The sequence below is a fragment of the Macrotis lagotis genome, chromosome 1 (genome assembly GCF_037893015.1).
Source record: "Macrotis lagotis isolate mMagLag1 chromosome 1, bilby.v1.9.chrom.fasta, whole genome shotgun sequence".
NCBI lineage: Eukaryota > Metazoa > Chordata > Mammalia > Peramelemorphia > Peramelidae > Macrotis > Macrotis lagotis.
The window spans coordinates 330,492,779-330,971,103 of NC_133658.1; the positions used below are offsets into that span (position 1 = coordinate 330,492,779).

Sequence of the window (478,325 nt, forward strand, 5' to 3'; positions counted from 1 at the left end):
AACTGATACTTAAGACAGTGATCAACATTAATATTTATGCCTTAGAAATTGGCAAATGCTAGAAATTGAGACTTGATTTAATGTTTTGTTGATTGTTCTTAAAGTGATGGAGAAAATGTTAATAATGCAGATTATACTTTAAAAGTGTGTCATGTACATTTTTTTTTCTAAGAGCCAGTTGGTAAATATTTACCAGCACATTCTTAGAGTTAGGAGTTTGAATTTTAGTCTTAACACAGTTGTAGTATGTTCTTGCATAAATTATTTCCCCTCTCTGAGCTTGCTTCCTTATTTATTAAGTGAGAGAGTGAAACTTGAAGATTTCCTAAGCTCTTAACTGAATTTCGTCTGTGGTTCTGTGACCATAGTCCTTTCAAAATATATCAGAGACTTTTAAGGCCAACTACAATGCTGCAGAATTAAGTTTTTGAAAATTTGAGAAAATGTCAGGGAAGCAACATAGGAGAACAGACTCAGAGTCAAGAGACCTAGGTTCAAATTCTGAATCCCAATACAACTAGCTGTGTATTCTGATCCTCAATTTCCTTATCAATAAAATGGAAATATAAAGCCATATCATTTAACTCACAGGAGTGTGGTGAGGAACATTTGTTGCACAGTGGCATTTTATAAGCTTTCCAATGCTATAAATATTTTCACTGCCTATCTCGCAGGGTAGTTGTGAGGAAAGTGCTTTGTAAACCTTAAAAGTACTATATAGTTTGGAGTTAGTAATGAATTTATTCCTTTGTTCCCAAACAATTTTCTAGAATTTAAATTCTTTTCTGACATTACCAGCTAGTAAACAATAAATTTCCCTAAAGGTCCTCTGAGCTGAAATTCTAGTATTTAGTTCCTAGACTGAAAAAAATTTATCAAGGTGTCTTGTCCTCTAACCTATTTCAATAACAAGGAACTGGGACTAGCAGGGCTCCACCCTCCTCCAACTTGTCCTGTCTGGTTCTAAGTCTAAAGAAATTAGTTTCCACCACTTCCCCTTTACATCCCATTTTCAGGCATTGCTCACCAGATGTTTTTCCTGATAGACACAGGAGGTGTAGTCTGAACTCCCAACTCCAAAGTCCGGAAGCTGGGAGGTCTGAGTGTCAATTCCAACCCTGGGTGTGTTCCTTAACCTTAGTAAGAAGTGGAAATTGAGGACAAATAAAGGGACAAGTGCTTATCTACCTCTTGGGCAGGTTATAGATGTGTGTTTATAAAACGTTTCAGTTCAAAGCACTGTTATAATGTCTTTTTTAAATTCACAGTGACTTCAATACACCAATTCTACCAGCTATATCTCCCTATTTAATACTTCCCATTCAATGAAGCTTACTTGAACCATTATATTCCCTACTCCCTAAGTACCATGAGCAATTTGAGGAGAGAGAGAGAGATCACTAAATAATCTCTATAGTATTTTTTAATTTTGAATATCTTATTTTTCCAATTACATGTAAAAACAATTTTAACATTCTTTTTCTTTTTTTGATTTTGAGTTCCAAATTCTCTCCTTCCTTCCCCACTCCCTCATTGAAAAGGCAAGCAATCTAATATAGATTATACATGCTAAGCATGTTTCCACATGAATCATGTGAAAAACCAGGCACACCCACAAAAAATAAAGTAAAAATTAATATGCTTTGATCTGCATTCAAACTCCTATCAGTTCTTTCACTGGAGATGGATAGCATTTTTCATAACAAGTCCTTATGAATTGACTCGGATCATTGTATAGCTAAGCGATCATTGTATAATATTGCTGTTACTGTATACAATGTACTCCCAGTACTGCTCACTTCACTTTGCATCAGTTTGTGGAAGTCTCTCCAGGTCCATCCTGCTCATTATGTCTTTTAGCACAATAGTATTCCATAACAACTTGTTCAGTTATTCCCCAATTGACGAACATCCCCTAAATTTCCAATTCTTTGTCACTACAAGCAACTACTAAAAATATTTTTGTACATAGTAATCCTCCTCTCTGTGTGTGTCTTTCTGTTTCTCAATCTCTCTTTCACTATTAAAAATATTTTTTGTACATAGTAATCCTTTCTCTGTGTGCGTCTTTCTGTTTCTCAATCTCTCTCTCTCTCTCTCTGTCTCTCTGTGTGTGTGTGTGTGTGTGTTTCAGTTTCTATCTTTAAGTTACTGACTTAATAGTGATATTACTGGATCAAAGAGTCTGCAGAATTTTAAAGCTTTTGGGGCATAATTCCAAATTGTTCTCTAGAATGGTTGGGTCAGTTCACAACTCTGCCACCATTGTATTAGTGTCCCAGTTTTTTACATTTCCTCCAATAGTAGTTATTTTCCTCTCTGTCATATTAACCAATCTGATAGGTATGGAGTGGTATCTCAGAGTTGTTTTAATTTCTATTTATCCAAACAATAGTAATTTACAGCATTTTTCATCTGACTATAGAGAGCTTTGGTTTCTTTATCTGAAAACTGTCTGTTCATATCCCCTGACCATTTATCCCTTGAGAAATGATTTGAATTCTTATAAATTTACCCAGTTTTCTATATAATTGAGAAATGAGGCCTTAAAGAAACCTGGCTATAAAAGTTTTTTCACAGTTATTACTATTTCCTTCAATCCTATTTTTCCCATTTGTCCTTTTTCTTTTTCTTTTCACTTTGTCCTCAAGTATTTTGCTTCTATTGCCTCTCATAATCCTATCAGAGCAGCCTTTATCCCCCGCCCCTCTCTTATTCCTTTCTTCTACTTTCCTGTAGAGTAAGCTAGATTTCTGTCCCCAACTATGTGTATATGTTATACACGTTTGGAGTCATTCTGATGAGAGTAACTACTCCTAACGTCCCTCATCTTTCCTTCCACTATAAAAACTTTTTGCTGACTTTCAAGTGAGATAATTTACTCTTACTCTTCTTTTCTTTAATTTTTTTTTAGATATCATGACAATTCACACCCAAGCCCTCTTGTCTATATACTACTTCTAATTGCCTTTATAATAATAAAGTTCATTGGAGTTATAAGTTATCATCTTCTCATGTAGCAATGTAAACAGTTGAGCCTTATTGAATCCCTTATGATTTTTCTTTCCTGTTTAACTTTTTAAGCTTCTCTTGAGTCTTCTGTTTGAATGTCAGCTTTTCTAATCAACTCTGATCTTTTCATCAGGAATGTTTGAAAGTCCTCTATTTCACTGACTTATCTACTTTTCCCCCAGATAATATTCAGTTTGACTGTATAGGTGGTTATTGATTGTAATTCTAGCTCCTTTGCTCTTTGTAATATCATATTCCAATCTCTTTTGATTCTTTAATATAGCTTTAATATTGCTTTATCCTGACTGTGGTTCCATGTTATTGTTTTTTTTCCTTCTGGTGTTTGCAATATTTTCTCAGGGCTAATTTCTTTAATAATTTCTTGAATTATGATGTTTATGTTTTTTTTATCATGACTTTTAGGTAGCCAGTTGTTTTTCCAATGAGATAGTACACATATTTTTAAAAATATGTTTCATTCTTTCGATTTTGTTTTATTATATCTCAATGTCTCATGGTCCAGTTGCCCACTTCAAATTTTTAAGAAAGTATTCATCAGAAAGCTTTTATACCTTCTTTTTTCATTTTTTATTTCATTTTCATTCTTTAGTATTTTTAGTGCCTCCTTTGCTAAGCTATTGACTCTTTTTTTCATTATTTTCTTGCATTACTCTTGCATTACCCAGTTTTTCTTCTACCTCTTTTATTTGATTTTTAAATTCCTTTTTGAGATCTTCCAGGAGTTCTTTTTCAGCTTGAAATCAATTCATATTTTCATTGAGACTTTGGATGTGGCCGTTTTGACTTTGTTGTCTTCTTTTGTGTTTGTAGTTTGATTTTCCCTGTTACCACAGTAACTTTTTATGGTCAGGTTCTTTTTAAGGTTGATTGCTTATTTTTTTCAACCTATTTCTTGATTTTAACTTTATATTAAAGTTAGACTCTGCTCCTGGGTGAAAGAGCACTGTTCTAACATTCAGATTGTTTGCAGTTATTTTAAAAGCTAATTCTAGGAATCTGTAAGTTTTCAGTTTTTTCAAGGTATTATGATTGAAGGAGAGGTGTGTTTACTATGCTTTTATTCTGTCTTTGGTTTTTGAGTAACCACAAGCATTCTTTTCCATCCTAAATTCACAACCAGGCTCCCTACTCCCCTGTTGTTATAAGTTCTGGTGTGCTACAACCCTGGGACTGTGACCAAGACTGAAGCATAGATCCTATGAGCAATATAACAAAGTCCTGCACATAGTATCAGTAAAGGGACTCTAGTAATCTTTTATTGATCAATTGTCCAGCACCCTTACCATCTATGAGCTGAGAAGTCTGGAAGCTACAGTTGCTGCCAACTGATTCAGTCACACACACACACACACACACACACACACAGTCCTGCTTCTGGTTTTTCTATTTTCTGTTTATCTGGGAAAATTATATTTTTACAAATATTCATCCATTTCATTTACATTGTCAGATTTGTTGGTATATAATTGGACAAAATAATTCCTAATTATTAAAGTAATGAATTCACCCTTAGTTTTTAAATATTTTATTTCTTCCTCAATTTTATGTAGAGATAGTTTTTTGAAAGTTTTAAGTTCTAAATTGTATCTCTCCCTCTGTCCCCCCTTGATGAAATAATAAGTAATTTGATATAGGTTAAACATGTGTGGTCAGGTAAAAATATTTCCATATCAGTCACTTTGTTCAAGAAGACAGAAAGAGGAGCAGCTAGGTGGTAAAATGGATAGAGCACTGGTCCTGGAGTCAGGAGTACCTGAGTTCAAATACAGTCTCAGACACTTAATAATTACCTAGCTGTGTGGCCTTGGGCAAGTCATTTAACCCCATTGCCTTAAAAAAAACCTAAAAAAAGTTTTTTATTCATTTCCTTAATTTATTTCTTTTTTAAAATTATATTTATCTAGTTCTGAGAGAAAATCTGAGGTTCCCCCACTAGAATAGTTTTGCTAAACATTTTCCCCTGTAATTCATTTAACTTTTCCTTTAAGAATTTTGATGGATGCTGTACCATTTGATACATATATGTTAAGTATTGTTAATTACTTCATTGTCTAACATACCTTTAAGCAAGCTGTAGTTTCCCTTCTATTGTAAAAACTCTTTATGTGAAATAATTTAAACCATTCTGTCTTCCCCCCTTCTCCCAGTTTATCCCTCTTTCTCACCCTTTAATTTTGTTTTTTTAGTTTCATCTTAGCTAATTTATACCTGCACCCTCTATCTTTGAATATTCCACAATAGTGATAAAGTTCTTAGAAGTTACAAGTATCATCATCCCATATGGGAATATAAATAGTTTAATTTTATTTAATATTTTATGATTAGTCTTTTCTGTTTACCTTTTTTATTTCTCTTTTGAGTCTTGTATTTGAATATCAGATTTTCTAATCAACTCTGATCTTTTTATTAAGAATGCTTGAAAGTTCTTTATTTCATTAAATTTATATTTTTTCCCCAGAAGGAATACATACAGTTTTGCTGTTTGGGTGATTACTGATTATAAATCCTTGCTCCTTTGCCTTCTGCCATATCATATTCCAATTCTATCTGATCCTTTAATATAGAAACTACTAAATATTGTTTTATCATGATTGTGATACCACAAAGCTTTCTGGTGTTTGCAATATTTTCTCCACAACCTGGAAGCACTGGAATTTGACTATTATATTCCTGGGAGTTTTCATTTGGTGATCTCATTCTTGAAGTGATCAATGAATTCTTTTAATTCCTATTTTACCTTCTGGTTCTAGGATATCAAGCCTCTTTAATAATTTCTTGAACTATGATATCTATGCTCTTTTTTTGTTCATGGATTTTAGATAGTTCAATAAATCTTAAATTTTCCTCTCCTTGATCTTTTTTCCGGGTCTGTTGTTTTTCCAATGAGATAGTACACATTTTATTCTATTGTTACATCTTTTGATTTTGTTTTATTGCTTCTTAATGTCTCATGGAATCATTATTACTTTGTCTATTTCTAATTTTTAAAGAATTATTTTCTTCAGAGAGCTTTTGCTCCTTTTCCATTTGACCACTTCTAATTTTTAAGATGTATTTTAAATGAATTTTTGTATATCATTTTCCAGTTTTTTTGTGCTTTTTTAACCAAACTGTTGACTCTTTTTTCATAATTCTTTTATATCACTATCATTGCTTTTTTCAATTTTTCCTCTACCTTTCCTATTTGATTGTAAAAATCCTTTTTGAGCTCTTCTAAGAATTCTTTTTGAGGTCTGATACAAATTCACTTTTTTCTCTCTGTAGTTTTTGCATATAATTGTTTTGACATTATCCTCTTCTTAAGTTGGTGTTTTGATCTTTCCTATAACCATAGCAACCTACTATAATTAGGTTCTTGTTTTTTGCTCAGGTATCAAGCCTATTTCCTTCTCTTTAACTCTATGTTAAAGTTGAGCTTTACTTCAAGGGTGGTGTCCCAAGCTTCAGGCTGTTAATGCTGCTATTTTCAGAGCTAATTCTAATGATCTGTAAGTTTTCAGTTCTTCCAAGGTGGTATAATATGAGGTAAGGTTGACAACTATTCTTTTGGTCTGTGAGCAACTACAAATACTCTTCCATCCTTGGAACTATCACCAGGCTCCCTACTATCCTTTAACTGTGAGCTCTGGTGCTGCTTATTACCCTGGAATTTCAATCTGGTCTGTGACCTTTGTGGACCAATGCAGCAGAGTCCTGCACTCTGTGCAAGTTCTCTGCTGTCTCCTGACCAGTTTTCTAGATCCTGTCTCTAGGCTGAGAGCTCCCAAAAGCTACAAGTGCTGATTCAATCTCCTCCAAAACCTGCTCTCCACTCTCACTTTTCTAAGCTTCCTTGGACTGAAAAATTGTTTCACTTCATCCTTTTGTTTGTTCTGCTACTCCAGAATTCATTTTGAAGTGTTATTTTAAAGTTGTTTGAAAGGGGGATTTGGGTAAGTTCAAATGAGACTCTGCCTATACTCTGCCATCTTGGCTCTGCCTCTCTTCATAACATTCCTTTGCCTGAATTTTTACCATAATTATTTGTCTCTATTTTAGGTCCTGCCCCACCCTGACTTTTTCCTAGATGATTAGCTCCTTGAGAGACTTTGTTATTTTTCATCTTTATATCTCTAGGGCTTAGTATAATGTTCTAGAAATGCTTGGTGCTAGAAATGTTTGCTGAAGTTAATAAAAAGCCTATTAGAAGAAAGTAGGGGTGGCTAGGTGGTGTAGTGGATAAAGCACTGGCCTTGGAGTCAGGAGTACCTGGGTTCAAATCTAGTCTCAGACATTTAATAATTACCTAGCTGTGTGGCCTTGGGCAAGCCACTTAACCCTATTTGCCTTGCAAAAAACTTAAAAAAAAGAAATAAGAAAGTAAACTTCTCTGAGAATCAATTTCTTCATATTTCAAATGGAGAAACTGGTTTTCCTGCCTCAGTGAGCATCAGCTCCAATCCCTTTATCCACCTTAAAAGGAAGTAGTTTTGCCCAAGGTCCTTCAGTTAGTGGCAGAGCCAAAATGTGAACCCAGTTCCTCTGACTCAAAATATGGTATAATTTCCACTACATCACACTGGGGCCCAACTAAAACCTTTTTAAGAAGCTGTGGGATGACCTAACTTTTCCCCAAGTTGGAGAGTTGTTCTCTCTCCATAGTCTTGCTTTGAATGGATTTAACAAAGAAGTCTGCCTTTGATTTTTGTTCTGACATATTTCTTTTTTCTCTAAGTAAGGAAGAAAAGACACAATTTCTGAGTTAATTCTCAGCAAATGAATTCTTTTGTATCAACAGGTAAAAGATCTTAGGTTATGGGGAGCTAATGTGCAAGGAAATATTGGGCAAAAAGTATCCCTGGGGGTTTTGTAAACTAATGACTTGAAAATAATGATCTGTAAGTTAGATAGAATCAGTCTGTTAGAACCGAAAGGAGCTTTTGAATTTAGAATGCTAAAACTTGAGGAGGTTTTACCTCTATCATTTTATTAAAAAGGAAACCAGGGCTCAGAGAGAAAAAAAAATAACTTTTCCCAAAATCGCACCAGAGCTAGGACTGTGACCAAAACCAAACTCAAGAACTCTGACTCCTAGTTTAGTAACTTTTCCAGGACATCATGTTAATATTATCTGACATTTAGGTAGTATTTTCAAACCTTCAAAGCATTTCCAATCTTACCCCAATATTTGTTGACATCTATTTAAGCTTTGAAATCTTTTCTAAAATGTTTGATGTATAGTATATTATGTCTGTCCCCCTGAAATATATCAGTCACATGAATGGTATCATAATATTTATTCACTTTCTGACTCTTCTATTAACTAGCTTTATGACCTTTGGGAAATCACTTCTCTCTAGCCTCCAGTTTTTCTTTCTCAGAAAATGAGAAAGTTGGATTAGATCACCTGTGTAATGTCCTTTTTTACCTCTAACATTCTGTAATCTATTCTAAAAATTTTATGTTCTTAAATCCCTTAGAATTCTAATATTCTCTATTTTAAGATCTCTTGAACCTCTAACATCATCCAGGACACTGAGACAGAGCCAATGAGACTGGGAGCGTTCTGGTCTTCAAATTTGTCATCACTGTCATTGGAGCTATTCCTACCTATTGTTATTTGCTTTGGCTAGCAAGTTTTTACCACTAGTAACTGTTCTGCCTCTTACTTTTATTTTGTGTGTCTCTCTCTGCTTGAAGTAAATTTCCTGTAAACAATATATGGTCATATTCTGGTTTTTAATCTATTCTAGTATCTGCTTCCATTTTATGGGTAAATTCATCTCAGTCACCTTTACAGTTTTATGATTACTTGCTGTGAATTTCCCTCCATTCTATTTTCCCCTGTTTATCCTTTCCTCTCTCTTAATCCTTTTACCCTGTTCCTAAATTTAAAGTGTTTTGCTGATCATCCTTTCCCCCAATCCATTCTAATCTTAAGGGACCCTCAGAGGAAAATTAATAAAATGCAGAGCTGGCACAGCAATCCCAGTGAAACTCATGTAAGGAATAGCCTCCCAAGAGGTTTCTTCTCCTTTCAGTTAAAAGCAGTTACATAAGACCAGCTCCTGATGAAGAGTACAACAAAGGAGGAAGGTTGGTTGGTTGGTTGGTTGGTTCTTGTCCTTTGTTATTAAAGAAGACCAAAATGATATTACTATGTTTGAGACAGATTACATGTCTGACTGTGGCTTATCAGACCAATACGAGCTTAGAATGCTCTACTACAAGTTGGGCACAAATAGTCCATGTGAACACCTGGGGTGAGTACTCTAGACTTACAGATGTCATGTTTCCTTTGAGCTACTTCAATTCTGCCTCCCTCATAGAGCACCCTTACCGAAGAGCACACACTGTTGTGAGAGGTGCTGTGCCAGTGTCTTCCATGCTGTACAATCAATTCTAAAGTTCTTCAATGAGACCTTCAAGGTGTCTCAGTATTGCTTCTTCTAACCCCTGACCACTTACTTTGTGTGAGTTCTCCATAAAATAGTTTTTTTGGCAAACGCACATCTGACATCCTAATAATGTATCCAGCCCATTGTAGTTGCACTCTCTGCAGTAATGGTGGAATACTAAGCAGTTTAACTTGAGAAAGGACCTCAGTGTCAGGTATCTTCTCCTGCCAGGTGATCATCAGAATCTTCCTAAGACAGTTTAAATGGAAGTGATTCAGTTTCCTGACATGATGCTGGTAGACTGTCCAGGTTTCATGGGCATATAGCAATGAGGTCAACACAACAGCTCAGTAGACCTTCAGTTTGGTATCAGTCTAATACCTCTCCTCTCCCCCAACTTTCTTTCAGAGCCTCCCAAATACTAAGCTAGCTCTGGCAATGTGAGTTCAACCCCATTGTCAATGTATACCTCCTTGGAAAGGACACTGTCAAAGTAAGTGAACTTTTCCACAGTACTCAAAAGTTCTCCATTTACTGTAATCAATGATTTCACATCTGGATGGTCTGGTGCTGGCTGATGGAGCACCTGTGTTTTCTTGGTGTTAATTGTTAGACCAAAATTAGCACAAGCAGCAGAGAATCAATCCATATTTTGTTGCATCTCAGTCTCAGAGGCTCCACTGAGGTCACAATCATCCGCAAACAGAAGATCATGCGCCAACACTCCCTCCACTTTGTTCTTGGCTCATAGCCTTTTCAAATTGAAGAATTTGCCATCAGTGTGGTAACTGACCTTGAGGCTTTGTTCATCCTCAGTGAAGGCATTTGATACCAGGGCTGAAAACATCATACTCAAATGTATGGGAACAAGGACATATCCTTGTTTCATTCCATTGGTGACTGGGAAATCTGAAGAGAATCATCCACTGAAATTGACGTACAATACTGGGCAACCAAATTTTGATATAATTTTTCATATACCATTGCAATTGATGGTAGCAGAGGCCTTGGTCAGATTTACAAATGTTGTATACAGGCCTCTGTTTTGTTTCCAGCATTTTTCCTGGAGTTATTGGGCAGCAAACACCACATAGACTGGTTCCTATACCCTTTCTGAAGCCACACTGGCTCACAGGGAAGACACCATCTTCCAGGTGAAGGATCAGCCTATTGAGAAGGAGTCTGGTAAGAATCTTACCAGCAGTGTCTAAAAGAGAAATAACCCTGTGATTGTCACAGAACAATCTGTTGCCTTTACTTTTATAGAGATGGATGATGGAGGCATCCTTGAATTCTTAGGGGATAACCTCTTCATGTCATATAAACTTGAAAATTTCAATCAGTTTTTGGATAAGCAATGGACCCCCCCACCTTGTAGATCTCAGCTGGAATAGAATCAGCACCAGGTGCTTTGCCACTTGAAAGGAGTCCAATGGCATTCAAAGCCTCTTCTTCAGTTGGAACTTCAACTAGTGACTGACTTCAACTTGAGGTAAAAGGTCAATGATTTCTGCATTGATTGATGATGGTCTAAAACCCTATGAAGGTTTTTCATTTATCAGCTTCTTTATTTCTCCATCATTTTCATCAAATCAGTTTTGATATTTGTGAGTGATCTGGCCCAGAAGAGCAAATGCAGAACTATATACCAGATTTCTGAAAGCTGCCCACTCCTTTTCTGTTCCACTGTTGCCAGCTGTGTGTTGGCTCAGTTTTCCCTTCAAGTTAGCAATAAACTGTTTTGGCTCAGGGAGACTCTTTAATCTCTTGATATTAATTCTTTTGATATTCATTTTACCTTAGGGTCACTGCTTTAGTTGAATATAAATATTTAGCTTAGAGAGGATGAGTCTGTGATCAGTCCAGCACTCTACACCATACATTGCCTTTGTCACTCTCACATCCTTGTGTCTCTTCGCCTTGCAATCATATAGTCTAATAGATGCTAATGCTTGCCGCAAGGGTGCAATGGAAATTTTATTGCATTTAGGTAAACAGAAGACAGTGTTTGTAATAGAAGGTCATAAGATGTACAAGTCTTCAGTAGAAGGTGACTATGGCTGTTGCTGTTTCCATCTCCATTCGTCCCAAGGACTCTTTGTCATGTCTGGTAATGTGAACCTATTCTAGCATTAAAGTCACCTGAAATTATAAGCTTGTCCACTTTTTGGTGCATTGATGATAACAGTCTCCTGGTATTCATAAAATTTTTCTTTAACTTCATCAGTGTTTGTCATGGTGGGAGCATAGACATTGATGATGGTGGAAGTGGCAATTTCATTTTCATGAACCTGTTGTTCACTCCTTTTGGTAGGCATTAAAAAATGTTGATTAAATTAGTTTTGATTGCAAAACCTTCCCTAGCTTCACAATATTCCCTTTCACTGCAACCACTCCAGAAAAACATGTATCCAGCTCTGACTTCAGTAAGCTGGCCTTCATTTGCCAGCCTTGTTTCATTCAGGGCTTCTATTTGGATACCTTATCTGCTGAGTTCTCTTGCAACAAGAGCTGTTTTTCTTCAGATATACTGGATCTTGTGCTATCTATGAATGTATGCACATTCCGTGCACTGATGGTGAGTGGAATCTTCTTCGAAGAAGTTTTTGTAGATTTTTTTGTGTTTCAACCAAACTGTGGGATTCCCACTTGCCACAGTAATCAGGCCTGGGTTGGGTAAACAGACAATTTCTAACCCCTTCCTTGCATCAAACAGTGAGCAGTGCCATCCTTAAAAGGGCTTCTCAGTCACCCGGGGAGCTATCAAATCCCACTGTTACTTTCAGTGGAGAAACAACCCTATGGTCCTGGGCCACCTGTATGCAGGGTTGTGACTACAGCTCCCAGTGTATCTGTACCTGGTTTCATCACTTGCTTTGACTATGAATGATGTCTTTTATTGCGCGCATAAATTGGATTTAAGTGAGATAGTAGAGCTGTACACAATCAACTGCCCCACTCACTTCCAAAGTCATCATGATCCAGCATAGTAAAACAGAGTCAAGAAAACTGGTGATGGCTCTAGATGCAGTGGATGACCTTGGTGTCTTTGAAGTATAACCAAGCTCTAAGTGTTCCACAGCTCTTGCTTCAGCTGAGTTCTTCCTCATAAAGGAGGAAGAAAAGGGGAGTGAAAGAGGAGGAAAGTTTCCTCATTTGTAAAAATTGCAGGATTGTAGAAAATGAGCTTATAGCTCAGATACTTGATATTCAAGTGGGTGGTGAAAGGGATAACTAGGTAGCACAGTGAACAGAGCACTAGCCCTGGAGTCAGAAGAATCTGAGTTCAAATCTGACCACAGACATTTAAAAAAAATCTTACTTAACTGTGTGACCTTGGGCAAGTCACTTATCCCCATTGCCTTGTAAAAATCAACTGGTTGGTGATGGTGACAATGCTGCAGGAAAAATCTCATTATCATTTCTATATCTAGACTACAAAATTATAGTTTGGATCTTGAACCAAATATTAACCTTTGACTACCTAAGAGTAAACTACTCTTGTCCCCAGTCCTAGCTCCCATTATCTTATCTCCATCCTCTTAGACTTTACCTTTCATATTTCCTATTCCAGTTTCACTCACCCCTTCCCACTGAGCCCTCTGGAATTCCCATTCCATAACTAATTCCATAACTTCCTTTCATTTTGAACTTTTTTCTTTTATACCCCTTATTGTTGTTCAGTCATTTTTCATTTATTTCCAACTCTTTTTGATTCCATTTGACTTTTTCTTGGCAAAGATACTGGAATGGCTTGCCATTTGGTAAACAGGGTTAAGGGATATGCTCAGGGACACATAACTAGTACATGTCTGGGGCCAGATTTGAATTCAGGAAGATTTGTCTTTCTTCATCCACGGTACCACCTAGCTGCTCTGTGATACTTATAAGGATCTGGTTTCCCTCTGATGATACTTGTTCATGCTCTCTAACATTGACCACATCAGGCAGCCATCACACTGGCCCTGCAGGCAGAATAATACATCATCCTCATTGCCTCTACTAGACTCTACTAGATGATTGCCACCATCACTCAGAAAAGATTCCTCTTTTGAAATTTGCTCTATCAGAATTGATCACCCAAACTGTGGCAGCTATTGTTTACAAGCCCCTAAATAACCCCCCCCACTCCCCCTCCCTACAAGAAGTTCAGTACCTGTAGGTCTCATTGACTTTCATTCCTCTCTATTCCTAAGAGACTTACATATTAATATACCTAAAACAACCTAGCTTCCCAGTTCCTCAACCTCCTCAAATGCCATGATTCCACACACATACAAGAAATGGTTATAACCTATATTTTATCATTTTCATGAATGAAAAAAGCACTGGCTCTGAACTCAGAAGACCTATGTTCAAACCCAATCTTTTATCTTGTTACTTGTCTGACTTTGCATATACTACTTAACCTGTCTGGGTCTCAGTTCTCAATTTCCTCACCTGTAAAAAAATTTTAAACAATCACACTAGATATCCTCTGAGATCCTTTTAAGTCCTAGATCTGTGATCCTTTAGTAAAAACAAAAATCTGATTTGCCTCTATTGAATTCAGGATTTGAACTCTTATTTTCCTCACTCCAAGTACAGTTTCTGTCCATTATACTCCTAAATATAAAATCCCTCACTTCAACTTAAGTAACACTTTCTTCATGAAGTCCAACCCCTCCCCCCCAAAAAAACCCAAACCAAAAAAACTTCACTGGTTGTGAGAATCCTCCATCTCTTAACTAAACTGTATTTATTTTATTTTCACTCTGTTTATACTTACATATTCATGCTGTCTCTTTCAATTTTACATAAGCTCCTTGAGAGCATTAATGATTTCATTTTTATCTTTGAGTTCCCAGCACCTACCACATTGCTGGGCACAGAGTAAATGCTTAATAAATCCCTATTGTTCATTTGTTGGTTGGGCTTACATTACAAAGTTCCTTCCAGTTCTGACATTCTCTATTTTAGTTTTTCTCCAGTACTTTTTAGTTTACAATCTTTGTGGCTTCCAGATATATTTTATGTAGATTATCTTAACTGATCCTCATAACAACCCTGTGAGGGAAAGCAAATGTTTTTACTCTCTTTAATCTGAGATTCAAAGAGATAAAGCAGTTGTTAGTCACATAGATAGTCCAACCATTCTCTAAATCTCTCTATAATCTTATGAAAAAATGCTCCAAATCATTATTGATTAGAGAAATGCCAATTAAAACAATTTTGAGGTACCACCTCATACATATCAGATTGGCTAAGATGACATAAAAGAAAACAATCAATGTTTGGGAGGATGTGGGAAAATATTAATGCATTGTTGGTGGAGTTGAGAACTGATCCAGTCATTCTGGGGAACAAATCTGGAACTATGCCCCCCCAAAAGTAAAACTTTTCATACCCTTTGATCCAGTAATACCAATACTAGATCTATGTATCCCAAAGAAATCATAAAAAAAAGAGAAAACTCTCATATGTTCAAAAATATTTATAGCAACTTTTTTTGTAGTGGCAAAGAATTGGAAATTGAAGGGATGCCCATCAATTGGGGAATAACTGAACAAGTTATCTTATGACTATTTTGGAATGCTATCATTATGTAAGAAATCATGAATATTTGGACTTTAGAGAAACATGGAAAGACTTGCAAGAACTGATGCTGAGTGAAGTGAGCAGAACCAAGAGAATACTGTATATATTAAAAACAATATTGTGAGATAATGAATTATGAAGCGGGCAGCTCTTCTCAGCAGTTTAGAAATCAAGAACAATGTTGAAAGCCCGGCTATGAACAATGCCATCCACATCCAGTGAAAAAAATATGGAGTTTGATTGCAGAGCAAAGCATACTCTGTTCATTCTCTTAAAACTTCATTTATGGGGCGGCTAGGTAGTGTAGTGGATAAAGCACCGGCCCTGGAATCAGGAGTACCTGGGTTCAAATCTGATCTCAGACACTTAATAATTACCTAGCTGTGTGGCCTTGGGCAAGCCACTTAACCCCATTTACCTTGCAAAAACCTAAAACAAAAAAACCCTTCATTTATATTTTATTTTTTTCTCTCATGACTTTATTTTCCCCCTTAGTTTTAATTCCTCTTTTACAATATGGTTAATATGGAAAAATGTCAAATATGTTTGCACATGCACAACTTTTATCAGACTGTTTCCTGCCATGGGGAGGGTGGTAGAAAAATATGGAACTCAAAAAATTGCAAGTGGATGAATGTTGAAAATCTACCTTTTCATATAATTGGAAAAATAAAATAAAATTTCAATTTTGAAAAAAAAAAGTCACATCAATCATTATCTAAAATGAGAGAATATTGTAGTCTAGTGCAAAGAGCTTTGTGCTTAGAATTGGGAAAATTCTGTGTTCAGATCTTACCTCTGAAACTTTCTAGTCATATAACTAGGGCAAATTGCTTACCTCAGTGTTTTCATCTGCAAAATGGGCATAATAATACTTTTTCTACAGTAGGTGATGATCAAATGAAATGATGTATAAAATGGGTTTTGTGAATCACCAACTGTTACATACTTTTTTTTACACAGCTAGGCAATTATTAAGTGTCTGAGGCTGAATTTGAACTCAGGTCCTCCTGACTCCAGGTCCAGTGCTCTATTCACTGCATCACCTAGCTGCCCTAGCTGTTACGTTCTAATATCAACTCTACTTTATGTTCTATTGGTAAATGGAGTTAGAGCTGTGGAAGGGGAAAGTGGAATCATGGAAGAAAATTCTATTATTTTATAGATGATAAAACTGAGGTCTGAAGAGGTCAAGTGATTTTCACAAGGTCATATAGGAATTCTGAAGTACATTCCAGCTCTGATGTTATTGGTTTCTCTATGTCTCTATTCTTCCAGAAGATTATAGACTGAGTTGAGAACTGAATATGCAATCTTCTATTTAGAATGAATAAGAGGGTATTTTTCTATTCAAAGAAGACTTCTCTTTCTACCTTGATGGAGGAAACAGTGAAAGGGGAGGGAGAATGCTTTCACAGTTTTTCTTTTGATCTGGAAAAAAGCAAACAAATCTTACAGAAATCCCTGTGGTTTCCCTGTAGCATTCTTAGTAAACATACCATCTGAGAACTGTGGGGGGAAAAAAAGAAAAGGTCAGGTTAGGGAATGGTAAATAAGAAATATAATTACAGAATGGTATTCCTTTAATTTGAGAGCATAATGCAAATTAGCCAGTCATGCCCTTTCTGTAAGATTTGTTTTAATGAATTCTGCATCTCTAGTAGAAGGGGTTTAAAAGGAAAAGGAAACTGGTTAGTATCTGGAGAAAAGGTACAGAAATGTCTATTTTATTAAATGGTTTTAAATTCATAATATTTTAAAAAGTCATCTAACATTTAATATTATTGAGATGGAATTGTAATTTCAAAGAAATTTTTATATTCTTATAATAACTATGATATAATGTAAAAATCACTGGACTCTGAGTTAAAAGACCTGGTTTTTGAGTCTTCCTTTTGCCTCTTCATAGCTTAGATAATTTGAAGCAAATTATATCACCTAAGAAGGTAGGTCCCATGTGCCTCCATTCCTCATTTATAAAATGAGAGTTTTTGATTATATCGTCTCTAAGATTCTTTCTAATGCCAGCATTCTGTAAATGTAATTCTAATGACTACGTTATATAAGATTTTAAACAAAATTATTAAACATCCTTGGTAAAGTCTTTGAAATAGTCCTCTTATTTCCCAGCATGGAACACAGTAGAGTGAAGTGGAAATGGCATGGTCTAGGAAACCTGGGTTCTACTTCTGGTTCCATTATTAACTTACTCTGTGAACTTTGTTCCCTGTTTCAAAACCTCAATTTTCTCATCTATAAAATGAGGGAAATGGACAAAGATGATTTCTTAAGTTTTTTCTCCTCTAATATTCTATATTCTAAGTTTTAATATTCTGTGCTCAAGGCTCTTTTCAGGCTTCATCATCTTATGCTCTCATGCCCTTTTCAACTTTTATATTCTAAGTTCTAGAGTTTCTTTCAACACTAATATTCTATAATCTAAAAAATAGAGTACATTACTCTACAGCCAGGACTTTATCAGTCTTTTTCAGGGGAAGGGAAATAGGGAAGGCTTTAGTAAAGTGATTTGCTTAACCAAGATTACCCTGGGAATTGGTTTTAAATGGAAAGGGGATATAAGAGCCAAACTATAATTTTGTAGTCTAGATGTGGAAATGATTATGGGATTTTCTGTAGCACTATCACCATCACCACCCACCTTTGAACATTGAACATTTGAGCTGAAAGCAACCTTAGAAATCATCTACTGCAATCCGGCAATTTTACAGATGAGGAAACTGAGCCCCAAAGAGTTTAAATAAGACCACACATATATTTAACAGTTTTGATATGAGATCAGATAAAACAACATTGACTGTCTGGTAATAGCCCATGGGTGTGAACTCCAGTGTCATGATTCCCATACTGTATTCTTCTTTTACTCCCCTTTTCTTCCTCCATTCTTGCACTTTTCATCAGGATTCTGTTCTTATACAATGTTACTATTCTCATGACTTTTAACTGAAAGGAGAAGAAACCTCCAGGGAAGCTACTCCCTACCTGAGCTACCCTGGCATAGCTATGGTACAGCACTGCATCTTATTAGTGTCCCTCTGAGGGCCCCTAAGGATTAATGTGCACTATGCAGACATATCTGTTCACTATTATAGCATTGCTTTAGTCAATCCACAATGCTCACATGGAACTGTAATGTTTTCTTGGAAATTTTAGAACAAGCCAATGTCAAGTTTCAGTTAAAACCATAAAGCCATCTCTAAGGAATTTATCTTGACGGTTCCTTGGCAGATAGAGAGCAGACACTCAAAAATTCAACCCAGAGGTTCTTTGCTGGCAGCAAGAAAAGCATTATTTGGTAGACTCCGAGCTCTCGGCTTTGCCCAAGCTTGTAATCACGTGCATGAAATTAACAATTAGTGTCAGAAAATTGCAGGCCAACGTCATGGGCGCTCGCCACACCGGGGAATGGGGTAAGTAGAACCTGCTGTGCTACTTGAGAATTTGGCAAAGTGGGGGAAGTTAAGGATTTGGTGTGAGTCCTAATCCCCCAATTTAGAGAAGAGAGGTCACTGTGGGAGCAGAGGGATGCTATTTCCAATCTCCTTGTAAATGCATAGCAAAAACCTCTGCCATCTTAGACTGTCATGAACATTAGAGCATTGGATGTCAGAGCTGAGAGGAAGCTTGGAACATAGGATGTCCAGAGTTGGGAGGGTCCTTAGAATATAGAGTGCCAGGACTGGAAAAGATCCTCAACCTTAATATGTGAGATAGAACTCCAAGGGAACTTAGAATACATAAAGTGAGACAAATCATATTTATTAAGCAGGTACCATATTCTGGGCATGGTACTAGATGAGAATATAAAGAAAGGTAAAAAAACAGCCCTTCCCCTCTAGGAGCTTCTAATCTAATAGGCAAAATAGGATTTTGATCTAAAGGGGACTTTTGAATGTCAGAGCTGAGAAGGAGTTTAGAGCACAAAATGTCAGAACTGAGAGGAACTCACAGGTCCTTAAAGTCATACCACATCATGATTACATTTCTTATTATCATACCCTAATGGTTTGTGTTTGGTTATCAGTTTGGACCTGGTGAATTAGGAAAGAGGTATTGGGATGTAAAAAATGATAGGATGACCTGAACTTGGAGAAGTAGAGGATTTTGAGCAGGAAGTTTTGCATATACTTATTAGACCTGGTCCTTGAGCCAGTTGATTTTACTTAATTATATTTCTTTGTTTCAAGGAAAAGTTAATTGAATCAGGGTTGATAAAGCAGTGGCACTGTAGAAGAAAAGTATATCTGAAGATGACAGTGATGTAAAAAACAAAACTTAACAAAAAACACCTAAACACTAAACTTTTTTTTAAAAGAGTAGTAGAGATTCCAGAGGACTGAAGATGAAGCATGCCAGAATGAACAGAAAATGCAGAATAACATGTATGTTTTTGGACATGGCCAATGTGGGAATGTGTTTGTTCAAGTATGCATATTTATTATGAGAGTTTTCTTTTCTCTCATTGTTCAATTAGGGGTGGGGTAGGAGGGAGAGAAATTAAATGCTTGCTACTCAGAAAAAATAATAAAATTAAATTTAAAAAAAAAAAGGAAAAATGGTAGGAACATCTAGGATGGGAGTAAGTGTAGACATTAGAAAATATATTTATTCAGTCGCTGGAAGTTGATGTCCCATGATTTAAGTTTTCTCAGCCTACTTCATCATTTTATTAGTTGTTAGAACAGGGTCATTAACTAGCTGTGGGATGTCCAGCACCCAAGTCTTTCCCCTTCAACATGAACTGGCCCAGGGGACTTGTGGTTTCTGGACTGTGCCTGTTGATCAGGACCCCTAGAATACTCTGCTCTGGGGTTGCTAACTCAATCTTCCTTTCTTTCCCTCAGCATGAGCCAGAAGCTCAAGCCAAGATTTCAGGAGAAGTAAGAATAGTTAATGGGAGGGGTAGGCAGTGCCTGTTTGAATGGACTCATAGCATCTTTAATCTTGAAAGGACAAAGAGATGATGGAGAAAGAAAGCCAGTTTTGGAACCAGAAGACTGCGTCCCAAACTCCACCTATGCTACCTTCTGCTTGGGTGGCCCCTAGGCAAATCATTTTTCCCTTTCTTCTCATCAAACAATCAATCAATATGTCAGGCATTGGGGATACAGAGACAAAAAATAAAATCACTGCCTTTAGGGAACCTACATTCTATGATGGAAACAACAAATATGTATATGTAAAAATATATATGTTGGGGGTAGGTGCAGAAGATGTGGAACTTGACATGTGATAGGGAATACTTCATGAATAAATTCTTTCTACCAATCTATATTGGCAACTGCTCTGAAATTTATAGTTTTAAAGAGTTGTCTTACCCAAGGTCACATAGTCAGTATGTTTCTGAAGCCACACGTGAACAGAAACTTTTCTGAATCTGTCTTTATCTCTATATAATTCTCCCTGTATACACATACAAATATATTACACATAATGCACACACATAAATATACATAATTTATAATTTATGCACATACAGATAGACATATGATATGTATATCTCTCATATATATATACACACACACACACACACACACACATATATATGAGAGGAAGAGAAACAGAGAGCACGAGAGAGCGAGAGCAGAAAAAAGGAGAGAAGAAAGAAGATGGACAGAGAAGAAGAGAGGAGACAGAGAAACCAAGTGGCTCCTGCCTTCATTCTGTTGTCTTTTTAATCCCATCTGAATCTTTTCTTTTCCCCAAGATAGCTAAACAAACCAAAAAAGAGAAAAAACCTAACAACTCTCTGTTTTTTTCCTGGTCTCAGCTAATCTGAAATTCAGTAGTCCTAACAGTGTTCCTACAGAACAATGTCATCGTTTTGTATTTTTCCTCTGTTATCTGTTCTTACTAGTGAATTTGACTATCTTTTAAAAGACCTAGGTTAATTGGGGGCAGCTAGGTGGCACAGTGTGGAGAGGACCCAAGGCCTAAAATCAAGATCCATCTTCCAGAGTTTGAATTTGACATCGGAAACTTAATAGCTGTGTGACCCTGGGAAAGTCATTTAACCCTCAGTTCCTCATCTACAAAATGAGCTAAAGAAGGAAATGGCAAACCCCTCTAGTATCTCTGCCAAGAAGACCCCCCTTTTCTTAGTTGGAATTTTCTCATTGTATCTCCATAATTTCATTCTTGAGAGTTTTCTATTCTCTCTGAGATCCCTTCCTCTCCAGAATTTTAGTTCATTGACTTGTATCTGTGGACTTTTAAAAATCTACATGGGGACAAATCAGAATATTCCTGTCTTCCTCTATCAAAACTTTATTTTATTATAAAAAGTTGTGTTATGACTGATGCCAAACTTTTAAGGAATACAGCTGTTGCATAAAATGAAGCATACTAATAGTCTCATCATTTGCACATGTTATGATGCCATGATATGATCCTTGGTTTTGGAATGCATTATATGAGATAAATTTGAAATAACAGTGAAATTTTGAAATAACAGTGAAACATTGAAATAACAATGAAAGAAGACTGAAGTGTAAGTGAATTAATCATGTGAAAAGTGATGGGAGAGCTTTACCTGAAAAGTAATTTGGTGAGATTGTTTCATGATATGGTGGTAATAGGCATGGACTTAGCAGACATTGAATTGGTTATAGGATATAGACATCTCTGTAGAGAGAAAGTTCTCTTTCTATTGATCTTAAGTTTGTCCTTTCATGTCTACATGTTTCTCTTAGTTCTATCCTCTGGATCATAGAAAAGTTGAGTCCCTCTTCTAAATAAGATCCCTGTATTTGAAGATAGTCAACATCTTCTCTTCTTCCCACCCCACCCCTTTCCCCACCCATAGATGTCCTAGTTTCTAGACCATTTTGGCCACTCTTCTCTGGACATGCTCTAACTCTGTTTATCAGTAGTCTTCTATAAAGTGGCACTCAGAGATTAGCATTGTAATACACATGTGATCTGAGCAGAGTACAGCAAAGTTATTATCCCTTTCCTTTCTCTGGATGCCAGACTTCTATTAATGCAGTCTAAATTTGCTTTAGTGAGAAACAGCATGTTGTAGTTAACAAAAGATTGGACCTTGGAATTAAGAAGACCTGAGTTAAAATCCTGCTTCAGATACATATTAACCAAGTGACCCTGTTCAAGTCACTGAACCTGAACAGTGCCTCCAGGAAACTCTCAAAGGTTATAATAACCCAAGTACAAAGGCAGGGGGAGATTACTTTTTCAGAAAATCCCCATAAGGATGAAACCACTGATGCAGGCAAAAAAACCAAAACATTTCAATAGCTTTTGGGGGCTGCCAGTGAATTAGGAAAAGGGAATTAAAAAGTGATATATCTGCATATCTGTATTTCAATCTATCTTCAACTAAAAGAAAAGAGGACATCTGTAGGTGGGAAAAGGGGTGGGCATGAGAAGAAGAGGAAATGATAACTATCTTCAAATACAGGGATCTTATTTAGAACAGAGTATCAACTTTTCCATGTTGATCCAGAAGTTAGAACTAAGAGAAATATGTAGAAGAGAGTCCATAGGAGACTTGAAATCAGGATTTGAATCAGGTTTGAAACTTGGCTCTGATACTTAGTTGGGTTTTTTGTTGTTTTGTCTTGTTTTTTTTACTTTGGGCAAGTTACTTAATATCTTTGAGCCTCATTTTACTCAGCTAAAAAAAGAGAATTATAACACTGACCTACAAATATTTATGAGACTGTTGGGAGAAAGGTCTTTGGAAAAACTTAAAGCACTATGGGCAATATAAGTTTCTATATTTGAAGTGATAAGGAGTGGGACAATCATAGGATAGGATTCTTCAAGAATTTGGGTTTTGCAGAGGACTTAAATCCAAATAGAAAATCCTAAGTCATGAGCCTCTTACATTCCTCAACCTGTTGGTGAACAGAGGTTAATCTTCCAGCCTGTTTAAGGAGCACTCAACTGAGAGACTTGAGTTCTGATCAGATCTCAGTTATGAATTTTTGGTGTGATCTCAAGCAAGACCCTCCATGTAAGAGGACTTCAGTTTCTGCCTCCTTAAAATGAAAGATATGAACCAGGTGATCTCTAAAAATTCCATCTAGGTCGCATGACTTTGACAACATGAGAAACCTATTCCAGCTCATGGGACCTTGGACATTATAGATGCTTTCAGATCATTTTTTAATTGAAATGAAGTTGAATTCATTCCCTTACTTAGGTTATCCCCTCATTTATCCCCTCCCATCCATCTAATTCCTACTAAAAGAGAAAAGTTCATGGGAAGGATGGAGAGAGTACTAGTCTGGGAGTCTTAATTGCTGTCTATTTCTGGGCATGTCACTTTTCCTTTTCAGTCTTTTCCTTCATAAAATGAAGAGGTTGAATTTGGAAAAGGAATAAGCATTTGTATATGGTCTATTTAATGACAGATATCATGCTAAATTCTGGATATTGGGTTCAGATCGTTCTGGAAGAGATAATGAGAATGGTGTCTATTCCCAACATTCCCTCACTTTAATCTCAATTATGTACATGTCATGATATCACTTCTTTGATGTCCTGGTCTTCTTTAAGATAAAAGGAAAACTTATTTTCTTACTTACAAGTATTATCTCATTTGATCTTCACAATAACCTTGTGAGATAGGTGTTATTATTCTCATTTTATGTTGAAGAAACTAAGGCAAAAAGAGGTTAAGTGACTTTCCTAGGGTTATTAAATCATTTAGCAAATATCTGAGGCCAAATATGTACTCAGGTCTTCCTGAATCCAGTCCCAGACACCAGTTGCCTCTGAGCAGAAACTAAATGATACCAGAGAAATCTTTTAGTTTTGTGATTTTGACACATTCTTTAGGCTTAAATAGGCACAGGGAGTCCTCCTGAGTGGCAGTAATAAGGAGGGAATAGCCCTGAATCTGAAGTCAAAGGATTTAGGTTCAAATCTTGCTTCTGATTTACTTAGCCTGGCAATTTAATAAGGATCTTCATCTTGTAAAATAAAGGAGTTGTGCTAAATGCTTTCAGAGGTCCCTCTCAATTCTACATTTATGATTCTATGATATAATGGGAAGAGAAGCTTATTTGTTGACAGAGGACAGTCAAATAACAACTTTGTTATTTATTAGACACAGTGACCATTTGGCAAGTCACTTAACCTCTTTGGTCCTTTGTTTATTCATCTGCAAATTAAAGAGATGGATAAGGTTCTAAATCAGGAGTCGGGAATCATTTTTCTTCTTCCAAGAGTCATTTGGATATTTATAACATCATTCATGGGCTATATTTGGATAAACATTTAATTGATTTATCCCTAAAAAAGCTCCTAGATTTCTTGAATATTGAGTCCTATCTGTGGTTGTCTTGGCAACACCAGACCAATACAGCCCTCAGGTGGAAGGTTTCCTACCCCTGTTCTAAATCTGTCTTTCAAGAATGGACTAGGTCAGGGTCTGAGACATCCTAGGGAGGCTGGAGCAATCTCTTGATGAATCCTTTTCTATCCTGGAAGTGTAAGCCATGTAGGGATAGACGTACTTTGTCTTCTCAGTAGGAGACAAAATGTAAGAGTTCAGGCTAAAGTATCCTTCCAGGGAAGAATTCAGTCAAAAGGAACACAAACTCTATCCATAAACTGCCTCCAGCTACAAGCTACCTCTGAGCATGGCCTCTTCCTAGCTATGTACTAACTGAGTCAAATAGTATGGGTGAATGGTAATAGGCGAACAATGATACTAATTAAAAGGCTTGAGTTTTATTCATGGTAAAAGCAGCCATCCAACTCTGAAGATCTGAGACAGTTCCTTTGGCTTTTGTTTCTGTTGGAAATCTCAGATACCAACTCCCTCTAATTAGTGCTTGCTTGGGGCTTGAACATCTCTGCATCAAAGACTCATCTGTCTCAGATCCAGGATGAGGAGGTATCTTTACTTTAGTAGAACTAAAATAAAAACAAACATTTGAGGGCAAGTTGTAAAAACTTTGCATGCAGAACATACTACATTTTAGACGTTGAACAGGGATTAGAGTGGGTTAAAAGAAGAAAAATACAAGGTTTAGATAAGAATGTTAAAGTTGGAGGGGCTTTAGAGCATAGCATATTATAGACTTAGAGGTCCCTAGTCTAATCACATAATTTTGCAGATGGGAAGTGAAGTGAATTAACCAAAGGTACACAGTTAGTCAATGGAAAAGACAGGATTAGAAATTTTCAGTGGTTTTTCCACAGTTCCATATTCTCTTGAGACTTGATCTTATAGGATTTGTGAAAATTGAAGAGAGTGGGCCAGGGAAACAACTTGAGAAAGGGAATTAATTTAATTCAATTAAACAGTCATTTGTTATACAATCACTATTTGCTAAGCCCTATATTAGGAACAGTCATTGAATAATAGATGTGGATGGGACCTCAAACCATCACACATTAAAGTCAGAAGGGATTTTAAGAGATTAAATGTCAGAACTTTTTGTGCAATTGGAAAGAGTGTTGAATTTGAAGTCACACAATCTCCATTCATTAGTCTCTCACTTACAAATTGTCCACTTTGGGCAAGTAACCTGACCTCTTTAGTCTGAATTTCCTTCTCTATAAATGATCCTGCCAGTTCCAAATCTGAACTGGGAGTAATCATAGAACACAGAATATTAGAACTGAAAAGAACCTGCAAGATAGATGGCTTAATCCATTTTTCAGAGGAAATTGATACTCAGAGAAGTCAAATTATTTGTACTAGGTTATAACAATAGCGGAAGTGATGTAGAAGAACTAGAAGTTGAACCAAAGTTTGAACTTTTCCACTTTTCCTATACTATTCTCTCTCTCTCTCTCTCTCTCTCTCTCTCTCTCTCTCTCTCTCTCTCTCTCTCTCTCTCTCTCTCTCTCTCTCTCTCCCTTTCCCTATGATCTAAAGACTTTCCAACTCTAGCTTTCTTAGCTAAACTGCACCATTCTGTACCTCGCTCTGCCTTTATCTTTCTCTTTCAACAATAGCTTTTTTGGTGAAGAAAATAACTATATCAGAAAGAGAGAAGCAGGGAAGTATTTGGCTACTGAGGAAAATACTAAGACCTGGTCTCTTGGGGGTGAGAAAATTCAGGGCAAGGGGACAGCCTCTTCTGGTTTTCCTGATAGTGTTATTGTTTGAGACCAATTTATGGATGGCCAGGAAATAAGTGAAATTGCTATCTACAAAGGAAAGGAAACTCTTTGGAGTTTCCAGAGGGGCCCCATTCATTCCAGACCAGAGTTCCATAAGGATGGCAGGTGGGGCAACATAAACTGGGCTTTTTCTCACCTCCATCCTTCTGTTCATACTTCTCTATCTCAGAATGTTACTCACCCTTCTGTTTATTGCATCCTGTCTGCCCTTCAGGATCTTGTTCTAGTCTTACCATTGCTATGAAACCCTTCTTTTAACCCCAACTCCTCTAGTCTAGGTCCATAGGGATCTCTCTCCTTCCTTATCTCTTTCTGGGCTTCTAGTATAGAGCTTAATTTTATAAGTATAAGGATTTACTGGCATCATGGAAGTAGCACTGGATTTGAAATCTGAGGAACTGAATTTGAATACTGGTCCTACGTATCACTTTCCTTATCACTGGCCTATATCTCTTATTTGTGTTGTCTCCTTGTTAGAATGCATACCCCTTGGAAGTGGGACCTGTCTTGCTTTTCTATTTATATCCCCCCTTTTTTCTTTTTTTCTGGTGAGGCAATGCAGTTAAGTGACTTGCCCAAGGTCACACAGCTAGTAATAATGTTTATCCTTCATTTTTGAGGAAGACCATGCCATCAGGGAAGTGATTCCATGACAAACACATGAATTGCATTTGAGTGAGGGGATGTTGTGCTAAGTCACTGGCCTCATTTTCTCCTCCAGAGCCCATTTGGGTCCAGTGATGAGATTTGAATCAGGACAATTGGAGATAGCCCTGGATGTAAGACCCTCTTGACTGTGCCATTTAGCTGCCTCCATTACTATTAATCTTTATTTCATGTATGGTTGTTTTATATTCAAATATCAAGCCTTATTGATTCCATTTCTTTAAAATCTCTTATATCTATCTTTTCCTCCTTTTCCTCATTTGCACTTCCCTAATATGAGCCCTCAATTTATCTTTCCATCTTCTTCCCATTCCAATCTATCTTCATAGACAGCCAGACTCAGCCAGTCATTCAGGGAACATTTATTAAGCATCTAGAAGTAGTGAGATATCTCAGTGGGTAGAACATTGACCTTGAAGTCAGGAGGGCCTGAGTTCAAATTTGACCTGAGATATTTACTAGCCATGTGACCTTAGACAAGTCACTTAACCCTGATTTTCTTGCATCCAAGATCATCTCCGCCATTCATCCTGATTCATATCTGGCCACTGGGCCCAGATGGCTCTGGAGGAGAAAGTGAGGCCCATGACTAAGCACAGCATCCCCCTCATTCAAGTCCAATTCTTTTTTTTTTTTTTAGATTTTTCAAGGCAATGGGGTTAAGTGCCTTGCCCAAGGCCACACAGCTAAGTAATTATTAAGTGTCTGAAGCCGGATTTGAACTCAAGTACTCCTGACTCCAAAGCCAGTGCTCTATCTACTGGGCCACCTAGCCGCCCCTCAAATCCAATTTTTGTGCTTGTCATGGCATCACCTCTCTGATATCATGATCTGCTTTGAAAGCAAAAGACAAACATCATCATTAAGCATCTTGATATGTGCTGTCCTAAATTCTCGGAATACAAAGAAAAGTAAAAGACAGTCTTTGCCCTTAAAGAGCTCACAATCTATTGAAGGGAGACAATATGCAAGCAACTTTGTACAAGCAAACTACACAGAGGATGAATTGGAAATAATCAAAAAAGGGAAGGCACTAGAATTAGGAGGGACTGGGAAAGGTTTCCTGTAGAAATGAGATGAGACCTGAAGAAAACCAGGGAAGCTACTAGGAGGAAATGAAGACAGAGTATTCCAGGCATTGGAGCATAGTCAGTGAAAATGCCTAGAGTTGGGAAATATGTTTTGTTCAAGCAACAGTCAAGGGGCCATTGAACTTGGATCTCAGCAATCTGGTGGGAATGTAAGATATAAGAAAACTGGAAAGGTAGAGCTGGAGTCAAATTATGCCATAAAGCTCTTCAACTGGTTCCCTTGCTCATCAAGTAAAGTTTAGTCCTTTGCCTGACATTCAAGGCTTTCCACAATTTGGTGCCACCCTATGGTCCTAACCTTAGCTTGTTCATCTAAAGTATCTTTAAGGCAAAGAACTCCCTGTCCCACCAAGTACTCTGCCTCTTGAGCATGTGTCTTTGTTCACAGCATTTCCTTAAGCTTAGAATGTACTCTTTTGTTACTTTTGTTTTTTTTGAGTTCCTATCCATTGTTTAAATCTCAACTCAGACACTTCTACCTTTGGGGAATCTCAAATAGCTATGACTAGTTAAGGGTTGCTCTGCTTGGACCTCATGTAACCCTTTGTTTTTCATCTTTGTAATGAACTTAGTATCTATTAATTATTGTAAGTTGTTATTATCTGTGTTGGTCTCTTATCTCTTCACTAGAGTATAAGCTCTAAAGCTCAAAGAAAGTAGAGACCATTGAAGCAGGGGAGCTTTGGGCACAGAGAAATGCTATAATCTTCTTTGTGTTGGAAACAAATCTTATGGGGGGTTTTTTCTATACTATGGGGAGTGTTCTCCAATCTGTGCTGGCCCTTTGTGAACCCCATTTCCTAAGCCACTTTGGACTTTAGCAGTAAGCCTGACTTTGGTCATACCCTTTGGAGCAGGAGCAATTCTAATGGATGCTATTCATGTGTAATACTAATGAACACCAGGGGGCAACTAGGTGGCAGTGGATAGAGCGGAGTCAGGAGTACCTGAGTTCAAATCTGACCTCAGACACTTAATAATTGCCTAGCTGTGTGACCTTGGGCAAATCACTTAACCTTATTGCCTTAAATAAAATAAAATTTAAAAAATACTAATGAACACTGCTCAAGCACAGTGATTGCTGCCTCACATCAGATTTTAGCCATTCCTTAAGGCTTCCCCTTTGGGAAACCACACCTACCACACCTGCACTAGGCATTAAAACAGCTCCCCAAGCACCACCCTTGCTCCTCCCATCACAAAAATTACTTAAATCACTTTCTCATTGGGCTCCTTGTTATTTGGCTCCTGGTTAGGCTGCCCCCTTCCCTTTCTTCTTCCTTTCCTTAAGCTGGATCCACTTCTCTAGCTCCATGCTTCTGGACCCATGTAGTTCTAGCTCTATGTGATGGGATCCATGGCAAACCCTTGTTTGCCTTCCTTAATTATCTTTTCTGCTCTTCCCCCCCCCCCCCTTACTTAACTATCTCCTTAAAAATTCACCTTCTTTTCTAGCTTGGAATTGTCTCTTTAACTTGACTATCCTCTTTGCTCCTCTCCCTCAACTATCTTTTATCTCATTGAAGTACATAAACTTGATTCCCCTGTGACTACTCTCCCTCATTAGGAATCAGTGGTTTCCTGCCTTCACTTTAGGCTTCTTTCCCTCTGTATCAGTCTGTCCTTTACTTTCTCTTTCCCTTTAGATCACAAGAATACTGAAACTCACTATCTTGCTTTCCAAAGAACCCAATGTGAACTTTTGTAGTAACTAATAAACTTTTGTACAACCTGTAAATTAAAGTCTAAGCTTTTCTTACCTTTTTGATCAGAGAAATTGATGATTTTGTCACCCAAACTTGAACCACAGCTGTCCTCTCCAGCAACACCAAGTCTTATCTAAATTCAAGAACTGTTAAGAGCTTAGCACAGTGCTCACCTGATGCATTCTAAGTTTTATACACACACACACACACACACACACACACACGCTCATATATATATGTACATATACCATTGTTATTATTATTACTAAACTCTTATCTCCCCTAGTTCTTATTATATAACAAGAAATTTTTTGACTAAATGAATGAATGTATACTTGACAAAACTGTGAGTTCCTTTAGGGCAGACATGGTATAAAATTGATACTCAGTCAATACAAGTAGAATTTATTGATCAGTGAAACAATAGCTCACACCTATGGGTACAAAGTACTTTATCTCATTTCATTATCTTATGTAAGACAGAGTAAGGATATTATTCAAATTTTACTAATGATGAAATAGAACAAAGGAATGGAAGTTTATGGTGATGATGATGTTTGTCCTTTGTTCTCAAAGAAGACCATGACATTAGGGAGGTGATGTCAAGTCAAGCACATGAGTTGGATTTGAGTGAGGGGATGCTGTGCTAAGTCACCAACATCACTTTCTCCTCCAGAGTCATTTGGGTCCAATTACCAGATATGGATCAAGATGACTGGAGATGATCTTAGATGTGAGACAATCAGGGTTAAATGACTTGCCCAAGGTCATACAGCCAGTAAGTGTCAAACGTCTGAGGTCAGATTTGAATTCAGGTCCTCTTGACTCCAGGGCTGTTCTCTCCAATGTATCAACTAGCTTGCTATATCCCAGGACTTTTAGAATCATATATTCATTCCTTAAAGGTCAATTAGTCCAACCTTCCACTTTCTATATGGAATTCCTGACAGATGGCCACCCATTTTCTGAATCAATTAGATTCAATTTAACAAACTTTTATTGGACATCTATAATATGCAAAGAATTGTTGGTAAGAACAAAACTAAAAGTAATCCTTGCCTTCAAAGAATGTAACATGTTTTGTACTGGGAGTCATATCAAGGAAACAGATAAGTAAATGCCAGATAATTTAAGGAAGGAGGAGGTACTAATAAATAACTAGGAAGATCAGGATAAACTGATCAGAGAAGTTGGCACCTAAACTGAACCTTGAAAGAAAGCAAGGGATTCTATGAGACTGAGTTTAGGAGAAAGTGTGGTTGGGTATATGGGTCACCCTGTGCAATGCCAAATTTGAGGGTGGAAAGCAATGTAAAATTGAATTGGTTAGTTATAGGGTAAAGCCTGAGAAGGGGGTGGGTGGTTAGGGTTGGACCAATCAGTCAAACAATATTTATTAAGCAATTACTTGTCTGTCAATGTGCCCTAGGTGTTACAGAGAAAGTCAAAAACAAAATAATCAAGGAGCATCCTCTTTAATGGAAAGTCATTGTGTAAATAGATAGGAACTTCCAAGATATATTGACTAAGTAAATGAAGTTAATCTGAAAGTAAGTAATTAGAAGTTGGGGGGAGGGGAAGGGGGATTGGGAAAAGTCTCCTTAAGAATGTGGGACTTGAGCTCCATCTTGGAGGAAGCCAAAGAATCATAGAATGCTTGAAGATCAATCTTATATTAAAGAATAAGTTAAATAAGAGTAAAGCCAGGTCAAAGATGGTATGGACAAAATTATGACTAGAGAGGATTTTTAGAAATCTGAATCCTGGAAATAGAGGAATCATGACTAATGGTGAGACCAAGGATATGCCCAACCCTGTGCCACATACCTGTGGCAGAGGTGGAATCAATAGAGGTTCAGTTGAAGTTGATGATAAAATGAGAGCTAGAGTATCTAGGGAATTCTCAGGTCTCACTCATCTATAAAACAAAAACACATGTCACATGACCCCTCACATGTATCCTTTTGTATTTCTCTCTATTTAATAATCAAATTCCTGACAACAAAAACAAGAAAGCTGTCTATACTGATTGTCTCCAATTCCTTGTCTCTCACTTCTTAGCCCTTAGAAATTTGATTTTCCACTGTATCAAGTGTTTTCTCCAAAGTTATCAGTCATTTTTAAATTGTTAAATCCAATGTCCTTTACTAAATTCTCATTCTTTTTGTCTCTGCATATTTGACTTCTTTCTCCTCCTCCTGAATATCCCCTCCTCTTCGAGTTTTCATGAGACTGCTCTTTCCCATTTCTTCTACCTACTTGACCACCTACTTGTTTGATTATTATCCAAATTCTACATGTCCAAAACGAACTCATCTTTTCCCACAAACTCACCCCATGCCTAACTTTTGTTGAGGAATCACTATCCTTCCTGTCCTCTGCGGGGTCCTCCTTGATGCCAACTTCTCCTTCACTCCCTTCCTCCCCCCCCCCCACTGCTCGTAATCAATCAATTGCCTAGGCAAATCCTTTCTTTTTCCATATTACTCCTTGAATTCCTCCCCTTTCTCTACTCAAACATGGCCACTGCTTTAGAGCAGACCTCCCTCACCTCTCACCTGTTTCAATAACCTCCTAATTCATCTTACTATTTCCATTCTCCTCCCTCTCTAATCCATCCTATACACAGCTGATAGGGAAATTCCTAAAATATAACTCTGGCCAAGTCACTTCTTTGCTCAAGAAGCTCTAGTCAATTTCTTTTTTCCCCTAGAAACAACTACAAATACCTATTTGGCATTTAAAGACCTCAAACCTGTCTTCAGCTTAATCCTTACAGACACCTTACATATTAATTTTTCCTTTGATATAACTATAAATTGAACCTTTTGCTGCTACTCGAACATAATATTTCATCTCCTTTTTCTATACCTTTGTTCACACAGTCTCCTCATTCCTGAAATGCGCTGCCCTTTCTACCATCTCTTAGAATCCTCAGTTTCTTTTAAAGCTCAGTTCAGATGTTGTACCTGTATCGGTTCTTTCTTTTCTTCCCTCACCCCACAGCTGCTAGTACCTCCCTCCCAAAATTACCTTACATGTCCTTTGTACAAAGTTTTTTGTATATATTGTCCTTCTTCCTCTTTACTTCCTCTCTCCCTCCTTCCTTGCCCAGTAAGGTCCTTTAAAGCAGAGAACAGAGGAAGAAGGAAGGAAACATAATTTATCACAATGATCCAGACATCTCTGCTAAATGCAGAAGATAAAAATGCAAGCAAAAAAAAATTCAGCTTACAGTCTAATGGAAAAGACAACCTAGAAGCAGGAACTGGAAAGGAATGGTGAGGGGATAAGGACACCTGACTTGGGAGCAGGGTTTTGAAATCCAGAGGAAGTCGGAATAAGCCAAGGTAAAAAACAAAGACAAGTGGACTTTGCTCCCTCCAAAAAAATAGAGGTTCCAGGTGCAATTCCTCAATGGGAGAAGGGAGATAGGTCTTATGAGGGATAATCTATAGTCAGTGCATTATAGGGATGGTAGATGTTCCAAGGTGAGGAGGCCTGAGGTATTAAGAGAAGTTCCAAGATGAGTCAGAAATGGTAATGGGGAGGGGGCATGATGTTAAAGTTCAGAGAAGGTCAGGAATAAGATCAAGATGAGAATGGTTCATTTTTGATGCTGTTTTCCTGATCCCTAGGCAGTGCCTGTCACATGGTAGGTACTTAATGAATGCTTGTTGATTGATGGAAACCAACATCAACCACTAAGTGTGTATGGGAAGACCATGAACCAATTTCAAAATTCCTGTTGTTGTTGCTGTTGTTGTTGCTGCTGCTTGTCCTTTGCTCTCAAAGAAGACCATGATATCAGAGAGGTGATACCATGACATATATGTGAATTGGATTTGAGTGAGGTGTTGTACAAAGTCATCAATCTCACTTTCTCTTCCAGTGACCAGATATAGATCAGAACAACTGAAGATGGCCCTCTCTCAACTTTTAAAAAACCAAAGGGAGGACTGATATAAGAACCAGCAGGTGACAGGAGCAAGAACCTGAAGAGGGTGACATAAGGTAAAATGCTCTGTTGCTGAGTGAGAGAGGCAAAAGGATGGATGGTATGGAAAGAACAGTGAAGAACTAGGTATCTTTCTATTCCTCCTTTTGACCCAGAATATGAAGTGGCCAGGGATGTAGGGAGCAGTATCTTTCAGAAGGCAGCTAGCTAGGTGACACATTATCTCTAATTCCTTGTCTCTCACTTATTAGCTTTTAGAAATTTGGTTTCCTACTGTATCACTCAACTTGAAGTTGACCTAGAATTAGGAGGATATGAGTTCAAAAATCCAGCCTCAGATGCTATGTATGTGTTAGCTATTATTGTTATTATTATTATTAAAATGATCATTTTAATAGATTGTTAAATTAAATTATTTATTAAATAATTAAAATAATAATATTAAAACAGTGTGAAATGACAATTGAACAGAGAATTTCAAAAGGTCTAATGGAAGAGTAAGGTAGAACAGGATAGAGACTTGGAAAGGAAAGGTCTGAAATTGAGGATAAAAGAGTGGGAAATCTTGTTGTCTAGGAAGCTTGTGACTCTGAATCAAGGGGACTGGGAAAGGAAGAATTAGAACTGTCTTTCCTCTTTTTATTTGTATTCCATGCTTAACCCAGTGTCTTAGAACATAGTTGGTACTTAATAAATGTCTATTGAATTTAACTGAATTTTAGTTCTAGGTTGTAGAAGGAGTATCATTTGAAGAGGTCTCCTATTCTGGATCAGGGAGTTTTTCTTTTCTTTTCTTTTTAAATGAAAAGAATATTTATTAAGCATTTACTATGTGTCAGACACTGCTGTTTTTTTCCCCAAATTATATCTTATTTTTATTTTTCCAAGTACATGTTATTTTTCAACATTCATCTACATGCATATGAATGTTTATAAGTTACATAGTTTCCTTCTACCTTCCCTTCCAAAATCCCTCCCCTCAACAGTGAATAGTTTGGTGAACATTGTGTATATATATATACATACATATATATATTATATATATATATATACATATGTATTTGACATTTTTACAGATTAATCATTTTCTGTATGCGGAATTAGGACTAAGGGAAAAGAAAGAAAACCATGAAATAGGAAGGAAAATTATGAAAGAAAATTTTTAAAAAGTGGACAAAGTATTTATTCAGATTCTATAGTTTGTTTTTTATTTTGTTTAGCTTTGTTTTGTTTTTCTTTGTCTGGATGCAGAAAGCAGTGGCCATAACAGATCTCCCAGGGTTGTCCTAGTTCTCTGGACTAGGTTTCACAGGCTTATGGCAATGAGGTCAGCACAACAACTCTGTAGACTTTCAGTTTGGTAGTCAGTCTAATACCTCTTTTCTCCCATGCTTATTTTCAGAGTGTCCCAAATACTGAGCTAGCTCTGGCAATGTGAATGTCAACCTCATTGTCAATGTATACCTCCTTGGAAAGGACACTGCCAAGGGAAGTGAACTTGTCCACAGTACTCAAGGCTTCTCCATTTACTGTAATTGATGGTTCTCCATAAGGATAGTGTAATGTTTGCTGATGTGTTTTCTTGGTATTAATTTTAGATCAAAATTAGCACAGAGAATCAATCCATACTTGGTTGCATCTCAGCCTCAGAGGCTACATTCAGGTCACAATCATAAACAAACAGAAGATCATGCAACAACACTCCCTCTACTTTGGTCTTGACTTGTAGCCTTTTTCAAGTTGAAGAATTTGCCATCAGTGAGGTAGCTGACCTTGAGACTGTGTTCATCCTCAGTGAAGGCCTTTGATATCATGTCTGAAAAAGTCATGCTAAAATTTATGGGAGCAAAGATACATCTTTGTTTCACTCCACTGGTGACTAGGAAATATCGAGAGCATTGTCCACTATCCAGAACCTGGACAAGCACATGCTCATAAAATTGACATACAATACTGATGAACTTCTCTGGGCAACAAAATTTTGACATGATTTTTCATAAACCTTCATGACTGACAGCATCAAAGGCCTCGGTCAGATTTACAAATGTTGTATACAGACCTCTGTTTCCTTCCAGGCATTTTTCCTGGAGTTCTCTGGCAGCAAACATCATATAAACTGTTCCTCTACCCTTTCTGAAGCCACATTGATTCTCAGGGAGGTGACTATCTTCCAGGTGAAGGATAGGCCTATTGAGAAGGACTCTGGCAAGAATCTTACCAGCAATGTCTAAAAGAGAAATACCCCTGTTACTGTCACAGGACAATCCATTCTCTTTATCTTTATAGAGATAGATGATGGAGGCATCCTTGAATTCTTGGGAGATAATCTCTTCGTGCCATATAACCTGGAAAATTTCAGTCAGTTTTTGGATGAGCAATGGACCCCCTACCTTGTAGATCTCAGCTGGAATAGAAACAGCACCAGATGCTTTGCTACTTGAAAGGATACTGGAAATCTACCAGCGCCATTTCAGGAAACTGAATCGCTTCCATTTAAATTGTCCTAGGAAGATTCTGAAGAATCACCTGGCAGGAAAAGACACCAGACACTGCGGTCCTTTCTCGAGCTAAACTGCCTAGCATTCCAACATTATTACAGAGAGTGCAACTACAATGGACTGGACACATTGTTAGAATGCCAGATATATGTCTGCCAAAAAAAACCCCTATTTTATGGAGCACTCACACAGGGCAAGTGCTCATAAGGGGGTCAAAAGAAGCAACAGTGAGGGGGCAGCTAGGTGGTGCAGTGGATAGAGCACCGGCCCTGGAGTCAGGAGTGCCTGAGTTCAAATCCGGCTTCAGACACTTAAAAATTACCTAGTTGTGTGGCCTTGGGAGAGTCACTTAACACATTGCCTTGCAAAAATATTAAAAAAAAAAGAAGCAATACTGAGACACCCTGAAGGTCTCATTGAAGAACTTTAGAACTGATTGTACAGCATGGGAGACACTGGCACAGGACCACCCAGCATGGCATGCCCTCATCAGTGAGGGTCCTTCACTCTATGAGGAAGATAGAATTGAAGAGGCTCAAAGAAAACATGATATCTGTAAATTTAGAGTACTCACCCAAGGTGTTCACATTTGTACCCTAACTTGTAGAGAATTCTGAGCTCATATTGGTCTGATCAGCCACAGTCAGAAACACTGTAATTTGTCTCAAACATAGTGATGTCATTTTGGTCTTCTTTGATAACAAAGGGGAAGAACCACGTAGCTCTCTAGATTGCTGAAAGGAGTTACCTCCATCAAAGTTAACTCACAATGTTAACATGTACAATGTTCTCTTGGTTCTGCTCCCTTTGCTCAGTATCAATTCCTATAATTCTTTACATGCTTCTCTAGAGTCTGACCATTCATGATTTCTTATAGAACAATAACACTCCATAACATTCATATACCAATAATTTGTTCAGTCATTTCCCAATTGATGGGTATCCCCTCAGTTTCTAATTCTTTGCCACTACAAAAAGAGCTGCTATGAATATTTTGGAACATATGGAACTTTCCCCATTTTTTATGATTACTTTGGGATATGGGTCTAGTATTGGTATTTCTGGGTCAAAGGGATTAGTTTTATTGTTCTTCAAGCATAGTTTCACATTATTCTCCAGATTAGTTGCATTAATTCACAATTCCACCAAAAGTGCATTAAGTCCCAATCCTCCCACAACCTCTCCAAAATTGATCATTTTCCCTTTTTGTCATTTTAGTCTACCTGACAGGTGTGAGGTGGTACCTCATAACTGCTTTGAGTGGGGAATTTTTCTAAGGAGGACGTAGAAGGGTTATTTTTCTTTCAAAGGTCTAGGGAAGAGGGGAGATAGATCTGTCAATATGGCCAGTAAAACCTTAAGAATGGTTTTCCAGGAATTTGATTGAATTCATAGACAGCACTAATTTCCTGATCTCATCTCAAGATGTTTGGAATGATGTTCCATCACACAAAAGAAAGCCTAGTCTGGGTCAGTCCTGATATCTTCAGTGCTATTCTTGGTGAGATCCTGAAGGCAAGAGAGCTGGTGTTTGAAAGCTATTGCTTCTCTCATATAGTTCAATAAAGCAGGGTAGAAGGGATTCAGGCTTCCAAATTTACTTCTCTAATTCTCTAGGGTAATCATGTAATCAGTATACAAACTTTTATTAAGTGCCTGTGGTGTGCCAAGCACCATGTAGAATGAAAGAGATAAAAAGACCAAAACCAAACCAAACCTATCCTCAAACTGAAATAATTATTGCTCTATCAGGAGAGGCAATGTGTCCATTGAGAAGTATATGTACACTAAATGCAAAATAGTTAAATACATAATGGTTAAGGAGGGCACAAGCTGCTGAGGGAATCAGAAAAGATCACAGACCTTGTATTAGAAGGTTCTATTTGAGCCAGTCTTGAAGAGAAAAAGGGATTCTAAAGACAGGAATGGAAAAGAGTTGATTATGGCCAGGAGAAGGTTAAACTCATCATCAAAGACTAGGAGGAGAGAATGGAAAATTATGTCAAGAGATTTTAAGATAGATTGAATGGGAAAAGAGGGAGCTCACATTGAATGCCTTTAACGATTTTAGTAAAGGAAGAGGCAGGGTCTCATTAATTAATAGCTAGGATTTATATAGTACTTTAAAGTTTACAAAGCACTTTACAAACATTATTTTATCTAATAACCTGAATAATATATTATTATATCCACTTTATAGATGAGGAAACTCAGACAAAGAGGTTAAGTGACTTACTCAGATTAACAAAGCTAATAAATGTATTTGGACTCAAGATTTCCTAACTCCAGGTAGTGCTCTATTGATGATAGGTAGCTCTCAATCTATAATAACAACCCATTCCATTATTAGATAGCTTGAATCCTTAGTAATTTATTATTCCTTTAATTGAGCTGAAATCTGGCTCCCTATAACTTCCCTCCCCATCTCCTACTGATCCTAGTTCTGCCCTCTGACACCAAACAGGACAAGTCTTGCCCATCTTCCACATATCTAATGTTTGCAGTCAACCAACAAGAGACAACATGGGGGTAGTGGAAAGGAAGGCTAAATTTGGAATCAGAAGAATTGGGATATAATCTCCTGCCCTCTTACTGTGTGACTTTAGTGTAACTGTGGTAGACTGGTTAAAAGTCCAGTTGTTCTTACTCCTGCCAAACTTTCTCTGGGTAGAACTACTTCTCTTCTTGGGCAGGACTTTCTCTCCAGACCCTCCTTTGGTTCCTACTTTCTGAGGAGTGGTTTTCCTTTCAAACCAAACCCGTCCTGCTCTAACCCCATCATGTTTACCCACCTCAATGATTCTGCCCTCTTGACTATTTTGTCCTCCTTTCCATAAATCAGTTGGATGGGAGGGGCTAGCTTTTGAGTCTAAATAATCCTCAATTCCAATCCTAAAGTCAGGTGAAAGTAAGGTCAGGTGAGGTTGGATTGAGTACTGGGATTTCTATTCCATATCAGCAGGCAACAATCCCTAGCATCCTCGCTTCATGATCTCCTATGCTGGTACCTGGAGTGGATGTAGCCTAAACAGTGCCGATTTTCTCTTCTAAAAAACGAAGGGATTGGATTAGATGAATTTTGAGGTCCATTCTAGCTCTAAATCGATGATGCTTATTCCTTCTCCCCACTTTCCAAAGAAAGAAAGGAAGGAAGGAAGGAAGGAAGGAAGGAAGGAAGGAAGGAAGAAAAAGAAAGAAAGAGAAGAGAAGAAAGGAAAGAAGGAAGGAAAAGAAAGAAAGAACAAACAAAAAAGAAAAAAGAAAAGAAAAGAAGAAAAGAAAACCTATACATTCAACATTTTGTAACATAGCTCAGAGCAGCTCCCAGGAATAACATTTTCTTCCCTTGGATCTCACCTCTCAGTAACTGTCTTCACTGGTCTATACTACTTAACTGATTCTCAGACAGATTATACTAACCTTCGGCTAGGGCTGAGGGGAACAGGATCTGGATTAAAGTGAAACTTGATGTAACTGCTGTCCCTGAGGGAGGACTAAAGGGTATAACAATCATTTTTTTCAAATTCTGTTTTTAACAGAAAGTATGTTTTGACAAAGTGGAGACAACACATAATAGGGAGAGGAGATCAGATTAGTCCCCCATCTAACTTCCTCTTACTTTTCATTTTGTGATAATAATAACATGCCTTTATATAGCATTTTTAAGGCAAAACCTTTTGGCCACCACAATCATGGGAGATGGCTACTACAAGATTTATTATTTCCATTTTATAGGTGAGGAAACAGATTGGGGAATATCATATGATTTACCCAATCAGCTGGGCTTTGAACCCAAAGCTCTTGATTCCATGTCCTATTTATTGCTCTCCTACTGTATTATACTGCTTCTTAGAATTACAGAATCTAGAGAGTTTGAGGAGAACACAAAAGTTATTAAGTTACTGCTCCCTCCCCCTCCTTTTTTGAACAAGTTCTATAATGACAGCAAAACTACTTTGCTTCTTCCTTCCAGGGAGTTAGAAACCTTGGTTCAGAATCCTAATTTTGAGATTATGTGGTTGTGTGACTTTGGGCAAACTGCTTCACCTTTCTCATTCAACATTTCACTTCCACAAATACGCACACATATACACTATGCACACACACACACACACACACACACACACACACACATACTACATTCACCTTTTGTACAAGACATTGTTAGACAATAGGCTATAAAGAAAAACATGAAACAGTTTCTGCCTTCAAGGAGTCACTCTCCACTGATTTCACAAGCAAATGCAAAGCATATACAAAGTAGTACACAGTAATTTAAATAAAGAGAGAAAGTGCTAATAATTGGGGATCAGGGAAAGTCTCATCTAGGAGTTGGTACCTGAGCTGGGATTTGAAGAGTTCTAGGGATTCCACAAAGCAGAGGAGAAGAAAGATTGCATTCTAGGTAAATACTAAGATGAGAAATTTGTATTTTATTCTAGTAGCAGAAAAGAGTCTTTGGAGAGCTTTGAGTAAGAGGATGACATGTTAAGATATGTGTTTTAGGAATAGCAATTTGGTAAACTGTGTGAAAAATGAATTGAAGAGGGAGAAGACTAGAGGCTAGATCAGTTAGATGGTTATCGAAATTGTTCAGCAAAGAAATCATTACCTGAATTAGGATATAGACTATGTGAATGACAAGATGTGTGGGCTCAACGATTGCCAAAAAGTGAAGAGTAAAAGATGACATAAAAAGTTCTTGGACCTTCATGATGGGAAATAGGGTTGCATCGTTAGCAGACATAAAGAAATTTGGAAGAAGCATAGATTTTTTGGAGGTGGGGGCAAGATAATAAATTGTTTTGTATATGTTAAGTTTGAGATGTCTGTGGGGCATCCAGGTGAAGAGGTTTATAGTAGGAAGTTTTAATATGGAGTTCAGGAAAGAGATTAGGACTGAATATGTGGATTTCAGTCCCTTGCCTACAGACACTAACTGAATACTTGGGAATTGCTGAAATCACCAAGTGAGGGTGTAAAGACAGAAGAGGAGAGTACCTAGGACAGACCTTTACCAGATATCCACACTTGGTAGATGAAAGAGAGAATCAGCAAAGGAAATTGAAGAGTGCTCATATTGGTAGGAATCAAGAGAGATGAGTGTCACAGAAAGCAAGGGAGGACAGAGTGCCCAAGAGATTGACAGTGTTAGAAACTGCAGAGAAGTTAGATAATATGAAGCCTGATAAAAGATCATTAGATGTAGCAGGTAAGAGATTAGAAAATATTTTCCAAAGGATGGGAGCATCAAAAACTGGATTACAAAGGATTGAGAGAAAACAGATTCAATAAAGATAATCCTTTCTAGGGTTTTTGGTTGTGAATGGAAGAAGAAGAATGATAGATTTAAATCAAAGTTTTCTAAAGGAGGACATGGAAGTGTTTGTAGGTGTCAGGGAAGGAGTCAGAAGATAAGGAGAGACTAGAGATTTTTTAACAAAGAGAAAGGAATAGTTGCTTGGCAAACTACAGAGGAGGAAGGAGGGAAAAGACTCAAAAGTACAAATGGAGAGGTTAGTCTTGGGAAGGAGAATGCTGACTTTTTCATTAGATACTGGATCAAAGGAAAAGAGAATGGATAATAAATAAAAGGGAGTTTGAGGTGTGAAAGAAGAAGGAACTCAGCATAAATGGCATCTATTTTCTCATTTGAAAAATGGAAATACAAATGCTTATTCTGATTACTTTGCAGGTATAAGAATCTAGTGTACATGTATCCACCTGGTTGCTATCGCAATTTCATTTAGTACGTATTTATTAAGCCCCTGAGAGGCAGTGTGAAGCAGTGGGTAAAGAGCTGGTCTCAAAGTCAGGAAAATCTAGGTTCAAATCCTGAATTTGACATTGACTAATTGTGTTACCCCGAGCAAGTCACATATCTTATCAGTGTCCCAATCAATTCTCTGAGAATTGCAGAAAAGGTAGTGACCCATACTAGGAGAGAAGGTCCTTACAGAAGAACTGAAGAAATCAGAAATTGTCAGTAAAAAAACCCCTAATAAAACAAAACAAAACAAAAACCAGAAGCAACCTTCTATGCATAAAACACTGAGGAATATGAAGATAACACCCTGTCTCTATGCTCATAGAACTCATAATCTAGTGGGAGAGAGGATAAGACAAGTACACAATTAACTCTAATGCAAAATAATAAATTTGAAATATGAACAAAGGGCTAAAGAATTTTAAGCAGGGAGAAATTAATTCTCCTAGGTACAAGTGGATGAGGGAAGGGCATCATGAATAGAATGAATTGGAGGGGGAAAGACTGGCAGCAGAGAGACCAATTAAGTGGAAATTACTTTGGGCAAGAATTGATCTTTTTTTCCTTTTGAGGATGTCTCTCAGGATATAGAATCTTTTTCTATCTCCATTGCTTCTAATATTCTGGCTAATTCAGTTATTACATGACTAGGTAGATGGGAATGGGGGCAGAGTATTAGTACGCTATTGCTTTCTTAATTTATAATCTTGTTGATTTATTATTTCTGCGGATTTTTTTGAGGGAAGTAAGTCTAGTTTTTTTAACCTATTCCTTTAACATTTTGGATCAAATTTCAGAGAATTGATGAGGACCTTAACTAGTATAGGAACAGGGGATGTGCAGAAAAGTAGACCAGTTTGAGAGATAGTGTGGAGATAGATATTATAGGATATTATAGGAGTTGGTGACTGAATATGGATGGGGATAGGAAAGGAAGAGGCAAAGATAACTGAAGAATTGACAGAAATAGAAAATTCAGGATAGGTAGAAGATTGAGAGAAAAATTATAAATTCATCTCTAGACATGTGTCTCATCCTTGAGGTACTTGTGCTTGCCAAGTTTTTTGCGGCTGTCATGGAGAATGTCTAACATAGAGTCCAAATGGAAAAGAGATTCCTCAAAATGATGAGGTCTTCTAAATGACTCTATTTGTGGTTGACATTGTGCTGATTGAATAAAGCCCTGGAGCAATGCAGAGCCACCTAAATGGAATCCATAATCACTCAAAAGGATTAGCCCTAATTATCCACAAGGAAAAACTGAGTGGATGTAGAATGCCCTTTTGTCCAGACTACAACAAACATTTGGATGGATGACCCATAGAGCTGGCCCATTAGGACATATATTTTGAGCAGACAGTACAGATGGTCAATGGCTTTTGCCCAGAAATGAAAGGAAGAGAGGAGGCTGGACTCTGCCTTTGAAAAATTGTATGGTGCTTTTAATAATTCCCAAATTTATCCCTAAAACATTAACTCCATCTTTTTAACATTAATATTCTTCTGGTGAGGTTGTATGGCTACCAATCATATCACAGCTCAATCTCTGAAGAATCAAAATTATAGTTCTCCCAAGAGGTGATTGAGGGAGACACAAGGTGGACATAAATAGACTGAAGTATATTATCTTTGAATACTTATACTCATGGATTAGAGAAAAAAATATCATTTAAAAGATACATGACCTGGGGCGGCTAGGTGGTGTAGTGGATAAAGCATCGGCCCTGGAGTCAGGAGTACCTGGGTTCAAATCCAGTCTCGGACACTTAATAATTACCTAGCTGTGTGGCCTTGGGCAAGCCACTTAACCCCATTTGCCTCGCAAAAAAATAAAAAAATAAAAAAAAGATACATGACCTGAAGAGGAGTAGTTGGTCATGTGTCAGTGTCTGGCCTATGCACTCCATTGGTACCCCTGTAATGTCAGTCTTCCTTTTTGGATCTTCAGCCAGGTCAGACCAGCTATGTGTGTCCCTCAAGGCTCTGTCCTGTCATCTGGACTGCCTTCTCTTTTCCCTCTTCAGTGTTTCAGTTGGTTATCCTCTCAGGTCTTATGGATTCAATTATTATCCCTTTGCACATGATTCTTAAATCTATTTATCCAACTCTAAATTCTCTCCTGACTCCCAGCCACACATCTGAAACTTCCTGCTAGATATCTCTACCTGAATATTCTATAGATGTCTTAAATTCAATAGCCCAAAACCTGGACTCATCCCCCCCCCCCCCAAATCCTCCTCTCTTCCAAACTTTCCTGTAACTGTCATGGGTAGCACCATCTTCTCAGTCATTCAGACTTGATTATATATTAATTTTGTTTTTGCAAGGTAATGGGGTTAAGTGACTTGCCCAAGCTCACACAACTCAGTAATTATTAAGGGTCCTTCTGACTTCAGGGTTGGTGCTCCAACCACTGCGCCACTTAGCTGCCCCTCAGACTTGAAACATAGATGTCATCTTTGACTCTTCATTCTCTCTCAATCCTCATATCCTATCTGGTGGCAAGTTCTGATAATTCCACCTTCAAAACATCTCTTCTCTTTATTCCTTTCTTTTCTCTCATATATCTGCTGCTTTGGTGAAGGCTCTAATCGCTGAACTACTGGACTATCACAATAGCTTTCTGATTGGTATCCTGATCTCAAGGCTCTCCTTACTTTAGTTCATCCTCCATTCAGTTATCAAAGTGATCTTCCTAAATGGCAGATCTGATCATGCCATCCCTCATCTCTTTCCCCATTCTATAAACTCTGGTGACCCCTTAATACTTCCAGGATCAAATATGAAATCTTCATTTTGACTTTTAAAACCCTTTTCAATCTCTCCTCTTCCTGCTTTTCTAGTTTTCTTATACTTTACTTCTCTCTACCACTCTCCTCTCTAGAAACACTGGACTCCTTGCTGTCTTCTTGTCATTTCCTAACTTTGAGCCTTTCCGCTGACTGGTTGTAAGGCCCAGAATGTTCTCCTTCTTAGTCTCTGTCTTCTGGTTTCCTTCAATTCAGTTAGGTGTGGCAATGGATAAAGTAGAATCTAAACCCCTGGATCTGGGATCAAGAAGACTAGAAGTCAAATTTGACTTCTCACACTAACTTGCAGTGTGATTCTGAGCAAGTTATTTAAGCCCTGACTGCTTTGGTTTCCTCAGTTGGAAGATGGGATGCTTCCTAGGCTTTTTTTATGAGTTAAAATGACATAATATTTGTAATATGCTTAGTAAATCTTAAAGTATCATATAAATATTCGTTATTATTATTATTATGTCAGTTGAAATTCCACCTTCTTCAAGAAGTCTTTCTACTAGGGTCAAGGATTCAAACTCAGGGGTTTTGATTTCAAATCCACTGATCTTTTTGCTGCATCACATTATATTAAAATGACATAACATTCCTCCACTGAGGGTTCCAAGAAGTCAGCTTAAATTACCAACCACACTGATCTGCAGTTTAGTGAGGAGCCATTGGTGATGGGGATGAGGAACATCATATATACACAGAAAGCAAAGAAGAGAAAAAGAAAGCAAAGGAAAGAAGAGTTAAGAGAAAAGAAAAGAAAGAAAAAGAAATAATAGGCTATCATTCTATAATGTTTGGGGTCCTGTTGGCTTTCAGAGTAGAATCAAGAGAGAGGGAATGAAATATTAAAAAACTTTCAGTAAGAAACTAAGCTTGGGTTGAGCTAGGGGAAAAAAGGTTCCAATTTTCTTTTCAATTATTCTGAGTCTATAGAGATAAAACCAGCTAATTACAAATTCCCGCCTTCAAAGAGCTTACTGTATCATAGGATATATAGTAGGTGCACAGATAAATAACAAACAAGACAGAGTGTGATATATGCAAAGATAAGAATTGGACTAATAATAATTGATATTTATATAATGCTTTATATATTTTATCTTATTTGATGCTCACAACAACTATGTAAAGTACTCTGAGTTTTTTTACTGGTTCCAACATTTTCTAACCTCAATATTCCTCCAGCACTTCAAATACAACTTACTCTAAATTGAATTCTCATCTTCCTTCTAAAACCTGACCCATTCTCCTCATTTCTATGGATGACATTACCATCTTCCCAGTCCCTTAGGCTCAAAATCTAGAACTTCCTTGACTCTTCCTTCTTCCTTAGCTCCTATATCCAATCAGGTACTAAATCTTGTTGAATCTTCCTCTTCAAAATCTTGGATCTCCATTACTGTCATCCTCTCTCCACAACCATCCTAGCTAAGGTCCTCCTCACCTGTACTACTGTAAAAGCTTCCTGGTTGGTATCTTTACCTCCGCTTTCTCCCTTTTCCAACACATTTTTTTTTCACTCAACTGTGGAAATAAACTTACTAATATACAAGTCTGACCATGTTATTCTTCTGTTCAAAAACCTTCAGTGACTCCCTATTGCCTCCAAGATAAGATAGAACCCTATAACTTATATTTAAAGTCTATCATGCCCTAGATCCAATCAACCTTATTTCATATTCTCCCCCCCAGTCTTTTCAAGTTAATTCCATTCTATTCCTCTTCCTGTTTATATTCCATCCCAACTGAACTACTATTTGCCAGACTTAACATGTTATCTTCTACCCCTGAGCATTAACAAAGGCTCTTCCCTATATCTTGAAAGCTTCTTTTATCTCTACTTTTTATACTGTTCATCTTTCTTTAAAACTCAGCTTAGTTGCCCCCTACTTTATGAAACCTTCCCTAATCCTCCAGCTCAACATATTATCTCCTTTCTTAAATTTTCCTGAAATCTCAGGAGATAATGCATCCAAATGAATAGAATTCCTGACCTTGGAATCAGGAAACCTCTGGTCTGAATTCTGCTTCAACTATGTGATCATGGGTAAATCATTTAGCCTCACTGCCTCAGCTTCTACATCTGTTAAATGGGGTTAATAATACCTGCTAATTCCTTGCATAATTGTGGTGAGCAGAAAATGAGATTATAAATAACAGCAGTTATTAATCTGAATCTCTGCCCATGCCACACTCCACTATTATATTATACTTATCTCTGTGTGAGTGTCTATATATATACATACATACATATATATATCATATCTCTTAGATATGATACAGTAAGCTCTTTGAAGGCCAAGATATATACTTTTTTTTGCATACTCAGTGACTGTAACTCATGAGATGTTTTTCACATAGTAGGTTCTCAATTATGCCCAAATTAAAATTGAATTCTATGTTTCCTCTAGATATCAGTGATCCTTCTCTCTCCTCTTTATACCATCACACATAGGACAAATTTACAGATTGTATCACCCTGTTCTCTCCCATCCCCAATTAAAGCATCTTCAAGTGAGTGACTTTCCCCCCCCCCCATTTTCCTCGGTTGTCTCTAGCACTTAGCCCAGTAGTAGATATTTAATAACTGTTTGTTTTAGATTAGACCATCCTTTCTGATGCTAGCGATCTATCTTCTAATATTTTATGTTAAGATCCTTTCCAATTCTAACATATTAAGATTCCAGGTGATGGGTTTTAGATTGAACCAGATTGCTCTGTGGTCCTTTCTGATGCTAACATTCTATCTTCTAACATTCTGTTGCAAGAACCTTTCCTGTTCTAACATTTTAAGATTCTAGATGGTAGTGTCTAGAATTAAAGTAACCAGAGAGGAGACTGAGTGCAGGGACCTATTCTGAGAGAATAGTGGGATTATACCTAGTTACAGATCAGGGTCTAGAATTTGAGAAAGCAGCACCACCATCGCGTGGGGTCTGTGCTTCCCCCCTCCACTCTGTGGGGTCTACAGGCCAACTTAAGTCCCAGGGCTCATTAACCCCATGTGGGGCCGTCAGGCAGTGGAAGAAAGGGTGTGGGCTGGTGGGCAGGAGACTGTAGGCAAAACACATTTATGAACAAGAATGGATCCAAGCTATTATTTCTTCTTTCCTTTCCTCTCCCCCCCAACCCTCCCAAGCATTTTTTTTCCATGGACTTCTAACTGGGTTTTCTTGATCCCACTAAAGTGTTCTCCGTATTCTAAATAAACAGCCATGGAGCTCGGCCCAGGAGAGCAGAGAAGAATGCAGGGGGCTTTGAGCAACAAGCAGACACACATGTCAGCAATTTGGCCGCCTTGTGTATTTTGGCTTTTAGCAAAGCATTTTGGAATAAACGGATGGACGCAGGAAAACCTTATCCTGCTGGCAGCTGGGGTTCAGAGTAAATTGCTTTCAGCTGATATGCCCTGTACTCCAGCCGAGCTGGTCCCTGGTGGGCTCACCTTCCAGCTGTGGGGGGAAGTGGCCCCCTGGGAGAGAGGGTCCTGTAGAGATGGGGCCTGGGTTTCCCATCCCTTGAGTCCTTCTTTCAAGTCACCCATGAAAAAATATGTTTCCTGAAGATTCCTGCCCAGAATCCTTCCAGTGAGCTTCTACTTTGGAGGATCTCCAAGTACATCTTCCAAATGTGCTTGACCTGATCAGGTGAGAAGGGAGCCTGAAATTCTAGGTAGGAAAGAAAAAACTGAAGACCCAAGAGGAGATGATATTTAGGATTAAAGGATCATGATCATGTAGAGGATTAAAAAAAAAAAGCAGTTTTCTCTGATTTAGAAGTAGAGCAGTAGATTTAGAGCCAGAGAACATGGACTTGAATCCTGGCTCTGACCCTTACTTGCCAGGTAGAGACCTCTGTGCCTCAACATCATTCTATAAAATGGGAGTAGTAATATTTGACAGGGTTTCTGTGAGGAAACCTTCATATATAGGAACAGTTATATAGAGCAGTGGATGGAACACTGGACCTAGTCAGAAGACCTAAGTTCAAATTTTCTTTGGAAACTTATTAACTGTGTGACCTTGGGCAAGTCATATAACCTCTTTCACTCTCAGTTTCCTCACTGTAAAGTGAGGATAGTAATAGCATGTACCTTCCAAGATTATTGTGAGAATCAAATGAGATAATATATTATCACAAATATTAAAAACAACATAGAAATGTGAATGAGTTATCTCCAAGCATATTTTTCTAACCCACTTTCTTTACCCAATGAAATGGAAATCAGTAATTGAGGTTAGTTCTTCGTCTTTCTTATTTTTCTTCTTCCTCTTTCTATACCCTCTTCACCATTCTTCCTCTTCTTCTTTTTCCTCCTCCCCCTCTTTTCTTTATTTTTCTTTTTCTTTTCCTCTCTTTCCCCTGTTCCCTTTTCTCTTCACACTCCTTTCCCCCCTTTTGTTTTCTTTCTTCTCTTTCATTTCCTCTTTTCCTTCCTCCTCTCCTATTTCTTTTTCCATACCTCTCCTTTTTCCTACTTTCCCTCCTTTTCTTTCTCTCCTCCTCTCATTCTCCCTTTCCTGTTTTTTCTTCTCACACTTCTGCTCCTCTTTTCCCCTTCCTCTTCCATTCTCTATCCTTCAGTTGCTTCTCTCTTCACCTCTTTCTCCCTCCATGTGCTTCCTCCACCAATGACAGAAAAGGAGAGTCATACCCAAAGAAGGAAATAAAGTACTTCCAAGCAAAAATTTAGAGGCAAGAGAGATTAATTTTGGCCATCATTTCTTTTTTTTTTAAGATTTTATTCATTTTGAATTTTACAATTTTTCCCTTAACCTTACTTCCCTCCCCCCACCCCCCCCACAGAAGGCAACTTTGTCAGTCTTTACATTCAATTTGTCAGTGTTTACATTTGGCTATCATTTCTTTTTTTTTAATTTTTCAGTTTTTGCAAGGCAATGGGGTTAAGTGGCTTGTCCAAGGCCACACAGCTAGGTAATTATTAAGTGTCTGAGGGCGGATTTGAACTCAGGTACTTCTGACTCCAAGGCCGGTGCTTATCCACTGCGCCACCTAGCTGCCCTTGGCCATCATTTCTAAAGCACTTTTTTTTTTTTAACACATTGCTTCTTAGGGAAGATTTCTTGGAAAAACTGGTAAGTAACAGATAAAGTACTATATTTGAAGTCAGAACAACCTGAATATGAATATTGCTTCAGACACTTAATGGTTGTATGATCCTTACTAGCTGTTATCAGAGGTTGTCACTTAATCTCTCTATGCCTCAGTTTTCTCACCTGTAAAATGAAAGTGATAAGACTTGATGACCTTTAAATTTCTAGTTTTATGATTGTATGAACTGATGATCAGCTGCCATTAGAATTAAAACTTAAATGATGGATGGATAGACTTTTAAAAGTTGAGTAGATAGATATAATTTGAGGGGACATCTCATATGCAGAGAAAGGCTTAGGTAAAAAATAGGGAGGCTGGGCAACCCAGCCTATGTTCAGGAAATGATAAGCACTCTGGCTCTTGTAGCATCTCCCATTTGAGAAGACAACAAAGTATACTAGAAAAAGCACTGGACTTATCATAAACTCAGTATTCAAATCTCAGCTGTCTAATTCATAAGCTATATAGTTGAGGAAGCCATTTTATCTCTCTAAGCCTCAGTTTCTTCATGTATAAAATAGGACAGTAATATTTAAATGCTTTCCTCACAAGGTGACTGTAAAAATGAAGGGAGATAATGCATTATAAGCCTTAAAATATCACCCCTTATTATTGTTCATCTTTTAAGGTGATGCTGGTCCAAATATAGGTCAAACCTCCCAAATGAGATATTTTTGAGAGGAAAATGATTATGGGGCGGCTAGGTGGCACAGTGGATGGAGCTCTGGCCCTAGAGTCAGGAGTACCTGAGTTCAAATCCGGTCTCAGACACTTTCTAATTACCTAGCTGTGTGACCTTGGGCAAGTTACTTAACCCCATTGCCTTGCAAAAAAAAAACACCTAAAAAAAAGGAAAATGATTATAACATACCATGGGGAAAAAACCCCCAACAATAGTATGAACTCAGGTTTTATAAAAACTGTATAATCTGAAGTCATCCCTGGTGCAAAGATAACACTGAAAGACCTAGAGAAAGGTCCCCAGCATATCATGGATAGTTTAGGTAGATTTTAGGAGAGGACATAGACAAGAATCATTGAGATGTGAAGGTATGGGTGAGATGTAATCACCATTTCAAGGGAGTAACCACATGAGATGAGTTAAGTATTTATTGAAACGTTTTTACAGATGATGAAACTGTGGCCCAGAGAAGTTAAATTCAAGGTCACATAGATAGAAAGTAACAAAGCTTGGTTTTGAACCCCAATTTCCCAACTCCAAACTCAATTATCTTTTCAGTATACTACTGGTGGTTTACGTATTCTGATTTAGTTCTTGCATCCTTTTCTTGGAGCTGGACTACAGTGAATTAGTGATTCATTGGGAATGTGTGGATTGTATCCCTGCTCCCTGCCAAACAGCAGAAGCCTAAGAGATGGTGAAGTTACAGAAAAGGACCTGTGGCCTTTATGTAGGGTGCCTAATTGGGTGATTCCCACTGCTGACTCTGGAATTTTGTGGAGAATTAGGTCACCCTTTTCCTGTTGATAGTGGAGTTAGCAGGATTCTTTTAAGCCTGGTAGAGCTTCCCAAGTCAATGCCGGAGAGAGCTCTTTTTTTGGTCTACTTTTGACTGTCTATAACCAAAATGGTATTATATTAATGTAATTTCATTTCTGAGATGTGACATAGTGCAACGAGTGGGGACCGAAAGCCAAAAGATCTAGGTTTAAATCCTCATCTCCAAAATGAGAGCGTAAGACTCACTCATCCCTAATGGCCCCTTGCAGTCTGAGGATCTGTGTTCGAAATTCTAAAGTCTTTTTAGGTCCTCACCTTCTCTGACTCTTATTTATCACCTTTGATTCTTCTGTCCCTCTGGAAGAATCATATGATCATAGCAATAGACGCTGTCCCTCTGGAAGAGCGGGTGGCAAACAAGGGAGAATGGAAAGGGGAAGGAGCCGGGGGGAAGTTTGTGAAGTTCGGCTTGGAGAAGAAGAGAGGAGGGAAGGGAGATGGGAGCCCCCTCCTCTGGGCCTATTTCCCTCCCTCCCGCTCCTTGGGGGGAGGAGCTGAGGATTCCAATTAGCGAGCCGCTGGGAGCCAGCCCCGGGGAGATAATGACAGTAGGAAGCAGTCCGGAATTAGGGCTCTTGTTTAGCAAACTAAACAAAGAATTATGTACAAGGCGGGCTGAGAGTCGGCGGCGCTGTCCCTGCTGCTGATTACGGGAAGAGGAATATGTAAATGCGGCTCCGGCCGTTGCCATGGCAACCCCATGAATTGCTGCTCCTGTTACATCGGATTCTAAAAGGCAAAACATACCTGGGGTCAGCTTGTGCTGCCTTCCCACTCCACTCCAGCCACCCCGGGCTGCGGGGACAGCCTTCCCCCCGAGGTCCTGCGCGGGCCACGTGTCTGTGGACTTCGTGCCCACAAGACTGGTCTAGCACCTGTATATGTGACCATCACACAGGCTTGGCTGGGCATGCACGGCCAGGTGGGGGGGGGGCAAGCATGATGTGGATGGATACAGCGATCTGTGTATGTTGTGCGTAGGGGTGGGGTGCACAAACATGAGGGGGTACACATGAGTACATGAATCCTCCAGTGCTGAGCTGTGCCATGGAAAGCACACGATTCGGAGTCAGAAAAGCCAGTAGAACTTTGGGCTTCGCACCTTATTATCTACGTGACCTTGGACAATTTGTACCAGCTTCCTGGAGCCTGTTTTTTTTATTTGTAAAATCTGCAGCTGGACAAGATGGCTTCTGTGATCCCTTTCAATTCTAAATCTATGATCCCAAACCATCCGTCTTTCACTGTATACTTGCAAAAACCCCCTCTAATCTGTGAGTGTATACCAGGAGATGATCCCACAAGTTTGGACACACACACACACACACACACACACACACACACACATCATGTATATATATATATATATATATATATATATATATATATATATATATATATAGTGGACGCATATAGCTAACACATATAACATGTTGAAGTTTGCATATATTATCTCATCTTATCCTCACAATAACCCTGGGTGCCATCAGCCCCACTGTACAGTTGAAGAGGCTGCTACTGAGTGAGATTGGGATGCCTAAGGTCACACATTTAGTTAATGTCTGAAGAAGGATTTGGACTCAAGTAGCAATTCTATCTACTATGCCAACTAGCTGGATGGGAGAGGAGGTTATGGATTTCATTACACAATATGGATTTAATGCAGGTACTATAAGAATTTGGGATTGGAGGTGAGGTGCCTATGTGAGTATGTCATGTGGCTACACACATACCTGTCCAGGATATGGCTTATACCCAAGCATAAAATCACAGACTATAAATGGTTAACCTAGAAAGGACCTTAGTAGGCATCCAATCCAATCTCCTTATTTCATAGATGAGGTCATTGAAATCCAAGGAGGGGAAATGACTTTTCTAAGTAGGTGAAAGCATGTGTATTTAGGGGTTCATGTGTCTCAACTGTATATGTACACAAAATTTAGAGAAGGCAGTGCATCTCAAAATATAGACATATTTGCAGGTGTGTCTGTGTGCATATTTGCTACACATTTATACAATAACATGGGCATGCATTACAGAGATATTTATATGGTATGTTGTAATGGAAAGAATATTGAATTTGCAATCAGAATACCTTAGTTTATGTTGTTTCGCCACTGTGAACTCAATTTTATTATAGATTAGATGACCTCTAAAATCTCTTTTGACTCTAGGTCCTATGATCCTAAATCATTTCACTAATCTGAACCTCATTTTCCCATTCTACAATTCTAGGGTTAATAATATTTGCCTCATATGATTGTTGTGAATTTTTTTCAAATATCTTACAGCACTATAGAAATTTAAAAAATTTTTGTTATCATCATGATTAGACCTCCTCCAACATAGCATGGTGATTATTAGAGGAGACCCTAGGCAGGGGACAGATAAAGTGATTGCTAGGAGTCCTCAAAAGTCTCTGATTTTAACCTTCCTCTTACACTTCAGGCTTCCCCACAAATGATCTCTCCTCATTTCTCATCAGAATCCCTTTCACTATTCCTCATAACCCACTTTCCAGAGGATTTATTTTGTCCAAAAGTCAATCTCTTTCTAAACTGGATCCTAATCCAAAAATGTGAGTCTTTATGCCATCAAAAAGCTTTTCTGAATTCTGTACCATTTTCCAATTTTCAAGTAGGTAAGTAGACATTATCTAATAGGTAGGTAGGTAGACATTAGTCCAAAACTCCTCATTTAACTTAGGAGGGAACTGAGACCTAGAAAGGTCAAGATGAATTGCCCAAGATGACAAAGATAGTCAGTGGTGCAATCAGGCTACAAATCCAGTTCTTTTTTCTTTTTTCCTTTTTTTTTTTAGGGCTTTTTTTTTGCAAGGCAAACAGGGTTAAGTGGCTTGACCAAGGCCATACAGCTAGGTAATTATTAAGTGTCTGAGACCAGATTTGAACCCAGGTACTCCTGACTCCAGGGCCGGTGCTTTATCCACTACGCCACCTAGCCGCCCCCCCAGTTCTGTTTTCAAGTGAAGTACACTTTCTACTATGTTATAAAATTCTTATTATGATTTCACTTTTATCCCAAGTTCTCCAATGGAAAACCTTCATCTTCTGTCAGATTTCCCTGGAAGAAAGAAAGGGCCAATAGGTCAACCATACTCAGGTCTGGATGACCCTCCCACCTGCGAGTCTGGGACTGGGATGAAGTATAGAAAAATTCAGAGGAAAAAGACTGGAGGAAAGTTAGGGGAAGGTTTCTAAAGACCTGAAGTGCAATCAAATAGCTTGACCTGGAATTATTTGACATTTTTTTCAGTGGAGATGAAAGTATTTATGAATCTGACTGTTAGGGGGTGGACAGAGTAGTAGTTTAGTCTGGCTTCCATGGGAACAAATAATTTGGAGGGGAGAACAGGATGAAGAGTTACATTCATGGTTTCTGGGAGGAGGAGAAAAAGAATGTACATGTATGTGTACATATGCTTAAAAAATGATATGTGTATTAGAACTCAATTTTTTTTTAAAAAAGAAAACTTTAAGAATATTTTTACATGTAATTGGGATAAAACAAATTTTAAGAAATTTATTTGCATGTGGGGGTATGTACAAATGAATGGGTCAGAGGTCAGTACCTATTTGTATGTTTTCTGTGCACAATGTATGTAAATGTTTTACAGTGTACTGTGAATACATTGTTTACCAGTACAATTGTATGAGTGTTTAAATGTTGAAATTGTGCTGGAATTATTATGCATATATATAAATATGATATCATATATATATAAAATATGTCTCCATAAACTATATGTTGCCAGTATGTGTGAATATGTATTGTATCTGTATAAATATGACTTTGCGTCAGTGTGTGCTTATGCTTGCAACATATTTGTATGCTTAACTTTTGTGTGTCTTTAAACTACATGGGACTATGGGTGATCTGTAAAGAACTTTCTCTCTCTCTCTCTCTCTCTCTCTCTCTCTCTCTCTCTCTCTCTCTCTCCCTCCCTCCCTCCTTTCCTTCCTTCCTAAGTTGGTAACCTAGTTGAATTAAGAAAATTAGGACTGAAAAGATAAATCTGGGAGTCATCTGCACAGAAATCATACTTGAATCCATAGTAACTGAAGTATTTAAAATAGAGGTTACAGAGGAAAAAGATAAGAGGATGAAGAACAGAATTTTGAAATTAAAAGGACATGAGAGGGATTCCAATAAAACAATGGAGACTAAGAAGGAGGGTAGGGTTTGCATAGAGAGGAGGAAAACCCAGGAGAGCAATGTCATAGAAATAAGTGAAGAGAATTTGTCCAAACTAGGGGATATGAAAAATATGAAAAACTTCAAAGAGGTGAAGGAAAAGGACTGGGAAAAGGCCATTAGATTAAACAGTTAAGAAATTATTAATAACTCTGAGGACCAGAGATGAGGAAAGATTCACATGTTTTTCCAGATAGGTGATAAGACTCAAGTTAAGAATTGGACATAGAATTTTTGGATGTGAAAAAATCAAAACTTTGGATAGAGAAGAGTGATATGATATTAAGTTAGTTTATAAAGGAATGTGAAGTGACCAGGTGGTGAGGAAGTGAGAGAAACAAGTTTCCATGATTCTTTCTAGGAGACTGGCAATGAAAAGGAGAAAAAACTGACAATCGCTTGAGGAGATGGCAGGGTAGAATGAGGCTTTGTTTTTGTTTTTAAAGGATGGAGGGGATATTAGCATATTTGTAGGTTGTTGGGAAAGAGCCAGTATGGGAGAGATTGAAGATGAGAGGGAGGGAATAATTAGTGAAGCAATTTTTTACTTCCTGTGTGACCTTGGGCAAATCATTAAACCTCTCTGGGTCCCAGTTTCCTCATTTATAAAATGAAGAGGTTGCTTAAATGGCATCCGAGGTCCCTTCCAGCTCTGGGTCTACTAGCCTAAAAGATGAGAAGGGTTGGGATGAAGGGGGGGGGGGAGGGGAGGGAGGGAGAGACAAAGGGAGGGAGGAGGGAGGGAGAGAGAAGGAGAGAGTGAGAGAGAGTAGTTAGCTTTAATCATAGTAAGAGAGAATAGATGAGGGAAGATTTAGACTCTAAATTTTAAAAGAAGGGGCCTTGAAGTGGGGAAGAAGTTGGAGCTCCCAATATTTGGATTGTCTTTTCTCAGTAAAGTAGAAGGCAAGTACAAGATATCTGTTGAGAGAGATAGAGTGGGGTGGAAGACATTCTGGAACTGAAGAGAGAAGGTTGAGAAAAGTAAAAGGAAGAATAAGTCTTTTTCCCTGCAGCAGAGGATCCAATTGAGACTAGATAACATGAATTTTTTCATACCCAGTAGGTGTAGTAGTGTAATGCAGCTTTCTTTAGCAGCATGGAATCAAATGTCAAACCATCTTTAAAAGTTTAACACAGGGGAGGCTAGGTGGTGCAGTGGATAGAGCACCAGCCCTGGAGTCAGGAGTACCTGAGTTCAAATTCAGCCTCAGACACTTAATAATTACCTAGCTGTGTGGCCTTGGGCAAGCCACTTAACCCCATTGCCTAGCAAAAACCTAAAAAAAAAAAGTTTAACACAAATACCTCTTCCTCCATGAAACTATTCTATTCTTCTTAAGTGTCTCCCATAATGACTTTTTCCCATGAACCTCACATGTTATTTTTAAATAATTCTTTTATATATATATATATTAATCATGAAATATTACATCTTACAGTGTTTAAGTCTTATTTCCCTACTAGACTGTAATTTCCAAGGGAGTAGAACTGTTTTATCTGAACTATCTTTTCTCTACCCAGTGCTTGTTGAAGTGGTCTTTCCAACAGCAGGTACTTGAAAAATATTTCTATGTGAAATCTGGAAGAAACCTTAAAATATTTGAACTTAGAGCATTAGAGCCAGAAGGTAGGAAATAAGCATTTTTTAAGCACCCACCAAGTACCAAGCCCTTTAAAAATATCATTTCATTTGATCTTCATATTAATCCTGGGAGGTAGGTGCTATTATTTAGTACCATTTTATAATTGAGAAACTGAGATAGATAGAGATTAAGTGACCTGACCAGGGTCATGGAGTTAGTATCAGAAGCTGGATTTGAACTTGGGTGTTCCTGTTTTCAGACCTCATATTCTAACCACTTTGCCACCTAGCTGGTTCAGATGGGAACAAAGGGGGTGGCTAGGTGGTGCAGTGGATAGAGCATGGACCCTGCAGTCAGGAGTACCTGAGTTCAAATCCAGCCTCAGACACTTAATAATTACCTAGCTGTGTGGCCTTGGGCAAGCTGCTTAACCCCATTTGCCTTGCAAAAAAAATCTTTAAAAAAAGTATTAATTCAGATGGGAACAAAGGATATCAAATGTTAGAACCTTTGAGCATCTAAGAGCTGGAAGGGATTTTAGAATAGAGACTCACACTAAGTACACAGAAAGGAAGATCAGAAAAGAATACAAAACAAAGGTGATGTGGACACTATTATGTTTAAGTCAATAATATAAATTTTGGGATGGAGTTATGAGTGGGTAAATAACAGAAGTTCAAAACATATATACAAGTGTTTCAGTATCTTGGGGTATAAAATATTTTATTTGTTCACACTTACTTTCTTTTCTTAAGCTTCTGTATATATTTTATTATAGTACTTGTATTTGTCAATGGGAATTATGAAATTTATTTTAAAGAAAAGGAATATAAATGAGTAGAACTGGAAGGATCCCTCAAAGAATATTAGACTGTGCAGTGGAGTATGTTAGATCTTGGAGAGACCTTAAAGATCATTTAGTCTAATGTATTTTCAGTAAGAAAACAGAACCAAGCAAGGAAAGTGACTTGTCTAAGATCACACTCACTGAGTGAGTTGAGCCAGGACTAGACTCCATGTCTCCTGTCATGTAAGCCTGAGCTCTACTCTACCTCCCTTTCCATCTCTACCCCCACCCCATCTCCTTATGAAAATATCTCCTATGAGCATGAGTGATCATTTTGTAGTAAAACAAATATTTCATGATTAACCTGTAATTAGGCTGCCTCAGTCTCTGTATTATCCAAACAATAAGTTTTGCAACATTGCAAAAGAGGCCATTTATTCATTAACTACTGTGTGGGGCTGGAGGGCCCTTGGAGACAGGCAGGAGCCCAGAGAAGGGGGGTGCTGATGAATGGCAGATCTAGGGTGGAGGAAGAAACCCAGTTGGGGCTTCCCAGCCTCAGAGATGGATATTTAATGAAGGACTAGCTCTTATATATTCAGGCAAAAGGTAGGTGACTATCTGCCTGGTGAGATTTCAGTGATGATAGTGATGTAGCTATTATTATTAATAGTTCATGTTTGTGTTGTGGTTTTTTTTTAGGTTTTTTTTGCAAGGCAAATGGGGTTAAGTGGCTTGGCCAAGGACACACAGCTAGGTAATTATTAAGTGTCTGAGACCGGATTTGAACCCAGGTACTCCTGACTCCAAGGCCGGTGCTCTATCCACTATACCACCTAGCCTCCCCGTGTTGTGTTTTAAGGTTAACAAAGAGCCTTCTTCAGAACAACCTAGGTAGTGCTAGTGTTATTATCACTGTTTGATTGATTCAATTCAATTTCTTATCAATGAAGAATTCTTTTTGGACACCTACTAGGTTTAAGGACCCATGCTGGGCAAAATGAAAAAATTGGTCTCTGCCTTCAAGGGACTAACATTCTTCTGGAGATCAAATGATATTTTCTTATATTCACAAATAGTGGCTAATATTTATATTCATTGTTGTTCTTTACAGTTTGTAAAGCATTTTAAATACTCTGCCTCACTTTATGCTCACAACAACCTTATGAGGTAGGAAGTCCAAGACTTTCATTCTACATTCTATTACTTCTCAGGTAAATGAAGAAACACCAGGAAGTGACAAAGCTTGCAACTGAACCCAAGAATTATGATAAAAAAAATTCAGAGCTCCTTTTTGGACCATATTGGAAAGAAAAAAGTTCCCCCAGTTTTGGTGAACACATTCTCTGGCTGATTCTGGATTATACATGTTGTGCCTGTTGGAAGATTCTCCTCCACACTGTAACACTAGAAGTGACCACCATACTTGAGGTAGTTAAAGGGACTGGAAATATATAGCTCGGAGAAGAGAGAATGAACCATCTGTGAGCTGGTTGTTCTCTCCAAGTCAATGAAGGGTCCTTGGTCAGGAAGCAGTTAAGAGGACACTATCACAACTGGGAGGTGGGACTGGTTGACTTCTGCGGTCCCTTTAACATGGCGATGTTATGGTCTATGAAATATAGTCTATTTTTATTATTGTTGTGTGAGGACATACCAGTTTTCTGAAGGAATGGACTAAGTTTAAAGGAGGAGACATCTGAGATAGAGAAAAAGAATAATTTCTTGAACATTAGGAAAATGAGGGAGAATGAACCACCCTTGTGAACTTTGGCAGCAGGGCCGAGAATATGATAACCTTACAGTTTCCTCTAGTTTCTGCATCTCTATGTTTGACTTCCTTAGATGGTCTTAAAAAGAGACTTTAAAGACTTTTAAGAGGGGTGGCCAGGTGGTGTAATGGATAGAGCACTGACCCTGGAATCAGGAGGATCTGAATTCAAATCCAGTCTCAGATACTTACTTCAGAGTCACACAGACTCTGGTCAAGTCACTAAGCCCAATTACCTCTTTAAAAAAAAGACTTTAAGAACAGAGATTTCAGCTATCAGGGTTGAATAAGGAACTATTTTCTCTAGAAGCAAGGGAGAAATAGGGGCCAGCTCTAGGCAATATGGCATGTAAAAAGAGCCCTGGATTTAAAATTAGGAGCCCTGGTTAAATCTTGGATCTTCTCTTTACCACCTGTATTACTTTGGACAAGTCACTTCTCTCTGACCTTAGTGTCTTCATTTGTAAAATGAGTAGTCAGGACTAAATGACTTCTAAGAGTCTTTCTAACTTCAAGTCTTATTGTCCTTCAAGAGCCCTGTCTAATTTTATGTCCTCATCTCTGATAGGGACATTGACTTGGGGTATTGTCTGGAGTAAAAGGATTTGGTGTGGGTTTAATGTCCTATTCATTGAGGGAGAGGTCATACCCATGGGAAGCTGTGGATCTAAAGGCTATAATGCAGTGCCTCTCTTCTCCACATTGTATTTTACTACATTACTACGTTAAAAAACAAAACCAAACAAAAAAACCCCTTCTTGTTATCAGCACCTCTTCCTCAGGCCCCCTCCCTTCCTGGCAGAGGGCGCTGGGGGGTAATCAGTGGGCGGTTGGGCATCCGGGCAGGGAAGCAAGTTGTGAAGTGGGTGTCCGGGAGAAGATTGATAGCTGCTGGGGAGAGTGGAAAGGAGGGCCGGCTGGCCTGGGGACAGAAGGCCAGAGCTCCCGGAACATCCACATATTCTTTGTCTCTTCTCCCTGAGCCTCCAGGGATCCTACTGGGGAAGTTAATGGGACATGAGACACACGTTTAACGAGCCTCCGGCCTTTATCTCCTCATCACTAAGTCCTTCCTGACACATTTAACAGCCCAGTGGGTTTGTGTAGTGCAGGGGTGGGGATTCAGAGTTTGGCTGGGCAGATGCCAAGGTCAGGAGCCTTCTAGGCAAGGTGGGCAGGTCCTGTGTTTCCATCCTCAGCTCCCTAGGCCAACTCCAGGAGGTCTGACTTCATGGCTTAGTATCCCAGGAAAACTGAAAGACCTGATGGAACCTACCTTCCCTTAAAGAGCTGGAGACAGATTTTCATCTTTCCATCTTCTCGTTTATCTATCCCCCTTTGCTATATCATGAATAATAGAAAGTATGTAAGAGTTAGAGGAACTGGGTCCCAGTTCATGCTCAACTAGATCCTAGATGTATATTAAGTCCCTCTCTGAGTTTTTACTATCATTATTTTTAGTGTGGGATGGTAGCTCCTTGGACACACCCACACCCACACCACACATACACACACACACACACCACACATACACAGACCACATATACCACATAACACCATATACACATATACAACATACACACACCACACACATACACAACATACACACATACCACACACACATACACACTAAACACACATACCACAAACCACATATACACACCACACACACACACACACACACACACACACACACACACATACACACACCTTTTTCACATCAGTATCAGCAGCCGGTGTTCACAGCAGAAGAAGCACTGGTTCTGGAGTCACAGGACTTGGGTGTAAATTTTGCCTTTGAGGCTTATTACCCATATATATCCTTGGAAAAATTATTCTGTCCCAAGGCAAGGGAGAAATACAGGATACTTTGGGCAGTGTGCCTCCTTGGGCCCCAGTTTGTCCACTTGTAAAATGAACAGGTTAGATAAGTCAGCCTTTAAGGTTGCCTTCCAGATGGAGTTACAATCCTATGATCATGATATTGCTGTATGACTATGATTCCATAGGAAGCCACGATCTCTCAGTTTTTTATTCAATGAATAGATGATGAAGTCACTTATAGGGGCTCTAAGTAGGTTATAGCATACTCCCAGTGGAATTTTATCTGGGAAATACATGACTGGAAAAGAATAAGACCAAGAATAAAGGATAGCCCATAGATAGGCCAAGTGATACACTGGCCCCACAAAATGTTGACCAGGAGGAAGACCTTCAGGGAATGGAATGGATCTTTGATAGACTGTTGTTGGAAAAGTGTGGATAAGAATCACACAGAATGAGAAAGGGCAAGTTGTCATCTTCCTCAGGAGAAAGGATGCTCACATCTATAAGATCACAAAGCCATTGAAGTATTGAAATAGAATCTTGGATCCAGAGTCAGAGGATGTGAGTTTGAATTCTGCTGAAAGTGGTCAACTACCACTTTTGGGATACTGGGCAAGTTGTTAAAAACTCTCTGAGCTCTCTAACAAATGAGGATAATAGATTTTCCATCTTCTGGGTTGTCTATCCTCTTTTGTTACATCATGAATAATAGAAAGTTCCTAAGAGTCAAAGGAATTGACTGGATAGTGCAATGAATAGAGAATTGGAATTAGGAAGACTCATTTTATGAATTCAAATCTAAACACAAACTTTGACACTGAGCAAATCACTTAACCCTATTTACCTCAGTTTTTTCATCTGTAAAATGAGCTGGGGAAGGACATAGCAAATCATGATAGCATTCTTTGCCAAGAAAACCCTAAAATGGAATCATGAAGAATCAAACAGGACTGCAAATGACTGAACAACAAAAAAAATTTACACTTTTTGTTATTGTTGTGATTAAAGTACTTAACTTATAGGGCTGTATAAACATGAACTTATCATCATCATCATCATCATCATTATTATTATTATTATTATTCAGTATGGTGTGGTGGAAATAAGGCTAGATTTAAAGTCAGAAAAGAAGAGTTCAAAGCCAGGTTCTGCTGTTTGTGACCATAGTGAGATCCCTTTCAGGGCCTCAGTTTCCTTATCTCTAAAGTGAAGAGATTTGACTAGACTACCTTTAAAGGTCCCATCTCTTTCAGAATTTCATTTTCTTTATTATTGACCTTGCAGAACTATTGAGAGGAAAGCACTTTGTAGACTCCAAAATGCTCTTAAAGTAGCAGCTGTTAGTTTTGAGACTTACTTGGGTTTGGGGCAGAATGTGCCATTGAGAACCTTCCCTTGAGCCCCCAATCACATTTCTTTTTTTTTAGGGCTTTCAAGATTACATAGTACTTTCCTTATAGTCTTGTGTGGTGGGTTGGTAATTATTTTTATCTCAATTTTATTAATGAGAATACAGATCTTGAGGTATCATGATTTATTTAGAGTCATACAGTTTATGAAAAAGGTGGAGGAAAGGCTTGAAACCTGTGCTTGGGTTTTAAAATTCAATGCTGTTTTTTCCATTAAATTATGTTGCTGGGGCAGTTGGGTGGCCCAATGGATGAAGCATCCACTCTGGAGTCAAGGGAACCTGAGTTCAAATGTGACCTCAGACACTTAATGTTTACTTAGTTGTGTGACCTTGGGCAAGTCACAACTCCATTGCCTTGCAAGATAAAAAATTGTGTTGCTACCCCAAACACAATGTCAAAGTTTGGCAAGCTTGGGCTGGAGTTAGAATAAATGAGTATTTTCTGCGATCCTCCCTGGTGCTTATAATTTTGGGTGGGAAAGGCGGGGCTTTGCCCCAAAGTGCTGAATTTAGACAAAACACTTGTAATTCTTCTGTAGTCTTGAAACAATAGAGCTTAACACTTAGCAAGAAAAACTCCTGCTCTGCACCCCCTTACTTTTCCCAGACTTATTTTGTGCCAGTTTCGCATGGGGTATCATACCACTTACTCAGGACACGATTTGTGGTAATTGCCCCAAGGTGCAGATATTCCTAGACAGCTCTGACACTACTTCCCTGACTAAAGCACTCTTGTGGGCCTGGTTAGAGCTCTTCATTGCCCCCCTCAGCCTGTCCTGGAGCTCAGGTCTTGTCCTGGAGCTCAGGAGGGTTCCCCCAGGATGGCCCGGGAGGGCATTTCTGCTCAGGGGCCCCGCTCAAGCCGAGCCCTGTGCACTCACCCTGTGGGTGGCCCAGGCAGTCAAGCCGGAAATAATTAAGCTGAGGGCTGTTTCTGGCCAGCTGCAGGCTGTAGAGCTGTCTGGGGAGTGTCTTATTCAACCCGGCCAAGGCTGTAGTCCCTAAAGTGACTGCCCTTGTCTGGACTGGCCTCATTATCAGATCACTGGAGTGCCAAGGCCTCACACTCAGTGGCCCTATCCTCAGTTTCCTCACCTGTAAAATGAAGAGGTGGAAAAGACAATTTCTAAAATCCCTTTCAGGTACCTTAAAAATAGATACCTTGTCCCCCAGTAGCCCTGTATTAGAGGATGGAGCTGAACTTTCAATCACTGGGGATTTGTAGACTTGATGGGTGGCGGGGGGAGAAGAACCCAGGAGTATGGGAGCAGGAGACAATCTGGTGGGGAAGTTCCAGTGACTGGGAGAGTCTTACCTTCATCACTGAAAAAGGTGTCTTTTGTTTATGGAAATGAAACCATTTTCTAGGGATGCTCATTTGTGTTAGAGCTGGACTGTACTTTTAAAATAATTTAGTTCTACTTTCTTTGTTTTACTGGGTGGGTGGGGGAGAAATTGAGGCCCAAAGAAAGAAAAACCATAAACCAACAAGTGACAGAACTGGGATTTGAAAGTAGATTTTTGGACTACAAATCCAGAATTTTTCCACTACACCAGAGTTATCAAACTTGCTCTAGCAAATCTTCAACATAAATAATGTTAATTTTTGGTTTTCTAACATGTGGTCTTCTAGGAGAGATCCATTTCTATTTGTTTGACATCAATGCCATTATATCAGTCTCAGATAAGGCTATTAGGGATCTGGTTAAGGTGGAATCCCTCTCAGATTCCTTCTCTTATTGAAGCTTGCCCAGGTTCTGGCATGGGATTAGTACTCCTTAAAAATAGGTTGGCAGCTAAAAGGGTATTCAATCAATCAATATTTCTTAAATGCCTAGAATGTGCAATGTACAACACTAAGAGAAAAAATAGGGGGCCTATAATCCAAAGAAGGAGACAACATGCAAACAAATATAGACAAAGAAACTGTATACAGGATAAAAAGGAAATAATTATAAGAGAGGTTGGGAAAGGCTTCCTGTAAAAAGTAGGATTTTGGCTAGGGACTTAAAGCAAAGAGTGATAAGAACCAGATAAGAACCCTAAGACTGAAGTCAGGGGAAAACAGTCTAAATACTGCTTCCAACACTTTTTAGCTCTATAACTATGAGCAAGTTAACCTCCATAGCCTCAGTTTCTTCCTCTGTAAATTGATAATTGATATTAATACCTGTACTTCCTATCTCTTAAGGGATTTTGTGAGGTATTAATATATGAAACATTCAGCAAATTTTAAAGTGCTATTTAAAAAGATCAATGTTATTAGAGTCGTGGTCCAGTGGTCAGAAGACCTGTGCTCAAATCCTAGAGATGCCATTAACTTGCTGTGTGACCTTGGGCAAATCACTATACTTCTTTGGGGTATGTGGCATGTTCAGGGAGGACTAGCACTTCTGGTTTCAGGGTTTTTCATTCACCTTTGGTGGACACCTGTCTCCCAACTTTCATCTGTGATTACAAGAAGCTTTAGAATGCACAATGGCCATACCCCAGTAAAATCATCTTTGCGGATGGATTAAACAGGCTGAGGGTAACCAACAGATCTCAAATCCATTTTTAAGTTGGGAGGATATGTGGTGGAATGGGTGAATGAGAACAATTTATTGCAATGTCTGTGAAGGCATCTGAAGCAGGTGCTTCAAAGTGCTTAGAGTTTGGTCTAAGATGCCAAGGGCATCTACTATGTCTCAGGCCATTACCAGTCATCTTGACTTTTGTCCTGCCTGGACTTTGATGACTGGAAGAAAAAATGAGTTTGATGATTCTCTGTTCACTTAAATCCAATTCTTGTGCAAATCAAGACATCTTACTGTGATGTCATTATTCCCTTTTAAAAGAAAGGACAGGGGAGGCTAGGTGGCACAGTGGATAAAGCACCAGTCCTGGAGTCAGTAGTACCTGGGTTCAAATCTGGCCTCAGACACTTAATAAGTACCTAGCTGTGTGGCCTTGGGCAAGCCACTTAACCCCTTTCAAAAAACCTAAAAAAAAGAAAAGAAAGGACATGAAACATTCTTTTCTGATCTCTGGATCTTCCTAGTAAAATGTCAGGGTCATAGATTATCTCCAAGGCTCCTAGAATTTAAAGTGAAAGGGATCTTGGAAATCACTTAGTTTAATACCCTCAATTTACAGAGAAGTAAACTGAGACCCAAACAGATTGACTGATTTTGGGGCAAGTTATTTAAATACAGTCAGAGGCAGGATTCAAATACAGGATTTTTGATTCTAAATCTAGTGTCCTTTATGAATGTATTTGTATGTTGAAGGGTCTTTGTTTTAAGATCCCTTCCAGTTCTAACATTCTTTGTTCTATGGCATTTATGGTCTATGAGTCCAGGGCTTACTTGCCAGTTTCTATGTTGGAACAAGCTACATTCTAATATTTTGTATTAGTTTCATTTGTTTGGAGGTTCAACTCATGTTATTGTCCCATTCACTGATTGGGCCCACCTGGAAAGAAATAAAGAAAGTAATGAACAAGAAGGAGGTTCAAGGCCTACCAAGAGCATCCCCACCTTTTGGGAAGAGCAATTGGATGAGATCCAATGGGAAATAGGGTCTAGGCCCCAGGATTGCCACATAGGGCTAGGGATAGGGTTGGGGATCTTGCCCAATAGACTAGGTCTCTGAGGAAGATCAGACTCCTCTCCCTGGGGGGCTGGTGTCCTTTCTGTCCTTTCTCTTTTCCTTCCAGGCCCCCTGGATTGAGAAATCAGAGAGGGGCAGGTGCTGAATATGTCACAGGTGCACTCCAATCTTCTCCTCCCTACATGAGCATTGGTGTTTACACAGCTAGCCATTGCCTGCAGTGATTCACTGTCCAGCCTATCATCTTATGATCTTAAAGCTCAGAGAGATCTTAGAAATTGTCTAGTCCAATTCATTCATTTTATAGATGAGAAAAATATTGAAGAGAGAAGTTGTCACTACAAAATAAATAGCAAAGCTGAAATCAAACCCAAAGCATCTGATTCTGAGTATGTGTTGTATCATGCTAACTTTGAAATGCATAGATCTGATAGCAGTATCCTTCTGCTCAGAAGCTTTCAGAAGCTCTTGTTCAATCATTTCAGTCTATCAAACTATTGATGACCCTATTTGGGTTTCTTTGTTTTTTGTTGTTGTTTTTTTTTTTGGCAAAGACACTGGAGTGAGTTGTCATTTTTTTCTCCAGATCATTTTACAGATGAGAAAACTGAGGCAAACAAGGTTAATGGCACCACCTAGCTGCCTTAGGGACTAGGCAAATAAAAAATGAACTCCTTAACTTGGCATTCAAGTTTTTTTTTTAAATCTGGCTCCAACTTATCTTTAACTTAATTCCCTTACACACACACACACACACACACACACACACACACACACACACACACACACACACTTTATTTTCCATTGAAACAAGCTGTTCCTGCATATCGGTTCCTTAATTTCTTCATTTGTAAGGGGCTTTGGACCAGATGGACTCTAAGGATTTTTTCAGCATGTCATCTATGTCTTTCCCTTTCCTTTGCTTGTGACCTCTCCCATACCTGGAATGTTTTTTTTGTAGGCATCCCTGCTAGGTTACAATTCATCCCTTCCTTCAAGGCCCAATTAAATGACTCCTCCCCAAAGTCTTTCCTGATCACCCATTTCCAGTTGCCTTTTTCCAGAATCTCATATCACTGCTTAGCCTTCTTCTATGCACTTCTAGCCCTTTTTTCAAACATCAAGAGTTTATTTTATGTTTAGTCAAAACATATTCAAAATGGAAACTCAAAGAATACTTTCCTCCAGAAATAATTAACTAGCTTAACACATTACAGCAATAAAGATGATAACCCTTTGTCCTTCTATACCTAACTCAAGCCAAAATGGAAAAGGCAGTTTTGTTGAAATGGGATCAGAATGATTGAAAACTACCATTAGCAAATCAGCAATTAACAGTAATCATAGATGAATCTTTGTTTTTGCTGAAAAAAAAGGGTGACAAGAATGTTAAAATTCACAGTACAGTAGGGGAGAAATCACCATGTAAACTGCTCTTTGATATTTTTTTAAATGATTTTTTTCAAAGAAGCAATATTGAAGTAGAATGGCTCTTTGCTCTTCTAGGAGTCTACACTTCTATTTGCAATTACTCCTAAAAGAGTTTATATGATCCAGGTGATGATCAAGGAATAATCAAAGTAAGAAAGGGAAGGAGAACAAAACATAAAAAGGAATGGGTTGGGAGAGGACATGAGATATAGACCATCAAGTTTAAAAGAAATCATAGATAATAAAGTATTTATTTTAAAATAGTTTGAATAAAGGCTCCAGAACTCAGGAACAAAGTCATGTTTTCTGGTTAGGATTTTCAAGTATTACAATTAACTTTTGAAACTGTAAAACAGTTTCAAACAGAAAAAAATATCCTTACACCAGAAATGGAAACCACAAAATATATCCCCCCAAACATATAGAAATTATGCACTTGTAGTCTAATACATTTCATAATATTTCTATCAGTTCAACAAATGTTTATTAAACATATTATGCATTGTCCACAAGACACTCGTGTAAGTGTTTTGATCCTTGGCTTCAATGAGCTTGTTCTCATTGGTTAAGTGCCAGATAAGATAAGTATAATATGAGGGGAAAATATCAGGGAAGAATTGGAGAAAAATAGATGAAATGTTCTGATTAAATTTATATAGAGAAAATCCTTCCATTGAATGTGGGTATAGGTAACTTCAAGGTATAGGTGGTATCTGAACCAGAGCTTAAATGAAAGGAAGAGTTCTGATGGGAAAGGATACAAGGGGAAAGCATTTCAGGTATTATGTGTAATGCAATAAGCAAAGGTTCTAGGAAAAGGTGGGATGAAACCATGGAAATGGGAATAATACAGTTTGATTGTAACACAGACAGAACAGAGTGTCAGAAGATCTAGTCAGTTCTCTTCTCCCGCCTAACCTCCATCTGCAATCCTTAGGATTATAGGAACAGAGAATTTCAAAATGGAATGGATTTTAGTGTCAAATTCCCTCATTCTATGAATAGGGAAAATTAAGACTCAGTAGAATAGAAGGTCTTTGAGGGCAAGGACTATTTTTTGTTTTGTTTTTCCATTCCCAACATCTAGTAGCAGTACCTTGTACATTGTAAGCTATTAATAAATTAAGGACAGCTAGGTGGCTCAATGGATAAAGTGCTTGGCCTGGAGTTAGGAAGACTCAACTGACCTCAGACACTTTCTAGCTGTGTGACTATGTGTGAGTCACTAAACCTGCTTGTCTCAGTTCCTCATCTGCAAAAATGAGTTGGAGAATATCTTTATCAAGAAAACACCAAATGGAGTCACAAAGAAACTGAAATGAGTGAGCAAAAATAGCAACAATAAATTGCTGGTTGAATTGAATTGAATTAAGTGATTTGCCATATGAAGACCTGCCTGCCTTGTAACCTCATGCCACATAAGTCTGGGTTGAAGGAAAGGATGCTTATCTGGGAGAAGAGAAGAATGGTTGAGAGAAGGGAGGAGAAGTAGACCGGATATCTATCTTCAAATATTGTAAGGGCTGTCACTTACTAAGGGTGTGATTATCCTTATTTTTGACTCCAGAGTATAGAACTAGGAGCAATTAGTGTAAACTACATACAGGCAAATTTAGCCATGATATCAGATAGAACCTGCTAACCATTAGAACTACCTCAAAGTGGAACTTAGAGAAGAACTTGTTCCCTCACTGGAAATCTTCAAACAAAAGTTGGTTGACCATTTGTTGTGTACGCTATCAAGGGAATTCTTGTTCAATTATAGATGGGCCTGGGAGGCTTCTGACTTGAGGTCTCTTTCAACTCTCAGATTCTGTCATTTCCTCCAGGTAGGAAGGAGGAAAATCTGGAATTCAAATGCTCATCTTGACTCCAAATCCAACATTTTTTCCCTCTCTTATGTGACCCTGGGAAAATCATTGATTCCCCTGGCATTCAATTTCCTCTTTTGTAAAATGGATATATTCATACTTCATAGAAATTTTGTGAGGAAATTGGTTAATAAACCATGAAGTGTTATAGAATTGTGAGTTATTATTTTTTGAATTTTTTTACTATTTTATGTAACTGAGGAAAACCAGATACATGAAAAAAAGAAATTTTAACATTCATTTTTAAAACTTTGAATCTCAAATTCTTTCCCTTTCTCCCTCTCAACCCCTATTATTGAGAAAACAAGTAATTTGATACAGGTTATACATGTGTAGTCATGCAAAACATTTCCACAATAGTCATGTTGTGAAAGAAAACACAGATCCCCCCAAAACAAAAATCCTCAAAGAATATAGAAAGTTAAAAAAATGTTTACTTCAAACTGTATTCTCACATTATTGGTTTTTTCCCCTGGAAAGAATTTCACTTTTCATCAGCTCATTTAAGTCTTTCCAGGTTTTTCTGGTAGTATCCTTACTCATCAATTCTTTTTTTTTTCTCCTTTTTTGCAAGGCAAATGGGATTAAGTGGCTTGCCCAAGGCCACACAGCTAGGTAATTATTAAGTGTCTGAGATTGGATTTGAACCCAGGTACTCCTGACTCCAAGGCTGGTGCTTTATCCACTACACCACCTAGCCTCCCCTTACTCATCAATTCTTATAACACAATAGTATTCCTCCATAATCAGCCATTCCTCAATTTCCAATCAGTCATTCCCTCAATTTCTAATTTTTGTCACAAAGACACTATGAATATTTTTGTACAAATGGGTCCTTTTGCTTTTCTTTTAAAAATTTCTTTTTGGATATAGACGTCGTAGTAGTATTGCTGGATCAAAGGGTTTCATGGTTTCATGGACATTTTAGGCATTGTTTCAAGTACTCTCTGAAATAGTTGTATCAATTCACAACTCCACTAAGTGTATTATTGTCTCATTTTCCCCACATCCTCTTTCTTATTTTCCTTTTCTGTCCTTTTAGCCAATCTAATATTTATGAGATATTACTTCAAAATTGTTTAATTTATGTTTCTCTAATCACTAGTGGGTTAGAGCAATTTTTCGTATGGCTGCAAAGTTTTGATTATTTCATTTGACAACTATTCATATATTTATATTATTTATCAATTGGGAAATGACTTTATTTTTATAAATCTGACTCAGTCCTCAATATGCTTTAATAATGAAACCTTTATCAGAGAAATGTGCTTCAAAATTTTTTCTAGTTACTATTACTAACTGTATTTTTCCTCCACCCTATTTCCCCCCCAGTTATTCTATTTTCTCCCTCCTTTCTCCCTGTTCCTCCTCAAAAGTGTTTTGCTTCTAACTTCTCACCCAATCTGCTCTCCCTTCTATCAACTCCTCCTTTCTTATTCCCTTCCTCTCTTATTTTCCTATAGGATAAGATAGATTTCTATAACCAGTTTCTATACCCAATTCTTATTTAAAGTAAGGTTTATTTATTCCACCTCAACTTCCCCCTCTTGCCTTCCACCATAAAAGATTTTTGTTGCCTCTATATTCTGAGATAATTGACAATTCTATGTCTCTCTTTCCCTTTCTCCCCATATTCTTCTCTCACCCCTTAATTTTTTGTTTTAGATATCATACCTTCGTATTCAATTCACATCTGTACCCTCTTTTTAGATATACGCCTTCTAACCACCCAAATAATGAAAAAGTTTCTAAGAGTTACAGGTATCACCTTTCCATGTAGGAATATAAACAGTTTAACCTTAGTCTCTTAAGATTTTCTCTTCCTGTTTACCATGTCAAATTTTCTATTCAACTCTGATCTTTTCATCAAGAATGCTTAAAAGTACTTTATTTCATTGAATGTCCATTTCCACCCCAGAAGGATTATACTTACTTTTTCTGACTAGGTGATTCTTGGTTGTAATCCTAGTCTTTTGCTCTCAAGAATATCATATTCCTGGCTGTCTGATCCTTTAATGTGGAAGCTACTAAATCTTATATTAACATGATTATGGCTCCAAAAAAGTTGAATTGCTTTCATTATCTTCTCCTTGATCTGGGAGATCTGGAATTTGACTATAATATTCCTTAGCATTTTTATTTTGGTATTTTTTTCAGGAGGTGATTGGTGGATTCTTTCAATTTCTATTTTACCTCTGCTTTCAGAACGTCAAGGAAGTTTTCCTTGCTAATTTCTTAAAAGATGATATATAGACTCTTCTTTTGATCCTGGTTTTCACGGAGTACAAATAATTCTTATATTATTTCTTCATTTTTCAGGTCAGTTTTTTTTTTCTGATTTCACATTGTCTTCTTTTTTCATTTTTTCATTTTTTTTCTTTTGGTTTCTGATATCTCATAAAATAATTAGTCTATATTTTCTCAATTCTAATTTTTAAGGAATTATTTTCTTCAGTGAATTTCTGTGTGTTTCTTTCTATTTGGCTAATTCTACTGTTTTAAGGCATTCTTTGACTTTTTGGCTCTCTTTTATCATCTGGTTTTTAAGGTACTCTTTTCTTCAGTAATGTGTGTGTGTGTGTGTGTGTGTGTGTGTGTGTGTGTGTGTGTGTGTGTGTGTGTGTGTGTGTGTCTCCTTTACCAAGCTGTTGACTTATTTTTCATGTTATTCTTGCATCATTCTCAATTCTCTTGCTAGTTTTCCCTCTACCTCTCTTACTTGGTTTTCTAAATCTTTTTTTGAGCTTTCATGTCTAAGACCAATTCATATTTTATTTTGAGGTTATAGGTGTAGGAGCTTTTACTTTGGTTTTTTTTTCTGAGTTTCCTTGTTACCATAGAATTTTCAATGATCAGAATTTGTTTCTGTTGTTTCATATTTTTCCAGTTTATATCTTGACTCTTCTTTTTTCAGGTTTTTAAAAATCTTATTAATATTCTGTTTTCCAATTTTATACCATAGTAGTTTCTATCACTTTTTGTATGCTTTTGAATTTTATAATTCCCCCCCCCACAGAAGGCAGTCTGATGATCTTTATATTGTTTCCATGCTATACATTGATTGAAATTGAATGTGTTGAGAGAGAAATCATATCCTTGAGGATCAAATAAAATATTAGAGATAGCAAAATTATTTAGTTCATAAGATAGTTTTTTAAAAATTTTCTTTTTTTTTAAAATGAAGGCAATGGGGTTAAGTGATGCCCAAGGACACACAGCTAGGTAATTAATGAGTGTCTGAGGTCAAATTTGAACTCAGGTTCTCCTGATTCCAGGGTCCATGCTCTATCCAATGTACCACCTAGCTACCCCCTTAAGACACTTTAAAAAAATGAAGGTAATAGACTTTGGTCTCCATTTAAACTACACAGTTCTCTCTCTGGATACAGACGGTATTCTTTATTGCAGGTACTCCCAAAATTGTCCCTGATTACTGCATTGATGGAGTGAGCAAGCCTATTAAGGTTGATCATCACCCCCATGTTGCTGTCATGGTGTACAATGTTCCTCTGGTTCTGCTCATCTTGCTCAGCATCAATTCATGGAAGTCTTTCCAGGCTTCACTTAAATCTTTTTTTTTTTTTAATAGGACTCTGCTTCCAAGGTAAAGGATATAGTGTCCCAAATTTCAGGGGCTTTGGGTAGCTGTTTTCAGAGAACTTCTAGGGACCTGTAAGTTTTCAGTTCTTCCAAGGTAAGATCTAAGGTATAGATGTCCATCCTTCTGGATAACATTGCCCAAAAAAACTTGTCAAGGGCTACATATAGAATTAATATCTATTTATGACTACAATGTAACCCATATTACCAATGAGTATAATAAAAATAATGTAATAATAAAACTATAATAAAATGTGATAATGTATAATAAGAAATAATGAGTATAATAATAAAACATTTACTTTTTAAACAAAAAATAAGAACATGCCATTTTTAGTATGAACATTAAGCATGCTTTTTCAATACCAATGCATTTATATCTGATTTGATAAAGGTTGTAGTGATGCAAAGAATATTTTCAAGATGCTTGTCTGAAATTTTTTTTTACTATTTTTACTTTTTTGTATGCTTCATGGGGGGGGGTTGCTTCCAAATAAGTGCACCTCAAGAGGACATCATGAAGATGTTTATAAAATACCTCATATGCTCACTTGTTCCTTCATTTTTTGGTTATGCAATGCAGACCTCATGAATGGGCTTTGAAGGCTGCATGCACCCTGTGGTCTGTGGGATGGACATATCAGATCTAAGGAGAGGTGTTAACCACTCTCCTGGCCTGAGCTTTGGTCAACCACAAGCACTCTTTTCTGCCCTAGAACTGTGACTAAGGTCCCTGCTCCACTCTGGCTGCAAGCTCTGGTGTGCTTAGTGTTCCTCCTCCCCCTGAGATTGCCACACAAGATTGATCTGGATCTGAGCATGGACAAAGCAATAGAGTCCTGCCTCAGTGCTAGCAAAGAGACCCCAGAAATCTCCTCTGACCATTTGTTCTACCCCCTTACTATTTGAGAGCTCTGGAAGCAGCTACAATCACAGCTGAGTGACTCCTAAGACCTCCTCCTGGCTTCCTAGGGTCTGATCTGGAATGGCCTGTACTGGACTATGCTCCACCCTCACCCGGTGCAGCAGATCTTTCCTGTCCATCTTCCAAATTGTCTTTGGCTGGAAAATAATTTCACCTTGTCCTTTGTGGGTTCTTCTGCTCTAGGAATTGTTTTATGGCATTATTTAAAGGTGTTCTGAGGGATTTGGGGGGCAAGTCACCTTTTCTATGCTATCTTTTCTCTGCCTTCTACCAATCCAGTTGTGGACTATTATTATTATGAATAGATAATAAGTTCCTTGAGGGCAGAGGCTCTTATGTTATTTTTCATTACACTTAATGCTAAATACAGAGCTCTGAATATTTTTAAAAAACATTAATCAATGTCATTTGAATCTAATGAATATAGATACTGGATCATGTCCATACAGAGAGTATTTACATATGGATGACCATGAAAACCAATAGACATTCATATATACACACACACAGAGTCACACACTCAGCCACATCAACAAGCATATAGACAAAGACATAGAGATTTAATCTTTATCTTTAAATCTTGTCTCTTCCCCCTTTAATGCTGAGCATAAACCTATAATATAATAGGATATTTAATAAATGTTTCCTGGATAAATGAATGTATAGATATACACGTGTGTGCTCACACATGCAGAGAGAGCTATTTTAAGTCTCCTTTTAGCTAGTCTCTCCTTGCACATGATATAGTCACATACATTTAGACACAGACATATATACAAAAATATTCACAGGCAGACACAAGATACATACCCATTTTTGTAAGTGAGTAGATATGATACAGAGAGTACATCTATGACACAATGGGTTGGGTTGACAGGTTGAGTGCCCAGTGATGCATGTGGTGACCCCAAAACTGACAATAAAAGGAGATCCTCCTTTAGCTCTGCATAAGACAAAACCCTTTCCATCTAGTAGTCTGCTTTCCCCCATCTATGATTCTAATTTTCTAGCTTGGAAAATGATTTTTCTTCCCTTAATGACTGACTGAGGTCCTCCTAATACAGTATTGCTTTTTTCTCCTAGGGGAGTCCAAGGTTTAACCCCATCCCCCCAAAACTCCCCAGTGAAGAGGGCTCCATAATCTTCCCTCCAGGGAAACACCGCCTGTGATGGGCCTAAATCAGCCAAGGGCAAGGAAAGAACAATGAACCCTGGCCCCTGAGAAGGAGGGTCCAAAGACTCTTGGGGCCTTGGGATCCCAAACCACCCACTAGGGCCCAAAGTCCGCATAAGTTCCCCCACCAACTTTCCACCACCGCCCGCACAAAAGAAACTTTGTGGTAGATTTTTTTTTTTTGGTCAAAGATGTTCCCTCTCGGGAAAATGATTGGCAAGTTGAAGAGCCGAGAAACAAAATTGTTTATACACTAATGAATAGAGGCCTGATTGCAAGATCCTGTTTGGAAAATTATAGTGCTGCATTGAAGCGGTACAATTACAGGCCCAAAGTTGCATATTCATTTCATCTCCTTTGCATAGAGATGAACAGGCAAGCCCAACGCAGACTCTAAATTAAAACGAACACCAAATTTAGTCACAGGTTACAAACTGCACTGCATTGTTTGACGGATAGAGATCTTTACCACCTGCGTCCAGCCTGATTACCAGACATCCAAGGGGAAGAAAAGAAAAGTTGTTTTTTTCCCCCCTCTCCTGAACAGTCAGCATGACAAACATGTAAAAATGCTAACTGCTTCCCCCCTCCCTCTCCAGCCCCCCCACTGCCAGGCTTCTCTAGGCCCCTGATTCAACACTGGTACTGGGGCCCAGGCCCTGTGGATGAGGGGCAATGGGAGCTGGGACTGCCCAGGATCCTGGAATGGGCCAGCTTTTCCTCTTAGCTTTGAGGGTACTTTGGCATCTGGTATACCCAAATGAATTTGGATTTAGCATCCTAGAGGCTTAGAGCTGGAAGGACCCTTAGACCATAAATGTTCAAATTCAGTTCAACAGAGAGACTTTTGAATATGACACATTAGAATTTAAATCAACAAAGGGACCTTTGGAATGTTAGAGCTAGGAAGGATCTTAGAATATGGGACCTGAAGGGACCTTAGGACATAAAATATGGGAGCAGAAAAGGACTTTAGAAAATAGAAGATCAGTTGAGAAGGAAAGGAAGAATCATCCAGTCTACCCTAGCCCCAATCCCCTAGTTTACATAAGAGCAAACTGAAGCCAAGTGAGGGGAAAATGACTCACCTAGAATCAATAGAACAAATATTTTAAACACTTACTCTTGGAGAGAATGTGGTAAATTGGGACATTAATGCATTGTTGATGGAGTTGTGAACTGATTCAGTCATTCTGGAGAGCAATCTGGAACCACAACCAAAGAGTAACAAAACTGCATATCATTTGATCCAGCAATATCAATTCCAGATCTATATCCCAGAGAAATCATTAAAAGCAGGAAAAGTCTCACATGTTCAAAAATATTCATAACAGCTCTTTTTGCAATGGAAAAGAATTAGAAATTGAGGGGATGCCCATCAATTGGAGAATAGCTATATAAGCTATGGTATATGAATGTTATGGAGTATTATTGTTCTATAAGAAATTATGATCAGTGGACTTTAGAGAAGCATAGAAAGAATTACAAGAACTGATGCTGAGGGAAGGGAGCAGAACCAAGAGAATATTGTATACATTTAACATCAACACTGTGACATGATAAACTGTGATGAACAAAAGTTCCTCTCAGCAGTTCAGAAATCAAGAACATCCCTGTGAGACCTGCTATGGACAATGCCATCCACATCCAAAAGAAAAAAACCAGAGAGCAAAGAATATTTATGCTCACTTTTTAAAAATATCTTTTGTGTTTTTTTCTTCCTTTTTCATGGTTTTTTTTCTCCTTAGTTCTAATTCCTCTTTCACAACATAGCTAATAAATAAATATGTTAAACATGAATATGCAAATACAACTTTTACCAGACTGTTCACTACATGGGGAGGGAGAGAGAAGGGAGGATTGTAGAAAAAAATGTAAATCATAAATCTGCAAATAGATGAGTGTTGAAAAACTACCATAGCATGTAATTAGAAAAATAAAATAACATTTCAATTAAAAAAAAGGCATGACTCTGCTCCAGGCACTGTGCTAAGTCCTAAGTTTATAACGACCTAAATGAAACTGTTCTTGGACTACACCTTTTATTTTAATAGCATAGAACATTGGCATTACCCCTTACTCATTTCAAGATGGGGGCTACTAAACCATTCATAAAGATCACTGTGGGCTGCATCTTGACATAGAAAACCACAAATGAACATTATTTATGTTCTATTGTATTTTTATTTATTTTGTTAAATATGTCCCAATTACATATTACTTTGATTCTGTGGCACTTGGGAGTGTTGTGGGCTACATGTGGCCTGTGGACCATATGTTTGACACCTCTGGCAGAGACAACTTGTACATACATAGGGATATATATAAGACTTGTACAAAATAACCTTAGAGAGGAAGGCACCAGCAGCTGCAGGCACCAGGAAAAGTTCTGAAGGGAGTTGCACCTGAGTGGAGTCTTGAAAGAAACAAGGGGGTTCCAAGAGGTGAAGAGGTTCAGCCAGTACAAAGGTATCATGTGGGAAATGGAGCATCAAGTGTGAGAAGTGGCAAGGAGATCAGCATGGCTTGACTGTAGAATACATGGAAGGGAAGAACATGTATGAAGACTGGAGAGGTAGGAAGTGGTCAGGTTGTGAATAACTTTAAACACCAATTAGGTGACTTTATAATTGATCTTTGATAATGTAGACATTGTAGCTTATTGAGTTGGGAATGACATGATCAGACCTGAACTTTAGGAAAACCACTGTAATGATGGATGGCAAGTAGACTGGACCAATGGTGGGGCTAGGGCTTGAATGTAGGTCTTTTGGTTCCCTGTCTTGTACTCTTTCCCCACAATCATAGACTATTCTATAGACAATGGTGAGTCACTGAATAATGGGTTCATTATAGTTGCCTTATAGTTGACCTCTTTAAAATTACAAAAATCTTTTCACTTTCATAACCTTCACCTTCATATGACCTTCATAACAACCCCCCCCCAACAAAAAACAGGGCAACAATTGTTATTTCTATTTCACACATAAAGAAACTAAGGTTTAGAGGGTGTGAAAATGAGTGGCAAGCCTGGACCCCTGAAACCCACACTCTTGAGCTCTAGACCTATGTTTATTCTATGGCCTCTTTTCTCAGTTTCTTTGTTGCTTTTCTTCATCTAGAGGAATTTCATTCTTGTGTAGAGAAAGACGTCTTTTGTGGGCTAGAATAAGTGGTTTTAGTGGTATTGTGTTGTATTGATGCTTGAGGTGAGGGGTGGTGGAGTCATGAAATTTGGGAAGAAAATGACTTGAATAAGAGGCCTTGAAAGAAAACAAGAAGAGAGAATAGGGTCTTGGAGGAAGAAGAGAGGGAAAGTTGAGGTCTACCTGGGAAGGAGATTCTTTTGAGTGTAAACTTAAAGAATCCACTCATATGGCCACAAATACGACATACATGTACTTTTAAATATACTTAAATATAAGAAGCATATGAAAAGACACTACCCCTTATACATAAACAGATGCATACTGCATACATACCCTTCTTATGATGACATACTTTTATACAAATACTTAACACACATACACTTACACATCCACCCTTGCATGCATTGGCCCAAACATACAGAAATACACTGATGTATGTATTCACACACATATTCCCATTTCCTCTCCTCACATTTATATACATGTACATACATTACCCACACAATTCAATTGGCAAGCATATTTATTAAGCACCTACTAATTGTAAGGTAATATCTTAGGTGGTAGGGATAAAAAAACAAAAAGTCCCTTGCTCTTGAAAATTTTACATTGTTACATATTCTCATAAACCATCCCTTTTAGCTCTAAAAAATAAAATCATACAATTCTGCATATTCATGCCTCTTCCCCTTTCTGACTTTACCTTTGGGCCAGAGGAAAGGAAAAAGAAGCTGGGTTAAGGAAAACCCCTTGGTGGGGAGGCCTTTTATTCCCCATCCTTTCTCCTTCCTATCTTTTGGACTTTCTTCTGTAAAACCTTTGCACTGAATCAGAAAATCTGGTTTTTCTCCCAGTTCTCCCACTCATGCCTATATGACTTTGGGTGACTTTCCCTCTCTGAGCCTCAGTCTCCCAACTTGTAAAATTGAAGGAGGGTAGATTAGTTGATATTAACATTCTCCCACCCACCCCCACCTGATATTGTCTGTTCTATATTCTAACCTCTCTTTCAAACCTAATATTCTCTAATTCTATGAGGCTGTTTTAGAGCAGGGAACCTGGGATAAGAGAGACTGAATGGGTTTGAAGAAAAGTTCTGGGTTGGGGAGTTGCTTGACCCAGACTAGATGTGGGGAATCAGCTTCTTTGCTCCCTCCTTCCTAAAAGAGAGGAGACATCCCCAAACCCAAACCCGGCTAAGTTTCTTGGTTTCAGTAGAAGTGAATTGGATAACAGTGCCCCCTGGTGTTCACTCCTAGAGTTGCAGACAGCTTCCTTCCCAGAGTTTGCCTAGCCCCTTTGGATTTCCTGAAGACCGTCTCCTCAACTCCCAGGAACAAGTTGGGGTCCTCTTAGGACTTCCTCTCAAAGACTCTGAGTTTGGCCTCTCAACCTTTTGTGGAGAGTTATTGCCTCTGTGGTGATGGAGATAGATTGGACAAAGTATTGGAAGAGGAGGACCCTTGGAGCTATTCTAGTCGAATATCTCATTTATCAGAAGAGGAAAGGGAGGCTAAGAGAAAGAAAATGACTTGTACAACATCACACAGGCTATTTATTATATGACATAATGTGCTACAGTGGGAAGAATACTAGATTTTGATTCATACCAGGGTTTTAATTGCAACTCTGCTAATTTACTGGGTGACACTGGGCAAGCCTCTGAATTGTAGCCCAATGAAAAGGGTATAAACTCTTGAAGCCACAGGACCTAAGTTCAAATCTCACTTCCAAATCTTATTAGACCCATGTGTTTCAAGAAGTTACTTAAACCTCCTTGGGCTTTAGTGGCCAATATCTGTAAAATGAGGGGCATGGGCTAGTTTCCTAAGGCTCCTTCCAGTTCAGACCTTTTATGTTCCCAGGTTAGTTCCAATTCTGGTCAGCAAGGATTCTACAGTTTTAAATCACTGGAGGTATGAGGAAGGGTTTCACAGAGGCTATCCTAAACAAGTAGAGTCTTGGAAGACATAAGAGTTAGGCAGGTCATTAGAGCTACTGCTGCTGCTGCTGGTACAGGGGTCAGCAAACAGCAGCCTTAAGTTCCCATGGCTCTTTAAGCTATAATAAAGTAATGCTTCTTACTTTGTGAATGGAACCCATACTTTCCCACTCTAGCTCAGATCCCCTGTGAGTCTCCCCACTCCACAACTCTAACCCTACTCAAATTATCAAGGCTTAGTGCTCACCAACTTCTCCTTCCCCCTCCTATCCCATCCACTCAGACTAGGGCAGCAATGGAGACAGGACTAGAACCAAGACTGACTTTGTAATTCTGACATTCTCTAGCTGTGGGAAATCATATAAGTTTTGGAACTTAATAACACCAACCACACCCTTATGGAAAAAAAATGTTTTACCCTTCTCTTATCCTCCCTCCAGGTCAGGTTCCCCCTTCTACCTCCTATACACCTTTATTCACTATCCCTCTCCCTCCACCCTCACAGCCCCCACTCTAGTTCAGTCCCTCATCTCTTTTGCTCACTTCATTTATTAACAGTAACATAACTAGTCTACCTTTTTCCATAGTCTCTGCTCTCTCTGGTTCTTCCTTCTCAAGATATACCAAAATCTTCCTAAATCATGTTATTTCCCTGCCAATAAACCTCCAAAAAACTCTCCATTGCCTAGAAGATAAAATGCAAACTTCTCAGCTTCTAACTTAATGCTGTTCCTATTCTGGCTCTGGACCCACTTTATGGATACATTTCTCCCCTTTTATGCAATCAGTATCAGCTGGCTTCTCTACTTGTTTCTCAAACTCAGTATTCTATTCTCTGGGTCTTTGTGTTAGCTGTCCCAGATGCCTGGAATACCCTCCATCCCTAACTTTGTTTCATGGAATCTTGAGTTCCTACAAGGTTCACCTTAAGTATCACTTCCTTACAGAAATTCTAGATTTCTCTAATTATACTTTCCCTTCTCAAATTATTATTTTAGTAATTTATCTGTTTTTTATAAATCATCTTCCTCAGTTGAATGTAAGCCTCTTGAGGGCAAGGGCAGTTTAATGGCAGTTTAATTTTTGTCTTTGTTATCTCCAGGGCTTAACAGTGCCTTGCAAATAGGAAGTACTTAATAAATGCTTATTACCATTATCTTCCAAGGGATGGTTCATTATATAAATCTAGTAATGGAGAGACAAACTATAGGAGCCTGACCATACTTGAGTATTAACACAAGGATCTTCTAGAGAAAATTAAAATAGCTTATTTGATATATTAGAGGATATCTATATTTATATATCATCTCTTCCTACTAGACTACATTCTGTGAGGGTCAGAGCCTCATTTTACTTAAACCCTCCATCTTCCTTAGAGCTTGCCATAGCTCTCTGTACTCTGTAGTTGCTTAATAAATATTTGTTGAATGAAATGAAATTGTAAGGATGTACAACCCAGGAAAAGCATGCTGATACCAACTCTCTGGCACCAACTAATAGACAATTGAATTGAGGTTTCAACTTGGTACAGTCAAAGATACATTGGATTCAGTTAGAAGACTTAGATTTGAATCTCAGTTCCAACATCTGTTATAACTTTGGACAAGGTATTTCCTATCTTTGGGCCTTAGATCCTTCATTTGTAAAATGAGGGAATTAAAAGCTTAAAGCTTTTGATTCTAAATTTATGATCTTGGGAGGAAGGTTAGAGGGAATATGTAAAAGCTGGCATTTCTCTAAAGTATATTACTTTAATTATCTCACTTAAGCCTTGCAACAATCTGGTTAGAAAGCATGAATACTACCATTCTATTTTACAGATGAATGAACTAAGAGCCAGAGAGAATAGACTTGTCCAGCATTTCTAAAAATGCTAAGGAGATACCTAGGAACAATCATAATTCATAGAATCATTAGATCAAGAGCTAGAAGGGGACCTTAGAGATCAGAAAATACAAACCCTCATTTTACAAATGAAGAAATTATGACTAAGAGAGCTTAACTACAATGCTCAAAGTCTCACAATGAGTATCAGAAATGGGATTTGAACTCATATTTCTTGATTCTAAATTCAGTGACTTTTCTTCAGCACCATGCAGTTCTTTAAAAAGCTATATTGTCTTCTCCCTTCATGCCTTTCCCACTCCCACAGTTCTTCCCAACTTTGACCTTTTGGAAAGTCAAGGTCAACTAGTTTCCTAATCCTCCTCAACTGCAATTTATTCTGAGATATAGGATGTTGGAATGAAGGATAAAGACACCAATTTTCCCTTCCATTCTAGGAACCACTTTCCACAAAACTCTAGAGTATTATTGTGGCAATCCCTAAGGTGGCCACAAGGTGGTAGTATGAAACCAGACCATTGGATTTACTGGGTTGTTTGACCATCTAGTCCCAAAGCACACAAATAAATCACTAATCCTTATTGATTCTGGTTCGCAGCCTTCCACCCTCACCTCCAAACTTCAGAATCAGGATGCAACATATCCGGAACTGAAAGTCAGAAGATCTAGGTTCTAGCTCTAACTGTCATTGATTTGTTGCATTACTCTGAGCGAGGCACATTCCTTCTCTGGCCTCATTTCCATACCCGCAAATGGGTAAAACAACAGTCCTGTTCTGTTTCTCTCCCAGGGATGTTATTAGGAACAGATGAGTTGCTGTGTATAAGAGCACTTTGTGAGAATAAAGCGCCATATAATAATTCACTATTCTTGTGGCAGGGGTTCTTCACATTTTTTGCATCCTGGATACCTTTGGCAATCTGATGAAATTGATCCCTTCTAAGATTAAGATTTTTAAATGAATAAAATAAAATACACAAGATTACTAAGGAAACCAGTTAAGTTGTATATTTCACATCAATCCCTTACCTTTGTGAGAGGCAAAGGAATTAAAAAGTCAAAAATTCTCTTAATTCCCATAGATAAAAGAATCATGAACATACCTTTGCCCCCCCATCTCTTTGCTATTTCTAGATAAGTAGTTTGTAGGTATGAATGTGAATTTGCTGCTTTGTTAACTACTCTTACATCCTTCTCTACTAGATCCCTTAAAACCACTATGGAAACACAAATTTTCCTTTAACCTCAAAATTTTCTTCATATCCTTCCATCATCTTGCATCAACAGAAACCTAGTTCTCGCTTATACATCCTTTGCCACCCTTTCCATGGGAGGCTTGCTTCTTTTCCTAAGTTCCATTCACTGAACTATGAAAAAGAGGACATTCACTTATCCTCACTTCCAAACCCATTCCTCTGCCACCATGTTTGAGTAATCTTTCCTCCTGAACAGTTCATACAATCTAACTCTGCCACATTCATTTCCTATTCTTGCTGCCAACTTTTCTTTCAGGGGAATTATGGGATACTGACCTAGGATGGGGGAAAGATAGAATCTCTCACATTCTTAAGGTTAGTATGTAGGGCACTAGACACTCCCCAGAGTCTGTCTGCCTTCTTTGAATGCTAACCAATTTTACTTGAGGCTTTACCATCTCAGAGAATTGATGAGCTATAGGAACTCAGGAGGCACCCCACAACTTTGAGTGCCCAAGATGGAGGAGTTTTGTAGCCTAGGAGTTGGGATGGAAAGATCCCAGGATTAAGGGACAGTGGTAGATAATGGAAAGAGCTAGAGAATTAGAAGACCTAGTTGTGTAACCTTGAGCAACTCACAATCTTTTATCTGGCCTCAGTTTCCCCATCTTTAAAATACTAACAATGACATTGGCATTCCTTCTCTCACAGTGTTGAGGAAAGTACTTTAAAAACTGGAGATGGTTACAAGACCTGGGGACTCTGTATATAGATTGCATCCCTGGCTTGTAAGAAAAATGTGACATCAGTGTCATTTGTCTACAGTGTTGTCCCTCTTGTCTACACCATAGCCCAATTTCAGGTGTTCAGGGTCTTTTTGCTCTTTCTCCACTCTCCCTCACTCTCCAGATTCATTCCCATAGAAGACATCAGGGAGTGATAGAGTGATGTTTTTTAAAAGGGGTTTTCCAGTTCTATAGGGAACAGAGACTTATTGGACCTCAGGGAGTAAGGTTATGAAATAATGAGTTCACATTTCTACAGTATTTTGAGGTTTGCAAAATGTTTGACATGTGTTCTCATTTGATCTTGATGAAGGACCAGAACAAAATGAGAATTGGGATTGACACATCTAAGAGGATAGAATTTTATAATTCTATCCACCTTAGACATTTACTATGCAACATGAGGCAGTGCGGTGTAGTGAATATTGGACCTGGAGTATGGAAGTCCTGGGTTCAAACTCCTACCTTTGCTATTTTTAGCTGCATGATGTGTAAGTCATTTATCCTTTCTGGGTTTCAGTTTTCTCATCTATAAAATGAAGGGGTTAGATCTGATGACCTCTAAAGTTCCTTCCAACTTGTAGCCTATAACTTAGAAATCTTAGAAAACCAAGTTAGAAAATTAATATAGTCCCTGCCCTTCTATAATTATAAGAGGGGGAAGGGGAATGAAATGGAGTGCCATGGACACACATAAATATAACACAGAGAAAAATAAAATAAGAGTAGAGGCAGAGCTTCTTCAAATGCAAATTTAAGGGGGGAGGGAGGAGAGATAGATCTCTTTGATTTGGGGAGAGAAAGGGGGTGGGGATGTTTAAGGAAGGCTCCATGGAGCAAGATGAGTTGAGCTTTGAAGGATGGGAAGAATTTTACCTAGAGGAAAATGGAGGAAGGGGAAGACCATTCCAGGTCTGAGAAGAAAGTGAGAGTAAAGACTATAAGATCATAGGATTTAGAACTGGAATGGACTTCAGAGATATCCTAGTATGACATTCTCAGTAGAAGAAATCTTAGTAAAGAGTCTGGGGAAAGGGAAAGGAATATATTATTTCTAATATCTTACCTGGTTAAGGTTATAGTTAACCTATTAAACAAACATACTAACAGGTAAAACAATTGAGGAGTAAACAGGTCTCCAACAAAAAACAACTCACATTTCTAGAGCACTTTGGGGTTTACAAAGAGCTTTCTTCATAATAAGCCTGTGAGGTAGGTACTGCAAGGATTTTTCCCCCATTTTGCAGAGAAGGAAAGTGAATCACAGAGAGGTTGAAATGATTTGCCCAGGTTCACACAGCTAAGTTTCAGAGATGGAATTTCAATCTAGATCTGATTACAAAACCATGCTCTTGCCATTACACTTGATGCTTCAGAAGGAATAATCATAGGATGAAATGTTGGGAGGATCTTAGAGATAATATGGTCTAATCTCATCAACTCACAGATAAAGTTATCTAGGCCCAGAGAACTCTAGTGACTATCTTTCATCACACAGATAACTTAGGAGCAAAACCAGGATTTGAACCCAGGTCATCTGACTCTAAATCCAATACTTTTAACCTTATAGTAGACTATTTCTGCCCTGTGTACACTGTGGGTAGCTCCAGGTGAACCTGGAGGATTTTGCTTTGTAGGATCCAGAGTACAGGAAAGAAAAGGAAGGGAGGAGAGAAGCCAGGATGTGGGTTTATGCAGGAATGTGAGCCTCGATGGCTGGATCCTCCTCATCCTCATCAGAGAAGCTGATGTGCAGGATCGTGTCATTAGCCCCACATGGAAAGGTTGTGGGTGAAAGGTGCCACTGAGTGGCCCCAGCTTTGGCCTCCTCCAGGGTGTCATTGCTCACTGAGTCTGGGGTTCCAATGGAGGATGGCTGTCCTGGGTCAGGCTCCGAGTCCAGGCTGAGGGAAGTCTTGGTCAACCGCTTCTTGAGGGTGGGGGGTGGAGGATGAAGCTTAGGAATGGATGGTGACATGAGCAACCTGGAGGACAGTACAGGAGATTAGGAGGAGGAGGAGGACAGTGGAAAGAACACAGGACATAAAGTCAGGAATATTTTTGCATTCTTTAAACTTCTAACTTTCTGAACCTGATTCAGTTAAAAATAGGGTTAACCACATCAGAGTGGTGAGGAAAAGGCTTCATAAATCACTTTGGAGAAGGTCTGTCTGGAGACAGAGGGATGATCTAAAGCTTTTCTGGTTGTTTTGCCCTTCCTGGGGGCTGGCATAGAGCTGGGATATAGGGGGTTAGCTTCCAGAATTCACAAGAGGGCTTCTTCCTCATTGCTACTAATTCATTTTGCCTTGAACCTAGCAGAACCAGGAGACACTTTCTTCAGGACTCTGATTCCATTTCTGAGCACCATGGAAGGGCCCTGGGTTCAGTGACATCATGGGAAAGTACATGGGAAATTGTAAAAGGGCACTAGCTCTGGAGGACTGAATCCTAGCTCTGAAGACTTAATATCTCTATATTAGGCAAGTCACTCTTCCTTTTCAGACCTCAGCAAGAGGTATTGGGGATAGACCTCTAAGGTCCTTTTCAGTTCTAAATTCTATGATCCTATTAATTTTAATAATAATCCTGTACATTATTTCATGTTCTGAAGGACCTTGAAAAGTGTTTTTCATATCTTATTTCATTAGATTCTCAAAGTAAATCTGTGAAAAGGATAGTCTAGATTTGAGTGCCTCCATTTTAACAGAAGAAAAAAAATAAGGCTTAGAGAGACTATGTGCCCCAAATCATATACTGAATGGTTTGCATTAGCAATAGAACCAGGACAAGAGATTAGGTCTCTTGATTCTTACTTTATCACTTTGCATTATAGCATATTGCCCTCAGCACCTACAGAAGGTACAACATCCTCTACTAGGTATTTATGTCTCTTTGAAACTATGGAGAGAGGGCAAAGAGGTGGGATCACTAACCTATCCTTGTTGGTTGTGATACTGGAGGGACTTCCTTCCTGTTCAATCTCTTCAGAATCTTCCTCTCTCTGACTGAGCCCAGGCAGATGCCTACTTCTCAAGGTAAGGCTAACCTTTCCCACAGTGTCCTGACTCCTTTGGGTCCTGGGACCCAGAGTGGAGGCCCGGTCCAGGCTAAGGCTAAAACTCTGCAGAGACTGACCACCTGTTTGGGTAAAAGAAAAGAAAGAGAGAGCCATAAACTCTTTGACAAAAGTCTATTGCTAAATATTCCCAGGCAGGTTCTCAGAGATTAGTAGCAACCAATTTCTGTTCCTCCTACCCAAGTTCCAAAACTCTTTGTTCTAAGGTCCCTTCTAATTCTAACATCTTCCTTTCTTCTTTTTTCACTAATTCATCTATAATGACCGGTCAGGGACTTTTTGTTCTAAGGTTCATTCTAGTTCTAACATTCTCTGTTCTTTGTACAGGATAGGTTATGGTCTTTCAATGCCTTCCCTAACTTCCCCTCCTGTAGATCATTGCTGTGGAACAGGATGAGCCCAGTGAGATACTATGAGAATGTGTTTTTTTTTAGGTCCTTTCTAGTGCTAACATCCTCTAATCTATAAACAGAACAAAAGAAAAATCTCAGTTCAACCAGTTCAAAATCTTTATATAATTTAGTATCATGTAGAAAACTAATGGTAATTTTCAACACACACACACACACACACACACACACACACACACACACACACACACAGTACTAGAAGCCCATGGTCCCTTTAGCTGTTCTATGCTATGCTTCTGCAATCCTGGAATTCTTCATCATTAGGCCAACATCATCTCCTTTCCATTTTTTTCCTGGGTTTCACAAGACTCTCAACTGCCCCCAATCCCAAACCAACAGACCAGACCATCCCCCTTCTCTGTCTTGAGCTACCTCCCCTTACCACCAGCTCCTTGTCCTGCCCCAAGTCTTCCTTACCATTAGGGCGGCTCCAAGCTCTTTCCTCTAGCTCCCTCAGTTGCCGACCCAGCAGTGCCATGTGCTGGAGTAGGTCCCGATTGGTCAGCAGCAACTGGCGGATCCTGGCTTGGGCCTCCACTCTGGCAGCTGTCTCTGCTGCCAGCTGGTCTGTTAGAAGCTGTACCTGGAGAATGCCCATCATCTCCCCATTTGTGACCATTCTTAATCTCTAGCTCTACCACCTAATTTTCATTATGAAGGAATCACAGAATTAGGATTCTCAAATTTGAAGGAACCACAAATTTGCCTTGAGCACCGGATTCCCACTCCAGTATTACCAGTATCTGTTCATTCAGCTTCCACTTAAGACTTACAGTGAGTGACATGGAGCTCATTACTTCTTGGGCTATCAATTCCATTTCTGAGAAGCTCTTATTATTAGGAAGGTAGACTTCACATCAACCCAAAATCTCTCTGTAATTTGAACTCATTGCTCCTAGTTCTTCCCCCTCAAACAGATTGGCACAGTAGATAAAGAATTGGTCCTGGAGTCAGGAAGACATGAATTCAAATCTGAACTCATACATTTACTAGCTGTCTGAGTCTGATTTAATCTCTTAATTCCTGTTAGCCACAAATTAGATATCTGTAAAGTGTTACGCACAGAACCTTAACACATAAGAGTCATATAAATGCTTATTCCCTCTTTTCCCTGAAGTCAAGCAGAATGAGTTCAATTTCTCTTCAAGAGGACAGCCTTTCAGAGTTTTGAAATGTTTAGAGGACCATGGCATTAGGAAAGTGATGCCATGGCAAGCACATGAATTGGATTTGAGTGAGGGGGTACTGTGCTAAGTCACCAGCCTCAATTTTTCCTCCAGCATCATCTGGGTCCAGTGGCCAGATATGAATCAAGATGACTGGAAATGGTTCTGGATGTGGGGCAATCAGGGTTAAATGACTTGTCCAAGGTCACACAACTAATTGTCAAGTATCTGAGGCTGGATTTGAACTTCTATTCTTCTGACTCCAAGGCCAGTGCTCTTTCTGTTGAGCCACTTCCCTTACCCATTCAGTTCTTTTCTAGGTTAAATTTCCCCATGAAGTTTCTACAACAGACATTTTTCTACTCCCCAAATTGATAGGTTAGCCTCTTTTCCTAGAACACTATTACAATGGAATCTTCAAGAGGGTAGAAACCATGTTTAATAAAAATGCTGTGTCTTTCCCTCACCTAGCACAGTACTTTATACACAGTAGATACATGACAAATATTTGTTGAATGAGAAAAGGAATGCTAGTAAGTCTCTTTTGAAAAACCACTCTATTTGCATAACAAAAGGGAACAGATTGAGAAAAGAATATTTGAAGTAAATATGTCAGATAAAGGTTTGACTTCCAGAATTGATAAATGCTTGTTGAATGACATATCTCTAAACAATGAATGCATCTCTCTAAAAGTAATCCCCAGTGGAGCAATGGTTGAGAAGAAAAGCAAAACTTCTGAAGGATGAGATATAAAATATTAATAAAAAATGAAAAGATTCTTAATCAACAAATGAACCAACACTGATTACCTGCCATGGACTATGTTAAAGGCAGGAAGTACAAAGAAAAATTTTAAAATTATCCTTGCTCTCAAGGAATTCTTATTCAAATAGGGGGTAAATAACATAAAAGATAAGCAGAGTGGAGGGATAGTTAGCTCAAAAGAAGGCAGTGGCAGCTGGGAGAACCTGGAAAGGCCTCCAGGAAAGTCTTAAAGGAAGCTAGGGAGTCTATGGATCAGAGGTAAAGAAGGAAAGCACTTCAAGTCTAGATAGCAGCTAGTTCAAAGGCATAGGAGTATGGAATATGTTGGTATGGCTCCCTGCAGTATGCATAGATTAGAGCAGAATGTAAAAATATAGATGAGGTAGATGAGAGTTATTGATCAGGGTTTGATGTGGTAAGACATATGCTTTATGCATCTAAATGAACTATGGATTAGAGAGACCTGAGGTTGAATGCCAACTAGGAGGCTATTGTAATTGTCCAGGATAGAGGTGATGATGCCTGATCCAAGGTGCTGGTTCTGTGAGTGAAAAGAAGGGAACATATGTGAAAGATGTAGAGAGGAATGTTTATCAGGTTTGGCAACAAATTGGATATGTGGGGAGAAAGATAGGAATCAGGGTTGATGCTGAAGTTGTGAACCTGGGTGATAGAAAGGGATGATGATTCCTTCAATAGTAGAAATGTTCAGAAGAGGGATGGATTTAGAGTGAAAAATAATGAGTTCTCTTTTGGATATTCTAAACTTAAGATGCCTTCAATAAATCTAGTTTGGGGGCGGCTAGGTGGCACAGTGGATAAAGCACCGGCCTGGAGTCAGGAGTACCTGGGTTCAAATCTGGTCTCAGACACTTAATAATTACTGAGCTGTGTGGCCTTGGGCAAGCTACTTAACCCCATTTGCCTTGCAAAAACCTAAAAAGAAAAGAAATCTAGTTTGAATTGTCCAATAAGTAATTGATACTCAAGATAGTATCTCAAGAGAGAGAGAGAGAGAGAGACTAAGGCTAGATACAAAAATCTAGGAATCATCTGCAAAGAATTTCTAATTGAATTCATGAATGAGATTACCAGGTTAAAGACTATAAAGATAAGGGAAAAAAGCAACCAGGACAGAACTTTAGTGGGCACCCCAAGTTAATAGTTGTGCCATTGATAAAAACCCAGCAAAGGAGACTGAGAAGTAACTGGAGACATAGGAGGAAAACCAAGGGTGAACAATGCCAGAAAGGAGTTAATATCCAGGAAGAGAAGGTAGTCAGCAGGATCAAATGCTGCAGAGGTCAAAAAAAAAAAAGATGATAATTGAGAAAAGGCCATTAGACTTCACAATTAAGAGATCACTGGTAACTTCAAATTTCACTTGAATTTAAGGAAAACAAACAGTAGAGCATTTGGGAAACAGTGAGAGAAGAATGTAGCCATATCTATACCAATTTCCAAGATTATGAACTCTGCAAATGACACATTTATACCACCAGTTCTTCTATGAGAATGAAGCTGCTGACTTTGAATAGCTCTTCCTCATTTAAATCCAATTCATTTGCAAATCAAGATATCATCTTCCTGCTGATGCTACTAGTTATCTTCAAAAATGAAAGGCAAGGGGTAGCTAGGTGGCACAATGGATAGAGCACTGGTCCTGGAGTCAGGACTACCTGAGTTCAAATCTGGCCTCAAACACTTAATAATTACCTAGCTGTGTGGCCTTGGAAAAGCCACTTAACTCCATTTGCGTTGCAAAAAACCCCTAAAAAATGAAGGGCAAAAATAATCTGTGAGTAGTAGTAGCTTTCCCAACTGACTTAACCACTCAATTGGATAACCTAACCTACCTTCCTTCCTTCCTTCCTTCCTTCCTTCCTTCCTTCCTTCCTTCCTTCCTTCCTTCCTTTCTATCTTATGCTGTTGCATAGTGGTTAGAGCACTGACCTTAGGGTCAAGAGGACAGGAGTGTGAATCCAGCCTCAGACACTTGACTCTTACTAGCTGTGTGACCTTGGGCAAGTCATTTAATCCTGATTGGCTCACATCCAGGGCCATATCCAGTTGTTTTGAGGTCACTAGACCCAGAAGGCTCTAGAGGAGAAATTGAGACTAATAAGTGAGCACAGCACCCCCCTCACTCAAATCTAAGAGTTAAGAATAGTATAAGAATGAATGGACCACCCAATTGGGAGTGGAGGGGAGTGTGGCCAGAGCAGGATTGATGGCCTGGGATGGTACAGAGGAATAGAAAGATTGGAGATCAGCCTGGGGATGAAGAGGTTTAGGAAGAATGAGGCATAAAAGGGATAGAAAGATAAAATAATATGCTCAGACAAAAAAAATTTCAGAATTCTTCAATATGAAAGCAGAATACTTTCAAAGGCATGATCATCCCTGTAAAATATTGAGGTAGAATGGAAGACTAAGTCATGAGAATTGAGCAACTTGGAGAACTGGGGATTTAGAATATTTGAAGGAATATCTGATAGAAGAAAATGGATTGAAGGGCAAGACTGTGAGCCAAGTATTGAATTATTGGGAAAAGAGGGAGAATTCCATAGAGCCTGAGGCCTAATTGTTACCAAGATCTGGTAAAGATGGTAGTATAGTGAGAAGGCATTCTAAAGTCCATCTAATGTAATCACCACATTTTACAAATGAGGAAACTGAGGTTCTGAGAGGATAAGTGACTTGTCCAAAGTCATAACTGGTAAGTATCAGAGGTAGGATTTGAACCTAGGTCTTCTTGACTCCAAGTCCAGCAGTCTATCCAGTATGCCATGCTACTCTTCCAAACCAGTCATAATCAGAAAAATACAAATCAAAAAAGCCTTAGGATATCACTTTATACCTACCAAATTAGCAAAAACAAATATTCAGTGTTATCAGAGCTCCTGGAAAATTGGTACTCCTTTACATTGTTGTTTGGACTATCTATAGATATATGCATGGCTTTTGGAATATAATTAGGTAGGTAATATACAAAAAAGTCAAAAAACTTATGACTGAACTGGTGATATCATTGCTAAGATTTTTTTTCCTTACATGTATACAAAAAAGAGAAAACAGGAACTATCTGCCTTTTTTTTAAATAGCAAGAAGCTAGAAGTCGCCTATATTCAATAATTGAAGAATTATTAAAATATAGTATATTGCTACAATAAGATATCACAGCACTATAAAATGATAAATATCAAGGCTATCAAGACAAAAATAACTTCCAAGAGTTGAATATTTGCTAGCATTTTACATGCATTATCTCACCACAACTCTGTTAGGCAAAAATGCTATTATTTTGACTTAAAAGTAAGGAAACAAAGGCTTAGGGAGTTAGGTAAGCTGAGGGTTCTGAAGCTAGTAAATGTGAATTGACTCTGCAGAACTAGATTGGTAGACTAGAACTATATATATATATATATATATATATATATATATATATATATATATATATATATATATACATATATATATACATACACATACTATGACTTATTTTTTTAAATAAAGAAAAAACTAAAAAAATTCAACTTCAGATAGATATGAAAAAGATATGAAAAGCAGCTTGGCATAATGGATAGAAAACTGACTTTGAACTCAAGAAGCCCTACCTCTGATATACATACCAGTTGCATGACCCTGGGAAAATCACTTAACTTTTTAGGGTTAGCTAAAATAGAAATGGGGGCCTCAAAAATATACATAAGTATCCCTGAGGGCTGCATATTGACTTGAAGAACCACATAGAAACACTATCTATATTCTAGCTTATTTTTGCTAACTTTGTTACATAGTTCCCAATTATATTTTAATCTGGTTTCTGCTACATTGGGAGTGTTGGGGGCTGCTTGGGGTTGCCACCTCTGCTCTAGGTAACTCTTTAGGACTATAAATTATAAAATAAGTGCCAACCTGTCTTGGTAAAGTGCTACCACAGAGGCAGTTCCCTTCACCAATGAAATCGTAGGTCTGGTCTAAATAAAATGGTTTTATGTAAAGCTGTATTTTAAATTTTTTATGTTTATCATGAATACATATGCATTTGCTTTCATTGATGGCTGAGTTTATAATAATTTTTTTTTTACAAAACATTCTATTTCAAGTGACTTTTTTTTTCAAATAAGGAATGGTGATATTCAGTGCTTGAAAGTATCTCATTTGAGCCTCACATCAGGCCTGTGAAATCATACAAAGCAATATACCCCCAAAGATGATATAGGTAATACATTTACTATTACTCCCTTTTTTCTGAGCCCCCAGAGAGTTAATAGTGACTCATCCAAGATCATAACCTAATAAATGAGAGAGTCAGGAGTTGAATACAGTTCTCCTTGTCTCCACATTCAGTGCCTCTTCCAACATACCAATTCTGCTTCTACAGGAAAGGAAGGGATGAGTCTATGATGAGACCAGAAGAATCTAAGGAAATTTATGACTCCAGGAGTCCAGACATAGAATGATGTCAGAGGATTAAGGTGAGGACCATAGAGAGAGCAATTGTCCATGATTCCTCAGTCACTCTGAAAGTCAACCAGGAAAGCCCAGCCCCTGGGAAGCTCTTAGGAAAGGATAAAGGAGGGATGAATATTACCTGGGCAGTGGCTACCTGGGCCTGCTGCCATTGTTGGAGAACCTGGTGATGGAGAAGCCGAGCACAATGAGGAGTCAAAAGGGGTGTTACTGGCATGACTGATGACTTGGGGGAGGACTCCAGGCCTCTTGAAGGTGACCATGGCTGAGCACAAGCAGGATGGGTAGAACCAGCTCCAACGTCCTGGACACAGCAGCATATCTTGGGCAATATTGGGATGGACAAAGGAAGAGAAGGCACAATGAGTAGTGTGTGAGCCTGGCTCAGTGACACCTCAAGAAGGACAGGATTTGGTAGAAAGCAAGAGAAATAGTGATGCAAAGTGGTGAACATACCTAGTCCCATACCCACTGGTATCTTTACAAGTGGATGTGCTTCAGATGGGGCCTGAAATCTTATTCTTCACACTTTCCTGCTATGATGCATCTAATAGCCCTGGACTCTCAGCGACTGCTAGTTCTAGTGGGGATAGCATGAAATGGGAGCTGGTGGTGTAACACTGAGTGACATACATATAATCAACTTTTATTAACCACTGGGTTTATGAAGGGGAACACTGGTCTGGAAGACTAAAAATAATAGACAAACCTAAATAAACCCCAAAACCCAAATCTTCTTTTATTTGACCTTGGGCTAGAGAATAATAACTTCTTAGAGTTAAAAGAGGTCTTAGATACCATCTTTCCAAATTCTGTTTGAAACAGAAATCCCAACTATAGTATCCCTCCTAGGTGATCAATCTACATGAATACTTTCAGTGATAGACAAATCATTAGTTATATACTGTTGGATAGATTTGGTAGGAAGTTATTCTTCATATTGAAACTGTTTCATTGAAAATTCCTTCCATTGGTCCTAATTCTGTTCTCTGGGGTTAAGCAAGATAGATCTAAATCCTCTGTCTTAAATGTTCATCCAAAAGGCTTCTTTTCTGTGGCCTAAACATACTTAATTCCTTCAAAGGATCCTTGAGTTGCAAGAGTCATGGGTCCCTGACCTCTAGCAGGTATTCCTGTCAGACTGAGGGTCTCTCTGAGGGCCCTTCTTCTCACTCAGTGTAGTAGTTCCCCTTCCCCCCCGCATTCCTTGTCTGCCTCTTGTCTCATCCCAGCCCACATGGGAAGCTTCCTTTTCTCATGTTAGATCTTTTACCTCTCTGGGTCTTTCCTTTTCCAGCTTTACATGGCTGGTCTGCTCCCTCAAAACAGCTCTATCAGAGTCCCCATCGGCCCCATCCTCCTCTCTTAATTTCCTTCCCACTAGACGATATGCTGTAGGAAAATAGAATAGAAGAGGTTTGCATGAGCAAGAACTGATCTGGGTATGCCCAGGAATTATTATAGTACTGATGCTGTGCAGAGGCTGAGCAATGGCTCCATTCTTCCAAGACCAATTCTGAGTCATCCTCTGAGTTACCAATCCATGTCTTGGTGGTTGGTTGATGGAGTAGGTCAGAGGAAATGGAGTGAATATAGTTCATCTAACTAATCCCCTCAAGCTTGAGTTACACATATATGAATTCTTTCTGGCACTCTAGCTCTAGTCATAGGACCCTCTAGGGAATGAAGTCTCAGATAATAAACAATAAAAATAATGTTTCATTTCCATGTCACTCTAAAGTTTTTAAAACTTTCCTCACATCAGTCTTGTGAGGTAATTAATAAAATTATTCCCATTTTAAGGAGGATGATATTCAGGCAGAGTAGTAAGTGACTCACTCAGGATGAAGCAGCTGGCAAGGGTCAGAACCAGAAGTCCCTCTCATATCATCTGAGTCCAAGACTAACACTCTTTGCATCCTAGCATATTACCTGGGACCCTCCCCTGTTAGCTACCCTGGGGATATCCTCAGCAAAGCAAAGTATAGTTTAGGTGAAAGAGGTTGAGAGAAAAGAGAAAAAAGAGTACCTGCTTGAGGCCTCTTCTCTGTGGGTTGGCAGTTGGCTGCATCAGCACTGGGTAGAGGGTGTTGCAGACTCAGCTTGTGGCAAACCTCAAAGGCCTGGCCCACTGTCCTCACTGCTCGAATGGCCTGGCTCTGCCCACAGATAGATGGACAAAAGGATATGTTGATCCCCACCATATAGGCCTCAGCCCAGCCCTGAATCTCACTATGACCTGAACTCTCATAGTGGTTATACAAGTTAGCCTGGTGCCCATGGACTCTGGAAAAAAATCATACTTTGGATGTGTGGGGGGAAGTACAAACAATACCAACAGATTCTGGATATTTTATTTCTTAGTTCAGAGGCTCCTTGTAGCATTGGCCCTAGTTCAGATTAGAGGTTCAGGGAAGGGAACAAAGAATATGGGTTGGCAATGGATGTGGCAATCCTTTACCTTTTTCTTAGACTTAAATACATTGCATCGGAAAGAGTTATTGGTCCCATCCCTGGCAATGTAGCTGAATATCTTCAGATCCTGAGAGTCATGGGACACATAGAAGATTCTAGGAAGAAATGATTCATGTCAATATATTTAACAGAGAAACTAATAGTCTCTAAGCACTCTGTTACCACTGGGTGCCCAAGATAGATGGGTATTCTTTTCCCAGGACCTATATTTCTCTTCAACTTTATTATACTCAGGAATATGGGTCCCCTGTATGAGACTAGGTTTGGTAGCCTTCTTGCCCTATGACAACTGACCATTTGGTAGTGCTATTTTGTCCTGTGTAAAAAAAATCCTTCTGACAAAAAGACAGTACCTCAGTTATTCATTACCACTGATCATCCTACTATGGGGTCAGGTGGATGACCATAGGATTGTGGAAACAAATACCCATTCTGAAAAACAATGGCACAGAGAGCCCATGTAAATTGGGATCTAGGTCCCTGCCCAGCACCCAGTCTTTCTTTACTGATATCACTGGACAATGGGGCTTGAATTCCAGTATTGATTAGGGACTGGATTTAAGGAACTCCTAAAACCTAGAAACTGCTGCTCTATGTGGACTAATTCCTCTGTCATTTTATTGATCTATCTGGCAAAATCGCCATAATCTTAGCCACCTACAGCCATCAAATGCTCAGACACCAAAGCTTCTCACCTTCTCACTGCCAAAACTGTATAGGCATTTGTTCCAAATAAGAACTGCTATACTGATGACCTGGTCACTGACTTTTATAGTCCCAGTCTCCCTGCTGCTTCTAATTCCCTGCTCCTGTTGTTTAGAAAACAGTTTGTGTTGCCTTCCATCATCTCAGGATGGAACTGAGGGAACCCAGCTGACTGTCTAGCAAACTTCCCTTATTTATATCAGTGACTCAGAGCAGTTGAAAATCCCCTTCTGCTATCATTCTCACTTAGCCCTGCTCTATCCCTCCTCAGGTCCTATTCTAGTTAACAAATTCCCCTTTATCCTAGAACTTTTTCTTACCCATATTCTCTATATTATTGTACTGATGGAAACCTGACTCCTTCCAGAAGATACTGCATCCCTGTCTAGCTTCTCTGATACTGTATCCTTCTTTTAAGCCCCTTGACATCCTGGGCTTATAGGAGAAGTAGGCATACACTCTGCTTCTTTCTTCTACTTCCAGACCCTCTCTCTGTCTTCATCACTAAGCATTCTCTTCCTCCCCTTACATGACTCCCTTCTCCCAATTGGCACCTGAGGTTATTGGATATTTCCCTTCACTAGCAGGCAAAATAAGCAAAAGGTTCAGGGCTGCCTTGGTCTTTCTTAATAACAGCAACATCTGGGGTGGGGGTGGTGATGTTCCCGCCCAGATCCTGAGGGCCTTTACTGGTCAGTTTTAGTAGGATAAGAGAAGCAAAAAGGGTGATAATCCCTACCTGTAGACAGGGTCATGCATCACCAATGTCCTGCTTTCTTCCCAGGCCCACTCTTTTCTCTGTGGAGAAGTGAACACAAAAAACACAATTACCCCCCCCCCCAATAAGCAAAAACACAAAAAACAAAACGAAATGAAATAAGCCAAGGCCTTATCATAGTGATGATTAAGTGAGGGCTTTAGAAAGATAGAAAGAGAAAATGGGTCCCTCTCCTTAGTTTATAACCTATTGGTGGTAACAGTGTTCATGTAAATATATAGAATGATAAGCATATTGAGCAGTATGATATAGTAGAAAGACCATTGGATTTAGAGAGTGGATCAACCCAGTGAGTTGGGTGAAGCATTGGTTGAGATGATCTCTAAGGGCTCTTCCAGTTTTAAATACTATGATCATTTAAGGACTGACTGAAGAGCTAGACTGCATGGGACAGAGAGTACTGTTATGGAAATTCGGAGGAAAGAAGCTAAAGAAGTTTCCTGAAGATGGTGGAAGCACCTGAGCTGAGCCTAGAGGGATGACAAGGATTCAGAGAGGATGGAGGACTTTATTGGTTTATAGGATTTAGAATAAGGGACTCTGAGGATTGTCTAATTCAATTCCTTCATTTTACAGAGAGGAAAACTGAGACCCATAGAGAGAAAAAGAGACATTTTCATGGTTATACAAATTGTAGATAATATAACCAGGATTCAAATCTAGGTCCTTTTATTAAAAATACAGAATTCCTTCTGCTAAACTACAGTGGCATTTGTACAGGGGGAAAAATGTGATCAGGGCTATATACTGTGAGTAGATGACTGGCAGTATGTGCAGGAAAAACCCAGAGGAGGGAGACCAGAGGCTGATGTAGCAAGCCAAGCAGAAGGTGATCGAGTGACCTGGAATGGATGTCTGAGATAGGGAGAAGGTCAGATGAAGTGGGGAGACAGAGAATGTAAGTCAGCAACATTACATTACATGACCTGAGAATGTAAGTCAGCAACAGAATGTAAGTCAACAACAAGGTCTTTGTAGCATCATGCTAAGGACCAGACATGTAAGGTTTGGAGCAGGAAAGGAAATAAGAGATTGTTTCTCTAATCTATCTAAGTTGCAGAAACTATGTCTTATCTAAAATCATAAATGAAAGAAACTCTATAATGAAATTTTATGGAAGAGTCAAGATTCAAACTCAGGTCCTCTCACTCTAAATTCAATGTCCTTTCACATCCCTCTTTTTCCTTCAGTTTCACTTCAAAGTTTTTTTCCTTTGATGTCAAAGCTTTTTCCTGAGTGGAGTCTAATACATTTGGGAGGCTGTCATTAAGACCACCTTAGTACTAGAGGGTAGGAAGTGGTGTGGTCATGGTCTTTCTGTTTGTCTGTCTGTCTCTCTCTCTCCCTCTCTCTCTGGTATGTTCTACTGCTGGAAGAGGGTCTCTTCCTTGGAAAAAAGGGAGGGTAAGAGAAACTTACCTTTTGCATCTTCCTGAGAATCACTTTCACACCATCAACAGACACCACGATGCTGACTTTCTTTTTCTTAATGTTTTTTGCTTTGAATTCACACTGGGAGGGAGAGAGATGTTCATCACTTGGAAGCAACTGACACAAGCTAAGTATGCTGAGCTTTGACAGAATCCTCAATCAACACTATGGCTGCTGGCTAGTTTTGTCAAAGGAAAATACTCCAGATTCTAGACAGAATCTCAGTTCATTTTGTCAGGGAAGGATCTTAGAATTTATATTGGAAGAGCACGGAGTAAGTTTAGAATAGATAGAGCTAAGAATGACCTTAGAATAGGGACTGTTAGAGCTAGAAATGATCTTAGAACATTGCTAAAGCTAGGAATAGTCTGGGACATAGAATGTTAGCATTATGAATGAGCTTAGATCATAGACTGTTAGAGCTAGGAATGAATTTAGAACACAGACTATTAGAGTTAGACATTACCTTAGAACATTATAAAAGCTAGGAATGAGCTTAGGACATAGATTGTTAGACCTAGGAAGGAGTCTTGAACATAGATTATTAGAGTTAGTAATGAGCTCAGAACATAGAATGATAGAGTTAGGAATGATCTTAGAATGTATAATGTTCCAGTTATAAATGAGTTTAGGATACACTTAAACTAAGAATGAGCTTAGGACACAGATTGTTAGAGCTAGGTATGAGCCCTGAACATAGATTGTTAGAGTTTGGAATGAGTTTAGAACACAGATTATTAGAGCGAACAAAGAGCTTAGAAAAGAGATTGTTAGAGCTAGTAATGAATTTAAGACCTAATTGTTGGAGTTAGGAATGTTAGAGTTAGGAATGAGCTTAGAATGCAGAATATTATTGCATAGGACAAAGAGTATAACTGGAACTTGGAAAATTATCTAGTCTAACCCTCTTATTTTATAGAAAAGAAAACTCAGCTGCCTGTTTCTTGTTACACATTAAAAAAAAAAGCAAGTAAGAATTACAGCTGAAACATGGAATGTATTCAAGATGCTAACTAGGCCAAATGCATCAAAACTGAAACCCTGCCAGAGTCTCTTTTCCTATGCGAGTAGGGGGAGGGTGGTTGTGGAAAACTGTCAGACAGGCAAAGAGGGAAAACTGTTGGACAGGCAATATCATCTATTCCTCCAGTGTTCTGACCATCCCTCAGGCCTACCCCCTCCTCACTAGGATTCAGTGGCACAAGTCTAATACACCTAGACAGTGCTCCATGGCAGGGGACCACCTTGGAATAATCTGTCTACTTGTCTCATGGATGGCCACCACCTGGTATCTTGTAGGGGATGGGGGGGACATAGGAATCTTTCTTATTGGAAGGTAAGACTGGAGACTGTCTTTTTAGTTATTTGCTTTCTTCGTGCTAACTCAGTGCCTTTTTTTAATTCATTCATTCCACAGGACCTCATGGACTCTGTACCCAAATTATGCGAATATATATATATGTGTGAATTGACGACCAAGTTTTTATGGAGGTGTAAAAGTGAGAGAATTTGAGTATCATCTGCATATGTGTTCATGTATTTCTCAGTGAAAGTGAGTGTGCCTACCTATATCTGAGTGTGTGAGTGATAGTATTTATGCATGTGCATATACCAATGAAAGTGAATGTGAAAGTATATTTGTGGTGGAGTACATATATGTATGTATGTGAATATGTCCATTCATAATCATAGTAATAATAACAACTATAAATTTTAAAAAACTGAAGTTTGCAAAGGATATCATAAATGTCTCATTTTTTGTTTTCTTTTCTCTTTTTCTTATTTTTTCTAATTATATGCAAAGATAGTTTACAACATTCATTCTTTTGTAAGCTTTTGAATTCCACATTTTTCTACCCCTCCTCATTTTCCTCCCTCCTCACAATGGCAGTGACATATCTGGTAAAAGTTGTACATGTACAATCGTGTCTAACGTATAAATATCTCATTTTCTCTTACAAGTCTGACAAGTATAGTAGATGCAATTATTTGTATTCTTATGAATAATAAGAATAACTAATGTTTAAATAGTGATTATTATGTGCCAGGCACTGGACAAAATGCTTTACAATAATTTCTTTTTACTTTTGGTTCTTACCACAACCCTGGGAGGAAGGTACTATTGTTATCTCCATTTTACAGATGAGAAAAACTGAGGCAAACAGAAGTAAGATGACTTGCCCAGATCAATAAATGTCTGAGGCTAAATTTGAACTCAGTTCTTGATCTTGAACTCAGACTGTGCTCTATCTACTGAACAATTAAGCTGTCCCTAACACTGAATAAATACTTATTGATTAATTGGCATGAAAATGTAAGATAGATTGCCTTTTTTCCCCTTCCACAGCCCTCTGAGTAAAGAGTCCCCATTACTCAGACGTAGAAGTTCCCACATCCTGGAAGCTGAAGAAAGGGATAGAGAAGACAGAACCATTAGTAGGAATGAATTCAGGAGGATAAGGAGATAGCCTGTTCCACTTATCCCTTCTTCCCCACTCCACTACTACCCCTTTTCATCCATACTTTGAACCACAGCCTCCCTTGTTCAGACCATGGTTTTAAAAAAGCCTGGAACTCATTCTCCTACCTCTAAGACCCTTCTGTCTACTAAGGAGAAGGAGAAGGAGAGAGCCTGCTATTGACAACTACTTTATTTTTAAAGAATTAAAAAAATCAGCAGGGTATAATGAATGGAGAAAATACTCATGATCTCAGAGCTAATGTCTGAAAACAGATGAGCAAGATTATTTAAAAATCCAAAGTGAGTAATGAATGTCATGTCCTGGAAAAAGCAAGGGGAGGGGGGGAGGTTAAAATCCAGTTCTTTCTGTGTCATAGACCAAGGGCAAATTGCTTCTCAGAGTTAAAGAATACTGGAGTCTTGAGTAGGAAGAAATCTAATTGATAAATCATTTACTTCAACCTCCTCATTCTAGAGATGAATCAAAGCTGTCTCAGGGAGGGCTTTCTAAACATTAAGTCTAGTGCTTTTCCCCATCACACCAGCGTTTCCCCTCTAGATTTCAGTTCCTTAATCTATAAAATGGGCACAATAATAAATTCTATCTCATTTGGCTAGCATTATAGAAATAGGAACTATTATAATCATTATTCAATAAGAAGGATAGTAATTACTAACTTATTAGGTCAATGTTTCTCATCTAAGATGCAAGGCACTTGAAATCCAATTCTGTCTATATGATACAATATTAGGACCAACAAGGTCCATTGATTTCATAAGATCCTTGATAACTCAAAGCTATGAATGTGAACCTAGCAGAGGACAGGTTTGGGGAGTTTTCACTAAACTAACTTAAACATAGGTTGCAAATAGTCTGCTTCTCTGACATCATTTTGTTCAGTCATGTCTAACTGCCTACCTGAACTTCCTAGAACACAACACTGATTGCTTAACTCTCTGACTTTTCATTGGTTGTTCTCTCTCTATAAGTCCGACTCTCAGCTTCCTTGTATCCTTTAAGAAACAATTTGAATCCCACCTTCTTCAAAAGGTATTCTCCAATACTTTGTATCACTAGTGCCTTTCTCCTGGGATACCTCCCACCTACTCTGAAATTATATCAATTAGTTATTTACATGTTGACTCTTCCATAAGTTAAGGATCTGTTTTCTAGAGAACAGATTTTTTTTTGTTTTTGTCTCTCTTAGTAACTTTAATTTTTGGTGCAATGTCTGGCACAATGTCGATTCTTGACTGACTGATCAGTGGGATCACCATCCAAAGATGCTGACCACTAGGGGATGAATTCTTTTGGCTACAGCAACTCAGACTATCTGCCATGATGTAGAGCATCTGTGTTATGCATCTGGGAAGAGAATACCCGCCATGGATATATAACTATTATATGAAAACTCAAGCATAATGTTATTATATAAAACACTGAATTATAATTATGATTCTCTTCAAAACCATAATAATAATGATTTCCTCTCCCCCCTTTCTTTGTGTCCCCTAGTGTTTTGTGCTATGACTTAAAATAAGTGCTTAACAAATACTAGTCGACTGACTAACAGAAAGATGTTCTACCATGGATTTGGGTCAGTCCCAAGGAAAGTTGGTTCCTAGGATTCCCTAACCCTAAGACTCACCCGGATCCTCCTCATGGTGGCCACAATCTCCATGCGACTGTTGGGTCTGGGCACATCCAAGCTCCCAATATACTAAAATAAGGAGACAAGAAGAAAACTGGTAATTAAAAAAGGGAAGAGGGAAAAGAGAGGATAGACACAGAGAGGCCACAGCTCTAATGCTTTTAACTTATCTTCAGTTCCCCCTCCAAAAGAAGAAAAACATTGCTGGCACTCTCAGCAAGTAGTTGGGATGGAAGAAGCTCTTTAGTATGACTTTTCATTGGAAAGATCTCCAAGTTCTCTTAAGGTACTCAAGCCAATTACAGCTGAAAAATTAGATTGATATTGGACTTTCAATGAGTCAACTGCTGGCAAAAGCCTAATGCAATCATCATTTGAATATATTGAGGTATTAAGTTCAGAGCAAGGGAAGTGATAATTCTGCTTTGCTCTGTCTTAGTCAGGAAGTATCTGGAGTTTTGTGTTCACTTCTGGATGCTACATAATGGGAAGGGCAATACAGAAATATATATATATACAGAAAACATACAGAAATACAGAATAAATACAGAAGAAGAAGACTAGGATGAAGAGGTATCTTTACAATCAGAGAATCTCAAAGTTGGAAGGGACCTTAAGGGCTGTTTAGCCTGATTTTTTTAATCCAGAAAAGAAATCGCTTCTACAAATATCTTTAATGACCCATGAAGAATGGGAATGGAGGTGAAGTAAGTAGAATAGGATTTCTTAACCCTTTGTGTCATGGACCCCTTATTAGAATAATATTTTTTAAATAAGTGAAGGAAATACTGAATTTCAGTTAGATGAAAATAAATATGTAATTGTTTCCCCTTCTAAGATCACGGATCCCATGAAATCTATGCACAGACCCCTTGGAAGTCTATGTAACCTAGGTTAAGAACCTTTATTTCCAACATCCTTATTTCACAGATGAAATTCTCCAACTTCAAATTCATTTATTCAACCAATTTCTACTAAATAATATGATAAAATAGTGCTAGGCACAATACCAAGTGGTGGGAATACAAAGACAAAAAAGAAATGGTGTCTGCTCTTAAGAAGCTTACATTCAGGGCAGCTAGGTGGCGTAGTGGATAAAGCACTGGCCCTGGAGTCAAGAGTACCTGGGTTCAAATCTGGTCTCAGACACTTTTTAATTACCTAGTTGTGTGGCCTTGGGCAAGCCACTTAACCCTGTTTGCCTTGCAAAAAAAGAAGCTTACATTCTTGGAAATCAAGTAAATATCCTTCAATTGAGGGATGATTTAACAAACTGTGGTATATGTATGTCATGTAACACTATTGTTCTACTAGAAACCAGGAGGGATGGAAATAACAGGGAAGCCTAGAGGGATTTGCATGAACTGATGCTGAGTGAGATGAGCAGAACCAGAAAAACATTGTACACCCTAACAGCTACATGGGGGTGATGATCAACCTTGATGGACTTGCTCATTCCATCAGTGCAACAACCAGGGACAATTCTGGGCCATCTGCAATGGAGAATACCATTGGTATCCAGAGAAAGAATTGTGGAGTTTGAACAAAGACCAAGGACTATTACCTTTAATTTAGAAAAAAACTGATATCTTATTGTCTGATCTTCCTATCTCTTATACTTTATGTTTCTTCCTTAAGGATATGATTTCTCTCTCATCACATTCAGTTTGGATCAATGTATATACCATGGAAACAATGTAAAGACTGGCAAACTGCCTTCTGTGGGGGGGGGGGGAAGGAAGCAAGATTAGGAGAAAATTGTGAAACTCAAAATAAAAAAACACATAATTAAAAAAAGAATCTTACATTCTATTTGAGGGGGAAATATCATATATAAAGATACATGAATAGTAGATAGAAACTGATTTTGAAGGTCAGGGAAATGCTAGCATCTGAATAGCAGAGCAGACCTCATGGGGGAAGTAGCACTAGAGCTGAGATTTGAAAGAAGCAGAGATTTCAAGTAGGAAAGCTAAGGAGATACCAGGCACAGAGAAGAATCTCCTCAAACATACAGATATGGAGATGGACATGGTGTTTGAGGAGCAGAAAGTGGGTCAGTCTACAGGAAGTCTGGAAAGGAAGATTGGAATCAGATTGTGAAAGACCTTAAAGCCAAACAAGAAAATTTGCATTATATTTGAAAGGCCATGATAGGAAGAATTATTTGATTTATTCAGGGAATGGTGCTAGTTAAGAGCAATTGAGTCGATTTTACAGATAGTTTGATCCCAATCTAAGAGCTTGCTCATTGAGCGCTGTCCAACAACAGAATGGATTATTGGTGAAATAGAATAGAGAATTTAGTTGGAGAGAACCTTAGAGATGCTCAAATTCACCAACTTCCCCCTCCCCTTTAATATAGATGACAAGACTGAGGTCCAGGGAACAGAATTACTTGTTCAAGTATCTAGGCAGAAGCTGGCATGCCTGTCAGGGATATCAGAGAGTTGGGAAGACAACTGAATTGTGATGGAGATTGGTTTCTGGAACCACAAGGATCAATCAGAGGATTTAATGATGTTGAATTTAGAGAATAGAAGAATTGGAGGTGGGAAGATAGGGACATAATTAATGTCTTCCAGTGTGTAAAGGGTTGCCCTACAAAAGAGGGATTAGGGTTTGTTCTGCTTGGACCCTGCCCCATGTCAAGAATATATATACCTTTTGCTTCAGTCTCTTGGAATCATTATGGTCTCTTTAAACCTCAAGTACTATATCCTATATGAGGCCTTTTCTTGAACCTCCCCTCCAACCTTCCCAAATCTTAAGTGAGTATATGTTATTTTCCCTAATAGAATATAAGTTGCTTGAGGTCAAGGACTATTTCATTTTTTTCTTTGTATCTCCAGTGGCTAGCATAGTACTTACTAATTAATTGCTGATAATTTGGGCTTGACCTTCTACATGGAAAGTGGTTTTGTAGAGGACAGTGGTTTTGTAGAGGGAAGTACTTGCAAGGAAATTAAAATCAGAAAGATTTAATATATAGCAAAATATTCATAGTAGCAGTTTTTGTGGTAATAAAAGAACTAGACATGAAGTAGATGACTATAATTGGGAAACAACTGAATAAACTGTGGTCTGTATATGTAATGGAATGAAATGTAGAGTAAAAAAAGGAATGTGAAGAAATCAGAGAAACATGGAAAGATTTGTCTAACCTGACTCATGATAAAATATATGAAAGCAAAGGAAAAATATTTAAACACAATGTCAACAGTGTAAGTGAAAAGATCAGGAAACAAAGTCAAACTATGAGTAACTGAAAAACCAATGATCATAGAGAATAAAAATGAACACACTTCCCTCCAAGTGGAGATAGGAAAGACTATGAAAGTAGAAGATCTTGTCAAACATGGACAATATGTTGATAATTTTTGTTTAATTACATTTGTTTAGTGTAGGGTAGAGATAAATTCTTATGAGAATGGAGGCATGTCTAGAAATGGTTAGGACATAAAAACAAAATTTTTTTTAAAGTTTTTTTTTTGCAAGGCAATGGGGTTAAGTGGCTTGCCCAAGGCCACACAGCTATGTAATTATTAAGTGTCTGAGGCCAGATTTGAACCCTGACTCTAGGGCCAGTGCTCTATCCACTGCGCCACCTAGCCACCCAACAAAATGTATTAATAAAACTTTAAGTAAAAAAATTAATTTAAAAAACCAGAGAAATGAGTGCACTGGGTTAGGAGAATTCTATTGCCAATAATGTGGTATGACTTTGAATATATCCTTTTCTTTTGTATGAACTTCAGGTTCTTTCTTTGTGAAATGAAAGAGTAGGTCAAATGTCCTTTCATATTTTCACATTTTCTGGAACTAAAAGCAAAAAAATGGAGTTATTTGGTAGATGCTGAGTTTAAGTAGGAATGTGGCAAGAGACCAGGTTGGAAAGCCAGTTGGAAAGAGAGGCTACAGAAAGACTTGAATGCTGTGTGATCTTGGGCAAGTCATTTAACTCTGATTGCCTCACATTCAGGGCCATCTCTAGTCTTCTTGATTTATAGCTGGCCACTGAACCCAGATGGCTCCAGAGGAGAATGTGAGGCTGACTTAGCATAGTACCCCTTAACTCAGATCCAATTCACATGCATGTCATAGCATCATCTCTCTGATGTCATGGTCTTCTTGAGAATGAAGGACAAATAATGAGCCTCCCTATAATATAATCACCCCTTAACTAGGGGTAGCACAGCTAGATGGCACAGTGGATAGAGAACTGGCTTTGAAGACAGGATGCTGTGTGACCTTGGGCAAGTCATTTAATCCTGACTGCTTCATATCTAGGGCCATCTCCAGTCATCCTGATTTATATCTGGCCAATGGATCCAGTTGGCTCTGGAGAAGAAAGTGAAGCTGGTGACTTAGCCTAGCAACTCTCACTCAAAATTCCAATTCATGTACTTGTCCTGGCATCACCTTCCTGATGTCATGACCTTCTTCAAGAATACAGAATAAACATCAATCATCTATGACAACAAATTGCCTTTCCAGCTAGGCCTAGGGATCATAATGTACCAAAAAATGAATTAATATTCTTGTAGTATACCTGATTTGTTAGCTCTGAAATGAACACCAGATCTCAGAATATTAGAGTTGGATAAAGAATGAAACAATTTAGTTTGACGATTCACTTTTAAAAAATGAAAGGCAAAACTGAGGCCAAGGAAGTGATAAGATCATAGAATCTAGAAGGGACTCATCTACTAAAGCTCCTTTGCCTAAGATCATATAGGGAGTTATTAGTAACTGACCAGTTCTTGAAGTCAAAGTCAAGTTACCCAAGGTAGACTCCTTCCCAAATTATATACATTAAGTTGAAAAAATCATCACTTTTTTTCTTAATCAAAAGTCATTTTTGGGAAGCAACCCAGTTTAATCTAAACCAAAGGTAATATGTATGAACTTTTGGAGTTTTCTTCTTAGCTGTCTTGCTTACTTGTGGCTGCTCAGTTATTTGGGAAAAACTACACCTGCTAAGTCTGACCTACTTAAAATGAGTCAGACATATGGCAAATATCTGATATTTGAATCAAGCACTCAGATCTGAGCACTTGACCATTGGTTCTGTCCAAACAAGAAAAGGTCAGGTTGGTGGTTAGAAGAAACAGCAGATAGGCCTCCTGAACAGTTCCCCAAACCCCAAAAAAGAAGGGACATCATTGAAGGGAAATTCTTATGTTTCCAATGCCACTTCCTTCTTACTAGCAAATCCAGCCCACTTCTCCCCATAAAGTCTACCCACCATTCAGGCTCTATCTCTTCTCTAAAGATTCTTAATTTCCTGACTGACATCTATTAGATACTGGAAGGGTCCTTGGAACATAGAATGTTAGAAAACAGACTGCAGATAGATAAACAGAATCTTCAAGCTCATTCAGTCCAAATCCTTCACTTTACAGAGGAAACAACTGACTCAGAGGGGTTACACAGCAGGTTAATGGCAGTACCCAGTCAAATTATATGTATTCAAATTCCTAGTGCAGTGAGATTTATGAAGCACTTGCATAACAGCGACTTTGAAATAAGCAATATAACTATAGTTATTCCCATTTTGTAGATGAAGTGAGATTTAGAGAGGTTAAATGATTTACTCAGGATCACAGAGTTGACTTGAGAGTCTGGGTCCTCTAATTCCCAAACTGTTGCTTTTCCCCCATTACACCATATACTTCTCTAGATGATTATTCCAGTTTATAGTGATCTGATTGCAGATTAGAGCAGACTGAATGACCTTTAAGTTGCCTTCCAACTCTAAATCACATAACAGTCTTGACTTTTGTTTCCTTTTTTCCTGGATCTCAATTTCCTCATCTGTAAAATAAGGATGCTGAACCTCTAGAGTCTCACTGACCTCTAACATTCTAGTTTATATAATGGCACTTGCCCCTTCTTTTTCTCTTTTATTAGTCACAAACACTTCCACTGGGGAGAAGTAATTCAATATGCCAAAGATCTGTGATTTTACTGGTATGGAATTCTCTCCACCAAGAAATTCAACCTTTCTCTAACTTAGTGGATAAGTCTTAAAAGGGTTTTCTGATGTTCAGAAGAGTTGGACTAGTTGGTTACATAGCTAGTAAACATCAACGACAGATTTTGAACCAAAATCTTCCTGATTCCAAAATGCAGTTGTATCAAGTTAACTCTAAAAGATTAAAGAAACAAAAGCTCTGGCCAGTTTTGCTGAGAGAAGGCTCCAACAGTCATTTGAAATAATCTGTTTTCATTTATCCATAGTTGATCTTACCTCCTGGAACTTCGGTCAGCCCATCGAGAATCCTATCTTCCCCCAAATCCCAAGCGCGCCCTCCCTGGGAATGCCCAAAGACACGACATTCATTTGGGATTATCTGCAGTATGGCAGTGGCCGTGCCAACTGGCCTTAATTGACATCAGATTCCAGGAGAGGGGACAGGAAAGACGAGCTGGGCTGGTGACAAACAGGTGGACTAGAGACCCTGGTCAGGGTCTAGAGCAAAAGAAGGCATGTTGCCATGAGAAAAGGAGAGGGAATAGAAAGATCGAGAAGGAGAGAGAAGTCTACCATGTTAGAGCTTCAAGGGGTCAGTCCTGGAAGGGGTTTGGGGAATGATCTTAAGGGTTCAGTCTAGGAAATGGAAAATGAGAAAGAATGTAAAAGGGAACTCGTTCACGGTGGTAGTTGGGGAGCAGGAGGGCAGAAAACAAAGGTGCTGATGGTGAGAAGCCGGGGCAGAGGCAGCGAGGGGGGCTGTGGAGGCTGGCGGCTGTCTGGCCTTGCCATTGCAGGCACGCCCGCCGCCTCACCTTGGCCTGGAACTGGATCCCGTGCTGGAAGGCTTCCTCGCTGTGCAGCGGCAGCCGGGCATCGCCGCCCTCGTCCACCAGGTTGTATCTGTTCTTCACGGGCATGGCCGGATGCCCACCCGCCGGGGGGAGGCGGCGGCCGGCCCGGGGCCCTCGCGCCGCCCCGCTCTGTCTCCCGCGCCCTCGCACGTCGCCAGGCTCCTCTGCCCGCCGGCGGCCCGGGGCATCGCCGGCCGCGGACCGCGCACCGCGGGGCCGGCGCCCGCGCCCGGGCTCAGTCTGCCGTCCCGGGGGGGCCTGGAGCTGGGCCCGGCAGCCGGGGCGAGGCCGGTCCGCTCCCGCCTCCCGCCTGCCCAGCCCGCTGGGTTTGAATGAGATCCTCAGTCCCTCACGCGCCGGGCCCTCCCCGCGCAGCCGCTGCCCCATTGGCCCAAAGTTGCCTCACGTGGCACCCGGGGGCCGAGGCTGCCCCTCCCTCCCCCGCTCCCGGGCGCGCGGAGCACCTGCTAGCCTCCGGCCCAGCGGCGCCCCCGGCCCAGCGCGCCCACCGCGGGGGCTTCTGCCTGCAGACGGGCCTGTGCGGGCCCGGGCTGCGCCCCTGGCTTAGCGCTGAGAGCCAGGAGAAGAGCCTCGGACCAGGCGGGTCCAAGACAAAGACCGTGAGCAAACGGGGAGGGGGCTTTCTGCTCCTTCCCTAACAATGAAGCATCCTCGTGGGATGCGCCGCCTCATCAGGCAGGGAGCGCCCTCCGTCCTAGCCTTCTAGCACAGTCCAGGTGGCCACCCAGTGAAAGCGCTCCCGAATGAGGCAGGTGACAGGAGATGGGATTCGGAAGAAATTCTGCCGTGTGACAATGACCCTTCCAACTGTATCATTCTCTATTCTAAGGTTCCTTACCACTCCAACGTCCGGTGTTCTAAATTTCCTTTTTAACTCAGAGATTCTGTGTTCTTTTTTTTTTTAAAGAAAGATTTTGAGTTTTACAATCCGCCCCATTTTTGCTTCCCTCCCCCCGCCCCCACAGAAGGCATTCTATTAGTCTTTTCTTTTTTTAAAGCTTTTATTTATTTTGAGTTTTACAATTCCCCCCATTCTTGCTTCCCTCCCCCCACCCCCCACAGAAGGCATTCTTTTAGTTAGTCTTTTCTTTTGTAAAGAGAAATTTTATTTAGAGTTTTTCAACTTTCCCCATTTTTGCTTCCCTCCCCACCCCCACAGAAGGCATTCTATTAGTCTTTTCTTTTTTAAAGATTTTCTTTATTTTGAGTTTTACAATTCCCCCCATTCTTGCTTCCCTCCCCCCACCCCCACAGAAGGCATTCTGTTAGTCTTTACATTGGTTCCATGTTATACTCTGATCTCAGTTGAATGTGATGACAAAGAAATCATATCCTTAAGGAAGAAAAATAAAATATTTGATAGTAAAATTACATAAAACATAACGCTTTCCCCCCCTAATTTGATGGTAATAGTCTTTGGTCTTTGTTCAAAGTCCATAATTCTTTCTCTGGATACAGATGGTATTCTCCACTGCAGACAGCTCAAAATTGTCCCTGACTGTTGCACTGATGGAATGAGCAAGTCCATCAAGGTTGATCATCACCCCTGTTTTGCTGTTAGGATGTTTTTCTGGTTCTGCTCATCTCACTCAGCATCATTTCATGCAAATCCCTCCAGGTTTCCCTGAATTCCCATCCCTCCTGGTTTCTAATAGAATAATATTGTTCCATGACATACATATGTATATGTCATGGAACAATATTATTCTATATTGTGTGTATATATATATATATATATATATATATATATCATAGTTTGTTAAGCCATTCTCCAATTGAAGGACATTCACTTAGTTTCTAATTTTTTGCCACCACAAACAGGGCTGCTATAAATATTTTTTGTAAAAGTGATGTTTTTACCCTTTCTTATCAAGAGATTCTGTGTTCTAAGGTCTAACATTTTAGAATTCTATGAATATTTATTTTCTAGGCAGTCAGCAAATAATAATCAGTGCTCTTTTTAAGCTTAATGGTGTTCAGCCTATTTTTCCACGTTTATTATCCCCATACTCTGTTCCAACCAAACTAGCTTTCAATCAGTGAGAATGTACTGGGCACTATGCTTGGTATTGGAAATACAGATTCAAAGAATGAAATAACTATTATCAAGTTTATATTCCAGTCCAGTCCTCAAAGCCATGATTCAAGAAAGTCACCTTTTGAAAAGGTGACCCTCTGCCACTTATTGGAGAGACAGCTCAATTGAAGCATCACTCTCCAACACCTCTAGCTACTGACCAGCTAGCAATAGGAAGCTGTTTCATTCAGCCACTTCTTCCTCAGCAACCAGAATGGTGAAAATCTGGAAAAGAAAGTTCTCAACAGTAAAGTCTTTGGCACTGTCAAATAACAGTTAACTATGAGAAACAAATATGAATTTATCAGTGAAAATGATAGTTAAGATGCATTGCCATCTGCTTCACTACTACATCCTAATGACTTTGGAACTTTTCCAACAGACTTACTGCTGAAATCTGCTATATGTATTGTCTCCCCATTAGAATGTAAGCTTTTTGAAAACAGGGACAGTATCTACTTTTTAATTGCTATCACCAGGGCTTAATATTTATAGCTAATAAATGATTTTGCATTCATTCATTTTTAAAGGGAAATACACATGTAAGTCGGCAAATATCTCTTACTAAATGATATTTTGTCCTTCATTCTCAAAGAAGACCATGACATCAGGGAAGTGATGGCATAAAAACGATATGAATTTTTTTTTTTTGCAAGGCAATAGGGTTAAGTGGCTTGCCCAAGTCCACACAGCTAGGTAAGTATTAAGTATCTGAGGCCAGATATGAACTCAGGTATTCCTGACTCCAGGACTGGTGCTCTATCCACTGCGCTACCTAGCCGCTCCATGAATTAGTTTTGAATGAAGAGAATACTGTGCTAAGTCACCAGTCTCACTTTCTCCTCCAGAGACATCTGGGTCCAATAAACAGATATGATCAGGATGACTAGATGCAAAACAATCAGGGTTAAATGATTTACCCAAGGTCACAACAACTAGTAAGTATCAAGAATCTAAGTTTGGATTCAAACTCTAGGCCTCCTGACTCCAAGGCCAGTCAGTGCTCTATCCATTGTGTCATCTTTCTAAAGGTCATTCAAGCATATGATCCCTGCCTTGTCTAGAAAGGGACACCTAAAATTTGTACAGATCCCAGTCAAATTTCCTTATGCATTGAAAGAATTTGGATTCTACCAGGCTGTATAATTTAGCTTCTCAGTTGAAGGGTGAAGCAAGTGGCTTCCAGTCAATCCCATGTCTCGAACTGTGGTGAGGAGAACCCCATGTGGTCAAGGAAGACTTGACTTTTCCTCTGAGAAGGGAGGCTTGATTGCCTTCCCCTCCCTGCCATTTTCTTTTCTTTGTTGTTTTGGATTGAGGAAGGCATTTTGGCAGATAAAACAAGAGATGACTTAGAACTTGGTGGGGGGGTTGTTTTTTACTTTTTGCAAGGCAATTGGGATTAAGTGATTTGCCCAGGATCACACACTAGGGAACTATTAAGTGTCTGAGGCCAGATTTGAACTCAGGTACTCCTGACTCCAGGGCCGGTGCTCTATCCACTGTGCCACCTAGCCACCCCTAGAACTTTGTTAAATGATATTGATAAGTTAGATTAAGTCGCCATGTATTTAAGGGAGGTGTTAAATATCAGATTTGATTATGAGAATTTGATTTTGAGAATCATAAATACAAGGCCCTGAAGAAGACATTCAAAATGGGGAGGGAAAGGGAATACATGTTAGATAGGGCATACTATGTGCAGACATTCTGGTAAACACAATAGATAAGAGTTCTGGGCCTGGAGTCAGAAGTGCTGAGTTAATAACCGCACCTAAGGACCTGCAGGATTGTTGTGAGGATCAAATGAGATGAAAAGAATAGTACAAAACCTTTCCAAGTCACTGAAGAACTGATTGTAGACTTTGCCAAATTCCCTCTGGTAGATTTGTTGAGGATAGAAAATATTAAAATTGGGCAGAGCATGCAATGGTGGGTATCAGCCTAGCAACAACTATCTTACTCTGTTTAAAGTAAGTGACAAGTTTCAAAGACAACTTAAATATTCACTAAATATGAACAAGACCTGGACACCTCTGTTGAATCAATCAATCAATCATAGTCTTTAAACAAAATATGAAAAATCCTTAATCAAATCTAGCAAACTTGAGAAGCCACTGGATGAACTATATAATAATATTATACAGAAAGTCTGCACTGATTGGTTAAGTGATTTTGGTTATGTCCTGTGAGGTTTGCAGTGAACTAGTTCCAATCAGACAATTGCAATATCTTCTAGAATAAAAGAGAGTGCCAAGCCTTTGAGAAGAAATTTCTTGGTAGGAGAAGAGAGCCTCAGATTTGGCCTGTTTCAGTCTTCCCCAGTGTCCCACTTCCCAGTCAGAGGAGAAAACTGTAAATTTTTTCACCAGCATCCTAACAGCATTCTTGGAATAGCAGTGGCTGGTGGCAGTGTCTACATCTGAAGTTGAAGGTAGATTGAATTAGATGGTGAAAGGCTGATTCAAGGCTGCACAAGTGAACTCAGCAGGACAGATTTCTTATATTTAAAGGAAACAGTTAAAGACCTCCAGCAAAAGGAATTTGGGGGTAGGAGCTTTGCTACATGTGCTCTTTAAATTTTAGCTTATTTTACTCTGGACACTATGTACTTGTGAGAAAATATATCAAAGACTTTAAAGGGAATATCTTGCACTAACAATTTTTCCTATAGAGCTTTAGTAAAAACTCCTTACTAAAGACTAATTAAGTCTGGCTAACTAATTGATATCAATTGATAATTATGAAGGAAACATACTGGTGGGGGCTCATGAACTACAGCAATAAACAACCTTTCTGAGCTACACTTAGAACACTAGAGGAATCAAGCTTTGAAGACTCAGCCTTAAGGAAAATTACTCGGGCAGCATTGTGAAGGATGAACAGGAATATGGTTCTTCATGAAATTCCTTCTCCTTTCTCAGTATTTTTGGAGCACATTCCTAGAGAACATTTCTTAGTCACCGAATCCTCTTAGAATCTCTGATTTCCTTCAAAGCTCAACTCAACAGTCATTTCCTCATATAAAGCATCTCCTCAGAGTCCTATCCAGAAAATTACTTTGTATTTATCTTGAATTATTTTTGTGTTTACTCTTATGCATACATATTTCTCACAATATGTATCCTTGAATCAACGGACAATTTAATTTATCTTTTTGCATCCCCAGGACCTTGTAGAATATGGCACAAAACAGGTGCTTATGAAATTCTTGTTATAGATTCCTCCCCTTCACACATGTTATGGTCCTTACTGTTCCCCACACAACACATAACATTCCATTTCCCATTTCCTTCCTTTTTTTCACTGACTATATCATGCCTAGAATGCATGCTCTCTTCACCTCTGCCTCTTAAAAAAAAAGAATAGCTCATTTCCTTCAAGACTCAACTCAAGAATACCTTCTATAGGAAGCCTTTTATGATATACTTAGTTGCTAATATTTTGCCTCTGTAAAATACTCTTGTATTTCTATTTAATACTTCTATAGGAAAGTGTTGTTCTGCTTATCCCACCTACTAAATTTTAAGCTCAAAGATAATGCTTCACTTTTTATTTGAATTTCCATTGACTAACACAATATTTGGAACATGGAGGGTATTTAATAAACGCTTGTTGATTGAAACATAATTTAATTTCAACAGTAGTGATTGCTGTCTATCCAGGATAGCCTGAATTATAGTTGGGTTGTTGGGCAATTACCAAAAAATTATTTCTGCTCAGTCAGGACACAATCTAGAAGAATAAACAATTTTTGTTTTATCTCCTCCCCTTCTTCAGAACCATATTTTTCTATTTATTTCTGGGGGGGGGGGGTTTAGGATTTTTTTTGGCAAGGCAAATGGAGTTAAGTGGCTTGCCCAAGGCCACACAGCTAGGTAATTATTAAGTGTCTGAGGCTGGATTTGAACTCAGATACTCCTGACTCCAGTGCCAGTGCTCTATCCACTGTGCTACCTAGCCACCCCTGTCCTTTAATTTCTAAAGCAAATTGAATTATGAAGATTTGGATCCTTATTTATGACACTGAAAACATTAAATTTTTATTCCTTTCATCAGAAGTGTCAGACATGTGGCCCATAGGCTACCTGTGACCTATAACACTTTTGAATGTAGCTTGAAATTGAAGTTTTATCCAATTTTAATGCGTTGATATATTAACAAAAAAAGAAATATATAAACATGGTTTTCTAAGGCATGGGGATACTTATTTTTGGTTAATGACTTTTGTTTGTATTTGAGTTTGACACTATTACCTTTTAGTACCAGGAAATTAAAATTCTTTGAGTCTATGAATGCACACATCAGGTCTGAAAACTCAGGACCATTTAAGTAATGACTCCAGATTCCATTCCCACTGAGTTTAAGTACCCATTTATCCCAGAGCTTTTTATGTTGTCAGTCAATCAACCATATCAGCCCAGATGCTTAAAAGCAGTCATTTAATGTTCTTAATTTCTGTCTGCAAAATGCCAAACTTATTTCCTCTTTTACAAATGACATGTTTATTTCTGTGGCTCTTAATTTTTTTTATCAAGAAAAGTGAAATACAAACTCTATCCCCAAACTTTATACCATAAAATTTACTTATTATCATTCTTATTCCTTCTCTAAAGTCTTCTTTTTGTGCCTAACTTGAACATGGAGGTGACCCTAGATCACAGAAGGCTTTGCCAAAAGGTATCAACCCTCACATAATAAGGAGCCATGTGTCTGTTGATCCAAGATTAGCTGGGGCTCATCATTATGTTGACCCCAGAGTGATCAATTTTTATGACCTCAGCAACTTTTGAAGATCATTTTTTAAGGTAAAGTGGGGTTTTTAATGTATGTTGATAGAGGAAAAATTAACAAGGAAAGTATAAGTCCTTGAAATGTTACCATTATCATCACCATTATTTCAGATAGCCCTCATAGATATATGGATATCTACTATATTACCATTTACCTTATATGCTACCAGGCTGTTCCTATCTAGGTTTTATCACTGAAGTTCTCTGAGAAATGATCCCTTAGAAGATCAGTATATTTCTTCTGAATACCACAGAAATGTGTAGTGACTATTCATTTAGAAGATAGCAATGACACAGCAGGGAGGTATTTTAGTTAGGACATCTTATTCTAAAAGGAGTAGTTGATGAATATCCATTCCCTAATGCCAAATTGGAACAAAATGGTGTGTGGGCAGTGATGTGGGAGAGCAACTAGGAAACAAAGTGGTATAGGAGCAAGAAGCACTGGACTGGGAATTTGATCTCTATTTCTTGTTCAGTAATTAATTTGCCTTGTGAACCTAGGTAAAGGATGCTATCCCTGGTCCTTGTTTTTCTCGTCTGTAAAGTAAAAAGGGTAGCTAGGTGGTACAGTGGATAGAGCACTGGCCTTGGAGTCAGAAGGATGGGAGTTTGAATCCAGCCTCAGACATTTGCCACCAAGTCATTTAACCCTGATTACTTCCCATCCAGGGTCATTTCCATTCATCCTGATTCATATCTGACCACTGGACCCAGATGGCTCTGGAGGATAAAGTGAGGCTGGTGACTTAGCATAATTCCACTCACTCAAATCCAGTTCAAGGGTTTGCCATGGCATCTCCTCCCTGATGTCATGATCTTCTTTGAGAATAAGGATAAATGGGGCAGCTAGGTGGCGCAGTGGATAAAACACTGGCCCTGGAGTCAGGAGTACCTGGGTTCAAATCTAGTCTCAGACACTTAATAATTACCTAGCTGTGTGGCCTTGGGCAAGCCACTTAACATCATTTGCCTTGCAAAAACCTAAAAAAAATGAGAATAAGGACAAACATTTTTATTAATAAAATAAGAGTACAGGGCTGGATGAGTTTTAAAGTCCCTTCTAGATATAACATTTTGTATTCTAAATCGCCTCCAGATCAGACCTTATATGATTCACAGTCAAATCATTGTCAATTGGCAAAAAGACTATTTTCTCAATTTGGTTAAACTTCAATCTGCTCATAACAGTAAAGCCTCAGTTTTGAAATAAATCTAAGGATACCACAGTGGTTAGCCACTCAAATGTTGGTAATATGAAAGATTTAGTGGTTTGTGTATTAGATTTAAAATATTCAATATCTCTAGAATAATAGGTTTAAAACTTCAGGGTTGACTCAGCCCTTTATGCCCAAGGTAATGAAAGTGCAGATTGTGCAGTTTTTTAACAGGGGTCACCATCAAGTCACTCATCCCAGGTCCCTAGTCTCCCAATCTAGTGTTCTTTTTTTTTTCTAACTCTTGGCAAGGACAAGTTATTTATTTCTCTTTTCTCGTTCTCCTATGTTTTTTTTCTTCTTTTCATCTTTCCTTATTCTCTTTTTTTCTGTCCCTTTCTTCTCTCTCCCTCCTTCCCTCTCTCCTATCCCAAATTTTAATCATCTGCTTTAAATCTTCATCTACCACACCATAAATGGTTTTCTTATAGTATCTTGGGAAGCCCTTGAATAAGCTGGAAGCAGTTCATTTGTGTCATATATCTCCAACACAAGTAATTCATGAAGAGCTACTCCTACCAACTGAAAGACAGGAAGTAATTTCCAGACATCACTGACCCAACTCTTCTGTCCCATTTTGCTACTAGGAGCAATACTTTAAATTGCTTTGCAGATCGTGGCAAAGTAGATAGAGAGTAGATAGAGTCTTGGAATCAAAAAGATGTGAATTTGAATTTTGCCTCAGACATTTATTAGCCATGTGAGTTTGGGGAACCCATTTAATCTCTCTCAGTCTCATTTTTCTCATGAGTAAAAGTGGGTTCAAACAAATGGGAGTACTAGATCATCTTACTTGTCTCCAGAGGAATCTCCATGAGGGCCAAGAAGCAACAATTAGAACTGAATAAGAAACAATTGATTGGTTTAAAATTGGGAAAGGAGTATAAATTTATTTATTCAACTTATATGCAAATTATATAATGTGAAATGTCAGGCTTGATTAATCAAAATCCAGAATTAAGTTTGCCAAGAGAAATATCATCAATCTTAAATACCACTCTGATGTAAAAAGTGAATAATTAGCAAACCTCTTAATGAGGCTTTATCCTTTTAATAAAAGGAGTGTGAAAAAACTGGTTTTGAAGCTTAACATTAAAAACAAAACAAAACAAAATCATGGCAATTGGTTACACCACTTCCTAGCAAATAGAGGGGAAAGAAGTGGAAACAGTATCAGATTTTATATCCTTGGACCCAAAGATCACTGCAGCAACAGAACTAAAATTGTTCTTTAGAAGGAAAGCTATGGTAAATCTAGACAGCATACTAAAAAGCAGAGAAATTACCTTGCTTGCAAGGTCCATATAGTTAAAGCTATGTTTTTTTCCCAGTAGTAATGTATAGCTCTGAAAATTGGACTATCAGGAAAGCTAAGCACGTTAGAATTGATGCTTTCAAATTTTGGTTCTAGAGGAGACTTTTGAGAGTCCCTTGGAGCACAGAGATCAAATCAGTTAATACTTAAAGAAATTAATTCATACTATTCATTGGAAGGACATGGACTAAAACTGAAACTTAAATATTTTGGCCAAATAGTGAGAAGAAAGGACTTATTGGAAAAGGCTTGATGTTGGAAAAGATTGGAGACAAAAGGAAAAGGGGATGACAGAAGATGAGATAGACCAATAGTGTTAGCGAAGCAATGAACATGAACTTGGACAGTCTCTGAGAGACAGTGAAGGATAGAGGGACCTGGCATGTTATAGTCTATGGGATCATGAAGACTCAGATATGACCGAATGACTGAAAAACAACAATTATAGGGCTACTGTGAGAATCAAATGACATTAATGTAGGCTAAAGGGTTTTGTGAACCATAAAGCATCATATAGATGTTAGCTATTGGATTCCTTGTTTATTAGATTAGTGAATATAAAATATGTACAATCTATGCAGGGCTGGTTGCACTTTCTCTCATGCTCTAGTCCTCTGGTCTTGAGAGGGGAGTCAGAACTCTTTTTGCTGCCTATTACCACTTCCAGACTCTCCTTTTTCTACTTCTCCTTCCACACTCAATCCTCTCCTTCCCCAAATTCTTTTCTTTGCTTAACTCCAATGATCTAAAACTCCCTTCTACCTCAGCATACATCTTTGGGCATGCCATCACCTACAGGTGTTCCACTTCTATAAGCAATTATAAGAAATTCCATCAAAATCTCCTAACATTTGAAAGATGTCAGAGGGGCAGCTAGGTGGCACAGTGGATAAAGCACCAGCCCTGGAGTCAGGAGTTCAAATCCGACCTCAGATACTTAATAATTACCTAGCTGTGTGGCCTTAGGCAAGCCACTTAACCCCATTTGCCTTGCAAAAAACCTAAAAAAAAGATGTCAGAGTAAATGCAGGGACTTATCCAAGTTCTAATAAATTCTCCTCCAAAAAAATTCAAAATGATGTCTGAAAATGAATTCTGGAGTGGCAGAAGCAACAAAAGGATGGTGTAACCAATTTTTTAGCCCAGGACAACTTAGAAGGTCAGAAGGAAAGATCTGTCTTACTGGGGGTGAGAGTAGAGCTCAGTATACCTTGCCAGGTTAGGCCATACCCCAGTAAACCATCAACAGGCCTTGGGTACAATTGAATAAGCAACCGTAGATTCCAAAACTCTCAACCCACAGACAGATGGATCACAATATAATCATTTCTAAGACTTGAACAGTTTCTCACATAAGTCCATGAATATAGGACAATACAGGTATAACAGTTGTTACTTTGGGGGTTATGTGCTGAGGCACATAGCCAAAGTTCTATGATAGGAACAGGTTATACAATCTTTTATTTGCTTCACTTAACATACAAAGGCACAGTATAGCACAAGAATGTAGTTATTGTCAAGAACTGGTTAATCATCTCAAACTGTATTGTGATTTTCTGACTCCCAAGCCAAAGTCTAAACACTAAGTTATTTGTATATTATTATTGATCAATATGAAAATCATAATCTTTCACAAGCTCAAAAAGTTTAAAAATCAAATAAGAGCAATAGAGGAAAAATTGAGAAAAAAAATGTGATGCAAGAAAATAATGAAAAAAAGAGTTAGCAGCTTGGTAAAGGAGGCACAAAAAATACTGAAGAAGGTAGTTGAAATTTAAAACAATAGACCAAATGACAAAAGAGGCACAAAAATCCACTGAAGAGAACACCTTAAAAATATATTTGCTCAAATGGAAAAGAGGGCAAAAGAGCTCGTTAGAGAAAATAATTCCTTAAAAATTAGAACTGGGCAAGTGGAAGTTAATGACTCCATGAGACATCAAAAACAATAAAACAAAATCAAAAGAATGAGATAATAGAAGAAAATGTAAATGATCTCATTGAAAAAAACAACTGACCTGGAAAAATAGATACAGGAGATAATTTAAGAATTATTGGACTCCTATACGGGGGTGGAGCCAAGATGGCGACAAGAAGGGATCTAGTCTTAGGAGCTCTCTAATAAAATTCATCAGCTAAGGACTCTAACTAAACTTTCGAGAGACAAAACCCTCAAAGGGTCCCAGTAAGGCAGTTTTCCTACTCAAGGTAACGTGGAAAAGAGCAGAAAGGCTCTGCTCTCCGGGATCGGAGGGGAGGGGTGGCCCGCCAGAGCAAAAGAACTTCAGCCTCCCAGAGGTAGCCCCAGGGCGCGGGGAAACTCAGCTCACAGCAGCGGGGGAGTCTCCTGAGCTGCACCCCGAGGAGCACCAGCACAAAGTGGGAGAACAGTGGGGGACCTCTGCCAGAGTGAGCATGTGGAGCCCAGCCCTCAGGGCACACAGCAAGCAGCATGGTCTTTCCCCAGCCCTGATCCAGGAAACAGAAGCAGGTGGAGCTGGTAAGCAGGAGCCCCCAGGGCATGAGCCCATTGAGCTGAGGGAGGGGAGTGAAGAGAGAGAGACTGCCCAGAGCTCTGTCCTCTGCCCCTGGAACAGGACTCGGGGCTCTGACCACATTCAGATCCTGATCGCAGTCTAGGCCCCCCCATAGAACAGCAGTCCCCCCCCACCTCAGCCCCTTGGCACAGGTGGGTGCTTATGGTCATTCACAGACCAGGAGGGAGGACAGAGCCTCACACACTGAGACCCTTGTGGGAGTGTCCCAAAAGCTCAAGAAACACCCCAAACCAGGCCCAGGCTGGGAAAATGAGCAAGCAGAGAAACAAAAAGAAGACTATTGAGAAATATTTTGCAAATGAGCCCAAGAAGGACCAAAATACTCAGTCTGAAGATGAGGAAGCACAAGCTCCTGCATCTAAAGACTCCAAGAAAAACAGAAATTGGGCTCAGGCTATGGCATAGCTCAAAAAAGACTTTGAAAATCAAATGAGGGAGTTGGAAGAAAAACTGGGAAAAGAAAGAAGAGAGATGCAGGAAAAACATGAAAATGAAGTCAGCAGCTTAGTCAAGGAAATCCCCCCAAATGCTGAAGAAAATAGCATGCTAAAAACCAGCTTAGGTCGAATGGATAAAACAGTTCAAAAAGTTATTGAGGAGAAGAATGCTTTAAAAAGTAAAATTGGCCAGATGGAAAAAGAGATAAGAAAACTCTCTGAGGAGAACAAATCCTTCAGACAAAGAATAGAATTCAGGGAGATTGATGAATTTAACAGAAATCAGGAATCAATACTTCAAAACAAAAAAAATGAAAAATTAGAAGAAAATGTGAAATATCTCATTGAAAAAAACAACTGATATGGGAAACAGACTTAGGAAAGATAATTTAAAAATTATTGGAATACCTGAAAGTCATGATCAGGAAAAGAGCCTTGACATCATTTTCAAAGAATTACTACAGGAAAATTGCCCTGATATTCTAGAAGCAGAGGGCAAAATAGAAATGGAGAGAATCCACTGATCCCCCAAAGAGATCCCAAAAAACCAACCCCTAGGAATATTATAGCCAAGTTCCAGAACTCCCAAGTCAAAGAGAAAATATTACAAGCAGCCAGAAGGACACAGTTCAAATATTGTGGAGCTGCAGTCAGGATCACACAGGACTTAGCAGCAGCTACATTGGAAGCTCGTAGGGCTTGGAATACAATATACCGGAAGGCAAGAGAGCTTAGAATGCAGCCAAGAATGAACTACCCAGCAAGGCTGAATGTCCTCTTCCAGGGAAAAAGATGGACTTTCAATGAACCAGGGGAATTTCAAATGTTCCTTTTGGAATGGCCAGAGCTGAACAGAAGGTTTGATCTTCAGATACAGGACTCAGGTGAAGCATAGAGATTGGAGGAGAGGGGGGAAATATGAGGGACTTAATGAGGATGAACTGCAGGCATTCCTGCATAGAAAAATGACACTGATAATACTCATATGAACCTTCTCAGTTAATAGAGCAGGTAGAGAGAGCTTTTATAGTTTGAAGCACAGGAGAAAGCTGAATTTGAAGATAAAATATGGTGTAAAAATGGAGTCAATAGAAAAAAAAAGGGAAATGGAATGGGAGACAGAAAAAGGAGAGGGGGAATAGTCCAAGATATTTCACATAAGATTTTTTTTATTACAATGAGCTATTGCAATGATATGGAAGGGGGGAGGCAAGGGGGAATGAGGGAAATTTTGCTCTCATCAGAGATGGCTAGGAGAGGAAACAGCAAATATACTCAATGGGGTATAGACATCTGGAGTAAGAAGGAGGGGGGAGCAGGGGGAAAGGGTGGGGATGTGAATAAAGGAGGAGATGATGGACCATGGGGGGAAAGTGGCCAGATATAACACATTTTATTTCTTACTTCTTGCAAGGGGCTGGAAATGGAAGGCCTGCCCAGGACCACAGGGCCAGCTGGATTCTGGGCCTAAGGGGTGGTATGGGGGCTCAGGGCTTCTTGGCCCCAGGACCAGGGATCTGTCTGCTGTGCCACTCAGCGACCCTACAGCAGAGTCATAGTGAAAGGAGAGAGAAAATAAAGTACATGGTAGTGGAGAAATAAGAAAGGAGGGAATTGCGATCAGTAATGGCAATGGTGGAAAAATATGGAAATAACTTTTGTGATGGACTTATCATAAAGAATGTGATCCACCCATGACAGAGGTGTTGGTGTTGGAACAAAGACTCAAGCACATTTTTTGTTATTATTATTTGGGGGAGGGTTCAGGGCAAGTGGGGCTGGATGGCCTGCCTGGGGCCACATAGCGGGGTGATCTTTGGGTGTCTGGGGCCAGATTTGGACCCAGGTGCTCCTGGCTCAAGGGCCAATGCTCTGTCTGCCACGCAGCCACCCCTACTATTATTACTATTTTATTTTATTTTGGGTCTTTTTTTTCTTTCTTTTTTTTTGTTTTTTGCAGGGCAGTGGGGATCAGGTGGCTTGCATGTCACACGGCTGGGTGATTGTTGGGTTTACGAGGCTGGATATGGACTCGGGTGCTCGTGGCTCCAGGGCTGGTGCTTCGTCCATTGCACCACCTGGCCATACCTACAATTATTACTATTATTATTTTTTTATTTTAATTTTTTTATCTCCCCTTTACTTTTTTCGCCCAAACAAGTCTATCTATATTCATGGGGGAGGAGGGGTATTTCGTTTACTTGTAAAGAAGAATATTTTATTAATGTAAAAAGACATTTGTACAAAATGAGAATAAAAAATAAATTAAAAAAAGAATTATTGAACCACTGAAATCCATGATCATAAAAATAGAGCCCCGAAATTATATTTCAATAAATTGTCAAAGAAAACTGCCATAATATCCTAGAACCAGAAGACAAAATAAAAATTGAAAGATTCTACCAATCACTTCTTATTTTTTAAAATAAATTTATTTATTTATTCTTGAATTTTACAGTTTTTTAAATCTTGCTTCCCATCCCACCGTCCACAATCTAAATTGAATGTGTTGATAGAGAAATCATATCCTTAAGAAAAAAATAAAATATAAGAGATAGCAAGATTACATAGTAAGCTAATGGCTCTTTTTTATTTAAAAGTAATAGTCTTTGATCTTTGTTCAAACTTCACAATTCTTTCTCTGGATGCAGATGGTATTCTCCATCGCAGATACCCCCAAATTGTCTCTGATTGTTGCACTTATGAAATGAGCATGTTCATTAAAGTTGATCATCTACCCCATGTTGCTGTTATGGTGTACAATGTTCTTCTGGTTCTGCTCATTTTGCTCAGCATCAGTTTATGCAAATCCCTCCAGGCTTCTCTGAATTCCCCATCCCTCCTGGTTTCTAATAGAACAATAGCATTCCATAAGGTACATATGCCAGAATTTGTTCAGCCATTCCCCAGTTGGCAGACATTCACTCAATTTCCAATTCTTTGCTACGACAAATAGAGCTGCTATGAATATTTTTGTACAAGTGATGTTTTTATCCTTTTTCATGATCTTTTCAAGATATAGACCCAGTAGTGGTATTTGCTGGATCAGAGTATGCACATTTTTATTGCTCTTTGGGCTTAATTCCAAATTGCTCCCCAGAAAGGTTGGATGAGTTCACAGCTCCACCAATAATGCATTAATGTCCTAGATTTCCCACATCCCTTCCAACATTGCTCATTGCCCTTTCTGGCCACATTGACAAGTCTGAGAGGTATGAGTTGGTACCTCAGAGATGCTTTAATTTGCATTTCTCTAATAAGTAATGATTTAGAGCAATTTTTCATATACTATGGATAGCTTTGATTTCCTCATCTTTAAATTGCTTCCACATATCCTTTGAGCATTTGTAAATCGGGGAATGGCCTTTTTTTAAAAATAAATTTGACTCATTTTGCTATATATTTTAGAAATGAGTCCTTTGTCAGAAATGCTAGTTGTAAAAATTGTTTCCCAACTTACTACATTTCTTTTGATCTTACCAATCACTTCTTAAAGAGATTCCAAAATGAAGACTTCCAGCAATATTATGGCCAACTTACAGGGCTTCCAGGGCAAGGAGAAAATATTGCAACAGCCAGAAAGAAACAATTAAATTATTGTGGAGCCACAGTGAGGATAACACAAGATTTAGCAACTTCTATATTAAAAGATTGGAGGGATTGGAGTATGATACTGCAGAGGGCAAAGGAGCTAGGATTACAACCAAGAATCCCCTACTTATCAAAACTGAGTATAATTCATCAGGAGAAAATGGATATTACATGAAATAGAAGACTCCCAAGTGTACCTCATGAAAAGATCAAAACTGAATAGAAAATCTGACCTAAAAATATAAGATTCAAGAGAAGCATAACTAGATAAACAGAAAAGGAAAAACCATAGGGAATACAATAATGTTAAATTGCTTACATTCTTACATGGGAAGTTGATACTTATAACTCCCAAGAGCTTTATCATTATTAGGGCAATTAAGAATAGTATACATAGATAGAGGGCATGGATGTGACTTGACTGTGATGGTATGATATCCAAAAAATTAAGGGATGAGAAAGAAGATTGTACTGGGAGAAGAGGAAAGGGAGAGATTGAATGGGATAAATTATCTCACATAAAAGATGTATGAAAGAATTATTACAGTGGAGGGGAAAATGGGGGAGTGGGATGGTAAGCAGTGTTTGAACCTTTCTCCCATCAGAATTAGCTCAAAGAGGGAATAACATATTCACTCAGTTGGATATAGAAATATAGCTTACTCTATAGATAAGTAAAAAGGGATGCTTGATAAGAGAAGGGGCAAGGACTGCTAGAAGGGAAGCCAGGTTGGGGAGGCAGGGGTCAGAAGTAAAACGCTGAGGAGAAACAAAATGAAAGGTGAGAGAGAAGTATAAAGAAGAAAACAAAAAGTGTTAAATATTATTTTTTGTGTACTTGAAGGGAAATAAAATATTAAAAATAAAAATAAAATAACATAGGAAAGAGGGGTGACTATGATGAGAAGATATCTTAAAAAATAAAAGTAAAGACTGAGAAAGAGGGATTCACTGGGAGAGGAGGAGAGAGGAGAAGTAGAATAGGGTAAATTATCTCACATAAAAACACTTTTACAATGTAAGGGAAATGGGAGTGGTAGTGACAGAGTGCTTGAACCTTACTTTCAATAGAATTGACTCAAAGAGGGAATAACAAACATACTCAACTGGGTATAGAAATCTATCCTAACCTATGTAGATATAGGAGGGGAAGAGAATAAGAGGAGGAGGAGAGGCTGATAGAAAGGAAGGCAGATTGGGGGAAGGTAATCAGAAGAAAAACACTTTTGAGGAGGGACAGGACATAAGGAGGAGAGAGAAGGATAAATGGGAAAATTAGGATGGAGTAAATACAATTGTGGAAAAATTTTTATAGCAAGTTTCTCTGATCAAGGCCACATTTCTCATATAAAGAGAACAAGCCAAATTAATAAGAATACAAATTATTCTCCACTTCATAAATGGTCAAAAGTTATGGACAGGCAGTTTTCAGAAGAAGAAATCAGTTATTTATAGTCATTTGAAAAAATGCTCTAAATCACTGATTAGAGAAATGCATATTAAAGCAACCCTGAGATACTACCTCACACCTATTAGATTAATTACTATGACAGAAAAGGAAAATGATAAATATTGGAGGAATTATGGGAAAATTGAGACACTAAAGCATAGTTAGAGGAATTGTGAATTGATTCAACAAGTCTGGAGAGCAATTTGGAATTATGTCCAAAGTGCTTTAAAACTGTAAGTACCCTTTGACCCAACAATATCACTAATAGGTCTGTATTCCAAAGAGATTCAAGAAAAAGGAAAAAGGACCTAAATGTGCAAAAATATTTATAGCATCTCTTTTTGTGATGGCAAAGAATTGGAAACTGAGGGGATGCCCATCAACTGAACAAGTTATGTTATATGTGATGGAATATTATTGTGCTGCAAGAAATGACAAGCTGGATGCTTTCAGGAAAACCTGAGTAGACTTACATGAACTGATGCAAAATGAAATGACCAGAACTAGGAGAACATTCTACACAGTAACAACAATATTGTATGCTCATCTGTGAATGACTTAACTCTTCTCAGAAATAGAATGATCCAAGAAAATTCCAAAGCACGCATGATGTAAAATGGTATCCACATACAGAGAAAGAATCAATGAAGTGTGAATGAAGTCTGAAGCAAACTTTTTTAAACTTTATTTTTCTTGAAGATTTTAATTTTGGTCTTTTTTCTTTTTCAACACTACAAATAGGAAAATATATTTTATCTGGCTCCACATGAATAACCTAAATCAAATTGTTTGCTTTTATGTGAAAGGGAGCGAGGGAGAGAATTTGGAACTCAAAATTTCAAAAAAATGAGTTAAAATAGTTTTTACATGTAATTAGAAAAATAAATTAAAAAATCTCATAACATTCCATCTCTATTTATGTCTTATCATTCCTAAACTTATCTTCTGACCCCAATGAGCTTGCCAAATCCTTCTCCTTCAGCAATACTTTCCCAAGAACCTTTAGTCAGTTCTATAGTTAAACCATATTTTAATCTTTGTGATCCTTTACTCTTGAATTATCCTTTTTTTTAGGTTTTTGCAAGGCAAATGGGTTAAGTGGCTTGCCCAAGGCCACATAGCTAGGTAATTATTAAGTGTCTGAGGCCAGCTTTGAACTCAGGTACTCCTGACTCCAGGGCTGGTGCTCTAGCCACTTCATTATCATCCTCCATTGCTACTTATAAGGAACTAGAGAAAATAGCAAAAGTGACTTGAGTCCACTACAAATTTATATTACTTAATCTTAAATAGCTCTCCTAGCAGTAAGATAGTCCTTTTATTTCTCCTCTATAATGATTTGTAATTCCTTTCCTCACCCTTTTATTATTCCTCCCTAATTGATTTACTATTCCTTTCCTCAGTTTTTCTCTCTCCAAGCTTCCTATAACTCCTCTTCTCCATGCGGTTGAGGACCTCACTTGATACTTTCCCAAGCAAGCAATATCTATTTGCCATGATCTCCTTCCTTTTCCCTTCTCTGAAATTTTTAACTCTTGATATCACTCCTCATTCAAACTTCCTTTTCTTTAGTCTCTAATGAAATGGTCTTTCTCATCCTTTCCCATCTTCTCCAACAGTTTACTCTCTCCCCTTCCCCATCATCCTGTTTCTCTTTTTTAATCTTCAAGCTCTTCCTTTCTCCTGTTTTTTCTTTGCTGTTTATACACAAATGTGTTTCCCAACCTAAAACACACACACACACACACACACACACACACACACACCCTATCATTAGACCCTATAATTTTTTCTAGGTATTGTTCTCTAACTCTCCTCTTTTTCTCAGTCAAATTCCTGGAAAAAATTGTGTGCATTCCTTGACTCCACATCCTTCCCTTTTATTCATTTCTCAGTGCTTTGGAATCTGGCTTCTAACTTCATCACTTAATTGTAACTCCTTGCCAAAACATTACCATTGATCTCTGACTTGCCAAATCTTTTGGTCCCTTCTCACTCTTCATCCTTTCTGAAACATTTGAAATGTCTGGCAAACCTGTATTCTCCCTCTTCTCTTGGATGTGACAGTTCTCTCCCTGAGTTCTTCTACTACTAATCTCAATTTACTGCATCCTCATTTATGCTTAGTAACTGTGGACATACTCTGAGACTGCCCTAAGACCCCTTCTTTTCTATCTCTACACTAATATTTGGTGACTTAAATTCCTATGGATTTACTTAATCATTACCTCTACATCAATGACTTACATTGTGATCTGGCCTAAATATCATTCCTTGGCTATAGTCCCACATTACCAATTGTCTTTTGGACATCTATTATTGAATGTCCTAAAGGTACCATGAACTCAACAATCCAAAAGAGAACTCATTATATTTTCTCCTAAACCAGCCTCTTTCACAAATTTCCTTTCTTCTAATGGGGATAATGCTATCTTTCTAATCATCCAGACTCATCACTTGCACCATACATCTAATTAGTTGATGAATCTTGTTTCTACTTTCACAATTCAGTCAATCTTTTTTTGAATGTTGTTTCATTTTTTCAATTACTTGGAGAGATAGTTTTTAACATTCATCTTTTTGTGAGATTTTGATCTACACATTTTCCTACCTCTCCCCCCCCCCATGACAGCTAGTAATCTATTATAGGTTATACATGTGCAATCATGGTCAACATACTTCCCTTTTAGTCATTTTGTGAAAGAAGAATCAGAACTAAAGGAAAAAACCCACCAGTCAATTTTAATGCTTAATAAATAAAAAAAATAACTATATGCTTCACATTGTATTTTTTTTGGACATTGTATTTTCTATGGATGACTGGAAATGGAGAAAAAGTCTCGAGCCAAATGAATGAAGAATTTTATTCATGGAACAGAAAGGCCAGTATCACTGGATTGAAGATTAAGTGTTGGAGTCAGGAGAGGTTATGAATGCCTTTGGATGCCAAACAAAAGATTTGCATTTTACCCTGGAAGTGACAGGAAACCATTGGAGTTTATTAGAGTATTAGGATGGGACTGAAGGGCTGATATGTACTTTAGGATAGCATTTCACTGGCTGAATGGAGGATGGAGTGGAGTGAAGAGAGACTTGCGGTAGGTAGATCTACCAGAAGATTATAGCAATAGTCCACACATAAGGTGATGGCCTCATGAAAGCAGAAAAATATTACACAGGTAAAATTGACAGGCCGTGGCAAGATCAGATAGGATAAGATGGGGGCAAGGAAAAGGTAGAGGGAGGTGAGAGACAGTAGGGAGCCTAGGATGACCCCTAGATTTAGAGCCTAGGAGACTGGGAGATGGTGTTGCCCTCAACGGTATAGGGAAGTTTGAAAGTGGATAGGGTTTAGGGAGAAAGATAATGACACTAGCTTTGAACGTGTAGAGTTTAAGATGTCTACTAGGAGGTGTGAAATTGGAAATCAGCAGAGAGGTTAGGACTGGATAGAGAGATTTGAGAATTATCCATGTATAGATGATAATTAAATGTATTGTACCTGATGAGATTATCAAGTGAAACAATATAGAGGGAAGAGGGAAGAGAGAAGAGTGCGCAGGACAGAACCTTGGTTGGTGGGAGTGACCTGGATGAGGATCCAGCACAGGAGACTGAGAAGGAACAATCAATAGGTAAGAAGAGAACCAGGAAGTATCCTGAAAACCTAGAGAGAAGAGAATATCAAGAAGAGGGTGATGAGCAGTGTCAAAGACTGTAACAAGGTCAAGAAGAATGAGGACTGAAAAAAGGTCATTGTATTTGACAAATAGGAGATCAATGGTAACTTTGGAGACAGTAGATTTGGTGGGATGATAAGGTCAGAAGCTAAATTGTACAGGGTTAGGAAGAGGGTCAGAGGAGACAAAAAGGAAGCATTTTTTTAAGATGGCCTTCTCAAGGAGTTTAACCATAATGAGAAGAGATATGAAACAATAGTGAGTATGGAAGGAAAATGAAGGTTGTTTGAGGAAAGAAGAGACATGGTTAAATTTACTGATAAGGAAGGAAACAACATGCTGAAGAATTGAATATAATAGAGAGGGGTGAAGAGGAAAGATGGAGTTTTCTATTGAAGGAGATGAGATGGAATGGGAGGATCACTTGTGCAAGTAGAGAGGTTTGCTTTATAAGGAGTAGTATGTGGGGGGAGACAGTAGCAGAAGGCTATGATGTACTGAAGATGAAAAGGAAGAAGAAAGAAGAGGAAGCTCATAGTGAATAGCTTCTTTTTTTCTGTAAAATACGAGGTAAGGCTCTCAATTGAGAGTCAGGGGAAGTCATGGGAGGTTTGAGGAAGGATGAAAAGGTTTAGAAGAATTACTGTGGAGAGTGAAATAGTGAGTTGATAAAGGAAGTGTAGAAGGATTGTAAAGTAGTAATGAGGACTCAGTTGTGATTGTGGAACAGAAATTTTTAGTGGACTCAGTCAGAATAGTTGCATGATTTTATCCTTTATTCCAGAGCATGTCTAGGAGAGAAGGCAGAAAATGGTGGAAATGATCTGTCTGAAATTTGGCAGGGCATGATAGGTAATATGTATTAGTGACTTTTGAAACCATCATTTCCTACCCATCCTCCCTCTCACCATTCTAATTTTAGGCCCTTATCCCAAGGACTGTTTCAGTAACCTCCTAACTCATTACACTGCATTAAGTGTCTCCCATTATTTCAGTCCATCTTGTGTTTTGTTTTGTTTTGTTTTTAAATCTCCAGAATCTGCCATGGTACCTTGAAAGTTGTAGGTGTTTAATATTTGCTGAATTGAATCCAAATACAGCCTTGAATACTAAGCCTAAAAGGGACTGCACACTATAAAATTTTAGAGCTAAAAAGTACCTCAGAACATAGATTTGCATAACAGACTATTCCAGTTGGAAGGATCCTGAGATAGCATTTTCTTAATAACTGCATGACTTTTGGTCCAATCATATAGAATTTTTGAGTTTGTTTTCTCATCTGAAAAATGAGGGGGATTGGACTAGATAATCTCAAAGGACTTTTATGGCTTACATTCTAACATTTAACATTCAAAAGTTCCTTCTAACTTTTGTGTAAGTCCTATTTTATAACTGCATCTCTATGTTGTAGGGAACCTTCAAAACTATAACATTCTAGTATTCTGTGATTGTGTGTGTGAAAAAACCTCAATGTCTTGAAAACAAATACAAAAATCAAGCCTCCCCAAATTGTTCCTGACACTTCTAGGCATTTTTCATAGCATAGTTGGTTCTTGGTCAGTTGTGAGGAAAAAAATGTAATTGCCAATTTGTGTATATTTCCATCATCTCATCTCCCTTTATTAAAATTTTAAAAATCAGAGTATGAAGGATTTTTTTGTTTAGACATTTAGGTCAACCACATGTCTGCTGCTACCCAACATAAACAATGAATAGAGGGTTTGTGTAAAAAAAAACTTAAACACAGACAGGAAACTTGAGCTTTTTAATTATAGTGAGATATTTTCTGCAGGCCATGTTTAGCAGAGATGATTTCTTCTGGTTGGTCCAGTTGCTTAAATTTTTTTTCAATGTTTCCCCCATTGACTAAGAAAAAGGGAAGAAAAGATTTTAAAGGGAGATAACAACCAGGTTTTCTTTAATTTTGGTTATTAATTTGTGTCATTAAATTGTTTAAATTACTTATGAAAGAGCAACTCTGAAAAAAAAAAGAGAACTCCAAAGTATTTAACCCACAGATCCAAGGTGAATAGGCAGATGACCCTGGGCAGAAAGTCATTTGAGGGTAAGAATGTCATTGTTTATCTCCTAAATCTAAAGCAGGAAAAGAGACCACAGAATTCAAATGAAGGCTTCCATGAACAGTTTTCTCAGTTCCAAAATGAAGGATGTGGACCAAGTTATCCCAAATCTCCATCAACCTCCAAAATTCTCTGTTTTATTGGCACCTCTCACTCGAATTTTTGTGTTCTGTTTCTTCAACATTCTTTTTTTCTAAGGTTATTTCCAGTTTATCATTTTGTATTCTAACAGTTTATATTCTATTTATTACCATTTTAATATTTCTATGTTCTAAGACTCCTTCCAACTCTGATATTCTATGATTCTATGATTTGTCATAAGAATTTTTGTGAAAGTCAAACACAGTCAAACACAGTGCTTTTTGGCAAGAAATGGAAATAGGAGTAGAATAGTAGTGTTGGAGTATAATAATAATAACAGTAGCAGTAATAATACTAGTAGAAGTAGTAGTAATAATAATACTAATAGTAGTAATGAAAGTAGTAGTATAGTAGTAGTATATTAGTAATATAAGTATTAATAATAGTAGTATAGGTAGGGGGTGGCTAGGTGGCACAGTGGATAGAGCTCTGGCCCTGGAGTCAGGAGGGCATGGGTTCAAATCTGGTCTCAGACACTGAATAATTACCTAGCTGTGTGACCTTGGGCAAGTCACTTAACCTCAATGCCTTGCAAAAACCAAAAATAAAATAGTAGTATAGATAGTAATAATAATAGTATTACTACTAGTAGTAAGAGTAGTAGTGGTAGTGGTCATGTAGGAATAATAATAATAATAATAATAATAATAATAATAATAATAATAATAATAGTTGTAGTAACAGTAGTAATAGTGTAATAGTAGTAGAAATAGTAATAGAAGTGGTAGTAGTGTGATAGTATTACTAGTTCTAGTAAAAATAGTGGTACTAGCAGTAGCGATATAATAGTACTACTAGTAATAATAAAAATTATAATAGTAGTAGCAGAAGTAGTAGTAATAATAGTTGAAGTAGTAGTAGTGAAGTTGTACTGGTAGTAGTAATAGTACTAGTACTAGTAGTAGAAAAAGTAATGATGGTGGTACTAGTTGTGATACTAGTAGTAACAGTAGTAGTAGTAGTAATAATTGTAATCATTGTAATAGTAGTAATTATAGTAATAGTGGTAGCAATGGCTGTAATAGGTTATTATTATCATCATCATCATAATTATTATTATTTATTATTATATCAGTGAGCCTAAAATGTGCCAGGGACTATGCTAAGAGCTTTACAAATATCTCATATGATCTTTATAACCATCTTGTGATGCTATTATCACCATTTTTCAGATGAAGAAATTGAGGCAAATAAGGGTTAAGAGGTCACACAGCTAGTCTCGATACAGACTCAGATCTTCATGACTCTAGGCTTATAGTTCTATACACTGTGCCACCCAATTGTCCTTGTAAAAGCTAGGCTCCTAGGATGTTAAAACAGAATATCATAATAACTTTTAAAGAATGTTTTAATGTTTGCAAATTTAATCACATAAATTATCTTACTTGAGCTTCACGGTGACCTTATGAGCTAAATACTGTAGCTATCATCTCTATAACATAGGTCATGAGAGACCTTAAAACACAAAGTATTAGATCTGGAAGTGACCTTAGAATGTTAAAGTGAATCAATATGAATTAAAATACTTCTTCCTTTTCCCTACTCCCACTGCTTCCCTAATAATTCTGCCCTACCCAGAATTTATGATCTTATTAGTAATAAGTAATTGGTAATAACCTCTCTCTCTCTCTCTCTCTCTCTCTCTCTCTCTCTCTCTCTCTCTCACACACACACACACACACACACACACACACACACACACACACACATACACACACAGTACATACTCCCTATATTCTCTGTTGCCAAGTCCTATCATTTCTACCCCTCCTCCCTTTTCAGTCATAGTAATATCCTTTGGATGTGTACCCTTCTCTCCTTAGACACTGCCATTGTCACTGTGCAGACTGTCATCACCCCATACCAGGGCTATTGCAAAAGCTGGTTGGTGTTCCTTCTTCAAGTCTCTTCCCACTTTAATCCACCCTAGACATAGCTGTCAAGTTGATTTTCCTAAAGCCTGAATCTGACCACATCCCATATCTTCCCCCATCATCAATCAATAAATTCCAGTCTCCCTATTACCTCCACAATCAAATATAAAATCTAATGTTTGGCATTCAAACCCTGCCTTTCCAGTCCTCTTACTCCTTATTCTTCTGCCATACTCTACAGAGTAGTGTCTTTACTGACACTAGCCTCCTTGCTGTTCTTCTCACAAGATACTCTATCGCTTGATTCTGGACATTTTTACTTGCTATCCTCTACAACTGGATAGTTCTTCCTCTTCATTTCTGTCCTGTGGCAGAATTCAAGGCCCAGCTAAAATTTCACTTTCTACAAGAAACTTTTCTCTATACCACTTAATTCTATTGCATTTCTATTAATCATCTCCAACTTATTCTGCATAGATCTCATTTGTACATAATTGTTTGCATGTTGTCTCCCCTATTAGACTATGAACTCTTGGAGAGCAAGGACTGTCTTTTGCCTTTCTGTGTAACTTAGCATAGGAACTTAATAAACATTTCCTGACAGTCTCCCAGTGAAAAACTTCATTTTCCAATGCAATAATTACCTTTTCTACCACTTAAAGGTAGTGCCTGGAACATTGAGAGGTTAAGGGATTTTCCCAGTGTCATTATCAAAATGTGGAAAATGTAGGACCTGAAGTGAAGTCTGCCAGGCTCTAAAGTTGGCTTTGTCTGCTATGTCATTCTGCCTTGTATATACTAAGTACAGTCATTGCTTTTCCTTAATTGAATTAGATCAGGTCTGGAATATGAGACTTCATTAGTCAAGTGGGAAGCCCTAGGAAAAAAAAAAGCAGCTAACATAAAAGTGGAACCTATGGGATCAGAGGCAGAAGTTCCTCCTTTAAGCCACCCTTTAAATCAAACATCTGGTCTATTTTTTTTCCAAATTGGACCGCTTGAGAAAAATGAGAATTTCTTTCTTTTTTTCTATTTTTAAGATAAGTTTAAAAGAGAAATCTCAATAGTATTTCTTTTGCCAGCAAATTATGATTATGGTAGCATTCTGTATCTAACCTGAACAAAGAATTTTCCTTGATTGCATACAAATTGCTTTAAAAATATTTTCGTACTGCAACAGTTTTCCAAGTGAAGTCTATATAGAAGTTTTTGATTGCTCTTGATTTCTAAGAGACCCATTTCAAAATTCCATATGCTAAATCTGCCACTAGATCTAACCTAGAATACCTGAGAAATCTATATATTCTGCTGCACATTCTGTCATTCATTTTTACTTTTCTGTCTTGCTTCTCAAACTAATTATATTTTTACTTTCTATCTCATAGGTATAATATCATGCATTCCTTTTTCTTTAGAATCATAGAATATAGGGGCATAGAACACCAAATGCTAGGCAAGATGGAAGTTTTAGAACACAGACTATTAGAATATAATATAAGAACTCTGTAGGAACTTAGATCAGAAAATGTTCCAATGAAGAACATAGTAACATTTAAAGAATGCAAAGGTTTGCAATGTGCAAATTATCTTATAAAATTATTAAATCATCTTATTTGAAATTCATAATAATTTTGTGAGCTAGGTACTAACATAGAATGTTAGGTGTTGAAAGGATCTTAGAACACAGAATGTTAAGGTTGGAGTCTGTTAAACCCTTGCTGGTTCTTGCTTCAAGTTTAAGGATAGAACTTAAAAAAAGTCTTTTTTTTTAAAGAATGGCTCTTTAGGAGGGGGAGGGATACAGAGTGAAAACTCGATGATGTAAAAACAGAAGATATCAATAAAAATCTATTTAAAATAGTTGTCATACTTATTCTCCCATTTCACTCCTGACTCCCAATCACAAACTAAATCATAGATCTACTAAAGCTAAATCATAAAACTACTCTTCTCTTTTCTCTTTATTGGACTATCTTAAATTATGCTCCTCCCTTTTTACAAAAAGCCCCAAATATTATTTTTAAGTTCCAGTTGTACAATGATCCTTTTCATTCCCCTTCTCTTACCTTCTCCTTCCTTTCCCCATACCCCCTAAAGTCTCACTTCTATTTCCTTTATTAATGATTCATTCTAATAGGTTGAAGTATGAAGAGACACTTTAAGTTCCTTAACTTATGGAGATGAGGGTCTATACCTGCAACACAGATTATGGATTCAGATGTAGAATAATACAAACATGGAAAAATCAGTGCAAGTCACCATACAATTTCCTTTTTTCTCTACACTATTTGAGTTTTATTTATTCCTTTTTTTAACCATATGTAAATGCCACCTTATGCCTAAGTTCTTAATTACAACTTTGCAATTATCACCTCTTAATATCTTGACAACCTATTTCAGCTTCTTTCCTTGGTCTTGACAACTCACAACCACATCCGGCTCTTACTCACACTAGAATAATTTCCTAAAACCATCCTCCCAAAACCAATATACTCCATTCACCAATCCACTCTATCAATTTGCCTTACCCTATAATTGTTACATTAACCTTTTATTACTTCCCTTGCCTTGGCAATTACTTTTTCTATTTCCTTCTTGAGTATTTTATCCTCAAGTTCTACTACAGAATTCTTAAACTTTTTATGTCCTCCTTTCCTATCTTGTACTGTACCTCTTTAAACCCAGATATAGAATCTAGATCACTTTCTGGATATAGAGATTATTTTTTTTTCTTCAAATTTATCTCATCTTCCTCTAAATTCTGCCCCATTTATTCTCCCCAAATTAAACCTCAATATATTTCACTAGCTCAAATTCCTCTAAGTCACATAAAGGATTTCTTTCTCATTTGGTTCAAGTCCTTTTTTCTCCTGTTTCTTCTCCCACAAAAGTTAAAGGAATTTGAATTATTTCTTCAAGTGAATTTATAAATAAGGATATTAAATATGAAAATTGACCAAAGAGCAGAAACATACATGCATTTTTGGACAACAGTGAAAAACTAAGGAATAAAATATGTGTTTTCATGTGGCTAGGGCTAGGAAAGCCTATGGATCCAGACATATTGGGGTATCTCTGCTATTTTTTTCCTTAAAAAGAAAACCAAACATATCCATGACTAAACAATGTTGAGGTCAAGAGAATGTTGAGAGGATTAAAAAAAACTGAAATTATATTTTTTAAAACTAAAACCTATAATAGAAAAAGTCAGGAGAAATAAGAGAATGAAGTGATTATTCTGAGGAGAGGGAGGGGATCTCATTTCATATTAGTAAATCAGTATTTTGATTTGTGAAAAATTACATTAGAATTTCTCTTAGAATATTTTGTAGATAGGGATAAGAAAGAATGAGATGGGCAGGCAAGTACACATAAAAGGGAAGGCAACATAGATTCTGTCAATTTCTTTCCCTGCTTTTGGAGTGGTGAGAGAGTGAAGAGAGGATATTTGGAGCAAATTTCAGAAGAAGGAGTGGAAATTGGGGCAGAAAGGGACTGATTGGGCAGTATTGAGAAGGGACCTTATAGAGAAAGTTGGAGTGGGGCGAGTAAGATAAGGATCTTAATACAGCTCTCTAGGGGGTGTGTGTATGGACCCTTTGGGAAGTCAAGTTTTGCACAGTGGGTGCATCATCTCAGTAATAATTCTCATTAGTGGGAAGGAAGTAGTTGGGGGGTCAGACGATGTATGGCTTTGAGAATGTTGAATGGTGGAGCATAGGCCAAAGGGAGAGAAACATAACATCTAAAGCAATAAGTGACGAGGAAAAAGACAAGGTTATAAAATACTTCCCCATTGTACTCCATTATCTCCACAGAGAATTAACATTCTAGAAAGGGAAAGGAGTAAGAAGAGAGGTTGAATGAAAATACTTCTTAGAAATGAACACTACAAACTACTATTTGCTGAAAAAGAACAATGCATGAGGTGGGGTCCCCCCCAAATAAAAGTATTATATTTTATTTGTTCTGAGAAAGACAAGGTAAGATAGGAAGAAGAGGAGAGAGAGAGAAAGAGGAAGATCGGAAAGGAAGAGAGAATAACAGTAAAGGCAAACTCAATGAGATTATGATTTAAATAGGGTAATAGAAAGGATAAATAGTGGGTAAGAAGAAAATGAGCTCAGATTAGTAAGTAAAACAAGCTGAATAAACAAAATTTTGCCTTGAGAGAAGAAAACATGTATGAATATATGCACATTGATAAAAGAAAACACAAATGTAACAATTATAATTGTAAATATGACTGGATCAAAATCCAGAGAGAAAATAAAGAGAAAGGAAATAAACATTCATGCGGTGTTTCCTTATGCACCAAGCACTTTCCTAAATATTTTACAAATTTTATCTCATTTTATCCTCACAGTAACTCTGAGAGGTAGGTACTATTACTATCTTCATTTTACAGTTGAGGAAACTGAAGCTGACAGAGGCTAAGTGACTTGCTCAGAGTCACATAGCTGGTGAGTGTCCAAGACTAGATTAAAAGAAAAGATAAAATATCAAAACTCAGCAACTTGCTACATGTGAGAAATACAATTAAAACAAAGAGAGACATATTTTACAAGGAATGCCATTCAAAATAACTACAAAATTTATGATATATCCCGGAGTCAATTTATCAAGGCACATTTAAGACATATAAATGTAATCATGAAATGCATTAAACAAAAAAGAACAACTTAAATAATTAATGACATTCAGTGTTTATAGACTGATATTTGAAAATAATAAAAATGAACATATTACCTAAATTAATTTAAAAATTTAATACTATGCAACTAAAATTACCAAGAAGATGCTTTATAAAACTATACAAAACAATAACTAAAATTATTTGGAAGAAGAAAAGAACCCTTTGAAAAGAAATTTCACAAGAAATGATTAAAATAAAAAGAAGGGAAGGGGGGAAATAACACCTCCAGGCTTCAAATTATATTATAAAGCATTAAACACTGAAACTATATGCTACTGATTAAAAATAAACCTTGTCATATACTTTTTTCATCTGGTAAGTAACTTAACCTCCTTTAGTTCCAGAATTCATTAAGACTATTAGTTGTAGAGGAAGTGCTGACCTGCCAAGATAAAATAATTTTTCTCATCTTCAAATTCCTTAAAAATCACAGATCAAGGGGGAAAAAAAGGAAGAATCAGAAATAATCCAATTAATAGCCCAATGTTTATTAATCCTGAGAATATGGGGAAAGCTCATTATTTGATCTAAATTGCTGAGAAATCTAGAAAGGAGTTTTTCAGAAATTAGTTTACTTTGAGATCTAACATTAGACACTGAAATAAATTATGGAAATTGGAATATAAAAATTCATGTAATAACATTTATTTTTTAGAAAAGAATGAAACCATGTATGTTTCATAAATATGGCTAGCATGAAGAATCAGAGTAGGATAGGGGAATTAGTCCTTAACCAAATATAGTATACAAGCAGAGGTATTCTAGAACCAACTCATACCAATTCTCAAGAGCTAAGTGTTAAAATTTTCAGAAATCACAAACTCAGAAAATCAGAGCTTGATTTACTTTTTGGTTGATTTTCTTTTTTAAAATGTTTTTATTTATTTAAGGCAATGGGATTAAGTGACTTGCCCAAGGTCACACAGCTAGGCAATTAAGTGTTTGATTTCAGATTTGAACTCAGATCTTCTTGACCCCAGTGCTGGTGCTCTATCCACTGCACCACCTAGGCGCCCCTGATTTTCTAGGTTAAGAAAGTGATGGAGAAAATATTAATAATGCAACTTAAACTTAAGTGTCCTATATATACATTTATGCCCCCTAGAAAGCAAGTTGCTAAGCAACTATCAGCATACCAATGGATACAGGTAATCACAAAAGATAAATAACTTCTGTTGTACAAAACTGAATGAATGAATTAAAAACATTTATTTATAGCTTATTATGTATAAAACAACTAGGATATGAATGGAAGCTGTTGGTTGGGGGAAAAATCTTTGCTTGAATGGCCCTGATATTCAAGAACAACAAATACCTAATAACGAGTCATTCTCCAATGTATTTGTGTATGTAACTAAAGAAAATGAAGTTTTTAAAAGCATTGCAAATGGCTCACAATCTATAAAAATTAGAAAATTTAAATCAAAGGAATTCTAAGGATCTCTGTATATGCAAAAAAGCTGGCTATTGATAAATAATAGAAATGATAGTGGTGGTGGAAAGAAAAGCACATTATGATACACTATTTATAGAACTGTGAATTGATCTAAATTTCTGATAAGCAATTTAGAATTATACTAAAACAAAGTAATTGAAATGTCCATAATCTTTGACCTAGAGATTCTATTGCTAGGCATGTATCCTGGAGAATTCAAAGACAGACAGAAAGCACTCATATTATACCAAAATATACACATAGCAATCCATTTTGTAGTAGTAAAGAACTGGAAACAACCCAAATACCTGAATTTAACAGAAGATAGGCCAAGATTGAAGAGTATCAAAATCAGTCCTCTCCCCCCACTCCCAACTCCAAACAAATCTAGGAAAGACATTAGATCAACTCCTGATGGGGGAATCCAAGAAAAATTCACAGTGAGTCATTTTTTTAGCCTTGATCTGCAAAGTGAGATTTCTGAGGACAATTAGGACAAAAGCTGGTCAGGAGCAGCAGAGCACCCCTGTGCGAGGGAAAGGCTGTGCACCAAAGCAATAGGTGGTCTTACTCCCATATAGAGGCACCATAGAGCTGCGAACTGGCAAATTTGTGGTCCATTACACAGTTCTGAGTCATAAATCCAGGCTGGATTATAGAAAGGGGAATGGTGCCCAGGGGTGGCATTCTGGAATAGGGAGGAGCAGCAGGGATGGTTCTAGCTTCTAGGTTAGTCTGAAGTCTTCAGAGGAATAAACAGGGAAGGAATCTCAGACCAAAGTTGAGTCCTTAGTTCTGAACCTCACAACTGGCAGAGTTTTTCAGCTGTTGATCCAAATACCAGTGTACCATTGCTTAGACTCAAACCTATATCAGGAGCATGCAGAACTCAGACCATAAAGAGTCTTTAGGCTGGCAAGGAAACTAAAGATCCAAACTCCAAAAGAAGACAATGGCTCTCAAATAACTACAAGAAAGACTCAAAGAAAAATATAACATAGGCACAAATTTAACTAAAATTCCTGGAAGAACAAAGCAAGACTTAATTTTCTAAAGTTCTTCTTAAAAAGTTGAATTTATTTTTATAAATGAAATGAGAGGACTAGAGGAAAAATATTTAAAAGAAATTAAAATTATGAAGAAAGAATTTGAAAGGGAATGAACAACTTGGCATAAGAGGTATACAATCTTGACCAAGCAACAGACCCTCTGAAAGTTAGCATGGATCAAATGGAAGCGTGTAACTCCATGAGACAAGAAATATTAAAACAAAGTTTAAAAAAAGACTGAAAAAAAGAAAGTATAATGTATTTTTGGCAGAAACAACTAACCTGGAAAACTGAAGGAAAAAAAAATTAAGTATCATTGGATTATATGAAAACTATGACCAAAAACAGAGGTAAGACATCATATTTCAAGAAATTATAAAAGAAAACTAGATCTCTTAGAACCAGAAGGCAACATGGAAAAACAAACAAACAAAAACTCCTAAAACAAACAAAGAAGAACATGCTAGTCATTTCCTGAAAGAAATTTGAAAATGAAAACTCCAAGGAATGTTAATAGCTGAAATCAGAACTTTTTAGTTAAAAAAAAATCCTGCAAGCAATTAAAAAGAAAAAATTCAAATGCCAAGGAGCCACAGTTCATATCACACATGATTCGCAGCCACCACTATAAAGAAGCAGACAGCTAGGAATATCATATTCCAGAAGGCAAAGGATATAAATTTAGAGCCAGGAATAACTCACCCAGCAAAATTGAATATAATCCCAGAGGAATACAAATGGAGAACTTCCAAATATTCTATATTAAAAGACCAGAAGTGTATAGAAACTTTAAAATTCAAACATAGGAGTTGAGAGAAACATATAAAGGTAAACACAAATGAACAATGATAAAGGATTAAACAAGGATAAAGTGCTTACCTTCTTATTGGGGATATGATATATGTGCCCCTTTAAATGGGAGCAAAATGGAGTAAACGTTGCCAAAGCACCTAACATGTCCAACACTGTGTTAAACACTTTAAAGATATTAACTCATTTAATCTTTGTAACAACCCTTGAAGGCAGGTATTTTAATGAACCCCACTTTATAACAGAGAGAGAGAGAGAGAGAGAGAGAGAGAGAGAGAGAGAGAGAGAGAGAGAGAGAGAGACTGATGTATACATAGGTTATATGACTTGCCAGGGTCATACAGATAATCTGAGGTTTAATTTGAATTTAGGTCTTATTGACTCTAGGACCTGGGCTTTATCCTGTGCCACCAACTTTCCAGATCTCTATTATCATCAAGGGTTACAAATGGATTCTAATTAGACAAGACCTGAAGTAGTTCTGTTATGTCTTGATAGTTTTAAGAGGAATATACTGGGGACTGGGGTGGGGGGAGAGGGAAAGAAAAGTTAGGGAAAATTATATCAAATAAGCAGGGTGAACAAATAGATATCTATACAAACAAGAAAGGGTGTGGGGAGAGAGTCTGACACTTGAAACTCTTTCTCATCTGAATTGGTCAAAGGTAATCTCTTATGCTCACAATCAATTCTAAAGTTCTTAAGAGAGACTGTTGGGGTATTGCTTCTTCTGATCCCCTTGTGAGCTCTTGCCCTGTGTGAGTTCTACATAAAATAATCTTTTGGGCATGAGTACTTTGGCATCCTAACAATGTGGCCAGCCCATTGTAGTTGCACACTCTATAGTAACATTTTAATGCTTGGAAGTTTAGCTTGAGAAAAGACTCAGTGTTTGGTATCTTCTGCCAGATGATCTTCAGAATCTTTCTAAGACAATTTAAATGGAAGCAATTCAGTTTCCTAGCATGGAGCCAGGTTTCACAGGCATACAGCAATTAGATCAGTATAATGCTCTATTGACCTTTTAGTTTGATAGTCAGTCTTCTCTCCCACACTTTCTTTTTGGAGCCTCACAAATACTGAGCTAGCTCTGGCAATGTGTGTGTTATCCTAATTATGTTACCTCCCTGCACAGGACACTGCCAAGGTAAGTGAACTAATCCAGAGTATTCAGAACTTCTCCATTTGCTGTAATTGATGGTTCCACATATGGATGTTGTGGCACTGGCTGATGGAACACCTGTGTTTTCCTGGTATTCATTGTTAAGCCAAAATTAGCACAAGCAACTTTGTTGCATGTCATCTTCAGAGGCTGCATTGAATGCACAATCATCTGCAAGCAGAAAATCATACAGCTCCTCTCCCTCCATGTTTGTCTTGACTTGTAACCATTTCAAGTTGGAGAATTTACTAACAGTGTGGTAACTGACCTTGATCCCATGATCATCCTCAGTTGAAGGCATTTGATAACATGACTGAAAACATCATGCTAAAAAGCAAGGGAGTAAGGATAAATCCATGTTTCACTCCATTGGTCATTGGGAAATCATGAGAGCATTGTCCACTCTCCAGAACCCAGGCAAGCATGTCATCAAGAAATTGATGTACAATGCTTATGAATTTCTCAAAGTAACCAAATTTTGACATTTTCCATAAACCCTCATGACTGACCCTTGGTCAGATCTACAACATTGTATATAGACCTCTGGTTTGCTCCTGGCATTTTTCCTGGACTTGTCAAGCAGCAACCACTATATCAACTGTTCCTTGACCCTTTCTGAAGCCACACTGGTTATCAGGGAGACGACCATCTCCCAGGTGAAGAATCAACTTACTGAGGACTGTGGCAAGAATCTTATCAGCAATAACTAATAGAGAATACCCTTGTGATTTTCACAGGACAATCTATTCCTTTTACCTTTATAGAGATGGACAAGAGAGGCTTCTTAAATTCTTGGGGGATAACCTCTTCATGACATATAATCTGAAAACTTCAGTCAGCTTTTGGATGAGCAATGGACCCTTCCCACCTTGTAAAACTCAGCTGTAATAGAATCAGCACCAGGTGCTTTGCCACATGAAAGGAGCCTTATGGCATTCAAAATCTCTTCTTCAGGTGGAACTTCAGTTGGAACTTCAGTTGGAGACAGATTGACTTCAAGGGCCAATGGTTTCTTCATTGACTGATGATGGTCTGTTAAAGAACACTTATGGAAGTGTTCAGCCTACCTCTCTGGGATCATGTCCCTGCAATTAATCAATGTGGCTCCATCAACACTGAGTAGTTGAGATGCACTGTCTTTAACCCATAAATAGCCTTCAGGGCATCGTGAAAACACTTTGGATTCTATTATCTGCATAAAACTAAATTTCATCTTCTTTCTTATTGAGTCAATAGTCCTGCATCTCGGGGGTGGCTAGGTGGCATAGTGGATAAAGCACCAGCCTTGGAGTCAGGAATACCTGGGTTCAAATCCGGTCTCAGACACTTAATAATTACCTATTTGTGTGGCCTTGAGCAAGCCACTTAACCCCGTTTGCCTTGCAAAAAAAACACTAAAAAAAAAAAGAAATGGATGAACCATTCTGATAAACCCTGGGGAGTTCTTATTTTTCATGTAACAGCTTCTGTATTTCCCCATCATTTTCATCAAAACACTCTTGATGAGGCAGCTAGGTGGTACAGTGGATAGAGAGCACTGGCTGTGGAGTCAGGAGTACCTGAGTTTAAATCAGGCCTCAGACACTTAATAATTAGCTAGCTGTGTGACCTTGGGCAAGCCGCTTAACCCCATTATCTTGCAAAAATTAAAAAATAAAAACCAAAAAAGCCTCTCTTGATGTTTGCTAGATGAGCAAATGCAATACTATATACCAATTCTTTGAAAGTTACCTGCTCTTTTTTCTGATCCATTATTCCCAACCCGACCCCCCAAGTTAGCAACAAACTATTCCAGCTCAGAGAGGCTTTCTAATCTCTTGAGATAAATTCTTATGGTAGTCATTTTGTCTTGGGGCTGCCACTTAGGTTCAGTGTGAATACTTTAGCTTGGAAAAGATGATTCTGTGATCAGTCCAGCAGTCTGCCTTTGTCACTCACATCCTGTCTGTCTTTTCTCCTTACAATCACATAATCTATTAGATGTCAATGTTTGTTGCAAAGGTGCATCCAGGAAGTTTTATTGTGTTTAGGTAAATGGAAGACAGTGTTTATGATGAGAAGGTCATGAGATAAGTAAGTCTTCAGTAGTAGGTAACCATTGCTATTGCTGTTTCCAACTCCATTCCTCCCAAGGACTCCCTGCCATGTCTGGTAGTCTGAGCCTACTCTATCATCTAAGTCATCCAGAATAATAAGCTTGTCCTCTTTTGGTCATTGATTATAAGGGTCTCCAGATCTTTATAAAATTTTTCTTTGACTTCATCAGGGTTTTTCATAATTGGAACTTAGGCACTGATGATGGTTGTATAATTTTCCTGAAAGTAGCAATCTCATTGTCATAAGCCTGTCATTCATTCCTTTTGGTAGAGGCATTCAAGCTTGTTGACTATATTTGTTTTGATTGCAAAACCTACCCCAGTTTCATGTCACTCTCTTTCACTTTGACCTCTCCAGAAAAAACATGATTCCAACTCCAATTCTAGTAAATTGACCTTCATTTGCCACCCTTGTTTCACTCTGGGCTGCTATTTGGAAATGAGTTCTCTTGCAACAAAAGTTGTTTGTCTTTCAGGTCTATTGGATCTTGTGTTGTCTATGAGTGAGCACACATTCCATGCTCTGATGATGAATGGAATTTTCTATGAAAAAGTTTTTGTACATTTTTTTTTTTATTTCTGCCACAGGATGGGATCTCTGCCTGCTATAAGTAATCTGGCTAGGGTACCTTTTCTAGTTGCTTCCTCACACCAGGAGGTGATCAGTGCAAACCTTTAAAGGACTGCTCAGACAACCAGGGGGGCTGCTGAATCCCACTGCTGCTTTCAGTGGGGAAATGATCCTATGGCCTGAGCTGCCTATGTGCAGGGTTGTGAATACAACTCAGTGTATCTGTACCTGTTACCTTGTCACTTGTCCATCACCATAGGACTTTGAGATAGGAATGATAAAGTGTTGTGGGTGATGTGCAATGTCTTTTGATTCAAGCATAAATTGGGTTTTAAGTGAGGCAGAGTTGAATGAAGTCAGAGGCCTCATCTCTCTTCCAAAGTCAGAATGATCCAGTGACAAGACAGAGTTAAGACAACTGATGATGGCTCTAGATATGGTGGATAATTTTGGTGTCTTCAATGGCTAACCAAGCGAAGTGCTCCATAGTACCTGCTTCAGCTGTCTTCTTGACTATTGGAATAAAGTATTCTCATCTACCCTCTCCCAACTCATTGATGAGTTGGAGATTCCCTCAGTTACCCTCCACCTAACTTAGCTTCTTGCTGAAACAGTTTACTGAGCTATGGTTGCTGTGCATGCTACAGCTTCTTGGAGCCACAGGTGAGAGTTAGGTGACTCTGGTGGACATCAAAACTGGAAGCAATCTTGAAAAGGGCTCAGGAGTCCTCACCCCAGAGGTACTAGTCTTTCTTGAACACATCCTATACCTTAATAGTTGATTAGCATAATGATTAACCATGACACCAGTAGAATAATGATTAGCCATGACACTAGTGGAATAATAAACATGCTTCCTACCTCCTGATACAGAAGTGAAGGATTCATAGGATTGGAATGGTATATTGGATTGAAAACTTGGAAGAGGTTTTTATATGGACATTAATTTTAAAGAACTGAAGAGAACCTATTTTATGTTATGATTTTATGGCACATCATCATTCTGAGAAACCAATATTAGTGAATGATTAGAGAGGAAACAGTTTTCTTTCATTTTCAAATAATGGGTGGGTAGAGGTAAGAAGGAGAGAAGGTGGATTTTTCCTAAATGAAAAATATAGTTTTATAAAAGAATGTTATTGTAAGAAATAAATGTGAATTATTCAGTTACATGAGTAGACATATGAACTGATACAGAATGAATAAAGCAAAGCAAGAAAAGAATACATATAATAATTACAACAATAAAAACAAAAAACCCAATACAACTAAGAACAAAGAAACCCCTGAACATTGTTTAATTATAATGACCAAGATTTCCCTGAGGAAGAGATGAAGAAACATCAAGTCAATAAGTGAACAAGCATTTATTATGTACCTACTTATGTGTCAACCACTGTGCTAAGCATTAAAGATATAAAAGAAGTGGGGAAAACAGTTCCTATACTCAATGCCCTTACAATCTTATGGGAAAGTCAATATGTAAGCCACTTGAATAAAGCAAGATAGATTTTCACGATGAATTAGAGTCAGTCTTAGAGAGAAGATTAAGGGGAATTGGGAAAGGTTTCTTGTTGAAAGTGATATTTTAAGCTGAATTTCGAAGTAAGCCAGGGAAGCAAGGAGGTAGAGATGAGAAAGAAGAAAATTCCAGGCATAGAGAAAAGTCAATGAAATGAAACTGAGAAATTCATTGTCATGCTCAAGGCAAACCAAGGTCAATGCCACTGGATCATAAAGAATATGGAGGATTTATGGTGTAAGGTTGACTTTGAAGGTTGGAAAGGGACCAGGTCATAAAAAAAGTTTTAAAAGTCAGCAGAGAATTTTACATTTGATCCTGGAGAAAATAGGAAACCACTAGAGTTTATTAAATTAGGAAAACCATTTTGACAGGTAAGTGGAATAATATGGGCTTGAGTAGGAAAGAAATTGAGATGTTGAGATTCATTAGCAGAACATTACAATATTCCAGTAATAAGGTGATGAGGGACTGCACTAGGGTGATGACCATTTTAATTGAGAGAGTAGGTCATCTATATATTTCCTTCCCCTATTTTCAGAGATTGAGGTCACTGGGTACTATTTAATATCAGACTAGGTTGATGTGTTGGTTAGTTTTGATGAACTTTTTCCCCCTTTGTTACCACAGATGGCTCCCTGTGTAGGGGATGTAGAATAAATCTAGAAATAAATATGATGTAAAACTAAAGATAAAAATAAAAATTTAAATAAAAAATAGGAACATACTAAGACAATATACCAAAACCTTTGAAATAGTTAGCACATTAGGTTCATAATGACAGAACTGCAATCTCTCCTTTGTTCAATCATCCCATAAGACAATTCTCAAAGGGAAATTTGTAGTTTTGAAAAACTAATATTAACAAAACAGAAAAAGGATCAATGGACTGTGTATTCCCTTTAAAAGAGCAGAAAATAGATTACCAAACAGAATAAATACAAAAATGCTTTGTAGAGGAAAAATTCAGAAACATCAATTTTTTTTGCAAGGCATACGGTTTTAAGTGGCTTGCCCAAGGCACACAGCTAGGTAATTATTAAGTGTCTGAGACCGGATTTGAACCCAGGTACTCCTGATTCCAGGGCTGGTGCTTTATCCACTATGCCACCTAGCTTGCCCCCAACATCAAAATTTTTAAAGTCCATTGAATTGATTTTAAAAAGGCCAATTTTAAAAAAAAGAATAACAAAGGTAGAACATGTATTTTTTTCCTTCTTACTTGATATCCCCAGAACTCAACATTTTGCTTGTTTGTTGACTGACTAAATAAACTATTAGGTAATATGATCAAGAAAAAAGAAAACTATGCTATCAAAGTGAAAATGAATTATAGTGAATTCAAATTAGTGAAGAAATGAAAAAGCATTATTAGATTACTATCTACTTAATATCTATCTACAGCCTCACTGAGCGCTTCTCTCTAGGAGAGCTCCACCTAGTGGTCGAATAAGATATTGCATTCCCTTGCTCACTTGCCAGTCGTGGCACACTACCCTTCTACACACTTAAACAGCCACACGTCATGCCACAAATAACACCAGTGTCACATTCATATGACATTACTATACATGGTCCCCTTTTTACTCTTCTTTCACCCCTCTTCTTCCAGCAACTATGCAGTCCTATGGTTTTTATTTTTCCATTTTTTTCTTGAGTTTCTATTAGATTTTTAAAAATCCTTTTTAGCTCTTTAAAACTCTATCTTCATCACTTTCAGGGGTTCTAGTTGAAGTTTTACTCAAGCTGTATTTTTATTTTAGGATTTTTCTTGTAGTTGTTTTGGAGTCATTCTCTTCTTCTGTGTTTACATCTGGAGCATCCCTGTCACTAGCTTCTTTTTGTGGTATTTTTTTTTCTTAGATGAACATTCTGGGTTAAGCTTGTATCTCCCTCTTGGGTCCTTCTGCTCCTTTTTTGGGATATTGAATGTGAAATTATTGCAGGCCCACAAAGCCAGCTCAATCTGGGGACCTTCAAGTTTTCAGGGTTCTGAAAGTGATCTGATCTAATGCAAAATCTTATTATTGCTGTTTGTCTGAGCTCTGCATGTTCCTTTCCTGGATTTGAATCCAGGCAACGGACCAGGATGGAGTTCTGGACTCAGCCACTTTTGGTCCACCAGTCTCTGAAAATTCAGAGACATAATTGCAGATTCTCTTTAGGTAAGTCAGACTATAAACATTTATTAATTGTATACTATGTGCCAGGGTCAGATAGCTAGTAAGTGTATGCTAATTGTTAGGAACACAAAAGGACAAAAGACTTTTTTTCAATGAATTAAACATTCTATCAGGAGACAACATGCAAAGAACTATGTACAAACAAGATATATACAGGTTAAATTGGAGATAATCAATAAAGGGAAGTTTGGTACCAGCCTTAGTGGGAGATCAAGAAAGGCCAGAGATTTCAGTCCTTGTTATTTCCCTTCAGATTTCTGAGTGGCTGAGTGATAGAATTGAAGCCCCATTCAGTCACAGCCACATAACTGTCTCCTGTTGAATTTTCTCCTTGTTCCAAAGTAAGGCTGTGCTCAGTGCACATCCAAGAGCCTCCCAACTCTTTCTCATCCTAGAATGCCATCTATAGACACATGTCCCTTACTCAATCTGCTCTGAATCTGTGATGGAACAGAGCTGCAATGCTGTTCCTGAAGGTTTTACAAAGGTTAGGATCACTCTTTAAGAATTTTGGGAAGATGGCAACAAGAACAGATCATGTCTTAGGTGCTCTCTCATAAATCTTATAAGCTAAGGACTCTAACTAAATTTTTGAGAGACAGAACCCACAGAGGGACCCAATGAGGCAGTTCTCCCAATCAAGGTAACCTGGAAAAGAGCAGAAAGGCTCTGCTCTCCAGGGTTGGAGGGATGGCCCTCCAGAATGGTGGCCCGCCAGAGCAAAAGAACTTCAGCCTCCCGGAGGCAGCTCCAGGGCGCTGGCAGTCACGGCTCACAGCAGCAGGGGAGTTTCCTGAGTTACACTCTGGGGAGCACCAGGCAAAAACTGGGGGAACAGCGGGGGACCTCTGCCAGAGCAAGCAGGTGAAGCCCAGCCCTCAGGGCACAGAGAGAGCAGAGTGGCTAGCACAGCCCAGGCCGAGTTCCAGGAAACAGAAGCAGGTGGAGTGGGTAAGCTCTGCCCCTGGAACAGGACTCTGGGGTTCTTTCCACATTCAGATCCTGATAGCAGTCTAGCCCCCCCCCCCCAAGAGAACAGCAGGGGCCCCCTCCACTTCAGCCCTGTGGCAGAGGGAGGCACATATGGTCATTACAGACCAGAAGGGAGGACAGAGCCTCACACACTGAGGCCCTTGTGGGAGTGTCCCAAAAGCTCAGGAAGCACCCCCAAACCAGGCTCAGGATGGGAAAATTAGCAAGCAGAGAAACAAGAGGAACACCATTGAGAAATATTTTGCATATGAGCCCAAGAAGGATCAAAATACTTAATCTGAAGATGAGGAAGCACAAGCTCCTGCATCTAAAAACTCCAAGAAAAACAGAAATTGGTCTCAAGCTATGACAGAGCTCAAAAAAGACTTTGAAAATCAAATGAAGGAGTTAGAAGAAAAACTGGGAAAAGAAACGAGAGAGATTCAGGAAAAAACATGAAAATGAAGTCAGCAGCCTAGTCAAGGAAATGAAAAAAAATGCTGAAGAAAATAGCATGCTAAAAACCAGCTTAGGTCAAATGGATAAAACAGTTCAAAAAGTTATTGAGGAGAAGAATGCTTTAAAAAGCAAAATTGGCCAGATGGAAAAAGAGATAAGAAAATTCTCTGAGGAGAACAAATCCTTCAGACAAAGAATAGAACTCAGGGAGACTGATGAATTTGCGAGAAACCAGGACTCAATACTTCAAAACCAACAAAATGAAAAATTAGAAGAAAATGTGAAACTTCTCATTGAAAAAACAACTGATATGGAAAATAGACTTAGGAAAGATAATTTAAAAATTATTGGAATGCCTGAAAATCATGATCAGGAAAAGAGCCTTGACATCATTTTCAAAGAATTTCTACAGGAAAATTGCCCTGATATTCTAGAAGCAGAGGGAAAAATAGAAATGGAGAGAATCCACCCATCCCCCCAAGAAAGAGATCCCCAAAAACCAACCCCTAGGAATATTATAGCCAAGTTCCAGAACTCCCAAGTCAAAGAGAAAATATTACAAGCAGCCAGAAGGACATAGTTCAGAGATCATGAAGCTGCAGTCAGGATCACACAGGACTTAGCAACAACTACATTGGAAGCTCGTAGGGCTTGGAATATAATATACCAGAAGGCAAAAGAGCTTAGAATGCAGCCAAGAATCAACTACCCAGCAAAACTGAATGTCCTCTTCTAGGGAAAAAGATGGACTTTCAATGAACCAGGGGAATTTCAAATGTTCCTGTTGGAATGGCCAGAGCTGAACAGAAGATTTGATCTTCAGATATAGGACTCAGGTGAAGCATGGAGATTGGAGGAGAAGGGGAAAATAGGAGGGACTTAATGATGATGAACTGTATGTATTCCTGCATAGAAAAATGACACTGATAATACTCATATGAACCTTCTCAGTTAATAGAGCAGGTAGAGGGAGCTTTTATAGTTGAAGCACAGGAGAAAGCTGAATTTGAAGATAAAATATGGTGTAAAAATGGAGCCAATAGAAAAAAGGAAATGTAACAGAAGAAAGAAAAAGGAGAGGGAGAATAGGCCAAGATATTTCATATAATAAGATTTTCCTTTATTACCATGAGCTATTGCAATGATATGGAAGGGGGGAAGGAAAGGGGGAACGAGGGAATCTTTGCTCTCATGAGAGATGGCTAGGAGTGGAAACAGCATATATACTAAATGGGGTGTAGGCATCTGGAGTAAGAAGGAGGGGGGGGGACAGGGGGAAGGGGAGGATGTGAGTGATGGAGAAGAGGATGGACCATGGGGGGAGGGTGGTCAGATATAACACATTTTCTTTTTTACTTCATGCAAGGGGATGTGATTGGATGGCCTGCCCAGGACCATAGGGACAGCTGGATGCTGGGCCTAAGGGATGGTATGGGGACTGGGGGTCTCTTGACCCCAGAGCTGGGGATCTGTCTGCTGTGCCACTCAGTTACCCTACAGCAGAGTCAGAGTGAAAGGAGAGAGAAAATATAGTACATGGTAGTGGAGAAATACGCAAGGAGGGAGTTGCGATCAGCAATGGCAATGGTGGAAAAATACAGAAGTAACTTTTGTGATGGACTTATCATAAAGAATGTGATCCACCCATGACAGAGTTGTTGGCATTGGAACAGACTCAAGCATATTTTTTTGTTATTATTTTTGGGGGGGGGCTGCAGGGAAAATGGGGCTGGGTGGCCTGCCTGGGGCCACATAGCAGGGTGATCTTTGGATGTCTGAGGCCAGATTTGGACCCGGGTGCTTCTGGCTCAAGGGCCAATGCTCTATCTGCCACCCAGCCACCCCTACTATTATTACTATTTTATTTTATTTTGGGTCTTTTTTTCCCTTCTTTTTGGTTTTTGCAGGGCAGTGGGAAATCAGGTCACTTGCATGTCACATGGCTGGGTAATTGTTGGGTCTGTGGGGCTGGATGTGGGCTCACGTGCTCATGGCTCCAGGGTTGGTGCTTTGTCCATTGTACCACCTGGCCATACCTACAATTATTACTATTTTTTTTATTTTAATTTTTTTCTCTCCCCTTTACTTTATTGCTCAAGAGAGTCTATATTTAAGGGGGGAGGGGTTATTTCATTTACTCTTAAGGATATTTTATTAATGTATAAAAGCATTATTTGTACAAAATGAGAATAAATATTAAATAAAAAAAGAGTTTTGGACTTCTATGTTAAGGGTGTGTCCTTTCTCACTTCCTGCTGGCTAGACTCAATCCCCAATCTCTGCAGACCTTTGTCTTCCTAAGCAAATCTTATTATAAATATGACTCCTTATATTTAACTAATTTCCCCCACCAGGACCTAGTGCAGCAGTTTTTCTAAATCTTTGTGTAGGATTTGGATTGGGGAACTCAACTGTACTTGATACTCTGTCATCTTCTCTCTGCCTCTCTTGAAAGCACTTTCCCATTTACTGCTTTCTTGATTCTTAAAAGAACAAAATAGCAAGTTCAAGTGTTGTTGTCCCTACTTTAGAAAAAAATTAAGATTCAGAAAAATAAAGTGGCTTGTCAAGCTTGGGATTGAATCAGATTTCCAGAGTTCTTTAGTTATGTTTGACTATTTATTATTTTACTCCTCTGTGTTTTTTTCATCACCAACTTTACAAGAACCCATGTAAAGACATGGGAACTAATGGTAGCTGCTAACAATAGAAAGCACAAAAGAGTGAAAGTTTTTAATGGATTCCAGCAAAAATCATTATGATTCTTAAAAAAGAAAATGTTGTACCCATAGCTATAAATTAATCTAGTTCAAATTTAAACTTGTTTATGTAAGAAAATTAAATAGAAAAACCTATAGTCTGCTGCCATGGGGATGGGGGAGGGAAAGGAGGGTGGTAGAAAAATGTGGAACTCATAAATTTGCAAATTAATGAATGCTGAAAAAATATCTTTGCACATAATTGGGAAAATAGAAAACCTAAACTTTGCATGAAGTAGTGGAAATAGCATTTGACTGAGAATCAGGAGACCTGAACTTGGTTCCTAATTCAGTCACAATCACTCTGGATCAAAATCTCTTTATCTAATATGAGGACTAGGTTCAGAGGTGTCAGATTTCTAACTTTTCAATCAACTGGTAAGAACTATATTATTATATAATTGACAAATGTTTAATAAATAAAAATACTTTACAGCAGAAATAATGTTGATTTGTGGTTTTCTAACTTAACATAAGGCCCCCAGGGATGCTTCTATTTGAGTTTGATACTATTAGATGATCTTTAAGAGTTCCTTCCAAAGTATGAATAGAAAATATGAACATAGATTTAAAGGGGAAGAGACTTAAGAGGTCATTTAATTCTCTTATTCATTTTTGTAGATGAGGAAACTAAGACCCAAAGAGTTTAAATGACTTGTCCAAGGTCACAGAGGTGACATAGTCAGGCATTTAACTCAGGTCCTCCGATTCTCAATCCAGCTCTCTTTCTACTCCACAATGTAAAGATGAAATTCAGCATGTGAAATTGTGCTGAGTTTGGAATCAGAGGACCCGTTTAAATTTCAGCATACTAAGTCATGTGACTAACTATTATCACCCCTGATTCTCAGGCTCTTCACTTCTCCTCACTTCTTCACCTCTAAGATTACTTCCATCTTTGATCATTATTTTCCTAAGTATCTACTAGGCACTACCCTAGGTATTATATTATATATTAATACTAGGTATTATTATAAAGTAATGAAAGGGAAAAGTAAAAGTAAAATGATAGCTAACACTTACAGAACACCTAGTATTTGCTAATCACTTTACAACTATTACTCATTTGATCCTCACAACAGTCCTGGGAGGTAGGTGTTGTTATTTTGCAGTTGAGGAAAGGAAGGCAGACTGTGATCCAGTCACTTGCCAGGTATGAGACCGGATTTGAGCTCAAGTATTTCTGACTCCAGGTTGTGCGCTCTGCCCTCTGAGACCTGATCTTATTTTCTTAGGTTTTTGTAAGGCAATGGGGTTAAGTGGCTTGCCCAAGGCCACACAGCTAGGCAATTATTAAGCATCTGAGGTCACATTTGAACTCAGGTCCTCCTGACTCCAGGGCCGGTGCTCTATCCACTGCGCCACCTAGCCGCCCCGACCTGATCTTGTTAAAGTGAACTTGGAGCCCAAAGATAGGCCTCGGAGTCAGGAGGAGGGGAGTTCGAATCGTGACCTTGGGCAAGTCACTTCACCCTGCTTGCCTGGCATCCGGGGCCATCTCCAGCCGTCCTGATCCGCATCTGGCCACTGGCCCCAGATGGCTCTGGAGGAGAAAGTGAGGCTGTGACTCCGCACATCCCCCCCCCCCCCCCCCCCCCAAGCATGTCCTGGTCTTCTTCGAGAATGAACACCATCGTTTCCTAATTCTCCTCGCACCGTGCACCTGCCTCTCTCCGTTACCTTGGGACGCGGGGGCAAGCTGGGAATGCAATGGAAGCATCCCGGAGCGTAAAAGAGAAGCAGCGAGGGGAGCAAGACGGGGAAAGAGAGGGGGCAGAAAGGCTACCCAGGGGGGCAAGCAGCGGCGGCGGGGAGGGCAGGGGGGAATGGGGACGGCTTTGAGCCCCCCGGGCCGGCGGGCGCGGGCTCCGAGCCTCTGTGACAGGCCGGCCACGTGACCGGGCGCTTCCTATGAGGTCTCCGGGGCTGGGCTCCCGATTGTCCCTTCTCGCGCCCCGTCCCAAGGCGGCCCCGGTTGTCAACCAGAGGCGATCATGGCAACCGGCCGGGCCGGAGCGCAGGCGGCCGGAGCTGCTGGGCCGGCGGCGGCTGCGGGCGGGCGCGGGGCTCCGCGGGGAGGGCGGGGGCCGGGACACTGAGCGCCATGGAGCTGCCGGCCGGGGACGGGGAGCCCCTCCGGCAGGCGGACCCCGAGCCCGGGGCCGAGCAGAGCGGGCGGCGGCCCGAGCCCGGGGCCGAGCCCGAGCGCCAGCCCGAGTCCAAGCGCGAGCCCGAGCCCGACTCCAAAAGGCCCGCCAAGGCCGAGGTCCAGGTCCCGGTCCCCTCCGCGGGCCCCGGGGGAGCCTCCCGGCCGGCCGCGCCGGGCGACGTCAGCGCCCAGGAACGCCGCCCCCGCCCTGCCGCCCGGACCCGGACCAAGCCCAAGGGCAAGAAGGCGGCCGGACTGCGCGGCCCCGACGAGTCCCGCGGCCGCGGGCTCCTCACCGTCACCGTGGACAGCTCCAAGGCCAGGACCTCGCTGGAAGCCCTCAAGATCAGCCTCAGGCAGCTCAAGTGGAGGGAGGTGAGCCCCGCGGCCCGGACCGGGCGAGCTGCTCCCGAGGACCCGGCCCCGCCCACACAGCCCCGGGGCTCCCCAACTCGGGACCCACCTCCCGACCTTGGCAGGGTCGCAGGCAGCCGAGTCGCGCCACCTCCCTGGGCTCTTTTAAGGAAAGCGGGCTGAGGGGAGGGAGGGCTGGAGGAAGTCCTTCCTGGAGCTGTAGTCCTCCAAACACCGGTTTTCTTGGGGCTCTTTCAATTCCGACTCCAAACTTTCTAAGGATGATTTTCAACCGCGATACCAGGAAAGGGAGGTTAAGTGACTGACTGGGCTAATGACCTCATTTTACAGATGAGCAAACCGAGACCCAAAGATATCTTAAGTGACTTACAGAGCAAGGGAGTGTGAGCTCAGTCCTAAAATCAGTTCCTTCCTTTATAGCATGATGCATTATTTTCTCACTCTGGTGTTTTATGAACTATGGACTCACTCATTCTCTGATTTCCAGTTGAAAAATGATTTGCTTTAGTTATAAACCCTTATTGTGTGCCTACTTTGAGGAAGACATTGTGTCATGTATAGTGGTGATGGGAGAAGGGCCAGTGATCTTGGAAATTTAGATCCTGCTCCCAAGGAGCTTACAATTTAATGGATGATAGTCTGAAAAGCCTCTTCCAGCTTTCATATTCTCAGGTTCTAACTCTTCGCTGGATGTGGGTAGTAGAAGGGGTATCAGTGTTCCAGGTAGGCATTCAGTTTTATCTTGGTGCTAGAACGTCGTAGTGTTTGTTCATTTCAGGTGAAGTAGTTTTTGGGTGGTATAGTGGAAAGAGCATTAAACTTAGAGATTTTTGTTTAAATTTCAACTCCTTTCCTTTCTATTTCTGATTTTGTACAAGTCAGCCTCTTTTCTCTGCGTCTTAAATACCTCCTCTTTAAAATGAAGTGAATTTTAAAGTCCTTTTCAGTTTATAAGTATTATGATCCCAGGCACAGGAGGTGAATGGTTATCAAGCTGTACAACTAAGACTGAAGGTTAAGAAACACCATCTAAATCATAAATAAAGATTGTGCTTCTTTAATGGAGTTTTATGTTCCTTAAAGATGCTGCCTGGGGCCAACAAAACAAGTAATTTTATGTAGAGTAAGATATTTTCAGACCTGGCCTATGTGGTACTGCTACCAGGTCTCAAAGTATGATTGTAATTTGTTTTGCCATGTAAAATTGTTACAAGGGTTTTTTTTTTTCTTATTTCAATGGGGAAAGGGTGAGAAGGAAGAGTAGGACATAAGAAAATAAGGTCATTGAAGACTTTAAAAAAATGAACAAATGAGAGCAGAAGGAATTCCAAAAAACGATGGCAATGATTTAAAAGTTATATTTTAAAGCTGTTACATTTAAAAATAAAAGAAAATAACATGATAGTGATTTAGTGTTTTATGTACAGTCCTTTTTCTTTTGTAATACATATATGGAAGCACTCGTTTTATTTAATATTACCTAAGTTTAAAATAATAAAAACAAGTAATTTTAATTAGCTACCAGTCAAGTTCAATGCCAGATTTATTTAGTAGAGCAACCATAGTTCTAGGTATATATGATTGAACTTGGGGAACTCTGCCAAAGGTTCATCTTGTGTAGATATGTGTAGATTCATCTTTCTTTTCCCACTCTTCTTTTCACAAAGAAGGTTGAGTCAACTCACAGATAATTCCATTTTATATAATATCCAATTAACTATTGGGATCTGATTTGACTCTTTCTTTCCCATGTATTGCTATTTTACTTTCACTTCAGCAAGAATATCTGACTAAGGGGTGGCCAGGTGGCGTAGTGGATAAAGCACCGGCCCTGGAGTCAGGAGTACCTAGGTTCAAATCCGCTCTCAGACGCTTAATAATCACCTAGCTGTGTGGTCTTGGGCAAGCCACTTAACCCCGTTTGCCTTACAAAAATGTAAAAAAAAAAAGAATACCTGACTAAATAAGACTAGGGAGCCAAAAGATCACAAATTTAGCAAAACAATGTCAAAATTTAAATCATTGCATTTGAAAAATGAAGAGCTGCAATCTCCTTTTCCTCCTTTGTTATGACTTGATAGAATATGGAGACTGAAGACAGGAGTGTAGTGTTATTACTTAAGTATTCATTAGGAAGGCTCAATATTCATTGAAAAGTGTCTAGTTTTATAAAAATAATTTAAAAAACTTTTTATTAGTCAATATGACAAAAAAATTTCCACTTAAATATAAAGAAAAAGGAACAGTAAGAGAGAATAGGAGAGGGAGGATTTAAAAAAAAATTTTTTTTAGGTTTTTAATGGGGTTAAGTGGCTTGCCCAAGGCCACACAGCTAGGTGATTATTAAGTGTCTGAGGCTGAATTTGAACTCAGGTACTCCTGACTCCAGGGCTGGTGCTCTATCCACTATGTCACCTAGCCACCCCTGAAAAGGGAGAATATTGAACAAAAATGAAGGCATTTCAAACATACCCTTTAACAAATGACAGATCTGAGGTAACAACAAGGGAAGTTACTAGCTAAAAGCCAGAGTCTATAGTTATTGGAACCAGTTGTTATGCCTAAATCAATTATTTAATTCAATTCAATAAATATTTATTAAATTGTGGAATTATAAAAAGTATCAAACAATAGAATAATCGTTGACCTCAAGAAACTTATATTCTTCTATAGACAAAAAAGAACAATTTGGCTAGGAAAACTTAAAATATTACATATTATTTGTATTAATTTGTATTAATGCCAATGTATTCTTGTTGAATGAGAAAACATTTGGTTCTAGTTGATATTTGAGTTATGTCTTGCTAGCCAGAGATTAGTTATTTATGGATTTTATTAGTCACGTAGCTTAGCTTTCCCTGAATTTTAGTGACTTTGACATAATGTGCTTACTCTTTTTTTTTAAAAAAAAGTATGATTTAAAACTCAATTTACACCCTTTTTATACTTTATCATCCACTTCAGTAGGTATTTTATATACTTTAATGCCCCCCAGCTCCTGAAATTCTTTTTCCATATGTTAATCATGACTGATCCTTAACATAAAGTCAATAAATGCTACAATTTTGAATAATGATATTTTGTGTAATAACTTTATCATCTGTACTAATTTCTTGAATGGTTAGCATTTTAATCTGAATATAGGCTTCCTTCCTATCCTCTGGACCTTGCTTGAATAAAATAGGAATGGTCTTTTTCAATATATACCTATATTTTTTCCTTCCTAAAAATGTCATTTTAATTAATGAAGACTAGTTTGAAGTTGGTCTATCTTTAAATGCTGAGGTTAGTACCTCAGTCAGTCAATAGACAATTATTAAACATTTATTATGTGCTAAGCACTGGGTATACACAAAAGAGACAAGAGACAGATCCAGCCCTCCAGGCAGACTAATGGAAGAAAACAATCAAATATATACAAACAAATTATAAATAGGATAACCAGGAAATTAATAGAGGGGAAAGTGCTAGAATTAAGAGGGATTTGGAAAGACTTCTTGTACAAGATTGGATTTTACTTGGGTCTTGAAGAAAACCAGGGTGCAGGATTGAAAAGGGAGAAAATTTCAGGCTTGGGGCACAGCTGGAGAAAATGCCCAGAGCTGAGAGATAGAGTGACATGTGTGAGAAATAGCCAGGAGGCCAGTGTCACTGGATCAAAAAGTACCTAGTAGGGAACAAGGTATGAGAAGAGGGAAGGGTAGGAAGAAGCTAGATTTTTGAAGCACTTTGAAAGTCAATTGGAGGACTTTGTATTTTATTTTGGAAACAATAGGGAAACACTGTAGATTATTGATATGATCAGTCATACGTTTTAGGAAAATAAATTTCCTGTCAGGATAGATTGGAGTGGGGAGAGACTTGAGGCAGGCAGACATCTCTCCCCTTACCCCAATCCCCAAACTATTTTTACCAATCCAAACATGAGATAATGAGGATCTGCACTAGGGTGGTGACAATGTCAGGAGAGAGAAAGGAAGCAAACTCAATATCCAAAGGGGAAATTGATAGACCTGGGCAAGAGATTGAATAGTAATGGTGTGGATGAGGTGAGAGACAGTGAGGAGTCACAAAGTACCTAGATTGAGAGTTTGAAGGATTGGGAGAATAGGTTTGCCCTCTACAATAATAATGATAAATTAGAATACATTTTTATTTTATTTATAGTTACCAGTATTTATAGTTTACATGAATTTTTATATATTTATATTAAATAACTATAATATATACTAGAGCTTCTCTGAAAAGGAATTGATATCATACCAAGCCATAATTATAGATTAGAGGATTCTGATTCTGAGTGATTACTGGGAAGTATGATATATTAAAAAAAGTCACTAGAATTTCTGGTTTAAGAGCTATTATTAGGTGGCTATTGTACTTTTCTTTCAGTGTTACTTATTAATTATAAGGGAGGATTGTATCTTGGGGAAATTATTAAGAAGTGACATTAATATTGAAAAAAGGAATATCAATAAAACATTTTTTAAAAAGGCTATTTTTCCAGGATAATGACATTTTGAAAAGGAACTCAACAACATTCCTAAGTTTTTCCTAACAAGACAAATGGCCATTATTATTTATCTACTTTTATTTTATGGAGGGAAGTAGTATACTGTCTGATCCACATGTGCATCTAAGATCATAGGATTTAGAACTGGAAATGACCTTAGAGTTTTTCTAGTTCAGTCTTCCTTCTTTTATAGGACTCAAACAATCATAGTTTAAGTGATTTAAGAAAAGTCACTCAAGTAGCATATTTAGGATTTTAATACAAGTTCTCTTTCTTGAAATTTGTGTTCTTTCCATTGTATTGCTTACTTCCAATTTTCAAGGCTCCATGATTTTCTCTATGTGGGCATTCTAATTTACTAGCATGAATTGTAACCTTGTCACCATCTTTTTGTGAGTTATGGCAAAAAAATGTATCATTCTGCAACAAAACTCTGTCAGCAAACTTAGAGAGATCCACTTATGACAGACACATTCTTTTTCCAGTCCTATATTTAAATCCTTTCTGACTTTGGTAGGACCTATCAAAGCTTGTATGCCATAGACTTCTAGAACCCTGGGTCTATTATGTAACATTATGAGGAGGCATCACAGTAAAATTTTGATGGATGTGCAATAACAAATATGGGTACATAACTATTATGACATAAATAAGAATTGCCAATGTCCAATTAGATGAGACATCTATATCTCTAGTGCTGGAATTCCTTATTGTAATATATGAGATTTTTTTTTTTTTGGTGGGGAAGCACTGACATAAAAGTCCCTCAGGCTTCAAGAGTCTATAGGACTAATAGAAGTTGCAATGTGGCAATTTGGGCTCAATATAAGAAAGAATTTTTTTAAGTTCAAGGCAGTTAAATAGATCATCTCAGAAGGTGTTGAGTACCACATCACTGGAGGCCTTCTCAAGTAGACTTGTTGCCTTTTGTGGTTTGATTCTAGGTGGAATTCAGGCTTCGAGTAGATGGATAAGCTCTGAAGTAATTTCAGTTTCTGAGATCCTTTGAATTTTTGAATCAAGAATTTGTTTGAATGTTATAAAATCCATTGTAGCCAATTGAACATTTTTCATGTTTTGACATTTTAATTACCTTGTGGAATTTTTGTTTCATCTTACCTAAGGATGTCAGTTTTCTCCTGCTTGAATGAACAATTAACCTTATCTCTTGTTTGGTCATACATTTCTTCCCTTTCCTAGATCTGATAGATAGATGACTTCTGCTTCTCCTAATTGGCCTTATTGGTCTAAATCCTGAATCCATTTCAACCTTATTTTGGTATAAGGTGAGATGTGGATCTATGATGAGCTTCTGCCATACTATTTCACAATTTTCCCAGCAGTTTTTGTCAAATAGTGAGATCTTATCCCAGAAGCTAGAGTTTTTGGGTTTTTCAAACAGATTACTGTAGTCCATTACTACTTTTTCTTTTGTACCTAATCTATTCCACTGATCCACTTCTCTGTTTCTTAGCCAATACCAGACTACTCATATCTTCTTAATGGTATTTATTACATATCCTTTATCACTATAGGTGCAGCTTTTCTCCTTTTCCCCTTCCTTGCAAAAGGCAGATAAATAGTAATAGTTCACATTATTTTTAAAAGCTTGTTAAAGGTTTACAAAAAGCTTCACAAACCTGGGAAGTAGATTCTGCAAGTAGGACTTTTGCCATTTGAAATACAAGGAAATGGAGGCTCAACATGATAGAATTATTTTCTAATGCCTTAGTGTTTTCTAATTGCCATTAGTGTTTTATACACTAATCTGTTCTTCAGACTCTCAGTTGAGGACTCTTTTTAGTGTATCACATTGGGTGCTAGGGACTGTGCTACTTTCTTTTTACAAATACTAATTTGATCCTCAAAATAAGTACTATTATTACTATTTTATATTTGAGGAAACCAACCCAGAAATCAAGTGATTTGTCCAGGGTCAAGTTAAAATTCAGAAGTTGTGCTATATACTCTCTAAGGTCCATTTAAGATCTAAATTATATAATGTCATTGTGTTTTTCTAGAAATATCTATTTGTTTTATTGAACTACCACTTACTGTGTTTTCTAGAAATATTTCTATTTGCTTTATTGAAATACCATTGCATAAGCACTCAGAACAATATCTCTTGGTGAGCAGCTTGACTATGCCAAACCATTATACTTCAGGGATCTCCTCCCTTGTTCCCTAGGCTATCTCTTTTTTTTTCTCATTCTGCAAGGAGGATTTTTGTCATTTTTAAATACAAGGAAATGGAGCCTCAACATGGTAGAATGATTTTCTAATGCCATTTTTCTAATTGCCATTAGTGTTTTATACTGTAATCTTTCTCCCTTGCTTCCAACAAATGATAAGTAGAATATATACATATGTGTGTGTGTGTGTGTGTGTGTGTGTGTGTGTGTGTGTGTGTGTGTGATATGATACGATATAGGACCAAAAAAGATTCACAATTGGGCCACACCACTGAAAGAAATATCTCCAAACTACCTGAAAAGTCCTAACATAAATGCTATAGTCATCTCCAAGAAAATGTAATTGAGTTACACAATAAGACTAATTGTTGTGAGGATCAAATGAATATTATTTGTATAAAGTGCTTACTTAGCACAGTATCTGGTACATAATAGATACTGTTCCCTTCCCTCTATCCCCCTCTACACAGATGAGAAAAGTGAGACCCAGAAGAGTGATTTGCCTTTGGTCAGAGGCAGGATTTCAGCCTGGGTTCTTGTGACAAATCTAGTGATGTTTCAACTATACCAAAGTTGCCAAGAACCCATAGTAAGTTTTGGGCTTTTAAACTCTTACAGTAAGCTCCTTTAGTGTTTTTGTGGCTGGCTGATAACTGTCACAATTGGAATTTAACAAAAGGATAAACTGAGACATATCTCCAAGCAAGATAACAATTTCTTAACAAGGACATTCTATTTTTCAATGGCTTGCCTCTATGTCAAAGATCTTGAGCAGAAGAACAATTCCCCTTTTATAGGTATTTGTGACTACAAAACAAAGAACAGGGTAGATGACATCTTGGAATTGAGAACAACATGACTAGTTAAAAAGCTGAGGTGCAGGAAGCAACATGATAAATTTGAAGTTTGGTAATGGAGGGTAGCAATGGCATCACTTCCCCTTCTTCTCTACAATGAGCACTTTTTAGTGCTCATTGTTTGAGTCCAGGTACAAGAGAGTGACCTAGACTTTGACCTATTTTAGAACGATTTTATTTATTTTGAGTTTTGCGATTTTCCCCCCATTCTTGCTCCCCCACCCCCCCACAGAAGGCATTCTGTTAGTCCTTACATTGTATCCATGGTGTACATTGATCTCAGTTGAATGTGATGAGAGAGAAATAATATCCTTAAGGAAGAAAAACAAAGTATAAGAGATAGCAAAATTACATTATAATATAATATAATATAATATAATATAATATAATATAATATAATATAATATAATATAATATAATATAATATAATAAATATAATATAATATAACATAATATAACATAACATAATATAACATAATATAACATAACATAATATAATATAATATAATATAATATAATATAATATAATATAATACAATACAATATAATATAATTTTCTAAATTGAAGTTAATATTCTTTGGTCTTTGTTCAAACTCCACAATTCTTTCTCTGGATACAGATGGTATTCTCTATTGCATATAGTCCAAAATTGTCCCTGGTTGTTGCACTGATGGAATGAGTAAGTGACTTAGACTTTTAGACAGCAAACCAGACATCCTTTAAGGGATAGCTTGTTGGTGTAAAGATAATAGGTCCAACCCCCTTATTTTCACACACATTCTGCAAGGTCATTTAAATTTCTTAAAGCAAGAAGAATTGAATTTTAAAACTTAACCCATTATAGGCCAACTGAACTCTGAACTATGTTCAAAGACAAAGAACCATGACTTAAAGAATTATAGGAGCCTGGCTAAGATGGCGGAGAGAAGACAGGCACAGTTCTAAAGTCTCCTAATCTCTTCCCTATCTACCACATGAAACAAACCTCTTAAAAGAAATCCAACCCACAAAACCCAGAAAGAAAATCCAGGAGAAAGAACATCTACTTCAGGATTTGTCTCCCACAGCAGCTTTGGTGGAATTTGGGAGAGTGAGTCTGGGCTCAAAGAGAGAATCAGCCCTGGATCAGCCAGATTAACAGATGAATTGGAACCAGGAGTCTGAGAGCCTGAGAACCAGACCTGTTGGATCAGTGGTGGGGCTGGACGACAGGGGCTTGGGTCGGCTGGGGAGCTGAGGTGCTGGTGTTGGTGCTGTCCCCCGGGAGCAGAGCGACAGGGCTGGGGGGAGAGTTCTGGTGCAGGAGAGATGCAGACACCATCCTGGGCTCCTCTGGTCCCATTACAACTCAGACCTCCTTCCAAACAAACAAATGCAAACTACTTCTGCCTCAGGCCCAGGTGTGTGAGCAGAAGAACCAGCCCAGCTGAGGAATGACCTCAGGCCAGGGTAAAGCCCACCATTGATTGAAGGCAAAAAGAATTCAATAGCTCCAACCTCTCCCTTCAAGAAAAGGGAGAAGGCCTCAATCAAGGTCACAGACACTCCAGAGAAATCAACCAGCACCTCCTACTGGCCAGCCAGAGAAAATGCACTCATTGAGTAAAGCCTTTAGTGATCCCAAGCCCTGGTGAACCAGCCCGCCCAACTCAAGGTCTTAGCAAAATGAAGAAGGGTCAGCAGAAAGGTGGATCCATAGAAAAACTCCTGGAAGGGAAAGACCCTAACTCAGAGAGACCTGGAATCTCTAAGGAGAATACAATCTGGTCTCCAGCACAGAAAGACTTCCTTGAAAAAATAAGGAAGGAGCTTAAAAATTGGGGAGAGACAATTAATACCTTGCAACAAGAAAACAAAACCTTATAAAGTACAATTGGACAAATACAAAAGGAGAATAATTCTCTCAGATCCTCAAATGAGCAAATGCAAAAAGAAATTAATTCTCTCAAAGCCTCAACTGGTCAAATGGAAAGCTCTTTCAAAAGTAGAATTGACCAATTGGAAAAGGAGTTGCAAAAGGATAATGAAAAAAACTCCTCCCCTCCAAAAAGAATGGAGTCTACAGAAACTAATGACTCCATGAGACAGCAAGAGTCAGTTAAACAAAATAAAAAAATAGAAAAAATAGAAGCAAATGTAAAATACCTCATCAACAAAACCACTGACCTCGAGAATAGATTGAGAAGGGGCAACCTGAAAATTATAGGACTTCCTGAAAACATTGAAGAGAAAAAAAGCCTGGACTTAATATTACAGGATCTAGTGATGGAAAACTGCCCTGATATCATGGAATTGGAGGGCAAAGTAGTTATTGAAAGAGTACATTGATCCACACCAGAAAAAGATCTTAAAATGAAAACACCAAAGAATTTGTGGCCAAACTCCAGAACTATCAGATAAAAGAGAAAATCCTGCAAGCAGCCAGAAAGAAACAATTTAAATATCAAGGAGACACAGTAAGGATCACGCAGGACCTGGCTGCATCAACATTAAGGGATCGAAGGGCCTGGAATGAGATATTTCGAAGAGCAAGGGAGCTTGGAATGCAGCAAAGAATCTACTTTCCCACAAAGTTGAGCCTTCTCTTCCAGGGAAAAAGATGGACATTTAACAAAATGGAAGAATTCCAAAAAATTCTGATGAAAATACCAGAGCTAAACAGAAAATTTGAACATCAAACAGGAGGTTCAAGAGACACATGAAAAAGATAAACAAAGGGGGGGGCGGTAAAAGGAAAAAAATGCAATCCAGTAAGTTGAAACTGGCTATATCCCAGCATGGGGAGAAAAAAGACTCTCATAAATCTTGGGAATTGTAACTCTAACAGAGAGAATACACCTACCCAGAAATGATGGACATTCATGACCTATCCATGAGACTGCTATCTAATGGGATGTAACTGGCTTTAACCCCACTTGGGAGAAAGACTCTAACAACTCTCAGGAATTTTGATTCTGTTTGATAGAATATACTGAACAAGAAGGGACAGACGCTCAGAATTTTCTATGACTTAGATAGAATGATCTAAAATACACTACCTCGTTAAAAGGGGGACAGGAAAGAGATGGGAGGAGGGAGGGGATTGAATGGGTAAATCTCATTACACTAAGAGGTACAGAAAACCTATGGTTAAATAGAAGGGAAGAAGGGAGCAGAGGAGAAACACCTGAATCTTCTTCTCATCAGACTTGGCTTAAAGTCAACCTACACATACTCAGTTAACTTATAAAACATGTAACCTTTCCAATATTAAAGGGGAAAAGGGGAGGGGGGACAGAGAAAGGGAAGGGGAGTGGGGGGGAAAGGGGGAAATAACAAAAGGAAGGGAAGGGAAAAGGGGAAAAGGGAAAGGGGAAAGAAAGGGGAGGGTGTGATATAGGGGGGAAAACACTGAAGGGGGTGGTATTCAGAAACAAAATACTGGGGAATATGGATAAAGGGGGGAAGGGGGAAATACAAACAGAGGGAAGATAGAATGGAGGGCAATAAAGAATTAGTAATCATAACCTTGAATGTGAATGGAATGAACTCTCCCTTAAAACAGAAGTAAATAGCAGAGTGGATTAAAAACCAGAATCCTACAATATGCTGCTTACAAGAAACTCATTTGAAGCAGAGAGATACATATACAGTAAAGGTAAAAGGTTGGAGCAAAATATATTTTGCTTCAGGTGAAGTAAAAAAATCAGCGGTAGCAATCCTTATCTCAGACAAAGCAGCAGCAAAAATAGATAGTGTAAAAAGAGATAAGAAACTTTATTCTCCTAAAAGGTACCATAGACAATAAAGTCATTTCAATATTGAATATATATGCACCCAGTGGGACAGCACCCAAATTCTTAGAGGAGAAGCTGAAAGAACTACAGGAAGACATAGACAGCAAAATTCTACTAGTGGGAGACCTCAACCTCCCACTCTCAGATCTAGATAAATCAAATCATAAAATAAACAAGAAAGAAGTTAAGGAGGTAAAGAGATTGTTAGAAAAATTAGATATGGTAGACTTATGGAGGAAACTGAATGGGGATAGAAAGGAATATACCTTTTTCTCTGCAGTACATGGAACTTATACAAAAATTGACCATGTACTAGGACATAAAAACCTAATGATCAACTGCAGAAAGGCAGAAATAGTGAATACATCTTTCTCAGATCACAATGCAATAAAAGTCATATGCAATACTGGGCCAAGGAGATAAAGACCCAGAACAAATTGGAAACTGAATAACCTCATTTTAAAAAATGAGTGGACCAAAAAACAAATTATAGAAAAATATTAACCATTTTATCCTAGATAATGATAATAATGAAACAACATACCAAAACCTATGGGATTCATTCAAAGCAACTCTCAGGGAATATATTATAGCCCTAAATGCCTACATGAATAAATTGGAGAAAGAGGAAATCAATGAACTAAACATGCAACTAAAAAAAATTAGAGAAAGAACAAATCAAAAATCCCCAATTAAATACCAAATTAGCAATTCTAAAAATTAAAGGAGAAATCAATAAAATCAAAAGCAAAAAAACTATTAAATTAATAAATAAAACCAAAATTTGGTATTATGAAAAAATCAATAAAATTGATAAACCTTTGGTCAATTTGATTAAAAAAAGAAGAAAACCAAATTGCTAGTATCATAAATGAAAAAGGTGAACTCACCACCAATGAGGAGAAAATTGAAGTCATAATTCAAAATTATTTTGCCCAACTCTATGCCAATAAATTTGATAATCTAAGTGAAATGGATGAATATTTACAAAAATATACGTTACCCAGGTTAAATGAAGATGAGATTAAATACCTAAACAACCCTATCTCAGAAAAAGACATTCAACAAGCCATTATTGAACTCCCTAAAAAAAAAAATCTCCAGGGCCTGATGGATTCACAAGTGAATTCTACCAAACATTTACAGAACAATTGGTTCCAATCCTATATAAACTCTTTGGAAAAATAGGGAAAGATGGAACTCTGCCTAACTCTTTCTATGAAACCAATATGGTACTGTTACCTAAACCAGGAAGAGTTAAAACAGACCTATTTCCCTGATGAATATAGATGCAAAAATCCTAAACAAAATCTTAGCAAAATGATTACAAGTCATCACTAGCATAATACATCATGATCAAGTAGGATTTATTCCAGGAATGCAGGGTTGGTTCAATATTAGGAAAACTGTTAGTATACTCAATTATATCAACAACAAACCTATCAGAAATCATATGATCATATCAATAGATGCTGAAAAAGCTTTTGACAAAATACAGCATCCATTCCTATTGAAAACACTAGAGAGTGTAGGAATAAATGGACTGTTCCTTAAAATAATTAGCAGTATCTATTTGAAACCATCAACAAGCATTATATTCAATGGGGAGAGGCTAGAGGCACTCCCAATAAGATCAGGGGTGAAACAAGGGTGCCCATTATCACCACTACTATTCAATATTATATTAGAAATGTTAGCATCAGCAATTAGAGAAGAAAATTAAATCGAAGGAATTAGAATTGGGAAGGAAGAGACAAAACTCTCACTTTTTTGCAGATGACATGATGGCCTACCTAGAGAATCCCAAGAAATCATCCAAAAAACTACTGGAAACAATTAGCAATTTTAGCAAAGTTGCAGGTTATAAAATAAACCCTCATAAATCCTCAACTTTTCTATATATGACTAGCAAGAAACAGCAGGAAGAGCTAGAAAGAGAAATCCCATTCAAAGTAACCTCAGACAATATAAAATATTTGGAAGTCTATTTGCCAAGACAGATTCAGAATCTTTTTGAAAACAATTATTAAAAACTTCTCACACAAATTAAGTCAGATTTCAATAACCAGGCAAATATCGGCTGCTCATGGATAGGTAGAGCTAATATAAAAATGACAATTCTACCAAAACTAAACTATCTTTTTAGTGCCCTACCAATCAAAATTCCAAAAAAAATTACTTTAATGAGTTAGAAAAAAATTCTAAGTAAATTCATATGGAGAAAAAAAGTCAAGAATTGCCAGGAGGTTAATGAAAAAAGTGCAAAAGTAGGTGGCTTAGCCCTACCTGATCTAAAATTTTATTATAAAGCATCAGTCATCAAAACTGTTTGGTATTGGCTAAGAAATAAAGTGGTTGACCAGTGGAATAGGTGTAAAGCAGGAGATGATTATAGTAATCTGCTGTTTGATAAACCCCAAGAGTCCAGCCATTGGGATAAAAACTCCCTCTTTGATAAAAACTGCTGGGATAATTGGAAGTTAGTATTGAAGAAACAGATTAGACCAACACCTAACACCCTTTACCAAGATAAGATCCAAATGGTTACAGGACTTAGACATAAAAAACAATAAGCAAATTAGAGGATCAAGGACTAGTCTACCTGTCAGATCTATGGAAAGGGGATCAGTTTATGTCTAAGGAAGAGTTGGAGAACATCACCAAAAACCAATTAGATGATTTCGATTACATTAAATTAAAAAGCTTTTGCACAGATAAAACCACTGTAACCAAGATCAAAAGAAATGCAGTAAATTGGGAAACAATCTTTACAACTAATGATTCTGACAAAGGACTCATTTCTAGAATATACAGAGAACTGAGTCATATTTTTAAAACAAAAAGCCATTCCCCAATTGACAAATGGTCAAAGGATATGCAAAGGCAATTTACAGATGAGGAGATCAAAGCAATCCATAGCCATATGAAAAAAATGCTCTAAATCATTAATTATTAGAGAAATGCAAATTAAAGTTTCTCTGAGGTACCACCTCACACCTCTCAGATTGACCAGTATGACCAGGAAGGATAATGATCATTGTTGGGAAATCTGGGACACTATTATATTGTTGGTAGAGCTGTGAACTCATCCAACCCTTCTGGAGAGCTATTTGGAACTATGCCCAGAGTTGCAACAAAAATGTACATACCCTTTGACCCAGCAATACCACTACTGGGTCTATACCCTGAAGAGTTGAGGAGAAAGGGTAAAAACATTACTTGTACAAAAATATTTATAGCACCCCTGTTTGTGGTGGCAAAGAATTGGAAATCAATAAATGTCCTTCAATTGGGGAATGGCTTAGCAAACTGTGGTTTATGTATGTTGTGGAACACTATTGTTCTATTAGAAACCAGGAGGGATGGGATTTCAGGGAAGCCTGCAGGGATTTGCATGAACTGATGCTGAGTGAGATGAGCAGAACCAGAAAAAACACTGTACACCCTAACAGCAACATGGGAGTGATGTTCAACCTTGAAGGACTTGCTCATTCCATCAGTGCAACAATCGAGAACAATTTTGAGCTGTCTGCAAAGGAGAGTGCCATCTGTGTCCAGATAAGGAGCTGTGGAGTTTGAACAAAGTGCAGGGACTATTCCCTTTAATTGAGAAAAAACCAGATATCTTATTGTCTGATCTTGTTGCCTCTTAGATTTCTCTTGTCTTCTGATTTCTCTCTCATCACACCCAATTTGGATCAAGGTACAACATGGAAACAAAGACTGACACAGTGCTTTCCATGGCGGGGTAGGGGGAGGGAAGCAAGATTGGGGGGAAAATTGTAAAACTCACATAATATCTTTAATAAAAATAAATTAAAAAAGAATTATATAACAAAAGCAGTTAAAGGACAAAATCAATTAATTGTATTTAGTATCAACAAGAAAATGATACAGGACAAATCTTAATCTCAAACCTATTTCTGAATAGTAGAAAACAGAGAAGCAACTGTGGTAGAGTGATAAAGGGGATGATGGAATGGAAAGAAAAATGGGAATATGCATATATTAAGTGCTTACTAAGCACTTTATAAATACTATTTAATTTAAATATCTTCAGGTATTTCTCTTTCGGGGGTTATTATTATCTCTATTTTATTGACAAGGAAACTGAAGCAGAGAGAGGTTAAAAACTTGCTCAGGGTCACACAGCTTGAAAGTATTCTTTGAACTTGGATTTGAACTCGTTTTCCTGATTCTGAGTTCAGGCCACTAATCCTAGCTGCCTCACAGAACTGCATAATTGGAAGAGACTTCAGAAGTTTTCTAGTCCAAATTGTACCTGATTGATTACCATCTCAGGAGGGGAGAGAAGAGGGATAGAGTCTGATACTCAAAACTTGAAATATAACTGTTTAAAAAATGAAAAAAAAGTAGAATGACCTGCCTCAAGCATAATTTCTTCCCTTCATTGAAGGTCTTCAAGCAAAAGGTTTCCTTTCAAGCATCTCATTGAGAAGGAACCCTTTCAGAGTAGACCACCTTCTTTATTACATTTTCCCATTTTTTCCCCCTTGATATTCTCTCAAGCTTTTGTTCTTCCAGATAAATTTTGTTATTATTTTTATAGCTCTATAAAGTATTTTTAAAGGTTTTTGCAAGGCAAATGGGGTTAAGTGGCTTGCCCCAAGTCACACAGCTAGGTAATTATCAAGTGTCTGAGGCTGGATTTGAACTCAGGTATTCCTGACTCTAGGGTTGGTGCTCTATCCACTACACCACCTAGCCACCCCTCTATAAAGTAATTTTTGAAAGTTTGATTGATATGGCACTCAATAAATTCATTAGTTTAATTAGAATTGTCATTTTTATTATATTGAGTCAGTCTTCCTATGAGTAATTAATATTTTTCCAATTGTTTAGACCTGATTTTATTTGTATGAAAAGGGGTTTTGTAGTTGTGTTCATATAGCTCCTTGTTTTCTTGGCAGATAGATTCCCAGGTATTTTATGTTATCTACACTTATTTCAAATAGAATTTCTCTATATCTTGATGCTGACCTTTGTTGATAATATATAGAGGAACTGATGATTTATGTGCATTTATTTTGTATCCTGTAACTTTGCTAAAGTTGTTAATATTTTCAAGTAGATTTTTAGTTAATTCTCTAGGATTTTGCAGACATACCATCCTATCATTTGCAAAGAGTGACAGTTTTACGTCCTCATTGCCTATTCTAATTCCTTTAATTTCTTTTCCTTTTCTTATTGCTATAGATAACATCTCTAAAACAGTATTAAATAATAGAAGTGATAATGGACATCTATGCTTCACCCCTGATTGTTTTAGGAAAGTTTCTGGCTTATCCCCATTATGGGTAATGCTTGCCAATGTTTTAGATAAATTCTACTTATCATCTTAAAGTAAACTCCATTAATTCCTATATTCCCTAGTGTTCTTAATAGGAATTTTATTTTTAATAGGATATTGATCTTTCTAAGTCTTTTCTGTATCTATTGAGATAATCATATGATTTCTGTTGATTTTTGTTATTGCTGTGGTCAATTATGGTATAGTTTTCCTAATACTGAACCAACCTTGCATTCCTGGCATAAATCCTACTTAGTCATAGTGTATGATCTCTTGTAATTGCTTTAATTGCTGTAATCTCTTTGCTAATATTTTATGTAAATTTTAAATTGATATTTATTAGGGAAATTGAGCTATAATTTTTTCCCCCTGTTTTGGCTCTTCCTGGTTTGAGTATTTAGCACCATATTTGTGTTATAATAGGAATTTGGTAGGACTCCTTCTTTGTCTATTTTTCCAAATAGTTTATATAGTATTGAGATTAACTGTTCTCTAAATGTTTGGTCGAATTTTCTTGTGAATTCATCTGGTTTTGGAAATTTTTTCTTTGGAATTTCATTGATGGCTTGTTCAATTTCTCTTTTCTAAAATGGGTTATTTAAAAGTCTTTTATTTCTCCCTCTATTAATCTGGGTAACTTATATTTTAGTAGATACTCATCAATTTCATGTGGATTGTCAAATTTATTGGCATATAATTGAGCATACAATTTTCTTAATTTCCTTTTTATTTAGTATTGAGTTCACTACTTTCCTTTTTTGTTTTTTTTTGTGATTCAATTAGGGTTAAGTGACTTTCCCAGGGTCACACAACTAGTAAGTGTCAAGTGTCTGAGGCCAGATTTTAAGTATGGTTTTCCCTGTGCTACCTTGTTGCTCCATCATTTTTAATGTTGCTCCTTTCATTTTTAATACTAGTAATTTGGTTTGCTTCTTTCCTTGTAAAAATCAAATTAACCAATAGTTTATCTATTTTATTGGGTTTTTTCATAAAACTAGTTTCTAGTTTTATTTATTAGCTCAATGGTTTTCTTTTACTTTTATTAATCTCTCCTTTGATTTTCAGGATTTCCAATTTTTAGTTTCATTACCTATTTAATTCATTGATCTGCTTTTTCCTCATTTTATTTATGTAGACAATCAGAAATATAAAATTTCCCTTAAGTATCATTTTGACTGTATCCCATAAATTTTGATTTATTTTTCATTTTTGTCATTATCTTTAACAAATTATCAATTGTTTCCATTATTTTTCTTTGAACGCTTGATTCTTAGAATTATATAATTTATTTATTTATTTATTCATTCATTCATTCATTCATTTATTTATTTATTTTTAGTTTTTGCAAGGCAATGGGGTTAAGTGTCTTGCCCAAGGCCACACAGCTAGGTTAATTATTAAGTGTCTGAGGCCAGATTTGGACTCAGGTACTCCTGACTCCAAGGCCAGTGCTCTATCCACTGCGCCCCTATAATTTAATTTCAATTGATTTTTAATTTCTTTTTCCATTGTCAATTATTGAATATATTTTTATTTCATTATGATCTGAAAAGAATCTTTTACTTTTTCTGTTTTTCTGCCTTTGATTGTGAGGTTTTCAATGTCCTAATATATGGTTAATTTTTGTGTAGGTGCCATATGCTGCCAAGAAAAAGTTTTTTCTAGAGATTTATCATATCTAATTTTACAAGAATTTTATTCACCTCCTTAACTTCTTTCTTGTTTATTTTTTTTTGATTACATTTATCTAGTTCTGAGTCAGGAAAGTTGAAGTCCTGCACTAGTATAATTTTATTATCTATTTTTCTCCCTTTTGACTTCTTCAAAAATTTAGATGCAATGCTATTTGGTGCATATATGTGTTGTATTGATATGATTTCACTGTCTGTAGTACCTTTTTTTTAGGTTTTTGCAAGCCAAATGGGGTTAAGTGGCTTGCCCAAGGACACAGAGCTAGGTAATTATTAAGTGTTTGAGACCGGACTTGAACCCAGGTACTCTTGACTCCAAGGCTGGTGCTTTATCCACTATGCCACCTAGCCGCCCCTAAATTTATTTTTTTTAGGGTTTTTTTTGGTAAGGCAAACGGGGTTAAGTGACTTGCCCAAGGCCACACAGCTAGGTAATTATTAAGTGTCTGAGACCAGATTTGAACCCAGGTACTCCTGACTCCAAGGCCATGGCTGTAGTACCTTTAGCAAGATATAGTTTCCTTCTTTATCTTTTTAAATTACATCTTTTGCTTTTTCTTTGTCTGAGACCATGATTGCTACATCTGTTTTCTTTCCTTTGCCTGAAGCATTAGATCTTGCTAGATATGTGAGTCAGGACAAGTTACTTAGTGTCAGTACTTAACACAGTTATTGTACATAGGAAGTACTATATAATGTAAGGTGTTATTGTAATCAAGTGTTCTACACTTGCCCTCTCTTATCCTGGACTGAGAACTTTGACTCTTATTCTATTGAGAAAATTTAGACCATTTGAAAGGAACTTCCTTTTCTCCTTTTCACTTCATCTTGAGACCCTTAGACATCTTTTCTCTATTCTCCAGTCTCTGGTACAGGTGGTCCTTTTTGTTAAGAACAATCCTTCTACATGTCCTTTTTATTCTATCTCCTCCCTTATTCTCCAAAAGATTGTAATCTGGAATCATACTCTGTTTCTTGAATCTTTAGTCTTTTCCCATTTATCAATTCTTTTACTACTTCTTTCAATCATGCTTGTTTTCCTTATCCTTAAAAAACAACCTTTTCCTACACCCTTCACCTTCTCAAACCCCCTTCTCTTTCTCAGCCAAATTTCTCGGAGACTGGAGTAGAAATCATAACTTTCTATACTCATTTCCAGTTCATTTTCTCTTAGTTGCTCCTCAGCCCTCTGAAGTGTGGTTCTTGATCTCAATCATTCAATTGAGACTACCTAGTAAAAATCCTACCCTTTATTATAAGTCTCCAGAGTGACCAATGATCTCTTATTTGCCAAATGAAGATGTCTTCCTAGTCCTAATCATTCTTGGCCTGTCTACTGTAATTGACACTGTTAACCATACATTTCCTGGATACTATCTCCTCTTTGGGTTTTCTCTCTAATTCTCTTGTTATGGTGCAAATGCTCCTTCTTAGTTTTCTTTGCTGGATCACTATTTATATCATGTCCCCTAACTGCTTATGTTATCCAAGGTTCTCTCCTAGGTCCTCTTTTCACCTCCTTCGATATTCTCTGAATAGCCATGTCAACTCCTTGAGTTTTGATTATCATTTCTATGTTGGTCACCTTAATTTATAAACAAACATTTAATATGCTATGTATATATGTACATGTATACATATGTGAATATATACAGATACATATAATAACATGCATTTATATGTATTTATGTCCAGACCAGCTCTCCTCTGGACTTCATTCCCCCACCACTATATCAGGTGTAAATCTAGGAATCTAAAATGAATAAAAAATGCAAAATTTATCTACTATGAATCCAAAAAAGCAATGTAATTCTGCTCTCTGACAAAGCAAAAACAAATATTCAAAAAAGGGGATAAGCAAGGAAACTACAATTGCTGAAAGAAACCATAGACAGCAAACCAATATTAGTAATAAACTTCTGCAAATGCCTTAGCATCCATATTCATCAAGGAAACATCTGAGCTACAAGAAGATATAGACAATAACACAATGGTGGAAGATTTTAATATCCCTCTGACAGCTTTGTAGAAAACTAACAAAAATTTAAAAAAGGAAAAATATGGAATTGAGCAAATTGCTAGATAAACTATAAAGTTGAAAGACTTATGACATCTACTAGATGGAACTGCAAAAGAAAATATTTGAATTTCTCAGTACCACATGGAACTTTTATAAAAATCGATCATATACTAGACCATAGAAATACTACAAACAAATATGAAAAGGCAAAAAGTTAATACATTCTTAACCATGATTTATAAAAACAATGATCTAAATGAGAATGTAACATAATGAAATCCTAAATAATGAGTCAAAGAATAAATCATATATACAGTATACCAAATAAGTATTAATATATATATATCCTTTGAGTCAGAGATTCTGTTGTTGGGCTTATACTCCAAGGAGACCATTGATATATATTTTAAAGTATTTATGGCAGCAATTGTTGTGATAGATAAGAATTGGAAACAAAGTAGATGTCCATTAATTGAGGAATGATTGGCTAAACAAATTGGGATACTTGAATATAATGGAATGTTACTGTGCTGTAAGAAATGTATGATGAAAACAGAGAAGACAGACTGCAGTATGGGGAAACCAAAAAAAAAAAAAAAACAACACTAGACACTGTACAACAACGTAAATGAAAAGAACAAACACACATCAAAAAAATCAAAAGTGAATGTAACAAGGGGCAGCTAGGTGGCATAGTGGATAAAGCACCAGCCCTGAAGTCAGGAATACCTGGGTTCAAATCCGGTCTCAGACACTTAAAAATTACCTAGCTGTGTGGCCTTAGGCAAGCCACTTAACCCCACTTGCCTTGCAAAAAAAAAGTGAATGTAACGAAATTATAATGATCAAAAATGACTGAAATAAAACTATATGAGAAGACACTCCAAACCACTGCTGTGGAGAAAAGAGGTCCACAAATGTTTACACACTGCACGTTTTTGGACTTATTTAATATGTTGATCACTTATGCTCATTTTTTTTCTTTTTAAAAAATGGTATTTGTTATATGGGATGGCTCTCTGGAAGGTAGAAGGATATTAGGAATAACTGAAATGATGTAAAAAACAGAAAACACTTATTTCAAATAACTGAAAAATATCAGGAAATGTTGAGAAAGCCCCCCCCAGAAGTTAGAATTCCCATTGTTAACAAATGTGAAGAAATGGAAAAATTAATACAGAATGAGTAGGTATGAATGAGTTATGATATGCATGGTTGGAGGGAACATTAAAATCAATGAGATCACAGATTCTTTAATCTCTTTTTATCTCTTGTTTTGCCTATACAAATCCTAAATCATTCCAAGTCCCCCAATCTCAAACTTCCGTAGTTTACTTTATTTTTTATCTTTCTTTTGTTATTTAATGCTTCTTCCACATTGTACTATGCACTCTATTTCCTTTCCTACTCCCTCCTTTCTTATTCCTTACCCCTTCTAGAATTTTCTAGAATATAATCTCAGGAATGTCAATTCTTATGTGAGGCAATGGGGCATGGGAAATATTTTTACACTCTAATCCAGGTGTCCAATCCTTGTCTTTGTCTTTTCACATGTTGATTCTTTTTTTCAATGTCATGATACCCTCCCTTTGAACTTATGTACTTTTGTTCCACACTCATTGAGCTTTGCCATCGTGGATAGCTGGTCATTTCTTGCCCCCTAGTGGAAGTCAGCATGATTCCATCTTGTGGAAACATCTAAAATATCCAGAACTTTCTCAACCAGATTTATTATCTCACAACCACTCCTACCCTCTCCTCTGAGGAATCAGCTTCAGGCTTTTGCCTAGTTATTATCCATTTGTTGGACATATTTCCAATTCCATTTCATTTTTCCTGTTTTGTCCAACAGCTTTGTCTCATTCTTCCAGTATTCCATAGATAAGGAGGAAAAATTGAAAGTCTCTTGTCTATCTCTCCTCTAGAGTCCTGCCCATTCATTACTAGTTTTACCCTTTCCTCTTACTATGAAAGGTACTCCTATGTTTTACCTTAGCATCTATAATATTGATTTGTTTATAAGGGTATGAGATTTTTCTCTCTGTTAAAAAAATTTATATCTTCCTCCTACTATCCTACTGGTTTTCTTCATTGTTCATTTTTCTCTTTGCATTCAAATGCTCATCAGTATTTTCCTTGCTGAAAAACCATGTTTGTGTGTGTGTGTGTGTGTGTGTGTGTGTGTGTGTGTGTTTGTGTGTGTGTGTGTGTGTGTTTGTGTGTGTGTGTGTGTTTGAAGAGAAAATCAAACAAATGAAAGTATTACTTTCACCACACACACACATCCATATCTTTGCCTATCTTTAACAACATATGAAGATAAAATATTTAATTTCTTGTTCTTTTATTATAACTTGAAATTATTTAATTTTATGCTTTATGTCATTTTGCAAATTGGGACTCTGATCATCTTATGTTCTTTGAAGGAGTGATTCAAAGTCTTCCCTTTTAATGAATATTTAGATATTTTCTTTTGTTACTTAGGCTTAGTTTTATAGAATCTATTATTTTTGGAGTATTAACTAACCTTTTTATCTTGGCAATATCATATCACAATTTTTTCCTTTGATTTTTTTGTTATTATGGGATAATACTGTTATTTTTTATTATTTCTCCTTGTTTTGTGGAAAAAAGTTTTTCCTTGTTGCTTGTAAAATTTGTTCTACAGTATTGTAGTTCTGAAGTATGACTACAGATTTCCTTGATATTTCAGTATTTCAAACCCGATATGATTTTATCTCAATAATTATTTTGCTATCTTCTTCCGATGTTTTGGGGCATTTTACTCCTATAGGATTATAATATGGAGTACAATATATTTTTTTGCAAGGCAATGGGTTTAAGTGACTTACCCAAAGTCACAGAGCTAGGCAATTATTTTTTTAAATTAATTTTTATTAAAGATATTATTTAAGTTTTACAATTTCCCCCCCCATCTTACTCCCCCCCCCCCCAGAAAGCAATCTGTCAGTCTTTACTTTGTTTCCATGTTCTACCTTGATCCAAATTGGGTGTGATGAGAGAAATCATATCCTTAAAGAAGAGACAATGGGGCGGCTAGGTGGCGTAGTGGATAAAGCACTGGCCTTGGAGTCAGGAATACCTAGGTTCAAATCCCGTCTCAGACACTTAATAATTACCTAGCTGTGTGGCCTTGGGCAAGCCACTTAACCCCATTTGCCTTGCAAAAAACCTTAAAAAAAAGAGACAAGAAAGGGGCAACTAGGTGGCATAGTGGATAAAGCACCAGCCTTGGAGTCAGGAGTACCTTGGTTCAAATCCTGTCTGAGACACTTAATAATTACCTAGCTGTGTGGCCTTGGGCAAGCCACTTAACCCCTTTTGCCTTGCAAAAACCTAAAAAAAAAAAGAAGAGACAAGAAGTCTAAGAGGTAACAAGATCAGACAATAAGATATCTGTTTTTTTTTCTAAATTAAAGGGAATAGTCCTTGCACTTTGTTCAAACTCCACAGCTCCTTATCTGGATACAGATGGCACTCTCCTTTGCACACAGCCCAAAATTGTTCCAGATTGTTGCACTGATGGAATGAGCAAGTCCTTCAAGGTTGAACATCACTCCCATGTTGCTGTTAGGGTGTACAGTGTTTTTCTGGTTCTGCTCATCTCACTCAGCATCAGTTCATGCAAATCCCTGCAGGCTTCACTGAAATCCCATCCCTCCTGGTTTCTAATAGAACAATAGTGTTCCATGATATTCATATACCACAGTTTGCTAAGCCATTCCCCAATTGAAGGACATTTACTTGATTTCCAATTCTTTGCCACCACAAACAGGGCTGCTATAAATATTTTTGTACAAGTAATGTTTTTACCCTTTTTCCTCATCTCTTCTGGGTATAGACCCAGTAGTGGTATTGCTGGGTCAAAGGGTGTGGCACATTTTTGTTGCCCTCTGGGCATAATTCCAAATAGCTCTCTAGAAAGGTTGGATGAGTTCACAGCTCTACCAACAATATAATAGTGTCCCAGATTTCCCACAACCCTTCCAACAATGATCATTATCCTTTCTGGTCATATTGGTCAATCTGAGAGGTGTGAGAGGTACCTCAGAGAAGCTTTAATTTGCATTTCTCTAATAATTAATGATTTAGAGCATTTTTTCATATGGCTATGGATTGCTTTGATCTCCTCATCTGTAAATTGCCTTTGCATATCCTTTGACCATTTGTCAATTGAGGAATGGCTTTTTGTTTTAAAAATATGACTCAGGGGGTAGCTAGGGGGTGGCTAGGTGACATAGTGGATAAAGCACCGGCCCTGGAGTCAGGAGTACCTGGGTTCAAATCCAGCCTCAGACACTTAATAATTACCTAGCTGTGTGGCCCGGCAAGCAACTTAACCCCATCTGCCTTGCAAAAACCTAAAAAACAAAACAAAAATAAAACCAAATAAAAATATGACTCAGTTCTCTGTATATTTTAGAAATGAGTCCTTTGTCAGAATCATTAGTTGTAAAGATTGTTTCCCAATTTCCTACATTTCTTTTGATCTTGGTTACAGTGGCTTTTATCTGTGCAAAAGCTTTTTAATTTAATGTAATCGAAATCATCTAATTGGTTTTTGGTGATGTTCTCCAACTCTTCCTTAGACATAAACTGCTCCCCTTTCCATAGATCTGATAGGTAAACTAGTCCTTGATCTTCTAATTTGCTTATAGTATGTTTTTTTTATGTCTATGTACTGTAATCATTTAGCTCTTATCTTGGTAAAGGGTGTTAGGTGTTGGTCTAATCTAAGTTTCTTCAATACTAACTTCCAATTATCCCAGCAGTTTTTATCAAAGAGGGAATTTTTATCCCAATGGCTGGACTCTTTGGATTTATCAAGCAACAGATTACTATAATCATCTCCTGCTTTTACACCTAGTCTATTCCATTGGTCCACCACTTTATTTCTTAGCCAATACCAAACAGTTTTGAAGACTGATGCTTTATAATATAATTTTAGATCAGGTAGGGCTAAGCTACCTTCATTTGCACTTTCTTTCATTAAGCTCCTGGCAATTCTTGACTTTTTATTTCTCCACATAAATTTACTTACAATTTTTTCTAACTCATTAAAATATTTTTTTGGAATTTTGATTGGTAGGGCACTAAACAGATAGTTTAGTTTTGGTAGAATTGTTATTTTTATTATATTACATCTAGGCAATTAATAAATGTCTGGGGCTGGATCTGAACTCAGGTACTCCTGACTCCAGGGCCAGTGCTCTATCCACTGTGCCACCTAGCTGCACCTATGGAGTACAATATTTAGGTTTTCTTTTCCTTGATTAAAAAAAATGACCTATAATGCCTAGTTGTCTCAGGCTGTCTCCTCACAAACTATCTTCATGTTCAGGATTCTTGTAAAACTCTCATATAGACTTTAAATCTTATTGTTTTGTTAAACTTTGATCCAATATTTTTCTTTCTGTTTCTGCATTTTTAGTTATAATTTTTCAAGATAATATACTAATGAGGACTGTGTTTTTGTCTTTTGTTCTGACATCTCTGTTGTTGTCTTTCGTTCTTGAAAAAGAACATGACATCAGTGAGGTGATGCCATGACAAGCACACGAATTGGATTTGAATGAGGGGATGCTGTGCTAAGTCACCAGCCTCAGTTCTCCTCAAGAGTCATCTGGGTCCAATGACCAAATATGGGTCAGGTCAACTGTAGTGGCCCCGGATGTGAGTCAATCAAGGTTAAATGACTTGCCCAAAGTCATATAGCTCATAAGTGGCAAGTGTCTAAGGCCAGATTCGAACTACTGTCCTCTTGACTCGAAGCCAGTGCTCTATTTATTGTGCCACCTAGACTTGCTGATTCCTTCTGTTAAAGTTCTTAATTTATGTATTTATAATTTAATATCTTCACTTGTTCTGTTTCAGTCAATTAATACAGAATTTTCTATGGTGTCCTTGTTTGCTACCACATAAAACAATATGAATTAAAATTCAGATTTGATTAAGGATTCCCACTAGGAAAATTATATCTTTAGGATACCCTTGATTTTGGATTTTTGTCAGTAAGTTAAAAATAAATTAATTTGGGACAACATTCTTTTTTTTTCTTTTCTTTCCAATTACATGCAAAGGTAGTTTTCAATATTCATCCTTTTAAAAGCTTTTGCATTTCACATTTTTCTACTGCCTCTTCCCTTTCACCCCTCCCCCCCCCGCCCATGGCAGTGAACAATGTGATTTAGGATATATATATATATATATATATATATATATATATATATATATATGTATGTATATATAATCGTGTTAAATATATTGCCATTTTAGTCATGATGTGAAAACAGGAAATAGACTGAAGAGAAGGAAAAAACATGGAAAAGAAAGAAAAATCATAAAAGAAAATTTAAAAGGTGAATATAGTATGTTTTATTCTGCATTCAGACTCCATAGTTTTTCCTCTGGATATGAATGGTATTTTCCATAACCTATTTCTCAGGATTGTCCTTGATCACTGAACTGCTGAGAGTTTCTGTGTTGCTCATAGTTGATTATCTCATAATGTTGCCATTAATGTGTACCATGTTCTCCTAGTTCTGCTTACTTAAGTTCATGCAAGACCTATGCTTTTCTGAAATCAGGCCCCTCATGATTTTTTACAGAACAATAGTGTAGCATAGCATTCATATTCCATAACTTGTTCAGTCATTCCACTTGATGAGTATTCCCTCAATTTCTAATTCATTGCCACTATAAAAGAGTTTCCATAAAATACTTTTATATATGTGAATCTCCCCCCCCATTTTTTATTTTGGTTTTTGCAAGGTGGGGGGGGGTTAAGTGATTTACCCAAGTTCACACAGCTAGGCAATTATTATGTGTCTGAGGTCGGAATTGAACTCTAGGTTTTCTTGACTCCAGGGCTAGTGCTCTATCCACTGCACCACCTAGCTGTCCCATCCCTTAGCTGTCTCCCCCCCCCCCCCCTTTTTAAATTGTATCTTTGGGTTATGAACCAATCACTGGTATTGCTGGATCATGGTTTTAAGCCCTTTAGGCATAGTTCCAAATTACTCTCCAGAAAGATTGATCAATTCTCAGTTCCACCAATAATGCACTCTAGTACCCTAGTTTTCTCATATTTTTTCCATCATTATCCTTTTTTGTCATTTTAATCAATCTGATAGGTATGCAGTAGTATCTCAGAGTTGTTTTAATTTGCATATCTCTTATCAGCTATGTACTGGAGCATTTTATTTGACTATATATAGCTTTAATTTCTTCATCTGATCACTGCTTATTCAAATCCTTTGACCATTTGTCAATTGGAGAATGACTTGTTATTCTTATAAATTTGACTCAGTTTTCTAAATATTATAGAAATGAATCCTTTAAAAGGACTGTGAAAATTGTTTCTTGCTTTCTGCATTTTTTCTAATCTTTGTTGCATGTTTTGTTTGTTCAAAACCTTTTTTAACTTAATGTAATTGAAATTATCTATTTTGAAATTTATAATATTCTCTATTTCTTGTTTGGTCAAACTCCTTTCTGTTCCATAGATCTGACAGACTGTTCCTTTTCTCCTAATTGGCTTATGGTATTATCTTTTATGTCAAAATCTTGTTCCCATTTTGACCTTATCTCAGTATAGGGTGTGAAATGTTGGTCTATGCCTAGTTTTTGCTGGTATAACTTACTCTTGCTCTTCAGAAAGGTTGGGTCAATTCTTGATGAAGCCATAATGGAACTTTTCATGATCATGGTCACCTTTTCTTTTTTTTTTAAAAAGAAGTTTATTATTTTTTAGTAACACATTCTACAACTTGTCAGGAATCAAAATCAATTTTACTGAACTATAGCTTTTGTACTTCATTCTCTTTGTTCTTTTAAAAAATTAGAAAAAATTCCCTTACTCTAGTTCTCTGGTGACTCTCCTCTTCTCCATTCTTCCAGATATCACTTACAGAGGCTCAGTGAACATATCTGTTGGATCTTTGAGTATCTGATGATATAATTTGAATTTCTAAGAGGTCACAATGTTTTCTTATTATCTCCTTATATTTCTCCCCATATCTTGGGACTCAACTCACACATTTGGTCTGTGCTTTCCAGAACAAAGATCATTCTCCTAGGCAGAGAACATAGAGGTAATATAAGAGTTAAGTAATTCATTCTTGTCTCTTATCAATTATATTTCTATTCACACTGAATTCCTTCTTTGAACTTTCTCGTTTCCATATATAGATTTTGAACTAAAAAAATACTTTTCAATTGATCTTTCCTCATCAGTCTTGGCTCATTCTGAGTCTACTATTCCTAGTATTACAGTACCATAGTCATTTTTTTTATTCATTTTTGTCATGAAATTTGGATTTAAATTGTGGCTGTACCACTTACTAGTCTTGTAAACTTGGACTAAATTGAATTGGAAAGGCATAGTTTGACTCAGCATAAGAATTTTCCAATGAGTAAACAGTTTAAAAAGTGGGATAAATTGCTTAGATGCTCCCTTGTCATTGAAGTTCCATGTCATTATGACTTCTCATTGAGTTGTTGTAGAAGTGGGTTGGGGTTCTTGTATCGAGTGAGAAATTAAATTCGGAGATGACCTATAAGGCCTTTTCTAAACCTATGATTCTGCTATAGGTAGAGGATAGAAACTAGTTAACCTCTTTGTCCCTCAATGCCCTCACCTGTAAATTAAAGGGATTGGAAGGACACTTTCAAAGCATCTAATATTTCACAACTTCTATTATTGACAAGTGATGGCATACAATTTTTATGTTCCATTTCTAAGCTCTTTGTACTTCTATGCTTTACATTATTTTCTATTTAAACAGGTGTCCACACTGATCTTCCCTTTGAGTTCAATCTCATAGCTCATTTATAGCCTTGCTTTATAGGCTATTGGAATTATGGAATTTCCAAGTTTATGAATTTGTGACTATCTACCTCACCTTCTAATTTCTAAAGAACATAATAACTTGAGATATTAATGAATCATGCAGGAATTTGTTTACAATGCTTTAATCTAAAAATAATTATTACAGATTAACTTTACAATAGCAGATCCACTGAGAGGCCAGTTTTACTAAACCTATCACCTCCTTGAAGACTTATGATTTATTTGCTGAATTAAAAATTGTCCTTCAGGATTTATGTTATTCTCTACCCAAGATATCTTTTCCTGGTGTTCTTCCCTTTCCTTTCCATCAGAAGCTTATAAACTTTCAGATATTGGCCTATTATGCCATTCCAAAGTCTGATCAATAAAAATATTACTGTGAAACACACCAGTAGAATAGTTTTGTTGTGCTTGAATTATAGAATGTGAGAATTGGAGGCTATATTAGATTATAGAGTATTAGAACAATAGTCATAAGATTTTGAGATCTAGGTCACATAGAATGCTTGATCTGTAAAGGTTTTCCAGAATTTAGGATGATAAAGATGTAGGGGACTGTATTATAATATAGGATTTTTAGAATATGGAGCAAGTAACTATTTTCAAACCACACTGTCCATGCTCCAATTCAGGAAAGATTAACAATGATGAAAATACTAATGTAAAAGAAACCTAATGATAAACACTCTTAGTATGGTTAACATGTAAAGGTTTCCCTCTAGCAGAGGAAAGACAGTAGGGGCCAAAGTGTGAGGAAAAGAATTGGGCCCACTGGGCTCTATTATTCCAAGGGACTATGTCAGTCTTCACTAATAAGTTAGGTGATTAGGTAGGAATACTCAGTCTTTCAGGTCCCTAAGGGACCATTTAGCCTAGCATTTCAGTGTTCTTATGATTCTCCATCTCCCCTAGGCACCTATCTTATATCTAGGGAGTGATTTAGGCATTAGGGAGAAGCAGCAATTTTGCATTAACAAAGCAATAGGGAAAGATTTGTGTACCAGATTCATTAACATTATCATTTTCATAAATATCATGCTGATATTTAATAAAGTCCTTGTTGCTTGAAGCTCCATTAGGCAACCAATGACATATTTCAACTTTATTGATGAGTAAGATGCAAAATTAAATCAAATTCAAATGATCTAGAGATAATATCACTTTATATTTACCATTTCACAGCCTTCTTCCTAAGAGCTGCAATCTTAGCTTTAACTCCAGTCTTTGAACAAAGTAGGTGTAGGTATTACTACATTAAAAAGAATCATGTTTGTTTTTGAATGAAAAGATAGAAGGTCTGCAAAACAGTGTAATGGAAATAGCATAGTTTTTGGAATCAGAAAACCTAAGTTTGAAATTGGCATGAGCTCTTTACACATGTGATGCTGCTCAGGTATCCAACCATTTGGACTTTCTTCATTTATAAAATAAAGTTGTTGGACTAGATGATTCCCCAAAGGTTTTCTAACTCTACCTTTTGTGCTTCTATGTGTTATGAGGTCTGAGTTTTAACGCATATTGCTGTTTACTAGTTGTGTTGGACAAATCACCTTTCTGAACCTCATTTCTTGATGTGTAAAATAGGTACCTCTGTCTCTACCTTTTCTAGTTCACAGTGCTATTATGAGGATTGAATGAAATAATAGATGCAAAAGTGCTTTGTAACCATAAAGGATTATATAAATGTCAGCTGTTATTATAACATGTGTGACCATTAATTTTTTTTGGAGGGGGAGAGATAGCAGGAGGTAGAGCAGTAGATAGAGCTGCATCCCTGGAGTCAGGAGGATCTGAGTTCAAAAGTGGCTTTAGACATTTGATACTTACTAGCTGTGTGACCTTGGGGAAGTCACTTAATCCTAAGTACCTCACATTTAGGGCCATCTCCAATCATCTTGATTAATATCTGGCCACTGGACCCGGATGACTCTGGAGGAAAATGTGAAGCTGGTGACTTAGCACAGTATCCCTCATTCAAATCCAATTCATTTGCTTGTCATGGTATCATTGCCATGATGTCATGGTCTTCTTCAAGAATGAAGGACAAGGGGCAGCTAGGTGGCGCAGTGAATAGAGCACCAGCCTTGGAGTCAGGAGTACTTGGGTTCAAATCTGACCTCAGACACTTAATAATTACCTAGCCGTGTGGCCTTGGGCAAGCCACTTAACCCCATTGCCCTGAAAATTCTAAAAAAAAAATAGTTACTTGCTCCATATCATCATCATCATCATTACTTTAGGTTTACTGATAATCAACTGGCTTAAACTTTTAATTAAGGTCATTTGGGTTATTCAGACCATTTATGCTGTTCCTTAGATTCCACTCCAGCTTCTAGTAAAAGCTATTCTTTTTTAAAAAAGCTATTCTTTATATAGCATTTTAGACACTGACTCATCAGTCTGATTACTAAAGTCTTCCCAGGACTTTTTTGTCATGGGGGGGACAGAATATAGTGGAAAGTATCCTTTGCTGATCTAGGAGACATGATTCTAGTCCAACAAACTTTGTGATGTTGAACAAGTCACTTCTCATTTTTGGACCTGTTTTCTCATCTATAAAAGGAGGGAGTTGGACTAATCTCTAAGCATCCCATTCCTGATATTCAATAGTTTTTAAAGTTTCCATTCTCTGAACTAGTAATTCTCCTCAGTACACAATCACTAGACTCTCCTCTTCTACTACTCTCCAACTTACAAACAGTTTCTAATGGTTGTGTTTTTCATCAAAATAGTACTTTCTTTACTCTTCATTTCTTCCTTTCAGGCTTCTGCCTTCAGAAATTTAGCAAACCATATCTCTCTTCTTAGTAGCATCATAGAATCATAGTTTTAGATGCAATGGGACCTTCGAAGCCACCCAGTCCAATTCTCTTTCTTTATAGCTTAGGAGACTGTGTCCCAGTGAGATTTGACATAGCTTGCATGAAGAGCAAGAAAGGGAATTGATTAGGAAAGAATAAAGGGATCACTTTACTTCACATGAAGTTAGATAATAAGTTTTTAATATATTTGGACATTATGGTTGTGTCTATCAATTGGGGAATGGCTAAACAAGTTATGGTACATGAATACTATGGAATATAATTGCTCTATAAGAAACCATAAATGGGGGCGGCTAGGTGGTGTAGTGGATAAAGCACCGGCCTTGGAGTCAGGAGTACCTGGGTTCAAATCTGGTCTCAGACACTTAATAATTACCTAGCTGTGTGGCCTTGGGCAAGCCACTTAACCCCATTTGCCTTGCAAAAACCTAAAAAAAACCCCATAAATGGTCAGACTCTAGAGAAACATGGAATGACTTACAGAATCTGATGCTGAGTGAAGGGAGTAAAACCAAGAGAACAACATTGTAAAATGATCAACCTTGATAGAAGCCTCTCAGCAGTTCAGAGAGCTAGGACAACAATATTAGAATGACTATGGACAATTTTATCCCCATCCAGAGGAAGAGAAACAAAACAAAACAATTGATAGACATTCTCTCAATTTCTAATTATTTGCAACTAGAAAAAGAACTGCTATGAATATTTTGTAAAATGGGTGACTTTCCCTATTTTTTTATGATTTCTTCTGGATATAGGCCTAGAATTGGAATTGCTGGGTTGAATGGTATAAACAATTTTATTATTCTTAGGACATAGTTCCATATTGCTCTCCAGAAAGGCTGGATCCGTTCTCAACCCCACCAGCAATGTATCAATGTCCCAATCCTTCCACAACCTCTCCAACACTGATCATTTTCCCTTTTTCTCATCTTGGCCAATCTGATAGGTGTGAGGTGACACCTCATTGTTGTTTTAATTTGCATTTCTCTAATCAATAATGATTTGGAGCATTTTTTCATATGCTTATATATACCTTTAATTTCTTCATTTGAAAACTGTCTATTCATATCAATTTATCTTGACTATTTATCAATTGGGGAATGGCTTGTAACCTTATAAATTTGATGCAATTCTCTATATTATTTTAGAAATGAGACCTTTATCAGAATTCCTAGTTGTGAAGATTGCTTCCCAGATTTCTGCTTTCCTTCTAATTTTGGCAGCATTGTTTTTCTCAGTGCACAGACTTTTTAATTTAATATAGTCTAAATCATTCATTTTGCAGCTCATAATGTACTCTAATTCTTCTTTGGTCATAAATCTACCCCTTTTTCATAGATCTGATAGAGTATTTCTTGGTCTATTAACTTAGCTATAGTATTGCAATTTAAAATCCTGTACCCATTTTGACCTTATATTAATATAGGGTGTGAGATGTGGGTCTATGCCTAGTTTTTAACCATATTATTTTCCAGTTTTCCCAACAATTTTTGTCAAATACTGAGTTCTTATCCCAGAAGCTGATGTCTTTGGGTTTTTCAAACAGTAGATTGTTGTAGTCAATTACTGCAGTTTCTTTTGAACCTATCCTAATCCACTGTTGTTACTCTATTTCTTAACCAGCAGCAGGCAGTTTTGATGACTGCTGCTTTATAGTATAGGTTTAGATATGGTAGAGTTAGGTCACCTTCCTTTACATTTTTTTTCATCAGTTCCATTGCTATTCTTGACCTTTTGTTGTTTCAGATGAATTGTGTTACTATTTTTCCTAGGTCAGTAAAACAGTTATTTGGTAGTTTAATTAGTATGGCACTGAATAAGTAATTTAATTAGGGTAGAATTGTCATTTGTGTTATATTAGCTTGACCTAACCATGAGCAATTGATATTTTTTCAGTTATTTAGATCTGACTTTATTTGGGTGAGAAGTGCTTTATAACTGTGTTCATATGGTTTCTGGGTTTGTCTTGGGAGGTAGATACCCAAATATTTAATGTTGTCTGCAGTTATTTTAAATGGAATTTCTCTTTCTATCTCTTACACTTTGTTATTCACATATAGAAATGCTGATGTTTTATGTGGGTTTATTTTATATCCTGCTGCTTTGCTGAATTTGTTAATTGTTTCAAAGAGTTTTTTAGATGATTTTCTCGGGTTATCTAAGTATATCATATCATCTGAAAAGAATGAAAGTTTTGCCTTTCTTATTGACAGTTTTGATTCCTTCAATTTTTTTCTTCTCTTATTGCTAACTAACATTTTAAATACTATATTGAATAGTAATGGTGATAATAGACATTCTTGTTTCACTCCTGATTTTACTGGAAATGCTCTGAGTTTATTCCTATTACATATAATATTTGTTGATGGTTTTAGATAGATATTATTTTAAGGAAAATTCTATTTATTCCTAAACTTTCTCATGATTTTTAATAGGAATAGATGTATTTTATGTAAGGCTTTTTCAGCATCTATTGAGATAATCAAATGGTTTCTTTTGGTTTTGCTATCGATATGTTCAATTATGTTGAGTATTTTCCTAATTTTGAACCATGCCTGCCTACCTGGTATAAATTCTACTTGATCATGGTGTATTATCCTAGTAATAACTTGCTGTAGTCTCATTGCCAAAATTTTATTTACAATTTCTGCATCAATATTCAATAGGGAGATTGGTCTATAACTTTTTTTGTCTGTTTTTGGTTCTTTCTGGTTTAGGTATCAGCAACCATGTTGGTGTCATAAAAAGAACTTGGCAGAACTCTTTCTTCTCCTATTTTTAAAAATAGTTTATGTAGAATAGGAATTAATTATTCCTTAAATGTTTGGTATAATTCATTTGTAAATCTATCCAGACCTGAAGACTTTTTCTTAGGGAGTTTATTAATGTTTTCTTCAATTTCTTTTTCTGAAATGGGGTTATTTATTTCCTCTTCTGTTAATCTGGGCAGTTTGTATTTTTGTAAATATTCATACATTTCACTCAAGTTGCTTAATTTATTGGCATACAGGGGGCAGCTAGGTGGCGTAGTGGATAAAGCACTGGCCTTGGAGTCAGGAGTACCTGGGTTCAAATCCGATCTCAGACACTTAATAATTACTTAGCTGTGTGGCCTTGGGCAAGCCACTTAACTCCATTTGCCTTGCCAAAAAAAAAAACCCTAAAAAAATTTATTGGCATAGTTTGGCAAAGTAGCTCTGATTTATGTCTTTAATTTCTTCCTTATTGGTGGTCAGTTCATCCTTTTCATTTTTGATACTGGTAATTTGGTTATCTTCTTTCTTTTTTTATAATCAGATTAACCAGAGGTTTGTCTATTTTATTGGCTTTTTCATAAAACTAACACTTAGTTTTATTTATAAGATCAATAGTTTTCTTGCCTTCTATTTTATTAAGCTCTCCCTTGATTTTCATAATTTCTAATTTGTTACTTAATTGAGGATCTTTAATTTGTTCTTTTTCTAGTTTTTTTAATTGCAAACCCAATTCATTGATCCCTCTTTCTCTATTTTATACATATAGGCATTTAGAGATATAGAGTTCCCCCTCAAAATTGCCTTGGCTGCATCCCATAAATTTTGGTATGATGTCTCATTATCATTTTCTTGGATATCATTGTTAACTATTTCTATTATTTGCTGTTTGATCCGCCCATTCTTTAAGATGAAGCTATTTAATTTCCAATTAGTTTTTCATTTATCTTTCCTTGACCCTTTATTACATGTAATTTTTTTGCATCATTGTCTGGGAAGTATGTATTTATTATTTCACCTTTGTTTATAAAGTTTTTGTGCTCTAGTATATGATCATTTTTGATATGGGTCCCATGTACTGCCAAGAAAAAAATGTATATTCTTTTCTATCCCCATTTAGTTTTTTTCTAGAGATCTATCATATCTAAGTTTTCTGAGATTTCTTTCACCTTAACTTCCTTCATGTTCATTTTGTACTTAGATTTATCTAGTTCTGATAGAGGGTAATTGAGGTCCCCCATTACTGAAGTTTTGGTGTCTATTTCTCCTTGTAATTTACTTGGCTTTTCCTCTAGCTGCATTCATATTTAGCAATGATATAGCTTCATTTCTAATGGTGCTTTTTAAGAAGATGTAGTTTCCTTCCTTATCCCTTTTAATGAGATTGATTTTTGCTTTTACTTTATCTGAGCTCAGGATTGCTACCCCTGATTTTTTGGTTCAGCTGAGGTATAATATATTTTGCTCTAACCTTTTACATTTACCTGTGTGTATCCCTCTGCTTCAAATGTGTTTCTTGTAAACAACATATTGTAGGATTCTGGTTTTTAATCCATTCTACTATCCACTTTTGTTTTATGAGACAGTTCATCCCATTCACATTTGCATTAAGAGTACTAACTCTGTTTTCCCCTCCATGCTATCTTTCTCCATTTATATTTTTATCATTCCTTTTCTCTTATTCCTCACCAAAATTTTACTCCTTTTCCCCATAGGCTTTCCTTTTAAAATTTAACTTCCTGTTTATTTTCACTTTTACTTTTGCTTTCCCTTTTATCAGTCCCTTCTTTCCCACCCCACCCCCCCTTCCCTGTAGATTCAGATGAATTTTTAAACACAAGTGGTAATGTATCTTATTCCCTCTCTGGGCCAAATCTAATGAATAGAGTTCACATTCTCCCTTCTTTCCTTCTAAAATTATAAATCTTTGTGCCTCTTCACCTGATACAATTAATAGTATTCTAGTACTATTAATCAGGTATTATCAATCACAGTTTGATATTTGATTGCTTGATAAGCTCATATTATTATCAAAATATCATCACCATTTGATTTCTTGATAAGCAGCATTGTCTCATTATATCGAATTATAATTATAATCATTTTTTACCGACCCCCCCTTTTCAATTAACCTCTAAGGATACACAATCTTTCTCATGAGTCAAAGTATCATCTAGAGCCAAATCATTTCTTGATCTATTTGTGCCCCTTCCCCAGACCTATTTTTTTCTCTCTTTTTACCCCTGTTCCCCCCACCCCACCCCTGCCCCAGGGTACTTAACACCTTGTTAAGTGAAGTGTAGATTAAGTCAAACCATGATCTAATTAACTGCAAGAATCTTTTTTCTTTTTAAGTTTTTCCAAGTTAAGTGACTTGCCCAAGGCCACACATCTAGGTAATTATTAAGTGTCTGAGGTCACATTTGAACTCAGGTACTCCTGATTCCAGGGCTGGTGCTCTAGCCACTGCACTACCTAGCCACCCCAACTGCAAGAATCTTAAAGCTCTCCAAGTACTGGGAGGCTCTGATGATCTCACCTGAGAACTTTACATATAATTGCAAGTTAGGGGAGACACTAACTCAGGACCACCCAGTTTATGATGCCCTCATTAAACAAAGTGTTAAGCTTTGTTAGCACAGCAGAATTAAAGTGGGTTAAAGAATAATGAGACACTTAATTTTAAAGTTAACAACCCTGCTTTTCCTCAGGGCTTTTTGTCTTAAACATAGTCAAGTCATCTTGGACCTCTTCAATGAAGAGACAATAAGTACAATCTCCTCAATTATATTCGACCCTTTAATTTCTCTAAGAGAAGGAAAGTTCTCAAGAATTAAAAGTGCTGTATTTTCCCTTTTAGGGTTGTGTACAATTTGATGGTCTTAACCAACATTTATTTAATTGTTATTTCCCTTTCCCTTTCCCTTTCCCTTTCCCTTTCCCTTTCCCTTTCCCTTTCCCTTTCCCTTTCCCTTTCCCTTTCCCTTTCCCTTTCCCTTTCCCTTTCCCTTTCCCTTTCCCTTTCCCTTTTTATACAACTCTTAAACCCAGTATTTGGCAATTGGATTATCTATTCAGTTCTGGTGTTTATGTAAGGAAATTCTAAAAGTCCTCTATTGTTCATCTTTTCCCTTGACAGTAATTTGCTGTATTTTGCATTCTGAGTTGTAATCCCAGGTCCTTTGCTCTCTGATATATGGTATTCCAGGTCTTCTGATCCTTCAGTGTTGAAGCTGATAGGTCTTGTGTGAGTCTGATTGTGTTTCCTTTGTATGTGAATTGTTTTCCATTTGCTACTTATAATATTCTCTCCTTTATTTGAGAGTTCTGGAATTTGGCTATAACAGCCCTTGTAGTTTTTATTCTGCGGTCTCTTTCTGGAAGGATTCTGTGGATTTTTTCATTGGTTATATTGTTTTCTTATTCTAGCAGATTTCGGACAGTTTTCCATTATAATTTCCTGCATATTTTCCAGGTTCTTTTTTTTTTATCTAGGCTTTTTGGTAGTCTGCTGATTCATAGATTTTCTCTCCTGGATCCAGGTCATTTGTTTTCCCTAAAAGGTACTTTGTGTTGAATTCTTTGGTCAAATTTTCATAATTTTCTGCATGACTCTCATTTCTTTTTTCCATTTTTCTTCTTCTTCTCTTCTTTGGTTTTTAAATTTTTAAGTACTTCTATGAACTTTTGTATTTGAGTTCAATTCATTGACTGTTCTGATACTTCCCCTATAGTGATTTTTTCACTGATTTCTTCTTCAGATATGGCATTGCTGTCACCTTTGTCTGTAAAGTGGTTTTTTTTTTTTTGTTTTGTTTTTAGGTTTTTGCAAGGCAAATGGGGTTAAGTGGCTTGCCCAAGGTCACACAACTAGGTAATTATTAAGTGTCTGAGAATGGATTTGAACCCAGGTACTCCTGACTCCAGGGCCAGTGCTTTATCCACTGCTCCACCTAGCCACCCCTAAAGTGGTTTTCTTATAGTAAGCACTCTTTTAGCTTTTCTGCTCACCTTTGCTGTTTCAGCACACTGCTCCTGGATTATAGGGAGTATAGATCCAAACTTTTTTTTTTTTTTTTTGCTGGGGCTGGGGTCTGATCCCAGCCTTGCCTTTGCAGAGGTTTGTCTTCTTTATGTCCAAGTTCTGACTTAGCAGTGATTTGCTCCAGAACCAGTCCTGTCTTTTATTCCAGTGTTCTCAGGATTCAGACTTTGTTGGGGTTCGAATTCTCCCGGCTGGCTTGTTCTCTAGCTGCTGGGACGTCTGCTGTTGTCAAGCAGTCAGGACCTGGATTGCACTGTGGCTAAAAGCCCCCTACTGGCTTTTCCACTCTCCTCCCTTGCTGGGTTTTACTTCTCCCTTTCCCCCAAAGAGATGAAGTTGAGTTAATTAAATGTAGTGTTGAAGTTGGAAGGAAGTAAATTCAGAGCAAGTAATTTATATTCTGTTAGAATAGGTGATTTAGGTGGGATGAGTAACAGGAAAAAGAATAATAGAGGTGGAACAATAATAGAAGTGGGATGATAGTGGGGTCTGGCGTGTGACCATCCATCTCTGAATGTGGTTGAGGTGGAGTGGAATAAGTCTTTATTTTTAAGGAAACTGAAGAATTTGGAAGTGAAAGAATTTGAGGGAACATCTATGTTGATTAACTTTAATAAGTTCCTTATAATAAAAGCAGGAGTTGAGGAGGAAAGGAATATAGTGAGACAGCTGCTGAAATCCTTGAGAATGGAGGAAGACCAACCAGAGGATCAGTATACTAGGTTATAATAAACTATATATATATGTATATATATATATATATATATATATATATATATAAAATTTGGTTTGAACAGTAGTGAATTTTTAAAAACCCAGCAAAGTTAATAAAAGTCTCAAAGTGTTTTGAATTCACTTAAAACATTTTGAAAATTAATTTTAAAAATCACTTTTAAATGTTGTTTTCTGTATTAACTATCTTTGAACTACCCATTCTTGAACTTAATGCTTTTTAAGACTTAAGTTATCTTGTGCATTAGGCAGCTCTTAGTTTTCCTCTGGCACCAATTTATGCACATGGTAAAGCTTTACTATAAATGAAATGTCTTTGTTTTCTCTCAAGCATAAATAATGCAATATTTTTTTACTATTACATGATTCATGACAATTTAAAAAGCTATCATTATTAATCATTTAAATCCTATTCAAGTAAAGTCAAATTTCTTTTAATAGCTCAAAATGACAATATGTACTTAGAAAGATTTTTAAAAGTAGAGATAAATGAAAAACTTGAAATAAAAATATGACTGCATAATAAATATAGTACTTGAATCTTATTATAAAGGCTGTAGCATTGAGTATGAATGCATATTTGTAGTTTTTATTACTAGGTAACTACCTTAGAAAAGGAAGACTGGTAAGCCACAAGGTAGGAAATATAAAATACAATGTAAGAGAATGCAGTTTATCTTCAGGCAAGATAATGAGCAACAATTTTCTTTTGATGCTTATATTTTATTTGACATAGACTGTATCACTTTGTCTTAGAGTTTCCTTTTCACAAAATATCAAATCTGGATGAAAAGTTAGAGATAAATGATCTAGTTCTATTTTCTAACTTAAAGACAAGAAAACAGAGATCAAGAGAGGGAAATGACATACTCTAGCTTCTACAATGTGTTATATCCAGAGACAGAATTGAAACCTAGGTTTCAGTTCCAAGTCCAGTATTGTTTTCATTAGAATTGCAGTTTTTCCTACAACTTTTCTGATATCTCATAATGGTGAGAAGTTCTGAAATCCTTTTACTTAAAATTTTCTTTGAACTTAATATATTTTAACAAATGTGTATATTTTGATATGCAGTGAAGAAAAATTGCATATGAAACTGTGAACTTATATATAGTTAAAATGGATATTAAATTTAACATGATCTTTTCCTTCTTTGAATTCTAAACTTCTCCTTTCTTATGTATATTTTTAAATGTTTCACTAAAAAAGATATTTTTGGGGCAGCTAGGTATTGCATAGATAGAGAACCAGCCCTGAAAGTCAGGAGGCTCTGAGTTCAAATCCAGCCTTAATATTTACTTAAATGTGTGACCTTGGGCACGTCACTTAACTCCATTGCCTTGACACCCCCCCCCCCCAAGATGTTTTGTCTTGTTACAAGTAAAATCAATCAAAGCAAATGAATACATTAACTATACCTAAAAATTTATATCTCATTCTATACCTCTAGTCCATCACTTCTCTACCAAGAGGCAAGAAGCACTTTTTTCATAGTATTCTGAAGTCATGATTGGTTACTGCTTTAATCAGAGTTCTGCAACCTTCAAAGTTGTTTTTCATCATATTATTACAGTCTTTTTTTTTTTAAGATTGATTTCCTGACTCTATTCACTTCTTTCTGCATCAGTAGTTCATAAGTTTCTTGGAAGCTGTCTTATATATTGTTTCTTATAGCACAATAATATTCTGTTACATTCATATACCATTCACATACCATACCAAAATAGCCATTTTCAGTTCTTTACTTCAACAATAAGTACTGGTATAAATGTTTTTGTAAATATGAGTCCTTTCATTCTGTTGCTGATCACTTTAGGGGTATTTTCCTAATAGTAGTATTGCTGGGTCAAAAGATATGTATAGTTTAGTGACATTTTGAGTACGTTTTTTTTAAAAAAATATTTATTTTTGAGCTTTCAATAATTTTTTAAATTTCAAATTCACTCTTTTCTTTCCTCTCTCTCTCTCTCTCCCTTCCTCCTCCCATTGAGAAGGCAAGCAATATCATATCAATTTTATATGTGAGGTCTTGCAAAACATATTTCCACGTTAGCCATGTTGCAAAAGAAAAACAGTAAGAAATGTAAAGAAAGTGAAAAAACTCTGCATTCAGAGTTTATCAGTTCTCTCTCTCTTTAGCATTTTTCATCATGACACTTTGGAATCTTCTCAGATCATTGTCTTGTGATATCAAAGTAGCAAAATCTTTCATAGTTGATAATCTTAAAATATTGTTATACTTTCTACAATGTTCTCCTGGTTCTGCTCACTTCATGATGCATCAGTTCATATTTTTTCCTAGGGTTTTCTGAAATAATCTTGCTTATTATTTCATTTATTCCATTATAACCATATACTACAACTTGTTCAGTCATTTCCTAATTCTTTGCTGTCACAAAAAATTCTGCTGTGAATGTTTGTATATGTAGGTCCTTCTCCCTTTTCTCTGTATTGCTGGGTCAAAAGCTATGCTATAAAGTTTTATGGCCCTTTGAATATAGTTCCAAATTGTTCTCCATAATGGTTGGGCTAGTTTGCAACTCCACCAAGAGTACATTAATTTCCAATTTTTCCTAATTTACCTACAATATTGTCCTTTTCTTTCCTGTTAGCTAATCTGATAGATATGAGGTGGTTCCTTAGAATTATTTTAATTTGTTTCTCCAGTAGTGATGTAGAGCATTTTATGTGATTATTGATATCTTTGATTTCTTCTGAAAACTGATTCTTCATAATCTATGACCCTTTATCAATTGAAGAAAAGCTCTTATTTTCTATAAATCTGACTCAGGTTCCTCTATATCTGAAAAACTAGGCCTTTGTCAGAGAACATGTCATAAATTTGCTCACTTAATGATGAACAAGCTGTTAATACCCTCCACATCCCAGTAATTCTGTACCCCTGTAGTTTGTTATCCAAATCCCATTCCCTATTCCCCACTATCTGATTCCTTAGTTCTACCTTTTTCAATCTATCCACCCAAAGTCTGACTTAAATATTACTCTTCCTTCCCCCTGTGCCCCCTGAAATGCCTGCTTTATAGGCAAAGAACTTGTTTTCATTTTCTGGCTACCACTGAGACCTGGCCTCCCTCTTGATGTCTGGTTAGTTTTTGTCTTTTATTATTGAAAAAACTAAAATGAAATCACTCTGTTAAAGAAAAGTTACAGAGTGTATGACTGTGGCTGATCAGACCAATACAAGCTTGGGAATGCTGTATCATAGGTTGGGCACAAATAGTCCATGTGAACACCTGGGTTGGCTTTTCTAAACTTGAGCATCTCATGTCTCCTATGAGCTGCTCCAATTCTGCCTTGCTTATAGAGCACAAAACCCTTTCTAATGAGGACATGCAATTCTGGGTGATCCTGTGCCAGTGGCTCCCATACTGCACAATCAATTCTAAGTTGTTCTGAGAGACCTTGAGAGAATTCTTGTGTCACTTTTTCTGACCCCACTGTGAGTGCTTGCCCTATGTAAGTTCTCCATAAAAAATAGTCTTTTTGGCATGTGTACATTTGACATTTGAACAATATGGCCATTCCAACATAGTTGCACTCTCTGTAGTAACATTTAAATCCATGGCTGTTTAGCTTGAGAAACGTCCTTAGTATCTGGTATCTTCTCCTTTCAGGTGATCTTCAGAATCATCCTATTCAAAACTTTTCCATTTGCTGTAACCATTGGTTCCACATATGGATGGTGTGGTGCTGGCTGATGGAGCATCTGTGGTTTCCTGGTTTTAATTGTTAAACCAAAATTAGCACAAGCAGTTGAGATCCATACTTTGTTGCATCTACTCTTCTTTGGTCTTGGCTTGTAGCCTTTTCAAGTTCAAGAATTAACCATCAGTGTGGAAGCTGACCTTGATGCTATTAGTGAAGGCATTTCATAACATAGCTAAAAACATACTAAAAAAGCACAGGAGCAAGGACACAGCCTTGTTTCACTCTTTTGGTGACCAAGAGAGCAATTGTTCACTATCCAGAATCTGGGTAAGCATGCTGCCAAGAAATTGATATACAATACTAATGATTTTTACATAATTTTCCATAGGGTCTCAATAAATATTGTATATAGACTTCTGTTCTGCTCCTGGTATTTTTCTTGGAGTTGTTAGGTAGCAAACACACATTGACTATTCTCTAGCCCTTTCTAAGCCATACTGGCTCTCAGGTAGATGTCCATCTTCCAGGTAAAGGATCAACCTATTAAGGAGGACTCTGACAAGAATCTTGCCTGCAATTATTAAAATAGAATGCCCCTATGACTGTCCTGATGGCACAGTCTACTGTGTCTGGCTACTCTTTCACCAGCAACTTTCACTTATTCCCTTTACCTTACTGGTAGAGGTGGGGACATTGGAATATTATTTGTTCCCTATCCTCTGAGTTCAGTTTGGGACATATCAAGTTTAAGATGTCTACTGGACAGACAATTCAAGGGCAATCCACTTCACTAAAAGGCAGTTGGAGATGTGAGATTGGAAGTCAGAGAGAAGTTATGACTGGTTAGAGATCAGCATAGAGTTGATAATTAAATCCATGGATGCTGATGAGATCATCAAGTGAAATAATATGGCGAGAGAAGAGAAGAGGGGCCAGGAGAGAGTCCTTTCAGCACCCATAATTAGTGGGCAGAACCTGGATGAAGATCCAGCAAAGGTTAGAGAAATATGGTCAGTTAGGGAGGAGGAAGAGGATGACCAGGAAAACTTAGAGAGAAGAGAGTATTGAAGGAAAAGAGGACAATCAGCAGTGTCAAAGGCTGTAAAGAGATAAAAAAAAACCAAGGATTCTGAAAAATTCATTGGATTTGACAAGATATCTTCAGTAACTTTAGTGAGGCTTGTTTACTGGAAGTTTAGAAGTCAGATTGTAAGGGTTAAGAAAAGAGTGAGAGGAAGGGGAGACACTTACTGAAAATAGCCTTCTCGGGGAGGCTAGGTGGTATTGTGGATAGAGCACCAGTCCTGGAGCCAGGAGTACTTGAGTTCAAATCCGGCCTCAGACACTTAATAATTACCTAGCTGTGTGGCCTTGGGCAAGACACTCAACCCCATTGCCTTGCAAAAAACCTAAAAAAAGAGAGAAAATAGCCTTCTCAAAGAGTTTAGTCACAAAAGGTAGAAGAAATATATGAGAATATTTAGCTGGGTTAGAGGGATCCAGTGATGGCTTTTTGAGAATAGGGGAAGCATATACATGATTGTAGGCAGCTAGTTTACAGGGATAGATTAAAGATAGAGTGGGATGATAAAATAGGAGACTACAGGAGATAATAATAATGGGATAATTTGTACAGATAGAGGGATTGGCCATGTCAAGGAGAGGGGTCACCTTTTCATGTGAGACAAGAGTAAAAAAAATGGAGATAATGGCAGAGACATCCAAGAAATGTTAAATATGGAGGTGGGATAATAAAAGAACAGTCAAGTGAATGACCTTTATATTTTCTGTAAAATATGAGGCAAGCTTTTTGAACTCTGAGGATGAGGAAAGGGTAGCAATAGGAGATTTGAGGAGGAATGAAAAGGGCTGAAAAGTCACTATGGTAAGTAGTATATACAGTAAGTTACTTAAGGAGATATAGAAGGATTGCATAGCAGCATATAAGGTTATGTAACAAAATTATAGTGGCCAAAATGGTTGTAAGATTTTGTTCATTTTCATTCAGCAACACATATAAGAACAAAGGCAGTTTATAGTGGATGTGAGCCAAGGCTGAAACTTGACAGGGGCACAATCAATGCTCTGATAAAGGGGAGAAGTTACTTAAGAGAGGAAGACAATGGGTAAAGGGATCAAGAATGTAAAAGGAGAGTGAGTATACCTAATATAGGTCTGTAAGGGAATTGAGGAATTGAGATTTTGGAGATCACAACCCAGAATGAAAAGCAGGGTTTGGAATTAGAAGGAGGGAGAGGTGTAAAGCCATTAGATAGTGGTCAGATAAGGAAAATTATAGTTCATGAACATGAAAATGGCACATTTGTAGAAGATGGCAAAATCAAGAGTATGACTGTATGGCTGAGGTGGGGTGGAGGGGTAGGTCTTAAGAAAATGATAGGTTGAAGAACTAGGAATTGAGGGTGTTTGAGGGAGTACCAGTATATGTATATCGAAGATACTCAGTATACAAGCAGGATTTGGGAAAGTAAAGATTTGTGAGTCAGAAACTGAATTCATTGAGAAAGGTAGAGGAGTGTCCTAAGAAGTCTTTAGATAAATTATTAGGATTTGGATTGTGTGGGAGACAGAGAGTATAAACCTCATAGAAGTTAATGAGTGATGGTGGTAGGTCTTCCCCACTTCTAAACTCCTGATTGGTTGGTTCTTGTCCTTCATTATTGAAGGAGACCAAAATGACATCACTAGGTTTGAGACAAATTACAGTGTGTCTAACTGTAGCTGATTAGACCAATACAAGCTCAGAATGCTGTATCACAGGTTGGACAAAAATAGTCCATGTGAATACCTAGGGTGGGTACTTTAAACTTACATATGTCACATTTCCTTTGAGTGCTTCAATTTTGCCTTCCTCATAGAGAGCAGCACTCTCACTGATGAGGGCTCACCATGCTGTCTCTCATTCTATACAATCAATTCTAAAGTTCTCCAATGAGACCTTCAGGATGTCTTGGTATCATTTCTTCTGACCCCCATGAGCACTTGCTCTATTACTGTTGAGAATACCAGTCTCCTAGGTTTACAACCTAAGTATAATTTTCAACTCCTCACTATCTCACCTCCCATATCCAATCTATTGCTAAGGTCTATCAATTTCATGTTCTCAACATAGGTCAAATAAATCCTTTCCTTTAATACTGTCATATCTTGGATTAGGCCCTCATTATCTCATTAGCTTGAGCTACTGCTGGTGGACCTGCCTTCCATGTCTCTTCCCACTCTGCTACCATGTCCATCTAACCAAAATGATTTTCCTAAAGTGTAGGTCTGACCATATCCCTCCCCACCCCCCAACACACTCAGAAAACTCAAGTGGTTCCCTGTCACCTCCAGGATCAAATACACCTTGATTCCCTTCCACACTTTCTAGTCTTTTCCCTGTATGCCTCCTGACTCTTGCATGCCCCATATGCTTGATTGGATGATATTGGCCACCTTCCTAGTCCCCCACACTTAAGACAACTTATCTCTTGACTCTGGACAATATTTATTGGCTGTCCTCTCTGCCTGCAATGTTCCTTCCTTCTCATCTCATCTTATTACTTCTCATATCATTTCCTGATATCCACTTCAAATAGGAATAAAAATTTTTCCTTTTACAGGATGCCCTTGCTCTGCTGATTGCTTAATATTTATTCCATGTGTAGCTTGTTCATAAATAATTGTTTGCCTATTGTATTCCTTATTGGATTGTGAACTCCTTGAAGGCAGGGAATGTCTTTTGCTTTTCTTTGTATCTCTAGAGTTTAACATAGTTCTTGGCATGTAGTCACTCAAGAAAGGGTTATTGATTGACTGACTGGCTTGGTAGTCAGTCATCAGAGAGGCTCCTGTCTTTTTTTTTTGCAAGGCAATGGGATTAAGTGACTTGCCCAAGGACACACAGCTAGGTAATTAAGTGTCTGAGGCAAATTTGAAATCAGGTCCTCTGACTCCAGGGCCGTTGCTCTATCCACTGCACCACCTAGGTCCTGTCATTTTTAACAGTGACAGAGAATCTGTCAATTTGTTCCAAAATGGTTAAATATAAAAAAAAAATTAATTTCCCATGCAGCTAGTTTATAGAAGTGCAGAGGTTCCCAAACTTTCTTCATTCATGGTGCCCTTAGTGTCTCAGTAATTTTTTCATGATGTTCCTAGGCCAAAAGAAATATCTACCAATTCCATTTATTAAGTGATTGGGTACAAAAAGATTAAGAAGTATTTGTCTTAACAACTTAGTAGCTATTTGAAAATACAATAGGCATAAATTAAAACCAAATAGTTACTGTCATAGCCAAAGTAGAATTAAAATCTACTCAAACTTTTGGGAACATTATCAAAAGGAATGTAGCTTGAACCAATGTTGAAAACTGATTTGCCTTCTTTTCCTCTAAAATTATAAATCATTTTACCTCTTCCCTTGGTGCTCTAATATTAGTCAGGTTCATCAATCACAGTTCTTGATTGCTTGATAAGCTGCTATTGTTATCAATATATCATCACAGATTGTTTACTTGATTGTTTGATAAGCAGCATTGACTCAGAGTGAATGCTGTGTAAATTCTATTCAATAGATTTAGCCCAGTGGGGGAATAAGATACATTCCTATTTGGGTTTAAAAATCTAACAATCTACAGGGAAGTGGGGCAGCATTGGAAAAGGGGAAGATAAGGGAAGAAGGGACTGACAAAAGGAAAGGGAAGATATAAGTGAAAATAAACTGAAATTTAAGTTTTTAAAAGATAAATCAAAGGAAAAAAAGTAAAATTTTGGTGAGGAAGAATAAGAGAAAAGGAAAGAGATAAATATAAAAGGATAAAGATTGCATAGAGGGAAATACAAAATTAGTAATCCTAACTGTAATGTGAATGGGGTGAACTGTCCTATAAAATGGAAATGGAAGCAGAATGGATTAAAAACTAGAATCCTACAATATATTGTTTACAAGAAACACATTTGAAACAGAAAGATACACACAGGGTAAAGGTAAAAGGTTAGAGCAAAATATATTATGCCTCAGCTGAAGTAAAAAAATCTGGTAGCAATTCTAATCTCAGACAAAGTAAAAGCAAAAATCAATCTCATTAAAAGGGATAAGGAAGGAAGCTACATCTTAAAAGGCACCATTGGAAATGAAGCTATATCATTGCTAAACATGCATGCACCAAGTGGGATAGCTTCCAGATTCCTAGAGGAAAAGTTGAGTGAATTACAAGGAGAAACAGACAGCAAAATTTTAATAATGGGAGACTTCAACCTCCCTCTCTCAGAACTACATAAATCTAACCACAAAATAAATAGGAAGGAAGTTAAGAAAGTGAATGAAATCTTAGAAAACTTAGATATGATAGATCTCTGGAGAAAACTTAATGGGGACAGGAGAGAATATAACTTTTTCTTGGCGGTACATGGCACCTTCACCAAAACTGACCATGTACTAGGGCACAAAAACCTTAAAATCAAATATACACTTCTCAGATCATGATTCAATAAAAATTACATGAGTAAAGGGTCAGGGAAGGATAAACCAAGAACTAATTAGAGATTAAATAACTTTATCTTAAATAATGGGTGGATCAAATAGCAAATAATAGAAATAATCTAATTATATCCAAGAAAATGATAATAATGAGAAACCATACCAAAATTTATGGGATGCAGCCAAGGCAGTTTTGAGGAGAAACTTTATATATCTCTAATTGCCTATATGAATAAAATAGAGAAAGAAGAGGTTAATTAATTGGGTATGCAACTAAAAAAGCGAGGAAAAAGAACGAATTAAACATCCCCCAATGAAATTAAATACCAAACTGGAAATTCTGAAATTCAAGGGGAGTTAATAAAATAGAAAACAAAAAATAAATCTAAGAGTTGATTTTATGAAAAAGCCAATAAAATAGACAAACCTCTGGTTAATCTGATTTTTTTTTAAAGAGAGAAGATAACCAAATAGCCAGCATCAAAAATGAAAAGGAAGAACTCTCCACCAATGAGGAAGAAATTAAAGAGATAATTTGGAGCTACTTTGCCAAACTGTATGCTAATAAAGTGGACAACTTAAGTGAAGTGAATGAATACTTACAAAAATACAAACTGCCCGGATTAACAGAAGAGGAAATAAATTAATTAAATAACTGCATCTCAGAAAAAGAAATTGAAGAAACCATTATTAAACTCCCTAAGAAAAAGTGGCCAGGTCCAGATGGATTTACAAGTGAACTATACCAAACATTTTAGGGACAATTAATTCCTATTCTACATAAACTATTTAAAAAAATAGGAGAGGAAGGTGTTCTACCAAACTCCTTTTATGACAACAACATGGTGCTGATACCTAAGCCAGGAAGAACCAAAACAAAGAAAATTATAGACCAATCTCCCTAATGAATATTGATGCAAAACCCTTAAATAAAATCTTAGCAACGAGACTACAGCAAATTATTACCGGTATAATACATGATGATCAGGTTGGATTTATACCAGGCAAGCAGGGACAGTTCAACATTAGGAAAACACTAAACATAAATATATCAACAGTAAAACTAACAGAAATCATATGATTATCTTAATAGATGCTGAAAATCCTTTGATAAAATGCAACATCCATTCCTATTAAAAACACTAGAAAGTATAGGAATAGAGTTTGCATTAAAATAATAAATAGGTATCTATCTAAAACCATCAACAAATATTATATTTAATAGGAATAAACTCTGATCATTTCCAATAAATTCAGGGGTGAAACAAGGATGCCCACTATCACCATTACTATTCAATTTAGTATTAGCAGTAGCAATAAGAGAAGAAAAAGAAATCGAAGGAATCAGAATAGGCAATGAGGAAGCAAAACTTTCACTCTTTGCACATGATATGATGGTATACTTAGAGAATCCAAGAAATTCATCTAAAAAACTCCTTGAAACAATTAACAAATTCAGTAAAGTAGCAGGATATAAAATAAACCCATATAAATCATCAGCATTTCTGAATATGAAGAACAAAGCCCAAGAACAAGAGATAGAAAGAGAAATTCCATTTAAAATAACTGTAGCTAACATTAATACTTGGTAATTTACTCCCAAGACAAACCCAGAAATTGTATGAACACAATTATAAAGCTCTCCTCACCCAAAGTCAGTTCTAAATAATTGGAAAATGTCAAATGCTCATGGTTAGATCGAGCTAATATAATAAAAATGATCATTCTACCCAAACTAAATTACTTATTCAGTGCCATACCAATCAAACTACCACATAAATACTTTACCAAGCTAGAAAAAATAGTAACAAAATTCATCTGGAGTAACAAGAGGGCAAGAATAGCAAGGAAATTGATGAAAAAAAATGTAAATGAAGGTGGCCTAGCTCTACCAGATCTAAAACTATACTATAAAGTAGCAGTCATCAAAACTGCCTGGTACTGGTGAAGAAATAGTTTAATGGATTAGGATAAGTTCAAAAGAAACCACAGTAGGGGCGGCTAGATGGCGCAGTGGATAAAGCATCGGCCCTGGAGTCAGGAGTACCTGGATTCAAATTCAGTCTCAGACACTTAATAATTACCTAGCTGTGTGGCCTTGGGCAAGCCACTTAACTCCATTTGCCTTGCAAAAAAAACCTAATAAAAATAATAATTTGTATTAAAAAAAAGAAACCACAGTAAATGACTACAGCAATCTACTATTTGACAAACTCAAAGATATCAGCCTCTGGGATAAGAACTCATTATTTGACAAATTGTTGGGAAAATTGGAAAATAGTATGACAAAAACTAGGCATAGATCCACATCTCATACCATATACCAAAATAAGATAAAAATGGGTACAGGATTTAGACATAAACAGTTACACCATAGGTAAATTAATAGACCAAAAAATATTCTATCTATTTGATCTATGGAAAAGGAATAAATTTATGACCAAACAAGAATTAGAGCACATTATAAACTGCAGAATGAATGATTTTGACTGTATTAAATTAAAAAGCTTTTGCACTAATAAAATCAATACTGCCCCCCCCCCCAAAGCGGAAAGCGGGGAAACAATCTTTCACAATGAAGAGTTCTGATAAAGGTCTCATTTCTAAAATATATAGAGAATTGCATTCGATTTATAAGGTCACAAGTCATTCCCCAATTGGTAAAAGGATATGAACAGACAGTTTTCAAATGAAGAAATTAAAGCTATCTATAAGCATGTGAAAAAATGCTCTAGGTCACTATTGATTAGAGAAATGCAAATTAAAACAACAATGACACCTATTAGATTAGCCCAGATGAGAAAAAGGGAAGATGATCAATGTTGGAAAGTTTGTGGGAGAATTGGAACATTGATGCATTGCTGGTGGAGTTGAGAGTGGATCCAATCTTTCTGGAAAGCAATATAGAACTATGCCCAAAGAGCAATAAAACTGTTCATACACTTTGACCCAGAAATTCCAATTCTAGGACTATATCCAGAAGAAATTGTAAAAAATAGTAAAAGTCCTACATGTTCCAAAATACTTATAGCAACCCTTTTTTTTTTTTCGTAAGCACCTTTCCCAAACTTTCAATTTATTGCCACATATATTTGTTTGTGTTTTACCCTTACCTACTCAACCCTGTCTCTCTCTGTGCTTCCAGATTCTGGATGACCTTTTGGAGATTGAGCATGTTACAGCTCATTTCTAGTTGCCCTTATCTCAAATACACACTTTTGGATAAAAAACAAGTTTTGTTTTTAAGGAAACTAAAGGGTGTGGGGATGTATGTAAGATTTTTTTCTGTGATGAAGCTGCCATGGGATGAAGAAAGAGGGTCCTTCCCATAATTGAAGAGTCTGCTCTCCTAGCACCCCATAAAAAAGGAAGCTGCAGTTGGAGGCTGAGCATTGCATCCACTCCATTATTCTCTGTCCCAAGGGATCTCCCCTGCCTTAGTCTGAGCAAGTAGAAACACTGTCATCTCTCTCATTTTTGGCCACTTGACTGGTGAGGGTCTTGCTGCCCTGGTGGCTGAGGCCTGCTCCTCCTTTCTTTGTTGAGGTGAATCTGTGGCTGAGGGTGGGTCACCCAGACCTATGGTTCCATTTTCTTGATTATCTCCTCAGGCTCAGGCATGACACCCAGGTTAACCAGGAATTTGATGAACATGGAGGTTAGGCACATTGACAACATCTCCCTCCTGAGGACAATTTCAAACTTGAGCCTCTCCCATTTGACTTTGATCCAATTCAGGAGGTTTTTGTGCAAGCCACCTTTGGTCTGGTGTCCCATCAGGCGGCTCCAGCTCCTCACAGCACTCTTGGCCATGAGGAAGTAGCAGTCCACAGGGGCCTTCGGGGTCATGGTGATAGAGCGCACGGTGTTGATGTTGAGCAGGACTAGCAGCATGGGGCGGGGCAAGGCCTTCAGTACCTCCATGATTCGGGCAAAGTGTTCCTTGGCCATTTCCTGCATGTAGGTTGTCTCTGCATGCCAGATCTCCATAACTGATTCATTTGAATTGGTTGTTGCATCAGGATCTCACAGAACAGGAAATAGTCTTTAACACCAAGTTCAGCAGAATGTTTCTTCATGGCTGCATCATCCCACAAGATAATGGTCTGCCACAGTTGGCACAAAGCCAAGCGATCCTTCTCATCCAGGAACTGGTAGAGGCCATGAACCAGCAACACCAATTCTGCTTGCCCGTCTGAGCCTTTCCGTACTAATACATTTCCAGGATGGGAATCTGAGTGGATGAAGCCCGTGTAAAAGATCTATTCAGCAAATACTTGGATCAATTTAGATGATGTATCACTCAAGCTGAGCCCCAGCTTCTTGATCTCTTCCACATTGTTGATCTTGCAGCCCTTACAGAAGTCAGCTGTTAAGACCCTCTTGCTGGACTTGTCCCAGTGAACATGGGGTACCACTACATAGTGAAAGTGCTTCAAGTCTTTGGCACAGTGCTCTGAGTTTCGACCCTCATTCTCAAAGTCCAGTTCCTGGGCCAAGGTCCCTTTCAGATCCTTGAGGACCCAGCTGAAGCCAAAGCTGGGATGAATGAACTCGATGATCTGCAGCAGAAGCTCAAGGGTTTGGATGTCCCCATAAAACCTGTCCCTTAGGACAATGTACTGCACCTTCACAGCCACCTCTGTACCATCCTTCAGTTTTGCTTTGTGCACTTGGGCCAGGCTGGCTGCTGCTACAGGCTCATAGTCAAATTCCTGGAACAACTCACTGGCAGGGGCCTGGAAATCCTCCAGGAACAGCTCATCCACCTCTTTGTAGCCCTGAGTAAGGGCTTTATCCTCCAGTAGGCAAAGGGTGGTGATGTACTCAGGGAGTAGCAGGTGGTTAAAGGGGCAGAGTCCCTGGCCCAGCTTCACATAGAGGCTTCCATTGAGGATGGCTCCAGCTACCAGGGCATCAGCTGCCCGCTGGTGATACGCTGACATCACCTCCATGTAGCCAGGGCTGTTCTCGTCTACCCCTCGGTAGCAACCCTTTTTGTAGTGACAAAGAACTGGAAATTGAGGGTATGCCCGTCAATTGGGGAATGGCTAAACAAGTTATTGTTTATGAATACTATGGAATATTATTGTTCTATAAGAAACAATAAATGGCTGGACTCTAGAGAAGCATGGAATGACTTTATGGGATCTGATGCTGAGTAAAGGGAGTATAGCCAAGAGAACAATTTACACATCAACATTATTAGATGAACAACCTTGATGGAAGCAAACCCTCTCAGCAGTCTGGAGAGCTAGGACAACCGTATTTGACAGATTATGGTCCATATTATCCCTAACCAGAGGAAGAAAAACAAAACAAAACACACAGGGAAAAAAAAATGCCCCTACTGAATCTGATGAACACTTTAATAAAATATATATGTAAAATGCAAACCTGACTTCCCAAATGAGGGGAGAAAGAAGCCAGAAATAAAGGAACTTGAGAGAAAATGGTAGATTAAAAACTATTTGGATGAAATGGGGTCCAGAGAAATGGACAAGAAGAGCTAGAGTGGGATTTTGGAGAAGTCCAGAGTGAATTTGAATGAAAACATTCTCTCATGTATTATGTTTTGTATACTTGTGCCCCTAACCTCCACTCTATCAGATTGTAAAATATCTGAGAGATGTTTGTTATCTTTTGACTTTGCATCTTTAATATTGAACAGAGTGCCTTTTAAACTTTAAGGTTTAATAAGTGATTCAGGCAGAATATTGGCTTTTTAATTTGTTTGCTTTTCCTTTCCTAAATAGTGGAAGAAAATGACATATATTTTCTTCTCCTTGTTTTCATGGTATCTTCTGAATTAATAATCTACACTCCATTTGATGCAAAATAAAATGATTGAAAATGCTATAAATTATAAATACCAAGTTGTTGATGCTTATAAAATGTGTAGTATATGTCTTTTTAGGCCTTTTAAATTGGTATAATTTATTTAAAAGGTGTGATTCTGTTTTATCTCTTTTTCAATTTGGAATGCTTGGAGAAGCAACATAGACTAGAAGAATATTAGTCTGGGAGCTTAGGATGTAGTTTTGAGTCATGGAATGTATGTTCTTGATAAACTCACAGTTCCCAAAGACCTTAGTTTTCTCACCTGTAAAATTAGAGAATTGGATTAGATTACTTCTAATGGTCTTTCTAGTTTTGAATCTATTATCTTGTGACCTATAAAATGGGGCAGTGTAAGTGAAATATTCCTCCTATCTTTAATTTCCTGTATTCTAAACTTGTATGAAAATAGAATGCAAGAACAGAAAGAGATCTTTGAAGAATTTTATATTGTTCTAAAAGTCTATTTAGATCAAGAAAGTAATCTTATAAAATGTTGAAGCTTCATAAGTCTTTGTTGGAAGAATATTGAACTTAATAGATATAAATCACTTCAGATTATATAGACTAAATTTCAGAAACAAGAACAAATGATACAAGTGTAATTTCAGTTGTTGCTTGTCCTTTTTTTCTCAGAGGACCATGATATCAGGAAAGGTGATTCCAGAAAATAGAATGATAGAAGAGATCTATCATTTAATTTTAGAACAGAAAAACTTAGAAATTTAAAGTTGGAAGGGACTTTAAATAGCACTTAGTTATATCTCCTTATAAACTTAGGTCAGAGAAGGAAAATGACTTGCTTGAGCTTTTAAAGTTAGCTAGTTATGGAATTCAACAAGTGCCTTTTGTGATGTAATATGTGGGATTGGTTTCTACTCTCCATGAGAGATAGTATAGTTGGGAAAAAGAATTTATGTGATGAAATAATTAATAGAAATAGGAGACAGAATATCTATCCACTACATAACCTAGGTTTTAAAAGATTATCTTCCTGATCTTTAAAACAAAAAAACCCAACCTAGGTTCAAATTTATCCACTACCTGATTTACTTGAACCTTCATTTCATGGAAATTGAATGAAAGTTATAATCTAATTTTTTTAAATTTCTATTTCTTCCAGTTTCCCTTTGGTCGTCGCTTGCCCTGTGATATCTACTGGCATGGAGTTTCCTTTCACGATAGTGACATACTCTCAGGTCAAGTGAACAAGTTCCCAGGTATCAGTTGGCACTGTTATTCTTTAAGTGTCTTCCTTAAGTATATAAATAACAATCAACAACAATATCAAAAGTCAAACTTGTGGATTCTCAAAAGGAATTCATTGCTGAATTTTGTCATGTTATCTTGGAAAAGAGATGAACTTAATATGATTAGGATGCAAACTTAAGATTTCATAGACTAAGAAAAATTTAAAAGAAAAAACAAAAAAGATTTCATAGGCTAAAAGCTCAGAAAACACAAAAAAATGAATTGTATTGGTTTAATTTCACTGTGAGCATAGACTAAAGAATAGAGAAGTAAAAGGAGGCTGAGAACAAAGAATATAAAACTGGGAAGAATCTTAGCATATAGAATATTGAAGATGCTACCTTGGGAGAGGTTACCTTGGGAGAGAATTGCAATCAGTGATATATCAAGTTATAAACTACTGGGGCTTTCATATACTAGAAGCTATGAGTATAAAGGTAAAACAGTATCAGCTTATGTGACTTTCAAAAGGGCATGATTTTTACCTTTTGAATCATAGAAATATTATGTGACCTTTAATCCCTAGGAGAGTTTACCTATTTTATACAAGAAAAAGTAGAAGTTCAAGTCTAGGATCATAGGTATGGGCATCTAGGTGATGTAGTGGATACACCACCAGGCCTAGAGTTAAAACGATCTAAGTTCAGATCCAGTCTCAGACACTTACTATGTAACCCTAGGCAAATCACTTAACAATATTTGACTCAGTTTCCTCATATTAAAATGAACTGGAGAAGAAAAAATGGCAAATCACTCCAGTATCCTTGCCAAGAAAACCTCAAATGAACTCATAAAGAGTTGGATACAACTGAAATTACTGAACAACAAAAAAATAGTCCAGGAGAGTTCGTGAATGCATGTGCTATTTCCTCTATTAGAATTTAAACTCTCTTAGGTCTGGTACACAATTAGATCTGAGACATTCCATTGTACTTTGGGGGCTCTCATTGTTAAGAAGTTTTCCATTAATCATTGAACTCTGCCTTTGTAGAGCTCTTCTTGTTCTCTGGTTGTCTCCTGGTTCTGTGCAGAATAAATCTAATAACCACTTTTATTTACTCTCTCCCAAAAGGTAGCACTTTTAAGGATGAAGTTTAAGTAAACATGAATTCTTGCCATCAATGAGGTCTTGTTCTTAAATGCAGTCTCTAAGAAAATACAGTTATTACTGAAGCAAATTCATGTCAGTTACTAAGGATGAAGAAATCCCAGGTCTGAAGAGGTAGCTCTGGCATTTTATTTTCTAAGGAACTTTCTAGTTATGACATTTTCGAATTGAATTTTTTTTAATTACCCAAATCTTTGAATATTCTAAAAATGTATCCACCATACATTTTCTATCACTGACAGTTCTTTCCATTGGAAATTCCAGGCAAGGACAAATATTGAGTAAACAAAGTTTTTGGATCCACATATGACAGATATTATGTTTGTGGTATGACATCATGATTTGGTAATTTCTGCGAACCTTTTATTTATATAAAAATGGTATAATATCTTAACGAATGATTCTAATGTAAAACTATTTATTTGAAAAGAATCTAAGTGTACCTTGCTTTTTATAAACTCATATGCTAATAGTAAGACTTTTATTTTGTTATGTATATTTGTAATTCTTTTATAAATATTATAAATAATGCTTAGACTCAATGCTACTATGAGATCTGCAGTTCAGTTCTATTATGGGTTAAGTTGGCCTGATCTAAAATTTAATCACTATTTTTGAACAACATTTTAGCTCTGAAAAAATGAACTCTTCCCCATTTCCATCTCTTATTTTCTCATTGTTAATTTGTTAATGACTTTTAAAGAATTTATTAAGTATTTTCCCCACAATTACTCTAAGATAGATAGATGCAAGTATTATTATCCTCAGTTTACAAATATGTGGACTATGACTCCAAAAGTTTAAATGACTTACCCTTTTTCACATAGGTGGTAAATATATGAACTAAAATTGGAACTCAGGTCTTCTGAATCCATGACAGCATACTTCACAACATCTGATAATGTCCCTACTTTTATTTAAGGCCCATGAAACCTTCCCTGATGTATCTTACATTTTTTGACCCATCTCTAATGCTTTATGGCACTTTGAATCTCTTTTCTGTACACATTAAAAGCCATCAATGCCTGGTAGTTAGTGTGCTTGATTTGTGGTCAAAGGACCAGTCAACAAGCATTTATGTTTTATGTGCCAGGTGTGCATATATAACATATTCACATGTATGCATTTATATATGTGTATATATGTACATATATACACATATACATATACATATTCATGTGGATGTGAATGTGGATACAGGCACATATAAATATATACATATATGTATATGAATTTTTATAGACACACATATGTACACATGTTTGTGTGTATATATACTGTATGTGTGTATATATATATATATATATATATATATATATATATATATATACTATACAAACACAGGAATTGGTATAATCTAAGAAAATTACAAGGTGGATGGAAGGTGGTCTTAGTGGGAAGGCAGAAGGTACTGGGGCAGAGTTGGGTTAGAGTTCTGGAGAAGATAGTACTTGAACTCAGTCTTAAAAGGAACCAGGAATTTTATATGGTGGAGGTTAGGAAGGAGCACATTCCAGGAATGGGGGACAGACAGAACAAAGACATGGATATGGGAGATGGAAGGTGGAGTGCCATGGTATGAGAAATAGCAAAGTAGTCCCGTCTGATTGAACTGTAAAATTTAAAGGATGGAAAAATGGATTAAAAGACTAGAAAGATAGGAAAGGACCAGGTTATAAAGATCTTTAAGTGTCGAATTTATATTTCATCTTTGAGATAATGGAGAGTCACTGAGTTAACTGAGCAGTGGAGTAACATAATCAGACCTACACTTTAGGAAGTTTATTTTGGCTGTGGAAAGGATGGATAGAAATGACAAGAGACTTGAAGGAAGCAGTCTAATTAGAAGACTTGTAAAAGTAGAGAACTAGGGTAGTTAGCGGTAGCTGTGAGTGGATAGAAGGGGATATATATATATACAAGAGATATTCTAAAGCAGAGATTCTTAACCTTTTTGTGTCATGAATCCCCTTCAACAGTCTGTTGAGTCCTATGTTCTCAGAATAATGCTTTTAAATGAAAAATTACAAAGGAAACTGACTACCTGGGAATTTAGTAATCAAATTATTAAAAATAATATGACAAATCCAAGTTTGAGAAAGAAATGATTAAATTTGGTAACTGGTTGGATAAATGGTATGTGAGAGAAAGGAGAACTGAAGGTGACATTAAGTTGTGAATCTGGGTGACTGAAAGAATGTCAGTACCCTTGATAGTAATAGGGACATTTATAAGAGGAGTGAATTTTGGGAGAAAGATAAGTTTTTTTGCATTTAATTAATTAATTTATTTTTACATTACTACAATCTTGTTGTGAATGTAAACATAATACCCCCTCCTCCCACAAAGATAGAAAAAAGTGAGAGGAATAAAAAAGTATACTTCAGTCTGTGTTCAGATACCATCAGCTTTGTCTCTGGGATGGATTGTATTCTTTATCATAAATCCATCAGAAGTTGCTTAAAAAATATTTTTTTCCTGCAGTTGCTATTGCTAATTGTATTTTCATCCATCCTATTCCTCTCCACCACCATTTATTCTATTCTCTCCCCCCTTTCTCCATGTTCCTCTTCAAAAGTGTGCTGTATTTGACTTCCCTCTCCCCAAATCTTCCCTCTCTGCTATCATTTACACCCCACTCCCCACCCTCCCTGCCCTCCCCGTCCCCCTTTTCCCAACCCATTTCTCTCCATTTCCCCCTCTAGGGTAAGATAGATTTCTACACCCTATTGAGTATGTATGTTATTTCCTCTATGAATCACTTCCAATGAGAATGAAGGCTCACTCATGCCACCCCAATTTTCAATTCATTGCAAAAGCCTTTTCTTGCCTTTCTTAATGTGAAATATCTTAGCCCATTCTACCCTTCCTTTCCCTTTCTCTTAGTACATTCCTTTCTCGCCCATTAACCCCATCTTTATAATGTATTATACCTTCATATTAAGCTCCCTCCTGTGCCTTGTCTATATATATGCTCCTTTTAACTGCTCTTTTAAAAAATAGGTTCATATGAGTTATTAATATCTTCTTTCCATGTAGTAATACATGCAGTTCAATATCATTTAAATCCATCATAATTTGCCTTTCCCAGCCACCCTCTCTATGCTTCACCTGAGTCTTGTACTTGAAGATCAAATTTTCTGTTCAGCTCTGATCATTTCAACAGGAAAGTCTGTTTCATGTCTCTTTTTCCCTGAAAGAAGAAGTTCAGCTTTGCTGGATAGTTGATTATCAGTTGTAATCCAAGTTCTTTTTGCCTCCCTGATATTTGAATTGTTTATTTTTGGCTGCTTGTAATATTTTCTCTTTGGCTTGGAAGTTCTGGAATTTGACTATAATATTCCTGGAGTTTTTATTTCGAGATCTCTTTCAGGAGGTGATTGGTGGATTCCCTTCATTTCTATTTTATCAGGGCAATTTTCCTGGAGAATTTCCTGAAAACTGGGCGGCTATGTGGCGCAGTGGATAAAGCACCAGCCCTGGAGTCAGGAGTACCTGGGTTCAAATCCAGTCTCAAACACTTAATAATTACCTAGCTGTGTGGCCTTGGGCAAGCCACTTAACCCCATTTGCCTTGCAAAAACCTAAAAAAAAGAAAATTTTCTGAAAATAAAGTCTAGGATTTTTCCCTCATGGCTTTCAGGTAGCCCAATAATTTTACAATTATCTCTTCTGGATCTGTTTCCAGGTCAGTTGTTTTTCCAATAAGATATTTCATATTTTCTTCTAGTTTTTCATTCTTTTGGTTTTGTTTTATTGTTTCTTGATTTCTCACAAAGTGTGAATAGAGATGACAATTGAATCCATGATAAGATCACCAAATGAGAGAGTATGAAGAGAAAGGAAATTATACTAGGATAGAACCTTGCAGGGTACCTTCAGTTGGGCAATAACTTGAAGATCAAGCCCAGGGCAATGAAAAGTAACAGACAGGTAAGGGTAACCAAGAGAGAACAGTGATGAAAACCCAAAGAAAAAGAGAAGATTCAGAAAATTGCCAACAACTTCAAATATTGCAGAGTTCCAGAAAGAAGTCATTGAGAAAATACCATTAGATTTGGCTATTAGAAGATCACTGGTAATTTTGGAGAAAATAATTTCAACTGAATAATGAAGTCAGAAGCTAGACATCAGAGAATTTAGACAAGAAGGAGGGAAAAAGAATTGGAGAAATCAATTTGATATAGCCTTTTTGTGACTTCACCTAAGGAGAAGAGACATGTAAGAACAATAGGTGAAGGGTGTGGTAGGATCTAATGAGGCTTTTGAGTGATGGGGAGCTTTGGTAGAAAGAGAAGGAGGCAGTAAGATAGGGACAGACACTCACAGAGAGAAAGAGAGGGAGAGGGAGAGAGAGAGAGAGAGAGAGAGAGAGAGACAGAGAGAGAGAGAGACAGACAGAGAGAGACAGACAGAGAGAGCAAGAAAGGGAGGATGATAAGAGTAGCAATCTGATAAAAGGAGCAGATGGGAATCATGAGTTCTTATAGGGAGATTGGGATTGGTGAAAAGAAGGAATACTTCTCAAAGACTAGAATGACAGAGGATATAGGAGAGATATCTCAGAGGAATGCGAGATGAGGAGGAGAGAAGAGCACTTTCATTTTGTCTCTTTTTTTTGGTAGATGTCCTCAGTCTAGAGTATAGGGAGGCTAGGCTCAGCTAAGGGGCCAGAGGAGGAAGAGCTGTTAGAGAGATGTGGAATAATTGCTATGTTTTATAATTAGGTAATTATTTAGAGAGGAAGAATAATAGAATTGCCTTGTTAAAATTCAGGTTCCAGTTGAGATTACCTGGTATAAATTTTTAGTGGACCTATTTGGCATGGTACTTTTATTTTCTCCAGTTATGTTTAGCAGTGAATGAGGCAGATAATAGGAATAAACAAGGGTTGGGGTCTGACAAGGTTTAATAAGCAATAGGATAAGAATATAGGATTCCGGGGGCAGCTAGGTGACTCAGTAGATAGAACACCAGCCTTGGAGTTAGGAGGACTTGAGTTCAAATATAGCCTCAAACACTTAATAATTACCTAGCTGTGTGACCTTGGGCAAGTTACTTAATCCCATTGCCTTGCAAAAAAAAAACCAAACCAAAAAAAAAAAAGTTAAAAAAAGCATAAAGGATTCCAGAGTAGAGGAAAGTGTAGTGTTGAACTGGTTCAAAAAGGTCTTGAGGATTTTGAAAGAGATGAGAGAGTAGGTAGAGCAGGGAATAATGATTTGGGATGGTATGATGTAATAGACTGAAAGTTTTAGATAAAAAATAGGTTTAACAAGTATAAGGCATAGGGAGATATGAAAAGATAAAATATTAGATTTAGATAAAAGATATGGAGCTTTTTAAAATGGAAGATCATAGATTTAGAGTTGTAATGGATTTAGATGTCATCTAGTCCAAACTTGTCATTTTAAAGTTGAGGAAACTGTTGAGGTCTTAGAAAAATTGTGGTGTGTCCACACTGGTAGCAAGTATGAAGATTTGAATCAAGGACCAAATCCTGAAGTCTTTCTGACACCTGTTAGACTAAGAGCAAGACACTTAACTTTTCTGAATTCCATAACTTATTTTCTGTACTGATCTAATTTTTCATATGCTCAAATATACTATGTACCTTTTTATTGTGAGGGTCAAATGAGATAGCTTATGTAAGGTGTTTTGTAAACTTGAAAGTAACATATAAACTTTAGCTTTTGGTCCCACTCTCCCTTTTATCATTATTTGTACACAGATCTTTCTCCTGATGATATAATAAACTATTTGGGAACAATATATGTATGTTTCTTCTCAGTGTGTTGTACCTAGCTGGTATAATGGTACACTGGTATAATGGAAAGAGTTCTGGACTTGGGGTTAAGATGGTCTTGGGTTGGAATTCTTCCTCTAACATTTACTATGTGAACATGGAGGAGCATTTAATCTTTTTGAGCCTCATTTCTCTTATCTGTAAAATAGGAACAATATTATCTTATGGGTTGTGAGAAACAAATGAAATAATGTCTATAAACTGTTTTGTAAGCTTTAAATTACTATACAAATATTTTTCAATTGTTATTGTTTTCATTATTAATTTTTTGTTGAATTGAATTTTATTTTATTCCAAGTGGAAAGATCACAGCCTCTCTGAATCTCTGTTTTAGCATCTGTAAATGAGGAGCTTGGGCTATGTACTAAGGTTCCTCCCAAATCTAAATTCTGATTCTATATCCCTTCCATGCATGGTATAAATATTGGATCTCTGTTATGTTGCTTTTAAGCTAAAGGAATTTTGAGATTTTTAATATAAGATCAAGAAAGGGAATCATACATTAAACCAGCAATATGGTTTAATTGGATAAATAGGTCCAGAAAACTTTAATTTTGAGAATTGACTTTAAATAGTACCCACTGTTTAGCCTCTGAACCTATTTCTTGAAACTTCTGTTTTAATTGGGGGAAAAGGAAAGCATTGTCCATTTTTCCAAACTCTAGTCAAGTCTTATAAAATCTTGAAGTCATGTCCTTAGGGAGGTGTCTCTAGTATTGAAGAATTCATGTTAGAGTTCAGCTTATTTTAACCACCCTGTCTTTTTTAAGCTCCTTGATTTCTTTCTTAATCCTTTCCAATAGTCTTCTTTTTTTTTAGGTTTTTTTTTGCAAGGGGTTAAGTGGCTTGCCCAAGGCCACACAGCTAGGCAATTATTAAGTGTCTGAGACTGGATTTGAACCCAGGTACTCCTGACTCCGGGGCCGGTGCTTTATCCACTACACCACCTAGCCACCCTCCAATAGTCTTCTAAAGAAAAGCTAAGAATTGAAGTATTGGCAACTCTAAGCTCTGCTCTTTCAGATTTATTGCTTTGGTTTATTATGCTGTATGAGTCAAAAAGTTCCATGTGTTAAAAACTTTATCCTCTTAATTCACTTTTTGCTCCCAGGGCCTAGACACTTGTGTGACTTTAGGAAAATAATTTCAGCTTGGTGGACCTTAGTTTTCTTATTTATAAAAAGAGGTCATTGGAATAGATGATCTCTATGACATCTATGATGTCACTTCCATCACTAAACTTTTGATTTATATTCTAAGGCTGTGTTCATATTTCCAAAAATGGCAGTATATTGTAATGAAAAAAAAATACCAGATTTGGAGTTGAGAGACCACATCCCCCACTTTGTAGTTTGCAATGATGGATAGTCACTTTAATTTATAAGACTTAGTTTTCTCATTCATAAATAGGAATAATGATAGCTTGTATATTTATCTCACAGGGTTTTTGTGGGGATTGAATGAGATATAATTGATATGTATCATAATGTAGGTCTTAAAGTTTTGTATAAATGTAAGCTAAGGAGAGGCAACTTGGCATAGTAGCTAGAGAAACAACTTCAAAACGAGGTAAACTGGGGTTCAAATACCAGATTTGGAGTTGAGAGACCACATCCCCCACTTTGTAGTTTGCAATGATGGATAGTCACTTTAATTTATAAGACTTAGTTTTCTCATTCATAAATAGGAATAATGATAGCTTGTATATTTATCTCATAGGGTTTTTGTGGGGATTGAATGAGATATAATTGATATGTATCATAATGTAGGTCTTAAAATTTTGTATAAATGTAAGCTAAGGAGAGGCAACTTGGCATAGTAGCTAGAGAAACAACTTCAAAATGAGGTAAACTGGGGTTTAGATCCCACTTTTGACATATATGGGCCTGAGCAAGTCATTTAATATATAATTCTGGGTAACTTTCTTTTTTTCTTTTTTTTTAAGGTTTTTTTTTTTTTTTGCAAGGCAAATGCAGTTAAGTGGCTTGTCCAAGGCCACACAGCTAGGTAATTATTAAGTGTCTGAGGCCGGATTTGAACCCAGGTACTCCTGGCTCCAGGGCCAGTGCTTTATGCACTGTGCCACCTAGCCGCCCCTCTGGGTAACTTTCTAAGTTGTTTATCCTTCTTAATGGAAGAGGACTATGTCATCACATACATAATGACATGACTTGCACATTATATGAGGAGAGTGTTGTGTAAAGACATCCTTCTCCCTACCTTTTCCAGAACCATATTACCTGTTAGTCTAATTTGAAAGAAACAAGACTATTGGTGATGAGATGCTGGGGGGAGGGGTCCTTGACCTTGTGAATATGATTTCCCTCCCCTATTAGCAAGGCACTTCAGCACCAAGCAAAGTGTAAGTATGTGATTCTCTGGTGACAATTTGGTGACATCCAAATCTGTCTCTTGATGGACTAATTGTCAGCGAATCTAGGCCTTTCACTTTGTAAGAGAATAAGTTACAAAGAATCTTTGGTAGAGACAGTTTCTTCTCTTAGGAGATTCGTTATAGCAATGAAGTCATATGTTTAGTCCTTATGGCTGTTATTTTAACACTCTGCAAAGCATATTAGATGCTATTTATTTGAAGTTTAAGCTAATTCTGACTTGCTAAGCTTTTGAGGCATTTTAAATTTAAATTTTTAAGTATTAAAAATTTAACTCTTTAGAAATCTTTTTTTTGGGGGGTGGCTAGTTGGAAAGTGGATAGAGCACCAGTCCTGGAGTCAGGCGTACCTGAGTTCAAATCCGGCCTCAGACACTTAATAATTACCTAGCTGTGTGGCCTTGGGCAAGTCACTTAACCCCATTTGCCTTGAAAAAAAATTAAAAAATCTTTTTTTAGTCATACATTTTGTTCATATTTTCCTCCATGTTTTGTCTAAGGCACAAGATAGGATTATTCAGAATCAGTTGGTGTTGGTGTCTCATATCCCATTTAATATTAGGAAATGTGATAAATTCAAAAGTTATTTAAATATCTATATGTTATGGATAGATTGTGGGAGTTATTATTCTCAAATCAGTTCAATTTAACAACTTTTTATCAAGGCAAGATGAATGCATCATAGTTCTAGCCATCCTATGAGCCCTTAACCTATAGTCTGATAAGGGAGTTAGGACAGAGACCCCAAAAATAAAATAAATAGGACATGCTAAATGTACAATAGCAATATAGGGCTAAAGAAGGATATATCATTTTTACCTGAAGGAAATCAGGGGAGACTTTTTGGAGGATATAATAATTGGAAACTTTGAAAAACAGGTTAAGATTTCAGTGGGTAGAGATGTTGGGGGAGGGAGGAGTATATTTAAGGATCCCTAAGAAGAACATATCCTGAAGGTAGATAATTTAAGAAATTTGACTTTTAAGTGCACTCTCCCCTTATCAGTGGTATTAGGTTGCTTCCTTCTATGTGCCTATCCATCCATGGTCCTGATGATGGTGGTGGTTGTTTGCTCATGAATACTAAAGACTTTTGGACTTTGCCATTCATCTTGCCACTGAACTTTTAGGCCCTCCAAGCCCTTCCATCTGCCCTTTATGTATTCTCTTCCTCAATTACAATGTTAACTCCTTGAGAGCAGGGACTTTCTTCTTTTCTATTTGTATTCCTTATACAGTATAACACTTGGTATACATTTTAAGCACATGATAAATACTTTTTCATTTATTCATCTTCAACTGAATGTTCACAAGTTTTATGAACCCAACATCTCCAAACAACTCATTTTCTCTTTCCTCAAATTCTTCTCCTCTTCAAAATTTCTCTGTTTCTGTTAAGGGCACCCCCATATTTCCAGTCTCCCATGTTTGTAACCTTGAAATCAACCTCAGCTCTTCACTCTTTGTCATCCCTCAATAGTTAACTCTACCTCTACATTATATCTCATGTCTACCTCATTCTCTTCACTCATACAGCTATTATTCTTGTTCAGACCCTTGTCATGCTTTGCTTGGATTATTGTCTCCTAAATGTCCTCCCTACTTCTAGCCTCTCTTCTTATCAGACCATTCTCCACACAGCTGCCAAATTGATATTCTCAAAGCATAAGTCTGACCATGCCATTCAAGAAAGTCTAGGGTTTTCATTTTATTTGTAAGATAAAATATTAAATTCCTGTATTTGACTTTCCAAACCAACTTATTGCATGTTATTTTCTATGTTCTAACAAATTAGCCTATTTGACATTGATTATAGACTCTGTTCTATCTCCTGTCTTTGTGCCTTTGCCTGGAATGCAATTCCCTCCCTATGTCTGTAGCTTAACCCTCCTAACTTCCTGCAAAGTTTAACTCATGTCACATCCTACTTGAGGCCCATCTAAGCACGCTAGTTGTTGGCACCCTCCCTATAGAAATTACTTTTTTATATATAAAATATATTTTATATTATTTAGATATAGAGTATATATGTAATATATTGATATATAATGTAATATATGCATGTCATTTGTAGGCAGTGCTGTCATCAACTTCAATATTTTCTCAATTCTGTTTAAAAAAATAATGTTGAGTGGAGGACTTTATAGGGTAAGTCACTGAACACTGACATATAGAAAATTATATTCTTAGGTCTAAGATTCTCTGCTAATGTAGAAGGCCCCCTCCCCACAGTACTACTACATTTATAATGTTCTTTTTCCTCTTTTTTCCTCCTACCAGGCATGACAGAAATGGTGCGGAAAATTACTCTGAGCCGAGCTGTGAGAATCATGCAAGATCTCTTTCCTGAGGAATACAACTTCTATCCTCGCTCATGGATTTTGCCTGATGAATTCCAACTCTTTGTTGCTCAGGTAGATCTCATTCTGAGGACATTCTAAAATCACAACCTATATCTGTGTCTAGGGAAATTTTGGTCACAATTATTAATATGATAGTGTTCTAAGACTGTCTTTGCATATTTCCACTCAACAAACAGGCAGTTCATCTAATAAAAATGTATTTAGTTCATATTGTGTACCTATGTATATGTTTGTGAAATGCATGGTTCTGGGAAGTAGGGAGACATACAAGAATAAATAGAAGTTTCAAGTCTAGTAATGGGGTTAAGGCATAAATTCAGGTAAATACCACACAAATTTGAAAATGAGCATTGATCTTGTAATTAATTAAACTAGGGTTCAAATTTCACCTCCAGTACTTAGTAGTTGTATGATATAGACAAGTCTTTTAACATTTCTGAGCTTCAGTTTCTTGATATATAAGATTAGGGATATTGGTAGTACCTATTTCATAGAAGTGCAATAAGTAGAGGATATAAAGCATTTTGCAAATTTTCAAGAGTTATATGAGTGCCAGTTGGTGTTGTTATCATTAAAAATAACTGTTTACTCCTCTATGAGGCTTTATAAGTTATAGATAACTTTTTCTCACAATAGTCTTGATTAGGTGTAGGTAGTTAAAGTATTATCTCTATTTTATGAATGGGGAAAACTGTATCCCAAAGAGGTTCTATGAGTTTCTGAAAGTCAAAATCATAATCAAAGTAAACTGTCAAATTCATATCTGCTGACTCCATTACATCACTGTGTACACTGTGAGAAAGGAAGGGAAAGTGGAGCCAAATGACCTGCATTCAAATCCTGTCTCTCTCAATTTCTCTGATTAGTAGTTTTCTCCTCTGTAAAATAGAAGAGAAGATTATATAACTTTAATGACTCCTTCCTGCTCTAATCCTGTTACTCTACTTTAAGTCAGGGAGACACTTCAGGAAATGATTCTAAATAGAAATTATTCAGTGTGGGAGATAGCAGACTGTAGTGCAAGGAGTACTGAAACTGGGATCTTTTCCTGGTATGGCCATAACTGACCCTGGGATCTTGGACAAGTTGCTTAAATTTTCTGGTCTTAATTCTTTCATCAATAAGAAGAGAGTTTTGAAGTATATGTTTCCATCTTTGAAATTCTATGATTCTATGTTCAAGCATTCTATGTTGTAAGGTCCCTTCCAGTTTTGTTATTCTATGATTGTGTTCTAAAATTCTAAATTCTAAAGTTGTTTTGAGTTTTGATATGTTCTAATATTCTGTGTTTTAATGTATGAAGTTCACCCTAATTTTGGAATTCTATCTCTTTAATATTTGTTATTCAAAACATATCAATTTTCTCATATGGAAAATTATGGAGGATAATGCTTGAACTAGCTAGCTCTTTGGTAGAATATCAGAGCACTATTTTTTTTTTCTGCTGATCCAGTAGAAAAGTCTCAGCTTTAACTCTATATCCTTTTCATATTTCCACAACAGAGCAAATGAATGCCACAGCTAGTATCAAGTTAACAAGCATGATATGACATGCACAATATGCTAAGGGGTATAAAAGGGCACAAACCAATCCCTATTCTCAAAGAATTACAGTCTAATGGAGGAGACAATATGCCAGCAACTATGTAAAAGTAAGATATGTGCAGGCAAATGGGAGATAATCTTAGAAGGAAGGCTCTAAAATTAAATACTGAAAAAGGTTTCTTATGGAAGATAGTTTTAGCTGAGCCTTGGAGGAAGCCAGGGAAGCCAAGAGGAGGAGATAGGGAAGGAAAAAATTTTAGATCTAGGAAACAATATATGAAAATGGCCTGGAGATAGAGAAAATGGGTCTCACTCAAGGAACAAAAAATAGATCAGTGCCACTGAAACATTGAATTCTTGGAGCAGGAGTTGACAGGAGTCAGATGTTATATTGTAAAGGTGGGAAGGGGCAGGCATATGAAGGGCTTTTAAAGTTAATCAGTATTTAATATTTGATACTGGAGGCATTATATAGCCACTAGAGTTGATTACGTCAGGAATGGGGCTGGTGTCAAGGTCAGATCTATGACTTAGGAAGGACAATTTGACAGCTGAATAGAAGATGAACTGGATTAGGGAGAGGTTTGAGTTGGGAAAATTAATTAGGTAGGGGAGAGAGGGGTATATGTGGGTAGATAGATAGATAGATAGATAGATAAATAGATAGATAGATAGATAGACAGAAGTTGACAATTAATTGGATATGGGAGGAGTGAATTGAGGAAGATACCTAGGTTTGGGGCCTGGGTTTACTGGCAGGATGGTAGTATACTCAATATTAATTAGAAAGTTGGGAAGAGGGTAAGGGATTTGAAGAGAAAGATCAGTTCAATTTTAGATATGTTGAGTTTAAAATGTCTAAGGCATCCAATTTAAGTTGTCTAATAGGTAGTTGGACATATGTGACTGGAGGTAAGGAGAGAAGTTAGGGCTGAATGAATCAGTTTTAGAATAAAAATTTAGAGATGATAATTGAAATCATGGAAGCTACTGAGATCACCCAGTAATGTAATTTAAAGATTCAAGAGAAGAGGATCCATGATAGGGCTTTGTGTGGATCCCCCAATGTTAGGAGGCATAACCTGGATAAAGATCCAGTAAAGAAGACAAACCTAGGTCTCTCTTGATCCTAAACCCAACATTCTTCTTTTTTTCCAATTGATATTTTATTTTATTTTTCCAATTACATGTTATGAAAGTCTTTCAACATTCATCCCACGTACATATGCATATTTTTAAGTTTCATAATTTCCTTCCACCCTCTCTCCCTCTCTTCCCCTCTGTGGAGAAAAGTCTAGTGAATATTGTACATATGCGTATGTATTTAACGTATTTACAGATTAGTCATTTTTTGTACGAGTAATTAGGATTAGGGAAAAGAAAGAAACTCATGAGAAGAAAGAAATACATAGAGAAATTTTTAAAAAATGAATATAAGGGGCAGCTAGGTGGCACAGTGGATAGAGCATCAACCCTGGAGTCAGGAGTACCTGAGTTCAAATCTGGCCTCAGACACTTAATAATTACCTAGCTGTTTGGCCTTGGGCAAGCCACCTAACCCCATTGCCTTGCAAACACCTAAAAAAAAGTGAATGTGAGTGTTTATTCAGATTCTGTAGGGTTTTTTTGTTTTGTTTTTCTTCCTCCAGATGGGGATAGCATTGTACATAGTCGATCTCCTGGGGTTGTCCTAGCTCTCTGAAAGGCTGAGAGCTACATGCATCAAGTTTGATCAATGTTATTAATGTGTACAATGTTCTGTTCCCTTTGCTCAGCCTCAGTTCCCATATTTCATTCCATGCTTCTCTTAAGAGTCTGATCATTGATGATTTCTCATAGAACAATAGAACTCCATGACATTCATATATCATAACTTGTCCAACCACTCCCCAGTTGAAGGGCATCTTCTCAGTTTCTAATTCTTTGTCACTGCAAAAGAGCTGCCATGAATATTTTGGAACATGTGTGACATTTTCCATTTTTTATGATTTTTTTCTGGATATAGACCTAGTATTGGCACTGCTGGATCAAAGGGTATGAACAGTTTTATTTCTCTTTGGCAAAGTTCCATATTGTTTTTCCAGAAAGCTTGGATCAGGTCATAACTCCACCAATGGTGCATTAATGTCCCAAACTTCCCACAACTTCTCCAACATTGGTAATTTTACCTTTTTATCATCTTGGCCAATCTGATAGGTATGAGGTGGAACCTCATAGTTTTAATTTGCATTGCCCTAATCAGTAATGATTTGGATAATTTTTTTATATGATTATATGTAACTTTAATTTCTTCATTTGAAAACTATTCATATCCTTTGAACATTTAGCAATTGGGGAATGACTTGTAACCTTATAAATTTGAGGTAATCCTCTATAAATTTTAGAAACCTTTATCAGAACCCCTAGATGTGAAAAATTATTTCTCAACTTTCCATTTTCCTTCTAATTTTGATAGTCTAAAACCTTTTTTAATTTAATATAGTCAAAATCATCCATTTTGCAATTTACAATATACTCTATTTCTTTCTTGGGCATAAATTTCTCCCCTTTTCATAGATCTGATGTAATATTTTTGGTTCTGTTAATTGGTCCATGGTGTTGCACTTTTTGTCTAAATCTTGTTTTGGTATAGGGTGTGAGATATGGTTCTATGCCATACTATTTTCCAGTTTTTCTAACAATTTTTGTCAAATAGTGAGCTCTTATTCCAGAAATTTACGTCTTTGGGTTTGTCAAACAGTAGTCATTTACTACTGTTTCTTTTGAACCTGTCCTAATCCACTGATCTATTACTCTATTTCTTAACCAGTACCAGGCAGTTTTGATGACTACTGTTTTATAGTATAGTTTTAGATCTGATAAAGCAAGGCCATTTTCCTTTATATTTTTTTCATCAGTTCCTTTGATATTCTTGACCTTTTGTTGCTCCAGATGAATTTTGTTGCTATTTTTTCTAACTCATTAAAATAGTTATTTGGTAGTTTTAATTGGTATGGCACAGAATAAGCAATTTAATTTGGGTAGAATTATCATTTTTATTATATTAGCTTGACCTAACCATGAGCAATTGACATTTTTCCACTTGTTTAGATCTGACTTTATTTGTATGAAAAGTGCTTTGTAATTGTGTTCATACAGTTTCTGGGTTTTTCTTGGGAGGTAGATTCCCAAGTATTTAATGTTTGCAGTTATTCTAAATGGAATTTCTCTTCCTGTCTCTTGCCTTTGGACTTTGTGGTTCATATATAGAAATGCTGATGATTTATGTGGGTTTATTTTATATCCTGCTACTTTGCTGAATTTACTTGTTTCAAGTAGTTTTTTAGATAATTTTATTGTGTTTTCTAAATATAATGTCATATCATCTGCAATGAGTAAAAACTTTGCATTCTCATTGCCAATTCTGATTCCTTCAATTTCTTTTTCTTCTCTTATTGTTAAAGTTAACATTTCTAACACTATATTGAATAGTAATGGTGATTATGAGCTTCCTTGTTTCAACCCTGATCTTCTTGAAAATGCTCCTAGTTTATCCCCATTATGTATCATATTTGTTGGTGGTTTTAAATACATACTGCTTATTATTTTAAGGAAAACTTCATTTATTCCTGTGCTTTCTCATGTTTTTAATAGGAATAGATGTATTTTATCAAAGGCTTTTTCAGCATCTTTTGAAATAATCATATGATTTTTATTGCTTTTGTTATTGATATGTTCAATTATGTTGAATGTTTTCCTAATATTGAACCATCCCTGCCTACCTGGTATAAATCCTACCTGATCATAGTGTATTATCTTAGTAATACTTTGCTGTCATCTCTTTGCTAAAATTTTATTTAAGATTTTTATATCAATGTTCATTAGAGAGGTTGGTCTATAATTTTCTTTGTTTTGATACTTTCTGGTTTAGGTATCAGCACTACATTGATGGCATAAAAGAAATTTGATAGAACTCCTTCTTCTCCTAGTTTATGTAGAATTCACTTGTAAATCCTTCTGGACCTGGAGACTTTTTCTTAGGGAGTTTGTTGATGGTTTCCTCATTTTCTTCATTTTCTTTTTTCTAAAATTGGGTTACTTATTTCCTCTTCTGTTAATTTGAGCAGTTTGTATTTTTATAAATATTCATACATTTCACTCAGGTTATCAAATTTACTGGCATACTGTTTCATAAAGTAGCTCTGAATTATGTCTTTAATTTCCTCTTCATTGATAGTTCACTCTTTTCATTTTTGGTACTAGTAATTCAGTTTTCTTTTTTAAATCAGATTGACCAAAGATTCAACTATTTTATTGGTTTTTTTACATAAAACCAACTCTTAGTTTTATTTATTAGACCAATGATTTTCTTGTTTTCAATTTTATTAATCTCTCCCTTGATTTTCAGAATTTCTAATTTGATGTTTAATTGGGGATCTTTAATATGTTCTTTTTCTAGTTTTTTTAGTTGCATAACTAAGGAATTGATCTCCTCTTTCTCTATTTCGTTCATATAAGCATTTAGAGATATAAATTTTTGCCCAAAACTGCTTTGACTACATCCTATAAATTTTTGTTATCATTGTTATCATTTTCTTGGAGAAAATGATTGATTATTTCTGTGATTTGTTGTTTGGTCCATTTATTATTTAAAATTAAGTTATTTAGTTTTCAATTAATTTTTTGGTTTATCTGTTCATGGCTCTTTATTACATGTAATTTTAAAATTACATCATGATGTGAAATGTATGCATTTCTAATTTCTACCTTTCTGCATTTGATTGTTAGGTTTATATGCCCTAGTATGTGGGCAGTTTTGGTATAGGTACCATATACTACAGAGAAAAAGGTATAATCTTTTCTATATCCATTCAGTTTTCTCCAGAGGTCTATCATATTTAAGTTTTCTAAGATTTTATTTACCTTCGTAATTTCCTTCTTTTTTATTTTGTGGTTAGATTTATTTAATTCTTAGAGAAGGAGGTTGAGGCTCCCCATTATTAAAGTTTTGCTGACTATGTCTCCCTGTAATTAATTCACTCAGCTTTACCTCTAAGAATCTGGACACTATACCACTAGGTGCATACAAGTTTAATAATGATGTAACTTCATTGCCTATGGTGTCTTTTGAGAAGATGTAGTTTTCTTCCATATCTCTTTTAATGAGTTCTATTTTTTCTTTTTCTTTGGGATCAAGGACCCTGATTTTTTTTTACTTCATTTGGAGCATAATATATTTTGCTCCAGACTTTTACCTTTACCCTGTGTGTATCTCTTTGCTTCGCATGTGTCTCTTGAAAACAACATACTGTAGGATTGTGTTTTTTAATCCATTCTGCTATTTGCTTCCATTTTATGAGTTTATCCTATTCATATTTACATTAAGATTACAAATTCTGTATTTCCCCATGCTATCGTTCCCCATTTATATTTTTCTCTTTCTTTTCCTCTTATTCCTCCTCACCATAGTTTTAGTCCCATTCTCCTTTAACCTTTCTTTTAAATTTTAACTTTCAGTTTATTTTCATTTATAACCTTCATCTTCTCTTTTATCAGTCTCTTCTTTCTTTCCCTTCCCCCCCTTGCCCCTCACTTCCTACTCTAAAGGGATAGATTTTTAAACCTAAGTGGGGATATCTCTTGTTTTCCCTCTCTGATTCAAATCTTTTGAATAGGATTTACTCAGTGTTCACACCCTCCCTTCTTTCCCTCTTCTATAATAGATCCTTTGTGCCTCTTCACCTGGTGTTATCTACTACTGCCTAGCCTCCTCCTTTTTGTGTTTTTATTGTTTTAACCTTGTCTTACACTTGCATCCTTTTTTTTTCAAATTATACTCAATTTACCTGACCTGATAGAAGTATTATCTATCAAAGGTTGATTAATTGGTTATTTGATTGCTTGATAAGCTCAAAGTGCAATCAAAGTTTGATTGATTGATTGATTGATAAACAACATTGCCTCATAATCACTAAATACCCCTTCCCTCTTTTGTCTCATTAGAAATACACTTCTCAAGAGTCATGAATCACATCAAATTATAATCTTATACCTTTCCTCAATTTCAAGTACCCTCCAAGGACACACAATTCTTATTATGCAAAGTCAAATCATTTCACAAACTATTTGTAACCCCCCCTCCCCTCAGCATACTCTCTTCTACATTCTTCTCCTTTAGCTCACCAACCATTATACTTAAACCCTCATTGACTAAAGTATGAATTAAGATAAGATCACTTCTTAATTTCATTTTGTACAACCCTTCTAAGGAGGTTCCCACCCTCTGCCCCTATGGTACTTCAAAACCTCTAAGTAGTTAATTAAGTAAAGTCATTTTTGATTTAATTAACTATAGAGTCTGTAAGTGCTGTAAGTACTGAGGTGCTCTGAAGGTCTCTCTTAAGAACTTTGTATTTAAATTGCTTCTTTTTTGCTGCTTGTAAAATTTTCTCCTTTACTTGAGAAATCTGGAATTTGACTATGGATAGACCTTATGGTTTTTATCCTGGGGCCTTTTGCTAGATGAGTTCTGTGTATTCTTTCAATGGCTATTCTGTCTTCTTACTCTAGTATATTTGGACAGTTTTCCCTTTTGATTTTTGGAAAGATATTTTCCAGGCTATTTTTTTTAAATCTAGGTCTTCTAGTAGTCCAATAATTTGTAAACTGTCTTTCCTGCATCTATTTTTCAGGTTGTTTGTTTTTTCTAAAAGGTACTTTACATTTTCTTCAATTTTTCAGCCTTTTAACTTCTCTTTCATTTTCAAAGAAGACCACGACATCAGGGAGGTGATGCCATGACAAGCACATGAATTGGATTTGAGTGGGGGGGGGACTGTGCTAAGTCACCAGCCTCACTTTCTCCTCCAGAGCCACCTGGGTCCAATAACCAGATATGAATCAGGACAACTGAAGATTGCCCTAGATGCAAAGGAATCGGGGTTAAGTGACTTGCCCAAGTACACAAAGCTAGTATAGTCTAGTGTTTGAGGTCAGATTTAAACTCCTATCCTCCTGACTCCAAGGTCACTGCTCTAATCTTGGAGTCTGATGGATTCATTGGTTTCTATTTGTTTAATTCTGATGTTTAGGGTTTTATTGTCTTCAGTTAGATTTTTTATTGTCTTCAGTTAACTTTTTCCAGTTGGTTAGTTTACTTTTTGCTGAGTTTCATTCCCTTTTCAGTGGGACAATTTTAGTTTTAGATTAATTGCATTCCTTTTTCAGTTGCCAATTTTATTTTTTGAAGACTTAATTTCTTTTTCCAGTTGGTTATGTTTAGTTTTAAAGGAGTTGATTTCTTTGGTCAATTTTGCACAATTTTCTTGCATAACTCTCATTTCTTTTTTCCATTTTTCTTCTTCTCTTTTCTTTGGTTTTTAAATTATTTTTAAAGCTCTTCTATGAGCCTTTGAATTAGAATCCAATTCATAGACTCCTTTGAGACTTCCTCTGCAGGTAATTTTTCACTGTTTTCTTTTGAGATGGCATTATCATCTTTAGCTGTACAGTAGCTCTTTGATTAGCACTCTTTTAGCTCATTTTGGTTGTTTGAGCTCTGCTCCTGGACATAGGGAGTATAGACCCAATTTTTTTTATGCTGGGGCTGGGATCTCATCCCTGGTTTATCATGCTCATGCAGCCCAGGCATTGTCTTTGCAGGTCTGTTTCCTCCTTTGTGTCTAGGGTTCTACCTTTGCAGTAGTTTGTTCCCAACCCAATCCTGACTTTTACCCCAGTGTTTCTAGGCTTCAGACTTGGGGTTGGGGCCCTGCTGGCTGGTTTGCCATCTAGTTGCCAGGACCTCTGCTGTTGTCAAGCGATTGGAACCTGGACTGCACTGTGCCTGGAAGTCTCCCGCTGACTTTCCTCGCTATCCTGCCTAGCTAGGCTTTCCTTTCTTTCCCCCCCCACCCCCCACAAAAAAACAGCTTCACTGAAGTTCTTCCCCGATGTGTACAGTTGAAAGCTTGTTTCAGTCTTGTCTTTTTTCTGTTGGGATCTGTAACTTTAATGTCTGTGAGAGGCTTCATTTAGCTTTGTGTAAGGAAAAGTCATGAGAGCATGCTAGCTTCACGCAGCCATCTTGGCTCTTCCCCGGAAGTCAATCAGCTTTCTTTCTTCTACAACAACAATATTAAATGTAGTAAATGATGACTTTTTACAAGGAGTATTAAATATTTTGTACTCCAGCCAAACTGGAATGCTGCTCTTATTGCTTGATCTCATCTAGCCCTCTCCCATTCCATACTTGGAATAGAGCTTCTTCCCTACTCTCCCTCCTCCATCTCCACTTATTAAAATCATTTTTTTTCCTTTTTTTTAAAAAACTTTTTAAAAACACTTTCTCCATGAAGTATTATTAACTTCTTTCCAGAATTTAGAACTCCTCAAACACTTTGCTAGACCACTCCCTTGTCCTTATCACTTCTTAGTATTTTTGTGTTAAATTCCTTGAGGCCAAACTAGGCCAAGTTTCATTCCCAGAATCCATTTCAGTGTCTTACATATATTAAGTGCTTCATTAATATTTGTTAAATTGTGTTAAAATGAATTTTATATTAAAAAGCCTGAAAATGACTGTCATAGTTTTACATTTGTGTAATGGAAAGAACAGTCAAATTATAAATTAGAATAACTGGTCTAGATCTTTCTAAGAGAGCTAAATGGTAATTTAGCTTCTATGAGAACACACTAACCACCAAGGTGTAGCCTTTTCTGTAATTTAACTGCTCCAGTTAGGAAATTTTCCTTATATGGAACAAAAACTTGCCTCCCTATGACTGCCACTAGAACTTCTAGTTCTGCCTAGGGCTTTAGTCCTCCTGGGTGCAATAAAACTTTTAAACACTTAACTAATCTCTAAAGGCCTTTAGAACTCTAAGAGTCTGCAATTACTATTGCTTTGGGGAGGGTATTTTCAGAGTGGCAGCATGGTATAGAGATAAGAGTCTAGGGATTCAGCTCAGGAGATCTGGTTCTAATCATTTGTAAGGGCAAATTCCCTGCATTTAGTTTTCTCATTAGTACAGTGAGGAGGTTTGATGAGATGACTTGACTGAGACCTTAACTAAGGTCTTTTCTAAGCTTCAGAGCCTGCCCCAATTTTCACCTTCCTTTTATGTGTGCATTTGTCAATAAGAATATAAGCTCCTTGAAGATGGGAGCTGTCTTTCTGCTTGTATTTGAATTTCTAGTACTTAGCATATTGCCTGGCATACAGTAAGTGTTTATTTGATTTGACTTGACTTCTAATATTTATATAATTATTTTGTGAAGAAAAATATTCTTCAAATACATCTTTAAGCATTGTATATCATGCATGAGTTGGAGAAATTTAGTGATGCTCTCAAGGGTGAGATGGCATTGCATAATGTTTAGAACCAGTTTTGGAACCAAAATGATTTTGGTAGTCTTACCTCTGACACATATTAATAGAATGACTGGGGAAAGTCACTCGATCTTTCAGTATTCTAGATAACTCTGACTTCCTAAGGGACTGTCCTCACTTGCAAATTTCCTAGATCAGTGAAATTACCATTCTACTACTTATTCCTATCAAAAGTAAATCCAAAATAATGCACAAGTTTCAATTTTATGATTTTTGTTAAAGACTGTGGGATATTGTGAAGTCATATTAAAACTCGATGTTTCCCTCTTTTACAAGGACTTGCTATTACATTTATTTTGGGAAAGGAAATGAGAAATTCACAATCTCTTATCAGTTTGGGAAAGTGCTACCCACATGTGATCAGCAGGTGGCACCAGGGATAAACATGGAGCATTCTTAGTGGAAAATTTTGTGAAGATGAAATTTTAGCAGATGGCTAATTTAAAAAAAAATCTTTGGCATTGATTTTACATATGGTCTTCCATCTGGATATTTGAGAAAAGTACAGTTTTTGTTATCAAAACAGTATATATTATGGTGAAAGAGTTTGTATTTGAAATAGTTTTTTTCTTGAGAAAAGGCAATGTGATTTAACAAGAAAAAATTCTGGGCTTTGAGTTGAAAAGTCTGGTTCTAGTGCTGGCTGCAGTATCCCTTAAATGACCTATGATTCTAGGGTCTTGGGCAAGTCACTTAACCCTCTGAGTCTAACTATCCTTTTTTTATAAAATAAGAGATTTTTGAATGGAATGCTCTCAAGATTGCTCCTGGCCCAGGTATTTAATGAGGAGAATAAAAGATTAAAGCTGGGAGACTCAGGGAACTGCAAATATGAAGTGGTTTGATCTTTTGCTATCAATGGAAATGCTGCAAGAGCTATAGCTTCACTTTTCCATCTGTTTCAGATTTTGTTTCCTGTACTTCCAGAAATAGAATTTCACCTCCTGCATAGATATATCACACTGTACATGAGGCTTTTTCTTAGCACAATATGTTTAGAAGAAAATTTTATCTGAAACTTGAAAAACCAGTTCTTTGTTAAGAAACCCACTCAAGTTTGTTCAGTTCAATGAATAATTTTATCTAATCACTATTAGTTTCTTAATATGAGATAGCTCCATTTTAGGCGCTATATAAGATAGGGAGAAAAATAAGACATAATCCCCTTCTTTACAGATCTTATACTAGGATAATGGGAAAAACAAGATACTAGAATTTTGGTGCATAAAAGAAGTACAAGGACTGTTTACTTCAGCTAGCAAGAGAGGGAGAAGGAGAGGAGATAATTTGTTCAAATGTTCCTTTTAGAAAAAATATTTCTGTGAAGTATAACTTTTTTTTTAGGTTTTTTTTTTGCAAGGCAAATGGGGTTAAGTGGCTTGCCCAAGGCCACACAGCTAGGTAATTATTAAGTGTCTGAGATTGGATTTGAACCCATGTACTCCTGCCTCCAGGGCCGGTGCTTTATCCACTATGCCACCTAGCTGCCCCAAAGTATAACTTTTAAGTACAATTAGCATTGGGAAGGAAATGAAGAGATCTAGATTCTTGTCCTCACTCTCTAAATGAGAAGCTTTGTGACTTTGGGCAAGTCTTTTCCCCTTTCTTGGCCTCAGTTTACTTATCTATGAAAATGAGCAACTTGAGGGGCAGTTAGGTGGCATGGATTAGCCCTGGAGGTCAGGAGGACCTGAGTTCAAATTTGGCCTTAGCTTGCAGAATTTCCCATTGAGAATGCTCTGTTTCTATCCTTTGCGTCACATGCTGATCACATGTAGATAGCTCTTTTCCAAACTGATAACTAAACATTGCGGATTTCTCATTTATTTTCCCCAAATAAATGTATACCGATTCCTTGTAAGAGATTCCCTCTTCAAGACTTCACAATAAGGGCAGCTAGGTGGCTCAGTGGATAAAGCACCGGCCCTGGAGTCAGGAGTACCTGGGTTCAAATCCCATCTGAGACACTTAATAATTACCTAGCTGTGTGGCCTTGGGTAAGCCACTTAACCCCATTTGCCTTGCAAAAAAACCTAAAAAAAAAAAAGACTTCACAATACCTCACAGTCTTTACTTATTATTGTCTATATGACTCTGGGCAAGTCACTTAACCCTGATTGCCTTTCTCCTTCATTTTTCCCTCAAGTAAGTAGGTTGGAATAGATGATTTGTTAGGAATTTCCAGCTCTAACATTCATCTGATGTAAGTTCCTTTTCACCTTTAAAATTCTTTTTTTCAAAAGTTCCTCTAGTTCTAAACATTTTATGATTCTAGGATGTTTGTCTATTGTAAATTCTTCCAGAGAACCAAATGCCAAAGTTAAAACTGTGTTGGCAAAAATTTCCACTGCCATGACTTATTTGCACATTGGTCGGCTTGTAATCAATCTTCTTCAACCTTAATGCCTGGATCAGTGATGCCTGAGGCTAGTGAAGTAGCAGATAATGAAGGCTGGAATAAAGTGCTGCCTGCTTGACGAGCTGCAGTTCAAGACAAGACTGTGGGAGTCTCTGGGCAAATGAAATCTCTCACAGTCTTTTCTGCATAATATAGAAATATCTTCTCTAGGGGAGAAGCTGAAGCTGTATCTGAGCACAAGACAAAATCATACCTAACCAGAGAATCTCAGACTGAGCTGTTCAGGCTCTCATAGTCCAACAAGTTAAATCCTAATTAGAAGTGAGAATTGACAAATTCCTTGAAAAACTAACATCCTTGACAAATAGTTTTTCAATGTTTTCTTCAGAAGCTACCCAGTGATGGGACTTCCTAATAAAATTACCCAATAAAATGACCTATTCCATAGTTAGAGAACTTTAATTATTAGGAGGCATGTTGGGCCAATATCTACTTCCCTGTAACTTAAAAGAAAATAGGATCATAGAGAAGTGCAAGGAACCTTAGAATTCATATAGTCCAACTCCTTCATTTTACAGAGGAAGCTAAGAGGGATAAAAGTAGCTTATACAGGCAACACAGCAAAGAGAAATGGCTGGGTAGGACTTGAACTGAGTAGCTGCCCATTCACCAAAATCTATAGCCCTTTCCTCTATACAGTACAGCCTCCCCTTTACCCTTTAGCCCTGATTCTCTCTTCTGGGGCCAAGCAAATACATGACAACCTTCTGGTTATTTATAGATAGAGATCATATTCCCATTAAGTTTTTTTATTTTTCAGGCTAAACATATTCATTTCCCTCAACTGACCTTGATGTGGCATGATGTCTCTGATCTCCTCTCAAGTGTGGTCATCTTTCTCTGAACATACTCCATTTGTCAGTGTCCCTCTTAAAATGTGGCATCCAGAATGGGACACAATATTCCAGATGGAGTCTGATTAGGTTAGAGGATAGTGGGAATATTACTTTTTGTCATTCTATATTTCTAATACACTACATATATATATATATATATATATATTATATATATATATATTTCTATTAGTGAAACTCAAGATTATATTATTATGTGTGGGTTTCTGAATCTATCTGCCATGTCAAATTGATTTTGAGCTCATGCTGAATTTGTATTCCATTAAAATTCTCAGGTCTTTTTTCACACAAAAATCTATAACTCCAGATTCAGATTTCTTTAATGAAAGTGATTTTTTGGTAAAAAAAAAAAAACTAGTTTAATGCAGTGAGTTCTTCTGCATCACCAGAGGTATTCAGTTGGTGGATGGGCAGCTACTTGTCAGGGATGTGGTACCCTCCAAAGTTCCATTTCTAAGATTCTACATATTTTTTAGTAATGATTTTGCTGCCTTGAACATATTTTAAAGATTAGAGAACTTTGATTCTCCAAAGTGATGAATAACATAACAGTAACAACTAGCATTTATATGAGAGCTTTACTGTTACAAAGAATATATCATTTCATTTGGTTCTTGCAGCCTGTGAGATATTCAGGGCAGGTATATTTATTTGACATATGAGGTAATTGAGTCTCAGAGAAGTGAAGGGAATACAACAAAGGACATGAGTAGACACAACAGAGGATGGCAGTTCCAGAGTGGCAAATTTTCTTTAAAAATGAATTTTTTGTCACATTTTCAATTCTGAACTGTCTCCCTCCCTCCATCTCCACCCCACACTAAAGAAGGTCACTAGTTGACCCAGATATATAAAATATACATTATGCATACCTTTATTTATCAGTTCTTTCTCTGATTCTCACTCTGGAGGTGATTAGCATCTTCCTTCTTGGGTCCTTTATAGTTGATTTGAGTATTAATTATTACTCAGAATGACTTGGTATTTCACAGCTGTTCTTTAAACACTGTTACTGTAACTGTATATAAAGTTCATTTAGTTCTGTTTCACTCATTATTTCATGCAATTCTTCCCATGTTTTTCTAAAATCAACCAGTTCATCTTTTCTTACAATATAGTAGTATTCCATACAAGTATATACCACATCTTGTTTAGCCATTCCCTAATTGATGACATCCCTTCAAATTCTAGTTTTTGCTACCACAAAGAGTGCTGCTATAAATATTTTAAAACATTTACATTCTTTTCCTTTTTTCCTGACTACCTTGGGAAAATAGACCTAATAGTGGTATTGCTGGGACAAAGAGGGTATGCAGTTTTCTAACTCTTTGACCATAATTCCTGATTACTCTCCAAAAATAGTATATCAGTTCAAAGTTCTACCAATATTGTATTACTGTCCCAATTTTTCCCCATAGCCTCCAAGATTCATTATTTTTTCCCTTCTATTGTTTAAGACAGTCTGATGGGTCTGAGATGATATCTCAAAGCTGTTCTAATCTGCATTTCTCTAATCAATGATTTGGAGTACTTTTATATAGCTATATATAGTTTTCATTTCTTCATCAAAAAACTGACAGTTCGTATCATATGAGCATTTATCAGTTAGAGAATAGACATATTCTTATCTGAAAGTGGAAGGTTTCAATTCTACTTGTGGTCAGGACTATCCAGTAATGGCATGTTCAGTTCTTGAGGCCAGCAAATTCCTTGTCTTAATAGGGTGGATGGCTCCTCCTCTAGTGGGATTGAAAGCAGAACCCTGTTTCAGGTAGTGGTTTGACTAGGTGGTGTGATTCTGATCCCTGATGTTTGAATGGTCCTAGGACTTGCTCAAGGTCACACACTTAGTAGGTGGAAGAGCTGAGAATTGAACCCAGTTTTTCTGACTCCCAAATCTATTATTTCTACTATACCATAAATAAAAAGTTATCTTTCATTACTTCAATTATATAGTTATTTTAAAAGTTTCTAATGATTTTTAGTTGAATATCTTCTTTATTAAAGTAGAGATATTCTAAGAAAGAGAGAGAGAGAGAGAGAGAGAGAGAGAGAGAGAGAGAGAGAGAGAGAGAGAGACTGAAAAATCTCATCCAAGGAAAGAGTTATTCATGACTCAGATATTCATTTCCGAGGTAAATTATGAAAATGGGTCAGCCATCCTCTCTACCAAAGAAATGGAAAAATTGTTCAAACTCCGCTTCATATTCAATCTCCTTACTGTCTAATTACTTCTCAGGGATCTAATGAAAGAGAACTGAAGCAAACATCCAAATATAGCAAGGTGCTGTAATGAATTCTGATGGAACAGACATTTTTCCTCTTATCCTTTCTTCTACTTAAGCATATACCTCTTTCTTTTTCCTGCTTGTCTCCCTTATCATCAATCAATTAGAGATTTATTAAGTACCTACTTTGTGCAGAACTCTATGATAGACACTGGGAGAATCACATTTTTGAGGTTAGATAGAACATAACTTGGAGTTAGGAGAAACCTGGGTTTTGAAATAGGGAGTCTTAACATTTACTAGCTATTTAATTATGGGCAGACCAAGTCACTTTTCTGACTCTTTTTCCTCATCTTTAAATGGAGATAATGGTACTCTGTAACTTAAAATATTGCTGTGAGGAAAACACCTAGAAAAAACCTTACTGTATTGGCATAGTGAAGAATGCTGAGCTTACAGCTATGAAACTTGTTCAAATCCCTACTCTGCCACTTGCTACTTGTGTGATCTTGAATGAATCATTCAGTCTTTCTGGGCATTAGTTTCTTCATCTATAAAATGAAGGGATTTGTACTAGATGACTTTTAATGTTGATAACCAATCATTACTGCATCTATATCCACCCATTTTCTGAAAGTCTTCTATGACTTTCATATTTTAGTCCTATGAATTGATAAATTAACCCAGCATTTACATTTCAAGGATACAAAAGGAACATATGGACTATTCTTTGCTCTATCTTTGTATATGTTTCTGAGATGATACCCTTTAACTTGCCAAGAGTCACAAAGCTAATAAGTGTCAAGTGTCTGAGGACAGCTTTGAACTCAGATCCTTCTGATTCCAAGGCTGGTGCCCCTATCCAATGTACCACCTAGTTTCCCTTATCACTTCACCTGGTTGCCTCACATCTAGGGCTATTTCCAGTCATCCTGATTCATATCTGATCACTGGAGGAGAAAGTGACTTAGCACAGAACCCCCTCACTCAAATTTAATTCACATGCTTATCATGCCATCTCCCTGAAAGTGAGGTCTTCTTCAAGATTGAAGGATCTACATCATCATCATCATCATCATCATCATCACTTTTTGCACTGTTTTTTAGTAATTCCTTGTTTGTAATGTGTTGCAGTTGGTTATCTACCATGTACTTCTCTACTGACATCTGGATTATACACATTTAGAATTTTTCATAATATGGTGTTCCATGAATCTCATCTAACACCACTGGAAAATGTTAATATTAAAAAAAGATAGAGCTTTGTAGGAACTAGGCATAGATCAATATATCTCACACCATAAACAAACAAAAGATCAAAATGAGTATATGATTTAGAAATAAAAAGTGATAACATAAGTAGATTGTGGGAGCATGGAATAGCTTGCCTATCAGATATATGGGTAAAGGATGAATTTATGACCAAAAAAGAGACAGAGAACATTACAGAACATAAAATGGATAATTTTTATTGCATTAAATTCAAAAGATTTTGCACAAACAAATCCAGTGTGACCAAGATTAGAAGGAAAATAAGAAACTAGGAAAAACTTTTAACAACAAGTTTCTCTGGTAAAGGCCTTATTTTTAAAGCATGCAGAGATTTGGGTCAAATTTATAAGAATATGAGTCATTTCCCAATTGGTAATAGTCAAAAAGATAGGAACAGGAAGTTTTCAGTATAAAAAAAAAGCAATTTATAGTCATGAAAAAAATTCTCTAAATCACTATTGATTAGGGAAATGCAAATTAAAACAACTCTGAAGTATCACCTCACATATATTTTATTGGCTAATATGACAGAAAATGAAAATGACAAATGTTGAAAGGAATATGGAAAAATAGGGATATTAATGCATTCTTTATGGAGTTGTGAACTGATTCAACCATGGGACTGTGATGAGGAGGCAGCAGTGAGGCAGAGCTGAGTCCCATCTCTGATTTCAAGGCTTACAAAGTGAATACCCTTCACAATCAAAGGTGACACTCAGCTCTGCCTCCTCTGTTGTCCTTCTCTGTACATCCTTCATAAGGGATATATACAACCATGCCTATCCTTTGACTCAGCAAAACCCTTACTAGTTCTGTATCCTGAAGAGATCAAAGAAAAAATAAATATCATATGTACAAAAATATTTAAAGTGACTATTTTTGTGGTGGTAGTAGTAGAAATTGAAGTGATGCCCATCAGTTGGAGAAAACTGAACATATAATTGTAATGGAATGATATTATGCTATAAAAAATGACAAATGGGATGATTTCAGAAAAACCTTGGGAGATTTATATGAACTAATGAAGAGTGAAATAAGATCTAGGAATTATATATTATAACAATAATGCTGTATGACAATTATCTCTGAATGACTTAGTTATTCTCAGCAATATAATTATCCAAGACAATTCTGAAGGAATTATGATGAAAACTATTATCCACCTCCAGAGAAAGAATTGATAGTAACTAAAGATCGAAACATAATTTTTAAAATTTTATTTTTCTTGTTTATTATTACTACTATTTTTTTCCTGTTCTGTGTTTTTTTTGCAATATGGCTAATATGGAAATGTTTTGCATGAGTACACATGGGGAGGAGAGGGGAGAGAGAGGGAATGAATTTGAAACTCAAAAATTATTTTAAAAAAATGTTAAAATTGTATTTACATGTAATTGTGAAAAATTCTTTTTTATTGATGTTTTTATTTTTCCAATTGCATGTAATGAAAGTTTTTCAACATTCATCCACATGAATATGCATATTTTAATTTTCCTACCACCCTCCCTTCCTGTCCTCCTCCCCTCAGTAACAGGTGAATATTGTACATACACATTTGTGTTTAACATGTTTACAATTTAGTCATTTTTGGTATGAGAAATTAGTAATAAAGGAAAAGAAAGAAAACCATGAGATAGGAAATAAATACATTAGAGCACTTTTTAAAAAAGTGAATATAGTGTTCATTATGATTCTATAAGGTTTTTTTTCGGTTTTGTTTTGTTTTGTTTTTCTTCCTCTGGATGGGGATAGCATTGTCCATAGTTGATCTCCTAGGATTGTCCCAACTCTCTGAACTGCTGAGAGGAGTTGCATCCATCTAGGGTGATCAACACACAATGTTCTTACAATCTTTTGTTGGTTCTACTCCCTTCTCTCAGTATCAGTTTCTATAATTCATTCCATGTTCTCTAGAGTCTGATCATGAGTGGTTTCTTATAGAATAATAGTATTCCATAACATTCCTATACTATAACTTGCTCAGCAATTCCCCATCTGATGGGCATACCCTCAATTTCCAGTTCTTTGCCACTACAAAAAGAGCTGCTATGAATATTTTGGAACATGTGCATATGGGATTTTTCTAATTTTTTATGATTTCTTCTAGATATGGGTCTAATATTGGTATTTCTGGGTAAAAGACTATGATCAGTTTTACTACTTTTTGGGCATAGTTCCATATTGTTCTCCAGAATAGTTGGATCAGTTTGCAACTCCACCAACAATGCAATAATGTCCCATTCTCCCACAATCTCTCCAACATTTATCGTTTTCCCTTTTTGCCATCTTAGCCAATCTGATAGATATGAGGTAATACCTCATAGTTTTTTTTAAATTTGTATTTCTCTAACCATAATGAGTTGGAACATGAAAAAAAATTCTTTAAAGAAAGATGAAACTTCCTTTCAGAAAGAAGTTTGAGGGCGACTAGGTGACACAGTGGATAAAGCACTGGCCCTGGAGTCAGGAGTACCTGGTTTCAAATCCAGTCTCAGACACTTAATAATTACCTAGCTGTGTGGCCTTGGGCAAGCCACTTAACCCCATTTGCCTTGCAAAAACCTAAAAAAAAAAGAAAGAAAGAAGTTTGGGTTATTGAGTTCTGAAATAATTTTTTAATTTTCCATCAGTGCAGTTCCCTTTTTCCTATTTAGTTCTAGACCCAACTCATTGTCCATTTGCAGTGATTGTTCAAAATGGATATGCCGATTGAGGAACCTCTATAGATTATCCATTGAATTACACATTAACATCTGAAAAATCCACATCCATCTATATAGATTTTCCTTGCTGGCTATTTAGACCAATCTTGTTAAAAGTGATTATATATTTCATTTGGGAGATTTTTTGCAAAATTAGGATCATATATACATGTACATACATACATACACACCTCCATACATATGTATATAGCTGAATGAGATCTTGGAGTTTAGTTATTTTAATCTTCTCATCTTTTTATATAAATATTTTATTTGTTTTCTAATTATATACAATAGTAATTTCTACCAATCATTTTTTGCAAGGTTTTGAATTTTATAATTTTCTCCCCTCCCCTTTCTCCCCAACAGAAGGCAGTCTGATAGCTTTTACATTTATTTCCATGATATGCATATATCAAAATTGAATGTCCAACCTTTTCATCTTATAGAGGAAGGAGACATGAAGAAGTTATATAATAAGTGACAGAGGTAGTAATCAAAATCAGATCCTTTGACTCCAAATTTAGTTTTTTAAAACTGTATTATAATACCTCCTTTTAGAGATTTATGCAATCAGTATATTTTAGCCATAAACTGTAGTAACAGGAAGACTTCATCATCTCTTGGATATTCCTTCTTAACTTGGATTTTATGTAGGATATCTTCTAACCCAGGATCTACCTTGGCATCTTGTCATCCACCTTGCCTCTGTATCTCTTTTCTTCTGGAATAGAAACTTTCCTGCTCAGTCCTCTAGTGAGGCTAGTTTTTTTCCCCTGCCACCCCCCCCCCCCCCCCGCCACTTCTCTTCAGAGTTAATTTATCTCTGGATCTGAGCTGTCTTTAGAGGTAGATACATGGGTGAAAACTCACTTGAATCATATATCTAGGTCACTTCAGACCATGTTCTATATCTTGACCAGTCATCTACCAGCAGACTGGGATGTACTTCACATCTGGTCCTGCTTTCATGTGTGAACAAACTCTGCCTCTCTGGTCTCAGTATGAGAACATTAATAAAATCAATACTAACATTACTACAGAAAAGAGTACATTTCTCTTCATGATGACGCCCTAGACAAAAATCCTCTTCCCTAACCATAACTTCCCTGTATATGTTGTATCCTTCTATGGGCATATAAACTACTCCAGGACAAAGATTGCTTCCTTTTAGTAATTCTATGGCCAACACCTAGAAAACACTTAATAGACACTTAATAACACCCTTCTTTTCCTCCCCTCCCTTCCTTCCTAGAACATTTTGACTAACATCTCTTCCTCTTTTTTATCTGATTGTAATTATTAGAGGATGGTAGAACAAGGTTATTTGTGTTTCATATATATCAAGGAATTTTTCATAATTTTGATATATTTGGTAGATAACTTCTCCTAGAAGGGCACATTTTGTTGTATCAAATCAAATACTGCTTAAAAGTTAATAGTCGAGGCGGCTAGGTGGCGCAGTGGATAAAGCACCAGCCCTGGAGTCAGGAGTACCTGGATTCAAATCTGGTCTCAAACACTTAATAATTACCTAGCTGTGTGGCCTTGGGCAAGCCACTTAACCCCATTTGCCTTGCAAAAAAAAAAAAAAAAAACAACGAAACCTAAAAAAAAAGTCAATAGTCAATTGTATGATAAAAGATATAGTCTACTTTTGGAATATCACTTGTAAAAATCTGCCTGTTCACTTCTAATTTTCTTATGAAAGATGCCCTTAGATTCATGTGTAGATTTTTCTCATAAAATATTTTCTAAAGTTAGGAAAACAGATATATGGGTAGTCAATAACCATTAGTTATTAATGATCTCTTGGTAATGTATGTTTTGGTAATTATATAAGGTCTTACTTTTTTGTGCTTTGACATCTCCTCTTCCATGTAATTTAAAAATCTATCACTTAAAACACTTCACAAGAGCATCCATAACTATAATATTAAAGTCTACCAAATGGGCTGATTCCACTGTCCTTAGTGGTGAAAAGATTTTTTTTTAATAAAAATCTTTTCAGATTATTTTGATTTTTTGAATTTTTGTTTTCTTTCTTTTAGTTTCATCCTGAAATGGTTTCAGAAACACTTAGTCTAGTTCAGTCTTTCAACAAACTTTTTTCTTTACTGTTTCTTACTGTTTTATGAGGTGAAATTACTCTTAATCTACTATTCTCAGCTAAATTGTTAAATTTGAAATTTATTCCAAAAAGCATTTACTTTTTCTTCTCTCCCTCCCCCTTGCATTGCATAAAAAACAAAAGAAACCATTTATAACACATGTGCACAGTCCAGCAAAACAAATTCCTTCATTGACCATGTAGACCTAAAATGTATATTTCATTTTACATTTTCAATCCATCACCTTTCTGACAGGAGATGGATAGTGTGCTTCATCTTCGGGCCTCTGGATCTTTGTCGGTGCATTGAGCAGAGTTCTAAGGTCTTTCAAAGTTGTTTTTCTTTATAATGTTGTTGTTGTATAATTTGTTCTTATCTCAACATGATTTTTCAGATTAATTTATATTTTAAATGTCTGTTGCCTTTGGCTGCCTCTTCTTTTCACTTGGCAAGTAAGCCAAGGACTTGCAAACTGAGATGGATTTTAAGCTGTTTTCAGCCACTTTTATGGCAATTACATCAGTTAGACTTCTGCATAAAATTACTGTAATTGATGGTTAAAATGTTTCTTTAGGGGCGGCTAGGTGGCGCAGTAGATAAAGCACTGGCCCTGGAGTCAGGAATACCTGGGTTCAAATCCGGACTCAGACACTTAATAATTGCCTAGCTGTGTGGCCTTGGGCAAGCCACTTAACCCTATTTGCCTTGCAAAATCCTAAAAAATAAAATTACCTAGCTGTGTGGCCTTGGGCAAACCCACTTAACCCCATTTACCTTACAAAAAAAAAAAAACCCTAAAAAAAAGTTTCTTTATTCCTTTCCCATTTTTCTGTGTCTGTGTCTTGTTTTAGTAGTGTAGTTGCTTAGTAAGATGGAAAACTAGTCTAGGAGTTAAGAAGGCATAAATTCACATCCATGATAGCAAATTGCTTAACTTCTCAGAGTTCCAGGCACCTCTTCTAGACTAAAAATTATAGAATAGTTGTCAATATGCTTTGGTAGCAAGTTTTCTCATGGGGAACTCTTCATACTGATGAAATAACAGGCTATTCCCCAATTACTTATTTAAATAGATCAGACTTAATTAGACACTATATATTTCTCATTTTTTTATTCTCCTAGTTTTGTATTTTGATTTTTGTTCCAAAAAATCAGAGTTCTGAGTACACAAACAACCAATTCAGGAATGGAAAGTTGTTAACTGTCTACTGAAATAGGGTTTTTTTGTGATTTTTTTTTTGTGCTCAAAACAGCCCTTTGCCTTACTGCCCTTTTTTGGTTGATTTGCATAGTAAGCACTTAATAAATGCTTTTCATAAGTTCATTTTAAAAGTATTTTTATTGTACTGTCATGAGAGATCTGCATGATAAAAAGGTTTTTGGCTTTTCTCTATCTTTATTTCTAAACTATGTTTTTAAACTTACTTTTCTTTGTCCTTGACTATTTTAACCTTTGCATTAAAGTCTTAAAATATCAAACTATATATTTCTTTCATTTGGAGGATATTACATTTTGGTAGAATTTCTGTGCCTCTTTATTCTCTGCAATTCATATCAGTACATAAACTACAGTAATCTGCATGGCAGTCTTCTTTTGCAAAAACTTGTCATGATGATCAAATGTCTCATGAAATGATATTTCTTATTGCCTTTGGATACCTGATAAACCAATTTCTCCAACTTCCTATTTTGCCTCTTCAAGACAAATAGACTTTCTTATTAGAATGGAATTTCTTTGAAGGAAAGTGCTGGGGTTTTGTTCTTGTTGTTATTTTGTTTTTGCTTTTCTTTATATTGCTATACTTAGTGCCAGGGATATAGTGACAGCTGCTTAATAAATGCTTGTTGATTGTAGACTGACTTCAAAGAGAACCTGTGAACCATTAATTTGTCCATTTAGCTGCAGTTACCTCATTTGTTAAATTTTGTTTATAGTAAGAGTATCAAGATAAATATCATTCAGTTCTTTTTGTACTATAATATGTCTGTTCACTGGTCATTGAATAAGAATTTTGTATTTCAAATACCAACAACTAAGTTATTTTTTTTTTTAGGTTTTTGCAAGGCAAACGGGGTTAAGTGGCTTGCGCAAGGCCACGCAGCTAGGTAATTATTAAATGTCTGAGACTGGATTTGAACCCAGGTACTCCTGACTCCAAGGCTGGTGCTTTATCCACTATGCCACCTAGCCACACCCCAAGGGTGTGTTGTTAAATGCTGGTAGACAATGGGAAAAAAAGTGCAAAGGACTCATTTAAGTTTAATCTGAATTATTAACATTTTCTCCACCACTTTCTAATTTCTAGTAAATCAAAATAAATCAAATCCTGATTTGTAGGTTTGCCAATTTCCAAGATATAAATGGTCAAATTGAAAATGTAACAATCAACTTCCAAGTCAGTTCATCTTGGCTTAGTACCCTCTGGAGGAGTTCCCCCACCCCCCAATTGTCATTGTATAAGCAAAGAATGCATAAGATTGAGAGTCATTTTGTATTTTTCTTTATTTCCTGGGTTGCTGTGGCAATAAATTCATCTCCTTATTAGTCTTACTTACTTATGATGAACCATCCCAAACTTACATAGGCTTGTTCTTGTAATACAGGCATAGTACATTGCTAGGTCCACACTTGGAGCTTTTCAGCATGGTAGGCTGTATGCTTTGCCACTCCATTTTTAGACTTTGGTAAATCAAACTCATCTTCCATGCCAGAATATGAGGCATGGGAATAGGACTTAGAGTACCACATAAATGTGAATTCTAACTACAAGATGTGGTTCTTTACCTTTAAGGATCTTACAGACTAATCAAAGATTAAGACACCACCACAGATATCTATAATACATGTGACAAGTACATTAGGGAATAAGTAACAAGACCATATCATATTAAGGGTATATGGTGCCAACCATATTAATTTCTCAAGAAGTGTTGAGGACAAACTTTCAATCTCTCTCTTCCTCTGTTTTTCTCTCTGTGTGTTTCTCTCTTTTGATGCTCTTTTAAAAAAACTATGTTTGTCACTTTCTAGTACTTCATCCCTTCCCTACCCCCCACCATAGAATTCTCATTGTCATAAATGAGTACAGTCAATCAAAATAAATAAAAACATGGGCCACATCTGGCACTGACATTATTCCATACCTATTGTCCACCATGCCCACCATTTTTTTGCAAATAGATAGGAAGAATACCAGAATGTATTTCAAAGTCTATATTTTTTGACCACACTGTTAGAGTTATGGGTCTCTATGTAATATTTAATTTGAATCCATAATTTTAATCCAATGGACACTTCCTTCACCAAAACAGATCATAACTTATTCACACCTCTTCACTCAGGTTCTTCTGTAATACTAAGAAAATAGACATCCTATATTATAGACATCATTCTGGATCTTTTAATGTTTTATGAAAATGAGTACAATATTATGCTATGTGCAACTATTTTTAATTCTTGCATATAGAATAAGGCAAATGGAAAAAAATGAGAACTGCTACTCTGCTATCATGTTAGCTCTTTGTAACTTGTCTTTGATGTCTGTAAACCTGTTTCACTTTCTGTTGTAAATAGTGGGGCTGAAAAGAACATGAGAACTGGAAGTTATCTTAGAACATAGAATGTTAGACAGAATGTAACATGTTAGTGCTGGAAGGGACCTTTGTACTTCATTTTTAAAAGTGTAGTAAATATTGGAATAAACAATTCATCATACAATTTAACAAATCTCAGAATATAAACCTTTATATCTAGCAAGATACAAATGTTACTTGATTCCAAATCTGCCTCTGATATTTCCTAGGTGAGGGAACTTGAGGAAAATTACTTAATTTTTCTAAGCTTCAGTTTTCTAATTTATAAAATATGGAGATAATACCTGTAATGCTTACCTCATATATTTATTATGATGTTCAAGTGAAATCATGTATGGAAAGTTTTTTCAAAATTTGAAGTCTTATTATGTAAAGATTAGCTGTTATTATTACTAGAATATTCATTTTAACTTTGATAGTCTATTGTCTATATTTTAGTAATCTAGGATCAAATGTTATTTTTTCTAAGACTTTGTTTCTTTGTCTTTTAAGGACCTGCCTATGTCAAATATTCTGGGTTCCAGTTATAAAGTCCCTTCTATCTTCTAATATTCTATGTTTTATGATTTAATATTTTTGTGCTAAGATTCTCATAGTTCTAACATTTTTTGAGTTTATGAATTGAGCCCAGAGAACATCCAAGAGGATATATATTCCAACAAAAAAGGATAGTGAGTAAAAGGCATAGTGTTCTGTTGTAACCTACTCCTGAGGAAATAAATGGAAGGAAAAAAACTATGGTATTTATTTTTGAGAAAAGTATCTTACAAGTCTGGCCTTCATCTTCACAGTGGGAGTCCCTTTAGAAAAATCAGCCCGGCATGCCTCCCAACCAGCACACTCATTTATAACACCATAAAGCACTGCAGTGATCAAAGGCATTTTAAAGTAATTCCTTACATGTCAACACTTTCGTGACTTGCCTTGAAATTTAAACTGGCAGTTGAAACACTGAATGTGGCAGGATATCCTGTTCTTTTTCTCCTGGGGTCAATAAGTGGACTGATGACTCTCTCCAGTACTTTGGTAGTGATTTGCCTCCCAAACTCAATACCTTGAAATGGATTAGGGGCATATTTAGACCTGTAGAGTTTAGCCTAGTTCATAGCACTTCAAATTGGAAGAAACTTCTGTTATCTAGGTCTTCTGCTACCTGAGGTGGAATCTCTTCCATAATTCCAACTGTGAAGAATAGTTGAAACTTTTCCTTATCACTGTAGGAGTGTAAACAGTCTACCAATCAATACACATTTAACAAGTACCTACTTACTCTGCAGCCAGGCACTTTATTAGGCATTAGGGTCACAAAGACAATGAAAATCAGCATAGTGTCAAATATAATAGTAATCACATTACCATAGTATTTTAGGGTTTATAAAGAGTTTTTTTTCCATAAAGAACTAGTCTAGGATAGATAGAATGACTTTTCCCACAATCATATCAACTGATTAATTATCAGAGCCCAAGATTTAGCTTCTAGACTTCTGATTCCAAATTTGATGTTTGTATTGCATATACCTTGCTGTTTCTCTTGAATGGATCTATTACAAAAGGTAGATGTGGCAGGCAGAATTATAGATTCCTGTTGGGGTTAAAAGGTCCTCTGAGTCCAAATACAATATTTTATCTTATATATCATGAAATTATCTTGTTCAACTAATTGTCTAATAAAAAAAAATCCTTCAACATTATTATAATGATAGGGAAGTCACTACCTCCCAAGGCTTCCCATTTCATTTTTGGGTTGCTAGGAATTTTTCTTATTGTAAGTTTCCCTGTAACTTCTGCTCACATCTACAGATATGCTTATATAGTAGAGCTCCTTTTGAAAGCTATAAATCAAGTCATTTGCAGTGACCAAATTTTTTTTTTTCAGAGCTCTCAGGGCTCCGTTCTGGAGAAATTTGCTCAGGGTCACTACACTATACTGGAATCTCACTATAAGGTGGGCATGAGTGGATGATAGTCCGGAGTAAAGAGTAATCACAACCCACATATTAAAGTTTAGCTTCTATTCCAGACATCATCTGATACTATTTAAAAGCTTGTAGTTTAAATTTAGTGATTTGGGATCATTGGGATCAAATGCATGTTAGCACTAAGAATCTTCACTGATGGGTTTCCACCTGTATTCTTGGAAGTTTCCATCAAGGAGCATGGTATTTTCTCTGCAACTTTTAGAGTGAGCATTTTGAGGTTAAATGACTTTCCCAGGGTCACATGTCAGAAATCTAGAAGCTGAATCCTGAATCCTGAACATTAACAGGGCTAGGACTTGAACCCAGATCTTTTTGACTCTGAACCAGCTTTCTATTCAGATGCTACACTTGCTCTTGATTTGCAACCAAAGAACCCAAAACTCACGAAAATCAGGCAGTGGGTCTGTGATCATTGATGGTTATTATTTTTAGTAGCAATAATAATGACCATAACTCAGCAGTTAATAGCACTTTAAGATTTACTAAGTCCTTTAAACATTATCACCTTAAGGAGGAGAGTTTAAAATTACTTTTTTTTTTTAACAGATGAGGGAATAGGATGAGAAAAACTGTTACGTATCAGAACTGGATTTTGGATTTAATTTTTCTGAGTCCAGTTCCCTTTCCATTGCACCATTCTGCTTCTCATAATTATTGCAATTTTTTCTCTTTATTTTTATTTCTTTGCAAGTGTACATCAGCACACTCAGTCCTATCACTTACCTCTCTGAGCTAGTGTTGATTATGCCTTTAAGGTTAGAAGGGAATGAAAGATTACTTTGGGGGCAGTTAGGTGGAGCAGTGGATAGAGCACTGGCCTTGGAGTCAAGAGTACCTGAGTTCAAATCCCTCCTCAGATACTTAATAATTACCTAGCCATGTGGCCTTGGGCAAGCCACTTAACCCCATTGCCTTGAAAACTCTAAAAGAAAAAAAAAAGATTACTTCGGCTAATCTCATTTTACAGATGGGGAAACTGAATTTTTGGTGCAGTTACTGGTGTCTATCTTCACTCATGCTCACCTTTAATATTTTGGGGGCTAAGATTCTTATAGTTCTAACATTTTTTGAATTTATGAATTGAGGCCAGAGGATATCCAAGAGGATATATATTCCAGCATAAGGGATCGTGAGTAAAAGGCAGTGTTCTGTTGTAACCTACTCCTGAGGAAATAAATGGAAGGAAAAAACTATGGTATTTATTTTTGAGAAAGATATCTTACAAGTCTGTCCTTCATCTTCCCAGTATAGTAAATAGACTGTCCAAATTTCTTCATAAAGAAGCACTGAGAGCTCTGAAAAAACTATCCACAATCACATAGCTAGATTGGTCCTTGGTGTAAGGTCTCTATACCACACTGAAAGTTTACTTAAAATATATGTAGATAACATATACTTCAACACTCTCTTTCAATAGATTAAGAAACTGAGAATCAATTTAGTAACAAAGCTGGCACTAGAACAAGTGTTCTGACTCCAAATCCAGTATTAATTTTTCAAGGCAATTTGTATTTCCTGTTGATGTTTTTAGATGAGTGCAAAATGCTTGGAAAAGGAAGAAAGAGATATTGGGAAATGCTCCCAATATTTATTTTAAAATTGTGTCAAGAACCATAAGGGTTATAGAAACAGCAACTTGGAATAGTTGGGTCTAGTGATCTGTGTGTCTGAATTATTTTGGGTGTATATGGAGTTGTGCAAATTTAGTGAATAGATAAAAATTGATTGGCAAATTTTTATATTGAAGAAGTAGCTTTGTCTAGAAACGTAATGTTTTTAGGGATTTCTCTCTCATCTTATTACTAAGAGACTTGATAATAAAATGTATTTTCTTCCTCATAATTAGTGTCAAAAAGACCTTGGTTCATATCCTAGCCATGAATCATTTTCCATTTCTAACTCTAACAACTTATAGGGCACCCTTTCTGGAAACTTCTTTGGCCAGGGCGGGGGGGGGGGGGGCATTGGATAAGATACCAAGAGCCCTGGGTTCATATAATCATTCTGACATTTCTCTTCACCTTTCTTATTTTCAGTTTCCTCATCTGTAAAAGGGAACGACATCACCTAATTCACAGGCTTATTATAAGGATGATCCTTTGTAAATCATCAAGTATCATCTAAATGTGTTACTTTCAAACCTAACATTCTGTGCTTTCAAATCCCTTCCAAATCTGATAGCTCACATTAATATAGAAAACTCCTTCCTTCCCACAACCCTTATGATGTTCAATAGTGAAAGTATTTTTGTATTATATATATTTTGCTGATGAGGAAATTGAAGCTCACAGAAGGGGTATTTTACCCAGTGTCAAATGTGAGACCCGAACCAGTCTTCTGATTCAAAGATCTATGTTTTTTCAAATCTGTATCACCTACAACAGAGCCTTATATGTTCTAAACTGCCTTCATAGCATTTAGATATTTTCTAATATCCTTTGTTCTAACAAATAAACTTGTGACATCCTGAGCTCTCTTTCAATGCTGACTTTGGAAATTTAGGTTGAGGGGAAAACAACTCTTAAAGTCATTTTTCTTAAATAGCCACGAGGGGTCAGTATATTACATATCAAATTTTAGATGAGAGGCAAGCTAAGGAGACTCATTTGCTTTGTATCTCTTTCACATACACACTCATTCGTTTGTATGTATATTGTTACAAGGTAACAGTAATAGATTTTGCCCAAATTTTGCAATAGGATTTGAATAAACAACTTTAGACTAAGAGCTCGCCTTGTTCAGTCTCACATATCCCTAGTGTGTATAAGCTTCATTCAATTCTTGAAATCTTTTCAGGATGGAACAGTATTTTTATTTAATTCATTGCAGAATGCTTAAAAACTAAGATATTTATTATCATTGAATTAAATTTCCAAGGAGAATGAACATGAATTCTGTAGTGACTCCTTTCAAAAATGCAGGTGGCAGACAGTGACATGAAAGTGGAAAATAAAATTTAATGGCTGTGAGGATGGTGAGAGGACTCACATCTCCATCTATATCATATGAGAATTAAATGAAGGAAGTGGGAATTATTTAACTTATTGAAAAGACACGGGAGGTAAATGATCACTGTCTTCAATCAAGTCATCCAACCTCTTTTAAGTGCTGTTATTATACACGGGGCATAATACAAAGGCAATGAAAAATGGGTTCTTCTCTCAAGAAGCTTATAATGTAGTAGACAAAAGAACATTGTATTACCAGTCAGAAAACCTGGGGCATATTTCTGGGTCTGCTTCTAGCTAACTCTATGACTTTGGTCAAGTCACACCTTCATTTTCCTCATCTGCAAAATAAGATGCTTGGAGGAGATAATCTCTAAGCTTCTTTCCAGTTCTAATATTCTACAATTTTATCTAAGTGAATAGCACATGAACAAATAAGTGGAAGTTTCAGGGAAATAGATTTGTGTTTGAAGGCCTAGCTAGTCAACTTTGAAGGTTCCTTTTAATGCTAGGATTCTAAAAATTTGTAAGCAATCAATCACTAAGATAAAGTATGAAGCTTATTGGTTTCTGATACTAATTCCATATTTAACAAGAATTTCCCATATCAATCAGAATAATCAAAGCTTTATTTTCATAGTATCTGTATATAATTTAATGTACATATCATTTAGTCATTCTGTTAAGAGTTAGAAGGAACATGTGAACCCATAATTTTATGACACAGAATGTTAGAACATAGAATGTTAGGGTTGAAAGGAAATTCAGAGTATAGATGTTAGGGCCAGAAGAGAGCTTAGAACAGAGAATATCAGAAATGTTATGGATCTTTCAGATTATCTAGTCTAACATCTTTAATGCTTTATTGATGCCTTTGATTTTGTTAGCATAGTCATTTCCAAGTACCCAACTCTTTATTTTACAAATGAGGAAACTTGAATCCAGAGAAAAGGGAGAACCTACCAAGGTCACACAGACATTTAATGACTAAAACTCAGATTTTCTAGCTTCTGGCCTAATGCTTTTTCTATTAGTTCTCTTTAGGGAAAGTGCACAAGAAATAGTCAGTTACACAGACTAACTGAGGCTGTTGACCATGAAGTCTAATTTATCTGAGACATATTTACTGCATTCGAAGGAGAAAATATTGCTCTTAGTAATGTATTGAACTGTTAGCATCTACAGCCTAAGAAAACCCTTAGTGAGGAGAATTACTCATCAGCACAAGCTTGACATTTTTCATTTTCTGATCTATAATTGTCATTGTGTGGTACACTTGTTCTTATTGCAAGATGCCAAATGTACTTTTGCATTAGATGCATATTAAATAACTACCCAAACATCAAGGTCATGGTTCTAAGAAAGGCTTACCCGTCCAGGTATCTTGCAGAATGAAATTGATTTCTTGTGATGCTACGTTCTAGAATCTTGCTGACAAGTGGAAACAATTGATGTGAGGCGTTATTAAAGCCTTAAATGTTTCTGCTTTGTTAATGCTCTTTTACAAGCTTGAGGTATCTGCTAGTGCCTAAGGAATTGGCAGAAACTTCACTTAGAAATATAATGGGGGAAAAAGTTAGTAAAATCCCGTGTGGAAGTGCTACATGGAACTCTCACAGTGAATTGAACTACAACAGCAAAAACTGAAGTGCTTTGCTTAGTTCTGTACCCCACAGTTAGAAAAACTAAAGCAGGGGTGGCTAGGTGGCACAGTGGATAAAGCACCAGCCCTGGAGTCAGGAGTACCTGGGTTCAAATCTGGCCTCAGACACTTAATAATTACCTAGCTGTGTGGCCTTGGGCAAGCCACTTAACCCCGTTTGCCTTGCAAAAACCTAAAAAAAAAATAAAAAGATTAAAGCAAAACAGTTGCTATTTTCAAGAAACAAGCATCTTATTGGAATAATGGATCATTAGAGATGAGATCATTTCACGAGAGAGAGCACTAAAAATTATGTTTATCAGGAAAAGCTTTGTGTAAGAGGTGACACCAAAGTTGAGCATTGGAGGAAAACAGCTGGGGATTCTGCTAGGTGAAGATGAGGAAGGAGGCTATTCTTGTCATCTACAAAGGTACAGAGATAGGAGATGAACAAAGTTCAGGGAACAAAAAGTGGGGCAGTTTGTCTAGAATGAAGAATGTGTAAAGAGGAGTAATCTAAAATATCTGGAAACATCTGGAAAGCCATATTGCAGAAGGCTTTAAATGTCAGGCTAACTACTCAGTATTTTATCCTAGAGGAAAAAATAGGACTGAACAACAAAGTAACAGTGAGACCTACATCTTAGTTTTGTTAATTTGGCAGCTGTGTTGAAGATGAATTAGAGAGTGGAGAGACTGAGAGCAGTGAAACCAAATAAAAAGCTACTGTTTGCAGGCTAGGGGTGATTTGAAGAAAGCCTGAACTAGAATAGCGGTTATATGAGCAGAGAGGAGGAATGTACAAGATATGGTAGAAGTAGAATTAACAACCTTTCTTGGGAATTTGGAAGTGGAAAAGAGAAGAGCTATAGAACAAATATCTTTGAGTATATGGAGAATTTTAAAAAATTATTTTTGAGTTAACAAAAATCTATTTTACCTTCTATCTATCTTCAATACCATTGGGGGAAAATAAAGAAAAACAAATTCATTGTAACAAATATGCATAATCAGGCAAAACAAATTCTTTCATTGGCTGTATTTTTAAAAATGCATGTCACATTCTACATGTGAATCCATCATAGCATACTTTATCACATCTTCTGAAATCATGAATTGTTTTTGCATTGATCAGAATTTTTACAGCTTTCAAAGTTGTTTAATGTAACTATTGTTGTTGATAAGGATGAGAGATACCTTCTACAGTATTTGTAGACTGGAAGAAATCAGTGGATAGAGAAAATGAAATAGCCTGGGTGGTTGGGGTGGAGAAGTCAGTTGAGGAAGTGAGGTCCCAAAGGGGACAGGAGCAAGAACACAAAGTGAGATTGGTCTTGGCAAGAAGAATGGAACAAAGGAGGAGAAAGGGGGCTGATAAAGAAGTTTGAGGTATGAAATAAGGGAGAAAGTGGAGCTCACAACAGACTAATGGCCTAGTAGGTTTTTTCCCCATAAAAGTGGGAGGGGGGAGTTCTTTGTGAGAAAGGTTAAGGCTTGAAATTTGAAGAGATTTGCAATTGCTTTTCTGAGGAGTTTGATAGAAAGTCAATCAGTGAAAAACAAAATACTGTATAACTGAAGGCCTTGTTGAAATTAAATGTCGTAAATGTGTAATGGACTCATCATGTCTGCCTGATATACTTCAGTAGAACACAGAAGTCTGAATAGAAAAGTTGGATGGTGAGGGTAATCTAGAGTTTGGCTTTTGCTAGGAAAGAATGACAATAGGACAAGGGGGCAAAGAATTCAACGGGTATTCATCATTAAAGTGATAAACCATTGTTCTGGATTAGGATCTAAGACTTCAGGTAAGAAAGTGGGACCAGAGGAGGAGCAGGAGAGGAGGAGAATAAGGAAGGGGTGGCAAGAATAGAGCAGTCAGGATATGACAGAAAAATAGACTTTGCAGGAGTGAGGTAGAAGGAGTGATGAGCTGATAGAAAGTTATGATCTATGAAGACTGAAAGCTAGGTTAGTTCTCACATTGAGATTCATCTCCTCTGACCATAAGGGCTTGATTACACTCTCACCTCTGCTTATTAACTTTGTGACATTTATCAAGTGATTTCTTTTCCTTGAGCCTTGGCCTCTCCATAGGTTAAATAAAGATGGTACATTCTGTACCAACTACTCCATCAAGGTGATATGAGGATCAAGTAAGATAATGATTACAAAATCATCTACAATTGTTTAATTACTGCAAAAAATTCCTTAATTGCTTTTTCCATCTGCTTTTTCTCTCTTCCCAATCTTACACTATCAAAGCAGTCATCCTAATAAATCAATTTCACATTGTCATTCCTTTCTTTAAATCTCCCATCACTCTCACTGTTGGTCTAAAAGTCTTATTACAAGTTTCTTTCCTATATTAAACTCTTCCTCCCTATATTTTCCACCTATTGGTTTTAATTCTTCCCTTTGAAGATATATAGGACAAATATAATCACTCCTCTCTACAATAGCTTTTTAGATATCTAAAGAAGGCTGTCATGCCCCTCTATCTTTTCTTCTCCAGACTAAAGATAATAGCTGCCTTCACCAAGGCTCCATTTTGTGGACTCAGGGTCTCAAAGACTGTGCCAATAATGTCTGAACACTGGCAGCTTTTGTCAGTTACAAAGGCTTTAAGGACCAGTCTGGTGATTGACTGTGTGTCCTACCTTTCTAAGTGTGAAGATGCTCATCACCAGGTTTGCCATAGAATAATGAATTTTCTGGTCACAGCAAATCATGAAGTCATTTTGTGAAAGTAAGGGTCTGTACGACTGGAGGGGGCAGTATCTACATTGATGTTATCATGGACACTTGAAGTACTGCAGAATAACTGATATTTTTATAGTGCTTTGAAGTGACAAAAGTGAGTTTCATCTATCATCTCTGACTTTCACAACAGATTGGTGAACTAGCTAGTCCAATTTTTACTATCCTCTATTGTACAGATGAGGAACCTAAGGCTGAGAGCCAAAGGGACTTGTCTAAGGTTGTATAAACTCAAGTCTTTTCATTGCTCATTCCTTAATACATTTCTGCTAGGTGGTGAAATAGAGCACCAATTCTGGAGTCAGGAGTCAGGACAACCTGAATTCATATTTGGCTTCAGATGCTTGATACTGTGTAACCTTGGGCAAGTCACTTAACCCTGATTGCTTCACATCCAGAGTCATCTCCAGTCCTGATTCATATCTGGCCAATGGACTCAGATGACTCCAGAGCAGAAAATGAATCTAGTGACTTAGCACGGTACCTCCTCACAGATCCAAATCATGTGCTTGTCATGGCATCACTTCCTTGATGTCATGGTCTTCTTCCAGAACAAAGGACAGACACAACTGCTTTATATAGTTTTCTCATTAATCTTCATGTGACATAGTTTGGCATCCTATCATCATTTTGATTACTTTCTTCTTGATTATCTTGTTGAATAAGCCAAGGAAATAGTTTTCTGTATTATCCTCTCTTTGTTTTTCTCCTTTATTCCTTTCAGGTTCAAATGGTGAAAGATGGTGATCCCTCCTGGAAGCCCACTTTCATTGTAAAACCTGATAGTGGTTGTCAAGGTGATGGAATCTACCTCATTAAAGACCCCAGTGACATTCGAGTGGCAGGAAATCTCCAGAGCAGGCCAGCTGTGGTCCAGGAATACATCTGTAAACCTCTCCTCATTGACAAACTGAAATTTGATATTCGTCTGTATGTTTTACTAAAATCTTTAGAACCCTTAGAGATTTATATAGCCAAAGATGGACTCTCTAGATTTTGTACAGAGCCATATCAGGAACCTAACTTTGGAAATTTACATCATGTATTTATGCACTTAACCAACTATTCATTGAATATCCACAGTGGAAACTTCATTCATTCTGACAATGTCAATACTGGAAGCAAAAGGACTTTTTCTAGTATCCTTTGTAAACTCTCTTCCAAAGGAGTTGACATCAAGAAAATCTGGTCAGACATTATTTCTTTGGTGATTAAGACAGTTATTGCATTGACACCAGAGCTCAAAGTATTCTATCAATCTGATATACCAGCAGGAAGGCCTGGGCCAACATGCTTTCAGGTAAGCCTTAAAATCACTGGGACAGAATCATAAATTGAGAAGGTTCCTCTTGTTAGAAACTTTAATACATAAAATCCTGGAGCTGGATGAGGCCTTAGAACACAGAAAATGGAATATGGAATATCAGGTCTGTGAAGAGCCAAAGTAATCATGTAACCCATCCCCTTCTTTCATGGAAGGGAAAAAACCAGGATTTCAAAAGCTAAAGAAATGTTTATGGGAAAAGGCTAAAATATGTTATTGAGGTTCATTTCAATGGTGGTCCTTTTATTTGAAACTTTATCGAATTTCAGAACTGGAAAGGGCCTCTTTACATAAGAGTAAAACAAGCCCAACAAAAAGAAGTGATTCTACCTGAGCAGTAGATAAACCCTCCTCCTGATCAATGGTCATCCAATTTTTCTTGCATATTTACAGTGACCTTTACCTTTCTGTGATGTTTAATTTGCTAGTGCTTACCATACATATCAGATGGTCTAGAACTGTTCCATCAGACTTGAAAGCAGGAAGCATGTATCATCTTTGAAGACTGGGAAACTTAGCACTTGGTGATTAAGAATGATAAACATTGGCCTCTCGTGTTCATCAGTCCTTGTCCTTTCATGAACATCTCATTTCCTAGACCAGGTTTAAAGTTAGATAGATGATAGTACTGCTTTGTCTTAGAAGCATAATCATTCTTATTCTTTGACCATGTATTATTAAACAAACCTATAATACTGATAATTTTCCACAGACTTTCAAATTCCTTGCTTTTTTGTAACTTGAGAAAAAGACAAACCTACTATGAAATGACCACCTGAATTTCCATTTCAGAATAAATAGATCAAACAGGATTTAGAAAATGGAGGAAAAAAGCAATACATTTGAAATCAGAAAACCTGGATTCTAATCCTAGTTTTCCCACTCAGTAGTCACTTCATTGAGGACAAATTATTTAACCTCTGTGACCACACTTCAATTTAATGGGGAACAGTAGTATTTGCCATTTCAAATTATTTTATATTTATGGGTCTTATTTTTCACCTGTAAAATTAGGATATTAGGTACCATTTATATGAATTTAGGGTAAATCCCTCACTTCCCTATGCCTTACTTTCTCTTTATAAAATAGATAATAGCACAGGATAATAGGTGTGGCAATATTTATAAAATACTATATACAATTAGGCAATCAGTGAATGCCTGCAAGAGTAAACTTTGTAATATCTGAAAGATGATCTTGGCTCATAGAGGTGATTCAGGATTCTATTTCTTATTCCCAGATTTTAGGATTTGACATTCTTCTAATGAAAAATTTGAAGCCTGTATTGCTGGAAGTAAATGCAAATCCCAGCATGAGAATAGAACATGAAAAAGAGGTAAGTCCCTTTCTTCATCATCTTCTGTGTTATATTCTTTCTATTCAATCAATATTTTTGGTGCTTCAGAAAATCCATCATTTTGTTTATCTGGGGTCTCCCTCCCTAAATTTAGATCATATTGTCACCATTCCTTAAGGGTCTTCATGAATTGCTGGGGCTGCACATTAGCAGATAGATGGGGGCAGCTAGGTGGCACAGTGGATAAAGCACCAGCCCTGGAGTCAGGAGTACCTGGGTTCAAATCTCCTCTCAGACACTTAATAATTACCTAGCTGTGTGGCCTTGGGCAAGCCACTTAACCCCATTTGCCTTGCAAAAACCTAAAAAAAACCCAAAAGAAGATAGATAAATATATAGTTCATTGTTAAGTTAAACTCAAAGAATTTTTAAACTTGGCTTGAACCTGTCAGAGCTTAGATTCTAATTACATAGCTGTCATGTAATCCTTGAGTAAGGACCTGAATGTCCCACTAATTAGGGAAATATCTGGAGAAGGGAACACGTTTGAAGGATAATCTTTGGCAGGGACAAGAAAGACTGGAGACTAGAGGCAAGACTGACTGATTATGCCACAAAGACTGTGAAATCTTAGGACTTGAACAGAGTGAGTTAGTTGTTGATTTGAATGCAAAACAGGAAATTTGTTGATGAGTTTGTATTTTTTTCTAAATCCAAGTCTGTTCCCTGTTAGGTCTTTTGATCCAAGGGTATATATGACATTTGCCACTAGAGCAACATGTTACCCTTCATGGTCTCATGGGGCTTGCTGATTCAGTCATTCCTGATTATTTGTGGGCTCCTGCAGTAGCTTTTCAAAATCCAGTCACCTCCATACCATTTTAGAAGATGTTTTTCATAGTTCAGTAATTTGATGGATTTGTGATATATTAGTGTATGTATTTTTTCTAGTGCTACAGCCTTATACTACCTTTATGCTAGTCCTCTTATGAATTTTCCCTGGGGACAGGGGAGAGGGAAGGAAGGGAGGACCCAACCTACCTGAGATCTAATCTAGATTTTTTTATTTTTATTAATATTTTTAAAAGATATAGAGCATCCTCAAATTTACTGATTGTTAATGCTGTTTGAAGTCAGGATATTTTCAATATTGTGGAATTTGAAATGTCATGCAAATATTCACATGCCAGTCTTTTATATTTTTAAGCCTTTTCCATCAAGTTTGACATGTACTAATTAGTGATTACCCAAGAGAGCATCTAATTGAAATTATGTGAATGTGATTTAAACTTGTTGACAATGGATCACAAATATAAACAATGATTTAAAAATTCTTAAAAATTCTTAATCAGTTCTTTTGGTCATCATTCTTATAATAAAATAGCATACATAAAGTGTACATGACTTCTAAAAATCTAGATCTCATTGTATAAGGAACTTGGGCAAGAAAACTCCATCTATTGTTGCAGTTCAATAACTGCTTGAAAACTTAACAGCATATAGCAGTAGAGTTGCTAAGCAGCACTGAGAGGTTCAATGGCTTATCGCGAGTCACCTAGACTTTTCTGTGTGTATGTGTATATGCATGTGCATACATATATAGATAATATGTTTATATGTTACATACCTCCTCATCTTTTATATATCTCCCCATCATATATATATATGTATATATATATATATGGATATATGGATATATGAATGAGGCTATAGAAATATATTCATATTATATATAGGTATTTATATATGTATTTATAATATATATGTATGTATCTAAAAGGTGGGACTTGAACTGAAGTCTCTACAACTTTGGCTCTATACTATTTTTCTCATTAATATTTATAAAAACTTTTTAATATAGTCTATGATTTGATTTTTAAGATAACATTGTGGTGAGGAGGGGGATAGTATGAATATTATTATTCCCATTTTATCATGTGAGACTGATAATAAAAGGTAATGTGATAGGATCAAGGCTATATAGCAAAGGAATGACAAAGCTAAGATTTAAAATTACATCCACCTCCTTCAAATCTAGGTCTCTTTCTAGTCTTCTATCTCTCCTGGAAAGGAAGGGTAGTGTTCAGTTCCTGTGAGGTCAGTAGATAGTCTAAGTATTATTTTCACCCATTTAGTGGCAGGTAAAGGAAGACTCATAGTGACAAAACAAGACATCTAGAGTTGCTAGTAAATGACAAATTCCTTGCAAAATTGCAAATGTATGTATGTATTTGTGTATAACAAACCCCCACATTCATTGTAGTGGAAAAAATTGACTCTTGATTAGAAGAGTAGGTTCACATTCTTACTACCATTTCTAACTACTTTTATAACTTCTCTCCATATTAACTGAGCTTCAATATCCTATTTTCTAAACTGAAGGTAATAATATTTAGATGACATATCACTGACTAAATTGTTGTAAAGATAAAATTGAGATTTATACATATACATACTACATATATATTATACACACAGATGAATATAATGTTCTTTGTTTTAAAGTTCTAAAAAGTTGGTTATTTTGTATAAAAGGACTATGTCATCTCTAAGACTTGAATCAATGATATATATGTATATAATTTCAGATTCTGTAGCCTAACATTAAAAGAGAGGAATTCAGCTTAAACAAATACTGATAATGAAGAGAATATGCATTTAGATCTTAAAAACTTTCTTCACTGTAACATAGAATCCTTTGTAATTCAAGCTTTCTCCAGGGGTGTTTGAAAATGTCCCAAGTCTTGTTGATGAAGAAGTAAAAGTAGCGGTAATCAGAGATACTCTTCGCCTAGTTGATCCACTGAAGAATAAGAAAAAAGAGAACCAGTAAGTATTTTTTTATAATTTGTTTTTCATCATCATCAGTATTTATAATATCTTAAATCAGGTAAGTAAAATTCTTTGAGTTGAAAAAATATTGCTTTCCAGTTTATTTAAAACACTTTAAAATGTGGATAGAGTAAATGTTATTTATAATCTAATAATCATATTTGCCATTAATGGATAACATGGCACCTAACCAGAATGATTCACAAAAAATGAATGTTAGAGATAATGCACATTAATCATGGAGCTTGATTAATGAATACTTGTCCACTATAGATAAAATTTGGAATAAATTTCCTGTAAAAATAATTTCCCCCAAAATTCCTTGCAAAATAGTAATTTAATACCCATATTTACATTGTACTTAACTTTGAAGATCCCAAAGACCTTCAATATATTCTTGCATAATCAAAAATGTTAGTACTTATGTTTGTACATAAAAATTAGAATCTAGATTATGTGTTATAGTTCCTGAGTAACCAAAAACATAGATTGCTAGAACTTTGAAATACTCAATACTCAAAATGGATCGGTGATATCATCAATGTGGTTATTTTCTCCAGCGGTGCCAATTGAAACCTACATGTGACTACTCCTCCTGGAGAGCTGCTGTGTAGGGTCTAACCAGAAAATTCTGCTTAGACCCTACATAGCAGCTCTAACCAGAAAATTCTTTGGCACATATGATACTTTGATAACATCAGTAAACACACCACACAGGCTCTCTGTTGGTTACCCCCTCTTCTTAACTGATCATCTTTTTTTGAACTATTTTTTTCCTTCTAGGTCTCCTTTATAATTCTATTTAAAAAAAATACCTAATGACACCTGCCATGTGCCTCTTCACTGATCTCTAGATGATATTCATTTTTCAGTTCTTTAGATTAGTATTGTATGACTTCTAGTCATATGGTGACACTATCAGTAGACTATTGAAATTGGAAACATGGGTCTTTGTTTTAGAGAAAATTTGTTTATTGAAAGAACATTGCAATCCAACCACTTTATTCCTTTTATTCAATGTTAGGCCCAATTTGTTGCTGATTTTTAATGTTTGTTCAAAAAAACTCCACTCTCTCTCTTTCTACACAAATGTGTGTATATGTGTGTATGTATGTACATATATACATAAACATATACACACATATGTGTGTGTGATAGATGAGCTTTCTAGATTGTTTATCCAACTGCCTATCAGTGTCTGGAGAATAGATACTTTCATTCACTTGGCTTTTCCAAGTGACTTTTAGACAGAATGAAAATGATCATGGATCTCATTCAGAAGGCTCTGCTGTATTCCAGCACTTGGTGAAATAAAGTGTCTGGAAGATCTCACTGTCTGGATTTACCCTCTTCAGCTTAGTTTCTATATGCTGGATCTCCTCCATTATGTGTGAACACTTTTGGTAAGCATTTGGATCATTGTTTTATGCTTTACCTGACATCAGTGATCAGAAGATTGTTTAATGGGACTATTATATTTTTTAAGGAATTATAATTTGTTGACAGATGCATAGGAGCTACTTTGTTGATGCTTTTTTTGTTTTTAATCAACAAACAGTAAAAACAATTTTATCTTATTTTCTCTGTAGCTTTCAGTCAATCTTATTATGGTAAAGATGTGTCCTACTATGGAATATCAGATGTGAAAGCCTATCTATTATTTCTAATATCTCATGAAGGATGTTTTCAGCACATAAACATTTTATGTAAATGGGAAAGCAGGCAGACACATAGGTCAATAGTTTATATTTTTTGGATGCTTGTTTGGGGTAATTATAAGGCAATTATGATATCAAGTTTTTAAAAAAAATGCCTTTGGTATTTTTCCCTCTCTTAGATACCTTGAGAACCTATGTACATCAGTATCCTCACAATTATGATGCCTTATTCATGGGTCACCTTTCTTTCTACTTGGTGTATTCTAGTTGCATCTTCCCACCTCCTTCTTTCTCCCCATTATGCTCCTTCTCTATCTTTCTGTCTTCTACCTTTCTCCTTTCATCTTTCTGCCTTCTCCTCTCCTTATTTTCTTCCCTCTTCCCCCAATGCTCTCTCTCATTCTCCCTCTCTGCTTTCTCTCCTTTCCTTCTTTCCCCTTTTCCCTCTTTCCCTTTTCCCCTTTTTCTCTTTCTTCTTTCTCTCCCCTCTTCTTCCCCTTCTGCTCTTCCTCTCCATCTCTCCCTGTTCTTCCTCCTCTCTCTTCCTACTTACCTACTTTTCTCTATTACTACTTGCTTCCTCTCTGTCTTTGTTCCTCCCTCTTTCTCTCTTTCTCCTCCTCTTTCTCCATCTCCCCATTATCTTCATACTTATTTCATTATTTCAAGAATATAGATTTCCTTCATAACTGTGAATCTTTTCTCCTTCAATGAAGATTGTGTTCATGAATTGCTATGTTAAAAAATAACTACCTAGTGTTAGAAAGTAATGATTAATTAAGAATAGTAAATTAGTGACCTCTTCTTAAAGAGCTTTTCTGCATTTACATAGCTCCAAATAATAGCTTGTACTAGTCCAGATATAGTTTACTTCTGGGCCTACAATTTAATCCTTTTTAGTATGGTGAGATCTATTAAGAGTCAGAGGCAGGACTTAGGATAGAAAATACCATCCACTTTTAGAGAAAGAACTATGGAGTTTGAAAGCAGAATAAAGTATACTCTTTTCCTTTTATAAAATTTGTTTTATGCTTTTTTTTAACCATCAGGGTTTTTTATTCCCTTTTGTTCTGATTCATCTTTCACAAAATGTCTAATATGGAAATAGTTTTAACATAGTATATAACCTATATCAGATTGCTCACTGTCAAGGGAAATGGGAAAGGAAAAGAGGAAATGAGAAAAATGTGGAACTCCAAAATCTTACTAAAAAAAGAATGTTGAAAACTATCTTTGTGTGTAATTGGCACAATAAATAAATAAATAAATAAATATGTGCTGATGAAGTATCAAAAGAGGCAGCTTGTACCTCCAGCAAATGTTCCAAAAGTCCTTGAATAAATGGAAAGTCTCTGTTATTGAATTATTCTGTTGCTCTTGTTGTCACTGTTTTCCTAACCAATTAAAATGACATTGCATAAAGGACACATGAATTTAGTATCTTAGTTCCTTTAAGTAATATTTTTAATGGCAGAATCCTATGGAACCATTACTTAATCTCATTTTGCTTCAAGTAGGTTGGCTTGCCAGTCCTGTGATGATTACACAGTTTGTATTAGTGGTGGAATCTTTTTCTTAACAGTTGCATACATCCAATCTGTTGCCAAGTCATTTCTACTTTCACAATATCTCTTGTATATATCTCCTTTTCTCTACTTACACAGCCATCATGCTAGCGCCCCTCACAACTGGTATTCCTACATTGTTGGTATTTCTACATTATCTCTCCTTATTCTAACCTATCTTTCACTTAACTGCCAAAGTGCTTTTCCTAAAGTTCAGGTCTTATCATGTCATTCCACCCCAACCTCTCCATTTAATAATCTCCTTTGGTTCCCTATTACCTCTGGGATAAAATATTAAATCTTCTATTTGGCTGTTAAAGCTTTCCTTGTCTTTTGAAACTTTATTCTCCTTCATCTATTTTATGATCCAGTGGCATTGACATTCTTACTAATTCTCACACTCAATATGCATTTACTGACTGCCTTCACTAGTAGAGCTCTTAAGAGCTCTCCCTTCTTGTCTTTGTCCCCTGTCTTTTATTGCTTCCTTCACATTTCAGCTTAAAATCTGCAAGAGACCTTTTCCAGTCCCTAACCCTAAACCTCAACCCCTTAAGCCTACTCCTAATTCTTTTCTGTGACATAGCCTCCCATTTATATTATATATGTATATATGTGTTTTTACATATTACATATTTTTATATGTCATGTGTACATAGCTGTTTGCATATTGTGGCTGACATTAATACATGAACTCCTTTTTCTTCCTTTCTAAAAAATATTTTTCATATGGGATAGCCCTGGGGAGGAGAAGAAAGGAGGGATACTTGGGATAATTATGATGATATAAGAAACAGAAAACATTAATAAAAACTCATTTGTAAAAAAAAAAGAACATGATCCCCTTGAGAACAAGGAGAGAATTTTTGTAATTCTTTTTTTTCATTACTCAGTACAGTTCCCAAATATAATAAGCCCTAAATAAATGCTTGCTTGTTATTATTGTTTCACTGGTTGATGGCTTTAAAAACCTGACTAAAAATAAAAGTCTTTCAGGGAGGTACTATTATTCCCAGAGCTCTAGAATGGGTATAAACTGAACAAGTGGAAATGAAGAAGGAAGAAAGAACATTTTAGGTAGAACCACACAACTTGAACAAAGACCAAAAAGTTTGTATATACTCAGATTCCTAAATTAAACTAGTTCAGTTTGAAGGAGATTACATGATGGAAGTTCTTGTTGGGGCCAAATTATAATTGACTTTGACTTCCAGGCTAAAGAGATCAGATTTTTGTCCTGGAGTTAATGAAAAATCACTAAAACTTTTGGTATGAGGGAGCTATGTATTGGGAAGTTTACTTTTGACAGTAAGTGCTAGATGCAATGGGCATCTGGGTGGTGCAATCATGCAATGAATAGAAGACTGGTACTGGAGTCAGGAAGATCTGAGTTCAAATTCAGCCTCAGATACTCTGTGACCCTGGGCAAGTCATTAATACCTCAGTTCCTCATAGATAAAATGAAATGGAGAAAGAAATGACAAACCATTCCAGTAATTTGCCTAGAAAATTCCAAATAGAATCACAGAGAATTGTACTCATCTGAAATGACTCAACAACAAAAGCTAGTTATATTGTAAAGTCAAGACTGATAGAGGAGAGACCCTGTAGAAGGTTATTATAATAATCCATTTGAGGTAAATTTGCAGAAAATTGCCTTATTGACTAACTTCCCAGATGCATATTTTAAGTTCAAGTAGTTAATGTGCTTTTTGTTGTTTCCTCCATTTTGTAGGGGCAGAACTTGAAATATTGCTGATAGCCTTATGGACATCATAATGTGAGCTAATTAAGTATTTGTAAACATAATTTTACTTAAAGCTTGAAAGGCAGCTAAACATGAGCACATTATTATCATCTGCTACATTTTAAATTGGATACCACTTCCAAAATCCATAGTTCTATGCAAAGATAACAAGGTGCTTATTGTCGGACTAGAATATGATAATGCCCATATGAAAAGAATAGACTTCTAGAATGTAAACTATTAGAGCTGGAATCAATCTTAGAGATCATCTATTCCAGAAATATCAACATGGCCCTGATTATCAGGCCCAACATTCCACCTGAACCAGGTCACATTTTAATTGGAAAATATTTAATAAAATAAATAAAACACAATAAGGTACAGATAATGTAACTTTCTAAGTCAATATGCTTCCCATAAGTATTCTTATATATAATCTAGTGCCCCTGTTTCTATTTGAATTTTATATCACTTTTCAAAATTATCAAAAACTATAGAGTGGTAAAGGAAGATGAGGATGGAAAAAAGGACATGGAATTCAGCAGCTAAAAAATCATTATTGATTCCATGTGTTCAATATGCATATGAGACTCAGATCTATTTATCCAACCCTAATCTTTCTCCCAATCTCTAACCTCACTTCTACAAATGCCTATTGAACATCTTAAAATGAATGTCTTACAAACATCTTAAATTCATCATGTCTAGAACTGATTTTTCCTCTAAACCTTTCTCTCTTCCCTATTACTGTCAAAGGTACTTCCATCCTCTCATCTATCTAGGCTTATTAACTTGGTATTATCCTTGATTCTTTATTTTCAGTCCTCCCATCTTCAATAATTTGCTAGTTCCTATCATTGTTGCCTTCCTAACATATCTCATATATGTACCCTTCACTGCTGCCCCTCTAAAGTGTAGGAACACATTCCCTCGTTCTGAGATTATTGCTTTCCCTCAAATCTCTCCCAACCCTGTTCATCCTCCACTTGACTTTCTTACTACCTCTAGGATCATATATAAAATCTTCTGTTTGTCTTTGAAAACTCTTTAGAACTTAGCCCCTCCTACTTTTCTAGTCTTCCATCCACCCTCCTCCCCCTCACCCCCCCCCCAAATATTCTCTGATCTAGTTAAATTGATCTCCTTGTTGTTTTCTGGAATTGGATATTCTTATCTCCTGAGCTTTTTTCCCTGCATGTCCACAGGGCCCAGAATGTTCTTCCTCCCCCTGACTTCCCTGGCTTCATTTTAATTACCAGCTAAAATCCCCCCTACTATAAGAACTCTTTCCCAAACCCTTTTCTCTCCCCCCCCCCACTTTATACCTTCCCTCTGAGAGTATCTCATTGTACATAGTGTTTGCATGTTGTTTCTCCAATTGGACTAGGAGTTCCTTGAGAATAGTGATTGTTTTTTTTCTCTCTTTAAATTTCTAGAGTTTAGCATGGTGTCTGGCAACACATAGTAAGTGTTTAATAAATATTTGTTGACTGAAATTGACTTGTTGATATAATAATAATGATGATAACTGAGATTTTTATATCACTTTTAAAGTTGTCAGAATTTTTTTACATATAAATTATTTTATTTGATCTTCATATCAATGCTATGAGTAGGTACTTCATGTTTTATTATTACCATTTTAGAGATGAGGAAATTGAGTCTAGAAGAAGTTAAGTGACTTGATTTGCCTACAGTCAAACAGGTAATTACCATCAAGGACAAGATTTGATTACAGGTCTTCTTGGTTCAAGTGTCTAGCATTCTCTCTGAGTGAAAATTTGCACCAAACTCTTCTGACTCTTTCTTAGTGTTCTCTGCTGTTTTTCACCTTGCATACAATCTCTTTGTACCAACCCATCTTATAATGGCTGTAAGAGCATCAAATGCTTCATTTAGAAAGTGATGACTTGAACTCTATGGTTTTGAAGAGGCCTAATCAGTTTTGCCATATTCTAATATGTCATAATCTAAAATCCCTTTTAGTTCTCAATATTCTATTATTTATATATACTAATATTTTTATGTTTCAAGTAACCTTCTAGCTTTGTGATTCTGTATTCGATATTCTGAGGAACATCTTTAAAAGTATTACATTTAAAGTCAAGAGAGACCCATGGAATTCCCCACACTGTCATGGTACATGTTGCTTCTTGCTTTCCTTTTATCTACCAATAAGCAGTACAAAAGAACATGGGATCAGGTTGTGATTTGAATCCTGGCTTTTAAATTTGATATCATTGGAAATCTGACCCTCATTTTCTTTTTCTGTAAAATGAAGATAATGCTACTTGCTCTACTAAACTCATAGGATTATCATTTAAAAAAACTTTGTAAAACTTGGAGTGCTATATAAATGTGGTCATTTTCTTATTTTTTATTAACATTCTGTATATTTAAGCTTTCTTCTATTCCTAATGATCTATGTTCTATATGCTGGCATTTTGGGGGGTACTGAATTTTAATACACCAATACAGTGAGTTAGAAGTGGAAAGGAGTAGATAGATAATGAAAAAGTATGCAAAAACTCAATTTGCAAGTTGGCAAATATTAGATAGGAGAATTCAGGAAGAGAAAAGATTTAAAGATAATGTTGAGATTTCAAGTTTGAATGAAGTAGTTTACACCATGTGTTATCTAGTCTGCCTCTCCTCTTACCTCATTTTACAAATAAACAAACTGAGGTTCATAGTTTAAGATGACTTAATCAAGGTCAGATTAGTCCAGTACTAACATCACACTACCTTGATATTATTATTAAGATAGATAGTTGGAGATAAGTAGATAATTAGATTGGAAATTCGGTTGTAGAAAACTGGAAGGAGGCAGGACTTGTGATGCAGACTTGGGAGTAATCTGCATATTTTTTATTTCCCAAAAACTTTTCTTGAACTAAGTCTATTGCTAGTATGGATATACTTATAGAAAAAAAATATTATTGAAGTACAGGGATATTCCCAATGTGCATAAGTAGTCAAAATTCTATGGCTTCATTTATCTTCCAATGGATGCCTGGGGATGAAGTCATCCTACAATGAGCATTTTTTAGGTTACACTAACCAAAAGAACAGTCTAAGAGTGCGCACGCGTGTGTGTGTGTGTGTGTACACACATATATGTATATACATATAATTTAGACTTATATAAGCAATGTGACCCTAATAAGGTGAACAGTAGAGTTGCTATATCAAGATATGGAACAAAATAGTGGGACTAAAATTAGGGTTTTATATACTTTTAGGGGAGAACTATTATGGTTTCTCTTACATTGAATAAACTCTAAAAGTTTTCCATAAAATTAAAGTTACAACAGGTTCTCATACATACATCTGTAGTCAGGTTTACCAAACTGTGTCAAACCAGATCTTGAAAAAATAAAAACAGAAAAGAATTAGAATAACAAATCTTTGGCAAGTTCACTGTTTGGGTGTGAGAAAACTACCTCTCCCATTTGAAAATCTTCAGACGATTTGAGAATGGAAGAACTAGTAATTGAGTCCATTGAATTTCCCCTGAGGATGAACTGGAACCATATCATAGACTTATAGGGAATTTGGGGTTTTTAGAGATGATTTGATTGTGTTATTTCAGACTTACATTAGACACGAACAGATTTCATTTGATGGCAGGTATGCATGATTTTGAATAAATTAACAGCAGATGGAAAGCAAAATAACATATGGACAGTCACCACTGGCAAGATGGGGGATGGGGGTGGAGGGGATGGCATTGTTTCAGGAAGATTGAATTTTGCTATATTCCTTTCAAAGCCATTCCAAAGTGGTAATGAGGTTACAAATGTATTTGGAAATTTCTTTACCAGTTGCTCTATTGATTTTAAATGTTAACCTTTTTTTCTACATCTAGACTTGTTTGCTCTTTAGAGATAAGATTTGACCATTAAAGTTGAGGGTACTTTGATTCTTCAAGAACTTTGTAATCTAATCAATATAAATATTTCTTCTCTTTCTACACAGGTTACAAACACTTTCATCCAATATAATTTTTTGCCTCATCCTCTCCTAAATCCTTTTATTGGATTTATCCAACATATTTTGGAGGACTTTCTTTAGGGCTTTTAATATTTCTCTGATGTTAGTTCAACATTCAGGCTATCCATCTGTTATCCTTTTTTTTTTACCATATGACAAAGTCTTCCTTCCTCTTCTAATTATATCTATTTATATATATATATATATATATATATATATATATATATATATATATATATATATCCTTAATGGTATCTTTGTAATGCTACTTGCATCCAACTCATAGTCCATAGCCTATCAACACCTATAATATATCTCTCCAATGCCATTTGATTTGTCTATAGCTTTGGTTCTTTGGAGATTATGGTGATCCATGATTCACAGCTATATACAGGATGACTAGGATCACATTAGCATTGAAAATAATGAACTTTTATGTCAGGAAATACTGAAAAATTTTCCTGAATGCAATTCTTTTCTGCCTCTTCAATTCAGATGCACCATCTATTCAAGATATGTATATTGATATACTAACTGCCCAATCAACTCCACATTATAATTGGGACAACATTTATTCTTTTATTTATCAGGTTCAGTTTCTTTGGAAAGGCTATGAATCTTATTGAGGAAATTGTACTATCTTAGGACCTGATGGTGCATATTTTCCAAGCCTTATCATGTCTCTTGGGTAAACCCTGTGGCCAAAAGAATGTTGAAAATGGAAGGAAGTTTAGATCCTAAAATGTTATAGTTCTTAGAGCATGAAAATAGGAAAAAACCATCAGCCATTGGAACTGGAGCTTTGGCACTCTTAAGTCTAAACTCCTTATTTTACAGTTAAGGGAAAAGAGGCTAGAAAGGTTGAGCTACTTGGCCAATGTCATGAATTTAATAAATGACAAAAGGTAAGATTCAAACTTAGGTTCCTTGAATTCAAATCAATGGTCATTTTATCATTAAGAACTCAGAATATTAGAGATTGAAAGTCTGTCTTTATTATTCCAATAGAGAGCTGAAGTTGAGAGGTTAAGTAACTTGTCTAAGGACACATAAATTATAAGTGGCATAGCCAGAATTTGATCATAGCTCATTTGAGGCCAAGTTCAATCTTGAGAAGAAATTTTCATTAATGGTAAACACTTGCTAGGAATAACATAGCGTTTTGCAATTTATTCAACACACTTTAAACACTTAAGGAACTAAGAGAAAAAAGCTATGATAATGAATTACAACCTGAACAGGTGGAGCTTCAGCTTGGGAAAGGGTTCATTTTATTTTAACAAACAATTAAAATAAGCAAGAGAAATTCAAGGAATGGCAGTTTAGGATTTACTCTTAAACAAAATATCAGGAAAAATAAATATTTCATAAAGTATATAGATTATTTTCCCCCCTCTTTTCTTTTTTACCAAGTTGTGATTTCTCTTCCCAATATTAAAGCATGGAAGACATTGATTCTAGATGTTCCTGAAGTTTTTGTTTCTGTTATGATATTCTTAGTTCTTTTCTCCCAACCTGTGACTCTCCTGGGGTACTAGAAGAAAAGGTATGACATGATGGAAAAAGCATGATTCATAATTAACCTGAATTTTCTTTTTCTACCTGTGAGACCACACACATATGCATAAGTCACTTTCTCAACTCTAGACCTCACTTTTCCATTTTATAAAATAAAGTCAAACTAAATGATCCCTTAATTTTTCCTCTAGCTCTAAAAGGTTTGATCCTTTGAGTCTATCAAGTGATTCAGGCTTTTACTGAAAGGCCTTTTATTTATGGTGAGAAAAATATTATAGACCTGAGAGTTCATTAACATCTACTCTTGTTCAGATTACATCACAGCAGCAAAGGCTATATTATATTCTCATATTAAGAGTTTTCTTGTATTTTATAGATGAAAGAGAAAGTGAGGAAATAAATATCCCATAGTCACTGGTTGATTGAGTTGTTAGCATCAAAGGTCATACAAGAGTTGTTTTTATTGCTTGTTATTTACTGTCAATGGCTGACTTAACGCTGAATGGAATATTATGCTTGAAGCAGTATCATTGTTAATAAGATAATAAGAATAACAACATATTTATTTAACACTTTAATGTTTAAAAGATGCATTATATATGACAACTGAGGTAGTTAAAGTATTACTTTTAGAATAAGCTTTTAATATCCACTGACTCTCTTGACATACACACATATATGCATACACTATAATAAAGTCATACAGTCCAAAAGCTGAGAGCTTACTAGACTAAAACCATAGAATCTCCATTGTTAGAATTAGAAGGTAGCATAGCATTTATCTAGTTTTACCCCACCTTTAATTTCATAGAAAAGGGAACAAGGCCTAGAGAGAAGATGTAACTTGCTCAAAGTCATAAGCCTGATGATACACAGGTATCTTCACTGCTCTTTCCACCATAACATATTAAATTCCTAATTAATAAAAAACAAAATGCTATGCATTGTACTCAAGCACAATCTTTGAAATATATTTGCTTAGTTTTTTTCCTAATATCTTCATTTGCTTAAATTGTAGCAGGGAAATCCAATAAAAAACCAAAGTGGAGGCACTGCTTTAACTCAGAAGAATATTATTATCCCAGAGGATCATGAAATATTAGAATTGGAAGGGACCTTTAACCATGTACCTTAGGACATTAGAGCTGGAATAGGCCTTTTGTTCTTCAGTCTTGTCAGTTGTGTTCAACTCTTTGGGATCATATTTGGGGTTTTCTTGGCAGAGATATGAGAGTGGTTTGCCATTTCCTTCTCCAGTTCATTTTAATATGAGAAAATTGAGGCACACAGCATTAAGTGTGGGTCAAACAGTAAGTATTGAGGCTAGATTTGGACTCAGGTCTTTCTAACTTCATGCCTGATCTTTGTGCTACCTAGTTGTCCCCTGGAAAAAACCTTAGAGGTCATATAGCTAGCTCCTGCACAGGAACTAGAACTAATTTCTTGTCTTTCACACTCCTTACTATACCACATTGTCTAAAGAGTATTGCTCTTCAATAACATTCCCTAATCTAATTTCTTTTGAATGCGAAAACTTCTTAATAGACCTTGGATTTTCTATATTAGCCAATCTACTAGGATAGCCTATTTATAAGCACTATTTTTTGATGCCACTGTTAAGACACAGTCCATGAAGAGGAAAAAGAGAGCAAAAGTTATCCAATTTATTATAGTTTTTGTCAGTAGTGTGATAATATATTATTAGTGAATGAAGATTATTATGAACAAACTAGTCTTTTAGTAAAATTGAAGCCTAAGTTTAGCTTCATGATTTTGTTAATCTTTCTCCTGCCCCACCACCTCATTTATGTTAATATCTTTACACAAACTACATATTAAGTGATGGTTAAGTATAATCTGAAAGGGACCCAGTATAAGCTTATTTAAAATATGTCTTCTGAAGAGGGAAAATGAAACAGATTTTTCCCTTCATCTTCTCTGAAAAACATTTCTGAACATTTCTCTAGACAGCAACAGCATTTTCATTTTGTTTGATTTAAGATTAAGTATCTCAAGAATTTTAGAAAGTTAACTCTTGAAGAGACTTCAGAAAATACTTGAAAGAAAACTTCAGAAGAGACTTGGAAAGTTAGAGAAAACACAAGTTCTAAAAAAATAAAATTTTGGAACATGGAATGTTAGAACTACAGTAGGTAGAGAGGGAAGGGGTGGTCTCTAGGGCTGCCACTAGTCTTTAAGGATCATTTTCTCCTAGAGTATGGGAAGATAAAGTTTACTTGCATTATGTACATTTTCCACAATGTAAATTTCATTTGGGTTTTTGAGAGTAATATATAATTGGGTAGAAATCTGTATACTTAGGTTAATGAAGTTGGGCAAGATTGAAGTCAGTTTCACTTGTGTAAATAAATAGTAGTTTAATTTGAATAAACACCAATGCAAAATTTTCTCCAAATTTTACCTCAAATTGAAAATATTTTCTTGAGATTTCCTCAACTTTCCCACTTTTCTTCTAAAGATTGTAATGACTTATTTTAGTTGATCCATAATAGTATTGTTATGACTACTTTCTCAATTGGTACAAATCACCACCTCTATCTCATCTTATTCCAATTCTTGTCCATGTCTTTCAATAGATCCTTTAGAGAGAACACATCCAACACAATTGAGGACCTATTCAATCTTTTTTTAACATTTCATAGATACTAATAGACTGTTTGAACTGTATAATCTCTCATTTCTTGCTCTTCATACCTAACTAGTCATTTTCAAAACATGCATTTCCTTGATGATAGCTTTTATGCTATTTTTCTTGCAAAACAATCTCTTGAGACTCTCTTCAGTATTAGTTTTTTCTTCTTTTATGCTTCCTAATATATTAGGGCAAATGTAAGATTCAGGATACTTCCAAATCATCTCTTTGCTAATGTCTTTTAGCAGTCTCAACCTCCTTTGAGAGCACTCTGTTCATCTTCACTGCCCTGCTCAGATCCTTATTGTTGTCATTATCTCCTAGGCTCCTGGCAACTAACTTTTCACATGGTGTTTAGTATATCCTGCTCATAGATTTCCTTTAGGAGGAAATGAGATATAAACTGATTTCAAATTCCAGTTTTGTTACTTGAATGTCTTTTCATTCATTCATTCAGAGAATGAATGAAAAGACATTTAATAAGTACTTATAGTATGGCAGGATCTGTACTAAGTACTGGGAATATAAATACAAAACTGAGACTGTCTTAGCCCTCAAAAAATAAACTTAAGAGGAGACAATGCAAATTAAGGACTAGTGGGGAGGGAGTATCTAGGAAGCCCCAGGGATGCTAAATTTATACATACCACCTTTACAGCAACATTAGTAGTATTGATTTGATTGTTTAGCCCAGAGCAAGAAGTGAAAGGAGACACATATGTTGTCAGGGCTAATTGGTAAAATTTGAAGAATGGTCCAATATGATCTAGAAGCAGGCTAGAAATAGGGGGCTAATTGAATTTATATTTGCCATCTTAAACAATGAGTAGATTACTTCTTCAAGGGACTGAGTTGCTGTTATTGTCATTGATTTTCCTGGTGATCTGGTTAGAAGATTCTTAGTCCAGATCAGGAGAAGTAACTCATTTTTTGCATATATAAGATTAATAATGATAATAATAATGATGACAGGATTTAGGTAAGGAGCACTTGCCAATATATGTCAGTCCCTTTTGTTAAACTGATAGTATTAGAAAGTTGTTTGGGACAAGGAGAGGTCACATTACTTACCCAGAGTTACCTGGTCAGTATTTATTAGAGGAAGGACTTGAATCTAAGCTTTTCTGACTCTGAGGCTTGTTCTCTCCATTATATCACTATAGCAAAAATAGTTGTTATAAAACTAATCCTTAACAGTTTTCCCACAAATACAGCTTTCATGGGAATAGTGAACTCAGATTTTGAATGTAGATCTCAGGTCAAGCACCCCATGAGCATCAGTCCTCTCTCACCAAAATGTATATTGAATATTTCAAATGGAATGTCCCAGAGACACATTGAACTCAACTTGTCCAAAATTTAAATTTACTATCTTCCCCCCCTTGCCAAAATGTTTCTCTCGGCTAGCTTCTCCCTTATTTCTGTCAAAGGAAGAATTTCCCTACTCTCTCAAGGTTTAAAAATTGGTCCAAATATGGAATCCTCACTCTTTCCTATCTGCATATCCATTCAGTTGCCTAATCTGTCATTTTAACCTTCACAATCTTTCTCACATCTGTCTTCTTATCATCACTGAAACAGAAGAAACAACTCATTTAAACTGCCTGGGTTTCAGTATTCTCATCTGTAAAATGAGGGCAAGCAGGCATCAGGCAACAGGCAACAAGCATGAGCCAGATCTGTGCTAAAGAGTTAGATGCACTTTCCATGATTCAGTGCCCTGATCCTTGGGGACTTCAATATTTGTGTTGATCTTCCTTCAAATATACTGGGCTCCTATTTTTATCAGTCTCCTCAATTCTTATAAGCTCTATTTTTACTCTGTCTCAAAGGAATGATCATACTTTAGGCCTCCATATAACTCAAAACTGTTCTACTTCTATAAATTTGAACTCTGAAATTGCCTTATCTAATTACAGTCTCCTGACTTCCCATCTCATCTTCTGCTCAACTCCACAAAAAAAATAATTTTTGAGATCCTCACCACAAAATCTCCAGTCCTACTGTTTTTAAATTATCTCATATTATTTTATGCCTTTTTAGGTTTGATTTTCCTACCTTCAAAGACTTCACCATGGAGTTAAACATTGTGCTTCTTTCTTTTAATCTCAAATCCCCTCTCCTTTATCAGTCAGTCAATCAGCTAGTATTTCTTAAGTGTGATTGTGCCAAGTGCTGATCTAACCACTGGGGATATAAAGAAAAACAAAAAATAGTTCCCAATCTCAAAGAGTACAACTGACAGTCTAATAAGGGAGGCCATATGCAAACAACTTTGTACAAGTAAGATATCTATTGGATAAATAATGGTTATTCTCAGAAAGAAGCCTGGAAAATAAGGAGGACTGGGAAAGGATTCTTCCAGCAAGTGCCCTTCTTTAATTTAAATTATGTGACCTAAAACATTGGGTGAAGTTATTGTCTCTTATAGCCGAGCTGCTAAATGCTACTCAGGGAAGTAAAACCATGAAGTCAACTAAGTTGACAACAAATTCATGTCAGTTAATCTCAACTCAGCTCTTATTGTTGCTTAGAAGTCCTTTTATTATTCCTTCATTTGTTCTCTTATCATATTTCTCATAGCAGTTGCTCTAAACCACTTAAGTCCCTTCCCTCATTTCTTAACAGATGACCCGGATCCCTCCCTACTTTTTCGAGAAAATCAAGGTCATTTTTTTGTGTGTTTTCTCATCTTCCCACCTCCATACTTCACAACATCCCTACATCTTCTCCCATTCATTTCTCTTTTGCTCCAGGCTTACTCTTTACCCACCTATGAGTCTATAACCTTTTCTCTTCTTTCTCCTCTATGAGAGAGAATTGAAAACATAGTGCTGGATTTAGAGTTAGAAAAACCTGTTTTCAAGTCCTAATGTGTGATACTGGACCATTTACTTAACCTCTCTCTGCATCAATTTCCATGTTTCACAAACCTTAAAAGAGCTGTATAGAGGTTAGTTATTATTATAATCCAAGAGATTGTCCCATTAATCATTTCCTGTCTAATCTTTGTCTCCCTATACACCACTACTTTTCCACTGCCTACAAACATGTTCAAGTCTCACAAATCCTTAAAGAAATCCTATCATTCCCAAAGCTTTCCCAGATACTTTCTTCTCCCTTAGTCCCCACAATTTTACATTTGCTCTCTCCTGGTTCTTCTTCCACTTGTCTACCTGCTCCTTTTCAGTCTTCCTTGATAGATTATCATCCATCATCTACCATATATTAGGCAGCTTCTAAGATTCTACCTTGATGCTCTCTCCTCCCCCTCCCACCCCCACCTCGGACTTCAACTTCCATAGGTTTATCATCTCTAGGAAAATGGTGCCTCCACTGTATAGCTTGCCCTAATCTAACGAATCTAAATCTAAATCTCATCTAATCTAAACTTTGATCCCATATCTCTGCTTCTCTATTAAATTTTATCTCCATCTGGTTGTCCTACTGGTAACTTAGAGAATACTGGACTCATAAAATACCCTAATCAAAAGTTCCTCCTCTTCAAATTTTTCTATCACTATTGTGGACAGCCAATTTTCATTCAGTTGCCTAGGTTTGTAACATTGGAATCATTGTAAGATGTCCCTTAAACATTCCCCAAGATCAGTTACTAAATTGATGTTATGTTAACATCTCCAGTCATATCACTACCAAACAATTCCAGGCCCTCTGCCATGGGTTATTATAATAGCCTTTAAAAAATGCTTTGCTTTTAATGATATTTTACTAGTTGTCCAATTATACACTATAAAAAATCCACAACAGAAGGATACATTCATTCTGGTTTGCATTTTGTTGGAGCAGGCAGTCATGTAGTGGGCATGCAGAGGCCCCACAGTGAGGAGCTCAATGCTCTCCCAGACTTTCCCAAAAATATAAGGTTTAAAGACACTGTACAGAGACTAGAACATTTCTAATTAGTAGTACTTGTACTGAGCAGATAAAGATGTGCAAGCAGGGTTTCCCCATAATCCTGTGCTATGGTCACCAAGATGCTTTCTTTAAAAAAAAAAGGGAGGATGAAGGGATTGTGAGGGATACAGAAAGAAAGCAGAAACTTGAAAAACCTTGGTTTCTGCTGCTTCCTTACATAGAACTGCCCTGGGGCTCAGTTTTTTGGTCTTCAGACAGCCAGTTTTTTTCTTTTGCTTTATTTTGTTTGTTTGCTAATTTTGGTTCTCTCTTGCCCAGTCCTTCCTTCCTCAATCTCTCATTTGTACCATTGGAGTACTAATTTTTCTAAAGTACATCAATTTTCAATATAAAAACCTTCAAAGGCTTCCTATTATTTGTAGGATAAAGTACAATCTCCTAGGCTAGCATTTAAATCTTTCCACAATTTGATGCCAATCTACTCCTGCCAACCTTTGTTTCCTTCATGTTCCATGAAGACTGCATTATTAGCTCTCCTTGAACTCAGTATGACATGCCTTCATTCTATACATTTGTACAAAATGTGTATCTCCTATACCTAAAATACACACTTTTCTTATCTTTACCTCTCAGAATCCTTATCTTCCTTCAAGGGTCAGGTTTTTCTGATTCTTCTTATCTATTTCTACTTTCACACATCAAATATTTCTGAATTACTTTGATCTCTCCTTTGGTCCCTTTCACTGTGCTTTCTTTTATCTGTGTATATTTCATAGTTCTTTGGCACAATATGAACTCCTTTGAAGGTAGAAAATGTTTATATTTTTTTTGTATTTCTATCCCCAGCACCTCATATAGTTTTTTATATGATGCAAATGTGATTAATATTAGTTTTTTCTGCATTACATAAGCATAAAAGCTTTAGTAAAAGCTCAAAGTAGTGAAATCTAAAGAGTTCTGAGCTGAGAGACAAGAGGTTAGACTTCTAATCCAAGCTTTACCATCCATTTGCTATGTGGCCATAGGCAAGTTATTTTACTACTTTCGGTTTCAGTTTTCAGAAGAAGGTTATAAAGTTCCCTTCTATAAAGTGAGGGGGTTGGACTAGAAGATATCTGTAGTTCTTTCAGGCTCTATTTTTTCATCTTCTAAGATTTCTTCTAGCTCTAACATTCTTTGATTTATTTTTCTAAAATTTGGTGTTCTAATTTTCCATGTTCTAAGATTCCTTTTAGTTCTTATGTTCTATATTCCATGCTTTAACATTTTATTTTATAAAGTTCTTTACAGTTCTAAAATTCTATGATTATTTAATTGCAATATTATAGAAGTAATACACATAATTTAGAATGTATGTGCATGTGCTCTCTGTGAGTATTTTAATATCATAATGACCAGTTCCATATCTCTTGGAGTCATTATAAGATGCAGAACATAGGAAATGTATTCTTGATTCATTACAATTAATTAAAGAATATAAATAGGATTGACTATCCAGTAGTGTAATGGGTAAAAAGCTGGTCTGGGAACCAGGAGGATCTGGGTTCAACACCATCTTTTCTTTTTTAAGTGATATTTCTTAAATTATTTTTCTTGCAAATGTCCATTTCAGCACTTTACTTGCAAATCCACACTAACTCACAATCACAGTTTCCTTTAACAAGTCCTCCATTTTGCCTGTCTTTACAAGTGATCCAGGTACCAGCATTATATCTCACATAAGTCTCAGCTACCTATCTCTTTAAGTTGTACAGTTCAGAATATATGTCCCCTGCTTCTGGACATGTGCAGACAGGAAAATATCCTGGCCAGACTGCTATAGACAATAGTCACCTTGAACTGACTCAGTCATATGCTACTTGTGTTTCTCTACTCTGGATCGAATCCTATGCTACAGTGCACATCTGATCAGGAACTGAGAATCTAGGACAGACCCAGGGAGACTGGCACCCAAGGCCAATTCTCAAACATCTGTGGACTACCACAAGTCCAACAGTTAGCTACACCAAAAGACTGGGCATTGATTTCTTTCAGGTAGATTCTCCTCCCACCATTATTAATACCCAGTTCTCTAAATCAGAGTTAGGACTCTCCCTAGATAGGATATAGAGACTCATGTAGGATATAATCATGTCCCCCAATAATCTCCCTCCATTTCTCTCAATGGAGAATATTTTTGCCTTGCTTCTCCTCCTTTTCCATAAGGAGGACATAAAGAGGGGTCAACATCCACCTTTGACACTAAATGACCCTCAGCAAGGTTTTAAATTCTCAGTGCTCTTAGCAACAAAGACAATTAAGTTATACATTAGCCTGCCTTGCTTCAGCAACTTTACATTCCAGGAGTTTTCTATATTAGTGAAATCATAGGTCCAGTACCTAGTTTATTTTCCAAACAGTTCAAGATTCAGAAGTCCATTTATCAGTGGAGTATTAACTTTGGTGCTTTTTAAAAAATAAATATTTTGTTTTCCAATTATATAAAATAGTAGTCTCTACCTATCATTTTTTAAAAGTTTTTGAATTTTGCAAATTTTCCCCCACCCCTCCCCCAGCCCTTCCACAAGTCAGTCTGATAATCTTTACATTGTTTCCATTATCTCTCTCTCTCTCTCTCTCTCTCTCTCTCTCTATATATATATATATATATATATATATATATATATATATACAATTGAATATGTTGAGAAAAAATAATTTCCTTAAGAAAAAAAGTATTAGGGAAAGCAAAATAATGTAGTATATAAGATAACTTTAAAAAAAAACTGGAGGCAATAGTTTTGGGTCTTTATTTAAACTTCACAGTTCTTTCTCTGGATACAGATGATATTCTCCATCACAGATATCCTAAAATTGTCCCTGATTATTGCCCTGATGGAATGAGCAAGTCCATTAAGGTTGCTCATCACCCCTATGTTGCTTTTAGGGTGTACAGTGTTCTGGTTCTGCTCATCTCGCTCAGCATCAGTTCATGAAAGTCTTTCTAGCTTCTCTGAATTCCCATCCCTCCTAGTTTCTAATAGAACAATAGTATTCCATCACATACATATACCATAATTTGTTCAACTATTCACCAGCTGAAGGACATTCACTTAATTTCCAATTCTTTGCCACCACAAACAGGGCTGCTATGAATAATTTTTACAAGTGATGTTTTTACCCATTTTTCATGATCTCTTCAGGTTACAGACCCAGTAGTGGTATTGCTGGATCAAAGGGTATGCACATTTTTGTTGCCCTTTGGGCATAATTCCAAATTGCTCTCCAGAAAGGTTGGGTCAGTTCACAGCTCCACCAACAATGCATTAGTGTCCCAGATTTCCCACATCTCTTCCAACATTGATCATTACCCTTTCTGGTTATATTGGCCAATGTGAGAGGCAAACCTTGGTGCTTTTAATGAGCTTCATTATTAATCCATTATAAAGGTACAGAATTTAGAGCTAGACTCAAAATATAATGAGTATTAGGTTGTGAATAAAAAAAATCTTTCTAATTTTGCTCCTTTCACTTAATAGCTTTGGAATAGAAATGACCTAAAGTCATTCCCTCTGTGTGCCTCAGTTCCTACTTTAAAAAATGAAGTTAGGGGTGGCTAGGTGGTGTAGTGGATAAAGCACCGGCCTTGGAGTCAGGAATACCTGGGTTAAAATCCGGTCTCAGACACTTAATAATTACCTAGCTGTGTGGCCTTGGGCAAGCCACTTAACCCCATTTGCCTTGCAAAAAAAACAAAACAAAAAAATAAAAAATGAAACGTTTAGATATTGTTTTCTAAACTTCCTTCTAGTTAAACATTCTATTTTTTTTTTTTTTTTTTTTTTTTTTTTTAGTTTTTTGCAAGGCAAACGGTGGCTTGCCCAAGGCCGCACAGCTAGGTAATTAACTAAGTGTCTGAGACCGGATTTGAACCCAGGTACTCCTGACTCCAGGGCCGGTGCTTTATCCACTACACCACCTAGCTGCCCCTAAACATTTTACTTCTTATAGTCAGTGCTCTAAGATCATTTCTCATACTCCTTTATTTGCTATGGTTTAACAGTTTGTTCAGGTCTCTTTTACCTTTAATAGTCTATGTTTTGAGATTCTTTTCATCCTCAAAACTGTGATCTGATTTAAAAGAATCACATCCTGTAGTATAACTGATTTATGTAAATTTATCATTTATAAGCAAAAGTATATTCATAATTTTTATTAGTTGTTATACTTATTGTTAACCTAAGTTATAGAATAATATGCACTGCTCTAAATTTCTTTAGCATATGCAAAGTGTGATTATGGAATATGTCTTTTTTTTTTTTGCAAGGCAAATGGGTTAAGTGGCTTGCCCAAGGCCACACAGCTAGGTAATTATTAAGTGTCTGAGGCCTACATCACCTAGCCGCCCCAGGGATATGTCTTTAGATTTTATTCATCATTCTCATGAGCTCCATCAAAAGACTACTCAATAAATAAATTAGACAGTAGAGTAATTACTATTTTCAGTATATCACAGCAACTACTTTTCTGAATATAATCCTATAGGTTTCCTTTAGAATAGTCATTAAAATGTATTCATGTCTGTTAATTCATATTAAGAAATTATTAGCCATAATTAAATAAAGAACCAGATATTGCAAGAAACCAGATCTTTGTTTCAGGTGTTGACACCTGGGGAAAGTATGCTTTGATTCCAGTGATGAGTCACACTTCTTCCCCCAGAGTATTATCTGCACTCTAGGGACCTGTGTCCCTATCCCTTGTTAGTTACTCACTGGCGAAGTTGCCCCTGAAGAACTGACTGGCAGCAGGAATGGGATACTTAGGATCAACAAAGAGGTTGACCTTAAAGTAGAACAGCATAAAACCAGCAGTCAAGGCAACTTGCCCTATTTGCTGCTATGGCAGGGCTGTCCAAACTTATTTTTTAAAGTTTTAATTGAAATAATAGACAATATATCTTGATTTGTCATTTTAGCGAGAGCTCTGCAGTAGCTTAGCTTCGGTTACTAAAAGATTTAGTAAACTCAAAAGGGGCTGCATAAAATCACACTGCAGGCTGCAGTGCAGGCCACATTTTGGACAGCCCCTTTCTCTGGTATCATTTCCATCCCCTGTTCCCATAGTAAATTCAGTCCTAAATTTCCTTTCATCCTCGAGCGCTTCCTCTTATATTCCTTCATTTTCTGGTTCTCAGTAAATTATAACTTTTTCCTGAGGCCCAAGACTTGCTGCTCTGTTTGTTACATCCCTAACACACAAGGATAGGAAGAATTGGCATGCTCCTAGATTCTCAGTGAAAATTTCATAGTCTTTCTTTGTCATTATCATTCAGCAACCATCTCATCATTTACATTATCACATCATTTAGATCCATATAACCATCTTCTATAGACCTTCAGGTCATACTCCCTTCCCTTAGTATGTGGCTTGCAGTAGTCTTTTCCACCCTAGTTTCTGAATCCTTTGAATACTCTAAGCCTCCCTGATCCTCAGCTTCTCCAACTGGGCCTCAAATCAGGCACAGCAACAGGTGGACCAGATCTCAAAGTGTGGTCTGAGTGGCTCCCCAAGTTTCTTTCAATGAGTCTTCTAGGACAAAACCAGTTTCATAATAATTCTAAAATATTTGAATTTATTTCTTTTTTAAGGGTTTTTTTTTTTTTTGCAAGGTAAATGGAGTTAAATGGCTTGCCCAAGGCCACACAGCTAGGTAATTATTAAGTGTCTGTGGCTGGATTTGAACTCCTATGCTCCTGACTCCAGGGCCCGTGCTCTATCCATTGTACTACCTAGCTGCCCCAACATTTGAATTTCTAATGTTTGTCCCACCCTATAACCAGCTATTCTGGCTCAATGTCTCTTGTGCTAGAATTATTTAATATGGTTCTGGATACAGTCATATCAGTTCTTTAGAGCATCTCTCTCCTACTTAAAAGGTTTTAGTTTTCTTCTATCAGCATTTTAATTGTTGAAAGACCCTGGTTTTGGAGTGAGATGACTTATTTTTGAGTCTTGACTTTGCTGTCGGTTGTTTTGTGACTTTGGAAATCATCAAATTCAGTAACACATACAAAGTATTATATAGCTATACATGTGATTTATCATTATGGTTGACAATAATCATAATTCAATATCAATTTTACTCCTACCCAATAAAAGGAGCTAATACTTAGACTTGACCCTGTAGTCATCTTATATTTACTATTTTCCCTCTCCTTCTAAAAAATATTTTTATTTCAGAAGAGAAACGATAGGTCATATAGCTAGACAGCTAAACACTATAGGAGCCAATGGAAGAAAATAAGGAAAAAGTAGAATGTAAGCCTTAGGAAAGTAGGGTTTATGCTGTACCTCTTCTTAAACTCCTCAGAACCTTTAAAGAAGTTAATAAATATTTGTTGAGTTGAATTAGAAGGAACACTTACAGTATAAATTAAACAGTGAGCATTTATTAAACAGCTCTATGTACCTGTTTAGGTGTTAGAGTGGGTACAAAGATAACAATTCAATGTTCTCTGCCCTCAAGGATCTTACATTGTATTGGGGGGAGTAGAGTTCATTATGTTGTCCATGGGGTATCCCAAAAGTCATAATAAAAAAGTCATTTTAAATTGCACCAAGATTTGTGAAAATTCCAAATAAATTTATGCAAAATATACACAAAAATGAGGAAGGAGAGGGGGAAGGCATTAATATTTTGGTTGGAGAGATGTCAGGAAAAGCCTCCTTTGGGAGCAATTGAGCTTTGAAGGAAAGTAGGGAACTCTATGAATTGGAAGTGAGGCCCAGGAATGCATTTCAGATATGAAAGAAGCCTAGACAAAAGAATAGTCAGGAGTTAGAATGCTGTGTGGGATGACGAGCAAACCTTCAAGTTTGACTGGATTGTGGTGATGTTTCTCTTTGACTCTTGAAGAAGACCATGACATCAGGGAGGTGATGTCACAACAAGCACATAAATTGGAGTGAGGAGGAACTGTGCTTAGTCACCAACCTCACTTTCTGCTATGGAGCTTTCTGGGTCTAGTGACCAGTTATGAATCAGGACAACTGGAGATGGCCCTGGATGGGAGGCAATCAGAGTTAAGTGACTTACTCAAGGTCATAACAGCTTAAGTATCAAGTATCCAAGGCTGGATTCCAACACCCATCCTCCCGACTCCAGGTTAGTGCTCTCATTCACTGTATCATATAGCTGACTGAATTGTAGAGTTCAATGAGACTAGTGATGTGTATACATAGTAAAGATGGAAAGGTAAGTTGGAATCAGTCAGTAAAAGATTTTAAATGACAAGTAAGAATTTGTAATTGACCCCAGAAGTAAAAGGGGTTTGTTTGAGGAGCAGGAGTGACCTGGTCAAGCCTGTATTTTAGAAATATCACTTTGGCAGTTCTGCAGAAGATGAATTGGAGAAGGGAAAGACTTAAGTCAGAGAGATCAATTAGAAAACTATTGAAATTTAAGTAAGTGATGAGAACCTGAACTAGACTGGTGAAAATGTGAGTGAAAAGGAAGATAGATGTGAAAAATGAGGTGTAGATAGAGTCAATAAGTCTTGGCAGTTTGTGAGTCCTGCTGGGGGGTAAGGGAAAGTGAAGATCTGAGTATGATTATAATGTTTATAATCTGAGTAGCTCTAAGAATGGTGGTGCTATCAATAGAATTAAGCAAATTCTGAAGAGGAGGGGTAACTTTGAAACTTATCACTACATAATCAACTCCTTAGATTCAGATCACAATATTATGCATGTCTTCTTATCCCCATGACCCTTGTTTTTCTTTACCAGGCATTTTGTAATAGTTGAAAATCTATGAGTCATACTAGAGTCCTGTCTGTGTTGTTGCTGTTTTTTGCATTTCAAGGGTACCAGTAGATTGCCTGAGAAACCTAGGACTTCAGGCTTACTTACCTTAGCCTACCTTCTTTTCTATGCATACATATACTTGATAATGTTTCTTACTCCATTTCTTGCATGCAAAATCTTTCTGAGGATCACGATATTGGTAACAGGTTTTTTCTGTTGTTTTTTTAGTTGTTTGTAATTTTACTTATAGAATTCTGGAATGTTAGAATCAAAATGGACCCTACAGATCATGTAGGCCAACCTTTCCATTTTGCAGATGAGAATAGTTAAATAACTTGCCTAAGATCAAAGAGTCAGGAAGTGGCAAAGTCAAGCTATTATTTTGGTTCCAAGACCTTTGCATTTACTAGGCTGCCTTTTAGATTTTCTTTCTGAGCCTCAGTTGTAAAAACAAAGAGGTTGAGGATAAATATTCTCTAAGTTCCTTTCTAGCTCTGATTTTCTGTGACTTCCAAGACTGGAGAAAGGACTAAACATAAGCTATGGTTTTAATTTGGGACTCTATGCCAATTATTTTGGGTATTCAGGACTTTTTTTTAACTTTTTGATTTCCAGGCAGTGATTCAGGGAGCTGAGGTTACTCTAAGTCTGACCTCTCTGGATAAGTAGAGTATTACTGTAATTACTTGAAAATTTCAGATGGAATTTAATTTACAGAGATTTAGATTCTATAACAAGATTTGTACAATATGAGCATTCTTAAACTTGGAGCTAATTCTCTCAAAATGTGTTTGCAAAGTAACTTTTTTATTTCTCCCCAGTAATTTTCTAAGTTGAAAAATAAAAACTTACATTTGCCTTTAAATCTCAAGGTCATCCTTTTGTCTTCAAAATATATGAACTAGGGGACAGTAGGTGGCACAGTGGATAGAGCACCAGCCCTGGAGTCACAAGAACCTAAGTTCAAATCCTGCCTCAGACACTTGATACTTAATGGCTGTGTGACTTTGGGCAAGTGACTTAACCCCTTTACTCCAACCAGAAAAAAGAAAAAAGAAAGAAAGAAGAAAAACAAAACAAAATATGTAAACTTGGTTAGTTCTTTTTAGATCTTCTTCTTCTTCCTTTTTTAGGTTTTTGCAAGGCTTGCCTAAGGCCACACAGCTAGGTAATTATTAAGTGTCTGAGACTGGATTTGAACTAAGATTCTCCTGACTCCAGGGCCGGTGCTCTATCCACTGTGCCACCTAGCTGCCCCACCCCTTGGTTCTTATAAAGATTGATGGATTTATCTTTTTATAAAATCTTTTCCTGCTTCCAATTTGGGTCCCCATCCTTTTTTCACACATATAGTGAGAATTAATTTAACCATAATTATGGCTCTTACTTTTTTAATAACTAAAAATACATAAGCTGCTTTTGTGTAGTATTGAATTAAATTGGCAAAATTGTCAGAAGTCTTGCTGATCATGCTATTAATCATCATATTTTTCAAAGAAAAATTTAAAAACTTGTTATCTGAAATTTAACTGAATCCACCTTAACCCTGTGAATTATAAAAGCAGGGACAAAACTGTTGCTTGCAAGTTCCTTAGTTCAATATATGTAATTTAACATATCTGTATTATATATAATAATATATAGAATATGTAAGTATATATTGTACAATATAAAAATATAAGCAAGTTTTCAATGATTTGAGAGCAAGTGATTCCTCACTTTATAATTTAGCTGTTTGTTATACCACAGCATTTAGGGGATCCTGTTTTCTTTATAGAGTTGCTAAAATGCTTATATATACAATAGAAAAACTCTGGTAATTTAAATATATCCTACAACAATTATAATAGCTATTATGTTTATTTGGTGTATTTCTGTTTTTTTTAAGGTTTTTGCAAGGCAAATGGGGTTAAGTGGCTTGCCCAAGTCCACACAGCTAGGTAATTATTGAATGTCTGAGGCTCGGATTTGAACTCAGGTACTCCTGACTCCAGAGCCAGTGCTCTATCCACTGCGCCACCTAGCTGCCCTCCTATTTGGTGTATTTCTAAGGATTTTAGAACCATAGAATGTTGGAACTAGAATACGTAGAATATAGAATGGTAAGACTGGATGGAAATCATAGAATGTTAGAAGATATTTCATTCAAGTAGCTGCTTCATTTTATAGATAAGGAAAGTTAGACCCTAAGATTGGAAGTGGTTGCCCATGGTTATATATTAAGCTGGTGGCAAAGGCTAGACTAGAATACAGAATTTAATTTATTATTATTATTATTTAAAATAATTTAATACAATATTTGACCTAGAAATAGCTTTTAAACACAAGATGTTAGAACACAAAATATAAAGTGTTAAAATGAAAGGAATCATCTAATTCAATCCCCTCATTTTAAAGTGAGCAACCTGAGGCTCAATCGTAGAGTATTAGAATATTATAAGGGAATTAAAAAGGAAAGGGAAAACATCTCTACTCATTTAGAAATGTCAAGTACCCCCCTCCCCCATATTAGGGACTGCTGAAAACTGTTACAAGCACGCCAAGAAAAATGATGACAGGACACAGCTCATTTAAAAATTTTAATGGAGAAGAACTGATGTGAGCTGCAGAATTTTAAAAGTGTTAGTTTTTCAACACTGTGAAATTAATTGGTCTCCAAATATATCACACTTTTGCAGTAATTGGAATCTTAAGGTGCCTCTAACTTTTCCTACCTTTAGCTAGTATTTCTTTGTTGATTTTAAATCAAGAACTATTTTCTAATCAGTGATCTTTTTCTACAAATTTTTTGTATACCTAATATGTCCAAGTCAGTTGAATCATGTTTTGAACAGTAATCTAATTAAAACTGTATTTGCAACTTAAAAGAAATAAAGAGAAATAACATTCCTTTTCACAAGCATGCATTACAATAAGAACATATGGATGCAAAAAGCAACAGGAATACAAACAGTAACATAAAGTACTGGTCAGAGGGCCAAGAACTTGTGAAGGCCAGAATCAGAGAACATGAAGAGTTGGAGGATTGCATTTTCTCTCTTTTTCACTCTTAGTCTGGTCTTTGGAGTTCCTGTTAGGGCAGGCAGCAGTATAAAAGAATCATACTACAACCAATCACAAAAATGGCACAAAAATGGCATCAAAAAACTAAGCCACAGAGAAATGAGTCCTAGAAAGGCATGATTCCAAATTTCTGGGAAATGTGCTTTGCTAAGAATTGCAACAAGAAGGGATTGAAGAAGATGTTGGTAAGGCCAAAGCCATCAAGGGCCTGAGCACCCAGACCTCCAGACCAAACTCTTCTGACCTAATCTCTTCAAGGCCAGTACTCAGAGCTCAACCTTCAAGATGGATACCAGGCCCCAGGGTTGGCCCCAAACACCAAGGACCCAGAATCATAAAGTCCAACTCTTAAAGTTGCAAAAACTTCTAATTCCAATGTTGCAAATCCCAATGACCCAAGGTCACCAAGTTTGACTCTATGGTCACCAACTCTTGCCCAAAGTCTCCAAGGTCACAAAATTTGATATGAAAGTCAACAAATCCGATCCCAAGAAAGCCAAGTCTAAAGCCAAGGTCACCAAGTCTGGCCTCACAGTCACCAAATCTTAGGCAAATAAAACTGACCCTAGGGTCTTTAAGGTCACCAAGTCTGAGGCCAGCATTACCAAGTCTGATCATAAAACCACCAAATCTAATCCCAAGGCAACAAATCTGATCCCAAAGTCACTGAGTCTAATTCTGAGGTCAAAAAGCTCAGTGATTCTAGAGTTGTGAAACCTAAAGATTCTGGGTCTAAGGCTCCCAAACCTTTAAAATAGATACTTCAAGAAAGAAGGACTTGTTCAAACCCTAAACCACCATTTTTTTCTCAGTCAGGGTATGATTATTCGTTATTTTGTATAAATAAAGGAAATACTGAGTCATTAGAGGGGAATAAAGAAGTTGGAAGGAATCTTGAGAAATTATCTTTATCAACCCAATAATTTTACCTAAGGCACAGGTTAAATCAAATGATTTTTTCCCCTAATTAATCACAAAGAATTTATTAAATGCCTACTAATTGCCAGGGAATTTTGCTAGGTGCTAGAGGTACAAAGACAAAAAATGAGACAGTCTCAAGGTTTAGAAGCTAGAGATAAGATGATGTCAAATATGTAAAAGATAAATGCAAAATAAGGCAGAAGGGAGCTGATAAAGGGGTGAGGGATCAGAAAAGACCTCACTTAGGAAATGGGGCTAGCTGAACTTTGAAGGAAGCAAAGGATTCTAAGAGATAGAGATAAAGAGGGAACATTACCCCAGAGCTAATCAGTGAGAAAGTCAGGAACTCAAAACTTTATTCCCCTGAGTAGGACTTTACTTTAAAAAAAAAGAAACTGTATTGTGTTACCTACCTTAATAATAATCCCTTTCCATTTTTATGAAAAAAAGATTATTGATAACCTTTAGCATTATATTGTCCACCTGATGTGACAAAGTAAAACAACGAAATAAAATTGGCAACCATATCTGACATATTGCAGAAAAGGTTTAGTACAAGACTCTCCTAGTAGTCCCCTAGCTCTCTCATATAGATGGGAAGATGACTTTCATTATTTGTTCCTCTGGATCTTTATTGTTTTTGTCAGTTACCCAAAATTCCACATCTTTTTAGTGATCTTTTCACACACACACACACACGCACGCACACACACATATGTATGTATATATACACATATATGTGTATATATACATATATAGTTGTCTCCATTACTGTCTTAATTCTACTAATTCTTTAAAATTCCACATTTTTCTGAATGCCTCATACTTATAATTTCTTTTTCTGTACAATGATATTTCATTAATTTCATATACCATAATTTTTCAGGCATCAGTTTTTATCCTCTTTGTTTTCTGTTCTTCACTGTTACAAAGAGAACTGTTATGAATATATGTATATGTGTATGTGTGTATGTATATATACATATATGTATATATATATATAATTTCTTTGAGATATGAACTCAATAATGAGATAATTGAGTAGAAGAATATGGACATTTGGTCCCTTTTCTTGCCAGATTCTCAGACTTTATATTCCTATCTCATGCTACAGTTTATAAAGCACTTTTAGAGTCTCCACAACAACTTCATGAGATAAGCCAAGCAGGCATTATTGTCCTCAGCTTAGAGATAGGAAAACTGAAACTCAGAGAGATGAAATTACTTGACTAAGCCCATATGGAGCAGAGTTGGGACTTGAATCTAATCTATTTATTTTAAATCCCAGGCTCTTTTTAGAATATATATACTATTTCTTGATCAGAAAGTATAGAGGATTGTTTTCAAATAATTGGTTTTTCAAGACAGTGAAAAAGTGAGTATTCATAGCCTGCAGCATATTCTCAAAAGTTACTTGGATAAAAAACAGCATAATCACCTTCACTAAGGTCATATGTGTGTGTATATGTATCTCTCTCTCTCTCTCTCCCTTCATATATATATATATATATTATATATATATATATATATATATATATATAAAATATATATTTGTGTTTGTGTGTGTGTGTGTGTGTGTTTGTGAGTGTGTCCAGAAAAAGGTATATATGCTGGTTAGTGATAAATTAGTGGTTCTCTTAGTTCTGGGATGTTGTACACTAAGTTATTAAAAGAATCAAGAGGAGGTCATTTCTCTTGGGAATTTATGAAAAGATATGGGCAGCAAACACAAAGAATGAGAAGTTATAGAGGAGTTTTCCACATACTGGAGGAAGGATTTGTTTCTTAAACTAATGAAATCACAGACCCTTTGAAGGTACTGAAGCATTGGATCCTTTCTGGTTTTCTTAAAGGAAAAGAAGTTGGAGAGCAAGAGGGCCCTGAGCACGTGAATATGACCAATTCAATGGGGGCTATAGGAAAACCTTGTTTAGTGGAAAGAAGATTGACTAGGTGATCAGGAGATCTAAGTTCAAGTCATAGCTCTGCTACCAACTTGCTATGGTTCATGGGTAAATCATTTTTTTTCTTTGATCCTCAGTTTCCTCAGCAATAAGATGGGATAAATTTATTTTCCTTTGAGATCTTCTGTCTAAAATAGCTTTACAATTTTATTGTTTTCCAACATTCTATACAATTAATGAATGTTGAAGGAAGACAAATTCTATCATTGACTTTATTTTTGCTATGGGTTGGTTCTTTTTGCCTTGATTTTGCATGGACAAAAATCTACATAGAGAAAACTCTTAGGTAGACTAGTACAAAGAGTGCAAGATAGTGTCAGGAAATCTGGGTCCATATCTTTGATTTATCACTTATGAGCTGTGTGCCATTAAAAGACATTCAGCCTTTCTGAGTCTCTGCTTCTCCACTCTTATGATAATAAAAGATTCCTAGCTTCCTCCTTCACAGAGATACTGTGAAAAATAAGGAATGGTAACTTGAGTCATTGTACTTACTAGCCATGTGACCCTGAACAAGTTATTTAACTACTGTCTGTCTCAGTTTGTTCAACTTTATAATGTGGATAATATCACCTCCCTTCTAAATTTGTTGGAGTAAATGAAATATTTGTGCCTGTCAGGTACTAGGAGTTTAATAAATACTTACTCACTTTCTCCCACAGTATCAATCATGAATGCTTTATGATTTACAAAATGCTTCTCCTACTTCTCATCTGATACAACAATTTTGTGAAGTAGATGCTATTAATGTTATCCCAATTGTATAGATGAAGAAACTGAGGCTGAGAGCATAAGGGACTTGCCAAAGGGCACACAGATAGTAAGTGACTGATGTAGAATTCACACTCAAGTTTCATTAACTCCCAAGTCCAAAACTCTCTCCCCTCTCCCATCTAATGGCCATATGGGTTACAAATAACAACAGCTCTAGAGTCAGACAATCTGGGTTTTTGTTCATTATATCCTTAAGCCAATGCCAGCCTCCAGTGGGCTTAGTTTCCTCAACTTTACAATGAGAGGTTTGGATATTAGGATCACTGAAGTTCCTTTCCATTCTAGATGCTATTACCTGATCTAATTTAATCTATTTATTCTATTTTTAACAGTTTGAATTTAAACAGAACTTAATGTGATATGTATACTACATTCATAACCATCATTTAATTTGATTCTCACAATTAGGCCCAGTTTACTAATAAGTGAACTAAGGCCTATGTAGGGAAAGTGACTTGCCTAAGGTCCACACATTTTTTTGTTGTTGTTCCTTTTAGTTACTTCCTACTTTTTTTTCTTGGTAAAGCTGGTGTGGTTTGCCATTTCCTTCCCCATCTCTTTTGACAGATATGAAATTGAGTCAGAGTTAAGTGACTTGCCCAGGGTCATACAACTAATATCTAAGGCTATCTACCACACCACCTAGCTGCTCAGTTAATAAAAATTTTTCTGGATCCAAATTTAAGTTATCTGATTCCCTAAACAATGGCTTTTGACTCCATTATGTTGCCTTTCATCATCATCATCATCAGCAGCAGCAGCATCAGCATCAGCATCAGCATCAGCATCAGCATCAGCATCAGCATCAGCATCATAATGTTTTGTCCTTCATGTTTGAAGAAGACCATGACTTCAGGGAGGTAATGCCATGACAAGCACATGAACTGGATTTGAGTGAGGGCAGTATTGCTATGCTAAGTCACCAACTTCACTTTCTCCTCAAGAACTATCTGGATCCAGTGGCCGGATATGAATCAGGACAACTGGAGATGACCCTGGATGTGAGGCAATCAGAGTCAAGTGACTTACCCAAGGTCACACAGCTAGCAAAAGTCAAGTGTCCAAGACCAGATTTGAACTCCTGTCTTCCTGACTCCAAGTCCAGTGCTCTATCTACTATGTCACCCAACAGCCCATAGCTGCTTGGAGAAAAGACTGATGCCCCCTTCTTGGAGGACTTTGAGCAAAGGCTAAACTTATCAGATTAATCATAGTGGAAATTTCTTTTGTCAAAGGGTCCCTAAATGCCAAGCAATGCCAGGAAAGAGACTGGGTTAGGTTGAAAGAAAAGAGAGAGGGAGGTGGTAGAAATAATAATCAATAAAACTTTGCAAATGACTGGATATGGAGGTTAAAATAGAAGAAAGTCAAAGATGATTCTGAGGGTGGCAGTGCCATCAAGAGAAGTCAGGATGTTTAGAATAATCATAACAGCAACTGGCATGTGGACAGCCCTCTGAGGTTTTCCAGCATCTGGTGGGTTATCTCATTTGACCTTCATAACCACCAAGCTCATTCTATAGCGATTAAGTGACTCAACCAGGATCTTGCAACTAGAAAATATGTGAAGTAGGATTCAGACTCAGTTTTTCCTTACTCCAAGTCCAACATTCTATTCCCTACCCCAGCTCTCTGTCTCTTCCAAGGGACAAGTTTGACATTTCATTTAAATGTACTTTTGGTTTCTCCTTTGCATTCCTCTAGGTTTCTGTTTTTTTTAAACATTACTTCAATTCCTCTCTAGTCTAATGTATTAACCTCTACCTGATTATTATAGGAAAGGAGGAAAATATATCGATGTTTTCTAGTTGATGCATTGGATTCCATAAGATTTTATTGATTTTTAAAAAGCTCTTCATATCCCTCTTTCCTATTTCTGGTGTAATGTATGCTATGAATTTTTTTCAATCCAGAAAGCAAGGCATCTACTGAGACCTATTTGCCTGTCTTTTATAATAACAAGGAATCCTTAGAGTACGTGTTTATTGTTTTAAGCCTGTCAGGTTTCCCATTTAAATGGTTCATCATCACCATTTCTTTGTGCTTCAACACTGTAGAGTATTAAAAGGACCAGATTTCACACAATTTTGTGATCTTCCAAAGTTAGACAGCTTCACAAAAAGTCAGTCATCCAACATTGTCACTCTATTCTTGGCTACTTCCCCCCCCCCTAAAAAAAAGATTAAAAGAGCTTTTAATGGCAATTATGCAGAATATCTGGAGAATGAAGATCAGCTCATTAATTAAGAAGTATTTAAGTAGTACCTACCTTTATTTCATGACACTCCACTCAGTTCCAATTCTGCCTTTTCCAAGGTTTCTCTCTCTTCTCTTCAAATCTCCTTTAGGTGAAAGTAATCACTTAGATATCTTATTTCATCATACCCTTTCCTTTTTTAAAAATACAACTATTAGGGGGCAGCTAGGTGGTGCAGTGGATAGAACACTGGCCTTGGAGTCAGGAGTACCTGGGTTCAAATCCGACCTCAGACACTTAATAATTACCTAGATGTGTGGCCTTGGGCAAGCTACTTAACCTCATTGCCTTGAAAAATCTAAAAAAAAAATACAACTATTATTCTAATTTGTACTGTATTTACTGTGCACGTACCTTATTACCCCTACCATATTTTAAGTTGTTTGGAGGCAGGAGAAAAAAGAGAAATGACTGGTCTGCTCTTTCTCCCTTCTCTAGGGTTTACCAAAGATATTCAATAAATGTACAGACTAGGTATTTAATAAATGAAAGATAGAATGGATTTGTGAATAATATCTTCTTAACCCTTGTTTAGGATACCAAAAGAGAAAACAACTAAAGATGACAGCCTAGATCAGAGGTATCAAACATGCTATCAAGCCCAAAGTACTCCCAAGTGTTAACCCAAGGGTAAAATGTAACATTTTAAAACTAAGTCAAGGGGGTGGCTAGGTGGCACATTGTATAAAGCACCGGCCCTGGAGTCAGGAGTAACTGGGTTCAAATCCAGTCTCAAACATTTAATAATTACCTAGCTGTGTGGCCTTGGACAAGCCACTTAACCCCATTTGCCTTGCAAAAACCTAAAAAATAAAATAAAATAAAACTAAGTCAATATGAGTTGATAAGAAACCTCATGTAAGGATTAGTGGTCCCTCTTTCTGTTTGAGTCTGACACCACTGGCTTAGATGACAAATACTGCATTGCATGGTTCAGACTATGAAGATTCAGAGAAGTGCAAGAATAATATGGAATGAAGTGTCTCCTGGTTCTGTTCCTACCTATCTAACCACTATTACTCATCTCACTGACTGGATCTTTTTCTGTCTCTAGCCTTTAATACCTAAATTTCCTACTAGGTTCCCCACTAGGCTCTTCTCTCTACAATCTCATCAACTTCCATGTTTTGAATTATCATCTCTATGCAAATTTCTCCCAAATTTATTAATACTAATCTATCTCTTAAACTTCAATTCCACATAAACAGCTGCCTTTTAGTTCAAACTTGTAGACATTCCTTAGACACCTGAAATTCACCTTCTTCCTACCTTCTGTATTTCTTTTTTTTTAGGTTTTTTCTTTTTCTTTTTTTTCTTTTTTGCAAGGCAATAGGGTTAAGTGGCTTGCCCAAGGCCACACAGCTAGGTAATTATTAAGTGTCTAAGGCCAGATTTGAACTCAAGGACTCCTGACTCCAGGACCGGTGCTTTATCTACTGTGCCACCTAGCTGTTCCTATATTTTTTTAAGGTGCCTTCATTTTTCTGTTTAACCAGTTTACAACCTTGAAATCATCCTCATTTCTCCTCCCCCTTTTCCTCACATCCCCCATATCCAGTTGGTTGTAAGTCACCTTGGTTCTAACTATACAACTCAACAAGGACATCTTGGGTAGAACACCAGCTCTCAAGTCAGGAGGACCTGAGTTCAAAACTGACCTCATACACTAGCTGTGTGACCTGAGCAAGTCACGCCACCCTGATTGCCTCACATCTAGACCCATCTCCAGTCGTCCTTATTTATAGCTGACCACTGGACCCAGATGGCTCTGGAAGAGAAAGTGGGGCTTCCCCTCACTCAAATCCAGTTCAAGTACTTGTCATGACATCACCTCCCTGATTTCATGGTCTTCTTCAAAAATGAGGGACAACAATCAATTGGAGAATGGCTGAACAAATTGTGGTATATGTATGTTAATGGAACACTATTGTTCTATTAGAAACCAGGAGGGATGGGAAATCAGAGAAGCCTGGAAGGATATGCATGAACTGATGCTGAATGAGATGAACAGAGCCAAAAGAACACTGTACACCTTAACAGCAACATGGGATTAATGATCAGTCTTAATGGACTTATTCATTTCATTAGTGCAACAATCAGGCACAATTTGGGGTACCTGTGATGGAGAATACCATATGTATCCAAAGAAAGAATTGTGGGAAAAAAAGAAAGAATTGTGGAGTTTAAACAAAGACCAAAGACCATTTATTACCTTTATTTAAAAAAATATCCTATGTAATTGTACTATCTCTTATATTTTATTTTTTTCCTTAAGGATATGATTTCTCTCCCAACACATTCAATTTTGATCAATGTATAGTATGGAAATAATGTAAAGACTATCAGACTGCCTTCTGTGGGGGGTGAGGGGAGGGAAGTGAGCTTGGGGGGAAAAGTATAAAATTCAAAAAACAAAAAAAAGAAAATGAGGGACAAAGTTAATTCTATTATTAATACTTCTTCCCTTTTATCTTTTCTGCACTCATACATGACCTGCTCTGCTTCACACCATCATCCCCTCTCATCTAGCCTTCTGCAATGGACTTCCCTATAAGTTTCTCCTCTCTCTAATCCATGCTCCTACATCTGCCTCAGTAATATCTCTAAAACACAGGGCTCACCATGTTGTTCTCCTGATTGAGAAGGGTCGATAGAACCCTGAAGAACACATTCATCTGTTTAGCATTTAAAGCCCCGCATATAGCCCATCTTTCCAGACTTATTTCCAAGCCCATCTTTCCAGACTTATTTCCATGAAAGTCTTCCTCACACACATTCCAGCCAAACTAGCCTGTTGGCTATTTATAATATATGAAATTCCATCTTCTTTGTTCATGCCTTTGCCCATCTGTTCCACATGCTGGATTACTGATCTCCATCTTTACTTCAGGCTTCTTCCTTAAAGGCTTAATTCACTTGTCACCAGTTACACAAGGTCTTTTCCTGTTACTTTTCAATTGTTAATCCTCTCCTTAAAATTACTTTGTATATATTCTAAATTTACTTATTAAGTGTAAATTCTCTTAGGGTAAAGAATGTATGACCTTGGACAAATCACTTAACTTCCTGATGTCTTAGTTTCCTCATCCATAAAATAAAGAGGTTGGATTAGAGACACCTGGATTTACAATCCCATGCCTGATGGGTTAAAAATCCCTTCTTTGTTGCCACACCACCAAATTGTCATTTAGTCAATTTTATTATTAAATATTTTAGTATCAGACTAACTAATTTTGTTATTGAATATTTGTTAGTTTCAGACACCAAGCATTAGGGATAAATACAAACAAAAAGAAAAATCCTGCCCTCAAGGAACTTTCATTCTAATTGGAAATTTTATACATAAAAGAGAACTAAATGGATTGGGAATGGGGGAAGGTTCCTGTAGTGATGAAGTTCAGATGTGGGCAACCTTGTGGGAAATGAAAAGATGGCTTGTTACTTTCTTAAGTGGAGGTCTGGGAGGAGTTGGCCAGAGAAAGATCCCAGGGTCTCAGGATGAAGAGATTTTTGAGATATGATGGACAAGTCCAGAGGAATGCAATCTCTGCTTACAAGTTTACAGATGCAGGCAATAAGCACACCTCTACCCAGTCCCTTCCTTTCTAAACACTTTATAATATATAGGAAAATTGGGAGAGAACCTTTCATGGGTGCCAGGAAATGATTAGCTTGGTGGATCAGAGTCATTGTCAAAAATGTTGTATGTAGGGCAGCTAGGTGGCCCAGTGGATAAAGCACCGGCCCTGGAGTCAGGAGTACCTGGGTTCAAATACGGGCTCAGACACTTAATAATTACCTAGCTGTGTGGCCTTGGGCAAGCCACTTAACCCCATTTGCCTTACAAAAACCTAAAAATGAATTTTTGAAGATGACAGAATAAGAGGTAAACTATAGCACAGTTTTTTCCTACTATCTCATATCATCTAGAAGACATTTCCAAATAGAGAAAAGATAGCAATGACAAAAAGAAAACAATAGAAAGAACTCAATACATTGTAATTTTTAATGAAAAATACATATCAATTTATCAACCTGTTAATTTTGGCACTTCTGTCTAAGCAGTGAGGCACTCTCCCATGACCTGGGGCTTCTCTATTTCTATTGTGGTACCTGTTGTTTTAGACATCAACTTTTGAGGCCCATGAAATCAATCAACCTCAAGACTTGAGAGGACAGACAGAGATTGGTTGTGGCAGGGTGATGGTCACAGGACAGAAGCTTGTGGAAGGACAAAGGTCCTAGAAGTGCAGTGTTGGTTACAAATATTTCATACTATACAGGAGGAAACTTTGGATAGTGTCTCTATTTTTGTTTTAACTTTTTAAATTCTATTATTAAATGTAATGCTTTTATAATTTCTATCAAAGAAATAATTTTAATATTTTCACTTAATTCTTTAATATTCTGAATGATTTTAGATGTCATCACAGTTGCTAACAGTAAGAGAAGTGAGGAAAAAAGTAGAGAAAGACCAAAATGCAGAAGTTTATCCTTGTTTTTCCCTCAGCATGTTAGAGGTTACTCCCAACTATTTCACAAATTTCACCTGGTTCTCAGCCTACAAACCCAAAGTCTAATCTCAGAGAGGGAGGATAGAACCTAGAAGAATAGGATTGGGGAAAAAGAGTGATTAAATCCAAGTATTGTGGCCTCACAAAGTCTCCTGTTTACAATGTCCCAACTGATGATCCTCTCCCCTTGAGGGTTACAGATTCCACCTAACTCCAATGGTCTGAAGAGTTAGAAAAAAGGCATACAGTTCTAGGTCTATCAAAAGGAAAATATTGGCAGTTAGAAGTTTATTTTTAGGAAAAATCTGCAGTGACTGATAATGAATATTCAAAGAAGAGAGTCACTTCAACAAATATTTCACAACAAAGGGAATTGAATCAGAATTCTCTGAAGAAGATGAAGATATTATAACAATTTTTTTACTACTACTCCCCCAAAATGATAATGTGCATTGAATTTGAAATCAGGATTGAAATTTGTGTTTCAGATTGCTCTGTCACCCTGGACAAATTATTTAGCCTTTTTATGCCTTAGTTCCATCATCTGTAAAATCAGAATGTTTTTAATTGACCATATAAAGTCACTTCAGTTTTCAGTCTATTATCCTATGAAAATGGTTCAGAAGAACAATGTAAAAATTCAGTGAAAATATCAAATGATAGAAATGATGAAAGTTCTTAAAGAATAAATCAACATGTCTAAAAGAATAAAAATTTTGGGACAAAAGACAGAGATGCTTTCCAAAGTATGAGACTCCTCAAAAATGAGAATGACAAAATAGATTTGAAAAAAAATGTACATGTAGGATGCCTATAATTGAAACAGTCAGATTCCAGATAGCAAAAAAAAACCCAATGTAAGGATCTTATGATTTCTAGAAAAATATAATAGAAAATTTTGAATATTATGTTTCAAGAAATCATGCAGCAAAAGTACCCAGAAATAATTTAAGTAGAAGTCAAAATACAAATAAAAAAATCAATATAAAACTAGTGGGGAAGAAATTCAAGTTTAACTTTCTAAGAAATATTGTAGTCAAATTTCAGAATTGTAATAGTGAACAATAAATCTCATAAGCAACAAAGACAAAACTATTCACATTCCCAAGAATAAAATAACTAATCAAAATGATTGCATATTATTCCTTGTTTGTAAGAAATCAAAGGAAAATTTGAATTAAGAGATGCTGAAAGCAAAGATCAGTTGACATTTAAAAATAATATCCTACAAAGCTGAAGCTAAGTAAAAAAAGTATATTTATCAGTAAGAAAGTATCAAGCAATCAACAAAATGTATAATAAAAGATATAAAGAAGGATGATGGGACCTGGATCCTGGAGACAAAAAGGAGTCACTGTATTGAGTAGGGGAGTGACATATTTCAGGAAAGAGAAGATGAAGGGCCTGAACTACAATAGTGACCATGTAAATGGAAAGAAGGGACAGGTCTAAGAGAGAGATAATGTTAACTGATTGAATCTGTGGGGTGAGGGTAACTATACAAATCAAAGTTACAGATCCATGTATCTGGAAAAACAGTGGTGCCTTGACAAATAGGAAAGTTGAGAAAATGAAAAATATTTTGGGGAAAGGCAGTGAGTTCAGTTTGGGATATGTTGATCTTGGGATGTTTTTGGAACTTTAAAATTCAATAGCCAGGGGTGGCTAGGTGTCACAGTGGATAGAGAACTTGAGTTCAAATCCAGCCTCAGGCACTTAGTAATTACCTAGCTGTGTAGCCTTGGGTAAGCCACTTAACTCCATTTGCCTTGCAAAAAAACAAAACAAAACAAAACAAAAACTAAAAAAATTTCAATAGCCAATTGGATATGTAAAGACTGGAGCTCAGGAGAGAAATTAATTCTGTACATTATTGACTTGGGAGTCATCTGTACAGAGATAAACTCCTCAGGGATGATGAGATCATCAAATGAGATTATAAAGAGAGAACAGAAGATATCCCAGGACAAAACCTTAGGTACACAAATACTGAAGGGTTGTTAAAATGGTCAGATATATAGGAAGAGAGTGTTAAGAGAGAATAATGTTATAGAAAATTCAATGAAGTGATAATACATATGAGAAGAGAATGGTCAACAATGTCAGATATTGCACGGAAGTCAAAAAGGGCAAGGGCTAGAAGAAGATCAGATTTGGCAATTTTGTTAAGTTTGGAGAAAGCACTTTCAATTGAGTGAAGAGGTCATAAAGCAGATTGTAGAGGGTTTGTCATTCCTTCCAAGAAACTAGATAATTAATACATTCAACAATCAAAATGATGAAATAGAAAGAAAATAAATGAACACTCTGTTATAGAATTAAAAACTAAGAAATAGAAGTCTTTTTTTAATGTAGCTATTGCTAGAGAAGGCCATGAATACAAAGTAGGAGACCATTTTGCTTTAAAAAAAAACCCACAATGACATTATATGAGAGACACTAGGAAGACAATAAAAGCATCAATGTGTTAAAGAATCTAAATATTCATTTAAAAAAACATTTTTTGAGAGATAGTGTTACAATGGAAAAGAGTGTTACTCTAGAATCAGAGGACATAAGTTTAGGAAGAAGAGTCACCTATGACTCTTATTACCTATTGTAACATTGGGTAAATTATTTAACCTTTCTTTGTCCTCAGCTTTCTCTTGTTGGACTAGACAGTCTTGTTGTACCTTCCAGATCGAAATCTGTCATCCTATGATCCCATAACTAGGAGAAATAAATTAATATTTCAAGAAAAAACATTTCATTCCTTCATTAGTAAATCAGCATTATTGATGGCAATATGATACAAAGGAATTCTTTAGACAGAGAGAGGGAAAGAGTAAGAGAGATTGAGGACCAAGAAAAGATTCATCATGGTTTATGAAGAGAGGTAGATGAGAGCTTTTCAATCTTTCCATGCTTTTGGAATAGTGAGTTGGGGAGAAAAGTCAAACATAGTGTAACAAATCAAGCAAATCACAGAGCAGGTTGAGTCCTGCTAATAGGGAATATTCTAGCAACAATGCAACTTTGTTAAAGGACATGGCTGATGGTATGGTGTTGTTTGTCTTTCATTCTCGAAGAAGATCATAACATCAAAACATCATGGTGCCATGACAAGCACATAAATTGGATTTGAGTGAGGTGGTGCTGTGCTAAGTCACCAGCCTCACTTTCTTCTCCAGAGCCATCTGGATTCAGTGGCTAGATATGAATAAGGATGACTGGACATGGCCTTAAGTTTGAGGCAATCAGGGTTAAGTGACTTGCCCAAGATCACACAGATAGTAAGTATCAAGTGTCTGACGTTGCATTTGAATTTCCATCCTGACTCCAAGGCCAGTGCTCTATCTACTGTACCACCTGGGTGGTATGATACATGTCTCGGTAATTATGGGAATATTAAACACTTCATGAGTCTTCTTTAACATGGAGTCATGAGTTTTAATACTTGCTGTCATTAGGGAGAATAAGTGGATGGCACTATTACATCTGAAAATTAAGGAAAACTGAGAGACAATGGCCCAAGCAAGATCAATTTATTAGATCAATCAATTATTATTAAACTAGCAGTAACAAATAAATTGAGAGAGGATTCCCTCTTTCAATAACCAAAGATCCTGAGGTAAGGTTTACTAGGCTCCATATCATTTTGGAGAACAAAGAACAGAGCTGAACAGGTGAGGAAGACAATTGGTTACAGGGTAGAAATATCAATATGACAATTAAGGAATGTTAATTGTTTTATTGCACCCATTCACATCTTGTAATCTTTGCTAGGGTGTCAAAACTATCAGACTTGCTATCTCCTTGAAAGAGATAAAATTTCCTCTAATTATACAAGGACAGATGACATATGATGGTAGCAAATTAACTTATGTCACTTAAAGATAATTTTTCTGGAAGTATTCTGGAGTCTATTTGTCTGAGAGAAAGTATAAGCTTACTAAGGGGAAAACCAAATTCCTTGATATGAACTCAAGGTCACACAAAAGGTAACTATAGGTAGATAAAGACTCAGTTATAACAATCAGTATGAAATAAAATCTAATAACATGTAGAATCAATAGAGTAGAAACTCAAGGTAATATTAATTTTGATCTTTTCAGTGCTCTTTGGGGAGTGAGAATGACTTTAAGAGGGTTGAGCAGCAAAAATGAAGTTCCGAGGTTTAGAGGGATGATGACTTGACAACAAAAGAGTTCTTCAATGAAGGAATAGACAAAGATCTATAAAAGACTGTTCCTTTCACTTGGATTAAAGAGCATTTCTCATTGTACCCGGGCCTTCATTCCATGAATGTTCTAAGTATAATAGAGGTGGAAAGGAGTGGGATAAAAGCATTATTTATTAGAAAGGGACACTAAAAATGTCACTGAAATTATGGAAATGGATGAATGGATGAAGTGAAGCATGGTGGAGGTGAGAAGACAGCATTTTACCCCATACTAGCTAGGGAAGGTTAAATTATGCAACAATAAAAGTTAGCTCAAAGAATTTGTGATTAGTGGATTCCAGGGAAGGAACCATATGATCAGATTAGCATAAACAAGAAAATTTACAGAGATTAAGTAATGACTTTAAGGATGCATTTACTAAATATGTTCTTTACATTTGTTTTGCGTCTCTAGGATCTAATACATGGTCAGTTAGTTCCAAGTATTGCTGATAAATATGTATATTTTTAGCAGTCCCCATTTAGATGTCTTTCTTCATGGATTTGTTCTGTAAGTCCTCTCTTACTTTTATACTCTGTTTTCTTTTTCTTTTTTGTTTTTGTTTTGTGTTTTTGGCAAGGCAATAGTTAAGTGACTTGCTCAGAGTCACACAGCTACTAAATGTGTCAAGTGTCTGAGTTCATATTTGAACTCAAGTCTTCCCAACTCCAGACAATGTGCTCCACCCACTGTGCCACTTAACTACCCCCCCTTAGCTTTCTTTTGTATATCTTTTTGATCTAAAACTGAGAGAGGAATAGTGAAATTTCCTTCCACTATTGCATTAGTCTCTGTCTCTTCTTTTGATTCAGTTAATTTTTCTCTTATGAATTTATATGCTAAAGCATTTGGAACATATATTGGTTTGCTACCCATGATTCCTTTCAGCAGAACAAAGTTTCTGTTTTTATCCCTTTTTACATTTTAATTGCTTTGTTTTCATTTTTCCTGATTTCAACTCTCACCTTTTTTGATTCTTTTGATCTATGCCAACTTTAAAAAAATGAAGAAATAAAAACACATACAATCTGAAGAATGCATATATTTTATATTTCCATGTATAGTATATACACATGTACAAATATATATGTGTGTGTGCCTGTATGTGTGTACATGTGTATAGTGTATGTGTATAGTATATAGAGGAAGAAAGCACAAAACTGATGATTTGCAACTCTTTATGTAAATACTAAATTCTCACAGAAAATGGAAGAATGGATTTTTAAAAAAGCAAAACCAATACTCTACTATTCATGGTATACATTGTATATTTAAAACATATGGACATCTACAGAGCAAAAATGAGAAGCTAGAACAAAATTTCTTATGCCTTAGGGGACTGTAAAGAAAAAAGCAGGAATCAATTTTATATAAAGCAACAATAAAAATTCATAATATCAGCATGGATCTATAAAGAAACTACTTAAAAGCACCATGAACAATGAAAAAATAACTTAATGTATTTGCCATGACACAACAGTTAAGTTCGTAAAAGAAAGACTTGGAAAATTGCAAAAAGGTATTGATAGCAGTATAAAATTGTGTTATTTTTTAGGTAATAGAAGACTTTAATAATTCTCTCACTCTGAACTCCAAAGAGGAAAATATAGAGCTGAAGAAATTGTTAGAACAATAAATTGAATTTACCTATGGATACTTGTAAATGGAAATGAACAAATTCTCATATCTCTCAGCATCCTATTGTAAATTTACAAAAACTGATCATCAGCAAATGTATGAAGATACAATAAATGCATACGTTAGAGACTATAATTCAATTAATTGTAATTCATAAACTAAGCATGAGCAAAAGATACAAAGCTAAATGGAAACTAATAGGGTCAAAACAAATTATGCAAACAATAAATAATTATATTAAAGATGATAAAACCAATAAGATTATGTAACAAAACTCTGATACATAAAGTCATTCTCAGGGAAAATTTAACATCTCTGAAAATAAATTAACAAAATAACAGCAAAAGAGAGAATGAGTGAATCAAATATGTAATAAAAGACTAGAAAACATACAAACTAACAACTTTAAAACAAATACAAATAATATTTTTATAATAAGAGAAATGTAGAAACTTGAAAATAAAAATATGATAGGATAGATGGACAAATAACTAAGTCATTTTTTTAAAAGACTAAGTCAGTTGGCCATTAGTTAACCCAATCCAGAAAAAAAGTGAGGAAAAAATGAGTTCACAACAAAAAGAGAGAAAATAAAAAGACTTAACAGAAACATTATGTACAATGACACATTAAAAATTTTCAGAAGAAATAGCTGAACTCTTCTACAAAATGTGAGATAAATCCATTGTACTTAACAGGCTGCTCTGGATTTTATTTTCTTTGATCTGGAAAACTTTGGAGTCTATTCCTGGGAATTTTCATTTTGAGATTTCTTTTTAGAGGAAACTGATAGATTCCATTTTTACTTGATTTTTGGTTCCAAGACTTTTGGGAAATTTTCATTTGTAATTTCCTAAACATATGTTTTTTTTCTTGTCCATAATTTTCAGGTAATCCTGTAATTCGTAGATTGTTTCTTCTTGACCTGTTTTCTTTATTACTTGTTTCTTTATTACTTGATATTATATTTATTAGATTTTTTGAAAATGCTTTTGTTCTGAGATTTATTGTATTATTGAATCATTATTTTTTGCTTGGCTCATTCTAATTTTTATGACATTCAGTTTTTGAATATATTTTCTAAGGTATCAATTTTCTTTGCCATTTTTCTTCTTTCTAGTTTTTTTTTCACTCCAGGGCTTCCTCCCAATTCCCTCTGGTACTTCACCAATAACTTTACCATTATCTTCTAGGTTTACCATCTTAAGTGTTTCTCAAGCCAAGCTATTTCCTTACATTATGTGGAGCTTTGATCCAAATAACAGAGACCTGATCAAGTTCTATAATTTATTGGTGTGGGTCCCAAGACTCTGGGATTGCTTTGGGTGTTATATTCTTCAGGGAATCCTCTTTGTCACAGGACTTGGGGACCTCTCCTTTAGACCCCCCCCATTATAAGCTTCAGGGTCTTCTGGGACTGGGTTTTGCCCAGGTTCTTTTTCCCATGCTTGGATTGAGCTACTGGTACTACTGGACCATGCTTGGAATGCATTGAGTCTCCTCTCTCTCCTGGACTTGTACTGGATTCAGGCATTGGTGGGATTGGATTTACCTCAGATTCTTTTTTGGGGAGTCCTATGTTGGACCCTCTTAGGAATGTCCTGAGACCTGCTCTCTCAGATATCCACTCACTGGTTGGGGAAGGCTGAAACCACTTGGTTTGGGCAGTGCTGAGATACACAACCACTTTTAATACCTCTCACTTGTAGCCCTGGCTTTGAGGAAGACTTGGCCTTGACTGTGCTAGACTAGAAAAATCAGACAGGAAGTGCTGGAGCTGCCCTCAGACTGCCCTCTGGACTGCCCTATGCAATTTATTTGTCCTAGGATCTCTGTAGATCTCCAGGGATATCCCACCCCAGATTCCTGGTTTGAGATAGAATTGAGAGTGTAGAGGTGACTTTTTTCCCTCTCTACATCTCTAGGTCTTGGTCTAATTTTTGTGGGAATCTAGGATTCTCTGCATCTAGCATGCCAACTTCTCTCAATTCCTTCATCTGGAAATTCTGTATGCCAGTGTCTACCCCTATCCTTTCAGCAGCACACGGGTTTAACTTAGGATTGTGGAAAGAGTCCTGACTTGGGAGTTCAGGAGACCTGTGATGTAAGTCTTAGCTTTGTTACCAAGCTGCTTCCAAGCCCACCAAAAGGAAGAAAAATTGTCCCTAACTGTTGAACTAGATGACCTCTGAAGACCTCTCTGACTCTTAAGTTCTAACATGAGATATTGCTTAAGGTCCCCTCTAAGGCTAACATTTAGAGCTATCTGAAAGGAATAGACAGCTTTGGTCAGTAGCTGGGTTTCCAAGCAAATCCTTAAGCAAAGACTAACTGAACTTCAGGAATAAAGCTTCATGGTGATGAAAACAGCCCTGAACTTGGAGCCAGGAAAGAACTTGATTAAAACCTCACCTCTTCATGGTCAAGTCATATAACCTTTCTGAGACTCAGGTTCCTCATCTGTAAAATGGGTTGTTTTAAATTATCTGTAGCACTTCTCTGATAGCATTTTTAAAAAAATATTTTATTTATTTTGAATATTACAAAATTTCCCCCTAATCTTGCTTCCCCCCCCAGAAGGCAGTGTGTTAGTCTTTACTTGTTTCCATGGTTTACACTGATCTAAGTTGAATGTGATGAGAGAGAAATCATATCCTTAAGGAAGAAAAATAAAGTATGAGATAGCAAAATCACATAATAAGATACCGTTTTTTTTTAAATTAAAGGTCTTTGGTCTTTGTTCAAATTCCACAATTCTTTCTCTAGAAACAGATGGTGTTCATCACAGAGAGCCTCAAACTGTGCCTGATTGTTGCACTAATGGAATGAGCAAGTCCATTAAGGTTGACCATCACCCCTATGTTGCTGCTAGGGTGTACAATGTTCTTCTGGTTCTGCTCATCTCATTCAGCATCAGTTCATGCAAATCCTTCCAGGCTTCCCTAAATTTCCATCCCTCCTGGTTTCTAATAGAACAATAGTGTTCCATGACATACATATACCACAGTTTGTTAAGCCATTTCCCAATTGAAGGATATTCACTTAATTTCGAATTCTCTGATGCCACAAACAGGGCTGCTATGAATATTTTTGTACAAATGATATTTTTACCCTTTTTCACAATCTCTTCAGGGTATTAGACCCAGTAGTGGTATTGCTGGATTGCTCTCCAGAAAGGTTGGATGAGCTCACAGCTCCATCAACAATGCTTTAGTGTCCCAGATTTCCCACATCCATTCCAACATTGATCATTGTCCTTTCTGGTTCTCTGATAGCATTTTATGAGACTCAAATGTGGTAATGCATAATTATAGAAGCACTTCTGTAAATGCTACTGATAATATTATTTTGCATACAGAATTCTTGTTCAGGTTGGCATTAACTGACCTAGTCTCTTTCAACCTAGAGAGGCTGTACTTTATAATGGTACATAGTTGTAATGATTTAGGTTCATAAAACATTTTCCTCAAGGAACTATGACTTCATTATTCTCATTTTACAGGGGAGAAAACTGAGGTACAGAGTGATTAAGAGACTTGCTAAGAGTTGTTAGCATAACTAACAGATAGTTAATGAAGCATCAGTGAATCAATGTTCAATCTTGTCTTCTAATTTTTAACACTAATATTTGTTTCCAGTATGCCATAATATCTTTATGACCCATGTCTAAGCAGTGCATGTTCTAAGATTTCTTCTAGCTCCAAAGTTCCATGAAATAAAAATCTCGGCTGTCTGGTTAATGAAACACTGCATAAATGATGGTCAAATGACTGTCTTTTTAGAGCTAGCTGAAATGTAGGATGACTGTGTTTTCTATGGAGAAACCCAGTGTGTATGGTGGGGGAAGTTGGGGAAGAGGAGTGACATGAACACATCTAACCCTGAAAGTGGGAAGTAGACAAATAAAATGGGTTATTTTATCCCTTCAGCTACATGACCCTCTCTTCATTTCTTTGGCAGTTTAACTTGTTTGAATTGCCTGCAGGTGTCTCTGAAAGTGGTTAATGTAGCTTTATAATATTAGCATGTGCTTTTTGCCCCAGGCTTATTAGCCCATTTCAGAAACACATAAGAGTTTTTAAAATGGGGCAGTTGTAGCTCAGGCAATTTTATGGTGAATAGATTAGCCAGGTGCAGGGGTAAGATATGTGACCTATGTGATGGCAAAGGCTGAACATCATTTTCACTAAAGATGAGAGTTTGAAATGTGCAATTTTGTCCATTGATATTAAAATAAAGTCAAATGGACTGATAACTTAAATTACACTGGGTATTTCCTTATTCCCTTCCTGCCCCCCCTAAAAAATTCCAAATTCTATGTAGTTATTGGCTTTTAGTTACAAACCAGGGCTCAAATTTTAGCAATAAAATGAAATTTTTGGTTCATTTAGAGATGAATTTTAAGATTTGGGACTAGCATTTAGTAGTTTTATGAAAGTATTTCTAGTCTCACAATTTTATTTTCTCATTGATAAATGAGTACTTTTGTCTGAGCACACAGGGAAATCAATCATTCCCTACTTGAATGCAATGGATCTCCCAAAGGTCAAAGGGATATGATCCTCTAGAGAATCTTATAATTCAAGAGTTGGAACAGACCTTTGAGTTCACTTAGACCAGCTTTCTACAGAATATGGAAATCTTTTCTACACCATCTTCTGAATGGTGGTTATTTAACATCCTCTTGAATATTTCAGATAACAGGGACTCACAACTCACCAAAGGGCAGCACAATTTAAAAATCAGAATGCCTCTCTTTCCTCTCCTTGAAGCAGTTGCTTCTACCCTAAGCCTTAACTTTTACCTCAAAATGTACAAAGAATTGACATGAATAAATACAAATGGATTCTAGTCTCTACTTCTGCTATTAACTGGATGTTTAGCTTGAGACAAGTCACTCATCCTTTTAGGACCTTGGTTTTTTTTTTTAATTTACAAAATGAGGATTGTTGTGATGAATATACAGAATCTAAAAATAGTAGAGCTTGAAAAGACCTGAAGTCCAAATCACCTCATTTTATAAAATATTTTTCGATCTCTCGGTCGCAGTTTCTTCATCAATGAAATGAGTGGATGGAATGAAAGCAGCTCATTTTGATCTGATTGTGATTTTAAGCATTCATTCAGCTATCTGCCCTCATTAGGAAAGGAATTGTTCACACATAAATAAATAAAACCTACAAATAACTAGAATGTATCCCTTCAATAGCAGCGATGAAAAATTTGCATTTATATAGAGCATTGCAATTTACAAAATACTTTCACATCTATTTTTAAATTCAACAGCCATTTATCATGTGCCTACTTTATACATGGCATTGTTAGATCCTGAGGATGCAAAAAATGAAAAAAAAAAGCCTATCCCAATAGAACTGCTCTTAAGAAGCTCTTAATCTACCATGTGCCTGTGGCACTTTTTTGAAGTATAATGTGATAGGGTCAAAAGAGAATTCCAGAGTACTCTAGGCAAATTTGTTGAAGAGAAAAATCACTTTCACCTGGAGGAATCAGGGAAAGTTCTTTGGAGGTGTCATTTGCATCAAACCTTGATGGAAGAAGACTTAAGTGAATGGAAATGAAGTGAGAGTGTATACTCTAGTCATTAGAAACAGTATGTTTATTGATCATTTGATCTTAATGACTACCCTAAAAGTAGGCTTAATAATGTCCCTATTATACAGATAAAGAAATTGAGGCTTACAGAAAGGAAGTTGACAGCATGGAATTTTAGGTTTTTGAGGTGGAAGAGCTCAAAGTGCCTGCTATATACTTTACACTGTACTATGATAGGAATTAGATAAGAATGAGATAGTCTGGATAGGAATGAGAGAGTCCCTGTACTGGATAAGTTTACATTCTATTAAGATGATCTAGTTCAATTCCCTCATTTTACAAATGGAGAAACTGAGCCTCAGAAAGGAGAAATGCCTAATTTAGGACTACAGAATGAATGTGACAGAGCCAGGTATCAAACCCTAGGTCAAACAAATATTTAGGATCTGTTCTTACTGAGAATTTATAAAAGGGTTGCTCATGAGAAATCTGAAATTAAGACTCCTAGTGATAAAGTTCTATACCATATAATTGAACAGATCAACATAGCTTAGTGAAGTCAGAAGGACTTGGAGTCAGAAGGACCTATCAAATCTCATCTTAGATAATATTTGTTGTTTGAGCTGGGAAGACCCTAACATCTCTCAGCCTCCATTTCTTCATCTTAAAGGAAGATAGTAATGGCATTTACCTCTTGATACATTTTGAAGTCATACAGATAGTTAAAAATGTCAGAAACCCAGGACTCATACAAGTTTTTTGATCTACATTTATCTTCTTCCCTCCCCCCAAATACCCCATGATTTAATGATAAAATGACTATAAGGGAAGAAGCCCATCAACTTGAACAACTCAAAAGAACATATATATATATATATATATATATCTTACCAAGGTGATCTGAACCAATAATTATGTACTACAACAGGGACCCTGTCAGAGTATGAAATTTTAACAAGTTAAAAAATATATAGTGTTATTTTAAAACTGAAAACTGAGTTGAAACATCTAAAGATAATACAGGTTTTCTTATTGGCTCAAATGATTAGCAGAAACAACAAAAGCCACACTAAAAGAGACCAGATCACCTCTAAACCTCCATATCCTCTAAATTCCTAGTACCCTTTAGAAAAGAAAACTTACTTGGAGAGCCCAAGGAGAGAATGAAAGGAAAGATGCAAATATGAGTTTTCTAAAGAATCAACCCGCCATCTTTCAAGTGAACTCAATAAATATTATTTAACAGCTTATATTTGCATAGTATTTTTAAGATTTGTAAAGCACTTTTCCTACCACAATCATGGGAGGTATCAGTGTTGCAAGTATTTTCTTTTTTAAATCAGACCTGTGCTTTTGTCAGGGTGGTAATGAAGAACTTCCATTGCTAATGAAGGCAACAGATCATTTTTTTTTTGGACTTAAGAGGTTTCTAACTACCTTGGAAAAACATGAGAGAAAAATTTTAGATAATAAAAGCATCAGGATCTGCAACATCTTATTTAGACCTAAAAAAGACTTGTTCTGTCACCCACAGGTATTTTTTTTTTAATTTTAGGTTTTTTCAAGGCAAATGGGATTAAGTGGCTTGCCCAAGGCCACACAGCTAGGTAATTATTAAGTGTCTGAGGTCAGATTTGAACTCAGGTACTCCTGACTACAGGGCCAATGCTCTATCTGCACCACCTAGCTGCCCCCTTACACACAGGTATTTCTTTTTTTTCTTCTTTTTCTTTTCTTTTCTTTTCTTTTCTTTTCTTTTCTTTTCTTTTCTTTTCTTTTCTTTTCTTTTCTTTTCTTTTCGATTTTTCAAGGCAATGGGGTTAAGTGGCTTGCCCAAGGCCACATCTAGGTAATTATTAAGTGTCTGAGGCCGGATTTGAACTCAGGTACTCCTGACTCCAAGGCCAGTGCTCTATCCACTATGCCACCTAGCCACCCCCCCCACACAGGTATTTCTTAAGAAAATAGCTCAGACCTCCTTTTATCTCTCTGTCTTGGAATACCCAATTTTAGGGAATTGTTTAAGGCCTTGAGAGGTTAAATGGCTTGCCAGTATGGGTCAGGGGCAAGCTTTGAATCTGGGTCTTGCTGATTGATGCCAGCTCTGTAATTCCTACAACACACTGCCTTTTAGTTGCTGGCATGGTCATTTCTGTTTCAGAACTGAGATTCAGAGAGATTAAATAATTTATCTGTATTTAGGAACATCTGAAGTGCCTGAGGCTGGAATCTAGGATTGCTTTGTTGCTATTTTGGTGTCTAAAGATGATGCTCTGACTTTAGGTCAGAAGGGCCCTGCCACATTTTGTTGTTGAACAAATTTTTAACTTCTAAATACATACATATATATGTAAATGCACACACAGAGGCACACACACATATATATATATATATATATATATATATATATATATATAAATTAGGAAGAAACTAGGAAGTTATATCCTAAAGTGGAAAAGATTCTATGGTAACATACTTACCGTTTACAAACATTTGAAGAATTGTTAAATAATAGATTCATTTGATTCCAGAAGGCAAAATTATGATCAATGGACAAGAAACAGACATGCTGTTTAATATCTTTATATACATGCATTTTAGCAGCAATATAAGCTAAGAAAAGGGAGATCTTTCTGACAATCATCTATGCCACATGGTATGGACTGCCTTGAGAAATAGCAGATTCCTCATTATTGGGTAGAATCCTCAAATCAAAGATGGATGACCAATTGTTAGTAATCTTTTAGAGAACTTCTGTTAGACTGCAGAAAGGAAGAAGGAGGAAGAGAACTGAATTTTGAAATGTGCCACTGACTGCCTGGTGTGATCTTGGAAAAGTCATTTTTTTTTTTTGCTTAAGGTCTTAGCTTGCTCTTCTATAAAATAAGAAAGTTGAATGAAATGAAACCCCTTAATGAAAAACCCTGTTTGGTTCGCTGTAGGGTTTCTTCCACATCTAACATTTTATCTTCTAAGAGCTCTTTCAGTTCTAGCATGTTGTAAGACACTATGCTTTTTGTTCTTTTATAGCTCCAAATCCTATGATTTAGTCACTTTCTGATCTAAAATTCTATGATTTGATGAATCTATGCTGCTTTTGACATAGTCTCCTTTGTACATTCTTTCATATGTTTCTCTTTCCATTTGAAATACTTTGGCAGGAGATTGGGAAGGAAAAAAATCCATCACAGACCAAAGAGCAAATGAATTGTATCTATAAAACTCTTCTTTAACTGAGCTAGCCATCTTCACTAGAGTTAAAGATAAAGACAGTTCCTAAAAAACTTTTTTGTGAAGGAAAGCTATTTCTGAATTAAAACGTGTTGCAATGGGAAAAAAATCAATATTCTCCTACTTGGTTTATTATATAGTATCTTTAAATTGCTTACAGGCATGCAGGTTAGCAGCAAGCCTCTTGTGAAAAATGACCATTTTTTGAAAGTTAAGAGGTCTCTGAGTAGCTTAGGAAAACCTAAGGGAAGAATTTTAGATGATAAAAGCATCTGGATCTGATACATCTTATTCTGGTCAAACAAGACTTGTTCTATTCCCCACAGGTATTTCTTAAGAAAATAGCTTGGGCCTCCTTTTATCTCCCTGTCTGGAAATATCCAATTTCACTCTGACCTTCAAGGTTTCAGTAGTATCATCCTCAGATCCATTAACTGTCTTTCAGTAGAGATGCAGTAAAAATAGAACTGACCTAAGAGGCAGAACACCTGAGACCTCAGCTGGAGCTTGACCCTTTGGCCTAGTGACCACAGTCAAGTCACTTTTACTCTCTGTGCCTCAATTTTCTGGTCATTGTAAAACGTTGTTGGGAGGAAAGTGCATTGTAAACCATAAACTACCAGAGATATAATACAAACAACACAAGAGCAAGGCCTTTATTTTGTATCAGTTATAAATTCTCATCTTATTTGCAAAAATTAACTGATCTTTCTTATGACATATTTTCCAGATTCTCTCCATTTAGCTTGAGGCTCCCTCCTCCCTCTAAGTTTGGTATATTTTCTCTTAACAGTAAAAACAAACAAACAAAAGTTCCAAGACTGCAAAATGTATAAAACTCAGGAGTTATAAATAAATGGAAAAAAATGAATTATGAATTCTACTATATTACATGCATTCATTCATTTCTTTAACAAACATTTACTAAATGCTGAGTTTATACAATTCTGGGCAATGGGAGAACCATACAAAGAAAATTCATGCAAATGTTTTGCCTTAAAGGAAGTTATATAGTATAAGAAGTATGAGATGATATTTATGCAGATAAATATAATACCAATTAGAAAATAAGTATGTGATGTAATATATAAAAATAAAGTGTTCTCATCTAAGAAGAGTGACTACTATTATCTGAGAAGATTAAGGGAAACTTCATGGAAAAGCTAATATTTGAATTGAACCTTGAAGGCTGGGATAACCTGTTCAACAGAAAACTGCAGCATAAATAACTTTAGCAAGAAAGAGATGTTTTTGTCTCAGTAATAAAAATAACTCAGATAGCACTTAGCTCACCACAAAAGCAAACTAGCACAGAACATTTAGCATGCATTATCTCATTTGAAATAAAGTAAGCAAAAATCCTATGAAGGTTATCTCTATTTTACAAATAAGGAAATAGAGGCTTACAGAGATGAGGTTACCACCCCTCTCCCTGGTCTTAAAACTGTTAATAGATAAAGCTTGGATTGGACTTGAACCCCAGGGCTTATGGGTCAAATGTGATATTTTGCACTTTGAAGTTCTGAAGTAATGAAAATAAAAAAGGCCATTATGTAAGGAGGAGGGAAAGGTTGCATTCACCAACTAAACAGTGTTCTTTCCAACCTTCTGGGAGAACTTTACCTCGACCTTTAAGACAAGCAATAGAGATTCCAACATCAATGTCATTTTGTTTTTCATAGCCCATCAATTAATAATAGCTTTAAAGTTTTTCAAGGGGCTTTTACATGCATGATCTCATTTGAAACTCAAAGGGACCCTTGGAGGTAGGGGCTCTAGGTATTATACACTAATTGACAGATGATGCAGCTGAGGTTTAGAGAAATTGAGTGATCTGTCCATGATCCTCACACTAAGTGAATGTCTGAAGAGTAATTTGCAGCTAAATTTTCCTATCAGCCCAGTGCTTTAGCCACATACTCTGCTGCTTCTCAAGGGATGAATCACAAAGAACTGAGTTCGATCCTAACTTTTAAAGGTGACACCCAAATCCAGTTGTTTTATCTCTTGGGAAGTATGTAATAAAACTGACTTCCAGAGATTTTTAAATAGATATTTCCAGAGGTGAATGTCAGATCTTTGAAAAAAAAATTGTAGGTTTTCAACCTTTCAATTGGCAAGCAAGCAATATTGGGAATATATATAATCTCAGACAAATTGATGAACTAGTGGGAACTTTATTATCTCCATGAATGTGGAATTCAGTTTGCCCAAAAGCTGTTGATGTCTTAAAGAAAGAATTTCCTACTGATTGGGGAAGTGTTATGTTCAACAAAGATATAATATAGTAGACCCAGTAGCCATGCTCCTGAAACGTTGTGTATACTTGTAGAATATGACTTGGTGTATAAGAGATGTTAGTTATGGAAGCACTCTTAGAAACTACATGAGAGCTCAGAGCTCATCCAATCCCAATTTCTCTCTCTCTTTTTTTTTAGGTTTTTTTTTTTTGCAAGGCAAACGGGGTTAAGTGGCTTGCCCAAGGCCACACAGCTAGGTAATTATTAAATGTCTGAGACCTGATTTGAACCCAGGTACTCCTGACTCCAAGGCTGGTGCTTTATCCACTATGGCACCTAGCTGCCCCCCCCAATTTCTTTTTTTTATAAAAGAGAGAAGCTCATCCAAAGAAGTGAGATGCTTTGTCCAAGGCTACATGATTAGTCAGAACTGGACCTCAGGGCTGTTGGCTTTTTATTTCAATAGCCATTTCCCCCCACTTTTGCTTTGTTTTCTACCCTTCTATCAATACAACCTAAGATTACACTAGCTTTTCTGGTAGCCAGATCACATTGTTTGATAACATTCACCATATTAACTATAAAAATCATGAAAAAATTTTTTCCTCATAAATTTCTTTCTATTACTGTCCTATCTTGTCTTTGTGCAATTGATTTTAGCTAAAAGCAACTTCAACCCAGAAGGTGAATTTCAGAAAACCAATATATTTCAAAATAAACTTGCTTGGTAAGATCTTTTAAAACTGGAAATTTCAAACAAGCACCCTCATGCTCCAATGGTACACTGCTAATTTATTTATCATGGCCAGGGAAGTGAATTCCTAGATAAGCCTGGTTGCCAGTAATTTTGATGAACAACTATTACTAGATCTTTGCTGTGCCTTTTGTCAGTTTTGAACTGGAGCAAACCCTTTTGAATAGGAGAGACTATGATTAGAATGTGGGTTCTGGTCATAGTTTTGCCACTGGTTCACTGAGTCAACTTGAGCAATTTATTTTTACTTCTGACTTTAGTTTCTTCATCTATAAAATAAAGGGATTTGATGAGGTCATTTCTAAGGTTCCTTCCAACTCTAATATTCTCTGTTTCTTATGATGAAACCCTTTGTAAAGACAAATTATCAGTCCCAATCTGCTTTGTGTAAATTATAATCATAATGTATAAGTACAATAATAATAATAATAGTATAAATACAATAATGCTCTTAGCAAAGAGTATGAATTTCTGAAGCATTGCTTAAGAAGTAGAAATAGCATAAGAGATAAAGTTCTAGGTTATAGATTCCCTTCCTTTCTATTTTTATTCTTTCATTTTTAAGTTTTGTTTTTTTTTTTTTGCAAGGCAATGGGGTTAAGTGGTTTGCCCAAGGCAAATTTGCTAGGCAATTATTAAGCATCTGAGGTCAGATTTGAACTCAGGTACTCCTGATTCTAGAGCCGGTGCTCTATCCACTGTGCCACCCAGCCACCCCCTTTCTACTTTTAAAGGACATTCCATCCATCTTTCCTTAGAGAGTGATTTGGAATAAATGACTAACAAGGTATCTTTCAGTTTTGAGCATTTGAATGAAGTGGTATGGAAACAGCACTGAATTTAGACTTAGGAGACCTCAATATAAATCCCATTTCTGCCACTAACTGTGTGACTATTAAAAAGTCACTTTACCTCTCAACCTCAGTTTTCTCATCTGTAAAATGGGGATAAGGAGGATAAATACTTCCAAAACTTCAAAAAACCTTATTATAATTATCAGCTATTATTATTTCTGCTTTAAGTAAGATTAGCTGACTCTATGGTTACTTCTTAGTCTGAGATTATGGAATGAGATTATGAGGGGATTTCTACTTAGGGTAAAAGTTGCCCTGACTGCCTAAAATCCCTTCTAATTCTATTTCTCTGTGACCCTATGTAGGCCCAAGTTTTCTTTTATCCATACATGCCTATATAATATGAAGACAAGACCAGGTAGCATTTTAATGCATGACAAAATTGAATGCCCAGTATTCTGATCTTATTGAAAACACAAGTGTCGAGCAAAAAAAAAATAACAGTCCTTTTTCCTTCTCTTCCCATCTCTCCCCCACCCCCACAATATCCTTCAGGTGTCAGTTTTGCTGCAGCCCAGTTTTATTACATCAATCATAAGCAGCTTTAGACTTCCAAAAACATAGTCACAGACAGATGTTGAACCTGTCTAGGGATTAGAAATATCCTTTTCCATTAAGTATAAATTAACTTAATCACCAGGTATGAAAGATAAGCAGCATAAACAGTATTCCCTGAAGCTTTCATTAAAATTAAAATTCTATTTAAAATTGAGCTTGTATTTTCTAGGACTTGATTCTTGCCTTACCTTCTTCCCGTTCTTCACACAGATTATATCTGTTGTAAATTTTTAACACTGACAGAGTGGCAGAACTGAGTATATAGGGGACATTGATATACTATGTAATTTAACTTTGGCGGCAGATCTTATTTTAGCAAAAGGATGGATCTGCACATTTTAAAGGAATAATTAGTCTCGGTAAGATGTGGTCTTTGACCATTTTCAGAAACAGTCAAACCATTCCCCAAATTGAAATCCTAAATGCAAGGAAGGTATTTAAAAGTTATATTGTTTAGATCCATTCTAATGGAAGAACTTTACTGAATGAAGGGAGAGAAGGGGTTCAGTATTGATAGGAAGGAAGAAATGCCTGGTTCTTTCTAACTTTAGTAAAAACCTTGTAGAATTCCTTTGACTTGACCTTTTCCATTTCAATGTTACACAGACTAATTTGAGATGAAATTATGCTTTGCATTATAGTAGTAAACTAAAAGAATTGATTTCTAAGAAATATTCTACAAGGAATTCCTAGCTTTGGATCTTTTAATTCATTTTCACAGTTTGGGATTTGAACTAGGCCACAAGATGTTCTGAGGGGGACCTGCAAGGCAGTCTCATACCTATAACCTTCCATGTCTCAGGTGACACTCTTAAACTTGCTGAGTCATAGAATGTCAATGAAGGCAGGGCCTTTGGTGGTCATCTCAACCAATCTCCTCATTTTATAAAGGGGAAAACTGAGCTCCAGAGGGAGAGATGTGATTCAACCAAGGTCATGTAGTTGATTCTGAAAGACAGTTCAATAATGGATATTAAATGAATCCAGGAAATCTTAACCTCAAAATAGTGAATTGATTTATTTTTACAATTTAATTGAATTCAACATACATTTACTAAGTACCTATTATGTGTAGAACATCATATAACTTAAATTCCTTTGTTAAAATGTCGATCTTCCATCCCTACTCCTCAAATGGAAAAATTTCTTAAGTGAAATAAGTATTCCTGGTCTTTGAGATAACTAAGCTAAAGTTAGATCATCAGTCTTAGAGAAAGGGCCTTAGAACACTAAACATGAGAATATGGAATGTTTGCACTAAAAGGAACTCTAGAACACAGAATGTAAGAGTAATAAAACAAAGCTTTTTAATAAAAATAGTAATATTTTTATTATTAATAGTTATTTGTAGTAGTTAGTAGTTGTTAGCAGTAGTGCTTTAGGGTTTGTACAGCATTTTATGTATACATCTTATAGAAAGTAAAAGTTGGGAGGGATCTTCCACTAGGTCAACTGTCTCATTTCATAAATTAGAAAACTTTAGATCAAGTAGAGGAAGTCACAAAATTCCAGAATCTAAATTGGAAATGATCTCAGAAGTCACCCATTTCAACCTATATCTGAACAAAAATTCCCCTTTCCTGAATACTCAATGAGCGATCATTTAGCCTTTGCTTGAAAACTTCAAATGATGAAAACTTATATTCCACTTCTGTATAGCTTTAGTTGTTTGGAAAATTGTTCTTCACATCAAACTTAAGTTTTCTTCTTTGCAAATTTCACCCAAATGCTTGTTGTTTTGTCCTCTGAAACCACTCTACTAGTCCTTCTATCTGTCAGCCTTGCTATTATATCTTCCAATATTTTCTAGCTTATATATCCCTAATTCCTTCAACCTATTCTCATATGGAATGATCTTGAAGTTCTTCATCTTATTATTAGAGTATCTGGAGGATCTCACAATCCATAGGGAATTCCTTTTCCAACTTGACTTTGCACTTGACATCATCCATGACAAAGACACTCATGACAAGGACTCATGGATCTTCCTGTTTTATATCTAGTTTAATATTTATAATTAGTCATTTAATAAAACAATCTCTGTCACTGCATTTTAAAGGAATCTTAAAAATTTTTGGGATAAGCTAATCTCAAAAACAAAGTTTTTCTCTAAAACAAAAGCTATTTTTTAAATACCAATATTCTTCTGGTGATGCTGCATGATTGCAAAGCATGGAATACCACAGTCTCCAATCTGCAGGTCATCAAAATGGTTTGCTGACATATTCTAATATAACTTAGAAACATTAAAATATAGGAAAATATAGACAAATATAGGAACATTGCATATCACTGGCAAAGTTGAACCTAAAATGTTTTTCCAAATACCCATCACAAAAAAGACAAATATCCATCACTATCTTAACATGTGCAAATATAGAATCATGATGTATCTAAGCTGGAAGGAACCTTAGAAATCAAATGGTCTAACTCTCTCATAGATGAGGAAAATGATGTTCATAGAAATTAATTAGCAACCCTTTATTAATATCCTACTATGGGTCTGATATTGTGCTGTAGTTGGAGATCCAAAGACAAAAAGAGCTCCTTGTCCTTAAGGAGCTTGATGAATTATCCAAAGATATAGGGCTAATTAGTGGCAGAGCTGAGATTTAAACCCAGGTGTTGTGCTTCCCAGTACAATTTTCTACCTAGCCTGTGTTCTAAAGATTACATTACTTAATATGACTGGAATCTCTGTTTTTATTTGGGACTATAAAAGTAATTCCTGCCTTGAAAAAGCCATTATATTCCTTACAATAATAATATTTGACATTTATATTATGCTTTAAAGGGTATTACATTTATTATTTCATTTCTCATTTCCACTGATAGACACTTTAGTTACTTAGAACTTGATATCTATTATCTGTTTGCACTAAATTCTTGCACTTAAAGGGTCTCTGGAACACCAAGTGACATCCATAGTACTTATGTGAGGAAACTGAGGTTCAGAAAGGAAAAATAAATTTCCCAAGATTACATAACAAATGAATAGTAGGGCAGGATGCAAACCTAGATGTTTTAGGTTACTATTACAGTAATACTGTTATTTGCTTCATATTATTTTTTGTCGATTAAATATACTGTGTTTATTGTAAGTACTTGAGAATTCCTGGTGGAAGGGAAGGGGAAATATAGATCAATAGAGGAAACTACTACTAGAAACTATTTTTATATTCTAAATAGTTTATAAATTATTTGTGCAACAACTGTCAAAATTGGCAGTATTTCTTTGTTTTACAAAACACACCTCTACATGGCAGACCATTTTACAAACTCTAATCATTCTGCATGGTAAACTAGGCAACAAGTTCAATGCATACAGATGTTAAAAGCCTGAGTGGTATCCCAGCTAAGTAAAGTTTGTTGATAACCTACATATTATATAATCTACTAGATTATCCTATTCCTTCCCAGAGAAGATAATAACCTACATATTATATAATCTACTAGATTATCCTATTCCTTCCCAGAGAAGATAACCTCTCTTTAAGAAGACCAACTTGCTGCTAATGGAAGAGATTGTGAACTTTAATTTTTCTTCTATATCTTTTTAAGAAATGGTGTTCTGGGGGGTGGCTAGGTGGCACAGTGGATAGAGCACCGGCCCTGGAGTCAGGAATACCTGAGTTCAAATCTGGCCTCAGACACTTAATAATTACCTAGCTGTATGGCCTTGGGCAAGCCACTTAACTCCATTTGCCTTTCAAAAACTAAATAAAAAAAAAGTCCCTTATCTATAAACCAAATTTATAATAATGCATAAAATGGAGAGAGACCATTTAACCTGCAGTGGCTAATATGATTATTTCCCTGCAACCAAGAGAACCAGGAAGAAGAATTTAACCAGGAGGAACAATTCCACCAGGGTTCACTTGGTTAGTCATTTGTGATTTTGTTGTAATCTGTTGGATATCCTGTAGGCTCATTATAACCTCCCCAATCATTTAATATGTTGGTTGATAATAGTAGATAATAAAATTTGTATTGATTGATTAATTGATAATTGATAATGGTTGATTGATAATGGTACATGTTCCTTCTTGTGAAATCACATTAAGGTCTAAGATCATACTATTTTACCAGAGCATTTGTATTAAAGAATTTACTCAATGTTGAAGGAAATAGACTGACTCACTTGTGGCATGTGTGAGTATCATTTGGAGTCAAATGAGAGATTCCTAGCAGCCTGTCCATGTTTTTATATGGAGTTTGGGTTTGTACCCATGCCATTTTTTGAATGTTTATACCACCATGCTCCCTTTTTTCTGGTAATTTTTTGACTTTGTTTTCTGATAGTCCTATGGTTTGATTAAAGACTTATCTGGTGGGGCCAGAACAATTTGGGAGAAAGGAAGAATAAACTTTCTTATCATGAAGAATTGTCCAGGGGTCTCTAGTTCCCCAGAGCAATTCTGAAAAAGGATATTTAATTCCTCCAAAAGTTCTAGTATTCTTATAGTACAAATTTATACTGAAAGATGCATCATATATGGTCCAACAGAGCCATTTATTAGTAACATTAGACAAAGAAACACATTGAAATTTCTTATGTCTAATTCCATTAAAGAGGCAGATTTTTAACACAAATTAAAGGATCTTATTTGGTAATACAGGAAAAGCAAACCTCTATCCATCTTCAAATCTCCTAAATACATACTTTCATTAGGAGCTTACATCTTGGTGACACAGAAATGAAAAGGGGAGAGGCAACTACAAGCAATATAATCTTAAATTTGATGACATCATGGGACCCATTAAACTCAAAATAAGTTGTGTTGTAAAGTTAGGTCAGTAATACTAGTCTTGGCTTGTTATTTTCTATGTTCCTTCTAGGGGCATAAATATTGTAAGTAACTAAAGCAAAGGGTTTAAAAGTCCTTTTCCAAAGATGGCATTTTAGTCTATCCAGATTCAATATAATTTGCTGTTGGGAGAATTTTCATAAAGAGCACTTAATTTTAATAGAGAGCACTACCCATCAATCAGGGTCTCTCTGGTGGACATGATGACAAATTCAGCATACCTGGAGCTCAATTGTTCTAAAGCATGCCTTACATCAATATGAAATTTACTAAGAGTTTTAAGTCTTTTCCATTCCTTCTGCTAGGAATGGAATTTGTAAAGAGCAACTGGTAATATCAGAATGAAGTCAACAACCAGGCAAGGTAGATTTGCAAATTGTAATTGGATAGGCATAGAGCAAATGGTATGGTAAAAAATATTCATGGATGGCTTTTAGGTTCAGTCCTCCAGAAAAAGAGTCAATTGGGTAAGAAATTACAATGGTTGGAAATATTAAGATTAAGCAAAAGCAAAAAAATTTTTGGATACATTGCTCTCTTGTGAAATACTTAAGAACAGGTTTTATGGGGACAAAGTGTATCTCAACTGTCCCTGTAATGGACCTTTCCAAGCAGGTTGAGTTCCAATGGTCTGCTGGAATTTTTAAGTAGACCATATCTCCAGGATGAAAATCATGTACGGTAGCTCCTGTGTTATAGAATTCCTCCAGGCTGTTTTGCAGTTCCTGTATAGAAGACACAACAGAAGTATCTACTCCAAGCAATAATGTATATATTGGGGAGAGAAATTTTACCTTTATGTGGAAGATGACCACAAAGCATTTCAAAAAGAGAAAGATGTGATTCTCCCCTTGGTCAGTTTCACTTTTGAAATAAAGCAAGGGAAAGTATTTCAGGGTCTCAGCACCAGTTTGTCGATCATGGTCGTAAGTACTTTTCCAGATGTTCAGTCTGACCAGAACTCCAGAGGTTAAAAGGTTATAAAATCTGAGAGTCTCTGAGACAAGTAAAAATTTGAAAAATAATCATATAAGTGAAGTGAGACCCTCTGACTGAGTCAAGGAGGCCAAAGAGGAGCACAATTTCTTTGAGAAAAATTTTAGCCATGAAATCCACTCACTCACTGAGAAAAATTTTAGCCATGAAATCCACTCACTCTATGAGTGAGCTAAATAAGAACAAATAAGCAGACTCTTTTTTTAAAAAATATTTTATTTATATTGAGTTTTACAATTTTCCCCCTAATCTTACTTCCCTCCCCCCCCCACCCCACACAGAAGGCAATTTGTCAGTCTTTACATTTTTTCCTTGGTATACATTGATACAAATTAGGTGTGATGAGAGAGAAATCATATCCTTAAGGAATAAACATAAGGTATAAGAGGTAGCAAGATCAGACAAAAAGATATCAGGTTTTTTTTTTCTAAATTTAAGGTAATAGTCCTTGGTCTTTGTTCAAACTCCACAGTTCTTTCTCTGGATATAGATGGTATTCTCCATTGCAGACAGTTCCAAATTGTCCCTGATTGTTGCACTGATGGAATGAGCGAGTCCATCAAGGTTGATCATCGCCCCCATGTTGCCATTAGGGTGTACAGTGTTTTTCTGGTTCTGCTCATCTCACTCAGCATCAGTTCATGCAAATCCCTCCAGGCTTCCCTGAATTCCCATCCCTCCTGGTTTCTAATAGAACAATAGTGTTCTATGACAAACATATACCACAGTTTTCTAAGCCATTCTCCAATTGAAGAACATTTACTTAATTTCCAATTCTTTCCCACCACAAACAGGGCTGCTATGAATATTTTTGTACAAGTGATGTTTTTACCCTTTCTCATCATCTCTTCAGGGTATAGACCCAGTAGTTGTATTGCTGGATCAAAGGGTATGCTCATTTTTGTTGACCTTTGGGCGTAGTACCAAATTTCTCTCCAGAAAGGTTGGATGAGTTCACAGCTCCACCAACAATGTAAAGTGTCCCAGATTTCCCACAACTCTTCCAATAATGATCATCCTTTCTGGTCATATTGGTCAGTCTGATAGGTGTGAGTTGGTACCTCAGAGAAGTTTTAATTTGCAATTCTCTAATTAATGATTTACGGCAATTTTTCATATGACTATGGATTGCTTTGATCTCCTCATCTGTAAATTGCCTTTGCATATCCTTTGACCATTTGTCAATTGGAGAATGGCTGTATATTTCAGAAGTAATTCCTTTGTCAGAAACATTAGTTGTAAAGATTGTTTCCCAGTTTACTACATTTCTTTTGATCTTGTTTTGATCTTGTTGATCTTGTCTGTGCAAAATCTTTTTAATTTAATGTATTTGAATCATCTAGTTTGTTTTTAGTAATGTTCTCCATCTCTTTCTTAGTCATAAACTACTTCCATTTCATAGATCTGATATATAAACTAGTCCTTGATCTTCTAATTTGCTTACAGTATTGTTTTTTAAGTCTAAATCTTGTATCCATTTGGATCTTATCTTGGTATAGGGTGTGAGGTGTTGGTCTAATCTAAGTTTCTTCTATACTAACTTCCAATTTTCCCAGCAGTTTTTATCAAAGAGAGAATTTTTATCCCAATAGCTGGACTCTTTGGGTTTATCAAACAGTAGATTACTATAATTGTTTCTTGCTATTGCACCTAGACTATTCCACTGGTCCACCACTCTATTTCCTAGCCAATACCAGACAGTTTTGATGACTGATGTTTTATAATATAATTTTTGATCAGGTAGGGCTAAGTCCCCTTCTTTTGCACTCTTTTTTCATTAAATCCCTGGACATTCTTGACTTTGTGTTTCTCTATATAAATTTAGTTTAAATTTTTTCGAACTCATTAAAGTAATTTTTCGCAATTTTGATTGGTAGGGCACTAAACAGGTAGTTTAGTTTTGGTAGAATTGTCATATTTACTATATTAGATCTATCTATCCATGAGCAGTTGATGTTTGCCCAGTTATTTAAATCTGATTTCATTTGTGTGAGAAGTGTTTTATAATTGTTTTCAAAAAGTTTCTGATTCTGCCTTGGCAAATAGACTCCCAGGTATTTTATATTGTCTGAGGTTACTTTGAATAGGATTTCTCTTTCTAGCTCTTCCTGCTGTATCTTGCTAGCCATATATAGAAAACTTGAGGATTTATGAGGGTTTATTTTATATCCTGCAACTTTGCTAAAATTGCTTTTTCCAGTAGTTTTTTGGATGATTTCTTGGGATTCTGTAGGTATACCTTCATGTCCTCAGCAAAGAGTGAGAGTTTTGTCTCTTCCTTACCAATTCTAAGTCCACCAATTTCTTTTTCTTCTCTAATTGCTGAAGCTAACATTTCTAATATGATATTGAATAGTTATGGTGATAATGGGCACCCTTGTTTCACCTCTGATCATATTGGGAATGCTTTCTAGCCTCTCCCCATTGAATATAATGCTTATTGATGGTTTCAGATAGATACTGCTTATTATTCTAAGGAAGATTCCATTTATTCCTACACTCTCTAGTGTTTTTAGTCGGAATGGGTGCTATATTTTTTCAAAAGTTTTTCAGCATCTATTGATAAGATCACATAATTTCTGATATATTTATTGTTTATATAATTGATTATATTAACAATTTTCCTAATACTGAACCCACCCTGCATTTCTGGGATGAATCCTACTTGGTCAAAATGTATTATCCTAGTGATAACTTGTAATCATTTTGCTAAGATTTTATTTAAGATTTTTGCATCTATATTCATCAGGGAGATAGGTCTATAATTTTCTTTCTCTGTTTTAACTCTTCCTGGTTTAGGTATCAGCACCATATTGGTTGCATAGAAAGAGTTAGGCAGAGTTCTGTCTTCCCTTACTTTTTGAAAGAGTTTATATAAAATTGGAACCAATTGTTCCTTAAATGTTTGGTAGAATTCACTTGTGAATCCATCAGGCCCTGGAGATTTTTTCTTAGTAAGTTCAATGATGGCTTGTTGACTTTCTTTTTCTGAGATAGGGTTGTTTAAGTATTTAATCTCCTCTTCATTTAAGCTGAGCAGCTTATATTTTTGTAAATATTCATCCATTTCACTTAGATTGTCAAATTTATTGGCATAGAGTTGGGCAAAATCATTTTGAATTATTACTTTAATTTTGTCCTCATTGGTGGTGAGTTCACCCTTTTCATTTATGATACTAGCAATTTGGTTTTCTTCTTTCTTTTTTTTTAATCAAATTGACCAGAGGTCTATCAATTTTATAAAACCAACTTTTGGTTTTATTTATTAATTCAATAATTTTTTTGCTTTTGCTTTTATTAATTTCTGCTTTAACGTTTAGAATTTCTAATTTGGTATTTAATTGGGGATTTTTAATTTGTTCTTTGTCTAATTTTTTTAGTTGCATATTTAGTTCATTGATTTCCTCTTTCTCTAATTTATTCATGTAAGCATTTAAAGATATAGTATATCCCCTGACAGATGCTTTAAAGTGAATCCCATAGGTTTTGGTATGTTGTTTCATTATTGTCATTATCTAGGATAAAATAATTAATTCTTTCTATAATTTTTTGTTTGATTCACTTATTCTTTAAAATGAGGTTATTCAGTTTCCACTTATATCTCCCTGGCTCAATATTGCATATGACTTTTATTGCATTGTGATATGAGAAAGATGTATTCACTATTTCTGCCTTTCTGCAGTTGTTCATTAGTTTTTGTGCCCTAGTGCATGGTCAATTTTTGTATAAGTACCATATACTGCAGAGGAAATGTATATTCCTTTCTATCCCCATTCATTTTCCTCTATAAGTCTATCATATCAAGTTTTTCTAACAATCTATTTACCTCCTTAACTTCTTTCTTGTTTATTTTATGATTTGATTTATCTAGATCTGAGAGCAGGAAGTTGAGGTCTCCCACTAGTAGTGTTTTGATATCTATGTCTTCCTGTAATTCTTTTAGCTTCTCCTCTAAGCATTTGGATGCTATCACATTGGGTGCAAATATATTCAGTATTGAAATCACTTTATTATCTATGGTACCTTTTAGTAGGATATAATTTCCTTCCTTATTTCTTTTAACACTATTTTTGCAGCTGCTTTGTCTGAGATAAGGATTGCTACCCCTGCTTTTTTTTCATTTCAGCTGAAGCAAAATATATTTTGCTCCAACCTTTTACTTTTAATCTATATGTATCTCTCTGCTTCAAATGAGTTTCTTGTAAGCAGCATATTGTAGGATTCTGGTTTTTAATCCACTCTGCTATTTGCTAAGCAGACTCTACTGGCCATACTTGGGCATGAATATGAAATAAATTTGCAAATGCTTGAGTCAGGAGGACCTGGGTTCAAATTTGACCTCATACACCTAATAATTGACTAGCTGTGTGATCTTGGATAAGTCACTTAACCCCATTGCCTTGAAAAAACAAAAATAAAGGCAAAATAAAAAAATTATAATCTGAGGGTATCTGCCAAAAGTGACAATGACAGCACAAAATGTATGTTGATTAAATTCCTGACAAATAGGCCAGAAGGCGTAGATACTTACAGTAATAGAAATAAAATTTGGGACAAATCATGCCCTTCTAATCATATCAACAATTTCTTGTGCCAAAATGGCACCCCTTGTGGGCAGGCAGACATACCTGGGATAGAAATTCCCAAGAGTAGTATTTGTGCCTTTCATAGTTACTCAGACTCTAGATATCTGCTTAACTCAGAAATAGTTTCCATTTTTCAGTCTCAGAGTCATTGTAAGATAGAGATCAGCATCATCAGAGGATGAAAAATGAAAAACTTATAAGAAAATTTCAAGGGAAGCAAGTCTTGCATTGAAAAGTGTCAGCACAATTGTTACCTCTTGAAACAGTTTCAGTATCATTAGTGTGGACCAGAGAAATAGGAGAGAAGTTCACCAATGTATTGTGTATTCTCAGAGAAACTTGAATGTGGTGTGTCAACCAGAGACCCTCATCCTTATGGGGAAAGTGCACAACAAGAGGGACCCCTAAAACTAAATCAAATTTCTTTTCAACTAAAAGGATATGACTGCTACCATTCTCAAGCAAATAGGAGACTCTACAGCCACTGAATCTAGGTGATCAGAAGAATATGTCATTGGGTGAAGAGAGTTTAAGGAATTTAGACCGACCTCTGAATCTACCCTACAAAAAGAGAAAAGGACTTAACTATAATCTGGAAGGTATAGCACTGGCATGGCTTTCTTGAGGTCCATAGGACAATAAGATGTTCATGTTCAAGCTGCAAAGGTTCTGAAACATTATCTTTGGTAGGAAAAACTAGAATCTTAGTGATCTCACCAGCAGATGAAATCTATTGGAGGAAATATCCATTTTAAATCAAAGGCACAGTAATGTGTAATTGTCTTTTAGTTTTGGGAACTTGTTGAAGAGTTTGTACATGCTTTGGTAAAACTGAAGAATACCAGCAGACAGGATGAAACTAAGGTACTTTCCTGGGGAAGACACCACTGTACCTGTGATTTAAAAATTTTCTGACCCCATAGATGAAGTTGAGGAAGAAGTTGTTGGCTATCCTTTTGACAGACTTCAGTGCTGGGTTCTGCTAGGAGAACGTCATCAGCAAAGTAATGGATGCTAAATGCTGTGGTATTATTGAGAGAACAAAATGAGATTTTCTATGTAACCTTGACAAAGATGAGACCACATCTGTTTTATGTTCTAGGTGAAGACAAACAGGGACTAAGTGACTGGATGAATGAAAATTACTAAAAAAAAAAGTTGAATGAAGATCTAATACAATAAAGCAGGTTAGCCTCACAGGGAATTGAAGAGAATGATAGTCATAGAATTGGAGTATAGTATAAGAATTAGTAGTACATAAATCTTGTACAAAGTGAAAAAACAGGTCCACCTTCAGGTTTTAGATTGGCTTTCATAACAAGATGGTTTACATGGAACAAAATAATACCTTGATCCTTCAGAGTCAATAATGGGGGTAATACTTTTTATGGCCTCCCTGGTCAAAGGATATTGAAGAAAGGATAGTGATATGGTACCTCCTCAGCAGATTTTAACAATCCTACATCTGAAAATGAAGTCACCCAAAGACAATCAGTGATATCAGATGGAATTCTGGACTATTGTCAAGGGTCTCTTGAGTATTCTGGACCACTAAAGGAAACAGATAATTTTTCAGAAAACTACAAGGACAGAGATCTATCAGGGCAGCAGGAAATAGTCACCCTAAGTTTACAAAGGAGATCACAATCCAACAAGTTATCAGGAGACTTAGGCACAAAGAGAAAAGAATGCTCTACTGAGAGAGATCCAACAGTAACTAAATAGGGAGACAATTTGGAGATACTTTGATGCTTACTCAAAATTCCAATAAATATTTAGAGATACAACAGAAGTACAGTCAGAATCTGATTTGCTCAGTAAAACCGAATTAGAAGCTGTAGTATCTAATAATAAATTGTAAATAATGTTTCCAACTTTAAAGGAGACATGATGTTCACCAGTGTGAGGAGAGGTAGAGACTAGGATAATTGGAGTAATCGTATCAAGATCGGTAAAACTGAAATGATCTTTTATTAGAATCTATGGTCCATGCTCTTGTCATACCTTCATGCCAAAGATCCTGCCTAGGTTTGTCCTCTTATTTCTATTCCTTAAGTACCACTTCTTTCTTCATTCTTGGACAAGATAGCCATTTTTTTGTCAACAAAAGCACTCATGCAATCCCCAGCTCATTGATACAGTTTGAATTGGAGCCAGAGCTTCTTGGGCAGGGGCCAAATCTTGAGAGGGAGATGGAGCTGCTTGGGCAAAGGCCAAGATTGGTTGAGGTTTTAACTTAGGGTTCTCCTCTTTATCTTTCCTTTCATAAACATATTGAGTGATGCTATCAAACTCACAAATACCCTTTTCATGCAAACCAGGACAACTCATTTGAAAATATTTTCATATTTCTGGATGGATTGATTAATTAACAAATGCTGAATTAATCATTTTCTTATCTCACAGATTGAATGAATCAGACTCAGTGTACCAATTAGCACTCTTACACAACCTGTCATGAAAGTGGTTAGGGATTTCATTTTCTTCTTGAACAGTTTTTTTTTGGAACTTACTCCGATTTTCAGAATGGATGGTATATTTCCATGTCTCTGATCAAAGATTCCTTAGCCTATTGTAGCATGGTGTAGTTTGGTTGGAGCATCAGGGTTCCAATGAGGATCTTGTTGATGACCAACTAGGGCTAGCAAATGCTTCTGCTACTGGGAATTGTCCACTACTATTGGTAGTTCTTTCCCCCAGGGAGAACAAAAATCTTCATCAAATTAGTTACATCTCCCCAATTAGTATTATAACCTGTAAATATGACCTGAAATTGCATTAAAACAACCCCAGCTTGGATTTTCATCAAATTCAGGAGTATCACTCCTCATGTGAAGAGGTCAGAGAGATTGAATGGTTGATGATTTCTTATAGATAATAGAATTAAATATTTGGATTTGTTGAAGCAGATACAAATCTTTCCCAAGAAGAAGAAACATCTTCAAGAAGGCATTTTATATTCAAAGGGGATGGAATAACAGAGGAAGGAAGAAAAAGGGATGTCTGTTTAGCATTACACCTTTATTGTTATCATTTATGTTCAAAGAGGATCCAAATGATATCACTATATTGGAGTAAAGTTCCAGGGTGACTGCCTTGGGGCTTATCAAACCAACAGAAACTCAGAAGACACTATCACAGCTCAAGCACAAATAAGCCGCATGATCATTTGGAGTGGAGAAATTTAAATTTGTGTGGCTCATGTTTCTTTTGAACTACTGCAATTCAGCCTTGTTCATAGGGTACAGCACTATCTTTGATGTGGGCCTTGCCAGACAGGCCTTTGCATGTCAGAGCTATATGTGACCTACAACCTTGATGACAATGTGGCCTGAGCCTGTGAAATATTTAACAAAATTGCAAAAATATAATAAACTATAAACATTAATATATGTTTTTAAGTTAGAATGCAGTCACATGGATCCTTATAGTTCAGTAGTGGCCTCATTTCTATTTGAGTTTGACTTTACTGTTTTAAACTTTAATAACTTTTTGTCCCTCTTTTGTGTCTTACCATGTTATTTATATATTCTACTTCCTCAACTTGATTCTAAGTTCCCTGGAGGCAAAGAAAATGAATTATCTTTTTTGTCTTTTTATTCTCTCTCATTATATATTGCAGGTCTTTGCACTGAGTACCTTTTTAATAAATGTTCATTGATTTGGTAATGTGTATGAATTTGTATGTGGTGGTAGAGAGGGGGTCCTAATTGGCAATTTCTTCTATGTAACAAACTTCTATTGAAAAATTATATTTAAATTTGTAACTACGCCCAAAAGGCAACAAAAATGAGCATACCCTTTGACCCAGCAATACCACTACTGGGTCTATACCCTGCAGAGAAGGTGAAAAAGGGTAAAAACATCACTTGTACAAAAATATTTATAGCAGCCCTGTTTGTGGTGGCAAAGAATTGGAAATCAAGTAAATGTCCTTAAATTGGGGAATGGCTTAGCAAACTGTGGTATATGTATGTCATGGAACACTATTGTTCTATTAGAAACCAGGAGGGATGGGATTTCAGGGAAGTCTGGAGGGATTTGGATGAGCTGATGCTGAGTGAGATGAGTAACATGGGGGTGATGTTCAACCTTGAAGGACTCACTCATTCCATCAGTGCAACAATCAGGAACAATTTTGGGCTGTCTGCAAAGCAGAGTGCCATTTGTATCCAGATAAAGAGCTGTGGAGTTTGAACAAAGTTCAAGGACTATTCCCTTAAATTTATAAAGAAAACAGATATCTTATTGTCTGATCTTGTTATCTCTTAGACTTTTTGTCTCTTTCTTAAGGATATGATTTCTCTCTCATCACACTCAATTTGGATCAATGTACAACATGGAAACAAAGTAGACTGACAGATTGCTTTCTGTGTGGGGGTGGGGGTGAGGGGAGGGAAGTAATATGGGGGGAAAATTGTAAAACTCAAATAATATCTTTAATAAAAAAAGGAAAAAAAGAAATATTCTCTTTACTAAGAGACTGGCAACTGTTTCATAGTTACAGTCCTAGAGAATTTTGCCTAGGACACTAAGAGGTTAGCTACTTTTCCCAAGGTCAGAAAGCTAGTAGGATTTGAATCCATGTCTTCTTTACTCTTAAGCAGAGTTTTTATCTACTACACCATGATTCCTCTCTTGTTAAAGTTAATGAATTTTAAAAGTTCATATCACGATTCATAAATAATCCAAGCCCTCCCAACCAAAGTGAGGAAAGAGTCTATAAATACTAGTGAAGAATGAGATTTATTAATGAAGAAGTATATATGAAAATCAAGAAATGTCAGAGCTGGAAGTAATCTTAGAACATAGGATGTCAAAACATAAAAGGTTAGAGATATAAAGGATCTGAGGAACTAGAATATTAGAAGAAAGAACAAAGTGTAAGTCTATAGAACACTGAATGTTAGAATCAGAATTAATTTTGTAGCATACAATATTAGACTTGAAAGGCAATTTAGAATGCACAGAACAGATAAGGAAGTAGAGCATGGAATGTTAAAAATTGATCTCAATGTAGTTCAATTCTCTCATTTATCAATAGGGAAACCAAGGTGAAATGACTTATTCAAGGTCAAATGACCAGTTAATGGTAGAGCCAGAATTGGAACCCAGACTTCCTAACTTCTAGTTCAGGCTTTTTTTCCATTCTACCACAGCTATTTCTGAAAACTATGTAATCCAACTAAGAAAGAATCTGATAAATGATTTGATTTAACATTGCCACTCTGACAGACAGGAGACCTGATAAAATAAGGAAACATTCTACCAGTTCTGGAGAGCCCAAGTAAACAGATCTCCTAAACATTAGAGATCCTGCACTAAATTAAATAAGTCAAAAACAGGAAAACAAAATAAACCCAGAATACTATTATAGGGGAATCATGATGGAGTTTTTAAGCTAAATATTAATCAACTGAGCTGAAACATAACTAGGAATTACCACATAATCATGGAACAGAAAACCTAGCTAGCTTGCTTAATGCATATTTCGAATTTTCCTCTATGGTCCCTCTTTGCTGGAAATATCTCATTGTCTGAAAAATCTCTTCCTTCTAGTATACTTAGATGCCCATGCTTCTTGTAGTTCCAAAGTCAACTATCCTAACCTTAGAATCATAGATATAGATGAAAACTTTAGAATACTGGCTTATTGAACTAAAGAACATATACTGTTAAGACTAGGAGGGAACATTAGAACAGAGAATGCTAGACCTGGAAGAGATCTTAAAACAGGATTTCCCAACCTTTTCAGTATGAGAACATCTTTTTTAAATGCCAAAATATTTCACTGATCCTCCACATGATGATATTTGTATCATTCATATTCATTGACTGAGAAAAAATTTAGAATGAATTTATTAACACTTTAAAATTAATTTGTTTATTAATCATAGTCTATGTATATTTGAAAAATACTAATGCATTTATGTTCAAGATATTCAGATTACAGAAAGCAAGTATTCTTTTTTATGGACTTAGATTTATATGTATATGTACACATATTTAAAGACCTGTTGAGAATCATTCTTTTAGAAAAAAGGATGATTTATATAGAGGGAAAATGTACATTACAATATAGATTATTAGAACTGGGCAGGTCCCTTATATTACAATATATAATGCTAACACTATAAAATTATAGAGAGACATACTTTTTGGCTTCATATAAAGACAAAACTCCTTTCAGAACTATTCCAAAAGTGGAATAGACTGATTTTGGTGATAGTGGATTCTTCATCACTGGAATATTTCAATGACAGCTCTTTTTTTCCTTATTTATTTATTTTCCAGTTAAATGAGAAGATAGTTTTCAACATTCATCTTTTTGCAAGCTTTTGGGTTTCACATTTTTCTACCACTCTCCCTTCCTGCCACCCTATCCATAAAAATCATATTCAAATATTTCTACATTAGTCAAGCTGTAAAAGAAGAACTAGTACTAAGAGTGGAGAGGAATCATGAGAAAGAAAGAAAAACATAAAAGAAGTTTATATTAAAAAGTGAACATAGCTTTGCTTTGCATTCAGAACCATGTTTTTTTTCCTTTTGCATATGGATAGCATTTTCCTTAACAGGTCTCTCTATATTGTCCTTGATCACTGAGAGGAGTTGCATTGATCATAGTTGATCATTTCACAATATTGCTCTCAGTGTGTAGAATGCTCTCCTGGTTCTGCTCACTTAACTCAATTCATGCAAGTCCTTCCATGATTTTCTGAAGTCAGCCCTCTCTTGATTTCTTACAGGACAATAGTACTCCATAATATTCAATTACCATAGTTTGTTCAACCATTCCTCAATAGATGGGCATCCCCTCAATTTTCTATTCTTTGCCACTACAAAAAGATCTGTTAAAATATTTTTATACATATGCATTCTTTCCCCCTTTTTTATGAATCACTTTGGAATATAGCCCTAGTCAAGGTATTATATTGTTGAATCAAAGGATAGGCAAAGTTTTATTGCTCTTTGGCCATAGTTCCAAATTGCTTCCAGAATGGTTTGATCATTTCACAACTTCGCTAACAATGCTTTGATGCCTTGGTTTTCCCATATTTTCTCCAATGTTGATCACCCTTTTTTGTAATTTTAGCCAGTCTCATAGATTTGAGATGTTACCTCAGAGTTGTTTTAATTTGCATTTCTCTAATCAATTATGATTTGGAGCATTTTTTCCATGTGAATATAGATAGCTTTAATTTTTTCTATCTGAAAACTGTTTCTATCCTTTAACCATTTATCAATTGGAGAATGCTTTGTATTCTTATAAATTTGACTCAGTTCTTAAATATCTTAGAAATAAATCCTTTATCAGAAACACTAGCTATAAAAATTATTTCCCATCTTCATTTCTTCTAATCTTGGCTGCATCCATTTTTTTGTACAAAAATTTTTTTAATGTAGTCGAAATTATCCATTTTGTAATTTATTATGTTCTCTATATCTTCTTTCAACATAAATCTCATCTCATTCCATAGATCTGAAATATAGACTATTCCTTGCTCTCTTGATTGGCTTATGGTATCTGTCACTCTTTATATCTAAATTCTGTAACCATATCTTATTATATGAGTTGGAATGTTAGTCTATGCCTAGTTTTTGCCATAGTATTTTCCAGTTTTCCCAGTTTTTTGTTTTGTCAAATAGTGAGTTCTCATTCCAAAGCTACTTTGGTTTTATCAAAGAGTAGATTTCCATAATCATTTATTCCTATTTCTTTTGTACCTACTCTCTTCCACTGATCTACTTTGCTATTTCTTAGCCAGTACCAGACAATTTTGATGACTACTGCTTTATTATAAGGGACTGTTGTGTGTGGCAGTACTAAGTAAACTTTTAACACCTACTTTCTGCAAGCACTGGGCATTGCTTGACTTGTAATTAGAGAATGCCTCAGGATTGGGAGTGAAAAAGGGTATTTAAGCACTTGTATTTGATTTAATAAATGGAAAACTTTTTGGAGAACTTTGCATCTTTGTCTCCTGCCTCTTCAATGTTTATTTGAGTAAAGGATAGGCTAACTGGCAGGAACCTAATACTTTATAACAAAGTTTTATATCAGTATAGCTAGACCATCTTCCTTTGTATTTTTTCCCACGAATTTCCCTGATATTCTTGACTTTTTCCCCCTCCAGATGAATTTTGTTAACTATTTTTTATATTTTATTTATTTATTTTTCTAACTACATGCAATAGTAGTTTTCAACAATCATTTTTTTGCAAGGTTGTGAGTTTCACATGTTCCTACCTCCTTTCCCTTCCCTCGTCCCTGACAGAAAGTAATATGATATAGGTTATATATGTATAACTATGATAAATATAGATCCATATTAATCATCTTGTGAAAGAAAAATCAAATAAAAATGGGAAAAAAACATTAAGACTACTTTTAAAAGCTGAAGATAGTAAGCTTTGATCATTTAAGCACTTTCTCTGGATATGGATATTTTCCATCATAAGTCTTTCCAGGATATTTTTGAAGTGTCATTCATCATGATTTTTTCTTTTAAAAATATTTTTAATTTAATTATGATTATTTATGATTATCGTATTGCTAAAATGAACAAGTCCATTGTAATTGATCATCACCCCATGTTGCTGTTAGTGTGAACAATGTTCTTCTGGTTCTGCTCACTTCACTCAGTATTAATTCATGCAAGTCTTTCCAGGCTATTTTGAAGTGTCATTCCTCATGATTTTTTTCTTTTAAAAATATTTTTAATGTATTTTTGCACATTGCTACAATAATCCTATTGTAAAAGTAAGCATAATCCTCCACACAAAGAGAAGGAGAAATTACAAGAAAAATAAAGTGAGAGAAAAAACAAGTGTACTTCAGTCTGTATTCAGATTTCATCAGCTCTGTCTTTGGAATGGGTAGAATTCTTAATTATAAGTCCATCAGAGACATTGCTTCAATATTTTCCCCCACAGTTGATATTGCTAGATGTATTTCCCTCCATCCTGTTCCTCCCCATCCCCTATTTTCCTCTAGGATAAGATAGATTTCTATACCCTATTGATTGTATATGTTATTTCCTCTCTGAGCCACTTTCAATGAGAGTGAAGGCTCATTCATTCTCCTCTCACCTTTCCCTTCTTCCACTTCATTGAAAAAACTTTTTCTTGCCCTTTTTATGTGAAATAACTTAGCCCATTCCAACTCTCCTTCCCCTTTCTCCCAGTGCATTCTTTCTCATCCATTAACTCCATCTTTATAATATATTATACCTTCATATTCAGCTCTCTCCTGTACCTTGTCTATATATGCCTAACAAAATAGAAGGTTCATATGAGTTATCAATATCTTCTCCCTATGCAAGAATACATGCCCTTCAACATCATTAAATCCCTCATAATTTTCCCATCCTGTCCATCCTTTCTATGTTTCACCTGAATCCTATACTTGAAGATCAAACTTTTTGTTCAGCACTGGTCATTTTAATAGGAAAGTTTGAAAATTCCCTATTTCATGGAATATCCATTTTTTCATAAAAGAGTTTTGCTGGGTAGTTGATTCTTAGTTGTTTTAATCCAAATTCGTTTGCTTTCTGGAATATCATATTCCAAGCCTTTAATGTAGAAGCTGCTAAATCTTGTATAATCCTGACTGTAACTTCATGATATTTGAATTGTTTCTTTTTGGATGCTTGTAATATTTTTCTCCTTGACTTGGGAGTTCTGGAATTTGGCTATAATGTTCCTGGGAGTTTTTATTTTGGGTTCTCTCTCAGGAGGTGATCAGTAGATTTCCTCAGTTTCTATTTTACCCACTGCTTCTAGGATATTGGGGCAATTTTCCTGGAGAATTTCTTTAAAAATAAAGTCTAGGCTCTTTTCCTGGTCAGTATTTTATGATAACCCAACATTTTTTAAATTATCTCTCCTGTATGTTTTACAGGACAGTTGTTTTTCCAATGAGATATTTCACATTTTCTTCTAGTTTTTCATTCTTTTGATTTTGTTTAATTGTTTCTTGATTTCCCCCAAAATCATCAACTTCCCTTAGCTCCATTCCATATTTGAAGGAATTATTTTCTTCTGAGAGCTTTTGTATTTCCTTTTCTATCTGCCCAATTCTGCTTTTTAAGACATTCTCATTGATCTTTTGGACTGCTTTTTCCATTTGACTTAAATTGGTTTTTAGGATGTTATTTTCTTCATTACTTTTTGTATCTCCTTCACCAAGTTGCTGACTTGGTTTTCATGATTTTCCTGCATTGCTCTCATTTCTCTTTCCAATTTTTCTTCTACCTCTCTTATTTGATTTTCAAAATCATTTTTGAGCTCTTCCATAGCCTGAGATCAATTCCCATTTTTCTTGGAGGCTTTGGATACATAAACTTTGACTTTGTTTTCTTCTGGGAGCAAAGTAATTGTCTATGGTTGAATTTTTTTCTTCTTTTTCTTTCTTCTTTCTTCTTTACTCATTTCCCCAACCTGTAACATAATTTTAAGTCTTTGTTAAGGTGGTACTCTGCTTCCAGGGTGGAGGATGCACTTTTCCAAGCCTTTAAGGATTTTTGCAACTGTTTTCAGTAACTTCAATTCCTTCAAGGTGTTATGAGAGACTTTGACTGTTCTCCCAGCCTGTACTCTGGTTTATGAATGACCACAAGCACTGCCCTCTACCCTGACACTTTAAGGAGGGTTGCTGCTCTGCTATGGCAGCATGGGACCCCAGACTGCAGCCTGGATAAGATTATGGGCACAGCAACAGAGCATAGTCCTGCATCAAAGATAGTAACAAGACCTGTGCAGCTTCATCCGACCCCCTTAGCATATGTGGGCTGAGCACTCTGGGAGCAGGGCTTCCCAGGCCTGCTTCTGGCTCCTGAGACCTGTGCTAGACTGGGCTCTGCACTCATTCTTGTGCTGCAGAATTTTCCTGCTGACCTTCCAACTTGTCCTTAGAAATCCCCAGGCTGTGAGCTCTGGAAACTGCCCTGCTGTCATGGAACCAGGGGCCCCACAGGCTGTTTCTGGATGGTTGGACCCAGTTCACTCTGCAGCAGCCCAGGCTACACTGCAGCCCTTTCCAACCCCTGTATAACAGAACTTTCTTGTGGATCTTCCAAGTTGTCTTGGGCTGGAAAATTGTTTCATTCAGTCTTTCTTGTGGGTTCCACCACTCTAGAATTTGCTTATAGATATTGTTTAAAGGCATTTGGAGTTGTCTAGGGGAGAGTCCTGGGATTTTCTGCTTTCACTCTGCCATCTTGTTTCCACCCCCCCCCTTCATGATTTCTTATATAACAATAGTGTTTCACCAAATTCATATACCACAGTTTATTAGTCATTCCCCAATTGATGGATATCCCCTTAATTTCAAATTCTTTGCTACTATGAAAAGAGCTGCCATAAATATTTTATATATGTAGGATTTTTTGCTTTTTTGTGTGTGATCCAAATAGTGAATATTGTTGGATCAAAGATATACATCATTTTATTGATCTTTGAGTGTAATTCCAAATTGCTCTCTAGTAAGATTGGTTCAATTCACAATTCTTCCAAAAATGCATTAGTATTCCAGTTTTCCCACATTCCCATCAACATTGATCATTTTCCTTTTATGTCATATTGGCCAATCTAATAGGTGTGAAATTGTACCTTAAAGTTGTTTGCATTTCTGTAATCAAAGGTGATTTGTAGCATTTTTTCATATGACTATAGAGAGCTTTAATTTCTTCATCTGAGAATTGCTTTTCATATCTTTTGACCATGTATCAATTGAGGAATGAATGACTTGTATTCATATAAATTTGACTCAGTTCTCTCTCTCTCTCTCTCTCTCTCTCTCTCTCTATATATATATATATATATATATATATATATATGTATGTATATATGTATATATGTATGTATATATATGAAATGAATCCTTTGTCAGAAGTGCTAGTTGTAAAAATTGGTTTCCCAAACTTACTGTTTTCCTTTAATTTTGATTGCATTGGTCTTATTTGTACAAAAGCTTTTCAATTTGATGTAATCAAAATTAGTCATTTTATATTTTATCATTTTCTCTTTCTCTTCTTTGCTCATAAACTGTTCCCCTCTCCATTGATCTGACAGGTAAACTATTCTCTGTTCCTTTAATTGATGTATGATATCATCTTTTATACCTAAATCTTGTACCTATTTTGACCTTATCTTGGTATAGATATGAGATGTTGTTCTATGGCTAGTTTCTACTGTATTATCTTCCAGTTTTCCTAGCAGTTTTTTTTTTAATCAAAGAATGAGTTCTTATCCCAGAAGCTGGAATCTTTGAGTTTATCAGATAGCTGATTTTTTGTCATTTACTACTGCTGCTTTTGCATCTAATCTATTCCACTGATCCATCACTCTATTTCTTAGCCAGTATAAAGCTGTTTTGCTGACTGTTGCTTTGTAAATAATTTTACATCTGGTGTGGCTACAGCCACCTTCCTTTGCATTTTTTTCATTAATTCCCTTGATATTCTTGACCTTTTGTTACTCTATATGAATTGAGTTACCATTTTTTCTAATTAAATAAAGTAATTTTTTGGAAGTTTGATTATATTGCACTGAATAAGTTAGTTAATTCAGGTAGAATTATCATTTTTATTATATTAGCTCAGCCTCTGCATGAGCAATTGACATTTGCCCAGTAATTTAGATCTGATTCTATTTATGTGAGAAATGTTTTATAGTTTTCATACAGTTTCTGAGTTTGCCTTCCCAAGCATTTTGTGCTGTCTAAAGTTAATTTAAATGGAATTTCTCTATCTCTTGCTGCTGTGTTTTGTTGGTTATGTTTAGAAATGCTGAGGATTTATGTGGGTTTACCTTATAGTCTGCAACTTTGCTAAAGTTGCAAATTGTTTCAAGTAGTTTTTTAGATGATTTTTTGGAATTCTCTAATTATACCAAAGAGTGAGAGTTTGTTTCCTCATTACCTATTTTAATTTCTTAAATTTATTTTTCTTTTCTTATTACTAAAACTGGGGAAGTTTGGTGGTGCAATGGATGGAGCACCAACCCTGGCATCAGGAGGACCTGAGTTCAAATGTGACCTCAACACATTTAATAATTACCTAGCAAATCATTAAACTCTATTGCCTTACAAAAAAATAAAGCTCATATTTCTAATACAATATTGAACAGTGGTAGAGATATTGAGTATCACCCCTGATCTTATTGGGAATGCCTCTAATTTGTTCCCATCACATATTATGCTTATTGATAGTTTTAGATAGATATTGCTTATCATTTTAAGGAAAATTCCATTTTTCCCTATACTTGTTAATGTTTTAATAGGAATGGATTTGCATTTTGTCAAAGACTTTTTTAGCATCTATTAAGATAATCATATGATTTCTGCTAATTTTGTTATTGATATATGTTCAATTATGCTAATTGTTTTCCTAATATTGCATTTGATTGTGAGGTTTTTATGCCCTAAAACATGAACAATTTTTATGTAGGTGCCATGTTCCACAGAGAGTAAAGTATATTCCTTTCTATCACCATTGTTTTCTCGAGAGGTATATCATATCTAATGTTTCTAAAATTCTATTCAACTTCTTAATTTCCTCCTTGTTTATTTTATGGTTAGATTTATTGAATTTGAAGAGAGCAGTTGAGGTCTCCCAGTAATATAGTTTTGCTTTTAGTAACTTCCTCTAACTTCTTTAGTTTCTCCTCAAAGATTTTGGATATCATACTACTTGGTGCATATATGTTTAATATTGATATTACTTCCATCTTTTAAAAGGTAATAGTGTCCTTCATCCCTTTTAATTTGATCTATTTTTGCTTTTTCTTTGACTAAGATAAGAATTGCTACCTTTTTTAAACTTTATCTGAAGCATATAATATATTCTGATCCATCCTCTTAGATTTATATCTTATATGTATCTTTCTACTTCAAAGTGTTTCTTTGTAAACAACCCATTATAGGATTCTGGATTTTAATCCACTTTGCTATCTGCTTCCATTTTATGGGAGAGTTCATCCTCTACATATTCACAGTTTTGATTACCAACTCTGTTTTTCCCTCCATCCTATTTTCTGCTGTTTGTACTTTTCTCTCTTCTTTCTCCTTATTTCTCCTCACCAGTGTTTTGCATTTGGCTGCTTCCTTCTCTAAATTGCCCTCCCTTTTATCAACTCATTTCCCTTTTCTTTTTTGTATTCCCCTTTAATCCTTTATTTTTTACTTTTACTTCCCCCCCCTCCTTTTTATTGTTCTCCTATTCCCTTTCCTTTCCCCTTCTTCCTCCCTGCTGCCCCTCTCTACCAAACAAACCCCTCCACACACACACACACACACACACTCTTCTCTTCAGAGTAGGATAAATTTCCAAACCCAGTTGGGAATGTATGTTATTCCCTCTTTGAACCAAATCTATTGAGATTTACTCAGTGCTCATACCCTCCCTTTCCCCCCTCTACTATATAGGGTCCTTTGTGCTTTATGAGGTGTTATTTATCCTTTAATGTCTCTGCCTTCCTTTCCCAGCATAATTCTTTTTCTTTTCTCATGTCCTAATTGTTTTATAGATGTCTTGCATCCACTTACTCTAGCCAAGGATGCTCCTTTCAACTATCCTGATAGAAGTACAATTCCTAATCAATTTATACTCTTGCCCTCTTTTCAAGAAATATCTTTCCTACAGTTCCAATATACATACAACCCCTCAGAGTTAAGAGTTTGATTATATTGCAGGCAGTTTATATTCATCTAACTGTCCCAATAGAAATACAACTCTCGAGAAATAAAAGTTTGATCACATCAGACAATTTATAACCACACTCTTTTTTTTTTTAGATTTTTCAAGGCAATGGGGATAAGTGGCTTGCCCAAGGCCACATGGCTAGGTAATTATTAAGTGTCTGAGGTCAGATTTGAACCCAGGTACTCCTGACTCCAAGGCTGGTGCTTTATCCACTACGCCACCTAGCCGCCCCCAAAGCTTTATTTTATTTATTTTATTTTTTTGCTAGGCAATGGGGTTAAGTGGCTGGCCCAAGGCTACACAGCTAGGTAGTCATTAAGTGTCAGAGGCTGGATTTGAACTCGGGTACTCCTGACTCCAGGGCCAGTGTTCTGTCCACTTTGCCACCTATCCATCCCTAACCACACTCTTTAATTATGTTCCTTTCAACTGTCCTAAGGGAAATACAATTCTCAAGAGTTACAAGTATTATCTTCCTGTGTAATGATGTAAACAATTTAATCTTATTGACTAACATTCCTCCCCCTTCCCTTTGCCATTTTATGCATTTCTTGAATCTTGTATTTGAAGATAAAATTTTCCATTCATTTCTAGTCTTTTTATCAGGCAAGTTTGAAAGTCCTCTATTTCATTGAAAATCCATTTTTCCCCCTGAAAGAATATGTTGAATTTCACAGCATACTTGATTCTTTGTTGTAATCCAAGCTCCTTTGCCCTCCAGAATAGCATATTCCAGGTCTTCTGCTCTTTTTATTTTTTAATTTTATTTATTTAAGGCAATAGGGTTAAGTGACTTGCCCAAGGTCCCAACAGGTAGGCAATTATTTAGTGTCCAAGGTCAGATTTGAACTCAGGTCCTCCTGACTCCAGGGCCTGTGCTTTATCCAATGCACCACCTAACTGTCCCTTCTGATCCTTTAATGTTGAAGCTGACAAATCCAATGTAATACAGAATTTGACTCTAATATTTAGCTTCTTTTTGGCTGCTTGCAGTATTTTCTCCTTGCCTGAGAATTCTTAAATTTAACTATAATATTCCTTGGAATTTTTATTTTGTGAGCTCTTTCTGGGTATGATTGATGGATTCTTTCATGGACTATTTTATCTTTTTGTTCTAGAAACTGTCCAGGATATTTTTTTATATTGTCTTTCAGGTTGATCTATAATTTGTAAATTTTCTCTCCTGGATTTATTTTCCAGTTCAGTGATTTTTCCTAAGAAGTAGTTCACGGGGCAGCTAGGTGGCGCATTGTATAAAGCACGGGCCCTGGAGTCAGGAATACCTGAGTTCAAATCCATCTCAGACACTTAATAATTACCTAGCTGTGTGGTCTTGGGCAAGCCACCTAACCCCATTTGCCTTGCAAAAAAAAATAAACCTAAAAAAAAGTAGTTCACATTTTCTTCTATTTTTTCAACCTTTTGATTTTTTTCTTGATATGGTCATTATTTTTTATTTGTCTAATTCTAGTTTTTAAAGTTTTATTTTCTTCAGTTAGCTTTTGTGCATCCTTTTCTAGTTAGTCAATTTTATTTTCCAATTGATCAACTTTGCTTTTAAAATTGTTTTCTTCAGTTAATTTTTCATAATTCTCCATGACTCTCAAATATTTTTCTCCATTTTTCTTCTTTTCTACTTTGGTTTTTTGAATTCTTTTTGAGCTATTTCAATTAGCCTTTTTGAATTTGAGACCAATTCATCAACCCCTTTGAGGATTCACATGTAGATATTTTGTCACTGCTTTCCTTTTCTGAGATGGTGTTTTCATCATCCATTTTGGATAACAATAGTAGCACTTTTTTTTGCTCATTTTGATAGTTGAATTCTGCTTCTCTGCTGTAGTCCCAAGTTTATATTTGCTGGGAGCTGAGAGACTGGTTCTTGGCTTTTTGCTCTGGCATATTAGATGTTCATGGTTTGCTCCCTTGCACTAGGGTAGCTCAATGCTTCACCAACATTCCAGGGCTCAAAACCTTGCTCTCAGAGCTGGGATTGGGACCCTCATTGCTGGTCTGCTGGGCCAGGACCAGAACTGCACTGTATCTAAAAGCCTCTCCCTGACTTCCCAGCTCTCCCACCTATATGGCACAATACCCTCCTTTTACCCATACTACAGACTTTTTCTGAAGTTCCTCCAAGATGTTTTGCTGAAAAGTTTTGCCACTGGAATAACTTTTGTTTTTGTTTGGTTTAGGTGGGTTCTTTCACTTTAGGATCTATTTAGAGGCTTCATTAAAGTTCTTTTGGAAAAATCTCTGGGAGTTTCTAGCTTCATTATACATTATACCACTTCTGCTACCACCCCAGAAGTGTCCATGACCTCTTGTTTTAGATGTTATAGAAATAATTTCTATTGAAGTTTCTACTAAGGTTGGGATTAGATGCTCTGAAATCTAAGGTCTTCTCCAACTTCAAAATTGTGTAGTCTGTGCAGGAAGTATTGATAACATCATGAGAATGTTAGATTTATAGAATGGATTCATGGAGATTAAGGTTTGTGGTCCCTGAGACAGATAACTGAACTAAAAATAGAGTCCTAGGAATCATTATAAGGATATATAGGTTAGGTTGAAGACCAGAGATAATGGGTAAGGGGTGAAAAGGAGAACCCAAAGGGTATAACATTAGATTACTAGAAGAATAAGACATGGGATCATTCATTTATTTCAGATGAAAACTTTGTAAAACAAATTTTCAAAGGTCACATAGATAGAGTATTTTTTAGCTGAGAAGTCAGAGTGAAAGAACACTTCAGTTGATGGACATATCCTTGCTGTCTAGATACCTGCCTAAGAGAAGATATCACCTGGTGAGAGGGAAGAATTTAGAAAAGATTCTGCCTCCAGACTGAGTTTCCATACCCCACAGCTAATGATTTAAGGGTTATATTTTAGAAGCACTGAGAAACATATTACCAACCCAAAATTAATTGACTAGAAATATAATAATAATAATAATAATAATAATAATAATAATAATAATAATAATAACAAATAAAGGCATTTCCTTCAAAATACCACAATGGAGCAAGTAGTACAAGGATTATTATCAACATTTCATTGATGAGCAAATTGAGATTCAAAAATGGTAAAATGACTTGATTAATATAACATTGGGACTTGAATCCTGTTCTCCTGACTCTTAGTTCAGGGTTTCTTACATTTTACTATGGGAGTTGCTTCTCCCTTGAAACTGAAATCAACTTGTAGCCCAGGCAATGTTGAGTCACCTGTTTCCAAAATTAAGAACTAAGATCTAAAATAAGGGGCAGAACAAACAAATTAAGAATAAGCTAAGTTTCAAGAGCATTACCTTAAAGACCATGATTACCTGATAAAACTTCTATAACGTGTAAACTTTCCTCTTTGGCAGGATATCACCTGCTCTCCTATTTTCATATAGTGTTTAGCAGAAAAATGTTTTATTCAAGAAACACTAAAAGGGGAAGCCCTGTATCCTCTTAGACTTATTTTGGTGGTACCAAAATCCTGCCCCAGATACAATTTTATGATCTGGGACACAACTCTTTCTACACTTCCAGGATAATCCATATTCAAATCTTTTGCCCTGGAGAATCAAGATCAGGCAGATACTTGGGGGGAGTGACGAGTGGTCTTGGATAGCGAGCTGTGAGACATGGACTATCTTTCTCTGCCTTTTGTCTATCTTAACTGTTAACCTTGTACCCTACTGGGAATGCCACCTAATCTCCTAGCCATAGAAGACTCACCCTCATCTCTGGCTATATCAGAAGTGAATACAATTAGATTAAAGAAGAATTTAGGCATGACGAATGTGGTGGCAATAATGAAATAATTGAAGATACCAAAAAGTTAAGTCCTAGTGGCTTGCTGGTAAAACAGAAGAATGAAATAAACCATTTTTCCTTTACAAAGGAATGAATTTTAGAGCCTCCCATTCCCCAAAGCTCTACAATCCAAATAGGCATGAAGCACTCCAGAGAGCACTTCAGAGAGCAGCAACTGATTAGACTTAAAAGGCATTTATTTACCTTTGAGAGTTTCCAGTCCAAACTTCTTAGGTTAGAGAGGAGGAAGCTGAGGCACAGAGAGAGAGAGGAAAGTGACTTGCCCAAAGTCACCGAGCAAGGTAAACATTCAAGGCAATCTTGTGTCTACTATAAGACATCATGTTTCTGACTTGCTCAGTAGCTCATTCTGCTTTTTGATTTCAGCTTTCCAGGTATCTTTATGGACAGAAAATCCAGATTCCCATCCATTTTTGGCAGAATGTCTCCATCGAAGCTTCAGTTTTCAAAGTTTTCCATAGTCAGGTATTCGCTAGTTGAGCAGCTTCCATTATATTTAGTGGTACTTAGCTGTAGTTGAAATAGCTCAAGTTTTTTTTATAAGTGGATGCAGCCTAATTTCAGTCAGAATGATGGTGCCTTTATAGGAAATGACATAGCACATGTTTAGGCTCATAAATCTGTAACTGGGGTAATATTTTAAATAGGAATATTTCTTTTATTTTCTTTGAGATTAGAGATCTTGAGTTGAACTGCTAGTGGTCATTTAGTATAGATTTATTAAGTTCTTAATATGACCAAGTTATAGGTACTACAATGGAAGGCAATGTTGAATAAGCTCTCAAAGAGCTTCTAATCTATCATCTGTGGCCTTTCTTTTCACAAAAGTATAAGAGGTCATTGGATTTTGACTCAGTATTGTTTTTGATCACCTCTTGACAGTGTTTCCAAACTCAGATCCAACAACAGTGGACAGCCTCATATAGTTAGAGAACAATCTATGTTTCATTACTTTTGTGACCTTGGGCAAGTCATTAGATCATGTGGGCCTTTGTTCTTCATCTGTAAAATGAGGGGGTTAGGCAAGCTGAGCCTAAAGGCTCTTCCAGCTCTAATTCTTACTATTCTTTTTATCAAATGACTATACTGAAGATAATAAGATATATTCATTATCTACCAACACAGAACATATATAAATATCTACATATATATATATATATATATATATATATGAAAATTTTAGATAAGATGAAAGTGATCTCTGCCCTTTTTTTCAAAGAAGGAAAAGCTCACTAACTATTATTGCAGGAATCAAATCCCTTAATTATTCTTTTGTAGTCATGTCAAAGTCTTATCTGGTGGTTCAAGGAATTACTTCTGCTGCCTTTGTCTTGTCATATACTTAGTCAAACAAATATTTATCGTGTCTACTTTTCACCCATCCCCAAAGTACACTTTAAGGCAAATAGACATAATCTCTAAACTAGAGGGTTGATATTAGTCAACGTTTAAGGTAATTTAAGATGTTTTGTCAAATAAATTGTCTTTTTTTCATTATGAATTTGATCATCAACAAATATAAACATTTCAATTGCAAAGAACAAAAAAAGGATTATATATGAACTTATGAACTGCTGTATTTTTCAAAATTATGCATTAAATTTAACAAGGCAGTAACAAAATTGTGATTTATATCCTATTCTGAATATTTTTTAATGTTTTATTCTTTTTTCTAGAAGTCCATCATTTTCACAAATAAGTCAAACCAAACCCATCCATATATTGATCATGTATGAAAATGCTAACTGGTTTCTTTGGTGTTCTACAACATCTAGACTTTCTAACATAGACTTGGTATATTAATTACAAACATTCAAAGAATTATACTTAGGATCTTAGCAGTAATATCACATTTATTCACAGGTTAATCATTGTAAAAAGAGGTGATTGTTCATCAAAATAAACACTAATTACCTAGGGAGATTTTAACACAGAACAAATTTAACCATCTGCCATATAACTCCAGTAAAATTAACTCCAGTAAAAACTCTTAACAGTTCAATTCAATAAACATTTATTAAGTACCTATTCTGTTCAGGGCTGTATTGAGTACTGAGGACACAGATAAGAAAACAATCCAGCCTCTACACATGAAGAGTTTATAGCCTGCATTTATGCAGCTCTAGTCTCATCCCCAGATTTGTATAGAATATTTCTAATTCACCCATTTGCACTAGTTATTCTCTTGATTTCACAGTCAGAGAAGCTCTAGTACTTTATGCTTGCTTGGCATCAAAAATTACTCCAGGGGCGGCTAGGTGGAGCAGTGGATAGAGCACCAGCCCTGGAGTCAGGAGTACCTGAGTTCAAATCCGACCTCAGACACTTAATAATTACCTAGCTGGGTGGCCTTGGGCAAGCCACTTAACCCCATTGCCTTGCAAAAGCTAAAAATAAAATAAAATTACTCCAACAGTTAATCCCAAATGATGGTTTGCTGTATTTCTCTTAATTTAGAGAGACAGTAAATTATGCTCATGCTTGAGCTTTTAGAATTGATACAAGTTGGTTCCACATAAGCCAAAACAGTCATTATTCCCTTTGACTCTCCTTGAGCCCTACTCAAGTGACTGAAGAATAAATCTGACTAGTCAGAAATAACCTTTTTGCTAAGGTAACATTCCCCATGTCTATTTTTTTAATTTAGCCTTTTCTCAATTAGGCTACCTTTACTTCTTTATTTATTTATCTCTCTGTGAAAGTTCTCACTTTCCTTCCTTCCTAATCCTGTATTGTCTTATCTCCCTCTATTTGTTTCCCTAGCAACTACTATATCTTCCCTCCAATTACAACAAGCCCTCTTTTATGGATTATTTTTTGTTTATTTTAATCATACCAGAATTGTTTTCTGAGAAGTTTATTTTTCTGTAGATGTTTATCTATTTGTTTAGAATCTTGAAGCTTTATTTTATGCCAGAGAAGCAAATAGATAACAGTAAGACCACTAAAAAAATTTAAACAGCAAAAATTTTAAAGTAGTACATTTAAAAAAAGAATTAGCTAATAAAAGTATAAGTCTTGAGAATAGCAAATAATATATACCTAATTCTTAATGTACATTAATCATTATTAATATGTAAAGTTATGAAATATTCACACACAAAAATGAGGTCATAGAAGGAAGGTTATAGACACCTTCTTTGGTTCTGCAATTTGGAACTCATTGCCAGTGGCATAACATCCCTTCATTCCCCATCTTCTGCAAAGACTCCAGAAAGCCCCTAAGATTTCAGAGAAAGGATACAATAAGAAAATGTTCTTTCCATTACTCTATGATTCCTGACTTATCCATAACCTCATTCCTACTAGTACTACATTCTAAAATATAGAAGATAAGAACATAGTGATTTTTAAAAAATTGCCTTCTCTCAAGTACTTTGCCTGATATCTCTTGCAAATACTGAAGGTACTTTATAAATGTGTTCTGTATTCTAAACTCTCTTTAAGCTCTAATATTTTGTGTTTCAAAGTCCCCTCCAGTTTTAAAAGAATATTCTGTATTATAGCATTGTAGTGGAAAGAACATTATTCTGGGAATCAGAAAACCTAGAAACTAAATTATGTGATCATTTGCCTTCTGCCTGTAAAATGTAAGAGGTAAACTGTTTGATCTCCAACTATCACAGATGATGGATTTAACTGGAGGGTGCTACCTAAATGAGAAATTAGAAACTGTTAAAGTAACAAAGCCTAGATTGTATCCTCAACACTAGATTCATGTTAAATGAATGAGAATAATAAAAACTGGGTGATAAATTTTCATTTATAGAGGTGGCATCTATTTAGTCTGGTTTTCTCACTGAAAAAATGGTGATAATATCTTTGCCCTGTCTACCTCATAGGGAAGTTATCAGGATAAAATGACTTGATATTTGTAAAGTACTTTGCAACAATAAAGTATTACACAAATGTAAACTACTATTATTATTGTCATTGTAACATAACACATTAAAAGTTAGTCATTGTATTCATTGTTGAGAAATGTATCTGCTCCACTTTAGCATAATTGCATTATATTTATCTTGGGAGTCAGAGATTTTCCTGTTCTGTGGTTTGGCTAAATCAGTGTCATGAAATACATCCTACTTCCCATCACCAGGCAGAGATTCCTCTTAGGAGGAAATAGAACTATGGAGGTGGTAGTGACTGAAGTTTCCTGATTCCCAGAATAATCTTTCCACTAATATATGAAAAGAGCTCTAGATCTTGGGTCATCCTAGACTCAAGTCTAACATAAAAATCCTGTGGTTTTCAGCAATAGACTTCACCTATCTGAATCTATTCCCTCACCAGTACAGGGTGCAGAGTAATATTTTCATTATCTACCTGAAAGGGTAGTGTGATGAAAACACTTTTTAAATCTTAAAGTGCAAACATGTGAGCCATTAATGGTTCAATAGTGGAAAATATACCTGATCTGAAGGAAGAAAGCTAAGTTCTTGGGTTGATTCCACCAGTACACAAGTAAAATGATGTTATTTCACCAGAGGGAAAAGACAAAGCCCCTACTTATTTTGTCAGACAGGCAGTTTTGGTTGAATTTGAATTTCTGTTAGCACCACAAACAAACCCAATCACCCTGTCAATAATTTGCTTTGGACCTCGGACAAATTATTCACCCTTCTAAATCTCAATAGCTTCACCTATAAAATGTGAGAATCATTTTATTCTCAGACTACTAAGTTATTTTGTTATTATCACCCCTAGTTGAGCTTCCATTTGTTTTCAACTGTTCCTTCACTTATGAGGAGAATCTACATAGCACAAAAGTAAATATAGAATAATATTAATTGCAATAATTAATATTTCAATAATCAATTAGGTTTATAAATTACTTTTATCAGATCTACTTTGTGAGGTTCACTGTGCAATTATTATTGTTTCTATGCTACAGATGAGAAAGTAGACTTTGATAAGGAAAACAACTTGTCTGTGTCATTCAGCTGTCAAGTAGTTGAGTTAGAGCCACAAATCAGTTCTTCTGACTCCCAAATCCCTTGCTTTTTCCACTACTATGCTGCTAACAGTCTCTCATTATCAACCTAACCTTTTGCCTTTTTTCCTATCCCATACCAAGGCATTTCATCATACATCCTTTTTCTTGTCTGCATCTGATATTGTCTCAAATCCTTCCAATCTGTCTGAGACTCTGGTCCTAGGATCATTGGTATGTGTGGGAGAATGAAGTTTTCTAGTCAAATTTACAGCAGCCTATAGGAGCTGATTAACGTGGTAGCGTGAAATTGTTGGTTATCCTCCTAGCTCATACTTCTGCAATCCATATGTATGAAGCTTTGAGAATGAACTTCCTTGGAGAATAACCTTGATGAAGCCTAGTTTTAGAGAACAATGTCCCTCACTGCTCTGGCTTCCTGGTAAGATGAAAAGTGATATGTTTAAGAATGGTGACAATGAGAGGAGATTGGGCCTGAAATATATGTTACTACAATTTTAGAAAGTTGTCTTTGATATTGATATCTAGAAATTGATATCTCGAAATATTCAGCTTCATTGAACAAGTCATGGATGTGTATGTGAAAATCATGCTATTATCTAAAGAGCTAACCTAAAATAATAGTTAGCTTCTAAAACCACATGCTTTTACAAACTCTGCATGACAAGCTTGTCATAGAGGGAGCTGGGTTATCATTTACAATTACTAGACTTTTAAGGAGGCAAATTCCAAAGATTTAGATAGATTTTAGACTAAGAATCAACATGGCATCATCAACATGGCATCATGGATTGCAGTTGGAATCAGATGAACTGGCTTTGGAACCAAATTCCAACCGTGACTGGTCTCATAATCTTGGACAAGTCATTTTCCTTTCTTGACTCTGTTTAATCATTTGTAAAATGAGGATAATATCTTTTTGGGGGGGCAAGGCAATAGGATTAAGTGACTTACCCAAGGTCACACAGTTAAGATAATTTTTAAGTATTTAAGGTTGGATTTGAACTCAGATTCTCCTGACTCCAAGCCCTGTGCCACCTAACTGACCTTGGTTAATATCATCTTTTATACCATCTTGTTTTGAAGATCAAATAAAATAACATGTAGAAAGCAAGCTCACCTCAACTGTTGTTATTATTACTACCCAAACGATTTTAGGCAAGCCATTTCAATTTGAAGAACTTCAGTTTCCTTTTAAAAAATGAAGATACTGTTTTAACTCCTTACTTCACGGGACTGTTGTACAGAAAATGGTCGGTTAAGGTTACAAAAAGCATGTGTTGAATTAGATAACTTGTAACTTTCTTTGAATCTTCTGTGTTATAAATTCTTTTCTACATCCCCACATTCTATGTTTTAGTATTTCTAGAACTAATAGTCTTTCTTTCTTTCTCTTTCTTTCTTTGTTTCTTTCTTAGGCTTGCTTCTAGCCATATATTCCAAGGTCCTTAACATCTTTAAAAAGTTGCCCTATGTTCTTACATTCAGTGTTCTAAGATCCCTTTTATTTATAAGATTTCTTTGACTAATTTAATTGTATAATTTTATAGGGAGAGAAAGAATATGCTATTAGATTTCCTTGTCTTGAACAGACCTTGATGAAAAATAGTAAATGCTGTCACAACTAGCAAAGTCACTATAATAAAAACTGGAATTTCTCTATTCCCTAATGGGTATCTTACTATTTATTAATGACATTTTCTTCATATGCACAGAGAAAATGTGAATACAGTCAAATGGCCTTCAAAACTGAGTCTTCACATTTTCAAATTCCTGAACTTCTAAGACTTTTAGACAGTTTCTGGAATCAACAGGGGAGAACTCACTTTAAAAATGTAGTATGATGAGTAAACAACCAATGCTTATAGAAGAAATACTCTTGCAAACTGCCTAACTCTCTGCTTTGGGAACTGGGTAATGACAAGAGAAATTAAATATCTGTAACATATTTTGACAACCAGTCTATGTTAAGGGAATTTCAAATCGTACCTAGAAAAAGTTAGTCATACTCTGGACATGATTGCTAATATGCATGCTTAATTTTTAGTCTTCTCCTCTTTTTTCCCCCTGAAATCCTATTTTACTAAGATTACATAGAGGACTCTTATATTTTATTTTTTTTCTTTAGGATATGATTTCTCTCTCAACACACTCAATTTAGATCAATGTATAGCATGGAAACAATGTAAAGACTAACAGACTGCCTTCTGTGGGGGTTGGGGAGGGAAGTGAGATTTGGGGAAAATTGTAAAATTCAAAAATATAAATAACTAAATTTATTTTAAACATTAAAAAAGATTACATAGAGGAAAAAATGTGTCTCTTTCAAATGGATGTAAAAGGCATGTTTGTAAGTGAAATACACTACCTTAGAAAAAGGAGAATAATATTCGTAATAACTACCAGGATTGTTTAGGGGGAAGCCTAGAAAAGAATAAATCTGAAAAAATTCTAGAAAATGAATAGACATCATGATTACTATTCTTATTATAGTGATTTAGAGTTAGAAGAGACCTTAAAATAAAGTCTGTTCAAACACTGAATATAGAAGTAACCAAAGCAAGAGAACACTAGTTTTGAAGTCACTGAGTCATAGATCTAGTTCTGAAACGGGACCTCAGAGACCATCTAGCCCAGCTTCCTCATGGTATCCATGCTACACAAAACAAAGAAACTAAGGCCAAGAAAACCAATATTCTTGCAGAATAACCTTGGTGTGACCAAGGTCACACCAAGAGTAACAGTTTAAGGTCCTCTCACTTCACAGTCCATGCTCTTTATACCCAGGCTCAATTACCCTAAATCAGAAGCTCTAAGTTCCAGTGCAACATTTACCTTATGCTTGACCTTATCGAAATCACTAGATCTGTTTCTGAACCTCAGTTTTATCATCTGAAAATGGGACTCCTATCTATCACAGGATCATTGTCAAGAAAACAACTTGCACATCTAAAAATGTTACAGCAAGAATGAGGTATTATCAGTGTATGGTCATATGTTTTAGTCAATAAGAAGTGCTAGATACCAGAATTGGACATTGTTCAATTTACTGCAACTACTGAATGCTAGAGTTTAGTGATATAAGTGGTCCTCAGTTTGGAAACTGTTTGTTTCCTTTAAGCTAATTTTTAAATCTGTTGTTGGAAACAACTTCTTGAGAATAGAAATTGCATCTTTGTCTTTATATCCCCAGCATCAACAAAGTAACTGACATTTATTAGATGTTTTAATAAGTGCTTATTGATTGGTTGATTCCACTGAAATGTTATCCATAGCATCATTAAAATATAATACTAATAGTTTTAAGTTTGAATTATGAGTTCTGAGGACAGAAGATGCAAAATGCAGGAGAAAAGCCGGGTTGGGAGAAGGAGGTAGAGGAGAAAGCACAGGAAGGGGAAGAAGCAAGACTGTAGAGGAAAGTAGTGGGGGTGATTGATGTTTGTCCTTCATTTTTGAAGAGCTTCATTAGGGAAGTGATAGCATAATATACAAGTGAATTGAATTTAAGTGAGGAAGGGGTAGCCTCATTTCTTTTGTTCATAACTGGTCCTAAATAAAAATTTTAAATAGATGGCAGTTGTATCTTTTTTTTCTTTTTATAAACATCAAGAAACAACGAGAATTTCCATATACATAGAACAGAAAAAGAGAATCATACATGAAACCTTAAATTTTTATTACATATAGTTTATATATTTTTAAGAGAATATATAGTAGTTTTCTGCTTGTCTGTGTATCTTTCTGAACTTCCTCCTATTCTCTTCTGTGCATTAAAAAAACCCCCTACAATGACCCTTTTATCTGATGTCACCATCTCTCCTATTTTTCTTCCTAGCAAGGCTTCCTAACTAAAACACAAAAGCAAAATAAACTTGTAACAAAGTCAGATAAACACACTTTGGCAATGTCCAAAAATATGTATTTCATTTTTAACATCTGTCTATCAAAATAAATATATTAGTCACTATATTCCTAGCACTATTTTAAACCCTAGGGACACCAAAAAAGGCAGAAAGTGTACCTCAAGGAATTTAGATTTCAGAGATAAGGACAACATGATTAGGTGCTTATAGATATAAAATATGAATATTTGTAAGGCAATAATTATCATGATTCATCATAGGTATAGAGACATGACTCCAAAGGTTATTGCACTGATAGAAATGGTTTTAAAATTTTTCTTTCCAATGTTGCAATTATTGTATAAATTGTCCTCTCATATCTTCTTACTTCATTCTGCATAAGTTCATTTTTCTTCCTCTTATTCTTTGAATCTATCCTTTTTATAATTTCTTATAATACCATATTCAAATGCTTTCATTATAAATTCCATTTACAGCTACTTCCTTAGTTTCCAATTCTTTGTCAACAACAAAAACCACTGTTGCTACTATGTATGTGTATATTTCATTATTTCGTTTCCTCCATTTTTTATATCTTTAGGTATCTATTTAGTATGATCAAAGAATGCACACATTTTGGTGACTTTTTGATATAATTCTAAATTGCTTTCCAGATTGATTGGACTGATTCACAATTTTACCAAATGTGCATTAGTGTGTCTATCCTTAACTCCCTCTTTTTTTTTGCCAATTTGATTGGGTGTGAGGTAGAACTTTTGAGTTGTTTCAATTTGTATTTTACTTATTATAAATTATTTGGAACACTTGAACATTTTTATAATGGCTATTGATAGCTTGGATTTCTTCCTGTGAGAATTATCTGTTTATCTTTGACCTTTTATTTACTAGTAATGATAGTTGTTCTTATTGGGCAGCTAGGTGGTACAGTAAATAGATAGTGTGCTAGGCCTAGAATCAAGAAGAAATCTTCCTGAGTTCAAATCTGTCCTCAGACACTCATTAGCTATGTGACTCTGGGAGAGTCACTTATAGTAATATTTGCCTTAGTTTCCTCAACTCTAAAACATGATCTGAAGAAGGAAATTACCAACCACTCTAGTATCTTTCACAAGAAAACTCTAAATGGGGTCACAATGAATGGGACATGATTGAAAAAAAAGACTGAAATTGTTCTTACACATTTAAATCTATTCCTTGCCTATTTTAGATAGTTCTTTCTCAAAGAAATATGTTACTTGTGAGTTGATCAACTATGATAGATGCAGCTCCTCTCAGCAGTTCAGAGATCAAGGACAATCCTGGGAGACCTGTTCTGGACAATTCACATTTAGACAAAAAAAACCCTACAGAATCTGAATGAACACTATATTCACTTTTTAAAAAAGGTTCTCTTATACTTTTCTTGCCTATTCCTTAGTCTTTATTCCTCATACATAAAATGACTATTATGTAAACATGCTAATTACAAATGTATATGTCCAATGCTCACTAGACTGTTCACCACTGATGGGGGGGGGGCTTCCTAAGAAAATTGCATAACTTATAAGTATGCAAGTAAATGAATGCTGAAAAATTCTAATAACATGTAATTGGAAAAATAGAATATCAAAAATATGTTACAAACATGCAACTATAACCCTTCTGATTTTAAATGAATCTGTTTTGTATGTGCATTAAGATTTTCAACTTATTGTAATGAAGATAGTCTTTTATCTTTTTTTGATTCTCTCTGTTTCAGTTTGGTCATGAACTTTTCCCCAGTCAATAATGTGAAAAGTGGATCTTCTTGCTTACTCTCTAATTAGCTTATGATATAACTTTATATATCTAGTTTCATGTGTCTATTTTGAACTTTAAAGATATTAATTTAAATGTAATTTCTCTGTGACCAATTTAAAGTTAACCCAACAGTTAATAGTGAGTTCTTAACCCAATAGCTATGCTCTTTGAATTTATCAAAACTAGGATACTAGGTTCATTTGTTTCTGTATGTTGCATACTACTTCTGTTTCATTGTTCTATTTTTCTATTCTGTTGGCCAATACCTTTGGTTTTGATAATACTTTGTAGTGTGTTTTGAGATCTACAACTGCTAGTACACAGTTCTTATCACTTTAAAAAATTGTTTAAGTTTTGACATTTTATTCCTTCACATCAGGGATTCTTAACCTTTTTTTATATCATGGACCTATTTGATGTTCTGGCAAAGCATATGGACCCCTTTTCAATAATACTGTTAAATAAAATAACAATTATTTTGAAGGATAGCTATGTAAATTAATTTAGGTCACTTTTATTATATTTTCATAAAATAATAACCAAAAGAAATATCTCTCCAATAAGTATTTTATAGTTGTGTTCCTGTAGTTCCTATGTGTATTTAGGTAGAAAGACTCCCAACTATTTTATACATTTATGGAATTTTGCCCACTGAGTTTTGTTGATAATACACAGAAAGTTTGATGTTTCTGTGGGTTTATTTTATATCCTGCAACTTTGCTGATTTGTTTCAATTAATTTTAGTTTATTCTTAAGGGTTTTATAATTAAACTATTATATCATTTGCAAAAAGCAACAATATTGTTTCTCTTTTGATTGTGGATATTCCCTTAATTTCTTTTTCTAATCTTATTGCTATTACTTGTATTTCTAATAGTATGATAATGATGGTGATGATAATAAGCATCCTTGCTTTACCTCTCATCTTACTTAAAGACTTTTCACATTTCTCCATTACATATAATGCTGGCTCTTGATTTTAAATAGCTAGTACTTACTATATAATGGAAAGGTATGCTTCTTCCATTGCTTTTTAGGAATTTTAACAGAAATGTGCTATTTTTTGTCACACATCTTTTATGGTGTTTATTTGGTACCTAATTAAGTGATTGACAATGATTTTGACCACTATCTCCAATTCTTTAGTCTTTTCTGCTTCCTGAGGGAATGCTTCCTGTGCCTCAATGCTATTCTGAGCTCCTTACAGTGCCAGCCCTCCTTGGATCTGTCCAATGCCTAAGAGTTCTTTGGTCCAGGTTAATCTACCCCTGTTTCTGCCTCCCCCCCCCCATTCAAAACTTTTATTCTCTATGTGGGAGATCTCGGGTATATGATAGTGGAAAAGCAATCTGATTGAAATAATTCACACCAGTACCTGATTGATAGCTTTCAGTGTAATTTTCTTTGCTAAATGAGTCTTATTGACTTGAAGGAGTTGCTAATTAGTTAAATTTCTTAAAATACACTAAAGCAAAATAAATACGTATACACACACGTGTGTGTGTGTGTGTGTGTGTGTGTGTGTGTGTGTGTGTGTATTTTAGCAAGGGAAGACATTTGAGGGAGAGTGTTGATATGTGTGATAAGAGCCTCAGTAGTTAGGCCAATTCTGCCTGGGAGTCCCTTCCTAAGATCAGATCTCCTAAGGAGGCAACATGGTTTAGTGGAAAGAGAATTAACCCTAGAACCACTATTGTGACCTTGGACAAATCATTTCACCTCCCTTCACCCCAATTTACTCATTTGAGAGGTGAGGAGTGAAATTAGGTGGTCCTTAAGGTTTCTTTCATGCTCTTCCATTCTCTGAGGCTACATTCTTTATTCTCAACTTTTATCAGAGATGTGGCCACCAAGAGATGAATTATTTGGCTTCAGCCAGGAGTATACTGAAGTCAGTTGGTGCTGGCTTGGGAAAACTGATTGTTAAATCTTCTATGAGGGAAGCTAGATGACACAGTGGATACAGCACTGGCCTTGGAGTCAGGGGGACAGGAGTTCGAATCCAAGGTCACATACAACACACATGTGACCCTGTACAATCTTAATTGCCTCACATCTAGGGCCATCTGTAGTCATCCTGATTCAAATCAGTCCCCTGGATCTAATGGCTCTGGAGGAGAAAGTGAGACTGATGACTTAACCCAGCAATCCCCTCACTCAAAGCCAATTCATATGTTTGTCATGATATCAATTCCCTGATGTCATGGTCGGTTTTTGAGGATGAATGACAAAAAACAATAAAACATGTGGACTCTTAAACTTCAGAAATTTGCACAAACTACAAATCGGGACATGACTAGCTTTTATTTTATTGATCATCTATATGTAATAAAATGATAGAAAAATATTATTGGTATAGATTAAAATTAAAACAATGTGCCAGGAATTTTCAGATAGTCACTTATCAAATATCTACCAGCACACCCCAGGCTATAGCAATCTCATAGATGAAAAGTTATTAGTACAGAACCAAGAAAGAAATACAGAAAGCAAATTCTATAAGTTTTAAAAGGAAAGATCATTGTGAGTGGGACTGTCAGAAAATAATAAAGGTGGTCAAGATAAAATGGCATCTTTAGGATGGGATTGGATTCAAATAAGGGAAAAATGGAAGTAGTATTTTAGATGAAATGAACAGGTTGGACAAATAAATGAGCAGGATATATTCAGAATTAAATAAATTTATCAGTTTGACTAGAGCAGAGAATTTATGAAGATTAGGGAAAGAGAAGATAGAAATAGATCTAGACTGTGAAAAATCTTGAATGTTAGTCTAAATGAAAAGACATATGAACTGCACAGTTAAGTAAGCAGTTCCAGGAAAAGTATATATTCAATAACAGCAACATTAAATGGAAAAAAAACAAAAATAAAACTTAACACCTTTTATAATAATGAAGCTTAACCCTAGGAAAGAAAAAAGAAAATAGATCCTCCCTTTGCAGAGGATGTGAATATACTCAAATATGGTTAAGTTGTTTAATCTTGTCAAATTAATTGCTTATCTTCTTAATTTTTAGACTTTATTACAATAAATACATCACTAGGTAGAAGGATGAGAATTATATTCAGAAATATGGTGAAATAAAAAAGCAATATATCAATTAAACATAAAAAATTAGGAGCATAATATAGCAAATAATGTAGTCTACTTTGAATTGGAAAGACCAAGGTTAAAGTCTTATTTCAGATAATTAAACTTTGTAACCCTGGAAAAGTCACTTAACCTCTCTAGGTCTTTTGTTTTTTTCATGTGTAAAATGAGAGGACTGTACTTGGTGACATCTAATGTCCCTTCCTGCTACAAATGCATTGATTAATGTTGGATTAAGGAGTATAGACTTTATCCTGTGAGTAATGGAGAGTTCATGTAATGAAATGATATATAACTCCTATTTATTTGTCTAGATTTTTCACCTTTAAATCTGTATAAATAAATTTGGCTTCCCTGTCAAGCAAATTAGATTTGAAATCATACAATCACAAAATATAAAAGCTGGAAGGGACCCTAGGCCATAGAATATTGGACTATAGAACACAGAATGTTGGAGTTAGGGACCTTAAACCATAGATGTAAGCACTAGATGGGATGTTAGAGAATCTCAAGACCTCAACTTAAGGTAGTCCAAATTAAAGCTAAGGGAAGTTAAGTAACTATATTTTTGGAAAGTGTTAATAGAACTGTTGCTTATCTACTACAAACTGGCCAACTTCCCTAGCCCCTTACATTATAGAAGATCTTTTATTACAAAGGGAGTCAGTTGTAAAGGCATATCCTACTTCCACCCTAATGCAAAATAATAATGTATATGACTTCTTTTTAAAATGATATACCAATTTCCTCCAGCTTCTCGGGTATGACTATTTAAAGACTTTTGTTTTTAGCCCATTTGCAACATATAATTGGATCGTTGAAAGCACTTTTAAAAGCTCTGAAAATTCTGTTCGGCAATTTAAAGTTTTTAAGCAACAATGGATGAATCATTGGCTGACATGTGAAATTAACACAGGAAGGCAATTTCAAGAAAAGAAGCTAAATTCCATTCCCAAATTGGTACACATTATGCAGAAGAGAGTTAGGGCTACCACGGAAAATAAACACAGCCTGAAGGGATTTAAATGCCAGGGAATAAGAAAGAAATTATAGTCTAGAGGAAGAGTAGTTTTTACACATGCCAGAATTAGAGAGCTTTTACTTTTCTCCTGCTTATTGTCTCCATTTGGTGCCCTATACTTTGATATGGTGTATGTTTATGTAAGGAAATGTTCTGTGTTGCAAACATAAGCAGAAGAACCCAATAATTAAAAGAGCCCCTTTATTAACAGAGCTATATGAGCTGAAGTTTAAAGAAATTGGCCCTTCTTTCTGGCTAGTTTTTGTTGTGGTAAAATGGATACTGATATACCAGTTGTAATTGTAGGACAAAAGAATATCTTGACATTGCAATTAGGAACTATAAAGCCCATTAAGGCATAAATGCAACCTTCCAGAAGTCTGAAACAAAGAGACATTCAAGAATATTCTGATTGGCCCACTGTGATTGCTGTAAACCCAACTAATAGTTCAATTTATTTTGATGTATGAATTTCTACAGGTAGAGGTAATGCTAAGGAATGGACCAAGATCTATTGTGGGACTAAATTCATTAATCACTTAACTCTGTGCCCCATTCTAAAACTGCAAGTACAACACCTTCTTTTTGGAAAAATCTTCATAAGTATAAGAAATCCTTGTTTTAATTAAATTTATTATCATTTTGCTCATATATTTAGTTCATAATTTTTTTTGAAGTATAATCACTGATTACCTCATAGTTTGCAAAGTTGAAGTTCAATAATGTTCTCCCAGGGGCAGCTAGGTGGTACTGTGGATAGAGCAGTGGATAGAGGCCTTGGAGTCAGAAGGACCTGAGTTCAAATTTGACCTCAGACACTTAATTACCTAGTTGTGTGACCTTGGGCAAGTCACTTAACCTTATTGCCTTGCAAAAAACCCCCAAAAAATTGTTCTCTATTTTTTTAAGTTTTCTTTAATTTATTTACATATTGGGGTGGATAGGTGGTGCAGTGGATAAAGCACCATAAAGCACCAGCCCTGTAGTCAGGAGTACCTGGGATCAAATCCGGTCTCAGACACTTAATAATTACCTAGCTGTGTGGGGCAGCTGAGTGGTGCAGCAGATAGAGCACTGGCCCTGAGACCAAAAGGCCCCCAGACTACCCAATCCCACCATCTTGCAAAAAGTAAAAAAAAGAAAATGTGTTATATCTGACTATCCTCTCCCATGATCTACCATATCCTCTATCACCTACATTACCCTTCTCCTCCCCCATCCCCTTCTCTCCTTTTTCTTCTAGATTTCTATACCCCACTGAGTATGTTTACTTAAGTATGCTTCACCTGAGATCTGTACTTGAAGATCAAACTTTTTGTTCAGCTATGGTTCTTTCAACAGGAACATTTGAAATTCCTCTGAATCATTGAAAGTCCATCTTTTCCCTGGAAGATGTTCAGTTTTGCTGTGTAGTTGATTTTTACTTGCATTCCAAGCTCTTTTGCCTTCCAAAATATTATATTCCAAGCCCTATGAGCCCTTAATGTAATTGCTGCTAAGTCCTGAGTAATCCTGACTGTAGCTCTACAATATTTGAATTGTTTCCTTCTGACTGCCTGTAATATTTTCTCTTTGATTTGGGAGTTCTGGAACTTGGCTGTAATATTCCTGGGGTTTGGGTTTTTTGGGATCTCTTCCCTAGGGAGATCAGTGTATTCTCTCAATTTCTATTTTATTCCCTGATTTTATGATATAAGGGCAATTTTCCTATAGAAAATCTTTAAAAATGAGGTCCAGGCTCTTGTCCTGATCATGACTTTCAGGTAACCCGAATAATTTTTAAATTATCTTTCCTGGATTTGTTTTCCAGATCAGTTGTTTTTTCAATGAGATATTTCACATTTTCTTCTAGTTTTTTCATTCTTTGGTGTTGAATTATTGTCTTGATTTCTCGCAAAGTCATCAGCTTCCTTTAGCTCCATTCTACATCTGAAGGATTTGTTTTCCTCAGAGAGTTTCTTATCTCCTTTTCCATCTGGCCAATTCTGCTTTTTTAAAGCATTCTTCTCCTCAATAACCTTTTGAACTGTTTTATCCATTTGACCTAAGTTGGTTTTTAACATGTTATTTTCTTCAGCATTTTTTTTTTTGGATTTCCTTGACTAAACTGCTGATTTCCTTTTCTTATTTTTCCTGCATTTCTTTCATTTCTTTTCCAGTTTTTCTCCTATCTCCCTTACTTGATTTTCAAAGTCTTTTTTGAGCTCTATCATAGCCCGAGCCCAACTTCCATTTTTCTTGGAGTCTTTAGATGCAGAAGTTTGGAATTTCTCATCTTCAGATTATGTATTTTTGTCCTCCATGGGACCAAAGTAATTGTCTATGATCAAGTTTCTATTTTTTCTGTTTACTCATTTCCCCATCCTGGGCCTGGTTTGGGGGTACTTCCTGAGCTTTTGAGCATTATTGGGACACCCTAGCAAGGACCTCAGTATGTGAGGCTTTGACTACTCTCCTGATCTGTTGAATGGCCACACGCTCACCCCTCTGGAGCACCAGACTGTGACCAGGGTCTGAATGTGGTTAAAGTCCAGAGTCCTGTCCCAGAGACAGAGAACAGACCTCAGCAGTTTCCCTCCACTCCCTTACCTTCCATGATTGAGCATTCAGGGCACAACTGCCAGGTGGTCCCTACTGAGCAGCTCCATAGGCCTGCTTCTATTTCCTCAGATCTGGGCTTTGCTGAGGGCCATGGATGTGCAGAAGAGGGCCACGCTGGCCTGGGCTTCAAGTTCACTCTGGCAGAGGTCTCCCTGATGATCTCCCAAGTTGTGCTTGGTGCTCCAGGGGGTGGCAGGTCAGGAAACTTCTTCTGCTACCAGGTGCCCTGGGGCCGTTCCTGGAAAGCTAAAGCTCCTTCCCTACTGTGTGATGCCATCCCTCCAACCCCATGGAACAGCCTTTCCACTATTTTCCAAGGTTATCTTGGGCTGGAGAATTGCCTTGCTGGATTTTTCTGTGGGTTCTGTCTCCTAAAAATTTAGTTAGAGTCCTAATTTTAAGGTTTTTGAATTATTATGGAGAAAGCACCTAAGAGAAGATCTTGTTCTGACCTATCTTGACTCCCTGTTCTCCCATTCTTAATAAGTTGAGTATACTTTCATTCTTTTCTTCTAAGATTATTAGAACTTGAATTGGGAAAAATATTCACTCTGAGATAAGTCACTTCTCAGATATCACTGAATGTATAACTCATAGACCACTTCCAGCATGCACCCCCTTATCTCCCAGACAATAGCCACTACACTTCCTAAAAGTTTTGAGTGTGACAAGCTGAGTTGTTCTTTTTTTTTTTTTTAGGTTTTTGCAAGGCAAATGGGGTTAAGTGGCTTTCCCAAGACCACACAGCTAGGTAATTATTAAGTGTATGAGACCGGATTTGAACCCAGGTACTCCTGACTCCAAGGCTGGTGCTTTATCCACTACGCCACCTAGCTGCCCCAAGCTGAGTTGTTCTAACAACCATTCATGCTTTCAGAAAAGGAAGTTGATGCACTTGGACATATATAGTTTAGTGAACTGGTGCTTCTAAAATTTCAAGGTTTGTCTTAAATTGAAAACATATTGAAAAGTTTGACATCAAAAAGGGAGGAGCAAGCACTACTCAACTCCACACCATACTGCACTGAAGACCCATTCAATCACATGGAATCTGACAAGAAATCAAATCCCATCACAGACCCAACAGGACCGTTGGAGGCAGTCATGCTCTAGTATCCTTCTCTGTCACCTTTGGAACCTAAATGACTATTCTATGTCCTTTAATGAATTCTTAGAAATATAAATTTAATGTTGAGGTTTTACTTTTTATTTACTCAGTGGTCAAGCTTACCATATAACTATCCACTTAGGAAAAATATGCTACTAAATATTGGGGAAAAAGCAATGAAAACTGGTCATTTCTCCACCTCTGAAACTAAGGACAAAGCACATAGATAACAAATAGGGAAGATGGAATCCTATTCCTAATTTTATCTATCTGTTTGACTTTGGCCAAGTCATTTAACCTCTCTGAACCTTAGTTCCCTCACTTGTTAAATGAAACAGTTTAATTAATGATCTTTGAGATCCTGGGGGCACTAACCTTTTAACATATCTAATATTCAATGTTCTTTGTTCCAGCATCCAATGGTCTAGAACTCTAAAATTTTATTTCCTAAGATTCTATTCTGAGCTCCTTTCCAGCATTCTATATTCTAAGGTTCCTGCCAGTTCTGACATCCTCTGTTTCTAAGATCACATTAGTCTCTGGTTCTATGGCACAGGGCACTGGGGTACCCATGTTCTTACTTTCTAGTTTTTGTTATAGCCAAAAACAGGGACCACCAGATGAGATAGCTTCCCATTTAATTTAATTTGAAGAGTATTTTGTATGTCTGTTTCTTTTACCCAGTCAAAAGTATGTTCCTCCACTTTCATGCTCTCCTCTGAGTTAAGGCTTTAAAGGTCTCTTTTCAAATATAAAGGATGGGAGAATATCTTAAGACCCTATTGGCCTGGTATGGAGGGCAGCATGGTTTAGTAGAAAGGGGGATGATTATTGAGTCTGACGATTGAATGTGAATCCCAACTATGACAATGACTGTATAAAATATATGAGCAGATACCTTGACTCCTTTGAGTCAGCCTGTTTTCTATAAAATAGGAGTAATAATATACTATTGCCTACCTTATTACTACTACTACTCTCCAGGATTGTTATGAGGGAAGTGTTTTTTTAAACTTCAAAGTGCTATATAAATATGTACTACTACTATTAATGGAAAGAAAATTGTCTTAGGAGTTAGCCTTAGTTTCCCAATTTGATACTGTTACAGCCATTCACTGTATACCCCCAAGATAAATCCTCTTTCTGCTGGTACCTTAGTTTCCTCATCTGCAAAACTGGGTTTAGTGTAGGTGAGTTGGAAAGAGTGCTGCTCATGGAGTCAGAAACTTGGAGTTGAGGTCTAATTTTTCCTCTTTATGCACAAATTCCTTCCTATATCTGAGTTTGAATGTCTTCCTTTATAAAATGAGAAGGGTAGAACTAGATTATCTCTAGGGTTCCTCCAGTTCTAGGGGTATATGATTCAAAAGTCTTGGAAAAATTACTCTCATTGGTAGATTTATCAGATTAACTGCAGACATTTCTGCACACTCTAATGGCCTGAGTTTCGAGAGGTATATTTGGAAGCTTTTGGAATAACAGAAAGAGTCCTGGATTATGATTTAGGAGATCTGAACTCCAGTTCTGATTCTTACTTGATATGTGACAAATCATTTACCCAAGACACACATATTGAGAAATCTAATGAAAAAGAATTTTATTCTATGTGAACCATGGTGCCAGATAGTGTTCTAGGGTTCTTCTTGTTTGCATTGTTAATGGATTAGGATAGACAAAGCTCAATAAAAATATTACCCAAAGGAATAATTTGCATAATTTAAATCTTCTTTGTAATTTGCTCATTTTCATATCATAAAACTAGCATTTCCATTAAAATGCTATTAAGAACATTTCCTTTCTGTATTTATGGCAATTTAGATTGAAATCTGATCCCTGGTATTACCCCCTGCATTGATGACAGCTTTGGGTTTTTTTTCTATCGAAGTCATCTTTTCTCTATGAGTGCATTTTCCTCATTTGTATAAAAGCTTTGGATTAATAGCTTGTGAGTGATATCTATAAAGATTGAAGGTGCCTTTTATCCTAAGATATTCATCAGAATTCAGAAAAGATTGGCACTTGCTGCTATTTCAGAGGTAAGACTACTGAGACATTTCTAATATTTGAAGAAGTCCAACTCTCAGCTTGCATTATAGATCTTCATTGTTGAGGGGGACTTCAGAGGTCATCTAATCCAAAACCTGTCTGGACTATGAATTCCCTCTACACTATGCTAGAAAAATGTCACCTAGCCTCCTCTTGAGATTTCTAGGGAGAAAAAACTCATTTTCTTCAAAGGCAGCCTTTTCAAATATTGAACAGCTCTATTAGAAAGCTTCTCTTTATATTAAGCCATGACATAGCTGATGTAACATAGTAGATGAAGCATTGACCTTAGAGTTAGAAGATCTGAGTATGATCTGCCTCATCTGCCTCAGTCCCTTCTATATGTGATCACAGAAATTATTTATCCTTTCATTTCCCATCTCTTCATCTTTAAAATGAGAATAACAATATTTGCATAATCCATTTCATGGAACAATGTTATGGAAGACATAGACCAGAGTCACAAGAGGAACAGGGTTGTGATTTTGACTGTGTGAGGGAATATTCACATTGAAGATCAAAGATCTATTTGGATAGCTACATCAGAGGGACATTAGGAGAATAGTGTTTGACAAACCTCAAAGAGTTATGTAACAGAATGTTTAAAGTTCAAAGGGATTTGAGCAGCCATCTTGTTCAATCTCTGCTGGAAAAGAAATCTCTGTAATATACTCATCAAATGTTTATCCATCCTCTATATAAAGGCCTCCAATTTTGATTAATGGAATACACTATAAGCAGCCAATTTCTTTAAGCTTAAATTTGCCTGTTTACAACCTCTACCCATTGCTATCATTATTTCACTCTGAAGCTTTTTTTTCACATGGCAGTCCTTCACATGCTTGAATGCAACTGTCATGTAATCTCTCTTCACCAAATCCTCTATTCACCAGGCTAAAGACAGTTAGTTCTTTTGAATAATCATCATAAGACATGTTCACAGGACTCTGACTTATCCCCCTCTGGTTGCTTTCCAAGTAATCTGTACCCTTCCTAAACTATGATATTCAGAATTTAGAACACAATTTTCTAGCTGTGGTCTGACTAGGACATAATAGATCAGGATTGTCCATTATCTTTCTTATTCCTGGAATAAGAACCTTTTTAACCTCTGGATGCAGCCCAGTGTCATTAGGTTTTTTAAAACTGCCACATCAAACTGCTGTCAGAATCCAACCCACTAAAATCCAAAGATTTTTTCATACAAGCTTGTCTATCCGTACTTCTATAAGCCTGTATTTGTAAAACTGATTTTTTAAATCCATGTCTAAGTTTGCATTTATATTTATGGAAGTGCTTATTAAACTCATCCTGATGCTCTAGCCTCTCAAGACCTTTTTGGATCCTGACTCTGACATCCAGTGTATGTAGCTATCCCTCCTAGTTAGATGTCTTTGATGAACATGACATATTTTCTTTTTTAGAAAGGATTTAATAGCAGAGGGCCAAGCACAGATCTTTGGGACACTTCATTATAGACCTTTTGCAAAGTTGAAATTGAGATATTACTGACTCCTCTTGGAACTCTACTATTTAGCCAGTCCTGAATTCATCTAATTATCATCTAGAATATATCTCCCCATCTTCTTCAATAGAATAATATAATAATTTCAAATATATAGCCATACTATATCTACAGTACTCCAGGGTAGTGCCTATTTATTAACTTTACCAAAAAAAGGAAATGAGGGTAATATAGCATGACCTTTTCTTAATGAAACCATAACATTTTATTTTTGTATCCCCTAAATTTCTCCTGTTCTTTTTCCTCTTCAAAAATCATACTCTTATAACAAAGAGTTTTTTTTAAAAGAAGAAATAAGGGAGGGAGTAAAATTTAGTAAAAATGATCAACATATAAAAAAATCTGACCTTATATGAAATGACCCACATTCATAGACTACTCTACAAAAGAGTGGGAAGTAGGTGGAAATATGTCTTTTCATTTCCTCCTTCCTTGGGCAAAACTTGTTTTCCATAATTCTTTAACATAAAGTTTTTATTGTTTTGTGCAGGTCTTAGAAATATTGTAAGGCCCTCCATTTCCCATTTCAGAAAATACCTCTCCCTATTTGCCACCCTACCAATTCTCTTGTAGCTTTTCTTACTGGGACTTCAGGAGGTATAATCTTTCATTGTTCTATCTTCCAGCTCTCCTCTCCCCTTTAATATGCCATCTAATTATCCAATTTAGCCCCCCTAAGCACATTGTTTCATTTCTGGGGGTAGGTTGTGGAATTTAGTCTGATGTTTCATGTCTGCTCCTCTGCTCTCAATTCTCCTTTTTCCTTAAATTCCTCTGTAATCTTTATCCCCTTATATACTTTCAGAAAGCAATGCCTTAATAGCTCCTCTGCTCTTATTTGAATCTAATAGGCAACTTTTTTAAGTATGAGGTAATGTAATTTTTCCATTATTAGCAGTTGTTTATATGGTATACCTGTTGTTTAGGGTTTTTAAAGTTGAATAATCTACTTGTTTTAGTAATGTTTCAAATATATTCCTTTTATGAAATATTCATATTTATTAATTGATTATGAGACTGAAAAGGTATAGGATATGTCATTTTGAAGTATATTTTGAACTCCTCTGCTTTTCAGAGCATATATTCCATTCCCTTCTGTTGTTTCTGGAATGCAGAATGGTCTTGTGTTATTTGAATTTTATCTCCTTTATATTTGAAATTTTTAATTAATTAATTAATTTATTATATTTGAATATTTTTCTTGGTCAACTGCAGAATTTGTTGTTGGTCATGAGTTGTTAAATTTAAATACTATAGGGGTGGCTAGGTGGCACAGGGGATAGAGCACTGGCCCTGGAGTCAGGAGTACCTGAGTTCAAATCCAACCTCAGACACTTAATAATTACCTAGCTGTGTGACCTTGGGCAAGGCACTTAACCCTATTGCCTTGCAAAAACTACAAAAACTAAAAACTAAAAAAAAATAAATTTAAATACTATACATCTTAGAGTTTGAAACAGTCATTAACTAGAAGCAACGAACTGTGATTTTTGCTGGTCAGGAAAAGGTGGCTTTAGTATTCTAGATAGGATATTTGCTGCTTTGGAGTTCACTAACCTAAGGATGACCTCAGGCAGCTAGAAGTCTACTTCATTTTCCCTTTCCCTTCACTATCTCACTTTCTACCTCCTGTGCCTGGGCAGAGTCTCTATCTGATATTTTTTGCAACAGGAAAATGTGGGAAGTACAGAGGTATATGGTGTGCTGTAGCAAAAGAATCCCTCAATGGGTCCTAAGGCATAACCTGTGGGATTGATTTGTGTGCTGCACAGATTTGTGGAAGCACATGAAGGCCAGATACTGAGTGAGTATGCTAAGGTTTAAATTTAATGGGTGGAGCCAAGATGGCTGTGTGAAGGCAGGAATTCCCAGAAACTAGTTCCCCCTAAAACTCCAAAAGTTGTCAAATTATGACTCTAGCCAAAATCTAGAGGGACAGAATCCATAGAAAGACTGAGTGATACAATTTCCCAGTCCAAGACAACTTTAGAAGATCTCTGGGACTAGTCTGTTCCATCAGGAGCAGGGGTTAGAAAAATCCACAGCACAGCACAGTTGCAGCACAGTACCTTGATCTGTGGCAGAGGGGTTGGTTTCATCATTGGAGACAAATGGAAGGGGTGGTGAGAGAATGCTGCCACACCAGAGTGATTGCAGAGCAGAGCTCCCACCATAGAGCAGCCCTGCAGTGAGAACCTGCAGTGGGAGTCAGCAGAGCCACCCAGCAAGTCCAGAGCTCTCAGCCCATAGACAGTAAGGAGGTCAGGGAAGACTACAGAGCTCTCTCTGCTCTCCATAGGGCAGGACTCAGCTGTTTGCCCACACTCAGATTCAGGTTGCAGTTTGGACCCCCACAATACCACCAAAGCTGAGCAGGGACCATCATCACAGCTCCAGGGCAGAGGGGAGGGCCTGTGGTTGTCCACATACTAGAGCACATGCAAGAGAGCAGTCAGAGCCTTGGAAGAATTAAGGTCCCTGTGGGTTGTCCCCCCAAAACTCCAAAGCCTTAAAAGTGCAGTAAATCAGCCATAGGTTGAAGAAACGAGCAAACAACAGAAAAAGAAGAATTGGACCATAGAAAATTACTTTCATCCCATGGAGGATCAAAATACATACTCAGATGATGACAAAGTCAAAGCTTTTGTATACAAAACCTCTAAGAGAAATAGAAAATGGGTTCAGGCTATTGATGAGCTCAAAAAAAGACTTTGATTTCATTTATTTTGAATTTTACAAATTTCCCCCAATCTTGATTCCCTCCCCCCACCCCCCACAGGAGGCAGTCTGTTAGTCTTTGCATTGTTTCCATGGTATGCATTGATCTAAGTTGAATGTGATGAGAGAGAAATCATATCCTTAATGAAGAAACATAAAAGTATAAGAGATAGCAAAATTACATAATAACTTTTTTAAAATTTTTTAAATTCAAACTCCACAATTTTTTCTCTGGATACAGATGGTATTCTCCATTGTAGGTATCCCCAAATTGTGCCTAATTGTTGCACTGATGGAATGAGCAAGTCCATTAAAGTAGATCATTACCCCCATGTTGCTGCTAGAGTATACAATGTTTTTCTGGTTCTGTTCATCTCGCTCAGCATCAGTTCATGCAAATCCTTCCAGGCTTAGTGAATTCCCATCCCTCCTGGTTTCTAATAGAATAATAGTGTTCCATCATATACATATACCACAGTTTTTTAAGCCATTCCCCAACTGAAGGACATTCACTTAATTTCCAATTCTTTGCCACCACAAACAGGGCTACTATGAATATTTTTGTTCAAGTGATATACAAGTATTGTTGGATCAAAAGGGATGCACTTTTTTGTTGCCCTTTGGGCATAATTACAAATTGCTCTTCAGAAAGGTTGGATCAGTTCACAGCTCCACTGACAATGCATTAGTGTCCCTGATTTCCCACATCCCTTCCATCATTGATCATTGTCCTTTCTGGTCAATATTGGCCAAGGACTTTGAAAAGCAAAGGGAGTTTGAAGAAAAATTCGAAGGATAAATGAGAGCAATGCAGATAAATCATGAAAACCAAGTCAGCAATTTGGTGAAAGAAATATAAAAAAAAATACTTAAGAAAATAATATGTTAGGGGCGGTTAGGTGGAGCAGTGTATAGATATAGAGCACCGGCCCTGGAGTCGTGAGTAACTGAGTTCAGGTCCAGCCTCAGTACTTTAAAAAAAAATTACCTAGCTGTATGGCCTTATGCAAGCCACTTAATCCCATTTGCCTTGCAAAAACCTAAAAATAATAACAACATGTTAAAAACCAGTTTAGGCCAAATGGAAAAAGCAACATAAAAGGCAAATGAAAAGAATGCCTTAAAAAGCAGAATTGGTCAGCTGGTAAAGGAGACAAAAAAGCTCTCTGAAGAAAATAACTCCTTGAAATACAGGATTGAACTAAAGGAAGCTAATGACTTTGCAAGAACCCAGGAAGAAATAAAACTATACCAAGAAAACAAAAATTTGAAGAAAATGTGAAATCTCATTGAAAAAACAACTGACCTTGAAAATGGAGCCAGAAGAGAGAATTTATAAATTATTGGCCAGGAACAGAGCCTAGACTTCATTTGTCAAGAAATAATACAGCTTAAATGCCCTGAGATCCTAGAAGCAGAGGGTAAAATAGAAATTGAGGGAATTCACCAATCACCTCCTGAAAGAGGTCCCAAAAGAAAAACTTCCAGGAATATTATAGCCAAACTCCAAAACTCCCAAGTGAAAGAAAAAATACTAAAAGCTGCCAGAAATGAGCAATTCAGCTACTGTGGCTCTATAGTCAAGATTACACAGGAACTGGCAACATCTACATTGAGGGCTCATAGGGCTTGGAATATGATATTCTGGAAGGTTTGAATTTATATTAGACTGTTACCTCATTGGGTTTCTTGCTTTCTTATATGTAGAAACAGATGTCATTGCTCTTTCTTTGGTGTATAATTTTTCTTTTGGGTTTTGTTGGTTTTTTTGGTTGGGAGGGCAAGGGGATACTCCTTCTTGGTCACTTGACCTGCAACCCCTGCTGGTTTGTTTTTGTTGTTTTTTTTTAATCACAGCATTCCTTTCTGAATATTCATCATTCTCCTCCCTTTCTTTTAATGATCCATTCCAAGAGTCTCCCAGGAATTTTAAGTCAAGTTACAATCTTTGTATTTCTCTTTTTTTCAAAAAATCAAAATAATCCTGTGGTACTCCTATTTTCCATGATTTTTCAAATACAGATGAGAGTGGGTTCCCAGTCACATTTGTCTATTCTTTCTGTACCTGAGTATGTAGTTCAAGGTAACCTAAATTTTTAAAGAGAAATTCTGTGCTCTTTACTATCTCCTCATTTATCTTGGTTATCAACTATTCTTGAAATGACTGAACAAAGATCAGAAAGCAGAAAAATCAGAAGCAGGATAGATATAGAGCAACTCAGCCTTCTGTTATGTCAGTTATCTTCCTCCTGCTCATCCAAAGCAAAGATCCTTTCCCTTTTTTGATTACTTTTTTTCTTTCAATATGGTTTTATTAGAACCATTTTGTGGCCTTTACTTTTCTTTTCCAGTTTTGGCTGATTTTGAGTTTTAGAACTCTTGAAATTATTTTTACAGAGCTACCCAATACTTTATTGATATCATTGTCTTTGCTTCTATCTTCTCTGTGTGTATTTTTAAAAATCTAAGTGAGTTGATGATTTATTTGTGTTTCTACATTAACCTCTTCATAAAACTTCCATTTTGCCCCCCCCATTGGAATTATTTGCCCTTTTATGTCTTCTAATTTTCATTCTTGAGTTGAGTATCTTTTGTAGGTTGACTTCCATTGTAGAATCTTAGCCCATGGGATTTGGCTTCCTCCTCTGAAGATTTTTTTTTTAGGTTTTTGCAAGGCAAATAGGGTTAAGTGGCTTGCCCAAGGCCACACAGCTAGGTAATTATTAAGTGTCTGAGATCGGATTTGAACCCAGGTACTCCTGACTCCAAGGCCAGTGCTTTATCTACTATGCCACCTAGCTGCCCCACTTTGAAGCTTTTGAAATCAATATGCTTTCTCAAAAATCTAAGATTTATGTCAGACAATGCTACTATCCCCTTTCCTTCTGTACCATAAACTCTTAAGAGGTAGTAGTCACACCACCACTGGAGTTGCCTTCATTTCCACTTCATGAGGAGAAGCAATTTTAGATAGACTTTTTATTTTTTATTTTATTTTATTATTTTTTATTATTTTTTAGGGTTTTGCAAGGCAAACGGGGTTAAGTGGCTTGCCCAAGCCCACACAGCTAGGTAATTATGAAGTGTCTGAGACCGGATTTGAACCCAGGTACTCCTGACTCCAGGGCCGGTGCTTTATCCACTACGCCACCTAGCCGCCACTTAGCCGCCCCCTAGATAGACTTTTTGAAGTAGAAAATTTTCATTAAGGCAAATCACGAAGGCATTAGGTGTTCTTCCTTTGTCAAAAAGAGTACCACAAGCAGCAGTCTGGATAATTAAAGTTTTCCATCATTACTATACCATGCTTCTGTGCCAGACTTGTGATCTGTTTCCTCCTTCTGTGGAAGTCATTTGTAGTATATAGTAATGATAAAATTATTTCTTTACATCCTCCATTGACCTTGATCCAAATGTTCTCAGGTATGCTTCCCATCTAATTGTTGGATTCCCTCATAAAATATACCTTTTAATATATATAATACTATTCCCCACCCATATTCTCACTTTTAACTCTCCTGTTTCTTTTTAATAAAGTATATACATCCAGGTCATATTCCAGGCAGGAATTTCACCTATTTTCTATGGCTCCTTACTCATCAGCAAACAAAGGCAATATTCATCCTTTCCCTCCCTCTATTCCTCATGTACTTTTTATTTTAAAATCCTTTTCATTAAATTTACAAGACGAATCAAATATATATTTTACCAGCCTTTTTTTAGATGTATCCCATCCATGACTAGGAGCTTATTTCTCTAAACTAGAAGTCCAAGTTCCATTTTCAAAAACCATTTTCCCAAGTCACTCTTTCTTTCTTCATTCCCTTTAATTCTTTTCTTTCCTTCCTTCCTTTATTTTGCTCTTTCCTTTCTTGTTTTCTATACCTTCAATAGGCAGCAGTGAGGAGAATAAATTGTTATCTTGCTTTCTGGTTTTGCTTACTTTATCCTGTATCAGTCTTTCTAAATCTCTTTGAAATCATGTTTTCTCATTTTTTAACAGCCCAACAGTAGACTTTCTTATTCATACTGTAATTTTAATAAGTTATTTCAGTCATATCCAACTCTTTGTGACCCCATTTGGTATTTTCTTAGTCAACAGACTGAAATAGTTTGCCATTTTCTTCTCCAGTTCATTTTATAGTTATGAAACAAACAGGGTTTACTGACTCACCCAAGGTCACATAGCAAGTTAGTATCTGAGATCGAATTTCAACTCAGGTCTTCCTGACTCTAGGTTCAATGCTCTATCCACTGTGCCACTTATCTGCCCTTCATACTCATAAACCCCAACTTATAGGCCTCCCTTTTAAGTTTTAATTTTTTTGCCATTATTAAAAGAGCTGATATGTCTGTCTATATATCACTTTTTCCTATATCTTTTTTTTTCTTTTGAGAGTATAGAACTAGCAGTGGTAATAGCTGGATTTTTGTGTTTTATGTATGTTATATTTTATGTATAATTCTAATGTGCTTTCCAGAATTGCATCCATTCACAAGTCTATCAATAGTACATTTCTGTTTTCCTATAGCCCTTCCAACGTTTATCTTTTTTTTTTTTTTGTCAATCTGAAGGGTATGTTCTTGCTTTCTAATCTGCTCATAAAGGTCAAGTTGTACTCCATTCTTTCAAGGTTCCCATCTCTTTCTCTCCTTTTTTAAAGGAATACTTAATGGGTAGGGAAGGCAGGGACTTTTATTTTTGACTTTGAATTCCCAGCACCTAGCACAGTATTTGGCACTTAGTAGTCAGTTACTAATAAATGTTTGTGGATGATTGTCCTTAAGAACCTGAAGGATGAAAAAAGTATTCCTGACCCCTTTCACCTTTTCTAGAAGATAAAACTAGCTTATACTTCTAGATAATTCATAGATAACAGTCCTGGTTTTCATTATGATAGATCTTCTCCATCTTATATTTTGAACCACTTGTGGAATTTTATTCTTTGCTTCCTAAGCATCACCATAAGAACACTTGACAAGCACATCCAACTTTTCCCCCAGTCAACAACCTTAGGGACACATTCTAATTCTTTTCCCTTCTCTTATTAACCTCTTATTCATCCACTAATTTATTTTATTTACCAGTTGGTTTTACTGTCCTTTACTTTTTTGACTCCTCATCCTTTTTTTGTCACTTTATCCTCAGATTCTCTCAATTTTCTCCTCTCCTAAATCTAGTCTCTGACCTTCTTTATACATTGAAACACCCTCAATTCTTGTTTACAAAGTCATTTTTCTTATACAATTTAAATTCTTATCTCTTTTCTTACTCTTTCCACATTCTTCTCTCACTATAGCCAAGAGTAAAAACAATATGAGTTTCTCTTTAGTAGTTGTTTGTTTCAAAAGAATGTAAGATCCTCAAGGCCAGGATTATTTGATTTTTGTCTTTTAATCCCCAGCATTTAACAAGGGTTCTTGATGTCACTGAAAGTGTTCATGAAGTGCCTTAAATAGCAAGCCATCAAAAATGTTGAAGAAATTTTCCAAGATTCTTTGTTGCTAAGATTCTTTGGTTAAAAGACTCCCTGATTTCAATGTCAGGGTAATCAAAAGAAATACAGAGATAGAATCCCAACTGTGCTATTCATGACCTATCTTTAAGAAAGACCAATGAATTATTCATTGGTATGCTGAGTTTTGATGAAGACCCAACCAATTAGAGCTTATCATACACTATGTCATCTGAGGACATTTCCCAACCATTTGACACCCCCCCCCAGCTCTTCTGCAAAAAGTTATGTGACTGAGGACCTCCTATGCCTTCCCTAGATTTAAAGCTTGATTACTTTACAGTGTCTGAAAACATGTAAGTGTTAGCTTTGCGAACAAAAGATAATGATTTACATTTTGTTTGACTTTTTGTGTGTGCATGAGAAGAGGACTGTTTCTGCCAATCATATGATTATTCTCAGCTAGCAATATTTGGGCACATAATTGAATGAGTCAAAGATGCTATTCCATTTTTTCAGTGAATTCTGGAATACTATGAGCCTATTATCCCTGAGAAGCAAAAATCTCATCATTTTGTTAGCTTGTATTGCATGCAATTAATAGAATATTAGATATGATCCTGGGGAAATCAATTGATTCGACCTCAGTTTCCTTATCTGTAAATGGGAAATAAAAGTAGTACCTCACAGGGTTTCTGTGAGGATCAAATAAGATAAATGTAAAATGCTTTCTAACCTTTGAAGTTCTATATAAATGTTACCTATTATTATTAAAGCTGAAAGAGATCAGGTTAGAGATTATAAAACTTCAGCTTTCTTATTTTACAGAGAAGGAAATTGAGAACTAGAGCAATGAAGTGATTTGTCAAAGGTCATACAGTAAGTTAGTGGCAGAGCCAGTCTCTTGACTCCCATCCCCCTTCTCTTTCCACTCATCAGAACTTAATTATTTTAGCAGTATATAACTAAAATATTTAGTGAATATTTTTCTCATTAAAGTTAAAAAATCATACTAAAGGTAAGTGATTGATATGGGTTTCATGTGAACTCAAAGTAAAAAAAATATTAAAAAATCAATTGTGGTTCTAGGTAACATTTATTTCTTCTGATATTTTTGATAGGAGGGTTATAAAAACTTCTCCCCCCAACCCCTACCCAATGCATTTGTTTCTACTTTAGTAACAATTATCATACCCCTTGATAATTAGATTTGTGCTAAAATGAAGGTTAGATTGAAAATATTGTATTTGGTGACAGAAGACCTGGATTCAAGTATTAGACTTTTAACACTGTGTGATATTCACCTTTAGAGATCTTAGTTTACATGACTTTCTAGTTCAAGGTCATGAATAGCCCTGACTTTTCCTTTCTTCTTTATTGTAATATTTTATGATCTAAGGCCCTTTCTAGCCCTAATATTTTATAATTAGGTCCCTTCTAGCTCTAGTGTTTTGTGTTCTTAGCTTTCATCCAATCCTATACTTATTCTCTTATTTGTTGCCTGGTGAATACAATAAAGGAAGTTCTGTTTGTTTGTTTTGATGTACTTCAGGTCTGAACAATATAATAAAATGACAGGAATGAGAGAAGAATCCAGAGAGGAAATAGATGACCCACAGCCAGCAGATATTTTTGATGCAGAAGCTTATATGAACAACGAAACCAATTTACCATCGATCTGCCTCAAGCAAGTGTTCCCAAAGTATGCAAAGCAGTTCAACTATTTGCGTCTGGTGGACAGAATGGCCAATCTATTTATTCGATTCCTTGGGATAAAGGGGACAACAAGGTTGGGACCAACAGGGTTCCGCACCTTCATAAGGTTGGTAAGGTCATATTTTACTTTGTATTTTCTTAAACTATATGTGAAATATCCCAATATGTCTGGTAAATTGGAGAGCTTAAGTGTTGCTAGGTGGAAAGTGCTTTAAATATGGAATCAAAGGACCTAGGTTCAAATTCTGTCTCTGATGTTTATTACTTTTGAGATCTTGAAGCCATTACTTAAACCTCCTGGGCTCAATTTCTTCACCTATAAAATGTGAGGTTTCAGCTACATGTCTTCTGAGGGCTCAGCTCTGGTTATGACTGCTGCATTTTCCTAAACTTACTCATTAATAAAGCACAGTAGGTACATTATCTTGTGATTTTTTTAATCCTTGAAATTCTCTATATAAAGTGACCCAAATAAATGTTATCACCACCATTTTGTAAATGAAAAAATCAAGGCTCAGGGTATTGAAATGTTTTGGTTTGAGCTACACATCTAATAAGTGGTGGAGCTAGGTCATGAATTTAGAATTTCCCTTTCCTTGAAGTTATTCTTTGAGTTGTTCTACTTTAACTCTCCAATTAAATCGTCTGTTCAAAAGCTCATAATAGGGGCGGCTGGGTGGCATAGTGGATAAAGCACTGGCTTTGGAGTCAGGAGTACCTGGGTTCAAATCCAGTCTCAGACACTTAATAATGACCTAGCTGTGTGGTCTTGGGCAAGCCACTTAACACCATTTGCCTTGCAAAAAAAAAAAAAAAACCTAAAAAAAAAAGCTCACAATATACACATATGTGTATGTGTGTGAAAACATGTACAGCTATCTATATTTCTCCTGAAAGGAAAGTAAAGAGAGGAAAGATAGAAGATTAAAAAATATGTTTGCTCATCTTTAAATGTGGATCACAGTCGCATTATGAAATAATGTGGTATAGCCTTAGAGCCAAAAAGAACTGATTCCACCTCTAATAAACATTAACTGTGTGATCCTGGGCAAGTCATATAACTTTGCTGTAGGCTACTCTGTAAAGACTATACATTATAATCTCTAAGAATGTAAAGGTGACCACCTTCTTTAGTAGGGGGAGTTTTCTCACCTGGAATTCTGTATTCCAATGAAGTAAGGAGTCCAGATCCTATCTCTATGCTTATAATAATAATTATGGTATCTGTATAGTTCTTTTTAGCTTACAATACATCCATCATTTCCTTTAATCTTCATAGTTTACCATCTTTTTTACTATTGGCAAAGCGATTCTTCTTTCTAGGCTATCGTTTTCTTATCCATCAAATGAAAGTGAATGGGTCACATTAATCTCTTCTAATTCTAAAAGTACATTTTTATATGCTTGCATGCATGTATTTACATTTACTTCAGTATTTCATGTATCTATGATTTCAGTTCAACTTGACAAACTAATCAAATGCCTATGATGTTTAGAGGACACACAGACAGGAGTGAAAACTTTTAGCATGTTATTGAGACATATATAGGTATAAGTATAATGATAATTAGATCTGTTACCTGGGGGGGATTTGAGGAAGCCTTCTCAGAAGAGGTGGTACATAACCAAGGCCAAACACCAAAGGAGTCTGAGATGAGGAAGAAGTGTTTTCTAGGCATGGGAAATAGATATGTAGTTGTAAGATGGAGTGTCGAGTTGGGGAAGCAGCTAATAGCTATGTTTTCCTGGAATGTAGAGTTCATAAAGGGAAATAGTAGACTAGAAAAGGGAAGACAGGGCCAGTTTGCAGAGAGCCTCAAAGGCCAAATCAAGGAATTTGGCTTTTATCCTCTAGGCAATGGGGAAATCACTGAGGAATATTGGAGAAGAGAATGACATAGTCAGGTCTGTGTCTGAGGAAAATGATTTTTGACAGCTGTGCAGAGGATGTAATTCAAGAAGGGAGATTCTGGAAATGGGGAGACCAGTTAGGAAGCTTTTACATTAGATCAAGCAACAGATGATTGTCTGAATCTGGATGGTAGAGTTGTGACTATAGAGGACACGATACTTGCAAGAAATGTTGTAGAAATAGATTTGATTTGAATAGTGGAAGACATATAGAAGTCAAAGTTGATTTTAAAAATATAAGCCTGGGTGACTTGGAGGTTGGTGATACCATCTAAAAGAGAAAAAAAAGGTAGGTTTAAAAACAAAAAGTCACACACACACACACACACACACACACACACACACACATATATATATATATATATATATATATATATATATATATATATAGAGAGAGAGAGAGAGAGAGAGAGAGAGAGAGAGAGGTATCCACAGATATTTGCATTGCTCTGAGTTTTTCCTATACCAATAAAAATTGTAACCTAATCCATCAGTTATTGATCTTTATGAGTTGCTTTGAGTTGCTTTATGACTTTTTTTAAGTATCATGAGGCAAACAAATTTCTGGTCATAAATGTCTCTGGACTTTTGTTGCTTAGGTGAACCTTAGATGACAAACATAAAATCCATCATTGGAAAGGTCCTTAAAACCTTTGCTGCTTAGGAGAACCTACCAGAAGTTACATTCCCCTGAGATATATATAGCCTTCTCCAACCAAGGATCCCTCCAAACCCAGAAAAGACATCTGAATTATCAGTGGAGGATGGTGTATATAATATGCATAATAAAAGTTACTTATATAAATACAATAATATATATTATAATAATATATATTATAATACTATATTAAAGGATCCTAATCTTTAACTCCCTATAACAAACATATAACAGAGTAAGCAGATTGATAAACTTGGAGCCCAGAAAGACTGAATTCAAATTCATCAATTAGCTGTATGACCCTGGTCTTATTTAACTTAAGAGTTTCAATTGAGCTGTAAAATGGGAATAATAACCTATATATAGTACCTTCGAGGACACAGGGAGAGAGTGATGAGTAAAGGAAAAGTTAGAGCTATGATATTATAAAGCTAAAACACAGAATATTCAAAATGAAAGGGACCTTAGAATGTTAGACTTGAGTGTAAAGGGGCTGTAGAACAAAGAATGTTAGAATTAGAGAGGGACACATGGTATAATGAAATAAACACTGGTTTTAGGATTAAAGAACTTGTATTTGAATCCTTATTTTGCTACTATTTATTACCTGTGTAAACACACTAAGGACTAAAGACTTTGAACACATCATCTCCCAGTTTTAAATTGCTGATCTGTTAACACTAACATTTAATATAGTAAAATTGGATAAAGGAAAACTTATGTGAAGAGGATTATTACTAAATGGTCTTGTTCATCAGGGTATAAGGAAATAACCTCAGAAAAGGGATTAAAGTGAAAACTGTCCTAGTGGAGAGGTGACAGAGCCAAAAAAGCTAAGTGATATTAGGCTGCACTGATGATGAGAAATAAAAGATGTTAGGCAAGCATTGTATAGGAGGAGAAGAAGCTGAGCTGACCACGTGGTAAGAGCAGGTAGGGACAAGTAACCATCCAGGGTGTTCCACAGCATGCCTCTGCTGTCAGGAGAAAACAAAGGAGGTCTCCAGCAGGGTAGGTGGGTCCCCTGGGATGAACTTGAGAAGAAGATGGAGAGTTATGCAGGAGGGTATGGCTTAGATGAGTTGGAATCTGCATCTTTGGAGTGAATTCCTGAATTGAGGAGATCCCATTTCCTTGGGCATATTTGAATATATTGAGTAGCATTCATAGATCCAGGAAAGTTATAGTCCCACTGTTATCTGCCCTGGTCAGAACAGAATCATTTATGAGGCATTCATTAAATAACAGGTACTATGTAAAATCATGGGGGTACAAATTCAAGTTCAAAGACCTTTCTTTCTAATGAGGGAAAGCAAAGACAGGGGGAACCAAAGTCTAGAATCCTGGCAGGGAGTAGGCAGAGGTGATCTGAGTGATGGCACCATTGCAAGGAGCAGTGGAATATTATTTTCTGTGCCACATTTTAGAAATCCCATTTTAGGAAAGAAATTGAGAAACTGGAAGATACTCAGAGGAAAGTTATGAGTATAGAAACTTTGTAGTAAGTATCAATTGAAGGGATTGGGCACATTCTGGAGAAGAAGAGATTGACTGTCATTCTTTTACTGAAAAACCTTCAGCTTCCTTATTGCCTTTATGATAAAATACAAAATCCTCAGTTGGGAACTCCTCCACAATCAGCTGTCACCAATTTTTTCAGTTTTATTTAATACTATTCCTTTGCACAGAGCCATATTCTAGCTAAATTTCACTGCTAGCTGTTCCCTGATTATCCCTCTCTTACCTTGTATTTACATAGTTCATTCCCCATATCTGAAATCCACTCATTCCTTATATTTACCTCATAGAATTACTGGCTTTCCTAAAGGCTCAGCTCAGGTGCCATCTCTCCTCCATTTATTTTCTCTGATTTGTCCTCAGATTCTCAGCATATCCTTTATTGTACTTACATGGTGGATATATCCCCCCAATACTATCCTCCCACATAAAAACCGATAATCTCCTTGAAGAGACAGTTGTGCTTTTGTCATTCTATTCTTCTAGTGTTAGACATTTGAAAATAAAAGGGTCACAGGAAATATTTATTGTATATTCATTAACATCATGTATTTGAATGACTATTATAGGGAAAATATTCTGATTGACCCTAGAAGGCAAAGCTAGGAGCAATAGATGTAAATTGCAGTTGTTTTTGCTATGTTTTTTCCTTCTCATCTTATACTCTTTTTCATTATAAGCTTACTATTTATCCAGATATGTAAATTCTAACTGAATCCTGTGATCTGAAAGAGAAAAAGACATATAATTGGTAGGCTAGATAAAATTGTGGAGCCATGGAGTCATAAAAGGACCTCAAGGGTCATCTAGACTAACATCTATCAATAACACAATAGTCACTACTATAGATATCGATAGTTTACAAAATCTATGGTGCTTTACTGCTTACAAAGCTGGACCTTCCCAACAGCCTAGTAAAGTATAGGTAATGGAAGTATAATCTCTTTTCACAGAGAAGGAAACTAGTAGGAAGAGTGACATAGCTATTGAGAGTCCCTGAAGTTCCATGACTTGCCCATGGTCACATACTTATTAAGTGCTAGAACCAAGATACAAAATCACAAAAGATAGAGCTGGAAAAGAGAACTGATGTGATGATCTCTTCTCACCCTCTCATGTTAGAAGTGAAGAAATGGAAATTCATACAGGTGAAGTGAGTTAGCACTTAATAACTGGAAAAACTACCCCTGGACCTAAGTGTCCTCCTTCCCAATTCAGGGGTCTTGCTAGCCCACCATGCTGCCTTGGAGCAGTGGAAGGTAAACCCTGTTTCTGTTTGTACCACCATTCTTATAACTGCTCAAGTAAAGACAGAGCAAAAAGGATAAACATTTTAGTTTAATTTATTTTCAATGTCCATCTCTTGTAATGTGTTGCATAGCTCAGCAATTTTACTAGTGAATTATGCTAATGCCAGTCTGGATATATTATATTTTTCTTTTCTACCAAAAAAATGAAAAATAATGAAGTGTCTCTCTCTTGTCTAGATTTAGCTCCATACAGCATATTTTCATTCCTGTCTCTCACTAGGTATAGAAGAGCTGAACTTAACTGTCATTTTTCAAGTACCCTACTTAAAAATTGCTGGGGTAAACAGAATTGGTTTGTTGTTTTTTCAAATCTAGAAATCTGTTGTTGACATCTTTTGAGGCAAAATGAGTTTTAGTTCTTTTCTTTCTGTCAAGATTATTAATTTGGGAGCAATCTGTGCAATTCATGGTGGTGGTTGTTGTTTTAATAGTATCTGATATATCTGACTCTTCATGACCCCATGAACCCATGGAATTTTCTTGACAACGATATTGGAGTGATTTGCCATTTCCTTCTCTGATGGATTATGTCAAACAAAAATTAAGTTACTTTCCCAGAATCACATGGCTAGTAAGAGTCTTGAGTTTAAATATGAACTCAGATCTTTCTGAATCCGGGTTTAGTATTCTATCCACTGAGCCAACTAGCTTTCTCCATTTCAATGTAACAGCAGTTTTTTACTGCTCCCAATTCCCAGTTCCTGCAAAGGACAACTATGGCTATTGACCTACTCTGTCTACTCTACACTATTAATGGTTTTCACAAGGAGATTCTAGTAGTCATTAAAATATCTAATTCTATAAGCTAATGGCATCTTAAGATTTTGTTAAATTCATTATTTGGTATAATTTCCTTCCTTTGGAAAGCTTTGCCAATTGATCTTAAATAGAATTGTGAATCAAAAAAATATTAAAGCTTGAAGGACCTTTAAAACACAGGGTTTTAGAACACAGAACACTAAAATGAGGAGAGGCTTTTTAAAAAATTTTTTTTGATTAATTTATTTTGAATTTTACAATTTTTCCCACTAATATCACTTTCCTCCCCTCACCCCCCACAAAAGGCAGTCTGTTAGTCTTTACATTGTTTCCATGGCGTACATTGATCTAAGCTGAATGTGGTGAGAAAGAAATCATATCCTTAAGGAAGAAACATAAAGTATAAGAGATGGCAAAATTATATAACTTTTTTTAAAATTAAAGGTAATAGTCTTTAGTCTTTGTTCAAACTCCACAATTCTTTGGATACAGATGGTATTCTCCATCACAGATACCCCAAAATTGTGCCTTATTGTTGCACTGATGGAATGAGGCACAATTTTGGGGTATCTGTGATGGAGATTATCACCCCCATGTTGCTGTTAGGGTATGCAGTGTTCCTCTGGTTCTGCTCATCTCGCTCAGCATCAGTTCATGATAATCCCTCCAGAAGAGGTTTTAAAGCATAGGATGTTAATTTAGGAAAGGACCTCAAAGGTCAGCCAGTTCAAGTTGTCTATTTTATAAGTGTCAAAACTGCAGCACAGAAAGAAGTAGTAGCTGGGTAATTGAGAAGGGCCTTATGGAGAGATAAGGCTTGAACTGAGTTTTGAAGAAAGTAGATAAGGAGAGAGGAAAATCCAAACATGGGCACATAATCCCTTTAACCAAGCAAAGAGATGAAGAAATAGAAAGTTGTATGTGAGGAACAGGGGAGAAAAAGAACTGTTTGGCTGAAAAAAAACTGAAATGTGTAATTTTATGAAGAGAGGAGTAGGGTATGATTAGATTAGAAAGTTAGGTTAGCAATTTTTACAACTGGTGTATCTGACAAAGGACTCATTCCTAAAATATATAGAGAACTGAGTCAAATTTATAAAAAATCAAGCCATTTACCAATTGACAAATGGTCAAAGAATGTGCAAAGACAATTTGCAGATAAGGAAATCAAAGCTATCTATATTCATATGAAAAATTGCTCTAATCATTACTGATTAGAAAAATGCAAATTAAAGCATCTCTGAAGTACTACCTCTCAGATTGACCAAAATGACCGGAAAGGACAATGATCAATGTTGGAAGAGATGTGGGAAATCTGGGATTACTAATGCATTGTTGGTGGAACTGTGAACTGATCCAGCCTTTCCGGAGAGCAATTTGGAATTATACACAAAGGGCAATAAAAATGTGCATACCCTTTGATCCAGCAATACCACTACTGGCTCTATACCCTGAATAAATCATGATAAAAGGGTAAAAACATGCTTGTATAAAAAACATTCACAGCAGCTTTGTTTGTGGTGGCAAAGAATTGGAAATTGAGTGAATGTCCATCAATTGGGGAATGGCTGAACAAATTGTAGTATATGTATGTTATGGAACATTATTCTATTAGAAATCAGGAGGGATGGGATTTCAGAGAAACCTAGAAAAACTTACGTGAATTAATGCTGAGTGAGATGAGCAGAACCAGAAGAACACTGTACATGCCAACATGGGGATGACTATCAACCTTAAAGGAATTGCTCATGCCATCAGTGAAATAATCAGGGCAATTCTGGGGTATCTGTGACAGAGAATACCATAAGTATCCAGAGAAAAAACTATAGAATTTAAACAAAGACTAAAGACTATTACCTTCAATTTTTTAAAAAAAAGTTGTCTTATATGTTACATAATTTTACTATCTCTAATATTTTAATTCTTCCTCAAGGATATGTTTTTTTCTCTCAACATACTCAATTTTGATCAATGTATAGCATGGAAATAATGTAAAGATTATCAGATTGCCTTCTGTGGAGGAGGGGGTGGAAGGGAGGAATTGTAAAATTCAAAAGCTTAAAAAATGATAGGTAGAAACTACTATTGTATATAATTAGAAAACAAATAAAATGTTTATATAAAAAAGTTAGAGAAGTTTGTATATGATCCTAAAGGAGCCATTGGAGCTTATTTAATAGGAAAATACCATGGTCAGATTTGTGCTCTTAAGAAAAACACTTTGGCAGCTGTTTGTGGAGGATGCATCAGAAAGGAAAGAAACTTGAGGTAGGAAGAGCAATTGGAAGACCAAAAAAATCCAGGTGAGAGGTTATGAGAGAGCCTGAATTAAGTGGGTGGTCATGTATACAATAAATGTTAAAGAGATGGAATGACAAAATTTGGCAACTCTTTGGATACGTGGAATGAAGGAGACTATGGAATTGAAGATGACTCTGAGATGGAAAGCCTGAATGGCAGGAAAGATGATAGTATCTTCAACAGGAAAAAGAAAAGATTAGAGGAAGGGTGCATTTGAGGGAAACAAGAGTTCTGCTCGGATTATATGGAGTTTGAGAGACTTATAGGACAACTATTTGGAAATGTCCAACATTTCCAAACAATTGCTTTTGCAAACATCAGTACTTACATCAGGATCAACATTCAACTGTTCTTCCAAGAGTAGTGTCTTTCAAATCTGATGACTTTACTAGCATGCAGGAGAGGTTCAAAAACAGAAAAGCTTTTAATATACTTGCATGTGATTTCTACATTCAACTTAGCATAATTCAATGCTATACTGAATATAGCTCCTTTGCCAGTAAGTTCTCTGCTTGAATTACTTCCTAAGTTAGAAATCTATCTGGGCCCCAAAGCTTTCTTTCGAGGCTCAAAAAAAAAAAGAACTTCAACTTCAACAAACATGTATGAAGTTCCTACTGTGTACAGAAGTTGGTACTGGAGGAGATGCTAAAATTAAATAAGACACAATTGCTTCCTTCCTAGAACTCATGACCAGGAGGACAAGTATGATCCATGCACAAATAGCCACAATAATAATTCACATTTCCTATAGCGTCCTAAACTTTTTTTTTCTTAATATCCTCTGAGATAGATGGAGTGCAAAGTCAATTATCTTGATTTTACTTATGAGAAGATAAAATAGAATAAAGAGTTCACACAAGTACTGAGTTTTTAAGCTAAGATAATCAGTGTATGAAAGAAATGTGAACCAAGTATTTTAGAAATTATTCCTAACTTGGGAATATTGAGGAAGGCTTCCTGACAGAAGTGATATTTTAATTTGACTATAAAAAAATATGTAGAATAGGGGTGGCTAGGTGGTGCAATGGATAAAGCACCAGCCCTGGAGTCAGGAGTACCTGGGTTCAAATCCGGTCTCAGACACTTAATAATTACCTATCTGTGTGGCCTTGGGCAAGCCACTTAACCCCATTGCCTTGTAAAAACCTAAAAAAACCCAAAACAAATATGTAGAAAATGAGCAGGCTTAGTTGTGGCAAGGGAAAACATTTTTAGCATAGGAAATAGTCTGAGTAAAAACTTGCAGTTGGAACAAGTTAGGTGGCATAAAAGGGCTATCTAATTTGGTTAAAGTTATAGCACATAAGAAAGAGAACTGGATAAGATTAGAAAGGCAGAATAGCAACAAATTATGACATTAGCAGCCATGATCATAAATGACAAAAACTTTTGCTTGATTTCCTATCATGACCTATGATTTAAACCAGAAATGACTCCTATACATTTTTCCTAATAGTGTTAATTATTTGTTATCAGGTTGACTGTTCTAGTTGATTAAATATTCAACCTAATATAGAGCTAATATATATATACTATATATGCATAATCAATTTTCAAAGGATCTGAATATTACTGACATAACTTATTAAGATCATAGAACTTAGAATTTCAGGTAGCCTAGAAATCTGGTACTGTTCTTTCATTTTATAGATGAGAAAACTGAGACCAGATTGGTAAAGCAATTCAGGATTTCAAACCCAAGACTCTGACTCCGAATTCAGAATTCTTATCACCTATTAAGCTGTCTCCCTTACTATAGACTTCATCTCTCAAATTAACTTTATATTGTTGCCTAGTTGCTTTTCTGTCAAATCCATCTCTTTGGTATCCCTTTGGGGGCTGTCTTGATAAAGATATTGGAATGATTTGCCATTTCCTCCTCCACATACTTTTTATAGATGAGGAAACTGAGGCAAACTGAATTGCCCAGAGTCACACAGCTAATAAACATCTGAGGCCAGATTTGAACTTAGGAAGATGAGTCTTCCTGACTCCAAGTCATGTACCCTATACACTATGCCACCTAGCTGCCCTTACCATTACATTATCTCTCATGATTCCTTTGTATAATACTGTTTTAGCCAAACCAAGTTTTTCTCAATTTCTTCCAAAAACAATTCATACTTTCCTACATTCACATCTTTGCTTTATTGTGAACCTAGTCTAGAAGCCATCCTCTTGTCCTCTTCCCCATCCTTTAAGGTAATCCAAGTCCCACCTCTTTCACAAAACCTTTCCTAACCACTTTAGTTGGGACTGTAATGTAGTAAAAAGAAATTTGGAGTCAAAATATCTCACCTAACCTCATTTGATCTTTTTTTTGGCAAGGCAATGGGGTTAAGTGACTTGCCCAAGGTGTCACAGCGAGGTAATTATTAAGTGTCTGAGGTCAAATTTGAACTCAGGTCCTCCTGACTCCAGGGCCGGTATTCTATCCACTGTGCCACTAGTTGACTCCAGCCTCTTTTGATCTTAATTAACTTATCTACAAAATTAAGGAGGTAGACTAGATGACCTTCAAGAACCCTTCTAGCATGTGATCTTCTGACACAAGTTCATGAGATCTAGGGTAAAGTATATCATCTCTCAGCCTCTGATATCTATAATGTATGATAAATACCTGTGCTTCCTATCTCCCAGAGTTATCATGATGATTAAAAGTTACAAAATAAGTAATGTACTTTATAATCCTTAAAGTATTATATGAATGGGGACAGCTAGATGGCGCAGTGGACAGAGTACTGGCCTTGGAGTCAGGAGGACTTGAGTTCAAATCCGACCTCAGACACTTAATAATTACCTCGCTGTGTGGCCTTGGGCAAGCCACTTAACCCCATTTACCTTGCAAAAATCTAAAAAGTATTATATGAATGGAACTTTACATTTAACATTTGTAAGGGACCTTAAAAACCATCTAATCTCGGGGCTCTTAATTTTTTTTTTGTATGTCATGGACCTCTCTTCAAAAGTCTGATGGAAACCTAAGGACTCCTCAGAATAATGTTTTTAAATTTGTAAAATAATATATATATAATATATATATATATATATATCCAAAGAAAATCATTTATATTGAAAAACAGCTATTAAACTCTTTAAAAAATTCATGGACTTCAAATGAAGTTATTTAGTTTAACACCTCCTTTTGCAGATGAGGAAATGGAAACCAGAAAAGTGAATTGTCCAAGATCAAATAGATGTGGCAGCACAACTGGGACTTTGACTCAGATCTCCTGACTCCCAGTTCCTCATCTTTTTACTCAAAATTGTTGCCTTTGTAACAAATATTAGCATCTCCTGTAGTTGTTGGGTGTCAATGGAAGAAATTTGTTATAATGGATAACAGGATAAATGGAGAATTCTCTTTAGTAAATTATTGTTCCTGCTTTGGGTTTGACACTTCTATTTTCTACCAGTCAGGAAAAGTGACTATACTGATGGTCAGTTAAACTTTTCTTTTTATACTCCATTAACCCAAAGAGCAGGATAGTCAGAATTTACATCAGCTGGGTGGTAGTCAGTAAAGGGAACACTTTGATATGATAATTAAATAAAATACAGAATCATCACTAATGATGTTGATAATTTGCAATCAAAATTACTGTGATGCCTTTGGGAAGACTAGAACAAGAAAAATATTGAGTCAGCCTTTGGAGTAACAAGGTCTCATAGTCTGAACTGTCAATGATTACTGCCGCATTTTGGATGAGAACTGGTAAGAGGAGGCTGACATGCTTTGAAAGTTTTCCCTGGGAAGTAGTCGATGTTGTCTGAACTGATGTCCTAGAAAGCTTTGCTTGGTAAAGAACAGATTAAGATTTGTAATTTAAGTGCACCCATACACAGTTACCCTAAAATAACAATAATTCAATATTTCCCTGGATCAGTGAGCTTCACTGTCTTTGGTACCCCTCTATCACTGAAAATTCTAACCCTTCCCATCCTCTTATTTAGTGCTATTCTTGTCCATGTCTTTTGTTGGATTCTCCATATAAAACCTCTTCTAGCACTCATGTAGTTAGTTGGGTCCTAATGAGGTTTGCCATATTGGAGTAGGCTCCCTGAGACTGCTGTGTACATAATATGGGAATCACTATTTGATCCTAAAACTAAACAAAGTATAAATAAAGTGCCATGAGATATACAATACAGGAAAGGTCATTTATGACCAGGAGAATCAAAAGGGGTTTCCTTGGGGAGGTAAAATTTAAATTTGCCATTGAAGAATAGGTGTGATTTCAACAGAGAGAAAAATAGATGTGGCAGGTATAGGGAATGACTTGAGCAAATGCACAGTGATATGGTTACTCAGTTTGCCTACAATATATTCATATACATCTGAAAAGGAAGGGTCTTGAATGTCAAACTGATTTTTTACTTTATTCAGTAGGTATAAGGAGCCACTAAGGTGTTTGAGCAAGAGAGTTAGCTATGAAGATTACATATGTGCTTTAGAAGGTTAGTCAATCAACAAGCATTTTCTAAGTGCCTACTATATTTGAGCCACTGTGCTAAACAGGATACAAAGAAAGACAAAAATAATGCCTCCTCGGAGGATGATCACATTCTAGTGGGAGAAACAGCATGTAAACACCTGTGTGCATACAAGATATATAGAGAGAGTAAACAGAAGATAATCTTTGAAGTAGGATACCACAGAGCAGTGGTCATTCAGGGAAGAAAAGGTGGGAGACCAGGAAAGATCCCTTATAGAAGTTGAGATAGGAATCAAGATTTGAGGTATGTCAAGGAAGCCAAGAGGCAGAGTTGAAGAGGGAGAACATGCTAATGATGGAGAACAACCAATGAAGAAACAGAGTCAGGAACTGTCAGTGATGTGAAGGAAAGAGGAAAGAGAGATAAGGAGAATATTTTAATAGTTCAGGTGAACCAAGTGGGAGAATTGAATGGGGGAAAAGCAAATGAAGAAGTACAAAGGTTGAATTAACAGAACTCACTAACTGATTTAAGCCATCACAATTAGAAAGAGGAGAACCAAAGATAAGTCTGAGAGGTATAGTCTTGTTGGTTGAGAGAATGATGGTGTCACTTTCAGAAATAAGGTGGTGAGGTCAAATCAAGTCAAGGTATTTATTAAGGACTAATAAGGCAGGCTGTTGAGAGAAGATAAGGAATTTGGTTTTAGAATGTTAAATACAAGGCACCACTGAGACATGAGAACTAGAAGCAGAATGTCAACTTGGGTTCCACTTAATTCTATCTTCTTATTTTATGGATGAGAAAACTGAGACCCCAAAATATGATATCTGCCAGCTCTAGAACTTAAGAAAGGGAGGCTACTAAGCCCTTATGTGCCCTTTGAGTCCTTAGGAACATCTGCTTACTCAGGTTCTTTTCAAATAGCTTTTATAATGACAATTCCATAACAACAGTCATCTCCAAGAATCCCTTCATTAATCCAGGAGGAGAAAAAAGGGTTATGGGATCAGTTCGCTGCTGAGTGTTTAGAAGAATATAGCAGATTTTCTTGCTTATATAAAAATCCTCACATGACAGATTGAAAGATTGGAGAAACTGAAAAGCTTTGAACACTCCCGTATGTAAAATTGACTCCTGGGACTCATCTATGGATCATTTTAAACCTGAAATTGCTTTTGGACAGCAATAATGTTTTCAGTCTATGCAAATGATACACTGTTATCATTTGATCATCCAAGCATATACCGTCAGCTGCCTCAACTTTAACATTGGAGCCAGGGAGTGTTCCATGCCTTGAGCTTTGGGATTTGTCTTTTCTTCTGCCTCCTTGAGACTAATCAGTAAAGAAATCAGGGCAGATGAACAGTGAAGACATGGGCACATCTGTTGGAAAGGAATGCTATTCCTCTGAGACCTTATAGTTTTAAGACACTGCAGTGATGTGGACATATGTATGGGGACAAACAGACATCATCACCAAGACAAATTGGCTAAATTAATCAGCATCTTCACAAAACACATCCATTAGTGGTATTTTGTGAACAGATAAGAGGAGAATTATACCCATATTCAACCTTTATCTCTAGACTTAGAAGTCACTCTCTGGCTTCAATGTTAAAGTTTAAGCAGTTGAATAGTATATGCTTGCATAATTATGACATTTAATCTCCACCTTCAGGAAGCCTTCTTGGTTTGATTCACCTCTTCCCTCGAGAAGTTAGTAATAACAGCTTAACATTTATCTAATGCCTTGAGTTTTGCAAAATAAACATACATATAATATATATATATATATATACACCTGTAATACATGTTACTTGTATGTATGTGTGTGTATACACACAGTTTTGTCCATCACAACAATTCTGTTTGGGTAGGTACAATACTTAACACCTTGCTTTACATTTCCATGATATATTTGTCATGCAATATTGTATATTATAGATATTTATATTCTCTCTTATCCCCTACTAAACTGTAAGTTCCAACACTTCTACACACAAAAGAAACTAAATATTTTTATGAATGAATGATCAATCCATCACTCTCTCATCAGGAGTATAAAACTTGTGTGCATGATAGATGTGTGTCCCAAAAAAATCTACAGAAATAACAGAAACCACAGGGCTCTTATAGATCACCTAATCTAATCCTCCCTTTTGCAGACAGTAAATTAAAGCTCAGAGAAGAAAAACAAGTTCTCCAAGGTCAAACAGGTGATTTGGCAGAGTCAGCATTAGACTTAAGTTTGTTTAATGCAAAGAGCACTGGAATTATAGTCAGAAGCCCAGGGATTGAATCCTAATGCTTCCTCTTCCTAATTATGTGACCTTAAGGAAGTCATTTCATCTCTCTAATCTTCCATTTCCCAATCAGAAATAATACTTCATATTCCAATCATTTTGAAGAGCAATCTGGAATTATGCTCAAAGAGCAATAACTGATCATACCTATTGACCCAGCAATGCCAATATTAAGCCTATATCCAAAAGAAATCGTAAAAAAATGGGAAAAGTCCCACATGTTCAGTTCTTTTTGAAGTGGCCAAGAATTGGAAACTGAAGGGATGACCATCAATTGGAGAATGACTGAATCAAGTTATGTTAAATGGTTGTTATGTTGTACTATTGCTCAATTAAAAAAACATGAATGGTTGGACTTGAGAGGTATGGAAAGAATTATGGGAATTGATGATGAATGAAGGGAGCATTAACACCAGATTGTGAGCAGATCAATATGATGGTTACAGCTCCTCTCAGCAGTCCAGAGATCTAGGACAACCTGGGAGACCTGTTATGGGCAATGACATTCACTTCCGGGGGTGGACCCCCACAGAATCTGAATGGATATTATATTCACTTTTTAAAAACTTTTATTTTTCCTTCCTATACATTATTTTCCTTCTTTTTCCCTTAGTCCTAATTCCTCATATACAAAATGACTAATATGTAAATATGTTAAACACAAAAGTACGTGTACAATTTTTACTAGAATGTTCACCACTGAGGGGAGGAGTGGGAAGGGAGGGTGGTAGAAAAATGTGTAATTTATAAATATGTAAGTAGATGAATATTGTAAAACTTCCATAACATGTAATTGGAAAAATAAAATATCAAATTAAGAAAAAAATAATAGTTCCTGCCATGCCTCCCTCCCTTATAGGTCTATCAGGAGGATCAAAGAGTTATTAGATACAAAAGTATGTTATAAAAGATCTCCCAAATGAGGCTCTCATATGATCCTATCCACAAAACTATTGTGAGGAAAGGACTCTGTAAACTCTAAAACATATAAACATGTAAACTGCAATCATTATTATTTAAGTACTTCAAAAGACCCACATATACTCTCTCTCCACCACTGTTAGTTTCCTTCCATGTTATGATTATTTCATTATTTTCTGTGGACCAAAAAAGTAGCACCCTGTTGTCCATCCTTCTGGTGATGAATAATATCCATACTTAAGACTGGTCCTTGGGATTGTATCCTTTCCAGTTTTTAGATTATATTGGACCATGTGTTATACTGGAATGACCTTCAAAAACCCTGGGTCATCTTTACAGCATGAAATGTCATTAAAAGAAAACTTTGGGGAAAGGTGACAATGATGATTTATTGTAATAATAATAATAATTATTATTATTATTATTATGGTGTTAATGGTGTTGGTGGTGAAAATGATGGTTATGAGGGTAATGAGTAGTGATAGTGATATTGATTGTAATAATGGTAGCATTTGATAATTGATGGTGTTAATACTGAAGATGATGGCTGCTTTTAGCTTATTACTGTTCTTGCTTGGCTCTCTTCTATAATAACATATCTTCTAAATATCTGCACAGGAACTGCAAACTCAGTGGCAGCAATTTCTCAATGGCATCTGTAGATATTCTGTATATTGACATAACAAGAAGGTGGAACTCCATGGGTCTTGAACAGAAGGAATCAGGTAATCCATTTTAAAAATTCTCTTTCACTATCTATTTCTAATTGTTAGTAGTCAGGAAGGGGATTAATTTTCATAATGCAACATGTGACCCTCTAGAAATAAAAACCCTGCTGGATCCCATTAGTAGAACAGGTCTTATACTTAGGTAAGAGTTAGTTGTAACCTTTGTACTTAAAATTCAGGGACACTTAGGAGTTTTACAGTACCTAATTTTAGTATTGAGGCCAAACATAGAGAAGTCTATTTTATAACAATATCAGACCATGTCTAAACATCTCCACATGAGATGCGTAAAATGCCTTATTGAAAGATGCCAGGAAATTCTTTATTGCAAATTTCCTTTCAAAGTCTAATCTTGGGACAGCTAGGTGGAGCAGTGGATAGAGCACTGGCCCTGGAGTCAGGAGTACCTGAGTTCAAATCCTACCTCAGAAACTTAATAATTGCCTAGCTATGTGGACTTGGGCAAGCCACTTAACCCCATTTGCCTTGCAAAAACCTAAAAATAAAAGTCTAATCTTTATTTTTGAGCAGAAAAGATTAATGTTACCCACAATGGAAAGGTCATCATGACCAAAGCCAATAGAGAATGTAGTTTCAGAATTTTCCCCCATCTCTTCCACCAAGAGAATATCTCTTTTTGGGAGCACAGCAAATGCCTTCACATAACATTTTAGCTATTAAATCACCCATCCCACAAAATTCTCTCTCCCTGGAAAATCCTGGTAATGGTCTCATATTAACATCTGACCTTCCTTGTTGTTCATTCCTTCCTGTCAGCTATTACCACTAACACATGCTCAGTGAGAGGGGTTAGAAACTGGATTTTGGTTATTAATAATAATAATAATAATAATAATAATAATAATAATAATTGTTATTATTATTATCATTATTAAAAACCCCTGTTCATTGGCCCTAGAATAAGAATGATCACTCAGTTCAACCTCCTTCCCTTATTTTTGCTTTTGTAACAAGACTCAAATTCACTGAATAAAACAATTTATTGGCTCAACAAGGTGAGAGCCTCTATCACAAGGTTACAGTTGGCAGCTAGCTTACAATCTTTACATTGGCAGTAGGGAGTGACTTTAGATCCAGCTCCTCCAGGGTAAGTATCCTAATTAATTATCATTTGAGGACTTAGAACTCTAATGTCACAATCACACACTAAAATTTCTGCTGATGCCTTCATAAAAGCCAAAGAAGTGTTTGGCTTCAGAGCCAAATATAGACGGTAGCAGGATTCTGCAATAGGGAAAGGCCAGGGGGGAGGGGGGAGGGGGGCAGAGCAAAATTATTAAATATTGAAACTGATCAGGAGCTGCAGTAGGAAGCTATTTATCATGTTTACTGCTTCCCACCAACATTACCATCTGGCCCATTGTTCATTCGGGATTAGCTTTTCAGGTTCTGGTTGCATCTTAAATTGCTCTGTAGTAGGAGCACTAGCTTAAAGCTGTCCAGGATATGCTTTCCTGGGGTGAGTTGTTTTTTTTTTTTTAGAGGGGGGGTGAGGGAGGATCTGCTACTGTATTTTCACTTATACTGATCCAGATGAGGAAATGAAGAAGACATTTATTTTTAGCACATTCTAACAAGAATCATGGGATGTAAATAAGATAGCTCATCATTCCTGTCAGGTACAGAGAAGTACTGTGATCACCCCATCCTACAAATAAGGAAATGTAGGACAAGAGAGGTAAAATAATTGGATGACAAACCAAGACTCTAACTACTACCACCAGAAAACTGAAAAGAGTGATGTTGAAATTTAGGAATAGAAAATTGCTAGAACTAGCAAGGGTCATTATAATAAGTTCCTACTATGTGAATGAGGACAGTCTCCGCCCTCAAGTAATTCATGGTCATAAAGAGTTAGGTCACAGAATGTTGGAACTCAAAGGGTTCTTGGAACACAGAATGATAGAATATCAAAACTTTAACCATTTAGACTAACAAACCCCTTTATTTTATAGATAAAAATGATGAACATAAGAAAAAGAACTGATCACCCAAGCTAATAAGTAGAGTTAGTGATCAGGCTAGAACTAGATCCTAGCTCTACTGACCCCAAATCCAAAGGTCATAAAATCATAAATATAATACTAGAAAGGAATTAGAGACCATCAAGACCAATCTGCTTATTTTACAGGTAGGAAATGCCTCAAAAATGTTCATCTATTTTCCCAAAATTACATACCCAATCAGTGTCTAAGACAGGATTTAAACTCATCTTCATGACTACAAGTCCAGTAATTTATTATTCAGTCTCTGCCTCAATGTCTGCCACTAGGATGACTACCTTTTATTAGGGTTTTCTTCAGACTCTCAGGGATCAGATCAGAAAACTAACAATCTTAATGGTTTTCAAAGAACTTTCATGTTCATTATTTAATCTGAGTCTTTTCACAATCCAAAGGGAGAATGAAGGGTAAATATTACTTCCTTTTGACAGATGATGAAATTGAGTCTTGAGAGAGTAATTTTGTTGTCATTTTTTCAGTTGCGTCCAACTCTTTGGGATCCCATTTGGAGTTTTGTTGGCAAAGATACTGCTGTCATTTCCTTCTCCAGGTCATTTTTACATGTGAAGAAACTGAGTCAAACAGGGTTAAGAGACTTGTTCAGGATCACATAGCTAATAAGTGTCAAAGACTGGATTTGAACTAAGGAAGATCATTATTCCTGACTCCAGGTCCAGCACTCTTATCCACTGTGCTACCTTCCTGCCCTGATTTGACATGATGGTGCTAAGCAATAGCAACACCAAAGTTGTAATTGAGATCTCCTGATAACTTCATTCAATGATTTGTTCACATGATATCAAATACTTCTGAGCAGAGAAAGATAACAATGGATGTGTAGTAAGGTTTTTCCTTTATGACCATTTGCTTTAAGAATGGCTTCAAGGATATTTTGTAGTGGATAAAGCACTGGCCTTGGAGTCAGGAGTACCTGGGTTCAAATCCAGTCTCAGACACTTAATAATTACCTAGCTGTGTGGCCTTGGGCAAGCCACTTAACCCCATTTGCCTTGCAAAAACCTTAATAAAAAGAATAGTTTCAAGGATATTTTAAAGAGGAAATTGTTTATAATAGAAATTTTCTTATCTAAAGGATTCGATTTTCTTACCCTTAATTTTTTCAAGATATTTGGTAATCATAGATGTCCAACAATTTAATAGATCACTTCATAAGATAATGAGCTTCCCTTCATTGGAGGTCTTCAAGTCGGGGCTGGATTATCACTTCTCAGGGATATTGTAGAGTACATTTTTACTTTAAGTAAGATTTGTACTCTGTTGAGGTCCTGCATTCTAATACAGTATTTCTAAAGTATAATTAAGTCCTAATCAAATTTTATATTCTAAGTTTCCTTCCAGCTCTCTTTGTGTTCTAATATTCTGTGCTCTAGCTCTCTTTCCCTATGTGCTAACATTTTTGTTCTAAGAATTCTTCCAGCTCTAACATTCTCTTAAATTCTTTTCCAACTTCTACAATTTTATGATCCTAAGCATCATTTCAAAACCATTATTTGTTTACCTCTCTTCCATTACTTCACAGTATAGTTTTAAAGTGCTTATGATGTGTTATCTGTCTTTCTCTTTTCTCATCTTCCCAAGGTTTAAAATTCATGAATCACACACACATCATAATCCTATGGCTAATTGGAATGAGGGCTTTTTGACCTGTTCTAATTTTCAACCTCAGTCAGTTTGCTCCTCTTTAGGCAACCTAGAAGCTCCCTGCTCTTGAGAAGTGCCAGACTTTATGGGATACCCAGTGAGCTTAGTTTACTGTGGTATACAAGTCAGAACTCTTAATCTCAAGCAATTCACCAGCCTCAGCCTTCCTAGTGGCAGGGATTACATACATATACCATCATACCTAGCATATATGTTCTCTTGATAGCAAGTCAGAATTTCCATCAATTCTAAATATTAATACCTATCAATATTGAATAAGTCCCTAATTTTTGATACCTGTTTGAATAAAAATAAATTTGCCTGGGAATTCAGATAATTGAATAGTGTCTAAGTTTTGGAAAGAAAATATTTAAAAGGTAAGCAAGTACACAAAGCAACGGACTTGGAAAATATAATGTTATTTAGCATTCTGATGAAATTTAATAATACGTAATCCTTTACATGGATTCCTATACTGAAACAATTAGCCACTATAATTGTAATTTTTAATTTTTAAAATATTTTTGGAGTGTCTAGGTGGCACAGTGGATAAAGCACCAGCCCTGGAATCAGGAGTACCTGAGTTCAAATCTGATCTCAGACACTTAATAATTACCTATCTGTATGGCCTTGGGCAAGCCACTTAACCCCATTTGCCTTGCAAAAACCTAAAAAATAATTGGGGATGGGATTTTAATTTCCAGTCAAAATAAAAAATCTAAATGAGGACATTATTAAATAAACTAGGGATTCAAAACTCTTAACAACATATCATCAAATAAGCACATCTAATTAGCAGCACTGACTTGGTTCTTATTTGAACATCTCATATACTAAACACATTTTACCACTGAGATACATCTCTTTAAGGAGAAACTCTATTCTCTTAGTTAAGAAACTGAACCTAGAGAGCAAGCAAGCAAGACTGACTTACAGTCAATCAAAAGAGCTCTTTTGGAATCCTTAATCCACCACTTAATAGCTGTGAAATGTTGATCAACATCATCTTTCTGAAATGAGGCTGGTAGGAATTGACGCCATAATTTACAAAGCTGTAGGGAAGGTTAAAGTATGTATTAATAGAGGGCTGGATTTGGAAGTAGACCCAGTAGTAAAGCTGGGTCAGCTTTACTATTTGGTGGGAGGGTGGTGTTGAGCAAGACTTTTAACCTCTCTGGGCTTCATGTGAAAAGGGTGAGTGGAGGAACGAAGTTGACAGGAAAACTAGCCTAATTGATATCTTAAGATCCCTTCTAGCTTTGATTTTGATTCTATAATGCAATACTTTTATAAAGCAATATCCATGAATGCATATATGTAAGTCATTGCTATTATTATTATTACTATTATCATAACTAGACAATGATTAGATTTTCAGGGACTTTCCAGCTTCTGGACATCTCAAAGAGAATAAAGAAAGATAGCTTGTTGCTTAATGAACACAACGCAAAAATATCTTACCATGCACAGCAGACCATTGGTTGCAGACTTTGACTGAAACTGATTGATATTCTGAAGATTGCCTAAAACATCCTGGTGATAACCCTTAGATGTGAGAAGTATAATGAAAATAGCTGTTTTTCTTTAGTACTCTAATGTTTACCATTCACTTTCCCCACAGTAATCCTGTGAGGTAAGTAGTAATATGCTCTTTGGGTACAACCCCAATACTCTAAACTTTGCTTAGAATGACAAGGTATGCTATTGTTGCTCATGAGTCTGTCTACCATGTAACATTCCTCTCAAAGCATTCTTGTCTGAGCCACAAATCTTGATTCCTAAGATTGACAGAGTTTGGGGAAATAAAGATGAATTATTGCCCAAGAAGTTGTGCCCAGTAGAGGGATGTTGCTAAGCCCTTAAAACACAATTTAAAAAATTTCTCTTCAAATCCATATTATTTGCAAAATAAACTTATGGGAAAATGATGTCACTGAATTCACACTTTCTTAGAATTCTATACCATTAGAGCCAGAAAGGAATTTATAACATAGATTGTTAGATTATATAATATAGAATAATATTCAAAGCTGGAAGGCACTTTGGATCATAGAATGTTGGACCATAGAATCTAGTTAGAAATGGAAGGAACATTTTAGAAAAAGGGACTTGTAATCTGGGTCTATGAAATTTTCTTTAATATTTTGATAATTATTTCAATCATAATTGTTTTCCTTTGCATTCTTATCCATTTTATTTTATACATTTAAAAATGTTATTCTAAGGAAGGGGTTTATAGACTTTTCCAGACTTCTAGAGAGATTCATGACAAAAAAAGGTTAAAAATCCCTAATCTAGAACAATTCTTTGCTTCATATTGATTCTACATTAGAGAGTGATATCAAGGTCTTTCTAAAGAGAGGATGAGTGAACAAAGAAGTAACATGCATAACAGCAACAAAGTGTGGACTTCCTTTGATATGGTGAACTTATTTCCACCCATACAATTAATTGTTACAATTTAAAGAAACTTTTCCCCCGAATTATCAAGATTATTCATCCTATTTCCATACTTTTTGCCAATTCAATAAGTATGTATTACTGGGTAGTGACTTTTCATCTGCTTTAGATGGATAGCCAGATAGCCAGCTGATTATTATATTATAATTTGGATCTACATGAACTACAAGCTTATTAATCAACAACTGGGTTCTGTTTTTGTTTCCCTTTCTGATTCACTACATATGCTTAGGCAAACTACCCAACTTTTATGTGTTTTCTTCATCTGGCATGAAACCATATTGAAATGTATTTGGCAAACAATCTATTGAATGATGTATTCAAAACATTTCAATTTTAAGTTTTTGGTTAATTCAAATATACGTGTGTGTGTGTGAATGTGTGTGGGTGTGGGTGTATGGATATGTGTGAGTGTATGGATATCATCTTCTTAAAATACATAGCTGCATTTGAATTCCAGTAGAGCTAAAATGACAGAGTAGAGAAGCATTCAACTAAGTTTTTCCAACATCCCCTCTATACAACTTTAAAATAATGACAAATTGAATTCTGGAGTGGTAGATCCAAGAAGAGGCCGCAGTGAGACAGCCCAAGACAACATAAGAGGTCGGAATGAGAGATCTGGGATACAGGGTAGGGGGCTAGCCTGGATCCACAAAAGTCAAACACCAGTGATGAGTCTTAGTGGTGGCAGCAGTTACTTTAGGAACTCTCAAGCCAGGGATGATAAGGGGGTCTGGCAAGTGATCAGAAAGAAATTACAGATTATCTCTATGCTAGCACTAGATTCAGGACCAACACTGCTTGGCAACTCCATTGCTAATATTCACTCCTGGATCACTGTTCAAAGGTAGAAAGGTGCATTTTCAGTTAAGAGGGAGTAGAAGTCCAGATGAAAAATAGCACTTCTGGCTTCAAGGGATCAGGGACCCTGAGAGGCACTGTCAATTCCAGTACCACAGAAGCAGGTGCCCTGAGGAGCAGGATCATTTCCAAGGGAGGTAAGGACCATAATGCAGACCAAGAGAGCAGTGACCACACTTCTCCTTGGAACACATCACCCAAAGCTTCCAGGCCCTCAGAACTAGCTCTGCAAGCATTGGTGTAAAAAAGACTGAAGTATGAGAAATAACCCCATACCCCCTTGCTGTGAACAAAGCCCAACATTAACAAATTAAAAATCAAGAAAAATCAAGAAAGATACAAATTCAGAAGATGACAATAAGCCAATACAGCTTCAAGCAAAGCCTAAAAGGGGAAAAAATGTAAATTGTACAGAAGCCCAACAAGAATTCCTAGAAATACTAAAATTTTATTCCCCAAATCAGAGCAGTAGAGGAAAATTAGGCAAAGAAATTAAACAAAGGAAGAAAAAAAGACATAAATGAGACACAAATATTGAAGAAAATAACAACTTAAAAAAGAATTTACCAAATGAAAAAGAGAGACAAAAATTCACTGATAAAAATAATTCCTTAGAATTGGGTAAGTGGAAACTAATGACTTTACAAGACATCAAGAAACAATAAAACAAAATTAGAAGAATGAAAAAATAAAATAAATGTGAAATATTTCAATGGAAAAAAAACTGACCCAAAAGCCATGATGAAAGAAATTAGAAATCATATTTCAAGAAATTACCAAGAAAACCTGTCCAATATCCTATTACCAGAGGGTAAAAATGGAAATCAAAAGAATTTGATCACCACATGAAAGAGATCCAGAAATAAAAACTCCAGTCAAATTCCAGAAATATGGGGGGAACTGAATATTTAATGAGAAGACTTCCAAGCATTCCTAATGAAAAGACCAGAGCTGAATAGAAAATTCAAATACAAATACAAAACTCAAGAGAAGCATAGAAAGGTAAACATCAAAGAGAAATTGTAAAGCACTCAATAAAATTAAATCATTCTGTATGGGAAGATAACATAAGTATCTTCTAAGAACTTTAATATTATTAGGGCAGTTAGATGTTTTGTTCATTTGTCCTTCATTTTCGAAGAAGACCACAACATCAGGAAGGTGATCTTTGACAAGCACATGAATTGAATTTGAGTGAGGGGTTACTGTCCTAAGACACCAGTCTCACTTTCTCCTCCAAAGTCATCTGGGGTCCAGTGACCAGATATGAATCAGAACAACTGCAGATGGCCCTGAATGCTAGGCAATCAGGGTTAAGTTAACTTGCCCAAAGTCTCATAGCTCATAAGTCAGAGATTGTATTGGAACTCCTGTCCTCCTGATTCTAAGACCAGTGTTCTATCTACTGCACCATCTAGCTCTGAGTAGTTAGATTTTACAAAGAGGGTGTGGGAGTGAAGTGTTGGAATGACATTTAAAAAAAGTAATAGGCAAGAAAGAGTAATGCCCTGAGGAGGAAGGGGAAAGGAAGAGGAAGAATGGGGTAAATTATCTTACATAAAAGAAGTTCACAAGGAAGAGTTTTTAAAGTGAAAGGTAAAATGGGAGTGGTAGACAATGATTAAACCTCATCAATATCTAAATTGGTTCAAAAAAGTGTGTGTGTGTGTGTATACACATGCACACATATCCAATTGGCAATAAAAATCTATCTCATTCAATAGGGAAGTAGGAAGGGAAGTGAAGGGTATAAGAGAAAAAGAAGTAATATAAGGGAAGGCATATAAAAGTCAGTGGTCAGAAACAAAATAGACTTTAGAGGAGGAAAAGAAAAAGAAAAAGATAAGCAAAAGAAAATAGGATGGAAGGAAATGCACAGATAGTCATCAAAACTGTGACTATGAATGGGATACTATGAAAGTGAATGGGATAAACTTACCAATAAAATGGAAATAGTAAAATGAACTAGAGACCAGAATGCAAAAATATGGAGTTTACAAGAAACATACTCAAAACAGGGGAAAAAGTTAAAATAAAAAGTTGGAGCAGAATCTATGATTCTTTAACTGAAGTAAAAACAAAATACAGTGGTAGTAATTATGATCTCATAAAAAACAAAAGCAATATAGCATTAAAAAGCCAGGAAACTACATCTTGCAAAAAGCACTGTAGAAATCAATATCAAGATGCTAAATGGTATAGTATCCAAATTCTTAAAGAAAAAATTAAATAAAGGGCTAGGTGGTGTAGTGGATAGATCACCAGCCCAGCAATCAGGAGGACCTGAATTCTCAAAATAATTATCTAGATGAGTAACCTTGGGCAAGTCACTTAACCCCATTGCTTTGCCAAAAAAAAAAAATGGGAAAAAAAAGGAAAAGTTAAATGACTTACAGGAGGAAATAGTAAAACCAGACTAGTGGGGAACCTCAATTTTCTTCTCTCAGAGATGTTAAATCTATCCCTAAAATAAAAAAGAAGTCAATAGTATTTTAGAAAAGTCAGACGTCTGGAAAAAACTGAATGGGGATAGAAAGGAGTATATCCTTATCTCAACCATACATGACACATTCACAAAAATTGACACATATAAAGGCATAAAATGTTTACAATCAAATGCAAAAAATCAGAAATATTAAATGTGCTTTTTATAGACCATAATGCCATAAAATTAAATTAAATAAATGGGCAAGGAAACATAAATTAAAAGTTAATTGGAAACTAATCCTAAAGAATGAATGAGTCAGAGACCAAATAATAGAAACAATAATTTTGTTAAAGAAAATGACAACATTGAGATGACATTCCAAAATTTTGTGGGGTGCAGCCAAAGAAGTACTTAGAGAAAAATTAATATCTCTAAATTTGTACATCAGTGAAAGAAAACAGATCAGTGAATTTGAGCATGCAACTAAAGTAGAAGAAAAATGAAAAATCTTTAATTAAGCAACAAAATGAAACTCCCCAAAATCAAGAGATAAAATTGAAAGTATAAGCAAAAACAATAAACTAAAATATAAGACAAGAAGCTGATTTAATGAAAAAAAATAAACCATCATTTAATTTGATTTAAAGAAGAAAACCAAATTGCTAGTTTCACAAATGAAAAAGTTTAATATGCTAGCAAAGATGAAATTGAAGCAACTACTGGGAATTATTTTGCCTAATGATACACCAAGAAACTAACAAACTAAGTGCAAAGGTTGAAATATTTAGAAAAAAATAAACTCTTTAGATTAAAATGGGAGGAAATAGGATACTTAAATAGCGTTATTTTAGAAAAAGAAATTAAATAATTGAACTTCCCAAGAAAAATCCCCAGGAACAGATTGATTCACAAATAAATTCTACTAAACATTTGAGGAGCCCTTAATTCCAAAATTATTTAGACTATTTGAAAAAATTAGTAAAGGAGTCCTACCAAATTCTTTTTATGATACAAATATATTTTTGATATCTAAACTAGAATGAGAAAAATTATAATTTACTTAATATCTATCCAAAAAAATTATTAAATACTATCAAGGAGATTAGAGCAATATATGAGAGCAAATTAGAGCAAAAATTAGAGCAAAAAATCATATACTATGACCAGGTGAAATTTATACCAAAAATGCATAATTGGTTCAATATTAGGAAAACTATCAGCATAATTGACCTTATCAACCAAAAATCATATGCTCATATCAACATATACTGAAAAAGCCTTTAACAAAATGCACCATCCAATCCTGTTAAAAAATCATAGAAATCAATGAAATCTTTCTTTAAATGATAAGTAGTATCTGTCTAAAATCAAGAGGAAATATTAGCTGTTATGAAGATAAATTTGAAGCTTTCACAAGATCTGGAGTGAATCAAGAATGTTAATTATTAAAAACATTATTCAAGGGGGGGCGGAGCCAAGATGGCCACATGAAGGGATCGAGTCTTAGGAGCTCTCTGATAAAAACTCATAAACTAAGGACTCTAACTAAACTTTTGAGAGACAGAACCCACAAAGGGACCCAGTGAGGCAGTTCTTCTACTCAAGGTAACCTGGAGAAGAGCAGAAGGGCTCTGCTCCCCCAGGGCCGGAGGGTTGGCTCACCAGAGGGGTGGCCCACCAGAGCCAAAGAACTTCAGCCTCCCAGAGGCAGCCCCAGGGCGCTGGGAGCCTCAGCTTACAGCAGCGGGGGAGTCTCCTGAGCTACACCCCGGGGAGCACAGGGCACAAAGTGGGGGAACATCTAGGGACCTCTGCCAGAGTGAGCATATGGAGCCCAGCCCTCAGGGCACACATCCAGCAGCCTGGTCTTTCCCCAGCTCAGAGACATAAACAGAAGCAGGCTGAGCCTGTAAGCAGGAGCCCCCAGGGCATGAGCCCATTGAGCTGAGGGAGGGGAGTGAAGAGAGAATGCAGAGCTCTGTCCTCTGCCCCTGGAACAGGACTCTGGAGCTCTGACCACATTCATATCCTGATCGCAGTCTAGGCCCCCCCATAGAACAGCAGGGCCCCCCCCACCTCAGCCCCGTGGCAGAGGGGGGTGCTTATGGTCATTCACAGACCAGGAGGGAGGACAGAACCTCACACACTGAGACCCTTGTGGGACTGTCCCAAAAGCTCAGGAAGCACCCCCCAAAAACAGGCTTAGGCTGGGAAAATGAACAAAGAAACAAGAGGAAGACCATTGAGAAATATTTTGCAAATGACCCCAAGAAGGATCAAAATACTCAGTCTGAAGATGAGGAAGCACAAGCTCCTGCATCTAAAGACTTCAAGAAAAACAGAAATTGGGCTCAGGCTATGATAGAACTCAAAAAAGACTTTGAAAATCAAATGAGGGAGTTAGAAGAGAAAGTGGGAAAAGAAAGGAGAGAGATGCAGGAAAAACATGAAAATGAAGTCAGCAGCTTATTCAAGGAAATCCAAAAAAATGCTGAAGAAAATAGCATGCTAAAAAACAGCTTAGGTCAAATGGATAAAACAGTTCAAAAAGTTATGGAGGAGAAGAATGCCTTAAAAAAGCAAAATTGGTCAGATGGAAAAAGAGATAAGAAAACTCTGAGGAGAATAAATCCTTCAGACACAGAATAGAATTCAGGGAGACTGATGAATTTACCAGAAATCAGGAATCAATACTTCAAAACCAAAAAAATGAAAAATTAGAAGAAAATGTGAAATATCTCATTGGAAAAACAACTGATATGGAAAACAGACTTAGGAAAGATAATTTAAAAATTATTGGAATACCTGAAAGTCATGATCAGGAAAAGAGCCTTGACATCATTTTCAAAGAATTACTACAGGAAAATTGCCCTGATATTCTAGAAGCAGAGGGCAAAATAGAAATGGAGAGAATCCACCGATCCCCCTGAGAAAGAGATCCCAAAAAAACAACCCCTGGGAATATTATAGCCAAGTTCCAGAACTCCCAAGTCGAAGAGAAAATATTACAAGCAGCCAGAAAGACACAGTTCAAATATCTTGGAGCTGCAGTCAGGATCACACAGGACTTAGCAGCAACTACATTGGAAGCTCGTAGGGCTTGGAATATAATATAACGGAAAGCAAAAGAGCTTAGAATGCAGCCAAGAATGAACTACCCAGCAAGGCTGAATATCCTCTTCCAGGGAAAAAGATGGACTTTCAAATGAACCAGGGGAATTTCAAAGGTTTTTTTTGGAATGGCCAGAGCTGAACAGAAGGTTTGATCTTCAGATACAGGACTCAGGTGAAGCATGGAGATTGGAGGAGAGGGGGGAAATATGAGGGACTTAATGATGATGAACTGCATGTATAGAAAAATGATACTGATAATATTCATATGAACCATCTCAGTTAATAGAGCAGGTAGAGGGAGCTTTTATAGTTGAAGCACAGGAGAAAGCTGAATTCGAAGATAAAATATGGTGTAAAAATGGAGTCAATAAGAAAAAAAGGGAAATGGAATGGGAGAAAGAAAAAGGAGAAGGGGAATAGTCCAAGCTATTTCACATAATAAGATTTTTTTTAATTACAATGAGCTACTGCAATGATATGGAAGGGGGGAGGCAAGGGGGAATGAGGGAACCTTTGCTCTCATCAGAGATGGCTAGGAGAGGAAACAGCAAATATACTCAATGGGGTATAGACAACTGGAATAAGAAGGAGGGGGGAGCAGGGGGAAGGGGTGGGGATGTGAATAAAGGAGGAGAGGATAGACCATGGGGGGAGAGTGGTCAGATATAACACATTTTCTTTTTTATTTCCTGCAAGGGGCTGGGATTGGAAGGCCTGTCCAGGACCATAGGGCCAGGTGGATTCTGGGCCTAAGGGGTGGTATGTGTGCTCAGGGCTTCTTGGCCCCAGGACCAGGGATCTGTCTGCTGCACCACTCAGCAGCCCTACAGCAGAGTCAGAGTGAAAGGAGAGAGAAAATATAGTACATGGTAGTGGAGAAATAAGAAAGAAGGGAGTTGCGATCAGCAATGGCAACGTTGGAAAAATATGGAATTAACTTTTGTGATAGACTTATCATAAAGAATGTGATCTACTCATGACAGAGTTAGTGGTGTTGGAACAAAGACTGAAACACAGTTTTTGTTATTATTATTTGGGGGAGGGTGCAGGGCAAGTGGGGCTGGGTGGCCTGCCTGGGGCCACATAGCAGGGTGATCATTGGGTGTCTGGGGCCGGATTCAGACCCAGGTGCTCCTGGCTCAAGGGCCAATGCTCTGTCTGCCACCCAGCCACCCCTACTATTATTACTATTTTATTTTATTTTGGGTCTTTTTTTTTCTTCTTTTTGGTTTTTTCAGGGCAGTGGGTATCGGGTGGCTTGCATGTCACATGGCTGGGTGATTATTGGGTTTACGAGGCTGGATATGGGCTTGGATGCTTGTGGTTCCAGGGCTGGTGCTTCGTCCATTGCACCACCTGGCCATACCTACAATTATTACTATTATTTTTTTAATTTTAATTTTTTTTCTCCCCCCTTTACTTTTTTGCCCAAGCAAGTCTATCTATATTCATGGGGGGAGGGGTATTTTGTTTACTTGTAAACAAGTATATTTTATTAATGTAAAGAAAAACATTTGTACAAAATGAGAATAAAAAATAAATTAAAAAAATAAAATAAAATAAAACATTATTCAATATTGTACTGGAATGTTAGCTATAACAATAAGTCAAGAAAAAGAAATTTAAAAAATAAACAGACAATGGAGAAAACAAAACTTTTTCTCTTTGTAGACTATGAAAGAACCTTAAAGAATCAACTAAAAAACTATTTCAAATAATTAACAATTTCATCAAATTTGAAGGATATAAAATAAACTGACACAAATCATCAACAACTGATACACTACTATTGTAGCCTACTGTTTGATAAACACGAAGATCCAAGTTTTTTGTCCATACCTGACAAAAATTGCAGGGAAAATTGGAAAGTAGTTTACCAGAAACTAAGCATAGACCAATATCTCATACCACATACCAAGATAAGGTAAAATGGGTAAATGATATAAACCTAAAGGATAATATAAGTAAATTAGGGAAACAGGTACCTGTCAGATCTAGAAATAAAGAGTTTATGACCAGAGATTAAAATTGATCATTTTGACTACATGAAATTAAAAGGCTTTTGCACAAATAAATGCAATCAGAATTAGAAGAAAAGCAGGAAACTGGGAAAAAAATTTTTGCAACAAGTTTCTCTCATAAAGGCCTCATTTCTTAAATATATAGGAAACTGAACCAAATTTCTAAAAATAAGAGTCTTTCCCCAATTGACAGATGGTTAAAGATATGAAGAGGCAGCTTTCAGGAGAAAAATATCAAAGATATGAATAGTCATATGTAAAACTATTAGAGAAATGCAGCTTAACTATTAGAGAAATGCAATTTAAAACAACTCTGAGGTACCACAGCCAACCTATCAGAATGGTTAACATGACAGAAAAGGAAATTGACTAATGACAGAGGATGTGGAAAAATTGGAATGCTAATGCATTTTTTAGTGGAATGTGAACTAATCCAGCCATTCTGGTGAACAATTTAGAACTACATCCAAAGGGCTAGAAAAACTATGTATATCCTTTGACCCAGCAATATCACCTCTAGGTCTAAACTCCAAAGAGATCAAAGAGAAAAGACCTATTTGTACAAAAATATTTATGGCAGCTCTTTTTGAGGTGGCAAAGAATTAGAAATTGAGGGAATGCTCTTCATTTGGGGAATGGCTAACCAAGATGGAATGGAATACTCTTGTGCTATAAGAAATGAATATCAGGACAGTTTCAGAAAAACCTGGGAAGACTTATAGAACTCATGCAAAGTGAATTAAGCAGAACCAGGAGAATACTGTCCACAGTAACAGCAATATTGTGAAGATGATCAACTGTGAAATCTTAGCTACTCTGATCAAGATAATGATCAAGACAGTTCCAAACGGCCCATGATGAAAAATACTATCCACTTCTAAAGAGAGAACTGATGAGTTCTGAATAAAAATTAAAGCATATTTTTTTTAAATTTTTTTTGCTTGTGTTTTCATTTGCAGCATTGTTAATTCTTTTTCAGTATTTCTTTTGATTGAACTCACCTATGTAATCGAAATCAAAGTGCTTGCCTTTTCAAAGAGGATGGAGAAGCAAGAAGAGAGAACTTGGAACTCAAAATTTTTTATAAAATAGAAAATATTTAACAAAATAAAAATAACTTTTTAAAAAATATTACTACCTATGAAGAGGCTTTAAAGAATATGCTATTGCCAAAGAAACTTTTCAGCCTTGAAGTTTTCTTGGAATTATAGGACTTACAGAATTTTAAAGTATGAAACACAGACTATTGGAGCTTGACATAACTTTAGAACATAAAATGGTAATGTGAGATCATGAATAAGGCTCTAAAAGAAGCACAAGTGCTCAAAGGGAAGCAGTTTATTAGAGGTATACATGTGTATAGCTCCTCAACCCTTTTGTCCAATGGGTAAGCACAAAGTGGTGGTGTGGGTGTACACTGGGATTCTCACTCTGGATAAGAGCATAGCCTTTATGTCTTCTTATTGCTGGGCAGAATCACTGGGATTTGGGTGGGGGAGAAGTCAATGGGAGGCCCATTCCTTCCCCCCCCCCTTTATTGATCAAAAGGACACTGTGATTAGGAAAACTTGCTAACCTTGCATATCTGTATTAGATTAAATTTTCTAAATTGATTATAATCAGGAGAGCATTACATTCCTTTGCTTAAATGAAGCTGACTAAACCAGTATTAAATATATAGGAACAAAGTACACAAGTGGAACACATAAGCAAGTCAATCAGGGGTCAAACATAGAGTCCCATCTATCGACTAAATTTTAGCAATAGGCCAGTCCTCACAGCTAAAATGCTCAATAATGAATGTGAGAGCTAGAATAGGACCTTGAAACTAGCAAAAAAAATTAAAATCTAGAAATTTTGAGCCTGACTCTTAGAGACTTAGAGACCATCTACAACTTAGGTAGTCATCTGCATTTTTCTCACTTTACAAATCTGGAAATAAATATTCAGACAGGAAATTTTCATCCCTCATCCATGATCATACTGTATAACTACCAAAAAGGAGATTGAACCATCATACACATAAGAGGCATTTAACTGACATGTGTTCAGTTGAATCATTATGGGCTAGTTGGAAAAGTGTTCTGCCTAAGTGATGAATACCTACTGTCATGCTGTTATTCAGGCTCTCTGGATCCTTTTTAAAAGTATATGAAGATCCACAGTTTATTTTGAGCTTTGTTCTCATTAATCTCCATGAATCTTTAGTAGTTCTCATAATTTGAAATGAGGAAGAAAATAACAACTAGGAATTACAAGGGAGGCTTCATGGGCATTGTTAGATTGGAGCTTGAAAAAAAAACCAATGATTATAAAACCCAGGGATTTATCTTCCAAACAATATGTAATATGTAATACTCTATATAAATATTTTATGTCATAAATTTTCTTCTAATTCTCTTAAAAATCTATTATATCATCTAACCTTGAATTCTAATATTCTATGTCTTAAGATATATTCTTTCACCTAACAACTACTCTACATCTAACATTTTATATTTTCAAGTCTTTCTTGTTCCAACATTCAGTGAATCTATTCTTGTACCCTTGTATCTTTTTTTGGTTTGTTTTCCTGCTAAATAAATTAATTCTCATCCATAATATTTATCCAAAGAACCTAGCATACATGGAAAGATTCTAGAGAGCAAGAACAAAGTGAAACAGTGTGTTTCTTTTTTATGGTTTGTGCTCATGTCTTTTTGTTTCTATCTACTAAGTTAAGGTTTTCTTACATTTGACCAAAGAACCTAGTTACATTTAAAGTAAAGGGAATGGCAGCTAGGTGGTGCAGTGGATAGAGCACTAGACTTGGAATCAGGAGGACCTGAGTTCAAATCTGCCCTCAGACATTTAATAATTGCCTAGCTGTGTGACTTTGGGTAAGTCACTTAACCCCCATTACCTTAAATAAATTTAAAAAAAAAAGTAAATCAAAGCATTCAGAAATCAGTAACAAAATGAAATAAGGTCACTAAATCTCATCCTCTTTGCATCCTATGTCATATCTTATGTAGAGACAGATTATTGCAGGATGTAGGCACAAGAGTTACCTAAGAAAGCTGCTAAAAATTAAGCAATTGATCATGGTTCTTACTTTGATGAAACAAGTATTGAGGGCAAGGAAAATGTTATTGTGACCTAAAGAAAGTGTGTTTCTGCCTATACAATGTAAAGTTTACATATATACAAAACCTTTACCTTAAAGGGGGAAATGAAATGACTGGAGGAAGACAATGCTCCAGGATATGGAAGAGAATTAAGTGCTCTTTAAAGAATGAACTTAGGAAGAAGAAATGAGTAGCAGTGTTGGTGACTCCCTGATAATGTATATCAAGGCAAACTACTTGTCCAGTCAGTTTGTTAAAGATAGGTCTGGGTGGCTAGGTGGCATAGTGGATAAAGCACCGGCCCCGGAGTCAGGAGTACCTGAGTTCAAATCCGGTCTCAGACACTTAATAATTACCTAGCTGTGTGGCCTTGGGCAAGCTACTTAACCCCATTTGCCTTGCAAAAACCTAAAAAAAAAAAAAGATAGGTCTGCCATTTTCCTATGGCATGTATCTAGGACATGACCAAAAGCTTTCTAAGCAATACCAGTTCAATCAGCCAATAATCACTTCTGATGACCCATGTAGGGATAAATTATGCCATCAGAAGGAATCCAGAAAGGCCTACTAAAGATATGACATTCTAGGCAAAAAACTGAAGATGCAGTGTTGGTATTTTCATCACTTATGCTGATTGAATTTGGAAGATTCAGAGAATAAAGTCATATTTGGGAAGTAAAGAGTTAACTAGCAAGATAGCATTTCTAGACTAAAGGTGGAAATATAGAAATAAAAGGCTTTTGTCAAAGGATGGTTTCCATCTGAACAATAGCTGCCAAAGCATACTTTCTTGGTATCTTGCAAATCTAAACAAGATAACTTTAAGATGAAAAGGAAAGGGGAGAGAGAAAACTGTCTACATGGATCTTATGAGCCTATTACCATAAAGAATGGGCAGGTACAGTACTGTAAAAAGGATGGAAAGGAAGAGTAATTCAAAAGATATAATAGCCAAAAAAAGTTGCAATAACAGCTTTGGCTTTATGCCAAGCCTTGTACAAATGTACAAATATGATTAATAAATAGAACTAATTCAAAGACCCATATCTGACCTCATGGTTATTCCTGAATTGATGTGCTAGAACTCATTACTGAGCTGACCTGGCTCAGGGAGTAAAACTTAAATATACTTCAATTCTTTATAACTACACTGGCCCCAGTACTTTGAGTCCTGCCTTGTCCTTAAGGCAGGATCAGGACTTGAATGTCTCCCTAGCTGTACCTCCTCATTCCTCAATAGCCATCACTTCAGTAACAACAATCTTTTGAGCAGTGTAATAAGTCCTGAATGCCTTACTCCTCTATAGCTAACTGGTCCCCAAGACTCCAGTGATTCCTGCCTTGTCCACGTGGTGAGATTGACAATGAAACATTTGCCCTTGTCCCTCCCATCCTCCATCAGCTACCAGTGCTGTAACAAAGATTTGCCTGAGCCTCTCCCCCTCTGCTCCTTATTGCACCATGGGTGGCTAAGTGGCACAGTAGACAGAGCAGATAGATAGTATTGGAGTCAGGAGGACAGGAGTTTAAATCCAGCCTCAGACACTTGACTCACACTAGCTGTGAGATCTTGGGCAAGTCACTTAACCCTGATTGGCTCACATCCAGGGACATCTGTGGTCATCCTGATTCCCATCTGACCACTGGACCCAGATAGCTCTGGAGGAGAAAGTGAGGCTGGTGACTTAGCACAGCACCTTTTTATTCAAATCCAATTCATGTACTTGTCATGGCATCACCTCCCTGATGTAGTCTTCTTTGAAAATGAAGGACAAACATCTATTGCACCATAAGTAGATAATCTCCTCAAAACAAAGGAATGAGTCCTGGTGCTAAGCTGATTTGATTGAGGGTGAGTACTACAAAGATACCTCACTCTTCTACCACCCAGTGTAGCTCCAAGACTCTGATAATCCTTGTCTTGAATGTCAAATAGAAGAATCAGGAATTGGAGATCTGCCCACTGCAGCACTACTTGGTTCTTTCCTTCTCCCGCCCTTTTCCTGATTTCTATATAATCTTTAGGGACAAATAGTCAAGTTAACATCACTTTTGCTACCATGAAGAACGTGATAAATATTGTCTATGGTTCCCCTTGTAATCCCCGTGAATCTGAATTGTAGGTTGCTTAGACTTGCTTAGTCTTGCTCCCTCATACCTATTCGTATCAGATTCATAGCTCTAGGGTCCCTGTTCCAATCTTCTCTATCCTTCCATTATTTTTTCTCAACTAGAGATGTCAAACCCACAGCTGATGGCCTGCAACATTCCTATAAAAATACAATATTATATAGATTTTGGCTTTCTAAACCAGTATGTACCCATAGGAATATTTTTTTTAGATCTTTCAAGGAATGGGCTTAAGTGGCTTGCCCAAGGCCACACGGCTAGGTATTTATTAAGTGTCTGAGGTCGGATTTGAACCCAGGTACTCCTGACTCCAAGGCCAATGCTCTATTCACTGCACCACCTAGCTGCCCCCCTTTTCTTAGATTTTCATAGGAATTCTTAAGTGTGATTTGGAGACCCCATTTCTATTTGAGTTTGATTCCACTACTCTAGAACCCCTGTACTGTAATTAATAAAATGTCCTTCATATTAGATCTGTGCCTTTGACCAAGAAATTGCTTTGGGGGTTTTTTGTATTTATTCATATAGGTACATTTCACTTTACCCTAGTAGAATTCAGGCATTTTAAAGGTGCGGACTTTCTTCTTTTGCCTATGTCTCCCCAGTACATGGCATAAACAGAGGAGGAGCTTACGAAAAGCTTGTTGAATGTAATCATTCCTGGACTGTAGTCCTAGAAGGTATTGACTTATTCAAAAGAAAAAGCATAGGAAAAAAGAAAGGCAAGGGATAGGGAGATACTATCTAATTTTATAGGGAAGGTCAGGAACCTGAGGAAACATGGTAGAAAACATTTCATAAAGGATCATTGGAGACAGAAAAAGGAGCAATATATTTGTAGAAATATACCTATATACTTGAAAAATACTTCATTCTTAATGTTATGTAAAAACATTTTCAGCATGGAATTAATTTTGATATATTTTTATATAGAAGACTGTAATGAACATTAATTTTCCTTTTTCTTAGAAATATAAGAATTTAAGTAAAATATCTGATAAAATTTACTGGTGCTTTTTCTGATTACTACTAATGATAATTTACATTTACTGAGATAACCTCAAACTGAAAGGTGATACACTATAGAAGGGAGGGCATTGGACTGGATGTCAGAAGATCCTTGGGTTCCCTGACTCTGCTAAATAGTTGTATGATCTTAAAGAATTCACTTAGCTTCTCTGGGCCTTAGTTTTCTCATCATTAATTTTCTCATCAATAAAATGAGCTGATTGGACTAAATGACCTCTTGGGTCTCCTCCAGCTTTAGTTCTATGAGCTTGTGAACTTATACACTACAAACTATCTGATCAAGAGAAATTAGATGAATTTGGGAAGCTTCAGAAATCTGGCATAAAAAAACCTGATGTTGTAGAGATAAGGAACTTTAATGATTCAAGTGTGTTTTCACACACACTTGCTCTGCCAAAAACTACACATTGATAAGTTGGGGCTTCCTTTGTGATGATTTTATCCTTCCAACAAAAGTAACTAACAGGGAAAAATAGACTTCTTGGCCAAATTCTGATCAAGATGCTGAAGGAGAAAAAAACAGGGAATTTTGGGGAAAGTGACCATTCCATCGTATATTTCTTGATAGGGGAAAGGAAATCCAGGCCTAGACTGACATGGACATTTAACAGAATTCAAAAGGTTCATGGATCAGAGAGGCAGGAAAGAATGGCCTAATAGCTTGCAGGAAAGTCATAAATGGATGGTAAGATTTTAGGAATGAAATTCAGGAGTCACAAGTAAAAATTATGTCAATAGAGAAGTAAAGCAGGGGTTGCTTAAGAAGACTAGTGTGGCTGTGAAGGAAATGATCAGTCAGTTCAGATTGGAGAAAGGCATGATCAAATCAAAGGCAAAGAATTGGAGATGAATACAAAGAATGGCATGGTCCTCTAAAGAATAGCCACAGAAGCTTTAAAGCCCAGAATGAGCTCAGGCATCAAAAAGTGGAGATTTTTAGCTATTTTCCTCCCTCTAGCATTGTCAACTATCTCTTTAGTTGCTAAATCTGATGGCCTTTTCTCTGTCCTCATCTTATATTCAACTCTTGCCTCCTTGGTCATCCCTTTGGCTAGATACTACCTCCTCCTATCCAATTGCTCCAATTCATCACCTTTGATTAATTTTTATTTACCTCCCGCACACTAAGCATGAAGATCTCTTAAGTTTCTATCTTGGTCTTTTTCTCTATTTGCACTTTTATTTCTTTGTAATTTCCTCATTTCCAATGGGTTCAGTTATAACTTCAGTGTAGATAATTCCAAAAATTGATATATTTATCCCAATTTCTCTTCCAAGATTCCAATATTTTATCATCTGTTTCCTGCTAGGTATTTTATTGTCATTTTAAGCTAATTCAAAACAGAATTTATATCTTTCCCCCAATCTACCCTTCCTCCAAATTTCTATTAAGTAATAGTAACCTAGGTTCATCACCTGAGAGTAATTCTGGACTCTTCCATGTCCCTTATCCCCATATCCAGTCAGTTATCAAATCTTGACAATTGCACTTCCACAATATTTCTCTCATCAGTCTCTTCTCTAACATGGTCATTATCCGAGTTCAATACCTCATTTCCCCTGGCATGGACAATCACAATAACCTCCTGATTGGTCCACTTGTTTGCAGTCTTTGCCCCTCTTCAATACATCCCTCACATAGATGTCAAGTTAATATTTTGAAGGGATAGGTCTGACCATATCATTCTTCAGTTCAAAAATGTTCAGTAACTTCCCATTATCTTTAGGTTCAAAAATAAATTCCTCAATTTGGATTTTTCCCCCTTAACTTTTTTATTTTTTAATAGATTATTTTGTTTTCATGTAACAATAACTTACCAATAAGCAATGTTTTCCCTTACTTCACACACACACACACACACACACACACACGTAAAACTTTATGCTCCTTAGTTTATCATTACTAACAGAGAAAGTAGATTTATGTATTTTTTTAACCTGGTCATCTGGCACCACCATAATCCATTGCATTTGATCCTGTCCTACATCTACTGTCCTTGAGTTTTATGAAATCACTCTCTTGTTTCTCCTCCTACTTGTCATCTCCTCAATTTTCTTTACTTGATCATCATTCATATCCTGCTTCCTAAGTGTGACTTTATTCTAAACCTCTGTCCTGTGTGTTTCTCTCTATACCCTTTTATTGACTTTATCAACTCTCATGGGTTCATATGCAGCCCTCACTCCTGATCTCTTGTCTCACATCATTAAATGTCTATTGGATGCTTCAAAATTGATCTTGTAGACTTTTAAAATAGAATATGTCCAAAATAGAACTTCTTACTCTTTCCCAAAACCCACTTCTCTTCCCAAATTCCTTATTTCTGTCAAAAGCTAGATCATCATCCAAGTTTTCCGAGTCTACTACCTTATCATCACCCATAATTCCTTACCTCCATCACAGAGTCAACAAATTGTCATTTCTACCTTCACAATATTTCTATGTCTACATAATAGTCTTAAAACACAAGTCTAACATGTCACTTCTATGCTTGTAAACCCCAGTGACTCCCTATTACTACTAGGATTTAAATGTAAATCCTTCTTTTGGAATTTTAACCCTTCACAACCTAATTTAAACTTACCTTTCAGACCTTTTATACATTGTCTTCATGTACTTGTAAGTTTAGCCAAGCTATCTTTTCTGTTATTTTTCACAGAAGATATTCTATCTCCTATTGCCATGCCTCTGCATTGACACTAAGTACTTTAAAAGCCTGGAATGCATTTGCTTCTTAGTTCTTCTACCTCTTAGAATTCATAGTTCTCTCACAGTTTAACTCAAATACTATTTCATATAACAGATCTCACCCTTTGCTAGTGTTTCCCTCACCCCAAAAAGGAAAAAAGATAGGAAGGAAGGAAGGAAGGAAGGAAGGAAGGAAGGAAGGAAGGAAGGAAGGAAGGAAGGAAGGAAGTAGGGAAAGAAGGAAGGGAGGGAGGGAGGGAGGGAGATGGTAGGGGTGGAGGGGGAGGGAGGGGTGGAAGGGAGGGAAAGAGGGGAAGAGAGATAGAAAGAGGGAGAGAGAAAGAAGGAAAGAAGGAAAGAAGGAAAGAAAGAAAGAAAGAAAGAAAGAAAGAAAGAAAGAAAGAAAGAAAGAAAGAAAGAAAGAAAGAAAGAAAGAAAGAAAGAAAAGAAAGAAATTCTAAATGCTCCACAGTGCCTGCTTCAGCTATCTTCATGATCATTGGAACAAATTGTTCTCATCCACATTCTGTTCCGAGAAGTCTTCACGTACTTGGGGTAGACATCCCCTGATACAGGCCTCAACCTGGTTTATCCCCTCTGCTGAGACAATTTTACCAGGGTGTGCCCTCTGTATGTACAATAGCTTCTTGAAATCATAGGTAAGAGTTGAGTGACAGATGGATACCAAAGGTGATTAAGCAGCCTTGAAAAAAGCAGCCTTCATGCAAGAATGGGGTCATGAAGATCTAAACAGAACTGGACAAAACAGTGCACCAAGGAGGCACTTAATAAATATATATTGAATCAAACTGACTTCTAACAAAGCCTAATGGAGACCTAGGTAGCACAGGAGATAGACCTGGAACCAGCAAAATTGGTGTTCAAATCTGGCTTCAGCTACTTATTAGCTTTGTGATCCTGGGCAAGTCAGCTGTTTGCCTCTGTATCTTCATCTGTAAAATAAGCTGGAGAAAGAAATGGCAAACTGCTCCAGTATCTTTGCCAAGAAAATCCCCCAAAGGGGTCACAATAAATAGCTAAGCAACAACAATTTTCCTTTGATGTTATGGTTCTACCTAATTATCTTAGTCTTATGTTCTAAACATCTGTATTAAGACTTAAGATTCTATAAGGTCCCTTCCAGTGTCTAGCTTCTGTGTCTCTATTAGATTCTAGTCTCCTAGACTTAGAGGAAACAGTATTGACAGTTTCAGAACCATCATGAAATTTCTTTTTGGGATGACATTAACTGGTCCCTGGATGGCATCAGTGTTGGACATATATACAGTGAAAGAAATATTTTCCTGCATTAATAAAATTACCTTTTCTAAAGAAAGCAATTTGCATGTTAATGTTTTAGGTAATTCTCTGCAGCTTGAGTGGCCCTCAGGGCTGTAATTTCTCACTGACAGAGTGACAAAAATAAAACATAGCATAAAGGAAAATTTTTCTTCTCTCTAATTTGTGCTCCAAAGTGACATTTTTTAATGTAAGTCAAGTTGAAACCTACTGTTCTGTTATTCCTGACACTGATCTGCCTCCCATCATCTCATTTAGTGACAGACTTACCTTGAAGAGCAAGATGTTCAGTGTGTCTTCTTGAGGAAAAGTTAAGCATCCTTATTGGCAATTGGCACCTTAGTATCACCTATGGATATCCATGGAAATGATTCTCCAGTCAATTTAGGGACTTTATGCATGGTTCTAAGTGCTAGCTGGATCTGACTACATTTTAGGAAGGGATATTGAAAGGACAGCACAGCTTGGGGAAAGAAGGGTTGGGAGAGGGAACAAGACTTGAAACCATGTCATAATGTCAGGCAAACCTGTTATATATGTGTCCAGAAACAGCACAAGGGTTTTGGATTATCAAGGTTCATTTTATTTTTCTCCACTGGACCCCCTATTCGAAAACTTGGGAAATCAATTCAGTATTGGACATCTAGGTGCAAAAATGTCCAATAATAATGTTGTAACCATCTCTGGCCTTGATGTAGCATTCTATCTAACTTCAACACCAAAATTTTTTAGGGGGAAAGTCACTCATAACTCCTGGTATCCACTTAGGTACCTACATCACAGCGAGGGCCAATCAACTCTAATCCAACAAATATTAAGAGCCTATGACAGCTATGACATTATTATACTTACTCCATTCTCTTTGCAGAGGTAGGGAGTTATGAACATGGTGCATGTTAGACTTTTTTCATTACATCAGTTGATTTTGTTGAAATTTCCCCCTCATCTTCAGTATTCTTTGGGAGACTGGGAGGAAGGTAGAACCCTCAATCTAAAGGAAAATAAGGAAGTCAGAGGGGTAGATATGGGGGGATATTGATGAATTCCATTTTGAATTGATTAAATTTGAAATGCTAATTAATATTATCCAAGAGAAAATGTTTAGTAGACAGTTATTGATGTCAAGTCCTTCATTTTATATGTGAGAAATCTTGAGGCCCAGAGAAGAGGATATGATTTGCCTAGTGCAACATTCCTAGTAAATGGCAGAATCAGAACTCAAATCCAGAACCTCTTTCCAAGTTCTCTCCTGTTTTCTTCCATGAGATCCCTAGAGCCTTCTATCCTATACCCCATACCTCTACAATGTGGAATCAAGGTCCATCCCCTTTTTCCTCTGGTCTGCTTGGCAACCCTACTTTTCAAACCTGGTCTGTGCCTGACCCCTCAAGTTAAAATTCTGGCTTTAATGCCCTTGGTCAAATAACCTAACTATACTTGGATTCATTTTCCTCATTTCCTAAGGAAATAACTATAGATAACCTCAAAGATACCTTCCAACTCTCAGAATTGTGATCTCAAATTACAGGGAGATTGAGATTCTAATTTAATATACTGAAAATTTCCTAACAATTAGAACTGCCTAACAAAGAAACTGACATCTTCTTGAAATGGTTAACCTGAAAGTCTTATGTTGATATAAATTGTTTGCTAGCGATTTTCTCATCATTTGAGACTTCTTATATTAAAAGCTATATCGTCACTTGTAGGGGATTTTGAGGAAGGAAATCATGTAACACATGGGAATTGGAATTTAAAGAAAAAATTTCAGAGGTCATCTAACTCATCTGGAATACAAAGATATGGATGAAGAAGAGGAACTCATAGAGTTGGGGCAAACTTAAGAATGACCCAATTTTCCAAAAATAAAACAAAACAAAAATATAATCTAGCTAGCTATCTTAAAAGGAAACATTCTTTACATAGCCTTTGAATACAACACTTAATATTGACCCTGGTTAGGTAAGTCATTGTGCTTCTTAAGCTTTAGTTTCCTCATATATGAAATATGTAAACATTTTTTCTACCTATCTCCTAAGGGCTTTGTGACGGGGGAAAAAAAGCTAAAAACTGAAAAGGACCTCAGAACTTGGAAGGCTAATTTTTTTTCATAAACTTAAAATCATTATTTAACAAGGAATTATTATTATTATTATTATTGTTGTTATTATTATTATTATTATTATTATTATTTTCCTACATCCCCTTGGTTTCTTGTTAGGGACTATTGCATGTGGGAGCACTGTAAACTATCATCACCTGGTGTCCTTGAGCACTAAAACATTATTTTGATAAATGCCATGGGAGTGGGAGACTGGGAACAATATTTAAGCACTTGTATTTTGGAAAATAAATGGAGACCTTGGTGTACAAAGGGAGATCTTGTCTTCCTTGTCTCCTGGTCCTTCAACACTCACCTAGGGAAGAATGACGGAGTCCAGAAAGGGACTCAACATATGACACCCAAACAGGGACTCAATAGTTTCTCATTCACAATGCAACAAATGGGTTATTCTAGTAAGAAATATCACCTTTCTTCCTATGTGGTATAAAATGCCTATTAAGTCTAGCCAGGTATTTCATGAACCATTAATCACATTCAAGAAAATAAGACTATCATGAGAATATTTCATCAGGTAATGACATTGTAATGCTGTCTTCTCACATGGTGAATCAGAATTGGTCTAAACAAGTTTCTGTCTGTGAACTGAGTATGAGCTTTATTGGATAGCTAGCCAGACTTTTTGGTCACCCTCCCCTCAGTGTTCCTCTATCCTGTTCTAGTCAGCTGCATGGCATCTCACTTAATGAAATGATGAAATACTTGTCCCTATCCCTGATTATGTTTGTTAGTTTGGATAGTGCGGGCATCTGTGAGTAATGATCTTTCTCCAAACCCTGCTCACGAATGAGCACTGACACTTGTTAATTTCTCTATCCAGCCAAGAACAAAGGTGATAGCAATTTCTTCTTGCCATAATGGTTTAAATATAATGAATGTATAAAACGCATGTTCCCAAAATGCTTATGCAGCAGAGGAGGATAACAGAGCTGGTATTTTTTTGCAGGCTTGTTTCTCTCCTTACAGTGAGGGAATCAAGATTTCAGTCCATTTTTAGTGACAGCAATAATAACATATTTCTATGTCATCTTTTTTTTTAGGTTTTTGTAAGGCAAATGGGGTTAAGTGGCTTGCCCAAGGCCACACAGCTAGGTAATTATTAAGTGTCTGAGACCGGATTTGAACCCAGGTACTCCTGACTCCAAGGCTGGTGCTTTATCCACTGCACCACCTAGCCACCCTATTTCTATGTCATCTTAAAATAATATAAAAGTTATTTAATGTTCCTGGGTAAGGAATATGTTATATTATTCAAGCAGTATTTTTTTCTTTATTTTCACAGAAAGCAGTGAACTTTATCATAGAAGATCTTTGAAACAATAAATATACTTTTTTTTTTTTTAGGTTTTGCAAGGCAATGGGGTTAAGTGGCTTGCCCAAGGCCACAAGGCTAGGTAATTATTAAGTGTCTGAGGCTGGATTTGAACTCAGGTACTCCTGACTCCAGGGCTGGTGCTCTATCCACTGTGCCACCTAGCCACCTCAATATACTTCTTAAAAAGCAATAGAATGTAAGGTCTAGAAGGGACCTGTAAGATTATCTTCTTGGTGTGATTTTGGGGCAGGAACTGTGAGAAAGGGGCAAAATTAGATGCATCTTTGTTTCCTTCCAATCGCTAGGATTTTATTATTTGATCCTTCTTTAGGAATTGGCTAGAAAATACCTAGGTCATATATACTTCTTCTGTAAGCTCTTTAGTGAAATCATTTTCCTAGGCTTGTTGTCTTTAAATTCTTTCAAGCTCCAATAAAGGCAGTTAAAACAAGACAGTGAAAGTAAGAGGAAAATATAGCAGAAAGGAGTGTTCCTTATGACAAACATGTCAGAAACAGTATAATAATTATCTATTGCTCTTCTGGGGACATTCCACTGCACAGATTGAAATCCACAAGAAAATTCCATTCAAGATAATTCAGCTATAATTCTACCAATGAAGCTGAACAGAAAATGTGTTGTCTTTATGCATTTAAAATTTCATGGAATAGGAATACCTATTCTAGGTAAATGAAATGACAGGAAAGATTCATGATGGAAAGAGGGAAGGAGAAAAAGACAGGAGAATGAATTCCAGCTTAACTTATTAATAGTCTCAAATGCAATTTCTATTTGATTAGAATTTTAGATGTGAAAAAGACATATCATTCCATCAACCCCCATGTTTTACAGAAGAACATACTGTAGTCTAAAGAAGTTAAGTGACTTATATAGGGTCAGAAAACTACTTAATTACAGAGCCAGGACTAGAATTTGGGTCTCCTGAGTCTCTGACTAATGTTCTTTCCACCCTACCATTAAAACATAGAACATATATTTTTTAATATTCCCAAATGAGATTTATTTAAGGATAGTCTTTATAGTTAATTGGTAGCATGTAAAAAAAGAAATTAAGAGCATATAATATTAAAAATTGATTGGGAGTTTAGGAAATAAATGTCCTGCCACCTTTCCTTCATTTCATACAAGAGATGAGACTAAAAGGGAATCTCCCCAAGGTAACATAGCAAGTCAGTCAGTAGCAGAGACATGACTATAATCCAGTTTTCTTGTCTCCCACGCCAGTAATCTTTTAGCCATACTATTACTGTGCATATATTTAATACTAAAGGAAAGCAGATGTTTTCCAGTGAAAAAAATTAATATTCAGTATGGAATAATTTTCCTGGCTGTCTGCAATGATTTGGCTTTGAACTGTCCTATTTCCACCTAGAAACCCCAGAATAGTTATTGCTTTTATTTTTGAATAAGAGCTCCAGAGTTTTTTCATTAAGTACTCAACACAAATGTAACTTTCTGAGAGAAAGAGAGAAAAATTAGAGTCTGGAATGGGCCATGTCCCTGCTACTGTAACTCAAGATGACTAATAGAATCAGGAGCCAGACTAGCAGTCACTGCCCTCTCATGACCCAACACATCTTGCTGAGCTGTGGAGTCATTTAGAAATGCACTAAGCTTGATTGGAAAGAAATTGTACTCCAGACTGGAAGTGTAATATTTTTTCCAGCAATTTCAGTAACCCCCAAATTCAGTTTAGAGAAATGCCTAACATAAAACCAAAAAGCCTTTTCATGAATAAAATATAGAAACTGTAAAGTGGGAAAAAATGTTTGCATCAAAAGTGTGATTTTAATATAGATATGTAGATTAGATTTATAAATAGAGTAGCTAGAGATAGATATATATTGGCTATCAAACTATCTCCAAGTATCTATATATCATATAGTATAAGATAAGTATATTTGTGTATATTTTATATATATTTATGTTACATATATAAACACAAACATATATGTGTGTATATAAACATACATATATATATGATACCAGACTTGTATCACTGATATATATATACCTATATAGTATGTATGTGTTATTAACATGCATACATATAAATGGTATTATGACATATTTAAAAATAGATATTCATATATGTAGAAATGACACAATATATGTCACCAAGAGTCATCTCCCAGTAGGTAAGTGGTCAAAGGATATGACTAGTCTTTAAAAGAAAAATTACAAACTACAAATAACTGTTTAAAAACATGTTCCAAATCATTTATAGTAAGGAAATAATAATAAAAAAAACACTCGAGGCTTCACCTCACATTTTGCAAATTGGCAAAGATTTTTTTTAAAAGCAACCAATGTTGGGAGGTTGTGGCAACAGAATTGATGGCATCCTAATACACTGGATTTTGGGGTAGGTTTTTTGTGAGATGTCAATATGCAAGGAAAATGATTAAACTGTTCATACCCTTTGTCTCAGAATTTTCGTTAGACATCTACTTCAAGGAAATTAAAGACAAAAGACTGTATTCCACAATATTCTTATCAACATTTTTTTTCCACACAGCATGTGTAAATAAGCATTTTTGTATTTTTCACCTATAGGAATTTATAAAAAGTCTTTTACCTTGCTTTGTTACTACACAGTTGAACATGTTGCAACATCAAACTGGTGACCAAAGTGACAAAGCATCACTACAGTTCTTGTAAAACTAGAGCTTCATTATTGGGGGTGGGTAGGGGGCAGGAGTTTTCCCCTCTAAAATTTCTTCCAGATTTAGTAGTAACTTGAAGATATGGTCTGGTGTTCACCCTACTTGCTTGTTTTAATTATTGGATTAGTCTGAAGAGGACAAGATCTTTTCTATGGCCTGAGGACAGAGTTGTTCAAAAGAGAGTGAAGGGATAGAAAGCAGATCAAATCCCAGAAGCACTGTTCAGTGTGGTCCTTTGAGGAGAAAACCAGGGAAGGAGGCTTCTGGGGTGAAGAGGTTGATGTCTACATCTCTTTGGGTTCTTCTGAAGCTCAACAATCTTGGGCCACAAAAGTTGCAAGATCTGGGGAATGCCTGAGAGGCTGCCAGAGACACAAGATCCAGGTTGGTTTTTCTTCTGTCATGACTGAGACATGGAGACACCACCTCCAGAGTTGCTTCCAGGCTTGGTAGCCAATGGGACTCACACACCAACAAGGCCTCAGAGGATCTGGGGGGAGAAATCAGCCTTGAGGAACCCATCAACAGGGTGGTGGGGAGGAGGGGGAGAAGTGATTGACCTAAGACCCAAGGACAAAGGACCAGGCAGGAAGTACTGAAAGTCCAGGGTTTTTCTGCCTCCTGTGACTCCTCAAATGTGTCTCCACTATTTCTTGTAATAGCAAAGATCTAGAAACAAAGCAGGTGATCAAAAAGCGAGGAAATCTCTCAGAAAACTATGATATCTGAATATTAATGGAATATTATGTACAATTAGAAGTGACAGCTAAGAGGTATCAGAGAAAACTGGGAAAACTTATGAGAAATTATGTGAAGCAAATAAACAAAACCAAAAGAATAATTTTCACAATGACTAAAATTATATAAATGAAAAGATCACTAAAAAGAAGTCAAACTCTGAATAATTTTTTAAAACAAAACTGTAGGGCAACTAATGATGCAAATTCTCTTCCTAGCAGAAAGGCAGGAAAGAATTGTATATACATTAGCAGATGTGGCCATGGTATTGGGTGTTTTTGATTAATTTGTTTCTGTTGTAAGAAAAGGATTTTTTAGCTCAGAAATGTTTGTGATGAATCCTTTGTAATTGAAGGCCAGATGAAAACATTTAAGTGCAGAAATAAAATTTAATTTAAAAAAAAATACCCAGCAGCTTATTCAGCATGAACCCAAAAGAAGAGAATCAGTTTCATATGGTTCACAAGAATTAGGCATTTTATGTGTGCAAAACAATGTGTTCACCAATCACTATTAGAGATACTAACATTGAATGAGGGTCAATCCCTGCCCTCCCAATATCTCACATTTTCAGAGAAGTTGTAGGATATATGTATAGATGTTTAAAATAAATTAGAATGTAAATACAATAGAGAAATATAAAGTACTATGAAATTAGATGAAATAATCACTATTGACTTCATGAGGAATTGGCATTTGACCTGGATTGTAAAGAAGTGGGGGGTATACTATCAATAGGTGATACCATAGGAGGGAGAGGAATTCTGAGAGTAAAGAATGGTGAGGAACAAAAGCAATTACTGGTTTTCAGGAGGATGACAAGTTAAAGTGAACAGACTGGATATTCCTTTTGGCTTATATTTTATAACTGTGCAGTAGGACCCTTGGGCTTTAATTCAGCATTAAATTAGGCAGAATTTCCAAGTTCAAAAATGCTAGAATACCCCCTCTTTAGACTTCTTTTTAAATAAGACATTCTAACTGGTCATTAAAAACCATGTAGCCAAAGGATATTTAATAGCAATAGCACTTGATGGTCATAAAGCCTCCTCACAAAAAGCCTTGAGGTGGGCTGGGCAGGTATCATTCCCATTTTATACATTAGGAAACTGAGGCTTGGAGTGGTCATTCAACTTCAAATGATAATTTCTTAGAAATGAAATTGTCAGGGGCGGCTAGGTGGCATAGTGGATAAAGCACCGGCCTTGGAGTCAGGAATACCTGGGTTCAAATGCAGTCTCAGACACTTAATAATTACCTAGCTGTGTGGCCTTGGGCAAGCCACTTAACCCCATTTGCCTTGCAAAAAAAAACCTAAAAAAAAAAAAGAAATGAAATTGTATGAAATCATTTTTTTGAACTCAGGAATTATATCTTTAATTTAATTTTATTAAATCTTAAACCCTGGATTAAACTTTTTCTGTATTTTGTCAGGTTCAATTCATCTCTTTGCAATTGAGTTAGATCTGCTTGCAAATTGATCCATATTTGCTTATGTCCTTAAATATGGATTTATGAAGATCATAATTAGCAGTAGAAATGAATAAACACATAAGAATTCAGACCTGGAATAGTTTGGCCTCATAACATACACACTTTCTCAAGAGATGCATAAAATCTTGGAGAATTAAAGGAATCTTAGAGGGGAAAAAAACAACAAAATTTTATAATTACAAAGGGTCTTAGAGATTATTTGGAGCTATCTATACCCCCTGCATCATGACACAGAAATTTCATAACAAAAAATTTTTAAATAAAGAGGTCAAATATAGAACTTTAAGGTTCATGAAACATATTACATTATTGCATTTGCTCATCATGTAAAAAGATGTACCATAGGCAATCACCTTCATTTCTACTACAACTTCTGTTGCTCCTACATTTTCTTTTTTCCTACTTCATGTAAGCTAAATTCTTTAAAAAAAAGACTTCTTTCTACTCAGAGTCATAACTAGGGTTGGGCAGCTGAGATCTTATTTAGGCATTGATATGGGGGAAGGGAGTTGCTTTCTTCCCACTGTAGGTCAGAGACCTGCCATCTACAAACTTATAAGTTCTCCACCAGCCTTGTGAGGATTGGTGGGGAAGGCCAAGTCTTGGAAGAAGGTATGCAGGGAGCCAGGTTTCAGGCCAACAAAGTTTTGAGAAAAGGGGAATGGAACAGGTCATCCCCACTTCCCACACAGCTTCATCTATAGTCAGACTTGTTTCAGGGACCTACCTTCTTTCCTCATTAATTCCTTTAGAGTCACAGGTCAAAATCTTTCCTCCAATTGATTTCAACCCTGCTACCAGGATTCCAAGTTATTTCTCTGATCCTACCTTCCATGCCATCTTTTCTTCTCTGAACATGTTTTTCTTGTGATGCTAATAACTGGATGGTCACTGACTTGTGCAATATCCAGGCTCAGGCCTCACCTTGACTGGCTTTGAACTCCTATCTCCATGATCAGTTCCCAAACCTCTCAGATCTAGATTGTAGTTGGCAGGAAGAAAAGCAAAGCAAAAGAGTCCCATATACCAGAGTCATGTCCTTGCTATGGGCAACAGGACTTGCCAAAAATGAAGGTCCACATTTCAGCAATTAGGACCTGTGTGGAAATTAGACTATCATGAGACAAAGCAAAAAAAGGGAAAACCTATGATAACAGGGTCTAGATTTATTGATATACATACAATCGTATATAATAGTTTATGTTTAGAATATATTGCAATCAAAAGATCTGGATTGGTATCCAGGCTCTTCTATTTTATGAGCTCTGGAATACTAACAGCTAACTTACTTAAAACTCTGAGTTTCAGCTTCCTTATCTTTAAAATAAGACTTGCATGGAGCCAAGATGGCAACAAAAAAGGATCGAGTCTTAGGAGCTCTCTGATAAAACTTCTAAACTAAGGACTCTAACTAAACTTTCGAGAGACAGAACCCACAAAGGGACCCAACGAGGCAGTTCTCCTACTCAAGGTAACCTGGAAAAGAGCAGAAAGGCTCTGCTCCTCGGGGTCGGAGGGGCGGGCCACCAGAGGGGTTGCCTGCCAGAGCAAAAGAATTTCAGCCTCCTGGAGTCAGCCCCAGGGCGCTGGGAGCCACAGCTCACAGCAGCAGGGGAGTTTCCTGATCTACGTCCTGGGGAGCACTGGGCACAAACTGGGGAAACAGCAGGGGACCTCTGCCAGAAGAGCCCAGCCCTCAGGGCACACAGTGAGCAGCTTGGTCTTTTGGGCAGCCCAGATCCAGAAACAGAAGCAGGCGGAGCCAGTAAGCAGGAGCCTCCAGGGCATGAGCCCATTGAGCTGAGGGAGGGGGGTGAAGAGAGACTGCAGAGCTGTGTCCTCTGTCCCTGGAACAGGACTCTGGGGCTCTGACCACATTCAGATCCTGATAGCAGTCTAGCCTCCCCCCCATAGAACAGCAGGGTCCCCCCCACCTCAGCCTCGTGGCAGAGGGGAGTGCTTATGGTCATTCACAGACCAGGAGGGAGGGCAGAGCCTCACATACTGAGACCCTTGTGGGAGTGTCCCAAAAGCTGAGGAAGCACCCCCAAACCAGGCCCAGGCTGGGAAAATGAGCAAGCAGAGAAACAAGAGGAAGACCATTGAGAAATATTTTGCAAATGAGCCCAAGAAGGATCAAAATACTCAGTCTGAAGATGAGGAAACACAAGCTCCTGCATCTAAAGACTCCAAGAAAAACAGAAATTGGGCTCAGGCTATGACATAGCTCAAAAAAGACTTTGAAAATCAAATGAGGGAGTTAGAAGAAAAACTGGGAAAAGAAAGGAGAGAGATGCAGGAAAAACATGAAAATGAAGTCAGCAGCTAAGTCAAAGAAATCCAAAAAAATGCTGAAGAAAATAGCATGCTAAAAACCAGCTTAGGTCAAATGGATAAAACAGTTCAAAAAGTTATAGAGGAGAAGAATGCTTTAAAAAGCAAAATTGGCCAGATGGAAAAAGAGATAAGAAAACTCTGAGGAGAACAAATCCTTCAGACAAAGAATAGAATTCAGGGAGATTGATTAATTTACCAGAAATCAGGAATCAATGCTTCAAAACCAAAAAAATGAAAAATTAGAAGAAAATGTGAAATATCTCATTGGAAAAAACAACTGGTATGGCAAATAGATTTAGGAAAGATAATTTAAAAATTATTGGAATACCTGAAAGTCATGATCAGGAAAAGAACCTTGACATCATTTTCAAAGAATTACTACAGGAAAATTGCCCTGATATTCTAGAAGCAGAGGGAAAAATAGAAACGGAGAGAATCCACCGATCCCCCTGAGAAAGTGATCCCAAAAAACCAACCCCTAGGAATATTATAGCCAAGTTCCAGAACTCCCAAGTCAAAGAGAAAATATTACAAGCATCCAGAAAGACACAGTTCAAATATCTTGGAGCTGCAGTCAGGATCACACAGGACTTAGCAGCAACTACATTGGAAGCTCGTAGGGCTTGGAATATAATATAACGGAAGGCAAAAGAGCTTAGAATGCAGCCAAGAATGAACTACCTAGCAAGGCTGAATGTCCTCTTCCAGGGAAAAAGATGGAATTTCAGTGAACCAGGGGAAATTCAAATGTTCCTGTTGGAATGGCCAGAGCTGAACAGAAGGTTTGATCTTCAGATACAGGACTCAGGTGAAGCATGGAGATTGGAGGAGAGGGGGGAAATATGAGGGACTTAATGATGATGAACTGCATGTATTCCTGCATAGAAAAATGACACTGATAATACTCATATGAACCTCCTCAGTTAATAGGGCAGTTAGAGGGAGCTTTTATAGTTGAAGCACAGGAGAAAGCTGAATTCGAAGATAAAATATGGTATAAAAATGGAGTCAATAGAAAGAAAGGGAAATGTAATGGGAGAAAGAAAAAGGAGAGGGGGGAATAGGCCAAGATATTTCATATAATAAGATTTTTCTTTATTACAATGAGCTATTGCAATGACATGGAAGCGGGGAGGCAAGGGGGAATGAGGGAACCTTTGCTCTCATCAGAGGTGGCTAGGAGAGGAAACAGCATATATACTAAATGGGGTATAGACATCTGGAGTAAGGAGGGGGGAGCAGGGGGAAGGGGTGGGGATGTGAATAAAGGAGGACAGGATGGACCATGGGGGGGGAGTGGTCAAATATAATACATTTTCTTTTTTACTTCTTGCAAGGGGCTGGGATTGGATGGCCTGTCCAGGACCATAGGGCCAAGTGGATTCTGGGCCTAAGGGGTGGTATTGGGGCTCAGGGCCTCTTGGCCCCAGGACCAGGGATCTGTCTGCTGTGCCACTCAGTGACCCTACAGCAGAGTCAGAGTGAAAGGAGAGAGAAAATATAGTGCATGGTAGTGGAGAAATAAGAAAGGAGGGAGTTGGGATCAGCAATGACAATGTTGGAAAAATATGGAAGTAACTTTTGTGATGGACTTACCATAAAAAATGTGATCCACCCATGACAGAGTTGTTGGTATTGGAACAAAGACTGAAGCACATTTTTTATTATTATTATTTGGGGGAGGGTGCAGGGCAAATGGGGCTGGGTGGCCTGCCTGGGGCCACATAGCAGGGTGATCTTTGGGTGTCTGAGGCCAGATTTGGACCCGGGTGCTTCTGGCTCAAGGGCCAATGCTCTATCCGCCACCCAGCCACCCCTGCTATTATTACTATTTTATTTTATTTTGGGTCTTTTTTTTTTCCTTTTGGTTTTTGCAGGGTAGTGGGGAATCGGGTGGCTTGCATGTCACATGGCTGGGTAATTGTTGGGTCTATGGGGCTGGATGTGGGCTCAGGTGCTCATGGCTCCAGGGCTGGTGCTTTGTCCATTGTGCAACCTGGCCATACCTACAATCATTACTATTTTTTTTAATTTTAAATTTTTTTGTCTCCCCTTTACTTTATCGCTCAAGCAAGTCTATATTCATGGGGGGGGGTATTTAATTTACTCTTAAACAAGAATATTTTATTGATGTAAAAAAATTTGTACAAAATGAGAATAAAAAATAAAATAAAATAAAATAAAGGAAAAAAATAAAATAAAATAAGACTTGCACTATCACCTGATTTCATTATGAGGACTCTCTTTGTAATTCTTAAAGCACTCCAGAAATTGGAATTATTATTATTATCCAGACCATCCTCATTATCATAGCTCCCCTTTGGTGATTTTTTTTACAAAGTACTTTGCCATCCATTCTCTTATTTGGTCCTCCCAATATTGCAATATGTTGGGTGGGGTAGGTGAAGCTCATATAAACCCAATCATACAAGTCCTGGACCTTAGAGATCAAATTCAACCCCCCTTACTCTATATCAGAGAAATCACATCTTAGTAGAGTTAAATAAGTTGCCTAAGATCACACAGAAGTGAGTGTTAGAACTGGGAATAGAACTCAGGTTTCTTGAGAATTCAAAGTGTCCTCTCACATCATGATCACCAAGTTGGTAAATAATGGAACCAGGACTGAAAGCAGAGTCTTCTGATTTCCTGCTTAATAATCCTTTCTCTGTATTTCTTAGGAATGCAGGGACATTAGAAACTTAAATCTAAAATGAATTGTGACTTTCTCTATTGTGATACAGTGATTTTCCTATAGTGATTCATATTACCATTAGAAACCTTGAAGTCCAGATTATATGGAAGGCATTTTATTTCTTCTTTCCCACCTTCACTCCCTTCTCAAACACTTTCCAACTAAAGAAGATTTGCTTGCTTGAGACTCAGAGCATATTGGTATATATTAGACTTCTTTCCATTTGCCATTCTGAGGCCAAGAGGAGCTCTCATCATCTAGATTTTATAGCTTTTTACTTGTGGGGCCAATTACTTCTTTGCTAGTCTTCTCTGTCCATTAAAGCAGCTTGTGAATACCCCAGGATGTCACTGGTCTCATCCTGTTCATCAAATGTCAGTCATTTGCCCTTCAGGTTATTTTGAACACCATCTTTCACTCTGGTCATAAAATGAAATTGTGAAACAAATTCTATGTAGAGAAAGATCATGACATCCAGAAGATACATGTTCTGTTTTTCAAGTTAGGCACGTAAGTCCCTTAATCTTTCTGAGCTTCTGTTTCCTCATTTGTAAAATGAAAATTAAAAATGCTTGCACTGTCTGCCTCTTAAGGCTCCCAGTCTTGCTTTGTCATCATAAAATATTGTATGAGTGAGTTATGACAATGATGATCATAGGCTAAGAGACAGAAAGACCCTCTAACTTCATTTTACTGAAAAGGAAACTAAAGTCCAGAGAGATTAAATGACTTGCTTCAGTCACATAGGTAGTAAGTAGGATTTGAATCTTGGTCCTTTAACTCCAGATGCTGTTTTTTCCAGTATATCATGTGGGAAGAATTGGTGGTGAGATAATGCTGATGGTGGTGATATGGTGGTGAAAGGAAGTCATTCCTTATAGAGAATTCCTTCCCCTTCAATAAAAGGGTTTAGGGCATGAGTAAAGTGTAAACCATGTAACCTGTGGCAAACAATTTCACTTCCCTAGGATTGAATTTCCTCAACTGTCAAAAAAGGTTATAGTTAAATAGCTAAGGTCTCTTGTAGCGCTGCCAGTCTATGTTCTCTTCTAAAATTCTATATTCTGTGTTTTAGCATTCCAAAGTCCATTTCAGTTCTTAAGTTGCCATTTCCTATATTATGTATTCCAACATTCTAGGTATGAGCTTTTCCCTTAGAGCTATCATTCTATGCTCTGTGCAATAGCATTCTCTGTTTTAAGATCCTCTTCGGTACCAACCCTGATTCTCTTCAGATATGGTGGGGGGAGTAGTTGTTGTTTTTGTTTATTTAGTGGAAAGATTATCAACTACAAATGAAGCAAGTAATTGGGGAAAGTTCTAAAATAAGGAGAAAATCCTGCTTGACTTGTATTGTGGAGGAAGAAAGGGGAGGAAATAAATAGTAATGTGTTTGCTCAGTCAAAAGGGCTAAGAGGAGGATATATGCAGAAAAAAGAATTGATCAGATAGATCCCAGAGCATATAAATAATATAGGATTTAGAAAGCTAGCCAACTCCCAACTTGGGTTAAATGAATAGAATGAATGACCTCCCCTAGCTGGACCTTTCCAAAACAAAGACCCTAATTTGAAACATATCCTTTCTCTCCCCAGTTCCCTCCCCAGAGCCAATCTTGTCTAAGATGCTGTATGAAATGCTGTTCTGGTTTGGTACCATCTTTCCCTGAGAGGGCTGACAGAATCTAAGGCTTGCCTAGAAAAGATTTTCTTTCTACTTTCACCAGGAAAGACTTTCATGCCTCAGTGGAGAATTTTGGAAAGAGAGGAGGCTTTATTTTTGACTGTGACATTGATTGTTTAGATTTTAATGGTTCATTTTTGTAGTATAACTGGATTGGACTTGGAGTCAGGAAACCTGAGTTTGAATCTCAGGTCTGCCATTTTTACTATGTAATCTAGGACAAATAGCTCAAGCAGTCTGTCTTATAACAAGCCTTTAGAGAGAGTAGTCATGGAATGAGTACTAGACTGGGAATCAAAAGACCTGGTGGGTTCAAGTCTCAACTCAAATACAAACTATGTGACCATGGACAAATCATATCACCTATCTGACCCTAAATTTCCTCATCTCTAAAAGAGATAACACATTACCTATTTCATGGTAATAATTTGAAAAACACTTATATTAATAGCATTATCAGAATGGGAGTTACTGTTAATATCTTCATTTTTAGTTATTCTTAGTATCTTGATTACTATTATTGCTACCTCAATACTATTATTAGTATTCTCATTTACAAGGTCTTCATGAAGCTTCTAGTTAGTAGAGCTGAGCCTGAAACACAAGTGTTTTGATTCTATATCCATTATGCTCTCATAGTCTATAAAACAATTTGTAAAAGTTTGTTAAAATCTGGAAAATTAGGATAGCAATCAGTCTAGCTTATAGGAGTATTGTGAAGATGAATAACTACTCACATTTTTATTACATTACATACTTCTCTGTTGTACATCATGTTAAATATTACTGCAATAACTTCTACATAGAGCTGGCAAAATGATCTTCCCTATGTTTAGGTCCAATGATATCACTCAGGGAACTCAAAAATTTGTAGTTCATCCCTGCCTTAATTGAATATTTGATATCCTCTGTCAATTAGCTCCATCTTTCCTACTTAGTTTCATTTTGCATCATTCCCCTTTCACACACATTTCTACTAAATTGATTTGTAAGTAGTTTCCCCAAACTCCGCACACATTTTATTGCCTTATTGTCTGAAACTCATTCCCTTCTTAGCTCCATTTTTAGAAGACTTTTCTACCCTTGGACACCACATCATTCATGAAATCTTCCCTTGGCCACTCCATTTCTCTCCCTTCCCTAGTGTTTCTAGAGCCCTCTGTCTGGATCTTTGCCCCCATCACATTTTACCTTGTGGAATCCTCTTCTGGGTACATGTCATCCTCCTTATCCCTAGTAAATGGTAGGATCTTGGAGAACGAGAAATATGTAATTTTTTACAAAATCTTGGTGTCCTCAGTACCCTGAAAGATTCCTTGAATATAAAATATGTTTAATAAATGTTTGTTCAATTAAATCAAATCCTCATTTGGCAGTTGAGGAAACCAAGCCTTAGAGACTTGTCCATGGCCATTCATCTAGTATGTGTCAGAGCTACAATTCATACCTAAGTTTGGTAGACTCCAAAGTCCAGTGCTCTTTTTCTTTCATCATACTGCCTGTCATTGAGTTCCAGGGGAAAAAAAATAATGTATACAAAGCACTAGGTAATTATAGACTAATATTATTATCATTATTAATGTCAATAATAATTTCTTCCTGAGCTTAGGATGTTGAGCTCCCAGCCTGGAAGGAAGTTCTATTTTCTCTCCACCTAATTTCAGTTCTTTTTGTCCCCCAGGTATGTGTTTGCAAGCCTTTGTGGAAGCATTCTTTGTCCTGGCCCAGAGAAGGTTCAAGCATTCATCACTACAAGAGCAAGTTGCCTCCTTGGTTGACCTGTGCGAATACCACCTCACCCTGCTAGATGAGAAACGCCTTCTCTACAGCAAAGGCGCCTCCTCTGTCAGGCCTCCTGTCAGCATTTCTTCCCAAGAAAGACTCCCTCTCACCCAGCCACCAAATGGGTCTTTGTTTCCCCGAAATAACACTGCCAATAAATTTGCCCACTACAGACATCCTCATTCTTGAGGGGATGGCACTTTGGTATGGAAGAAGAAACTCATAGAGAATGTCAGGGATGACGAGGGCTCCCCACCCCATGAGCATGTGGCTGCTGGTGAAATGTGGAATGCCAAGTTTTTCTATTGCTAAATTTTCTCACCTATTTATTTCCCATTTCCCCAAGTTCCACACTTCCAAAAGTGAATGCCCTCCGTACAACTGCCTGTGACCCCAGCCCTTCTTTTTCAGTTCATCAGTGAATGCACTGTGTATCTTCTGTGACAGAGGCCATCCTTCTTACTTTATGGAATACCACATATGAAGACAGTGGGAATGAATTTGTACTGTCAAGACCACTGACTCCTGGGGATGATAGCCTTGGAGGACACAGCCCAAGGAAAAGAAATCTCAGGGTTTCTGTGGCCTCTTCAAGAACCAAGAGCCATTTTGTGTCACCCTCCAGTGATTGGGTAGAAAATGATTTGGGAGAATCAAGTAGGAGTTTGCAAATCTGCAGTCCCTAATATATGTGCATGTGTCTCAATGAGTTAGCCTAGTGTTTTGGATTAGTTAGTCCCATTTCTACAAAGCGAGTCAATTTTCTATTTTTACATTTCAGAACCATAGATTTGGGGTGGTGCTGCTTAATGGGTATACTCTGGGAAGTTTGGTTTTTGTACCTTAGACCAAAAAACACTCCCACGTCTGCCATGGAGCTTTATAGGTGGTATGTATGATGAAGAGCTATTAAAGGAACAATTCACTTTATCTACAAGATGAGAGAGAGAGGAGGGGTCACCTTCTGCTTATTCCTCAGGAAACCTTTGATTCTTGTTTTTAAAAAGAAGCTAATTTTTCAGGATGAAATCTTAGAATTGAAAGGGATCTTGGAATAGAAAATGCTAGAACATAGAGCATAGTATATTAGAGATGAGAAGAATCTTAAAATACTGAATGAAAGAAAAAAAGTGTTCAAGCTAAAAGGAGAGCAACTGATAGCATGGAATGTGAAAACAAAATGTGAGAGCTAGAAGGAATCTTAGAACATCAAATTCTAGACTACAAATGATTAGTGCTAAGAGACACCTTCGAAGTTATAATGGTCTAATCCCCTGATTTTACAGATGGGAAAACTAAGACTCAGAGCTCAGGAATGGCAGAACCACACTAGAACTCAGGTCTCAGCACTCTCAGATAAGAGCAAGGGCATTCTCTAATAGCACATGGCCCCTCCATCTACAGGTAGCTATAGCCTTTGTATTCAGGGAAGCCTGGGCAACAGATCTAAGCAGCTCAGCATCTGATACCTCTTTGTACATTAAAAAGTTTGGCCAGGAGACCCTTATATTGTGCAGGGATAAGAAACAGAGTTTATGAATTTCATAGTAGAAGACTTGCTCAAAGCATTGAAGCATTGCTTATTGTTGCTATTTCCTTTGGATCAGAACCAAGTTTGTGCACAGAACTAGAGCTTCTCATCCTTTCTGCAATTTCATTTTCAAAAAGCACAACAATGCCAATACCTAGTAGTTTTTAAGCTCTAAAATATCACTCATTTATTTAACTAGTTTATTAAACACCAAAGATAAATTGAGTCATATAATGTTAAAACTGGAAGGTCCCTTAGAACCCCACATTTAGAATGTTGGTATATAAAGCTTTGGGTGTTCTAGCCAGAGAGGGACCTGGAGATCATCTGATCTCCTGCAGAAGAAATTAGTCAATGACTTACCAAAGGTCACTTGATGGCAGAGCTGGGACCCAAGTCTTCAGTTTTCTACACTATGTGCAAAGTCTGGACCTCAGAGGATATAACAAAGATTGACAAGGCTCTGGCTATTTTGGCAAAGGATTTAGAATCTGATGATCAATCAATGAGAAGTTTGTAAGCAAATGCTATGACACTATGCTAGCAAGGGAGTTAAGAAATAATGATGGAGAAGCTTAAGAAATCACAATTTGAGGGCATCTGTATAATTTCATGAAGAACGTGGCACATGAGTTAGTCCTTGGAAGATGGAAAGGGTTTCAATAGGCAAATGAGGCAGGAGGGCAGCATTCTAGACGTGCTGCTCATTTTGATTACAAATGGGCAGAACTCAGAATGAGGTATAGTCAGACATCCAACTTTGACTAAAACAAAAAATGGGGGAGAAATTGTAGATTAGCTAGAAAAATTGGAGGGATATTATGGTGTGTTGCAGTTTTATCTCCCCATATGTCAGCAGAGTTTGGAGGGAAGAAGCTTCATGTTGCAGAATTGTGAATGATATTGTAAATATCAGTTTTCACAGCCAGGAAAATTCTTTTAGGCCATTGCAGCTTATCACCAGACAATTTGCTTTGTATATCACATTCTATTTTGTTCTTCCAAAATGCTGCTCATTTTGCAGGTGTGACTGTGAGGAAGCCTGGCTCTCTTCTGAAGGACACCATGTCTTCATATGGTGATTATGAAGGAAATGATGAACCTACCTTATAAAGCTAACCTTATTCCAGGGCCTGACAATGATGGCTTAGGACCCCTTTATCTTTTTCAGCCCTAACATCAAGGATTTAGAGCCTGTTCTGTTGTCAGACTGTAATAGGGGCCTCACCCTGTCTTTTCTGTTCCTCACATTAAGCACCTCTGGAGCTGTCTTGTGATGAAAAATCAGTCTCTTAACAGGCTCACTTCTCCTTTCATAAAGGGAAAATTGTAATGGAGGCCAAAGGTGCTCCAGAGGCAGGCAGACTCTGGAAAGGCTGCTTTGCCAGCCTGCTGTTAGGTGGTACCTCTCCGTTAGAGAGAGGTGTTTGAGAAACATAGGGCAAGAAGGCAGAGAAACTCAATGGGCTCTTGGAAGTGTAGGTTTTAGAGTTGGAAAGGGACTTAGATATCAATTATTTGAACACCTTCATTTTATAGATGACAAAATGAAATGAGTCCTGGAAGGAAAAGATGTTTTGTCCAAGGTATCACAGAAAATATGCATTAGAACCAGGATTTATTGCTGGGTTATCCAGTTGTAGCTTGAATTCATTCCCCCAATGATGAGAAACTCATTACCTCCCAAAACGACCTGATTACACTGTTGAATTCCTCTTTTATCTTCTTATATTGTGAGTTTTTACTGCAATAGTAGTGCAGTGTAACAAGGATTCCTCTGATGGGTGGAGTTTCATGTTTGGTTGTTAATTGGTTAGGGAATGAGGGTGGTATTTAGGAGGTGGTGTTTTCCCAGCCCCCTCAACTCATATCATGTGGGGAACTTTCAATCTCCAAAAAAAGGATGGGTTTGAGTAGGAACCAGGGTTTTAACTTTTCTGAAGTTTTAGAGGTCTAGATTCCAACTAGATGTCATCCTTCCTCTCCTAATATCAGTCCTCAATGCCCTCCCAGTGACTCATGAAATAGGAAAATCAACACTAAGCACATGGTTATTACCTAAGGCTTGTATAGGAAGCAGTTGGTAACCGAGGCTTGTTGAGGGTTCCTTGTTGTTCTGACATTTTCATAAGGGAAGCAGACAGTTTGCATTGTCAGTCTGCTTCCAGACACCTCATTTTTGTGTTGATTTAGGACTGGAAAGGAAAAAGAAGGAGAGTACATGCCCAGGGCTCCCCATCTTTTGTGGGTCCCCTGGCACTAGCTGGCTGAATTGTCGATCTGTATGTTTATCACCAATGATGATATGATAGCCAGTTAAAACTATCATTAATTGATTTAATGGTAATTGACAGCTCTGCTACCCAGGGATATTGGTGGAAAGAAGACAAGTGTAAAGAAATGATATACCTAGCTAAAGTTACAAACTTTGTCCTTCCCCTGCATTTTATGCATCTTATCCAGTATATTTGAAAAAAAATCAAGTTACAGCCCTATTTCTACAGCTTCTAACTATCTCACAGTTGTCGAGCATAGCATGTTATACAGGAACAGTGTGACTTAGTAGAAAGCCAGCCCCAGAATCAAGATAATGGCAGTTGAAGTCCCTCATCACTTATCTTCTTACCACCCTATAAGACTTGGTTGCAGAGGAACTGAGAACTGATCTGAGAACTTAAGAGACCATCAGATGGATAGAGCAATGAACTAAGTCAGGAAGACCTGAGTTCAAACCTAGCCTCAGACATTTACCTGTTATGAAACCCTGACAAGTCACTTAATATCTATTTCAGTTTCCTCATCTATAAAATGAAGATAATAGCACCTGCCTCTCAGGGTTATGGAGAGGATGAGATGAAATATTTGTAAATACTTTGCAATCCTTAAAACACTATATAAATGCTAACTATATTATCAACATTGCTAAAGGGAGGTTCAGTTTCATGAGTTACTAATACCAGTGAAATCACAGGTCTGTTTGAAACCTCTCAAACCCTTTCCTTCCCCCAAACAACCCATGCCATATACATATGTGCTAGAATTACTATTATTGCAAAATCCTTCAGTCATCCTAACATTTTTAATGAATTTTTCCATTTCCCAGTTGCCTAATACGAGTTAGAACTATTTAATTCTTCTTTAAATTTTACAAAGCTGATTTCCTGAATATCTCAATGCCTCACCACAGTTATTTCCACCAGATAATTATAGCCTACACTATGGAAAAATATGTCTCCTCCATTTCAACTTTGCTGATTTCATCAAGTAAGCTTGTGTTCTCAAACTGTTAAATGCACAAAATAAAATCCTTAAAATTAACAAAGAAAACCAATTATATTAAAACGTAATTATCAAAAACAAATTTAAACTATTGAATGGACTCCCTGAAATCTATACATAAATTCTAAGGGAATTCCAGAAACCCTGACCCTTATTTTACATATGTAACAACTGAAGCCTTGAAAGATGGCAGGACCATTCAAGGCCATACATCCAGCAAATATCAGAGACTATTTTCAAACCACGATACTATGACACCAAGTCTAGGGCTCTTTCCAGTACCTATACTCATGAACTCCAAACTCATGTCTATCAATGACAGGAGAAGCTCCAGGATGTATAAGGATCTTGGCAGAACAGTTCATGATAACACACATTTCTGTAGATGTCAGAGTGTGATTCCTCATAACACTGAGAGGTTGGTAGGTAAATGTCAATATTATATTCATTTTAAAACTGAAGAAACAGTTCAGAATCAGCAGGGGATTTGCTTGCCACATAGCAAGGAAGTGGTAAAACTAGATTACTAGATTTAAGGCTGGTTTTTTTATTCAAATCCCAGAACTCATTCCAACATGCCACATTTCCATCTAGTTATGAATCAAGAGGCAGTATGTTAGAATATTGACCTTGAAGCCAAGAAGACTTGGCTCTAAATCCTGCCTCAGACACAATATCGATTGTGTGACCCTGGGCAAGTCACTTAAAATCTCAGGGCCTCACAAAACTCTTTAAGATGCTAAGTTGCAAAGAAGGTGTCAACCAATAATTACCAACAGAATCACTTATTCTGTTTTGCAATGCTCTAAATGATGTCTCCTTAGTCACTGACTTTTTCTTGTTCTACATTTGTTGAATGTGGACAGCACATTAGATCATTTTCATTTATGTTGTAGATAGTCTTCATTTTTTTTCTAGCCCAGCCTATGTACTTACTGATTTGGGATTTGGTAGGTACACCATTATACTTGGAAATCAGAAGTCAGGGCTCTAGTCTTAAGTGTGTTTGAAGTTTGAAGTGATCGTGTTGCTTTCTGTTTCCAAATCTGTAAAATGGAAATGACACTCATACTACATATCTCCTCGGACGTGAGGATAGTATTTTATAAATTATAAAGCCCTATGTAAGTGTAAAAGCCTGATTTCATATGGCTTTTCAATTGGGCAACTAGATGTTGCAGTGGATAGAATGTGGGACCTGGAGTCAGAAGTCTTAACTTACTGAGTTTAAATCTGGCCTCAAGATACTTATTAGCTGTATGACCCTGGGTAAGTCATTTAACCCTATTTACCTCAATTCTTAATCTGCAAAATGAGCCAGAGAAGGAAAGGGCAAAATACTTTGTTATCTTTCAAGAAAACCCCAAATGATCACAAGTCATACATACCTGATATGAGTAAACAAATTTTAATATAGAATTCCATGTGTTGTACACACATCCCTAAGTTATTTTAACCATTTTTATATTTTTGACATTCTATGATGTTTTCCATTTTGAGCTAATAGGTTTTCTTCACTAGATTTTTTTTATTTTCCAGACTGTAGAAATTCCACATGAACTATCAGTAATAAAAAAAAAAAGGTTCCCCTCCCTCTCTAGTTTAAGTTGCAGAATGCTCTTGAGATCAATCTTGAAATGGAATTCTTTCATAGAATAGTGGAAAGACTGGAAGTCAGAAAACCTCCCTGCAAGGCCTTGCTCTGCCAATAACTAGGAATAGAACTCTGGAGTCTGTGCTGGGTTTGCCCTTAATCACTCTAAACTTCAAGTTGCTCAACTATAAAAAAGAGGGTTGGACTAGATCTCTAAAAATCCCCTTTAGTACTAATGTTAAATGTTCTAAGTCTCCTCATGTTCTCATGATCTATGATATGGTTTCAAACATTGTATGTCCTTATGTCCCTTCAAAAGCCATAATTCCAAGCAACTTTTTGAGACCATTATAAATGGCAGAATAGCTACTGGTGGCAACCCATTTTATTGACAGTATCTTCTGGATCTGCCATGCACAAAAATACTGTATATACTGAACGGTTAACAGGCTTATTTAGGTTTATCTCTCCACACCTCTTCCCCTTCTTAGTCTTAACCTCTGATTTTCTAAAACTCATTGCCATACAAAGAGAAAACCCCCAGCCTTGGATTTTGACATCTGTCAAAACAGGAGGCTGAAAAGATCATTCCCTTCCCTCCCCCCATTGTAAAGTATTTGAAGACATTCATAAGTTGAAAAATGGTGACTTCTCCTTCTTTGACATCTGGCATTTGTCTCATGATTGGCAGAGTGTTGCTTCAAAATAGCTACTAGTTTCTTTCACCAATGATTGATGTCCTCTACATACACAGTCTTATATAAGAATTGGACTTGAAATATTATGAATTTGAGCGTCATTTCTTAGATCCTTGTGGTAGTGGAATCCTCTCCATAAGTATCCATTTTTTTCCATAAGATTAAAAAAACTTCTCTAGGTGAGATAAATTAACTGCAATGTGTAATAACCTGAAGTCTGGCCTTTTCTTATATTTCTGCCAATCTCATGGTCGGTTTGATGGATGTAATAGAGATTTCTCATATGTTGTATGAATTTCTTACTCACAAAGTCGGTCCAATTTTCTTCCTGTTCCAGAAGACAAAGGATCTTTGTCGAATAGTCAACATATCCAATTACCTCCATTCCTGGTAGCCTGAAGTCCATATTTTTCTATAACTAGAAAATTGGACTGCATAATACTTTCTTTAAAAAAAAAAGCATACAGAGAATGGTCTTTTCTCTGGCTTTCTAAAGCTCCTAGGCATACAAAGATTTTTAAGACTAAATAGCAAAATTACTGATTTTTTCCCTCCTAATTTTTGAATATTTGTTTTGGAAACTATTTTTAAAAGTCAGAGTAAAATGAATTATTTCCCAGGGCAGGACACACATCAAAAGTCCATAAGGGATAAAAAGAGATGTAGTAGATAGACTATTGAAGTGAAGATCACGTTTAAGCCCTGCCTTTAACACTAAGTGACCTTAGACAAGTCAATTAGGATGACTACATTTTATAGTTTGTGCTTCTATAGTTATAGACATTAGAGACCAACTAGTCCCACTCTCTTCTTTAAAGAGCAAACAGGTTCTAGATTTTAAATAACTTGCCCAAATTTGAACCTATGTTCTCTACCTCAAAATCCAGTAGTTGTTGCATTACCGACCATACTCTTTTCTCTTGGCAGATCACCTTCCTGGGCATCAGTTTCCACCTATTGAATGAGATGTTCTTCAAGTCCCTAGAAGTTCTGAAATTCTAAGATTATGATGACTCCTTAATATCATGTTACAATTTAGACCAGTTTAGGATGGCTCTTTTCACATCTGAAGGGAAATGTTTGTGAAATTATTGAACTTCCCTGATGGTCATCCACCTTCTGCTTAAATGCTAACAGTTAACAGGGAGCTCTCTATCCTATATAACTCCCCATTCCACTATTTTCATTAGAAAACTCTTCCTTATGTTGAACTGAAATTTATTTCTTAGGAAGAAGATAAAATGCCTCCCCTAGATATATCTGAGAGGTTCATTGGATCTGCCCCCTCCAGATTTTTCTGAGCTATGCACATTATGCCCACACATAATACATTTCTTTCTCCATTCCTCATTCTTTCTGATCAACAATTTTGCGTTTCAGTTCATGATATAACATTTCCAGGAATGGGGTCATGGCAGGACTCTGAGCCCAATCAGAACTGGGATGACCAGAAAGATACCTACACTGATCCAGCTGTGTCTTCATTTCTTTCCCTTCCAGTTTCTACAGATGATGACTGAAACTGGGAAGAAAAACAAACACTTTAATCCTAAGTAGAGAAGCATACTTAGAAGGAATATAATTATATAACCACAAATCTTTGTTGGCAATAATTAGTATATAGATGAGGAAGCTGAGATACAAATAAGTTAAACTTGCCCTTGGTCATATTGCTAGAGAGGTAATAGAAAATTATGGAATTTTAGCTATCCTTTAAGGACCAGGTAAACTGTTACTTTCTTCATGAAATCATCCTTGATTCCATTAGGCCCTCCTTTATTAGTTCTCTTAGCAATACTCTTATTCTACTTGGACACTTAAAATGTTTTAATTTATATAATTTATTTCTTCATGTCTTATTCCTACCCCTTCCCCTTCTCCCACTAGATTGCAAGCACCTTAAATGTGGAAACCTTTTCTTATTCATTATAAATCAATTGATCAACAAACATTCAATATTTATCATGTACCAGGCATGGTAGTTGATGCTAGAGCTGGATGGACAAAAGTGAAATAATCTCTGTCCTCAAGAAACTTAGACTCTATACAGGGGAACATGCAAAATGGTTACAAAACAGATTGAAGATAAATCAAAAGGAGAAAGCACTAGCAGCTAGAGGCTTCCATTGAAAGTCTTCATCTAATAGAAGGTGGGTCTGCAGTTAAACCTTGAAAGAAGGTAGTGATTTGCAACTTGGCAGAAAAAATATGGTCTAGTGAAGAGTTGAGCTTGGAACTGGAAACTTGGGTCTATATTTTTCCTTTAATATGAATCAACCAAGTGACCTTGAATAAGAAGCATCACCTAAGTCTTTAGTTCCTTACCAGTAAAATAGAGATCATAATCCTTATTTTACATACCTCACAGAATTGTGGGCACTTGGTAAACTTTGAAGAGATATCAAAATGTGATTTGTAATTTTTTTAAAGTAGGATCCTGTGTATTTCTCAATATAAGTAATCTGGGCAAAGGAATTATACTAATGGAGATGGTGCCTTCTTTGTAACTTAGTCATAGATAGTGGCCTGGAGCACTGAAAGAGGGTAACTTGCTAAAAGTCACACAGATGATAAATTAATGAATGAATGACCAAGCTAAAAATTCCTAGTTCATAGCCGCAGTATAAGAAATATATCTATCTGGTAGATGCTGGAGCACCATGTTGTTGGTTTGGGGTTTTTTTTTTTTAACACGAAAACATTTGGATCAACCCTAATAAAAATAAATTTCTACATTTTTCTTCCTAACACTACTATGAGGAATATAATGCCATTATTATTGCTCCATTTTTACAGATGAAGAAACTGAGATTCAGAAAGAGTGTGTGTGACATGTAAACAGCTAGTAAGTATTGGAGACAAAATTCAAACTCTGGACTTCTGACTCCCAAATCCAGTTCTCACTTGCTCTTCAAATTACAGAGGGAAAGAATTTTTTTCAAACTTGGCTCCTTTCCACTTCTCTGCTAGTCAAACGCTCTCTTTGGTATAGTCTGCCTGATTTGATCATTTTCAATTTTTAGCATTTGTGAGAACCACAGCCAAGATTCCCTGGGAACCTTGAGCTCAAAGTAGAGTTTAGACACATGGGAAGAGGAGGGGGGGGCACCTGAAATGAATATAATTTCCTCATCTCTCTAGACTTGCTGCTACAAAACTCTACAAAGTCATTCACTGCTGTTTATTCTTGAATATCTTCCTCTCATCTATTTAAGCTTTAAGGTCTGCAGGGTAGGGGACAACAGTCTGGCTACAGTCTGGTTTCTTGGCTCCCAACTCCACTTTCCCCAGGGCAAATCATTGAGCCCCCAACCACAGCACATAGACCACTTGTATTTGAAGTGCTTTTTGTTAGGAATTGGGAGCATCTGTGTTTTATGATACTTCAACTTTGATATTTAGCATTGAACTTTAAAAAAAATTCATGTACTTATTATTTAACATGTGTTACAGTTAACTGAGTTGATGTCTTACCCTCTTCCTCCATTCCTTCATAGAATATTATAATCTTGTGAGAAGAGATTGTGTCTTCTCCAGAAGGGGATTTCAGAAAAGAGACATTTAACAAATGTTAGTTTTGTTTTTGATTTTGGTTTGTTTGGGGGGAAATCTATGGACACTATCCTTACCAATATGTATCACAACCCTTCCTTGATTTCTTATCCTATGTAGTTCTTATCCTTGGCTTTCTGTAAATCCTCCAGAGACAATTAATCCAGTTCAGTCAGATTTTTCTCTAGTTCTTATCATATGTGTAATTGTGCTGGATCACATTCTAGAAGAGAGTAGACTAAGCATTCTGTGAATGAATGAATGAATGAATGAATGAATGAATGAAATGAATGAACTATAAAAGATGATTAGGCTATCCCCATTTTACAATTCAGGAAACCAGGGTTCAGGAGAGATTTTCTTAAAGTCACAAAGATAGCAGGTGAAAGAGCCATCAGGACTAAAGCTCAGGTTATAGCTTTATCCTCACTAAGGATTGAAAGAAACCTTAAAGGTCATATAGTACAAGCCCCTGATTTTCCAAATGAGACAACTGCAGCCCAGGTAGATGGAAGTGACTGCATTAGACAGCATCTAGTTCCCCTCCCTTATTTTGTAGAGAAAGAAACTGAGGACTAAAGAGGGGAGATGACTTGGGCAGGGGTCAGCATCTAGTTCCCTTCCCTTATTTTGCAGAGAAAGAACTAGACCCAGAGGGGGAGGGGGAAGACTTGGGCAGGGTTGGGGCAGAAGCTAGCTTCCTAATTTGACTCCCAGGTCAGCAAACCTCCACCCACCCACCATGGGCATTCTCAGTAAGTACCTATTGGTCAATTAATACCCCATATCCTGTTCACAGCAGTCACTTAATGTTTGATAGCATCCATTAGAACCATAATAATTTATAGCTAAATACATTAGAAGAAAGCTTCTCCTTAGATGGCAAGGACTAGGTTTTTTTAAACCCAGTGGTTGCCATTAGAGACCACTGCGGGACAGCATCAATTCCCACCCAGATTTCTCTGAAATGGAAGGAAGCAAAGTTATAGAGAGATTCCCATTATCTGCAAGGTCTAATTGCTTACATCTACCCAGTGGTAGTAGTGATCCTGCTGCCTGGGTGATATGTCTTTTTCCTCTTAAAAGCTTTTCAAAACTCTTTATTAAATTTTCATAACACGTCAAAGTCAAAGGCTCTATTACTTGACCTTAGTTGTCTTGGTAACTTTAGAAAATTCAGTAATAAGATGAAGAGCTTTGCTAAAAGTAGGTTCATCCTGGAAACCATTGTAAATTATTGATTGCTTTTACCACGAATTCTATTAGACATCAGAAACATCACTGTCTCCAATTCATTTTGGCCTAGATGATTTGAAGAGGTTTCTCATCTGCTGAGGCCCAGTAGAAAGAGCACTGAACTTGGAGTCAGGGAATCTGGGTTCGAGTCCTATTTCTGTCATTCAACTTTCATGTGACTTTGGACTAACCCTTTGGTGCCTCTGAAGCACAGTTTCATCATCCATTTCCTGCCTCCCTCCATTCACACAAGCTTTCCCCCATGCCTGGAAACATTCCTTTCTTTATTTCTCTCTCTCAGAGTCCTTATCTTTCCTCAAGGCTCAACTCAGGTGCCCCCTTGACAAAGTCATACTTTATCTTTTATTCCCTCCTCCTCCCTTCACCCCCAATTCCATTTGCTAGGACTCGTTCCCTCCTCCCTTATCCTTGTAATATACTTATGTACATATTGTAAATCCTTGTAGGATGTAAGCCCCTCAAGGGCAGGAACTGTTTTATGTTTTTTAGTTTGTTGGTTTTTTATCCCTGTCACCTAGCACAATGCCTGGCTTAATAAATGCTTATCGAACTGAATTAATATGACATTAATAATACTAGGAAGTCCTTACATCATAGCGGTATTGTCAGAAATAAATGATATACAATATGTGTAAAATATGAAAATGTTGTTTTATCTGTAAAATGAGATAAATTGGATGACCCTAGCAACATATATGTGTGTGTGTGTGTATATATATATACATATATATATATATATATATATATATATATATATGTATATATGTCCAGGTATGTAGTGAAGCACATCCAAGCCTAAGTCAGATATATGGGCTCAACCCTTCAAAATATGTGTGTATATACAGACATATATATATATATATATATATATATATATATGCACATATACATTTGTATATATGTATGTATGTATGTATGTATGTATAGCTAACATTTTCTACTCTGTGGTCTAACGTTTTCTGTTCTAGGGTCTTTTTAAATTATAACATTCTGCATTCTAAGTTCCCCTACACTTTAGGATTCCAAGATTTCATTTTATTTCCTATTCATGGATAAAGTTCTTCTGAGAAGGCAAGCATTTTTCTCATTGAAGCTCTGGTCCTATACATTGAGCAGGATTTGGAAAAATCCACAAGCAATTGGCCTTTGGTGCTAATATATGGGCCATGTTAAACAGCAAGTTTCCTGTCATTGGAGCTATTCAAGCAGAAGTTTATTGCACACCAGTTCATGCTAAGCAATTTGATAATCCCAACAAAGAAGGGGTGCCTAGGGGCAGAAACACTGATTGTATTACCAGTGGCTACCTTTCCTGAAAGGATTATCTCAGAGGGAACTTCCAAGGTAGGGGGGCCCAAGAAAATGGGTCTCAGACAGGGAAATCTGCTCTTGGTTTCAGGTTTAAGCACTTCTCAAACCACAGACCACTTGGTTAGAAGTAAAAACAGATGTCCTCAGGTTAAAAACAATAACAACAAACAATGGTGTCTGTTTTCCCTCAAAGTTCACCAAGTGGAAATTAGGGTAAAATTTCCTTATATCCACTCCTTCCTTAAACAAAGAGTACCTGATGGTGCAGACTGAAATCTTGGGGAAGTTCCTTGATTCTTTGGAAGCTTTAGACTTGACATGTCTATAAAAATGGTGCCTGTCATTGGGAGGAAATGGGAGGCTCAATCTGTGGTGAGACCACAGTTTTTTCGGTGATGTTTAATAGGCATGGCTCATCAAAATCCTTTATTTGATCCCTGAAATGCCCCCATCTGTAACTTGTCATGTCTGATATGAGAAAAAAAGAGGGAGAGAGAATGAGAGCTGTGGGGAAAATTCTTAGCCTTTTCTTCCTTTAGATTTTTTTATTACTTTTTTTTTGGTTAAAAACATCAAGTTGGGTCTAGGTAATAACTGATCAGAATGGAAGATCATAGGTTTTAGAGGTGGAAGGGACCTTGGCAATCAATCACTACAACTACAACCCCAAAGTAGATAAATGACTGGCCCATGGTTGCATGGGGAGTAGGTAGCATCAGTTTAGAGCAGTTTTCCCCTTGTTCTTTGTATGTTCATGCTTACTTTGTAGACCTGGATGATAGCCTTAATGTAATGTTTCTCCAGGATTCATGGAGGGGATTCATCTATGAGGATACTAGACTCTCTGGATTCTCCTCCAGCCCTGAGACTTAGAAGTTAGTTTTTTAAACCATGTCAGGAGCTACCTTGTCTATTTAGGCTTTGTCTACATGGAGAAGTGTATTTCTCTTTCCCCTAGTTCTTTGTGGTTGCCAACAGGTAATGATGGAATGACCAGAAAAACACTGACTCCTTAAAGTGAGAACCCATTCCATCTCTTTCATCAAAACAGAAACTGAGCATAATAACCCTTCAATCATAGTGGTTAGGGATGTCAACCACTAACATATCTGCATTAAAGAGGTATTGATAGAGACATTAATGCATTACTAGCAAAGATCCTGTTTGACTAACCATCCTAAAAGTGGACTGGGGCGGAGGAAATCTGGCTTTCTCTTCTCCATCAGACTTCTCCCATGCCCAGCTAATAAGCGGGTAAGATGTTTCTAACTTTAAACCATTCATCGAAAGTCAGACTGTACTTATTTCTCAGTTGGTAGTAAGCATTGAAACTGATCTGACTGACAATGTTATCTTCCACTGTCCTGTAAATAATAATGCTTCCCTGTCCTGCTGGGAAGCCATTTAAGAAGATTGCTCTGTAATATTTGCTAGGGGAAAAAAATGTATGCTGTTTGTTGATATTGGTTGGCATAGATGAATCACCATGTGGTTGAGTCTCAAGTGTGACAGATAGATAGATGGTCCTTTCCAATTAGGGGAGATACAATCTCAGTTCTGTTGGGTCCCAGGAGAGGACCCTGTTAGAAGTTTGAGAATTTATAAAACTATAGCACTAAATTTACCACCACTGCCACTAGCTACTCCCTCATCCCCAAGACAAGTGTAGAAGCAACCAGCAGGTCCACCTAACTCTCTCCCCAAGGTTAACTGATGCAGTGATATACACCCATGCCAATATCATCAGTTAAATGAAAGATCTGGGAAAGAGGAAAAGAGCCAGATAAGATGGGGCTTTCTTGGTCCTTGGTTAATTATGGGTACAGTAGACTGGACAGTTCCACATTTCCTCATTTCCTCTAACAGAATTCCTAGGTAGAAATCTAAAGTTTTGTCTTCTTCTTAACCTCAGGGCTTCATGGCCATCTTTAAGCCGAGGATGATATTGCTCATGGCCACTTAGAAAGTCTTTTTTTGTGGGATAGATTAAGTCCTACCAACTGCTTTTACCTGGCCAAGGAGTCTTAAACATACTCACAGTTTTTGTTGGCACAAACAAAGCTAATCCCAATAGCAATAATGATGGGGTCAACCTTGTAGACAAACTGAAAAGACTTCCAAATTAAATTTGATCTCTTTTCAACTTGGCTTCCTTTGAGTCCTCTCCCTGAAACCCCGTCTTCCCTAGCACTTGACCAACTGCTCTCAACAAGACTGGAGCTTCTGCCAAGAAAATTGTTTGGGGGATGCTGGACCCTGGTGCATTAGGTCTTAGTCTGCTCTTTTAGCTGCTAGATCACTCTTTACAAAGGGAAAAAAAAATCACCCCACTTGTTATCCACACTATTTTTTTCATTCAGCTCAGCTTTCCCAGCTGAAAGTTAAATTCTGCCAAGGTCAGCTAGCAGAAGGTGAAATGGAAATAAGGGGGTCTGGGTAGGAGGCCTTGAATAGCAATATGTCCATGAATGTATCCTTGAAAAATCATTCAGCTTAATAAAATCCTTTTGGAAATTATTGCTGGGCTCAGCTTCCTTTATTTTGCCACTGCCAGAAAGCACTCCAGTGAACAAGGGAAGACCCCCTGAGACAGGTGAAGTCTTGGCTGCTGAAAAATGCTTTGTAGTTTGGCAAAGAATTGGCAGAGGAATTGAGTATGGTGACTCTTCTTGCCCTCTCCCTTTCTCTCCCTTTGTAGGTTTCCTAGCTAAGGAGCAGAACACCAATAGCCTTCGGCTCTCCGGCATAACTCAAGATCTCTTCCCCTCAACCCCCAGCCATCAACATTTCAGCATTTAGGGAAAGAGGTGATACTATGGGGTTGGGGTGGGTTTGAGAAGAGGGAAGGAGATGCCTCAGGGAGCCAGGGACATGTGGTGAGGGGACAGCAGGTGAGGCAGAGCAGAGCCTCTGATGGCTAAGAGGTGAGCACATGCATGCTGAGGCTCAGCACACCTTCCCTGCCTCTCCCAAACTGCCTGTTTTTGCCTAATTTATTACTTAATTTGTACCTAGAATTTAGGGGAGACAAGGCTACAATTGAGTCAAGAGATGCTAGCACTGATTGGCTGTATGGCTCTGGGTGTGTCATAGATCAGTATGACTGAGGACTGGAAGTATTAAACCATATAAGGAAGCAATAACTTTTTCTGTAATTTTTTAAAAGTTTTTGCAAGGCAAATGGGGTTAAGTAGCTTGCCCAAGGCCACACAGCTAGGTAATTATTAAGTGTCTGAGACTGGATTTGAACCCGGGTACTTCTGACTCCAGGGCCAGTGCTTTATCCATTACGCCACCTAGCTGCCCCTAGGAAGCAATAACTTACATGTTGTTATTTGGCAATAATACAACAGCCCAGCAGGGTCAAGTAAACAAGGATTATTTCTCATCAACCAACAGCCATTTATTAAATACCTGTATTAAATACAGACTTTATTAAATACCTATGTGCTAGTCCCTGGACCGCCTACTATATGCTAGTTACATAGGCTACAAAGACAAAGCTGGAATGATTTCCTTTACTTTTTTTTTAGGTGTTTTTTGCAAGCAAACAGGGTTAAGTGGCTTGCCCAAGGCCACACAGCTAGGTAATTATTAAGTGTCTGAGACGGGATTTGAACCCAGGTACTCCTGACTCCAGGGCCGGTGCTTTATCCACTGTGCCACCTAGCTGCCCCAATGATTTCCTTTTCAAAAGGAGCTTGTGCCCTGACCAAGGAGACGATATTCACCTAAATAGCCAAATGAAAAAAGGGACACAGGGGAAAATTATCTTGTTTCACAGGTGAAGGAATAGGCTCCAAGAGGTTAGACGATTTGTCAATAGCTACAGTTACAAAGTATAAGGCTTGGGACTTGAATCTAATCAACCAATCAATAAGCATTTTTTTCGTACCTATGACAGCATATTGTACTAAATGTACTATGTGCTAGAACTCCAAGGACAAAAGAATTAAAACCCCGTCCTTGAGCAGCTAGGTGGCGCAGTGGATAGGACATCGGCCCTGGAGTCAGGAGGACCTGAGTTCAAATGCGAACTCAGACACTTAATTGCCTAGCTGTGTGGCCTTGGGCACGTCACTCTAAACCCCATTGCCTTAAATTAAAAAAAAAAAAAGGGGGTGAGTTGCCCATTCACATTTAAATGATCCTTGTCCTTAAGGAGCTTTCATTCTGAAGGTGAGAGAAGGAGGAAATACATGTATAAAATGCATATGTATATATTACTGTTGTGTGCTATATACTATTTGTGTTTTCATGTGTATACATATGTGTACTCACTTACATATAGATAATAACACCATATAAAGTATATATGTATATATGCATCCTTCCCTTTAGAATGCACCCACAGACACAGATTAACATACATTGAATGTACACATATATGTATTGTGTATATCTTTCTATGTGTGTTTGTATGTATGTATTCACATACTCACTATACAAAGTATCCTGGGAGTGTCACTGGTCCCTAAAGGGACTGGGAAAGATCTCATGTAGAAGATGTCACTTGAGATGAATCTTGAAAGAAGTCAGAAATTCTAAATCAAGTTTACTGGACTCTAAAAGATCATTTTATTTCTCTGAGGCTCAATTTTCTCATCTTCAAAGTGGGCATAAGAAAATAAGTACTTTTTTACCTTAGGGGGTGATAGCAGAAAAAAAAGTGCTTTGTAAACTCTAAATCACAATAGAAAAGAGAACTCTATGTGATGAATTCCTTCCATAACTTTGACTGATAGACCCTAGGTAAAAAAACTGTCACAAAGCCCATGTTTTTTATTCTACCAAAAAAGCATGGAGCTGCCTTCTGGCTAGAGCTTATTCGTTTAAAATTGCTATAAATTAAGTTATTGATTTATCTTGTTTGGTTCTCTTCCTTTAAGCTAAATGAGAAATCAGTCATTGGGTCTGGCCCATGCTGATAGTAGGAAATGACTACTGATAGTGTGAAGACAGAATAACCACTTGGGGGGTGGGGGGGGGGGGGGGACATATGCCCTTTTAAACTCCATTCTTACCCTGAGATCCCCAGTTTCAGTTTTCTGCCCCATATTGTTTATCTCCATTTACATCATACTCCAATGATTCTTCATGATGTGACAGAAGCCGGGTTCTCAAAGACTCTAACAGCAGACCTCAAATTCTAAACCATACTACACTTGAAAATCTGGTGTCCAAAGACCAGACTAGCTAGTCAAATAGTGGCAGGGTGGGCTATAGCATCCCATAAAAACTGCCTAGTGGGGCATGAAAGAGGTACAATTGGCATCATAAGAAAACATGCCCAAGCTTATGAGTATTAAATACATTCAGTTGAAGAAGTTATGTGTGAAATAAAGTTTTCAAGATTTCCATATTTCTTTGCTTTTTTAAGAAATGTTTTTATTCTTAAAGAGAAAATATCAATTATTCAGAAAAGGCAAGTCTATGAACTATCTCCTGACTTAAGACTTTAGGTTACTAAATGAGACTTGGAATGTATATGGAAAATCTTTTATACCAGGCATGGAACCTTGCACATTCTATGTGTTTACATGTTTATTGATTGAGTGAATGAATCAATGGATAGATTAATAAATTCCTGAACCATTTTTAAATTGGAAAAATATTTAATAGGTTTCAATTAATCCTATTTCAAACATTTTTGAAATTTTTGTTTGTAGAGAATTGTGCAAGGAGAAAGGAGAAAATTTATTAAAGTCAAAGTAGCCCACCCCTAACAATCACAGTGAAGGCAAGAAGCATTTTTAAGGGGTCAGGCAAAGAAATCTTTTTTAAAAACAATTATTGTCTTTTATTCCTCACAACAACCCTGTGAGTTAGATGCTATTATAGACTTCATTTTACAGTTGAGGAATACTGAGGTAAATAGAGATTAAGGGACTTGCCCAGATCACAGAGTTAGTATCTAAAGTTGGATTTGAATTCAGATCTTCCTGACTCCAAGTACTACACCCTATCCTTTGTGCCATTAGCCACCTCTGAATGTTATGCATAATAATATATGCATGTGATATATACGTATTAAGTGAAGTCCAAGCTGTGGGATAAGGACACTCCCAGGATACTTTGTATAGTGAGTATGTGAACACATACATACAAACACACATAGAAAGACACACACAATACATATGTGTTTACATCCTTATTGAGGAGGAGGCAGAGAAAATTTCCTGGAGGAATTCAGGACCTAAATCAGGGGTGGGGAATTTTTTTTCTGTCAAGAGTCATTTGGATATTTATAATGTCACTTGCAGGCCATATAAACTTATCAACTTAAAAATTACCCTGCTATATATTTGGTCAAATAATTAATTCACCCCTAAAAAGCTCCTAGATTTAGTTTTATTCAAGTCCTATCTGTAGTTGTTGTGGCAGCAACAGATCAAATGACTTCACCACTTTATATGGCCCTCAGGTTGTATATTTTCTGCCCCTGGTCTAAATGGATGGATTCATTCAGTAGGAAGAAGAGAGTGAGAAAAGCCATCCTAGGCACAAAGAATATAATGGGCAAAGGTGTGGAGGTAGGAGAGCACAGGATGTGTTTGGGAACCCAATAGTTGTTCAGTCTGACTAGTGTTCAAAATGTAAGAGGAATATGAAATAAGGCTTGAAAGGTAAGGTGATATCAGATCGTTGAATACTTTAAATGACAGAGCAAGGAGTTTGAACTGTGCTCAGTAGACTATAAGGAGACCACCATACCAGGGAAATGGTGCCATGACAAACATATGAATTGAATTTGAGTGCTGTGCTAAGTCACCTACCTTACTCACTCCTCCAGAGCCATTAGGGTCCAGTGGCCAAGGGTCCAGAAGGCTTTTGAGTAAAGTCAGTGATCAATTCTACACATAAACAAGATTCAGTGACAGCAGACAAAAGAGAGATCAGAAGGTGTGGCACATGAAAGGGAGAATAAAATCAGAAAAAAATCATCTCTCATACCCCAGGAAAAAACATATAGCTATAATGCCTAAGACTTACAAGTGCTTTCTTCACAGAAATGCAATGCAGGTTAGAATGCCCTTTTTGCATATGTTGAAACTGAGACTCAAAAAAAAAATACTTTTGCTTTCCCAGTCACATACTAAGTAAATGTCAGAGGCAAAAATGACTTCCTCTGAATCCCTGCCTGTGGGTAAGAGTACTGACCTTGGAGTCAGGAGGACAGGAGTTCAAATCTGATTCAGACACTTGACTCTTTTACTAGCTGGGGATAGATTAATAAATTCTTGAACCATTTTTAAGTTGGGAAAATATTTAATAAGGTTTCAATTAATCCTATTTCAAACATTTATGAATTAGCTGTGTGACCTTGAGCAAATCACTTAACCCTGATTAAGCTCTCATTAGGGACCATTTCCAGTCATCCTGATCCATATCTGGCCACTGGACCCTGATGACTGGAGGAGCAAGTGAGGCTGGTAACTTAGCACAGCACCCCTTCACTCAAATCCAATTCATATGCTTGTCATGGCATCATCTCCCTGATGTGGTGGTATTCGAGAATGAAGCACAAACAAAGCAAGCCTAATCATTGTGGATGAGAAGTTTGCAGACACCAGGATCTATCACATAAATAATATAATATACAATTTTACAATATATATAATATGATTAATATAAATAAAACCATTAGACATACTTTTAAATGCACGATTTGTATATTCAGGAGACTAGAGAATGAGCTGTTCTTAGGCTACTAATGTGGCTAAGCAATTGGTCAGCCTCAAATGGGCTAGGAAATTTTAAGTATGTTAATAATTAGGCTTGTTCTTCTTAGCCCCAGGGGACAAAATTGGAAGCTATGTGTAAAGGTTGCCAAGAAGTCCATTTAGGTTTCATCTATGAGAAAAAGCTTCTTAACTATTGGAGCTATCCCAAAATGAAAGCAGCAGTCTCAGGATGCAGTGGATCCCCATCCCTAGGAAGGCATTCCCTGGATGCATCTGGGGAACCAATTGTAGATGCTTGTGATTTAGGCTGGTATTAGGAGATACATGATGTCCAGGCTGTTGAAACATTTATTGTGTTCAGTTCTGGGCATCACATTATCTGGACCCTGGTAAGCTATAAGTGAATAGTCAGAATGGGTGAGGACCCTGAGGTCATGCCATCTGAGGATTGGTTAAAGGACATGTTTCTCCTGGAGAAGAGAAAAATTAATGGGGAACTTGATAATGACTTCAGATTTTCGAAGATTTTATCATTTGACTTACCCTGCTCAGCCCCAGAAGGCTAAAGTAGGAATTATAGGGCAAAGTAGGTATGATATAAGGAAAAATTTCTTAATTGTTATTCAATCATTTTCAGTCATGCCCAACTCTTTCTGATCACTCATAGTGTTTTTTTTATTTATTTAAGGCAATGGGGTTTAAGCGACTTGCCCAAGGTCAGCTTGGTGATTATCAATAATAATTTGAACTCAGGCCCTACTGACTCCAGGGCTGGTGCTCTATCTTCCACCACCTAGCTGTCCCCACACATAGGGCTTTCTTGACAAAGATGCTAAAGACATTAGTCATTTCCTTCATCAGCCCAGTTTACAGATGAAGAAACTGAGGCAAACAGAGTCACACAGCTAGGAAGTGTCTGTTGCCAGATTTGAACTCAAGAAGGTGATTGTTTCTGTTTCCAGGCCTGGCATTCTATCCACTGTGCCATACTTATTTGCCCCTCCGAACAATGAGAATTTTCCAAAAATGGGGGGCAGTTAGCTAACTAAGCAGATAGAGCTGATAGATTTGGGAAAAATGAGTTCAAATCCAGTCTCATAATTCTCTTCATTGGAGGAAAAAATGGCAAAACTACTCCAGAATTTTTGCCAAGATGGGATTTCAGAAAATTGGACATGAATAAACAAAAACAAAAAGTCAATGAGCTGCCTTAGGAGATAATGGTTTCTTTATTCCAAGAGATCTTCCAAAAAAAGACTGAATGACCAACATTAATGCTTTCTGTCTGCCAACTCCTATGATAGGTTCTGGGGACAAAAGACAAAAATGAAACTGTCCATGCTTTCAAGGGGCTTACATTCTGTGTTGTCTGGAAGAAATAACATGGATAAAAATAAGTATATTTCAAAAAATATATATTCAAAAATACAAGATAGTTTTCTGGGGGGATGGGAATGAAGGTGAGGAAGTGGGCAGGGAGCAGTAGCAACCAAAAGGATCACATAAGACATCAGGAGAAGGTTGGGTTTGAGTTGTTTTAAAGGAAACAAGGGATTCTAAAATACTGAGGGGAGAAAAAAATTCATATACAGCCTGTGCAAAGATCCAGAGGTGGAAGTGAGGTCTGGCTCCATGGGAAGTCACATGGAACAAGGTTGGAAAGGTTGGAATCAGGAGGAAGGACTTTCAAGGAGTTTCAGAGGGAGATATTAGAAGTTTATTGAGTAGAGACATGACATGGTCTGACTTTTACTTTAGGAAAATCACTTCAGCGGCTCTATGGAAGATTAGCTCAGAATGAGGGGAGCCTGGAGGCAGGGAGATAAATGTGGAGGATTTCAGGACAAGTGGTTAAAAGGAGAGATGAGGAATGCCTGGCACAGACCTCTTGTTGGCTGAGTTGGGCTCTATGCCCTTTCTAACTCTTCCTATTATAACTCAACTGCTTTGTGAGTTGCTGTAGATCTGCCACCTGTCTTTCATTTCTCTCATTGGAACTAGTTGTCTAATTGATGACTTGGGTAGAATGGCCACTTGGTCAAGTGTGTTTGTAACTTGTCCTTTGGGCCCTAGTGCCTGTCCATTCTTTAGAAATCTGTTTGATGTGCCAAAATCCTCTGAATCTTGCCCTCTCCACCAAAGGGCTCTCATGGGACCCTTCCCAACCACCCTAGTCACACAAATCTCCATTTTCCATGCCCAGCTTTTTTGGAGTGAAGCAGTGTTGTTTGCCTTCTCTTTCCTTGGGAGAGTGCCTCCTGCTCACATCAGCATTTCCCACAGAGACTTTGGGTTCAGAGGGCCTCCCACCTCCCACACATATTCTTTCTTCTTGTATTTCCATTGCTTATCCTCCTCTGGAGCAGCCAAGGGAAAGGAGAGGGAAATAAGCTTTTATATAACACCTACATGGAAATCCATGGACCTAGGGAGATGCTATCTACCTCTAGAGAAAGAACTGACAAATAGAAATATGCATGGTATGGTCTTACATGTATGCATACATGTATGTGTGTAAATGTATAGATACATATGCACATGTGTATATGTGTACATATATACATATATTTGCATTTAATTGTAACCTTCTTGTTGGGGGGAGATTGAGAAAAAATGTAGAAAACAAAGGAAAGCCTAAAAGGAAGCACAAAAAAGCTGGGTAGCTTTGAAAACAATGTGCAATGTTTATCATGTAAGTTTTTTTGAAATAGAAATTTATTTGCTTTCTATTGAATTTACTTATGTGTTCTGTTGTGTCCATGAGAAATGTTCTTCTTTTTCCTTTCTTCCCTTTGCATTTAAGCTTTAAATTAATAAACGTTTTTTGTTTGTTTTTTGCAAGGCAATGGGTTTAGTGACTTGCCAATCACACAGCTAAGTAAGTATTAAGTTTATGACGCTGGATCTGAGCTCAGGTTCCCCCTGACTTCAGGACTGGTGCTCTATCCATTGCGCAATCTAGCTGCCCCAATATTTTTTTTAAGAAAAGAAAAATAATCTTAAAAACTGTATATCACTGACTAGGTGCCAGACTATGCTATCCAGTTTTTACAACTATTATCTCCTATGATCCTCCCAACAACCAAGCCTGTAAGGTAGGTGCTTTTATTATCCCATTTGACAGTTGAGGGCAACTAAGGCAAATAGTGATAAGTGACTTACAAAGGTCTTACAACCACTAAGTATCTGAGACTAGATCTATATGCAAGAACTTGAATTCTAAGAACTGATTCTATGCCCAGGGCTCTATCTATCTATCCCACCTAACTATAGGATTATTTAAAATATCCTTTGCCTTTTTTTTGCTTTTTGCAAGGAGATGGGGTTCAATGACTTGCCCAAGGTCACACAGCTAAGTAGTAAGAGTCTGAGGTCAGATTTGTACTCAGGTCCTCCTGAATCCAGGGGCAGTACTCTATTCATTGAGCCACCTAACTGTCCCACCATGACTTCTTTCTAAAGGATTTTCAAAAGGTGGGGAAATATGTGAGGCCCTGGCTCTGAGAATAGTCTGGTAAATACATGAGTATAGGTTGTATTTGTATGTCTTCTATGTATTTTCTGTGTCAATTAGATTGCATTGCATGTGTGTGTGTATGTGTGTGTGTGTGTGTGTATACAGTACCTGTGCTCTATAAAGTCACACATATATATGCTGTCATGTGTTGAGCAATGTATTTAAGCATGTCTGCATATGTTGGGTTGTTGGATTGTGTCCTCTTATATTGTGGCTGCATTTGTGTACCATAGCATGTGTGAATGTATAAGCTGAAGGGAGCACCATTAATCAACCTTTGTTGTCTGACTTTTTGTGATCTCATTTCTCCAGGTCATTTTACAGATGAAGAAATTGAGGCAAATAGGATTATGTGATTTTTTCCCAGGTCACACAACTATAAATTGTCTGAGGTTGGGGGTGGCTAGGTGGCACATTGGATAGAGCACCAGTCCTGGAGTCAGGAGGATCTGAGTTCAAATTTGGCCTCAGACACTTAATAATTGCCTAGCTGTGTGGTCTTGGGCAGTCATTTAACCCCACTACCTTAAAAAATAAAAATAAAAAAGTATCTGAGGTTAGATTTAACTCTAGAAGAAGTCTTCTGACTGCAGTCTATCCACTGAGTCATCTTGCTTTACCTATTCATCAATTTTTGCTCTTCCTATGAAAGAGATATTTTTTAAACCAGAAGGGAGATAGGGATGTGGACTCAGCAGCATGTATCCGCCACCTCAAACCATCTCATGTGATGCCTCCTCAAGCATCCAGGTGATGCCACATTGATCCTGTATACACATGAGAAGCATCACGGTACTTGATGGCTCAGCATCAGAGCTCTAGTCTCACCTCTGACACATACTGATGGGTGACCCTGAGCAGACTACTCACTTCTCAATACCCCTGGGGAACTCTCTAAGATCATAGTTTTCAGAGAAGATGCTAACCCTGATTGGGAGAAGAAGACCCTCACTTCCAGCTCTCTTCACTGATGAATCACACACAATGGGAGAGGAGTATTGACCTTTTCCTTTCCTCGAGAATACTTTGAAACAGAAAGGGCAGGGAAAGACTCCCTGGCCTCTTGAGTCTTTGCCTCCAGATTGGAGTTGACCACATGCCAGCAGCGCAGCCGGGACAGACACCTGAGGAAATCACCATTCCCTCTCCAGCAGCAGATGGTGGGTAGGGAAAACCACAACTAGGTGGAAGGGGGTGGGGAGTCAAGGCAGCAAGGTAAAGTGAGGGCTCCTTAGGCAAATAACTGCCTCTTGTCTTCTTCCTTGGAAAGAGAAGGGTTGGAGGAGGAGAAAAAAGGAGGAGGAGGAATGCTGAATGCAGCATTTTGTTGGGGAAAAAAAAAAGTCCCCCACCTGGAGATGTCAAATCAGGTAATGTGATAAACATAGTGGAGGAGGCTCCCAAAGTCACTTCTGCCCCCCTTCTGCACAACCCCTGGGGAGAGATTGTGCTGGGACATGTGAGCCAACTGGGATGGCTCTGACAAGGCTGCTCAGGTGGCCCTCACTCTCAGTGCCAACACGCTGGCCCTTCCAATTCGTAGCTTCTCTGGGTGTGTTTGGCAGCCTTTGTTCTGAGGCTGATGCTAGCTCCAGTTTCCAGGAGCTCTGACTTTCCTTTTGCTCCAGTCCCTTTTAACTGACATTTTGAGTGCTTAGGCCTCTTCCAGCTCTTATATTCTCTGGGTTTTTTAAAAAGTGTGCTTTCTATTAAGGTCCCCCTCCCATTCTAGCTTTCAATGTTCTAATATTCCTTCCAATTTTAACACATATTCTAGAATTCTATATTCTAAGCAAGATTTTAGATCTAGAAGTACCCTTGGGACACAGACTGTTTGAACATAAAATTAATGATAATAATGTTTGTCTTTCTTTTTCAAAGAAGACCACAACATCAGGAACAAGCACATGGATTGGATTCAATTGAGTTGGGGGGCTGTGCTAAATCCCCAGCCTCACTTTCTCCTCCAGAGTCATCTGTGTTCAATGACAAGATATGAATCAGGATGACTGGAGATAACCCTGGATGCAAAGCAATAAGGGTTAAGTGACTTGCTCAAGGTCACATAGCTAGTTGCCAAGTGTCTGAAGTCAGATTCGAATTCAGGTCCTCCTGATTCCAAGGCCAGTGCTCTATCTACTATACCACTTAGCTGCCCTTGAGCATAAAATTAGTCGACTCTGAAAGGACCTTTAGAATTCTGAATACTAATGACTAGCATTTATATAGCACTAATTAAGCTTTGCCAAATGCTTTACAAAAATTAGCAGGGCAGGACATTCAAGGTCACCTAATTACCTCCCGTTCTAACCTTCTATGTTCTACATTCCTCTCAAGTTCCTATTCTTAGCCTGAATCTTCTGACCTAACCCTTGCTAGCCCAAGTAGAAATGGAAGCAAACTGTGTATGTACAATCTCCAAAGTTAAAAGTATAAAGACAGGTCTGGAGGGCTAATGATGAGGTCAAGGTCTCTGCAGAGCTGACCTGGCAGCTGAAATAGAGTCTGGAATCTAGAAGAACCTTGGCCTCCTCATCTGAGAACTATCAAAAGCATATAATACTTATCTTCCATGAGCCCTGAGACTTAGAGTGGGTGTGTTCCAGGCAACACACAATGGACAAGTAATTTATGTAGTCAGATTCTATACAAGAGCATCTCTGGTGCTGAGGAGAAAGACAGACAGTCACACAGACACATGGACACACAAACACACAGACACAGTCACACACCCACAGCCTCTGAGGACCCAAAATAGACTTGACAAATCATAGTGTAATATAGTCATAGTATAATGTAGACCTGAGGATCATAGATTTAGAGCTAAAAAGACCCTCAGATTTCATGTAGTCACTCAATCCAGTGGTGCCAAACTAAAATAGAAAGGGATGCCTACAGGTTGTATCTTGACTTGGAAAACCATAAATTAACATTTCTGTGTTTTTATTTGTTTTGTTAAGCATTTCCAATTACACTTTAATGTTAGTTCAGGCTCTAGTTGGGTTTTGCTGATTCCTTTTGGCCCATTGCCCTGAGTTGGACATCTCTGGACTCAAATCCCCTCATTTTTCCAGATGATGAGGACATTTAGTAACTTGCCCAAAGTCACACAAGAAGTAATTAATGGTACCCTCCCCCATTTGAAGGTAGAGTCTCTGACTGCTAATCCAGAAACCTTCCAAAATGACTCCACTCTGTAAATCGTTAGATGGTAAGATTTTGGAATTGGAAGAGATCTTAAGAAACTATCTAGTCAGATTACTTCATTTTTCAGATAAGACAACTGAATGCATCCACTAATTATACATTAGTATTTACATTATTTGCTCATTATACAAGCAGAAAAATCATTCAACCCAATTTTCTAATTTTACAGAAAAGAAAGCCAAAGGCCCAGGAGATCAGGGAACATGCCCAAGGTCACATAATCAGTTAGATGCACAATGGGAATTGAAATCCAGGTTCTGCCTGGCTTTGTGCTTTCTCCATGAACCTGAACAACTTTGATGTATGGCTGACCTATAATATCATAACCCACACATTCTCTCTTAAGATAGGTTTCAGGACATGGGCAAGCATCACCAAAGAGAACAAAGAGTATATCTTGTGGGTAGTGTTCCTATCCAAATTTACTAAAATACAAAGTTAGTGCCTTTCTTGGACCACACTTCACTATCACTACCACCACCATTCTTTCTCTTTATTCTACTCCTAGAATAAATGTCTTTTACTCTTTCATTAGCACAGAAGGAACACATCAGAGCCAGGCCTGTCATTATTGATAGTTGCCTCTTGACAGCTAACATTGCAAACATTTCTCTGCATCGTTCATTAATTCCTAAGATAAAGACATTTTGGAGGCAATGTTGCTTGCTGGTTTTGACCAGAGACTCCAAAAACATTAGACTGTCTATCAGATCAGCACCCCAGAACCATGCCAAGAGCAGGTAAAGAGGCAATAGCATCAATTAATTGTGCTCTATACTAAACGAAATCTGTTGGAATCCACAGCTCTTCTTCAATTCCTGATTAGCATTAGGGTAGCTGGGTGGTTTGATGGATAGAACACTGGGCTTTAAATCAGGAAGACTCATCTTTATGAGTTCCAATCCAACTTCAGATGCTTACTACCCTCAGTTTACTCCTTTATAAAATAATCTGGAGGAGGAAATGGCAAACCACTCCAGAATCTTGGCTAAGAAAACCCCAAAAGGGGTCACAAAGAATTGGATGTGACTAAGAAACAACTGACTAACAACAATATCCCATTAAGGGAACGTTATAGAATGGAACTCATTGTGCAATCACTGTATTCTTTTATCCTCTCTGAGTTTCAGTTTCCTTTTCTGTAAAAATAGGGAATTGAATGAGGCGATCTCTCAGGTCCCTTCCAGCTCTAAGGTCCTATGTTGCCAAACCTCATCAATGTATAAATTCTCAGTTTGACTCCATTCCATATGAGTCACATTATCCTGAGTCACAATACAAAGCTTTGGTATTAAATTCAATCATCAGGGTTAAGTTTTGTAATGGGGCCCAGTGAAGAATCAACCTGGGGTCTCTTCCAACTCTAAATCTATGATCCAATGACATATGATAATGCCTTCTTTGTCTCTGTAGAGCAAAAATAGAGCAAATCTTGAGTCCCCATCACCCCCCTGGTGCTGGTGGGTGTAGGTATAGGCACCCACTACCTAACCCCCACCTCATCCACACTGAGCAGTGACAGCTTAAAAGAGATTCTCCTTGCACCTTTCTTTCTCCTCTTTTGCCCCTTTTAAGTTTGGTTATCATGCAGAAGTTGAACACCTACAGAGTAGGGGCCGGTATGAAATAGCCACAAGGAAGCCAAGGTTAGGAACACCATGGAGCAGAGTCAGCTTGGTTAAGTAGGAGGGAAAGTAGCCAGAGAGCAATCAGGGTACCTGAGCCAGGTCAAAGCCACCCAGGGGTCCCACAGTCCCTGTCTGTACCTAATGACACCTCCTCTTTCACTTACCCTGACCTTATAGAATAACCCAGATGGTCTGCTTCCTGGAAGCTTTTGACAATTTCCCTATTTCATATCTGGACATCCAAGTTCCTGAACTTTCTTGAAAGAAAAAACTCATGTCTTCTCCTTGTTAACCCCCTAGGGCCCAGCCCAGGATACGGGTCAGTGCCAAAGGAAGCACTGGCCTCATTTGATATCTTCTTGCTGATTCATAGATTTCTCTGATTCCCATATGGAAGCAAGCTCCCTGGTCCTTGAGATGAGAATTGAATATGACTTGGAATGACCTCAGACACCAACTGTGTGACCTGGGCAAGTCCCTTAACTCCTTTGCCTTTGTTTCTTCATCTGTAAAATGAACTGGAGAAGGAAATGGCAGACCACTCCAATATTACTTGGTTGAAGGCAGACCTCTGAATGATCAAAATAGAATTATCATATTATAATTATCTATAGAATAGAGTATTAGAGCTCGGAGAGATCTTTGGGATCTATTTAATCAAAGGGCCTCCATGGACAGAGAGGGAGGAAAAACAACAACAACTTACCCAAGGTCACAAAGTAAGTAACAAAACACTGACTTAAACCCAGGTCTTCTGACTTCAACCAGTGTCATAGGATTTCAGAACTGGAAGAGGTCATACCTGAAAAATCCCCCGCTCTGACAGGTCTGCCTTTTTGGAGACTGTCTGAAGAGGGCAGTTCACCATCTTCCCAAGAACCTATCTTTCCTCTGGAAACCCAAGAGCCATACTGTGATTCAAAGGATTCACAATTATGCCTCAAATGTCTAGGGAAAATTTAGATGCTTTCCTATTTAAACCAAACCCTCGATAGATTCCCTTCATAAGATTTTTTTTTTAGGTTTTTGCTAGGCAAATGGGGTTAAGTGGCTTGCCCAAGATCACACAGCTAGGTAATTATTAAGTGTCTGAGACCAGATTTGAACCCAGGTACTCCTGACTCCAGGGCCGGTGCTTTATCCACTGCGCCACCTAGCCACCCCCCTTCATAAGATTTTGAAAGAGCCTGTCAATGTATTTCCTTTCTCCTGAGAGGTGATTATGGGTGAAAATACATACTATGCCTTGAAATATACATATATATAATATATATATATATATATATATTAACTGTTTGAGAATAACCCACATTTATATTCATTCATTCAGCTCTTCAACACCTAGTAGTTCACACAGAAGTCAGAGCACTAGTTTAGATTAAACCAGATTCCTGTCCTCAAGGAACTTCCTGTTTCTTCCTCTTCCAACTGAAAGTGCACTTTGTCCATCACTTTATATTTATTTGTATCTCTTTTCTGTTTCTACTGCATATATATATATATATATATATACATATACATATATCATACATATATTGACCTTTAGAGTATGATCAGGGATTCAATATGCAAAGACAGAAGCAAAAAAAAGGACATTCAAGGCAGTGGAATACAATGGGCTAAGCTCAGATGTACTTTCCAGGTTTCAAGACTAGTTTTGAGTGGAGCATAGATTTGAAAAGAGAACAGTGATGGAAGCTCATGACTTATTAAAAGGATAATGTCCCAACACATCTGCCACCCAGTCTCTTCTGATAAGTTCTGGTATAGTATCAAAGAAAGGGCCACCCAAAGCTTAAAGGTGATATAGCCACAAATAATTGTGGCAACTTGGTCTAATGAATAGGGCAATAGATCTGGAGTCAGGTTCAAATCCCACCTCAGCCAAATACCAGCTGGAAAGGACATTCAAATTTTGTGCCTCAATTTCTTCCTCTGAAAATATAGGGACTGGATGTGATGGCCTCTGAGGACTTTCCCAACTTTAAATCTGAAATCTAGAGGTAGTGAAATGTAATGGAAAGAATCCTGGTCTTTAGGTCAAAAGACCTGATTCATCTCTTTAGTAGTAATGTTGCTAAGGGCAAATCCTGTAACCACTCTGAACCTTGTAAAAGGGAAGATAAGAAACTTGAAAGGCTTGCCTCAGAGGGTTCTTGCCAGCCAATGTCCTAGTACTCATCAGTAGTAAATGGAGTCTTATGAGAGAATAAAGCAGATCAGAAATGCAGAAAACCAAGAGGTCTTCTTAGATTCTGTGTTTTAGCTCATGCTAGAAAAACCCAAGGGTCTAAAACCAAAAAACCTGAAGACAGGGGAGATGAGGGGGAGGGCCTCATCAGGATAACTCCAATGATCTTCCAGTCACAGCAGGAGAAGGGAAAACGTTGATCTTTGGAAGAGGCCACCTTCAGACTTGTCCTACCTACTTTCAGCAAGATTTCATTGGATCAGAGATGGAAGGAACCTCAGAAGTCATTAAAGACAACCCTTTATTTTGTAGATGAGGAAACTGAAGCCCCCTAAAGTTAAATGACATACTTAAGGTGACATGTCTTCATATGAAACTGTCTCCATCACTCACCTTGCTTGGTTCAGGTCAAGATCACCTTCCCAACAGGGCAGATCTATGAAAAGCTCAGGGGTATATCTCCTACAAGGTGTTGGGGGGGGGGGGGGGGCGGGGGGGAATGTTGGGACAGAGGGAAGAATCCTGATTCTCTCTTAGATGAGTCCAACTGATTTCCTGGCTCTGATGTCACAGACAGAGAAATGATAGATTTTGGCTGAGGGATGCCTGCTTGAATAAAATATAAGCAGAGTATGGAAGCTTCCAGAAATGGTAGGATGGGGGTGGTAGCCTAGAAAAGGTGTCACCAGCAGTGTTCAAAGCAGAGGAATCATGCCACAAATAAGCCTTCTGGGACAAGTTCCAGTTTTTATGGACAATCATAGCTATAGAGATAAGAGTTACCATTATTCTCACAATCCTGTGAAACAGATAGTGTAGGTATTGTCCAACACACATACACACAAACAGACATAGTCTCTAGGCAAATTAATTAACCTCTGCTAAATATCAGTTTCCTCTTCTATTAAGACATAATCCTTGTCTCACTTGCTTCAAGAAGCAATTATTAGAAGAGAACTTTGTAAACTTGAAAATGTGATGGATATGTGTGTTATTGATATCATTATTATTCCTTTTTGACTGTTGAGGAAACAGAGAGGAGCAGGGTCTTATCCAGTAACATACTTCTTAGGAAAGAGTTCCTACAGCCCAGGAGGCCACCCACAAGTTTTGCTGATTGAAATCCAAGGCATCTCCCTTGAAAAAGTCTACCAGCACCTGTTCAGATACATTTGTTTCTGTGGCTTCTCTCTTACCTTTAGTTCACCTCAAACCCACTGGCAGAAACAAGAAGCATCCAGATAAATAAATCGGGGATACTTTTCGGCATCATTTAACATCCCTGAGAAGATGGTATCATATGGTAGTCAGTTGGAACCTATTACCTCGCATGCTGAAGCATATCATATTGAATTACTGCAGCCTGAGAAACCCAGGGGTTCTAAAATAACTGATGATGTCTTTGAGATTTGGGCGTGATTTATGGTAATGGAATTTTACTTCCGATTTTCAATATTATGGATGCTCTGCCTTGTTTTCTATGATCTGAATCAAGAGGAAGATCCACTGAATTCAGAATCAGGAAAACTGGATTCACATACTGACACTGCTCTCTGCAAGCAATATAACCTTGGCTGTATTACTTCCCATTCTCAGTTTCTTCCTTTGTGAAAACCAACATTGGACTCAGTTATCTCTAAGGTCCTTTCCAGTGCTAACTGTGAAATTTGAATTGTTTGAGAATAGAAGTTATCTCAATTTTTTTCTGGCAACCTGGTACTTAGGGGCACAAGGGGTACCTCACATGGGAACTGCACTTAATGTTTTCAGTCTAATCATGTATTACTCCCCTTAGCAACCCCTGCAATCCAGTTTTACTGGCTTCACATATAACACACCGGGACCTATCTCTATGCCTTTGCACAGGCTGTTCGCCCATGGCTGACAATTATTCCCTTCTCACCTCTGTTTCTCAGAATCCTTGACTTCCTTCAAAGCTCAGCTCAAGAGCCACCACCTATATGAAGCTTGTCCTAATCCCCCTCTTCCCAATTGTACTTCCCCCTCTTCCCATTATCTCACATTTAATCTTTTTTTTTCAAGGCAATGAGGTTAAAGTGATTTGCCCAAGGTCACCCAGCTAGGTAAGAATTTGAACTCAGGTCCTCCTAACTCCAGGGCCAGTGTTCTATCCACTGTGCCACCTAGCTGCCCCCCAAAGGAGGATAACAATACCTGATTTCAACTGTATTCAAATATTGGGGTGGGGTGTATCTCACAAAGTTCCCCTTATACATATACATATACATTTGTTGTTGTTTTTTGCAAAGCAATGGAATTAAAGTGACTTGCCCAAGGTCACATAGCTAGGTAATTATTGTCTGAGGCAAAATTTGAATTCAGGTCCTCCTGACTCCAGGGCCAGTGCATCACCTAGCTGCCCCATATTTAAACTTTTATTATAGGTTTTATATAGAATTAAATGTGTAAGTGTGATTTTCTACTGCCCAGCCTCCATAGAGGGCAGTGACTGTTTGCTTTTTAGTTTTGTATCTCCAATCCATAGCATAATGTCCAACCTCATCCCTGGCACAAAATAGCTATTATTTCTGATCCAACTCAACTTGTTGATCCTTTGACTGATTTGGTGAATTGAATTGGACATGTTCTCAGTTATGGAGCATCTATTTTGCTCTGTGTGCCAGCTCTGCCACGGGCTTCAGGGGAGACAAGGGAATCAGAAGAGAGGGAGGACTTTGCTGTTTAGAAACAGATAGTCCTAGATGGCCTGGGAGGTCTTGTCTATCCCTAAGCTTCGTCAATTTTGAAACCAGAAAGCCTTGAAGAGTTGACATTTCTGTAGTTCCTTCCATACACATCAATAATAGCTCTAAATACTCTATTTCTTTTGCTCCTTATTGCAAGTCTGTGAGGTAGGTGGCTCAAAATTTGTTGTTCAGTCATTTCAGTCATGTCTGATTCTGCATCACCCCATTTTGGGGTTTTCTTGGCAGAGTTACTAACTGAAGTGGCTTGCTAGTTCCTTCTATAGCTCATTTGTCAGATGAGGAAACTGAGGCACACAGGGGTAAGTGACTTTCCCAGGATCAGACAGCCAGTAAGTATCTGATGCCAAATTTGAACTCAAGTCTTCATGCCTCCAAGCCCAGCATTCTATCCACTTCACCTTCTAGCTTGTGTTATCATTCTCCTATATACAGATGAGGCAATTGAGTCCCAGAGAGTTAAAATAACTGGTCCAAGGACTCAAAACTAGTCAGGAGCAAGCCCCAGATTTGAACTCTTGTCCAATTTATAGATCTTCTGCTCAGCCACTTAATATAGATTGACTTCTCATAAGAAAAAAGTAGTGAGAAGAGAAATAAGGAAACTGCCAGCTGCTACCTCCCCCTCTCCTTGTGAGTCAGGAGGAAATGAGAGTAGGAAGGAGATCATTCTGAAAGAAGCAGTGTCATCAGAGGAAAGACAGGTTCTAGTTCACTCAAGGACATGGAAGAAGCATTTATAAAAACACTGGAGGATGGAGGATGGAGCATGGAGCATGGAGCATGGAGCATGGAGCATGGAGGATGGAGGATGATGGATTCACAACCCAAGATTCTAGAGAGTCCAGAGACTGCTGGAGCTGGAAAAGATCTTTGAGACCACCTAAAAGCATAAAATCTCAAAGTCTTAAAGGAACCTAGATGCCAACAAGCTCAACCTGAATTGGAATCCCCACCACAATATCCCTGCCAATTAATAGTCTCGAGACAAAAACTCATTGCTTAGACAACCTATTTCACTCCAGATAATTTCTTTCTTTGAATCTTCCTTCCCTCCTTCCCTCCCTCTCTCCTTCC

At 36.7% G+C, this 478,325-nt stretch overlaps 2 protein-coding genes and 1 pseudogene across 5 annotated transcripts; 1 reads left to right on the forward strand and 2 right to left on the reverse strand.

Annotated features, from left to right (window-relative positions):
* Positions 1–77,626: 77,626 nt before the first annotated feature.
* LOC141505649 (carboxyl-terminal PDZ ligand of neuronal nitric oxide synthase protein-like) lies at positions 77,627–110,679 on the reverse strand. Its single transcript, XM_074211652.1, has 11 exons — positions 110,524–110,679; positions 103,729–103,800; positions 99,607–99,699; positions 98,149–98,207; positions 96,691–96,799; positions 96,259–96,388; positions 95,503–95,621; positions 94,351–94,551; positions 88,239–88,404; positions 87,269–87,473; positions 77,627–86,317 (listed from the first exon to the last, which is right to left on the reverse strand). Exons 1-11 carry the CDS (start codon positions 110,626–110,628, stop codon positions 86,023–86,025), a joined length of 1,554 nt encoding a protein of 517 aa, XP_074067753.1. The 5' UTR covers positions 110,629–110,679; the 3' UTR covers positions 77,627–86,022.
* Positions 110,680–157,496: 46,817 nt separating this feature from the next.
* TTLL11 (tubulin tyrosine ligase like 11) lies at positions 157,497–458,759 on the forward strand. Of its 4 annotated transcripts, XR_012473656.1 has the most exons (11): positions 157,497–158,035; positions 213,736–213,832; positions 225,450–225,583; positions 261,681–262,256; positions 263,522–263,617; positions 266,289–266,407; positions 353,023–353,121; positions 384,377–384,646; positions 401,283–401,389; positions 442,972–452,324; positions 452,971–458,759. XR_012473656.1 is itself a non-coding variant. In XM_074211653.1 (10 exons), the coding sequence occupies exons 1-10, from the start codon at positions 157,616–157,618 to the stop codon at positions 443,259–443,261; spliced, it is 2,208 nt and encodes a 735-aa protein (XP_074067754.1). In that variant the 5' UTR covers positions 157,497–157,615; the 3' UTR covers positions 443,262–458,759. The 4 variants fall into 4 exon arrangements, 3 of the variants coding, with proteins under 3 accessions (XP_074067754.1, XP_074067756.1, XP_074067755.1); XM_074211653.1 differs by having other exon boundaries at positions 442,972–458,759; XM_074211655.1 differs by lacking the exon at positions 452,971–458,759 and having other exon boundaries at positions 384,377–384,650; positions 442,972–443,058.
* Positions 210,220–211,753, reverse strand: LOC141505651 (putative aarF domain-containing protein kinase 5 pseudogene; annotated as a pseudogene).
* Positions 458,760–478,325: the final 19,566 nt, after the last annotated feature.

Coding starts and splice junctions, on each gene's coding strand:
- LOC141505649 (XM_074211652.1), bottom strand. CDS start 110,628: ATGCCCGTGAAGAACAGATACAACCTGGTGGACGAGGGCGGCGATGCC. Junction 94,552..95,502: donor AAAAGGAAAGACCCAGAGAG/GTAAAAGATCTA, acceptor ATATTGCCCAAG/ATATGCTGCTGTGTCCAGGA. Junction 88,405..94,350: donor CCCAGGTAGCCACTGCCCAG/GTAATATTCATC, acceptor GGCATTCTCCAG/GTACAGCTTCTAACAGACCA.
- TTLL11 (XM_074211653.1), top strand. CDS start 157,616: ATGGAGCTGCCGGCCGGGGACGGGGAGCCCCTCCGGCAGGCGGACCCC. Junction 353,122..384,376: donor TCAAAGTTTTCCATAGTCAG/GTATTCGCTAGT, acceptor GATGTACTTCAG/GTCTGAACAATATAATAAAA. Junction 401,390..442,971: donor TCTTGAACAGAAGGAATCAG/GTAATCCATTTT, acceptor TTTGTCCCCCAG/GTATGTGTTTGCAAGCCTTT.